The 521,118-nt window shown below is 34.0% G+C and overlaps 24 protein-coding genes, 5 long non-coding RNA genes and 1 pseudogene across 46 annotated transcripts; 15 read left to right on the forward strand and 15 right to left on the reverse strand.

The window, feature by feature from the left end:
• Window positions 1–2,591: 2,591 nt before the first annotated feature.
• LOC149485910 (uncharacterized) lies at window positions 2,592–3,685 on the reverse strand. The gene is made up of 2 exons (XR_016316078.1): window positions 2,874–3,685; window positions 2,592–2,636 (listed from the first exon to the last, which is right to left on the reverse strand). It is a non-coding gene; the product is annotated as an uncharacterized LOC149485910 (long non-coding RNA).
• A 990-nt stretch (window positions 3,686–4,675) lies between these two features.
• On the forward strand, window positions 4,676–9,611 carry LOC149485911 (F-box only protein 21-like). The gene is made up of 10 exons (XM_089699249.1): window positions 4,676–5,029; window positions 5,127–5,258; window positions 5,732–5,878; window positions 6,132–6,318; window positions 6,671–6,856; window positions 6,978–7,285; window positions 7,365–7,503; window positions 7,588–7,662; window positions 7,753–7,960; window positions 8,675–9,611. Exons 1-10 carry the CDS (start codon window positions 4,851–4,853, stop codon window positions 8,851–8,853), a joined length of 1,740 nt encoding a protein of 579 aa, XP_089555375.1. The 5' UTR covers window positions 4,676–4,850; the 3' UTR covers window positions 8,854–9,611.
• A 1,178-nt stretch (window positions 9,612–10,789) lies between these two features.
• LOC149485912 (mpv17-like protein) lies at window positions 10,790–22,649 on the reverse strand. 2 transcript variants are annotated; one of them, XM_089699251.1, is made up of 5 exons: window positions 22,595–22,649; window positions 12,437–12,929; window positions 12,224–12,363; window positions 11,877–12,008; window positions 10,790–11,600 (listed from the first exon to the last, which is right to left on the reverse strand). In XM_089699251.1, the coding sequence occupies exons 2-5, from the start codon at window positions 12,555–12,557 to the stop codon at window positions 11,421–11,423; spliced, it is 573 nt and encodes a 190-aa protein (XP_089555377.1). In that variant the 5' UTR covers window positions 12,558–12,929; window positions 22,595–22,649; the 3' UTR covers window positions 10,790–11,420. The 2 variants fall into 2 exon arrangements, with proteins under 2 accessions (XP_089555377.1, XP_089555378.1); XM_089699252.1 differs by lacking the exon at window positions 22,595–22,649 and having other exon boundaries at window positions 12,437–12,948.
• On the forward strand, window positions 13,336–15,733 carry LOC149485913 (uncharacterized). The gene is made up of 4 exons (XM_089698547.1): window positions 13,336–13,517; window positions 13,887–14,093; window positions 14,738–14,836; window positions 15,624–15,733. The coding sequence occupies exons 1-4, from the start codon at window positions 13,484–13,486 to the stop codon at window positions 15,731–15,733; spliced, it is 450 nt and encodes a 149-aa protein (XP_089554673.1). The 5' UTR covers window positions 13,336–13,483.
• On the forward strand, window positions 21,166–22,283 carry LOC149485914 (uncharacterized; the record flags this gene model as incomplete). The annotated part of the gene is made up of 1 exon (XM_089699250.1): window positions 21,166–22,283. A coding segment is annotated over one exon (1,071 nt), but the record flags the coding sequence as incomplete, so codon positions are not given.
• A 1,337-nt stretch (window positions 22,650–23,986) lies between the features above and the next one.
• LOC149485915 (uncharacterized) lies at window positions 23,987–25,058 on the reverse strand. Its single transcript, XR_016316079.1, has 2 exons — window positions 24,685–25,058; window positions 23,987–24,284 (listed from the first exon to the last, which is right to left on the reverse strand). It is a non-coding gene; the product is annotated as an uncharacterized LOC149485915 (long non-coding RNA).
• Window positions 25,059–31,640: 6,582 nt separating this feature from the next.
• Pex23 (tectonin beta-propeller repeat-containing peroxin 23) lies at window positions 31,641–38,905 on the forward strand. 2 transcript variants are annotated; one of them, XM_089699254.1, is made up of 6 exons: window positions 31,641–34,862; window positions 35,549–35,745; window positions 35,918–36,127; window positions 36,235–36,321; window positions 36,423–36,747; window positions 36,959–38,905. In XM_089699254.1, the coding sequence occupies exons 1-6, from the start codon at window positions 32,057–32,059 to the stop codon at window positions 37,126–37,128; spliced, it is 3,795 nt and encodes a 1,264-aa protein (XP_089555380.1). In that variant the 5' UTR covers window positions 31,641–32,056; the 3' UTR covers window positions 37,129–38,905. The 2 variants fall into 2 exon arrangements, with proteins under 2 accessions (XP_089555380.1, XP_089555381.1); XM_089699255.1 differs by lacking the exon at window positions 36,959–38,905 and having other exon boundaries at window positions 36,511–36,669.
• A 5,917-nt stretch (window positions 38,906–44,822) lies between these two features.
• On the forward strand, window positions 44,823–45,831 carry LOC149485917 (uncharacterized). The gene has a single exon (XM_089698730.1). The coding sequence runs from the start codon at window positions 44,842–44,844 to the stop codon at window positions 45,592–45,594; it is 753 nt and encodes a 250-aa protein (XP_089554856.1). The 5' UTR covers window positions 44,823–44,841; the 3' UTR covers window positions 45,595–45,831.
• An 890-nt stretch (window positions 45,832–46,721) lies between these two features.
• Sf3b1 (splicing factor 3b subunit 1) lies at window positions 46,722–59,692 on the reverse strand. The gene is made up of 21 exons (XM_089698580.1): window positions 59,507–59,692; window positions 58,870–59,138; window positions 58,569–58,695; window positions 58,416–58,495; window positions 57,976–58,170; window positions 57,285–57,477; window positions 56,688–56,938; window positions 56,367–56,556; window positions 55,726–56,009; window positions 55,205–55,408; window positions 54,900–55,098; window positions 54,620–54,778; window positions 53,862–54,154; window positions 53,628–53,786; window positions 53,197–53,385; window positions 52,924–53,106; window positions 52,660–52,838; window positions 50,839–51,084; window positions 50,405–50,617; window positions 47,788–48,004; window positions 46,722–46,967 (listed from the first exon to the last, which is right to left on the reverse strand). Exons 1-21 carry the CDS (start codon window positions 59,532–59,534, stop codon window positions 46,809–46,811), a joined length of 4,017 nt encoding a protein of 1,338 aa, XP_089554706.1. The 5' UTR covers window positions 59,535–59,692; the 3' UTR covers window positions 46,722–46,808.
• Window positions 59,693–63,683: 3,991 nt separating this feature from the next.
• Dp1 (satellite-binding protein 1 Dp1) lies at window positions 63,684–76,805 on the forward strand. Its single transcript, XM_089699256.1, has 17 exons — window positions 63,684–63,763; window positions 63,842–63,908; window positions 68,566–68,833; window positions 68,913–69,128; window positions 69,201–69,407; window positions 69,649–69,864; window positions 70,442–70,625; window positions 70,821–70,951; window positions 71,038–71,221; window positions 71,306–72,262; window positions 72,642–72,928; window positions 73,108–73,353; window positions 73,465–73,602; window positions 73,892–73,986; window positions 74,069–74,282; window positions 74,448–74,660; window positions 74,899–76,805. The coding sequence occupies exons 3-17, from the start codon at window positions 68,612–68,614 to the stop codon at window positions 75,136–75,138; spliced, it is 3,750 nt and encodes a 1,249-aa protein (XP_089555382.1). The 5' UTR covers window positions 63,684–63,763; window positions 63,842–63,908; window positions 68,566–68,611; the 3' UTR covers window positions 75,139–76,805.
• A 4,129-nt stretch (window positions 76,806–80,934) lies between these two features.
• PIG-P (phosphatidylinositol glycan anchor biosynthesis class P) lies at window positions 80,935–352,221 on the forward strand. Of its 2 annotated transcripts, XM_089698679.1 has the most exons (4): window positions 80,935–81,239; window positions 81,464–81,586; window positions 81,708–82,311; window positions 352,202–352,221. In XM_089698679.1, the coding sequence occupies exon 3, from the start codon at window positions 81,826–81,828 to the stop codon at window positions 82,303–82,305; it is 480 nt and encodes a 159-aa protein (XP_089554805.1). In that variant the 5' UTR covers window positions 80,935–81,239; window positions 81,464–81,586; window positions 81,708–81,825; the 3' UTR covers window positions 82,306–82,311; window positions 352,202–352,221. The 2 variants fall into 2 exon arrangements, with proteins under 2 accessions (XP_089554805.1, XP_089554804.1); XM_089698678.1 differs by lacking the exon at window positions 352,202–352,221 and having other exon boundaries at window positions 81,708–82,322.
• On the reverse strand, window positions 84,759–87,782 carry LOC149485921 (serine/threonine-protein phosphatase 2B catalytic subunit 3-like). Its single transcript, XM_089699257.1, has one exon. It carries the CDS (start codon window positions 87,532–87,534, stop codon window positions 86,047–86,049), a length of 1,488 nt encoding a protein of 495 aa, XP_089555383.1. The 5' UTR covers window positions 87,535–87,782; the 3' UTR covers window positions 84,759–86,046.
• LOC149485922 (protein RER1) lies at window positions 96,033–101,065 on the reverse strand. Its single transcript, XM_089698674.1, has 5 exons — window positions 100,814–101,065; window positions 100,376–100,480; window positions 99,805–99,901; window positions 99,019–99,242; window positions 96,033–96,218 (listed from the first exon to the last, which is right to left on the reverse strand). The coding sequence occupies exons 1-5, from the start codon at window positions 100,886–100,888 to the stop codon at window positions 96,135–96,137; spliced, it is 585 nt and encodes a 194-aa protein (XP_089554800.1). The 5' UTR covers window positions 100,889–101,065; the 3' UTR covers window positions 96,033–96,134.
• On the reverse strand, window positions 102,065–114,875 carry LOC149485923 (uncharacterized). Of its 3 annotated transcripts, XM_089699258.1 has the most exons (14): window positions 114,569–114,874; window positions 109,175–109,249; window positions 108,842–108,970; window positions 108,372–108,481; window positions 108,062–108,278; window positions 107,656–107,733; window positions 107,344–107,474; window positions 107,108–107,243; window positions 106,956–107,036; window positions 105,208–105,480; window positions 104,647–104,877; window positions 104,156–104,428; window positions 103,603–103,721; window positions 102,065–103,426 (listed from the first exon to the last, which is right to left on the reverse strand). In XM_089699258.1, the coding sequence occupies exons 1-14, from the start codon at window positions 114,575–114,577 to the stop codon at window positions 103,357–103,359; spliced, it is 1,932 nt and encodes a 643-aa protein (XP_089555384.1). In that variant the 5' UTR covers window positions 114,578–114,874; the 3' UTR covers window positions 102,065–103,356. The 3 variants fall into 3 exon arrangements, with proteins under 3 accessions (XP_089555384.1, XP_089555386.1, XP_089555385.1); XM_089699260.1 differs by lacking the exon at window positions 103,603–103,721 and having other exon boundaries at window positions 114,569–114,875; XM_089699259.1 differs by lacking the exon at window positions 107,656–107,733 and having other exon boundaries at window positions 114,569–114,873.
• On the reverse strand, window positions 150,974–178,944 carry tnc (tenectin). Its single transcript, XM_089699261.1, has 7 exons — window positions 178,660–178,944; window positions 163,604–163,681; window positions 160,910–160,951; window positions 160,072–160,278; window positions 159,553–159,825; window positions 152,542–159,430; window positions 150,974–152,426 (listed from the first exon to the last, which is right to left on the reverse strand). The coding sequence occupies exons 2-7, from the start codon at window positions 163,668–163,670 to the stop codon at window positions 152,321–152,323; spliced, it is 7,584 nt and encodes a 2,527-aa protein (XP_089555387.1). The 5' UTR covers window positions 163,671–163,681; window positions 178,660–178,944; the 3' UTR covers window positions 150,974–152,320.
• On the reverse strand, window positions 223,058–248,711 carry Smg6 (Smg6 nonsense mediated mRNA decay factor). 5 transcript variants are annotated; one of them, XM_089698579.1, is made up of 25 exons: window positions 248,515–248,711; window positions 247,367–248,335; window positions 247,159–247,280; window positions 246,720–246,868; window positions 246,305–246,574; window positions 245,906–246,032; window positions 245,526–245,815; window positions 244,707–244,844; window positions 244,513–244,622; window positions 243,817–244,000; window positions 242,991–243,480; window positions 242,784–242,894; window positions 241,223–241,405; window positions 240,747–240,808; window positions 239,805–239,956; window positions 235,204–235,361; window positions 234,591–234,664; window positions 234,411–234,508; window positions 233,059–233,221; window positions 232,374–232,491; window positions 231,863–232,036; window positions 230,164–230,314; window positions 228,057–228,311; window positions 226,522–226,688; window positions 223,058–224,192 (listed from the first exon to the last, which is right to left on the reverse strand). In XM_089698579.1, the coding sequence occupies exons 1-25, from the start codon at window positions 248,555–248,557 to the stop codon at window positions 224,145–224,147; spliced, it is 4,806 nt and encodes a 1,601-aa protein (XP_089554705.1). In that variant the 5' UTR covers window positions 248,558–248,711; the 3' UTR covers window positions 223,058–224,144. The 5 variants fall into 5 exon arrangements, with proteins under 5 accessions (XP_089554705.1, XP_089554703.1, XP_089554702.1 ...); XM_089698577.1 differs by having other exon boundaries at window positions 245,526–245,812; window positions 247,367–248,424; window positions 248,522–248,695; XM_089698576.1 differs by having other exon boundaries at window positions 226,522–226,685; window positions 247,367–248,424; window positions 248,522–248,695.
• On the forward strand, window positions 249,284–254,571 carry LOC149485926 (TAR DNA-binding protein 43 pseudogene; annotated as a pseudogene).
• LOC149485927 (periodic tryptophan protein 2 homolog) lies at window positions 255,890–267,253 on the forward strand. Of its 2 annotated transcripts, XM_089698640.1 has the most exons (7): window positions 255,890–255,965; window positions 256,053–256,285; window positions 257,575–257,798; window positions 257,884–258,073; window positions 262,775–262,976; window positions 263,458–263,655; window positions 267,063–267,253. In XM_089698640.1, the coding sequence occupies exons 2-7, from the start codon at window positions 256,068–256,070 to the stop codon at window positions 267,234–267,236; spliced, it is 1,206 nt and encodes a 401-aa protein (XP_089554766.1). In that variant the 5' UTR covers window positions 255,890–255,965; window positions 256,053–256,067; the 3' UTR covers window positions 267,237–267,253. The 2 variants fall into 2 exon arrangements, with proteins under 2 accessions (XP_089554766.1, XP_089554767.1); XM_089698641.1 differs by lacking the exon at window positions 263,458–263,655.
• On the reverse strand, window positions 260,329–260,871 carry LOC149485928 (uncharacterized). Its single transcript, XM_089698548.1, has 2 exons — window positions 260,518–260,871; window positions 260,329–260,435 (listed from the first exon to the last, which is right to left on the reverse strand). The coding sequence occupies exons 1-2, from the start codon at window positions 260,858–260,860 to the stop codon at window positions 260,329–260,331; spliced, it is 450 nt and encodes a 149-aa protein (XP_089554674.1). The 5' UTR covers window positions 260,861–260,871.
• Window positions 267,298–280,793, reverse strand: ssh (Protein phosphatase Slingshot). Of its 2 annotated transcripts, XM_089698594.1 has the most exons (9): window positions 280,387–280,793; window positions 277,633–277,747; window positions 277,427–277,488; window positions 274,557–274,728; window positions 274,167–274,330; window positions 273,331–273,396; window positions 271,262–271,456; window positions 269,661–269,930; window positions 267,298–269,561 (listed from the first exon to the last, which is right to left on the reverse strand). In XM_089698594.1, the coding sequence occupies exons 2-9, from the start codon at window positions 277,741–277,743 to the stop codon at window positions 267,494–267,496; spliced, it is 3,108 nt and encodes a 1,035-aa protein (XP_089554720.1). In that variant the 5' UTR covers window positions 277,744–277,747; window positions 280,387–280,793; the 3' UTR covers window positions 267,298–267,493. The 2 variants fall into 2 exon arrangements, with proteins under 2 accessions (XP_089554720.1, XP_089554721.1); XM_089698595.1 differs by lacking the exon at window positions 277,633–277,747.
• SAK (polo like kinase SAK) lies at window positions 282,458–285,298 on the forward strand. Its single transcript, XM_089699262.1, has 3 exons — window positions 282,458–282,816; window positions 282,912–283,004; window positions 283,083–285,298. The coding sequence occupies exon 3, from the start codon at window positions 283,183–283,185 to the stop codon at window positions 285,181–285,183; it is 2,001 nt and encodes a 666-aa protein (XP_089555388.1). The 5' UTR covers window positions 282,458–282,816; window positions 282,912–283,004; window positions 283,083–283,182; the 3' UTR covers window positions 285,184–285,298.
• Window positions 286,219–287,472, reverse strand: LOC149485931 (uncharacterized). Its single transcript, XR_016316080.1, has 2 exons — window positions 287,113–287,472; window positions 286,219–286,479 (listed from the first exon to the last, which is right to left on the reverse strand). It is a non-coding gene; the product is annotated as an uncharacterized LOC149485931 (long non-coding RNA).
• On the forward strand, window positions 293,429–295,960 carry RpL23A (ribosomal protein L23A). Its single transcript, XM_089699264.1, has 5 exons — window positions 293,429–293,586; window positions 294,050–294,495; window positions 294,737–294,864; window positions 295,469–295,645; window positions 295,840–295,960. The coding sequence occupies exons 1-5, from the start codon at window positions 293,556–293,558 to the stop codon at window positions 295,922–295,924; spliced, it is 867 nt and encodes a 288-aa protein (XP_089555390.1). The 5' UTR covers window positions 293,429–293,555; the 3' UTR covers window positions 295,925–295,960.
• On the forward strand, window positions 311,989–345,736 carry Cpr (Cytochrome P450 reductase). Its single transcript, XM_089698605.1, has 12 exons — window positions 311,989–312,341; window positions 327,865–328,051; window positions 328,282–328,431; window positions 337,954–338,078; window positions 338,155–338,349; window positions 338,559–338,686; window positions 338,843–339,084; window positions 339,996–340,193; window positions 342,263–342,426; window positions 344,233–344,407; window positions 344,642–344,799; window positions 345,204–345,736. The coding sequence occupies exons 1-12, from the start codon at window positions 312,157–312,159 to the stop codon at window positions 345,346–345,348; spliced, it is 2,052 nt and encodes a 683-aa protein (XP_089554731.1). The 5' UTR covers window positions 311,989–312,156; the 3' UTR covers window positions 345,349–345,736.
• Window positions 348,120–357,384, reverse strand: LOC149485934 (A-kinase anchor protein 1, mitochondrial-like). 3 transcript variants are annotated; one of them, XM_089698612.1, is made up of 8 exons: window positions 357,208–357,384; window positions 355,441–356,306; window positions 355,111–355,351; window positions 354,868–355,007; window positions 354,581–354,752; window positions 352,492–352,710; window positions 350,920–351,053; window positions 348,120–350,301 (listed from the first exon to the last, which is right to left on the reverse strand). In XM_089698612.1, exons 2-8 carry the CDS (start codon window positions 356,278–356,280, stop codon window positions 350,230–350,232), a joined length of 1,818 nt encoding a protein of 605 aa, XP_089554738.1. In that variant the 5' UTR covers window positions 356,281–356,306; window positions 357,208–357,384; the 3' UTR covers window positions 348,120–350,229. The 3 variants fall into 3 exon arrangements, with proteins under 3 accessions (XP_089554738.1, XP_089554736.1, XP_089554737.1); XM_089698610.1 differs by having other exon boundaries at window positions 354,581–354,758; XM_089698611.1 differs by lacking the exon at window positions 357,208–357,384 and adding an exon at window positions 356,703–357,129 and having other exon boundaries at window positions 354,581–354,758.
• Window positions 357,385–362,945: 5,561 nt separating this feature from the next.
• eIF1A (eukaryotic translation initiation factor 1A) lies at window positions 362,946–363,858 on the reverse strand. The gene has a single exon (XM_089699265.1). The coding sequence runs from the start codon at window positions 363,738–363,740 to the stop codon at window positions 363,294–363,296; it is 447 nt and encodes a 148-aa protein (XP_089555391.1). The 5' UTR covers window positions 363,741–363,858; the 3' UTR covers window positions 362,946–363,293.
• Window positions 363,859–381,186: 17,328 nt separating this feature from the next.
• Window positions 381,187–471,908, forward strand: Eip75B (Ecdysone-induced protein 75B). 5 transcript variants are annotated; one of them, XM_089698597.1, is made up of 5 exons: window positions 381,187–381,469; window positions 460,661–460,749; window positions 466,421–466,565; window positions 469,697–469,932; window positions 470,043–471,908. In XM_089698597.1, exons 1-5 carry the CDS (start codon window positions 381,202–381,204, stop codon window positions 471,570–471,572), a joined length of 2,268 nt encoding a protein of 755 aa, XP_089554723.1. In that variant the 5' UTR covers window positions 381,187–381,201; the 3' UTR covers window positions 471,573–471,908. The 5 variants fall into 5 exon arrangements, with proteins under 5 accessions (XP_089554723.1, XP_089554724.1, XP_089554726.1 ...); XM_089698598.1 differs by lacking the exon at window positions 381,187–381,469 and adding an exon at window positions 431,633–431,873; XM_089698600.1 differs by lacking the exon at window positions 381,187–381,469 and adding an exon at window positions 436,081–436,141.
• LOC149485937 (uncharacterized) lies at window positions 407,534–409,062 on the forward strand. The gene is made up of 2 exons (XR_016316081.1): window positions 407,534–407,867; window positions 408,331–409,062. It is a non-coding gene; the product is annotated as an uncharacterized LOC149485937 (long non-coding RNA).
• LOC149485938 (uncharacterized) lies at window positions 414,533–417,319 on the forward strand. The gene is made up of 3 exons (XR_016316012.1): window positions 414,533–414,731; window positions 414,828–415,031; window positions 415,298–417,319. It is a non-coding gene; the product is annotated as an uncharacterized LOC149485938 (long non-coding RNA).
• Window positions 419,867–420,739, reverse strand: LOC149485939 (uncharacterized). Its single transcript, XM_089698549.1, has 2 exons — window positions 420,415–420,739; window positions 419,867–420,012 (listed from the first exon to the last, which is right to left on the reverse strand). Exons 1-2 carry the CDS (start codon window positions 420,737–420,739, stop codon window positions 419,867–419,869), a joined length of 471 nt encoding a protein of 156 aa, XP_089554675.1.
• Window positions 471,909–521,118: the final 49,210 nt, after the last annotated feature.

Raw genomic sequence — 521,118 nt, forward strand, 5'->3', positions numbered from 1 at the left:
GGGATTTCCGGGATAAAACCTATCCTTTCTCTCAAGTTGGATCGAACTGCACATGGTGTGCGAATTTTATTTTAATCGGTTAAGTGGTTTAGGAGTCCATTGAGGACAAACATTGTGACACGAGATTTATATGTATTAAGATAGGTAAGGTATAAAATTACGTGTATAACATAAGAAAGAAAGAAAACGTGCAGAAGAGGTTCTATTAAATTTCAAGTACCTAGAGAAATAGGTAAAACAGAACCGATACAGAATGACTATGAGGACATATAATATTTTTTAATTGCAGCTTTAAAACTATTCAAAGTTTGCGCTTGCTTTATTGCGGTTGGTAGGGAGTTCCACAATCTTATTTACAGGATTGAAAAGGAAAAACTCAATTACGCGGGTGAAACCGCGGGACGCAGCTAGTATACAATAATACCTCCTAATTAGCTGTGGCTTGAACATATTTGAAATTTTTATTATAATTCTTGTCTCAATTATTTATTGATTATATTATGTAATAGTTATAGGAATGGTGCAGAACCCTTAATGCATATTATACCTAAATATATGGTGGTGTTTAATTAGGGTTGCGTGACGTAAGTATTGATTTTAACATTATTTTGTTAACACAAAACACGCAAACAAAACTTTATATTATCCATTACATCGAAAAATCAAATGAATAATCTAAACATTAGCATGAACGCGAGTAGGTACCGCCTGTGTACCGCCTAAAAACTGCGTAAAGTGTGCGTACGTAGGTACATAAATTAATGCGGCAAGTTTTAAATGCCTGTTCATCAATATGCATATAAAAAATTGTTTAGTAAAAGCAAAACGGATAGATATAAGCATCAAAAATTATTGTAATGTTTACCAATCAAATTTTTCACGACCGCGACCGGTTTAACCATGGTTCAACAATGTGCCCTGAGGGCCTAGACAAGAGGCATACGCTGCTTAAATAACTCAGGCCCCGGAATCACAGACACAATAGAAAATCTATTGTGTCGTGGCCCGATCGGGTCGTTCGGGGCTCAATGGGTTAACCAAAATAACCATCGGATTTCGGAGGTAGATAGGTAACTAAGTGGATAACAACTTTGCGAACATAAAGCATTAAACCAACTAACAATTAAAACAAATACCCGTCGAATTCTAAAAATCATCTTCTTATCTTTTTATATATAAAATTCTCGTGTCACAATGTTAGTCTGCATACTCCTCCGAAACGGGTGGACCGATTCTCATGAAATTTTCTGTGCATATCGGGTAAGTCTGAGAATCGGCCAACATCTATTTCTCATATGTACCACGGGCGAAGCCGGGGCGGGCCGCTAGTATATATATAAAATTCTCGTGTCACAATGTTAGTCTGCATACTCCTCCGAAACGGGTGGACCGATTCTCATGAAATTTTCTGTGCATATCGGGTAAGTCTGAGAATCGGCCAACATCTATTTTTCATATGTACCACGGGCGAAGCCGGGGCGGACCGCTAGTCTTATATATAAAATTCTCGTGTCACAATGTTAGTCTGCATACTCCTCCGAAACGGGTGGACCGATTCTCATGAAATTTTCTGTGCATATCGGGTAAGTCTGAGAATCGGCCAACATCTATTTTTCATATGTACCTACCACGGGCGAAGCCGGGGCGGACCGCTAGTAAAAATATAAATACATATAGAGTTACTTAAAGAACTAAGTTTATTTCAGTGACACGATTCACGAATACACGATACGTATACCTAATTAAATAAATAAATATGTATATAAATAAATATTTCAGGACAATTTTCACATACGGCACAATCTGATCCCATACTGTCCCATACTAAGCTTTCACTTGTGTTACAAAGAGAATTTAAATCACTACGTTTTATTGTGTTATGGAAACCAGATGGCTGATAAACATACATAGATAATTTTTGAATAAATAAGGTAACGGCACCAGTGGTGGACAAGCATCCAGTAATGGACAAAATAAATATTAAATTTAAATATTAAGGCCAAAATTAACGTTATATAATTTGGCAATACTTAAAATAAAAGTTTGGTTCATAAGCTATCAGAATACGACATTTCATCTTATTCGGCCAAAATGTTTGAAGATGGCAGAACGTTATGTTTAGTTGCTGCGACTCGTTTCGAAGAAATCCATTTTTACTAAGGAAATCCTTAAGGAAGTGAGGACACAATTTTAGTTATAAGAATTTTTGTATAAATGTCAGCAAAATTTGATATTACTTTTATTTATAGTAGTTAAGTGTACGAAATATTACACGATTTAGTATCATGATAGGTTATGTTGTTTAAATAAAATTCTTCAGTGTCCATAACTGGATTTAATTCTATGGATATATCCATTTATGGACATATGTCGAAAATAAACTTTTTTTAAAGTTATTATTTACATGCGCTTCTCTGTATTGTCTTTTCTTTCTGATTAATAATATACCTATCACGACCATTTCAAACAAAGGGTTCCAATATTGTACAACAATTGTCCATAACTGGATTTGCTTTGGTTCCTATAATGGACATTGATATTTTTTGTTAAAATTACACTAATGGGTCCAACAACATAATATCTATCTAAACATGAAGAATATATTTTAGAACAATGGGTCATTATGTGCTGTGCGACTCGTTCTCGGCTTCATTCTCTATCATTGCGTAGAGAAGACGCATACTTATGCGTATTGTAACGCATCTATCATAGAGAGTTCTCTGATGAACTGTTTGGATCGCTGTCTGCTGCTAAATTCCACCACCATATAGCATACATGCTTATATTTCATCCACACAATCTTGACAACAGTTTAAAAAAAGCTTTTTGCCTCGTGCTACAATTTGGAATCCATTGTAGCACGAGGGTGCTACAATTTGGAATCCATATCGATGGACCGATCAGATTAAGGCTGCTGGCGGATTCAGATTGGCGATTCACTTCACGAGTGTAGCGGAATGCCAGGAAACAGAGAGATATGGTGGAACATCGTGAAGCGGGTAACATCTACCCCCCCCCCCCCCCAAACCTCATGTTGACCACGTTCGCTCTGACTAGAGTGATATAACGAAGAAGAATAAGTCCCAAAATGGATGGAATGGCAGTACTTTTTTAGTTATATTTTTCATCCCTGACTTATTGAGAAAAAAAAACAATATTGGTGTTTCTTAACGGACATGACTCGTATTTAACGATGCATTTGTCCAATTTTTGCCTAGAAAATGGAAATTAAAATTGTTTTAAATATTATAAGTATGCAAAATAATTATTAAGTACTATTTTTCATAAATGCATCCCCGATTTATTGTATTCCAATCATCATTTTCAAGATTCTATTGCTAACTATAAGTCTTCTCCAAGTGTAAATAACTGGAGAAACAACATTAGGTACAGTCCATAAATGGGTGTTCATAACTGGATGTTGTCCAAAACTGGGTGTCCATCATTAGATTTTTCACTGTCCAACACTGGTGCAAAAAAGTGGTTTTTTAATTTATAAATAACTTCTTTATTTATGCATTGTTATCTTTTTTCTAACATTGGTTACGTTAAACTAACATTGAACTAAAGGTATAACTAAACAATATCCAATAAAGTTAAAAAACCTACGAGAAATTTGCAAAAAACTTCAATTTTTTCCTTAATCTGTACAAGACTGGTGCCGTTACGTTATGTACTTATATAGATAATTAATTAACACTCTCTATAGTGCAGTCATGGGCAGGCTGCGGCTGGTGTCCCACAGGCCACAACACATTAAATTCTCTAAAGGGCCTCTGCGTGTTAGACCTGTCCCCAGGCCACGTAAGCCTTCCAAAGGACCGGGTTTCTTCCTTCTGGTGGTACCCGTGTATTATGGAGAGATACATACTGAAGCCAAAACCAGACTAAGTGCGTAGGTATACAATGTCAATGTGTAACAAAATATTTAAACGTTTTTCTGTAACTTGGAACCCGAAAATTCTGAAAATACACAGACGAAGCTGCGGACAGCGGGCGAAAAGCTAGTAGCTATTATATGTATATATAAACATATAATAAAATCATATGAAAGTTAAAACTGTACATTGAATATTTTTTTTAAAGAATGCATGAGAATTTGGTACAAAACACGTACAAAGATAGCTTGAGACCTGAGGCAGGACAAGATAGGTTTTATCCCGGAAATCCCACAGGAACGGGAACTATGCGGGTATTCCACGACTACGCGGGCGAAGCATGGGCGAGGCCGCGGGCGGAAAGCTAGTATACAATGTAATATCAATTATCATATACATATTATGTAGTGGGACTCAAGTGGGTAGATTGAAGATTCCTCTAAAATGTTAATAAGATCACATAGAGTCTACCTACACAGTACAATAATTCATCGGGCTTTTTAAGTTAACACAAAAACTATGAATAGAAAAATGTTTTATTATGTAAAAATCGTATACTAATAATATATTGGTACATATTTGCATTCAACATATTTTAATACATCGTCTGTTGAGTACCCTACGGTATCAATAGTCCAAAGCACAGGTCCAAAGTAAGGTCCAAAGAGTCGAAGCCAGTCGAAGCAGTAGTCTTATTTTGAATAATCTAGGCGTGAGTGGTCGCATGTCGCAGGTCGTATGTCTCTATGCCTCTCAACTCTATGATTGTCACTTTTCAGATTTCAATGTCATGTCATTTGCGCTTTTCCATTTTCATCTCACTTGGCGTTTGGCAAATGGCAAATCTTTGCAATACGCAATTTTATATTTACAAAATAAACAAGAATTTGATGAGTGTTTTATAAAATATTTAAAAGAATATTAAGAAATATCTGAATGTAACGCCTAAAAAGAAGTTGACTCTTACAAATCATGGATGAAGGAAAAGAAAATATGAATTGTTATATTACAGAACTACCGGATGAAATAATTGCTGTTATATTAAATTACAGTTCATGCAATGATATTATCTCATTTGGATTGACGTGTAAACGTTTTTATAACATAACTTTTCATGACCAATATCTTTGGAAAAGCAAATGTATCGAGGCGTAAGTAACAAGTATCTTCAAGATAACAAAATGGTGTTACAATTCAAAATATATGATCTTGTACGCTTATTATACACATGAACAATCTAATTTACAGGCTTCCACCGCCTATTTTCAAAACGGTCGAAAAACAATCTGATGGTAATTGGTTAAATGAACTCAAAAAATTTAACAAAATAAATAAAGATGTCATATCAGAACTACTGTCGATGTCACCGAAATTTTACTGGTAAGTAGAAACATATTTTATTTGTATTTCATATTTATATTTATAATCGTTATCTAAGGTATATCATGAAACTGTTTTGAAATTATTAAAAGTAATTGAAATTCAAATTCCATATTGCAATTTTTTGCAGGGATAAGCTTTATGATAATCTAGAGAACAATAATTTATAAGAAAACAAGTTTGCACAACAATGCGATTGGTTTTACCAGATAATTGCTATTTAATGTTATTTAACCCATTGAGCCCCGAACGGCCAGATCCGGCCGACGGCCGACGGCGACAATAGATTTTCTATTGTGTCTGTGATTCCGGGGCCTGATGGATTAATTAGTCATAAAATATAAATCCCTGAAAAGGTTTTATAAAATATACAGAAATGTAAAAATGTTGTCTCACCTTTTGTGACTTTAATACAATTTACTTTTACCCTACAACAATTTTCATCACCTATGATTATTTATTAAAAATTTTAGGAGGATGAATCAATTGTCAATAGAAGACGTTAAAGAATTCTTCAAAATTGCCACGAATGACCAACTGAGTTATTTTTACACCATACATATTCTGCAAGATATAGTTCGGAAAGCGATAAAGTATCTGGAACAATATGTTTGTGAGAGGTAAATAGCTATCAATTATATTAGGTTTTTTACTCCCATGAATATTTTAAAGATCAAGTAGGATAACCAGACCTTTGGTTAGAAAGATAGAGAAGATTGTAGACTGTTTCTTTTTTCTATGCAGGATAAAATATATTGCAAAATAAATTAGAATCAATTAGTTACAATAAAGCAATTGATATTTGAGCATTAAAAAAATACAGTTATATTATTTCTTTTTGCTGCTTAATATACAATATCAAATTTATTACAGGCCATACACTTTAACCGATATGCATTATGCAAAGGGTGCTCTTCGTTTTCTATTCCACACATACCTCACCATCAAATGGGTGAAGTTACAAATGGCACAAGAGCTCATGCCGGAGATTGTAATAAATTTCTTTGTCCAGTGGATTGATCCAGCCAACCTTTACTTGGACGAAAATGTCAATGATGCCGTCAGTATTTATTATACTACTATTAAACTTTTAAATATTGCTTATTATTTTTTAACTTTTATAAGAATTGCAATATGATTTTTACAGTAAAATTCAATCATACAGGCGAAAGTCATAAACTTATTTTTTTGGGGAGCCAACAACAGGGTATCTTTCATTCTAAACCTCATGTGCCTTCAAGAAATTTTGAAATGAAAAATCCAATGTTTTATATCATTCAGACAACATGTACCTAATTATGTATATATCTAACAATTTTCCTTTCATTTCCTTCATTAATTCTGATAATCTTAAAGATATTGATATTTTTATCTCTTTATAAAGTTTTAATATGAATAATATGTTTTTACAGCTGAATGATATTGTTGAAAATGTAAAAGATTCGATTCGTGAGGCGCGTGCCCGCAAGCCGCCACCTCCAGGGTGGAAGAAAGTTACAGATAGAGAAGTACTTACAGCCATGTCTCGGGTGCTGTTTGGTCAAAAGCGCATTGCAATCACTTCAACTGCTGACCTTGATACCTTAAATATTGTCAAGGTGATTAAACTCTGTATAAAATAATAAAAAAATTCCTGAATAAAAATTTATGAGAAGAAAATATTATATTAACAAACAACTTCTTGTAGATTGTTACTTTATTTTAATTTTTTAATTACAGGTCCTCAAAACCAAATGTGGCAATGCTATTGTAATGGCGGCTATATATCAGGCAGTGGCAAGGAAATGTGGGGTAAAATTAGAGCTGATTGCATTTCCCAATCACCTCTTCTTAGAGTGGCTGGATGATACAGATCCTCACAATGTTCTTCTGTTCACTATTTCGCTTGAAACTGGAGAGCTGCAACCAAAACGCCGATGCCCATTTTCAAGCAGTACCCAGAGATCAAATTATTCATATTGCCCTGATTCTTTGCTGCAATATGTATATTCATCATATTTAATCACCATGGGAGCCATTCGGAATTGGTATAAAGCTCATAATTGTTCTCATTTGTTTCAAAGTCAAAATCTAATGAGTACTTAATCAATAAAATTATTATTACAGGAACACACAGAATGCATTGCATTTATTAAACTTCTTGGGAACAAACCAAAACCATCAAAATCCTTATAAGAATTTCTTTGCTTATTTGATTGAACATCAAGGCCTAAGTTCTAATAATACAACTTTGGACTTAAAATATGTAAGTAGAATAGGAATAGATAAATTATTTAAAATAGTTGACTTGAAAATATTAACATTGTTAAGATGTTTTTTTTTCTTGTAGCTGGATCCCATCTATCGTCAAGTCATCATTGCTTTATCTACATTAAATAAACCCGTAGAATCAGCAAACCACAATGTAAGTCAATAAAATTATCTTACTTTATCAATTATCTAAAGGCCACTAAAATATTTTTAATTTAATTGTGATCATAACTTTTTCTTTCAGTTTGTTTTCAAGAAACACGATAACAATGTGCTGTTTGCAGTAGGAATGATATGTTATCATAAGAAGTATGATTATATATGCATTATCCGCGGATGGGATTTGACCGGAGATCACGTACATATACCCGTCGATGACTTGTACTTCGGTCGTAAACAACCCTTTTACCGCGTCACCGCCGCAGACCAATCTGAGAGATATGTCGCACAAGGTAAGAAAATAAATTAGTATCGTTTAAAATTTAGTATGCATTAGTACCTACTTACAGAATTTTTTTTTTCGGGAGTACAAGATACTCAATCTTTATAAGATGGAAAGATCAATTAGATAGATTTATAATAATTATAGATTCAATAGTTAGGGGAACAGACAAGAATTAAGACCAGTTTTTTTCGAACTTGTTGGGTATTTTTATAAGTGGATGATTCTTTTGCATCCCTCACGTCTTTGGAACGATGACTAAAAAAATTCTTTCGTATCTGTTTTTAAACATTAAATTGGCGCGAACAAGAAAGAAATCGGGCAAATGACGCTTTAGATGACTGTTTTATAAGGGTGAAAACTATGAGAAAAATTCATCATCGGCTGTCAGACATGAAATTTGTTAGAAGTCCGTAACGTCCGTACGTATGTCAGAGGTACCCATCTTCCAGGAAGCTCAAATTGGCCTTAGTCGAATTTCGACAAAACTGTTAACTTTTTCCTTGAATTAAAGCAATTTCAATTTGAAATGGTGCTTTTTAAGAAACTCATATCCAGTTTTAATCAAAAGAAAACAAACAAAAGCAAAATATAAAAATTCAACTTTTTGCCTGTTCCCCTGATTTTGCCGACGTGTGTCGTATACACTATTGACTATACTAAAAAAATCGTTTTGGGGTTATGATTTTTACTTTTTATTAAAATTTTGACTTACGTATTTCAGAGAACCTTATAGAATTGACACATCCTAGTCGTCTATACCATTTGGAAGACCAAATATCGAAGGAATTCAGCCATTTTGATGGATTTGCATACGTATTAAATAACGAAAAGAAAATTGAGTATCCTACCGAAGCACCCATCATTGAAATGTATAGAAGTCGTTCACTCATAAGGCATTAAAAAACTAACAAACTAATAGAAAATAATCTACAAACGATACAGAATTCATGAAATGATTTTTATTCTTCAGAGAAGCCATTATTTTAAAAGGTTCTCTCCTTTTTTTCTAGTACGTCATATTACCTAAGTATATAAGAATTAGTTGCAAAATGCAAATGTAATGGTAGTAATATAATACTTATGTACAAGTATTTTAATCAATATTTAATCATTTACAAATGATTTTTTGGTGTATCCGATTCAATTAGATTGATTAAGAAGTAGTTGTGAGATAAATGTTTTTACTTTTTACTACATATTTCTGTGGGATCTTATAATATGATGACATTAAAAAATACTAGATGTTTTGATCTCGTCGACTCTGCAAACTGGCTTTGATAGTTGTTTTTTAATTAAATAACTTATAATATAAATTACAGTATACTTATACATTTTTTTGTACATACTATGGAGACATTCGTATTTAATATTTATCTAAAGGGTTTCTTTTTTTCTTATTTTTATTTTGAGAATCATGTTGAATATTTTATTTTGCATTTTATTTTATATAATTAACTATGATAATACGATTAAGATATAAGATTAATACATAAAATGAATGTATTTTTTGTGTAATTAAATGATGTCTGAATGTTTACTTTAAAGAAAAAAAAAATCATATTAATTTTAAATTTATTTATGTAGGTGCCTAGTGTCCCTGTAAATTAATGTACCTTCCTATGTGATATTATTAAGTTATGTTAAAAAATAAATGTTGACATATTATATAAAAAAAAATCAATGTTTTATATGTTTAAAGTTCCAATTATTACTTCATTATGACTATTACAACAACTATTATCGTCTACCGTGACCATACCGTGACAATACCGTGACAATATTATATGCGTATAAATTGTATGACGTAACTGGACGAAACCTTGAGCAATCGTTATTTTAATATTTTCAATAATATTACAATCGTAATAATTATATCTAATCAACTATCTGTATGTTTGTTCTTGCTAATATCTGGAACGGCTGGACTACTTTTGACGGGACTTCTATTGATGGGCGGGGCTGCCTGATAGCTGATAAAATTAGGATAATTTAGGCTGCGTTTATAACCTTACAAAAGTCGAGGTCGCGGGAACACCTAATACTTATCTACAGCCACTCGCACTTGGCCAGTTTCTTTATTTGTAAAACAACCTGTTTGCGTAATACGGTGTTATGTTACAAAAGTAGAAAGAAACATAAATACTATTCCTAACGAATCTAAAAATTCGAATAATGGTGTAGTTACAATATAATTTTATACTATACTAGCTGCGCCCCGCGGTTTCACCCGCATTGCTCAGATCCTGTTGGTCTTAGCGTGATGATATATTTTAGCCTATAGCCTTCCTCGATAAATGGGCTATCAAACACCGAAAGAATTTTTCAAATCGGACAAGTAGTTCCTGAGATTAGCGCGTTCAAACAAACTCTTCAGCTTTATAATATTAGTACTAGCGGTCTGCCCCGGCTTCGCCCGTGGTACCTACATGTTTAAACTATCCTATCTCTCAAGTTGCATCGAACTGCACATGGTGTGCGAATTTTATTATAATCGGTTAAGTGGTTTAGGAGTCCATTGAGGACAAACATTGTGACACAAGATTTATATATATGTACTAGCGGTTCGCCCCGGCTTCGCCCGTGGTACCTACATGTTTAAACTATCCTATCTCTCAAGTTGGATCGAACTGCACATGGTGTGCGAATTTTATTATAATCGGTTAAGTGGTTTAGGAGTCCATTGAGGACAAACATTGTGACACGAGATTTATATAATATATTAAGATTAAGATAGATGTGGTTACACTATGGATCGATTTTGGTTATTTAATTATTACGCTGTTTTTACCAATATAAAGGATAGAAGTAAAAGTTGAAGAAAATGAAAATCAAGTCATTTGTGGAATGGTTTATTCAAATCAATGAATACTGATAAAGAAAATTTATAAACGCATCTACTAATTATTTAAAGCATTTCATTTATATTTCTGTGTGTTTAATGTAACTAATACATTCTTCCAACAACGAGACTACATGTTAACACAGCATTTCAACATGCAATGTCATATAATAAAAAAAACTTAAGATATCTAAATTGAGGAAATTATGAAATAGGCAGGTATGAATATATGAATTATTTTTGTAAAACAAATGGTAAATATTTATTTTAGGTATTGTAACATTTTTTTTGGATAGGTATGTTTTTTTAACATTATAATATAGCTGATTATCACACATCATTTAACATTTATATATAAGAGGTAGATTATCATAAATTGTTTTGATATAAAATACTGTGATTTTTGTGCTTTACATTTTACAATATAAAAGCTTTTAATTGTGATACAAAAATAATACTCTAATAAATAACTTAATATAACACTTTAAAGTAATGGTATGTATCATATACATAATATATTAATACAGAATAACAATGATATACCCAAGATATACCTAATAAAATATGTTTGACATTATATGTCATTATAAATTTGCCTAAATATTTGACTAAATATATATAAAAATTCTTATAGTTTAACAGATCGTTGAACAAATGTTTGAGGAACTTCCTCTTTATCTAAATGTTTCATATAGGCTAAGAAACATGTCCATATAAGGCTGCATACACTTATAAATGGTACTCTATTAGCAGGAGGAATAAGCCAAAAATTCATTACAGCTACTGCAGGCCACACAGAAGCACCAACCTGAAACAACAAAATATGAGTTATATTATGATGCCAACCAAATATTTTACATACCCAAAAAAATGTACTTTAGTGAAAATCCTTAACATTTTAAATTGCAGTGAAACAAAAATTAACTTCAGCACTCATTAAAAAATCAGTGTCATAGCTTTAGAAATTCAATAATAATAATGTACCTTTATCAGGGATATATCTTATTATATTAACATGAATGAACTATTATAATATTATGTAGGTAGTACCATGTACATAGAAAGATGTTTTTTATCAAATTACCTTGTATGTTGGCCAAAACTTTGCTCTAACCTCATCCACTGCTTCATCAAATGTTTTAGATTCCAATAAGCTCATTCCAAAATAGAAACTACACATTGCAAATGGTGTGTAAGTTACAGTTTCACATAATGTCTGAAAAGTGAACGATTTATTAAGAGTAGTATAAAATTTACTTTAGATTACTGTTTTTTGCATGTATGGAACTTCAATAATGCTATCAATTTAAGTAAATCTGGATTGAACAATTCTGTTATAGCTCTGGTTCCCAACAATATAAAATAAAAGGGAAAAATTTTGCCTGCAATAAATAATGTGACAACAATAAGGTTTAAAGAAGTTGTACCCACCTTAATCAATGCAGCTTTTAATGTATTTGCTGGCCACATAATACTTGCTATTGTCAGCCAACTATAAAGTGTTGGAGCTACATAACAAGATCCATAGAGTCCAAATCGTGCACATCGCCACCAATCATATGAATTATCATCTAAAAAAGAAACCATTTAATTTAAATGAACACAAATGAAGTGTGTTCTTTAAAATTATTTCTACTAACTTACTGAAACTTTTGCCTTCGAACGTTTGCTGTATGAAACTTGATATTGGCCAAATAACTCCATATGAAGCCATCCCTCTGGTCAAAGGATGTCTAAGGATACTTGAAAATTTACTGTAACTCATTTTGTCAATTGACTACTACTGGTTATAAATCTATTTTTGTCAAGGATAAGAATGGCGCATTTCATTATTCTCTTGAAGTTCTGCCAAATTCACGAGTTATTTTCATAAATTCTAATTCCTATATCGACGTCTTGGATAATTCAGTGGAGAGTGGAGAGAACGTATATAGTTTATACGTTATTATGTCACGTACCTACCAGATACGTAAATGGAAATCAGTGGACATACAATACCTATGTATTGTTTTGAAGAGAAAGAAATAAATATAATATAATTGAGAAGAATCTTTCGATGTGTTAGTAGGAAAACAGACTTTATATGTAAAAGTCTAAGAATTAAATCACAAAATGCAAATTTAAATAAGACGGTCTACTCATCAAGTATATTTGTTCTGTGCTACTCATGGTTAGAACCAGTTCCATACAATGACAGATTTGGGGTTTTTATTTTCAAAATGCGCCATCTCTTAACTGCATCCAAAACAATTAGTTGCTTTATACGATCACAGATGGCAGAACAATCGATAAGAAATAATTTATTACAAAAAAAAAAGACAAAGAACATTTATTTAAATATCTAATTATTTAATTGAACTTGTATTATAAATATTATAAAATTTTGTATAACTTACAAGTTGAGTAATAATTACGATAGCAACACAGTGAATTGATTTCAATATTGATTGTGAAATTTTTTACACAAATATGGCGACTGCTCCTTGCGTTTGCGCTTGTTTGTAGTTTTGTTCCATATTTGTACTGTTCTTCAAGAAATTAATCCGCCGATCCGCGTTGAGTTGAGTCCTCTCCTCCGTAGTGAAGTGTACGAATTTCCCGAAGTTATTGTGAGAGTTGAGCTTTTAGTTCCTCCACCGTTACGTTTGTGCTGTATCTTTGCGATATAGACGCTCGTGATTTGTTTTCATCATGCCTAAACGTTGTGCATTAGGATGTTATAACAGTAAGTACTAAGTATAGTCATCATATATATATATATATATATATATCTGCCATTCTGTTTTCTTCATAGATTTCCAATCCTCCATAGAGTAACCTCAACTTAGATGCGTGTTCTTAGTGGTTGCAATCCGGCGTCATTTTCAGTCCGCCGGTTCCGATGGGATTCCCCATGTTATACAATAACATGGGGAATCCCATCGGTCCCCATGTTATACAATAACATGGGGAATCCCATCGGTCCCATCATATATCACATGGTGATAGAAAAAAATTTGAGTGCAAGTTTAACTTGACTGTATATTATAAGTAAGATGTCAGTATTGTTAACTTTAAGCTTTAATTTAAAAGTGAGTTTTGCTTTTTTTTTCAGAGAACACCTACCATAGATTTCCTCATCCAGAAAAGAATCCTGACCGTTTCAAGGCTTGGGTTCATATAGTGGGTGGGAAGTTAGATAGTCCTACTGATTATGAACTGTATACAAAGAAGGTCATCTGTGATATCCATTTTACAGACAGGGACAGGAACCGTAATAACCGGTTAAATTTTCTAGCTGTGCCATCACTTCATCTTCCTGGTAAGATTTACATATAATTTTCAAATTAAGGCATTATAACTTAACTATTACTGGGCTATTTATTAGAACTTATTGAATTGAAGTTAGTATTTTGCTAAAATTGCGCACATTAGACAAAACCATGATGTTTTACCCACCAACATTTGAGACTGTAGTTTACATGGCTACTATTATTTTTGATTTTTATATTTATTATTCTCATCTCCACCACATGCAATCTTTTTTCATCCAGGTACAGGTTACATAATTAAAGGTTCTAATTATCAAAAAAGGCTATTAAAGAAAAGCAAAATAATTTTTTTACTACTTGTTTCTGTCAGCATTTTCGCCTATGAAAGAAAATAAGTAATAGAAAAAATATAGCTTTTAATGGTGAAAGAATTTTTGGAGTGGTTCAAGTAGTTTTGAGATAAATTTTAACACATAAAACAAACAAAAATCAAAAATATTATTTTTTATTTATAACTCAGGTTGTTTTTTTTTTGTATTTATAAAAAAAACATATTTAAGAGGGTTTATGGGTTACAAATATAAAACATAAGTACATATTTTTGTCCCACTTCAAATTTAAAATTCTCTGACATAACTTATAAGTTTTTATTTATTTTATAAATAAATAATATTATTAATATCTTATTTTTCAGGCCAGTCTGATGAAGCTGGTACTTCAGAAAAAGTTTTCCTTGCATCTGAACCTGTAATTGAGGGAAGCAGCCTAACTACACTAAAATCGACACTGGCAGGTATGTACAGGTTACATAATTATATGGATTCTAATTATCAAAGAAGGCTATTAAAGAAATACAAATTTAAAACAAAATTAATTAATTTTATAAATAAACTAGCGGTCCGCCCCGGCTTCGCCCGTGGTACATATGAAAAATAGATGTTGGCCGATTCTCAGACTTACCCGATATGCACAGAAAATTTCATGAGAATCGGTCCACCCGTTTCGGAGGAGTATGCAGACTAACATTGTGACACGAGAATTTTATATATAAGATTTAGTTTCATTTTAAAGCAAATTTATTTTATTTATTTTATTTATTTTATTTTAAGGGGTTTAGTATTCTAGGTGCCATCAACATTTCCAAAAGGTCATCGTCATTCAATAGTTATTTGTTATAACAAGTGAAATATCATAATTCATAATTAATTTTGGGCCTACTCTGATAGAATGTAATTATTGTAGTAGAATCTAAATGGTCAATAACTGTATTGAACCCAATCAATACAGTTATTGACCTCTAGCTTTTGCCTGCGTCTTCGCCCGCGTGGCATTAGATACTTAAGGAATCGGGATAAAAGACCTATGTTCTTTTCCATGTCAAAGGCTATATGCATGCCAAATTTAAACCAAATCCGTTCAGCCGGTTTTGCGTGATTAAGTAACAAACATCCACACTTTCGCATTTATAATATTAGATAGGATTTAGGTTGTAGTAAAACATACTTTCAATGATAAATAAAATCTTTCTATGTGTATCCGTGCTCAGCATTATACTTATAACATGTACTCTTATTTTTCAGGCAAGTCTGATGATGTTGGTCCTTCAGAGAAAGTTACACTTGTACCTGAATCCAAACATGAAGGAAGTAGCCTCGCCGTAGAATCAATATTGACAGGTACTTCATATTAATTATAATTATTTTATTGCATTCATGGTGTTGGTAAATGTTATAAAATATGGATGTAAAAGACAAGGAAGGAGGTAATGTAATTTTAGCGCATCCCAACATGGACAGGTTAGGGTTATTTTTTTTAACTTTATACATTGCAGTATTGTATAGAATACCGGATTATATACATTGTCTAGGTATTGTATAGAATATCGAATTATACGCAATGCCTTTAATATATATATATAATATATATTATATACTATTAATATTTCTAATGTATTTTTATTTTTTCACATTACAGATAATTCTGCCAGAATCATAATTTCAGAACACAATTATTGCCAACTGCAGAAGAAGGCAATAAATAAAAACAGAAGTAAGTTATAGAGGGGGAGTGGGACAGGATAGGCTTAAAAAAAAAATGTTTTTAGAAGTTAACCCATTGAGCCCCGAGTGGCCCGATCGGTCCACGACACAATAGATTTTCTATTGTGTCTGTGATTCCGGGGGCTGAGTTATTAGAACAAACAAATGTATTAATACATACAGCATAGCATACAAATGCTATTTAGCTTAGTTTGACACTAATAATTTGTGTTTCTTTTAACAGGTAAACATCAGCAGCAGGAGGTGCCGTCATTTTGGTTGAATCAGCTGAAAACAACAAGAAGAAAAATTAAAATTTTGCAATCTAACTTGTTGAGATCACAGAGCAGAAACCAAAATCTTCAATCCCGATTAGCCAGTGCGGAAAAAATGTCTGCTGACCTTTTATTTAAAAAACTGTCATGCAAAATGACAACAGCAGCAAAAATTTTCACAAAAATGCAGTACAGCCAGACAACAAAGAAGCCTTCTGGCCGCAGATTCACGCATCAAGAAAAAGTGCTCTCACTTTCTTTATATAAGAAAAGTCCGAGGAGTTACCCTCTTTTGGCAAAATTTTTCACATTGCCATCAATAAAATCTTTAAAGAGACTTTTATCAAAAGTAGAAGTGGAGCCCGGGCTTAATAAATGTATATTTTTAAAAATAAAAAATACAGTCGAGGAGTTGTGCCCAGAAGACAGATTGTGTAGTCTTATATTCGACGAAATGTCGATTTCCCCGCAAATACACTACAACGCTGCAAAAGATCAACTTAGGGGGTTCACATTTAATGGTGAAAAAATTGCAGACCATGTATTAGTCTTCATGGTGAAGGGACTCAGACGGAAGTTCAAACAACCCATTGCGTACTATTTCACCAACGCCTTAAATAAGGCACAATTAAAAAAAACATAAAAAAAAATTGTTTTGTATGTACGAAGTACAGGACTAAAGGTTGTGTGCACTGTGTGTGATCAAAGCACAGTCAATGTCAGTGTCATCAATGAGTTAATAGAAGACACAAGACGAAAATATATAAAAGAAAAAAAACAATGGAAAAATGAATTAATTGAAATAGGGAAGACCACACTAATCCCTATATTTGATGTTCCGCATTTGATAAAAGGAGTCAGAAACAATTTGCTCACAAAAGACTTAAAGTATTATGATTTTGAAGAGGAGTGCGAAAAAATTGTTAAATGGGAGTATTTCAAGCTAACTTATGAAGCTGATAAGTCTTATGGAGAGTTAAAATGCCTGCTGAAAATTACAGATGAGCACATTTATGTGGAAAAAATGAGGAAAATGAAGGTGAAACCAGCAGCCCAAATTTTTAGCCACACAATGGCTGCAACTGCAGGACATCTTGTGGCAAGAGGAGAAATTCCAAGAGAATGCCAAAATTTGGTAAAATTTACTAAATTAATAGATAATCTTTTTGATTCGCTAAATTGTAATACATTCAATGTACCAGATGGTATTTTTTTTTTTTTTTTTTTTATTGTGTGATAGGGAAGCGCTTGACCACGATCTCGCCTGATGGTAAGCTGAGATGTGGCCTATGATGGAGCGCGCTTCCCTAGAAGGTACCCGTTCACTCTTCGCTTGAAGACCCCCATATTGTACTCGTCGGGGAACACATACTCAGGAAGCATGTTCCAGTCCCTCGCGGTTCGGATGAAGAATGTCGATCCGAACCGCTTTGTCCGGGTACATGGAACATCCACCATATGGCGATGCCTAGAGTCTGTGCGCCTCGACGATCGAAGGAAAAACGGGGATGGCGGAATTAAATCGTGCAATTCCGCAGCGCACTCACCAAAGTGTATCCGATAAAATACCGATAAACTTGCCACTCTGCGACGGTGGGCGAGGCTCTGGAGTTTTTTGCCTACTAGCTCATCGTCGTTTATTAGCCTCTTGGCACGCCTCTCTATCGCCTCAAGCGCCTCCAGCTGGTACTTGGCGGAACCGTCCCAGAGGTGAGAGCAGTACTCCATGCACGATCGGACTTGTGCTTGATAAAGGTTGAGCAGCTGTCCCGGGCTGAAATACTGTCTCACCTTCGCCAGAATTCCAAGCTTTTTTGAGGCTACTTGGGCTTTGGATTCTATATACGAACCAAAGTTCAGAGTAGGCGTCAGGGTAATGCCAAGAAGCTCGAGGTGGTTGGTTATCGGCACGGATACACCCTGGAAAGTCGGAGTCAGGTGGAATGGACTCCGTTTAGCGGAGAATAGACACGCCTGGGTCTTAGTCGCATTGAACTTGACCAGATTGGCATCGCCCCAATCGGAGACCGCCTGTAAGGACAAGTTCATGCGATCGACCATCGACTCTCGTAGAGACTGGATTTGTGCCGTACTGGTTCGCGCGCTGGATACATATCTCTCCACAACAGTGCTATCGTCTGCGTACCCATAGATACCGGGTTTCAGCAGATCGTTGATGTGTAGCAAGAAGAGTGTTGCGGAGAGAACTGATCCCTGAGGGACCCCGGCATTAATAGCCATTTGGTCGGACGAGCAGCCGTCGACGACTACCCGAAGCGACCGGTCTCTCAGAAAATCTGAGATCCAGGCGCAGAGACCAGCAGGCAGACCGTAGGATGGAAGCTTGCCAATAAGACTATCATGCCAGACCCTATCAAAGGCCTTCGAGATATCAAGGGAGACAGCAAGTGCTTCACCATGATTCTCGATGGCCTCGCTCCAGATGTAGGTGGCGTACGCTAGAAGATCCCCAGTGGACCGGTTTCGGCGGAACCCGTACTGACGGTCACTGAGGAGGTCATTCGCTTCTAGGTGTGCCAGGAGCCGGCTGTTCAGTACACGTTCCATAGTCTTACAGAGTATGGACGTGACTGAAATTGGCCTATAGTTGGAGGGGTCGGCACGACTGCCTTTTTTGGGCACGGGCTGCACGTTGGCAAGTTTCCAAGATTTCGGTACTATTCCAGTCGTCATCGAGAGACGAAAGAGGCGTGTCAGAACAGGAGCAAGTTCAGGCGCACAGGTTTTAAGTACTATGGCTGGAATTCCATCAGGGCCGCTGGCTTTATTCACGTCAAGATTCCGCAGCGTTTTAAGAACCTCAGTCTGACGGATGCGAATTTCGGGCATGTTCACCTCGCATCCAGGTAGACTGGGAGGTTTCGCATTTGCAGGATCAAGACGAGAATTTTCCGCGAAAAGAGAAGCAAAGAGGTTCGCTTTCTCTACGGCGGTGTGAGCCAGCGATCCATCCGGTTTCAGCAGTGGAGGAAGTGAGGGGCGGCAGAAATTCGATTCAACCGTCTTAGCCAGGGACCAAAACGCTTTGCTACCAGAGGGGTAAGAAGCCAGTTTGTTCCCTATTCGGCTGACATGGTCAAATCGAGCTTTCCGTAGAGCCTTTTTGCAGGACTTGGCGGCTCGGTTGAAGGCTTTCTTCTTTTCCGACACGTCCTTGGCCTTGCGGTGTCGAGCATCAACCCAAGCCAGGTATGCTTCATGCTTTAGCGCTTCTGCGCGTCTGCAGTCGGCTCTGAACCAGGGTTGAGCTTTGCCGGACATAGCTACGTCTGAGAATGGGATGAAATACTCCATTCCCTGTCGCAGCACATCTGTCACAGCATCCGCGCAGGTCGAAGGATCATCAGAAGCAAAGCAGACCGGTCGCCAGGGATAAGACGCAAAGAAGGAGCGCATCTCATCCCAATCTGCTGACTTGTATCGCCACACGCGCCGAGAGCCCCTAGGACTGGGATCGGGCGGCGAGTAGACAGATACAGATTTCACCAGACAGTGATCGGAGCTGCCAAGCGGCGAAGAAATCGCCACCGAGTAACGGTCTGGATCTGTTGTCAGCAGAAGGTCCAAGCAATTGGCTGTATGGCTCTCAACATCAGGAACCCGCGTCGCTCCTTGAACCAGCTGGGTGAGATTTAATGCTATGGAGAGTTTACGCATCTCTCTCCCAGCCAGGTCAGTGCACTGGTATGGGTATAGCCACTCCTGGTGGTGGGCATTAAAATCCCCCAGTAACACAAGCTGAGCGGAAGGGTATTTGTGTTGAGCAGCATCCGCCACCTCACTAAGGTACTCTGTGAGCCTGATCGTCTCCTGGTCTCCGCTGTGCGCCCGGTAGACACAGGCATAGAGAAGTTTCTCTGGGCCTGTGTCCACCAGCATCCATAGCACGGAAAAATGGGGGTCTTCAAGATGTCGGAGACGCCGACAACAGATGTCATCTCGGACGTACGCGCACACACCTGACCGAGCCTTAAAATTATGCTCCAGGGTGTAGCCGGGATAGGATAGGTACGCCAAGTCAGACGGACATCTAATCTGCGTCTCCGTGAGGAACAAGATACACGGTTTGCTAGTCTCAAGGTGGAAGTGGACTGCAGCGAGATTAGAGTGGAGACCTCTGATGTTGGTTAGGTCCACTTTTAGCGAGAGGGAGTGCTGCCGCTGTGCAACCTTATACTTGTATCTTGCCTTTTTCATGATCGATTGATAAGAGAGTGAAGTAGGTATGAAGACGGCAGTGAGTCGAGGCGCTTAACATCAGGACCGGGACACACACTTAGTAGCCGCATTATTGGGGACTAGTCTGGAGACTGCGGGGACGCCCGAGCCCCCCCAAGTTGTCCATAGGGCCCTCTCATCCGGTCGCCAACCGGCACTATGACGCAACTTGGGATTTTTCGCTGGTTGGCGGGGCAGCCTTTCGCGTGTGGCTAGCACGCTACTTGGGCCCCCTACTGACCAGCGGTCGGCCAGCGGTGCACCGTGCCTCGGATCCCGCTAACCTCCATGACTAGGCACCAGATGCAGCAACATCAGTGTGTGTCAGATCGTCCCGATTGTCAAAGCGCAACTGACTCGACCCGTCTTCACTAAGGCTACATCAGCTTCATCGAGTCGGAACACGGACGCTTGGCGACTCGTCTTCAGCTGATGGGTGGTCATTATAGCCGCGACAACTGTCTCCCACCATGTCACCTGTTTAGCACCACCCAGGGGCCACGTGTAGGGTTTCTGAGTTCTGGGTATACTCCTACGGACGGAGGTGACTCGGCCCCCACAATAAAATTTATAAAGGGTGTGTGCGAAGAAATAGTTTGCACCATGATTTGTGGAAGAATGCTATAAAAGTTTTAAAAACAGTAAAATTTATGAAAAAAATTAGAGATAATAACAAAATCCGTTTAATTGAAACACAAGCAATACCATCTGTTAAAAACTTAATACGCACAATTGAAGGAATGCAACAAATATGGATATTGTTGTCTCAAACGTATTCATTTGATGCTATGCTAACTCGTAATTTTAACCAGGACCCACTAGAAAATTTCTTTGGGAATATCAGAAGTTATGGGGCTAGAAATACGGCACCAGACACGGTGGCTTTCGAAGGGGCCTTTAAGTCCCTGTTAATAAATAATTTTAACTCGCCCCATTCTCTTCACGCAAACTGCGAAAAAGATGAGGACAATTGTTTGCAAAATATGGATTTTTTTTTTAAAGAAAAGTCGGTTTTGGTGCCCTCAACTTCTGATATTCCCAGTCCAATTGATGACGAGGCACCACAATTTTCCGAAAGCTCACAAAAGAACAGAGCACAAGAAATTGTGATACCTTTCATTAATTTAAATACTTCAGTAAATGATGTTGGACAGGGCAATTATGTGTGTGGGTGGGTCCTGCACAGATGTATTAAAAATGTTAGTAAAAGCTGCAAAGTTTGCAAAAAAAATATGTATGGCGACACTGAGAGCACATCAAATGAATACATAAGGGCCAAAGAATATAAAAAAAATAAAAAGTCACTAATATATCCGTCAAAAGCTATGGAAAAATGTTTCATACAGTTACAAAATTTAGTGACGGATATATTGAAGAAAGATGTACCTAAAAAAGGATTGAAAGAAAAAATTAAAATGTTTACTGACATATTTGTTGATTATCCTTTTAATTGTGATAAACATAAAACGACATTAAAAAAATATTTTGAAAATATAGTAATTCATGTACTTGTATACAGTTGGTGCCGATCAATAAATCGGATTTTGTCTGGCAAAATCACTTATCACGGTGAGGACGAAATAAAAATAGCAGCACAAAAATATAAAAACAGACATAAACATTTAACAAATAAAAATTAATGTAAGTTTTAATTAGCTGTAAATAAATAAATTGTAAAATAAAATTGGTTTTTATTTGTATGCACTCACTTTCTGAAACTTATGTTTAGACTTCAGCTTCTTACTATTTTACTGTATTCAAGTTGATAAGATTTTACTTAATTTGATTTACTATCAACTTGAATACAAGTAAAATAGTAAGAAGCTGAAGTCAAAGTACCATTGCATGTAATATAGTAGATGTCTATAGCTATAGCTATACATTTCACAAGTTTGTGGATGCCGATAATAGATGGCGCTGTTTATCAGATCAATTGACATTAGCGGTCTTCAAAAAATTCTGCGAGCGGGCTCTCTATACCCGTATATATTATATTACTCTATGGTTAGAACTTAGAATACCTACGGACTTTGACATAATACTGTGTTATCACCGTAGAGGGAGAATGTACTAGAGACGACATCGGCGTATACCCGAACGAGATGGCGAATCCTTACGTCAATGTTGCCAACTATTACAAAAACTTTTTATCCGAAAAACTGGCAAAATATCTATAAATGTTTGGGTATTTTTTTGTAAGATAGGTTTATGAAGAAAAAGACAGATTTGAAAAGATTTTGTTATTTATTAACTTAACTAGCGACCCGCCCCGGCTTCGCACGGGTGCAATGCTGATACTAAATAGTAAATACACTACAGAAAAACTGTGAACGTTGTATATAAAAACATAGCGGCCCGCTCCGGCTTCGCACGGGTATAAAATATATAGCCGGGCGGCCGGCCGGTACAAGCGCGGATCCAGGGGGGGGGGTCATGGGGGTCATGGGCCATGCCCCCCCCTGGGCCATGTGCACGACCTAAGTGGACCACTAATTTAATATTAACTTTTGAAATTAACAAAGTAATATTGTTCAACATGATTTTTTATTAACTTTTGAAACATAAAAGTAATATTATAGAACAATGAAATCAATTTCAAACGGAAGAGAATATAGGTAACAAAAATTAGAGGAAAAGTTATTTACGATCGATCTGAGATCGGGATTAAAAAAACTATAACTGCGGAATAAAGTTTAATGGTAAAGTTGTAGGTATTTAAAATATTTATTACAACTTTTGCTTTTACACTTCTCGCAATTAACCACAAATATCGAAATATCCCAGTTCATATATTTTTTATAAAAAAACAAGGCTAAAGTTTAGATATCATTTCAATCAATGGTAAATAATAATAGAAAATACAGTAAAATTAGGACAAAAAAGGTCAAGTGCGAGTCGGACTCGCGCACCGAGGGCTTCGAACAAACCTAATTGTTTTATTATGTTGTATCTTTAAATGTTGCTTGTAGCAATTTTTTCTTTGTCTGTGCTATAGGACGTGGGGAGTACCTTGTAGGTTGTGATTCCCTTGCAAGTAGTTGCTAGTTTCAGAATATGCGGTTTTAATTGCTATTTCTTCTGATTCAGATTCAAATTGAATTTGAATCAGAAGACAGAATAATATCTTATAAAACAGATACGGGAATAATTACGAAAAACATGAATTTTTTATTACATTATATAAAAAAAAAAATTAATCTTATAACCCCTTTACTCATGAACGCAAATGTAATGTAGGTATTCAATAATTGATATTCACATCAAAAACTTAGGTCTATTATACCTTTAAGCAGTAATAAAATCAAATTTCTATGTCAACGCAATTAGAAGATACAGCCGTAAATGTAGTCTAATAAAAACGTACTGGAAATAGTTCAAATTAAAAGCAAATTAAACGAAATACATTTATTTGAAAATGAACAGCAAAATGACGGTAGAAATAAATGGGCAGAGGGTCCGCGATAATGTGCGCGCGAGTAGCAGACGAAAATGGACGACTCCGCCGCTCGTTCGTTCTTATAAAGGCGCGCCGCACCTCGGTGAGGAAGGCGCGGGGGGTGGCCTTCCGGATTTTACTCCAACACCGCCTCTCCTGACGGGGCAGGGTCCTCGCTGCCTTCAGTGGCAGCTGCAGCTCGTGTGGAAGGGCCAGCTTCGCAGTCTTCAGCGTTATGATGTGCATCGTAACCTGGAATATACAAAAAAACCGACATTGAAAAAAAAAATACTTAAACCAATGCAAATGAGGAAAGCTGAACCGGAAAACCGAACCGTGTAACAAACTTTACACAAACATTAACATTTAATATTAAAAAAACATTTCACGATTTTGGGGAAAATTTTACCCTGTACTGGTATCCCTAATGTTAATCACATGATTATACCATAAATTTGAAACTACGTAAAAACAAATGGCGTCCTGAACAACAAGAACACTTCGTAATTTAGTCGGATAACACAAAAAAATGTTTACGTCTATTTCGATGAAAATATTATATATTTGTAGATAATTTCACATTAGAGTTAATGAAAATGTATCAACTATATCCAGTTCTATAAAACAATATACTTCAAATAAGTTTACTTACGTGTGAAAGGTAATATTTGGTAATCTTCGTTCCGGCCGATTTTTACAACCAATCACACTACAACGCACCATATTTTCACTTAAAGTCGGATTAAAACAGATCACTGTCAACGTTTATTAAACTTTGAAGTCACTTAACAGCGAGAAAAAACAGAAAACTAGCAAAACAATGGACTGTAGCCGCTTGTTTGGGACAAACTGCCTTTGTCCCCAACAAAAGAAATCGCATAACATGAGAGAAACAAAAAACAATGTTTCTGTCTCTCTTGCTCTTAGCTTTATAGTCATAAGTGTATTTCTCTCACGCATTCCTTGTCATTTTAGTGCCTCCTCTATGGTTCATTCTCACTCTACGGTTATCACTTATCAATTTTCATTTGACAATATTGACATCTGCGATTGACATTTGACAAATTGATAACGTCATCTTGACAGAATCCACAGATTTCAATTTTCAACGTACAAGTGATTCAAAACTGTAACTACCTATCTAAAGTCTCCTCTACACGTCGGCGGATGTCATCTCCGGATACATCCGCACTCTGCAGCTGCGAAGTCATGTAGAGTGGGTGATTTCAGCATCTGTGGTAGTGGTGGTAGGCTCGGTGGTAGGTAATTGCTACCGGTGCGTTTGTTGTCAGTTTTTCCAGACGTTTTATTAATGGCTAATTTACACAGAGTCAGTAGACAAGTCAGTCGCAGCGCCAATGTCGTCGCCGCGACTAACTTTAAGTAACTGTTTACATGAAGTAAGTAGTAGTGGTGCGTTTCTGATGGTGAGCACACATGTGTGAAGTCAGTGGGAAAAATGAATTAATGAATGAATTCGCGAAACGAAAACGCGCGGTTGATTGTTCGTTATAAATGGAGGTTAACCAAAAGATGTCCGATCGAGAGGTCAAATGCTGCGTCTATAGCGCGTATGTCTACGGCACAAAGCAAGTAATATAAGTAGGTGTAGGGCGGCTGCGCTGCACTGATGTCTAGTAGAAATGATAGTCAGGGTGACCATGAATTTTGATTCATTTTGCATCTCACAAATTCTTTATCGGTATAAAATATTTAAAATTCTTATTTTTCTTTAGATACATTTCATTATATATTTATATTATGTAAATCTCAACAGTGCATCTATTTTTAAACAAAATGTGGATCTCGCAGGATAGATTATAATATAGCCGCGGGGCTTATAATTTTAAGATAATATAGATATGTATATACCTATTACCTACCTACAATATGTTTTAGTTTATTTATTATTTTTACATACATACCTTAAATTAGGGAACGTATCTTCAATCAATATATTAATATGTATCATGACATTTAAACACGCTCGTATTAATGGCGACTTCACATGATTAGTGCCGTGAATTCTCGCACAAATTCATGCTACGAAACTACGGCATTAGTCGTGTCCTGCCTTGGTCCTCCTCATTCATAGAATGCTCGCAGTCGTTTGTAAAACCCGCCATGAAATAGAAAGGATTACTGTGGCACTAACATTCGTGCCACAGTAATCTCAGAAACGGTAGGATATAGGAAAAAATGATTTTGTAGATAATTTTATGGCCTTTCAACTTTTCCTTGAAAGTTTTTCTCTAATATGTACCGTTTTTTGAGATTTAAGCGAAATTTTTTTTTTATGTCATAGCAAGCAAAGGAGCAGGTGGGCCACCTGATTTTAAGTGGTCACCACCGCACATAAACACTTGTAACACTAGACATAAAAAAAAAATAAAAAAAATGGACACATTCCCCCCCTCCCCCCACTCCGGAGCTCCTCCTAGGCTGTTTTTCAATTACAGAGCATAATGCGACTCAGTGCCGCACAATGCCGAATTATGCTGATGCTTAATTGAAACGTGAAACGCACCAGCAGGTTGCGCTAAGTTCAGTGTTGAAAAAAAAATATTCATAGAGTTAGCGAATAACGAATGAATGAATGAATGAATGAATGAAAAATACTTTATTGCACACATAATACAGGATTATAAACTAAGAACCATACAAGTAACAACATGTACAGAGGGCGGTCTTATCGCTGTAAGCGATTTCTGCCAGACAACCCGAAAATTTAGAAGGATTACATTTATGGTGGTGGTGCATTACAAACTTAAAATTTTGATTTGAACTAAAAGAAAATGAATAATAAATAAATATAAAATATAATTATAACCTAAAGAATAAATATACATAAATAATAAATCTATAAATAAATACATCATAATATATATATTATATTATATATAAATATATACATACAAATATATACATACATACATACATGTGAAACTATAAAAATTATGGGCAAGGAATAAATTGAATTAATTAAAATCGGTAGTTATAATACATATATTAAGATTACAATTGCGATAAATATTGCTTTAATGCATTTTTGAACACAGTTATTGACTGAGCACGTCTTATCGATTCTGGAATAGAGTTCCAAAGGTTGATTGCAGTCACAGTGAAGGAAGAATGGAAGAAATTGGATATGTGGGTAGGGATGCTTAAGGTAAGTAGATTAGAGGAACGTAGGGTAAGGCTATTTTCACCGAGGAATTTAAAATTTTCTTTTAGGTAACATGGGGTTTTAGGATCAAATAAAACTTTGTACAACAAATGCAGAATATGAGCATTCCGGCGGACGCGGATAGGAGGCCACTTGAGCTTGGCTCGGAATTCGGACACATGAATAACCTCATTAATGTGTAAATAAAGTGGTATACATAATAATTGGTTGAAAAATATTTACGGTTATTTTAAGTAATTTGGATTTTGATTATTTCATTAACATTTTTTTCAATGTTTGTACCTTCATCCATACAACTATTTATTTTTTTTACACAATTTGAATTAACTTTGATTATTTCGAAAAAACTACAATGAAACAAAAGCTTTAAAATGTTTTCCAACAATTAATAATTACTAACGATAAATCGATTGGACGCATCAATTCACGCGCATTACTTTTTATAGTGCTCGATTGTGCGAAGCGTTGCTGTAGTTGGAACATTCAACGTTAAGCATTATGCCGCATAATGCGCTCTAGTGCTGTAATTGGAAAACGGGGCTAGTGTCCCGGTTTTAGCATGTTTATTACCTAGGGATTCTTGACATGTTTCCGAAGAAACATCTTACGTTACTAACTCACGCACTCTAGACCCCCCTTGGAGGTACTCATTCAATGGACTAAACGCCCCAACGACAACTTGAAAACCATGAACCATCCAATTCACATTCACACCTGTTCACGGAGTTTCACGGCATGCATGTAGAGCCGCCCTAACTATTACATGCTCTGTGGCCATAACCATTTTTCCGTAAAGCGTCTTATTCACGGTCAATCCCCGACGTACGTCGGCTCAAGGCCGCGGTGCTGGATGTATCCTACTGACGATCGTGCGCGCATCAAGCATGGCTAGGGTTGCCAACTTTTTTTTGAAGAAATAGAGTATATCTGATTTTAAAGGAGGTAAATAAAGAGTAAATAAATATTTTTAAAAATGTATTTTTTTGTACTTTTTGCAGTAACAGAATTTTTCATTATTTTTAAATGAATTATATGAATCCAAACATTCCAAATCTAAATTTATATATTTCAAGAGCTCATTTTTAATTAATTTTTAATGAAGCTCGGTTTCTCTCTTCCCGCCACTTCACATTCATGACCGAAAAGACTCTTTCAGTAAATGCTAAAGTGGCGGGAACAGAGAGTATATAGCTAATCATTTTTTTTAAACAAACAAATGCGTCAAGATATTTTTTTTTTAAATAAATTGCCATTTTTCTGTAGTGGACTTTTGCATAAAATCTGTGTTATTCAACAATTCGCCTTGGAGTTCTTTTAAAATAATAACTTCTGAATATAAACTGTCCATGTGTACAAGGTTGATCCAAAAGTAATGATAATTGGGATTTCCTGTGTACATGAAAATCAAAAATAACCGTTTCTTGCTTGCTCATGTACTCACTAAGTTATCACAAAAAAATCATATCAATAGGCCACGTTTCCAAGTATTTACATTAATTTCTGTTGGCAACACTAATCTGCTGTACGTCCGCGCTATTCACTGTCCATCTGCACGACGTTCGCGGTGGTGGGGGTGCTTGCTGGATGAAAAGTTGGTCGTGCACATCCAGCAAGATAATAATAATAATTATTGACGTACGTCAACGCTATTCACTGTCGTTTTGCGTCGTGCATCGTGTATGACCTTGGCGGGACGTACGTCAAGATGGACCGTAAAGCGTCTTATTCACGGTCAATCCCCGACGTACGTCGGCTCAAGGCCGCGGTGCTGGATGTATCCTACTGACGATCGTGCGCGCATCAAGCATGGCTAGGGTTGCCAACTTTTATTTGAAGAAATAGAGTATATCTGATTTTAAAGGAGGTAAATAAAGAGTAAATAAATATTTTTAAAAATGTATTTTTTTGTACTTTTTGCAGTAACTAAGAATTTTTCATTATTTTTAAATGAATTATATGAATCCAAACATTCCAAATCTAAATTTATATATTTCAAGAGCTCATTTTTAATTAATTTTTAATGAAGCTCGGTTTCTCTCTTCCCGCCACTCCACATTCATGACCGAAAAGACTCTTTCAGTAAATGCTAAAGTGGCGGGAACAGAGAGTATATAGCTAATCATTTTTTTTTAAACAAACAAATTCGTCAAGATATTTTTTTTAAATAAATTGCCATTTTTCTGCAGTGGACTTTTGCATAAAATCTGTGTTATTCAACAATTCGCCTTGGAGTTCTTTTAAAATAATAACTTCTGAATATAAACTGTCCATGTGTACAAGGTAGATCCAAAAGTAATGATAATTGGGATTTCCTGTGTACATAAAAATCAAAAATAACCGTTTCTTGCTTGCTCATGTACTCACTAAGTTATCACAAAAAAATCATATCAATAGGCCACGTTTCCAAGTATTTACATTAATTTCTGTTGGCAACACTAATCTGCTGTACGTCCGCGCTATTCACTGTCCATCTGCACGACGTTCGCGGTGGTGGGGGTGCTTGCTGGATGAAAAGTTGGTCGTGCACATCCAGCAAGTTAATAATAATAATTATTGACGTACGTCAACGCTATTCACTGTCGTTTTGCGTCGTGCATCGTGTATGACCTTGGCGGGACGTACGTCAAGATGGACCGTAAATAAGACGCTTAAATAAGACGCTTAAGCGTCTTAGCGTCTTATTCACGGTCAATCCCCGACGTACGTCGGCTCAAGGCCGCGGTGCTGGATGTATCCTACTGACGATCGTGCGCGCATCAAGCATGGCTAGGGTTGCCAACTTTTATTTGAAGAAATAGAGTATATCTGATTTTAAAGGAGGTAAATAAAGAGTAATAAATATTTTTAAAAATGTATTTTTTTGTACTTTTTGCAGTAACTAAGAATTTTTCATTATTTTTAAATGAATTATATGAATCCAAACATTCCAAATCTAAATTTATATATTTCAAGAGCTCATTTTTAATTAATTTTTAATGAAGCTCGGTTTCTCTCTTCCCGCCACTTCACATTCATGACCGAAAAGACTCTTTCAGTAAATGCTAAAGTGGCGGGAACAGAGAGTATATAGCTAATCATTTTTTTTAAACAAACAAATTCGTCAAGATATTTTTTTTAAATAAATTGCCATTTTTCTGCAGTGGACTTTTGCATAAAATCTGTGTTATTCAACAATTCGCCTTGGAGTTCTTATAAAATAATAACTTCTGAATATAAACTGTCCATGTGAACAAGGTTGATCCAAAAGTAATGATAATTGGGATTTCCTGTGTACATAAAAATCAAAAATAACCGTTTCTTGCTTGCTCATGTACTCACTAAGCGTCTTATTCACGGTCAATCCCCGACGTACGTCGGCTCAAGGCCGCGGTGCTGGATGTATCCTACTGACGATCGTGCACGCATCAAGCATGGCTAGGGTTGCCAACTTTTATTTGAAGAAATAGAGTATATCTGATTTTAAAGGAGGTAAATAAAGAGTAAATAAATATTTTTAAAAATGTATTTTTTTGTACTTTTTGCAGTAACTAAGAATTTTTCATTATTTTTAAATGAATTATATGAATCCAAACATTCCAAATCTAAATTTATATATTTCAAGAGCTCATTTTTAATTAATTTTTAATGAAGCTCGGTTTCTCTCTTCCCGCCACTTCACATTCATGACCGAAAAGACTCTTTCAGTAAATGCTAAAGTGGCAGGAACAGAGAGTATATAGCTAATCATTTTTTTTAAACAAACAAATTCGTCAAGATATTTTTTTTAAATAAATTGCCATTTTTCTGCAGTGGACTTTTGCATAAAATCTGTGTTATTCAACAATTAGCCTTGGAGTTCTTTTAAAATAATAACTTCTGAATATAAACTGTCCATGTGTACAAGGTTGATCCAAAAGTAATGATAATTGGGATTTCCTGTGTACATGAAAATAAAAAATAACCGTTTCTTGCTTGCTCATGTACTCACTAAGGGCGTATTCAGAAAGAAAGCTTGAAACTTATAAGCGCTTATCAGTTTCAAGCTTTCTTTCTGAATACGCCCTAAGTTATCACAAAAAAATCATATCAATAGGCCACGTTTCCAAGTATTTACATTAATTTCTGTTGGCAACACTAATCTGCTGTACGTCCGCGCTATTCACTGTCCATCTGCACGACGTTCGCGGTGGTGGGGGTGCTTGCTGGATGAAAAGTTGGTCGTGCACATCCAGCAAGATAATAATAATAATTATTGACGTACGTCAACGCTATTCACCTCCCTAGAGTATATTTGTTCTGTGCTATTCACTGTCGTTTTGCGTCGTGCATCGTGTATGACCTTGGCGGGACGTACGTCAAGATGGACCGTAAATAAGACGCTCAAAATGCCAAATGGGTCCGGTGACCAAACATTCGCAATTGTCATTTGTCATATCAGCTAACTGTCAAATGGTCAAACTAGCCTACCAATTACTTTTTTTTCGATTTTAAAGAAATATTTAAAATAAATTATAATATAATTTACAAATATAAAAACATTAAACATTTAAGAAATTCGGTTAAGCAGTACCATAGGGTTACGGTGATACAGTTTATAGAATAATATTCACCAAAGATATTTCAAGTAATAACAACGAGCTCAGAATGCTTACCTATTTATAATAAAAATCTAAAAGCTGTATGTTAGATCTATACATATTTACCTATTTTTTTCTAAACAGTACATAAATACTTATTATGTGTGTATTAAATTGATATAAGTTTAAGGTTCTCGTATTTGAATTAGAATGTAGTGAGTTCATGTGAAAAGTGAAATAAAAATTAAGGTTGATAAATTATTTTCATATACCTCATTGAAATGTCGAGCAATTCTCTATTATTTTCTATAAATAATGAAGGTAAAGTGTACGCTCTGTCAACCAATGGCTCTTGTTGGAGGGAATTTATGTATCTTGGTCTGGAGTTCAAAACATTATCAGCTGTACCTCACTTCCTATGGGCAGTCGGAGGTGATCGCCAAATTTACTTACATGTTCATGGATTGGAAATACCAATAAGAGTGAAAGAAGAATCTTATGAGAATGAACGTTGGCTACCTCTGGAAGGATTTAGTGGTAGGATGTTACCTACAGACCGTTATCACTTTTCATCTCAGGATGGTACCAAAGATAGATCTATTGACTGTATTAGATTGCCATCTATGGCTTGGCAATGGGAAGGTGATTGGCAACTTGAGCTAACCTTAGATGGTCAACCATTAGACCATGATGGATGGAGTTATGCAGTTGATTTCCCAGCTCAGTTTGGACCAGTCAAACAGTGGAAATCTTGTGTAAGGAGAAGGAAATGGATAAGGTATAGAAAGTTCAGTGCTATGAATTCTTGGTGTGCCATTGCACCTCTTCATAAAGATCCAACCCAAGAACCTTTTATTGATGTGAGTATTGGAGGTAATCATATACCATATTCTTCTCCAGGGTCTTTATCTGTCTGGGCTATCACTGCTCAGGGAAGGGTTATGTACAGATCTGGAGTAAGTACTACCTCACCAGAAGGATTAAAGTGGATAAATGTAAGCATTCCTCCAAACTGTGATATAAAGCAAATTTCAGTTGGTCCAACAGGTTTAGTTTGGGCATTGCTTTGGTCTGGAAGAGCCATTATACGAAAAGGTATTACTAAAGATTCACCAAGTGGAGAAGCATGGTTGGAAGTCAAGTCTCCCAATGAAGCAAAATTATCTGTTATATCAGTTGGTCATAATGTTGTGTGGGCTGTGAGTTCAGATACAAGGGTTTGGTTCAGAAAAGGTATAGACGGCAATGCTGCAGGGACTTCTGAATCAGCTGCTATGGGAAGTGGATGGCTAGAGGTGAATGGTAATATGGTTCATATTTCAGTTGGTATAAATGATCAAGTATTTGCTATAGGAGGTTCAAACAAAAGTATATATTGGAGAAGTGGTATTACACCAGCTGAACTTACAGGCAAGAGATGGAGAATGGTTCAAGCTAATATGCAAGTCAGTCGAACATCCAGCTCAGCAAGCATTATCTCATCTGCATCAAATCAAAAACATCAAAGTTTAAATTTACTTAATGAAAATACAACTGAGCTAAAATCGAATATTAACCTAAAAAATTCTTGGGAAGAATCACACTCTGCTCCCATAGAGAACACTCTGCCCCTTAAACCTTCAAAAGAATTAAAGCAAAAAGCAAGCATGAATGTAGAGAATATAGATTTGACTGGTAAAAGCTATGAAACAACATTGAAAAATCCTAGAGCTTGGAGCCCTGTTCGTAGTGTGGGTTCTGTGGTTGGAATGGAGGCTCAACCTGATAGTGATAGCAGTGTATTTGATCTGGATTCTGGCATGTATTTTGATGAAGAAGTAAGTCAAACAGCATGGGGTACATGTGACACAGCATGGAGCTTTGTTGATGCAGGAGCTTGTCTAGTGGATGCCATACAACCACCCCACTGGTTTACTGATTCCCAAAATGTGCATAATACAGACATAGTAGCCAGATGGAGATTTCAAATATTAGATGATTTAAAAGTAAGAAATACTTTAAACATTGATCTCACCAAGTTTGGTGTAGCTATTGAAGAAAAGGGTTGGACTCGTAGTTGTGAGGCAAGATTAGTTAATATAAATAACTCTAGTGAAGACTGCATAATTTCACTTTACTGGCATTCTTTAGAAAATACAGGAACACTATCAGTATTTCAACCCGATGGTACAATCAAATTTATCTTCAATTTGGGAGAAGTAACTAGTATTACTACATCATCTGAACCAGGCAACCCTAGAATATCAATTACCATCCCTACACAAAACACACAAATTTTAAAAATACAGTTTATCTCAGAAATGGAGCAAGAAGAATGGCTGAATGTGTTGGTTGATATAACATCACAAATACATGGGGTGTCTGGAAGACCTTCAGTCAGTTCAATCTGGGTTGTTACTAATTCAGGAGATGTTCTCAACTGGGATCCTGCACCAGCACAATTGATGGCTGAAAAGAGTGGCAGTTACACTAAAGAGTTTCAGGTGTTTGGGAAAGACATACAAAAGGGATTTATGACGACTCTGCACAACAATTTTCCATCGGGCAGTACTCTTAAAATATCTGGATGTTTGTTTGATGATATAAACCGGTTTCATATAAATTTACAAGGACCAGAAATTCAAAAACAAAGGCATAAAATTGAAAGTGAAGTTACGGAAATACCATTTCACTTTAATATGCGTTTTGATGAGGGTGTAGTTGTGTGCAATACAAAGAAATCTGGACAGTGGGGGGTGGAAGAACGTTATCAATTGCCATTAAAACCAGGCCAAGAATTTACCATCAAAATGATTTGTGATGATGCTGGATTTACTGTCATTGTAAACGAGGCAAATTTCTGTTCTTTCAAACATAGACTGAGTTCGGAAACTATAACATCAGTATTAGTAATGGGAGGTTTGAAATTGTACACTATGGAGTATTGTTCTACAAGTGTTATAATTGGACCTGATGAGATGTTTTGGCAATTAATGGGCGGCTTTTTACGAAAGGTTGAATGTTGTTCAAATACTGTGGTATGGGGCATATCCCATGATCATAGAGCTTGGGTTTATACCGGTGGTTGGGGTGGAGGAACATTAAAAGGTAAGCAGTTAAAAAAAAAAACAAAATTATTTATTTATTTTACATTAGTTACTTAATTTGGTATGGGAACTTCACAAATACAACTTCAGAGGCCATCCTCCTAAGGGAATGTATGTTACGATCCCCCCCTCCCTCCTTCAAGTTTTTACGTACTAGTGACAAAATGATTTTCAATCATTTTAATTAACAAAAGAAAATCATTTGTAAAAAGTTATAAAAAGAACAATTATTTTATGTTTAATATTATTAGTATCCATGTCACACGTCTTCAATGACCATATTCTCAGCGTCAATCCACTCGGATACATCATTGATCACGGGAGCAGTAGTATCAAGAGTTTCGTCAGGCTTGGTCATTTCCTCTTCATCGACGGTTTCGACATCTAACCACTTCACGCTTTCTCCCATATCACACAAAACTTCGAGTGGTCTCATATAGAGAACGCTTTATACAGCGAAATAGACTACATAATAAAAATCTAAGTCAACCCCCCACCCCCCTATCTCTCGTGACTGATCGTTGTATTTTGAAGACCTCCCCTAAACTGGTTATGTTGTATGGGTAGTTTCCCTAAGTTGTATTTATTAATTTACGGAAATAAGCTGTTTTATAGCATGTACTGTGTAGTACTGCCTACCTATTTCTATGTTGAATCGAATGAATTATTATGATTGATTTTTTATAGGTCTTGGCAGTAATGAGGGTATACACTCTATGACAGACACTCAAACATATTGTGTTTATGAAAATCAAAGATGGAATCCCTTAACTGGATACACTTCAACTGGTTTACCAACTGATAGATACATGTGGAGCGACATAACAGGAAAGCATAAGCGGACCCGCGAGCACACTAAATTACTCAGCAGACATTGGAACTGGGTACTTATTTCATTACATAGAATTCCACTTATCTGATCGCTTAGCTCCTTTTATCTGACTCAGCAGTTAATTTTATCATTTACCTTATTTTGAATGTTTTATCAACAGTAAATAAACATTTTATCATCATAAATAATTATTTATGTTTGAATTATTATTATTCAATTTCCAGATATCGGAATGGATGATAGACTATAGCACTCCCGGCGGTGTTGATAGTGACGGATGGCAATACGCGACAGACTTCCCAGCGCCTTACCATGGCAAGAAAATATTCACAGATTGTGTACGACGGCGACGTTGGTACAGAAAAGCTCAAATTCACACAGAGGGACCCTGGGTTCGCGCGGGTTCTACAGCTCTACTTGATATATCATTATGGGTAAAAAAAATCAAATATCACGGTTCCTTTATGCATAGAAATCTTACATCAATATATGTATTAAATATCCAATTAATGGCTCAAACTCAATTATATTTCATTTTCAGGCCAATGACAAAGAAATATCTGTATGGGCTGTCACATTGGGTGGAGACGCCATTTATAGAACCGGTGTTACCGCAGCGACTCCTGCTGTAAGTTATCCAACTCAAAGATACTAACTTTATGTTGATAGTGATTAAGTTAGATTTTACCTGCTATATCATATACTTGTTATATCTTGAAATAATTGCAGGGACTCCATTGGGAACACGTAAATAGTCCTCAATCCCTCATTGCGATAAGTACATGCAACAATATAATATGGGCTGTCGGGAGAAAAGGAGAGCTTTATTACAGAGAAGGTGTGACCAAAGAAAACCCAGGAGGTGCAAATTGGAGGCTCATCGAGGCGCCTAAGTGTAATTATCCTTATGGCCAACATAAGAACGGCATTGGCGCTAAGCTGGTTTCTTTAACCATGTCTTCAGCCTGGGTCCTCCTCGCTAATGGGATCCTGGCTGTAAGAACTGATATTTCACCAATGCAACAAGGTGGCACGCATTGGAAATATCTAACAGGTGATTTTAAACGACTTTTTGTCCAACGAATTTTTTTTTGACAAGACAAGCTACTCGGCATACTCGAAAAGGCATAAGTATATGAAAGTGCCAATGTCCGCCTGCATTTTTAAAAATAAAAACAAGATCCCTATGATGTAAACAAACCTATTATCTCAATTTACATTGGCATTCATTTAAAATGTGTTGTTAAAACGTTTTCTGATTACAGATTGTGATATAACATACAAGCACGTGTCGTGTATGGGGCAGGAGGTGTGGGCGGTGCGAGCGGACGGCACGCTGCACCGGCGGCTCGGCGTCACCGCGGAGAACGTGGCCGGTATCGCTTGGCAGCAAATATTAAACATTCCTTTAGTTTATGTATCTGTGAGAGGCTGATTTTAATTTCCTTATTTGCTCATATAGATATTATTATAATAATTTATTAATATGTTAAGTGTATTCTATATTTAGCTTTCGCGTTTTTTCGCACAAGCAATAACAATAGTAGGTAATATTTATTAAGAGGAAGCTATTTACTTTTTTCCGTAGTTTTATTTTCAGATCTGTGTTTGTCTTATTCGTATTGTAATAATTGTGAAATAGTGATATATTTATTTATTTATTAAATAATATATTCTTGATATTTTTAAACTGTTTGTTTCTCCTACGCTAATACATTCTTATAATCTTCTTTTTGCCTTATGTTAAATTTTCCTTTAGAAAAATCAAATTCGTAAAGTTTTAAAAATAAGTATTTAGGTATTTCCCTTATTTGTCACGTTAAAAGTTGCATCTTATTACAATTCGATGACATGTCACTAAACTATGCACTAAAGCTAAACACACTAGTCGCAAACTATTTGATCTATCTAAATCTGAATTTATAAAATTGTATTTCTTGTCGAGGCTTGCAATCATTTTTTATTGTTTTTATATTAAATACACACACCGGTACAATTAGCGGAACAGAAACCGATGCGCGAGAACATCGTCTGGGATTTGAACGATTGGCAGCAGGTTCTCTTTACTGATGAGTGCAGTTCTTTTAAAACAGATCGATAGGAGACAAAGAATATCGAGACTCAAAGGAGAACGCCACATACAGTCTAATTTTGAACACACAGTGGCTTATGGTGGCGGCTCGATTATGGTTTGGGAGCTCGCACGGAGTTAGTGATAGTCACAGGAGGGACCATGACAGCAGATCGATACATCAGAGACATTTTAGAAGAACATGTTGTACCATTTGCCCCATTTATTGGTAACGACTTCTATTCTAATGCAAGATAATGCTCGTGCTCATAGTGCACAATCGGTACAGGCATATCTGAACCACGTAGGTATACCGGTGGTACAGTGGCCAGCAAATTCCCCCGATTTGAATCCGATAGAGCATGTCTGGGACTTGCAAAAAGAAGGGTTAAATACAGAATGCCACCCCCCAACAATCTGAATGAACTTGGAAACTCATTACTTGAGGAGTGGGAGCGGTTGCCTCAAGAAATCATCGATAACATAATCTTTAGCATGCCCAGACGAATGGAAACCGTAATCAGAGCAAGAGGGGGAAACACTCGTTATTAATTTTGCTTTAATTTTATTGTTAAATCATTTAATGCTTACTTTTATTATTTTTTGTGATGGTTCATAATCATCTAAAAATTTCACCTATTTAAAATTTATTTATTTTTCAATAAAAAATAACGAAAGACTTCTCAAAGTCGTTATTAAAAGATTAAAAAATACAAAGTAAATTAATTTGTTATTTTGTGTCTAATTACATTTTCGTCAAATATATGCGTTATTATCTCATAGTCTCACTTTTTTTTCTGTTCCGCTATTAATTGTGCCGGTGTGTATATTATATTATTTTATTGATGTCTGTATTATAATTTAAAAAAGACTGTACAAGGTATTTAGTTATGTCTTCTGATGATGGAATTTGTTTCTATGATTTTGTATTCCTAAGATTTTTACGAATGATTTGTTAAAAAGACAAAGATCTCTAGTCACGTATTAATTAGTTCTTGTATTCCATGTCATATTTTTATAGATTTATTAGACGAATTGTATACTAAACTTGCAAGTCGCTAGTGCGCTTAAATGTTTTATGGGTGCATTGTAAGAAAAAATGAGTATCGAATATATTATGTATATCCAAAAATTGTCTTTTATTTAATGTTATTACTTTAAGGCTGTGTACGCGGTCCGTGCGCTGTTTGGCTCAAATATGTGATTTTTCAAACCAGATTGTCCATCAACCACTTATCTTACAAACATATGAATTACTAATAATTTTAGGAAATTTTATTGTCTTTGTAGTTAGTTAAGAGTTTTTTTCAATTAATACAGTATTTCTGAATACCATCAAGATAACTGAGCCGATGATTACTTGATTTCACTTTTAGTGTCAATTTCGAAGCTAAAAACATCTGAAATTGCTGACAGATCTAACACACAATTATTTTTAACTAACTGCAAAAATCCTTATTAAAATAGTTAGTTAAAAGATTTTTTTATTTTGGACTCCTAACTTACGAAATTAAAATCCGAACAATGTGAATTTTTTTAGAAATTATGGTCGACAAAATGATTATTTTCACCAAGATATTTGACTTTATTGAATATAATTTATACATATTGCAATAAAAGAATGTCTTACTTATAAGATAAAATTTAAAAAATCAACTAAGGTACCTCTATTATTTTTCTACAATTTTTTTTAAAGTACTATAAAACACTGCGCGCGACCCGATTAAAATCAGTCGGCAGCGAGCCTTTCCAGAGAGAGGACATGTTGCTCGGCGCTCTCCTGTGGACCTATGCTGTTCATAGTAAAAGGATAGCGCAAGCCGCGATCTATCGTAATAGATCGCGGAGTTTTTGACTTGCGTTAAATAGAATATGCGCTCTTAATGCGACAAAGAGGGTTTCGGATTTTTGTGCTTTTGATTTTTGTTATAAGTAAAAAAAAATGTCCTTTTATAAAACGATGTTTGTGCTCAATTATTTTCAGTATTTATTTCATAAGTATATACCTTCATACACATGAATTTATTACGACCTCACCTTGTCTTGAAGTCGGTTAAAAATTAGAAGCTTTTATCGCCGGACGACCCATTTTTTCCGACACTTATTACAAATGTCGTTTGTATACAACCATTTAAAATATGAGTTACCATGTACTACGTACTAGAGAGGAAGTAGAGAGGGCATCGCTACTAAACTATTTGTAACACGAGTTAGAGTCAATCGTCTCAATTTTTTTTTGTTACATTGCAATGATTGGTATTAATTGATAATTTTATTCTTATTTTTTTATAAGATACAATGTTTATTTGTTACATTGATTGGTTTTAATTTATAAGTAATAAGAGGCAGAATATCTACAAAATGTATGACTCACTAGCCAGCACGCGCCGCCGCGCTTGTTACACAGATTTTATTCGTATCTCTATATGTCTACGCCTGTTAATTTATAATAGCAATCGCGCGCGCACCGACATGGATTGTCATTTTTATTTATTAGAGCCGGGTAGAATGTATTTTTTTACTCACAAAGAAACCTTTGTACAAATGGGGCGTTGGTGTTGAAAATAAAATCTTTATACAAGTAATATTGAGTTTCCCTAAAGAAATTCCAGTTCCCATGCCTAAAGCGGGAACAATTTGGCGACCGTGACAGGACGAAAACGGATTTCACCGCAAAATACGAGTTAATTACAAAATATCTACACATCTACGCAACATTGTTTCTGGAATTGAAGACTTCAATTTGGGACTGATTCCTGTCGAAAAGGATAACCTGCTCGTCTGAACAACGATACAGCTAAAGTGTCGTGCCGGAGTGCAGCTCATAGTACCAAGTTAAGTGCAAATCCTTAATTCCAATAACACATTCCTATACCTAACCTTATAACATAAAATTCACGTTCATAATTATCCAAAAATTACCTATAATTTCGCTTCCATTTGTGTTAAACAATTCAAATTATAGTAATATTGGTTTATCAATACCTATTATCATTTCTTCACGCCAGATTCCCTTGCGGGATTGGCATGTAAATCGTAATTCATTTGTTCCAAATTAAATTCATTTTTTGTTAACAACAATCTCGAATATCATAGCCCTTCTCGCTTATAAACTCGACTTCGCCGAATAATTTCAGGAGCCGTCTTCTCAGGCGACTAAATATCGCTTGCACGATCTTCTGCGAAGCAGCTGCGTGTGAGCAGCAGCCCGGCTACCAGCGGCAGGTTCCACCAGGCGAGGAGCGTGAGATAAGCATTTTATTTCTTCCATAATTTTATCAAGCTTGTTGACGTGCATTTAAATAATTAATTAATCGAAAAATAATTACATAATTTCAAAATAATTACATACAATTAAATTTTAATTTAATAACAATATTCAATTAAACTATTTTACAAAATGTCTACGGAACCTAATCCAAAGTTATTAAGAGATTTATATTCAAAAAGGTCTGCTATTAAGGGCCAAATTACAAAATTTAAAAATTATTTGGACAGAATTAGCGAGTCCACTTCAATGGATGAACTATTAATGGCTGAATTTAAATTGAAACTTAGCAAATTTGAAGCATTGTCAACAAAGTTTGATGTGTTGCAGACTGAGATTGAGGTTCTTAATTCTGAAAATATAGATTCTGAGATTGATGAAAGAGACGACATTGAGAACGATTTCGTCCAAAGTATTGCTTCTGCTCAAATAATGATTAAACATTATGATAATTTATTTAATGACAACGAAAATCGTAGGAAATCGATGGGCAATGAAGACTCTTTCCATCAAGACTCAAATGTTAAATTACCACGAATCGAAATCTCAAAGTTTGATGGTTCATACTTCCGTTGGCTAGAGTTTCGCGATACATTTTCAAATTTAGTTCATAAAAACAAAAATATTACTGATATACATAAATTTCATTATTTAATTTCTTACCTTGAGGGTGATGCGGCACGGATTGTCTCTAATCTCGAAGTGTCAACAGCAAACTACCAGGCAGCCTGGACGCTACTTTGCGACAGATATAATAACAAAAGGCTTCTTGTTGATCATCACTTAGATTCTTTACTTAATATTCAATCTTTAACTCGTGAGTCAGACAAGTCACTACGTTTTTTAGTCGATCATGTTACAAAAAATCTTCGCGCCTTGTCCAGCCTGGGTCAGCCTACTGACTATTGGGATGTACTTATAATATTTACTTTATCTTCTAAATTGGACAAATGTACTCTTGTTAAATGGGAAGAGTATCGAAATACTATTGATGACATTCCAACTTTGCAACAATTTCAAAGATTTTTAATCAACCGTGCAGATGTGCTAGAATCTTTAAATCGCAATAAGGTTGGCACTTATAATGAATCCCAAAATAATTCTAAATCACAATTCACGTCACGTCCCGCACAACTAAATTCACAAAAAAATAATAAATTTAATACAAATAGAAATACTAATTCATTTTCTACATCTAATCAAAATAAATTAAACGTTTATCTTTGCATAATTTGTAACGAAAATCACAGAATTTATGACTGTCCTACATTTAAGTCTAAAAACATTCAAGATAGGCTGTCGTATGTAAATAAATATAAATTATGCCGAAATTGCCTCAGACAAGGGCATCCTGTCAGTGACTGCCGCATGGGTCCATGTCGACAATGCCAGCAAAAACACAACACTCTTCTCCATGATTCTAATGATGACGTCACTGCCAACTTCAGCACAGATGAGCAAGTTGAACCAAGCGAATCTGTAGCAGCATTTTCTAGACAAATGTCCAAACATGTTCTCCTATCTACAGCATTGATAGAAGTTTTTAACCCTATTAATAAGCAAGTAGAAAAGGTTCGTGCTCTCTTGGATTGTGGCAGCCAGTCTTCATTTATCACTAAATCCCTACAACGAAGAATGTCATTAAGAACTTGCCCATTGCAGGCAATGAATGTCATTGGCATTGGCAATAATTCTTCTAATACAGTGCACGAAAGCTGTCTCACTCAATTAAAATCTCTAAATAGTAACTGCAGCGTTACTCTTTCATGTCTTGTTCTCAACGAATTGACGGGCCGCTTACCTAAGACCCCAGTTGACATTCAAGGTCTCAAAATACCTAATTCTTTAACTTTGGCGGACCCGGAGTTCTACAAGCCAGCTCCGATTGAAGTTTTAATTGGAGCAGATATCTCCTGGGACATTCTAGAAAGCGAACAGCTTTCTTTAGGTCCTAATAATCCTAAATTGCAAAATTCTAAATTCGGCTGGATAATAGCTGGCCCAATCAACAATTCTCGTAGTAACGAAATTCATTGCAATCATGCCATAAATACAAACCCTACTTCTAACGAAATTCACAAAATGCTCACAAAATTCTGGGAGCTTGAAGAGCTACCCCAAAAAACTGTTCAAAGTCAAAATGACATAACATGCGAAAAACACTTTCTAAATACCACCACTCGCTTAGAAAGCGGCAGATTCTGTGTGAAGTTACCCCTAAAGGACTCACCTGACTGCCTCGGCGATTCATACTCTCAAGCTAAAAAACGATTCCTAAATCTTGAGAAAAGATTTAGACGAAATAAAGAACTAAAATCAAAATACATTGAATTCATTCGTGAATACGCTGATATGGGCCATCTATCTGAATCACCTACTCCTATTCCAAATCCATCATATTTTTTGTGTCATCATGCTGTCATAAAAGAAAATAGTGAATCTACCAAACTCCGAGTAGTGTTCGATGGCTCAGCCCCCACAACCTCAGGCTTTTCTGTCAATGACATCCTCATGGTGGGCCCAAATATTCAAGACTCTCTTTTCTCCATTTTAGTGAGAGCTCGGCACCACAAATTCATTTTGACCGGTGACATTGCCAAAATGTACCGTCAGATCCAAGTTGAGAGCTCAGATCAAAATTTGCAGCTCATATTATGGAGAGAAGATGAGTCTCAGCCTCTGAAAACTCTGCGACTGAGTACTGTCACTTGCGGTACAGCAAGTGCCAGTTACTTGAGCACGAGATGTCTTTGGCAGGTTGGAGAGGAATGTGGGGTCGAAATGATCAAAAATATTATTCAGCACGACTTTTATGTCGATGATCTAATCACCGGCTGTGATGATGAAGATCAACTTAAATACATTCAAAATTCAGTTTCAAACGCTCTAAATTCAGCTTGTTTTCCTCTACGAAAGTACAAAACAAATTAAAAAAACTTATTTCAAAATTTACACGAAAGTAATACAGAACATTTAACAATCAGTGAGTCGTCGAGCACTCTCGGACTTTGTTGGGATCCATCGAAGGATGCCTTCAATTTTCCAATCGAAATTCCACTTCATACTGACAAAATCACAAAGAGACATATCCTCTCAAGTTCATTTCGAATCTTCGATCCTTTGGGTCTTTGAGCCCGTGTATTATTCAACCAAAGATGTTGCTCCAAAATTGTGGCTCAAGGGTGTTGAGTGGGATGAACCTGTGTCGCAGGATATCAAAAATGACTGGTTGGATATTGTTGATAATCTAAAATTTCTTTCAAATATCGATATTTCTCGTAGAGCTCTTTGCGATTCACCAAAAATCGTTTACATTCGTTTAGCGATGCATTTCAATGCGCTGATGGCCTCAACTTAACAAAAAACACGAAGAAGACTTACCTGAAGTCAAGGTCCATACAGCCGTCGAATCTGAAATTAATTTTGATTTTAAAAAATATTCTAAATTTACAAAACTTCAAATAACTTTCACTTACATTCTACGATTTTACCCAACTCTAAAAACAAAATAAAAATAATAAACTAACCGGCATTTTATTAATTGACTAATTAAATTATTCTTTTCAAAAACTGCGTTACCTGCACTCGTCTTCGTGGTCAGACCTATAATCTAAAAATGGCTGACTTACCTTCAACGTTGACTTTCCCTTCAAGTCTGTTGGACTGGCTATGCGGGCCCTTTCTTCATTCTTGATCGTAAAGGACGCGGTGCTAGAGTAGTTAAGTGCTACTTATGTTTGTTTGTGTATCTGCGTTTCAAATGCGTTCACTTAGAGGTCGTGTCTGATTTGACAAAAGACGCTTACATCATGACACTTCGCAGATTTGTGGCACGCCGTGGGAAGCCAACCGAAATGTTTTCCGACAACGGTAAAAATTTTGTAGCTGCCGCGAAAGAATTGAATAGTTTTCTAAAGGCTAATCAGGAACCTCTCTCTGAGTTTGCTGCTCAGGAGGGAATAAAATTTTCTTTTATCCCCGCTTACGCTCCTCACTTTGGTGGAATATGGGAGGCCGGGGTTAAGTCCGCTAAATTTCATATAAAGCGAGTCATGGGCAATACTCATCTCACATTTGAGGAACTTTCGACATTGTTTGCTCAAGTGGAGGCCATTCTCAATAGCCGTCCTCTGTGTCCCATGTCATCTTCCCCCAATGACTTCCTTTCCTTGTCCCCAGGGCACTTCTTAATCGGAAGACCATTGAATGCACTGCCGGCTCCTTCGTTGGATAATGCTAAAGAGAGCTCCCTGGATAGATATGGCAGACTTGAACAAATTCGCCAACACTTCTGGAAGAGATGGCAGAAAGAGTATATCTCAGAAATGCAACTACGAACCAAATGGAAGATTGACAAATCAAAAATAAACGTCGGAGACCTCGTACTTCTTCAAGAGGATAATTCTCCACCACTTTGTTGGCGCATGGGGCGTATAGTTCGATTATTCCATGGAACAGACGGCGTTTGTCGAGTTGCGGACGTCGAAACTACAAGAGGCTGCGTTCGAAGACCTTTGGTTCGACTGTGTCCTCTGCCCACTTCTGAAGACCTTCAATCTTGAAAATCTACGCTTTTCACCGGGGGGAGGATTATGTCTACGCCTGTTAATTTATAATAGCAATCGCGCGCGAACCGACATGGATTGTCATTTTTATTTATTAGAGCCGGGTAGAATGTATTTTTTTACTCACAAAGAAACCTTTGTACAAATGGGGCGTTGGTGTTGAAAATAAAATCTTTATACAAGTAATATTGAGTTTCCCTAAAGAAATTCCAGTTCCCATGCCTAAAGCGGGAACACTATAATACCTCAATGCAAAAGCCTTACTTATTTTGTTTGAGACATTTCATCCCTATAATTGTCTCTAACGATCGACGCAATAAAAGTAGGGTGTAATTTTTACACATTTTCGTCGGTTCGATTACCATGTGTCAAGCAAACTTTCGATAACCTTTTAATGCATATTTCTTTCTTTTCATTATTATGGCTACAACATTATTCATGTACAAATTCAGCTTAAAAAATTTCCTCACCAATAAAATATAATGGGGGAGTTGTGTTGCTTTATAGATGCGACTTTAATTCAGCCGAATAAGATTGTATTTATTTTTTTGTATATAAGGCTGGCGCAGATATAGCTAATAAAAGCTCAGCGCAGTGCATTCCCGCGAAATATGACACACTACCCGCTTAATCAGACTACCTGCACTGGCGCTCGGACTAGCTCTCGAGACGGAATAGCTCTCGAGCGCTCTTATTTGCCGAGATGTTTCTGACGTTAAATGTGATATCTATATAGTTGCTATATTGCTAATTGAAGATTGCGATTTGCGAAACATACTCAGATAAAGGAACTGTGGGCTAGGGGTCCTTCTTATACTTATGTATATTATAATACTAGTTGCGCCCCGCGATTTCACCCGCGTGCTTGTATGAGTTTTAGTTACTCCTTATAACAACAGCTATCTGTCAGTGAAATTCCCGTCAAAATCGGTTCAGTCTTTCCTGGGATTAGCCGGAACAAACGGACAGACAGAAAGACAAAAATTATAAAAATTACTATTTTGGTATATGTACAGTGCATACATCCATATGCAATTATGTAGTAAAAATCGGTTATTTCAATAATAAAAACAGACACTTTTTTTAGGTATAGGTGTCTAAAAAAAATATCCGATGGAAAAGATGTCAATTAAAAAACAATTTTTTGGCCATTCTTTAATGTGTGATTCTAAACACAACAATTGTCGAACTTTTTGCATACATTGAAGTTTTTACAACATATAATCTAATTCATAACGAATAAAGTGATTATTTGGATCATTTTGTATTCGCGGATATCCAGCTACAAGGGCATCCTGACCACCAATATACAAGGTGTTGTAAATCTTCCAGTACACATCTCGGACCTTCCTTGCCGGATGGAACAAACCCTGAAAATAATTATTTCAATAAGTCACAAACATAGAAATCTAAATAACAAGACACTAGAAGTCGTAAGCGTGCGTGACCTTGTCGCCACTCAGGTGATGTTCACATCACCAGTGCATTCGTCACTGTTCAGTTGCTCTGGAGACGTATGAGTGTATACATGGTGTGTTTCAGCAATTCCCATTGCGGAAATTCTTCCACAAGTTGTAATTATACTTATAAAGGAATAATATTTCATCGGAAAATATTTTTTTTTAGAAATAATGCCGTTTTTCCTTAAAATTTTAGAATATTTACAAGTATTACGAGTGTCACCATAGTAATCGAAATAACAATGAATGACACAGTCGACCATTCTTATTATCACGTTTGTTCATATTGGAGCAAAAAGTCTCATATACTTAGGGATGTTATTCTAAAATAAACCGTAAATTCGTGCGTTAGGATACATATTTAAAAGCTTAATTTAATAGTTAAGTTAGTTTTCACTAAAATCAAGCTGTCCAATAAAAGGCATAGTTTACTTGTGTGTACTGTTTAGCTTTCGGTTTGAATGTGTTGATTTTGGCGACAGCGGTTTTCATACGAATTATGACATTACAGCACTTCTATGTGTCTTGTTATTTAGATTTCTATGGTCACAAACGTTTTATTACACTGACAATCAATGCAATTCATAACATTTAGATTTAGGAAATTTTTTATCCTTTTGTCAATATTTCTTCTAATTATTGACAGTATTATTCTATTATTATAGGCGGCATAGCTATTTAAAATTGTAATGATGAAGTTACGTCATAAAATATATTTTCACAAACAAACCTGTAGCGCATATTGCAGTATCTTAATAGGGCCCAAAGCGACTCGCATGCCTTCAACCGCGTCCATGAACGCTTGTACAAGATGTGGCGACGTCTCAAAGATATTCGGCCACACGTGGTTCAGCAAATGTATGAGAGCGTCTTCACAACCAAACCCGTACACTCCCAGCGCCATGTGCTTAATCGCAGCACAGGCTGTTTGACGATGAACAAGATCTCTGAAATAATTGCAACATTTTCTTATGAAATTATATTTTTTGGTTTTATGGCATTCAAATGCTTTATAAATATAAATTTATAAAGAATAGAAAAAATTCGATCACGAGGCGGGACTCGAACCCGCATCCTTCGCGCCATTCCGGGGCGGATGCCTAACCAACTCAGCCACTCGTGACCCGCCAGAGCAATCGAATTTATTCTATTCTTTCAGTTTTATGTGTCTGAAGGGACACACCGCGCGCCATCTATTGAGATGATTAACAACCATTTCAACCAATATGAAGCACTTTTCAGTGAATACAATATTGTAACGATGGAACACGACCTTTGTTGTTGAAATTATATTTTTTGGTTTTATGGCATTCAAATGCTTTATAAATATAAATTTATAAAGAATAGAAAAAATTCGATCACGAGGCGGGACTCGAACCCGCATCCTTCGCGCCATTCCGGGGCGGATGCCTAACCAACTCAGCCACTCGTGACCCGCCAGAGCAATCGAATTTATTCTATTCTTTCAGTTTTATGTGTCTGAAGGGACACACCGCGCGCCATCTATTGAGATGATTAACAACCATTTCAACCAATATGAAGCACTTTTCAGTGAATACAATATTGTAACGATGGAACACGACCTTTGTTGTTGAAATTATATTTTTTGGTTTTATGGCATTCAAATGCTTTATAAATATAAATTTATAAAGAATAGAAAAAATTCGATCACGAGGCGGGACTCGAACCCGCATCCTTCGCGCCATTCCGGGGCGGATGCCTAACCAACTCAGCCACTCGTGACCCGCCAGAGCAATCGAATTTATTCTATTCTTTCAGTTTTATGTGTCTGAAGGGACACACCGCGCGCCATCTATTGAGATGATTAACAACCATTTCAACCAATATGAAGCACTTTTCAGTGAATACAATATTGTAACGATGGAACACGACCTTTGTTGTTGAAATTATATTTTTTGGTTTTATGGCGTTCAAATGCTTTATAAATATAAATTTATAAAGAATAGAAAAAATTCGATCACGAGGCGGGACTCGAACCCGCATCCTTCGCGCCATTCCGGGGCGGATGCCTAACCAACTCAGCCACTCGTGACCCGCCAGAGCAATCGAATTTATTCTATTCTTTCAGTTTTATGTGTCTGAAGGGACACACCGCGCGCCATCTATTGAGATGATTAACAACCATTTCAACCAATATGAAGCACTTTTCAGTGAATACAATATTGTAACGATGGAACACGACCTTTGTTGTTGAAATTATATTTTTTGGTTTTATGGCATTCAAATGCTTTATAAATATAAATTTATAAAGAATAGAAAAAATTCGATCACGAGGCGGGACTCGAACCCGCATCCTTCGCGCCATTCCGGGGCGGATGCCTAACCAACTCAGCCACTCGTGACCCGCCAGAGCAATCGAATTTATTCTATTCTTTCAGTTTTATGTGTCTGAAGGGACACACCGCGCGCCATCTATTGAGATGATTAACAACCATTTCAACCAATATGAAGCACTTTTCAGTGAATACAATATTGTAACGATGGAACACGACCTTTGTTGTTGAAATTATATTTTTTGGTTTTATGGCATTCAAATGCTTTATAAATATAAATTTATAAAGAATAGAAAAAATTCGATCACGAGGCGGGACTCGAACCCGCATCCTTCGCGCCATTCCGGGGCGGATGCCTAACCAACTCAGCCACTCGTGACCCGCCAGAGCAATCGAATTTATTCTATTCTTTCAGTTTTATGTGTCTGAAGGGACACACCGCGCGCCATCTATTGAGATGATTAACAATATTTGATGATTTATTTGATATTTGATGATGATTAACAATATTAACAATTAACAATAAAAAATTTACATTTTCTTATTTTTCTCGTCATTTTATTATCGCTTACGTATTTTTGAAGTGAAACTTCTTTATCGGGGTTGGAAAAAAATTTGGTATAACATTTTTTCGTTACGCGCCATCTTGTTTTTAGCCCTACCACGCATGATTGACGTCTTTCTGTAAAGTTGCATATAGTAAATTATTTTTTTTGAAAAATAAGGTCATAAAGAAGTTTCACTTCTTATGTGTGTACAATAGTACACGCACACATTTTTTTTATATAAATAACTAGCCGTGCCCCGCGGTTTCACCCGCGTGGCTCCGCTTCTGTTGGTCATAGCGGGATGATGTATAGCCTATAGCCTTCCTCGGTAAATGGGCTATGTAACATTGAGATAATTTTTCAAATCGGACCAGTAGTTCCTGAGATTAGCGCGTTCAACAACAAATTCAACAACTAATATTAGTATAGATTAAAATTAACGCATTTTTCGCATGATAGAAATAACTTATTGCATATGAGTTTTTTATAGGTAGTATTTTTTTACCTGTCCATTAAAGCATCCTCCAAGAGTGGGCATACAGCATAAATGTAATCTTTTCCCATCTCCCCAATATATTCAAACAAGAAGGACAACGACTTGAGCACACCATTTTGTACATTCAACTCTGGTACTCTGTACTCATTCATTAAAGCTGGCAATACTGTGAATGGCGAACATGTTTCCGCTACAATAGCGATGGCGACTGTTGTACACACCCTGAAATTATTATATCATTATACATTGTGTGACAAAGCTATGTAATGTATAAAGAAATAAAGTTGACAATAGAATATAATTTTCACACTAAAAAAAGACTTTTTTTTATTATAAATTTCAAATCAATTTCTGAAATGTGACTAAAAACTGTCCTACTTATTTTTATGCTACGCCTGACAGTAAAGCAAATTTCACTCTATGAATTGTAATTATTGCCTTACCTATTCTGTCTCTCCTGAACTTTCAAATTGTTGAGTAAAGTTGCCAAAACGTCATGCGGACCGATAGCCTTAGCGATATAACCGAATGTGTTGACCGTCGCTCGTCTGATCGCTTTCTTGTGCGCTTTCAACAATTCTAGAAGCTCAAAACATATTCTCATCCATTCTCTAGCGGAAACGAATTCCGGTCCTCTATCGGCGATACGACCGACTAGATCTATACAGTTCTCTTGTACCTTTTCATGCCTGTAAAAATAAAGGTTATTGAATACGATATATGTATAATATATTTACTTAAAGGACACTAAAATACCTAACATATTTAGATACATGAAATTTTTTTGAATATATGTACTATAAAAACAGTCCCAGTAAATTAAAAACAATTAGTTCATTGAAATGTTACATTTTTAGGCCTAACCTTGCATTTTTTAGAGGACGCAATTTTGTTTTTTTGATATGTAGGGGGGGTCAGTGTGAAGCTAAAACCAAGTTTGTGGGGTCGCCACCCTTGTCCCACGGCCGCCATCTTGAAAATAGCGGTTGGAATGGTTTTTACGATATATGTATCTCATATACTATTTATTTGTTAAAAAAATATTGTTAACATTATTTATTGCAAATTAAATTCTCTACAACTTTGGTCCAGTAACTTTTTGTCGTAGAACTATAAATAAAAAAGTTATAAGCGAAAATGTTCAGAAATTAGAGATGTTTATATTTTTCAATAAAACTTTTTTTTATAATTTTACGAAGAAATGATATCAGACCATTTTTGTAGATTGTTTTTCGAGGAACAACTTTTACCTACAACATTTTTTCATTACGTCAATAGCTAAGGTTTTACAGCGCTCAGAAGTGAGTACTATTTTTCAGTAGTAACTATACATAATATATTGGCTATTGGCTCTTTTCCCAGACTCCACAACAATGGAAGCACACTGCAAAACATTTCAGCCCTGCTTTTCGACGTAAAATAATAATAGTTTAAAAAAACTAAAAAACACGCTTTTCATAGAAAACCGAATATTGTATTGTCATCGGTCCTCAATAAATCTACAAAGTTTGAACGAAATCTGGCCGTTTAAAGTGGGTCAAAATCGCGCCCAAAGAAGTCGGTTACAAACATACAGGTGAAGCTAATATAAAGCGTGTAAAAACGTGCTTCCAGACTCTATCTCCTGGGTGGTGGGGTAAAGATTCAATAATTAATTATTAATGATATTCCAAAATTAATTATTAAAATTATTATACTTAATAACAAAAAAAAACAATTACTGATGACAAATTATTATTTACACACATAATATAAGTATACTGTATAGATCAGAGTACTGAAATTTAGTACTCACTTCGGAGCGCTGTAAAACCTTAGCTATTTACTTAATGACAAAATGTTGTATATAAAAGTTGTTCCTCGAAAAACAATCTACAAAAATGGTCTGATATCTTTTCTTCGTAAAATTATATAAAAAAAGTTTTATTGAAAAATATAAATATCTCTAATTTCTGAACATTTTCGCTTATAACTTTTTTATTTATAGTTCTACGACAAAAAGTTACTGGACCAAAGTTGTAGAGAATTTAATTTGCAACAAATAATGTTACTCAATGTTTTTCATCAAATAAATAGTTTAAGAGATATATCGTAAAAAACATATCAACCGCTATTTTCAAGATGGCGACCCCACAAACTTGGTGATAGCTTCATACTGACCCCCCCTACACATCAAAAAAATAAAATTGCGTCCTCTAAAAAATGCAACCCCAAATGTAACTTTTCAATGGAGTAAATGTAAGTAAAAATAAACGCAATGTCACCTATTTTTTAATATAGGCGTCAGTCTCGGAAGTAAATCTTTGATGGGTGGTGTCATTTTGGTCATTCCGATAACATTCACGATAGCTTTTAACGCGCCGAGTATAGATCCCAATACTTCGGGATACTCTTCTCCTAAATATTCATACAACACTACACCAAGATGGCCCATCAATTTTTCCTAAAAAAAAAATACAAAAATGTTATTTATTTCAAATTAAAAAAATTTAAATGATAATTTTTCCAAGTTTAGGAAGGAAACTCACCTCTTGGCACGTTTTCATTACGACTGCGATTCTGGATATAAGATCCGCGGCCTGTTGCCGCACCTTCGCCGACTTATTGTTCATTCTCCACAAAATGATACCACAGATCTGCGGTAGATATGGCTTCACACGTTTTCCTAACTGATTTACTATTGTACCAAACCCATTCAGCATTACCACATCCTAAAACATGAAATGAAATTATTAGCAACCTATTAAAAAATAGAAAAGACAATATTTGGTTGATAGGTTATTAATATAATATTATATTACCTCAGTTGTCTGTTCTTGAAATGCGTAAAGTATACCGTCAATAAGAGCTTCTTCGAGTTTTGAGTCAATATCTGCTGCTCCAAGGTTGGCAAGAATCTTTTCAATGGACTCCATCACCATCTTTCTGTATTGTTCATTGTCGTCTTTCAAGTCATCTACAATCCTGTTAATGATTTCTGATGCACCAACCTTAAATAAATTTGCAATCGTTTAATTTTGGCGCACGAAATGTGATATGTATGTATAATATATAACTAAGCTATAGTAAGGTATAGTGTTTATTTCAAAGGAAACCAATAAACGGTAACAAAACGCTACGACTAATAAGAGCAGAGTATCAATGAAAAATAATTTAAAAATGGGACAAAATTCGTGTAGACAATAACAGAGAAAGTTCTTAGGGTCATCTAGTGATTATAAACCATACTCACTTTATTCGCAATTTCTACAGTCGTATCAACCAGTTGGCGATAGTTACGTCGGTCGAGAGCCATTCGATGATTCCAAAAGTGTTTGAAGAAGTGTGGTAAAATTTCATCCATAATATATTGTGGTTCCACACCATCGGTACCGCAACATTGTTTTACGACCTATAATCATAATAGAATCAAGACTCAACCATTGCCATAAGACAACAAAGACAAAATTTGAGAGTTAATACCAACCTTTAATACAATTTTTTTCATTTCCTCATCGGGCGACTGGAACTCACGGATAAGGATAAGCATCACTTCTCGAGTATAATAGTTCGCGTATTCAGCGTCCATGAGCGGGATGAGATAACCGATGGCCTTCAAGAAAGCAGCTAGACCTTTACCGCGATGCGTCCTGATACCCTTCCACAGGGGCTTGAGCACCGAGTCGAAGGACTCGATACCGTACGGCGTCGCAGCTTCCGCCAACGCGGCACTCGCCAGAGCTGTGATTGTTCTCACTTTCTGTTGTTCGTCTACTAAACCTATAATTAAAAAATATATAATACTGGCTGCCCCAGCAGTTTATCGTATTAAAAAAAAAAAAAGACGGGTTGCACTCCGGGAGTGCCGGCAGAAGTGAAAACTTGATTATTAACGTTCAGCATGTTTGATATTTTGGAATGGTATCCGTCTTACGCATGGAATATAAGGGCTTAAAAAAAATCCGAAAAAGCGTAAGCGCATTTTCGATCAAGCGACGCACGTGTCCTGACGCGAGTTTAAGATTTTATACCCTACGCCGCTAAAGAAGTTTTCACTTCAAAAACAAAAAAAATGCTGACTTGGTGGTGCCATTCTCGAGTTTTACGCTTTCCAAGACATATAAATATAAAAATGAATCGCCATTTTTATTATATTGATAGACTTGTTCTTTTCAATGCTTATAAATATAGTGACAAATAATAAATGAGATATGAATTAATTAAAATAATCTTGTCATGACATACCATGTTCAATAATCTCCACCAGTGACTTGAGATGTGGTAAAATAGCACAGCCCATGAGAATAGCAATTTGTTGTACAATCTTTATTCCTGTGTGCCTAGCTTGCCAAGACTTCTTAGATCTACACACAGCCTTCAAGAAGGGCAGGAGTGATGGGATACCTATAGACATGAAACAAATAAATAACAGTTCAAACAATATAATAATTATTAATAAACACAATGTGTACATTTTAATTATTTTTAATCATTTATAGGCGCAAGAATTAATAAGTTTATTTACCCAATGCAGATGCGACAACAGCAAACGCCCTAGCCGTCGTATTTCTCACGTATTCATCAATGTTGTCAATATCAGGTCTCATTGTAGAAATCATAGTAGCAAGCCCAGCTGCTTTTGCTAAGTTCGATATAATCTCACGTCCCTCAACTCGAGCATAGTAGTCTTCATCAATCAAAAGCGGCTCTATGACCACCAAAATCTGTAATGAACCAATATTTTAGTACCCTCAAAAAATTAAAAAAATTGATCTACCAAGTACTAAGTATGCTGCTCTTATATGACAAAAATATGTTTAGAAAACTTACTTTGTGTACATAGGGTCTCACTAAATCATCTAACTTGTAAAGGATACGATCAATGACTTTTACAAGTAAATGTCTCTCTTGATCTTCAAGTGTGGGACTCATAAGAAGTGGTAGAATTTGGTTAAAAAGCGGACCTGCGCCAAAGTCACGAGCTTTGTCTGTAATTTGCCGAAGTGCCGCCTTGCACATCGGAGGAGTTCCGTTCTGTAATTAGAAAAGCAAAAAAACTTATTAGCTAAGACATCACCAAAAAACGCATTAACCCATTGAGCCCCGAACGGCCTGATTGGTCCACGACACAATAAATTTTCTATTGTGTCTGTGATTCTGGGGGCCTGAGTTATTAAAAAAAGATAAGATAAAAGATTACTTTATTAATGTTATAGTTTGTTAAGTTTTTGATGAATACCATTATATTACACGTTTTTATATTATATTGATTAAGTAGTATTTTTGTATTTACTGTTAATTTTATGTTTGGATAGAACAAAATATATTTATATGCAAAAACAATCACTCACTTTTATCTTGAGCAGGAGCTTCATGATCTTGCGTTCCTTGAGCTCCTCGGGCGAGAGCGTGTCCTCGTCGACGTCAACGAGCAGCTTGTCGAAGTACTGCGCGTCTTCGGGCTTCATGAAGGGCAGCTGCTGGGAGCCCTTGGGCTGCGGGTCCAGCAGCCGGGCCGCCGCCGCCGCGGAGCCCCCCACTTCCTCCGTCTGCATGAAAAAGCCGATTGGGGTACCAGCCAATGGGGTAGGCGTGGCGGTCAGCTTACGAGCCGGCGTCCGTATCGGGACGTAACCTGGGCAACAATTCGACAAGTAAGAACGGACGCCGCGGAAACGATACGAATCGATAGATTACGCAGTACAGCGACTGTATTTTTTTTAAAGCGCAACGCGTAGCGTTTCCGACGGCACTACACTTTGACATCATTCATCTGAAAGAAAAATTTCTTATTTAATATCGATTTGCAAATTCGAATTCGAAAGCACATGTATGCAATGAACACCATGTATGTGTATCCATGTGACGATCGAGGCTTTTACATGTACCCTGAAACTAAATTTTGTATTAATTACTCGACTGTTGTACAGAGAGTTTGAAACTTAAAAAACTCAACCTAAGAAAAGCTACACCCGAATAGATATGCACTTACCGGCTGGAGGTGGCAAAACCTTGTACCCAGGTGGGAACATGGCATCGAGTTCTTCATCTGTATAGGGCCGATTTCGTTCATCTATTTCTTTCTCCCATCGATATGCTTGCAATTGTTCTGGAGTCATTGCAGCAATGTGGCCTGGTGTTGGTGTCGCCATGGCCATCGCTTTGACTCCAACTGGGGTAGACTAAAAAGGAAACAAAATATAATTAGAAAATAAATACAATGATATGACACTATCAAATAAATGGCACATATTTTGATCAAACAGGAAGATCTTTAAAAACACAATCAAAGAATATTGTACAAAATACTTACACCGCCCGGAGTAAACACAGGTGTATGCGGTGTGGGCGTGGCATGAGCGGGCGTAGCATGTGACGGCGTAGCGTGAGACGGCGTAGCATGAGACGGGGTGGGCGTAGCGGCGGCCGGCGTAGCGCCTGGTGTTTCATCCCAACGAGAACGACGTTTTGTAGCTGGTGTGGGAGTCTCTTGAATTGTGTCCACGCCAACACCTCGATCTGTTCTCGGCGTTTCAGCCCAACCACTGCTATGACCAGGTGTTTCTGTTAAACAATTAAAACATCAAAATTAATATTGATAAAATTCCTATAAGAACACTTTTAGCAAATTCAATTTGCTACAAATATTAACATATTGTAAAAATGCAAAAAAATATATTTTTTATTTTATTTTATAAAATGATTAGATAAATGGAAACGAAATTATGCTAATTTAAAAGTTGTAAACATAAATTATTTTTATATTTCGTATTTTGGGGACAAGCATATTGTGTTGATTGAATACACTGAATAAATTACATGATTAAAACGAATAATATTGTTAATATTTGCGTGAAATAATTCGTAAGTAAAACTGAAAGCACAATCTCACAAACACGCAAACACCCACCCCTATCAGTCTTGGGCGTCTCGTCCCAGCGGTTCCTGCGCGACGCGTGGTGCGCGGGCGTCTCGCGGCCCGGCGTGGCGTGGCCGGGCGTGGCGTGGCCCGGCGTGGCGTCCCACACGCGGGCGGACGGCGTCGCGCCGGGTGTCTCGCCGCCGCGCCCGCCCGCGCCCGGTGTCTCTTCCCAGGCGCCTCTCTAAATTTGTATCATTTTTTAAAGACAGTAATCGATGGGACCACATAACTAGTTTAGAAGAAAATCTGTGTTAGGAGGACCCGCTCTTCCTTAACTAAAGTAGAACATGACAAATTATTTCAATCAATCATGAGATGAGACACAAAAAATCAGATGAGAAAGAGAAAAAATCAAATGCTGCAGGTGTTGCCACGGCACAGTAATGATAGAATTTTTTCTAAACTATGAAAACTTGTCATTTCCTACATTTTAATCATTGATAGCTACTTATTTTTAGTTTTTACTGAAAATTAAGGAACAACAAACTAAAAATTAAGAACAGGACTGGAAACAGTTGTGTAGATTTTTTTCTAAGCTTATCATTGATTGACTTGCCAATTATGATAGAACTAATTTGATGGATTAAATATGACTTGTTTCTACTATTCCTTTAAGAATCCCAGTACAGTACATGAGTTTAGACTTTAGACTTTTAAAAGCAGATCTACAAAGATGTACCTCATTTTCCCACGATGGAGTAGCTTGAGAACTTGGTGTAGCTGCAACTACAGGCTTCTTGACTGTTGGTGTTTCTTCTGAGCTTTGATCCCAGCGCCCTTTACGCTTAGCAGCTGGTTTAGCAGCTTCTCCATTTGATTGAGCGACTGGCTTTAAGGTGCCCTCACGTGCCCTCTCTAGAAGTTTCTTTCGTAACTAAAAAACCAATGAATTTCTAATTTATTAAACCTTACATGTAATGTTAATCACAAACGGTATATTTTTGAGTTTTTATTTTTCAATAAACGATTAGTCATTGTGGTAATTAATACTTGATGATTTTACAGTTTACAATAATATAAAAAATTCCCTGTGAATCTTTAATTTTCCCACGTATATATTATTAAAAATTTCCTTTAACTCAGAATCTACAGAAATTTATTAATATATTTATAACTCACTTCTGTTTCTTCTGCTCGAAGATATTGCTCTTTCATAATTTCTGTATAAGTTCTGGATCCAACATCTGGTGTTTTGCCACCTAATAAATTAAAAAATATTTTATTAAAATTGAGTAAGAAAAAAATAATAATGATAAATGGTATTCTTCTTACCTTCAGCAAAAGGGTCAACTCTCTCAGGAGATATGATCATCCTACGCCTCTTCTGACGGTATTCATCTTCTCTATCTGCAATAGTAGGCCGTCTCTTATCAGCAAATGGATCATAGTCCTTATCACTCTGAAAACAAGTTATGTTATTATTATTTCATTGACAATAAATGCTTCAAAATAATTTAAGCAATATGAGTAAGAATATACATTTTAATGATCTTGTTTTTCATATTTAATATATTTACTCTTAAACTGTATACAAGGCATAAATAAGTGTTTAAAAAGGAGAAATCATGGCAACCTGTGCAATATCATTTAATAATGATGCGGGAGCAGTATAGCCCGGTCGTTTTTGAGTAACTGGTACATTCTCTACATCTTCATCCTCATTTTCATCATTGGCAGCAATTGAGGTCACATAACCATCATATCTGGATTTGCCACCTGGAGCTGAGTTATCATATATATCACTGTCATAGTATGTCTCAGCTAGTGATACACCTTTGCCAGATCCATTTTCAGGCAATTCATTTTTCTTTGCTTGTATTTCACGAATCTGAGCCTCAATAGCTGCAAGAGATAAGGAAAAAAATGATATTTTATTCTACAAAACAGTAACTTAATAATGTTTGTTATATACCTATCGATTACTATTTTCAGCTAATAATAATAATAAGTATGTAACTAATATATTTTATTGAGGGCGTGATAATTATTGTGACTACAATAACCTTATTATTCTCAATATATATTTATAATATTTATATCTTTCCGCAATTTGAAACATAGTTGTGATACTTTAACTAATATCAGATAAGTTTATAATTAAATTTAAACATTCTTTATTTATTATTTGCAGATACAATAAAAAATTACATTATAGATTTATACGAAAATGGCTGGCGGGTGGGGTTGGAATGGCAATAATAAAAGGTTACCTTCGTGTGTTCTCGGTATTTTGTCCATTTTACCTTCATATATTCATACTCTAAGCTAAATTTATTGATAATTGTGTTTCATATGCCTATAATAATGTTATTCTATCTTTGATATCCCTAAAAATACACAAATTGACAATGCATACGCAATAAACCACCAAAAAACCAAGCGAACTACCATAGATGATAGATCATTCATCATAGATTATAGATGAATGATGTAAGACATGCCATAGACTGTCGACACCACAGACCACAATAGAATTTCTATTATGGTGCGTACTGGGTGCGTACGACGCTTAGGTACGAAGGTGTGGGCCCAACAAACGCAACGATGGATATTTATCGTTCGCTAGCGTTGGCTGCCGCACGCTCGTTGGAGTTCTTACATCCAAATACATTTAGTGCTTGAACGAACGTTCGTTGGCACTTTATTCCGGTTCTTATCTCTTTCAGTTGCAATTTCATGAACCACGATGACAGTTCTATACTTGTTCTCACCTTGTTCTATAATATTCTTTATGTAAAATGTAATAGATACGAGTTCAATATCCAAGCAATGCGTTCCAATATATTACTTTACTCTATGGAGCGTTCGTACGTTTAGGCCAGTAGAAATCGACACTAAAAAACCCTAAATTCGCAAAGCACGATGTAGATTTGAATTTTTGGTATGTTGTTTGGATCAGTTATGGTGATGTAAATCCCAATTTGCAACTTCGAAAAAGTTGTGCTTGCTGCGCACCACGTGATAAACTGCGAAAATTTTGGACTTTTTTCACTTTTTGCTCTAAAAGTCATAAACTATGCGTTTCCGACAAGTATCATTCAGTACATAAATTAAGGTTATTAAATTTGCAACAATTTAAGCCTAATTAAAGCTCTCTAAATCTTATAGCGACTAAACTGTGGCCATTCGAAGATGGTTCATTTTTCCCGAAATATTGAAATTTTTAGTTTTGCTCCCGTTTGAAGCAAAATATTGGCAAAAACCGCTCGTTCTATGAGAAGTTCGTATAATAAAGTTGTAGTGCATTTAATTTTCTTTCATAAGAGCATAGAACAAAGTCTGTGAGACAAATAGTTCACTCACAATATCTGAAAAACAAAAAGAAGGTAGAAATAGATTTTTAAAGAATTGAAACTGAGGGCATATAAAATCATAAAAAGGATAATACTTTTTCATTTGCAGGATAGGTAATTAACAAAATTACAAAGATAATTAAATTTGCAACAATTTAAGCCTAACCGCAGCTCTCTAAACCTTATAACAACTAAGCTGTGGCCTTTCAAAGATAGTCAGTTTTTCCCGAAATTTTCAAATTTTTAGTTTTGCTCCAGTTTGAACCAAAATATTGGCAAAACCGCTCGTTCTATGAGAAGGTCATAAAATAAAGTTGTAGAAAATTTAATTTTGTTAATTACCTATCCTGCAAATGAAAAAGTATTATCCTTTTTATGATTTTACTAGCGACCCGCCCCGGCTTCGCACGGGTGCAATGCTGATACTAAATAAACTACAGGAAAACTGTGAACGTTGTTTAAAAAAACATAGCGGCCCGCTCCGTCTTCGCACACGGGTATAAAATAGGTATATAGCCGGGCGGCCGGCGGCCGGTACCGCCGCAAATGCTACGTCCCGCAATTTTTAAATCTGTAATATCTTCGAAAATATTCACTTAAATCATACGGTGTAAAGGCCCATATAGATCTATATTAAATGAACAATGTATTGAAGGTATTTAATTGGTTAAGGATTAATGCTGTATTGGTTAAAATCGCATCGAAAATTAGCCATTATTTGTCGTAAAAAGTAAATGACAAAAAAAAGTTATTGTGGGTTATCCATAAGAGATAGACATATACCATCGCGGACTTTTCTATAGACCTTTTCAATGTGTATAATACTTAGTACATTATTTTGATAAAACTCGTAGGGTTCAGCCTGCGTTTGCAATGTAAGCGGAAAAAATGTAATTTTTTACGACTTCACATTAGAAACCTCAAAAATAACAGTACTTCTCCACTATTTAATGGATGTTATTATACATATAAACCTTCCTCTTGAAACACTCTATCTATTAAAAAAAACCGCATCAAAATCCGTTGCGTAGTTTCAAAGATTTAAGCGTACAAAGGGACATAGGGACATAGGGACAGGGAAAGCGACTTTGTTTTATACTATGTAGTGATATGCACTCAGTTTCAATTCTTTAAAAATCTATTTCTACCTTCTTTTTGTTTTTCAGATATTGTGAGTGAACTATTTGTCTCACAGACTTTGTTCTATGCTCTAATGAAAGAAAATTAAATGCACTACAACTTTATTATACGACTTTCTCATAGAACGAGCGGTTTTTGCCAATATTTTGGTTCAAACGGGAGCAAAACTAAAAATTTGAAATTTTCGGGAAAAACTGACTATCTTTGAAAGGCCACAGCTTACCTAGTTGTTATAAGGTTTAGAGAGCTGCGGTTTGGCTTAAATTGTTGCAAATTTAATTAGCTTTGTAATTTTGTTAATTACTTATACTGCAAATGAAAAAGTATTATCCTTTTTATGATTTTATATGCCCTCAGTTTCAATTCTTTAAAAATCTATTTCTACCTTCTTTTTGTTTTTCAGATATTGTGAGTGAACTATTTGTCTCACAGACTTTGTTCTATGCTCTAATGAAAGAAAATTAAATGCACTACAACTTTATTATACGACCTTCTCATAGAACGAGCGGTTTTTGCCAATATTTTGCTTCAAACGGGAGCAAAACTAAAAATTTCAATATTTCGGGAAAAATGAACCATCTTCGAATGGCCACAGTTTAGTCGCTATAAGATTTAGAGAGCTTTAATTAGGCTTAAATTGTTGCAAATTTAATAACCTTAATTTATGTACTGAATGATACTTGTCGGAAACGCATAGTTTATGACTTTTAGAGCAAAAAGTGAATAAAGTCCAAAATTTTCGCAGTTTATTATTTGCGTATAATCTTTTTTCCTACTTTCCCAAATTTTGTAATTTTGTTAATTACCTATCCTGCAAATGAAAAAGTATTATTCTTTTTATGATTTTATATGCTCTCAGTTTCAATTCTTTAAAAATCTATTTCTACCTTCTTTTTGTTTTTCAGATATTGTGTGTGAAATATTTGTCTCACAGACTTTGTTCTATGCTCTTATGAAAGAAAATTAAATGCACTACAACTTTATTATACGAACTTCTCATAGAACGAGCGGTTTTTGCCAATATTTTGCTTCAAACGGGAGCAAAACTAAAAATTTCAATATTTCGGGAAAAATGAACCATCTTCGAATAGCCACAGTTTAGTCGTTATAAGGTTTAGAGAGCTGCGGTTAGGCTTAAATTGTTGCAAATTTAATAACCTTAATTTATGTACTGAATCATACTTGTCGGAAACGCATAGTTTATGACTTTTAGAGCAAAAAGTGAAAAAAGTCCAAAATTTTCGCAGTTTATCACGTGGTGCGCAGCGAGCACAACTTTTTCGAAGTTGCAAATTGGGATTTACATCACCCTAACTGATCCAAACAACATACCAAAAATTCAAATCTACATCGTGCTTTGCGAATTTAATGTTAATTTCCACTGGCCTAGTTGGCCTTTGGTGAGCGACGAGCGTCCAAAAAGAGTTCGATCAAATAGCTTGATTCCTTTGATGTTACCGCCACGTTAACCTATTTATTGGCGTTTGTTTGGCCGGTTTGTACGCAGCATTACTATTCATATATTTTTTTGTCATTTATTAATTATTCACCATTCACGAACAAGACTTGTTGCCAACAAGATTTCCCATGCAAATTTATATTTTTAGATTTATTTGTTCCACAGATTTGTTCTGTTTTTTGACGTGACAACGTCTTATAATTGGATAAAGCCGGCTGCATGCACGAAAAAACATGACTCATGCGGCGTTACCTCGCTCTGACTCATCTGAGGCGTTCCATGTTAAGGCTTGAAGTGCGAGCGAGAGCGCGGAACGAGCGACAAAGAATATTTTTTTCACAAGAAAGAAATATTTTTTTCACATATATTAATATCATTTACTAAGTCTTTTAGACTATTGTTAAGAAAAACTTCCTAATATGATTTGATGATAATGTACAGCTCACGTAGAGCTAATCACTAGTGAACTACGATAAAATTTTTATGACTTTGTTTCAGTTGCATATGGTAGACTAGAGTCTATACTCTATTCAAATTTCTATTCTTTATGTTCTCTCTGACCGCGGCGGCGCTAGGTACGTCTGTGTTTAGATTAGCAAATATTTCCGAATTTTTCATTCAATATCAATATTTTATTATAATTTTGTCTTCAGGAAGAAGAATATCTGACCCTGGCGTGTCAAGGATAAACGTTCTGGTTGATTAGCTACAGTACATAAGGTAAATATTGATACATTTCATACACACAAGTTCCACGTCAAATGTGTTGGAGGTGACACGTATTATCACGATTTGGATTGCCGATCCTGTATGAATTTATTTTAACTATAAAAATACTCATGATTTATGTATATAAACATTAAAAAGGTATGATTGATGGTCGTGTGTCTTTTTAAATGTTTTAATCTTTCTTTCTATAATTCACAATAAATTATAATACCTACGTATTAATATACATTTATTAATTCCATAATCCATGTTTGAAGCAAACCTTTCCTTAAAATTAGTATGTATTTTACAATAAAAAGAATGCCAAACTAAATAAAAACTTATGACTCTTTACACCTTCCACATATTATAATGTTAAAAAAATTTAATAACAGGGCTATGTTGGTACATGTGTTACATTTTAACTGGTGTTCCTAATGGCTGGTTCACACTTTGATTAGTGTGAGTGCAGGTGTGTAGTGCGAGTGCAGGTGTGTAGTGCGAGTAGTGTCCAATTCAACTGCGAGTGCAGGTGATTAGTGCGAGTGCAGGACAATGGTGAAATTCGCGACGCTACACACTACGCTAAACACTAAACACTAAACACTCCTGTCCAGACGTGTTTAGGCAGGCACACTGCGAGTGAGGGGGAAGGGAGGGCGCGCGGGACGTGGCTACTCGCAGTCCACTCGCAAAAAAATAGAACACGCTTCTATTCACTTTACTACACAGCCTACTAAACACTCGCACTAAACAGTCGCTGTCCACACGTAGTACTACTCATCACCTGCACTCGCACTAATCAAAGTGTGAACCAGCCATTACATTCTAAAGCCATTAAATATCGTATTAATTTCGTTCTAATTAGATTAATGATTTCTTTTTATGTCACATTAATTTAAACTTTATAAAATGATATTACAAGATTTTTGCATGCAATTTATAAAAAAAATGTGGTGTGTTCATACACACCACATTTTTTTTATAAATTGCATTTTACATAACATTTTTTTAATTTTAACCCCTTAGGGTGCACTCACACACATCAGTCACCGTCACGGCACGTCACCGGACAGGATTAAAAAAAAATATGTATCAATAGTTCTAGTATGATTCTGTTCCCACACGACAGTCGCCGGCACGAAATCTATCAGTGACGTCCCCGGTCAGGCACGTCAAATAATCTTTCCATACATGTATCATACTTTTATCCCCACTCACCCGGTGCCGTCACGTCTCAGTTCAGTCAGCGTCGTGCTACCGTCAATTGCTACATGTTCTCTAGCGTGACACACGTCTAATCACTCACTAACCTGATGTATGTGTTCAATGATTCAGTCAAACCGGCGACGTGACTGACGGACAACATGACGGTGACTGGTGTTTGTGGATACGTACACAAACCGTCACCGATCAGTCATCGGTGACTTGACGGTGACTGATGTGTGTGAGTGCACCCTTATTGCATGAATTATTAAGGAGATGAAATAAAAATTATTTTTTTGCAAAAAAGTGTTTATTAGACCTTACATTATGAGATCAAATTGAGAAAAAAAATTATTTACTTATATTATAGAAAATATGAAACGGCGCCATATATGGACTCGTATGCAGTGTCTGTTGTATTTTTTCTGTCATATATGGCTTCGTATGCAATTAGAAAAAAGTAACTAAATAATTAAATAAAAATATATTCCGGACTAATTTCACACACATGGTTGCTAAGCCCCAAACTAAACTTAGGCTTGTATCCTGAATGCTAAGTCAACTGATATACTACATATATTTTACATAAATCCTATCCTACTAATATTATAAATGCGAAAGTTTGTGAGGGTGGATGTATGTGTATGTGTTTGTTTGTTACTCTTGCACGCAAATACTTCTGAACCGACTTTAATGAAATTTAGCACACATAATATAGAGGGTAACTTGGACTAACACATAGGATAGGTTTTATCCCGGAAATCCCACGGGAACGGGAACTATGCGGGGTTTTCTTTGAAAAAGCGGGCGAGGCCGCGGGCGAAATGTTAGTACTTTATATGGATACCTGAATATCACCCAGAATCACAGCCAACTTATACTTCGTGAAATTGCTTAAAACAATTACGTTTGTCATTAAAACATAAAAACACGTTATATTTTTCACATAACGTGAAAGAACGAAATTTGAACAATATAGGCATAGCTGACGGGTGCTCTTCTTCCAAATTGGGTAATGACTAATGCCATCAGATGGTACAGAATCAAAGTGAAAATCTAGATGTCTTGCAGGAGTTTTTCGTAGCTTTTTTGCGGCAATTGGCGAGTCAGGAATACTGAGGAGACTCGAGAGATACCGATGTTCCTAAGTTTTTGAGAGACGACCACGTCTTTTGGTAATAAGAGCTTTCCCTGACTTTCGCATTTGCTCTGAAACGGCTAATTAAAAATTATACAGTGGCATATAGCATGAGTCTGTATTTATTGATGATGATATGATATTTACATGCTTAGCAGTGAGATAAAAGTGTCCGGGATCGATACTGGAACAATCAGTGAAAGTATCCTTGAATGCATACCAAGCCACATATGACATAATATATTTTGGACGGAATGCATACGAAGCCAAATATGACAGATTTGGAAAAGTTAAAAAAAACACGATTAAAGCAAAAAAACAACCAAACCAAATGTTTTGCCTTATTTTAGAAAGACTAAAGAATGAAGTAATATTTTTTTTCATGGCTTTACTCACCTTTTTGATATTGAAATCTTAATTTGAAAATCACGGTTTTTTCCGCGCACCCAAACCGTCGCATGCGCTAGACTAAATCTCTAATATATCTGATGGATATTATTTACACTGTATAAATTAATTACATTCCAATTCTCGATGAAATGCTGTTTAAGATGTAAGGTAGTTTTTTTAGATATTGTTTATGGTTAGCCTATAAAAAATTCATGAACTTGGTCGTCCATATATGGCTTTGTATGCGGTAAGGGGTTAAAACTATGTATCAAACTTAAATACTTTTCCATAATCTATATATATAAATATGAAACCCATTTTCCTAGGTCATAGCATCACACATGAACGGATGGACTGATTTCGATAATTATTTTTTATTATATTCATTGAAGTACGAGGATGGTTCTTATGTAAAATGGAAATGGAAATATGTATGTAGCATGGGTGAAGCCGGGGCGGACCGCTAGTCACTACATAGTATAAAACAAAGTCGCTTTCTCTGTCCCTATATCCCTAAACTTATTAAAAATAGGATTATATATACAGAGTTTAGAAATTGAAGATGGATGTGAAAAGTATTTAGAATTTGTATTTGCTCATAATTATTATAGTTTTATTAAAGAATAATACTTCAATTTTGGATGTAGTAATTTTTTTACATCAGTGAGTTATCTGCTACCGCCATGGGTATCAGTACACATCGGGATACCGATACCTACAGTGATAGCAGATACCACTCCTTTAATCAGTTTTGAATGTCAAAATACTACTCTTATTGTGAATACATAAATTTCAATTCTCATTTGGGAGTGCACTGTTTACATGCAGGTTTGTAATACATCACACTATCCAAATGAAATTGCACTATAAAAAAATTTGGTGTATAACGCATTTCATTAAAGACACGAATCTTAAATGGCGGCGCTTATCATTCCCTCTCGCTTACACACGGCCGTACGGCATGCAAAAAATAATAGGGAAAAGTAAAATCACTAAAATGTATTTGATTTTCCCGATAATAGTTTTTATCATAAATTTACAATGACAATTATGTAGGTTACTATTTGCGATAGTAAATAATGTTTTATTGTAATTTGACAAAATATGTTCTTTGGGAAAAGATGTTCAGTTTTATGGGCATTACAAATATTATGAGGATTTTGTTGTATTCTGTATACGTAAATATGATAATTCATATAAATACACAAATACCATAACAAAAAAGTTTATCAATAAACAATTTGAAATAATTAATAAAATAATTATCCAGTTACATTATTTTTATTTTCTTTTTTACTGACCCTACCATATGTCAATGTCAGCTTTGGCCGCCATTAAAGATTTGTTTCTTTAATGAAACGCGTTATACTTAAAATTTACATGATTACAAAAATGATTAGCAATTGAAATTGAACACTGTCTAAAAATAATACTTAAAATATACATTTTTGTTTCAATCATACTCCTCCATTGTGTAAAAGTTGTGAATAAGTCACCCTCATATAGAAAACTAACGGTCCGCCCCGGCTCGCCCGTGGTACATATTTCGCAATAAAAGGTAGCCTATGTTCTTTCTCAGGGTCTAAAGATTATCTGTACCAAATTTCATCAAAATCGGTCCAGTAGTTTATGCGTGAGAACCATACAAACCTTTCCTCTTTATAATATATATAGATTATAGAAAATATGTACCTAGTTAGAAGTCCTTAAAGATATTGTTATCTTAATTCTTAATAGAAGGTGAATTTTTTAATTCGCCTACTTGTATTTGTCATGACCTTCAATAGTATTAACAAATAAAGTTTCAATGTAAATTAATGAAACACTGAAAGAAATAATAACTATAAAATCATTTATGCAACACCTGTTTAAACAAGTTACAGGCTTTTTCAATTGTATAATTAAATTTACATTTTAATTGAAATTGCCTTTTAGTACTGTAACGACTTGGCGCGGACAAGGACTGCTGGAGGGGACGAAAATGATGCATCAGCAATCCATGATGGTTGGAGATATGATTCCCGTACACTCTGAAATACCTGTGCATAATAATGATGACATGAACAATGTGGCGTTTGAAAACAACAGTTCATATGCCTATGACGATCTTTTTCCTGCCTTGCCTCACTCACAGCCACCTGTACAACGCAACATTCAACAAGTTTCCAATAAACTGCGTGTTGGCTCTTCTCTGCACACTCAGGTATGAAATATTAATCATTATATGTTATAGTTATATTAGCAAAGAGAACTATATTATTATGATCTTATTTTATTATTAGGTGTTCCATGTACCTTATGAAGAAAGAAAATTGGATAATGCCAATACTTTCGGAGAAGGCGAATCTTTAAGGACCTGTCAAGCCATCACGAAAGATACTGGAGCTCATATTGAGATATCTACTAGCAAGGATGGAAGCCTTACATTCTTAATTACTGGAAAACACAGTGCTGTACTTGATGCAAGACGTCTTATTTTAACTCATTTTCAACAACAGGTAATTTTTTTACATGAAGTCATATTTTGGTACTCAAAAGAAATATCTGAATAACACAATCCAATTTTACAGGCAAGCAAGCAAATCAATATTCCAAAAGAACATTACCGCTGGATTCTAGGAAAACAAGGGCAAAAAATGAAGGATTTAGAGAAATCAACTGCTACTAAAATTAGTGTACCTAGCATTGCGGACAACAGTGAGATTATCACAATCACTGGTACTAAGGAGGGGATTGAAAAGGCAGAACATGAGATTAGAGTTCTCTCTGAAGAACAGGTAAATTTTAATTTAAAAAAATATATATGATGCTATCATGACGTTAATAATATAATAATAGGTATATGTTATTCTTAAATTAATAACCTTAATTTCAAGCCGATTATCATCTACGAATTCTAACGGAAAATTTGTTGTATTGCCTAAATGTCTAAATATATACATCTAAAACGACGGGAACTTATTTGTACACTTAGTAAAAAATGAAATACAAAATCAATGATGATAAATGTATTTTTAGTCGCGGAAAGCATTGGAACGTGTTACCGTACCGAAGATCTATCATCCATTCATCCATGGGCCACATGGGAGTCGTGCGAAGCAAATTAGCGATGAAACGGGAGCGCGTATTCACATCCCGCCCGCGTCCACGCAGAGCGACGAAATCGTTATCGCAGGGGAGAAGAATGGCGTATTGGCCGCTAAAGCACAAGTTGAGCAGATTTATGAGGAGATGGTAATATTTCCTTTTATAGACACATATTATTATATAAAATGTATTTTTAACCGACCTCAAAAAAAGGAGGTTATCAATTCGGCCGGTATATATATTTTTTTATGTATGTACACCGTTTCTTAACCGATTTACGTGATTCTTTTTTTGTTCGATGCAGGATGGTGTCGAATTGGTCCCATTAAAATTTTATTCGGATAAGCCCAGTAGTTTTTATTTTATGAGCATTTTTGTCTGTACTGTATTGTACTGTATTGAAATGTAGCAAGTAACTTTGATTCACTTCCCGGTAACCGATTGAGCTGAAATTTTGTATACGTATTTAAATTGGATAGCGATGAAACATTATCATAACATAGAGCTGATTTGATGATGGAATCGGAAGGTGGCCATAGGAACTTAGTAATATATTGACTCAACTTTATCGGGATTAGGCTCGTTTGATTTGTGTTGAAAAATACACTAAAAAGTATTGAATAAAAATAACAGTTGTTTTTAACGCAGTTATTTTTATTGTTATTACAGAGACTTTTCTGATGATGAATTACTTACTATTTATCTTGATTAATTTCTATTTTAGGCTAAGAAATGCTCCACGGTACGAGTGGAAGTTCCAAAATCGCAACACAAGTATGTGGTTGGTGCCCGGGGATTAACCATTCAGGAAATTTTAAAAGAAACTGGTGTATCTGTAGAAATGCCTCCTCCTGATTCTCCTACAGGAACAATTACCCTCCATGGACCACATAATAAGATTGGATTAGGTAAATTAATTTATTCATTGTTTCTTTTCATTAAATATTGGAATATTTAATTAATAAAAAAAAACAATTTTTTTAATTAAAAGAAAAGTAAAACATTTCTTAAATAAGGAATTGTATAATTTAGACATAGTGTAATTTATTTTAACACTATCCTTTAATATTGTAAGGTGATGTTATTACGATAATTGTTTTTAGCGCTATCTAAGGTGTGTGAAAAGGCCAATTCTGTAAAAACCGCAACCGTAGATGCACCAACTTGGATTCATAAGTACATTATTGGCAAAGATGGCACTAACATTAAGAGGATTACCCAAGGTTTGTCAAAGGTAAAAATAAGCTGATGACCAACTTGTTTCGATTGTATGAAGTGTGATCATACTGAATTTATTTTAATAAATTAATTGTTCATTAGGTACATGTTGATATAACACATTCAGAAGACAAAGTTAAAATTGATGGACCCCCAGAAGAAGTGGAACGTGCTCAAGTGGAATTGGATGAGTTTGTCAAAAATTTACTTGCAACCCTTACTTATGTAGAGTTGTCCGTTGATCCTAAGTTCTTTAAGCATATTATTGGCAAGAGTGGATCAAACAGTAAGTTGAGAATTTTGGTTGGAATTTGTATATTCATTTTCACATTGTTTGGTTTCTATTTTCTAATCACATATTTACTTTTAGTTAACAGACTGAAGGAAGGGACTGGTGTAGTTATTAATATTATTGAAAATGAAGGAACCAATGTGATTCGCATAGAAGGTAGCCACCAAGGAGTAGCTGATGCAGAAAGGGAATTAAGAGATATGGTAATGAAATTGGAAAACGAAAGGACAAAAGAGGTTTATGTTGATCATAGGTACATTAAATCCTTGATTGGGGTGAAAGGTGAAAAGATAAGAGAAATTCGCGAAAAATTTGAACGAGTACTTATATCACTCCCAGACCAGGGACAGAAGAGGAGTCCTATTAAATTAAGAGGACCACAGGAAGATATTGAAAAATGTGAGAAATTCTTACACAAATTAATGAAAGAAATTGCAGAATCTTCATATGTACAAGAAGTGCCTATTTTCAAGCAGTTCCATAAGTTTATCATTGGAAAGGGTGGTGCAAATCTAAGAAAAATTCGGGATGAAACCCAGACTGTTATTGATCTGCCTGCTGAGGGTGATGATAGTGATGTAATTACTGTTCGAGGTAAACGGGAGAATGTCGAAGATGCTGTGAAGAGGATACAACAAATTCACAATGAAAAAGCCAATATTGTAACTGAAGAAGTAACGATTGCCCCTAAATACTATAATTCCTTAATTGGTGCTGGTGGAAAACTTATCCATTCCATTATGGAGGAATGTGGCGGCGTACTTATTAAATTCCCTCCAGCTGATAGCGATAGTGACAAAGTAATAATCAGGGGCCCTATTGAAGATGTTGAAAAAGCTAAACAACAACTATTAGCACATGCTTCACAACGAGAACTAACTTCGCACACGGCCACTGTACGAGCGAAGCCCGAACACCATAAATTCCTTATTGGAAAGAATGGTGCTAACATCAAAAAAATTCGAGAGCAAACTGGCGCCCGAATCGTTTTCCCCACAGAAAAAGATGAAGATAAGGAAGCCATTTTCATAATTGGTAAGTTCTTGTTCATTTATTAAGTTTGGGAACCAAATTGATTACTATAACAATTATTACCCCAATATATTTTGTACTTTGATAAAATTACAATGATAACTTCATACCTATTATGTATATTATTGATAACTTTTAGTCTCATGTTGCTATCTACTCACTATCACAATCCATTGATTTTTAAATATACCTATGTAAAATAAGGTTATCACTATAGTCTGCACTTGTACAAAATGTTGTAATCATATTGTATTTGAATATGTTAAAAATGGGGTATTGTATTTTTAGGTTTGTAAAATATCATTAAAATACAAAATCACTGAGTATTGTTAGTTATTTGTGCTCTATATTATAATTTGAGTACTATAAAATATTTGACTAGGTCGCGAAGATCAAGTGGAAGCAGCGCGCAAACAGCTGGAGACAGCAGTTTTAGACATTAGCAATGTGTCGGAAGGCGAGATGTCCGTGGACCCTCGGCACCACCGGCACTTCGTGGCGCGGCGCGGGGAAGTGCTGCGTCGCATCGCCGACGAGTGCGGCGGCGTGCAGATATCCTTCCCTCGCCAGGGAGTGCCCAGCGACCGGGTTGTACTCAAGGGCCCTAAGGAATGTATTGAAGCGGCCAAGATCCGAATCAACGAAATTATTGAAGATTTGGAAGCAAAGGTTTGTATTCTTATAAAAGTAACTTTTAAACTCTGTTAAATTTACATTATGTTAGAAGCAAATAGAAAAAAATATATATTAAATACTCGTTAAGTTATCTTCTCTATCAATCAATATTATATGACACCAAAGAAAGACTCATTGATCTGATTGAAAAACAAATATTTTCATTTTGACAGGTTACGATTGAGTGCATTATACCACAAAAACATCACAGAACAGTAATGGGCGCGTCTGGTGCTAAAGTAAAGGACATAACTGCGGAATTTGATGTGCAAATTAAGTTCCCAGACCGAGACCCAACTAAGGGTGCTGATATTCCAGTGAGAAGTGATGAGAGCTCTGAACCTGGGCCTAATGATATTATTAAAATAACAGGTCGCCCCAAAAACTGTGAAGATGCTAAAAAAGCTCTGCTTGATCAGGTAATATTCATAAATAAAAATTGGTCTGGATTCAGTGACTTATTTTGAAATTCACTGTTTCCATACATCAAAGGAATAATATACAAATATAAATTGAGGAAAATTTTGTAGGTTCCAATTACCATTGATGTTGAAGTGCCAAATGACTTGCATAGACTGCTGGCTGGTCAAAAGAGGAGAGACTTGATGCAGACCTATGATGTACATATCTTGATGCCGCCTAATGATGAAGTTACTGATATTGTCAAGGTATATATAATTTTTTTAACGTGATAACGTTTTTAAAATCGTTTTAGTCGGGTGACATGTTCAGAAACTTGTGTCACACCAAAACCTCACGAGCGCGGTCGCAGGTATACCGAGAGAGAGACGGACCGATCTCCCGTCTCATCTCGAGCGCTGCCACCAATAAGACGTTATCACGTAAACATCTCGATCGTAAACCTACTTTACAAACAACCATTTTTTTTAATCAAATATTTATAAAATATCAAATTACTCTAATTGTAGAAAATATATCATCACTTGTTATTTACAGGTGACTGGCACCCCAACTAATGTTGAAAGAGCCAAACAAGCTCTTACTGAGAAAATTGTGGAAATGGAACAAGAGAAAGAAGACCGATTACTCAGGTATAACTCTCGAAAATTCTGTGTGTTTGTAGAAAGATAAATATTTGGGACAATGTAAAATTTAATTCCCTTTTTTTTATAGATCATTTGAGTTGAAATTCGAAGTTGACCCTGAATACCATCCTCTTGTAATTGGTAAGGGTGGAGCGGTGATTTCAAGGATTCGTGCTGATTTTGGAGTACAAATTAACTTGCCAAAGCGCGGAGAACCCGACGCGAACATTATTACCATACAGGGATATGAAGATAAGGCTATACAAGCTAAAGAAGCCATTATGGCTATTGTGCATCAATTGGTACGTTTGATTTTATTTCATTTTAAATAAGTGTTTATTATTACTGCTTAAATAAAGTATAAAATTAACAAACAAAATAACTTCAAGTCTCCTTTTTTGTTTATATAACAATTTTAAAACAATGCAATCTAATATTAATACTTACTGTTTTTAATAATTTTATAGGATAACCAATATAGAGAGGAGGTAGAAATTGACCCTCGCGTTCACAGACGACTTATTGGTCTTAAAGGCAAAAATATTCGTCGTATTATGGATGATTTCAAAGTTGACATTCGTTTCCCGAAGCAGGGCGATGACAATATCGTCATTATAGCTGGAGAAGAGAACAATGTTCTCGATGCTAAAGATCATCTATTGATTTTAGCAGAGGAATATGTAAGTAGATTTTTTTTTAATTCATGTGTTGATAAAATACTTAAATTCTCTGAAATGCATGATAGATATGACATTTTACAAGTTTTGTAAAAAAAATCAAGTATGATTTTATCGTTTCGAGTCGAATTCTGCGCGATGTAGGCATTTTTTAAATTGTTTTCCATCCTGATTAATCACAGGCATTCGTTTAAAATCACATGTATCGTGACCGTCGTTAATCGCATACATAAAATTTCAGTTGCAAGACGTAGTGGAGCGCTACCAGCGGCCGGCGGCGCCGTCGCTCGCGGACTTCGGCGAGGCGCTGAGCGGCGAGAGCGCGGGCAACGCGCCGTCCAGCGGCTTCGTGGTCAAGGGCGGGCCGTGGGAGCAGCGCGCGCCCGACACGGCGTCCACGCACGAGTTCCCCACCATGCGCGGCGGCCCGCGCGCCGACCCGCCCGCCAGCGCGCCGCCCGCCTGGGGCCCGCGCCGCTAGCCGACCGACCCCCCGCCGCTACCGTAGCCCCGCCCACAGAACATATAAAAGAGGTTAGAAAGGCATTGTAGGCAAGGCAGACGCGCCAAGGATATGAGCACTGCTCACATCATCATCATGCGTATGATTCGTTCCATTTTAAATCGCGTGATCGCGCGGCGCTATGATTGGCTAGATTTGAAATTGCAAATATGTGCGTAAGCGGACTTGCGTGGACTTGGCCACACCCACAGGCGACACCGGTTCTTATAGGAACGGCGAATTATTGCCATTCTAACCTCTTTTATATGTTCTGTGGCCCCGCCGCACTAGTGCGGTCCACGTGTCTCGGGGGAATTCAGATGAGATACGTCGGTATTGTACCCGTTTCAGTTAAATATACTCCTTCAAGGTCATATCTTCATGTAGAATGGAAGGAAAAACGACTTACTCTTCTAGAAATTAGAATATTATGTACGTTATATGATAATTACTTTCATTTTGTCTTTCTTAGCATGCCTGGATATTATATATTTCAATTGTTTTTTTTTTATTCTATTTCCGCATGAATTCTCTTTTTCATATTTCGTATTTTTTTTGTGTAAAATACTCCTTTTCCTCACTATTTATTATTGGGTCTACTGTTGATAGACAAACATAATATTCGCTTAAAGGTAGGGTTACGGTTGCGAATGCAAACATCGACGTTACATTGTCGAGAACACGATGGGCCTTATGTCTTCCCGCCCACACGAGCTCTGTACACACGTTAACCACTCTGAAGAAACCATCACTTTTTATGGCCTCTGTTTTACAAAAATGACTTCACTTTCATCTAATAATCAAAATAACGTAAGGCTGACGTGTGTAAATAGCTTGAATACGCTGTGGTCCTTTGATCAAGCCTAACATACATATAACATACAATTTTATAAACTCACTTTATTGCGAAACTGTAATTATTAACTTCAAATGATAATAATGATCGTTATTATTTGTTATCTTTATTTACGTTCCATAATAAGTTTTCTCAATATTATTACGCCTTGTTCTGTGTTCAATAAAATGTCACTATTTCAGCACGATTCAAATCTACAACATGATGTATAATAGATTGTTTACTGTGCCGAATTACGCCATACCCCGTTGTATTTTGTTTTATGTTTAGTTAAAATATAGATGTAATTTATGATTTTATAATGTATGCCATTATTTGAGATGTTTATCATGATGGTTTGATTGATGCATATGCATAATAAATATTTTAATATATTATGGAAATATATGATAATGTTATATATTTAGTCCATCAATAAAATAATGTTAATGTGGTTAAATATCAAAATTATAAATCATGATTCGAATGATATTTGCTGGTATTCAAGGAATCCTGGATAATTGTATTCACAACCCATGACTTCAAATTTTATAAATGAATTAGTTTTAATGTGATGTGGAATATTCATAATATATTTAACCACGTTACGTACACGATATTTGTCATGTACTTATTGGACGAAATAAATGTAATGGAATAGATTTACATATATCATGTTTTTTTTTATGTTTTTAGAGCATTGCCTAATACAATGGATTGAATAAATCATAAGACAAGAATTAATATTTTTACAAAGTAATTTGTACATAGATAATTGTGTTTGAAATATTAATAAAAACTTTTACATAAATTTGGTTCGAGTTTATCATTTCTTAACACACCCTTTTGTGCCCATAGAGTAAGTAGTTCTGCAGTCAAAGTAAAAAAAACAATGTTTGGTGATTCATAATGAAAGATTGAGATTTTTGATTGAGCATCATAGAAATCTAAATAACAAGACACTAGAAGTCGTAAGCGCGCGTGACATTGTCGCCACTCAGGTGGTTACCATTCCACAAGTCTGTTCGTCGCTTGGTGGTCGCTTGTTCAGTTGTTTCTGACACGTGCGTGAGTAAACATGGTGTGTTGCAGCATTTCCCAGTGCGGAAATTCTTCCATAAATTGTAATTATACTAATAAAGGAATAACATTTCACCGGCAAGTATTTTTGTTTATAAATATTGCCGTTTTTCCTTAAAATTAAACAATATTTACAAGCAATACGAATGACACAGTCAACCGTTCCTCTCATCACGTCAACATCACGTTTAGCTATACATTGCCTTTTACTATTGTCAACATCTGACAGGTCGGTTGTTATAACGGCCAGATGTTATCAAATGACAATTACAAGAAGCAATGTACTGCATTGTTAACGATAAAGAGTAAATAGTCGCAAGCTAGTGATGTGATGTGTTAAAATTTTTCGATATCGTAATACGATGTTTTTTTGCGTAATATGACGACTGATGGAATAATTGGATTATATTTTAATTTGAATTATATTTTATTTTTATAACTGATATATAACTTTTTAAACTAAGTACATCGATACAATCATTTTCGGACAATTTTACTGTCGATACAGAATCACATTAATTAAATATACAATAAAGGACATTCTTCGCTTAGGTTGACAAAACTATTTTATGTTAAATATATTCTTTGTAGATTTCCACAACGCCGTCCTGACATTAAGGACGAATGGATATCCGCGACTGGGAAAAGAAATTGGTTCCCTACAGGCTATAGTAGGATATGTTAAAAACATTTCAAAGAAGATGATTTCAATGTCACAACAAAAAGACGTACATTAAGTAATTGTTATAACTCTTATAATTTTTGGTGGTCTGGCGCGGTTCTGCATCAGGTGTTCGAGATTTTCAAATTTAAACTCTCAGTTTCTAAACCCCCTCCATTTTTTTTAATATATAATGTACAGACACTGTTTTATTATTTGTATATACTAGTTTGTATATATAGATAAATAAATATTTAAGTACATAACATGTTTTTATTTCTTATACCTATATGTACCTACAGTCTGCCGTGGGCCCACGAGATGAGCCTACCACTGTATTAAAATCAACAACTATATATTTCTTACTTGTTAACTATCACTTAACTATCGATAACAAGGCTGATGAAGTCTTACATCACTAAAGCGTTGAATGAACGTTAATGAAATTTCAACCTTATTTCTATGCGTTGAGGTTAAAAGTTATATCTATCAAAAATTAACGCCCTCTGTTGTCGAGTAGCCGAACTTTTTCGTATTTGAAGTTTCTAAGCAAAAGGAAACAAAACATCTTACGTACCTAGGGATGTTATACTAAAATAAACCGTAAAGTCGTGATTTAGGGTACATATTAAAATGCGAAATTTATTATTTATGTTAGTTTTCATTAAAATGAAGCTGTCCAATAAAAGGCATAGTTTACTTGTGTGAACTGTCTAGATATCGTTTTAAATGTGTGGATTTTGGCGACAGTGGTTTTCATACTAATTATGACATAATAGCACTTCTATGTGTCTTGTTATTTAGATTTCTATGTTGAGCATCTTTTATTCAATGCAACATTTAGCATTTGGTAATAAGAATACCGGAGACACCATCGACTACAGGATGTTTTAGGCCGGCCGCACAATGTAAGTATTTTTCTGTCAGAAAATTTCGGACGCCCGTCGACACCACACCGCACACTTGTCAGAAATTTCCTTCCGGCAAGTATGAGTTTAGTTCGCGGTTGGCCGGCAGCATAGTAGGTATAGTCTTGGGTTTAAAAAAGTAACAAAATGGATGACGATCGGTTACTTATTATTTTTGTATGTATTTACGTTACTGTTCTACTAAGTTAATAAAAATAAAATAAAACGTCTATACTGGGTTTATCCACTCAATTGCAGAAGATTTCATGACAGCCAATTTCACATGAAACATGTAATACCTAAATTCGATGATCAATTATTTTTCGTTTTTCAATTTCCGTTATCAAATCTTCCATTTCTGTCATCTTGTCTTGCCGTGCGAAGTAAACGCGTGCATCCTCCACGGCGTCCGTTCAATACACGTTCAATATCTGATGGAAATTTCTGACAGATGTTCGGGGTCTACACAAATTTAATGTATGGAGAATTCCGAATTTCTGATCCGAATCCCTTCCGAATTTCTGATCAAAAAAATTCTGACGTCCGATCGTTTGCATCCGGCACTCATCAGCACAGCTCATCGAAGCGGACGTCAGACACGTCAGAATTCTGATAGTATGCGGGGTCCTTAACTATAACAAACCGTGTTTTCCAATTACAGCACTAGAGCGCATTGTGCGGCATAATCTTAGATCATTAAGTAATGGATAACACTCGCAGGCGTTTCCCCTTTTGCCGAGGTATAAGATTATTCGAATCGAAAAATCTTATGCTTTCATAAAAACTACTTGCGTAATCGATTACAAACACTCTGTGTATTCGTTAAACATCGAAAGGACGTCTGCGAGTGCTCCGCTAAAAATGCCGTTTTGTACGGTCAAGTCTTGCAGAAGCAATTCAAACATGTCGAATATTAAAAAAGATGGAATAACCTTTCATTTGTGTATATTTTTTTTTTAACATACATTTCTAATTAAATACAATTTCTAATAATCGTCGATGTATCGTTTAGCGATATGATCAAGACAAATAATCGAGTCATGTTTACTCGATCATTGATGCGGCCCCACGAGACTATCATGGAAAGAAAATATACAAATTTAATCTTTATGAACTAAGAGATAAAGTTGAATTTAAAACGCGATAATGAACCGCATTCCTTACGAGACTATCTTGTAAAGAAATACAAATTTAATCTTTATGACCTAAGTGATAAAGTTGAATTTAGAACGCGATATTGAACCGCACCCCACGAGACTATCTTGGAATGAAATACAAATTTAATCTTTATAAACTTGGTGATAGAGTTGAATTTAAAAACTCGTCGCTTAAAAGGTCGTAAATTTTTACGACTTTCGTTTACACAAATTATTTTTGTGAATGTGTGATTGTGTTTCATTGTGTTTCATCAGTGTGAGTTACCCTCCCCGCACCAAAATCAGCAGAAAGTTTAGTTAGAACATTTGCCAGCGTACTCCATCCATTACTTAATGATCTAAGGGCATAATGCTTAACGTTGAATGTTCCAACTACAGCAACGCTTCGCACAATCGAGCACTCTTAAAAGTAACGCGCGTGAATTGATGCGTGCAATCGATTTATCGTTAGTAATTATTAATTGTTGGAAAAAAATTTAAAGCTTTCGTTTCAATGTAGTTTTTTCGAAATAATCAAAGTTAATTCAAATTGTGTTAAAAAAATAAATATAAGTATGGATGAAGGTACAAACATTGAAAAAAATGTTAATGAAATAATCAAAATCCAAATTACTTAAAATAACCGTAAATATTTTTAACCAATTATTATGAATACCACTTTATTTACACATTAATGAGGTTATTGCTTACTCTATGAATATTTTTTTTTCAACACTGAACTTAGCGCAACCTGCTGGTGCGTTTCACGTTCCAATTATAATTATAATAAGCATCAGCATAATTCGGCATTGTGCGCCACTGAGTCGCATTATGCTCTGTAATTGGAAAACAGCCAAAATATATGAAAAGAGCGCGTCCGACGGGCGTCAGAAATTTTCTGACAGAAAAATTCTTACAATGTGCAGCCGCCCTATAAGTATATAGCATCCGAAATTCAGAAGTGATGGTTTGAATCACGAGTCCGGAGTCGATAAAATTTTGTAAGTAAGCGCACTAGTCCACAGAGCAAGTAATTGCATGAATTGCACTACAATACATATTCTTGCAATGAATAGACTATCATAGGTGTCAATTTGACGTCCAATGTCATTGCGATTTCGGATTCGGATTTCGGTTACCTACCAACAATGTCATTTGATTGTAGCAAGATTTGTTCATTGTAGTGTGATTTGTGAACCCAATATTTTAGAAATTAAGTTCATAATTTATTTAGGAGAATTGAATCAGAAAAAAATTATTCATTTTACTTTTGTACTATAAGTCGAATTGTAAGAAGTTTTATGAGAAAGCATCAATTAGTATTAGCACAGGTATTAGACAGAGTACAATAATCATAATATTTATTTTGATATTAAAACAGTCCATAGAAATAGGAAATAAATATACTTATTAAGTTCAATAAAATATGTACTAGTTATGGCAGAAAAAAATAAAAAAGTGTAAGTAACTTTTATAGTTTTAGTTTTGCTCACACACTATAAACTAACCAAAAATACTACATATATTATCTAAAACCTTTCTAAAACATATTCATTTAAAATTTTGACAAATACTTCATACTTTATATCTATTAAGCTCCTTATTGTTTAAATTTATGTAATATATTTTAAGAACAAGTATAGTGTATAATTATGACCTTACACTATATTCCTTTTTATTAAAGGTATTTAACTATACCATTCCCGACTTCTGATGATGCACAATTGGCTTATGAAGTATTGAATGTAGATAAGGAATTAAAAGGTGTAGAACGAAATATTTCTACTGATAAAGCCAATCTCATTGTGTAAGTATAAACTTTATTTTATAAACAAGTAAAAATAATTACCTACTTAAAAGGTATGAATGGGCTTAAAATTTAATATCAATATTGTGATACTTACAGAAATATTTCTTAATATTTACAGAAATTTTGAAAGCAGTGACTTTAAAAGATTACGGGTAACAGTGAATGGATTTCTCCAAAATTTAATTTTAGTGACAAAAACTATGGGCATGTTCAATGGTTACTAATAGACAGACAAGATGCCAGAACATACACCAGCACCAACCCCTGCAAGATCATTATATGGCTTTTTTATGTATTTGTTTAGTAAAACATTTTTAACTGTCTATTGTGTATGGGCTATAATTCCAGATCAATACTTATATCATTTAAATATTTACTACTTCCCCCAAAAATATTGGTCAACAGCAGTTCCAATACAATGTCTGGTAGCATTGACATTATTTGCTTTCATTATTTATCCTAGTGCTAATTTAATATTGACATGCCCAATTGACAATAAAAGCACTATTTGTGATAAATTTAGCAGTACTCATTGTAACAATAATAAAAACCGTGAGTGTAAACCAAACTTTTGTATATGTACAAATGACAAAAAATGTATGAAAAATTATTACTCTGCTTCGCCTCAAGAGTATGAAGAAAATACTGTACGTCAATTGCATGATATTGATATGCGATATGTGTGTAAAAAGTTATATCTATTTGATTCAAAATAAAACTTTGTTATAATTTACGTTTGTTTTTATTAGACGTATGTTTCCCAGAGATAAAAAGCGCACTGCAGTGTATACAGAAAAACAAATTAATTATAACAAGAGACTAACACGACAAAATAAATAAATTACTAGCGGTCCGCCCCGGCTTCGCCCGTGGTACATAATATTTACGTTTTCTCTACATAAGAACCATCCTCATACTACAAGGAATATAATAAAAAAAGAATTATCGAAATCGGTCCACCCGTTCACACGTGATGCCGTGACAACGCGAAACGGGTTTCATTTTTATGTATAGGTATAGATTATTATCCTAATAATATTATAAATGCGAAAGTTTGTATATTTGTTTGTACTTAACTCCTTCACGCAAAAACTGTTGAACCATTTTCATGATTTTGTCACACACATAGAGTTTCAAATTTTAAATTGGATTTATTTACCGTTTTTTACATCAGAGATCAAGTATGATTCTTTTTCTTCTGCTGACCAGGCGAACTAGTGGTCCGCCGCGCCGCGACTAGTCCCAGGGATTGTGCACACCACGTACATACGTATCCAACGCTGAAGATTATTTGAAATTGGTCCAGTTCTGAGATGATCGCATTCAAACAAACACAGCTTTATCTCTTATTTAAATATGTATAAAATTCTCGTGTCACAATGTTAGTTACCTCAGTCCATATTCCTTCGAAGCGACTGGACCGATTCTCATAAAATTTTGTAAGCCTATTGGTAGAACTGAGAATAGACCAAAATCTATTTTTTATACCCCTAAATGATAAGAGTAAGTCAGAAAACGTTTGCCGGGACAGCTAGTGTGATTATCTTATTTTTTTATGCTTGTTACCATACTCCTCCGAAATGGCTGGACCGATTCTCATGAAATTTTGTGTGCATATTGAGGTCTGAGAGTATGGCAAAACAACGTTTGCCGGATCCGTTAATAAAATAAGTAGTTAAGGCTTTTACATGCGCTAATAACCTTGACCATACTTGACGGATCTCAAACCTCTCCCGCTGCACCTTCTTTTTTCCTCGCATTTTGTATTTAAAAAGATACTAATCAGTGAAACAAAATATCCTCGTCAGGCCTACTGTTGTGTAACTGATAATTTATTAAACATAAAATTTTCAGAGCTCTAAGTCAGCAGGTTACGAAGTTTATAGAGTATTTGCGGAAAAATCGATGACCACGGCACATTTTTTTTCTAGAAATCTATTAACTTTGGAAAAAAGTCCTCGCGAGCAATTAAAGATCAAAGACCATGCTATTTTATATATTTTTTTCGGTATTGTGCTTTATGTTGTACCAGACTTTATAGAGGTTGAACATAGTCGAAATTGCCGGGTAACGCCTTAAAGGTTTGATTAGATCAATAGATTAAGAAGGTAGGTAAGTAGGTACCTATGTATGCAAGTTCCGTCGTCACGGTAAGAAAACTTAGATACCTACATTATTATTATTGAATCGAGATAAATAAGATCACGAAGAACGATAATAATCATAACTCTTACCGCAATAACAGCTAGAAGAGTAGGTAATAAAGCGCATTGTCTCGGGTGGAGAGCTAGTTCTGCTTAATATTATAATGTTTGCAACTCAATCATAAAAAATATTAAACCATTTTGACATTTTTAGAAATAAATTAGGCAGATTTTAATTATATATAAGTAAACTTAATCCCATTTATTGATGAGTACCTATGTATTGAATTTTTCAGAATTTATTATCAATCTATCGTTCACTGTGCATATGAATGGAATAGATTATTATTGCTATTGCATAAGTCGAAGATATAACTGAAAATATGCGTAATGCGTATGAAGGCAACGGAATAATATATTCTGTAAGCGAATGTGTCACACTCACTTAATTATTTTATTTACATAAGTGTATCTGCGTTATTTCTGTATTTATAGAACCAAGTCTTTTAGGAATAGAATGGATCATTTAATCTACCGGATCATGTTATTATAATATGGTTGAAGAAACAGTTGGTATTATAGGTACCTACATGACACAAAAATAAATAATTAATAAGTAGGTAGATATTATGTTATTTGTAAAATCCTTCCTTTCTGATAGAAAATAACACAGATTTATATGCGTGTGTTTGTGTTGCATACTGTGTCAAATAACTACTTCAAATTCTTGTATAACTTTAGTAAAATAATTTTTTAGCCTGCAATGCTGATCGCATGTTACAAGACATTTTTTTGTAAGTAAGTAGGGTAAAACATCAAAAACTAAGAATATTTCAAATTGTGTAACAATAATTAGTTTTTACTCACGTTACAATTATAATATTGCGACAAGCGACCATTGCGGCATTGTTCATTCGCTTTGAATTCTATAAAATAAGTACCAAAGGACGGTATAATATTTGTGTGAATGTCGTAACCTTCATGCCTTAATCTTTCAATAAATCAATGGGACATTGAAACTATACTTTAATGGAGCTCAATGTTAATATATTTTATAAGGATAAAACAACACTTCCCATGATTAGTACAAAATAAAATTAAATATATTGTTAGTTTTACATAGGTAGAATTTATTTAAAAGTACAGAAACATATGAAGGACTACACACCAAATTGAGATAAAATACTTAGTAACTGACTTTGAAAGTTATGTAAGCCACTTGTAGTATTCACAATGTTAACTTATTGCATCAAGAATATTTGGCAGACCAAAAGAGATTTTCCAACAGTGCATAGGTCATTAAACCTTTATAATTATTAATAATTAAGTGAAATATTAAATAGAAGCTGTAAGAAAATCTGCAATTAGACTAGCCGCTACATCTTATATACCGAAACATTATGACTAAGAAACTTTAATATGTGATGTTCCAGCATACAAGTTCAGCTGCATGCAGGCAACAAGGAGCCAGCATACATCCAAATATAAATTAATTTAAGTATATTTTAGATAGTAATTTAATATATTTTGTACAATAAAATACAATTAAGTACAACTTGTAGCAAAGATATTAAAGAGAGTAATATTTATCTCAAGTGTTAAAGCTGCAATAACGTGTGTGTACGCACAAGGCATATTTACACAGCACACACGTTCGGCAACAATACACCATGTGCTGAACACTATAGTACATAATTATTTATTACTTAATAGATTATAAAGACACGCCCAAGCTGAGAACTTCACCACTTACTTTACAATTTCAATGCATGATTAGCCAATGAACATGCCTGTACTCCCCTAGCAAATTGCTATTAAATAATACATTGATCTTCGCTTAATATCACAGCTAATTATGCTTTGAAAATTATAGACATGTCTAATTTTCACTAATGTAGATAACAATGTAGAATATAAGAAGATAATCTGAATAAATTTATATTACAATATCATGTCTTTTTTTCATATGAAAAATTTAAAATTACATTACCAAAAATTAAACAGTGCAGCGCATTATAAATAAATGTGCAACCTTATTATTTAATTGACTAAACAAATTTGTTGCCTGCAGATCTGATATATTTTAAATATCGAAAGATAATATCTTAAGAGAAATTTTAATTTTATCTATTGAAAAAAAGTTAAATCCAAATTTTTAAATGTTTAGTATCTATGACAATTCCCTTCAAATCCACCTAGTTATCATGAAAGTGAAATATCATTCCAAAGCTTAAGTCTCCTTCACACATATTTCACCACCACTCCTATTGTGGACAAACAAGTACGGATCGAAGAGAAGCATCAAGGAGCACTTCACGAGTGTGCATTGCTGTTAACATGTGGTTTCTTGTCCTGTACTTCTGGTGTGCGCTGACCGTCACGCCGCGGTGGCATACGCTCATTAATGGCATCCAACCCTTTAGCCTCAGCAAAAGAGGTAATCTTGTGGTTAGGAGAGAAGCCCTGTAGAGCATTCTTTAATGAAGTTTTTCCTCCTGATAGGGCTCCAAGAGGTAATGCACCAGTAGGTGTGAGCCCTTTAAGCTGGAGTACAGATTCACTTTCTTCACGTAGCACAGAGAACACATGAGCCATCTTTCCAATGGCACGAATTTTGTTACGTATGACTTCTTTCCTGAGATTAGCTTCCTCCAATGCATCATCACCTTCTGTCATAAGCTCATCATCAGAACAAATATTTAAGACATTGACCAGCATTTCTGTAACTTTCTCACCAACAAATGGAAGAGACCAGGTAAAAACATCCATAAAGTTGGGTAACCAATATGGATGAGGTGAGCAGTTAAATTGCCTGATGTTCATGACATTATTCTCATACTTGAGAACAGCAGCTTTGTTATTGTAAACATCCAAGTAGTTAGGAGCAGAGAAAATGGTGATAAGACTTGGAAAGCCAGTTGTTTGGCTTTTACGATACATTCGGTAGCCAGCATCTTGGGCTTCATGTGCACGGATGATAGATAATAAATTATTTCTTTGGAGAAAATCACAACAAGCAGCATAGCTATAGAAATATGAACAACCTCTCACAGAGTTGTGCGAAAAATGTTCAGCATTTTTCTCATTTCCAAAATCCTCCAAAGGATCTGACCACAGCAAATCACACATAGCTCCAAATGCAGGTGGTTCTTTGAATCTATCTAGTTTACGAATATCGTCTAAGCTGTTGATTTCTGGAGATAGGCCTCCATGTACACATAGGAACTGCTGGTTCATAAGAGCAGCAAGAGGTAAGCAATCGAAAGCCTCCATACAAGCATCGTACACCTTTTCTGAGTACTTGATTTTACATTCTTGTTTGAAGGTAAAATATTCTGTCAAGTGTCGACACTCGTGATTGCCGCGTAACAGAAATAATGTCTTCGGGTAACATAATTTCAAAGCCCAAAGGTAGAGCACACATTCTATACTAAAATAACCTCGATCGACATAATCACCTAAGAATAAATACTTGGTGCATGAAGGAGAACCTCCCACTTCGAATAATTTCATCAAATCGTAAAACTGGCCATGGACGTCCCCGCACACGGTCACCGGTGAATCAATTTCGATCATAGTTTTTTCTGATCGCAAAAGGGTGGCACCATCTTGAATAATTCGTAAAGCCGCATTTTCCTCAATCCTACCCTCTAAGATAAAATGTTGCTTCAGTACATCTGGTAGAGGTTTCCCAGTTTTCTCATCGAATACTTCAGATACAGTGAGCTTATGGCTGGGAGGGAAAGCAACACTTTGGATCATACGCTGCGTAGTCGAAACTTTTTCATTGCTCCCGGACATATTTGTCACATAAAAAACACTAGGTCTAATCCATACACGCCACTATTTTCAAAATGGCAGAATAGATATAATACTAAATCAGAATCCCGATTTCACGAGAGAGAAACTACTGCGCACTGAAAAACAATGCGCAAACATCTGGCGAGTGGTCAATAAAATAAACAGGGATATCGAGCGCGTTTTATTACTTTTGAACATATCACTGAAATAGGTAGTAACACTGGCAAAATCAGGTAGGTGTTGTTGCCAGTATTTTTGCAATAGAATCAATGTTGCCATTTCATAAAAGCTTATCTAGGTCAAATTAAAATGTTATTTATACGAAAATAATTTAAGTAAATAAATCTAACATACTGCTTTCTTACAAAAAATTATGGCCCTTTTGAGTTAATATCAAAATTTAAATTAGATATTCGGTAACTTGAGAGCTGCACTTAAAATATTTGTATTTTTATTGATTATTAGAACGTAAATAATTGTGTAAAGAATTCAGGTAAAAGGGTAAATTAAGTTATGAAGAACTAAAACTATTTAAAATAAAGAAGTTTTTAGCTAAATTTACATTCACGTTAAATGTGACCTTGAACTGCGAACAGCAATAGTGTTTCTTCTTTTTATAACATTTTATTTTCTACCCCCATAAGTATAATATGTTTGATTGTCACGGCTTTTTGTTAAATTTTATAACATTGAAAAATCATGACTTAATGACAAAATAATCATTTTATTCCTAAGGGCGTATTCAGAAAGAAAGCTTGAAACTATATAAGCGCTTATAAGTTTCAAGCTTTCTTTCTGAATACGCCCTAAAATAGGTAATATTGAATAATATCATTTCAATATAACTAAACTTGGAAGATTGTCTTAATACTGAATGAATGAATGAATGAAATGAAAACGCTTATATAAATGTACACCATTACAAATATAATAGGAAAAAGACATATAGGTAAACTAGAATCTGATGGCAATTAGGGAAATCAAAATTTAGAGTGTGCAACCCCAGGGAAAATGGACTGAACGATCTTGATACTGCGTATTTTTTATTTTGTCCTCAATATCATTAGTCACATTACACAAGTGGATAATACTGTATTTATTAATGAGATATCCACGTATTATTATATAGGTACTTATTACATGTATAATGTACATATTACTTTTCTAAATACCTATATTTGAATATATATAATTATGGCATGTGAAAATATGGATATAATGATAATGCAGATCAAAACTTATTTACTATATTTAACGATTGTTTATAATTTTTAAAGTGAAACTTTTATTACATCGTCTCAAACTTTTTAGTCTGTGTAGCGCATGTCGCGTGTATCGCGGCTGCCGAGTAGGTACAACCTACTCGGCACCCGACCGTCACGCGACATGCGCTACACAAAGCAGTGTTCGGCATAGAGTAAAGTAATACTGTGGTGTTCAGAACCGTTCGAACAGTTTCACTTTTACCGTGGTTTCATAAAACCACACAACATTTTTTATAAAATAAAACAATCTTAATCTTAATCTTAATACTATTATAAAGGCGAAAGTTTGTATGGATGTATGGATGTATGGATGTATGGATGTTTGTTACTCTTTCACGTAAAAACTACTGAACCGATTACAATGAAATTTAGCACACATATAGAGGGTAACTCGGATTAACACATAGGATAGGTTTTATCCCGGAAATCCCACGGGAACGGGAACTATGCGGGTTTTCCTTTGAAAACGCGGGCGAAGCCGCGGGCGGAAATCTAGTAATAAAATAAAATCATGTTTATTTTCGTAAGTATTAACACATTATAAAATTGACTTGTACACCTTGGACTTGACAAATAGCCGAATTGGAAACTCCTGTAATAAGTTTTCATAAAATTATATTTTAATCAACAAAGTACAAACAATATTATAGTTACCTATTAATTATAACATTTTTAAATTAAAGTATCAAAACGGGTAAGTCCAACTTAGCAATAAAATCTTTCACGCGCTTTAAAATTGAAAACTGTGATGTGTTTGACCCTTCTCCATCGAATATTTTTCTATGCACATTGTAAACAACACCTCTTGCTTGTGATCGCAGCGGTTTTATCGACATTTCGAAGATTTTGAAGACAAAATCCTAAAAATTAATCATCAACACAAATAATTTGACAACCAATTTGATAGTTGTCAAATAAAGTTGCCACATGAAAATCCCGTATTTTTTAAATATAAATATGCCATCAGATTCTGGTAGACCTATACATCCACAAATGAGAGAGACAAGCTCAATTGGCGGACTTATGGCTTTAGTAGCCATCTCTTCCAGGCAACCATACACAATACTGTAGAGATACCTAGGTCCTAGGTAATAGGCATGTAATGTAATTAAAAATTGCAATATCTCAGTTTATTAAATAGGTAAATATTTTTTTATTTTTATTATAGTCGTTAAACATCGTAAACAGCTTAATACAACAATGACTCACTTTCATGAAATGTATGTAAAATTTTCTTTGCGTAGGTATTTTGTAATTGTAACCTACCTTACCTCAAATACCTTACTTTCAAACGTTGCTGTAGTAACATTACAATTATTGTAAAGGTGTAGAAGTATTTATAGCAGCATGAAGTAATCATTGTAATTTATAGCACATGAATATGAAATGAGGCGGGAAAAGAACGAATGAGCCGCGGATGAGTTCAACAACTAAATTCAGCGTAGGTACACTTTTGTCTTTTTAAAATAGGTAGGTTGGTTGGTACCGAATAACAGTTATATATATTGAGGTATAATACTATTGTTTTACATGGGCTTAGTTTATAGGTAGTCTCTCTCTACTCTTTCATACGCTGCAGCTGTATGTAGATTGTAGATATTTACCATTTGGACACTATTTTTGAGACCCTAAAGTGGGTCAAGAGAGATTGAATCTTGTTTAATTATTATTATACCTATGTTAATTAAATTTTAAATCATTAACAATGTGTAAAATAAATAATAAAAAAACCTACCTATAATTACTTGGAGAATAAAAACATACATAAGAAGGATGGTTTTATATGGAAATTCCATTACAACTATTAATTTTATTTGGAATATTTCTTAAAAGTATTTACTTAATGAAAATAGAACTCTAGGACGTGAAATATAAAAATAATACTTAACCGATTTTTACTAAATGCATATGGATGTATTCATGTATACACTGTAACTTAGGTACATATTCCAAAATAGTAATTTTTAAAAATTTTGTCTGTTTGTTCTGGCAAATCTCAGGAACGGCTGGACCGATTTTAACGGGACTTTCACTGACAGATAGCTGTTATTATAAGAAGTAACTATTTTTTACCGATATTCCCACAGTAACATACAGAATTAAAGGGAAAAATTTAATCACGCGCGTGGTTAAAGCCGCGGGGCGCAGCTAGTAAAAAATATAGGTAATGATTCTTTAGTTTTTTGAAGTGGAACTTCTTACGGCGCGGTGAGACTAATATTTCAAGGTCACGTCATATGGCAATAACGTCACGTCATGGAGTAAGACGACGATTTTGGTATCTTTTAATCCTGCCAAAGAAGTTTCTCTTCTGACACATGTTCTCGGCACACGCCACACACGCTCTTTTTTTGTCAAATTAAAGCGTAGACCTTAACAAAATCTTAGTAAAGTATCAGATTGCAGAACAATCCTATAATTATGTGAATGTAAGTATATTTAACCGCGGTTTAGCAAAGCAATTATTACCCTAGAGTTATAAATAGCCGCTAAAGATAAAAATACTACACTACATTGGACGACGTATGATAACGCTAACAATCGTGGTTATCATAGGAAAGATGTAACGGAGCGACAAAACATCTCTCTCAAATATTTGAAAATCTTATCTTGTATTGTTAGCTGAGCCAAGTAATGGATTTAGTAGGCTTATTTTCGATCATTAATCGTAATATGAATACAATGTTAGCATGAAACATGTTTAACCGTAGAGTACCTAGTGATTTTTATACTTATATAGAAATAGGTACCAAATGTATGCATTTATGTTGTCTTGTAGGATGAATGAAATTATTTCAGTCTTCAGAACGATGACTGATGACTGCTGCAGTTGTCGATACAATGTCACGCGCTTGGTGTTTTTCATAATAAGTCCATCATAGAGTACATTGAATATACGGAAGTCCATCCTATGAAAGATTATGGATATCTCCCCTGAGTTATATATTATGTTCTGTGGTGGATATTCTCTTCTAATGCACGTGCTATTGCTTCTTTTGTACCTGCTAACGGTTTTAAATATTATCTAGCCTAATGGTGGGTACACACGTACATACTTGCTAGTCGAGCAAGTCTCTTCGAACAAAGCTATAGCACAGACATGCTTGAACTCGCGTCTACACGTAAAAGCTTGCGCGAAGATCATGTTCAGTGTGCGTTGAAACTCTCCGAGCAATAGACGATACGTTGTTGTGTTTGGTGGGAAATTTTTTTCTTCTCTCTCCTCCAAGATGCCCTTAGAGAGTTAATTTTTTTTATCACTCCATTTCTGGCAATGTTTGGTTCCACCGTTTTGCATAATAAAATGAAACGATCATATGCAGCGTTTCTTTTACCCTTGTCGCTGTACTCTTTTAACGTTGTTTTCCATAAACACTCTTCTTCTCGATACATGTTTATAAATTGTTCTACAAAATCACGAGTAAACGCTCGAAAGTCCAACATTTCAGCTGCGCACGCACAACCTTTTCGATTAATCACTCGCTCACGACTGACATGCTCGAAGTAGCAGCTACACGTACAAACAAGATTGCTTCGAACATCGAGCAAAAATTATGGAGGTTTGAATCTTGCTCGAATCGAAGTCGTTGGATTGAATTCGAGCATTTGTCTTGAGACTTGCATGGTACACACATTCGTACTTGCTCGAGATCGAGCAAGTTTATCGAGCATGTGCGTACGTGTGTACCCACTATTAGAGCGTTTTCACATTATCCGATCCGATATCGGATATCGGACGCCGATAGCCGATATCCGATATCGGTTACAATTTGCCCTTTCACATTGTCCGATAAAATCGTTCCGATATCATCATGAGTGCTGCCAGAAATTTTTTGAGAAAACTAAAATAATTGCCAGTTGATAAAAAAAAAGGTATAATTAAAAAAAATCAAATGTTATAAATCATAGTTGTACATGTACATTAAAAATAACTACGATAAAGAAAAACAACTTCAAAAAAGAAAAGTAAAATGTAAAAAAAGATTTGATATCACAAATTACTGCATATTATTTAGATGTGCTATTTATTAAATAGTTTTGATATCGGTCATTTGTATAACATAATATACTTATGTTAACACATTATAAATTAAATAAATTTATATCAATACCTACTACAACCTAGTATTAGTTAATAGTTTTAGTAATAGGTACCATGGACGAATATAATTTATATTTGTCTATGGTAATACATATTAGTAAATACCTTTCAAAATCTATTATTTATGTATTTTTAGCAAGACGTACCTAGTCATTTAGTCATTTTTTCACTACATACATTTATAAAAGTTCATGTAGTACCTATGATAAATTTATTAAGTGATACAATCTTTGTTCACATTTTCTTTTCTTTTTCTTATTACACTGTAATATCCTAAAATAATATTGTCACTCGTTCAAATATATTTGTAATATGATTGTTGTAATTTCCTGTAAGTAAAGATACATAAATTATTTTCTTGTCATAAACAATTATTTTAGAATTAAGAGTTTTCAAACTTTGTATTCTTTGTTGTAAATTCAAAATAAAAATAAAATCGGTGTGAAATCTCCTCCTTTTTTTGAAGTCGGTTAAAACCAAAGCACTCAATGACAACAATACAATAAACAGCACCAACATCCGAGTAGGAGGAGGAGCGAGGCCGAATGAAATAAAATAAAGATGATAGACACTAATGTTTTCGAAGATAGATATTTGAATTTAAGAACGCAATATATTTTTGTTTACTTCAGTTCAGCCAATTGTCGTATATTTTAATACGGCAAATAAAAATACCTGCCGTATAAATCGTATTTTAATGCCTATAAATACTTAAATGTGTGTTTTCTTAATAAAAAAAGGTTTCTTTTAATAGAAAGGGTTTTAGGTTAAAAGAAAAGAATTTTTTTAAAGATTGAGCGCCCCATAAGACTGAAAATACACAAACTAGTGCTTTTTTGCTGTTGGTATACTGCCTTTTCTAAAATTGAGTTGGCAACACTGAACATTATCGTCCGATAGCCACTGGGAATATCGGTGTCGGCTCCGATATCCGATATCGGACCGGACAATGTGAAAGACAGGCACATATTTCATACATTTTACTTCCCTCCGATATCGGATATCGGCTATCGGCTTCCGATATCCGATATCGGATCGGATAATGTGAAAACGCTCTTACGTACATGTTCTCTGCTACAGTTGGCCTTTGCCGTAAGCTTTTAAATATTTTCGAATATCTTTTTTAAAATTAAAAGAAATAACACAGCGTTAAATAGGGTTTATTCGCTTGGCAAGCGACCGCAAGCGGTACATACCTACCTAGATTATCTTTTTTTGTAGTAATATTGTATGAATTATTTATTTTTATTGTTTTCACTACCTGGGTCCCCTGGATGTCGTCGTCGTCAAAGAATATCTTATCCTCATTTCATTTCGGTACATGGTGGCTAATAAAATGTTTTTCTACCTATTTCTATTTTGAACTTCAGCATTATTATCTGGTTCAGAAGAAGAAATAAGTACAAATTGTAACAACTCAATAATTTATTCTTATAACTTACGAATTATTGTTCTCAATGCACAAAATATTATTATAGTTATGTACCTATTTGTTTTTTTTGTAAAAAAATTGACATCCGCAATTATTATAATATAGGTACTACCTACATAGTAACTAATAAGTATACCTAACCGACTTACGCTTGGACTTACGATGTAGATATACAATAAGGATTATTTTGTTAGTCGAGCATATAGTGCATAATATAGGGGTGCATACTGCACACACATATTTATACGGCTATGGCGTATGATTTAAAACAGAAGTTGTATATTGTAGTAGGTAGTATTGGTATTTAAAAAGTTACCTCTAGAATAGAACTTTCTAGTATTCTCTGTGAAGTATTAATTTAACCAAACCCTCTGCTATAAACAGAGAAAGAGGTAGAATTCGATTCGTGAATTGAATTCTACCTCTTTCTCTGTTTCGAGAGAAAATTCGAATTGTGGTCACAAGCCATTTTGCCAGAGAGCTCGTTTGAGGAGTGCCACATTTATAGGGAATTTGATGACGATTTTGAACTTTTAAACTACATTAGCGTTTCAATCCATCAATAAAATACGTAAAGAATTTATACAATGTAAATTGTAGTATTTAACGCCTTTTTAGAGAAGTCATAGAATCACAACTACACGTGATTGGTACCTACTACAAAATATGTACCTACCTTATGCTTACCTCTGCTTGAAATCATTGGACTGGTATAATTTATAAAAATGAACTTGATGGATAAAAAATGTTGTGTGGTTTTATGAAACCACGGTAAAAGTGAAACTGTTCGAACGGTTCCGAACACTGCTTTGTGTAGCGCATGTCGCGTGACGGTCGGCTGCCGAGTAGGTATACCTACTCGGCAGCCGCGATACACGCGACATGCTCTACGCAGACCAAAAAGTTTGAGACGATGTAATAAAAGTTTCACTTTAAAAATAGCACAAAATACGACATTAAAATTAGGAAACTCTTAAAATCGATCGATAACGAAAGCTTATATGTATTATTTTTATTTTTAACAGGCGATCATTCCTCCTTGTTTCGGTTTTACACATGAAAAAATCAGGAAAGATGTAGGTACAGGAAAGATATATAGGGCAGGGTGAGCATGTAAAGGTCAAACTGTTGCTCCGCATCTAATTTACGCATGATTTGAAACCCCGCCCATATATATTTTTATATTAAGTATGCTATTATAAAAAAATAATATCGTTTCTAATGTATCCAAACAAACTCTTATTTATTTAATAATAAATGATGATATTATTTCATCTATAATTTCCCGAAGTAATGATTCATTCGTGTCGTCGTTAGGCGTTTCGTGTCTAGATGACTTCGTTATTTTTTAATCTAATCATAATACTTCCATTTATTTTATAATAAGCAATAACAACATATTACGTACCTAGTTAATAAAATGCTATAATGAGTCAACATGAAATATTAAAAGTATGTGCAGATCTTTAAAAATAATACTCAATTTAATGGAATGCATATTTTCATTTCTTATTATTTTGCTAAAAATATTCTTCTTTCCATCGTAAAATTATAATAAAATATTACAGTAACATTGATTTACAAACACATAAGATAATCTTAGTTTAATATATTTATCTATATTAAGCTATGATATTCGACTTTTAAAATAAACCATAAATCACTGTATATAAAACTAATAATTAAATTAAAAATGAAAAACATTACAATATAAACTGTATTTCTATAAACATAAGTCGGTATACAACAGTTTCAAGTAACTCAACTCGCGGCACTGTGTGAGGAGTTCGGATTCACGTCGTCAGTTCACAGTCACTGTTGAATCTACCGTTTTGTATTTGGGTTTGCTGTGGGTGAATGGCAAGTAGCGGTACTTGATCATGTGCTGTAAAATAAAACACATTTACTTCTGCCTCTTTTGATAGCTTCAACCTGGATCTAATAAATTGATCATTTACAACCCCATTGAAATGATAAGTGATACAATTTAATAGATGAGGATTATATAAGATGTATTATTCATTAGATATGTTTTAATATGAATTTATTTATGTATGGGAGTCTGCACTGGATGAGAGTGCAACTCTATTAAAAATCGTTTGTAATTTGGAAGTTGATAATTGAAATAATTTTTTTAAATTAAACTAGCTTTCCACACGCGTAATCGCCCGCGTAGTCAAAGGAAAATTCGCATATTTCTCGTTCCCATGGGATTTTCAGGATAAAAATTATCCTATGTCCTTTCTCAGGTCACAAACTCAACTCAAATTCATAAAAAAAACGGTTCAGTGGTTAAGGCGTGAAGTAGAGACAGATAGACATACAGTTCCTTACGTTTTTATAATATTATTTATTATTGAATATTAATGGGGATAGTTATGTTGTTACCTATTTTCTCATTTTTATTTTTCTTGATATTGATAATAACTATACTATTAGATCAAGAGCCCACGACGGCCAGACATTCCTTTCTTTAATAAAGTTGAAAGTTTCTCTGTATATGTCTCCTATACAGATAAGAACGACTAGCGATTATCAAGTCTGGGTTGTGGTTACTTTGGCAGGAAACAGGTAGTAAGGGTGTATAAAATTGTACCTAACTTTCATTATAGTTTAAAAGCTAAATTTTATATATGTTATTTGGGGACCTATAAAAAGATGTTACCTTAAGAGCCAGACAGTTTTCATGGTTCTTACATCTAGCCAGACACATTTAAAAAATAACTAACATATCATCAAATTCACATAACTACCTAAAAGCGTAATAAATATGAAATAACCCACTAAAAACATTATTGTCGAGCCAATTTAATAGGCAACATTTGACGTCTATCAATTTTATCTTCGAAGAGAGGTAACCTGCTTAAAAACATCGATTAAAGTGAATTAATCGATACGGATTTGAAACATTTGTCAATCGAAGTTATTGATTTATGATAATTTTTATTCACAAGTAATCAATGCATTCGATTCTAGATGTCAGATTTCGATTTTTAGAGTAACGTCTCTGGTATTTAAAAAGAAAAAAGGTTTATTGACACAAAATTGTAGTGACGTCAGTTCTTCAATTCAGAAATTGTTTATTATGTTTAAAATGGTTTATCAGTAAAATGAAATCTTAAAATTACTTGTATCGGTCATTGTTATTATAAATATGTAGTCGTAATTGAAAAAAGTCAAGCAAATGTGCAGTTCTAACAAAACGAAATATCATGTTATTCTATGTCGTCGTTACTAGGTTACGTTCTTGAATTTTGTTGAACTGTCAAATGTTGCCTATTAAAATGGCTCTACTATAGTTAACTATAATTATTAAAAAAATAAAAGTATAATATATAAGTAATAAAGTTATTCCTTATCTTTTACGAGGACTTATGATGATGGAATTTCACGTATCCCGGTGACTTTTTTATTGTGTCATCGAGATACGTGAAATTCCATCACCATAAGTCCCCGTAAAAGATAAGTAATAACATTAGTGTATAATAGTAAGATAAGTAATAACATTAGTGTAATAATAAGTAATAGCTTAAGTGGGTTATTTCATATTTGTTACGCTTTTAGGTAGTTATGTGAATTTGATGATATGTTAGTTATTTTTTAAATGTGTCTGGCTAGATGTAAGAACCAGAGATGTAACGGAGCTTCGATTCCGGTTCCGTTAAGTCGGAACTTCCGATTATTATTACACTTTCGGTTCCGACTTCGGTTCCGATACTTTTGTATCGGATGTTAATCGGAGGTCGAACGAAACAAAGCGGGCGGCGCGCGACGGCCTGTGCCGAACAGGTTCATACATGTCGCGCGGGGAATCCCCCGACCCCCACTACGTGCACTCTATCATCAATTATTTTTTCACTTGTTAGTTGTTACAAAGCATCAAAGCTTTTGTTCATAAAGTACAATACATTACTTTTGGAGTCCATTTTGATTTAATTTGCTTTAGCTATTGTTCATTTATTGTAATGTCACCAAATGTAACACGCTACTTTGGGTTTTAATTTTAATTAAACTTAAAATTCATTAATTTTATCTTTTGTTCATTATGAATTATGCCAATTTTTTTTCACAGTTGTTTTTTATTTTATAATAAAAAATAAAAATGAAAAGAATTGACTATTAATCATGTTTTATTTGTCCTTAAACAAACTGACCCTGCCTCCGATTTCGATTCCGATTCCGATAAACCAAATTTGAAAACTCCGATTCCGATTTCGGTTCCGATAAAACTACCTCCGTTACATCCCTGGTAAGAACCATGAAAACTGTCTGGCTCTTAAGGTAACATCTTTTTATAGGTCCCCAAATAACATATATAAAATTTAGCTTTTAAACTATAATGAAAGTTAGGTACAATTTTATACACCCTTACTACCTGTTTCCTGCCAAAGTAACCACAACCCAGACTTGATAATCGCTAGTCGTTCTTATCTGTATCGGAGACATATACAGAGAAACTTTCAACTTTATTAAAGAAAGGAATGTCTGGCCGTCGTGGGCTCTTGATCTATATTATCTATCATACAAAATAATTAATGTATGTATCTCACTTTTTGTCATCGTCAATTTGGCACAAAGATAATAAGTTTATTGTAATTAAAAAAAACTGTTTTCATTAGGTTCATGCATAATTTGATAGAAAAAAATTGAATTATTATAATTTTATCAACAAAATTACAACTCACCTTGATTTGCCTCTTCATTGTAATACAAAATAGAGTTATGAAATACATTACTAAAATAGGCCAGAACACTGGTATATTAAAGGCATCAATGAATGTGCATCCAAAGGCAAATATGGTACTTTTGGTTACAGATAGCCAAAATTTAAACTCAGGCAATCTTCGGATAAATGGCCGAAACTCTTCTGTGGATCTTGTCGGGAGAGCTGGACCATTCTCATCATCTCCTGAAAAAAATAACATTAGACTGTAAACTTTGTTTAACACAATTTCTTTAAATATCTTCATTATCATTAAGCTATTTTAAATAGTTAATGTTCATTAGCGTTCTAAAACAGTGCAGCAGTATAGTACAATCATAACTATACATTATTATCTAAGCATAAAATAATTTTATTGATAAATCATGTATCAACTGCCATCCAAATATGTCTTGCAAGTGTGAATAATTTGAAAAAATTTAAATTTAAATTCAAAATTTTGTTTACAACTTTATTTTTACAGATATCTAAAATACTTCATAAAAAATCCACCAAACTTCAAATGAATTATAGATGAAACAGAGTTATACTCTAATAATGAGGGCTACTCACATACCTGCAGCAGGGACAATATTGCAATTACGGCCTTAATTGGCTCCTTAATTGTGATGTGTATAGGTAAGTAGGTGCAATTTGGAGAACAGCTGAAGTTATTTCTCCAACTGCCATACAACCAATATTGCCCCTGCGGCTGGTAGTTGAGAAGCCCGCTTAATTATGGGGTGCATTTAATAACACAATAACTTACCATCAAAATCCATGGCTGGATCAATCTTTGGTGTCAAAAATGCAATAAATAAATTTAAATGATAGATTCCTAGTGCATAGGTGACTATATACCATCCCTAAAAACAAAAAACATAATATAAACATCAAAGTTATGCAAGGTCCTTATGTGTTCAGTCTGTATACTGACCAGACTGTGTTAAGTATGTTTTGGTGGTTGGATTTAATTTAGGAATTTTTATTCATTGTATTGACTAATTCATTACATTACACATTGAGTAGTGTTATTATGTACATTTCATACATCAAATAACATAATTTATGAAACAAAAAAAAATACATTTCCTCTGTATATATTATATGAATTACTAACTTTCCGCCCAAGACCTCACCCACATAGTAAAAGAAGAACCCACACAGTTCAAGTTCCCGTGGGATTTCTGGAATAAAACCTATCCAATTTATTTTCTCAGGTCGAGCTATCTATATACCAAATTACATCCAAATAAGAGACAGACAGTTACAGACAATAGAATGTGTATAAAATTTTCCACACAAGTTGAATGTTAATGTAGAATTGCAACAATACTCACTTGTTTTAAGAATACTCTGAGAATGAATACTAATATAAGTAGAATAGCTGCTGCCCATCTACTTTTTGTATGAGGTGTCCATTTATCTAACAGCCCTTGATAAATCTGTAATATATAAATTAATTCGTTTTTTAATTAAAATTTTATTACATTTATGTTTGTGTCATGGGTATATAAAAATGTTCTCTTAGCTTAGTCTATGTCAAAGTATCTTTGAAGGTAATGATACGATTGCCTATTTACTCAACAACAATAAGCTATAATTTAAAAATTCTTAATGTCCCAAAACTTGAATAATTATAACTTACTGAAGTAAGTACAGCAAAGCATTTCTACTTGCTATTATGAATCTGTTTGTCACAGCTATTTCTTAATGAAATACCTATCATTTAAAGATATTATTGATTCTTCTTTAAATATGACTTAAATAGTAAAAACCTGTGAAATACGCGTCCATCCTTGCGATACAAAACCTCTTCTTGTATCAGACCCTAAATCATTTCCATCCATCATATTGAACTCTAACTTTTGAACCCTAGCACTGCATACAATCACATTAATTTAAAGGTTTTTTTCTGGAGGATAAGATTTCTATATAATTTCTGTAAAGACATACATTTATGTGCCAATTAATATCAAATTTATCGAGGACTCACGATTTGACAAAATACTACACATCACACTTTTGATATTGAATGACATTTGATGTTTTTAAATTTTATACATCGATGTAGATACAAGCAAATTGGTCTTATAGGTTTTAAAAATATTTTATTATTCTATAACATGAATGTTTATTAAATTCTAAAATATGTTTTGGATGAATTGGTATTGAAATAGGATAAGAAAAATGACATAGCGTAATTAGGGAAACCTCTCGCTCCAAAATATCCTTGTAGCACAATAGGCGTGATGTGGATCCTCATATTTTCACATAAGTAATAAAATCTTCTTTATGCCACGACGGCGATGCCCTTTTTTAATTTATATGCATTGGGTCTCATATTATAAAACAATTTCTATACTTATACGAGTCCTCGTAGCAGCTAAGGTACTATATTACTTGCTCTGTGATCTAAGGAAGAATATGTGCTACAAAGACATGATTCAAAGTATTTCCTGAGATTTAAACCAACGATAATAAAAGGAAATCTTGTTATTCCTATTAATATTTCTTTTTACGAAAGTATCTCTAGTCTAAAGTCTGTCTATCTCTTCAGTGAAAAAAGTTTCACTCCTATTCCTAATAAACTACTAATTAAACCCATTTTAAGAATGAAATTTGCACAAACACAGTTTGAGACCCGAGAAAGAATATAAGAGAAAATGATGTTTTCCATATACCTATCCATATAGATTTTTTTAATACAAGTGATATTTGACACGAAATTGATAAATAAGGTCATTGACCTCTTCTTTCTTAGCTAAATACTAAATAGCATTGTAGTTCAGACAACACATTTTCGGCTATTTACGTGAATTACATATTTCTAAACTACAATCACTTAGTAATATCATGGGTAATATATAGATTTCGATTTCATAAAAATATTATTACATTCCTTTTTTTCCCAAGTTATTTATAGTTCTCTTGAGACTATAGAGACACTATTCATCGAATCACTTGTGTGTTGGGTTATGTATAGAAGGGACAGGGATGTTTAGGGATTCTATGCATTAAAAATAAAACTTGCTTAAGAAATTTTAATGAAGTTCTAGTTATATAATTTATACATTGTAATTTTACATTTTAATAAAGATAATTTCCACTTACTAAGTGAACTAACGGGACTACTTAGGCGAAACACAACACGATGTATCGTGAGCAGTCCTAGAATATTACTATCACTGCAAATATTTATTTACATTATTTGTTTAATTATCAATGTACAGTAATAAAACAATACCTTAAACATATCATTGCTTTGAATATAAATGACATTTTGGTCCAGCTAAAACCTATGCTAAGCACAACTCCTAGAGGAATGAGTAAATATTGCCACCGTGTACATAGGATTATAATTATCATAGTCAATTTACAAGAAATAACTACTAAATGTATAAAGAATGCATTATTTTTAATGTCATGCTATTTTTGATACATCACTTATTTAGTCCAATGTTAAACATCTCTATAATATTCTACTATTCAAATCTAACTTCACATAACATTGCGATAATGCTTTTATTTCACATAGGAGTTCACCTATATTTTAAAATAATCGCGACATGTTTTAGTCGAAATTTTGTATTGTTGGCCTAATAACACTTAAAAACTATACTTTAAAACTAAGTATCTTAATGTTATTTAAGGCAAAAATGTAACTTGTGAATATCAATTAAACATGATTTTTGAATAAGAGATTCTACCTATTAAAATAAAACAATATTATAACTTACATTAACTTAACAAGGTAGTGTACTTAAATGTCAAGATTACATTATTAACAAATGACTGAGAATAAAAAAATATGAATTTATGTTATCACTAGTCACAATTACATTAATAATTAATTTATCTATGATGCAACCAATAGTGGACTACTGACAATATTTGGACTTTCAAAATACCATCTCTTTAGATTTATTGACAAGATAAATTACAAGTTCAAGTTACATTACACTTTTCATTTAACAATTTTATTTTTTGGAAGAATTAATTTTTAATGAATAATATGTAAATTTCAGGTATTTGTTGTGTTCCTGTTCAAAGATCTTATCAACCTTTTTAATAGTTATTCACAGAACTACATATGGCTAAGAGCTAAATTACAACATAAAAAGTATAAAAAAAACATTTGTTTTATCTTACTACTTTATACAAAAAAAAAAAACAATACTGATAACTTCGAGGTATAATTTAAAACATAACAATCTGTTTGACAAAATGATTTTATTTTGTCATTGTATTACATAATGTTGTAATGTTAAAAACATATAAAATATTATCCCTTAATACAATTAATTTTGTGATATGCATTTTATTTCACGGCAGAAAAATTTTGCATTTGGTTGTTCGTGTTTGATGCGACCCAAGAGCTGAAGACATCTCTGAAAATAATAAAAAAATGATTCATTAGAAAAAAGTTAAATTTTAAATAAAATAAAACATATTACGATCAGTTAATTAATAAAAAACTAATCACTAATAAAAAATTTATCAAATTGATTAATCTACAAATACATTATACATATTTAAATTGTAAAGTTGAATTGAGACAAGTTACCTGCAATGGCTGACTACACATTCATTAGAGCAATATTCATTTTCCCATTCACTGTTGGCAATGGCAGGATTGGTGCAGCCTTGTCTTACACAAGATGTTGTTGTATTTGTTTCACTTTGCTGCAAATAATATTTTGAATTTAATTTACTATTTTATATTCTCCAAATTTATATTTTTTTTATTGTTACATAGAGAATAGCAATAGGGAGATTTGATTTTAAGAATAGACACATAGACTGCATTTATTGGGTCCATGTTTTTAAAATATCTGTAGTCATTATTTAAATTGTTACATAAAATTCTATTAAATAAGATAATGTATTTGTAATATATTTCTCTCAAAAATATTAATAATCTTTTAAATATAATGTAAAATGAGTATGTAGTTGTATTATAATTATATATCATAGTTTATCCAATTAATTTTTATGAATTAAAAAGTACACAGTAGTAAAAACGCCATATCTTTCTTGTCTAGTATATTTAACAGCATGCAGTGTTATCATTTGTTTAACAAAAGTCATTTAAAAAGGGATAATCTATTTGAAATTACCTCTGATGATTGTTGTGGAATACCAGAAGCAGCATTATTGTTGTTTGTATGAGGTTCACTTTTTATTGCTTGGTTCTGTGCTTGCTGTTGCTGCGGTGGCTGTTGTTGATGTAATTGTTGTTGTTGCTGCTGTTGCTGGAGGTGTTGTTGCTGCTGTTGCTGATGGAGTTGTTGCTGCTGTTGCTGTGGGTTCTGATTTTGTTGTTGCTGTGTTTGTTGATGGTTCTGTTGGGGCTGTTGCTGGTACTGCTGGACTTGATGCGCTTGCTGCATCTAAATAATCAATTCAATATTCAATAATTTCATAGACAGTAATTTATCAAGCCTATTAAGAATGCTGTTATGACAATACTAATTCAATTAGTAATAATATTAAATTTATACAAATTTCAAAAGAAATCATAATGTTTAATAATGATTGTGACTTTTATTGTATGCAAATTTAGCATGTTCAAATTAAAATTCCATTTTCAATATCCAATAAGTTTTACCTGCTGACTGTGATGATATTGCATAGCTGCATGCACATTAGCCATTGGAGGTGACTGAGATTGCACTTGTCTATAGTTAGGCGGGGACAGTCCCGCATTTGCTGCATAATTAGGGGGAGATTGGGTAGGTTGGTAGTTCCGAGGGGACTGCTGAGTCATGTTCGGTTGACAGTTTTGTGGGGACGCAGCTGGATTCACTTGATAGTTTTGAGGTGGCTGCCCAGGTACCCCCTACAAGGAAATTGAATGAATGAATATAACTTATTATTCACATACAATAACAAAAAAAGGTTATATTACAAGACACAAAAATTGCACACTAGGTAATCTTGATTATTGACCTTATTTTATGGGTTTCGAGAATGTAAAATTGTTGAAATACTGTTAATTGTTCATTTGTAGAAAAACACTCATGTCAACAAAATACAACAGTGTTGATGAAGCAGCTAAACCCAACTTTAATGATGATTGACAAGTACATAAATAAAATAATTTTTTTTAAAAAATATTCGAAAAATTCGAATGGTCGGTAATAATAACATTCATAAAATTTTTACATACTTGGTATGATTGGCCTGGATGTCCTATGTTTCCTTGATAGTTTTGAGGTGATTGTTGAGGATTATTCGGGTAGCCCTGAGGTTGTTGTCCAGCGTATGTAGTTTGGGGTTGCCCACCAGGATAGTTTTGTGGAGAATATCCTTGAGGAGTCGCATTAGGTACAAACCCTTGAGGTGAATGGCCATTACCGTATCCTTGGCCCTGATAATAATTTCCGTAATTGGTATTTGTATTGTTGTGATTAAACATCACTTGATTGTCTTGTTCTGATCCCTATAACAAAAATAAACAAGATTGTGAATCAAGATTGTATTCAAGTATACAAAGCTTAAACAAAGAGCTTTCGACGCATTGTTGCGTTAGTAATTTGCGTGGATAAATGATAATTCTGACATAACTGTTGATAAAACGTACTATATCAAAGTCGGCTGGATTGAAATACATCGTGCAATCAAGTTTATTTCAGAAAGTAAAGCATGAAAAATGAAAATATAATTTAGTCCGCTGTCCGACTCAAATATCGGCATTTCACTAACGTCAAGTGGGCAAGTGACATTGACATTTAGAGAGCTTTAAGTTTCGTACCAGAGAGTATAGAGTATTGTAAAGTTGCCAGGTTTAAAATATTTTTTTATAATTGATTTCATTTTTTTATATAATACTAATAAAATTGCTAATTTACAAACGAATTTCATAGTAAAACAGAAAATTTCAAAGATATATCTTAATTTATATAAATCTCGTGTCACAATGTTTGTCCTCAATGGACTCCTAAACCACTTAACCGATTATAATAAAATTGAAAATTCGTACACCATATTGTGCAGTTCGATCCAACTTGAGAGATAGGAAAGGTTTACCCCGGAAATCACACGGGAAAGGGAACTATGCGGGGCTTTCTCTGAAAACGCGGGCGAAGCCGCGGGCGGAAAGATAGTATAGGTAGATATTTTTTATTTTGCATTGCAATATTTTTTTAAAGTAAGGCGAAAATATATGTATTGATTTCGTTGAAAGGTGCATTTACACATTATTTTTGACTATTAACGTGACGATATTATGTTCGACGAAGAAGCTTATATCTAATACGCGAATCAAGTGCGAACCAAGACGCGAACCAATGTCATTGATACATTCATCTGCCTTTTCGTAACGGTGCATTTACATCAAACGAACATAGAGCTAGAGCATTATTTCGTGATCTTTTGTAATGGAAAACTCGTATTCAGGGATGTTCAGTATTGAATATTCAATAGAATCTTAGAATCTTTTCGAAGAATTTGACATAGTGGGGTTAGAATTAGCATTCGCTTATTTGATGTACACACACTAAAATAAAATCAACCAAAATAAACATTGGTAAAATTAACCAAATGAATCACTTAGCGCTTTGTTCATTGATTCAAATTGAAATTTATATAGATCATCCATTGATTTATGTATTTTGTCATGGTTTTAATTGTTCAAGTATATTTTGTCCTTAGCCTGAATACTCAAAAAGTTAATGTAATTCTTATCTCTTCCCGCTTCATTAAAAAATATTGTAGCCTAATTGGATATATTTTTTAACTCAGTATTATGTTTGTAATTGCCCCCACATCTCCCCGACAAATTGGAGTGTGTTTTTAGTTTTTTACACTTAATCAATTATTGAGTATGATGGGCTGGCCCTTTATGATTGTTTGTGTGATCACTTAATAAATAAATAACACACAAGTTTTATTCACAGACAATTTTATGATATTTACCTTTGACACTAAGCTGGCTCTATATGCTGCTAAAGCTTTCAAATACTCTTTTTTGGCTACTTCTGTTTTTTGCTTGTAAACCTGCAAACAATAATTATTTTTACAATGAATAATACTGAAACTTAGATCAAAAAATTTTTCAAAATACTTACACTTTTATGTTCAGAATCTAATCCATCCCACATAGATGCAACTATCTTAGAAACTTCACCAAAGCTTGCATTTGGATTTTGACCCTTAATAGCAGCTTGTGTGTCACGAAAAAATAAGGCATATGCTGATACTGGCCTACAACAAAAAAGATTATGTTTGACTTGTAAGAGATAATTCTTATTGTATACTTTACAATAAAATTAAACACATAAATGAAAAAAAGAGTAGTACATACTTTTGTGGTTCATTTGGATCCCGTTTCTTCTTTTTCTTTTGTACTTTTGGCTTTTTCTGCATTTGTCCACGATTAATTCCATTATCCATAGGTTCAGGTGAAGATCTTTTTACCCCCATTGTCATATTCATCTATAGAAAATATACATAATGTTAGCAACACTATTAAAGAGTAAGGAATATATATACAATATTTATTACTTATGTGTTTGATTAAGTAAAGACTAAATTTGATAATTCATTGGCAAACACACAAAAGGGATTCAAGTACTGACATAGCTAAAGATACTAAACTAGAAAAATTTGCCTATACCTGATGAAGCGCAGTTTGTTGCTGCCGGCTCGCTGAGCAATAATGTATAGGCAGAAGGCTTTCCGCATCACCAGGCAACTACCAACAAACAACCAATTCATTAGATTTAACTACACTTACATACCATAATCTCTAATTACTCGTGTATATGCCAATGAACTATATTATCAATTAATACTAACTAGTAACTAAGTACAATTTTTAAAAGTCTGTTATGTGTTGTAAGAACTTAAATTTTGAAATAAAATTGATGATGGTTCTTTCATTATTTGGACAGGATAAAATTATAAATTCATTAAGTAGTTTGAAACTTAACTGCTAACAAATAAACTATTTCATATCATTAAAATCATTTATTAGTAAAACTTAAAGCTAATATAATTATATCATTAAATGTTGAAAGTACCTGGGAATGTTGTGATGGTACGCTGTCATCAGAGTCATCACTAGTGGTGCCAGGTGGAGAGGCTCTTTGAGGGGAACCATATACTGGAGCCTGCTGCGTGGGTGTGCTAGGGGTTGGTGGGCCACTCATTACTTGGGTTGGTTGCAACATTAATAGCTGTTGTTGACCTCCTGGCTGCTGCTGAATCATATAATTCCCGGAAGGCGCTACAGCACCACTGCGAGAAAAGATATTACTGTTAAATATTATGTAAAATCTTAATTATTAATCCTGATCAAATTATATCACGCTTTCGGAAGATTCCATTTACCTGTGAGTTGTTACAGGTGTGTGCGGTTCTTGCAAATATAATGGTTGTTGATAAGACGGTGCACCGCCCGGCGGAGCTAGACCATCTTGAGCAGGATTCATCATACCAACCTTCAATGATAAGATATAGTTATCATGGTAATTTCGTATTTGAAAAGTTCTTACAGATATTTAACAAAAAATAAAATAAAGGAAAATTTAAATTCAATGATTATGTACAAAAACAACTACATTTTTATCATTAGGGACATTGACATCTGACAAGTGACAACTGACAATTAACATTTGTTTTTTTTTAAACCATCAGTGACGTCTGTCAAAAAGGGATGGGCCGAGATTCAGTCAAATTGGGACTTAGCGAAGTGGCTTTTATTACTTGTATATACTTGTACCCATTGCACCTAATATATTTTATGAGTATATTGAAGGTACGTACTTATGTTTTTTTCGTATTTTTCTCTTATCACATACCTGAGGTGCAGCATGGTGCATTTGTGTATACTGTATGTGGGAATTCTGCGCACCTCCATTATTTGCGTGTTGTCCATGTATCAGTGGTATATCAAACTCTTCATCGCCGAAGGATGGTGTGTGAAATGTCTGTGAGAAATAAAGATAAGTAAATAAAACTTCATTATTTTCCCTTTCCTTCGTTAGGTTAGCACGTGCATATGTATATCACGTTAAAGTGATTTTTTACAATTAATGTATATTTTATTTTGATGCATTACTTAAATCTATATAGATTACCAAAATGGGTAAAAACAAATAATTTTTATTAGAGAAAAAAAAATCATAACGTACTTGGTCACTCATGGCGTACAGACCAGCTTTGGCGCTGCGGGTATTTGATAATGAGGCGTCGATAGTTTCAGTCCGCTGTAAAAAATAAAACACAATTCAACAATGTTTTAGGATCAATCAATAAATTGCTTTACAATAATTAAAAGTCAAATCGCACCGTAAGTGATAATTTTTTATGTTTAAATTTTATTAAGGTTTAAATTAAGTCAACACAGTCAACAGTTTAAATATTTTTTTTATTTGACGTATTATTGGAATTGTTTTATAAGTTTTGTTTTCAATTTTCCATCAACACATTTTTAATAAAAGGAAAAATCTTGGGCTACAACTTAGGAAGATGTACTGGCTACTGTCGCGCAAGTCCGGTCTGTCGCTGGATAACAAGCTACTCCTATACAAATGCATACTGAAGCCTATGTGGACGTATGGAATTGAGCTATGGGGCACGGCATCAAACTCCAATTTGGAAATCCTGCAACGGTTCCAATCAAAAATGCTGCGGATGATAACAGATGCCCCGTGGTATGTCACAAAATATAACCAACTACATCGTGACCTGAATATACCCCTAGTGAAACAGGAGATCTCCACAAGGCTGAAAAGCTACGCAAAACGTTTAAAAAACCATCCAAACGCACTTGCCTGTAATCTGATGGATACGGAAATCCGACATTTTAAAAGAATTTAAAGAAAGGCCCCACAGGACCTCATAATATGAGGTCTTAGCATAATATAATGAATTGGTCATTGGACTAATACCATTCAAGTCATTTAATTTACCTTCATAATCTCTAGCTAAATGCCTAATTTTCAGGCAGATTGCAAGAAAAATCAGATATTAAAAAAAAAAATCCATCACACTATGAAAAATTACCTTATATACAAATTGTTTTAAGTTTTTTATATCAATGTCTTGAATATTATGCTATTTTCTCATCATGTTTAACTAGCTTTCCACGCTCGGCTTCGCTTGCTTTGTAGAAAACTTAACCAATTATAATATAATATGTACATTCATCAAGAAAAAAGCCTGATCATAATCTATTGCCAAGTTTTAAAGATCTCAGCAACATAACAACATAAGTATTACATTCATACAGACATTAGGACAGACGCGGAACGCGACATTGTTTTAAAGGCTTATAAAAAATTGGTACTTAGGTCTTAGATATGTTTAGTCGTCCGTTTTATAACATGGGGCTAGCTTTTCCCCGTGGGTTTTTCAAAAACCACAGTAGCAGTAGTACCACAGATAATTTAGCGCTATACTGTAGTAGGTTTTATCGAAAACGGACAAACAAAAAGCGGTGGTGGACTTTGTTTTATAACAAAGTTTTATAATATGTAAGTAGTGATTACTGACCCTGTATAACTGAATTATTTTTCCTAGTAACTTACAGTTTGATCTTGTAAATTCAATACATACCTATCGAAAAATGCCAGATGTTTTTTATGATATAATTCAGTCAATATATTATTTAATTAAATATTGCGATGTTGTCACAAGTGATGTTTTGTATATCTTTATCCACAGATACGTACTATCCGTGGATACGTACTGAAAGAAACTATTAATTTTTAAGTACTACAAGATGTATTTTTCAATTTATTTGTTGAATTAGTACCAGTAGTAGAATATAATATTATACGCTTGCATTATACCTATATGCCTTGAAATTTTCGGTTTTACGCCCTGTAGTCCAACCGGAATTGTCCAAGCAAAGTTAAACCGGTTCTTTAAATGGGCCCTAAATAGAAAAAAAAATGCATAACTAATTGAATTCTAAAATTGTATTCCCTACAAAACAGGTGGTTTCTGAAATATATATACGTATATATATCAGCCAAAAATATTTCTTGATCATTGCAAGGGAAGCTCTACGCGCCTAAGCTACTCCATAGAACATCAGCTATCTGTCAGTGAAAGTCCGGTCATAATCGGTCCAGCCTTTCCAGAGATTAACCGGAACAAAGAGACAGACAGACAAACATTGTAAAAATACTATTTTGGTATTTGTACATTGAAATAAAGATCTGTATCCGTGTCTATCTTGTGTCTTTAATGTCCGTGGATATATCCATACTAATATTATAAATGCGAAAGTAACTCTGTCTGTCTGTTACTCAATCACGCCTAAACTATTGAACCAATTTGCATGAAATTTGGTATGGAGATATTTTGATACCCGAGAAAGGACATAGGCTACCTTTTATTGCGAAATATGTACCACGGGCGAAGCCGGGGCGGACCTCTAGTGTTACTATATTTTTAACGATCCGGCCGCGGCAGCGGCACATCACTAGGTGAACTATTTCCTATATTAAAATTTGAACTCTACTTAAAATCTAAATATTAGGATTAACAAGAAAATAGCTTTTCTTCGTTCCTGACCTTCGTTCTTAGTAAGTTGGTAGTTTACAAACCGACATCAAACTAACTGTGATTACTGCGCAACAACATCGTTAACTTTCGACGTGATACTTAAGATCAATTTTATAAAATTATTCAGCAATTATGTGTTATAGCAAAAACGATTTATCTATTTAAATTGAAGGCCTAAAATAATAGTCGATCTACAACCAAGGCACTTAAAATAATTAAGTGTACATAACATAATGCATTATATTATAAAGGTTTACTTAATAATAGATTACAAAGTAAAGTAACGTCGCTTTACATCATCGTAGGTACTAGTATTATCTTTCTAGAGCTTTCGCCTTTCATAAAATGAATCAATAATCTTTTAACTTTTATAGTACATATTGGTGAAAAAGGCTACATACAGTACATACTAAAGGCGGATCAGACTGTACCTAGTGACCTACTTCAGATAAATATTTTTCACTAATTAGTAATTAGTTATACCTATTTATTAACAAACTATATACTTATTAACATTATTTAATATTTTGGGAGTTATATGCATGTCTAGTATTTCCGCAAAACACTATAATACAAGTAGCTAATTTTTTATTTGAATAATGATATTCAATGAGTTTTTATATCATTGATTTAAATATTGTATCGTTATTACGTGCTTATGATAAATAAATACAAAAAATAAATAATATATGTTTTTTAAACAACATTAGTTATACATAATTAAATCGCAATAAGTTATATGATACCTGTGTATGATACGTATGGCAATAATGTTTATTTCACTTCACGTGGCAACAATTAAAATTATCGAAGTTTCAAAAATCAATTGATCAGTATTGTGTAGCGTGTACTGGTTTGACGGCAAGTTGGTCTCATTCTCCTCAGACCGGTTTGTGGCACACCGGCTGCTGCGGACCCAATGGATCTGAACATTACATACCACTATCGAGTAAGTGAAAGGACACGTTAATTGCTTTATATGATATACGATTTTGCAATAAACTATTTCGATCGAGCCGAAACATTCATGCTAGGTGCCTACTCGAAATTTAGGATTTGCGTTTGATAAATTTTTATCTACGTTTTCATTCATAATTTTTAATTTGTATATGTAAATATTTAGATGAAACCATTAATGTAACTAATATCAGTGTATTTTTAATAATTATAATTGTTTTACATCCATCGTTTACCGATGTAGGTATCATAATTGAAAATTATTATTATAACGAAGCATCCATAATGATTGTGTTTCTAATATGTTTTTAGAGCGTGGAAAGTAGAAAGTTTTAAAAAGTAGGTAGCTTTAATAAACATCGAAAAGTTACTTTAAGTTATTTATATTAAAAAGAAAAGTAAACATATTGGAAATTTTGTATTTTTTTGAATTAAGTAGGTACATACTCGATGTATAAGTACTTACTATAAATGCATAAATATGAGTAGTTATAGTTACACATACTTACAGATATTAGGTACAAGATTTAAAACAATTTATTAAAGTGGTAAGTATTCGTTTCTTTTATAGTAGGTACCTATATTAAATTCCTCAACGCTTACTTGTTGTTAAAAAAAATCCACGCATGACTTTCAATTCGGAAAACATGTAGGTAGGTAATTGAACTATAATAAATATAATAATTAGGAAAAATAATATTTGTTTAATTAAATATACATAATGATACATACCAAGAATGGATATTAAACATTCGGATTATACAAGCTTATAAAAGTAAGTACCTACTCTCACATAATATCTACTATCAATGTAGAGCTGTGTCAGCTATTTAGAACATAATTGTAACGGTCAATGACCCCATTTAATTCGTCCCACTAAAATAGCGTTAAATCAATTGATGTTATTACAATTGGAATGCATTTCTCAACATAGCTTGTCTACAAATTTGAGGGTGAATTCAAATAGAACATAAAAAATACGAGCAGGTGAATGTTTTAGATCACGTATAAAAAATGTAGAGTCAAAGTCGACCCAGCGCTTTGTTTACTTTTTTTCTTTATATTTTTGTAGCTTTTGGTTATGATTGTTTATTTAGGTATTTCTTTGAATTTACTTTGTTGTAGAAATCGAATATATTATATACATACCAAAATTGTAGACCATAAATGTGTAAGTATGTAATTTTTACAAAATAGAAAATAGAGTTTTGAAAAAAAATCCTATATAATAATATTATGAATAAGTATGTGAATGAGATTTTCTTTGTATAATTATTGAAATAAGCAACAACTCAAAATTTAATATATATTTTTATGTTTTTCAAAATTTACTTAATCTTTTTTCATTATCTAGGTACCTACCTATATATACCTATATATTTAGAAGAAGCTTCTAGTTATTTACTAAACATTAACGTACTACATTCTTTAAAGATATGTAATACCTAGCTGTTTTATTCATATTTACCAACAGATAGGAAGGTATAGTGGATCATATTTAAAGATAGAGAAATTTAGTCCCCGTAGAGCCCCGCTTAATAGGGGTAAAGCGGGGCAAAAATAAAAATAAAATCTTTTATGAACGCATAGTAAGTTAAAAGACTTATTCATAATGAAACTCATAAATATATCATAGTATTATATAAATTCTTATCTTTATATCACAGGGTATCTCTGTCCCAGTTTGTACCTACTCTGATAGTATTTTATCATATTTTGTATTTAATTAGCAGTAGTTTCTAATATTTATATATTTGAAGACATGAGAAATATAATAATAAAGCGTTATAATAAAGTATAAGCATATATATTGTATATGTATTTAAGCATACAAAGATTCTATTAACGTATTAAGTATTACACATCTGCATATTTTATTTTATTAAAATAGATATTACATATATTATATGTTCATAAATTATATATAAATGTTAATGAAAGTGACGTAAAATTACATGAAATGGTTAATACATATTATTAAATTATTGAGATAACACAATACTAGAACGTATTAAGTATAATAGAATGCATAAACAACCGCCACGTATACTTACTTCATTCATAAAGAACGCTTAAATCCAATTATTTACGTAGGTAGTCCGGCTTCATTAAGATTTGATAAAAAAATTGAGGAAGTAAAATTGAAATTATTCCAATATTAATTGATAGAGCACTTTAATTCCACAGTACACAGTTCATTGTATAGTTAGAGTTCACATCAAATGTAGGTTCACAAAATGACATTGGGCAATATTTACTTTTCTTGAATTATTATCGAAATCAGCGGAAAACATTTACGGAGTTATGTGTGATGCGCTAGACACACGTGCGAACCGCGCGGGAAGACTGCGTGGCGTTTAGACCGCGAGCTGCGGTGGGGCGCTGGCCGCGTCGCTCCGCGCGTAATCTTGAGCCACCCGCTGTAGTACCCATGCCCGCCGTCATATGCCGATGGCGCTAATATAGTCTTCATAACGTTTTCGAAGCACTTTAAACTTGGCTCTATAAATTGTACGGTTAAAAAAATAACCTGACAAACAATTTTACTTCTTTTGAATATATCTAATGGACTATACAGCTATAACTCTCATATAAGAACAAAACGTTTTGCTCTTATAAGAACAAATAAAATGTCTAACATTTTTAAGTCATTTGGAGGCAAGTTTTTCTATTATACAAGGACAATACATCTATTATTAGTTCGAGACTGCATCATTATGTACTTGCGAATGTATATTACTTTTTATAATTTATAATACATACCTATCTGTTGAAATAAATATGACTTGGTATAGACTCTACATTAGCGGCTCTTTACAAAAAGTTATTTCAATCATAATGATCTAAGTTAAATTTAGTTGTCTGAATTATATTCAGTAATCACAATACCATAATACAACATTTCCGATGATTATTAAAAAAAAAAAAAATTTTGTACCAAAAATTATACAGAACAAGATTGAGTACAGCTTACCACTTACTAGTTTCTACTGAAATACATTTATTGATTTTGATTCTATTAGTCATCTTACAGTTTTTAAGTTAAGATAAAAAATAAAAATTATCTACCAATTTTTGACTCTACATTGAAATATGTATGAACAGATAATATTATTAAATAATTTTACTTTATAAAATACCAAATTTTTTTGTTGTTGACTTGCTTAAAAATCGAAGCTATCAAAAATCCTGTATTTAAACGCTGGTGATTTTAAGAGACATAATTTTTATGTGAAAACATAGAGCTCTTAACCAGAGATTGCGTAAGTTATAAAACTTTTAAAAATAAATATCAAATAATTTCCTGACACCTAGTAGTATTTACTAAAATAAATAGACTAATTAAAAATTAGTAGATTTCAAGTATGCTTGAAAATTAAAAAAAAAAACCAGCTCCATATTAAAGGTTTTTTTTTTAATTTTCTCAGCATCATAATGATGATCCCTCATATCCTTTGCTTTGTCATTTAAAAAAGACAAAAAATAATTTTCAAAAAATGAATCTTATAATCTCGGCTTATAATGGTAATGATGATGATGTCATATTCAACACTATTCTCGATCAGGGTATTGGAATTGAACGTGTTTCCTCTCTGTTGTCCTCTGTTTTTTGGAGTGCTCTTTTGTGGTAGTGGTGATTATTTCTTTTCTCGTAGGAAATATGATGTAAATATTATTCTTATTCCTTTAAAAACGGTGTGCACGCATATTTCTAAGTAACTTCCGTTTCTTTGTCGGATATTGTTTAAATAATATAAACATTAATATTTTACATTTAATAAAAATATATATACTCTAAGGAGAACTCCAGGATCTTCTTGCAAACATTGAATACTAGATATGCCCACGACTTTGTTGGCACTAGCGTAGATTAAAATACAAATGACTTTCTTCCGATAACATTATATTACAAAACTTCATCAAAATCTGTAGTTTTCGCATGATAACCAAACAGAGAGCAAACAGGCAGACATTGATTCCAAAATTAAATAGGTTTTTTGGATTGTGGTACATTTTTTATATAGAACTAGCGGTCCGCCCCGGCTTCGCCCGTGGTACATGTTTACGTTTTCTCTACATAAGAACCATCCTCGTACTTCAAGGAATATAATAAAAAAAGAATTATCGAAATCGGTTCAGCCGTTCTCGAGTTATGCGCTTACCAACACATTTTGCGATTCATTTTTATATATAAGACTAGCGGTCCGCCCCGGCTTCGCCCGTGGTACATAATATTTACGTTTTCTCTACATAAGAACCATCCTCGTACTTCAAGGAATACAATAAAAAAAGAATTATCGAAATCGGTTCAGCCGTTCTCGAGTTATGCGCTTACCAACACATTTTGCGATTCATTTTTATATATAAAGATATAATATGTAGAAGGTGTTGTGTAATAATATTAAATATTGTAATGATAATAGTTATCAAATGATAATAGTTAACTACAGGTAGAGCACGTGTGACGGTTTTGAAAAATTTATTTTGTGTTAAGAAAAGTTCGTCGATTTTAAGATATCCAACATTTCCAAAATACAGAAAAATAAACTCTTTGCTTCTCTTTCCGGCGGTAAGATTCCAAATATTAACTACTTTTTCTTCCTGTTTGCTATTATAATATTAAATTTAAACCATAATAATTCATCAAGAGGTACGTACAATGTACATTATGTAGTTCCTTATAAACAAAGATGAAACTTAAATTCCCATTAAATTACTTATGCAATGAAAGCCAGGGTCTTAATTAAAGAAAATTACTTATTTAATAACTGCACAAAGAGAAGATTACAATTTTAAAAATATCAATATTTAATTTTACAAAAGGTGTTCAAACTGGCCCTTCAGCTCTAGCTGCTGCTTATTTTACTTAATTATTATACTTAAACTTATCTAATTATTTTTTTTCAGACAACCTAGTGTTATGTCTAACGGTAACTTATGAAAAAAAAGAGACGTACTTACGCACCGAGGGTTTCGTTAAAATTTGTTTTGTTTATATTTAGATTTTTGTAACTGTAAATTTAACTGTTTGTTCAAGGGTAGTAGATTTGATCCCCTTGCGAATGTCGAAAATTTGCAGTATAGGCGGATGTATCTTTCGATTGCCTTGGCGTATAATTTTGATTTTTTTTTCACATCTTCAAGGGACGGTAGACCTAAGTATTCAATAATATATACATTTCAGCTTGATAGCTCCACGCGCTCCTATGAAAAAGGACCTTGACGGACAGGCAGATCATTTTTCCATTTGGTGTTTCAGATCCTAATTAATGAGAAGTACCAATAGATTGATAAAAATATAAATAATTGAATAAAATAAATAGTAGCAATGTGTGTAATGCGACTTTAGACACAAACAATTACGAGTTATTATCGGTTGTGTTGTCTATTTATATTTCAACCGCCCACGTAAATAAGTGGAGTTATAGGGTGGATGTACCACTAGTTGACCATTTAAGCGGTTTTATCTTTAGCTATATATAAAAAACGGGTTATTTGTTTTACGTTCAATGTTATTTTTGGGACACAGATAATTGAATACTCACTGTAACTATTGTTCTTAATATCAATTTGATAACCTTCAAAGGTTTTATGAAAACTACTCTGAAAGTTATTTCTGCTAAAAACACCATTACTTGACCACTGATCACCAATATCTGACCATCATTACTCTAAAAGTTGACCATTTTCAAAATGGACAAAATGTCCTTCTTCGAACATTAGTTTTGTTTAATAAATAAATATATTATTTAATAAATACAGATAGATTGATGAAATCAAACCACTTGGTCACGGAAATCAAGTGGACAACTCAAGGTTAATAATATTCTCGGCCCCGAAACCTGACCAACTAAGTTCGGTATAAAAATCTTACGGTGGTCAGCTTTTGGAAATATGCAACATAAAGCTATGACTTAACTACGGCTTATATGGTTTGTTAAATTAGGTAGGTATAAGCACAAACCAAAGCAAGTCTTTCTTAGCAAAATATAAAGAACCAAGAGCTGACCATACTGGTCAACAATAGGCGAAAAATTGTTTTCGTTGCTCCAAAAGATAACCAGGCCGCTAAAAATCATGAAAAACTGTTCACCTAAAAAATGAAGCCGAAAGTCTATAACAGAATGGTTCAACATTATGCCTATAACAAGACATATAAAGAGTAATCGATTGCATTCAAGATAAATTAAGATTTCCCAATCAACTCCCGATAAAAAACTCTTAGTAAAAAATGTGATTACTTACGGGGCACCTACTTAATAACATCTTCGTGTTGAAAAAATGTCAATATTTCTGACCAATGGCAGCAAGGTTTGTTTTTATTTTATAGATGATGTTGCTTTATAGAAAAAACAATAAACTATCATCTGGGGCTGCCGTATTTTCTTAATTGGCGCGTATATTTGAATTTCGGTCATGTATTGGCGCTTGGTCAGCTAGTGGTACATTGACCCTATTTAGTTTAACATGAATAATTATATATTATGTTTTCCAAAACAGTAAAACTAATTTATAGTTTACAGAAAGATTGGTATAGTAAAGTAAAGGTTAGTGGATTAAATTTTATTTAGGGTTTAAAATGTAAGTTTAATGCCAGTAGAATTTCCTATTTCTATATTGTCTAGGAGCTTCCATTGAATTATATTTCTTATATTTCCATCTACTATAAATTTATTTTATTTATTTATTACACTTTATTGTAATACAATCACTTAATAATAGGAAACAATAAGAAGAAAATATGGTCAAGAAAGATGTAGTACAATCGGCGGCCTTATCACTAAGCAGTGATCTCTGCCAGGCAACCAAGCGGTAAAAAAGCGAAATATTTAGTAAATAAAATTTTGGAAATAAAATTAGAATTTAAATTTAAACATGAAAATAAAAAAGTATGATACTTACACAAAAAGTACATTATATTATGCACATAAATAACTATACATATATGTATAATAACTATACTATAAATAACCTTACATAATATATATATACAATATATTATTATACATAATAGAAAATAAAGGTATTTTTTCTTTAAATATTTTACTTAGGTAACTTTATAATCTAACAAAAATATTGCCAATTTGTAGATCGCTCTTGTATTTTACAGGCTACAAGCAACCGTGTGATAAACCTTCAAATTCTAATTTTTCTACAATTATAATTTTTAGATGCATTCATTTCTTTTTAATTAAGAACATTGGTAAAGTAATTAAGAATTTTAGTCATATCAATAAATCCTTTATTTCTTAACTTTATCATTAATAATCCTTTCATTATCCTTCATTATAATTCCTTCTGGAAATTAATTGATTTTTGCTCGCGATAAAAACATTTTAGAAATTATTTTGTTCGTGAACAACTTACCACCATGTACATAGTAATTAGTATGTCGTAGCTCCATGCAGAAAATACCGTGGGGTATTCTTGCTCCGCGTTGCCCAATTTATATTTTTACATATTATATGAAATAAATATCCTAAAAGTATATGTGTTTCCTAACGTTTATAAACAAGGACTCCTCACTAGCTTCGATATACCTACATATTATGTAATTTACTGGTCGGTAGTGAAATGTTTAAAATAATTTAACATTATACATAATAATGTGTAAGAATGGATCAATTAATAACCATTTATTATATAAAAATGTTGTAATTCTCTGTCTTAATTTAATATAATAAAAACTAGACATTTCTTGGTTATTTGTTTATACTCAAACGGCTTAACAAAAATCTTATATTATTTCACATTCTTCATATTTTCGAAGTAATTTAAGCTATTTTTTTATGTTCTAGAGTTCTAGACTCAGACGGGTGAACTCGGGACAAGCGGCTAGTAACAGATAAAAATCTTCTATAGAAAAGCGATATCTGAATATGTTAACATACAGAAATGTTTTTAGTGCGATACATCGTACTAAAAACATCATAGATGGCTCTATGATGTTTAATTTGTCGCTCAGAAAAGCAGCATGAAGCAGTAATTTTAAGTCTAAAATACAGCTGAAAAATAGATAGAAAATTTTTATAACTTAAATTATTCGAATGATATAATTTTGTTTTTTTTTTCTCATATTTAATATTACACCGTAAGAAGCGCATAAAAGGCTATGGAGACTTACCTTATACATATTGTATATTTTGTACGTGTGTTCACGATCATCCCCAGACGTTTGAATAGGTTCCATACTGTGCTATTAACAGTATGGGACACTGAAATTATTGTGCTACGGTCCATTTACTTTATATTAACTAATTTACAAACTTTAAAGTTTAAATTGAAGTAAAGTGTACTTAAAGTAATAACATAAGTATAGAACTAATTGTAGCTATGAAATTAGTGGTAATACTTTTTAAAATAATGAATGAGATAAAATGAAGTAGCAGATCACTGTAACAACTTTTATGGCGGTAGTCAAGGAAGCCGGCATCGAAGTGTAATCCGTCGTAATTATGTATTATCAATGGAGAAGGTGCGTAAGGCAAGGTGTAACCGTCAACAGGCAAGCGGCGAGCACGTGGCCGATACGGGTTGCACGGAACCCGATGCGGCGGGACACTTGCGAATTCGCGAGGGAGCAACCGCCGGAAACCGAGGTGTACCAGGGCTCCTCGAGTACAGAGAAGTGGCGGCCCGCGGCACGCCCGCTCCGCACCCCGCACCCCCCACGCCCCGAGCCCCGCATGCACTCCGAAGCCTCCACGCCACCGCTCACCCCGCATTCTATACTCGCCTTAATCGCAAATTAAACTTCCAGTAATGTTTTCTGTTAAGCTTAGAGCTTAATTTGATGTCATTCATTACGTTGGATTAGGAAATTGCGTAACTGATTACTTACATTATATTTATATTCAGTTAATATAGTGAACGTATATCGTTTACTCGATTAGGTATAGCATGTCATGAAATATTAAACATACTTTTAACTTGAATTGCTTTATGTATTTTTCGATTACAGAATAACACAGAAGTGTCAATATGTAAGTATAAATTGCATTAATATTGCGATCATTGACTATATACCGCATATAATGCACTTATAATAATGTTATTACAGGAAATCCCTACGCCAGACAACAAGGGTGGCATACCCAGACATGCCATAATTGTTTGTGTTCAAAGCATACGCATTGCAATCAATTGACCCGTCCATCCCCTTATCGGTGCCCTCGCTTTATTGTCTGCAAAATTTTAAACGAGTATATTTTTTTAGAAGAGGTTTATCTAATAAAATACTTTACTTCTAGTTTAGGTATCATGTATCATATCATTTAGATATGATGTAATGATACATAAAAATCAAAAGTCAACTATCTGGCTCACTCATTAAGGTAATATAGACTTTCTAAAACACTGGTTGTTTCTAAGAAACCATAATATATAAATTATAATACATTTCAATACATTCAGGTTTAAGTAGCTCAAGGTTTGAGTCTGTTTCATTGCAATGCATTTTTAAATTTTTGGCATTATTGTTTGAATTTATAAGCAATAAACATTTTATAATGGTTAATAGTTATTTGGATTGACAATAACTCCAATTTGCAAAGGTAGAATTCTATGTTGTTTTTATGTTTTAGGAACAAGTCTTGTGTATGTTAACTGAATGTGAATCTTCATATTAAGTAGGTACTTTATATCATATACATTCACAATTTTGATAAACTGAACTCAGTGGCAGGAATGAGAATAAGTGGGTCATCAAAAGCTTCTTCATATTTGAAATTTATGAGAGACGTGCAAGTCGGTGCATATGGTCGACAATATAATAGATTCTGAACATATGAAAAGAAGGCCAGATAAGGTGTTCCCATGTTTCTTATTTCGTCCAAGCACATCAAGCAAGAGGCCGTTGGTCTTCTGACCTCTTTAAGCGATGTATTGGTTGTTTTGAGTGGGTCGGTCTATTTGTGGTGACAGGAGAAGCGTGGGTGCCGCGTGTACTGAGCTGGAGTGGCAATGACCTTGACACTAAGCGAGTGGCCTTGGGTAGCACGTGGCGGCTGACACCCGCTGTCTGTTGTCGGAACGCCGCCGCCGCCTTTCCCAAGGGAGCCTGATGTGGATACGCCTTGCAAACTTTTTCTAATAGATATCGAATCCGATGAAGGATTTATTTCTCAAGGCATTGTTCTTTGGTTATATCGTTCGTCGACTGATGATAGTAGACATTTTATATAATTTGAATCTTATGATATTTAAATCTTCAATCTACAAATATTGTAATGTGTGCTGTGAGCAAATTGATAACTCTATCTGAGCTCTACTACCTAGATTGAAGAGCTCTACCTAGACTATAGGAGTAGGTAGTACAGTTGTTGATGGTATAGAAAGAGTAATAGTTCTTTGATCTTTATTCACCATATACAAAATAAAATACAAAACATATAAATTATATAATATACAAGGCATACCTGTATTAATCGCATTTAAATTAAAATGTAATCTTCCTTTGGTCTTAATCCTTCCGTTGGTTGTTTGTTACTTACTTATTATTTTAAATAAAAATTCGATTTTTGCGTTTTTTTATAATCATTGAAAAATTGCAAGGAATATCCATTCTATGATATTGTGTGAATGGGTGCGGTTCAGAGCCGGCGACGTGCGGCAGCGTGTCGAGTGCGGTCGCCGCGGGGCGAGCAGTAGCCGCCCGATACGTTTACGAGCCGGCACTAACTTTAAGTGACCCCGCCCGCACTCGTGCGCTACACTGCTTGTATTCCCTCTCAATGAAAATAAGGAAACGACCTTTTATCTCCGTATGACTGATCATTGTTGAGCTTTAACGGGGAATCCCCTAAATGGGGTCTCCTTTACCTGAAAGTTGTCAGCTATTGTGTTACCCCGAGCGAGGCTCGCAAGAGGTTATCAGTAATACAAGACACTTTACCTTGGGGTCAAGGTCTTTGGCAGGCATTCGTACAATTTGGGTATTAATGTTTCAATGTTTACTCTATAAGAAGATTTGTTTATCTGTAAAATAAAGATCTGCGGAGAAATGTGCTAAACAAACGTACTAAGAAATAAGTAAAGTAAACTGCGAAGTATCTATCATCAACAATCCCGATACAGCCGTGCATGCTTTAAAAGGGTATGGTGATTAAGCAGTTATTTCATTGAGCAAGTGTAAACCCACTGTAAAGGCAGTTTGTCTGCTTATCAGCTGTCAAAGAATGCGTATGTCGTAGCACGTAGCGGGCGGTGCGTCGCGTGGCGTGGGCTTGCGCCGTCGGCTCTGAATGAATGAACGTGCCAACGTTGCTTTTTATCGTCGCTTTGTTAAATGTGACTCCAAACACCTGTGAACTTTATTTGTTTGTTTACGTCAATCAAATTGCATCTAGTGAAACATACGTAAATGATAATAATTAATTATACTTAGTTTAAAACAATTAAAAAACACGCTTAAACTCATGAAAATATTGTATTCTAACCGATACTCTATAAGTGTGCAAAGTTTAATTAAATCTGGTGAATTAAAGTGGGTCAAAATTGAGTCTAAAGTAGTCGGTTACATTCAAATATACAAGTAAAACTAAGTACATAATATAATAAAAGCGTGTAAAAAATATCGCAACATTAGAACAGGCAATTATACAGGTTTCAGGTTTGTTAATTTTCTTCAAAGTAAAATAATGTGTAAAAGTTTATAGGTGTCTTGTTTTCTAGCTTTATGAAGTTGGAGTTACAGTGTGTGATTTTTTTTCAAAAATTATTTTTTGTCTTGAATATAATTAATCGGTTGATTTCAACATTAATTGATGAAGCTATGAACGATGAACAACCACAATGGACTGATAAGTGATAACTGAATGACAACACTTGAGAATATTAGTACATATATTACATACTGGAAAAAAAATTCATAAACTTCCAATCGTATAAAAACAATGTCCTTGTATATGTTTTGTTCATTTGTATGTATATATTTGTGTATATGTATATGTGGTGTAGTGAATGAAATTATACAGCTCTGAGTATATTTACATGTTCAGAGCCATTTAGATAATCAATGAATATTTTTTGCGTCCTTCTTTTATTTGCTTTTTCTCGACAATTAGATATACGCGTAGCCTAGATATATCAATCAAGCTGATTTAGGAAACTTATATTGAGAAATAGTATGGCATTAAATAAGGATAAATCTTCATCATCATCATCATTTAGGTATAGTCTCTAAAGTAAAATTGAAAACATACCTAATACCTACATATGTAAAACATTGTACTGCCACCTAAGGGGAAAGTACTTACTATAAATATTGTAGTCAAAAATCTCATATTAAAAATTGAATCATTTTTTAAAAGAAAAAAGAAAACTCAGTTCAAAGATTTCGCGTAGTTCGCTTACTACACCCAGGAATCAAAACCGTATAATTTCTGTTAAAATTAAACCCTCTTTTGTTGATTCGATCGTTAGGGTCAATTATAAGGATGTAATCTATCTAACAAACTCGTTCAGTCAAATGTAAGGAAATGGGGGTAAGGTTATTACAATATTCTACCCTGTCTAAATATTGTGACGGTTGGAATAAAGTAGTGAATGAGAAACATAAGGCGCGGGTCAAACACAAGCGGCGCGGGCGCGGGCGTGCCATAAGCGCACCTCTTGAATCTGTTTTGCACCACGTCCTTCTTATACATTTTGTATGAAAGAATTTTGGAAAGGCGACGAGGCGGCACGCCACGGTTGCGCCGCGGGCGTACCGCAGGCGTACCGCAGGCGCGCTTCCCCCATCGCATCCAAATAGAGGTCAATTCACGGTCATACACAATCAAAAACAAATCGGGTGGTATAGACCGGGAGATACTGACACAAAATTTCGAGTCATTTGTAACAGGATGGCGGTTCTACGGGGGTCTTAGTACGCAATGACAAAAACGAAAATGATGGTGTGAACGCTGGTACCGGTGGCTTAGTCGCGTGGGCGTTAGTCGAACTCGTCGGAAAAATAGCGAAAGTCAAACGATTTGTAACACAAAAATTTTAGAATTTACCGATAGCCCATAAAAAAGAAGTAGGCGGTAGTGTCATGCCATACTTTTCCGGTGTGACTTACAGCCCGCCATACCGACGCGAATGTGTTGATTTAAATAAAACAATTATTCAACCATTTGTACCAGGCTAACTTTTGCACAGGTAACCATCGTCGTGCAGCCATTTACGAAAATCGCCATGCCATACTTTTCGGACGATTCCAAATGGTCGCCATACCGCCGAAAATCTGCAAAAAAATTTATTTCGCCAATTTTTTTGTACCAGTATTGCATTTGGATTTTTGGAGAGTATTTGATAAAATGTGACCATTGTTATATTTGCCATACTTCTAGTAGGGGGAAAAAGTGCTGTCATACTTAAAAAAATAATTTATTATTAATTTATATAAGTGAAAATTTCCAACACCTAGATCTTTGAAATTTTGTATTTATATTCGTTGATCCTCAAACTTACAGGAAAAATAAGTGCCATACTGTTACAAATCGTTTGACTTTCGCTATTTTCCGACGAGTTCGACTAACTCCCACGCGACTAAGCCACCGGTACCAGCGTTCACACCATCATTTTCCTTTTTGTCATTGCGTACTAAGACCCCTGTAGAACCACCATCCTGTTACAAATGACTCGAAATTTTGTGTCAGTATCTCCCGGTCTATAGTAGGAGACGGTAGCCTGTCAGTCAAAAATGTGTTCTCTCTGTGTGGAATTATATAGAGCTGCTATTACATACCCTTCTTCGTTTTGTTTTTAAAGGTGAATTGAATTAATCTATGAAATTATTTACACAGGTGATGGCAGTAGGGAAAGTGAAAATGAAGAAGAGCATAATGAAAGTTCCCATGTATTTACAATGTCAGAAATAAAGATAATCCTGATTTTGATTGTGTTTTTTATTTATTTGTAATTGTAATAATATTGTGGAATGATCAGTACTGTAAATACTTTTGAACTGAGATTTTAATGATAAGATTTATATGGTTTAAATGTAAACCTGTGTTTGAAAACCATATTTTATCTATACTAATATTATAAAGAGGAAAGGTTTGTATGTATGTATGTATGTATGGTTTTCACGCATAAACTAGGTACTGGACCGATTTTGATGAAATTTGGCACAGATAATCTTTAGACCCTGAGAAAGAACATAGGCTACCTTTTATTGCGAAATATGTACCACGGGCGAAGCCGGGGCGGACCGCTAGTACAATATAAATTTTGTGTTTTTTTAACCTTCTTTTCTTCCATCATTACACCAGTACTACTTTAAAATTACTTTAAAAGTACTATAAAATTTTCCAAGTAAATTCCAACATTTCCAACAAAGATATATTTGCAATCGTGGGGTTATCCTCGCTATTTACTTACAAGGAATTATCAAAACAAAATCGTTACTTTCAAATTAACGTTACTTTCAAATCTCTTTTAGCACAAAAAACATAATTTTACTAAATTATGCATGAAGAAAATGCATTTAACCACTCTATATAAATATCATTTTCGGACGCCAACAGCGCGCCCGATGCGCGCCGGCAGCGCGCCCGAGGCGCGCCGGCTGGCGCGCCCGCGGCGCACCGGCTGGCGCGCCCGCGGCGCGCCCGATGCGCGCCGCGCCGCTTGTATATGTCCCGCGCCTAATGTGTAAAATAAATCAGAGAGAGCTGGAGCCTGGAGCTGGAGATCTTACACAATATCGATCATAAAATATATAATATAAATTTCGATTATATCATAGTAATGAGAGGTACATTAAGTCTTCAGATCTGATCAACACTGAAACGGCCAGTTTTCCAGTAACGCTTGGATGCCATGATCTTTTCTAACTCGGTGTTGAGTCTTGCTGAAAAGGCCATAGGTACTTATTTATGGGATCGCTTAAACGTAAACGCTTAACCACCTCCTCAATAATCATATTTTCACAATATGGCTCAGATATTCCTGTACAGCTCCTCCATTCCACCAGTCCCTCATTGAAGTCGGATAATGTTCATGTTGTACTTTGGGAAGCTTCTATAGAGCTTTGAGTTTAAGCTCGGTTCTTCTGCTTGTTAAAATATCTCTAAATAAAAACAATTTCCTTGTCAGTAAATATAAACTTTGACTTATCTTTTTGTGCCGCTTATGAAGTTCTTTTGACATTTCCACCCTATTCATTTTTAAATTATCGGTATAGTGTCCAAGATAATAGAAGTCGTGAGGACCTCAGACTTTAAAGCGATAAGTCGGGAGCGTGTAAGGAATTAATAGATTTTTCAATAAATTGCGTATATTTGTCAAACCACCACTGCTCGAAACGGTAAAGAGACGTCGCAAGGACACCGACATGTTGAAGAATCGATCTTAATACGATCGAATCATCATCATCGTGGCCGATTATGACCTGAATCTTCGTATTAAGCTCGTGTTCCTGCAGTGGGAACATAATGGGCTGATGATGATGATGGAACTCTTGCAGGCTTCAATAAAAAACGAGACATGTCACATAGTGCTATGTTATCAATTCCCCGACATGAAATCGTTTGATTTTGGACATTAGATATTACTTACTTTCACTGCTTCGTTTGCCCTTTTCGTACGGACGTTTGTTTAGCCGGTTAGATTTTTTTTAAGCTATTGCATAGCTTCTATCGCGGGCCTTGAGCTCGGGACCGAATCCAGAAATTCCGTAACGAAAAAACCTTACGCTCCCCACTCCGACGGGCGCAGCATGCAATAGCTTTACCGCGGCAGTCCCCGAGTGCCACACGTCTTTTTTTATTATACATTCCTATATTATTATCAATTACTATGAAATCCAATTAAAATCTAATTCATCTTAAAAACAGTTTTTAATGTGTAGGTAGAGGGCTTTCTAGTCACAAATTATATCTACTTATATGTTTCTTTAAAGTCTTCAGATTCTTTTATGGGGATTTGTGTGCTTAATGGGATACTGATTAGTGATTATTAACCGAAATCTATCGATAATTTTTTCTATATTTACTTATGCTTTTTAGTTTTACGAATTCAGCATTAGTACAATTTGTGTAACATATTCTACACAATTAAATTGTCTATGACTGTTTTTATTAAATAAATTATTGAAATATAAGTAAACCAGGGGAGTGCATCTTGTAGCTTTAGCTTTTTGTAGTCAATATAATATGTCAAGGCGTAGTTTGACCTAAGGCTCTCAATAGAAAATTATCGTTCTCTCAGAAAAGATAGCAGAATTTATCTTGGTGGGTGGTTATAATTTCGTATCTTTTCGTCAATAAATTGGACAAATTTCGTTTTTTGGGTAATATGTTCGAGTTTTAGCATTTTTAATATAGTTATGTCACATTTTTCTCTATGACTCTACCTAAAAAAAACGTGAATTGATCCGTGATATATTTCTAATCGGGAATTCGGGACATCCATAACACATTATAGGTGTTATAAAAACAAAAGAAAATTAAAATAGTTTAACTGTTAGGTACTACCTAATTATTTATTAGTAGGTAGTTTAATAATACATATTGGGTTTACACTCTCAGTTTAGAACGTTGGTTTGCCGAAGTTTTTTTTTTTAATTTATATATTTGGCATTATTATACTCTCCATTCTCATCAATAAAATAATTGTCGCAAAATTTTAGACCTTTGAAGTAAAAATTAAAATAATATTACTTACCTATCATAAAAACTGACAAACGTGGAGTTACCTTCACTATTTATATTTCTATCGTTTTATAAGATTTAAGTCTAATTTAATGTATCAATTATTACCTGCTCAAGGATTTCAACTATTACCGTAGATACTTTCATTCTAAACTCATATAAATCCTTTTAGTATTTTCAGAATTGGTCGCGTACATAGGGAAAAATAATACTAACTTTATTTTCAAGTTTGTTTAATTAAGCATCAAAATCACTAAACACGTAGTATATTATTATTAGTCTGTGTCTAAACATTGGGAAACCTTGTATAAAAATAAACTTTAAAACGATTTTATTATTTGTAAAGGATAGAAACAGATATAATTAGGTACTTTTGTGAAAATAGTACCTATATAGTTTTAATTCACTTAAATGTTCTTCGAAGTTCGTATTATATGATGTCAGGAAATTGTGATCTTTGCAATGTGATTGAGTTTAATATTATTCTCTACAACGTCGAGCGCTTTCAATTTAATTATTTGGGGACATAATAGCGATGAGGCGAACTCACTCTACAGATAGATGAAATTCATTATATTAAAACGCGTTCTCTTAAGATTATTTTCAAGTATTCGTAAGGAATAATGTATTGAATGAGACGATAAATACACATGTCACGTGTTCACATATAAACTAAATAATAATTCAATGTGTGAATCGAATTCTGTACCATAGAGTTCTTTGCATGTTTTCATGATGAAATTCTGAGCAATCTAAATGCGATATAGATAATATAATAAAATAAAATTGCGATGCGAATTCGTGAGAAAATTTAAATAAATGACTTTTCTGTTTGCACATAAAAAGAAATATATTGCGGCACAATGAATGTTAGGGGTGGTGTGGGGTGTGGGGACAGTCGTGAGGCGGTCGAGAGACGGCACCGGAGAGGGGAGCGGGGGCGCGAGGGGCCCGGGGGGTGACCCACTTTAACAGGACAAGTAATATTACTTTTTACTTTTAGGTAACTATTTCACATTTTATTACTATAATAACATATAACGTTCATCGACAAATTTAAAAATTAAGATAAATTTCTTAAAAAATAATTTGAAATGCGTTATCAATCCTGCCCAACTATGTGTATTATATGCTATTAGTTATTGGATCTATACAAACAGTGTTTATTATATATTTTGTGAAATATCCAGTATATCTTGGTTTTATTATCAAAAATGATGAAAATTGTATGTAGAGAACCCAGAACCATTTTATGTTCAATTTCTTCCATAAAAAAACAGCTTAATGAAATTCTGAAATACAGGTTCAATGTACCTTTAACATACATGAAATCCGCAAACTGATCTAAGTATACCTAGGCATGCATACTTTTATTATCGCCGTAGTTCACTCGTAGGACGTCTACATACAAGAATTTAATTTTGTAACTGTTTAAAAATCTTGCTTACTTATATTTTAGTCAAAATTTATCAAAATATTATTTGGTACTAAAACCGCTTTCCCAGTATATCTTATTTGAAGCACAGATTATAAATACGAAAGTAATTTCATTAAATTTAAAAATGTCATATCTTTGTTATAACCGACCTACCCAATTTCAATTTAGATGGAGCTTTGAAAGTCAATGAGGAAATATTTGAATATAACTTTGAGAATTTGAAGCTTTAGTGAGGGTATGGAATGATTTATAAAATATTTGTTCAATTATATTTCTTTAGTGGGTATATTTGTGTTATGTATGTAGAGTTTGTTATTAAATATTGTATGTTAAGATAGAACATACATTAGCAGTTGGTCGTTAGTTTTTCTTTTAGTTTTATGATCTTATTTGTATGTTTTTCGGTGATTGAGGTAAGATTAGTTTTAATTTATGAATTATTAAATATGAATTATTATCTATATTATATATCAGTTACAATAACGAATTTTTATTTAAGTATTAATATGCTTTCCCACTTTATTTGACGTTATGGTGTGGATTAGAAATAATGTCAATTGATTTGGTTTCAGGATACCAATGGTAATAGTGGTTGTGCGTTGTAACTACATCCGATGCTACACGAACCTTAAAGTTTACAAACAGTGCCAATATACATAGGCAATTTTAGAAATGAAACGAAGACGAGTGCTCGTTTATAAGCGTGATTTAACAACTCCAGCATATTGATTTTTACGTCGCCGTGGGCCACCCCCTCCCCGCGGGAAGAGTTGTGCACGGGGGTAATGCTAAAATGCTTGTTCCCCTATTTGAGAGTACATGCTGGAGGGATGTTCAATGTTGGCCGATACTAAACACAGTTTTTATTTATAATTTTTAGACTATCTTTTTACCTATCGTATTCTGTTTACGTAAGATTTACGACCGGATATGGACTCATTCAAACGCGAATGTGACACACTTTCTATTTAAGTCATAGTCTTATCTACAAGGTATTGTGTTTTATCATAAATTTTCCAGCTTAACACACGTAGGACCTAAAGAATTGTTGAAATTCCAAGAAATAGTTTACAATCGATAGTGCAATACGAAAAAAAGGGCCATGAATTCTTGGAAAACTGTATTTTTTTAACATACGATTTGGCTTATTAACTTTCTTATCAGAAAGTACAGTATACTGTACAATACAAGACCGTATTTTTTTTTAGTTTTTAAGATATAAAAATAATATAATATTAGAGGGCGAAGTTGCATGTCCCCGCGAGTTTGTTCAGCCCCACCCGCGCACTTTTCAGTGGGCCGCCTCGCGCCGCACCCTTCGCTGCACCCCATGTGTTATTCTCCGCTCCGTCCCGCGCTGGGACGCTCCTTCATTTTACTCCAATTTACAACTGAAAAAATTTAAACAAACATTTCGGAAATTAAATTTTAATTTATAATAAATACAAATATTTTTTTAACATAATTTATTTGTAATATGAAGCCTATATGAGGTATGATTTTAGGAATGTATTAGTACTACAAAGCCTTCATATATGTATCTATAATAAATTAATAATCTACACGGCATTGTTAATAGAATTTGTAATTCATATAATGACAATTTTTAAAATGTCTTATTATTCTTATTTTGCTCTGCTGCTTCAAGCTTCTCAGAAATATGATTATGTAACTGTTAACGTTACTCTATATTAAGTTTACAAGAAATCTTTATTAAAATTTAAATAAGTACACTGGAGTAAAAAAGCTCCTTACTCGGGACATAAAAACAAATTGGTTTATTTCTAGGATGTGTGTTTACATGAAAGTACAATTCTTAATAATACATCTACCATCAATTTTGGTAACAATGAAATTTAAGAACCTAATAAAATATAGAAGGGCGCGACCCCAACTTGACTGCGATTGAATCAAAAGCTTTAAAAGCTTTTTGTTATGTAATTAGTGTGTTGTATACATAAGATAAACTCCAACATTTCTTTATATTCGAGTAAAGTTCTCATTGATATTATCATTTAATTTCATCATAGTTAGTAAATTGTTATATGTATTTGTATATTTTACCTATAACGTATTCTAAGGCATGATTGAAAGTTTCATAAAACATATTATTAGCGATAATGTAGTGTGGTATTTTTGAAAAGATAAATATGTACGTAATAGATTTGATTTCAAATTCATACCTCACTTAACTTAAATCTTATTTGGCAGTTTCTTTCGATTTGCATTGCATTTAGAATTATATTTTTTTATTATAATAGTATTCGGAATAAAAAAAAGTGTTAATTAGTGAGTTCATTACAAAATTACACATTTGATGTTATCGTATTGTTTTTATTAGAGATTTATAATATCACAAGTAAACATTTAAGAATATAGAATAATTAATTACCTACATTGATTAGGTAGGTATACCTATGAAATAGTATATGAAATAGTAAATAAAAGTCTGACAAAACAATGCACGACTCTATATCAACAATAGGTACTCAGGAACCAAATAAAACCTGTATTGAAAAATTGTCTTATGAATACAATCAATAAATTATAATAGCATACATTTTCTTTCATCATGAATATCTCATGGGCCATTTAAAGAAAAAGGTTTTTAAATTGTTTCTCGATGTTAATAAATTTTAAACAGATAAACCTGTACATCTCGAGCTTGGGGCTTAAAAAACGACTATCGTGAGTATAGAATCCAGACGAAAAAAGTAGTCGCGCAACATTTCACAAGGCACAACGGCCCGCTGCACGCGCTTTGTGCGCCCCAACAATATCCACAGACCCACAGAACGATGCTATACATATTATAATAACAAGACCGCGACGTCACTTAACGTAAATCGAATAATCTATGTGTACTTAATTGACAAGTTCACTCAACTTATTATTGCCTAATGGAAATAATTGGTTGGTACTTGGTCTAGTATTCCGTATCTCTATAATATTTATTTGCTTTACGAAGAACAATCGAAAGTCCAAACGAATTTATTATACAGGAAATACGTATCAGTATATAAATTATGTTTTGTAAATATACTTAACAGGAAAATAATTAAAACTTAGATATAACGGAATTTGAATTTATAAATAGCAGTTTAACCTTTTACAAAGCAACCTAAATTATAAATAGAATTGAACATTTTACAAACAAATATAATTCTTTCGATAGGTCAAAGCTTCAATGGCTGTAAGGCTACGTCCCGCAGGGAGGGGTCGCAAACAGGTTATGACCCCGACAAGTGACTCGCTTAGAGAATGTAGCCAAATTAAAAGACCTCTACCTTTAAGACTCATCTAACAAGTTAAACTTTTTACGATATTTACTTAAGTCAGGATTGTAACAGAGGGACCAACTTACACTGGTGTAATGTTTGACTTTTTCTTTTATTTGAACCAGGATAAGATTAAAAATTTTGTCATGTATAGATGCAGGTGGCATTCATAAGCTCTAAACCTGTTTTGGTCACTTTTCATTCATTTCAATACTAATTATTATGGGATTTATATGTACATATGATTACGTCTTAAGATATGTATATCTATTTTATATCTAGGCGTAAGTCTAATCATAGTTTTTTTACTACTTTGATTCTGAAAGTATTACGTAAATATAACATTATAGACGTGGCTGGAGCACTAGAGCTCCAAACAACAGTACCTACTTAAAATAATATAAATTGTCTATGTCTTCAATATATTGTGGTCGATGCATGGCCATAATAATATTTAAATGAAGCAGTCGTTTTACTCATGTATGGGCTATAACAATACCGCGATTTGTTTAGATACTTTTTTCCACGCATACGTAAACGTATATATTTCCACTATTACCACATAATACTCCATTGTTCTTCACTTGGTTGATATTTCTCCTTTTTATCTTTAAATACAATTTTGTATCGAAATGATGATAATTTGAATCAAAGACTTTTATTTAATAATGTATTGTTTCCCTGATAAGGCTCTGAAAAGAGAGATTTATGAAAATAATATCTAGTGTTTATGATTAGGAAAAATAAAATTTACTAGATACCATATTTGTGTAATGATTGCAAATCTAAGGCAATCAATTTCAATTAAAAAATAAAATCACTGATAACATGATGATAAGTTACCTACTTATAATGTTAACATTAGTAGGGTGACCATATGATTTATGTGATAAAAATTTCACAAATACCTTGTGATTGATTTACCTACTTCAATTAAGAAAAACAAGTGCAAACACCTGACCGCTACTCGAATCAAAGTTTTTACCCCGTGTCAGGTGCTGGGAAACCCCTCAAGTATCTCAATAGCCATTTAAGCATTTTAAGTCGAGGTGCGTGTAAAAATTCCGAAGCTGACGATGAGGGTTGCATGTTTACTGTACGGAGTACACGGGAACGTGAACATAACACACGCCATCTGTTGGCAATCAAAGTAAATAAACTAGTACTTAAAATAAACAAATGTCTATATTCGAGATAGTTATTTCTGTTTAATGTATCTCATTTAACTTGACATGCGTACCTGTACATAAAAGCTTAGCAATAGAAAATTACACATTTTATGATAATATATTTTTTTAAGTTATTTGATTCTAGTTAAGTACTTTGACTAGTGAAGTTTCTTTTGTTTCAATAATTAGTTGAGATAATATAATATTTTTACAATACGATATTGGTATTTCATATATTATGTTTTTATATAATAATTCGCTAAGCCTGCGATTTCAAATTGCATCAAAATCCGTCCGCAAGAGTAGCTTTTGCGTGAAAGCTGCGGGACAGACCGAAAAAAATAATTTTATTTGATTTGTATTATTTGTATAACCACTAGGGTTATATACCTACTATGAATTGAACTAAACACTTGTTTTGCATATATGTACCTCTATATTAATTCATTGTACTTTGTAGGTAGGCAGAACTAACAAAGGCACACAGAACGTTTTTTAACTTCAAAGGATTAACCAAGAAGAAAATTACAGGAAGTGATCGACGAAATTTTTCAAAACGATAAAACACTTAAAATATATAGTTTATTTTCGGAAATAAGTATAAGTATAGTAATAAGTAGTTTTAGCTCCATAAACAATGAGAAAGCGGAATCTTTTTTTATTACTAATTGAGGAGAAAAGTCGCAAAATATAGGCATTTTTTCATAAACCAAGTGCTGCTTTCTTATAGGTGCTTTGATATTATTGATGCATTGAAATCGTAAAGTATATATTTGTAGAGGTGGGCCTCTGCTAATGCGTTTTAAGTTATAGTTTTTCATATTATAAAAACAACATCTGCCCTGATGGAGACGAGATATTGTTGCATGTCTCACGAAAGATGAAGTCTTAGTCAACATTTAATTCTTCACTGAAAATAAATCGTAATTTTCGGGAAAGTTTTAGGTATTATTTTATTAAGAATTTCTTGAATACCTACAATTTGTTTTGTATTCAAGAAATTCTTAATAAAATAATAAACGATGTATGTAGTTGTTTTCCTTAAACTCTCCTTTTTGTGTGGTCGTCAATAATTTATATCTATTGATGCCTTTAATTTGTATTTTGTAAGTAAATAATCCATACTAATATTATTAATGCGAAAGTAACTCTGTCTGTCTGTCTGTTACTCAATCACGCCTAAACTACTGAACCAATTTGCATGAAATTTGGTAGGGAGATATTTTAATACCCGAGAAAGGACATAGGCTACCTTTTATTGCGAAATATGTACCACGGGCGAAGCCGGGGCGGACCTGTTAAATTATTATAGTTAACGTTATGTTGTAATGCCTGAACCAGCAATAGTCAAGCTATGGTCAGATTTATCTTCCATTATTATAAAACCCTTGATTACTGTATACTTACTCGGTAGAATTTTTTTTCCTAAATACATATTCTCAAAAATATAAATAGGTAAGATTTACAGGATACATTATTAAAAGTATCACCTGTTTACTGTGGTTTACTCGAGTCATCCGCATAAAGTGTACCTACTACCTAATCTGTGAGGAGAGGAGGAAAGTGCATCGTGTCATCTAGGGATTTGCAGACAACGCCTTCAAGAGCGGCGGAAAGAGTAAGACTGAATTTTTAACGGTTCTTTTTAAAATATTTTTATGTATATTTGATTCTATTATTTCAAGAAAATAATAAGATATGTATGTACTTACAATGTTTTTAAAGGTATGAATAATGATAAATTTTCAGATGGCGGCACGTTGCATCAATCTATAATAATTATACTGTTAGTATATTAAATATAGAAGAGTTTTTGCGATAAATATCTACAATGTAAAGTTGTGTCTAATGTAATATGTGAATTATGTAGTAAGTTTTTTATTTGTTATTATAGTGAGATTTGTGTTTTTATTTTTTAGTCCCAGGCATGTTAAGTGGATTTTCCAAAATCTTTAAATGCAGTTCTATTTCTTTTTAACAATAAAGGAATGTTTCAGAAAAATCTCCATCTCTACTATCTCCAGGATTTCGGGTACCATACCATAGAAAATATATCCACTCAGTATAAAAGTGAAATCAATATTTCTGTGTTTTGGTTATATTGTGGTTGTTAAATTATTAGGTACGCTAATTTCTGTACCGAAGGGAACACAATAATGAAGGAAACAGATAATGTTCGCATCAATGATATCATTATCGTATAATCTACTAAATGTGTTTTGTGTTGAACACAAAGAAGTTCAACAGAAAAACGTTAAAGTAATACCTACCATGCCTGTACTTTCAGAGCTTAGCTTTCCGAAATCGTTGTTCATTGCAAAGCCTTAAAAGATTCGACAAAAATATTCCACCCTAGCTATCTATCTAAACAAAGAAAGTCAAGAGTTGTTATTTCATATTAAACAAAAGTTAATCTCGCAGAGGCTGGCATTATAAACATTGTTTAGTCTCAGCGTCGTGTATACAAAAATGAAAATAAAAAGAGACTAAAAATTGTAAAACCGGTCGCGGGCACCGTGGCTTGGAGATCGTCGGAGGAGTGACCTCAGTTGGCCTTGACAGCTGCGCTCACTCCGCCAGCGCGCGCCTCGCTGCTGAATCAACCACTAATAACTTTACTTCATTATAATGAAAGTATGCGTTACTATTACGAAACTATTGTTTAGTGTGTTTACTTACACGTAATTTCATATGGTAGAGATTACGAAAGATAACTATTTATGACTAGCCTGTCAAGACTAACATATTATGGCCTATATTATTATTTTCCTCGATCAATGACAAAAAATATAGAAGTATTTGATTTCATTTAGATAACATTTAGTGATATTGTAATGCCTTTGACTATCTGCGTGATTTTGAGGTTTGCGGGCTACCCGTAGAATGTACGTGTCAAGGAAATCATTAAATAAACCAGATACCTATTAATTTGATTATTTTCAGCATCAGTAAACGTCATATAGCGTGCTACCGTGAGGTTCCAGGAGTTATCTATAAAAACACAAGAAGTGGTTAATTTTAATTTTATCAGATAAGGTGTTTACGGTTTCGCCTGGATTGACCCGCGCAAATAATAGTATAAGACTCTCCTAAAATATAGTATTGCTTTTAGTGAAAGAATTTTCATGCTTGGATCAGTAGGTTTTTTTGGAGATTGCCCCCTACAAACATACATAGTAAGAAACTTTACTTCTTAATAATATTAGTATAGAATATATCATGTGTATTATCGTGGACGTTAAAACAATTTTAATGTACATACTAATTAGAATTACTAATACATATTATAAAGCTGAAGAGTTTGTTTGTTTGTTTGTTTGAACGCGCTAATCTCGGGAACCACTGGTCCTATTTGAAAAATTCTTTCGGTGTTCGATAGCTCATTTATCTATAGGCTATATATTATCACGCTACGATCAACAGGAGAGGAGCCACGGAGGTGAAACCGCGCGGAGCAGCTAGTAAAATATATAAAACAAATTTAAGTTTTGCACAGTGTAGTTTTTTATGTGTAATTTCGTCTAGATCTAGGTCAAGACATTGTATACTTACTAGTACTTATGTTATAGCATTTAAGTATGCCTATAATCCGGTCTTGTTATTTTAAAATACCGCATGAATATAAATAGCTATAGTATTTATTGAAATCTATAATATTATAAAGCTGAAGAGTTTATTTGATTGTTTGTTTGATCGCGCTAATCTCAGGAACTACTGGTCCGATTTGAAAAATTCTTTCGATGTTAGATTTAATATGTAAGCGCTAATATATCGCGTAATTTATTATTTTAATTTGTATTGTGCTGTTTAGTATTTTACAATCACAATGTTGATTATTTCTTTTATACAAAACGTCTCTACATATATCTTATTATGAGAGAAATAATTTTATTTTATATCTAAATACTAAAGTACGTACACATCAAAATACATATAAATTATCGTAATCGGTATAGCCCTCACGCGTGATGCCGTGGCTAAGGGAAATAGGGATTCATTTTTATTATATATAGAGATAGAGATAAGAGATACTTCTTCTCGAAAACAGTAAAAAGGACAAATCCCTCGATACTTGCTTCGATAAAAATATGTAGTTATGGAATGAACATTAGTCTAAACGAATAGTATGTAAAGCTAATTCTCATAAGCTCCACTTGTCTCTTTATAAACGCACCTCTTGCCTATAAACTTATACTTACACTGTTTTTCCTAAACCACCAGGTTTTCTGGAAGAGATCGCTGTCTTAGCGATAAGACCGTCTGTTGTGCTCAACTGTGTCTTTTTTATATTTCCTTACGTTTAAGTATAGGTATAATTTTAGTGCACAATAAGTATTTTTGTTTGTTGTTTGTTTGTCTCTTATTGCATGTCATACTTTCGTCCAAAAATAATGTTTTTGTACAAGTCCACACATTCAGCTTTTTATTTCTTCTGTACTTAGAATAATGATGGAATACGTATTTTGTAGATAGCAAATTTACGGCCAAACTTTAACCTATTTTTCCTCTATAACTAAAAAAGAATTAATAGTCATTTTCTGCCAAATTACAATTTTTCTGATCCCAGGAATTATTGTGTAAATTAATTATTATGTAAAACAATAATTTTGTAATAACATTATTCTAATTTCTAATCCACAGGTAAACAAGCAAGCAAAAACTAAGCTTTTAAGCTTTAGAGACAAAGTTTTAGATGGAAAAGTGTGAGAATTTTCTTTTTAAAAACTTAATTATAATCTGTCGTTACTATAAGAACGAACATAGCTATTATCTTATGAAATAACCAGTTCCAACTCATAAAGCTTACAAAGTTAGTTTGTTCAAACTAAGGAACCGGTTAGCGAGAGAAATTGTTAACTGTACTTAATGAGTAAGTAAAAATGATTTATAATTATTAATTATTATTTTACAAACATTTATCTATTTGAGTAGTTATGTCGTTATTAAATTGAATGTGAAAATCTGGATTGATTTTAAAATTAAGTTTATATGCATATTATATGTACTATACATCTACTTCTGTTATGATATAAAAGGAAAATAAGTAGGTATCTTTCTTTTTATTTTCTTATTTTTGAAGTGGTTTTAATACCTACCACCATTTAGCTTCACCTGTAATCTGTATGTTTGTATAAAACCGACATTTTTGATTATCAAATCGATTGGTAATACAATAATATGTTCTTCTCTTAGTTCTTTAACTATGTTAATTTTTTTCTGTAAAATCAGAACGGAGAAAATTACATTAAATTGTATGTTTCAGATTTTATAAGGGAGTATTTTTTTTTGTTTAATAAAAGAAAAACAGGCAAAAGCAAAAAACATTGATAATGAAAACATCGGAATCATTAAAAGCTGTAACTAAACGATAAGCTATTCAACTACAATCTAATAAACTTTCAACTGGGTAGTGCAACCATATAATTCAAATGGATGAAGTAAATAATTACCTATTTATTTAATTATCGACGTAGAAATTGACACGAAAACTTAAAAATGTTAATGATTTTACAGATTCAAGAGATTAATAAAGAAACTCTCATAAGAAACTTTATTTTGACAGAACCACTTAACAGATGGTAAGTATTGTGTTTTATCAGGCTTTATCGGATATTACCACAGTTAACAGATATTACTTTATCGTTAGCAACTAAATCAAACGATAAAATGTCAGCTCACCCCCACCCTTGAGGACTCTCGATGCGATCATCTGGACATGTCAAATAACAACTGTAGCTATTTTCAAAACTACACGAATTATTTCCGCTGATGACCCATTTTCGGCTAAATTTTCTCAAGCTATAAAATGTTTCGATAATTGACTTATAATTCTTACCTTCAAAATCCCTTAATATATTTTTCAAATATCTTTTTCGATTACATAAGTATTAATTTTTTTTTTATAAATAAGCACTTGTGGGATTTGACGACATTAAATCTACCATTAGGCATCGAAAACAGCTGCAGCTCTAAAAAAATAGCTTCAAATTCATGTATTTTTTACATTATTTACTAAATTGTCTCTCACTAAAAATAGAACTAGATAATTTAGTGTACGTTTGTCTGCCTATATCAGATATAAACCTACCGGCAACCTTTATATATTATAAAGGTTTGGTTTGGTTGGTATATATATGAATCTCAAGAAAAATTATTGCATTGCAGGTGTTCTAATATGGGGCTTAGGTGTGAGCTGTAATCTGTGATTCACACATTAGTCAAATTGCGTATCAACTATTTTTAAAAAAATTTCTTTATTGTTTTAATACACAAACAGTGCAGAAGGACATCTTATATCCGTTTCATATTCTCATCATAGTATTGAATAGCGTTAGTCTCTACCCGTGTCAACTTTTCATGATAGTTGTATACGTAGTATATTATTATTAGTCTGTGATGATAGCAATAAAGTAAATATGCATCGAGTTATTTCCAGCCTATGACTTCTATCACAATTATGTATATTATTATAAATACCTAAGAATATAAAATTCTCTGTTTCATTCTACGCGTTTCTCATAGATTTAATAAAATAATATTTGAGCACAGATTCAATTTTATACGTGAACGAAAACTAATCCTTTTTTTTCCTACATTACTACCGCACTTACTACATATGATTTTATAATTCACTAGCTTTCTGCCCACGGCTTCGACCACCACGGCCTGCGTTTTCAAAGAAAAACTGCATATCTCCCGTTCCCGTGGGATTTCCGGGATTTATCCTTATGTTTTAACCTAGCCCATGTGTTAATCCAAGTTACCCTCTATATGTGTGCTAAATTTCATTGAAATCGGTCTAGTAGTTTATGCGTGAAAACCATACATACATAATTACAAACCTTTCCTCTTTATAATATTAGATATTTATAATATAGATTACATTTTTTGTGATAGAGTAGCTAACTATGTACTTACTAAAAATAAAAGTTTTGACATCCAATCAATATTATTTAAATCTTCATATTAGAAACTTAAATGAGAAAAAATGTATATTATTTTAATATGCATGGTGTTTGAATCTACATCCCGATCGCGTAGCGAAAATAATATATAATTTCTACGCAGCTTAAAAATCTAGAAATAGGTTATAGGTACTTTAACTATTATTTTTTTTAAGTGCTTTTAATTTCAAGTATCAGAAATGTTAAATAACTTTTAAATTCAACAAATAAAACGTAATATAATCGTCTCTACATAATATATGTATAAGCTTATATTTACTTTCACATAAATTACCTATAAACAAATTGATTTTTCCTTATACGTATATAATAAAAATAATCCATACTAATATTATAAATGCGAAAGTAACTCTGTCTGTCTGTCTGTTACTCTGCAATCACGCCTAAACTACTGAACCAATTTGCATGAAATTTGGTATGGAGATATTTTGATATCCGAGAAAGGACATAGGCTATCTTTTATTGCGAAATATGTACCACGGGCGAAGCCGGGGCGGACCACTAGTAATACATATATTATCGATTTCTCAACTCATAGTAGATAATTATCATCTAACAAGATTAATAATACTTACTACATATTTTTAAATGTGAAAGTTTTTTAGAATATAATACTTATTTGAATGTTTGTTTGTATTTCTCGTAAAAACATCTGATCGGATCTGTAGTTATAAAATTTGGTATAAAGAGAGACAATTAATTAATGTATATATAGTCTGGATAAGCAAAGACTAATCCACCACGTCGGTAAAACCGCAGGATCCAGCTAGCAACGAAAATATTTAATTCCTGGCACGGAAAAAAAATGCTCCTAGAACAAACCAAAATCTTTGAAAATGCATTTTAATAAATTGAGTGTTATAACCACGTTATAACATAATCTCCTCGCAATCGAACGTGTCGAATATGAATACTTTTTGTGTGATTTATTTAATATGATTATAAAAAGAAATAGATTTCAATTGAAAAAAGTATTTATATTTACGAATTATTTATTATGTAATAAAAATAATGCAGACCAGTGATTTAGTACAGGTTTTGCTCGCGCAGATCTATATTTCTTGCTTCGCATTGAGGGAGGACGTTATGACTGAAAATTAAATGTTTAGAGTCTCTGTTACGCAGAAAATATTTTTATGTTGTTTTCGAGTCTAGTCCGCAAGTACAGCAACATTTAATCAAAAATTAATTCATAACAAAAATGCAAATTTCAAAGAAAAAAATTAATAGAGCCACAGGGAAACTAAACAAAATATTATTTGTAAGCCTTTGTGTAGAGTAAAATTTTCAACCAAATTAAGATTAATGAAAACCTAAACTTATACGTTTTCATTAATGTTAATTTGAGGGAAAATTTATAAAACACGATTGACATGTATTATTGAATAATAAATTAAGACAGGCAAAATTAAGACCAAATAAAACAACAACATAAGTAGGTACGTATTTGTGTTGCATGTTCTTAAAATAATTTTCATATTCGCATAAATATTTAATGCCTCTAAGGCTCCCCTGTTCCGTCGACAAAAGTAGGTTTACTCACACAAGGGTAAATCCAATTCGCCGTGTCGTGCACATGAACGCACACAGAGACCTGTGACTTGAGGGAAAAATAAAATTTCTCGCTAAGTTTATAATGGGAAAACTTTGAGAACCACTTAATTATGTTAATGTTTGAAACAAAATTTCGAAGAGACGTTAAAACATAGCAATGAGTCAATTTAAAAATGTAACTATAAAATATAGGTACTTATAGAGTAATAGTTTTGCTAATTGCTAGCCATAGGCTAGTTGCATTAGAAGTCGTCTATCTTAGATTTCTCATATATTATGTATTATTTAAACAATATAAACGTAACTACATATATTTAAATCCACGTTTCCTATAAATTCCTGTTTCATTCAAAGTTAGTATACCTAACAAAAATAATCATAAAAGTTTTAACATATTATAAATATGTAAATTACAATTAATGATGCTCTGATGAATATGGTAAAATTTCGTTGTTCAAAAATCCTTTATCAAAATGTAATCTAAAATGCTTGAAGATTTTTTTCACATGACTGTAAGTAAGTATAATATTGATTAGGAATTATTTTCATGAAAGTTTTTTAAAACTTAAACTCAAACTCAAACATTTATTTATTCAATAAGACTTCTTACAGAAGCACTTTTTAAACGTCAATAAATATTTTTAACATTTACCACCGATTCGGAAAGCGCTATGGAGAAGAACCGGCAATCATGTCAGTATTACAATTTAATTTTACAAAATATGTTATTGTATATTATCATAATATGCCCAAGAACTGTTGAACTTTTTTTTATTTTCTACAGACTGTACTGAAAATTTGAAATTCTTACATCCATTTAAAATACAAATTGAATTACAGAGTACCTAATTTACAGTTACCTAAGTATTTTTATATTGGTATTTTTCAATTTTGTATGTGTCTATTTTTATAAGAACAAAGCTTTAAATAGCTTCATGATATTTCTTTTTCATAAACTTCAGTACGTACTGAGGGCTAAAGAATAATGAATAAAGAATAATATACAACATTAAGAATTGAAAATAGTCTATACGTCATACTCATTTCAAAGCTCTAATTGCATTACTAAATTAGCTTCAGTAAATTAATACCTCGAACTAATCAAAGTTTCGTCGGTGTTTCTGAAGCCGCATACTATTTAGCTCTAATAGAGTTTTCCTGATGATAAGCGTCAGACTTAAAACAATCCTAGAAATGCTGTTTGTGTGTGTACCTATTATGGATTCAAGTCAAATTCTACTTTGACTTTCTAAATTTGTTTTTAATTTCCTATGTTAATTCCTGCAATATTGATATGTTATGAAATATTCAAAACCTTAGGCAGCAAGACTATTCTGCGACGGTAACTTGGACGCTAAAGTAAAAAAAATATTGAGAGATATACTTTATTATAAAAGGATCGTATTCACCACGACTTAATAAAATTAACATCTAAACTTTTAATGGTATTACCTTGAAACAAAAGTGATTGCAATAATTTAAACTTGTTTTGCTCTACATGTGACAACTTTAAAGATTTATAAAATAAAACACATTCAACTTACGTTCTAATCATTACGCAATACCAAAAACATATTATAGGTACATATTATGTTGTATTTATGCAAGCATAAAGAAAATGAAACAGAATTGCCCTTTTGATTTTCCATTTTGATATTAAATTATGTTCTTATTCCGTACCAAAATAATATTACAAGTCACAATAAATACGATTTACGACCCAATAAAAGGAAAATAGATCGCCAGGAATTCCATTCCCTTAAATTGTTGCTAATTTGATATTTGTGTTCGAACATTTCTCTCAATCTTTGATTAGAGTTGAATATGTCGAGGGAAGATGAATCATAAAACATAACCTCATTTTCATTTTAATGAAAATATCATTTCCTTCCAAGGAGGTATATCCAAACTTTACATCCGTCATTTTGCATGGGCCAACGGTCGAGAGCAGTGGCAGGGGTGCAAGGGGGTCGGCGCGGCGGGTGGAGCGGTGCCACCCCGCGAGCAGCGAGCACCCCTCCGCCCCGTCGCGGGATCGATACGTCATTTGAGCTGGTCGCCATGGAGACCGCGAACGGAGCGGGGCGGCGGCGCCGCGGCTTCGGGATGGTGGGTGCACGGGACTCCGAGGAGCCCGCGGCTCCGCTAACCCGCATTTCCTAGCCTAATCAAAAAAAATTTATTGCCTCGTTTCCATAATTATTGGTTATCACTATATTGTATTTCAATATATTGTCGTTGATATGACAAGTTTGAACATTGTATTTATATGCGAATGACTAGCTGTTAACGTTTCGAGCTAACTCCCAAAATGATTATTTAATTCTATGAGGATGATTAATTACTATCTATAGAATTTTCGACAGATGAGTTTAAAAATCTCTACATTAAAAGCTTTCACCATAGTTTTTTTAAAATAGAGTACCTACCAATAAAATTATAATTTAAAATAGTTAAACAATTCATTTGTAGGTACACTAATTTCCAGAATTTGTTATTATTTTAATCTTCCATAAAAACAAAAACCCCCTTGTGTCTTTCCTGTTCTCAAAGCTCAAAGCAAACCTACCTTTTTATCTCTCCATCTATCCTGTTTGTTGCATTATTGCAAATGACTGGACAACTTTGGGATAACTGGGAAAATCTTTAATTCTGATAGAAGCCTAATAAGAAAACCTTGAACTATTGAGTATGCTTACTCAACACCTCACAACATGTAAGTATACTAGATTTGTATTATTGTATAGGTACATTAAATTATTCGTTAATTAATATTATCAGCAAATATTACGCGTGTGTAAGCCAGCTATCAAAATAGAATTTATGTTTATAATGTGTTACCTACCTACTTATTATTCGTATTTAAGTTTAAGTTTTTGTATTTTAATCGGCAGTATCTTAAATTATTTTGTAGGTAATATGTTATATAAAAATAAAAAAATCATTAAAGTTAATGCTTTTTGTATTTATATTAATTGATGAAATTATAGCACAACATTCATTGTATCGTAAGTTTTTAACAATGGATTCATTCAGGTCAATGATTGTCAATTAAAATTCTAACAATCTATCTCAAATGGTCACACTATTATTGCTCGTAGGTACTTTATGGTGAAATGCAAGAAGATAAAAATATTGTGTTTTTGATAAGATACTTTCAATGCGGATTTCTACGTTTTAAACACTAGGATGGCGATGTTAGCGGTTTCAGGAACGAAATCAAAGGTTTTTTATTGGAATAGATTTCGTTATCAACCAACAAGAATGTTGCCATTTAATTCGTTTATTAGGAAAGCCTAGACAACGACTATTAGAGCCCAAAGTGAGAAATATATTTAGAGACTATTTTCATGAAGCACTGTTTAAGTTCATTAAAGGATCTTAATATTCGATTAAAAATGAACTGTATTATAATATGATTTAATTATGAGATCAAATAATTTATGCAGGTTCTCTCGCTTATAAAACGATTGAAGATACTTTTAAACACTGTCAAGGGTGCACTAAAATTTTCAATATTTAACTTCTTGCTTCGTAATTGTGAAATGATTTAATAAGTCAATATAATGAAACTCAAAAAAACTCAAACATTTATTTATTTAATTAGACTTCTTCTAGAAGCACTTTTGAATCGTCATAACAGTTTTAACATTTACCACCGATTCGGAAAGCAACTATTGAACAAGAACCGGCAAGAAACTCCATAGTTGCTCTTCTATTATTATTTACTGTTCGTCAACAGCATAATTAGTACTGTAATAAATACTAATAGTATGTAGGTACTTATTTTTTGTAAGCAAAAATATTGGTAAACTATAAACTTTATAATAACGTAAACGACATTATCTAGATGTAATAGGATCATCTAATGTAATGCTTGTGAAAATGGAGGGTGGTTTGTTGTTCGCTGATGTTTTATTAAATTTGTATTCACACTACAATGTTATTTCAACTAGGTACTTACCTATAAGGAGCGTGATATCAACCTATACCTATTAAAGTAAAAGTATTACGTAGGTATGTATAAAAAAAGTACATAACTTATTTGTACTTTTATATAATTTGGTAATAAAACGAACAATCCAATTATAGATTGAATCAAATACAATAAGCACCATACAAAAGTATCTAGATATTATTATACCGGGTTATTATCGTAGTAACAATACAACCAACAAATATACAAACTTTCAAATACGTGTATTTGCTTATAAAACAAGAAAGTTAGCGAACAATATAAAAGTAATGGGATAGAACGGGACAGATAAAGTATACATTTTCGTAAGAGTGAGCAAGAAGGGCTTATTCAAATTGAGGGTACATATTTCTACATAGGTAACAAATAGCCGGTTGAGAAAAGATGGATATGCCAGTCATTGCACGAATAAACATCTAAGATATTAAACATAGAATCTTTTAAATAAGCCAGTATGTTGTTTAATGGCATTGTTATTTAAAAATATGTACTTACATAACATGTATCTATTTTTCATAAAATAGAACTTATTAAAATTAATTGATATCGACCTTATAGGAACCTACTTAGTCTAATAAGATATCACCGTATTGTTGGTCCAAATTAGAGTGTAATAAATATAAATTATACAAAAATAATCATTTTTTTTAATTCAAAGTTTGTTAAATTGTATATAGCCCATTTTTATAACCCTTTTTATACTATAATCAGATGGAAATAGAATAAAAATGGTATTTCCATGTTATGATTATTGAACAAAAAGTAGAAAAGTTGAAGAGAGTTGCAGGAGCAACTTCATGAACAGGTATTTACTCTGTTAGAATCTGTAGATTGTTGGGTAAAAAAATATTTATAAGTTTCAACACAAATTATTGAGATCGTTGGATTTACTTACGTTTATTTGTTATCTTTAATTATTATAGGACAACTATGTTGTTAGGTATCAATCCATTCCATTTATATAAAAATATTGTTCTTGTCTCGTGACAGTCGCGAGATATACCTACTTCAAATCTTGCTTCAAATCAATAATTATATTTAGAAAAAAATTGGATTGTTTAACTTTGAATTAGGTATTTTAGTAATAAGATTAAACATATCACTTAAATTGTACTATAATTAGTTATATCAATAGATTTAAAAACATTAGGGTATTTTTTACTTAATTTTATTTATTTATTTACTCATAATTGTACAATTTGATTAGTTTCATAAAATAATAAAATAAATAAATTATATATGTATATCAAGTAGCTTGAATTATTTTAACCTTGAAATAAAATTTGTATTGCAAATATAATCCAATGTAAGTATGGAAAAAGTGCATGCCTATATAATTAAAAACGTCGCTCGGTGCTAAAATGTCTAGTAAGTATCTTATTATTTTCTTATAAAGCTTTAATATAAAAGTACCTAGGTAAAAGAAGTGAATTGAAGCTTCAATTACAAAAAAAAAACATAATACTTAGAAAAGTTTTATTATATTATAACAAAAAAAATGGAAACGCAGGAACCTATCTGTGTTTATAAAAATAAAAAACAATAAAGCGACGATAGACAATTTTACGTATGCGCCATCTGTAGGAAATCAGTAGAAGTTATTTTGTTTCAAACCATTCTACGACTGAGTCGAGAGCTTTTAACATTATACAGTATCTGTAAAACTTTCGTTATGGTCCGCTAGGTTCGAAAGAAAGCCCACCGGGGTTTATACGAGCGCCTGTGTAATTTTAGTAGCAATTATTGCTTGAGCAATAAATTTAGAAAAGAATATTCACTGTTCATACAATGTTTAAAAAAAAACGATAAACGAAACTTACGATTTGCTCTATCAATTACAAAAATAATAATAAAAAAAAACAATGAAACATTGAGATATACATACGTAGTAATATTATCTCAATGCAATGAAATGAATATTTTTCATCCTATAAAGAAATCAAGTTTTCAGACATTGGATTTTTTTTAATTAATTATAAATTAACTAATAATTATTGAAGTGGAGCAATTACTGATTCTGATGCAACTTTTAAGGAGCAATTTATTGAGATTAATAATAATAATAAAAAATATCATTCCGCGCTAACATCGTTCCCATTTTTGGTGGGTTATTTTTTTAATTCTGCTTAATGCAGATTGTTATTGGATTGTCAATTAGATAAATGCAAATAATTTCTCATTTATTTTTGAATTTTTTTTAGCTACCTTAAATATAAAGCTAGTATAAATTATGAATTACTTATTATCCTAATCTAAGCCATTGAACCAACAGATCTAAAATCATTAAAATCCGTGCAGTAAATTAATGTAAATACTGACAATCATGATTTTTTTTTTAATTTAACGAGATTCTTTCGTTTACAATATCACAAAATTCTTCATAGATTTTAGATATTTGTACAATACAAAATATGTGGGCGACACTTTGTTGATTTTTTTTTTTATAGTAACCCTAGCAATAGGGCAGGCGACTCACTTGGTGGTAGGTGATAGACGCCGCCCATGACGATCACAGCGTTGGGAACACTGCCATCGTATTGCCGGCTTTAATGTGGAAGTTGGTTTTTCAGGAAGGTGTAGACTCTTTGCTTGAAGGTTCCCATGTCGTATTGGTTGGGGAACACGGAAGGTGGTAAATTGTTCCACAAGAGTGTAGCACGGGGTAGGAAATGACGTGCGAAACGCACGGTTGTCGAGCGTCATGCATCCAGGTGGTGTGGATGATGAATTGAATGTGTGTAAATTAATGCGAGTTTAACCGTGGGTGAAACGCGACATAGCTAGTGAATATTTAGGCTGGGCTTTGGGGTGATTATTATTAGGTACCTTTTAGATGAATTTCATAAAAGAAAACGTGTGGCACTCGAGGACTGCCGCTGTAAAACTATTGCATAGCATCGCATCGCTGTGCCGGTTGGAGTGCGGGGTGTTAGGTTTTTTCGTTACGGAATTTTTACATTCGGTCGCCGCACTCAAGGCCCGCGATAGAAGCTATGCAATAACTTATAAATAGGTACTTTGTTGTACCCTAGGTTGTACTTTCTACCCCCAAAATGTTTAAAATCCAGGCAATATTATGTAGGTCAGGTAAAAAAGTTCAAACGTCTTTGTTAGGTCAATTTATCCAACAATACTTCAGAAGAAAGGTTGGAGTTGGAGTCAATCCAGGCGACGATAGTTAACAGTCGGTGCAGCTGAATTGTATAAAAATTGACTGAATAAATCATAAGACTCCTTGGATCGCTCTGAACTCTGTTGATTGTTGATGATTTGAATTTAACCATTTTGTGATAAGAAAATTACTTTTAGAAAATGAGAAAAAAAATGAATTTCGACTGAAATAGTCGATTCAAATGTTGAGAACATATTTTAAATTAGTTAACGAAAAAAGTATATTTTAGAAGCTTTGTAGACGATGATGTAAATAAAAAAGAAAGCATGATTTTGAATGTTTTATTTAAAACTCATTTGCACAGATGTAAAGGTAGCTAAGTCCTAGCTTAAACGCTCGGTAAATCGTGATTAAACAGAACAAAGTACATAATTGACATGATTTTTCAGGTTGCTGCTTTATTTTTATCATTTTTTTTTACTTTTTGTAAGATAACCACGTATTATTTTAAACAAATATGTACGACTATTGCGATAACTTTAAATAAATAAGATATAACTACAACCTACGTTGACAGAAAAAGGTTGATACGAATTAATGAAACCACTTTTCTATTCTAATTCGAATTAAGTGATTTCAACAGCCTTTCAACTTTCGTATCCACCTAAATCTGCGAAATTATTTCAAAGTCTACCAGCACTTTTGTATCAAAATCTAAGGACATTACAAAACGATGTATATTCAAAAGTTTACTCAAAAACTTGTTGGCCACTTTTACTTAACAAGTGCTAGTAAATACTGGAGCCTTTACGAATTAAAGAAAGCAAGGTATTAAATCAAGTCACTTTCTGTAAGACGTGAAACGAGGAAAAGTTTCGGCCGAGGCTGTTAACAAAAAGCATCGATCAATACTTTTCTAAACAATTGAAATATGCTCCTGTATTTCTAAATTAAAATAATCACTGGTCTTAAACATGGCTTAAGTACTATACACCTAACATATATAAATTATTACAAATTAAGGCATTTACAACATCAGAATTTCTTAAATATAATAAAGATACTTCATATTTACACGATACTAGATCACTACTGCATCATCGTGTAAAAATAAAGAATTGACTAATGTGATATCGGTAAATCAATTTAGATTACAATCAAAATGGTCAAGATTTCGGCGATCTTAAATGACCTTAGAAGCAGAAACCCTGCGCGATTACGCATTTATTGGAGATAACTCTGCAGTTCTTAAGAGGGCAAGTTTCCGTTTGGTCAATTTAACTTACAGCTGACATATACAAAATTTTGAGTAAGCATAATAATTGGCATAGTCTCATAAAAACTAGCTTTATCGTTTGGCACTAAGTTTTGTTGATTGAACATAACTTATAAGTTATATATAACTTTTAAACGCTCATTAAACATGAGTCTGGTATTTAGTACATTAATCACAGTCACCATTTTTTACATGTGTGCCACTTTAACATGAAAGAAAGTATCAATTAAAATAATAATATAAATATATATGTATATATATGACACAAAATCTTAAACTAATCCATCGCGAAATTTGAGCATTATTCTTGTGCATCAAAGAATATATGAAAATGTTATTATCACAAAGATGGTTTAATCTCTGTGACCATTAACGCAATTTATTTCAGGTTAAGTTTTTCATCTTCTTCGTCGAGCAGACACGGCGGCCGCTATCATTTGTCTCAGCATTGGTTCCGGTGTACATGCTTTTGGATCACATTTCATTTGACCGTCACCTCCGCATCTGAAAAGGTAAATAATTTTTGTAATGAACATATACGTAGTCAATTTAGTCATTGTATTTTTGTATCGACAAGTGAGCATGGAATTTGAAGATTATTTAATAAAATACAACTTACGTGCAATGTAAGCAAGGCCCTGAAGACGCTCGGACTACTTCTCCCACTTTGTACGTACGTCCTTGAATATGGCAGCCTTTTCTTTGTGCTGTACCCTTATATGCATGAGGCAGAAAATGTGGAGGGAGAGTGGTAGTGGTTGTTGTAGTCGTAGTGGTTACATTAACAGTCGTCGCCATGGATACGGGACATTCATAGCGAGGACAGCAGAAGCCTTGAATCGGTTCCTCATGACATCCATGGATAGGAGGAGGACAACTTTGTTGTAAGCAAATGATGTCACTTCTAAAGCAGAAACAAAAGTCGCATGGGTCGTCTCTAGGTATTTGCTGAGCAGATACGTAAACTTTTCCACCATAACGGCATGTGCCAGGTCCGAATGCTTGATCTTCTTCTCCATAATCTGGTTCTTGATCGTAACCCGTCTGAGGGAATTCGGGTGTTGGTACCTCTTCAGTAGGTTGCAAATCACTAGGCAACATAGGTTTTGCGGTTATTGGTTTAGTTGTGACGGAAGAAGTGGATTTGTAAGCATCATCCGGAGTAGAAGTTATCACTGGAGTAACTGTCGTGCGTTCATAAGCAATTTCAGATGTTGGGTGTTTGGTTGTTCTACTATCTTCATCAGGTATCTTTGTTTCAACGGGAATATCAGACAAGTCTTGATATTTTGAGGTTGTTACCGGTATATTTAAATCAAAATAGGATGTTGGCTTCTCTGTCTCTTCTGGAATCACTGTGACACGTTCTTCATTCTGCATTATATTCGGGACGGGTGAAATTGTTGTTTTTTCATCTAAATCGAGAGGTTTTTCATCACTAGTTGTCTCCTTTTGTGAAAGTAATGCCGAAATTGTAGTGATTTCTAATTGACTTCCAGGGGCAGTAGTCTGGTATTTTTGTTCAGTGGTTTCATCAATAATCGGTGATGTAGTACTATGTGTTTCTGATAATTCACTCGTTTCTTCGCTCGATTTCTCCGTTTCATATGGTATTTCAGTAAACATTTGATCACCACGTTCCGTAGACTTTATATCTGTTGTTTCAACTGTAGAAACTTCACCTACAGGAATAACAGTGGTTTCTTCAACAATTTGATGCGTGTGCTCTTCTAATTCCACAAAGTATGGAGTAGTTTCTGAGAACTTGTTTTTAGTTTCTGTTGTTGTTTCCAAACCAGTTACTTTAGTGTCTGGTATATTTACTGCACTAGTTGTCATGGTACCCACCAATGTAGGTTTAGATTCTGTATTATCTAGAATAGTGCTTTCATCAGATATATATTTAGTCACAAATTCTTCGCCTGGGATCGTTTGTTTTTCAAGCAAGTCTGATTCTGTAGTAGATGTCTTATCTGATTTATCAACATGCATCTCTTCTTCAGGAATTGTGGCTTTGTCATCTTCGAAGGTAGAAGGTTCTTTTGTTTGTGTTTCCTGGAAAATTTCTGTTTTGGAGTCATCAGGCAACACATTGTCATTTACTAAATTATTCATTACTGTTGTTTGCTTATCAGAAATACTGTCCACGGTACCAGTTGAATCGGAAACACTTTCCGGTGCTTTTGTCGAAATTTCAAATACACCTGGTGATTCATTGTCTGAAGATATTGTCGAATAAATAACATCAGGCTTTATTGTTGTTGCAGCTTCAACTGTAATTGTTGCTTGCTCCTTATCTACTTGAGGTTGTGTTGTAAGTTCTAGAGATGATTCTGTTGTGTGATGTAATTCTTCTTCAGTTTCTTTTGAAACCTCTTCCGCAGTAAGAGTTGTGAAATATTGAGGATATTTAGTCGTTTCCTCTATAGCGGAAGTAACGTCCTTGATTTCGTGACTCTCAGTAGCACTTTCATATGCGGGAGTATCATGTGTTTCTTGTTCAGATTTATTGGGAATAGATTGTTCAGTTGAAGGTGCCCCTTCCCTTTCTACATTTACATTATCAAATTCCGTGCTTGATTCGATTTCTTTTGTGGTTTCATGCACTTTTTGTGTAGTTTCATATTCTTGTATCAGTTTTTCAGTGGTTGTAGATATGAAGATATCTTTTATTTCATGTGTCATTTCCACAGTTTCTTTTTCTAATTCTTGTTCAGTATTCATCAATAATGGAGTTTCTGTGGGAATTTGAGGAGTAGTTGTAATTAATTTAGCAGTGCTGAGTTCAACCTCCGTTGTAATAATGCCTGAAGACTCAGTCGATGGCGCAGGATATTTATATTCAGTTGTAGATTGATGTGATATTTCTTTATCTACAATGTCACTCTGTTGTGTAGTTATCGATTCTTCTAATAAGGTAGTATCCAGGAAAGTCTTCTTATGATCAATTTGTGGTTCTGTCTGCTCATCTACATTTGATTCTATATTTGTTACTTTTTGAACACTTTCAGTTACAGTTTCATGCAATGTGGATATACTTTGTGAGTCGGTAACAAGTGACATTGGTGCTTCTGTTTCTTTGTCCTTTTCATGGGTAATGTCAGAAATCACTTCTATTTTTTGATCTGTTACAGCTTCATCTTTACTGGATGTTGTCGATGATATTGTTTCTGGTGTATAACGTAAATCATGACTTTCAGTTGTTATTGAATATTCGATTTCGTTAGATACCGTTTTTTCGTTTTCACTATCCTTGTACGCTGAGGTCGTCGGATTTGATTCACCAGATATAACAGTTACCTTTTCAGAATCATCTAGCTTAGGTGTATCTGGCATTTTTTCAGAAACGATTTCTTCGGTGATGGAATGATCGACTTGCTCTGTCGATTCAGAAATTTCATTATTTTTCGTAGTGGTGCTAGAATACATTTCTTGAGATAAATCTGAATCAGTGCTAACAGGCTTATGACTTCCAATAGTGGTATAAGGAAGATCTGTTACAGGCATGTTCGTCATAGATTCTGTTACTTCCTCGGCTAATGTATATTCTAACTTAGGTTTTTCTGATGACGCAGCTGTCTCGATTTTAATTCCACCTTCTGTAGACATGCCTAAGTTATCAGTCATAATAAATTCTGTTTTCAGTTCATCTTCCGGTATAACAGTCGAGGTTACTATGGTATCTTCGACATTGGCTGTGTTATCTACTGAAGGAGTACTTTGTTCTAAAACTACTGGTATTTCGGAAATCACCACTTCTTTGGTAGGCTCATAATCATTATATGCTACAGTAGATTCTGTGTCACTTTCATCGTGATCAGTTCCACTACTCGGTTTGAATTCGGTGTCTACAGAGTGAGTACTTTCAGGTGCTTTCGTTGTTTCTTCTGCATTTACAGGAACTTCTGTTTGTTCATGTTTACTGTCTGTAATTAGTCCTACAGTTGTAGCTTCATTAGAAATATCAATCTCATTCGTTACAATATCTTCTGGTAACTCAGTAAATGTATCGATTTTTTCTACTTTCATCGAAGATTGGATGGTACTCAATGTCGTGTGTTGTTCTAAGTCATCCTCATTTGTTTTTTCTGATGAATCCTGATCTAATAAAGTTGGTTTAGTTACTGTGTCCATATTCTCTGATGTTCCAGTTTCTTTTGGAGAAATATCCAAGGTGGAGTCAGTGTTCACATAAGTAGGTTCGACTGAGTGTGCTTCTGGTGCTTGAGTAATCATATCCGTGTCCTTTGTTAAATCATATGAATTTGATTCCTGTTTCTTATCATATTGATTTGATGGAGTTGTATATATTTCTTCTTCTTTGGTTGTTTTTGTATCTGAATATTGATTTGTATTATCTTGAATAGATGGAGTGGTCTTTATATCTTCTTGAGTGAATTGTTCTGGAAGTTCAGTACTTATAGTAGATACTGTTTCGTGTTCTTTTTGGTTTTCAAAGTCCTTTCCATCCGGTGTAACGAAAGGTTCGTTAACAGTAGTAATTTTGTCGTATACATCTACATTTTCCATATCTTTATCTTCATGAGCTGGTGTAGAGTACTCAATCGTTTTATCTGTTATTGATGTTGAGTCTTCATGACCACTTGAATATTCATGTTTTTCATCTTCTTTGGGCATATCTATCGGAAGAGTGGACGTTTCAAGTACTTGTGGAGATTCTTTGTCATCTATATTTTGAGCTTGAGTATCGTAACTTGTCGTATCAGAGAAGGTAACTCTTGATCCTGATTCACTATCTGTATATTTCATAGATGTGGTTTCTACGCGTTCCGTCACTTCACGGAAAGCTTCATCATGTGATTTGTCTGTTTGAGTCTCATAAACAGTTTCCTTCTCAGTGGCAATATTTACATTCTGGGTAATAATTTCATCTCGATTTGTAGTGACTAACTTAGGTACAGATGTAGATGTTTTTTCTTCGAGCATAACTTCAATTGTGGTTTTATCATCCAAGATGGAAGGAGTTACATAATCGAAAATTTGTGTTACTTGAGAATGGTCCAACATTTCAGACTCTTCCGATGGTTTTAACGTTGTATCGTCCTTAGTTGTCTCTGGGGCGATTAATGATTCTGTTGTTATTTCTTTTGTAAATTCTGGTGTTTCTGTTTCCTCCTTACTAGACGTTACTTTTACCGCTTCGCTAATCGTAGATAATTCATCGGATATCGTAGTATACTTTACGGACTCCTTTTCGGTTACCTGTGCAGTAGTTTGTTTTTCAATCTCATAACTTTCTGTTACTACTGCATTATGCTCATCAATAAGATCATTTTCAAGGCTTGGTATATTTATTTTATGATCGTCTATCACTGTAGTTTTAGTAGTCTGATCCTCCTGCTTAGATACGGTTGGCTCAAAATGTTCAGTGGAAATATCAGATGTTGGAACAGATGGGGTAATGGTCTCTCCCTGATGAGAACTTTCATAGTTTTGTTCTGGAACGTCAGAGGGTGTAGTTTGTTTTTCCGAATAAAGTCCAGCAGTGGATGTTGATTCTGGATAAATTTCTCCAGTTTGTGAGGTCTCTAATTTCATAGTACTGCCACTTTCTGGTATAGTTATTTCTTCGGGATGTTGAGTTACATATTCATCTGCCTTTGTTATTGATTTATCTGCTTCTATTTTCTGAGTAGTAATGTCATTTCCAATGTTTGGAATAGTCATGTCATCTGGTAAACAATTTTCACCTTTGCAAGGTATATCTTGACCAATGTCACTATGTTCCTTTCGGCGGCAATTTTCCTCTTTGCATAAAATTTCTTGATCCCCGTCATTAGGTTGAATGGTATCTATCGGTTTATCTTCTTTTCCATCATGAATAGGCAATTCTAATTTTGTCTCACAATTATCGGTATCGCATGGTTTGATTACTGGAGCTCGACAGCCACTATCAGAATCACATGGTTTAGTTTCCGTTATGGGATATTGAGGACTATCACACTTATCATTTATACATCCTTCTAAATCTTTTTGTGTTACTGCCGTTTCTGGGCAACCGGTTTCACCACAGTCAATCTTATCTATGTGACCTTCTGTTGGTTTACTTTCTTGAACAATCTTACATTCATCACCAGCACATTCAATTGTTGGCTTTGGTGACTCTGTTCCTGACATTTGACTATGAGATTCAGGCGCTATAGTTTCTTTTGTGTTACAAACATAAGTTGGGCAACATGATTCTGGAGAATCGTAAACAGGATGGCAATCATTCATATTTTCCATATATTCCAGTGGTGGAGTACAAATTATTGGTTCGCATTTAACTATGCTACTAACACATTTACAACTTGAGTGGCATTTACTTGTGCTTGGAACAATAGAGTTATTTTTGTAGGTAATACTATTAAGTAGACAATCACCTTCACCCGGTATTCTTCCAGGCGTAAGATCCTCATATATTTCATTTTCCTGAATATCAATCGAGGTAGTTCCAGTTTCACTCATTTTCTCTGTTGTGACTGTACTATCATCATGAGATAGGATATTTTTAACTGTCGTTTGTTCATTGGTATTATCTAATGAAGATTCTTCAATGTCTGATGGTTTAATAGTTGTATATTCCTCTTCGAAATTGGAATCCGTACCATCAGATTTTTCGGGTAATTTTGTAGCCATAATAAATCCTTCATCAAATGGTGTCATATTATCAGAAGTACTTACAGCCACATTCGATTTAGTTGTTACCTCTGCAAAAGTAGATTTAGCTAATTCATCAGAAGTTGATGTTTCACCTGAATAAGTGGTTTCATCTTGTCTGTTAGTTGTTGATTCCTTAACAGTAGTATATTCGGGCGTTGAAGTCGACTTATGATCAATCAGTGTAGATCTTTCAGGCTCTACAGTAGCCAGTGGGACAATGGTACTCTCTTTGGTACCTTGCTCTACATCTGGAACTGTATTCAATCCTTTGTCTGGTTCTGTACTATATTGGTATACGTATTCAGTTGTTGATTCTGGTGTATATTTAGGAGAAGTCAATAATTCGGAGCTTTCTACAGTTGTCATTGGTTGATCTTCGCCACTACCTTCGATTTCACTATCAATTGATGGTACTTCAGTATAAGGCTCATCTGGTTCATTTCTGTATCCACTTCCTTCGACTCCAACCCTTCTAGGTGGTGACAAAGTAGTAATTTCTTCATAAGGTGAAGTAGTTTGTGTTTCATCGCCTTCACAAATGTAAGTGTCTGGACAACATTGACCCTGCCTGGGTGGAAGAGATGTGCAGTTCTTGCCTTCATTTTCCATAGGCGTTCCACATTCTTGTACTACACACACTATATCACCTTTCATACAGTAACAGTGTTCGCATGCTTTTTCAGTCTTAATTAAAGCACCATCAGGGAAAATTTGATCATCATGAACACAATCTTGTGTGGGTTGAGTAACAGGCATCATTGTTGTAGTTGTTAGTAAAAATCCAGGCGTCGGCCTTACAGTCGTTGTCATGTCATCTAAAAGTGGAATTTCATCCTCAGAGTGATCTGCAAAAATGAAAGTTTAAAAGTTAGTTTCATTTTTAAACTCAGTTTCAAGTCGAAGAATCTAAATCGTGGGAAATAGAAATGAACGTTCTTCTATTTCGAAACATAAAAAGCGTACTTACCACATGAGTACCGAATAGGGCAACAGACATCTTTGTGATATATTGGAGTGCAGCCATCAACGTGTAGCGTACATTCTTGCATAACACACGTTGTCATGTTACGAATACAATAACAGTGTTCGCAAGGTTTGTTGGGTGCCGGGGGAACCTTGGAACCTTCGGGGAAATATTTGCCGTTGATGCTACAACCAAATCTGTCCAATTTTCCTAATCCAGTCGCACCGTATTCAGCAGGTGATGATGTTGACGTTGAAGTTAGGAGATCAACTGGAACTGAATGATAATGTTATTAATTTAAGGATATTTAAATTGATTTATTTGTTTAACAACTTTAAAACTTTATTTTGAATCATTTTAAAAACTTTCAATAACAATACTGAGTTACGTTTAGTGTATGAAATAATGCAGTATTCTCTTCAACTAACATTTGATTAAGAAATTAACACTATTATTAAAAATAATATTAGAAATCTGCATGTAATTTCAAAATTGAGAATCATAAAATAAAAGGAAACTTACCATCAGGACATGTGACAATAGGACAACATTGATCTGCTCTTTTCTCCACCGTACAATCTTGTCCAATTGGTTTGGTAAATGGACAAACTCTTAAGTAACACATCAACATTCTATTGTGGCACGTGCAGTTCAAACATGGTTCGTTAGTCATTATGCGATCGCCTTCACTATAGTGCTGGAAGTTGTAGTAGCAACCTTCAACTGGAGCTGAAAATATAAAGTAACAATTTCTCAAAAAATTTGTTTACAGAGCAATTCCTACATAATAAATGTTCTTTAATGATTCTTGCTACCAACTACGCCTTATAGCTTTTTGATTATAGATCTGGGATAAGCATAACAAAATAAGTTCATGTTAATTTTTTTAATCTTTGCGAGTACGTATTTAAGTATATTATAATATTGACTCGTCCTTATGACTCAATTTTAATGTGGTATTTATTATAGCCATACTCGTAATTTATAGCTAGGTTACATTATATTTTATTGCTGCATTTAGATTTTTTCTGCAATCAAGTTTAATAGGTACCATTTATGGTGATGTTAAATGGCATTTAATTAACTGTTTAACATATGTATGTTTTTTTTTCATTTTTAATTAATGTTGAATAGGTTAATGCTCATGAGTTGACACATCCAAGAATGTATTTTACTCATCCAGTGAATATTGCATGTATAATATAGCAATAATGGATTAATCTAAGTTTCGTTATGAAACTTAGATTATATATTTACATGCAGAAATTATTCATAAATTCAATCCGTTCAATAGACATGTTTATTTAATAATTAAATGTAATAAAGCGATTATATCGTACTAAAAATGTGTAAAACTTACCATCATAAAGATCTAGGGCAGTCTGGTTATTGGACGTTGGTGCTGAAACATTAAAATATAAATTTAAATAATATTTAATAATTTAAGGTCGCGACTTGCGCAGATATGATAGAAATTTACGAAATTGTTCAAGTTTAATTGTTCTTCTATACTTAGTTTTAATGATATGTATGTAATTTAAAATATCTATAGATTATGCCTACATGCATGTTTGCTTATAGGTTTTTATCAATAAGACAATCTTAATAAGACACGACAAGACATTTATTAGTTAATATAAGGAATAAAACAACAAAGTTGTAATTAATATAACGGAGACTGTCGTTAATGTGGAAACTGCCGCTTCATTGTTGATTAGATACAGAGGGCAAAAGTCATAACGCCTAAGGAAATGCCTACTATGTAATCAATTGTTGGATGTAAAACCGTGAGATAGTAAGGTACCGGTACCTTTCTTTATGTAGTAGTAACGGTCACGTAGATGTTCGATAAAAATTATTTCTTTTTAATCATACTTAATGGAAAATTCTTAGCAAATTTTATAGCGATAGTTTAGAGAAGATTGGTATATATTGAATTTATGAATAAATAAATTTACATACTTAAATTACAAAGTTAAGTAAATTGATGAAATGAGAAGTAATCGAAGGTATTAGTTACGTTCGAAAATAAAATTGCATATTTGTCTATTTAACAATCGTGCGGCATATCTTTAAACTCAGAGATTTTCTGTACCGTGTCATCACGGTATAGAAAATCTCTGAGTAATAATATTATTATTATATAAATTGAAAATTTTAACGATAATACGAACATTTATGTGTTTAATTGCCATAAAAATAAGATATCTTTGAATCTCAAAAGCTTTGTACCATTCAAGTGGATTTAAATTTAAATGACTTTTGAAAGAAGAAAGAAGTTTTGCAATATGTATAAGTCGCGCGCTTAGAGACATGCGTCCGAAGTAATCGAAACACAGAGGCAGCATGAATTTAAAATTTGCACTACATTAATATGGATTGTCGTTTCAATGAATGAATGTCGTCGTGGTCGCCATGCGTGATGAAGTTCACACGGGTAGACCTAAACATTGTAGGCCGCATTTAAATATACTTCCTATGTATAACATAAATTCTGTACGAATTCTATGAACTAACCGTGCTGAGGATACTGAATCTTACTGACGAAAATAGCTTTATCTGATAATATGCATGAGTCTGATTATAGAGCAATACTTAGTAGAGGACTGTTACTTACATAAAAATTTAAAAAAAACATGTGGAAAAATTTACCAGTAAAGAAAAATAAAAAATAAACTTGTACGTATGTAAATTTTATTGGCTCTTATTTAAGATGGTATTTTTATGTTTATAATATGAGATGATATGGTGTTTGTATAATTCACCGGCATAAGGTCAATAAACTCATTACCTGAGCAATTTATTATCACATTATCTACAATCGAAAGTATGTTTTGCTGCTCACTGAATATTATTGATTTATAGTTTTTTATTCAAGTGATCTAATGTAGTAATAATATTAGTCACCAGTTATCATATCGCGGTCGTATACTAACCAATATATTAATCTATAATTTGATACCTACATATTCAGTAAATCAAATGAATATAGGGGAGAAGTATCGTTATAATGAGGAGTAGAATGTACATGAAGTTAGTATTGCTGGGTGGTAATGTGCGGAAAGATCGCAGTCGCGGCGCGGGCGGGCGCATGTATCGCGCACGGCCATCTCACGAATATACCTACCCTTTCTGGGTCACGAGACAACACAACGGTTGTACCTGTTCTTCAGTTTAACTGAATATTGTGAATTATGAATAGATAAGCGAATAAATATAATTTACAATACGTAATCCTATTATTGTATTTATGATTTCTGAGAGCTAAGTATCATAAATTGAGTTATTTACGAGCTCAGGTTTATTCGATATCCGACAATAATATTATATAATGCAATATAATATATCTTTCCAATTATAACAAATGTATAGACCCGTTATATTTTATTCCACTTATCGGAAGCGTGGTTTGCTCAATGGAGAATGGAGATGGACATTAAAATTTCATATCAAGTTACGGTATTGATGATATTGTATAAATAAAAATAACGTTACATTATTATTTATTATGTAGGTATCTATTATGATCATTAACATAGGTAATTTACAAATTCTATTTGTACAAGTTGAACAAGAACTTCCTTGGACAGTCTATCACTATAATGTTTAAAACTATTTTTAGTTAATAATTTGCTATGAAGTAATTTTTCACTTTCCTTGACTTCTTGCTTCTTGTGTGGAAAAGGCGTAGGTAGGCGTATAATTTGAATCGTCAACTAACATTTTTTTATTCTATTTTGCATAAAGGCTAGTGGGAAATCCTCTAATAATGTATTTTAGTATCCACCAGCATCTTTGAATTTTGCCAAAAAAGTTTCACTTCTGACACGTGTGCTTGGCAAGTTGGCAAACATGTTTCTGTGCTTTTTTTTTGAATAACTGAATTTATTCATACACCCATAATTTTCCTATAAACAACTACCCCGATACGTAACGTGCCCTCTTCTTACCGAAGCTCAACTACATAAAAGTGGGCTATACATATGATGGCTGGGCTATGAAAATAAGACATATACTTGAAATCAAATAATCTCTTCATATAATGGTATCATACCTGCTGTTGAGCACGCAAAGCACGCGGCCAGCGCTAGAAGCGCCGCCGCCGCGCGCCTCTGATCCATTTGCCGTCCCTCTGAAACAATAAACACAAACTTATAATGACCAACATTTACAAGACCAACAATACATCGTTATATGTATAAAAATAAAAATAACATTCTTTACTTCGAATCTCTTAATTTTTAACCGACTAAAAAAGAGGAGGTTCTCAACTTCGACCGTACTTATATATTTTTATACATACAAATACCTATCTTCCTAATACTTTCTAAATTACAAATCAGCGCTTTGTTACAATGAATTTTAATATAATATGGAAATTTCAGAGTTCTCAAAGAAGTAGGTTAATCTTAGGAAGCCACTCAATCATCATATCAATCATTATGTGCTGAAATTAATACAAGTTTTAATTAAGTATTCAAGTTTGAAATGTTAAACAGATCCAAGAAATTTCATTTTATGCGAACTTTGCAGAAAAAAAATATTGAAAATATTAAATTTCTGTTCTACGAAGTGGGTAGATTTTCATTCCATAGTTTAAAGTACAAAAGCAAAATAGTGCATAAGTAGGTACAAGGAACGTATGAATTAGCAACTACCTAAAAAGCCTGGAAATATTTTAACCTAAATACGGGTCGGAAAGAACAAAAACCACTTGGTTTCTAACCGCAAGAATGAGTACGAATAATATTAAAAAAGTTTTCTCTGAACGGCAAGGTAAAATAGCGTTGCGAGCTTATTAAGGCTCTTTCAACTTTCTTGATTAAAATGTGTTGATTCAAGCGGAATAGTAGCCGAGATTTTTTAATTAATAACTTTATGCGTAATACAAGCAGCAAGGAATACTTTAAAGGAGTTCTGAAGTGTTCTTGGCTCTTTCCTGCTTGGACGTAATAAATAGAGGTAAACGCGAGGGCGGCGGCGGGAATATGTGTCGTTGAAGTAAGCATTGAGGACGCGTGCTTGAGAGGAGGGAGCCCGAGGGTCGCCGCGTGTGTGCACCCCGACGATGCGCACACATCCATGTATCAATGAGATGTTTTTATGAATACCGGATATATACATTGCCGTTTATTATAAGCCTGTCGTATTATTTTATTGGCCGTATTCTCAGCATCGGAAAACGATATATCCTCTATCTAATGATAATAACGCACGGATAAGAATCATTTATGATAATAATATGTAGGTACATAATATAATAAACGAAATCCTTTCAAAGTAAATGTAATAAATACTTTACGTCTTATACGCCAAATTTATTGTAATTTGACTTTTTATTAATCGAAGACGAAATCCAAAATTTATTTCAGTATTTAAATATTTTTACTAGAATTTTCTTCTTTTATCCGACTACACAAAAAATATCCATGTGTTCAGTAGTTTTATATTTTTCATACTAAAAGACATTCAAATATGTACTTATGTGAATTATAAAAGTCATCATTCATTACGTATTGCATTCATTAATTATTGTACTTAATTGTGATATAAAAAGTCTGCTTTGTTGATTTTAATATTTAAAATTTTCAATATCACTTGACAGATTATTTTTAAATAACCAATATGGTTATTTAAAAGACGGATTTTATTTTATAGTTTTATTTTTTATTTAATATAGTTATATTATATAGTTTTGTATTTTATTATCAATAAAATGGGAATATTCTATCCCAACTTGCGAAATAATTGATATACAACCTATAAGGGTTCCAAAGACCCTGAACATAACTATTTATAAAACCCATACGATTATGGCTACTCAAATAAATAGTGAATGATTTTATCTATAAGCAAGTTGCATAATATATTTGCATGTTGGTTCCAGGAGTCAATAACTACAGGGCAGATTATTGTTACTCCAGCTCATAGCCGCTAGCGTGGGAACGCATCCGAGCGCGCCTGTTGTTCTCCTCACACCTACACTTACATCTTGTATTTGTTGTTCCTGGAGCCTACCTACCTCCTATGCTTATTCATTGCTTACAATTTCCTTTTTTACAATTCCAAGCAACTTTGTAATACTTGATGGGGGAATGTTTACCTTTACTTTTTCTTTCTCTAGTCACTAACCCGTCATTAGAATTGCGCCTAGACATCTCGCATGGTGGATGAGAATTTTTGCAATTTTTTGAACATATACTTTGGAATGTAATGACCGTGATCAATATCTTTGGTAACTCAATTGAAGCTCATCTTAGATAAACGTTATTATATTTCCAGATAGGCAGGGGTCCCCCGTCTAGACGCTTCGCAAGTCACCTCCGCCGTGAGTGAGGGTGAGGGCGCAGATAATTCAACAACTATCTGTTTATTTGCTAAAAATATCTCGGCTTTTTATCACCCATCTCTTGAACTTATAGATAGTTATTTCAAAAGCTCTATATATCTGTCTATCTCTAACAATTACCAAACTAACTATAGAAAGAATCAGTAAATTTTAAAGTATATTTTTTTGTAATTTGACATTGTTCATTCGTTGAAACGTCGTTTATATTCGACTATAAAACAGTTAAATTATTGAGATATTTTTTTGAAATATAAATGCCTCTGCTCTAATGTATACAATGGAGTCCTACTTCCCAAACATAATTTAGTATACCGTTTGTTGTACTGATGTAGCGTCAAAAGTAACAGTAATCTGATTAAAATAACTTAAGATAAATAAATGTCAGACAGGGTTACACTATAACGTAAATTACAACTTTATGGCACCTTAAGGGGTCAGCGTCTTTCCTAAGTAGTTTTTATGGAGATTTACAGAGAGCTACGCGCCGCTACGCTAACGTTAGCCTTCCGCTTTAAATAAAAATAGAATCGTATTACAACCACTCCTATATTGTAATAAAATCTGCTTTCTTTCATATTGAGATATCTTAATGCCTTCTCAATCATACTATTGCACAATAAGTGTATGGTTATTTTGATTTTGATTAAAACACTCCGTTATATACAATACAATTATTTTAATAGCAGCACACAAGTGGTTAGTAACGGAATCTGCTATAATTCGATTATATGGCTACATTTACGACCGAATATAGATGCAATCTAAGAGCTACTGCAATCGCTTTAGAAATCAATAAAAGATGATTGAATGGTATCGGAAGGGCGTCGCGATCAGCACCGCTGGGTCGGTGGCCGGCGGAGAGCTTCTCGTGCCGGGCCCGCTCTTGCCCAACACATAATTTCGGAACACTGCAACCGCAGCGAACATTGACACCAATTTCTCAGACAACTTACTTCAATGTCAAGTCCTATTATGCTTGCTTTTATTGATATTGTTGTTGTCACGAAAAGGTTCCGTATTGCAATATAATTGTTCCGACATTTTATGAGTCAAAGACTCCTACAGACAGTAATATATCGGATCGCCTTATTGCGTATAAATTGGAAGAGCTATGTATTTACTTCAATATAAACAATACCCTATGCTTGAAAGGTACCACTACAAAACCTAAATTGATAAATAGAGTGAAGGGTAGAAGTGATGGCTGACGGTGGAAGCGCGGGCGAGGCGTGTTCGCACGCTCAACTATCCCATGCACGCGCTCGCTGTTCGCACAATGCGCTCACGTACGCGACTCGCGATTATCAAGCGTCGTAAATTACCAATGATTAGCATAGGAGTCGTGGACACGGCGACAGCTAGTTGTTATTAGATTCGGCCAAAAGTATCACTGCATTGTTATTAGGCAATAATTGTTTCCAAAGTGTAGCGGTCGATTAACGGCAGACGTGGAGACACGTGCATACAAAGTATCTAGAACATGCAACTACACATCACGCATTCCGGATAACGAACGTTAATGTTTATTAAATACCATTGTTAGCACATAATTATTCACCGTCTCCATCTTTCTACTTTCGATACCTTTCAGCTTATTCCAAAGGGCCTAAACCTACGCATGTTTATGTTTATACACTGAATAATATATAAAGTTAAGAGGGTTCGATATAGGGCACTCATGTGGAAGGAAATTCACGTGACAGAGTTTGCGTCTCTTAGGAAAATGGGTAGGAAGAGAGCAAATATTAGTTTCCCTCGCAAGTCGTTTGGAGTTCGTTGACCCGTGCAAATTTTGTGTCAGATCGTACCAGTAAAAACTATCTAGACTGCTACACTACATAACAGTTCTTGGGTTTTTTTTATTAGCACTTTCTTCACATCTTATCTAAACGAAACAATCCATTTTTATTGTTCCAGAGCAACATAGTTTGTTGTATAAAACACATTTGATATGCAAATTTATAACCAACGTTTAAATCACAATAGTTTAAATGGTCAATTTATATGTAAATATAGTAAAAGAATCCACGCGATTAAAAAATGACGTAAATAATTGACGTTATGAATAATATGATAGTACTAGCAGTCCGCCCCGGCTTCGCCCGTGGTACATATTTAAGTTTTCTCTACATAAGAACCATCCTCGTACTTCAAGGAATATAATAAAAAAAGAATTATCGAAATCGGTTCAGCCGTTCTCGAGTTATGCGCTTACCAACACATTTTGCGATTCATTTTTATATATAAGACTAGCGGTCCGCCCCGGCTTCGCCCGTGGTACATATTTACGTTTTCTCTACATAAAAACCATCCTCGTACTTCAAGGAATATAATAAAAAAAGAATTATCGAAATCGGTTCAGCCGTTCTCGAGTTATGCGCTTACCAACACATTTTGCGATTCATTTTTATATATAAGACTAGCGGTCCGCCCCGGCTTCGCCCGTGGTACATATTTACGTTTTCTCTACATAAAAACCATCCTCGTACTTCAAGGAATATAATAAAAAAAGAATTATCGAAATCGGTTCAGCCGTTCTCGAGTTATGCGCTTACCAACACATTTTGCGATTCATTTTTATATATAAGACTAGCGGTCCGCCCCGGCTTCGCCCGTGGTACATGTTTACGTTTTCTCTACATAAGAACCATCCTCGTACTTCAAGGAATATAATAAAAAAAGAATTATCGAAATCGGTTCAGCCGTTCTCGAGTTATGCGCTTACCAACACATTTTGCGATTCATTTTTATATATAAGAAGATAGGTATAGACTATAGACTGTAAATCTTATATATAAAATTCTCGTGTCACAACTCGCAATGTTAGTCTGCATACTCCTCCGAAAAGGGTGGACCGATTCTGATGAAATTTTCTGTGCATATCGGGTAGGTCTGAGAATCGGCCAACATCTATTTTTCATATGTACCACGGGCCAAGCCGGGGCGGGCCGCTAGTAATATATAAAGTTAACTTTACTTTTCCTGAATTTTCTTTACCTATTACAGGATTACATGTAGAGAACCTACATGTAATCCTGTAATAGGTGTCATTGATTCCGAATTAATTTTAACACTATAAGGGGTCCGTTTTAGTTTGTGCAATTAAAATTTAGTCAAGATTGTTTAAAATAATATTGAAACGTGTTATGCATATAAGTAAGGCAAAGCTACGATATCTCACGCTCCATATTAACTTGACCCCAGGTATTGGGTACTTACTACTTATTTATGTAGAGGTGGCTGTTCGAGCCAGACTGCGATATCAGGCACTGCGCAAGCGCACGTACGCTTGACCAACGTAGTCCGAATAATTTAGGTAAATCCGAGCTAGACATCTCATCACCGTTACACAGTGTTAACATTCTGAACAGATATTTTACGAATTATCTTAGTTCCATTCTATTTCGTGATTCCGATATATATCTTAAAAAACATATAATAGTAAGTATCTATATGGGTGGAGGTATTAGATTTTTTTTGTGATTTCTGTAAATTCTCTATCAAATTAACTAAAATTTCAAATTTTTATATTGGTCATTGACCTACGAAAAACCTTTTTCGAAAATATAACAGTTTGTTAAAGTTTATGGGTTAACATTATTCAAATGTAAATTTGTGTTATTTGCGAACCTAATTGCAGTAATGTTTTATATGCCTTTTGGACGCGATCGTTATCCTTTTTGGTCCATGAGTTCGCAGAAAGGAGTGAGGAATGGAGAGGTGTGAGTACTGTTGCTAGGCATACTATAAATTCGCGATAGCTCGCGGCCGCGCCGCTCACACGACGAACGTTGCCCCTGCGTGCCTTTGCCGCGCCACCACTCACATTCAAGGTGTGCTGACATTTTTACCAATTCTTAACTCAAATGATGTGACATAACTCGTAATGACTTTATTAATGGACTACACTTGCGAAAAGAAAAGCATTAGATTATTTAAATATCTTCGAGTAGGTAATCTATTTGTGACACTCGATTCGACACTCTTATTAAGGAGAAGCAGTATTGTAAATACCCAAAAGGAGGAGGATAAACAAACTTGTACGTTAAATTTCCTATTAATATTAAGCATTGTCAATGAGACCAAACATTCAATATTAGATGGAGACTAATACCATTTTGTGTTGCCCTTCTGTAATTAACGACACCATTTCGCCATACCACCCTTCCACGTTCTCTGCCCTGTGGGGATACGATGTTTCTGATATTAAGTAGTTATTTGGGCGACCACTGACCCGAAACACTTATACACACCCTACTAAATAAGAGACGATGCACATACAAGTGACCTTTAAATCTGATATGGTTGAGTTTCAAATACAATCAAAGGGGCAATGTTTTTGGCAAAAGTGTTGTTAGGGCGTGAAGCTCACTTATGAGTACAGTTACACTGCATACTAGGAAGTAAGTACAACCAACGTGATGTTTATTGACTTGTATTCAAAGTCATGTACGAATAGTTCGTGTCGAACAGCCTTTACGAGGGTCTGGCCGATAGCCGGTCGGTCATTACCGGTCATATCTCCGTGTAAGCAATGAATGGCCAGGTCTTACAAATGACCGTCAAAACCTAATTTTAAACGACCGACCATAGGCACGTAGTGGAACTTTATAGGCATTCTCCGTTAACCATTTTTCTGTTTAAAACGTGGTTTACAAGACTTGCAAGTAGAATATTTGTACTAGAGCCGTGAGCATTGGATTGCATTTGTACATCTATTTGCCACGTTTGCAACAACTCTTTGAATATAAAAATATGTTTTGGTGCAATAGCTAGTAAATATGAAACATTTCTTTATATTTATAGCAATTCGTAGCAAAAAACAAATTAAAAATTGAGGCTTTGTTCTCTACTTTTCTCATAGAAACTGCAACACAAGAACGGGTTCTGGTACAAAAACGATAAAAAGGGCTTAAACATGAAATATTTATGTGATGCATTATCATATTACACGGGAATCGTGTTCATCGCTTAGAAAAATATGCTTTTCCTTTTCACTTGGCAACCACAGCTAAAATTGATTTAGACTTTTTATAGTTATGTAAAAAAAACTGTTATGGAATATCTATAATTATTATAAATAATCGCATAATATGCGAAGTTCCCTCGTGCGAACCTTTAGATTTAACTTGCCGACATTATTATCTAGCTGTGAGGTTGGATTTTATTGCAAAGGCTATTAAATGAAAGCTATTAAAAGTCGTGTTTTAATCAACTCACTATGCTAGAGGTAAACTGTTATTGAACTTGTAGAAATCATTAAATTTTAACGCACTGTGAGGATAGTGCTCGTAAACGGAATATTTATTCGCCTTTGCATTTTATTTAGGAAGGCTATGCTGTTGTAAACAATCATTAAGGAGTTATTGTGCAAACCATTCATAATTTATTTAAAATGTTATGCGTAAAACCATAATTATTATAACCTTCTACATATTATTTGCACCTGTACATACACTGATAAGTTAGATAAGTAAGAACGTTTCATATTTCTTTATTATATTTTCTGTGAAACCCACCCACTGACGATTATTAGTGTCTTACACTATCGAATGCGACCAGATATTAATGAACCTCTTGAGTCCACCACGGTCGGGGTCAAGTTATGCGTACAGCATCGACCCACATTTGAAGGAATACAAGTAGCTGTGGAGAAAATTTACCGCTAACGTTGCCATATAAGCTGTATGAATTTTAGGTCGCTACGAGCATAGTATGCTCTTACGCCGACATCTGTGCAAATATTGATTTAGTAAGTCGGAGTCACAATAGCGGCGTTCGGGCCGAGCCTGCACAACCGCGTAGTGCGATCGTGAGGACCATCCACGGCACATCAACATCGACATCCATTCGAGTATTCGATGTATATGCACATATTACGTTCAATTTATTTTTAAATTATGTTTTAGTATTTCAAATAATTTTCCAACAAAACAATAACGGTCAATTTATTCTAGAGCAAACGAAAATTATAGACAACATTTTCATGACTGATTATAACGAGATTATTTTAAACACGTTCTATATTGCATTTGGTATCTATCAAATAATAATCATACAAAGGGGCCTGAGACCGGAAATTATCTCATTTCACTTATAGTCGCTATATGCAACATCTCATATTACAGGTGGTTTTGTACCGTTATAAAGATGCCGCAGATTTTCGTGCCACTTACCGCATCGAAACGTATAAGAAATGCCCACGCACATTCAGGAATAATAAGATAATAGATTCTATAAAATCTAAAAAAAACTTCTTCTATTTGTTTTACACGTTGAAATAAAAAATAACACTGAATATTTATAAATGTATATTATTATCGTTAAATGGTGTACGATTGAGTATTGCATCACGGATGTTAAGTAAAGAAATGGACGTTAAAATCGATTTTGATGCATGAAGAAGATAAGCCGTCACTCTTATCGTAATAGAGCTGTCCGTCTCAATACGAAATGAAATTTTTATTTCGTAGTTACAAAGAGTTATTTGTAACTCTCAAATATGTACCCTTTATGTTTATTTCCAGTTTCTGCCTTTATGTACATTAAAGTGATCCCGTTACTCTGATTTGTTCGTTGATTACGTAAACGCAATGGCCATTAATTTCCTTAAACTAGTATTGAAACAACATTTACTCTTGAAATCATTTCCACAGATTAGAAATTCTCAATTTTAATAGTTAACAATTTATTTTTATGATTGCCATATAAGAAATATGCATAGGTACTTTATAAAAATATAAACCTAAGTATATCTCAAAGAATTATTTATAAGCTTCGTTTTTGCACATTGAAGGAACAAACAGTTATGGTTAGCTCGAGAAAATATAAGAGTTAAATAATATAATAATTATTAGTCCCGAAAATAAATTCAACAAAAAGCGTTGGTACTGTCAAGGTGATGAAGTATTTATTACTTATCCAAGTGTTAAATGTTATCATGAATCTATACACTGAATTCTACAACACGAAAGAATCAATGATCAGAAAAATATAAAATATTGTAGATTAATATTCTGCCAACAGTTTTAAGTACGTCGTGTCAAATATTTTTAATTACAGAGGAAATGCCCACGTTTTTAACAATATAGAGTTCATTCCGTAGCTAAGATTGCAAATGGACCCTGAGTGCAAGCACCATACCCACTCTTAGGACAATGACATCGCGCGTTCCGCTCGATAAAACAACATGAACTTTATAAACACTCTTAGCATTTTTTATAATCGTCATAATTATGATTCGCAAACCATTATCGACGATTCCAATCGGTATTATGTTCTTTCTAAGAACGTTGTTTTTTTAGCCTACCAAAATTCGTGAACATTGAGCGATTTACGATTTTGCGGTATTTATATCAATGACACATAATAAAATTCAACGATGCCTGTTTTATTATTTGATCACGAAAAAGGTTACGTATACAGACAATGAAATGAAGTGCATTTGTTTCAAAATTCTTGGCGAGTGTTCGTTTACAATGACGGGTCAATGTTATTTAGTTTTTTTTTCCTATTTTCCCGGATCGAAAGTTTCAAAGACGTTCACAAAAATCCAAACCACTTTTATTTGAACGCAAACAAAGGTTCTTCAGTGTTAAGTAGACTCCTTATTCTCTCACGCCTCGCCCTCTGCTCGACGAGTCGGGCTCTAGACAAAGTTTGTAGTGTATGCAACAGACACACTTCACTAACACAAAGTCATATATATCGGTACAAATACTAATTGGTAAAAGACCTACGCAAACAAAACTTGAGAATTTTTACTCGGTAAATGGTAAAGTGGACATGTCTATTTGACTTGTTATTTAGAGCGTGGGTGCCATAAGTTTGGGCTCTGAACAGTCGAGAGCTCTTTAATGAAGTAGCAAATGAAACACATTTCTAGTCTTTTTGTTTAAAACATGTAGTTTCTCCCATGATTACAATTCATATAATATATATATACTAGCGGTCCGCCCCGGCTTCGCCCGTGGTACATATGAAAAATAGATGTTGGCCGATTCTCAGACTTACCCGATATGCACAGAAAATTTCATGAGAATCGGTCCACCCGTTTCGGAGGAGTATGCAGACTAACATTGTGACACGAGAATTTTATATATAAGAAGATATATATATATATATAATCAGCTCAAAGTAAATAATTTTGTTAATTCACGACTCTACTGAAGTTATGAAATGTATAGGAATACAGCAAATAGGAATTTATTTTTATTTAACGATTCTTAGATTTCCAAATTATCGATGTCAAAGTTCGTAGTTTGTATGGACTTCACGACACAATTCAGCCACTGAGTCGAGAATTATTTTGAAAAGGAATAGCAGAACTATTGAGGCCGTGCATTATCCAGAGACAAACTGGCCGAATCTAGCATTTACGTAGATGTATAATAGTATGAAAGAAGTTCTTTTCCATTTTGTGTACATTTGAGTATCTAATGACCACCGCTAGCTGATTCAACGGAACCATATACAAGTAGGTGCTAAATAATAAAAAGTAAGGCGTTAAGTGTTTGTTTTTTAGAGATTAGCTGTACAAGCTGTACAATACAAAGTAGTTTAAATGAAAGTTAATAAATATGTCAATCCAATAGCCAGAGGGCATAGACTTGAGATAATAATTTGGCACAGTGACGTCAGAACTTTCACGCCTTATACGACGCTGATTGATGCTAGGTAACTATTGTAATAAAAACTTAGAGCAGTAAAAAACTGAGGCTAAATAACATCATAACCTACATTCCTTTTGGTGGCACCGAACACGGAATGAGGTATTGTTATTGAATGTGAATCTTAAACGAACTTCATGTAGGGTCATATTCGTGCGTTTCTCTTTTATCGGTCATTGTGACCGGCATCGAGAGGCGGCTATACATATATTGATATTCAAGTGATGAACTGCCACGAGGTTTCTTGCATACAACCTGTGTCAGCCTTCTCTTCCTCGGAATCTATGAATATGCTATCGTTCCTCATTGACTTTTAAGTTTCGCTAATAGTAAGATATCAAAAGGAAATATTCACTGATTCGTAAATTCAATCTCTATTCATATTAATTAATATCTAACAATATAATAATTTCCATTCAGTTCAGTATACTAATAACATAAGTTATAAAAAGGTACAAAATAAATATTAACTAATTCCACTAAGTAACGAAATGCAATGGGAGTAAAAGTTTTGAGTAATAGCCGTAATACAATGAAGTCCAAAAAATAAAATAGCGTGTAAAAAATAATGACGAGTTTTTATGTCCATCTTGATACAGAATAACGGTGTTGATTCCGTGCGAAAGTGTGTTATGATACCATTTTCTCAAAACGAAAATTGCCCCATCATTTACTTACAACGCTTGGAATACTTAACGTGAAAACTTTTAAGAAACTTTGGTATTTGCTGTAATCTTATTTTAATTTATAGCGTTCTATATATTATAAACGTAACTTTAGAGCTTTCACAAAGAGAAAACTCTTTATTTTTTATTTATTTATTTGTATGTATTGAACATGCACTGATTGCATCGGATAACCCAGGTCAATGGCACCCATGAAGCCCAGATTCAGTTACCCATAAGTTGTCATTTTCTCAGGAAGCCTCGCCGGCCGCGGCGCGTGGCTCGCCGTCCACAAGCAGTGCGACGCGCCGCGAGCGCATTCTGTCACGGCTTTGTACGTCAACAATTTAATGTCTAGGTATGCACATATTGACGCCCGCTTTCATTGATGCAGAGGCAGTAGTACCTTTACTCGTTTACCATTTATTTATTTATTTATTTAAATAAATATTCGGATTGTCGGCACTAGAATCTCTACCTCTCTATGTCGGTGTAATCTTTTGGTACTCGTCAGAAATCAGAATCATAAATATTCCGCAGTGAATAAAACAAATTAACTCATCACGTACTTAGCAAGTCATTATGTTTAAACGATAAAATGATCGACGATGAATAGGACATGAATTTGATATCCTCAAACAATAAGAAGTGATGCTATTGGCCTTGTGTTTTTGCATTTGTCAAAAAAAGCAACTAAACATCAGGGTCGTGAAGAAGAAGTCATGTAGCTATTTAAATCCCATCAAATAAGCGTAATTCCGTGCGCTAAATGCAGGCTCAACGAGAAACAAAAGAATCGGAAGTTTCTCAACCTTGCCATATGAACGTTGGAAATAAAATTGTTTAGTTTTCATGCCTTGGGAGTACGCGGCTGAAAAATATTGGGATGAATAAGGGCGAGATGCGATATTATTTAAAGGGGTTAATTCTATTTAAATATAAACGTTCGCAAAAAACTTATTTTACTATTATTTAATTAGCTTACAGAATATATATTATATAGACTGCAACTAAACGAAAACTATATCGCCGTAACTTTATCTAAGCACATGATAAAATATATCATTATAGAACCGATTTACCGGTGCCATTGTCGAATTAATTTTTAAGCTTCACAACAATAATAAACATAGACCGTAACATTCGCGTGACAAAATACGATTTTTATGTGGTTATAATAACCGTAGAATTAGAGACTTATTTCCGAGAAAGCACCATTTACTACGGTTTGAAACCTCTTTTCTTTGCGATGCCTCGTGTTAAGATCGAATCAAATTACGCATATCTAAAGTATGAATAAACATTACAGAATTTTTGTAAACTTCAAACAAAACTTATTAACTTGTCAATTCTTTGTTGAAAACTACTTGACTGATTATTTAATAACTTAAACATATTCTGAATAAAAATGCACTTAATACATGATCCAATAAAATCTTACAATAATAAATATTCCATGTGAAATATTTTTAATAATTAGATAAAAAAATACTAGGCTTTCAGGTATCATTATTTAGAAAGAAACAAAAGGTTCCTATTAATACTTCCCATTCGCAGTAAAGATAGTTCCTAGTAAGCTACATGTCAAGCGACATTAAATATTTATTAAACTTGGCCATAGCGGTCGGTCGGTGAAGCTTTAAATAGCGAAGCGTACACAGCGAGTGATTCAACGTATTACATGCGAATATTGTAATTGCGCGATAATGTAATGCGACAAGGGTTTGCGTAAGTTGCGAGATGAAGGGCGTATCGGCGTCGGAACCTTCACCCTGCTCTTGAACTGTGCGTCCGCTGCCCGCCGAGCTTTGCGCAATCAACCACGTCGAAAGCGATGATTCGCACTCGCTCTTGTCTCTCGATTTATACTAATGCACTAGATTTTGTTGTTGACCAAGTATCGCTATATTGTATGTAAGTCAAGTCTTCTTTCCAACTTTCCAATATGATCTATGCGATCATGCGACATATAAACATACATTATAGTTAAGCTACATATGTGCATATTGAATATCTATACGTATATTTTCCGTGCAAAAAAATATTTTTTTTTTATTTTAACTAGGGTCCTTGCATAAATTCAGATTATATATTTTATAATATTAGGTTAAGATTAATAAAAAATAAGTAAAAATTAAAGTTATTTTTAATTAAGATAAGTTTCAAGACGTCAAATCGCGGAACTGTTTGAATAATTTGTAAATGATAGACATTACCGTGACCTATGTAGTATGAGTTCTACAAAAACTATTCAATTTACTTGAAAATTCTTGTTTATATTTTTAGAATATAATATAATGTATTGTAAATTAACTCAGGTATTTGATTAATAGTGGCGTGTTTTAAGCAAAATGCAATAGGCAAAAATATTTTGTAGTTTTCAATAGGGTAGTTAACTAGGTGTAGAAAATTTGTTCATGCAATAATGCATAGTACATCAGTTATATTTTATATCTTAATTGTAATAATATATATTTTATATTTAATAAAGGTTACCAAGTAACTATTTAGTAATCTGTGATATATAAGATGATATAATTTAATTTTAATTTAATTCCTACTTTACAATAATTACCATATTTTTTTACCCGCATAAATGATGAAAATTTGTCTCAATGTTAAAAATATATGACTCGATTGAAAAAGGTTTTTCCTTCATACTTCCATTTAATACGTCACCGAAATAAATGTGTAAAGATTATTGTTATAAAGTGGCTGATTTGATTTCAGCCTACTTTGTAAGTACAATTGCAAATGATTAGCGGTGGCGAGTGTAAAATATTGGATTGGCCACGCTCGTTCTCGTGCCACACGGTTTGATCGAATCTGCTCGTAGACGACAGAAAATGGCAACTCTACTTTATTTACTATATAGGGATATTTAATTTTTTAACACTATCCTGAATACAGGCAAAAATCACACATAAGTACAATTTTATATCAGTATTTAATGTTTAAATAAATATTATTTAAAATAAATACAGAATAATTAAAATTAGTGAAAGAATTAACGTATAATTTTTTTAATTCAATTATAAACAATTACCTATTTGTTTAATATTACTATCTTAGTTATCAATAAAAGTTTATTATATTAGCTTGGAAGCACAATAACATTTAAATTTGAATACTTGTAAAAAAATGATCTAAATAATTAACTGAAACAAGGTTAATAATAAAAACAATAGAATAAGCTCTTTGAGCAATTCACTGAACGCGACGACGGCGGCGACGCTCAGATGGAAAAACTCAGGAACCGGCTCTTTCAGTTTCGAAGCGTTGGCGGATCTACAAACTAATTCTAAATTACAAATTCCAAACTGTATATCATGCCGTCTTTTGAATCTATTATTTTATTTTTATAATTAAATAATTCCGTAAAAATTATCTAAATTAAAATAAAATATATTAAAATTAAAACACTCACCTCACTTTTCAGCAATAAGGTCGCGTCCACTTCCGTGGTAGTATATCGTTTAAATAATTCGTAGTCGTTGTGTAAGTGTGTGTCACTGTCCAGCAGCAAACAGTTAGTGATATTAGCGAAACGTGATGCCTATGGCACGGCCGGGCCGGCACTGACGCGAAGCGGGCGCTCGCGCGATGCCGCCGTACTCGGAGGCTTCGCAGCGCGAGCTTTCAGCGATACACGATCCGCACGCACTGCACACTGCACTCGCCCTAGCCTACCCACGCGTTGCGATTCTCCTATCGTCTACTGTTTCGAGCGCCCGTCGCACGTTTGAACTCTGCGCAGTGCCTGCTTTAACGTATAAATATGAGGACCAGTGGCGGGGGCCGGCGCCGGACCACGACGCATCGCGAATCCACATCGGCATAAATTGGAGATGCAGTCGGTGTCCTCCCAATTGATTTTATTGCTTATCTATCAGTTAGAGCCAATTAGCAAAAGCTCGTATCCCGAACTTGTCACGACTTCCGTATACACGACGTGAATGTTACGCCATGCAAAATAATCACTTCACACCGACTCGTTTGAAAACAAATCATAGTATGATTGTTAACTGTACAAAAAACAGTCAGTATTATTCCTATCCTATCTGCGTATAATTAACAATTAGATTTCTTTGAATTAATTTAATCATCAACTATTTAGTCTCAAAGTTCAAACTGAAAGCGCTCGCAATTATTGATGTATAACTTAATTGGACCTTGCGGAAGTTGTAGACATAGACTAACATGGAGCGGCGAGGATGTAACATTATTTATCTCAATATAGTTACTGCCTTAAAGCTCCAGTCTCGAGAACTGGATACCCGCTTGACCAGTGCTAAGCACATTGAAACCGTAGACTACCTACGCAATGGACTAGGAATAACACTGTTAGTATGTGGGAAGAGTAAAGACAAATCCTTAGAGAAATATAAACACCGATACATTTTTGTCAAAACCCAATTTATACTTTTCGTGGCGTAACTAAACGAATGCTTATTTATATAAGAATAGTATTCTAATTTATACGTATTTAAATAACACAAAATTATGTACCTTATTTGTTATTTTATCAACAATTGCTAACTTGTATAATACGAATACACAATTTGCATTTTATAATGAACTTATTCTAAATTATTGAATGAAAACATACAAATTTATTAAATTAAATGTGTTTAATAAATACTTAATATTTCCATAGCTCTATAAAATTACATTCATAAAACCCAATCTCATTAAATCAAAAATTCAATTAAATTAAGGTATTTTATAGGTCTCGTATCTTAATGATAGATGTGAAATGTAAGTATGTAAGAGGTATAAATCAATTAGCTTTGGTAATAAATTGGAACCTGTCATCAATTAAATAACAGCAATCAAAGTAGAAAAGAGGTATTTTATAACTAAAGCATATTTTAATATCAATATTTTTCTTCATTTCATTTAAAAACCAGAGATGTATGTAAATGTTGTAACTCGAGCTTCAACAATTTAGTATAAACGTACTTATAACACAGAATATACACGCTAAATAACAAAACAATAATAAGAAAAATACCATTGTCTTACATTCACCCAAGTAGTAAACAACTTCCACTTATCCAAAGCAACGCCCATATTATTTTGATTTGATTATCCTATATAAACTCATTTTTCTCAATATGATATTTATTTTCACGCAATAACCAACCCTATAAAATCTTTGATTTCGGTTTGTTTAGATTAATTAAAGCTACTCAATCGTAAATAACGGCTCTATATATTAGTATGCTAATTTATTATTGGGATAGTTTCTTGGCATCCGCAATGTGACACACATTTTTTAAAACTTAACTGTAGCGCAAATATGATTGATAGATCAACAATTGAGGTGCCTTTATTTGCAATTTATTCTCAGTCATAACTGAACTGTAATGAATAAAATTTATTTATCGTGATACTTGATATTATCAAGACGAAAATTATAATTTGCTATATGCATATTGAATACCACTGTAAGTACATACTGTAAATACCTTCAAAATACAATATCTAATAATTAGTTATGAATAATCTTAACCATAACAATAAATTTAAACGATATTATTAAGCAAATACACAAGAACACTGAATAATAGATTCTTCTCATTAAAAAGATTATTTTTATCTAAATTATTGCCACCAATAAAACCCGCTGAAAACATATCCCTTATCCCTTTTTATCCACCTTTGAACACCGTCATAGACAAGAAAGACGAGAGTTACAATACTTTAACAAGTGACTGCTCGCTAAACAAAGTAAAAAGGGCGTACTCATAAGGTATTATTTTCATTCCCCGTAGTTTCAGAGTATGAAACGCGCTATAAGCGCCACCTGCTCGGAAGAATCGAAAGACAATAAGTTCAGGCGTACGTGAGCGGATATAAGCCAAATAAAGAATCGCAATGTGTGCAGATTTCGCGAATGTAGTGGTAGCTATTCGTAGGTACCGACTATTGATTTTGTCCACCCCAAAACGCACTCCCCGCCACAATATCTATAACCCGCCGAACTCTATTATTATCAATTTATTGACTGCTCCCAAAATAAGAAATCGATTAGGATATAATATAAGAGCTTTGCGTATTATAAATGGCGAAGCTTATCTCTACGTCTTCTCCTTAAAATATATTGTTATCGTTATAAAATGTGGTTGATATGTTAGTTAGGTGTTTAATTTAATCTGTATTGAATAGATATAAATCTTATCTTATATATAAAAATGAATCGCAAAATGTGTTGGTAACCGCATAACTCGAGAACGGCTGAACCGATTTCGATAATTCTTTTTTTATTATATTCCTTGAAGTACGAGGATGGTTCTTATGTAGAGAAAACGTAAACATGTACCACGGGCGAAGCCGGGGCGGACCGCTAGTAAGTAATAAAATTTAATAATTGTTTTTTAAGTTTATAGCTACCGTTCAAGTTTTAAAAATAAATTTGTCTAAAATTAGCTACCAATGATTTTATAACGAATCAACGATGTAGATTGGAAAGCGCACACGTACCGATATTTTTGTCTTATTAAGCAAATTACGACAATAACATATTGCTGACACCCAAACCGGAGATCGAACAATTGCCCGTTACACAAATTGTTTACGGCGACTGGGATTTGAGTGTTACTCAAGTACATACAACAGAGAGGGAGTAGGAATTCCTACGATCGTTATTTTTTATTTAAAGAAAGATGCATGTTGCTAATGCGTTATGAATGAAGGTCAACAACATTCGTTATTTGGTGGCTTTACGTGACATTTAATTATTTTTAGGCACATGCCAAAAGTCTCTTATGCAATATTAAAAATTTTGTATTTAATGTGTGGCTTTATTTTATTGGTGAGCGAATCTTTGATTAATCTGTTTAGAACTTTACAAATCAATGTCATTATTAAAAGACTGTTCTGTGATTAAAAGTCTACTGCTTTGGATCATAATTTAAAAGTAAGTAACCATCCAATTGCCAAGTGCAAAGCATTATTGTTATACAAAATTTGAAGGGATATTTGAAAATTCAAAAGTTTTTAATATTTATAATTGATCATATTTCCACATTACATATTAGTTTCAAAATTCATACATATAGTAGGTATAGACGTTTCGCTGCATTTATAGCGAACTTTATGAACTTTACTCAAACAGCTTTAACACATGATCTAAATACTAGCGAGTAGCGACCCATATAAGATATGGAAAATATTTCATTGCAGTTTATAATATTCATACTGTCCGTGCATTCAGAACGGGTGACTCGGACGAATCCTTTCGAACCTTCCGCGAATTTGGAGATTATACATATACCGACTAACCCGAGAAATTCTTGATATCGCGCACGAAACGTGATATGGATTAAAATTTTGTCCTACAAAGTACATCCTTTGACCTTGAACTATCCTTCGTTACGCGAAATAATAGCAGGGCGGAACGAACCTTTGATAAAACTTAAATCCTTAAATCTTTAATCCAAAAATAAATAATCCAATTACAAATCATTTTTTTTCTTCTTTATACATATTTAATAATCTTAATATATATAAATCTCGTGTCACAATGTTTGTCCTCAATGGACTCCTAAACCACTTAACCGATTATAATAAAATTTGCACACCATGTGCACAGTGCAGTTCGATCCAACTTGAGAGATAGGATAGTTTAAACATGTAGGTACCACGGGTGAAGCCGGGGCGGACCGCTAGTTATATAAAAAAGAAATATTATCTAAATGATAGATTCATTCGTAAGAATGATAATCTTTTTATCATTCTTGACGGTTAAATTCTGAAATTATTTTAATCTTTATTCATTTCATTTTATATCATTTTAATAGACAATTCCTTTTTATACGAAACACGAAGAAAAAGGCCTCTTGCTTTAATTACGTGCTCATAACGGGTTCTTATATTTCCGGGCATAAGTTGCTTAATTTATTCGCAAAATTTGAAACTTCACATAGTTAATGTAGTGGTGTCGAAGAGATAGAACGCGATTAACTGTTATTATGGATTCTCTTTAGTTTTTCCCCTCGCCTCGCCATGAATAACTTTAATTCAACCAATTTTAATTAAATGATATATGTAGTTAGATCTATTATTTCTTTGCGCGAATACCTGCCCCGATTTTTTAATATTGAAAATAAAACTAGCTACTTACCAGTTATTATAGAAAAATATTTTTCTACAAACTAGAATGTGATCGCATTTCCACACAAAGTCATTCACATGTAAAGCTTTTTAAATCAAGACTATAACTGATAATATAAAACAAGTACAAAAATATATCTTCAACATTTACAACGTCGTATAAAGTACATATTCAAAACTGTTTGGGTAAACAATACGTATTGTTTATTGATACAGGTACATATATAAGTGATAAATTGTCTTTATCGCGACTAATAATACACATAATATAAAACACCTGATACAATTTTTGGTACTTATTACTCGGTACTTAGTAGGACAGGACATTTCAGATTTCTTTCATTGTTTGTTGAGCCTCCTAAATAAAAATATAGTACATACAATTTATAACGGCCTTTTCTCTATTTATGTATTACTGATTTATATTACTACGACCGGTTAGTTGAATAGAAGTATTAGCACGTAATAAGTTAAGTACAAACCCATAAAAAAAACAATTTATTTAAAAAAGCAATTTCATACCTAACCAAATGACAGTTTCAAAGATTTATACGCGCCGGTCGCGGTGCCACAAGAAATGCAAGTGCATTGCCATGACGTTATATGTGACACGTTACAAGTTTACTAAAGTGTTTTCAAATATAAGTATTAAATATAGTTGATTTTTAGATGGCTTTGAAATATTTTTATTTTATTTGCTATAGAATGTAAAATGAGAAAAGATTGTAAAGATTTTCTTAATGCAGGGTTAATCGAAACGTGACTAAAATCATGACCTGAATCATTTTGTATATTTGCTTGCTCCGAGTTCACTCGGGTTGACCCGGGATAAAAAATAGCCTATATAACTGCTGAAGTATTCTTGTAGTGAAATAATTTTCACGAATGGATTCGTCCTTCCGAAGATTCTTTCGATATTTTCTTCAAATATATATAAAGTTTGAAACGTTACTTATTTCCATTAAAGTATACATCATGTAATGAATAAAATTAATATTTATTGATAAGATTTTTATTTAGTAGCCATACCTTTAATATAATCGTAAATTAAGCTTTCTATTGAGTGTTTTTGATAGTGAAAGATTTTTTCAAATCGGTTGAGTATTGAGTTAAATTGTAAAAAAATATAAAAAAACTAGCTTTCCGCCCGCGGCTTCGCCCGCGTTCTCAACGAAAATCCCGCATAGTTCCCGTTCCCGTGGGATTTCCGGGATAAAACCTATGCTATGTGTTTATCCAAGTTACCCTCTATATGTGTGCTAAATTTCATGCAAATACATCCAAGGAATAAAAAGTTTCATACAAACTTCTATCCCCTATTTTACCCCTTTAGGGGATGAATTTTCTAAAATCCTTTCTTAGGGGACGCCTACGTTATGACATCTACCTGCATGCTATAGATATCTCGTCTATAAACTAATAGTTTAGACAAACTCCAGTAACTTTTTCTTCCAATTTATTTCACGGTGTAATGTTGAAATTTTGCAGCACCTACCTAAAAACATTGCGGGCCGTGGGGTGATGCGGGAAATTTCATTTTGATAGGCCAGGCACGAGAGTACAAAAAGTAGGTATGTGAAATGCGGGGAAGTCAATTTTTTGGCTATAATTTAGATATAATATGGTGCGTGACTATCACTACAAAAAAATATTAAGACCAGTAAACTGTTTTTGTTGTTAGAACCGTGTAAGGATAGCGGTCGAGCGGGGGGAGGCACGGCGCCAGCGACCATTCTCGTTTGCACGATGGCTATCAGAAACGCAATCCTCTATTCCTCGCAGTGCTAATCAATGAATAATTACTCTGTTTAAGGGGCACCTCTATAAATAGCCGGGCTGGAGCGCTGACCTGAAGCGACGAGTTAGTCCGGCCGACAGCGCCGGACAGCCAGAGCTGCCAGATCAAAAAACCTATTCAGCGCTAACGGCAGCGATAACTACGCTAGATTCGATTCCATAATAATTTATGGCACAATATGCAATGTAATGTTACAATTCAAAACACTTGAAACCGATGTAGCGAGAAAATCTAAAGGGTCGAAGGGATCTGAAAGTAAGATTGAAAACGTATCATAATCCGTATGAAAATCCAAATACCGAAGATGATAATCGAGCACGAATCATGGGTAAAATAAATGGACTCTATTGCTAAAAGCGCTGAAATGGCGGCACTAGTTATCCAGCTGCCTCACCCCGAAGCTCCCCCGCTCCGCTCCGAACTCCCACAGCCGCCCGATACACGACACGCCTCCATCCATGTATCCTGTCCTTTTTAATATTACGTAAATGAATTTCACAAAAATATCATGCATAATCTAATAATTCATTCATCAATGACTATATAATAATTCAATCATAGAAAAACTGAAAACATACGCAGCATACTTCAGTAGTAATGCTCTGTTCTCATCGCATTTACGTTTATTAGAATTATTTTTCGAAGATGAATTTATTAAATTGGTAGTGGTGTTCAATTAAATATATAAGTTCAGGAAAAGGGCATTGTAGAAATGCGCGAAGATATTTTGTGCAGAATTTTGCAAATAACGGTAATTCTAAACGAAGCTATCGAACCAAGTGCATATGGTCACGTTGAGGTTATCAGTTATCGAGCCGACATTAGCCACTTACTATGCGACATACATGTACCTACTATTTTTTTTCATTTGACAAAATCGTGATCCTGATCTTGATCGTGCGCTAAGTAAATGAAACTCTTAGGTGAATGCAAATTCAAACTAGGCAATCTCTGACTCACTTGTCAGTATAAACATGTAGATAACGTTGACTCTAACTGTACCTTTATTGTGACGCTTTATAATTATAGTCTACTTTTAAAACAGTGGCGAGATCGTTTTATTTCTCAAAGTTTTAAGACTGCTGGTAGTAGAACATAACTCGAGTCAATTAAGATCAGTTTGCTTTTCCCATCGAATTACGACGAACGGCATTGACATAGACACTAGTTAGTAAGTAAGCTGCCACAAGGTCCATTGTGGCGCGACCAGCGACCGGTGACCGATCGGCGGCGTGGAACAAATGCGGAGACGACGCCAATTTGCCACTCAACATGACAGACGTTCGCCACTTATTTGTATAACGTTAACGTGCTCCACTAAACAAGATATTTTTTCGCCGCATTCAATTTTAGACATTACGTGGAATACATATTTACAGGTCCTCAATCTACCCAATAGCATCGGAATAATTCTATCTAGACAAAACGTAATTAAGGGCGCCACAACGGCCTTGAGTTCGAGCAATATAAAAAGAACCTGTAGACTGTAGTAGAAAAAAGATGAAGACGATAGTGCGGCGATTAAACTTGTTGTAACGAATTACGGCATTGCAAGGACGAGGTAAAGTTGAATATTGCATCAGAGCGGTTGCGAATATAGCCAGGCAACGCTCGCGAGGAATGTTAGTGCGCAGTTGTAAGCTGCGCAGGCACAGACTGGCGCTCACCCCGCACCCGTGACTCACCAATCGGACATCTCACCTCATGCGATTGGGAAAATACGTGTCTAATAATCATTTTCATCGGGCCTCAAAAAACCACTGGTCATTCATTAATGACGTTATTGAATTATTGAAAGTACAGCTACCTTACTACTTTTGCGTTTGAGTCGCAAAAGCTTTTCCACTTGCTTTCCTTATTATTGGATATTTAATTAAGTGGAAAAGGACATTTTTAACAAATAAATCTATCCCAAGCAATCTATGCAAATCTATCCATCTATGTAATCTTGTGTCATCGGTAGGTATGATTATTAAGGATAATGGAGATATTACGATGATTAAAAGGAATTTACCAACGCATTAGGGAAATAATTTATTTTTTTTTACTAGGAAATAAACGCCACCGCGTGCGTAACATCATAAGAATAACATAAATTATATCAGTGTTATGTGTTGATTAAGTTAAGACTCCTTGAATTCTAAGCTTAAAAGTTATCGAAGTCGATATAATTAATTATAACTAAATATCCTTAAAGATGTTTATACACATACTTTACAAGATTTTATATCTATAAATTATATCTTACAAAATCTCTTTGTTTACCATACCATGACCATGTTATAAGTTCGCAAATATTTCAGACACGGTCGCATTAATCTTGGGATTTTACGAGGCTCAGGCCTCAGGTAAGCCACGCTAAATTGATTGCTATTGATTAGATTAGGTAGGAGGGTAAATAGATAGAATACAAAGGAAAATAACTGGAACTAAAGTTGCATGTTTGTTGAATTTCTCTGTCGACCTTTTGCTTAGCTGCGCGTCTGCTATCGTTTTCTGCATACTTTTTCTGATCATGACTGTTCCCGCATCAAATAAGTATATCGTTCCAAAACAAATATGTATCTAAATAGTTCTAAATAGTTCAGAGAATGATTTACAGCGCAAATATTTACCAATATATTAACAAGTTCTTACCCACTAACAACAATTTTTCTAAACAAATGTGGCAATGTAATTTTTTGTACAGTTTACTTTTTCCTGTCGTTGAAATCTGAAATTTTTTATATACATATATGATTTTTTAAATTCATAAGTTACCTTACCAATAAAGATCCCAGTGGATGTAACTACATACATTAACTATGGTAACATTCAATGAGAATGTTTTTTTTTGTTGTTACTTTTTTATGTATCTTATAAAATTAAACAAACTGGTTATAAATTACAGCAAGTGATACTGGTTCTACTTTGGCACTTTGGTATCTTCTGTGAAAGACGCTCTCCCGTTCAACGTATCATCCCTGATGCAGTGACTCTATTTGTTTCGATGCATTGCCGATTGATTGATCAATCCACCCTAATTTTAGGGTACACAGAAACGTTGACTTAAAGTTTGTTCTGTATTCTGAGGACTGAGACTTAACATCGACTTTCTTATGACTATTGTATGCTATTATTATTTATATATTTGATGATATTATTTCCATAGCTTCCTAATCTATATAGATGTTTCTGAGTTTAATTGAAGCAAGATTATTAGAAAATTAGTTAATTTTAGAAGCATCCCAAATATTATTGATTGCCCGGCGCAGCAGATGGCCGGCTTGGACCCCAGACCGCCGTCTGCGACCCTCCCGCGCTGCACCGCCTCACCTCACCCCCGATTGAGATTTATCCTCCCAAAACGTCCCCTGTACTGAACTGGATTATGCGATTTATATTAAGTTTCCGCAATTTCCATTTAGAGGGAATAAACAGTGGTAGGCCGGTGAACATTTGCGCGACAGATTAAGCAGTTCCTTTGTAAATATTTTCGAAGGGCACGTCAGCGAGTCACAAGTCATTAATAATGACAAAGACTGATATTAACGACTAATACGAAGCGACAAATCGCCATCTGTTGCAACAGTTACACTTTTAATGTTTAATATATAATCAACATTATTCCTACTTATATTGTTCGATTACTTTAATTATTAATAAGCTTTTCAGTCATCTTTTACATGATCCAAATATGATTTGACTTCCTTAGATACTCGCAAAAACAAAGCGTTAAAAAATGTAATATGTAGGAATTATATGTATTTATATATTACATATATCGTATGTAATATGTAGGTATGTTTAATGCCAAAATGTCGCTAATTCTGGGATGAGCGTAATTACTTATTTATGTACGTAAACACTTATTCCATTGACTGATATTTACTAAATAAGCTTATACAATAAGTAAATAAGTATTATAAGCCCAGTTCCTTGCGACTGAGCAAAAACCGTATAAATATATTTCTTCGAGACTATAAAAAGATCCACTGTATAATAACTCGCTTACATTATTATGCTATTTTTGTCGTAAGATCAGGTTAGTAGATACATTTATAGATTACAAATGAAAAACAATAATTAATAACTCTCTTTGAATAATTCAGGCGAAACACTAATAAATAAAAAAGAGAAGAGGATAACGAGCATAACAGTTCGAAAATCACGTAAGTTAAAAAAAACGAGACACCTCATATCAAAGCGTGCAGCGTAGACTTACTTCTTTCAAATAAAACCTATGGAAATACCTTATATTGAGAATTTTCAAAGGCTCGAAAAAAGGAACAATCTGTTATTTTACGTAATCTGTGTCTAGACAGAAGCTGCCAATCGCTGAAATTTTTCTTATTGAACATTTTATCTGCTTCGAAAGGCAGTGTGGAAATTATCAATAGATAAATATTTTTAACATAAAAAATGAAAAAAAGGTTAAGGCTAGAATTTATTTGTTGTATCATTATATCGTATCTTTAGGCAAAATATGTTACCTTATTTTTGTAGATTAGGCAAAATATGTAATCCCTTTCAACGCGAATTTAACGCATGCAACACGGAAACAACAGACAAAACTCTGAATAGGTCGTTATGGCAGTGTAAAAAAACATACATAAAACAAAAAATATACATAAACTAAGTATATAATATTATGCACCAGTAGCGAACAGTAGGTAGGTCATATTACTTATCGCAAATATTACTATTACTATCCTGCCCTAATAATTTTATAAACGAGAAAGTTTGAATGAATATATGGATCAATAAGTGCATGAATCTATGTTTTTTTCCCATTTAAAAAGAGCAGAATGGATCTGAATAAAATTTGGTAGGAACAGAGATAAATATTAGGTATAGTATGTAGTTTTCTGCACTCTAGTACTTGCTACTTCATACCTGGATACGTACGTACACGCATGTGACGCGCCGCGAGATCAAGCCAGTAGTTATGCTACGAGTATAACTATGTATTATCGTAGTAAAACTTCAACGTCAAAGGGATGAGAGAGGTTTGGTCAAAAATAATTTAAGTCATAATTTGGCATTTATTAGAGTAAAGTTTAAAGTTAAGAATAATTCAATACAATATTATTCACATGAATTTTTCATAAATTATAAACACGTTTAGTATTACACCGTTATTCGCAATATGTCTAGATCATTGATGTGTATATATATGTATTTGTATGTGTAATAGAAAGGCAAGATAATTTATGTTTTTGACATTGTTCAGATTTTAGGCGATAAAGTTCAAAAGCTCAAAGGATGTTATACAAATGTTTTTCTCCCAAATTCGTTGATGAAGGACATTATTTTACGGCGAAACATTTCTTAGAATCAACAAAGCATATTATTATATAGCTTAGCTGACAGCGCGGGCGGTAGCGGTTTCAAGTTTCATCTCGTCAAAGGGTTCTTTCAGTTTGTTTCTCATTAATCCTAATTACCGCTAAATATTTTCGTTTCACTAACAGGCGGCTGTCCTTTGATCAAACGTATATTCTAACCTCTAACTTCCGTATTAACTTTTAATTAAATACACTAAAGCGTATCAACATCGACATTCTGTTTCTTAATTGGCTATTAATATAATTTATTTTACCTTCTGAACCTCATGAAGTAGTCTCGTGAAGTTCCTGATAACCTATTTCGATGTAAATTATTCTAGTGTAAAACGCACTATATGAATTCATATCTATGTATATTGTATAATTTTAAAAGAATTGTTTTTTTTTTGTATAAGTGAGTTAGAAAAGTGAACACATTATCCAGTTCGAAGTCAACTTAATAATGGGTCGGTAGTAAAATCAAAACTACATAGTGAATAAATATAACGACGTTTTTAGAACTCCACATACATTAACATCACATGGCAAGGATTGAAACAGAAACTTCTGCTTTAATGTGCTTTAGTTAATAAGATCTTTCATTTCGGCAAACGTACATTTCATGGAATTAATTTATGACTTACAAAAGAAAGTTCTGCAAACTTAATTAAGCTCATGAACGATGTTGTACCAACTTTGTATTTATAAAGAGGCTAACTTAAAAATTATGCCACGCTCAATATCGTTTTATGTTCGTCCATGTTTAAAAGTTACAGTTAATATTTTATACAACCATTAACAGTTACATGTCAAAGATGGATACAAATTGAAAATGTTAAATTTTGATTGAAATTAAAATATGAATAAGAATTGCTTATTGTAATAAAGTAACCTTTATCAAATCTATGATATCGATTTTGAATATAATTATGTACTTAATGTAATAAAGTTAGGACTAGTAAAGATGGGGTAAAAAGTGTCTAGAAAGAAAAAGAAAGAAAAGTAAAAATAGTTTATTCCACCATACAGTAAAAACATTTAAAACTACAAGAAAAATAGACACAATTGCAAACTTAAAAATAATTCAACGAGAAAAACTAAAAAGAAAAAAGTATAAAAAACGCGTAAATACGCATGCACTGATCTTTACATGAATAATTGTTTTGGCGCCCTCCTAGTGAGAGTGTAGTAACTAGCCGGTTACTTATCCATTATGAACTCACTTCTTGACCACTCAGACGTAGATAATAATTAAAATAAGGAAATTATCATCTGCTCTTCAATATTTTCATCGTGTTTTTATCTATAACGTCGTCAATCGTTCTTAGATGAGGAAGGAATTGAAAAAATATATTTATAATATCCACGATAAAACTAGAGAAAGAAACAATGTAAAATGTATTTATTTATCAAGGGTGAAAGGTCGTCCATTCAATTTTAATATAGCAAGAAAATTAGATAGAAAATGAAAAGCAAAGGCCAAATAACGCAACGGCGAAACAGCCGAGATGCAGGTCGTCCGTAATCCGTTCATCATTCAATACACGGAGCAAGTGATTTATCGCTACGAATAGGTCTGCCCATTACCGTGTCACAATCAATAACAGCCGCACCGTTCCTACACTGATGAATTTTACCTATTTCTTCCTTAAAGCCATTAGTGAACACCACGAGTTAGAACACCATTAAAGGATTAGACATGAAAATATTATTCCTCTCTTGTTTAATGCGTTTTCTTGAAATGCAACAAAAGAAAACTATTTAACTTACGTCACATGAATATGAAAATTTATTAGGCTTTAAAAACGTAACATGTTGTCGGAGCAGCGCCTTTCGCTTCGATTATGTCGTGGGAGAGCCATTGCCATTCCAGACTGTCAAACATTTTAACCCGAGTAAGTTGTAGAACATTCAACGTATTTATTAAGAACTAGCGGTCCACCCCGGCTTCGCCCGTGGTACATATTTCGCAATAAAAAGCCTATGTCCTTTCTCAGGTATCAAAATATCTCCACACCAAATTTCATGCAAATTGGTTCAGTAGTTTAGTCGTGATTGAGTAACAGACAGACAGACAGAGTTACTTTCGCATTTATAATATTAGTATGGATTCACATTATAAATTGGAAGGTAGTAAATGTTCAGACATATATATAACAAAATCATCCAAAAACTTATAGTGTACCTATTTATAAATGATAACCTAAATTATATCCTGGTCTAAATTGGTCTAAAATATAAAAAAATTCTCAGGAATTTTTAAAGTAGTTTATTTATATAAATTCTGAATATTCATATATCCATAAACAGCATTCCCATAGACAGACACATAAAAGAAAGCAGACGTGTAAGTAACTCACAGTACACATAGTTGATATGTTCTTTGAAAACGTTGGTTTTGTCTGAATTCAACGTATCATGTGTCCGCCCGCGAAGTCTATTACACTGTGAAAAAGATCTGAACGAGTAAAATCGCGTGGAAAACTCTGGAAATATATTTTGATTGACATAACGTATTGTACTTGTATAATGGGAATAAATAAGAGCTGTGATCGGGGGAATAATCTTAATCTTAATATCTTATCTTAATCTTAATACTATTATAAAGGCGAAAGTTTGTAAGGATGTATGGATGTATGGATGTTTGTTACTCTTTCACGTAAAAACTACTGAACCGATTACAATGAAATTTAGCACACATATAGAGGGTAACTTGGATTAACACATAGGATAGGTTTTATCCCGGAAATCCCACGGGAACGGGAACTATGCGGGTTTTCCTTTGAAAACGCGGGCGAAGCCGCGGGCGGAAATCAAGTTATTACATATTGTGAAAGTTTGTCCACCACCAATATGCTCATGTAGATGCTACGAGCGACAAAAAACATCTATAAGTTTAATAAGATAAGATTATGTATTTTTTTATAACAGGGTTTTTTAACTTGAAGAAGGAGCTTGCACACCTTATTTTATTTATCAGCATGGCGGTATGGCAAAAAATAAATACATTAATTAATGAGTATTGAGTATGAATTACATTCTGTTTTATTAATGAACTAGCGGTCCGCCCCGGCTTCGCCCGTGGTACATATTTACGTTTTCTCTACATAAAAACCATCCTAGTACTTCAAGGAATATAATAGAAAAGAATTATCGAAATCGGTTCAGCCGTTCACACGTGATGCCATGACAACGCGAAACGGGTGCAGACCCGCCGCCTTTTTATAGCTCCCGCCGCGAAGCGCGTCGAACGCGGCAACTGATACACAAAAATAATCCTTATGGCTGCATGATTCTGTATTCACGCGCGATGACTTATAGCGTATTTCATGTATAACTTTGGTGTTTCTACACCGATTTACATGATTCTTTTACTATAACCTGCCCAGGAGTATGAAGAATAATTGTGCCAAATTTGGTTAAAATCCGTCGTGTAGTTTTTGTTTCTATAACGAATATACAGACAGACAGACAGAAAGACAAAAATTTTACTGATTGCATTTTTGGCATCAGTAGCGATCCCTTATCACCCCTTCATAGTTTTTTTTTAAATATATTTCATGTACAGAATTGGCCTCTCTACAGATTTATTATAAGTATAGATTAAAATAGATTATATACTTATCGCCTGTCGGGGCAACAGGATTTAAAATAGATTCTTATTCTATTACACTTACTTTGCAAACTTAATTTATAAAAAGACTGGGTTTTCGGATTAAACAATGGTATGGGTAGGTACTTCCCATAAATGTTTATGGCAAAAAATGTAAACAAAATTTCGTTTATTATCGTTATTACTAAAATCAAAATATGTATACAGAAAAATTGTCGTAAACACTTACCATACACATTAAGGAATTAATTATCTCATATTTAATAAATTTTATTCTATTGTGCACAGAATTAAGCGCCAATGGCCAACATATCTATTAACTGTATTTAATTTTGCAGCACTAATATAATAAAGTTTTATACTACCTGTTTTCTTCTTAATGAGAATTCTAAATGGAATACAGATATGCTTTTTATAAAGCTCTCGAGAACACTTTCAAAAACATTAGTCACTAACAAATATTTTTTTATAGTATATATCTGTTTACATAGAATAAATTAACATGATGAGTAGCACTTCAATACCAACGGTATTTGGCAATTATGTTTTTGTATATATTTGTCTAAGATCTCTTATAAAAATAAAAAATGTATAACTTAAGATTTTTGGTAGATTGAAAAAAATTCTTCAAAATCAAAGTAATGAATGCAAATTATCTACTATTAGTGCCGTTGATGTTGAATCTGTAAAAGCACTTAAATAAATAATTTGTAATAGTCGTTCAAAGTAGCTCCCGTTACTCACTAATAATTAAAAAATACTACATTATAAGTACATATGTATTTTGAGTGATATTTGTTAGTATGTTTTTCATTCTATTTTTCTCTAAGGTATTCATGTTGTTCTTTTCACAAAAAATTGGCTGTAGGTACTAGGTACATATGTACCTAGTATGGCTTATAGAAAATGCATTCAACTTTAAAATGTTGACGCACTTAATAAGTAAGAGATCAATAAACGGAGATACAACTCCGTAATATTTTCTTTTATTACGAAAATTTCTAAAAAAATTAATAGCATATCATATCTTACAAATTACAATACCTACATCCCCTGGTGTTCATAAGCAAAACTGAACATTAACCCACAGGCGATCGTAAAGAAAACTTCTACGATATATCCGGATTGAACATCAGTGAAGTTGAGGATTATACTTACGAGAATTCTTTTATTTACCCTTAGCGGCTATTTACTTAGAAGTTCTCAGGAGGCTTGTGGTCGTACGAAATACCAACACATGTACGTGGTAGGCAGGTCAAGTGAACGGACGTCTGTCTCAGCCGCCGGAACGTCTATTTGTCTTAACGCAATACCTGTCAATAGCCGTCTTAAGTTCATTGGCATGCCCACTTTGGCGCATTCATTGCGTACAATTTATGCACTGTGCTTGCACACCACCATTTTGTTCAATACTCACCAAACTGGTATCGAGCTCCGTAACATGATCTTTAACTTGCCATTAGCTTGTTGACACATTAAATACTCAATCATTGCACCTCATAAGTAAGGTCTTAGCTAAAGTTAAAATTGAACTTGAAATAATTGACCGAAGGAATAGAGACGTTTGTAGAGTCTACTGGTGCTGGTAAAGTATTTACTATGTACTTACTCGAAACCTAAAATTACTATTTTTATTGGCTACCACCCAACAAATAGAAAGTGCTACCAAAGAAAGAATATGTTACATCGAAATAAGTTCAAAGATAATTCAAGCATTGTGAGGGATTGGGGATGTTTCGACTCTTATATTTACAAGCTCGCTCCGGCGAAATTTGAGGCAGCCCTTCACAGGGAAGGTATCACATACTCACAGAAGATCGGCTTGATATAACTTAGCATGCAGATGCCTTTGAACTCCCGTTACAACAATCTACGACAGTTACGACAATCCTTTCTTGTGTCTTACCCCTTAAAAGCGAGCAATGCATTTGCATGCGCCCTCTAACCATTTTATGCGGCGGTGATCGGTTACCATCCGGCGAACCATCGTCTGTGATATACAATAAATATTTTATTCAGTTACTTTTGTGCAATTGAAATGGAAATTGAAGCTCTTTCACTGTTTTATACGGTTTTTGGGTGAAAGATAGATATAATTTCATAAAACACGATGTTTGAAATTAATCAAACTAATTAACCAAGTGAACTGGTTTGCAAGTGTACTCGTACTTGTTACTAATAATACTCCAGTCAGTCAAGACAATCAATTCACAATAATTCCAAAAGTTTTCAAACTTCGGTCAAGTGAATGGTACATTGGGACGACAATAAATCTCATTTTGCAACCTTGTCCGCAGTCCGGAACATTGTTAAAATTGCAATTAAATTATTTTTTGCTGTATGGTCGTGAAAAAATTTCCAAAAGTTCTGCAAACTTGGGGAAGTTTTCGATATAATATTTCATATCACGTATTAAATTTGCAACCAATCTCAGTGTACGGAACATCTTTTAATATTTGTTATTAAACTGAATGAGGTTGCAAATTTGTAAATGCATCAGAATAGATGTTTTCGAAGTTTGCAACCAAGTTCCAAAACTTTTGTAATTATTCCGAGACCACCTTACTCGAAAAAATAACCACGAATTAAAAATAATTATAAATAAACATGTTCCGGTCAACGAAAAAGGTTGCAAATTTATACAACCGTTCGGTATATATTTCCGATATCTGTGTCAAGTTTGCAGAACTTTTGGAATTTTTTTCACGACCATACAACAAAAAATAATTTAATTGCAATTTTAACAATGTTCCGTACACTTAGATTGGTTGCAAATAATTAATACGTGATATGAAATATTATATCGAAAACTTTCCCAAGTTTGCAGAACTTTTGGAATTTTTTTTCACGACCATACAGCAAAAAAATAATTTAATTGCAATTTTAACAATGTTCCGGATTGCGGACAAGGTTGCAAAATGAGATTTATTGTCGTCCCAATGAACCATTCACTTGACCGAAGTTTGAAAACTTTTGGAATTATGTCGATTCTGACTGATGTATAAGGAGAATTGGAAAACAATTACTTTCGACATTGACCTATACAAATGAGTTATATTTTATTTGTTGTACCTTAATGCCAGTTCTGATCGCCGTGATGACATCAATACGCAAGTGATATTTTACGAACATGCGGTATAAAAATAAACCTCGACTTAATTGCCAAATGTACAAACGTGAAAGTACTTTTTAGGTTTATTGATTACAGGATTATTAATGTAGACAACTTGCTGTTATCAAGTTAAAAAAAGGTCCAAATTAGATTATAGTTAGGTTAAGTATTCTGCTCTACATTTTTCTATACATATTTATTATTTATACACTTATATTTCATGGATATATTTTGTACTATGAGACATTTCAATTGTAATATTATGATTTATGGTCATAATATGGCGAAAGTATGTTTTTCTCATTTCTTCAATAATTTATTACTAATATTTACGGTATTTCTCATTTTTTTCTTATGCTCAACTACCTCAGGTGCCTGTTACTTAACTTTCACATCTCCTCAATAATATTCAGACACACAGTAAACAGTTTTTCTTTGGAATAAGTTTTATCCCCAAATTATGTTTACAACCCGATAGTTATAAAAAAGTTTAAATAAAATGTTATTTAACGCGCTTAATTGCTTCACTTGGCATTTCTTCCTACTTAAAAGATCCAGTTCGTTCGATATGACGTCAATAGTAAAGGGCATCAGATTATTGCAAGCTAAAGATATTTTAGTACTACAGTAAAAACGATTAAATTTCGGCGTTAAATAGGAATAATAAGCCCATACTTGTTGTCGAATTCGAGTAAACAAGTAAAGGTTAAACACAAATTAAAACATGATGAAAATCAAAGTTTACTCTAAAAATAACGAGTAGGCAGTTAACGTTTTGTTGAAAAATAAATTAATATCGCTCTATCATATTATTTTACACAGGTACTCTTACCTTCCTCTATAGTCTATAATGTAATAGCTTCTAAATAAGATTTTCTTTGAGAAGGTGAAAATTTGAATAAGTGTACATTTAAATTTTAATTATAAAATTAGGTATAAGTATTAAATAATGTTAAATAAATATCATTGCAATACTAATAATAGATTACTCATTATCAATGTTTTAAATATACTTGACTATGACCTATTCAAAATTGTGTGAAAATTTTTAACGCGTCCTGACTAAAAAACCTTGTATAGAAAATACTCTTATTGGGTCTTCCATTTCATACTATTATAAATAATCTCCGTTCAGTACTATGTAGAGCTTTATGATAATTAACATTAGCAGTCTATAGAGCGCAATGAAGGTGTTCCATTTGTGACGTGGCTTTGTCAGATGGAAATTATTTAAGATGACTTCATTCCAAAGAGTACTACAGCGGGTATTTCATACCGCACGTGATGAGCTGTAATGTATTCCTCGGTAGCTATGTCAGCTCAATGAATCTCAAGAGTTTTTTTCAATTCAAAGATTTTGGTCGTGATTTTTACCTTTTTCATCATATATTTAGAAAAATTATGAGCTGTAAAGGCCAATACTAGTGTCCATTTGAAATCTCTATAAAATCACACACGGCAAAAAATTTAAGAGCAAATTATATTCTGACCATAATTGTACTTTTTATTGCTTGTATAATTGGTTGTTTACCAGTGCAATAAATCTAGATATTATGATCACATTTAATCATTTTATTTTTTTTAATACAACGTATTTACACGGATTGTGTAGAGTATAATACAATACGATACTGTTTATCGCTATGATAAGTATTATATTTGACATTGTTCCCTGCTCATAACATGAAAATTGAAAACCAATTGATTTTTTTAAACGAATTTTAAGAAAAATAGATTTAGGTAATATGTGGGTAATATCTTGAAAAAGAAAATTTTAATTTGACATAACTTACAACAACACAATTTTTTATATTTAATAACATTAGGTTTAATGCAATTTAAAAAAATCGAAAACTGTGAAATAATAAAGTATAATATAGAATTTATAGCATATTCCTATTTGTTGGAAGACGTTAAACAATTCATGAAATGTTATATGTTACATTATTTACAGTAGGTAAATTTAACTCATGAGAAAACTATCAGACTTAAAATACACATATCGATATATAATAACTGCATTGATCGAAATCAACACCGTGTAGATTAAAATATCGATGAAATAACTATAGAAAATAGTAATATTTTTATGAGTGTAAAAAGTTACTACCACATACTGTCACAACACCAAAAAAATATATTTTCTAGGTTTCAATTGTATGTAGGTACATATTACGTAAATTAAATGAGTATAACATGTATAACATAAATTCATATTTTTTGTGTAAAAATACACACTTACTACAAAAATGACCATCAAATATCCATTTAGCATAAGCATCATAAACGTATCGCTAACGGAGTGCATCTCATTTGCATCGATTTTCTTTAGTTTCGTAATACGACACAATTATAACTATCTGCAAGAACTCTCGTTGTCATAACAAGTCAATACACAGCTGGTAATTTGAATGCTAGTGTTAAATGAAACTGTGTTCAATATTTTGTAACAAAACAAGGAATACAAAGGGCATTACACTCTATGTACAAACACAGACTCCAATATACCTACGTCGCCTTGACGACACGTGTCCTCTCGAGATGCCGATCATCAAATTATCACTTAAGGCCACACACATGGGCGTAGCTAGCCATGGGCTCAGGGTGGGGCAATCATATAAAATAATATGTAACTAGAAACAGTACCCGAGGTCTTATCCCGGTAAAATTTTAGGGTTCCAAACCTCAAAAGGAAAAAACGGAACCCTTATAGGATCACTTTGTTGTCCGTCTGTCTGTCTGTTTATCTTAAAAGACCTTTTTTCTCAGGAACGCGTAGAGATATGAAGCTCAAATTAATATTAAATACTTATGTCTGCCGTCCCTTGAAGCTGTGAAAAAATCAAACTTATAAACCAACGCAATCAAAAGATACAGCCGTTTATGCTGTAAATTTAGTTTCATTTCATTTCAAATTTTCGCAAATTGCGACTTTCGCAAGGGAATCATAACCTACAGGGTAGTTTCCGTGAACACAGAATCTTGAAATTTGGTAAGAAGCAACATTTTATTCAAATTCAAAATTCAAATTCAAATTATATTTATTTGCAAGAATGTAGTTAAAAATTATAGATGTTTTAATTACAATATTATGTGGATAATACATTCTACCCATTGATTGGGTGTGCAAATACTGAAAAAGAAAGTTGATTAGTCTAATTGTTTAAATGTACCTACACACAATTCAATTTTCACAATTACGCGAACGCACTACGATTAACACGATGATATCACACACTTATCACACACAATTCAGTTTACACTACTCCATAGTCATAAATTACATTTATATGACAGATACAAGAATTATTATTGTGAAAAGTACAAATTTTCTGTAACAACATATAAACAGGCTCATACGCAACCATCGATGCGCAAGTTCAACTCGAGGTTTTAATTTCATAAAAAATGGTCAGAAGGGTCTGGCTGGGTGTTGTAGGGACAACACCCGGCCTTGTATCAAGAAATAAGTTAACAGTTGTGTCTTCTAGATACTACATGGATGTAGTTAATAGTAGACACAACCAAAAAACCGGCCAAGTGCGAATCGAACTCATGCACCGAGGGTTCTATTCTATATCTACAAACATGTTTTTTTTTTGTTGTTACTTTAAATTTATGCTTTTCGCAAACTTTTTCTTTATCTGGTCTATAAGAAGTTACTTAATACAGATTCTGGTTTCACGGGAAGTACCCTGTAGGTTTTGTTCCTTGGGACCCTATCGATTCTTGAAATTTTATAGCAAGAGCGGCTGTATCTTTTTGATTGCTTTGCCTAGTAGTTGGATTTTGCATTTTTTTTTGCTTCAAGGGACCTTAGATTTGAGTATTCGATAATGTTTTAACTTTAAGCAAAACATCCACGCATTCCTGATAAAAAAGGTGTTGACAGGCAGACGGACAACAAAGTGATCCTATGGGTTCCGCTTTTTTCCTTTTAGTGGTTCAGAACCCTAAACATATTATACAGTTTAACTTTCTATAAATACAATAATTTGATTTATTAATTTCTTTTTTACCATGAAATATAGTTTAAAAAGTTTTTGGCCAATATCTCAAAAACTATCCACTTTGGGGCAAAAGTTATTATTGTGACCTTTTTTGTACAGAATAAAATTTCGCATCTTTTTTACCTTGTAAAGTTTTTCGTAAAACTGAATGTTTTCCATTGCCCATATTTTTTGGGTAGGTATAGAACGTTTTATGTAGAAATGCTGTGGGCGGCCGAAATAAACTACTTACTATAAATAAATACTACTACTACTACTACTACTTAATACTATAAATTTTTAAGCACATATTTTTTTTAGTTTGTTGAATTTGTACCATTATAATATACTGTGCATACCTTATGGATGGGCAGACAGATGAAATAGACAGGAGAATACAGCTAGGTTGGGCGGCTTTCAGTAAACTTGCCGATATCCTTAAAAACCAGAAGATCCCACTATTTCTCAGGCGGCGAATGTTCGATCAATGCGTCACACCTTCGATCACATACGGTGCAGAAACGTGGACATTAACTAAAAAAGTTACTCACAAACTGCAAGTAGCTCAACGTTCAATGGAACGTGCCATGCTCGGTATCTCCCTTCTAGACCACATACCAAATAGAACTATCAGAAAACGTACAAAGGTTACTGATATTGTTCTCAAAGTATGCCAACTCAAGTGGAGATGGGCAGGCCACATGTGCCGAAGAAGTGACGGACGATGGGCGTTAAAAGTAGCGGAATGGAGACCATGGAGTGGTCGACGTAAGCCAGGCAAACCGAAAGCACGGTGGTCCGACGATATTTCTAGAACAGCGGGTAAATCTTGGATGCGTCTGGCCAAAGACCGCAAAGAGTGGAAAAAACATGAGGAGGCCTATACCCGACTATGGGTGAATTAAGGTTTAAAGAAGAAGAAGAAGAAGAAGTGCATACCTTGAAATTTTTAATTAAACGCCCAGTAGTCCAACATTAAAGTTCTATAACTCGAAAAGTACGGGCATTAGAAAAAAAAATCAAACAAATGCTGTAGAGTGTAGAAAGTAAAGTGCTCTTAAATAATGAATAGATGCATTTTATTGATTAATCAAATATTTTAAGAGTTGTTAGCCAAAAACGATAAACCGGTTCATTAAATAAGCCATAAATCGTAAACGGTAACTTTTACAAAAAAGTTTACAAGGTGAAAAAGATGCGAAATTTAATTCTCTACAAAAAAGTTCTAATAATTTTTGCCCTAAAGTAGATAGTTTCCGAGAAATCGGAGAAAAAGATTGCGTTTGTGTACGCATAAGATAAATCGTACCAGCTTTTTGTTTTGATCGCATTTTTGTATGTCGACTGACGACTTTCCTAGTCCTGTTAGTACCTAGATAATTTAGTTTTTTAAATTTGGTTAGGTACCTTCCAGGTCAGAGCCAGGGTGGGGCAAGCGCCCCACCCTGCCCCACCGTGGCTACGCCCATGGCCACACATACACTCACCTTACTCTCTAAATAGATCTAAACAGGTGAACAAAACTCTATATTGATGAAAATTCGAACACAATACCGGTTGAAGACGTAAACGAATGTGATGAATCATACGAATATTTAACAATTTGATTCGCTAATTCTTTCACGTAAATTTGATTGCAAAAAGAGTGATTAATGGATGAAGTATAAAAGAAAATGATAATTACGTCAAAACTGGAATCATTATTTATGTACGATTTAACTTTGAAAAACTATAAGTATCATTTTTTAACAAATTCCCAATGTCATAAATGGATAATAAAGTATGTTGAACTATTTCATAATTGATTAAATTATGAAAAACTATTGTATTTGTAAGATTTACGGGATAATAAATCAAATTATTAGAAGTATTTTAATTTTAAAAAATCTCATGATTTTTATTTTATCATATGTATTTTAAAATTTAATACTTTTTAATAATGATTTTTTTAATAATAAACTAGCGGTCCGCCCCGGCTTCGCCCGTGGTACCTACATATTTACGTTTTCTCTACATAAAAACCATCCTCGTACTTCAAGGAATATAATAAAAAAAGAATTATCGAAATCGGTTCAGCCGTTCTCGAGTTATGCGCTTACCAACACATTTTGCGATTCATTTTTATATATAAGATAAGAAGAAGATGTACCAACTTACTTTTTGCGATTTCATAACATGATCAGGTAAATCAGGTATGATTTCATATTATATTCTGTACCTAAAACTTATATACAAGGTGTCACTATCGGTATACTAAGCGCGAAGGGACTTGTAGTTTTGTACGTAACTTTGAAACGTGAAAAATACACGCCAAAATTTTTTTGTTAAATTATTCCTTAAAATTCATGTTTTCTTCTCTAGCATCGCGCAGCCGGCATATAACGCTTCGCTAATGTGAGCATTTTGTCTATGAAAACGATAGCTCACGTGCGGGTGGCAAAGTTGGGCGGGTTGCTTGTTAGGGGTGTACACAAAGAGTTTTAAGAATTCATCTATTTGAAAAAAAATGCATCTGGAATGTTATAAGTATTTTTTACGTACTCAGCGTATGCAAAACTATAACCTCCATTGAGCTTAGAATACCGACGGTGGAACACCCTGTATATATAAAAATTCAATTATATCATATGTCTGAAAAGACGAATGAAGGTTTTTAAGAAATTATGAAAGATATACGTCAAGAACCTTAAAACCCAAAATAAACATTAACATACAAATCTCCAAACAATCGAATCTTAATTGATATTTGATGCACGATCTCGTCGTAAGAAAGAATCGGTTACATGGAAAGTAAATCTAAATGTTCAGAAAAGAAATAAGATTACTCAGATAATATCAAAGTTCAAACACCTCGTGAGACAGGAAACGTAATATCCTTCAATAATTTAGGTTTAATGAACAAGTGCGATTAGTGTTTTTGCGTTTTTACTAATAAAACAAACCCGTCCAAATATTACTAGTATAGTCACCTCGAAAATATGTCATTTTAATATGTAATAATGATTGCCACCAGTAAATTGGTTTCCGTTGGGGTATCCGTATGCCTGCTTCATATTCAATATCATCATTAGTCAGAGAGAAGGGAGTCTGGGACACGGGGCTATACAGCTACAGTTCCAGTAGGTATTTATTGTTTTTATCGATGATATCATTTATAGTTATTTACTTCCAAGAATTTGATTGAAAAATTTCCGACAAAAAGTATACATATGTATATTTTTTAAATTGTTCACTGTGTGATGTAGAGGCTTTTTATTACATTAGGTAATAAAAAGTCTAATATAATGTAACAAATTAACATTACCAATGAGTCATTTCAGGTATAATTATTGCGACGCAATTATCAAATGTATTTATAAAAATAGAAGTTATACAAATAAGTACAAAAAAGAATTTAAACCAATTATTTTGAGGAAGGGAAACGCGATAATATGTACCTGTAACCCAATAAAAAAATAATAAATGTCCAAAAGGGATTGCGAGTGCGTGGCAAAACGAGGCGACGCTTCATCAGCGGTCAATGTTCGCCATCAACAATTTGGAAGGTCGTCGCGCGGCCTTCTTTCGCCGGACGGAGAATCAAAATATAATGATTTTGTACCGGACACCCTGCGTTTAGTTGAATACGCCAACAGTTATGCGGGCATTCGTGTTTAGATGTAGGTTATGTTTCTGTGTCGACGTCCATTTTAGTTAAAGCTTAAATTGAACGGATAATTGAATACACTATATTTATCGAGAACGCTTCCAGTTGCATGAATAATTATAGAACGCGAGCTTGACGTAATTACGTCTAATTCATTCTCCCTCCAGTTGAATGATTTAATGTATACTTTTATTGCTTTCTGATCTCACAGAGACATTATCACAATGGTTTAATAAGTCTTTCCTGCGAATACCTTTGTGGGAACGTCAGGGAATGAGTCATGTTGCAAACAAAATACGCGATCCCTTTGTGTTGAATAAATTTAAAAGGACACAGACACCAGCGTTATATTATGTATGTAAAATGACAAAAAAATATCACTCGATTAACTCAATTGATCTTTGGATTCGAATTTGATTATATTCGATAGGTATTGGTGAGGTGGATTAAATGTGATAAATTCAGTGATGATAATAATTTTTATTTTAAGTTTAACTTGTAATTTTTATCAATTATATAAATTAAAATAAAAACCAATGGTTGCTGCACGCTTTCTATGTTCTTAATCAACTTTTTAAAAAATCCGGCAAAAAATTAATGCGTAATTCTTGCTGAACTGGTACTGCTTTAGCAATGTAACATGTTTCAAAGAGATACATGATGACCTCGAAAAGAAAATCATGCAGTACTCCCGACCGTTATAATAACGAGGTCATTTATCAACTTTGTATTTGTTTCTGTTTATGTATGCACATTTAGATAGCGATTAGATTATAGGTACATTCATAAGTCAATACAACGTTAGGGTTCAAAGAACATTCATCAAATCAACACGCATATTTATTTTTAATTACACTTTTGAAAGATCACACAGACCACAGTCCTATAGAGTATAGAGCATAAAGAAAATCTTTTCAAGAACCATATACATAAATATATTATGTAGATACCGTTAGCAAATTTACCGCAAATAAACCGCATAGATATATCAAAATAAAATGTACGTTACAACATAAAACATAAAAATTTATCATATATATTCAAAACATAATCTCGTATGCGCTCAATATTCCAAATATTTTATTAATACAAACCTCTACCTTGACCTGGTCTTTTTTGTGATGTCTACCACCTAATTAAGATGATGATAATGATAAGGTCTATTTTAAATATATTTGAGTACGTATTCTAGTTCAGGTCGGAAAATCATCTTAAATAACAAAATATGTTTATGGAAATTTTAAATAGTAAAATATTACATATTATATTATTATTTTAAAGGACCATCACTTCTTTCCTGATCACAATTGATGAATTTTATATTATTCATTCCCTTTTTCTTTAAAGCTCTGTTATTTTACTATGTTTATCTAGATGATTTGAATAAAAAAGCAATGTTGCAAAAACCCTTTAAAAGAAATGTTGCAAAACGTACCTAGTGTGACATTAAATCGTGACTGGGTCTTTAAACGACCCCATAATCCCTAATGAGGAATCCAGACGCTTTTAAAGTTGTCTTACTGATCTTTTTAGATTGAATAAGCCTACCTAGTACTCACACTACATGATCCCATGAATTTTAAACGCTTTTATAAATAACACGAGCTATTTTAAAAGTTTTATGTTTTAAATGAATATTTATGAAACAAAATTATTATACCACTTATAGATATTATAACGGGTCACGCTTTCAAGTTTTATTTACTCGAAAATTGCTAACGACCTTTTATAGCGGTGTCCTTGTAAAGGCCGATCTATTAGCTATTATTTATAGTAGATATTATGTGTGATGATCACCGTATAAATTGTAAAGCAGAAAGACGTGACGAGACGAGTTATTACGCAAACTTCTTGCACGATGTATAAGGAAGTAACCTTTAGCTTCTGCCACAGTATGTACAAATATTAGTATAAGATTATTACTTATGCACGATTTATTAAATTAAAGAACTAATTAATTAATAGCATATACATCTAGTCAATCAAATTAATTTATCTCCATTGCGCTACTGCCTATTTTCTTTACTGCTAGGTACCTACGTACTTCAATTTACTGGGGATCAAACAATTCTTTGTTATATAATTCAATTAATTAGCAATCTACTAAAATATATCTACTCTGAAACTTAAAGAAGACTACGAATATAAATAATGTTAACTGTAGATAGTTATATGCTATCTCTATATGTAATAAAAAAATCTATAAAGTGCACAATGCTTCGACTTCGAAAAAGCTTTATCAATTACACTATAAATCAATAAGCCATAGATAGTAGACGAGATAGATTTTAATAAAAGGTTATTTAAGTTGAGCTTTAGATAAATGTGAAAGGCTGAACCAAACTGTCGGAGAAACGGAGAGCCCACGAGATGATTGATGTTGGGCAGAGGTGCAGTGAAAGCATTTAACATAGGTACACGCATTATGAAATATAGCGGTATTAAGCTTTGCCACAGAAAACTCATACCGAAAACATGCGTTACAATTTTTCTTCTACATTGCACAATACGAATTTGTTAACGGGAATCTCTCAAATCATCTACATTCGACTTTTTTGTTTATACATGGGCGTAAATAAATTGATAATGTTGGTAATTTGGCGCCCAGCGAGTTCCGTTATTTGCTTCGCTAATGAGTTTATAATGGTCTTTATAATTGAGAATGATGATATATTTTCGAAATCAATGTCTATGTCAAATTAGTGCAAAGCAATCCAGTAAGTAGACCACGCGCTTAAATGCGTGTGATATTCTCATCGCCTGCCTGTTCAATAATTATAAAAGTTCACTACCATAAGAATTTGGAACATGTTATTTTTTGGGTTACTTCGAGCTTCGGTTTCAACATAAAAAAATATAACTAACTGTAATTACCAAAAATATTTTCATATTTCCAATAACTGAATTCAACAAATTATTCAGTATTTAGTAATTTATTTTAATAATCACAAAGCTTTCACCTATAAACATATATCTTTACTATCTGAAATCATGTTATACAATTAAAATGTTCCTAGAGGAAACAAAGCATTTTAAAGTTGAATGACTCTATAATGTTCGTAAATAATTTCAAAATAATTTTTTTGACGCTGTTTACATTAAAATCCGAGCACGAGTGCGCACCGCGAACAAGTGTAAATTATTGAAACCGCAGTAAAGTAGAGTTCATAACGGAAAGGATTGTTGAAACAACGAGCTTACACATCCAACTCATTCTAACAACCGGTCTATCTGTTGCTTGGATTATCACTCGAAAATTCTTTGTGAAGTTGTTAGTGTGAAATCTACGCTATAATAACAAAATAAAAGAAATGACTAATGCGGTTTCTCGGCCACAAAAATAACCCTGTACAGTGTACATTCTCATAATCATCATCCATAGGTCTACGAATAATGACGTATGCAACAAAAATATTATAATTGCAACTGCTATACTTCCGAGAATTTTCATGGGTTGTTACACCGTTTACAAAATGGTTATAATTAGAGAATTATTGGAATAGTTTGATCTAGTTATCCTTAAAACGTCATGTACCTTTTATAATATGCTTAATTCGTTTGAATAACAATTGGTATAAATATTTTTATTACATGTTAATCTTATTTTTTTTTCTTTTGAGAATAAAGATAGTCCTTATTCCTTATCCCCATTGTTTATAAAATACTTACTGAACTATGTTTATGTTTCTGTTTGCACAATGATTAGGTAAATTTCGGGAAACTTCATTGTTTATTGCAGGATTCTAACGATTCCGCATCTAATGATTCGTCAAAATTTTTGATGATTCTTTCACAATTGAAAAGTAAAAGTGAAAATACAACTCAATAAGTGAAAGATGTTAAATTGAAAGTGAAAAAGTGGACAAACAAGCCAAGGTCGTAGAGTTCCTAATTCATTGATAATGAAGTTAATTAATGTTATCTCTTGTACACGAGGCGTATCTTCGTGCGGCCGTCGCTGGTGACGCCATGCTCCTAGATCTTCCTTGTACAGTGACTCATGTTCATCGAGTTCGTGACCTGAAGTGCGGATTTAAACTTCTGGCTGCTGTCCTCGTCTAACCTCTGGGATGACTAACGAATGGGCTTCCTACCTACCAGGTAATGTTTTTAGTTCTTGCTTAAATGGCAGTGAACCCCAATATAGCATGATTTTAAGGTAAGGTAAGGCAAAAACATCATGCATTTAAAGAAAACAGTTAAAACGATTTTAATGAGGCGAGTACAGCCAACTATAAAAACCATTTTTCTTCATATATTTGAGAAACTAAAGATAAACTATCAATACCTTTTATTTTTAAAATTTATCTATCTATATATCGAAACATATACACTATACCTATGTGTCTTAGTTAAATACCACGAGCTAAAAACAGTTAAAGTATTGTAACCGTTTCTAGCTCGTTGGATTTGACTCCGATTCGATAGGATCCAAATGCAGTAAAATAACAACTTATCATAAGTGAGTTAAGGGTTTAGGGTATAGATAAGTCCCTATACCCTTAAGCCCTTAACTTTATATTTACTTATTATAACGATAATGTTAAACTTAAATAGTAAAGTTACTTCAGCAATAGTCAACAGTGACTACTGAGTAATACTCAAATAATGTAACGCAAAATGAACATCCGGCTGAGAACGTCCTGAGATAACATCGACGTTTATAAACACCACATTGCAATTACGAATACGTGGGTCATTAATTCGACTTACCATATCCTAATACCTACATTCATGTAAATGCAATTTGCGTGTGTACCCTTCTACCAGAAAACATATTTTTTCAGAATAATAATATTATTAATACCAATTCATATAACGTAGCTTCTCAATAACTAAATAAACTGCAAATGCTAACATATTTTATACAAACAAGAATAGCTTAAGTAATATATTTAAATACGACGCGATCCTCGGTGAAAATTGTCAGTTGTGAATGAAGTTACATGCCGTTTAATAAGTAATGAGGTGGTCACTCGACTCACATACCAATACATAGACGCAATAACCTAATCGTGTGAACGAGGCCTTCGAAGTACGCAGAAATTTAACAACACTGCGATGGAAATTATTTTTCTAGGCAAATATTTATTCATACAGGATCACTGAATTTACATAATCGGTATTTAAAATTTAAAATATACACTCCATTAGTTGAAGTTGTTAGTATTGGGACGATTTAGATTTATATTCAGAAAATCACTTTAGAGGGCCACTATTTCACTTTTCAGACACCTATATATTTTAAATTAATAGATCTAATTCAATTTCCATCTCTAGAACTAAGCGATTTTTGTCTATATTACATGTAAGTTATTTAACGTCGACTATAGCAAAACATATAAAATATTTATTGATATGGTTAGAGAGTTTTCAATAAATATCAAGTAAAACCGTACTTGATTTGACCCATTTGTATAATGTAAATTCAAATGTAGGTATGTGTTGTATTTATGTTCTCCCATGGTAGAGTGCAAGTTCGTGTAAAGAGCAATCTGTGGATGTGGGCCATCAATGGCGATCGATCTTCGATCGCCGGATAAATAACGGCATCTTACTAATTATCTATTAGTGGCAACAATGGTCTCACGTCTTCGCGCCGATGAAACTGGCGATGCGGTCACGTCTTACCAATTCACTCTCCACACTTTATTATTGTCTGATTTTATACATCACTGCAGAACACCTGCAATGTATATTAACAGTGACTATCCGAAAACCACGAGATCCCCGTCGAACCGTTCTAAATTACACATGTCTCGTTTATTTCGCAGACCACGTACCGAGAACGTCATTCGTATTGATCCAGTTACTAGGTATACCCGGCACCAAAAAGAAATATTTCTAGAGTAATTTTATTCGTATCTATGTAAATTTCGGTTCATGCTTAAAATTCAGGGGTTTATTTGTATTTGCAAAGCGTTCGTTAAAACGCTGAGGTTTTACCTAGTTATACTAGAGGTCTATCCGAACAAAGTATTCCCAGGCAACATAAACAAATTCTGATCACAAGTTTCAAGGCGTCGGCGAGAACTGCCTTTCTCACTATCAAGTCCGTAAGACAGTAAAATATCATGCAATGTAAATATGTAGTACCTAATCGCGATACATGATGTTAATAATTTAAAAACGATTAAGTTATAAAAAATGGTCACAATAAGACAAAGTGCTTTTATACTTTACGATAGCACATCTTATAATTTCATAAAAATAAGTCGTTATATTAAGAAATTCAATAGTTTTTACCTTACTTTATTTTACGACACTACAATTCACACAATCATGTTATGTTTATAAACGATAAACGCATTGTAATGAATATGAAAATGTTTAATATCAAAGTTAGATCCATCTCAAAATACTAATATAGCGTCTTAACCGTTATGTCATAAAAATAGTTATTGAACTTCTCTATAAAAGCAATAACTTATAAAGTCGAGTTTAGCTCATTAAACATAATATGACCATGTATTTCTGGAGTAGAAGAGACTGGTACCTAGTAGAGCCTACATGTTTCACAAATTCACATCCATACTATAATATTATAAATGCGAAAGTAACTCTGTCTGTCTGTTACTATCACGCCTAAACTACTGAACCAATTTTCATGAAATTTGGTAAGGAGATATTTTGATACCCGAGAAAGGACATAGGCTACTTTTTATCCCGGGAAAATGTTGTAATCCCGGAAATCCCACAGGAACGAGAACTATGCGGGTTCCTTTGACTGCGCGGGCGAAGCCGCGGGCGGAAACCTAGTAATACATATATTTCTATTAATTCCATTACGCTCATACTTGTCTATCTATGGTAATTGTCCGTATCAACATATTTAAGCAGCTTAATGATGAAATCACATAGAATGGCTTCTGAGGGACTCGTCAAATGGGCACGAATCACAACATCCCGGCGCTCTCTATAACGGGATCGCGCTGCTCGACTCTGCACACAAATTAATGGTTACCGCTCAAGGCCGCCTACAAGTAATCGATATAGATTCATCAGTTTGTCGACTGTGAGAATATGGCGCCTTCCAAGTTCCAACTCATAACCAAAATTGAGGGCAAGAAAGCGGTCTTCACATAGCACTCAACGTCAAAGCTCTCATCGAAGCTTATCTGTCAAAGCTGCCAAGGAAATTACAAGCAATTATTTGAGTAATTGAATTCGAAATTCAAGTACAATAAAACGTATACAAGGTGGAGAAAGGACTTTTTGCGTTTTCGATTTTAACATCTACAACTCTCACCTCCATTGTAACGTAGAGAAATTAAGATACGTTCATATGTTAATGTAATAGAGTGAATGGGTCAATTGATACTCGGTTAATGTAAAGCAAAACATATTTAATTAAGAACCCCGCCAAACTGAAGGAACTGAGATGGTCCAATCTCATATCAGTTGCAATTTTAATTCGAATTGGTAGAGCACAAAAGTATTGGCGGTTTTGGTGTCGAGCGGTTGCTAGGTTTTTGCTTTGTGGGTGAATTGTTACTGTTAGCCGAGTTTCGTTTGTTCGCCAATGGCTAACCTTGATATATACTTTCAGTTACGGCGTCCATTTCGCACTTCTCTCGTTATTGCCGTCGTCTTATTGTAATCGAGTTACCTAGTCACAAAAAATATCAATCAAAATTCTAGCACAAACGCCCGAAGCGTTCTTACTTAGAATGTACATAGTTTCAAGCGTATTCTATTTTTTAAACAAATTTGTTATGGTATTAGTATTTATTAGTATCACTTCCAAACACATTTCAGAATTTAATACAATGCTAGGAAGCAGACGTATTCTTATAGAAGCAGACAAAGATGAGATACGTTACTGCCATATTAGGAAGTACATATAACAAACAGTAATATATTTTCTATCAAATTATTTTTATATGTTTTATCATAAAACATCATTATTTTCAACATGGCTGTGTTCTTTCTTACATTTTCTCATACTGATTAGAGCTTGATGCTTCATGCGTGGTAAAAATATTAAGTCATATAATGTTGTAAGTTTCAGGATCGATGTATAACATATGAATACAATAAAAAAATATAGCCTGACATTTTTTGTTTAAGATGACATTTAATAAAATTGCCTTTCCTTTTGCTAAAGACTAGTTAGAAAAAGCCTAATACAAATTATGAGCCGTGCTTTAAAGTTTAAACCATTTTATAAACTTTTTAATACATATTTACTTAATATATAATAACAGGTACAATAGGTTATGGTAGTGTATGGTATTAATACAAGAACGCAATTGAAGTGACATAATGAAATGCCAATATAGACTAGAGTAGATAATTTTTGAAACAAAAAAAAATCGCAGTCGGATGAAACCCATTAGAAAAGGAGGGGAATATGATAAAAATGTAAGGAAAAATAAATTACGGTCAATCCGAGTTCGGGAAGCGGGAGGGGGGAGCTTTTAAGAGAAAAAAATGGTTTCTCTCGATTTCCGACAAAACTACAAGTCTTATAGAAAAAAGTTCAATGGCAAAGTTGTAGGTAATTAAAAGTTCTACAACTTTAGTATTCACAATTTTTTCACATAACCTAAAAATTTAGGTGAAAAATTCAAAAAACCAAGTTTTTGGTCTTTTATTTCTATCTACTTCAAAATTTATTTTTTTTCTACGAAATTTGGTGGAAACTTACTTTATTATGTCCCAAATACACTGTAATTTATTTGATTGAAAATATTTATTTTTTCGCCTTATTTTGAATTAATACCAAAAAAACAACCTATTTTTCAATCGAAAAGTCACCCGTCAAAATATCAGCTTTTTTCAAAAACTTGGGGTGCCTTTTATTCATTGAAATCTCTACTTTCATATGGTGTAAAAAAAATAAACACCACCATAGTAAATGTTCTCAGGAAATGCATACAAACAGTCTGAAAATTAGCTTTTACTAAATCAGACACACTTCTCGAACTACCTGAAATGTTTTTATCGACATCATTTTGCTTTTGAATATGCTGTAAAATATTAAACTTAGAACAGATAATTATTTTTCTTTTGAAATATTACCGAAAAGCCGATACAAGAGAAGATATAGAGTTCAAGAAGTGTGCCTGATTTAGTAAAAGCTAATTTTCAGACTGTTTGTATGCATTTCCTGAGAACATTTACTATGGTGGTGTTTATTTTTTTTACACCATATGAAAGTAGAGATTTCAATGAATAATAGGCACCCCAAGTTTTTGAAAAAAGCTGATATTTTGACGGGTGACTTTTCGATTGAAAATTAGGTTAATTTTTTGGTATTAATTCAAAATAAGGCGAATAAATAAATATTTTCAATCAAATAAATTACAGTGTATTTGGGACATAATAAAGTAAGTTTCCACCAAATTTCGTAGAAAAAAAATAAATTTTGAAGTAGATAGAAATAAAAGACCAAAAACTTGGTTTTTTGAATTTTTCACCTAAATTTTTAGGTTATGTGAAAAAATTGTGAATACAAAAGTTGTAGAACTTTTAATTACCTACAACTTTGCCATTGAACTTTTTTCTATAGGACTTGTAGTTTTGTCGGAAATCGAGAGAAACCATTTTTTTCTCTTTAAAGCTCCCCCCTCCCGCTTCCCGAACTCGGATTGACCGTAATTTATTTTTCCTTACATTTTTATCATATTCCCCTCCTTTTCTAATGGGTTTCATCCGACTGCGATTTTTTTTATCTTTTCATTATTTTCAAAGGCTTCTACCCCAGTCTAATAGTAATTCTACAAACTTCGTGTAGAATACGTTTTATAGGTACATAAAGACATATTGTTTTACAATCATAAGACTACGAAGAACCTCCCGACGTGCAAGTTCAGTGACTCTGCCTTCCTCCCTGACTCGGCAGGAAGCTGTATTCGCGTTTACAGAACCTGTTTGCGTTACCTAACATTATCTGTATTTTGTTAAATTTTGGTCACAACAACCACTGATATACCGTACTCTACTTATACTCTTATCCCGAGAGTTTAATGACATCAGGAAACCATTTACCAGCTTTAATTATTTTCTTAAAAGCCTTTTCTTGTGAAGTTACAATGTAAACAATAGAAAATTGTTAATTATGCATTTAAATGAATCAAATAAGAAAACTTTTGCAAGACAATTACATGTCCTGAGTTTAGATGACAGTTGTAATTCATCAAACTATTATTGTCGCAATTTTATAGTAAAATAGGAAAATGTAGATGTTGCAGATTTGATCTCAGTTACATAACAATTAGCGAAGGGGCTAGCCGACGGCGCGGCGGGCGCCGCACGCGGGGTCAATGGCAAGCCGAGCGCAAGCTGCCACTTAGGTTCAAGGGTATCTTGGCCAGGCCTACATGCTATCGACATACCGTCAGAATACTCATAGTTGCTAAACTCTTTTTTAAAGCAGGTGGATTTACCTAATGCACAAATCGCAATAAAGTCCATCGTAAATTAAGCGTACGTGTAATAAATAGCTCCAAATATTACGAGCAACCTATATCAAAATTATTTATAACTTTGGTCATAAATAAATCCAAGTTAGCAAATAACCAATTATAATAAATATTGTCAAACTAAAAGTATAAGTGTAACTAAGAGGCTAAAGGCACAAAGGCACCCCCTCGTGAATTAAATAATAATAACTTTTTACAAAAATATACGTCTGGGTATATCTCAAAGTACCAAATTCTACGTACCAACGGCAACGTTTATACGTAGAGTTTGCTGTTTTTATAATAATTAATATGTATTATGATCACGAAATTGGGAAAAAAATAACATTAGACAAGACTATTCAAGACATCTCAAGGGTACGGCTCGAATAGGTATACCTAATAGTTTATCCATTGTGTCAACATATAGCAGTTATTTAACTACTGAAAAATATAAAGTCATTTAATTTTTATCATGGTCAGCATTTTAGTCAAAAAGGTAAGGTCTGTAATCGTGTAATAACTAGGGTAAAAGTGGGATAGATGCCGCACCGGGATAGATGCCTCATTTTCAAAAAACCTCACTTCCCAGAGTCGTGACTACGAATTAATGATTTAAATAGGAGCTCCTATCACCCCGCACCTCGGGTACGCATGAGTTGTTGTTTGTTGAAGACGTGTTTCGCTAGTGCGTGTTGTAATATCCGCGGCGAACTTCACGAACACGTTAAAATTTAAAAAGGTTGATATTTGCCTTTGCATAACTTTATAAGCATTAATAAATTTCACTATATTTCTTATTATGTCTATACACTGGTTCATTAATTACAAATCTATGTGAAAATAGTGGCTCTTTTGTTTTTATTTAATAAAAAAAATACTGGGGCAGCTATCCTTATCAAAAAGTATAGTTGCCCCTTTTTTTTCGAGGGATAGATGCCCTTAGGGGCCTCTTAGGGCATCTATCCCTCGAAATACATATTATGTATATGTTATTATCGATAATCACAGGTACCGTTTATATTTTTACCTGATTGCGCCAGAGGTTTTCTCTATGTTAACCGATTTTACTCGTTTAATTTGCTTTTTTTTGTTATGTATACTTACTTATTAATGATCTGCCCTTATACTGATTGTAGGAGAACCACGCCACGAAAATACAAAAGAAAAGAAGGAGTGCGAGCGCAAGTATATTCTTGGACAACAGAACAACTATGTTAACATGACATTTGCTGGTTTATCATATAAATTTTATTAGATTTCGCGTTTATAGAGTATGTAAGGCATCTATCCCACTCTGCAGGCATCTATCCTCAAAAAAGGCGTTCTACAAAAATGTTTATTACACATTATCTATAAATTATAGGATAAAAATATATATAGTAATTCAAAACAGATAATTAACCTAGCTATATTCATACAAAGTTTTCGTATAAGATTCATGTTTTTAAAATTATGAGGCTATTTCAAAAAGTGGGGCATCTATCCCACTTTTACCCTAATAGTAATTGTTGTTTTTGAGAAAAAATAAGATAGTGTAATAAATATCTACGATATTCTTTTTTTGTTGTTGTGATGTTTTTAGATATAGGTACTGATTTATTATAAAATGAATTCTTATATTTTATATGTTTTTTAAATTCTTAATATACCACTAAGACTGTAATCCTATGATTATATCATTCCACGTTCCACAATTTAAAAATTGGCTCCAAAATTAAAATAAAGGAAGTAAGTAAGCCCGCTGTTAAGAAAAAATTGTTGGTTTTAAAAGTTTTACCTATAAATAAATATTAATAGACACCGACCACGAAAACCAATCTCGGAGGGTGGCAGTTAAGTGCCCTCAGCTTATTTTATAACGAAGTTCATTAATGAGTTGCAACGAGGAACTCGCAAGAATGTATCCAGCCCCTTCGCCCTAGAGTCACTAATCTGTTAGCCACGCCTTAAATGTGCCACAACATTGTAGACGTATTACTTAATTGTATACAAAACATGTAAAAATATACGAGCCTCGATTGTCTTTCATTTGTCTTCTTTGTAATTCTTTTAAATATTAAAGGAAACATAATTACTGGAGTGATATGGTAATAGTATGGAAAGTAATTCGTTGTAGTTAATGAAAATTCGCGACGCGATGTCTGCTCTTCCTGCTAATTATTAATTAGCAAACGTGCAGAAGCGTTGATGTCTAATATAAAGCATGTAATGCGCATGCGCGTGACCGTCGTTCACTCTTATGAATGAATAGTGTGACGAAAACATTGTGAATGGAGGTCGTACGGCTGACATTTGAGTACTAGCATAAAGGTTCGATGGCCATTTTACTATCAATCGTTAATTAATCGTATTTACGTGAAATTGTACAGCTATATTTTATATTATTCAACGTTTTCATAAATTTCACAAGAGATATTTAAATGTCAATTCTTTAAATGGCTTTATATCCAAGAACCTTGGTGCTAATCAACATAATCCTATCGAGCCGTATTGTCCACTCCTTTATAATACTTCTGTAAAGAGCTCAATGCTCATCATTGGGGATTATCTCATCGTTCGTTAAAAATCGTGTTCACGAAGGCCTTCTTGACGCAGCATCTATCACAAAAACCACCAAAATGCCTGCCGGATGAGCTAAGCCGCCCCGATCTGGCGCACGATTCATTGATTATACGTGTAAAAAATTTAATCATCGACTAAAATTAATAATTCTATCGAAATCATAAAATTTTTAACGAAATAAGATACACGGTATACAGAAAAATGACTGGTCGAATAATAATGGAGTACTTTGTGGTTGTACAATGGTTATAAGTTATGACCAAGTAAAAAAATATATATTTACCAACGTCATAAAACTTACGAATGAATATATTTGATAATAATATATCACTCATTAAAATAGATTCTGAGAGCAAGAAAAAATGTTTATGGATCTGACAAAACTACACAACTCTATAAAGGACTCCATATATAAAAGAATTTACAACCCTTTTTTGGATACTGTACCTATTTAGAAACGTAAGAAGGTATTGTTAATTGTTTAATATTGTTTATATAACAAATAAGAAAAAAATATTATTGCGTTTAATGATGTGCATACATTGTACCTACATATCGTAAAAATTTTTGCAATTCTTATAATTACTTAAGAATTCCCAAGGGTGAATAAGTAATTTACATTACTCATATTGTTTTTCAAATATTTGAATTTTGTAAGTTGTAGCCGGATATCAAGTAAATAAATAGTTGATGATGACTTCAACACCATGACGTCGACGGACGTCTTAAATCTTAATACAATAAGTAGGTACATTGCGCGAATGCTATTAGTTATTACTCATTTACAATCTAATCTAATCCATAATAAAGGGAAACAAAGATGGAAATAATTTAATTATTTGGCTATTTCGTCAGCAATAAATGCAGTGAAATAAAATATGACGTAGGTAGTTTTTAACTTCCCTACTTCATTTAAATTTAATTAGAACGACGCATAAAACCACTTAGATTAATTAATTATAAAGGATACCTAGCGAATCATAGCAACCTCTATATGAAAATAAAATATGTTAGAAACATTTAAAAACGTGAACAAAGAATAACATTCGTTTTAATAATAAAACAGCTACAATTATAATTAGAAAAACAAACCTCACGATTTTAATTTACCTCCTAGTAATTTTTGTATAAAATTTGTAATGATATATGTATATTGAAGTACCTACATCTTTGTAAAAACATTTAACCTTTTGATTAAAACATGAACTTATTTTATAAGTAACATCGCAGAAGTGTATAAAGTAATACGGATAGATTCATCTCACTAATTTTACATAAAAGCATTTATAAAATTCGCACCATATGCTGTACGCATCATGTTTAAGCAATTAACACCTACCTATATCACAACAACGCCTTTAAAAAGTAATTACGAAAAACGACGGTTTAAATACTTAAAATTGGTTTTGGCCGGCTGCCACGCGTCATGCTTTGTTTTTATTGTACACATATTATTTAAGCTTAAAATTATCGTAACCCTTTGGAAGAGGTTAATTATTTTAATGGGAACACCAATTTTACCACTAGTTTTTCCACAAACTCGAATGAATCATTTAGGAGCAATTAGCTCGTCATCGAGAACTATAAGCCTCGAACCGGAACTTTGAATTTAAAATAGGTATATAAAGCGATCGTTGGCATAATATCTTAAATTTGCTTCGCATTGCTATAAAATTGTAACATTGATTGTAATATTATTTTAAGCATGTTATAACTTATACGGGTACATATTTTAATCATAATTGAGTTAAGGATATATTTTTATAATTAGGTCTCAAATGCAGGAGGCATTTTGAACTTAATTCTGACCGCGTTAAATCGGGTAAAGAATGTGTACTGCAGAAGTGCAAATTTTGAACATTTTTCAAAACCAGTAGCTCCGAAACCACTAATTACATGAATCATTCTTGATTCTTTACAAACCTATCTAAAGTAGATATACAGGGTGTCCCGCTTTCGGTATACTAAGCGCGAAGGGACTTGTAGTTTTGCATACACTGATCACATAAAAAATACTTAAATAACAAAATTACGCGAAAAATTTTTTGCTAAATTTTTCCTTAAAATCCATATATTCGTCTCTAGCTTCGCGCAGCCGGCATATACCGCTTCGCTAATGTGAGTATTTTGTCTATGAAAACATAATCTTAAACGATAGCTCACATGCGGGTGGCAAAGTTGGGCGGTTTGCTTGTTGGGGGTGTACACATGGAATTTTAAGAATTCCTCTACATATTTAAAAAAAAAATGCGTTTGGAATTTTATAATTATTTTTTACCTACTCAGCGTATGCAAAACTACAAGTCCCTTTGCGCTTAGTATACCGAAAGTGGGACACCCTGTATATAATTTTATTTACCTATTTATAAAGGATTGAAATAATTAAACATCAATTAGGTACCTACTAAGAATACTGTGAATGTAGAGATCTTCAAATAATCCCAAATTTGTTTGTCATCATTTCAAATTCGTATTATTGGTTTGTATTTCGTATTTTTGAAATCCTACAAGTAGCATCATTTTGAGATGTTGATCTCAAATATAGTTCTTATAGTTTTCACACGAATCAATGCAGTCAGATTAACATTTCAAAGTTTCCGTTAAGCTATTAAGACAAATATGTTAATAGACAACACTTAAAGTCTTACTATGCACATTTAATCAACAGTTACAAGAACTATAATAGCTATGTTTATACATTGAATTGTTGATACTTTCCCTGTAAGTTCATCACATACATATTACAGAGAAAGTATGCTACATTAAGCTACAAATTAAATGCTCTATAAGTATTCAAAATTTGCATATTTAATCTTACCGATTTTTTTTAAACTAGCTGACACGGTGACCTTCGTATCATCCGGTGTTTTTATATGAATAATTTCATGAATTTTGCCGATGTTTCAATAGTAGGTAATTGTACTATGCTGGAGATCATCGAATCGACGGTTGACACTGTAACACTAGTGACTATAAAAATAATCGTTATTCTAGCTCCTGTCCCATTAGCGTTAAAGATATCACTATGATTTAAAAAATACCTATAAACATACATTTTTCGCTTTCCACACAGATCAATAAGAGATGAAGAACTAACTTGTTATCAACCGACTTCAAATAAGGGTGTAAGAGGTTAGAGAATTATTTTAGAACTGATCCTAAGTTAATATAGCTTTTATAATTAGTCTATATATTTATGGCGATGATACAGCTATCAGCCAGAGTCACGAATGCAAAAAATTTCGCCATGTTTTATTTTTATACTAATACAGCATCTTTATAAACATGCCACATTCCTTTTTTAACACGCTTTTATTTCAAGCAACTTAATGTAATTTTATGCAAACTGAAACATAAATGATTTGATACGAGGAGCCAAAGTCAGTAATGTATTCTAACGTGATAATTACTTAGAAATACTTGGTTCGTGCTTAGGTTGAGTAGCCTGTGTTTATGTGGCGTTTTGCGATGCCCAAGCGCATGTAAGTGGCTAGCCAGCACGATTCATCAGAAACTTCATTATTTAACTTGTTAGTTTGCGGAAATGTGAATAGTATTTAATAACTTAGGCATGAATATTGAATTTATATTTTATTAATTACTAATCTATATTTCCTGCAACATGAAGAATGTTCTAAGGTAGCTATCGAATTATTTTTCTTCTTAAATTTAAAATTTAAACAATAATACTAAATTTAAACATAATGAATATATTATTCATTCTGGTTTCGAATTTTAACTTCAGGAAGGTATGGGTAGGTACTTATTGTTTACCTATTTCATGTGCTGACACTGTTCATAAGCTCTCTTAAACAATGACAGGACTAGATTGGTTACCTATCACATAAATCATTTATAGCTTTAACAAAATACCCTAACCAGTATATTAAATACTAAATTTCATTATTCAGTAACATTATATTCACATAGCGAATCCCGTTAGCATTGTAATAGGTAACGCGTTTATTATCTAATATCTGCGTAATTAGTAATTTGTCTCAGTGATTTACGTCGTCTAGTTACTAAAATTAAGTGATAGCAACCCTTAACACGGAAATAGAACGCTCACTATAAGCGCCAAATGCCTCGTCAAGGCTGAAGCCGTTATTTTGTCATTATTCCTGATGCATCACCTCAAGCTATCGGATCAGAATTTTCAATAAGTGAAGTATTCTGTGAGAAACGGATTTTTTTTTTGTATTTTTTGAAAAATAGTAACATTATGTTATTTAAATTTCTTACTTTTACAAATTCTTACTGATGAAATTTCAGAAAGTTAAAGCGATGATCTTGATATGATAATTATATAATAATGATATAGACAAAGTCCTGTCACACAATAAAGACCACACTATTTTTTTCAAAAGCTCGTATTATTGAGGCCGTTAACTCGGGCTTTTATATAAACAACTATAGGTAGGTAAACATAAATCATAGTATGGAAAAATTAATATCAATTAAAATAAATTCAATAAGGTTATAACTTATAACCATATCATATAAATATTTTATGTCAAGTAAATCGAAAGTAACTGTATAATAAATAAAATCAATAAATAACAATATAAGCATTGTGTCGTCTCTTTTGTGCATCCATCCTGTGTATATTGTAAATAATCTAACGCAGCGCCCAAAGCGAGATGCGCACGGTAAATAAGAATAACGGGGCTTTTACAACCTCGGCACCGGTGCGCGATGCGCGCTTGTCTCGCCTCGCCTTGGAACATTGCCAATTCTCAATACTCGATCTTAAACATTGGAATTTTACACGTCTATGATCGTAAATACGGACCTCCATTCCTTGACATGAACAGATAAATCGTCCTAACAGTGATATAATTGTGGATCAAGTAGGCCATATATTACTGATAATTTATATGGAACGCATACGCAATAAATTTATTCTGAATCGATGTCGAACTTTATCAAGCGAGCAACATTTACGAAAATTTAAAGATAAGCTAAAAATTGACGGTATAATATTGTCTGTTATCTATGGAGTACGAGTTGTGGGTAGAAATGGGCATCACCGCGAATGCGAGACAACGTGCCTGCATTACCTTAGATAGATCGTGAATTCCACCCAATCGAAGGCAAAAAAACCTTATTTGTCCTGTTCGATCCTATTATGGTACGGCTGGGTGATTATTCGCATGCAGAAAGACCTTTTAACGGAAGAATGACCCCTCATTTTGCCACGAATTCAGAAACCATTGGAAAGGAAAAGAGAACAAAAATAAATTGGGTCACTTTAAATAAAATACCTTTCTGATGTGATCATTGTTTATTAAAACATGATTAAGACAAAGAAAATAGCTTCAAAGTTTTCTAAAAGAAAAAGAATGTGTATATTAAACTCTATAGTTACAAATCATCATTTTTATTATAATCCTTTTTTATTACAATATAATACTTTTTTCTAACTATAAAGTAAAAATATATGAATAACTTGTTTAAGTGTACAATTAAAATTACTTCAATGTCTAGCAAAAATAATAGAAGAATATAGACTTTTATGGAATAAAAATGGAAAATAATGAACGTTTCCTTAGAATCATTGACAGTGAGATTTTAAACACTTAACAAAAGTATATAAAGATTATAGAATTCATCATATAGCTCATGATTTAATATATATTTACTTATACAACTCTTCTACTTTGCAGTCAGTTTGAACATTTATAGATTAAAAAACTCATTGTACCTACTCCAATTAGTTATCGGTAGTTTTATAAAACGTTTAAAGCCACAATAAAAATGAGACAAATCACGCCCTAAATTATTGTTAAAATTAGAAGCAACAATTAAATTCATAGGTATTGTTACTATTACTTACTACAAAACAAGGCAATTATCCTTTTTGTCAAAAATACACTACGAATTATGTACTTCACGGTAATAATAAAACTATCTAATCAATAATCACTGTAACACGTCTACTTTATAACATGATGCAAAACGCCAAAATATTTATTGAAAATGATAACGTGGAAACACTCAATTTCATTTCATCATAATAAAAAAATAAAAATTATATCTAACAATGAAAAATCAAGCCTAGGAACACCAAAGTGAAGTCCTAAAGCGGTTAACAAAATTTCATTATTATTAATTAATAAGTATGTATGTATATAATATGTATCTATTAGTGTATTTATTTTGCTTATACTATTCAATTCCTATAAAACTAAAGTGAAACACATTCAGGGCGTCGCATAAGCTCTGGCGACTAAAATTTATCATTATAATATTTCATTTATGTTCTAAAAACTACAATGTCATACAACATTCGTGTCGCATTACGATTTCATATCAACAATTTTTTAACTAGAACTAAAAAAGAACGTTTTACGCGCACATTACTTCGCGTCGCCGGCAGTGTTCGCAACGGACGAAGATTCCGCTTTCTGAAACAAATAAATTTTTTTTGGCAATTTTTCTATAAATGTGTATTTTTTATAGTAGATTATACTATTTCTATATTCAATAAATATGCTAAAACGGCAAATTACACGCTTTATTAATGACATACAAGAATGATACATCGCATAATCATTCAAAATCAATGTTCTTTGTGGTATTATAGCAGACATTTTTTAACTATAGTAGAGCCAATTTAATAGGCAACATTTGACGTCTATCAATTTAATCTTCATAGGGTGGTAACCTGCTTAAAAACATCGATTAAAGTGAATTAATCGATACGGACTTGAAACATTTGTCAATCGAACTTGAAACACATGTCAATAATTTATGATAATTTTTATTCCCAAGTAATCAATGCATTCGATTCTAGATGTCAGATTTCGATTTTTAGAGTAACGTCTCTGGTATTTAAAAAGAAAAAAGGTTTATTGACACAAAATTGTAGCGACGTCAGTTCTTTAAATCAGAAATTGTTCATTATGTTTAGAATGGTTTATCAGTAAAATCAAGTCCTAAAATTACTTCTATCGGTCATTATTATTATAAATATATAATCGTAATTGAAAAAAGTTAAACAAATGTGCAGTTCTAACAAAACGAAATATCATGTTATTCTATGTCGTGGTTACTAGGTTACGTTGTTGAATTTTGTTGAACTGTCAAATGTTGCCTATTAAAATGGCTCTACAATAAGACTCGACTGTATCTTTCCCGGTTAATGATATGCACAAATAATGTTAACAGTAAAAACTAAAAATATAACACTGAATGGATGTTAAAATATATCTTCCCGCATTCATACTTTTTGGTAAGAAAATATACAAAACTTCAGTTTTGTTGGAAAATATATGAATACAGTGTAAAGAAAACGGAATTATCTGATTAGGATGGAAGGATAATTATTGTAGGATCATAAACTCACATTTACACACATCCTCATTTCATTAAATGCATTAATAGTGGCGGAAAACTAGAAAAATCTCTTTATATTTAGATATTCCGCAGATAGATGGGTACAATTTTGTGAAATTGTGAGCGAATTGTAAAATTTATAATTTAATAATTTACATAGATGTTTAAATGATAAGATGTATAAAAAAACTTCATTTTGTACACTGTCAAATAGCTTATTTTTTAAGAGCTCCGACTGAGTAATCAAACAACAATTCAGTGATGAACCTGCGAAGCTTTGTCCAGTTCTTTCTACTTTTTATTTATTTGTAAAACATCCCATTCTTACAAGTTCTACCGCACCGTATATTATAATCGTAATACCAAATAATTATTACCGTCTGGTTATCACAGGTAACGCCGACTCTTATCCTAAATCTTACTCTTATCGCCTTTCCTATATAATGAAATATCAATAAAAACTAAATACCCAATAACGAATTGCCAAGGAGTAGAATTTCTCTTCCATCGTCGGTGTTCCCGGACCATTACAATCTGCTGCTATTCAAGTCTAGAGCGAAAAGGCTTCTTCTAGCCAGGCGTGCTCCTACATAGATCACATCACCGCTTTACATCAGGCAGGACAGTGGTCAAACGCCTGCCTATCTATACTAATATTATAAAGCTGATTTGTTTGTTTGTTTGAATACGCTAATCTCGGGAACTGCTGGTCCGATGAAAAATTTTTTTGGTGTTAGATAGCCCAAGACCAACAGGATCGGAGCACTGCGGGTAAAACCGCGGAGCACAGCTAGTTAGGTATAAAAAAAAACGGGTTGCACTCCGGGAGTGCCGGCAGAAGTGAAAACTTGATTATTAAAGTTCAGCATGTTTGATATTTTGGAATGGTATCCGTCTTACGCATGGAATATAAGGGCTAAAAAAAATCCGTCTTACGCTTTTTCGATCAGGCCACGTGTCCTGACGCGAGTTTAGATTTTATATCCAACGCCGCTAAAGAAGTTTTCACTTCAAAAAAAATTGGTTGTTTGTAAAGTAGGTTTACGATCGAGATGTTTACGTGATAACGTCTTATTGGTGGCAGCGCTCGAGATGAGACGGGAGATCGGTCCGTCTCTCTCTCGTTATACCTGCGATCGCGCTCGTGAGGTTTTGGTGTGACACAAGTTTCTGAACATGTCACCCGACTAAAACGATTTTAAAAACGTTATCACGTTAAAAAATTGTTTTGTGTAGAAGATTTTTAATGTGATAGTTTATTTTCTTAGCATAAGGAATATATTGTACTACTGGAAGATACCCCACGACACAGGAAATTCTAGTGTGGGAGCAAGGGTTTTCAATTTCTATGCATCTTATATTTTGGAAATAAAGTTTATTGTTTATTGTTATGATTACCGTGTGGTTGTCAGTTGTGACTCCGGCCCACAGCGCGAAGGAGGGCAGGTCGCGCGCGGGCAGGTCGGCGGCGAGCGCCTTCACGCGCAGGTTGCGGTCGTCCGTCAGCAGCACCACCGAGCACACGCGCCGCGCACCCGCTGTGTCCTTCTCTTCTTTTGTATCTGCTGGATTACACAATTCATTTGAATCCCGTCCGATTAGGGCCCTTCCGGCCTCCTCCACTCAAGCGACAGCCCAAGCCGAGGTTCGAGATCCCTGTGGCGGGGGGACGCCCTTGCGCATGTCGCTACCACGCGTCCGCGTTAAAATGTAGAAGCCCTTCTGGCTAACATTGAGAAACACCACACAAAAAAAAAAAATGCGCGGCGGCGCGGGCGGGTGAGTCATACACTTTGTAGATATTCTGCCTCTTATTACTTATAAATTAAAACCAATCAATGTAACAAATAAATATTGTTTATCTTATTAAAAAAATATGAATAAACTTATCGATTAAAACCAATCAATGTAACAAATAAAAATTGAGTTTGAGACGATTGACTCTAACTCGTGTTAAAAAAAAGTGTAGTAGCGATGTCCTCTCTAGTACGTAGTACATGTAACTCAATGTTTGAAATGCTTGCTGCTTGCTTCCTAAATCCCCGACGAGTACAATATGGGGGTCTTCAAGCGTAGAGTGCACAGGCACCTTCTAGGGAAGCGCGTACCATCTTAGACTATATATCTCAACTTAACATCAGCCGAGATTGTGGTCAAGCGCTTCCCTATTCGCAATTAAAATAAAATTGATGAAGTTATTAGGATAATATGTAATATGCATATCGTTCTAAATGCGAAAGTGCATTTGTTTTTCTTACACATCGCAATGGAGCAATTTTAGGGATATGATTTGTGTCTGGAGATAGTTAGGCAGCTAGAGTGATATAGTACTATAAATGGGAAAATTCTTTGATCACGCGGGTGAAGTGAATAACAGGTTGTTATTTTTTAAAATAAAAAATAATAAATATGTTTCTGATTGAAATATAAGACACAAATATGTCGTATAGTATACACCAGAGCTTAAGCGATGCCATAAATGACACTTTAATTTTATACACGATTGATATGTAATAAAATAGTCGCTAATTCAATTAGCAACTATTTTACAAGCAAAAAACACACTCAGTGAGATTTAACACCTGATAAAAAATCGATTCACTTCATCTAGTTTTACTTATTACTAATACTGGTTAGATTTACATATATTAAGATGCATTAAATGTAATGGAAATTTATCTATCCCCGCCTTAACAACAGAACACTCACAATTACGTACAGACTTTTACACACATACAATTCACGTTAAATACCTCATAACAGAATTAATTTAATGTACTTAATAAAAAGTTTTCGCAATTATCAATGCTTGGCCAAAATTTAACACTTACCAAGATAAAACTAGGCGGTTGATAAATATTTTCTATAAAGAGCAACAAATCACTAAGTACGCTTTATCTTTCAAATTTCATAAAATAGGTATAATCACAAACCTTGTTCGCTCGAGACATTGGCCTGTAGATTGATAGCGGTATCGAGCACGCGGTCGTCGTTGGAGTGTCCGGGGCGGTGGTCCTCCGCGGTGAAGGTGCGCGAGGGCAGCACGGAGCCGCGCGCGGTCACGAGCCGCACGGGGCGGGCCCGCTCCGTGCTCGCCCCGCTAGCGGTGCCGCTCACCCACGCGAGCGCGGCGCGCGCCGCCGAGCCCAGCCGCGAACATTTACAGAGTCCCTCCAGTTCCGTCATCACTAAACACAAACATATACATTTTATTTTTGAAGTGAAACTTCTTTATCGGGGTTGCAAAAAAATTTAGTGCAATATTTTTTCGTTACGCGCCATTTTTTTTTTTATCCCTACCACGCGTGGTTGACGTATTTCTGTAAAGTTACATATAGTACCTAAATTATTTTTTTGAAAAATAAGGTCATAAAGAAGTTTCACTTCTTACGTGTGTACACTAGCACACGCACACATTTTTTTATATAGGTACTACGTAGTTATAGTATATGTATATTGCACTTTTATTTATTATGCACCACCATGATTAATTAATTCATTTTCCTCATCATTTCTGGATTGCCTGGTAGAGATCGCTACCAGCAACAAGGCCGCCTTCTGTACATTGATTAATTTATTGTTAAGTTTATAAAATTTATCATATATAGTGTACAATAAAGAATTTTTCAATCATTCATACTCTACTTACATAATCCGTTACTTTCTCAGTTCAAGAAAATTGCCTATGGGACCACATATTGTAAGGTCCCATTAACATTAGGTTTCAAATTAACAAAGAATTATCAAAATCTGTTGACGCAGTCGAGACGAAAGGTTCAGAGGTAATTAGCCCAAAAAGAAAAACAGTCGAATTTAGAACCTCCTCCCTTTTTTCAAGTCGGTTGAAAATGGATAGTAGGTAGTGTGATATAAAAATTATATAGTCTAGCTTTTCCGAAAATTACAAAGTGTTATGTAATGAAAAAAAGTTCACCTTAATGATATTATTATGGTTACTCACCAGGAAGTTCAAGCTACGTGGTTTGAGGTAATAAAGATTTATCGTGTTGTGAACAGTTTTTTTACTTAATGCAATTTGATTAATTGCTCACGCGTGTAAACATAATTATATAGGTGCAATATTGTAGGAGTTGTAAATAAACTTAAGCATAAATAATAGCTGATGTTCACTGGCTTCTTCAATTAACATTCTAGAAGGAATTGTTTTGATAGTGCTTGTCGAGTATCGTTCTAAATAGAGATTAACTCACTGGTTAGGATTTATAGTATTTATAAGTTGAAATAAGATTGTTTTAAACTTAAAATTCGTGGCTTGTGGTATAAATCATTCCATTCGTTACTTCTTATTTATCAAGCACGCACTGATAGGACTAATGGCGGAAACGATACATTTCGATAGCAAAATACAAAGTATTTCACTGCGTTGGAGATGAAAAAGCGATATGACATGACTTTCACATCAGGCTACGTTCAGAAAACACGTAATATGACTTAATGTTATCATCCTAGTTTTAACTTGTTGGGCCTACTTATATGACCGAGGGCTAAATATTATATTTTTTGTCACAGTTTGAGTTCAGTAAGCAGTTATCAACCACTAAACTTTTTATGTTGTATGAGTGTTTCTTTCATTTAAACACGCTTATTTGTAACTGACTGGCATTATTCCAATATTATTGCAAGTTTCAAACCAAACGGAATAATTTTTTAACATTCATGAATTGCATGAAACAACAAGCCCTAATATGCATAATTTATAATTTTGAAATAAAGTGACTATTAATTTCATAGTAATTCATTCAATATTACAAGAATTACAGCGACAAAAGTAGTGATAAGTGCAAAAAAAAAATTGGTTGTCTGTAAAGACGGTTTACTGACGATAGTTGAACGTGACAACGTCCGATTATGCTTCTTTGTCGCTCGTTCCGCGCTCTCGCTTGCACTTCAAGCCACACATGGAACGCCTCAAAGCGAGGTAACGCCGCATGAGTCATGTTTTTTCGTGCGTGCAGCCGGCTCTATCGAATTATAAGACGTTGTCACGTCAAAAGAAACAAACTTATATAAGCCACGTACCGACTAACGGCACGGCAATCTGGTACGTCTGTGCGGGGGCTACCAGCGCGCGCAGCAGCGGCAGGTGGTCGATGAAGCAGTTGGTGTCGGGCACCAGCCAGCGGGGCCGCACCTCCAGCTCCACGCACACCGACCCGCTGCCCAGCATCTCCTGGGTAGGAGAAACAGTATGACAAAATGTTGACGTTTTATTAATCACTAGCTTTCCGCCCGCGGCTTCACCCGCGTTTTCAGAGAAAAACCCGTTCCCGTAGGATTTCCGGGATAAAACCTATCCTATGTCCTTTATCAAAATATATCTATACCAAATTTCATGCAAATTGGTTCAGTAGTTCAGGCGTGATTGAGTAACAGACAGACAGAGTTACTTTCGTATTTATAATATTATAGTATGGATGGCTAAGACGTAAGTTTTATGAGCTTTGATGAGGATAAAGGCCTGGGTTAAGTTAAGCTTAATAGCCATCAACTCGCGTAGTTGCCCCTCCATCTCCACACTCACGGAACCGCTGCCCATCTCCTGGGTATTTGTATCAGAGTCAAATACGAAAAAATAGAATGGTTGAATAGCTTTTTGGAATTAAATGAGGATAAAATGCCTGATGGTATATGGATATTCGAGCGAAAAGCTAGCGAGCTGCATCTCCAGCTCAACACATTTAGCTAGAAGCATTAGGAAATAGGCAAAATGGACCATGTTAAACAGCTTGATTTTTTTATTACAGATTCCTCGCAGATATTTTAATGAACTTTATAAAAACAAATACGACAAACTATAGAAATTCCGATAACAAAATTCTAAAAGCTTCACATAATATGTGTTTTTTTTTAAATAATTATTTTATATGACAATTGGTGCTAATAGGACAAAACAGAAAAAATATGTTATTAAACAGAATTGTATCGAAATTCAAGAGAATAAACGCAGAATGACCTTTGTCACAATTAAGCCCAAATTTTCCTGTAAGATTTGATTTCTTAGTATTGTTGCCGATCCCTTTAAGTGCTGAGTAATAAAAGCTATTTTTTAACTAGAGCAATTTTTTAACTTCAATGAATCAGAAACAATGTTATCACGAGCGGCACATTTTATGACACATCATTATTATATCTAGAAATATATTTTTCGTGATCAGTTAAAAAAGTGGAAAAAAACACCTCCGTTGGGGAAAAGAAGGTGAGAGTGACGCATCCAATTACCTACAACTGTGCCTATACACATAATTAAATAAAAATACTAATTCAGCTTTTATTATGCATACTTATCCCATTGGAAAGTAAATCTTACTACTATTAACATACATTACATTTATTAACATACATTTCGTAAGAATGCAGAAGTAATACTGATGATATCATATATAGATACTCTACATTTCCACAAAGCTTGTATCAAGTTAATTACTTGGGTAAACCTGAGATCTAAACCGAGTGTAAAAAGAGTATATAGTTCACTAGATTTCCGCCCGCGGCTTCGCCCGCGTTTTCAAAGGAAAACCCGCATAGTTCCCGTTCCCGTGGGATTTCCGGGATAAAACCTATCCTATGTGTTAATCCAAGTTACCCTCTATATGTGTGCTAAATTTCATTGTAATCGGTTCAGTAGTTTTTACGTGAAAGAGTAACAAACATCCATACAAACTTTCGCCTTTATAATAGTATTAAGATTACCATACATTATACAGATCGAACAATTTACCTGCATCCTCTGTCGTCGTTTCTCCAGAGTCGCCTTCCGAGATTCCAACTGTTCTTTCCTTCGCAACAATCGCCTTGTAACTTCGTCCGTTCCCTCAACGTCGACGCCTTCGCTATGGCTGGTCGGGCCGCTTGTTGCACCGCTTGTACTGTCTTCGTCTTCTGAGTCTTCCGTCTAAATATTATCAACAAAAAGCAATTTAATAACTCAGGCCCCGGAACCACAGACACTAATCTATTAAACAGAAAATCTATTGTGTCGTGCGCCGATGGGGCCGCTCGGTGGTCAAGGGGTTAAGGAAAGTCTGGTGAATGTTATTTTGTGAGTGTAATGTTAAATTGTATCTGAGTGATATGCAAGTTGGATTTCATTTCAGTTAATTTATCTGTAATATGAGTCTATTAACTGACTAAAAAAGTTTATCTTTATTTACTTTTCAATATATGTAATTAGAAAGTAGAAACAAAGAAAATGTCAATTTCATTGAAAGTTTCAAAAATTATTATCTTACCAAATGTTGTAGTTGTGTATAGTTGGGCTGTATTTGTTGAACCGCGCTAACATAGCGTGGCTGTGCGTCTGTTGGGTATTCTAACTTCAAGACCGGCGGCTCTACGCCTACAAGATATCTGTAAACAATTAAATTATGAAAGAATGTCATTACTATTCATTAATAATTGTTTGTGATTGTTTAAATGCATAAAATAATAACAGTGAATGTTATCTATTTTTCCTTAAACATACTTTTTTATTATTTTACTTTCTTTAGTACTAATTTTCAACTATATTTCGTTATAGTCCTCAGAATGTATGCAGAGGTTTAATACCTCTCCTATCTTTTATAGGGAGCCGGAACAGGGAGCAGTAATTATTTTTTTCAATAAAATGGGTAACATTTTTAGGTACAAAGAACAGCAGCTTTCTCGTCCTTGGCTCTCGCTTTGAATACTTTTTGCCTGCTTTTTACCTATATTCCTCTCAAAAAATTGGTTGTCTGTAAAGTCGGTTTACTAACGATAGTTGAACGTGACAACGTCCGATTGTGCTTCTTTGTCGCTCGTTCCGCGCTCTCGCTTGCACTTCAAGCCACACATGGAACGCCTCAGAGCGAGGTAACGCCGCATGAGTCATGTTCTTTCGTGCATGCAGCCGGCTCTATCGAATTATAAGACGTTGTCACGTCAATAAGCACTTACTCGGTGCCAAAGAACAGCAGTTTCCTGGTCCTTAGCGCGTGCTCAGCGGCGTGGTGCGGCAGCGGCGGCTGGGCGCGAACCCACGCGACCCCCGGCTCCATGTACATGAGCGGCGTGAACCCGGCCAGCGACGCGTCCTCCGCGAGACGCACGCATATGTAACCTAGTAGAGGGGTTATGGTTTTAATATCTTGAAGGATTGCAACTGCTTTAACGATTATGTAAGAGAACTTGAAATCCTGATATTGAGTATCGATAGAGTGAGATATTATTTAGTTTTGTAGCATTCAAATGCTTTATAAATGCCAAATTTTTAAACAAGGCGAATGACTCGATTTACAAAACCGATTCTACGGTATTTTCTATCCTTTAAATGTTTTAAAGGATTTCAACTTCTTTAACGGAAAAGTTATAAAAATGCTAATCGCATTAAAATTTCCAAATCTTACATTTAGTAATCAATCTTTAAGGCACAATGTTCATGTTATGAAAACGCTTGTTTATATTTATATTAACAAACTTTGTAAACATATCATCGCAATAAACAACATTCAATTTAAATTTTCGTAAAACTAAGTTGTACTTCGTACTACTTCGTAATCTCCGATGCTGCATATGACATGACGACGCGAGGGTTTAAATAAATAAATTGCAAAAATTTGGTGTTGTCCTTTTTTTCCTCTACGACGTTAATCTCATTGTTAACCTGTCATGCTAAAATTAATCTCAAGTCATTTTCGCTAGTGCACCAAAAAAATTACATACATGCACACGTACACTCGAAAAACATTACCCTCCGTCATAATTTATCGAAAAGAACATTAAAACTTATAATTACAAACTTAAACATATTTTCTCACAAAGTTACATGCAATCGCTCAAACACGATCAATGCGAGCACTTTATATGCCGTCGCTCGTCACGGAAAGGACGGACGCAATTACATAACAACATTATAAAATGATAAATATTTTTTATTGTATGGAAAAATAATATTCCTTTAAAACGCTTGTTATTCGGCGTGACTCATGAATTTATCATATAACACACGATTTCCATTAAAAATGTGATCGTATGATTAAGACAAACAACAAGTTTTTTCCGTGTCATATTATGTCCTTCCCGGGAGTGACATTTTCCCCGACGAAATAAAAAAATAAAATAAATGTATTGCGTATAGTTACGACAGTCGACAGTAAGATAATATGTTTACGTTGAATTAATGCATGGTCAATGATTTTCTAGTTCCACTACGTATTTTAATAATTCCAAGTTAAAACATTTCTTTCACTCATAATTCAAAACAGTGTTTTAATTAATTCATGTAAACATTGAAAAAAATACACGCTCACCATCTTTAGCTTCACTTTCCAGTTCTATAGATTTGTCGTCCATCGATTCGAGTATATTCATTAACTTCGCTAGCCACGACCATGGATCGTTCTCGTTTCTGTATGAAAATATAAAATTATTAAGTATAAAGCTTATTTAAAGTATTTTAATTATATAGGAAACCTTTATAACATACTCACTCTGTTCCAAAATTGTCTAAGGACGGTGGTGGATTCCATACGCTACTATGACATAACATCCAGTCGGACCACACCTGGAATACAAACAATTTAAGATTCTCAGAGGGCTTATGGTCGAATAAATTGCATCTCGAATGCAAAGCCGAACCGAATTTAAAACACCAATGTTGACCTTGTCGAAGTAATCACGACCTGACTTGATAAGTAACATAATGGTCGGGAAGCTTGCAATTTAATACATTTAAATCACACATTTTAAAGGTTCTTTGACCTTGCATACAATTATCTAATAAAATTATATGAACAATAAAGCAACACCACTTTACGAATAAATTCTTTGTAAATGATTTGAGTGTTATGTAAAAAAATTCCCATCGTTTCCTGATTCAAAATTTAGATGAGAGCTAAACAAATGATAATGTAAATAGCAGTTCGTAATACTTATCTCTAATTTAAAAGTAAATGCACCATTTCACTATATAATGTGCATTATATACAATTACATCATTTATTATATTTTCTAGTATCCTATTCGGTAAAACCTTGTTATCTTCCTTCCCCATACATTTATCCATCGACAACGAACCAATATATTATTACTATTACAAGTGACCTTAATAGCGGGCAGCAGGGACAGCGCGTCGGTGTGGTGTTGCGAGTGCGGCGGCTCGGGCAGCAGCGCGCAGCACCGCTCGAGCAGCGCGCCGAACATCAGCAGCGACACGGCCAGCGCGCACTCCAGCCACGCTGTGCGCTCGCCGGTCTCACTACCTGATAGCATTATTTTAATAATGCATACATACTATATATAGCCTTAAATTGGACATTAAATTGATAAAACAAACTATTCGGAAGGATCATCGATTTTCTAAACAAATAGATGAACTCCTCGTTTTAAATTCAATCAAACCCAGAAATATTCGTATAAGCGCTTCATGTTTAAAGATACTGCATTATAAAGTTGATTATAATATAATACTTTAAAACAATATAATGTATTACTAGCTTTATATTACAGTGAGGTAAAAACATTTTTATTTTATAAAATATTGTATTTTTTAATACCAAGTGCATTACAATCCCAATATTCCCATACGTAATCACTTAGCAACAATGTTCTCATAATATGTAACAGGGCAACCGTAACGATCTAAAAATAACTACGACGAAGAAAGAAAGATTCGAAGACGCCGTTTGTTGATCTTTCGAATCCAGAACACGTTCTGCATAGAAATGTATTACCCTTATTAAATCTCCGTGGCATTTTGAATTGGTCTGAATGATAATGGATGTCCGCTTACTAAGTATTATGGTAATACCTATAAAGTACATAATAAGTCAATAATATAAAGAGCCGAAGGGTTATATTTGCATTCATTGACTAAGATTTATTACAGCTTACGAAGTATTAAAAAAAGATTACTCTATCTTAATTTATATTCGTTCCCGCATAAATATTCACTATAAACACCTGCATTAAGTTATGAAAAGTGTAATATCTGAAATAGATACAGTAGATTATAGTTTACATACACAACCAATAATTTTCTTAAGAAAACGTGTTCACTTCATGAGATAAGAATAGATATATTATGATAGACGATGACCGACTATTAGTCGAAGGTTTCTGAGGACCGGTAAGTTAAAAATAGATAACTAAAAATACACTGCACGGATTGCACCTGCGAACGGAACGTTACCTATATAATAAAGTTAATGTTATCGTAAATAAACTATATGTGCTGTTTTTAAACCTACACTAAAGATTTGTTTTCCATATAAATTTTCAATAAGAGCGACAGAGTTGCAAGTCATCTACAATAAAGTTATCGTATAGCCAATGTATATTTAAATTTTCAATTATAAAATAGGAGATATTACGTCATTTTAAACTTGATGCGAAATAATAAAAAACGGTTAATTAGTTGAAGAATGTTAATTCCGATAGTCAAACAATCTAAGACAAATTGTGAAACATATAAAAATGTTAAAATGTGATTCCACATAATAGAGTTAGCGTCATGGCGGGTTTCTCAGTTAGTTTGTTGAACCTGAACCATCAAAAGCATGCATAACGCAGCTTGCGAACACTCGGGGCGCCATTCGTACAGTGCATCAACCTTCAATAACATATAATTAGAAAACGTTATAACCATCGAACAGCCACGGGAACGCCGCTTATAATAATTATTATTTTAAAGCCTTTTTACAGTAGTCTCCTACATAGCGCTAATTACTTGCATTAAAGTTTTTATGCACAGCAACTTATTTTAAACTTATTATCATCTGTATTATGACCTACATATGTATTACATTTATGGTTTTAATCTTAGATCATTAGTTTTAATAAATGTAAATAAAATTGAATCGTATCAAGAAGGTAATTGCAAGTATTTGCACAGTAAACCTTTTAAGAGGCTTGAATTAGATAATATTGAACACGATATTATTAGTCTGGTATCATCAAATTAGCATGCAACACGCAACATGATAAAGTAGAGAGCAATTTAGCTGGGATAAAAAACATTTAATTTTATCGTATTTTATCATCCAAATAACTTGATATTAAAACAACTTAATCGCGTCAATTTTGCCAACCTGTGCCGTTTTGAATTTTTTGTGTATTTTTAAATTTGAAATGTTTTGAATTATAATATAAAAATCCTAGTGATTTTTTCAATTCTCCTTCTAAAGTTTATACTATTACAATCCATGGTGCAATCAAAGAATATAATAATTATAATGTGCGCGCTTCCGTGACCTTTTCTTTACGAGTTTTATAAGAATGTTCTAAGAAATTTCTTGCTAGGATTGTTTTGTTGCGGTTCGCTTGGTAGGAAAGTGGAAAAAAGCGTTTTACCACGCACCGTACAAAAATGATAGGACCATTGTTTACTCGTATATGATACACATTGTAAATAAAAATGTACATACATTGTTTTTACAGTATGTACATACATTATTTTAACCAGTAGTCTCGTAATATACACTTGGCTTGCATATCTATTGTAAGATAAAAGTTAAGAGCTACATAAAGGAAAGTTATGGCTTAAATAAAGGTAGCTAAAGCATCTCTTACGGGTCCAATCGTATTATTGCATATTTATATAAATGATAATCTACATGAATAATGAATCAATTATAATTCCTTTCTTATCACTCATAATTCGCAATGATTCTTTCATTGTATCTGGGGATTAAAGAGAAGTCTCAAAAAAAAACAAAGTATTTGAATTCATTATTCATTCATACAATTTCCTTGTTTAAAAATCCAAGGTTTTATTTAATTACCCCACTTTTGTATCGCAAATGATAGGACTATTAAATTATCATTCTTTGTTACAATATATCGAAGTCTTATAAAGCGTAGGGGTTACAGTAATAAAGCAAAGGATAACTTTCCATAGGCTCTAATAACACTCAAGAATTTTTAGCCTGCATTTTAATGATTCATCCATAATGTAGACGGCGTGAGGCTCCACGGGTATTTCCATAAACACAAATTATAAGGATATCAGCGACGCGGACGTCACGATCACAATATTTATATCAAAATTATTTTATTGTTTTTTAGGGAATTCGATTTTTAGTGGGAGATTTAGTGACAATAGCTATGAATTTATTATAAGCTACGATTGTAATATGTGAAACACGACTAGAAATTAAAGGACAGGTATACACCTGTCCTTTAATTTACCTACGAACATTTTTTATAAAATATTAATTAATTAATTTTGAATTTAAAAGTTAGTATATAATATAAAAGACAATGAAAGGATTTTAAATAAATATACACTAACGCACAATAACGTTGTGGATAAACTTCAATTAAATTTGGTTCATCCATTTCAGGCTGGGGTTCAGTGTCTTTATTACGCTGCAATTGGTAACAAGTTATTATCAAAACAAAACAAACAATTTTTAATGTATGTAGAGGTCCTGGATTCAAAACATTGCAGATTGAAACTGTTTGATCCAATATCTTTATATATTTTGCTGTAAGTTTGTAAATCTGTTAGACTGCAAACTTTCGAAAACTTTTGATTCGTTATTGTTGCATGCAATTTAGCGCATTATTTTTCGGTAGATCTATCAAGGTGTTAACAATTTTTATAATAAATGTTTATTTTTTGTTTAATAAAACAATAAGGTAATTTTCAAACAAAAGCTCAACTTCCTGTGTTTTGTTTTATTTTAAAAAATTTTAGTTTCAGCATTGAAGCTAGACCATTACAAAATGCTTTAGTTGGGTGCTGTGGTTGATTTGCTTTATGTCGTACATTGTTAAAGTTATACATAAATCGGATAAATCAATGCGTTGCCACACTCCTTGTGAGATTTACCTATAATCCATACTAGTTTACCACCCGCGGCTTCGCCCGCTTTGTCTAAAATCTAATAAATTATATAAAAAAAACCTTCCTCTTGAATCACTTTATCTATTAAAAAAAGACGGGTTGCACTCCGGGAGTGCCGGCAGAAGAAAATAATTTGGAAAATCCAAAAGTGCACGCCTCTTAATTTTTTTTTAATAAATATTTATTAATTATTATTTTTGTTTATTTAATAACAATTAAACCACATCGAATCAGACCCTGAAAAATGAAAGGGTTCTATTCCTGAGCATACTCAAGCGTAAGAGAAAAAAAAAGACTCGATTAGTAAAGTATTTCGGTCGCTATCGTGTTAACAAGAAAAAGGATCCGCACATACAGACACACGGACGTCCAAGACAGAACTTTTTTAAACTGTTTTTTAACTAGTTTAAATAACAAAAATGACATCAAAAATATCATGAACGTTAAGAATAGTGTTTTTTCTTAATATGTGTGTGTATGTATTATCTTACAAGTGCAATGTATGATACATAAAGACATTTTAAGTTTGAAAAATCAGATGTTTTGCGCGAAGTGATAGTAGTACCCACCTCAACGCTTCGCTTATGAGGCGTGCAATTATAGTTAAATTGATTATTAACGTTGAGCATGTTTGATATCCATCCGTCTTACGCTTTTTCGATCAGGTCACGTGTCCTGACACGAGTTTAAGATTTTATACCCATTACAGAAAAAGTGCTCAACGCCGCTAAAGAAGTTTTCACTTCAAAAATACCGCATCAAAATCCGTTGCGTAGTTTTAAAGATTTAAGCATACAAAGGGACATAGGGACAGAGAAAGCGACTTTGTTTTATACTATGTAGTGAAGTTACGTACCTTTAAGATAGGCGGCGTTAGTCTCCACAGCGAACATGTTGAGCGCCGTGAGCTGCAGCAGGCGCGCGGCCGGCGTGGGCAGCGGCTGGCGGTGCAGCAGCGCGCGGAACTGGCCCAGCATCTGCGTCGCGCTTTCTTCGAACGTCTCCATGCTGTTTGTGCACACACGTACAATGGGATCCGTACAAGTATACAGGGTGTCCCACTATAATTGGTATACTAAGCGCGAAGGAACTTGTAGTTTTGCATACACTGATCACGTAAAAAATACTTAACCCATTGACCACCGAGCGGCCCGATCGGGCCGAGACACAATAGATTTTCTATTGTGTCTGTGATCCGAGGACTGACGGATTAAACAACAAAATTACGTCAAAAATTTTTTGCTAAATTTTTCCTGAAAATCCATGTTTTCTTTTCTAGCTTCGCGCAGCCGGCATATACCGCTTCTCTAATGTGAGTAGTTTGTCTATGAAAACATAATCTTAACCGATAGCTCACGTGCTGGTGGCAAAGTTGGGCGGCTCGCTTGTTATGGGTGTTCATATAGAGTTTTAAGCATTCATCTATTTCAAAAAAAATGCGTCTGGAATTTTATAAGTATTTTTTACGTACTCAGCGTATGCAAAACTATAGCCTCCTTTGAGCTTAGTATACCAACAGTGGGACACCCTGTATAGGCAGACACTAGATAAGTGCCCGTACACGCACGCAATGGGATTCGTGTACGTTCACACGCACGCAATTTAATATTAGTAGATTATATCAATGTATTAAGATAAAAATTAATCAAATGGCGAAAGAATCTTACCAATTCAGCAATAAAAATGCAATTAAAATTATAGTTTTACATCATTGGAACTAACAGACCCATTGGAAACCATAACACTTATAATAAAGGTATCATATTATATGAAAATCAGTAAAAAACGAAATACTTACCCAATTTTTGTTATTAACTTTCCGTGAACATGCAAATACGCGGTTATAAAGGTTTTATTCAACTGAAACAAACAATATTTTTAAACAATGTGTTAACTGTTAATAATATCCCCCTCATAATATACCCCAAATATATGCCTGCTGCTATATATTTATTTTAAAATGAATTTAAAATCTTTGATAAATATATTCAATTTTCTATAACGATAACAATAATCGTCAAAGCATTTCTTGTGTATTTCTTTGTGTAAGTAACCGAATTTCAACCAGTAGTAATTTACTTTCATAATCATCTTCCACTTTTTTTTATTGAGAATAGGTTAAAAATAAAACAGTTTAACGTTTCCATAATAGTATATAGTTTTTTTTTTATTGTTTGATAGGAAAGCGCTTGACCACTATCTCGCCTGATGGAAAGCTGAGATGTGGCCTAAGATAGAGCGTGCTCGAAGTTAAGTTAAGTTAAGCTATGTTACCTCGACGGGCGTCATAGCATCGAAGTCGTGCTGGTCCATGCGGTGCGTGTGCGGTCGCGCGGCGCCGGGCCGCACCCACAGCTCGCGCCGCGCCGCGCCGCCCTCGCCCGCGCACTCCGCCCCCGCGCTCTCCGCCCCCTTGCTCTCGGCCACCGCGCGCCGCTTGCGCTCCGCCGCCTCGTACTGCGTAACCATTTTAGTCATTTATTCTTTAACTAGCTTTCGCCCGCGACTCCGTCCGCGCGGAAAAATTAAGATTTATTTTTTTCTACGTATTTTTCCGAGATAAAAGTATCCTATTTTATGCCCAGGATAAAAAGGTATATTTATACCAAGTTTCATCGAAATCGAACCGTTAGTTTTCACGTGATGCCTTCACATACAGACAGACAAAAATTTTTTTAATTACATATGTATTTGGGTTTGGTATCGATCCAGTAACACCCCCTGCTATTTATTTTTTCAATATTTTCAATGTACAGAATTGACCCTTCTACAGATTTATTATATGTATAGAATAGATATAGATGTACAATCGGTCTTAACAATAACTTATCAAAGTGAGTTGTACATATGGCAGCATTATGGTTCTAAGCCATCCCTGCCAGACCTTCATGCATAGAACAAAACACCTTACAATAGTAGGGGAGGCCAAGAGGGGATTTTGGGATTTACTCGAGCGCGTCAGATTACTATAAGGGACGGTACCTTAGCTATTCATTAGTACCTCTAGTCAATATGAGCAGTTATGGTTGGTGGGTGCGCTCAGGGGCCCCGCTGGAAAATTTGAATAATCCATAATTCCCTAAGGTTGAGCTCGAATCGTCAGATTAGCGAAATGGGGACTTCTTATATTGTAATTAACCCCCCCATATATTAATCTGACGCGCTCGAATAATATTACTTTAATTTTTTACCCTTTCTTCATAGCGATTAAATCGCCACTTAAATCGTCAGATTAACGTATACTTTTTTTCAGTGACGTCCTGGAGCATGCAAAATATCAATATCTAACGCGCTTGAGTATTTCCAAGCCAATTTTTTTTTTTTTAAATTAAAAAAAAACAAAAAACCCTTCCCCACCGCTAAAAGTGAAAACATTATAGGACCTTTTTTTCTCGCTATGGTCTAATCTACCAATTCTAATAGGTTCCCGTGACGCTCGAGTAAATCCACATTTAGCATCCTGGGCTCCCCTACTACAACAATTTAGTTGTATTTTACCTTTCAATTCAATTTAAATTTTATTTGAAAAAGCATTTTGCTTTGTAGAAATCTGCAGTTGTTGTATTTAATTATGTTATAGTCATTTAAATAAATAAATTACACACCATACAAGTGGTAACTTGTAAGTACATGATAGAACCCCATGAATTGGTTATTTGAGAGTTTTAACATTATTGGAAAATCACAATTTTCTTATTGGAAGCAAAGCAAAATTTGTTACTCTGTCGAGACCTTTTGATAGTTTAAATTGATAGATATTCAAACATATTATAAAGTTTTGTACTTGACAAAATATATAAAAATAACTGTAAAATAAATTCCACAAAACACATACCTTTTTCCTATTTTCTTCAAAAAGTGATAGTAAACTTTCTCTTGCAGATTGAAATGGATTCGATGACATTAAACTTCTCATATAATAATAAACTGCATCCAGTTTTCGCCTCTGGAAATATAAAAGTTAAGATTTAAAACTTGTGTGTAAATACTAAAATAATTTTCGTAGTCATGAATATTATACTTTATGGTAAAATGTACTTACAGCATAAATAGCTAAAATGGCCAGCTGATTATATGGTCGACCATTTTTAGGATTAACTTGCTGTGCCTTTGTGTACCAGAATTTACTTTTAGCATAATTATTTGTTTCATTCACTTGTTCCTTATATCTAGCTAAGTCCCCGAGGAATACATACAGTTTTTGTACTGAAACCATAGCTAGGCCAACATAGCCCAGCCCTTTCGGTGGTAATGCGTGATTTTCATTTAAATAATCTTCAGTGTTGAATTTATATGTTTTCTCTAACATTTGTATGAGATTCTCGAAAAAGATAACACCCTCATCTATAATTGTGTTTATTAACTTCACTATTTCCACTTTTTGTTCTGGTGTCACTTGTGTTATGCTTTTCCTTAGCGTTTCAATGAAATGGTAATAAAGAATTTTCCAAAATTGTTGTTCTATATTATCAGCTTGGCAAAATTTGAGATCAGACATGAGCAGTCTTTGTAGAGCACTTTGTAAGAACTTCCTACAAAAATAAATACATACAAATGAAAAATAATACTAAAATATAATTATTTTATATCGTAACATGGCAAAGCTAATAAAACCTAAACCATATTAAAAGCTATACTGGCAATGCATTATTAAAAACAAGAGAGATCGAAATTAATAAAAAAAAATTGGTTGTGACAACGTCCGATTGTGCTTCTTTGTCGCTTGCACTTCAAACCTTACATGGAACGCCTCAGAGCGAGGTAACGCCGCATGAGTCATGTTTTTTCGTGAGTGCAGCCGGCTTTATCGAATTATAAGACGTTGTCACGTCAAAAACAATCATTACATCACTGGCCGGCTACACTACCTAGTCTCAGTAACATCCTGCCAGTTGGCCGCGAGCGCGAGCGGGCCGCGCACGGTGTGCGTCTTCAGTATCGCGTCGGCGCGCTCCACCTGCTGCAGCAGCGCCACGTGCCGCGCCGCGCGCGCCGCCTCGCCCGCCGAGCACACCTCGTACCCGAGCCCGTTGCGGGACGTCTCTTTCACACCTGCAATGTTGCCATACATACATGATTATCATGAATCACTTTTTTATTAAATATCCTACTTCCTACTCAATATTATAAACGCGAAATTTAGCAACTGGTTTCATTGACTTGAATTAAAAAGTAATGAATTTGTTATTGATGTTACTTTTTCACGCGAAAACTAAAATGATTTTGATACTACTCGGCATTAATGTAGCTTATGTAATATTATAATACATAAGCTTTAGAAATTCATGTTTCTGCTCGCTGGTTCACCCGCGTGTTACTGTATTGGCGTACAGTACAAAAGGCAAAAACGCTATGAATTGCGAACCTCCGTCATTTTCAGGATTTTCGATTAATGAGTAGCCTAGGCCCTTTGTAAAACATGGCCATTTTATTAAATTGTATTGTTGTTTGTTGTGTTGTATTGTTGTGTTAATTTGTATACGATACGCTGTTCCATCAAGCTGATTTAACTAGGTACCAGAAACATAATATTTACAATAAATTGAATTGATAAAATGAATTACCTCTGTCCATCCTCATGTCTGGTTTTGTGGAATTAGTTTGCACAATGATAGGTTTAGATGGGTTGTGATGGTCATATAGTGTTTTTTGATGTCCATTAATACAACCACGCCTGGAAAAATTAGTTGTCTTTATACAAACAGATCATTTTTAATGACACAATAATAATATTATAGCAACAAAAATAAGAACTTACATTTGATCTTTATGAGAGCTTGTGGAAGAGCCATGCGGCAACACCAATAGTCCTGGTTGTGATGAGGAAACATCACTGACTGATTTGTCTGATAGAACACTATTTAGTCTATTACGTTGATGAGAATTCTCTTGTGCCCTACAAAGAAAATAATATTGTAAAAAATATAATATGCAAGTAAGAAATCTATACATATAATAAATCTGTAGAAGGGTCAATTCTGTACATTAAAAATATTGAAAAAATAAATAGCAGGGGGTGTTACTGGATCGATATCAAACCCAAATATGTGATTAAAAAAATCTTTGTCTGTCTGTCTGTCTGTCTGTATGTGAAGACATCACGTGAAAACTAACGGTTCGATTTCGATGAAACTTGGTATAATTATACCTTATTATCCTGGGCGTAAAATAGGATACTTTTTATCCTGGAAAAATACGTAGAAAAAAATTATCTTAATTTTTCAGTTTTATCCATAGACATTGTTCTGTAGAACCGCGAACACACGTTGCGTATTATTATAGGCCTAGCCGTATTTGGGTCCAATAGATATTAATAAGATGTCATTGTCAGAGTTAATGGAGAAATAAACCATCCACGCGAAGACCGACATCCGCGCGGACGGAGTCGCGGGCGGAAGCTAGTACAAAATATAAATTTAACTTGAAACAAATACAAATCCTTAATATTCCACTATCTTTTGTAATTAAACATAAAAAGAGCAACCTCTTACACATTAATTACTCATAGTGCAACATAAACTACATTTTCGTAAGTAAAATAATCCACTTCACAAGTCAAAAAAAGTAAATAACTAACCTATCGTGAGGTTGGTGTTTCTTCGCTTCAAGTATTTCTTCGCGCCAGTTGATATTGGTTGGAGCGGGTGTAGAGCCTGGTGGATGCGGTGACGGCTGTACATTGTCGGCGTTCCTCCCGCGCCTGCGGCCGGCGCGCTTGCGAGACCTGCGCCCGCTGCCCGTGGCTGTTGAGCCTGCGTCTACACTCTCGCTAGCCGGGTCTATGCTTGCTACACTCGGGGCGGGCGAGTGACGCCTCCTCTCCGCACTCGATTGACGACCGCTCGCCCAAGAACTCTCGTTCCTCTTCTGGAGCACAAAAATTGCATTATTGTGGTAAATTATACAGTACTTTTTATATTATAGGAAAAAAGAAATGTGAGGAAAAATAGGTCATACCTGATTTGTTGCAGACCAATTCCCACTCTTAGGTGCCATTGATGGAACTCTAAATCCTTCGCTGTCCCGAGGACTTAAAGCTCTGTTAACTGATGTATCTCTGCTGTTACATTGTGACACTATTCTCCTAAAATAAGTAATAAGATTATTTGATACCTATTGATGCTCACACTAGTTAATTTTAGGTACTTAATAAGAAGTAGAGAACACATAAAACATACAACAAATCTAATATAATATCTCATAAAATTCCATTTCAATAATTAAATAATGTACTCATATCCAATCTGATAAAAACTATTTGCTAACACTTATGTTTGAATAAATATGTTGTGTGTTAATAATATCTTTGGGAGTTTATCCTTTGAATAAATTTTTTTCGTAAATTGTAATATATACCGTTCAGTGCTTTGTTCTCGACTGTATGAACGTAAAGACCTCCATCTGTCTAAGTCATCCCTGCTATTCCCAATTGTTGATGAGCGATTACTCCGATGGCTGTCTCTTCTCTCTCTTTCCCGCTGTTTTAGTCCAGAAAGATTCATATCATACTGAATACTAGCATTACTGTCTTTGCGGTTTCGTTCTGGTTCATTTTGGATGCTTACATTACTGTCCTTTCTATTAAGATCCTTCTTTTCTGAATTCTTTTGTCCCCGACTGCTGCTTCTAAACATACAAATAAAAAAACACTTTAATGTCATTGACATAATAACGCATATAGTAATGTTATAATTTAATTCTTGTTTTGTAAATAAAAAAACATTTAAATCAAAATAAAATTTATAAATTGAAAATATTATAAAAATTACACCTTCTATCTCGTCTGCGAGATCGCCTTTTAGGGTCTTTAGATTCCGTTTTTTTAACTTCCTGTAAAGGCTTCACACTTTGAGAAAAACTTGTTGATGTTTCTGAGATTTCATCTAATTTAATATTCTTTTCAACTTCTTCAGTCCAATCCTATAAATATAACCAATGTGTATTACAAAACATAAATAATTGCCTTCAAAACAGTTTTTTCTCATTTAATAAATTGTACTAAGCACAAAGACAATGCAAAGTTCTCACACTTTTTTAACCTTCATTACATTTCTATCATTTGCCACACCTAGATGGTAAAATAGTAAAGGTATTTATATTATACATTAATTAAATTAATAAATGATGACTTCCGAAAAGGAGTTATTAAAATAAAAATTGTTCAAAATCAAGAAAAAATGATATTTTGATAGAAAACAACCAACTCCTACCAAGTTTGTCATATCAGAAAGACTGGTCGGAAATGTTTCAGTGTCCTTTGAATTTTCACTTTCATTTATGCTCACATCTTTGTCCGTATCATTCACATAGTTATTCATCCCATTTTTGGACACTGAAAGATAAATATTTCCAATAAATTATTATTTCATAAGAAGTGGGCAAATCATAGGAGTCACCTATAAATATTATAAAACATACCATTTTCATAAACCTCATTATTTGATTGGTGATTTTCATTTTTCTTGTGTATATTTCTATTTTCCATTTCATGTGGTTCATACAAGTTTGTATAAGAACTGCTTGGTGTTGATTGATGTGAATTATGAACATCATAGTTCTTTAAATAAGAGTTGATAAACTTCTCTCTGTCAAAGTGCTCATGCTCCCTTAACCGACCCCTGCCTCGAGATGGTAAAGTTTGAGACCAACAAGAACTTTGTGTCTGACCAGAACCATATGAAGATTGAGATAGATCATTATGCGGACCTCTATTGAATTGATCTATGCTTTCAATGCTGTGATGACCAGATTGTTCTAAATATTTTTTCCTAAATCTTGGAGGTATATTATCCAAGTTTACTACATGTTTATGACGTGGCTCACCAGAAAACCCTGCAGAATTTCTCCGACCCGAAGGAGGTTTTCCACCAGAATTAGATTTATATCTCCCTGCCCATGTTTCCATACTTCTACTATCTCTGTTGCGTTCCAGAGAATTCATACCATGGACACTCTTCGCAGGCGATGATGATCTTGATATTGATTCCTGGTTAAATTGTCTATTAAAGTTTATATCATTTGACATGCCACCTTTAATTTGTGGGTCCTTTCTGGAATTTGTATGATATGACCCTGCATTACCACCGTGATTATCCTGCTTACCCGACATTGGTCTTTTGTAATGACTAGAATGATCACTGCGTGTTTGTGTCTTAGATGGTCTATCGTTTTCATAATATGAATCTCCTGACCTGGCTTGGTAGAGTTGTTGTTCTGGTTTACGATATCGATTGCTAACCATTTGCTCTTTATATACTTCAGTATCACCATTCACTGAATTCACAGAGCCATAATGACTCCTATTTCTGCCCTTGAGGCCTTCATCTATATCATAAGACTCCATCCTAGCATCCGAACCATATTTCGATCTTCTTAAAGGTCCACTACCTGGTTTATAAAGTTTTTGTTGTGGTTTATTCTTTTTATAATCTTTATAGTCATCGTCCATAGCAATGTCACATATGAAAATAGTAACTCTAAAATTATAATGTTATGAAAATTTTTATTAACGAAAACTTAAAATATAACGATGTAAAATTGTAAATGCGCTACAAATTTTAACTTACTACTGACATCATAAAGGTTATGTTGTAATGATTTTATTAACATAAACAGTTATTACTTTTATTTTTAACAATTTCTCTAACATATAGAAAAAAATATTTTTGATTATACGTGTATGCTTTATTCAAAAATTAATTAAAGCGAAAACAATGTATCAAATAATAAACGTTTGTTTTGTGTTCACAGATTATTACAACAAAAAAAGATCAATTTTTTTACTAAATATAGATTTTATAGAATTGTTACTATGTCAGTCACAGATTATGCAGCGAATAAAAAATGAAATAAATTATATTTCTATAACCATATTATTAAATCTTATATATAAAAATGAATCGCAAAATGTGTTGGTAAGCGCATAACTCGAGAACGGGTGGACCGATTTCGATAATTCTTTTTTTATTATATTCCTTGAAGTACGAGGATGGTTTTTATGTAGAGAAAACGTAAATATGTACCACGGGCGAAGCCGGGGCGGACCGCTAGTAAAATTATAAAATTTTTGTGTACATACTGTTTTTCATAATAAAATTTTAAATTATTAAAATTATAAAATTTATTATTTCTAATTAAAATTATCATCATGTCACCATCGATTCAGTTTATTTTGGTTATGTAATTCCTACCATTGTAAGGGCAACTTTATTTGTCGACGTCAAATTTAGAAAGTTGTCTATTAACGTACTGCAACTAACATGATTTAGTACTTTAAAACAATAGGGATTTAAAATTCAACCTATAAAATTTGATCAAGACGGGTTCGTCTTGCTATGTTTTCAACTAGCAAATTGCAATGGGTTTCTAACCCGTAGCTGACGTATTTTATATTTGTATGGATTAGAAATTGTACAGATTTTTTAGTGATAAGTGTACCATCCGTGTTTATTTTTATCTTATATTATTTATTTCTGTTCATGATTAAGAAATAATGTCCTTCGAGTACTTGCCTGTAGCTGAAGACGAAAATGAAGAACCCATAGAACTTCCAGTTGAAGAAGATGGGACTTTGATGTTAACAACTGTGTCTGCGCAATTTCCCGGTTGCTGTGGTTTGAAATATCGACATCCTGATACGAAAACATTCAGGGGTATTAGATTAAGAGACGGAAGGCTTTATCCACCTCCGGAAGGATGGGGTAACCACTTATACATCTGCAGTTTTCCTAAGGAGAATAAGAGAAAATCAGGGGAAACCTCTGAGAATTCTTTAATAAAAAATAAGCGAAATGACAATTTATGCTCCGACTTAATTGTCTTAGGATTACCATGGAAGGCCACGGAGCAAACTGTGCGAGAGTATTTTGAGAAATTCGGAGAAGTGTTAATGGCACAATTAAAGCGAGATCCAAAAACTGGCATGTCGAAGGGATTCGCGTTTATTCGGTTTTCCTCATATACATCACAAATGAGAGTGTTGGCACAGAGACACATGATTGATGGTCGTTGGTGTGATGTGCGGATACCTAACTCTAAAGAAGGTTCAGTGACATCAATGCCTTGTAAGGTATTTGTAGGCAGGTGCACAGAAGATTTATCAGCAAATGACCTAAGAGATTACTTTACACAATTTGGGGAAGTAACAGATGTTTTTATCCCAAAACCGTTTAGAGCATTCAGTTTTATAACATTTTTGGATCCGGAAGTTGCACAAAGTTTATGTGGTCAAGATCATATTATAAAAGGTGTGTCTGTGAATGTTTCTAATGCGTCACCTAAACAAAATAAGAGTAGTTCAAATCAACGAAACTTACCAAGTAGAAACTATGAAGAAACCCATCCACACAATGCTTCAAACAATAATTCTTGGAGTAGTCGTAACATGGATATGGTGAATATGCAGGCATTAGGTATATCAGGTCAGCATGGACAAACTGCAGTGGCTGGAGGCGGAGGACAAGGACAAGGTGGAAGCATGCCTCTGGGTATGGGGGGATTGCCAGTTAATCAGGCATTGGTGGCAGCAGCATTGAATCAAGCAGCAGGTTGGGGTCTCATTAATAATATCCCCTCAGGGGGTTCTGACCAAGGTGCCTTTGCAGGACCAGCATCGTCTGCCCCTCCAGCTCCGCCCAACTTTCTGTCGTGGATGCAGCAAGGTAATTCTGCACAGGGACCTTCTAGTCAGTGGGGACAAAGGCACCAATCCCAAGGCCACTCTGTTTGATCCAGTGATTTAATAAGCTCACAATAATCTCTGTGATTGTAGCAAAAAATTAGATAATATAATTTGAAATTATCTATGACACATATGGGTTGTTTTTGGTGTAGAGTGGTTTGCTACTGGTGTTATATATTTTAATTTATTATGAATTGCTTGTTTTGTTGTTTTTCTTGAATCATTTTTAGAATAATAGTTTTTGATCACATTTAAATAGTAATTTATATGTAACACATCCTTCAAATATTATTGGTGTGCTAACTTATAGCAACATTACACTTTTTATGTCACTATCTTATGCAATTTCAGATTCAATATTAAAAATGATTCAATGTGTCTTTACCATATTAAACAAAAATGCACAAGCTTGTAAAGTTTATCAACTAGATAAATTTAATGGAAACAGTATGTGCTGAAAGAATTTCTTCAAAATATATCTTCAAGAAAGGTATTATATCAAGAGACATTATTTGATTGTTGCTGTTATCAATTTTTATCAATTATTATTAATTTATTACTCTTATACTCAATTTATCAAGAAACTAAATACATTTTAATTTCTCTAACATTGTACTACTATAATTTTAAGACAAGTCCTTCAATGTTTGCTTCATCTTTTTGTTTAAGAATATAATATATTTTAATGTTTTGATTTATTTACAAGATGTGTATGAGGATTGAAGCTTGTTTTGTTTTGTGTTGTCATATTTATTAACGATGAGATAAATTAACATCATAGAGAAATGTAACTGTACCTATGATAGATTAAGAGTACTATGCTTTTGTACATTACTAGGTATATGTTTTCCAACAGAATGTTGAACGTTCATACTTGTGTATAGTAAAAGATAGAGAATCTATTGATTGTTATCATTGTTTAACAAAATAAATAATGTTGATTATTATATATTTATTCTATGTTTCCTCAGGACATGTGGCTTAAATTTGAGGATAAGTATATATTTTTTGGACGAAATAAATGGCTAGAATATTTTTGTGACTATGCTATATTATGGAATTGTTTATTGAATGGGTACCTAGCTGTAGTTGTAAGAAATCTGGCATAAGTGAGACAGTGAATTCTAGTGTGTCTAAGAGACGAAAGCTGTTTGTACAAAATTCAAGACTGTAAATAAAATAAAGGTCAGATACAATGTATAGATATGATTAAAATAAATAATTATAATAGAACATTTATAATGGCAATAGATATTTAGTGGCATAGGAGGTTTAGCAGAAAGAGATACAAATGTCTTGGAAATATGTTTGAAATATTTTATATAAATAAGCAGTATGGATGACATTTACAAGTTATGAACACCATGAGTGGAAAAAGTTTGTTTACAACAAAAATTAGTCTAGAATTTTCAATCTATGGAAATTAATTCTTAAAAAGTTATAATAGTTCTTGTATTACCCTGATAAAAATGCTAGATTTTATTTGAGCAATTTTATAATTTACTTTTAATGTATAATGGATATACATGGCTAGTGCAGGAATTATAAATATTTAAAAGAAGATTAAAATATAAATAAGAATTGCTGAGACTATAATAGTACAGTTTTAGAACAATAACTTGTATTTTGTGCATTGTAGTTTAAATAAATCTGATGAACTTGATACAACTAATGTACAACTACATATTAAAATTTAGCAGCTCAATAGCGTAATATTACCTACTTGCAAGACAATCAATAACTGCTTTTATGTCTCATATAAAGAAATGAGTCTCCTGATAAACATATTCATCAATAATTATGTACAATAAGAAGAGAATTAGTGTCATCAGTACCGTTCATTTATACCTAAACAATAAACAGTTATGTTATTGTCGTTTTAAGCTTATGAATGCAGTGTTTTCGTCATGGGGTTAATTATTGTTAATTATTATTACCACTTCCAATAATGTAAAGGTATAGGGGTACCTGTTCATTACATAAAAAAAGAATTATGTGCTATATAATATTATATTTTGTTACTATAATAATTAATAAAGAATGATTTGAATAATTGTTTTCATTGTATAGTTTTCGCTTGGTTTTGTTTGTTTTATTAACTTATATAATAAGATGGGCCATCATTTGGTAAATGTTAAATATTATGCATGTCAATAAAATTGTTATTTTGTGCGTGTCTGTTAAATATTACACACCATTGTATACTTTTAATTTTGTAATATTCACTGAGTCAATTCACTTGAAAGTAGAATAATTGTTGGTACAAGAAGTGGTAAAGTGGAATAATGTACAAAATTGCAATATTTTCATTATGTAATTTTGGATCCTCATGTGCAATATGCAAATAATTTCTTCAAAGGTTTAGGTTAAGGTTATACCTTAATACCATGCAATGGATGAAAGATTTTGCAAATTTTAAAACAATAATACATTAGGTATTATGTAAAAATACCCATGTTCATGTGTGCGCTTAGTCATTACATATTTACTTGTATAACTATTTCTCACATACTCTTCAATAGGATCAAAGAAACAAGGTGCTAATTCAGATGATTAAGTAGCTGATCATGATTGTTTAAATGTTTGTACATAATGGATCATATATGAATGAAAACATTTGTGTAAGTAATTGAGTTTGTTCAGGGTTGATCCACATTTGAAGGTACATATATTATGACAAATACTGCGTGATAGAAAAAAAGTAAAAGTGATGGTATTAAAATATTAACCATCTAGAATAGAAGGTGTTTTATATGCGATATGAGCACGCGATTTGTAAGATTCCACAATGTGAACCACTACCAACTGAGCATCAACCCTAAAAGATCAGTTGACAGTTTGATATTTATCCGAAATATTACATAATCTAACGTAACTATATTTAAAAGAAATGTTATTTTTATTAAGTAGGTGAAATGTGAATTGTAAATCTATTTATATCCTATATATTTATATTTGGTCCATGATTTAAGAATGACTATTTTCGCCTCCTAGGGGAATTCTACTATTATAGAAATACAAAATTTATTAAATAGCGGGTATTTACGCCCGACGCGACGGTCGTAGTAGGTCTTGGTTAAAGTTTTTCATAGAAAAATAGTTAAAAACTATACACAATGACTATTGTAACATCTCTACGGAAGAACATTCTCCTCGGTGAAGTATTATCAAAAACTTTAATAATTGTGGTACATAATACCTATAAGTAAATCAGAGCAAGACAATTACCACGGAAAACTGTACAAGTAATTAAATAACATTAAAATTCAACCAACTATAGTAGATACATTCGGATTCATCCCAGGTATAGGTCAATTATTTCAAATGTTATCCAACTAACTTGGTTACAAAGTTTGGGAATCCCCATGATAGGTAGTCGAAATGTAATAGAGTTTCAATACATTGTACATTATTTTAGTACCTAGGTATTATTTTATTTGTCAATTGTTTACTTCTGTGTAACGTTCGCCATTTCCACGGGATTCCCACCAAACCCAATCACCGTAATGCACTTTTCTAATTCATTATTCGCTTGTGACAAATAAACCTACAATTTGGGTTATACAATATACATATATATAAAACTAGCTGCTCCGCGCGGTTTCAACCCCGTAGCTCCACTCCTGTTGGCCGTAGCGTGATGTTAAATAGCCTATAACCTTCCTCGATAAATGGGCTATCTAACACCGAAAGAATTTTTCAAATCGGACCAGTAGTTCCCGAGATTAGCGCGTTCAAACAAACAAACAAACTCTTCAGCTTTATAATATTAGTATAGATTAACATACCCATGGGATCCCGATATTTACTTTTTTTTTTCATTTTCTCCATTCTTTTGTTTTTTGACGACTAGTTAATACTGTTTATAAGCCTGTTTTATTGATTCTATTGAATTTTATTTTTGTGTCTGCATTGATTGAATAAAGTACTTAAAAATAATAAATTGCCATGCCTTTAATTTTCCTAAATTCAAAAGCCCACAAGGCTTTTGAATGTTCCAATGTTCCTTTTTTATATGAAGGGAAATTTTATATCTGAGTATACCTACCATTTGTTCAGTACGAGGTAATTTTTGGAAAGGCTGAACAGATCTAAAGACTAATTAATGGAAAATGAAAGAGTTTAACCTGTTGTTATAGAAATAAGGTCAAAATACTTACCTACCAAGTACCACAGAACACTTACCTACCTATGTTAAATGAATAAAATTTATTAAGCGTCAAATGATTTATTTTAATCCTGACAAAATGGGGGAGCTTCAGAGTCAGTTACATATTATGTTAAAGTAAATACAGTGGCTAATTTATTTTGAAAATATTTTAATATTTATTTCTGAACTTATATGGAACTTATAATCAATAATGTAATAACATAACTTCATTCTCGTTAAATTTAAGCTAAATTGGTCAATGGATCTTAGGGTGTTTATCCACCAGAGATATGCTATGCAGTATGCAGTATGCTAAGTTGCGGTGAATGCTTTAAATATCAAGCAATCATATTTGATATTGATGCATTCAACTAAGATACATAATATAGTTTTTTACATGGAATGAAGTGTGCTCTTGATGCATGCTACCACGAGTGGAGAAGCTATGTGCAGTGCAGCTTACTACCGAAATATCTAACTCGAGCTGCTTATCTTTGGACAGCTACTTTGCAGCGGCGCATCTTCATAGCACATTTTCTACCGCTACATAGCTCTCAGCAAGCTCTCAGCTATACAATAATCCTCTATGTACATAGCTTAGAATCATTAGAAACGGTCACATCGTTTCACGTGGTTTCACAGCATAGCTGCTTATCAAATATTATATTGTACCTATGTTTCTTAAGAATAAATATTATGATTAATTAAAATTAGTGATTATCAATACTGTGGCAATAGTTACATACCTAAATATAATTCGCAATTAGTATCGAATTACGAAATGAATGTAACTATGGGCAATGCATACTAACATAACTCCTTGTAAGTTGTAAGTTAGTAGTTACTTAACTAAAAACAAATTTTAAAATACTACATAATTATTAGAATCCATTAGTTACCTATCTTTTTTAATAAAAAATTTCTATATGATGCAAATATATAAAATAAATAGTTACTTACGATGTTACTAATTTAATAATTAACAGTGGAATTACCTAGATCTTCCTAGATAGATAGGTACTAGTTACTTACGTGGAATCATTTCTTTCATATACTATGATATACCTACCACCTAAGCCTACCTCATTAAATACCTACCACCTACCACAGAGCAAATATCTACGTGACGTGGGAGAACAATTATTATGAACGCAGATAGCCGATTATGATATTAAGAAAACGACAGTGTCAGATAAATTTTCTAGCATTTTGGTATTTTATTTTAATCCTGAATAACATGAGAATAAATCGTTTTCATTGAAATTTTCTTATAGAATGGAATTGAAAATATGGACCCTCAGCGCAAACAGGAAGCAGGACCAATAGCACCCAGTAGTGTTAAGGCAGCGAGAAAAAGTTTTGCTGTTACTAATACTTACGTGAAAAATGTTAGTCCCCAAAAGGAAATCGTTACTGTGCATACTAGCTCGCCCAATATTGAACATCGTTCATTCCACACTGAACAAAATCAAATATATCAAGGAGAAGTGAACGTGCTTTCTATCATGTAAGTAGTTACTAAGTGTAAGTACTTAAAGGTTTTTTTTTTAGTTAAAATTCTATAAACTGTTAGACAAGTGTTTATTGTGGTAGGTACTTGCTTTCGTTACTTCCTGACCACACGGGCATGATGAGGCCGTGAAGCGTTCAAAGGGGAAGGGGGTCGAGTGGCAAGAAGTATGTGATGTACTTATCTTATTTTTTTAAGAATTTAGATTTTTAATACTTTTTCAAATTTATTTTCGATTGTGAGGAGCGAGGCATGCGAGGCAGCGGCCGTCACGTCGGTGGTGGTGGCTTATCACACTACCTAATCTTTTCACCGCCTCTGCTCGTGAATTAGTCTTATCTTAGCTTGTCGTTAATAAAATTAATAAGCACGTTATTTATTTTTAAAATAATTCCAAAACATACACTTAACAACTATAATGTATAAACTTAGATACATTAAAAAAATTCGATTATAAGTTAAGAGGCCCAGTATCAATTCTCACCAAGGGGGTCGATAAATTTCAAAAAACTCCTCACGTGATCACGTCATGAATGGGGTGTCCATTCTTAAAGGGAATCGATGACATTGTGAGTAAATATCTAGGCACCTATATACTGCAGAGTACCTAGACTATACCTATTATACTTATAACTAGCACCTGGTAAATGTTCTGCCACTCTATCATATATTTGACCGATTCGCAGGATAGGTAACCAAATTTCATGAGAATGGGTCGAGCCAATTCGGGGGTGTTTACCTAATTTTATAAACCGAGACACGGTAATTTTAACAGTACGGTTAGTGTTAAAGTTACCGGTCCATTTCTGGACATTTAATGAGTAATATACCAACATATATACATTGGGGCCTATAAAAATTACTATACATGCATATATGTAATTTTTATAGGCCCCAACACAATGGTTAGTAATTTTTATCTATTTGTATGTGCGTATCCCTTATAATCTCGAAATTTAAACTACTGAACAGAATTAAACAAGGCAACAAGCAAGTACAAAGTTCTGTAGTCTACGCGAGTATAGCCACAGGGTGAAAGCTAGTAAATTATAAAAATTTAAAAGTACAAAACCAGAAATGCTTCCTTTTTTGCTTCGTTTTGATAAAATTTATAACAGTGAACGATTTATTCATAAAAAAGGGCTAGCCTTTACCATTTATTATTATTTGCCGAATGTTTACATATTTTTTAAATATTTATTTGTAGAGCTTTGATAAAATTTTATCATGTAGGTACTGTTAAACAGTGATTAAGGAGACCCATCTCATTTTATTTGTTTTTGTAGCGATACAAATAAGGATATCATGTGCTGCAAATATACCGAAGACACAAAAGATATCGCGACAGGTTTTATAGATGGAATTATCAGGTTGTTTGACTGCAATACTGGAAATTGCACGCACACACTAGTAGATGACGAATGTCGTTCGTATCCTGGCCCCGTCACAGCAATCAAACATAGACCCGTTAGCAAGGCGCATCCCATCACGAACATGCTATTGTCATCTTGTTAGTATTTTGCTACATTCGTTTAACTTAACTAGCTACTGAATGACATAATATTATTGCAATTTAAAAAATCATGTATTTTCAGATGTAAATGGATGCATAAAATGTTGGAAATATAAATATGATCAATGTATTTATACCATACGAGAAAAACGTCAAACTTTGGGTATTTGCTATCATCCACGGTTTACTAAGTTCGTCACATACGGTGATGATGCTAAATTAAACATGTATGACGAAGAGGCTCAAACGCAAGAACGAACTTTTTACTCCAGGCAATTCAATACATTTTATTTTATTTTTTAACACTAAGTAGGTTTAATATATTCTTAATCTGGATTCATAACGACCAAATTCTAGTTAAATTTAGATTTCTCCATGAGGTAAGTAGTTCTCTATTCCACTGTATTTGTTTTGGGTTTGTTACCTCAGAATTTTTTATTTGAAAGCTGGTGCCTGACATGTGGATGTGGTCCCATTACGAAGTATCAAGTATACACATATAGGTATATATATATTTTCATGGGTCCCATTTAAATTTAGTTTATTTCGGACAATTTGAAGCCGTTTTTATTTTATTAGAAAAGAAAAGAATTATTCTGTACATAATCCAAGGTGTACTAGTCTCACTAGATGGCACTGTTTGTGTAAGTACTAATTTTTGTCGTAATCTATTCTACTGTGTAACGTGTAATGTGTAATAACTTATTTACCAGATTAACACATACCTAGCTAGATATAGTGTAACATATTTACTACTAGATTTTCGCCCGCGGCTTCGCCCGCGCAGTCAAAGAAAAACCCGCATAGTTCCCGTTCCCGTGGGATTTCCGGGATTGCGTCATTTTCCCGGGATAAAAAGTAGCCTATGTCCTTTCTCGGGTATCAAAATATCTCCATACCAAATTTCATGAAAATTGGTTCAGTGGTTTAGGCGTGATTGAGTAACAGACAGACAGAGTTACTTTCGCATTTATAATATTAGTATGGATTTAGGAATTACATAATACAAGTAAAAGCTCAATTTCCAAAATCCATGTATCGTAACGTTCCAGCGAATGCTCAAGAACCGCGCGCTCAATCGTTCATAGCGAAGTGTGCCTTTTAACCTGTAGGCTGTAACCACAGCTGTAACATTTCGTGGTACCTAGTTTGCGTTAAATTTTGGTTAAAAATTGAAATGTTTTACCAACAGGCTGTGTGTGTTACGTTCTTAATCAATTAAATAGAAATAGTTATAAGATGGAGACAAAGACAAACAGACATTGTGAATAGAAAACAAACATCGTATTCCCGACGTTCGTGATTTAACTCGCTACTATGCTAGGTAGACCGGGAGATACTGACAGAAAATTTCGAGTCATTTGTATCAGGATGGCGGTTCTACAGGGGTCTTAGTACGCAATGACAAAAAGAAAAACGATGGTGTGAACACTGGTACCGGGGGCTTAGTCGCGTGGGCGTTAGTCGAACTCGTCGGAAAAATAGCGAAAGTCAAACGATTTGTAACACAAAAATTTTAGAATTTACCGATAGCCCATAAAAAAGAAGTAGGCGGTAGTGTCATGCCATACTTTTCCAGTGTGACTTACAGCCCGCCATACCGACGCGAATGTGTTGATTAAAAAAAAAAATTCAACCATTTGTACCAGGCTAACTTTTGCACAGGTAGCCATCGTTGTGCAGCCATTTACGAAAATCGCTATGCCATACTTTTCGGACGATTCCAAATGGACGCCATACCGCCGAAAATCTGCAAAAATTTTTTTTTTCGCCAAACTTTTTGTGCCAGTATTGCATTTGGATTTTTGGAGAGTATTTGATAAAATGTGACCATTATTATATTTGCCATACTTCTAGTAGGGGGAAAAAGTGCTGCCATACTTGAGAAATTAATTTATTCGTCACGTTTCAAAAATACGACTGTACAATACGTAAAATATTTTTTTTACAGTATGGGATCATTATATTCTGTTTGTTTGTATACAATTCTACCTAAAAAAAAATATCGCAGATTGCAAACATGGGGCGGACGATTGTAAGACTTAAGCCAAGACGTAAAAAAAAAATGAAAAGAATTGGCGATTTGTACCAGTATGGCATTTGGATTTTTGGAAAGTATATGATGCAATGTGACCATTATTATATTTGCCATACTTTTAATAGAGGGAAAAAGGGGCAACATACTTCAAAAAACTTGATTTTTCAAGGGGCTTTCAAGGTGCAAGACATAAAATCATTTGTTACAGTATGGCAGCATTGTATTCGGTTCGTTTGGATGGAATTCTACCTAAAAATTATTATCCCATAATGTTACCATGGGGCGGAAGATTGTCGCGCTCAAGAAAAATTAATGAAATAATTGGACCAAATTGTTTCAGTATAGCATTTCAAATTTTCGAAACTTGAAGAAAGTATGCTCTGGGAAAATTACACCGTACTTATAGTAAAGTGCCAAAACCACCTGTAATATCGTGAACGCTATAGATGTGAATAAAAAAAATATATGCAATATCAATTGTAACGCAGTTTATTCCGAAAGATTTACACTTAGACTTTCAACGTCATTAAAACTGGAGTCCCCGGCGTGTTCGAACTCGTTTTCTTCGTCCTCGTCGCTGCTTACTGCATCAGTATCTACAAATGATTTAATTTATTCACTCAAGCGCAATAGACAATTGCAAATCGTTGGCAAAAAAATAATTTAGTAAATATTTACCTTCGCCTTCATCTTTCTCTTCTTCATCTTTTTCCTCTTCATCTTTCTCTTCTTCATCGTTTGCTGCAGTCATAACGATCTCGCTTATGGTGCCTGGCATGGCGTCGCCGTCGAACCAATGGAAATCATAGTGGTCTGGGTCCACTAGTTTCCACCCGCAATCCTCTGGGCTTAGAGAAGAAGGGTATTTGAGGTGAGCATTACACCAGATAGTGCTTATGTACAAGACTCTCATTAATTGTTGACGCAACTCGGCTTTGCACGGTGGAAGTAAAGAAGCGTCAAAGTTCTTCACATTTTTCATAAAATCCTGCCCGGCGTGGGACATGCTGTACGATTTCATGAAGAGATGAAATCTCACTTCATTTACCTCATCAATTTTTCGTTGGTTGTACAGCCTGAAAATATATCCACAATGTGTAATTCGTTAATTATAATATAATAATATTACAGTTCCGTCCAACGCAGCGCGATGGAACAGAGTGGGGTTTTAGTCGGTAGAAATTCGACATAACCACGGCTCCATCCCCGGGAGCCGGGGGTATCTAAGAAGATTTCCCCACTATAAAAAAAAGGCTAGGTAATAGGCAAAATCGAGATTTCGTATTCCCCGGTTTTCTCCTCCAATCCTAAACCGATTAAAAAAAATTGGTTGTCTGTAAAGTCAGTTTACTGACGATAGTTGAACGTGACAACGTCCGATTGTGCTTCTTTGTCGCTCGTTCCGCGCTCTCGCTTGCACTTCAAGCCTTACATGGAACGCCTCAGAGCGAGGTAACGCCGCATGAGTCATGTTTTTTCGTGCGTGCAGCTGGCTCTATCGAATTATAAGACGTTGTCACGTCAAAAAAAAAACAGTATGGATGTGAGTAGAACTTGTTCTATGTTTGTACGTTTTTCTTTTTTTCGTAATGATTCAGAAAATTGTATACTAGTCGTCTGGTAACGGCGGTCTAAATAGACAATTTTGCTAATTTTTGAAGGCTTGTAATTCTAATTATAAATATAAAAAAAAAACATACATACATTTCAGTAAATTGTATCTTTTATATGTTTAAACATTATTTAGCTAGTTCTAATATTCAGAGAGAAAATAGGAGAATACGTGTGTATGGATAAAATCGCACTACCATTTCCTTTTAAAGGCGTTGAAATTTGTTAAAAATAGGTAGATATTAGGCCTGAGTTGATAGACAGGCAGATTGAGGGCAAAGTAGGTAGATCTACCTAAAAGGTGGTAGATATGGCAACACTGTCTCCACCCTTAGGCACACTACAATGGCAGACTTATTGTAATACATAGAACTCCAATTATTGCTATGTTTGTGTTGGTCGTTTCATTTGACAAGCATCTGTCATATATCTGCGTTGCCAGACATTGCGTCTTACAATAGTATTAGTAGTAGTAATAGTAGCCGTACAATATTATACAAAATAAACATCTGGTTATAAGTGAAGATTTCCACCGCCTAGATCTTTGAAATTTTGTATTTATATTCGTTGAACCTCAAACTTACAGGAAAAATTAGTTCCATACTGTTACTAATCGTTCAAAATACGAATAAAATCTTACAAAAAAAAAAAATCCTATACACATTCGCCACCTCCCACAGGTATGGCATTATCACACTTCTATTTATAATCATTCAGGAGTTGTTGAAAAAAAAATTTAGGGTGTTACAAATGGTTCGGCGAAAAAAAAAATTTGCAGATTTTCGGCGGTATGGCGACCATTTGGAATCGTCCGAAAAGTATGGCATGGCGATTTTCGTAAATGGCTGCACGACGATGGTTACCTGTGCAAAAGTTAGCCTGGTACAAATGGTTGAATTGTTTTTTTTTAAATCAACACATTCGCGTCGGTATGGCGCGCTGTAAGTCACACCGGAAAAGTATGGCATGACACTACCGCCTACTTCTTTTTTATGGGCTATCGGTAAATTCTAAAATTTTTGTGTTACAAATCGTTTGACTTTGCTATTTTTCCGACGAGTTCGACTAACGCCCACGCGACTAAGCCCCCGGTACCAGTGTTCACACCATCGTTTTTCTTTTTGTCATTGCGTACTAAGACCCCTGTAGAACCGCCATCCTGATACAAATGACTCGAAATTTTCTGTCAGTATCTCCCGGTCTAAGGTGTTGGGCATTGGGTTTATAATCAGTTTGTAATCAAACCCTGTAAACTCAACGTCGTCGTCGAAGAATACTTACGCATAAAATATCGTTATTTGAAAAGCAGTAAAAATTTTCACAGCGGGAGAAAAAATATAATCGACGGACATGCATCGAGAATATTTGCATGCGTTTTTAATCCAAAATCTCACCATGAACTTATATCTGGCGGATGGGACGATACCGTGATGTGCTGGGATGACAGGCAACCTTACGCAACAAAACATTTTATGGGCATACACATGTGTGGCGAAGGATTGGACTTCGATAAACCAGGGAAGCAAGTACGTACAGTAATTACAAAGTTCATTGCAATTGATAGGTACGTATATTTTGTACGTCGATGAAAAGATCTGTCTGAAAAATTAAAATACCTTGCTTATTGCATTGAGTGTGTATCGTTTTCACATAAAGTATCAAGGTCGCTAAATATAAAAAAACCCAATCAGCTTTGTGGTTATTGGTTTGTCGCTGGTATTATTGCGAGTATTAATTTTTATTCCCAATTTCTCAAAACATTTTTTTAAATGTTTACGTTATATTTATGGTGGATAATGTAGTGCTGCGTGTGCGGGAGGGATGTGTGGTCAGCTTCCATCGCCTAGATTCTAGAAAATTCTATCTCAAACGGCTAAGGCTCTTAAAATGTCATTAAACATACGTCATTTTATCATTTTTTATATGCACGTAACTACTGAATTATCCACTGTTACTGAAAAACCCTGGATATATTAGGTAATTAATTACTTAATTAATAAATTTAAGATACTTACGTGCTCGTGGCAAGATAAAGATACTATTCAAATTTGGGACTACGGTTCGTGTAAGCTTATAGAAACAATAGTGCCAGATAACCATCAGTGCAAACTGTACTGTGGGAAGTTAGTTCCGCAAACTAATTTAGCTGTATGTGGTGGTTCTGATTCCAATGTGCTGCGTGTCGTTGATGTAAACATGAAAATGGTAAGGATATAAATTAAGTATGCCTATTATATATATATATATATATATATATATATATATATATATATATATATATATATATATATATATATATATATATATATATATATATATATATATATATATATATATATATATATATATATATATATATATATATAATATATATATATATATATGGGTCATTATACAAAAATGGGGTAACTTTTGAGGATATTTTGTTTACTATATTTTTTATATCAGATTGTTACAAATTAGGGTGTATATGATAGCTAATCTAATGAATATATTGTTCCAAATCGGGCCAGCCACTTTTTTAAATAGGTTGTGAGATATTTTAAATTTTCTGGATTTGGCCTCCAGGGGACTGACGAGGCTAACATGGTACTGATAAAAAACTATAACTTGTAATATTCTTAAAGAAATTCAATGAAAATTACTACAAATCTCTCAGTTTTAATAATGGCACATGTCTTTTACGTACTTAACATGTTTAAAAATGATAATTAATAATATGTGATACTGGGAAAAACAATGTCTCAATTTTCAAAACAGCCTTCTGACATTTAACGCAACGTGAATATTCTTACTCTCTTACTTAACTTTTACTACTTTGAATTAGTTTTACTTGATATTTTAAGTAATTCACAAACAATAGAAACAAAAAAACGGCCAAGTGCGAGTTGGACTCCTAACAAACCTATTTTTTATTATGTTTGTAACTTAAAATTTACACTTTTAGCAATTTTTCCTTTATCTGTGTTATAAGACGTTGCTATTTACCGAGTAGAAGTAAACTATAGTAGACTGTATACACGGCAAGCATCCTGTGTGTTTTTTTATTCCCTTGCGAATATTGAATTTTGTGGAAATTTGCAGTATTAACGGATGTAGGTATCTTTTGATTGCGTTGCGTTATAAGTTTGATTTTTTTACAGCCCCAAGGGTTCTTAATCTTGAGTATCCAATATAAATTTCAGATTGATACCTCCACGCGTTCCAAAAAAACGTCTTAACAGACAAACGGACAACAAAGTGATCCTATAAGGGTTCTGTTTTTTCCTTTTGAGGTTCGGAGCCCTAAAAATCTACCAATATTTATGTTAAAAGTACTAATTATTATAAAATTAAAAACCAAAGGCTCGAATGAAAGTCTCATCTGAGTTTTCATAAGAGCCCCTTGACATTTTTATAATGTTATTAAGTATATTAATTAACTTTTATGTTATTTTGAGGTAATTTTACTTCACAGTATTATACGTATACGTATTTATCTGATAAATATAAAAAGCTATGCCCTGAAAGCATCAAAATCAATAATTAAAAGAAAATAAGATCTTTTTAATAAAATTATTAGTAGTTTGTTTCAATAGCTCTTTTCTTTGCTACTCTTTTTTAAATGTTTCTTCCCTAGTCAAATTCAGTTTCTTTTAGCGTGGCGCATGATGTTTTTAACTGAAATATAATATAGAAATGCTTATACCAATAGCAATCAAGATAAAAGTTCTCAAAAATGATAGAATCATCAGTACTATGGGGCCGCGTCAGTCCTCTGACGCCATATCTGACAAAGGACTGATGCCAGCGGATTGATGAAAAGGGACTTAATATGAGGTTATAATCACAAATTAGGTTTTTTTGCCTAATTTCTAATATCAACAAACTATATTTTTACAAATCATAGTTAACCATTTATAAATGAAAATAAAAATCGGATTAACAATAAAATAACGACTCACCATAGGACTGAAATGTTGACTGGCGCAGCAAGATTTTAGAGGACAAACACAACCCTAGCGCTGGTACAGTTATGACGGCCGTCAAAATATGCGGTGCATAAGTAACTTCATTACCAACATTAATACTTAGACAGGGATTTGACCTCGACTTGGTGATATTTAGCGAGAATTTCGAATTTAAAAAACACACAACGGACTGACTAGTGAAAACGATGACAAAGTTTAATTTTATTTTTTAAATAAAATGGAAAACATTGCGTTATGAAAGTTGTAGTATATAATACTATGTACATCAAAGATTGTAGTGAATTAGTAAGTTTTCTTAAATCGATGATAATGTTTAAACGATAGTCACTTGATTGTTGGTTTTCGGAGTTGTGACATGCCAAAGTACTGACGTTTGAGGTATTAATTTATTTTTTTTATTCATTTGTATTTTAAATAAAGAAGTGAAATTGAGTGACCAAATAAAGGACGCTTCATTGTTTTAAAATAGATTGTTATTTGAATAAAATATAATAAGACTTTGTTTAAATTGGCTGATGACATCGAGTTACCCCATTTTTGTATAATCACCCATATATATATATATATAATATATATATATATATATATATATATAATATAGGTTTTAGGTATAAGTATATGTAATTATGATTCAAGAATATAAACGACTAGCGATCCGCCGCGGCTTTGCCCGTGGTACCTACATGTTTACGTTTTTTTGAAATGTAAACTTCTTTAGCGGCGTTGAGCACTTTTTCTGTAATGGGTATAAAATCTAAAACTCGCGTCAGGACACGTGACCTGATCGAAAAAGCGAAAGACGGATACCATTCCAAAATATCGAACATGCTCAACGTTGGTGGTTCTTATGAAAAAAAGACGGGTTGCACTCCGTCTTTTTTTCATAAGAACCATCCTCGTACTTCAAGGAATAGATTCCGCAGCGCACGCGATGACAGAATTTTTAGGAATTTTTTACACCTTGGGTTACATTATTGCATTTTTGGTAAGGATCTCTAATTTTTTTGAAAATGCAATATAGCCTATGTTGCTCACTGAAGATGTAGCTTTCTAATGGTGGAAGAATTTTTAAAATCGGTCCAGTAGTTTATGCGTGAAAACCATACATAATTACAAACCTTTCCTCTTTATAATATTAGTATACATAATTATGTGACTACGCGATTCAACTAAGAATAGGATCGATTTTGTGCCATTTTGTGATGTTATTTTAATTGAAATTGAATTATAATGTATATAGTCTATACTCTATAGGTACTATTCATATTATAAAGCTGAAGAGTTTGTTTGTTTGTTTGTTTGAACGTCCTAATCTCAGGAACTACTGGTCCGATTTGAAAAATTATTTCGATGTTAGATAGTCCATCATCACGCTAAGACCAACACAAGCGGAGCCACGCGGGTGAAACGCCGGGCGCAGCTAGTATCTTATCAAATTAATCTAAGTAATAACATTTCTATAGTATACAAATGGTGTAATAGTTAGCCAAACAAAACGGTTATTGAAATGCAAAAAGAATTTCCAATTAAATCGAAGTTTCAAAAGACATGTGACACGAAATTGGCATTATTGTCTTAGTTGAATTGTGATCTCGGATTTTTAAGGTTTACTAATAAAAAATATTTTTTTCATTACTTCAGACGGAATGCATGATACGAAACAATCCAGGAGCTATATATGGCTTTGACTTCGGAACTGTAAGACGAAAAATGAGTAAAATCCCAGACACATATAAAAAAATCAGTGAAATTCAAAACATTCCAAGAGTTGCATTTGTTACTGAGAAGCGATTGCAAATAGTAGACTTTGGATAAATCCAACTGCTGAAACCACATGCAGCGTTGTTTACAGAAGGAAGTATATAAAAAAAAGATGTTATAAAAGTTGCACATCAGTTATATCAATTTTATTCTTTTTTTACATTTTCTCTACGCACAAACAGCTGTTTAATACAATTTTATGTGATAGACACAATACACTGTGATTTCATTTTGTAAATAGTATATAAAACTCTAGAAAGATAAAATATCGAGTTTGGCAAGAATTCATAATAAATAAAACAATAATATTTCTACATAGTATTATACACAGGATTCGAACACCTATTATTTGACCGATTCAAGTTGAGCCTCGTCAACGGATGAGTTTTCCCGTGTTGCAATTGTTTTTTAGTTTGAGCTTTCGACATCACAGTTGAAACTACTAGATCGGTATAGTCCAATGGCGCGAGAGAAACCACCGTGGGCGCCACCGGAGGCCGCTCGGCCGCGCCCCCCGCCCCTGCCGCCCCCCCCGCGCCCCCGCAGTACGAGTTGCGCAGCGGCGTCCGCGAGCGCGCCTCGCCCTCCGACGTCAGCTTGCACTTCTTGGACACGGACTCGGGCGGCGCCTTGGGCCGCGCCGGCTCGCTGCTCGACTCGGAGCGCGCCCGCCCCGGCTGGTCGTAGCGGCCCACCAGCACGCGCACGGACACGTCCTCGCTCGGCGCGCTGGGCGGCGACGCGGGCGGCCGGCTGCGCGAGACCGACCTTCTGGGCTGCTCGCTTTCGGAGCGCGCTTCGAACTCCTTCTTCAGATTGCTGACCAGGCCGGCGGCGGAGGGCGGCGGCGCGGGCGCGGCGCGCGGCAGGTCGCCGTGCGAGGACGCGGCCAGGCGGCGGCGGCGCGGGCCGGCGCGCAGCCACGTGTCGGCCGGCGCGGACGCGGACAGGCGCCCGCCCCACGTGGACGCGCCGCGGTCCCGCGCCCGCTCCATGCGCGCCGCGGCGCTCGCGAGCTCCTTCAGTATGGCACACGTTTCGTTAAATTTGCGTTCGTTATCGGAAATGTCGACGGGCGGGCGGGAAGGCGCGCGTCCGCGCGGCTCCGACTGCTCGCTTATGATGCCGAGATCGGAGGGCGGCTTCTGCGGGGCGGGCGACTCGGGGCCGCGGTCCTCGGCGCGCTCCTTAGGTCGCTTGCTTTCCTCGCGGGAAGTGAGCTGCGGCCGGGCGGTTCTCGTATCGTACGACCCCCACGACGAATGACGCGACAGGTCGGGCACTACGGCGCTATCGAACGAGCTCCAAGAACTTTGCCTACTCGATGGCGGAGCATCATCGTCCACTCTCCTTTCGTCACAGTCTAACGTGCGTTCTACGGAACCGTAAATAACGTCACTCGGTTTCAGTTTCACATCTATTATACCACTATCACTCTTCACTATATTGTCACTATCACTAGTATTCCTGAGTTCCTCACTAGCCCACGGTACTTCCCCCGGATCCCAAGTATGTATTTTGTCAACTTCATTGTCAGATTGGGTACATTTGTGACCTATATTTCGTAATGGCGAAGGTTGCGGTTTATTTGTAATTTCTCCTGGGTTACTTATAGATAAATTATCTACAAGATTATTAAAATTTAAACGCTGATGTCGCCTTGGAATATCTTTTTTATCGCCTGACGCGGCATTTTCAATTTCATTTACAATATGCTTTACTGAAGGTGCTCCTTCTTCCTTCAATCTCATGATCTGGTTAGGAGATACACTATAACTGCCACTAGCGCACGGCATAAGCATATGGCGCGTCTCTGAAGCTAAGTTCTCCAGTGATACAGAGGTAGGTGGAAGCAATTCGGAGGCCAGCTTCGTGTCGGGAGACCAAGACCTCGGCCGCCCCGAATAAGAACCCGTCAGCGCCAACGCTAAAGGTGTAGGATCTATTATTTTATTTTCTATTTTAGACGTATTTTTAGGAGACTTAAGATTAGTTTCTGACTTAGACCTTTGCAACTTTTCTTTATTTTTCATTGCATCGAGTATACCCTGGTATGTCTCGAGTTGATTTAAAAAATTTGTGTTCGGTTTGATACAGCTTCTTTTCGCCTTTACATGCTTAAGAGCTTTGTCAAAATTCCAATTAAAAGCTTTCATTGCATATGCAATGACCACAGACGCGGATCGACTGATCCCCATTTTACAATGTACAAGTACTTTTGAGCCTTCATTCCTGGCTTTATTAATATATTTATATGTGTTATCCCAGTGTTTTAAAAGGTCAGTCTTTTCGTCATCATATACTCTTATATTCAGGTAATCAAACATACCAGGAAAAAAATTATCTATTTCTCTTGTAACATTTAATATGTGTCGAACCCTGAAATGAAACCATACAAAAAATGAATAAATATTTACTTACATATTATGAAGTTTAATTTTGAACCAACACAAAAAAATGCACAAACTTAAATCTTACCCATTTCTTTGTAATTCTTCTAGATTGCTCGCATTCCATTCGGAACCCAAATAAACGTGATCAAATATTTCAGTAGGAGCATCCATTTGGCCTAGTATTGTGAGCATTTCTTGGTCAATGAACGACTTGTACTCAGCTAGGTCCATATCGAGCTCGTCTTCGAGACGGCCCCGGATCGCTTTACTGGTGACTTCGTCGAGATCCACGCTCATCATTATTTCCTTTAACGTACATCTAATTACACGCTCCGTTTCGTCTCTTTCACGCGGTCTGCAAAAAAAATACGTTTTTTTTTTAAATAAGTATGTCAAATTATTTCTATTTCAATATTAAAATCAGACACGCCAATGTTAATAGGTATTGGTTTAGAAAAAATTAACATAAATATAATCTAAATCTATCCATTTCAAAATGAATTGATTAACCCTTTTGTAGTTATTAGTTAACTAACAATGTGTGTTGAGTATGGAATTTGTTTAAATATTATCTATCAAATAATAACTTCCTGTAACAACTCATAAACTGAGAATATTGTGACAGTATTTATCGAAATATGGTGTGTAGGTATGTATTCATTACTAATTAAATCAAAAAATTACGCACAGTAGTATTTCAGATCACAAAATTGTTCCACTCAACGTTTGCACGCAACAAATGTGTTTAATTAGCGTATTTACCAACGTCCGATCCTTTCCGAGGTCGAGAAATGAGGTCTAGGTACCGTAACCGTTTTATATCGTAACGAGATTTATAACCAAACAAAATTGCAGATTTTACATAATTGAATCACTAAAAAACTACTATTTTTACTTACTTCCTATGTACTATTATTATTCTTTCTTCTTTCTTTCTATGTACTATTACACAAAACTAAGTACTAAATTCCAAGTCAAAATAGGCGACCAATATTTGAGCCACTCATTCAGAACAATAAGATGAATAGTATAGTAGGCACCTAATAATGCAGCCTGCCGAAAGCTGACGAATAAACAGACTACTAATTTCGGAGCCGAAGTCTCGTTGCTATAGTTACGCAGGAATTGACACCTTTATAAATTGAAAGAGCTTTGCCTTGGCATCCTCTAGAACTTGTTCTAGAAGTTACTGATCAAAGATCAAGATTAAAATATATTCATGTAGTTGTCATAAAACCTGCGCATTTTCAGGAAGTTACAGCAACCGTCGCTTTAGGCCTAACAATATGAAAAAAAATTGCTTTTCCATTAAGTATACTTGATGAATGAAATACCTATAATTTCGCTCTAATGTTATCATTTCTTGAACATTAGTATGCTACCTAGTTTTTTAGTTTCTTTTCCCCCCTATAGGTACTAATTTGGAAAATATTAATTATTAATTATTTGTTTGATCGAACTTCATAAAGAAGCACACTTCGAATTGAGAAGTTGGATAGTACATATTTTATATAGCCAGTCATCGCATTAATCCGGTGACGCGCCAGCTCGTTTGCCCGCTAATACATAAAAAAAAATAGGAAGGCTATACATCTCGCTACAAAGAATAAGAGCAATTAATTAAAGATGTTGTAAAAGGGGGGGAAAATGCTCCATGTGAGCAAGCGCAGCATCCGTGATACTCACTTAAGTCGTAACGAGTCCGGCGAGGGCGGTCTCCGGGACTCGATGCAGTCCATCGCATGCCACTCGTTGAGGCAGGAGCGGTCCGAGTCGATGTGCCGCTCGTAGTACGCGCACCACGCGTGCGACGTGCCGCCGGCGAAGTGGTTCAGCTCGCGCGCCCTGCCGCTCGCCCGGTGCAGGGTTTGCAGCGCCGACCTTACGACCAACGCAACTTCCCATGAGAACCACGTGCTTACAATATTTTAAACCCAATGTTCTCCACTCTTATTGCCCGGGCTGAAGCAGTGTACGATTCGAACGTAAATAAGAACTACCATCATGAGCAAGATAAAAGTAAGGCCAACTTCAGCCCGGCCGATAAGTTTGAGGATTACTGTATGTACTGTACTATGGGACTCGGAATTCCACCAGTGTGTTTTACGTTATGTTAGAGAGCGGAAAATTTTCAGATGTAGGGCTCCTAATAATGCTTTTATAGTTAAGTTAGTTAAGGGATATGTAAGGATTGATGACATTAATAAAGAACGAAATAACCCAAAAGGAATTGGAATTCAAAGCGCAAAGGTCTTGCCTCCTAGATTGTATTAACCTTTGGTATATGAAAAGTAGCTTAAACATTTCAGTTCAACGATTACACATATTATGATTTTGCATGTTGTGTAATTGATATTAAATAGTTACTTTGACCGCAAAACCATACATCGATGTTAACATTAACAATTTAACATGAACAAACTACTTCTGCAATTTAAGGTTTTGCCGGGTAACTTTTTCGCAACAAATATGTGAATTAAAATTGGACTTTTCTTTTCTCATATTCACGTACTATAAATAACTAGACTCACAATCGCCTATGTAACTCGACTCGAATGGATCGTTAAATAATTTCCGAGCGGCGTTGTATAAAACACTCAGTGAAATTAACACCTTTTTAGTGGCAGTAATGATCAAAGTATATCGTATTGTTCATTAGAAAAAGTCTGCCTAACTAACACGCGTAGGCAGTGTTTTGATTCGGGCAAATTTTTGAGTGTGATCGTGTGTCTAGTTGTTTATTGTACGTCAGTGAATACTGAATTGAATTCTAATGATAGATCTCCTCTAGAAATCAGGAAATTAAAATAGTGAGCAAAGTGCAAACACAAGTACAAAGACTGAAAATCTGAAAAAACGAATTTTTATTATCAATCCTGAGACAAAAAAAGTATCTTTAAACGTATTGTAGATAATATTAAATGACCAGAAAAACATAATTTACTACATATTGCATTTTAAACTGTGTTGAACTATTGTCGAGCCAATTTAATAGGCAACATTTGACGTCTATCAATTTTATCTTCATAGGGTGGTAACCTGCTTAAAAACATCGATTAAAGTGAATTAATCGATACGGACTTGAAACATTTGTCAATCGAACTTGAAACACATGTCAATAATTTATGATGATTTTTATTCCCAAGTAATCAATGCATTCGATTCTAGATGTCAGATTTCGATTTTTAGAGTAACGTCTCTGGTATTTAAAAAGAAAAAAGGTTTATTGACACAAAATTGTAGCAACGTCAGTTCTTTAAATCAGAAATTGTTTATTATGTTTAGAATGGTTTATCAGTAAAATCAAATCCTAAAATTACTTGTATCGGTCATTATTATTATAAATATGTTATCGTAATTGAAAAAAGTTAAGCAAATGTGCAGTTCTAACAAAACGAAATATCATATTATTCTATGTCGTCGTTACTAGGTTACGTTGTTGAATTTTGTTGAACTGTCAAATGTTGCCTATTAAAATGGCTCTACTATAACTTGACATAGTTCTCAGTCCAAATTTCTACCAATTCTGTTGTCATTTTAAATTAGCTACAATTTTCCATGTACATTTAACATTAACTGTGAAAATAAGGACGCATAATTCTAAAATTATATTAATAATTCACAATACCAAAAAGCGTTTAATTTTAAGGAAAACAAAACAAAGTTCGCATAAAACACAATAATTGTTTTCAATGTCAATTGCAATACAACAACACGCTATGACAAAAAATCATACATAATGAGTAGGTACATACCACATGGCTTGAACAGACACTGGTTTGAATATGTGTTGTCGATTGCACACACATACGCTAAACCCTCTGTGGACAATGAATCCTCAATTAGTTATTGTTCCTTGCACACACGTGCATTCGCTCGGGACGATAGCTTCTTGTAATTATGCGTTATGTGCGATTGTATCGATATCGAACATGATCGCATGTTCAAATACTTTGGCAAATAATACATTTCGGAATGCAGAACGAGCCTCGCAAATTGCTTCTGCTAAATAACACTTTACCTAGGTCATCTTATCTGGAACAAATTACATCGAATTTGCTTTACCTATTGGCTTACATGGACAATGGACATAGTCATAACTATAAGCGCTAAATAATAATTAAAGCGCTATGTTTGTATAAATTATTATTAATGCAACGCCTCATTAATTACAGTTAATAATAGTTCAAATCTTGAAAGTTGTATCATTCCTTAAAGCAGGTGTATCCAATCGGTAAGGCTCAGGCGATTCACGGTATAATGGATATTGTTAAAGGTCAAACTAAGTTAATGTCTCAACCAAGGGCGTTCCTATCACTTACGAACGCTGCCACAACACATCACTGGAGTTAGTATGTACTTGCAATATTTAACAACAGATTTAGTTCTGCCATGCCTCACAATTATCACAGTCAGTTCGTTACTTAATTGTGTCAATGGCTTAAAAAAAATATTAAGCATCTTACAGCGAAATTACAAATGTTAAAACTAAATACACAAAAATGGGAATTCCCTTTTTTCTATATATGTTTATCAATAAGGTCAATAAGGATTTTAATCAAACCCGGTGAAGCGTTAAAATTATACTTGCCCGTCTCCATCTAATTTAATAGACGTGTCAGCCAGCACTCGCAGCACGAGGCCTACGGTGGTGCGCTCATTGCAGTCGATGCCCAGCAGGGCGGCCTCGTCGTACCGGCAGACCACTACCAGGTACCGCGTGCGACCGGCATGAGCGCTCTCCAGTTTCACCGCCTAACATCATAAGTACTAAATACTAATGCAATAGTTCTTAATGAATACAAAAACGTCACAAAACTTATTTTACAAACAATTTTAAAACAATGTCGCTTCGAAAGTTAAAATTTTGCACGGTGTTATACTTGGCCCCAATGACAAATCAATTGATCGTTTAAAAAAGCGATTCGATTAATAATGAGTAACATTGCGACGAGATAAAAGCCCACATACAAAAATTTACCATTTTGAGCGTCTCCTCCGGGCGCACCAAGTAAAACATGGACTGTAAGTGATGGTGAATGTCTGGCTGGGGATGCACGCGTGCTGGAGATCGCCGCCGTTCAGCACACCCGTGCTCCGTACTGCCCAGCACCAACGCCGCGCCCTTGTTCGCGAAGTAGCACTCATTGAGGCTAAAACAATATACACCTTAAGCCTCATAAAACACGTCAAAACATTGTAGTTTTCTGCGTGCGGTTAAATAATGTTAAGGCCTTTAAATGAAAGATTCGGTTGCAACGTTTAGAAGTACATATTTTTTTTATTCGATCGCAAAATATATGAATGACGCCATTTTTAGTAGTTGCGGCAATCGCTAAAGCCGTGGCGTTTACCTTCCTTTCACCGGAGCTCAACACGAGATAGCACGGTCGACTCAACCTAACTCCGATCGCGGAGACGTCAGACGACGCGCTGGCTGGCCCTTGAGCCGTGGGTTTGCCGCAATACGTATTTAGTCATGATTACTCACACAGTTCACTCGCTTTATATTTTTTGTTACATACAATAATAATAATTAACCCAAGATATTGTAGATTTCACAACTTGCTATGTTCCTATAATTAATTGTAATGCATTTATTGAATCCTACTGTATATAATATTATAAATTCAAAAGTTTGTGAGTAGGTACGGATTAATGTGTGTTACTCTTTCACGAAGAAACTACTGGAAATATTTGGATGAAACTTTACAGTAACATAGGTGTGCATCAGAATAAGACATAAGATGTGGAAGTACTTGTACTTAATTTTGCCCGCTGTTCGTCCGCGGGTGAAACTGCATGGCACAGCTATTTGAGAATTTTTTCCTCTTATTGGAGAAGTAGTTTAAAGTTACTACTCAGTACGATTAAATTACTAACGCAGATTATAGAAAATTTGAATTCCTAATTTGGTACACATATTTTTATTAAAAATATACAGACATGTTGGGAGAGTTAAAATGTGTAGAATATGAAACACAGCAGGCGAATGGGTAGAATGGTTGAATAATAACCTCCTATTTTTAGTATTCCTGTACCGTACGTAACCTCAATTTAATCTTAACCTCATATAGGTAGTGATGTTTTGATATCTTCAAATTTTCGAATATTTTAGGTGTCATTTCCATTATAGTAGCAAGGGCGGGTGCTCTCAAGGTTTGATAAAAATAGAGTAGCGGCGCGTTGCCAAAGTAGCGTTGCGCGACCATACATGCGCGTATGTTGTATCGCAGCATGTGTGTCGATTCTACGTGTTGCTTTGCCTGATATGGCGTACGACGCTACCACTCTATAAGCACACATTATCAGTCATATTTAAAAACAATGCATTACCTTCACTCATTTTCAAATCTACTATTAAGGGTTGGAATTGTATATGTATTTATAGGTACCTACTTATGACATTTATCTAACCGGTTAACGGTTTTAGATAATAGTATATTTGGTCATTAAGTGGTCATTAGAGATAGGTTGATAAATTGGAAAAATATGTAAACAATTTGCTGTAAGTGGCCCCCTAAGTACATCTATTTTCAAAAAATGGTAATGGCGTAAAAATATTTGTTATCAGTGTTGTTAAAGTTAAAATTTAACAAGAATGACTAAAAATACCTTTTTAAGATTGTAATGCGATAAAAATATTTTATATTTATGAGAAGAGGAACGAATTATTCCTCGAGCTGGTTTAAATAGGTTCTATTACAATTAAATAATTATGAACGTATCTAAGAAACAGACATTCCCTTCCGTTTAGGTCCTGAATACCTGCTCAATATATTGAAATCGTAAATAACACGAACAAAGTTAAATAAATAATTTACCGGGATTATCGTAAGTATTTATTTATTTAAATTGTATAAATTTTTGTGAATATGGAAGTACATATAGAAGTATGGAAGCAGGACTGCGACCAGCTAAAGTAAATAAAGGGGCGTTATTCGAATTAAAAGAGAACTTACACTTAATATAGAATTTTGTATGAATATTTCACTGTGCTCTATATCTTAGTATTGTGATAGTATCTAACGTTATTATTTTAATTGACCAGGTTAAAAATGAAAAACAAAACCATGGTATTTAAAAAAAAGTATTTGTATATGAAAGAAAAGGAAAATACAAAATGCAACAATTATGTTATGTATATGATGTATTGATCTAAATTTCGACAATAAGAGTGATTTAAAGTTTCAAACACAACATTTATAAATACATTATGTAAACAAACACGAATACGATTATCAAAAACAAAACAACACTTTACCTAAATGCAACCATATTGTAGACAAAGACATGAATGGCGCACAATTCAAAATCACAGTATAATATATCACAAAATATAATAAAAACACAATTGTACGTTCGCGAATTTCTCAACGGATGTGGTTAGTGTTACGGCGCATGGGCCGGCCGCGGGTGTCGCAGCGCACTGCACCATGCGGCGCTTTCCGAACTAGAATACAGCGCTGACAATCGACATTACAGTTTACACCGGCCGCGTCGCACGTCCGTCGGCCGCGGCGGCTTCAGCGTCAGCGCGTACTGCAGCGTAAATATAGAAACCCGACGAAGAACAGGAACATTAAGAGCACGGGAAGCGTAACACGCTTCGCTCAATGCAAATCTGAATGCTTTTTTGACATGATGAACTACGCATCTCTCACCAATGAATAAAAACATAATTTTTCATAGCCAAAATCGTCAAATAATAAAAAAGAAACCATCATCTTAACAAAATTTACAAATTAATAAGGTAGCCTAAAGAAATCGATTTAAACCTTTTGTTGCCATAATTCCTTACATCAAAATAATGTCAATTAAATATTAAAATGTTAATAATAAATATCTCACCTCTTACTGGCACGACTTCCAACATCGTCTTCAACAATATCACTAGATTTTTCTTCTTCATCCTATGAACAAGTATAATCGAATATTAAAAAAGTTACAGCATAATTTTGTAAAAAATATATCAAAAAATGAGGGAAAATTAGGTTTTTTTTTACTTTAAATGGAAAACTCATTATTTGATCATATTATTAATGATATAATAGTACCTTTATAAATATTGTTGGATATGTTGTAGTTGTTGCGGTTGAAGAATTATTTTGGTCCTGCTTTATCTCAACCATTCTTATGCTTGTGCTTGCAAAACATATTCCAAGCATTGCCCTATTATTTACATATTTTTCAATTATATTTTCAAATTCATCACATTTTCAAAAATGCTAAATTAATTGTACGATAATACTTTTTTATTTTAATAAAATAAAGTGCAAGTGGCACTGTTAGCTAAAACAAATAAATCAAATGTTAAAGTCTATATTATACATTAGCAAAACAACAATTATTTTATACAATATGGATTAAATAAGGTATTTAAAAAATTGACTTTGTGAAGTACTGTTATAATTTCATTCATAAATTGTAGTTGTTACTTCGGCTACATCATGATACAAAAAAATGTTGTGTGGTTTTATGAAAGCACGGTAACAGTGAAACTGTTCGAACGGTTCCGAACACTGCTTTGTGTAGCGCATCGACGATCGGCTGCCGAGTAGGTATACCTACTCGGCAGCCGCGATACACGCGACATGCGCTACACAGACCAAAAAGTTTGAGACGATGTAATAAAAGTTTCACTTTAAAATTATAAGACACTGCTTACCAAAAAAGGCAACACTGAGAAAATTACAGTTGTGTACCATATGATTATAGAAACCTTTATTCAAAAAGTGTTAATTTATCTTAGTACATGTAGGAAATATATTATACTAATAATATAATACTGAAGAGTTTGCTTGTGGGAACCCAGTCCAATCCAGAACTGTCAGTAACAACAGGATCAATTCAATTTATATATATGTATATTCGATACACATCAAGTTGGATTTGACAATATAAAAAAAATAGATTGTTTTTCAACACAGAAATGGAATAAAAATTTTTAAAGTGAAACTTTTATTACATCGTCTCAAACTTTTTGGTCTGTGTAGCGCATGTCGCGTGTATCGCGTCACGCGACATGCGCTACACAAAGCAGTGTTCGGAACCGTTCGAACAGTTTCACTTTTACCGTGGTTTCATAAAACCACACAACATTTTTTTATTATATACTAGCGGTCCGCCCCGGCTTCGCCCGTGGTACATATTTACGTTTTCTCTACATAAAAACCATCCTCTTACTTCAAGGAATATAATAAAAAAAGAATTATCGAAATCGGTTCAGCCGTTCTCGAGTTATGCGCTTACCAACACATTTTGCGATTCATTTTTATATATAAGATTGTAATTTTTCTAAAATCTTAATCTTAAGTAAGTACCTACGATAGTAAGTTGTTGATATTAATTTGTAGTTAGTTACATGTTACATGTTTATGTAAAACATATGCAAATTGTTATTTTTTATTCATAATACAATAAAATAATAATATGGCAATCATACGTATGTGATATATTTTGTAAAACTTGATACATATATGTATTGGATAAATATATTGTCATAAATATTGCATATTGTCAAACCAATAGTTTCAAGTTTTGTCATTTATATAAATAAACATACCTACCCTTAAGTTTCAACATTTGAGTATACCTGTCCAGACACATTATGTAATGGTAATTCAAATACAGTAGAATTCTTTTATTATGACTCCGGTTATATTGACTAACCGCTTATTATGACGTATTACATAGCAAAGTTTGGTCTTCATATAAAATCTTCTTATATATAAAAACTAGCAGTCCGCCCCGGCTTCGCCCGTGGTACATATGAAAAATAGATGTTGGCCGATTCTCAGCCTTACCCGATATGCACAGAAAATTTCATGAGAATCGGTCCACCCATTTCGGAGGAGTATGCAGACTAACATTGTGACACGAGAATTTTATATATAAGATGAATCGCAAAATGTGTTGGTAAGCGCATAACTCGAGAATGGCTGAACCAATTTCGATAATTCTTTTTTTATTATATTCCTTGAAGTACGAGGATGGTTTTTATGCAGAGAAAACGTAAATATGTACCACGGGCGAAGCCAGGGCGGACCGCTAGTTCTTAATAAAAGTCGGATAAAATGACTTTGTTTATAGTGACATATCGTTTATTGTGACCAATTTTTAATGAATTGTCCGGTTATACTGACCGAAAGAATTCTAAAACTTTCAACACTAATTTTGATTGGAAAATTGTGATATCCGACAACACTCTTTTTTTTTGTTTGTTTTGAGTCTCAATGTGTAAAATATAAATTACATTAATAGTTAATTAAAAACAACACATATTAAACAATTTTATATAATATTATGCTTTTCATTATATTTTCAGTATTATAATACCTAGTTACCAATTAATGGTCATGTAACTGGACATAGAGATTGTTACTACATAGATTAATTATAAGTTTGATAGCTTTCAATATAAATATTCTAGGTTATAAAGATAAGTACTAAAACAAATAATAAAATTGAAAATGAAAGAAACATAAGTTTCAAATTATTTATCTAGTTAATTTCCTATCTATTGATAAACCAATAATGTTAACAATTTATGTTTTTAACATATTTTCATGTTTGGATATAATGATTATTTAATTTTATTGGGTTTTTAATAGTCACCATTGTTGGCTATCAAAAATAGTTTTACTGATCTTGAAAGCAGCTGCAGCTCTCTTTTGTGCATAGAGGAATATGTCATAGCACTAAATTCAATCAAAATAAATTAAAATATATTTTTATCGTATGCAATGTTATATTATTTTATTCCTGTGTCTTTTATTGACCAAATTATAACATCCGTTTTTATTACTCACCGTTTTCCTAGGCGTTTGGACACTCGGAGTACGACGAATTGTTACAAGTGCCATACCACATTAATCCTAACCAATCATCATTAAAGTAATACACAATCACAAACATAAAGCAGATTAATATTAACTTAACATTTTATTAATCTTTACATGAATCACTGCGTATAGGATAACAAGAAAACTATAACCGTAATTTAAAGATTTTTATAAATACACCCATATCACCAAAATAACAACAATAGCACCGATAACTTATTTAAATTCTTGCTTTTAAACTGGATTCACAATAATCCATCGCGAAATAAAATCTAGTGCACTTGTAATGCAATGTATTTATTGTACCAAAGCAACTACCAACCAAGCAAAAAGCAAGGGCCAAGGATGAAGGAACAGTCAAGTCAAATGAAGCACAAATAATTTAAGTTTTACAACCACAGATGATAACTCGAAGTTTAAACCAGTGACAACAGATAAAAAAGTCGATTTACCATCTTTATGTGATCTATAATCTAAAAATGAAACTCTAGATATGCGCAAAAATCGAGAACAGCTGAACCGATTTCGTTAATTCTTTTTTTATATTTCTTGAAACACGAGGATGGAACATATGGCAAAAAAAAGTAAACATGTACTACGGGCAAAGCCGTGGCGGACCGCTAGTTACAATGGCAATGTATTTTGCATAGATTTTAAGTAAACTCTCATTAATTTACGTCTTACGAAATACAATCTTATATATAAAAATGAATCGCAAAATGTGTTGGTAAGCGCATAACTCGAGAACGGCTGAAGCGATTTCGATATTTTTTTTTTATTATATTCCTTGAAGTACGAGGATGGTTCTTATGTAGAGAAAACGTAAATATGTACCTACCACGGGCGAAGCCGGGGCGGACCGCTAGTTAAAAATAAAAATAATTTTATTTCGCAAAAGCATATTATATTCATGAAATTCACTTACATTCCAGTATGACTGATCATCGCAATGTGAATAGCTATAGGGGCTTGAACTGGCTTTAAAAACTGAACTCACAAGTGTGAGTTTGAACTAGCTAATAGCTTGTTCAAAATATACACTAGCTTGTCGGTCAAAATATACACTAGCGCGCCATGTTATCGTAGATAAACTACGATAACATGGCGCGCCCCTCCAAAATTCAAAACGTTTGAAAGTATTTGTGAAATTATTTACAATGCACCACAAAGATTCACAACGCATGTGTGCGTAATGAGACGGCCGTCAAACAAAAACAAATCCACGGATTTGTTGCTCGACTAGTCACGCTCTAATCGCTCATTATTATTAGCATAGATTATTAGTATTTTAGTAATGGCGCTGCACTGACGTATTCTATGAAAACGACACGTGCGTTGTCTTGGGCGCTCGGCAACTTAATATGATTAGTTGACCAACAAATCTGGACGTAAAGTACTAAAGACGAATACGTACAACTACATACAAACTCCTTCGTAAGGATGTCACTACACACATTGAAACAGTAATTTAGAGGGGCGCGCCATGTTATCGTAGTTTATCTCTACATATTTATGTGGTACTAGCTGCGCTCCGCGGTTTCACGTCCGCATGGCTCCGCGTTGTCCTGTTGGTCTTAGATGATTTATGTTTATAGCCTATAGACTTCCTCGATGAATAGGCTATCTACTGCTATCTAACACCGAAATAATTTTTCAAATTGGACCAGTAGTTCCTGAGATTAGCGCGTTCCACCAAACAAACAAAAAACAAACAAACTCTTCAGCTTTATAATATACCTATATAATATATACCTATATAATACCTAATAGATTTAGGCAGATTATACCTAGAACTCCATTTCAATAAATCAAACTACATAGATATATAAATTAATTTTTACACAATCAGAACTTCATCATCATTATGTAAAGCTTCAAATTAGATCAGGATAAACTAATTTTTGTAAATTCCTTGAAACTTAGGAAGATTTTTGCGTCAGCAAACTTTTCTCACATCCTCGTCCCCCTCGTGACCTCGTCCCTCTGGGCGCTGACACTAATCACTATGACAGTGACTGGTGACATGACATTCAGAACATAGAGTAATTGATTCAGAAGCATTTTATATTAATACATGTACTATATATAATAAATATTAGGTACGGGTGCTCTGTGCTGGGAATATTCATTATTCAGTCATATTTTATTGACTTTGTTGCGTAACACCTGTGGTAACACGTAAACATCAAAGAATAGTATGTAACTTACAATTTGAAACCTGTAAAAGTTTCTTCGTAAAGAAAATTGAATGAAATGCTGAATTTTTTAACAAGACACTTCACTAATGATGCTAAAGCTAGTGTTATGACATCATTGCAATTGTACAAACATCTATTACGCCAATGTGAAAAGTTGCCTCCCGACGCTTGTAAACATTATAAATTTGCTGTGAAACAGGTACAGGCTAAGTTCCAAATTATTTATAATAGAGGTTTCCCTGATAATTAATCAATTTTCTAGAAAAAAAATAGTAATGTTAAATCTTGTTTTAGAGTTATAAACAACATAAGTCTGAATCTGATCCAGAAAGAATAAAAGAGATAGTTAATAAAAGTATAGAAGATGCCAAATGGATAATAAATAAAGTAAGAATTTAAACATTACCTATTTGTTATATACATTCTTTCTTTTGTATGTATTTAATTTTAATTATATTTTTACAGTATAATAAACAATAATGGATGTTAACTGGAAACTTCATGTTATTGAAGATATTCCAAAAATTTATTTATTTATGAAGATCCAGATTTACATTTTGTGAAGATGTTTGGGGAGAAAATAGAAGACTATGAAATTTTAGAACATCTTGGTAAAGGAGGATTCGCTCATGTTTATAGAGCAAGATGCAGAAAAACGGGCTTATTTGTTGCTATCAAAATGATAGACAAAGCTTTAATGGCAAGTGCTGGAATGATTGGAAGAGTAAGACAAGAGGTCACTATACACTCTCGCTTAAAGCATCCCGCCATTTTAGAACTGTACACTTTTTTTGAAGATGCACATTATGTTTATTTAGTATTAGAACTAGCACATAATGGAGAATTAGCAAAGCACTTTAAATTAGGTACTCGAGGCCTTTCTGAAAAAGCTGCTGCAGATATATTTAGACAAGTTGTGAGTGGAGTTTTGTATCTTCATACTCATAACATTATTCATAGGGATTTATCTTTAAACAACTTATTATTGACTAAAGATTTGAATGTAAAAATTGCTGATTTTGGTCTTGCTACCCAACTAAATGGGCCTGATGAAAAACATGTGACCATGTGTGGAACACCAAACTATATATCCCCTGAAGTAGCTTCTAGAGAACTTCATGGATTACCTGCCGATGTGTGGGGTTTGGGTTGTATGCTTTATACACTATTAGTTGGCAGTCCTCCCTTTCATACACAACATGTAAAAACCACTCTTACTAAAGTTATAAATGCCGATTACAGTATTCCTTCTGAGCTATCCTTTCAAGCTCAAGATCTATTACAGAGGCTTCTATGTAAGGATCCTTCTCAAAGAATTACATTAAAGGGGATAATGGAACATCCCTTTCTAAATAATGGGTTTAATGTCATTGGGAATTTAAAGCAAGATTTATCAAAAGATTCAGGATTTTTAACTACTTTACACAGTACACAACACAGCAACAAACTGAATTCTTCAAAAAGAAGTACCTCAGAATTACATAACATATTTAATAATGATAATTTACCATCTGAGAATTTGCTATTTAATGAAAAATTTGAACGTAAACCAATGCATAATAAAATATTTATGCAAAATCAAGATAACTGTCATTCTGCAAATAGTGCTTCAATTAAACTATTTAATTCTCACACACAAAATACCTCTCCATTACCATGTACTGAAAATTATTCTCTTCAGGGTGATACAAATAACATTGTGAGTCTCAGTGAAAATATGAAAAAAATATCTATGAAAGATAAACCAGAGTTGCTTTTTTCAAATGATGAAAATAAAGAAAATTTTTCAAAACAATGCAAAACAAATTCCAATACAATTGGTGTTCCTCCCCTATGTGCTGATAGATTGCCGACAATATCCCACAGAACAAGAAATGCCATCCTGAAGATAGAACCTTCTGGAGTTACTGTACAATTTATAAAAAAGAAAGGAAAAGACAGAGAAGAACGTGTTGTGGAAATATGTACTATTTCTAAAGATGGAATGAAAATTGAAATTTATTCTCCTGAAAAGACTAGAGAAAAACTAAACACAGTAGAGCAAACTCCAAATCCTGATGAAATTTTTTCTTACCACAACTTACCCCAAAAACATTGGAAAAAATATTTGTATGCTGCTCGTTTTGTTGACCTTGTTAAGGCCAAAACACCTAAAATTACTCTTTACACTTTGCTAGCTAAATGTCAACTAATGGAAAATGGTATAGATATAGAAATGTTTTTCTATAGTGGTGAAAAAATTACATACACATCTAATGAAGGTATAAAAATAATTGATAAAAATTTGAAAACACACCATCAGAGTTTGATTCCTGAGTTAAAATATTTATGTGATCATTTTGAAGAATGTTCAAATAGAATGAAAAGAATACAAGGTGCTTTATCTTGTATATCTGATGAATGTTATCCTTTAATCATTGGTAAGAGACCAGTACAACCTACTAGTAATCTGGAAAATGCATTGGCACAAAATCATGCTAACCGAAACATAAACACTCCTCTTTTTAATTATGGTTCATTTCACCGTGCCACCCCATGTTCTAGTCATGCCCTCAGTGAAAAATAATTAATTCATTTCGGATTACAACCTTAACTGTATAAAACCGTGGTAGATAATAATTAGTCTATAGTTAATTAGCAAATATTAATAAATATATTAATAATTAAATATTATTCAACAATTTAATGTGGTTTTATTATGAAATATTTACATAGTAAGTATAAAAAGAGAAGTAAGTTCTCTTCGAACAAAGGTACATGTACATCGCGCTCATTGTATGTACGCAGCACAGATTAGGTATTAGTACGAGGGTACGAGTAAAGCGTCTTATTTACGGTCCATCTTGACGTACGTCCCGCCAAGGTCATACACGATGCACGACGCAAAACGACAGTGAATAGCGTTGACGTACGTCAATAATTATTATTATTATCTTGCTGGATGTGCACGACCAACTTTTCATCCAGCAACTTAGATTATACACCTATAGATGTAACCATGGCGTGGCCGCACTTGAAACAGAAATAGAATTTTGTGGTGTTGCCTAATAAGTTGGCAGTTCCCACATATTAGGTAAAAAATATTATGAATCTTACTTGATCGCGAACAGACTTTATAATTAATACCTGTAAGTACTTCGCAAACTAAAAATTCTGAATTTGCATATTTTAAATGCTAGCTTCAATAATGTAAGTCGTACGAAATACTTAAATAAAACCTCCGTAAGGTAGGTAAGGAGAATTGTATGGACATCATTGACCACGTACTACGTACTAGAGAGGGCATCGCTTTTAAACTACATATTTGTAACACGAGTTAGAGTCAATCGTCTCGGACCATTTTTTTTTTGTTACATTGATTGGTTTTAATTGATAATTTTATTCATATTTTTTTAATAAGTTAATACTTCCCTCTACCTCTTAATAGAGGCAGAATATCTACAAAGTGTATGACTCACTAGCCGGCCCGCTTCGCCGCGCTTGTTGCACAGATTTTGTTCGTGGTGTCCTCTCTTTAATAATACTTCAATGATAGACATCTATCGACCGACACGACATAAAACACACACGACACGTTCAATGATGAAATAAAACCAGTCTATAACATAAACATGTTTATTATTTATTACTATATACATAATGAAATAAGTACAGCTTGACAAAAAAGAGTAGAAAACCGGAAGTCACTACTGTCCTCTCGTTACCAACACTTTGAATGATTTATTTTTAATTTATTTTATTTTTATACAGTAATGAATCATCATCAAAATGAATGGAACAAATTTTTGAATATTTTGTTGGCAGCCAATTTTCTCGTCCAGTGGCATCCAGCCATTTCTTTTTATCAATATTGGATGGAAACCTGAAAAAAGAAGATTTTATTCGCATGTTACGAAAGTTTATCTTTATTGAGTAATAAGTTAAATAAACTACAATAAAGCCCTTAAATAAATGTAACTAAAATTAAAGTTTACGTACAGAAGAATTAATTTCCTCTCAATAAAAATATTATACTATTATACTACTAGCTTTTACCCGCGACTTCATCCGCGTGTTAATCCAGGTAATAAACTACTCATGTGCAAAATATCATTGAAATCCATCCAGACGTTATTGCGTGATTGAGTAACAAACAAACATCCAAACCCTCGAATTTATAATATAAGTAGGATGAGTACCTACCATGATAAGCAAACCCAACAATCATAATCTTTAATTATAATCATAATCTTTATTTTCTCTTCACAAAACAAGACCTCGAATCGTATGTATGTACTGACAATAAAGAAATATGATTTATTTGGGTAAATTAAAGTAGCCATTATGGCAACCCTGAACCGTTCATCGTTAATCGTTATTTTATTTTAAGATAGTGAAAACACGTATCACAACTCAATATTCTTGGCATCACATCACTGAATTCATCACAAAACATCATAATTGGTGATCATCTGGCGTTGTAATAACGAAAGAAATGATAATTTCGCCTACTTACGTGTGAAATGTTATTCCTTCAATTTTTCGCTCACTCCGGCTTTTACAACCCAAAACACTGCAACCCACCATCGCACGTACACTAAATATTCTGTATTATCCAATTTTTATACGCAATAAACACTGTAAATTCACACAATCACAGAAAAATCCAAAAGACGCCAAGTTTGTTTGTCACAATCTGTTCTTGCCAAACAATAAAACCGGCCATGTCGACAAAGACAAAAACTATATATTCTGTCCTGTTTCTTTGCATGGGTTTGACAATTAACGATCTCGCTCTTTCAAGGAAGGTCATTTTAGTGGTTACATCTATAGGTGTATAATCTAAAGCGTCTTATTCACGGTCAATCCCCGACGTACGTCGGCTCAAGGCCGCGGTGCTGGATATGTATCCTACTGACGATCGTGCGCGCATCAAGCATGGCTAGGGTTGCCAACTTTTATTTGAAGAAATAGAGTATATCTGATTTTAAAGGAGGTAAATAAAGAGTAAATAAATATTTTTAAAAATGTATTTTTTTGTACTTTTTGCAGTAACTAAGAATTTTTCATTATTTTTAAATGAATTATATGAATCCAAACATTCCAAATCTAAATTTATATATTTCAAGAGCTCATTTTTAATTAATTTTTAATGAAGCTCGGTTTCTCTCTTCCCGCCACTTCACATTCATGACCGAAAAGACTCTTTCAGTAAATGCTAAAGTGGCGGGAACAGAGAGTATATAGCTAATCATTTTTTTTAAACAAACAAATTCGTCAAGATATTTTTTTTAAATAAATTGCTATTTTTCTGCAGTGGACTTTTGCATAAAATCTGTGTTATTCAACAATTCGCCTTGGAGTTCTTTTAAAATAATAACTTCTGAATATAAACTGTCCATGTGTACAAGGTTGATCCAAAAGTAATGATAATTGGGATTTCCTGTGTACATAAAAATAAAAAATAACCGTTTCTTGCTTGCTCATGTACTCACTAAGTTATCACAAAAAAATCATATCAATAGGAGTCAATAGGCCACGTTTCCAAGTATTTACATTAATTTCTGTTGGCAACACTAATCTGCTGTACGTCCGCGCTATTCACTGTCCATCTGCACGACGTTCGCGGTGGTGGGGGTGCTTGCTGGATGAAAAGTTGGTCGTGCACATCCAGCAAGATAATAATAATAATTATTGACGTACGTCAACGCTATTCACTGTCGTTTTGCGTCGTGCATCGTGTATGACCTTGGCGGGACGTACGTCAAGATGGACCGTAAATAAGACGCTTTAGTCCAGCAAGCACCCCCACCACCGCGAACGTCGTGCAGATGGACAGTGAAATGGATCTACGATATCCGAATTTTTGATGCTAAATAAATAAAAAATAAATAAATAGCGCGGACGTACAGCAGATTAGTGTTGCCAACAGAAATTAATGTAAATACTTGGAAACGTGGCCTATTGATATGATTTTTTTGTGATAACTTAGTGAGTGCATGAGCAAGCAAGAAACGGTTATTTTATATTTTTATGTACACAGGAAATCCCAATTATCATTACTTTTGGATCAACCTTGTACACATGGACAGTTTATATTCAGAAGTTATTATTTTAAAAGAACTCCAAGGCGTATTGTTGAATAACACAGATTTTATGCAAAAGTCCACTGCAGAAAAATGGCAATTTATTTAAAAAAAAATATCTTGACGAATTTGTTTGTTTAAAAAAAATGATTAGCTATATACTCTCTGTTCCTGCCATTTCAGCATTTACTGAAAGAGTCTTTTCGGTCATGAATGTGAAGTGGCGGGAAGAGAGAAACCGAGCTTCATTAAAAATTAATTAAAAATGAGCTGTTGAAATATATAAATTTAGATTTGGAATGTTTGGATTCATATAATTCATTTAAAAATAATGAAAAATTCTTAGGTACTGCAAAAAGTACAAAAAAATACATTTTTAAAAATATTTATTTACTCTATATTTACCTCCTTTAAAATCAGATATACTCTATATCTTCAAATAAAAGTTGGCAACCCTAGCCATGCTTGATGCGCGCACGATCGTCAGTAGGATACATCCAGCACCGCGGCCTTGAGCCGACGTACGTCGGGGATTGACCGTGAATAAAGCGTCTTAAGCGTCTTATTTACGGTCCATCTTGACGTACGTCCCGCCAAGGTCATACACGATGCACGACGCAAAACGACAGTGAATAGCGTTGACGTACGTCAATAATTATTATTATTATCTTGCTGGATGTGCACGACCAACTTTTCATCCAGCAAGCACCCCCACCACCGCGAACGTCGTGCAGATGGACAGTGAATAGCGCGGACGTACAGCAGATTAGTATTGCCAACAGAAATTAATGTAAATACTTGGAAACGTGGCCTATTGATATGATTTTTTTGTGATAACTTAGTGAGTACATGAGCTAGCAAGAAACGGTTATTTTTGATTTTTATGTACACAGGAAATCCCAATTATCATTACTTTTGGATCAACCTTGTACACATGGACAGTTTATATTCAGAAGTTATTATTTTAAAAGAACTCCAAGGCGAATTGTTGAATAACACAGATTTTATGCAGAAGTCCACTGCAGAAAAATGGCAATTTATTTAAAAAAAATATCTTGACGAATTTGTTTGTTTAAAAAAAATGATTAGCTATATACTCTCTGTTCCCGCCACTTTAGCATTTACTGAAAGAGTCTTTTCGGTCATGAATGTGAAGTGGCGGGAAGAGAGAAACCGAGCTTCATTAAAAATTAATTAAAAATGAGCTCTTGAAATATATAAATTTAGATTTGGAATGTTTGGATTCATATAATTCATTTAAAAATAATGAAAAATTCTTAGTTACTGCAAAAAGTACAAAAAAATACATTTTTAAAAATATTTATTTACTCTTTATTTACCTCCTTTAAAATCAGATATACTCTATTTCTTCAAATAAAAGTTGGCAACCCTAGCCATGCTTGATGCGCGCACGATCGTCAGTAGGATACATCCAGCACCGCGGCCTTGAGCCGACGTACGTCGGGGATTGACCGTGAATAAGACGCTTTATTTACGGTCCATCTTGACGTACGTCCCGCCAAGGTCATACACGATGCACGACGCAAAACGACAGTGAATAGCGTTGACGTACGTCAATAATTATTATTATTATCTTGCTGGATGTGCACGACCAACTTTTCATCCAGCAAGCACCCCCACCACCGCGAACGTCGTGCAGATGGATAGTGAATAGCGCGGACGTACAGCAGATTAGTGTTGCCAACAGAAATTAATGTAAATACTTGGAAACGTGGCCTATTGATATGATTTTTTTGTGATAACTTAGTGAGTACATGAGCAAGCAAGAAACGGTTATTTTTGATTTTTATGTACACAGGAAATCCCAATTATCATTACTTTTGGATCAACCTTGTACACATGGACAGTTTATATTCAGAAGTTATTATTTTAAAAGAACTCCAAGGCGAATTGTTGAATAACACAGATTTTATGCAAAAGTCCACTGCAGAAAAATGGCAATTTATTAAAAAAAATATCTTGACGAATATAGTTTAAAAAAAATGATTAGCTATATACTCTCTGTTCCCGCCACTTTAGCATTTACTGAAAGAGTCTTTTCGGTCATGAATGTGAAGTGGCGGGAAGAGAGAAACCGAGCTTCATTAAAAATTAATTAAAAATGAGCTCTTGAAATATATAAATTTAGATTTGGAATGTTTGGATTCATATAATTCATTTAAAAATAATGAAAAATACTTAGTTACTGCAAAAAGTACAAAAAAATACATTTTTAAAAATATTTATTTACTCTTTATTTACCTCCTTTAAAATCAGATATACTCTATTTCTTCAAATAAAAGTTGGCAACCCTAGCCATGCTTGATGCGCGCACGATCGTCAGTAGGATACATCCAGCACCGCGGCCTTGAGCCGACGTACGTCGGGGATTGACCGTGAATAAGACGCTTAACGCAGTGGGCTTGGCCACGCCCCCCATTCATGTACGTACGCACGCACACAACCACAACACACAACGCGCGCCGCACACGCACAGTGGTCCCAAATTAAAGTTTCATTGTCATAGGCCGAGGTCATAGGCGTCAATGCTGTGCGTCAATGTCAGTCTATAGCGCTGATTTTTTTATGACAGATTAATGACCACCTTTTTCTAATGGTAAAAACACAGGTAAAAATCCTCTTTATAGGCAAGGTGTTGACGTGTTTAGTTTTTGACAAAAAAAAATTGTTGAGTTTTTTTTTGTATGGAGAAAAATATTTATTATTTTATTTCTAGTGTTGCTTTAAATTGGGGCGGCTCTGGTACATACATAAAGGTAAGTCCGGGTGATATAGTATCCTGAAAAAAATAAAATTGCTGCATAGACTTGCAGCCCCGCGCAGGAATGATCGATTAAAACTTCAATTTTCCGATACTCTTTTCTCTTGTATAGCCTGCGTTTTGTTACTCAATTCTTGCTTATTCGTACTCCTTACATAAAATGAATTAATATTTACAAGATTTCAGCCTTAGATCATTAAGTAATGGATGGAGTACGCTAGCAAATGTTCTAACTAAACTTTCTGCTGATTTTGGTGCGGGGAGGGTAACTCACACTGATGAAACACAATGAAACATAATCACACATTCACAAAAATAATTTGTGTCAACGAAAGTCGTAAAAATTTACGACCTTTTAAGCGACGAGTTTTTAAATTCAATTCTATCACTAAGATAATAAAGATTAAATTTGTATTTCATTCCAAGATAGTCTTGGAATGAAATACAAATTAAGTGTGGAGTGGGGTTCAATATCGCGTTCTAAATTCAACTTTATCACTTAGGTCATAAAGATTAAATTTGTATTTCTTTACAAGATAGTCTCGTAAGGAATGCGGTTCATTAAGGCGTTCTAAATTCAACTTTATCTCCTAGTTCATAAAGATTAAATTTGTATATTTTCTTTCCATGATAGTCTCGTGGGGCCGCATCAATGATCGAGTAAACATGACTCGATTATTTTTCTTGATCATATCGCTAAACGATACATCGACGATTATTAGAAATTGCATTTTATTAGAAACTAGCGGCCCGCCCCGGCTTCGCCCGTGGTACATATGAAAAATAGATGTTGGCCGATTCTCAGACTTACCCGATATGCACAGAAAATTTCATGAGAATCGGTCCACCCGTTTCGGAGGAGTATGCAGACTAACATTGTGACACGAGAATTTTATATATAAGATGTATGTTAAAAAAATAAAAAAATATACACAAATGAAAGGTTATTCCATCTTTTTTAATATTCGACATGTTTGAATTGCTTCTGCAAGACTTGACAGTACAAAACGGCATTTTTAGCGGAGCACTCGCAGACGTCCGTTCGACGTTTTACGAATACGCAGAGTGCTTGTAATCGATTACGCAAGTAGTTTTTATGAAAGGATAAGATTTTTCGATGAAAATAATCTTATACCTCGGCAAAAGGGGAAACGCCTGCGAGTGTTATCCATTACTTAATGATCTAAGATTTCAGCCCACTAAATACGCCAAGTAATTTTTTTATTTATTAAAATAAAAACACGAGTAAATATTTGCAAAAATCAATTATAAGTTAGGTAACAAGTACGTAATTTAACCCGTGCTTAGAAAGCAATCCGGAAACGACAACAACCAATTTATTATTTTCTGACGAAAAAGATATTTTTAACCTAAGTTTTTAACAGATTGAACGAGACATACATTTTATATTTGTGTATTAGCCAATGATATTAATAAATTATTAAAAAAATGCGTGAGGCACTCGAGGACTGCCGCGGTAAAGCTATTGCATAGCATCGCATCGCTGTGCCGGTTGGAGTGGGGGGGTGTTAGGTTTTTTCGTTACGGAATTATTACATTCGGTCGCCGCGCTCAAAGTCTGAGATAAAAGCTATGCAATAGCTTAAAACCACGAACTAAACGTATACTACACAAGTATACATTTTCTTTGCAACCCTCAGTATTTCCTCGAACCTCAGATTACTAGAAATTTAAAAAGGTACATTTAACAGTAAGATATTTACATAAATGTATTGAATTAACAGCAACATTTTTTCCTAGCACATAATAATTTTATTTATATCAAAAATCCAAATGAATATAAAATATTTTTGTTTTATTAATATTTTATTGAACGATGAATGGATGGAATGTGGATGTAAGTTATAGTAAAGTTACTTAATTTTTAAATAATTATGTATATTAATTATTATGTAAGGTTTTAACAGCATTACAAGTTACAACCACATTACAACAGTTTTTTATGTCGCGAATTCGCGATCGCATAAATTAAAAAAAAGTGTAAACGGTGTAGACGCAGTATTAATACAGATACAAATATTTTGTATTTTGATTATAGGCAACATTGGCAAACTCCATCTTTTTGTCACGATGCCTCCTAAGAAGCAACCCGAGAAATCAGGTACGTTTATTAGTTTTCTATCTAAAATTATATGATATTAATAAATTAATGCACTATTTTATGTAATTAATTATCAAAGATTAATTTATATTCAATGCAGCGCCTAAAAAGTGAAATTTAAGTTTAGTATACAAAAATATATTTGACATTTCGTGAGCCACGCGGTTCTTGTGGTTGTTTCATGAGATTAGTTTTAAAACATTTCCTTTTCACTTTATATATAAACTCGTAACTTATTAAGAATACCATTAATATCGTTTATAGTGTTTTATTTCATTGTATATAAACTTTCGAACCAGCACTTGAATTGAGGTTAGAACATAATTCATATTATTGGAATAACTTCTATTTACTTATTCATATATATACTTATTGTGAATTAATATACCTAAATTGATGTTATTGTAACATGGTTTCGTCAAATTATAAAGGATTGATTTTCATACTGGTGTTTATTTAACAGCCTCTTCGGCATCCAAGCCAGCCGAAAAGAAGCCGGCTTCAGCTAAAACTCCCGCTGCCGCACCAAAAGCAGCAGCGCCATCTGCCAGTGCTCCTAAACCAGCGTCGGCCAAAACGCCTGCTCCAGCTCCTAAAGCTGCAGCTCCCAAATCTGCACCAGCTGCTGCCAAACCTGCACCTGCCAAGGCTGCTTCAGCTGCGAAGCCTGCTGAAAAGAAATCGGCATCAGTCCCATCTGCTAAGCCTGGTTCAGCTAAGGCTGCGGCTTTAAAAGCCAAGTCTAGTGCTAAGCCCTCAGTTAAGAAAGCAGCAGCTGCCTCTAAACCAAGGAAGCCTAAACCAGCTGCTGCTAAACTTAAGATTGCACCTAAACCCAAGAAGACTGGTATCAAGGGACAGAAGAAAGTTGTTAAGCCTGTAACTAAGGCACTTAAAGCTCAAAGAAAGGTACAGTGTTAATGATTTACGTTACTTGAGCATTTAAAGATGCAAGTTTTAATCATTAATTTAATTTCAAATCAATTTAATATTCATTCAAGTTTATCTATAAAAAGCAGTGGGCAAAAGCTTTTAAATTATATTTTTAAATGTAATTGTGTCAACACATTGTGTAGTAACAACAATTAGTATGTAACACAAATATATTTTAAAAGTTACCAAACATTTATCTTTACATAATTTATTTCAGGTAGTTAAAGGCGAACATGGAAAGAGGATTCGTAAAATCCGCACTTCTGTGCATTTCCGTAGGCCCAAGACCTTTGAACCACCAAGACATCCTAAATACCCAAGGAAGTCATTACCAAAAAGAAATCGGTAAGTTAATAATCATTTATAGCTTCAAATGAACAATCAACCTTTTAATTATGGTTTCATAGAATAATAAACATTAATACAAGTTATAAATATTATAATACTAGCGGTCCGCCCCGGCTTCGCCCGTGGTACATGTTTACGTTTTCTCTACATAAGAACCATCCTCGTACTTCAAGGAATATAATAAAAAAATAATTATCGAAATCGGTTCAGCCGTTCTCGAGTTATGCGCTTACCAACACATTTTGCGATTCATTTTTATATATAAGAAGAAGATAAGAAGAAGATAACTTACATAGGTTGTAACCTAAAATAGGATATTTGATATCCTCCAATGGTTTATGTGAAATTGATATATGAAAAACATAATTCCATCAATTATGTATAAATTTTTTGCTCAAAGAAATTCTTTTTAAGCTTTAAAATCATTAACTAGCTATTAGTAATTTTTCTTTGTACATTAAAATGTAGGTTATCATCAATTTTCAACCACTAATTTTTATGAGTAATTTTATTTAGAAAATAATAGAGTGATATGTATTCTTTATAGTACTACAATCATTATGGTTCCAACAATTTCTAAATTTACAATATGAAATTCCAGTATGGATGCCTTCAACATCATAAAATATCCATTGACATCTGAGGCTGCCATGAAGAAGATTGAAGACAATAATACCTTGGTATTCATTGTACACACCAGCTCTAATAAACATCATATTAAAGCTGCAGTCAAGAAGCTCTATGACATCAATGTGGCGAAAGTAAACACACTCATCAGGTCAGTTTTGTGCATTATTTTGTATAATAATTAGTAAATAATAAATAATTTTTAATATGATGAGATATTTAGTGGGAATCTCTTTGATAAACGATGAAATAAAAATAACACAACTCTGATTACAATTAGCAACTGATATGTTATATTATTTCCTTTTCATATTATTTACATAGAATTTGTTATTTATATTTCAGACCTGATGGTAAGAAGAAGGCGTATGTACGGCTCGCGCGAGACTACGACGCTCTTGATGTTGCCAACAAGATTGGTATCATATAAATGTATATTTTGTAAGAATACATAAAAAAAACTACATTTTTGTGTTTTATTTGTCTCACTAGCTTTCCGCCCGCGGCTTCGCCCGCATTTTCAAAGATAAACCCGCATAGTTCCCGTTCCCGTGGGATTTCCGGGATAAAACCTATCCTATGTGTTAATCCAAGTTACCCTCTATATGTGTGCTAAAATTCATTGTAATCGGTTCAGTAGTTTTTGCGTGAAAGAGTAACAAACATCCATACAAACTTTCACATTTATAATATTAATAGGATTAGCACTCAAAATCATTTTTTATCCGAATCAGGATAAACTTTCACATTATACCTATAAGATTTTAGGTATAATGGGACCGAATCGAGAAATTCCGTAACGAAAAAACCTCACGCTCCCCACTCCGACGGGTTCGGAGGTGTGGCTTGAAGGCATGCTATGCAATAGCTTATAGCTTTTCCGCGGCAGTCCCCGAGTGCCACATTCGTCTTTTGTACCGACGCGACGGTTATATTCAGAGCGGCCCTAACAGTATATTTAATACATATTATAGACTGTGGGCCCTAAAGATTAGTATTAAATTTTACAATGTTGAAAATAGCTTCCATATAAAAAATAATATAAATACCTACTTTAGGACAGTTTTTCCCTTACTATCAGTCATAGGTTTCCGCAAAAGTTTATAATCGAGTAAATCCACATTAGGCATCATCTCTCCCTTATTCCCTTCTAATGGTCTTTAATTTTGTATTATAGAGCAGGCTCCAAGGAGATTTTCGTTTGCAAAAATAGCGGACCTAAATCTGACTTCTGATATATATTGTATAGATCCCAGACATCCTATAGACAGATGTTGCCAACCAGTTTTGTGGTCCCCCTCCCCCCACCCCGGTAATTAAATATGGCATACAAAGAAAAAAATAAAAATTTCCAAAACATGCCGTGTGGGGTATCAAATGAAAGAGCTTATTGAGTAGATCACGAATATATAGCATACATTTACATTTCTTACACTTTCTCTAAGATTTTTTAGAAAATTTACGAAAATGCTCCATTTTTGAGTTAACTTTAAACCACTATAGATTGAAAACTCATGAATATAATTTTTAAATTATTATTTTAAATAATTAACAATAGTCCATTGTTTACGAATCAATAGTTCGTACAGTGAAATAGTTGCATGGGGGAGTGGGGGGAGCATTCAAAGATGGCGAGTATATTTTCAAGTTTATGCCAGATATAAAGGCCTAATACAAAAATATCGGTGTCAGGGCTTCGAATAATTATCTCTGCACTGTCTTTGTGTTTGACAGAATGAAAAATATGGCAGAAAATTCTTGAATCAGCCTCTGTGTGTTTAGATTTGGCATAAACTTGAAAATATACTCGCCATCTTTGGATGCTCCCCCCACTCCCCCATGCAACTATTTCACTGTACGAACTATTGAATCGTAAACAATGGACTATTGTTAATTATTTAAAATAATAATTTAAAAAATATATTCATGAGTTTTCAATCTATAAGTAGTGGTTTAAAGTTAACTCAAAAATGGAGCATTTTCGTAAATTTTCTAAAAAATCTTAGAGAGAGTGTAAGAAATGTTATAGTTTGCTATATATTCGTGATCTACTCAATAAGCTCTTTCATTTGATACCCCACACGGCATGTTTTGGAAATTTTTATTTTTTTCTTTGTATGCCATATTTAATTACCGGGGTGGGGGGAGAGGGACCACCAAACTGGTTGGCAACATCTGTCTATAGGATGTCTGGGATCTATACAATATATATCAGAAGTCAGATTTAGGTCCGCTATTTTTGCAAACGAACGAGATGTTCGTTTGCAAAAATAGTGGAGCCTGCTCTATTATGTTATGAAATGTCAATTCGAAAATCAAATTAAGTACGTTATCAGTTATCACACAAAACAGCAATTTATATGACCAGCTTGTAAACATTTCAATAATAAATTGTGTTGTGCATTGGTTCGGCACCATAAGACAAACTATATGGAACGTGTCTATTGCAGCAAACCTAATTTGTCGATGTTTCGTAAATTTAATTTGATGATCAATAAATAATAAATATGTAAGAACCGATTGCAAACTGCCTGAACTCAGGGTCGTAATATGTACCTACTAATGATATTTATATGTAGTTTATGGAGTGTTTAAGTACCTAATAGGTTTGTCATGGCCAAATTGATGAGTATGACTTAATATGTCGTATGTGCATGATCAAAGACTTGAGAAATGAACATTTATAAGTTATAACATTTAACTGGTTCTGTCCTAGTATGTATATTGTATACCTACGTCCTAAGATTCATATTATATAAATTTTACCTTAAAATAAAATTTGTATTATGTTTCCTAAGACGTCCGTAGTCCATTATGAGAGAGTACATCGCCTTTTTCCCCGTGAAGTCGCTAGATGGTGCTAGTTTTAAGCTCGTCACGTGGTACCGCCGCCAGCGCCGCGAGTGGTGGGAGACAAAACTCACCACAGTTCCGGCAAGCCACCAGAAATATTCTCATTGTTCGTCTCATAAATGATACGGAATGAATGGTGCAAAAATAACACCAGGAAGACCTTATCTGGACTACGGACGTCTTAGGAAACATAATACAAATTTTATTTTAAGGTAAAATTTATATATTATGTGTTCCGTTTGACGTCCGTAGTCCATTATGAGAGAGTTGTTTGATATCTCCTGGTGGCTTGATGAATAAGATGCAACAATGTGATAGAGTAATGCCCCAAAAAGCTTACATACATCCTATAAACAAAGTATATAATGTATAAAATCATGACTGATAATTATTGAAAATTTGTCTCAATACCGTGCATAAAATACATCCATAAATATACTACAAGTATATCTTGACAACATTTTAATCAGTATAATATGCACTTAAACCTGAGTAGGCTGAAATATCTCGATTGTGATTACTAATGACGAATTAGTATTAGATACACTACGACAATAATATAATAATAATTCCACCCTGTGGCGGAAAGACGGGGGTTCGAATCCCACCTTGTGATCGAATTTATTATATTCTTTAAAAATTTCTAAGTAAATAATAATGTTTATAAACATATCTAGATATAACTAGATATTTCTCCAAATAGATTGATGATGCTACTATAACTGTGTAACATTACCCAGATTTCAAACTCCACTCTAAAAGAGCTCACTTTACCCTGCCACCTATGATAGCCGCTGTAGCTGGTCTCACCGGATGCTGTGTAGTAATAAACAGATTAGTCAGAGAACCTCTTATGGATTGGAAAATGCGCTTGAAACTGGATTCATATTTACATAATATGTGACAATAATTTAGCTAACTTGCGGAATGCGAGGTAAACGCGTCTTCACTCTCGACCCATTGTTTTGAATTGCAATGTAAACAGGAATAAATAGAGAACACGTCCAAAAGCTAATAACAGTATAGTAGCTGCGCGTTAATAAATGCAAACAATTTTTTATTAATTTTATAAATCACATAGTTAAATAATTATTTTTATTATGCTGATTTATTTTAAAAATATCTCGATAAGAGTTTTTGAATAACCTTCCTTACTTTCCGGATTTGTAATTTTGAAAGATTTGTTCTAGCTAAGGAAATACCCTAAGGTAATGTTTGCTTAAATGATCAGATGAAATTTTAATAAAATATTATTTTAATACAAACCGACTGATTTTATGTATAAGAATAGTGTACTAAACCGTCAGTTATACATAATTTAGCTAAGTATTTAGCATCCTTTTATAGCCTGGTCAGTGGCCACCAGCAGTCTATGTATGTTTATTTTTTTAAGCTGTCCATCAAGGTGTACAACAGGTTGACCTATTCAAAATGAGCCATACTTTCAGCTGTAGGTTCTGTATTTGCTTTGGAGTTGAACCTGTGCGTGTTTGTCAGTGAACGATTGTGAGGACTTATCCTGATAGTAGCACGCCTCTTGAGGTCTGGGTGCAAAGAGGGTTTCTTCCACTTGGGTACTATTATAATGAACTCGAGGCAATAGAGCCGGTTGTTTATGACTGTCTTACTTGAAATAACGTAAGCTGTTTGAGCTGTGATTAAAATTTATTTGTAGAATTCGGCTTCCTAGCTGTACAGCCCTAGAAGGTTGTGAAGTGTTCAAACGTTCAAACTAATAACTCTTGTCAAAGAGATTTCGTTCTGCCTTTGAATAAAATTTTTTTCTTACTACCTCGACAGTCAAGATTAGGAAAGCTATTACTGCAAACATTTCAATGGCACTGGGTCCAAGGTCCTTTCATTCACTGCCAAGACTATCCTGTGAATTGGGTACGGCTGGTAGATATTATACTTGTTTTTTCACTTACTTGCTTTTAAAAGATGTTTTTGAACTAGATCTTTAACAAGAGCGGCAGTTCATTCTTCCCCGGAGGGAGACAACGGTTTCAAAGTTGATTAGCCCAAAGAGGCGTTCCTGTAGCGCTGTGGCGTGTGTCAGTTCATCCTTCCCCGGAGGGTAATAAAATTTGCAACGATGACAAACCTTGATAGGCGTTCCTGTGGCGCTGCAGCGTGCGTAAGTGCTTCCATCCCCGGAGGGTGATGAAGGTTTCAAAATAAAAGGCCTGAGAGGCGTTCCTGTACCCCTGCAGCGTGCTGCGCCACTGCATCCATCCCCGGAGGGTGATGGAGGTTGCAAAAATAATAATAAGCCCGTGGGGCGTTCGTGTAGCGCTGCAGCGTGCTCCAGTGCATCCTTACCCGGAGGGTGATAGAGGTTGCAAAAGTGATAAGCCTGTGAGGCGTTTCTGTAGCGCTGCAGCGTGCGCCAGTGCATCCTTCCCCGGAGGGTGATGAAGGTTGCAAAGGTAATAAGCCCCGAGAGGCGTTCCCTTGGCGCTATAGCATGCGGCAGTGCATCCTTCCCCGGAGGGTGATGAAGGTTGCAAAGTTGAGAAACCCTAAGAGGTGGTATGCCTGCTTGAGGGACCAACTGCCTGCTATTAAGCCTGTTTTTAGGCACTGACACTTTCAATTTAATTTCCATCGCCAATTTCAAATTTGCTTCCGTGCTCCAAACCATTCGTAGAAAATCTTAGCAACGCTCGGGTGTCAGAATAGATTCTATCGGATTGATACTCCAAAGTAGGTTAGAGACGAACTTTATTTCGAATTGAATTGAGTTGAATTGCAATTCCAAAGTCTCTGCAAGCCAATCAATTGACGATTTGTGCGGAATAATGAAACAATATAACATATGTAAATTTTTCACATTTCTTGCAAAATAAATCATTTCATTTCGTTTCAATGTGGTGTACATGCTGTTCTGGTGAGCGCAAATCATTGCCCATGTAAATCACCAAGTAAAGGCCACAGTCCCTTGGTTCTTCAAACATTCTTTGAGCTGACGCTAGCCCGAAGGGCTGATACGTTATCTTAAGTAATTGACCTTCGTTTATGATGTATTTATAATTATAATATCGATATGGTATACAATAGTGATACAAGGATATAGGAGGCGTCGATACGTACGGGTAGTCGATAGCCTCGCAAATACAAAAATTTACGATTTTATGTTGAGTATGTCATGTCACAGTTAACAGTGGGTGTGAAATTGAAAATTACTCTGTATTTGCAGAACTTGCTTTTCTTAATTATGAAAAGGGGTGATTAACAATAGTCATGGTGTTCGTTTGACGAACCCCTGATTTTCAATAGAGACTTGAATCTTCAAAGACAAAGTATGATGTCAGAGTTAAAGAATAAATAAGTATTATTACCTCTTATGTGAAAACTATGGCTGGTTTTCGAATTACATGGTATTCGAGGGTGACGAGATTAATTTGAGCTTTTATTTGTTGAAAATCTCCCCCCCCCCCCTTTTTTATTCTTTTGGTGTTTCCTTTTGTATTCATGAAATGATTTGAAACGACTTAAAAGGTCGATCTTAATGGTTATTGAATGTACTGGTAAAAACTGATTGTGACGAGTTTTAAACCAACTTATCAAATCCGCCTATCTGCATATGCTACTAATCATGTTAGTAAGTTAAAAATTCTTTCCACAGCGGGAGGAATTTTATATGACTTTAAACTTATCAATAATCCCCTTCAAAGCATCTCTATTAATTCTTAAGTTTATTTGTATAGAGAATAGAAGTCGCTTTTAAATTTAGCAGTAATTAGGCACAGAGTCGCGGACCAATTTAATGCGTCAGGCAAAAATTATTGATAAATTTGTAAGAATTCGTAATAATTTACCTATTTCTATTGTGCTTACAAGATATAGGCAACTACATTCTACTTGATTCGACTCGTATCGGATGAATTTTCTAATCTAACGAGATTGAGAATTCGTTTTTGATATCTACCCTCAATTCGGAAAAGGAAGGCACAATTCACATACATTTAGAATGTCCGCGTAGCGAATACGATTCAAGGAGGAATAAAATCAAAAGATTGAAACACGTTTCGAATCTGCTTTCGGCAATTAATATACTATCTTAAAACCGATATTTGTGAAAATAGGTTATCTAACGCGTAAAAACCAGTAATAACCATTAACGTTGAACGATTTGTATTGAAATCATCGTAAATCACGTATAATGTATTAATAACATGACTCACCGTGTTGAGACAAAATCTCAAACCTGCACACGAGCGGCTGAACGCGCGCTGGCGGCGTTATACGCGCTGCGGCGGCTCCTCGTCGTCGCTGGACCCCGAACAAGAAGAACTCAGCTCGGAACACGTAGAAAACGCGCTGTTAAGACGCTCGACACGATTCGGTAGGCCCTTGGCCTGCGCTATAGACTTATGGTCGCGATGCCACGCTCGTGGTTGCAGATTTATACTTCAAATAAATCCGATTTTCGTTATTCGTTTGAAATAACGATAACGCAGGTAACACTTGAATATTCATTTCACTATGAAACGTAACGGACTTAAATAAAAACTATTTAAAAAGAAAAAACTGAACTTTCTACTTCAATCTCGAAAGTTCGTATAAAATTATTATTTTAAATTTAAATTATGTATATACGTAATTTAAAATACAGTATTTTAAAATTACATATAATCTAACGACTTGCGTACGGTTTGAAAAACGACGCAACAATGAGAATATTTCTGGTGGCTTGCCGGAACTGTGGTGAGTTTTGTCTCCCACCACTCGCGGCGCTGGCGGCGGTACCACGTGACGGGCTTAAAACTAGCACCATCTAGCGACTTCACGGGGAAAAAGGCGATGTACTCTCTCATAATGGACTACGGACGTCAAACGGAACACATAATAAAATGTTTCTTGCATCTAGAATGTTTCTACAAATCTTGTAATTTTTTATCATGAGAGATGACACAATAATAAGATTTTATTTGGACTGTGTGTGTGTGACTGTGGTTATGCAGCCGGGTAGGAGGATAGGACGCATACCAAATGAACACACTTCTGATGTGCTTCTGCATAAACGCACAGGACAAAATCTATACTAATATTATAAAGCTGAAGACTTTGTTTGTTTGTTTGATTGTCTGAACGCGCTAATCTCGGGAACTACTGGTCCGATTTGAAAAATTCTTTCGGTGTTAGCCCATTTATCGAGGAAGGTTATAGGCTATTTATATCATCATGCTACGACCAACAGGGGTGGAGCCACGGGGTTGAAACCGCGCGGAGCAGCTAGTAATAAATAAATAGTTACTACGTACGTTAGGGCGCTTTTCCACCAGAGATGTGCGAGGGAAATGTGTCGTGCGAGGATGTCTAGCTGTGCTATAATCACAGCGATAATATAATATAACTTTAATCGTCAGAGAATAAACTTGATTGCTTTATAGGTAGCCTTAGAGTATGTATTAGCATTTAGCAGCTTGCTAATACATACTCTTAAGTTTATAGACTGTCCAAGAACTCCCAGAAATGAAACCAAAATGTATAAAGGAGATGATCATGGTTTTTTAAAATCTAAACATAGTACTTAGCTTCTTTTCTAAAAAAAAACTTATGCATCTTATACTTAACTAGCCGCTCCGCGCGGTTTCACCCCCGTGGCTCCTCTCCTGTTGGTCGTAGCGTGATGATTTATAGCCTATAGCCTTCCTCGATAAATGAGCTATCTAACACCGAAAGAATTTTTCAAATCGGACCAGTAGTTCTCGAGATTAGCGCGTTCAAACAAACAAACTCTTCAGCTTTATAATATTAAGTAAGGTAACGGCACCAGTCGTGGACAAGCATCCAGTAATGGACAAAATAAATATTAAATTTAAATATTAAGACCAAAATTAACGTTATATAATTTGGCAATACTTAAAATAAAAGTTTGGTTCATAAGCTATCAAAATACGACACTTCATCTTATTCGGCCAAAATGTTTGAAGAAGGCAGAACGTTATGTTTAGTTGCTGCGACTCGTTTCGAAGAAATCCGTTTTTACTAAGGAAATCCAAGGAAGTGAGGACACAATTTTGGTTATAAGTAGTTTAGTGTACGAAATATTACACGATTTAGGTAGTATCATGATAGGTTAAGTTGTTTAAATAAAATTCTTCAGTGTCCACAACTGGATTTAATTCTATTCTAGGTATTAATTACATGCGCTTTTCTGTATTGTTTTTCTTTCTGATTAATAATATACCTATCACGACCATTTCAAACAAAGGGTTCCAATATTGTACAACAATTGTCCATGACTGGATTTGCTTTGGTTCCTATAATGGACATTCAAAATAAATCTAAATTGTTTATTTGGAACAATAAAAACACACATTACAAAAACTTATGAACGATGGCACCCATAAAAGCTTAAATAAGCTGTGGCACAGGTGCCAACGCCTGACTCCATGCATTAAAAGTTCCACTACATTGATATTTTTTGTTAAAATTACACTAATGGGTCCAACAACATGGTATATATATATCTAAACTCGAAGAATATATTTTAGAACAATGGGTCATTATGTGCTGTGCGACTCGTTCTCGGCTTCATTCTCTATCACTGCGTAGAGAAGTCGCATACTTATGCGTATTGTAACGCATCTATCATAGAGAGTTCTCTGATGAACTGTTTGGATCGTTGTCTGCTGCTAAATTCCACCACTATATAGCACACACGCTTAAATTTCATCCACACCATCTTGACAGCAGTTTAAAAAAAGCTTTTTGCCTCGTGCTACAATTTGGAATCCATATCGATGGCCCGATTAGATTAAGGCACTTCACGAGTGTAGCGGAATGCCAGGAAACAGAGAGATATGGCGGAACATCGTGACGCGGGTAACATCTACCCCCTAGAGTGATATGACGAAGAAGAAGAAGTCCCAAAATGGATGGAATGGCAGTACTTTTTTTAGTTATATTTTTCATCCCTGACTTAAAAAAAACCATATTGGTGTTTCTTAACGGACATAACTCGTATTTAACGATGCATTTGTCCAATTTTTGCCTAGAAAATGGAAATTAAGACTGTTTTAAATATTATAAATATGCAAAATAATTAATAAGTACTATTTTTTATAAATACATCCTCGATTTATTGTATTCCATGAATCATCATTTTCAAGATTCTATTGATAACTATAAGTCTTCTCCAAGTGTAAATAACTGGAGAAACAACATTAGGTACAGTCCATAAATGGGTGTTCATAACTGGATGTTGTCCAAAACTGGGTGTCCATCATTAGATTTTTCACTGTCCAACACTGGTGCAAAAAAGTGTTTTTTTTTTTTAATTTCTAAATAACTTCATTATTTATGCATTGTAATCTTTTTTCTAAAATTGGTTACGTTAAAATAACATTAAATTGTTCATAAGTAGTAGAAGAATCCTGAGTATAGCATTAAACTATAACCTTAAATAAGCCTTGAATACCTGTAATCAAACGATGAACATTGTGAGGCTCGTCGACATGTGACATCTGCCAACTCGCACTTGGCCAGCGTGTTGGATTGCTACACAGAACTACTATACATATGGCTTGAACTCTCATAGGAGGTTTAAACAAGAACATATGGAATGATGATGATGATTATTGATTACATAACATTTGTTCGATACGGCTAAAATGAAGATAGCCCACTGACTTCCCACAGTATTTATTACTTTACTCTTACCACTGACTACTAGTATACTGCTCAAAGATGATATAATCACTGATACTGCTACGGGACACGTCACACGGAAACCTATCATACCTACCTATGGTTTAATTTAACATGTAGAGAATCGTAATAGAACATGTAGGCAATAAATAGACTGCAATAGATTTAGAGGAAACCTGCTTGAAGTATGGATATACTGAAGCCAGGAGGTAGAGGACCTAGAGGGCTATAGGAATCACCCCCATGTGCGATTTTTCGTATGTTCGGAGTTATGAGTTATGACGTTTTTTTTTTAAATTTTCACCTATTGCCGGGTACGATGAGATTTTTATTTATAGTTACGTGACTTATTGCGGTAGATGCTTAATTTTTTTTTGTGCTAAGCTGAAAGATTTGAAGGCCAATTCAGCGTGGTAACATTTACTATCGTTAGATATCTTTGAATGGAATAAAAAAAAAAGAATTGAATGCCAAGAAAGATAAAATTACCCAGTATGTTCACAACTTCAAGGGCCCGTAAAAAAATTAATTTACATAAAAAAAGATTTTCATTTAGCTTTTAAAAACTTGCTCTATCTATCAGGTAGTCTACCCTCAAAATTTAATTTTATTATTCATAAGGCTTCAATCGAAAAATTTAAATCTAAATGTGGTAAGTGCAAAATTTTAATTTACACTATAATGATTAATAAAAACAAATTAAATCTAATTACAAGGTGTAAAATTACAAGAAATATTTAAAATGGCCCCCCTGTTGCTTAATGCAAGTGTTAAATCACCAGAAAAATTTGTTTTTTAAAGATCTGAATTTTATTGTTTTTAATGGTTTCTTCTGCTACTCTCAATTTCCGGGTTAATTCGTCTAAATTGTGGCATTATCTCGAGTAGACGAGGACTTTGTAGTATTTCCATACAAAAATATCAATGGTTTTATGTCGGGGGACCATGGAGGAAAGGCTATAAGGCAGGCGTCACCGGCGCACGCGCAGGCCGCAACGACCAATCTTTCTTTCAGGGTACCTTTTTTTTCCCTATAGCTTAGCCTCCACTATACCCCGACCGAAACCCCATTGATGTTTTTTCTGTGGGGATACTTCATACAACAAAGACGAGAGAATGCCACAATTTGGACTAAATAACCCGGAAATTGTGTGTAGGTAATGTCAGCAAGAGACTGACATTACTCAAAACTTCTATGATTTATGAGAAATATGTCTACGAGTAAGGAAAAAATAAATATGATAACAATATTTGTAACGTTGTAAATGACTGTTTTTCGAAAACTCAAAATGTATAATTCAATGATGATAATATCATCGATAACTAAATCTTTTTGAATTTGAAGCTTGGACTATAAATCAACATTTTTGTTTACTGAAATATATTATACCTAAGTATATAATATCTTGTTATAGATACTACATGTACATAAGTATAATAATCTTAGGAAAGTCAAAACTGTACATTGAATATTTTTTCAAAAGAATAGTATAGTTACTTGGAGCTTGGGGCGTGATCTACAATAAAGATACCGAAGCCAAAATTATAGTTTTTAAATTTTTTGTCTGTCTGAATTTACGTCCGGGCTAAACTAAAAAAATACTGGCGGAAAGCTAGTAGATTATACATATTACATATCTGCATTTATAAACGGCGCGGATAAACTTGATTTTATGTTGAATTAATTATGATCCGGATTGTGACGTACAAATATTTTTTTCTGCGGTTTTTATAAAAAATTCGAGAAAAGACGGTTAATACACAGAATGGAAATTTATGAAGATTGGTATTTATTGATGAAGATTGGAATATATAAGATGTATTGGATGCAATGTTCTCACTTCTAATCTAATCCATAAGTACTATTGTTTTGATGAACTAACTTTTTCTATAAAGAGATTTCTAATTCGGTAGCGGGTAGGTACGAACTACGAAGGTATTACCTACTTAAAAAAAATCATACAATGATTTTTTGATACAAAAGATCATACAAGGATAATTTTGTAAATTTTTTATCGGTTGAGTTTGTTGGTATGAGACGATTTTTTCCCTTATTTTTCCAGCACTACAACTTACAAGGTCAATGTCCAAAAGCGATGTCGAAAACAAATCTCTTTTAACAGACGTTATAGTAATATATTTACCTGAAATAGCATTATTATATTGACATAAACAAAGATCACAAGTTTTTAAAATCCATCCCTAATGCATGCTACATTTTAGAAGCAACAAACAGCTGTCCCTCACCTTGAGTTGCTGACCCCTATTGCGTCACCCATCATAATATGTACATATTAAAGCGGAGGGCGACGTGTTTTTTCCTCGCTTTATTTTTCTGTCTTAGATATTTTAAACAAACGTCTCAAAATTATATACATGGTATATTTATATTTATATTTATGGGTCAGTTCATATATCAAAGCTTGGATGAGACGTGAGACTATTATCACAGACTAATAATAATATACTACGTATACAACTATGATAATGTATAAGCATGTGTATAAGATACTTATACATTATAATATTGAGTAAGTAGACAAAAAGGCGACAAAAAACTACCTATGCAGACTCAAACTTGAAACAGTCAAATAACAACCAGACAAAATATGAATAGATTGTTGTTGGTGTTATAACTATAATTATATTATTAACTAGCCGCTCCCCGCGGTTTCACCCCCGTGGCTCCTCTCCTGTTGGTCGTAGCGTGATGGTATGTAGCCACATGTAGCCTATAGCCTTCCTCGATAAATGAGCTATCTAACACCGAAAGAATTTTTCAAATCGGACAGTTCCCGAGATTAGCGCGTTCAAACAAACAAACAAACAAACTCTTCAGCTTTATAATATTAGCACAGTATTACAATATTATTGTGATATTAGTATAGATTAATAATTTAATAGTAGAGGACGTAGTAACTAGGTATGTAGTAGGTACCTAATCTGTGATGCGTTTTGATGTGGGCTCGCTTCGTTCACCCTATTTTTTTTCATAACATTCTAAGGTAACGGCACCAGTCGTGGACAAGCATCCAGTAATGGACAAAATAAATATTAAATTTAAATATTAAGACCAAAATTAACGTTATACAATTTGGCAATACTTAAAATAAAAGTTTGGTTCATAAGCTATCAAAATACGACATTTCATCTTATTCGGCCAAAATGTTTGAAGATGGCAGAACGTTATGTTTAGTTGCTGCGACTCGTTTCGAAGAAATCCGTTTTTACTAAGAAAATCCTTAAGGAAGTGAGGACACAATTTTGGTTATAAGAATTTTTGTATAAATGTCAGCAAAATTTGATATTACTTTTATTTATAGTAGTTAAGTGTACAAAATATTACACGATTTAGTATCATGATAGGTTATGTTGTTTAAATAAAATTCATCAGTGTCCATAACTGGATTTAATTCTATGGATATATCCATTTATGGACATAATATGTCGAAAATAAACTTTTTTTAAAGGAATTAATTACATGCGCTTTTCTGTATTGTCTTTTCTTTCTGATTAATAATATACCTATCACGACCATTTCAAACAAAGGGTTCCAATATTGTACAACAATTGTCCATGACTGGATTTGCTTTGGTTCCTATAATGGACATTGATATTTTTTGTTAAAATTACACTAATGGGTCCAACAACATAATATCTATCTAAACATGAAGAATATATTTTAGAACAATGGGTCATTATGTGCTGTGCGACTCGTTCTCGGCTTCATTCTCTATCACTGCGTAGAGAAGTCGCATACTTATGCGTATTGTAACGCATCTATCATAGAGAGTTCTCTGATGAACTGATTGGATCGTTGTCTGCTGCTAAATTCCACCACCATATAGCACACACGCTTAAATATCATCCACACCATCTTGACAACAGTTTAAAAAAAGCTTTTTGCCTCGTGCTACGATTTGGAATCCATATATCGCTGGACCGATCAGATCCGTCAGCAGCCGGATCAGACCGATCAGATCCGGCTGCTGACGGATTCAGATTGGCGATTCACTTCATGAGTGTAGCGGAATGCCAGAAAACAGAGAGATATGGCGGAACATCGTGAAGCGGATAACATCTACCCCCTAGAGTGATATGACGAAGAAGAAGAAGTCCCAAAATGGATGGAATGGCAGTACTTTTTTTAGTTATATTTTTCATCCCTGACTTATTGAGAAAAAAAACCATATTGGTGTTTCTTAACGGGCATAACTCGTATTTAACGATGCATTTGTCCAATTTTTGCCTAGAAAATGAAAATTAAGACTGTTTTAAATATTATAAGTATGCAAAATAATTAATAAGTACTATTTTTTATAAATACATCCCCGATTTATTGTATTCCAATCATCATTTTCAAGATTCTATTGATAACTATAAGTCTTCTCCAAGTGTAAATAACTGGAGTTAAACGACATTAGGTACAGTCCATAAATGGGTGTTCATAACTGGATGTTGTCCAAAACTGGGTGTCCATCATTAGATTTTTCACTGTCCAACACTGGTACAAAAAAGTGGTTTTTTAATTTATAAATAACTTCATTATTTATGCATTGTAATCTTTTTTCTAACATTGGTTACGTTAAACTAACATAGAACTAAAGGTATAACTAAACAATATCCAATAAAGTTAAAAAACCTACGAGAAATTTGCAAAAAACTTCAATTTTTTCCTTAATCTGTACAAGACTGGTGCCGTTACGTTATGCATTTTTTGTTGAAAAGGCAAATTATACGGATTTTAGATTTAAACAGCTTAAGTATTCCCCATCCAATAAGATGATCTAATATGTAGGTATAAAAAAAAATGTGTGCGTGTACTAGTGTACACACGTAAGAAGTGAAACTTCTTTATGACCTTATTTTTCAAAAAATAAAAGATGGCGCGTAACGGAAAAATGTCACGCGTAACGAAAAAATGTTACACTAAATTTTTTTCCAACCCCGATAAAGAAGTTTCACTTCAAAATTTATACTAATATATAATTATGGTAATTAACTAATTAGTAATTTGTAATTACGTATTAGTCGAAAATAAAAAAAGATATAAAAGGATATAACTTATAAGTATACAGTACTTATAAGCACAGATAATATAAAACTAGGTATACCTAGTTATAGTACTTAGTAAGTATAAGTACCTATAGTTCTGATCATCGTTATACATTGTATATCTTTTGTGTCTCTCTGAAGTCTCATTACCTAATCAGAGATTACGTTATCATAATAAAATGCTGAGTATCTGATGATTACATACACAATTATCTACAAAATAACTTTTATCATATACCTACCTATCCATATACCTAGGTACCTATTTTGAATGTTACACATGGAAACTGAAGTGCGCCTCGCAGCTGTTTATCGAATCGTAGACGCAAGTAATTTGCCTGAAAGAAAAGATACAAAATAAAATAAAAATAAGAATTTATATTGGTCATATAGAAAATTACAAAAAGAACTTGCCAGAAAGCCAAAAAAGTCATGTAGGTAAGTACTAATTACATATTATTTATACCTATTGTAAATTGTAATTAAATGAGCATACCTACAGTATGAAGACAGGCACCTAGTACGAATGACCTAAGTTCCTTAGACCTAAAGTCTAAAAAAATCTTACATAATATACCTACATATATACATGATATATAGGTACCTATATACTTAATAGTATGTACTTAATAATAATATTAATTCTATTTAAAAACGACTTTAGACGATTATCGCTTATCAACTCTTTTACAAAGAAGAGCTCACGTACGCAGTCGCAGCGTATGGATAAGTTACGTTGGATTGCATGTCATTAACTTATTTCCATTTCAAGTTCCAACAGAACACAAACCAGCACAGTCATTTCAGCACTCTTGACCTCTCGCTCACTCCTATTCGTTTCGTTCATTCGCCGATTTTCCATCACCATCGCCAAAAGAGTCGGGCAGCGAGCGAATACGAGTTCTGCGTTGAGCTCGTATTCGTAAACTTGTTCCAGTCACGCATTCAGTCAGTGTAGTTTAGGTAACGATACCGATTATACGTCGTTAATCGAATGTGTTAAGTTTAATCGTTTTCGTATAAAGTAACCCCTAAAGGTGACCTTGTGTTGACAAGTGATTAAAAAAAGAACTGAGAAGAGAACAATTTTATACAATGTCTGATAACACACAAGATTTAATAAAGGAGGCAGCGGCCGCGGCCGCTGTGACTGGATCGCTATTTAGCACATTCGACATAATAATGCTTATCATCTTATTTGGAGCAGCAGCCTGGTGGCTATACAGTTCCAGAAAAGAAAACAAAACAGATGATTTACTTCTGAGTAAATATTCAATACAGTAAGTAACTTTAATTACGTTTATCCAAGTAAGATCCAAGTCATACTTTTCATTGACCAACTATAAAGTTTTTGTACAATCGTTTTAAAATATGAATACGAAAACCAGGTTGAATATTAATTTGATGAATTGTTCTACCTTTTGCATTGATTTAAATTTATCGCCGACAGCTCATTACGCTTCTTAACTAGGTACCTACCTACATAATATTACGAGTGATAAGTTTCAGTGAAAAAATGCAATAGGTAGGTATGGTACGTACAGACAATAACCAGTATAAGTAGGTAGGTAAGGAACTTGTTTCGCAATCCTTCGTTAATTTAAGGTATTTATTGTTACTTTTATATTCCATTTATGTATTACTATCATTAATTAATCTTCATAATAGAGCAATAGTAGAGCAAATTAATTAAATTCTTTTCCTAATTCCTATTGACAATGCATATGCCCGGCAACTCGCGACAGGTGGTCGTACCTACTTTAAAAATTAAAAGGCCAAAATAATATAATAATTCTAATAAGATTATTATAGGATTGTGTTTTTGTATAGCTGTGGTAAATGCATAAGTACCTACTGAAATTTTAATAATTTCGTCTACGTCCACTAATATCACTGTAGAATTTCTTCTAGGTATAATATTATGTAGACCTACATATTATACATATGTAGGTCTACATATTACATACATATGTTTGACAAAACAGACAGGTCCAATGACCTCCATGAAAAGGTTTTCTTAGTGGAAAGTGGAAACCTTTTCTTAGTGGAATCGCATAGTACCTACTTGATGAACCTAATTTGACACTAAGATAAAGTATAATCGCCAATCGGGAATCGGGATTTATTTTATTTTACGCACGCTTGACGCTTCACGCTAGTAAATCCGCGGCTACAAATCCTAATTTTAGAATGGCTTATAGGTAGGTACTAAAAGTGGATAAAAAATAATGATTCATATGAATCTATATATAATACAGGTGTTAATTAATATTCATTCCTTTTCACGAATTAACATAAATAAATAACTGCAGTTTTATTTCATGTTTGTGGAGTAGGTAGGTATATCAATGTTAGGGATTAGGAAACAATATACATAATATAATAATTAATAAATGACGCTTTCATTATGTTACCACGTCTTACTGATAACAGATTTGATATGTAATGAATAATTCATTTGAGATTGGCTCTATTAATATATTATGTGAAAAAAATTATTGAGTATTGACTATCGTGGTAGTTACAAAGTGAATATTAATCGCGGTAAATTATAAATATTGTATAATAATAAATTATTATAAATCTACACTAACATTAAAGTTAAACACTGTAAACTGTGACTATAATAGAATATGTAAGTACCTATGTAAATTATTACACAAAAAATACGACTGTGTCGTCCTTTCAAACTCAGCGTGATTGCATTAAGCGGCCCGCGTCGCCCGACCCCCCGCCAGTTCCCCTCCGTTTCTCTGCACAAGTACATTCGTCGCCATACTGTAGGAAATATGGAATACTGTGCTAGTAGTATTAACTTTGGAGATACATAGATTTAAATATATTTGTAAATACCTACATCTAATTTATGTATATGTATATACATAATATTTAATACGTGAGGATAACAAAAAATTGGTACTCTTTCACGAACCAACTGCTATTCCCTGCTTGTTCTGCTAGTTCATCCATAAGGACTGTAATTCCAAAATCTGTTTTGATTTAGCCACTGAACAAAGGAGAATGGGCAAATTGGGCCTGAAACTTGGGCTAAGACCAATACACACGAAATATTGTTTTTGTGATAGATCATTACACATACCTAACGAAAAAAATAAAATAAAAAATAAATCGACCGGGTTCTTGTACAGTCAAGGCAAAAAGTTTAATTTATTTTGCGCACAATAACGGTGTTTTTAATTCGAGTGAAGTAAATATAAACCTAAATGTCACTGGAGTGACTGAGTTTAACCATAAAAAAACGTCTAACTACGTTGACTTATAATAAACACGGTATAGGTACCTGTGACAAAACATAATATTAGTGTATTTTGGTTATTAGAAGGCTTCAGATTAGTTCGTATTTGTAAGTGAAAGTGAATAGGAGTAACATAAAGATATTGTCATTGTCTTGCAACAGTTATTAATTGCAAAAAATATTATACACAAAGTAATAAAACTTGATGTGACTGTACAAAAACCCGGTTGATTATTTTTTTATATATATTTTTCCCGTTATGTATGTGTTATGATCTATTATAAAATCAATATCTCATGTGTATTGGTCCAACTCAAGTGTTCAGGCCCAACTTCCATAGTAAAATGCCCATTCTCCTTTGGAGAAAATTTGGTACATTACCCACGTACAAGTTACGCGGGCGAATTTATTACGTGTACACTATAACGTACGAACTTGACAAGATATTTGTGCAAAAATAGTTTTTTCTTTTTTTTACAGTTATGGGCAATGAACATAAATATAAAATAACTATCAATGAAACATAGATTTTAAAATTTTCTTGTCTTTTTGTTTAATAAGACATAAGTAGGTATTATTTTACAAGTAATTTTTTTACTTATTATTTTTTTTTTAATAATTTTAACTTCGTTTTTTTACTTAGAATTAGGTTTCTGAGGGCATTCATTTATCTTTTTTCCTCGTAGATAGGATATGGTTATTTTAATGTGGTAGGTATTACCATTTACCACACCCCGGACACTCCATACAAAATTATCGTTTTGACAGTCACACTGTAGAGACTGCAAATGTGTGGTTGGCACATTTGTGACTAGCGTAAAAAAAAATTCGCGTTTTTCTGATGAAATACATCCGTAAACAGCACAATATCTAACCATTATGTATTCTGTGGTATTATATAAATTACATACCTATCTCTGGCGTATTATAAATGAAAAGGATTAATAGAATTTATCATTGAAAACTCTATTTGAGACCTAGTTATTATTAAATAAACTCTTGTGTATGTATTTCATAATTTATTACAATAAAATAAAAATACATAGTAGAAATTACACTATTTAAATATCAAAACATTGCTACAGTTAGACTTTATGAAAACACTAAGTTTTCATTGCTGCATTTAAATACGAAAACAATCAATAGATATTACTATAACATTATTGTAATATCTTTGCTGTGGTACTTTAAAATACTCATATAACATATTACTACACGAGTTACAAGGACACAATCGATAATTCGATATATTAAGCATGTCTATTTTTACGATGACAATCGTTCCGTCACATATTCACCCGAGGGTTATCAAGAAATGATCACTTTCAAGGGTCTCGTGCACGTTATCACTAAATTGTGTAATGTCGTTCCACTTTTAAACATTCTTCTACATATGATAATTTAGCTGTAGTCTTGTCTAAATTTTATTTAGTAATTAATTAATTATTAATAATTGTAGTCCCGCTACCTGGTGCGTATTGTAATTATCACGTAAGGCTATTCGTCAGCTGACTCTCGAGGATAATAAATGAACGCAAGAAAATCCTATTCATTATCATTATCATCATCATTAGCCCATATACGTTCCCACTGCTGGGACACGGGCCTTCTATGAGGGTACAGGTCATAATCCACCACGCTGGCCACTTGGCCACACACTTGGCACTTGCGGGTTGGCGGATCACACATGTCGTCGAACTTTTAATGTCTTAGTAACATGTCGGTTTCCACCTAAAATCCTATTGCATAAGGATAATTAAATAAGAACAAGGTCTGATTGGTATTTCCATAATATATTAACTTGGCTTAATTTATTTTACTTTTTGGATATCTTCATATACATTTTAAGTGTTTCTATAGCTCAGGTATTCTGATGTATAATCGTAAAGTTTCATCTAAATTCGCCCAGTTATTTTTTCGAGAGAGTAACAAACATAAGTATGCATCCATCCTCAGAAACTTTGTATTTATAATATTATGTGTGTATGAAAATGATCAATGATGACGATACATCGATGGTGATTTTTTTAAAGGCTGTACCTATACATATAAATATACTTACAGCATATATTACATGAACGTTTGAACGCGGAAGCTACTTTCAGTAACTAAATGCACGTCAGAGATTTCAAATAGGAACGTAATGCGTAATTGCAAACTTGCAAACATTTATATTGTTTACGTATATCATAGAGCTAGCGCGCACGAGCAACTTTGTCTCCGCAACTATTTTGTCTCTCCCATCAATTGTATGGGGAGTTGCGTCGCTACGTGCGCGCACTTTCATACTAGCCCATGGGTGGAGAGACAAAATAGTTGCGGAGACAAAGTTGCTCGTGCGCGCACTGTCTTATATTATGTACATGCATATTGCTTTAACTATACGTCTAATATACATACTAGCATCGCGATCGTCACTAATTGTCGAAATATGTACTATTAAGCTACAAGGTATAAAAAATAATTAATGCAAAAAAAATGAGAAGTAGTATTAAAAAAAGAATAATTTGGAAAATCCAAAAGTGCACGCCTCATAATTTTTTTTTAATAAATATTTATTAATTATTATTTTTGTTTATTTAATAACAATTAAACCACATCGAATCAGACCCTGAAAAATGAAAGGGTTCTATTCCTGAGCATACTCAAGCGTAAGAGAAAAAAAAAGACTCGATTAGTAAAGTATTTCGGTCGCTATCGTGTTAACAAGAAAAAGGATCCGCACATACAGACACACGGACGTCCAAGACAGAACTTTTTTAAACTGTTTTTTAACTAGTTTAAATAACAAAAATGACATCAAAAATATCATGAACGTTAAAAATAGTGTTTTTTCTTAATATGTGTGTGTATGTATTATCTTACAAGTGCAATGTATGATACATAAAGACATTTTAAGTTTGAAAAATCAGATGTTTTGCGCGAAGTGACAGTAGTACCCACCTCAACGCTTCGCTTATGAGGCGTGCAATAAGCTAAGTATATACGTATATAGGTAGGTCAAATTGTTGTTAATTTTTGCTCATAAGTCGTTAATTACGAAAGCCTGTTAGCCTATCAGTTATCACAGAATACCTTATAGCTAGTCCCAATGAGACTGTCTCATACTTTCATACACATAACACAATATAAGTTGTCACGCGACTTGTATTTAACTTACCAACACTACGCTAAATTCTCTATTAGGTACACCCAATAATAGGGCTCAATGGATTCGATTTAATTTTGTTACATTTGACCATTTTTGGCCAACTCATATCCTGAATTATTTTTCCCGTTGTTTAAGGCGCTACCCGGCAATTTCGACTATGTTCAACCTCTATAAAGTCTGGTACAACATAAAGCACAATACCGAAAAAAATATATAAAATAGGATAGTCTTTGATCTTTAATTGCTCGCGAGGAATTTTTTCCAAAGTTAATAGATTTCTAGAAAAAAAATGTGCCGTGGTCATCGATTTTTCCGCAAATACTCTATAAACTTCGTAACCTGCTGACTTAGAGCTCTGAAAATTTTATGTTTAATAAATTATCAGTTACACAACAGTCCCTGACGAGGATTTTTTGTTTCACTGATTGGTATCTTTTTAAATACAAAATGCGAGGAAAAAAGAAGGTGCAGCGGGAGAGATTTGAGATCCGTCAAGTATGGTCAAGGTTATTAGCGCATGTATAAGCCTTAACAATTATTAAATTTTCAACTTCCGGTTTTCACCACCGTTTTCACGAGATAAAATATGGTAAACTTATGATGTATAAATCAAAACAGATAGGAAGCAGATTAGACCAGCACCAGGGCCATTAATTTTTGAAACAAAAAAAAATAGTAGTAGGATGAATCATGAAACCCATTAGAAAAGGAGGGGAATGTGATAAAAATTAAAGGAAAAATAAATTACAGATAATCCGAGTTCGGGGAGTGGGAGGGGGGGGTCTTCTAATGCTAAAAAATGGTTTCTCTTGATTTCCGACAAAACTACAAGTCCTATGGAAAAAAGTTCAATGGCAAAGTTGTAGACGTAATAAAAAGTTCTACAACTTTTTAATTCGCAATTTTTTTCATAAAAGGAGGGGCCTTTTCTAATGGGTTTCATCCTACTACTTACTATTTTTTTTAGGTTTTTATCATTTTATAAGGGATTGGCCCTGGTGTTGATAGTCGGTAGATATTATGGTAATGGGTGCGGTTTTATTAACGAATGTATGATTTTCTTAAGTTTTAAATTTGAAAACGCGACTTACAATTTTTTTTTAATTCTTCAATAAAACTTAACAATCGACAAGGAAGCATTTTTTAAACCACAAATACGGTACGTTCTTAGTAAATAAAAACTGTTTTTTTTTCTTATTAATAATAAGTACTTACTTGTAACATATTCGAATGAAAACTTGGGATACGAATAATATTACATGTCCGTAATATAATATTTTAAAATAAAAGATTTTAAATTCTTTTAGATGTGATTTTTATTGTTGTTGCAGTATATAAAAAAATACAAAAAAAGGTCTGACGACCCTAATTCAACGAACAAATTGTTTTACATTGAATACAATACTAAAAGCGAGTTAATCCGTTCAAAATTTATTGTGTGGTTCTCGAAAAAAATTGACAAAAAAATAGTTCTAGTAAGTTCAACGTGTTTTTTAATTTTTATACATAACAACGGCAATTTTAGATTACTTATAAAAACGAAATAAGTATGTTATTTTTTTTATCTTAAACTAGCTGTCTCGGCGAACTTTGTACCGCCCGGGCCCTGTCAATTGTAGTAAACACGGAATAAGATTGAAGAAGATTATGCCAATTGTAATATCGTATTATTTTTATACTTAGATCATTATAGACTGGGGTAGAAGCCTTTAAAAATAATGAAAAGATAAAAAAAATCGCAGTCGGATGAAACCCATTACAAAAGGAGGGGAATATGATGAAAATAAAAGGAAAAATAAATTACGGTCAATCCGAGTTCGGGAAGTGGGAGGGGGCAGCTTTTAAGAGAAAAAAATGGTTTCTCTCGATTTTCGACAAAACTACAAGTCCTACAGAAAAAAGTTCAATGGCAAAAGTGTAGGTAATTAAAAGTTCTACAACTTTTGTATTCACAATTTTTTCACATAACCTCAAAATTTAGGTGAAAAATTCATAAAACCAAGTTTTTGGTCTTTTATTTTTATCTACTTCAGAATTTATTGTTTTTCTACGAAATTTGGTGGAAACTTACTTTATTATGTCCCAAATACACTGTAATTTATTTGATTGAAAATATTTATTTTTTCGCCATATTTTGAATTAATACCAAAAAAAACAACCTAATTTTCAATCGAAAAGTCACCCGTCAAAATATCAGCTATTTTCAAAAACTGGGTGTGCCTTTTATTCATTAAAATCTTTACTTTCATATGGTGTAAAAAAAATAAACACCACTATAGTAAATGTTCTCAGGAAATGCATACAAACAGTGTGATAATGAGCTTTTACTAAATCAGGCATACTTCTCGAACTCTATATCTTCTCTTGTATCGGCTTTTCGGTAATATTTCAAAAGAAAAATAATTATCTGTTCTAAGTTTAATATTTTACAGCATATTCAAAAGCAAAATGATGCCGATAAAAACATTTCAGGTAGTTCGAGAAGTGTGCCTGATTTAGTAAAAGCTAATTTTCACAATGTTTGTATGCATTTCCTGAGAACATTTACTATGGTGGTGTTTATTTTTTTTTACACCATATGAAAATAGAGATTTCTATGAATAAAAGGCACCCCAAGTTTTTGAAAAAAGCTGATATTTTGACGGGTGACTTTTCGATTGAAAATTAGGTTGTTTTTTTGGTATTAATTCAAAATAAGGCGAAAAAATAAATATTTTCAATCAAATAAATTACAGTGTATTTGGGACATAATAAAGTAAAAGTTTTCACCAAATTTCGTAGAAAAACAATAAATTTTGAAGTAGATAAATATAAAAAACCAAAAAGTTGGTTTTTTGAATTTTTCACCTAAATTTTGAGGTTATGTGAAAAAATTGTGAATACAAAAGTTGTAGATCCTTTTATTACCTACAACTTTGCCATTGAACTTTTTTCCGTAGGGCTTGTAGTTTTGTCGGAAATCGAGAGAGACTATTTTTTTCTCTTAAAAGCTCCCCCCTCCCACTTCCCGAACTCGGATTGACCGTAATTTATTTTTCCTTACATTTTTATCATATTCCCCTCCTTTTCTAATGGGTTTCATCCGACTGCGATTTTTTTTTGTTTCAAAAATTATCTACTCTAGTCTATTAAGTTACTTAATGATCTAAGCTTTTATACATACCTCCCTACATAGTTCTGCATTTAAAAAATTTAAAAAAGTGTTATCAATACTTACAATACAAGCTTACATACAAGCATATTATTTTATGTAAGAATTGTAGTAACTAAACATGGAATAAGATTGAAGAAGATTATGCCAATTGTAATACAATGCCAATTTAAATTTACTTACAGTTCTGATACAGAAAAGATTTTTTTTATTCAAAACTAAGGCGAATGGCGGCTTTATTAAAATTACAGAAGACCTTCAGACACTGTATTTGTTTTCCCGCCTTCGGCCTTGCTTACCGTAGACATGGTCAACTTCTGATGAATATAAATTATATTATAAACTGCCATTATAATTGAAAATAGATTTTTTATTAAGTTTTATATAAAGAAATAATAAATATCTAATATAATAATTTAGATTATGAAGGAGGTAGTTACAACATAACTTACACATATATTATGTTGTAATACTAATTTGCTATTAAATATATTTTAATGAAGTTTAATGTACATATTACTGTTGATAGTAGAGTGAAATGACATAAAATTGTAATTTTAATTCATATAGGTAAAATATTATGTACTTACTTACCTTAAAATAATTTTTATTGCTCGATCTCGACGCGACGTCGATATCGGATCGATAAAAGAAAGCGAGAAGATTTTGTTATATAATTAATACAAAAAAAAACATACGAACAATATTTACAAAAAATAATTCTATTGATTTCTTAATAGGTAGGTACCATACCTGGCAAAATTATTGCACAATATCAATGTTCAAAGAGTGCATTGACCGAGGGATCGAGCATTAATTTGAATATTAAAAAGTAGGTACATATAATAAGAATTTATTGGGTATAATATTATTAAGGGCTTGGTCTAGTAGTGCAAACAAATGCATCCTGTCATCCTATATGTAAATAATACAAATGTACTAAGGGAAAGTTGCTCCACTTAATTTTTAAAAATTAAATCATTCGTATAATTTAATATTCGTAATAAGTACCAAAAATGACAATTTGAAACAATTTTCGTGAAAATTACACCGGGTGATTTTTTTTTATCAGTACACAAAATTTGCGAATACTTTCTATTGATATCTTCAACTTCATGTTTATATAACTGATCAACTTTTACAAAGAAATTTGGACGAAATATAAAAAAAATAAGCTTTCCATACAAAATGCATAACTCTATACATTTTTTTCGACCTAAGTTTCTTAGTGAAAGTTGTTCAGTTTAACTAATAAAACGGATAAACAAATTTTGTATTTAATAAAAAAAATGTAATGTTTGTGTTAAAAAATTATAAAATAGAAAAATACGCAAATGAAAACAAAAGATATTTATTTCTGACTAGCTTCCGCCCGCGACTCCGTCCGCGCGGATGTCAGTCTTCGCGTCTTCTACAGATTTATTATATTATGTATTATGTATAATACATATATAGATTTATATTGATAAACCTAATAAATCTTTTGCTAGCATTCTGATGCTTTATCGGTTGCACTGGATTTATCTCTTTTATGTCAATCGCTTGAATGATATAGGATGGGTCCTTGATGGGCATCGAATGCTGAAGTCTCGAATCAATCAATTCTGACAGTAAGCAATTTATGTAAAATCCAATAATGGTCCATCATTTTATTTTGCATACTTTTACGTTACATACTTTTTTATATATTCTATTTTATATATTCTATTTTTAACGAATGATTCACTCCAGTCCAAACAGCAAATAAGCAGACTTCTGCTTCTGCAACGTTTAGTTGTCCCTGAATTTGGAAAAAATAGTCATGATTCTTATCTATGACAAAAGTGTTATTTTTTGCATTGTATTTCAAATATTAAATTTTTTTAACCGCATCTTCCGCATTCATGTCTTTTGCCGGAATTAGACATTTAACTTCTACTAGTCCCATTTTCCCTTTTTGATATGGGAGTGTATAAAGTAAATTTTTTAGATATTTCTCGTTATACTTTTAAAAAGTTATTATTGTCATTTTGCTCATTAGGTAAAGTAATTTCGATATCAGTTTTAAGTTTTTTGATACCTGCAATAATAACGTCATAATCGCCTGCACATACTTATCGATTACATTTACACCCTGTATACAATCCACCATCCACATTCATAATGTTTTCCTGTCCTCCTCTCCTTTACGCTGTTCACCGATACATTTTAAATGAGTAAATCTGCTACCACTGAAGGATGTTTCATTGTGATCAGCAAATTTTCACCACTGTTGTCGATTATTTGTTTTTCATTTTTAATCAGCAATTGGGAATCATCAGTTTTGTTTTTTGCAGATTGGTGATGTACCCTAACAATACGTCGAAAAGGGAAAGCATCAACGAATTATCGTTTTCGTCCTCTTTTTTTATTCTTCGCGTCTCTGTTACTTCTGTTTGTTTAGTTCTCAACCCCACTGAATTTTGATGATGTGATGATAATCCATTCGTTTTAATATTGGTACTTAGAGTTTTTTGGTAGTTTTGTAGTTAGACTAAACTAGAAATGGTGGACTAAATTTGTCAGCGCGTCTGTAAGATCAGAATATAAAACCAACATCCTGTATTTAAGTTACAAAATTAATAATCAAACAACATGCCGCTACGTTGAAAATGACTAGAAGAAAAAATTAAAACACCTCGGATCAATTTTGGAGTAAACAAATCATTTTCCCCGTATGGGGATTTCCCCGGATGAACTTGGGAAGTTCAAGTTCTCAATACAAGTTTATATTATATTTCGTATTTCTCAAACGAAAAATAAACATTTTTGGAACTTCAAAAAAATTATATTATAAGAAAATTTATGAGCTTACTTTAGTTTTAAAGAAATATATATACATCCCTTTACTGACACCCCGTAAAATAAAGAAATTGTTGCCAATCACCTTTGCAATATATTTGGTTTCATTAACTTTATGTTCGAAGATAATTTTTTTTCTAGTAGTTACACGCGTATTTTTTTCGTTTATTTTCCATATCGAAATCAAATGTTTAAAAATACGAATATTTGCACAAAACTAAGATAAAAATAATCAATTAACAAAAATATTAAATTTAATGAAGTAGAGCAACTTTCACTTCGGTATGAAGGAAAATCGAGCGTAGAGCACACGTCAGAACGCTCCGGCCCAAGGAGCGCGACTAAAGAAATTCGCTAGGATTTTTCCTTATTATTTTAAATATTTTTTTAATATTTAAAGAATTATCAAAATTAAAAAAAAAATTTTTTTAAAGGATTAATACTCATTGGTCTTCAACCAACTCGAATAAATTAATGGAAAAAATAACTTTTAGCAGTATTTATCAATCGATTTTGTAAGGCAAAAAATGGGAAAATTAATGAATTTATAACGCTCTAATTAAGAAAATCATAAGTTTTTCGGCAATTGTATTCAGCAGTTTTTAATAACGACTATATAAGGATAATAATGCGCTGATCAGATTATGTAAATTGTAATCGGTTGCAACGTAGTGAGTGCACAAACTTAGCTCGAAATGATTTTGGGGGAAAGAGACTTATCTTGAAGGCCTGATTAAGGTAACATAAAGTAACTTTATAAATGTGAAAAAATTCACGCGCATTGCGTATATAACACTAATTGATAAACAAGAAAAAAAAATTCAGTTTATCATTTCATTAGCCGGGAAAAAATTGTCAAATAACTTGTTGAAAACGCAATTTTGCTAGACTGCAGCCTTAAGGGCCGATTTTTCAATGCTCGGATAAAACTTATCCGTCCAATAAAGTACACAATAATATTAAAATGTCATGTAAACTGTCAAATACGGGCAATTAGAATACGTTTTTAAAATGGTAGTTTTATACATTATTAGGCGAATAAGTTCAAATTTCAAATTTCAAATTTATTTATTATTAAACATACATACATACAATTACAATTACAATTTATTACAATATACAATTAATATTCATGTAAAATTATATAATTATATAAATAAAAGGCTACCAAAACAATTTATACAAGCCAATGTTTCCCTAGCTAGGTTACTGGGCAACCTGTGTTTAGGAGAAACAGCTTGCCTCTAAAATAAATTCACAAAAAGCCTCTTAGCAAATACTTAATTATAATTAAAATTGGTTAGAATAGAGAGTAGAGAAAAAAAAAATATGTATAAATTTAAGATGTGAGAATGCTGGTGTGTCGTATGAAACTGTATCGTATGAAAGTATATATATTTGTGCGTGCAAGTGTGTGTGTGTGTGTGCGTGTGTGTGCAAGCAGTTTTATCCAAGCATTGAAAAATCGGCCCTAATTATTAATACAGATTTTTTATTTTTATTTTTTACGCATTATGTAGTTACAGGGCTTTCGATATCAGTTTAATGTTTTTTTTTTATATCTACAAATTGTAGATATTGTAGACTACAATAGTTACGGAATAATCGCCTGTGCACACTTAACGATTACACCCTGTATATCGACTAGGTAGCCAGTCAAAATTTTTTTTAATCGATTTTTTGGAAACACGATACCAATTAAATAGCTGTTTATACGTTACTCAAAACATTAATTTTATGTGCATATTTGTTATTTGTAGATAACGGAACTTTAGACGAAAAACGAAAAACAGCTTAAGTAAAAAGTGTATTTTTTAAATCTTGTGATATCCATATTATATACCTTACCAAGTTACCAGTCATAATTATTAATAACATTATACCTAGATGATGTAATGATAAAATATGCATAACTAACCTAAAAACATAACATTGATAGCGATATTTTCAGTTGACATAACCCCACGTATAATACTCCGCTGTTACGTTAACACTACAAACACTCGATTATTGTCTTTTAATAAACTAGTCCTTGTCCCGGCTTCCCCAGGGTTGTGCCGGGACAAAAAAAAATGTATAGCCGATGTAAATCTATTTACAATAACAATTTAATCGACAGATCGAGCGGTTTTAAGTCAAATCCAAGTAGACCTCGACGATAAATCCTTCCTCATTATTTACTTATAATATTAGTATAGTTTGAGCCAATTTATCTACATTCTACACTAACATCACATTACTAAATAGTACATAGTTACTTCGAATATCTTATACAGGTAACAGGAATGATAGGAGAGAAGTTTGTTAATTTGAAATGAAAAGCCTCCGAAACTATTAAGTACTGTATAGATTGAAAAAAGTTTTTCACCAGTATGATGATTTAGGCCATTATGTATTTTGATTGTATCCCGGCCCATCTCGAGGAGACGAAGTTGGAAAGCTGGGCTTGTATATAATAAGTTCATCGTTTTAGTTTTCACAACAAGCTTTCGGGTTTTCACTTTTCACTTTTAAAACAAGCTTTCGGGTTTTTCTAGTACATATACATACCTATTAACTCAATGGGGTTTTCCGTGTATTCATAATATTATCATTTCTCAAATGATTCACAAAATAATTAAAGTTTTAGACTTAATTTTATTTTTCAATGCGCCAAACTCAATATTTTATAATAATACTAGCGGCCCGCCCCGGCTTCGCCCGTGGTACATATGAAAAATAGATGTTGGCCGATTCTCAGACTTACCCGATATGCACAGAAAATTTCATGAGAATCGGTCCACCCGTTTCGGAGGAGTATGCAGACTAACATTGTGACACGAGAATTTTATATATAAGATGTCCTATGTAATAGGTTAATAGATATCCATATAGGTATGTATTATAATATAATATAGATAATAGATATCTTTGAAGGTATTATATACATATATTGTGTTGTGTAGTGTCAGCTCATAATTGTACTAACTTTATAGACCGGGAGATACTGACACAAAATTTCGAGTCATTTGTAACAGGATGGCGGTTCTACAGGGGTCTTAGTACGCAATGACAAAAAGAAAAACGATGGTGTGAACGCTGGTACCGGCGGCTTAGTCGCGTGGGCGTTAGTCGAACTCGTTGGAAAAATAGCGAAGTCAAACGATTTGTCACACAAAAATTTTAGAATTTACCGATAGCCCATAAAAAAGAAGTAGGCGGTAGTGTCATGCCATACTTTTCCGGTGTGACTTACAGCCCGCCATACCGACGCGAATGTGTTGATTTAAAAAAAACAATTCAACCATTTGTACCAGGCTAACATTTGCACAGGTAACCATCGTCGTGCAGCCATTTACGAAAATCGCCATGCCATACTTTTCGGACGATTCCAAATGGTCGCCATACCGCCGAAAATCTGCAAATTTTTTTTTCGCCGAACCATTTGTAACACCCTAAATTTTTTTTTCAACAACTCCTGAATGATTATAAATAGAAGTGTGATAATGCCATACCTGTGGGAGGTGGCGAATGTGTATAAGATTTTTTTTTATTGTATGATTTTATTCGTATTTTGAACGATTTGTAACAGTATGGCATTAATCTTTCCTATAAGTTTGAGGTTCAACAAATATAAATACAAAATTTCAAAGATCTAGGTGGTAGAAATCTTCACTTCTATAAATTAATAATAAATTTATTTATGAAGTATGGCAGCACTTTTTCCCCCTACTAGAAGTATGGCAAATATAATAATGGTCACATTTTATCAAATACTCTCCAAAAATCCAAATGCAATACTGGTACAAAAAGTTTGGCGAAAAAAAAAAATTTTGCAGATTTTCGGCGGTATGGCGACCATTTGGAATCGTCCGAAAAGTATGGTATGGTGATTTTCGTAAATGGCTACACGACGATGGTTACCTGTGCAAATGTTAGCCTGGTACAAATGGTTGAATTGTTTTTTTTTAAATCAACACATTTGCGTCGGTATGGCGGGCTGTAAGTCACACCGGAAAAGTATGGCATGACACTACCGCCTACTTCTTTTTTATGGGCTATCGGTAAATTCTAAAATTTTTGTGTTACAAATCGTTTGACTTTCGCTATTTTTACGACGAGTTCGACTAACGCCCACGCGACTAAGCCACCGGTACCAGCGTTCACACCATCGTTTTTCTTTTTGTCATTGCGTACTAAGACCCCTGTAGAACCGCCATCCTGTTACAAATGACTCGAAATTTTGTGTCAGTATCTCCCGGTCTATTAGTGTTCCTGGAACATACTTTTCTTAATCTATCTCTAATCTCTATGTTGATATCAAAAGGAGTTGTCCATGTTCAATGTCATAAACTAATTCAAATTAGTTTATAACCATGAATAAATAAGTTTATACAAAATATCTAGATGTTTTGTAATAATTTAACGGTGTTAATCTTGTTCTAGGCCTGCTGGATCCATACAGGTTACAGAGAACTCTTTTATAAAGAAACTTCAATCATCTGGTAGAAGTCTTGTAGTATTTTATGGGTCACAGACGGGTACCGGTGAAGAGTTCGCAGGCCGACTTGCCAAGGAAGGCATACGATACAAGATGAAGGGAATGGTCGCAGATCCAGAGGAATGTGATATGGTTTGTACAGTACTTTTTATGTATTATCTTATTTTAAATAGAAAACGTCAAATATATACCTACCTACTATGTATAAATAAATTAATACTTTAGTCAGTGTTGATTTGCTTGTTTGTATTTATAAATTAATTATAATGATGACAATACATATCACAATTTAAACAAGCGTCACATTTATAATAGCGCGAGCGTGAATAATAATGTAGAATAATGTATAATTTTCCTTTTAGGAAGAGTTAACGAAATTAAGGGATATACCAAATTCTCTCGCCGTTTTTTGTGTAGCAACATACGGTGAAGGAGACCCCACAGATAATGCTATGGACTTTTATGAATGGTTGAAGAACGGAGAGCCAGAGTTGACAGGATTAAACTATGCTGTAAGTAGAATTTATATTTATGAATTGTTTGGACAATTTTAATGTTTCGACAATTTTAACGAACAGAACATTATTGCTTTGAATGCAAAAAACAAGCAAAAAACAGTATATCTATTTTTAGCTCTAATAATGAGCACGTTAGATAATAGCTGTGTTTTACCTGAAAATAAAACACATATTAAATACTTACCTATATTTGAAGCTTACTTATTGAGAAGGTACCTAGCTTTTTCCGCCTATTTTCCCTCTCTTTCTCGTTGTATATATGCTATCTCTCTCGCACACGGCACACCTCCCACCAGGTGGCGCGGCCGGCGCACGATAATGTGCAGGCGCTTGATCTTCTTCATTGAGTCGAAATCCTCAACAGGTGGACGTTAAGTGTAAGCTTCAAATATAGGTAAGTATTTAATATGTGTTTTATTTTCAGGTAAAACACAGCTATTAAACACTTGACCGTAATTTGAAGCTTACTTATTGAGACCTGTTTGTTACCCACCTGGTGTACAATATATGGACGCCAATGTGAATTTGAATAGGTACATAAGTAATTACTTATTTCTTTATTTGAAAGAGTAAGGTGTGCAGATAGTATACCAATAAATCACACAAATTTTTATATTATTTATATTAACAATCCCAGATGAAAAGTTAATCAAATAAGAACCAAAAAGTTAATCATAATGATTAAAAGTATTAGAACTTATGAGATTGGTTCAAGCGTACCTTAGTTAACCTTTTGGGCTTGAAAAGTTAAAGTTACTACAATTTTCACTATCTTTAGCGTAAATCTGCGAAAGCGCCAGTAACGACTTTCAATTACGCATTTAGATGTTACTTACAAAATGAAGCAACAGCTGATCCCGACGAGGCAAAAATACCTCAAACTCAAACCTTTATTTATTCAATTAGAACTCTGTAGAAGCACAATTGAATCATCTTAACATAGAATTACCACCTGTCTCAACTCACACAGTTTTAACCCAACCTGCTACAAGCGGACAAGAAGAGAACTTGGTCCTTACTTTTGGGGTCAGAAATAAATTTAAAAGGTCACCCCTTGAATAAGGCAATAAAATATCAAAACAGGTAAACGGTTTTAATTATAATACAGATTTTTAACATCCAACCAAACCGTGCGGTATCTATTAATGTTTAGAGCCAACGCCACCAATCATAATCTAAACATGGCTAGTACTTTCAGTACAATGCATGAATTATTTATTTAAAACTGATAGGTCATAAACTCTGTACTGGAAACAAATATACTGAACTTAAGAGACTAAAATGATAAGGAGCTTATCTGTGTCCCAAAACTGCAATTACTACAGCCAAGTACGTTACTTTTAATCAATTCGGTTTTAAGATATAATTATGATTTACATCAGAACTTATATACCGAAAGCCTCGGGACTACATAACGTGACTTATCTTCTTATTCTTATACTTATATAAAAATGAATCGCAAAATGTGTTGGTAAGCGCATAACTCGAGAACGGCTGAACCGATTTCGATAATTCTTTTTATATTCCTTGAAGTACGAGGATGGTTTTTATGTAGAGAAAACGTAAGTACCACGAGCGAAGCCGGGGCGGACCGCTAGTTTATAATAATAGTGTTTGTGCACAACACTAGGCAGTCAACAGCTATATGAACGTCAGATAGGAAAAGAGCCAAATTTATCCAGTCAGTAACAAAGGATTTTAACTATAGTTACTTTATTCTAATTCAACCAACTGCTACTAGCTACTCCGTATGTCTTTTGGATAGACGGAGGCAAATAGGATTTTTATTCCAACTATATCATTTGATATTTTGAAAATGTACTCCACATTTTCATACCGTCAGAGTCATTTTGCAGATTATAGTGGTGCAGCACTGAACACTGTCTATTAGGTGGCTGATGCTGCTGACCGGGCCTTCAGTTCCGCTTTCCAGAATACCTTCACCCTTCTAGGTGTTACTACTACTGAAATAGCGGTACTCTATCGCGTCGTTCAGGTCTCTATCTGACATAATGGCAAGAGAGATTATAAGCTTAACTATGCATTATTATGTTAAGGAATATGGTGGGTTTTGAATACTATCGTCGTCTGAAAGTATCTCCTTTCGATTAACTGCATTAAGGATGCAGATCTGATCCCATCTTTGTTCCGTAGGAATGCTACGACAGTCTAAACGTTACACTGAACAAAGAAAATTGCCCTGAATATAGTCGGTTGTTCCAACATCCGTAATATGGCTAGCCTAAGGTTAGTTATCCCTTGATTGTGACTGCTACCAATGGAGGCATTGCTCTTGTGTTGTCCACAGTTGTGCGAGTGCAAAAATGAAGAACTGAGCTCGTGGGGAGCTATGTCGAATGAATCTGTGTTAAGATTATGACAGTATAGGACAGTTAGCTGTGGATGCGAAGACAGGACATTACTTTATTCATCCGTAAACACGCGAGGCAGCCACGGACAGCGATATAGCAAGAACTAAACTAGCAAAGTTTAGTTCGCTTACCAGACTTTGTCATGTTTTAAATGCAGTATATCCTCTGAATAGCATTGCATTTATGACTATTGATAAACTTAATTCACCCGTAAACACGAGAAGCAGGCACGGATAGCGATATAGCAAGAACTAAACCAGCAAAGTTTAGTTCGATTACCAGACTTATATTTTAAAAGCCGTATAGCCTGTACATTTCATTTATTGCCCCCCCCCCCCCTCAAAGCAAAGAAATGAGAAGTCATTTGGCAGAGCTTTCTCGTTAAGGGTAGGGGTTCCAAGTAATATCTAATAATAAGAGGCTTTTGTTTGGAAAGATTGACTTTCCGTTATTTATCCTCTATCCTATGTAACTCAACAGTCAGTATTCTCAGCATTCGTTGAGTACTTAAACGTTTTACGTTAATAGTTGTATATAACTTTATTATACAATATAATAATCCTGGTGGGATGACAAAAAACTTGTCTAACAAACGATTATCCTAATCCCTCAGCGATTTATTGTTTGAGCCCCGAAGAAAAATCTCATGGGTGCAATAATGAGGTCAAATGGGTTGAAAAACGAGTCAAATAAATTGCCTACAAGACCGGGCAACTAAAATAGGCCTATGAGAGGTCAACTATACGTAATCAATCGTCATTTGTTACATTCAATCGCTTTGCGATTAAAAAATCTCTTCCGATGTTTGTATATGAAAATTGGTCGGCTAGTGCCATTTAATTACGATACCAAACATACCGTTGACACAAGGCTTGGTGACAATCCTCGAAACCACCGCCACAAATCATCTGCGAGATGATATTTGATCCGACTCGCCTTCCTTTGTTGTGATTAGGCTTTGCATTGGTAAATACAATTTGTTCAATTCCAATTTCCATAATTGGTAAACCAATGGTGGTTTCCTGATTCCTGAAGCGTAAACTTTTAGGATACGAAGTATCAATTTCATGCGCCCATTATTTGACGTATCTAACCTTTATTGTATTTATTAGGTCATTTACTATACTGCCCACTGTGAAGTAGATTTCAAAACCTTTTTCTACCTACCTTAGAAGAGTGAAGATCCGATACGGTCATATCCAAAACTTCTTTCGTGGGTCCTCGTTGACAAAAGCAAATATCTATGATCATTTTAATGATCAATCCTTTGTATATTTGCACCAATCGCCATTAAAGCCCCGCGAGGGCTGATATATATTTGCACCATTTCCCCGTGGGGACGGTTGTTATCAAAGCCCCGCGAAGGCTGATATATATTTGCACCATGTCTCCGTGAGGTACTGTTGTAATCAAAGCCCCGCGAGGGCTGATATATATTTGCACCATTTCTCCATGAGGGACGGTTGTAATCAAAGCCCCGCGAGGGCTGATATATATTCGCACCATCTTTTCCGTGAGGGACGATTGTAATCAAAGCCCCGCGAGGGCCGATATATATTTGCACCATTTCCCTGCGAGCGACAGCTGCGCGAGGGATGTTTGTAACTAGAAATAAGTAGGGCCTGCCAAAAAATGCTTAAGAGACACCCTGCGAGGGTGAATTTGACCTGGCTAACCCCTGCGAGGAGTAGTGGCCACATTTATGTATTCTGCTTCGAGCAAGAATACACCTTAGTGCTAATATAAAAATAGCAGTAAATAATCATTTAAATAATATAGCAATTAACAAGGTCCTTTAACTTATTTTCCAATGTTAGCGACATTTAATAAATTCATAATTCAAATCAATTCACTAAATTTTAAAATGAACTTCGATTCATATTTATTTTTGTTCATGCAATCGATGTAACATTTAGTTGCTTTATATCCGTTAACATTCCTTACGAACGCAACCATACCGTCGTAGGACGTTATAATATTTAATTGCACAAAATAATCTCCACTCACCCGCAATTTTTTACTTTTTGTCAAGGTGTACAAGTTTATAATATTATTCTAAAACGTTAGAAGTGAATTGTAAATCCTTTGAAATAAGTGTATCTAAATCTAATTAATTATATTAAGATATCTCGATAATTATTATACGATAACCCTTTCAGCACAAGTTCAGTAAACCAAAGAATTTAATTGTAAAATTTTTGGTACTTACTCGTTTTAACAAAAAAGTTGCATCATTTGAACATAGGAAACGTAATTTTCAATCAAATTAGCCGTGTGTAATATGTCTATTTTCACATAAAAACGGATCAGAATAATACTCATAAAAGGACACGTATAGACTACGGATAGTTTTGAATGTGTGGAACATTCATGGTACGTATCTACTATACATGAGCGAATTCCATCATTATTCAGTTGAGCGGTAACTCCCGTACGATTTATAAAATAATATCACAACGTGTTCTGACATGTCGTGACTTCTTGGAGCTGACTCATCTCGTTCGATAATTTTTAGTAATAAACTATGATAGGAATTCCGAACCGTTCCTAGCGATAACGACAATGTAATAAAGTCGTAGCAATGGATTGTATGCCTGTAAAGCTTTGAGTTGGCTCATATCCATACTAAGTATTAATTGTAATTTTTCCACGAAAAATTCACTTGTACCCTTGTAATAAAAACACATTATTAAAAATGAAATAAAATATTAAAAATATCTATATACAAGAGAGGGTATTTGATATATCTAGTAATATCAAATAATCACAAAAGTAATATTAACGATTCGAGTAAAGCCGAACGGTAACACCGTTAAAATAGCTTTACTCACAGTATTAAAAATTCAAATATTAATTAGTACATATTGCATAATGAAATATTTCAAAAGAAAAGTTACTATTTCAAGTAAAATGTAACGGTTGTATCGTTAATTTTAAATATCTTTATTCATGCTATTAAGTATTTAAGCATATTGAAAAATAAACTATTGCTGAAGGATTCATTAAAAACCTCAGCATTTTAAATAAAGTCCAACGATTATACCGTTGACTTTAAAGATTTTTACTCATTTTTAAGTAAAATATTATTAGAATAGATGTAAAAATAACTCACTGTACCGATCCGACGGGATACACTTTTTAACACTTTTAGCACTTGCTTTAAGCAATACTTAATACTTAATAGCACCAAGGTTGTAGTCTTGTAGACAACCTTCTCGCGGCGGAAGCTAGACGCCAATGAAGAAGATCAAGCGCCTGCACATTATCGTGCGCCGGCCGCGCCACCTGGTGGGAGGTGTGCCGTGTGCGAGAGAGATAGCATATATACAACGAGAAAGAGAGGGAAAATAGGCGGAAAAAGCTAGGTACCTTCTCAATAAGTAAGCTTCAAATTACGGTCAAGTGTTTAATTTAAATTTTAATTACTACCTAGTAATTATTGTATCTTGTACTTTTCTCAGACGAAACACACAAGGTAATCTATTGTATTTGTAACTGTATACTTATAATATTCTGTGGATATTTCATAATATTACTTATAGCAATCGTTGGATTGCGCAAGGGTTATTATATTATTATTCAATTGACGTAGCAACGTTGAGGGGCTAAGACTGGAAAAGGGGACTGCTGCAGTGCCGACTAGAATAGCGCTATTTTTATTGTATAACTAGCGGTCCGCCCCGGCTTCGCTCGTGGTATATATTTACGCCTTCTCTCCATAAGAGCCATCCTCGTACTTGAAGGAATATAATAAATAAAGAATTATCGAAATCGGTCCACCCGTTCACGCGTGATGCCGTGACCAAGGAAAACGGGTTACATTTTTATATGTATACATATATAGATATTACTAAGCCTTACCCGCTTACATACATAGTACTAGAACTTACATAGTATTAGTATACATAGTACACTACTAGCTTTTCGCCTGGGGCTCCCGGCGTGTTCTAAGTAGATATTAAATTCTCATGGGAATGAGGTGTTTGACCGCAGTTTGTCACATAATTTGAAAAGTAGCCAATACCACTTTCTACCTCTAGCCTCCAGATATAAATTCATACAATTAAATGACTTCATTGCAATGTGAAAGAAAGATAAACAAATAAACTCAGGCTTTTAAATTTTAATATAAGTAAGGCCAAGCGCGCACCACGATTTTAATTTTTGCGACACGATTTCAAAATCGCGTTGTAGAAAATCGCAGAGAGTACGGTGCGCGCACAGCGATAATTTAATAGTGATCATTACTCACTTCATCATTGATTTCGTACAAGTTGCTTGTCTTTATTTACTACTTCGGAGGATAAGAAAAAAAAAAGAAAATTCGTCAATATTGGACTCATCCTTTTACAGCAGATAGAATTATCAATGGTTTCTTTTATCAGAAATACAATGAACTTCGGATGTATCCCAAAAAATTCTTTGGCTATTATAGAATGAAAATTCCGCCAAAAGGCCGCCCATTGTGCTTTTTTATTATTTTTTATTATTGTAACCTTTATGTACTTAGTTATATTTTGTTTCTTGCACAATAAAGTGTTAAATAAATAAATTCAAACTTTTGACAGATTACTGAGTTTATGTTTACCAAACAGTACCTACCTATACAACTACGATGTTTACTGTTGGACAGACGAAACACAAGTGAAGTGCGGGCCGGGCCCGAGTGTGCGATTTTATTATCGCAGTGCGCGCGGTACCATACAATTTCATATTCTGCATTTGATTTTCGCGACAATCGCGTCGCGAGCAGTCGCAGCAAAATGTGACAAATCACAATTTTAAAATCGCTGTGATTATTTAATCGCATGTGCGCGCATTGTCATAGTAACTCATACGTTGTATTTCTGCGATAAAATAATCACGCTGCAAAAAGTCGTGGTGAGCGCTAGCTCTAAGGATAAAAATTATTTAAGGTACATTTTTTTTAAATATAGTTATTAGTTACCTACTCACTTATTAATTACTAGCTTTCCACCCGCAGCTTCGCCCGCGCAGTCGAAAAGAAAAACCCGCATAGTTCTCGTGGGATTTCCGGGATAAAACCTATTCCATTTCCCGGGGTAAAAAGTAGCCTATGTCCTTTATCGGGTATCAAAATATCTCTATACCAAATTTCATGCAAATTGGTTCAGTAGATAAGGCGTGATTGAGTAACAGACAGACAGACAGAGTTACTTTCGCATTAACAATATTATAGTATGGATTAATCATTAAAATACCTGTTAAAATTATATTACGTATTTATCCTATCGTATTAAGTAAAATATACATATGTACATATAATATATTACTTATAAATGGGGAAATACGCAAGCAAAATGTACTTGTACTATAATTTATTACTTATGTACTATTACTTAGCATATTTACTTATTTAGTAGATGTATTTAAGGTCAACTTGGTCGTCCTGTCTATTTTTTTTCTGTACATAGGTACTTATTTTTATTGCCATGCCCACTTAAATAATAATAAGTAGCTAATTATGTACCTACCTTTGAAATATGAGTATTTATTTACGTATTTGGTAGAAAAAAAAACAATAAACAACTTCAACCAAATTAAAAAAAATCCCTTTAAAAAGTTTTAGGTAGGTATATCATTATTAAAATTTCTGGTCGGGTATATCATACATAGTATTATTTTATTATAATACATACATAAGTAAAATTTAAATATGATCGCAGGTCCAAAGTCTAGATTATGTAACCTGTAAAAATAATATCTATCTTTTGCGATTAAGGGTGCACTCACACACATCAGTCACCGTCAAGTCACCGATGACTGATCGGTGACGGTTCGTGTACGTATCCACAAACACCAGTCACCGTCATGTTGTCCGTCAGTCACGTCGCCGGTTTGACTGAATCATTGAACACATACATCAGGTTAGTCAGTGATTAGACGTGTGTCACGCTAGAGAACATGTAGCAATTGACGGTAGCACGACGCTGACTGAACTGAGACGTGACGGCACCGGGTGAGTGGGGATAAAAGTATGATACATGTATGGAAAGATTATTTGACGTGCCTGACCGGTGACGTCACTGATAGATTTCGTGCCGGCGACTGTCGTGTGGGAACAGAGTCATACTAGAACTATTGATACATATTTTTTTTTAATCCTGTCCGGTGACGTGCCGTGACGGTGACTGATGTGTGTGAGTGCACCCTAAGTGTACAGTTTATCAGCTCAATTTTTATTCGTAACATCGAATACTGTATACATTTTTACTTGCAAGTCAAACTTGCAAATAAAATTAACTGCCTTAGTTTTCAATTACAACAATATGTATATTATTAGTTGTCGATTAAGTGAATAATACTGAACTCGTACGAGTTTATCATATTACGATACACCAAGGATACACCAAACTACATAATATGGATATATGGATATATGTAGGTACATATAGGAACAAAAATCACAAGCATGTTACGTAAACTAAAAATATTTTATGCTCCTAATACCATAGTACATACCAGTTGCAGTATTACCTATAGTAAATTACACAATTAGTTTTCCTCGTGCAAGCGTGTTTTAAGATTCATGCTTACGTTTTTACGTCCACGTCATCCAGTGGAATTCAACAGGATTTCAAAGATCAATGTTATCCAAAGTGTGACGCATTTTATATTAATTAGTAAACCAGTTTCTCAATCATTCTGTTTCATATCGTTCACTAATGACAGAACCTCTATGGAAATATAGCTCTGCTGTCAGTTTGACAGCTGTCAATTGTCATAATATAATAGAAGTGTCAAATAAAGCGAATAGGTTACAGCGCGATTTAGTTTATATTTTGTTATATAAATTAAAGATAATTATATAACGATATATTGTTTATAAGTGTAATTTTTGCTACAAAATACTAATAGTTAGCCATGTAAGGAGCGACATTTTAGTTACACATAAAAAATGTTCGCATCTATTGCAAACATTTCTATGCAGGTTATTAAAAACAAACCTAGCTATTTAGCGAAATTAATCAACAGAAAATATATATTTCCACCTAAACTGAAGCACATGGTATGATGCCCATATTGGTAACTGAGTGGTAATTGAGTGTTTAAGTAATTTACAATTCAAATTAGGTATGTGCCTCAAATAAGTTATTCTACTTAACGAATTATACAATTTTAGGTGTTTGGACTTGGCAATAAAACATACGAGCATTACAATGCTGTTGCAATTTACATAGACAAACGTCTTGAAGAATTGGGTGCTACAAGAGTATATGAGCTGGGGCTAGGTGATGACGATGCAAAGTAAGTGGTGTTTAAATGTTGATTCTACTGATCAAATAATTAGTATTCGTTTCAATTAATTATGTGTAAATTTTAGTATTGAAGATGACTTTATTACCTGGAAAGATAAGTTCTGGCCTGCTGTTTGTGAAAAGTTTAACATTGAAAGTACTGGCGAAGAAGAATTATTAAGACAATTCCGTCTGGTAACTCATGGCCCTGGTGAAATAGCAACCAATGAAATATTTACTGGTGAAATTTCTAGACTACATTCATTACAAGTTCAAAGGCCGTAAGTAATTATAATTTATCTACAAAATAAAAATGTTAATAAATAAATAATTTATGAATGTATAATGTAATAAAACAAAACAATGCTTTCTTTTGTAATTTATTAATTCAATAAAAACACCTGAAGCTATTATTTATGTTTTGAAAACATAAATTCTTACATTACACACTTATGTAAGTATTGAAATAATTATGGTTCTTATTTTTTAGGCCCTATGATGCTAAGAATCCATTCCTTGCTCAAATTAAGGTTAATAGAGAATTGCACAAAGGTGGAGACCGATCATGTCTTCATGTCGAACTGGATATTTCAGATTCTAAAATGCGATATGAAGCAGGTTTGTAAATGTTTAAATTCCTTCCAATGTACATGACCTAATGTTCGCTTTATATAAGTATGACTAGCTGTTGTTATCATATCTCAAATATATTTAGACTATAATATGTAGCTAAATTGTTTAGTACAAAATTTTCATCTTTTTTTATATTCACAGGTGATCATGTGGCTGTGTATCCAATTAATGATGAAAACTTAGTGAATAAATTAGGAGAATTGACTGGTGCAGATCTAGATGAGGTCTTCTCACTTATAAATACTGACCAAGAGAGCACCAAAAAGAATCCATTCCCGTGCCCAACGTCATACCGTACAGCACTCTCTCACTATTTAGAAATAACTGCATTACCGCGCACGCACATCCTACGTGAACTTGTAGAATACTGCACAAGTGAAGAGGTAAGTCTTTTACTTTGTAATTTACATGTGAACATTCGGTTTTATATTTATTGAAGTGAAACTTCTTTATCGGGGTTGGAAAAAAATTTAGTGTAACATTTTTTCGTTACGCGTGACATTTTTCCGTTACGCGCCTCTCTTCTCTTCATCTTTTTCTTATCCCTACCACGCGTGATTCGACGTATTTCTGTAAAGTTGCATATAGTAAATTATTTTTTGAAAAATAAGGTCATAAAGAAGTTTCACTTCTTACGTACTATGTACACTAGTACACGCACATATTTTTTATTTATTTGCTTGTATGTGAATATATCGTGAAGAATTATGGCACATTTATGTATAATAACATTATTTTGTTATTATAAGGATCCCTAGGCAAATTTTATAATTGAATTACTTTCAATATAATTTCTGTGGGTAGCTTTCTGGATTAGACGCAAAAAGTTATTGTCTCAAAAATTCTCATTTGATGTACCAGGTTATTTGATGATTACCAATTATAATTTATTACTGTTTCTTGTATTGTTAAATGCATCAAATTAATATTATTAAAAACAATAAGTAATAAAAACCAATATTGAAAATATTTCATAAGATTAGTGTATTCTGTTTTTTCTGTACAAATTATATAATGACCAATAAGAAAGCTACAGCTGTTGTTAGTTGTAGCTAACACTACTATAGACTAATAAAAATAATAAGTTTAGCGCCACGATAATTCACGGAAATTACCTTCATTGTAAACAATTATAAAAATAGCTCAGGGATTAAGTCTATAATTATATGTAAATTCAAGCGGAAAATTAAATGAACATTTATTTGAGCACTTTCCTTAACACTATATTATTTTAAATGCAATCGATACTTGGCTTTCCCTATAACTTGATATAATGACATCATTATTTGTTTAGGATAAGAAGAAACTACTTCTCATGGCAACAAACTCCCAAGAAGGCAAAGCATTGTACCAATCATTTGTAGTAGACAGCTGTAGGAACATCGTACACATTTTGGAGGATATTAAGTCGTGTAAACCACCACTGGACCATATTTGTGAACTGTTACCTCGTCTCCAGCCAAGATACTATTCTATTTCATCAAGTCCTAAAGTAAGTATCATGGTATATTTAACGAACGACCTTTAAGTGGAATAGTGATTTGCTAAATGGTTTTTAGATATATATTTAATTTCCTTGTTTTCGTTGATAAGAAATACGATCAATCAGCGCTTACGCAAAACATTCAATGTGTTACTGTGAGTGACAGACGAAAATGTTTTTTGTTAAGTCATGCTTTATTGGCATGATTGTTGTAAACAAAGCCTTAGATCTTCTGCAGGCATATAATCACGCTTAAATTATATTATCTTTGTTGTTCGTATAATTTTTGGTTGTTAAATAGTACACTGTTTTATTTTTTGTACACATAAATAATTATTGTTTGCTTCTTTTCAAATGTGATGAATTGTTGAAATATTGTGTACATCCCCTTTTTAAGTCTATAACTGTGTCATGCAAAACAGATGAACAGATTTTGTTCGTCAATGTTTGACATAGTGAATATACATCTCAACTTTTAACCGTGGTGGAAAATTTTGTTGTCCTACTCATTGGCTAAGTTAAAATATCCGCAATATGCTCGTTGGTTTATAAAACCATTATAATAGAGTATCATTTTTGAAAAGCGGTGTTTAACTGCTAGATGCTCTTATACATATGTATTTATTTGTAAATTATTTAATTAAGGATGTATGCTAGTCGATATGACGTCGGTCGTATCTAAACTCGGTATGTAAGTTCGTAGAACATTGTCTCTAAACTGAGAGGATGTATGTACAGTGCGACACAAAAGAGATGAAAATAAATGAGGGCGCCACCGTCGCTCATATAGCAACACTGATACTGCGACGCAAGCGATCTTGATACTATAGAATAAAAATCCAAAAATCTATATAATTTAATCTAAAATAAATACCGCGATTTAAACCGTTATAATTGTTTCATTGTAGCAATAGTGTAATTTAAGACAAAAATACATTAGTATTTTAATTGACCTACCTAGGTCAAATTTTACTTAAATGTATTTGGAATTAGTTATTTTATAAAAATCGGTCAAGTGTTTAGACTGCAGAGGCGCACATAGAATCAAACATACAAACAAACAAGCATACATGCAGCTCAAACACATTACCCTCTTTCTGGGTCCGTCGGGTAGAAAAAAACAAGGCGATTTGAAAACCACATATTTTTATTTTTTTTGTAGATAAATTTTGTACATTAATATAATTCATCAAAATCTAAATATTCTACTCCTTCAAAGGACTGATCATCACTCTGTTTCGAAGTACTGGCAAGAGGGTACGGAGCATCTTCAGTATCTGTAAATATGATACAGTAAATATGTTTTTTTTTCTTATGGTTTGATTGATTAATAGATAGATAGCTGTATGAAAACAGTTATCACTATACTATGTAGTAAAATCTAAACTAGGTACTTTATTTGAGGCTGGTTGGATTGGATATAACTTCTTGACTCAAATTGTGCTGGTCGCACTATAAAAACTAGTTTTTGTTTACATACAAATAACCTCAAATTAAATTGCGAAAACGTAATAATCGCCATACATACATACATTAAACACTCGTTACTAATGGAATATTCTATTTTACGTAGTACTGAGCAAAAATAAATGGAATCTCACCGGTATATTCAGCTGTACGTTTGTAAACGTTTTCCAAATCAGTCAATAAATTTCCAGCTTGAAATTCGGACAAACACCGAATAAAAACTTTATACACCACATCACGGACACCGCTACGTTTAACCTTTTTCATGATGTCTCCTTTTTTATTTAAATTTCTTGTTCTAAATAACAATTTTATCTCAATAATTCTCCACTTCACGAAAAACACAACAAATTTTTATTCAACTTGACAGCTACATTGCCAATTCAGGGTTGCCAGGTAATGAAAAACGAATTAGTTCCAAAATAATTAATTTCATCTCTTTTATGTCGTACTATAAGTCGGTATAACGTAGTTTCGATACATGAGGATGTATGTAACTCGATATAATATTGTACCTAAACTAAGAGTCTGGTTGTTAACGAGTTGTAAGTCGTTATGTCGTATGCTACCTAAACTAAGAGGCTGGTTGTAAGTCGTTATGTGGTATGCAGCTGTACCCGGAGACGGTGCACGTGACTGCGGTGGTGGTGCAGTACAAGACGTCGACGGGGCGCGTGAACAAGGGCGTAGCGACCACGTGGCTGGCGGAGCACAAGCCCGAGCCCGGCAAGCCCCTGCCACGAGTGCCCGTGTACATCAGGAAGTCGCAGTTCAGGTAATTATACATATAACTAGCTTTCCGCCCGCGGCTTCGCCCGCTTTGTCTAAACCCTAATAAATTATATACTAAAAACTTCCTCTTGAATCACTCTATCTATTACAAAAACCGCATCAAAATCCGTTGCGTAGTTTTAAAGATTTAAGCATACATAGGGACATAGGGACAGAAAAAGCGACTTTGTTTTATACTATGTAGTGATATCAGTCCAATTCAGGGCGTAAACTATCTGGAAATAAGGGTCATAAATCATAATGCGGCCCCAAGTGTCCGTAAGTGTACTTAGTGCAATGGATTATAGTTTTGCGTACACTGATTACGTAGTTATTTAAACATCAAAGCGACGTCAAACATTTTGTATTAATATTTTCCTTAAACTCGATGTTCATGTCTAGCTTCGTGCAGTTCTCTCTGTGAAAACATAAACGCAAGCGCGCGTGCGGGTGGCAAAAAGGGGGGTTTTAAGGCACACAGAGAGATTTAAGAATTCATCTACTTAATACAAAAAAAAATGCGTCATTTTTACTTAATCAAGATATGTACATATATGCAAAACTTTATAGTTTTAAGTACACCGAGGGTGCGATACCCTGTATATAACGTTTTAGTGGCTGATCTGCATTAACGTGTTGTTCCTATTATAGATACAATAATTAAATAAAAACTGTTTGTATTCTAATGTCGTTATTTGTCGTCATCACGATGTTTACGATCACTTATTGGAGCTGTGGTGATGTTAAAAAATAATTGTCAAACTTAATTTATAGATTTGCCTATACCTAACCTAAATAACAAATTTATACATTTGATTCAACTTATACAGTATAACTATTTATTATCTATACTAATATTATAAAGCTGAAGAGTTTGTTTGTTTGTTTGTTTGTTTGAACGCACTAATCTCGGGAACAACTGGTCCGATTTGAAAAATTCTTTCGGTGTTAGATAGCCCATTTATCGAGGAAGGTTATATATTTCATCACGCTACGGGCAACAGGAGTGGAGCCACGGGGGTGAAACCGCGCGGAGCAGCTATATGTATAATATATAAAACAATGACCACCTAAAATTAAATGTTATCTTTAACCTTCCATATTACATTACGGGCGCCCTTGAGTTGTACATTATTTAAATACCAATATAAAGATATATGTGATAAAAAGCTTATATAACCGATTACTTTGATTAGTTATACACAATGTGTTCCTACAATAAGCGTGAAAAGTCATATATGTAACTTTGTTTTGTCGACGGATGAATAATATGTACTTATAAATGGGAAATGATAAAGTATACAAGTTGCACAATTAATGACTAGAGTAGGTACCTACTCTTATATCAAAGATAGTATGATAAAAATCTCTTGCTATAGGTACATAAATATAAATTCTATAAGTCATTTTCACGTGATAAAATATACTTATAATATTTGGTTTTCCTTGAATAATTAATATCGAATACAGATTTGTTCTGTGATAATGATAACATTCATTAATTGTTCTGTTATCAAAACATGAGTAATTATTGAATAATTTCTAACGCTCAACAATTTGATATTCTATCAACCTGTACATACAAAGATAAAATAGAACTTTGGCCTTTAAGTTCATTTATTCTGAAGATTGCACAGGATTACGCAATTTAACCTTCGCGTAAATTTCCGTGTTTGACCGCTGGTTGTTCGACACAATGTAAAACAGAGTTTATTTTGTAATGTGTACATTTGTATGCGAGCAATATTTAGACTTATAAATGTAAAGAATAAAGTGAATAATGAGAGTTATATTTATTGTTTGTGTGCAGGTTACCATTGCAAACTCAAACCCCAATATTGATGGTCGGTCCCGGCACGGGGCTGGCTCCATTCCGAGGTTTCCTCCAAGAGCGCGCTTTCGCTCGTCAAAACGGCAAAGAGGTTGGAGACACCATACTTTACTTTGGCTGCAGGCATCGGGATCACGACTACATATACCAAGAGGTACATAATTGACATATAAAATGTTGGATTACAGTTTACACTACCATATAAGACATTAATAAAATAAAATACACAATTCATACTTAAATAATTAATATCTTACATTATTTTAATCGAACGATGCGATAAATATTGAAGGTTCGTAAGTTTCATGTTTTAATTTACATATAATTGACACCAAAAAGTATTGTTTAATTAAACGTAATCAGATTTAAATAACACTTAAAATTACAGGAATTGGAGGAGTACCAAAAGAACGGTGACGTCACACTCAATGTAGCGTTCTCGAGAGACCAGGCCGAGAAGATATACGTCACTCACCTCCTGGAGAAGGACCTGGACCAGATCTGGGATGTGCTTGGAAAGAGAAACGGACATTTCTATATTTGCGGGTATTTATAATTATTTTTAAACAATACAAATGGTTTTTGAGGAGTGTATAAAAATAAACTGATTTATGTTAATGTATTTTTTGTACTGTAATATTTAAGTTTTCAAATTTATACTTAAAATTACGAAGCAAGGGCCACAAGTCAATATTATCAATGCAAAAAAAAAAAACGATTGACCTAGGATCCACAATACGGTAGCATTTTATCATTGACGATAACAAAATAATGTATTCACTAGACCATTTATTAAACGCGTTATTTACATTCAAATACGTGACGTAAAATTTTTGTCAAATCATGATTACGTTGGCATTTTTTACAGTGATAAGTGCACGACAACAACGGACGCATACGAGTATGTCATATTTAAAAGGTGTAATATTCAAAAATGTTTTTATTTTCAGTGACGCCAAAAATATGGCTGTAGACGTCCGTAACATTGTGTTAAGGGCTGTGAGAGAGAAGGGAGGTCGCACGGAGGACGAAGCGGCGCAATTCCTCAAGAAACTCGAGTCTATGAAGAAATATTCTGCTGACGTATGGAGTTAAAACTTCATATTCTGATTAATAATAATCTAGCCTAATTTTTAGCTTTGAAATGTTTATGTTCAACGAGTGTAGTTACATGAAATATCTGTGACAGTATGGTACCTACGTGAGCGCGTTATGGCGTAGTTACATTCGATAAATTTAGTTATTATTTAAAATATTTATGTTATAACACTGATTCAAAATCGACTAAAAGTTTATTCATTCGTTGGTATATATATAATTTTCTGGGAATAACCAGGGTTAAAGTATATGAAGTAATATTAAATTTCTTTGTACAATTATTTATATTTGAAAACTAACTCGGTATTCAGTATACATAAGATTTTTGTATTGAACTTTAAAGTTATGTGCAAGAGGTGTTGTTGAATGTCATTATTCAAAAACTCATTAAGCTGGGTATCGACTTCGCGCTCCTGGCGCGCGCGCCATGATTGACCGCGCCGAGAGTGCGTTCCGCGGAGCGCGTTCCAAATAATTGAAGTATATCAACTAAGCGCACCTGGCGCGCGTGGCAACTGTTCCAGTGTTTGACCGTTCATCATGGAAGCTAATCGTGTACGAGCAGCAGCAGCATTTTTTTCTTTAACTCCGGCACAGGGACTACCATTTCACTACTGATTTCTCTCCAAGCATCTTCTCTAAGCGATTTATTATGATACGAAGAAATTTTACTGTTCTACAAAACTTCTTTCGTACCATATAGCTGAATAAACGGCAAAAAATTAAATAAATAAAAAAATCTAAATTACGGCAACTTTGGTTATCCATAATTATTACTCGGAGCGCAACAAACACAAAAAATACCACAAACTCGTCTCCATTGGCGCGCGCGCCACGTTTGATGCGCGGTAAAAAACCGACACCCGACGGAACGGACCGCTCCGTGTTCGACCGCTCCAACGAACATTTTGGCACGCGTTCCAAACTGGTATCCATTTCACGCGGCTGGAGCGCGCGCCAATGTTCGTTCTCTTGGAGCGCGAAGTCGATACTCACCTTTAATGTTTACGACGAACCCAAATAACGTTACAAAAGACGGCGCAGTTCAAAGAACTTTGTGATGCAAATCATAATACATAGTCGACTGATTTATTATTTCTATTTTTATACATACTGCTAAGGACCACATTTTTTTTATTTAAAACAAGATTAGAATATTGCGTTTATTGTGTTGAAATTGTATTGTTATTGAGTGTAAAGTTTGAGTCGTTAGCACGTTTTATATAAGTGGACTGGGCAATAGTATGTAAGATAATAAGGTTATAATATTTTTATAATAATGTTATTTGAATAAATCTTTCATATTAATAGTATCTTTTATTTTTTCTATCTAATCAAATTCCTTTTTCCTTTTTAAAGCCTTGAGTATATGAAAAACAAAGAAACAAAGCATTTATTTTATTATTATCAGACCTTGTGATAAATCACGGAGAATAACGATTGTTTTTACGCTAATTCCTTATCATACTTTTTCAATTAAAATAAAATAATAGGAGTTTGAATTTCAAGTGCTTCTAATTTATAAACAAATTAAAAACAGTAGCAACTTGCCTATACCTACTTTGATATACAATTACGCTGTTGGGCGTGGGTGAAGTCATCTTGTCCCGCACTGAGAGATACCAGAAGACCAGATCGAACCGGCTACTTCTACGCCAAATATTCACAAACTTTGCGCGTGATCGGTGATCTTCTTTGTTGAATTGCTTGAAGTTACGGTTTGCTAATTAATAATATGAATGACAAATTTTCGATCTTGAAAGGATAGGGATATTCATACTGTGTATAATCATCAATCATTATTTTGTTTCTTAGACATTCTGTTTTATCTTGCCAAATATAGCAGAGTTGAAGATAATGTGCAGATAAATAGAAAAACTTTCAAATTTCTATGTGCCTTAGTTTCGAACTACATATATTGAAAGGTCCTATCCACAGCCACTTTACATTGAATTTTCATACATTTTTACAGGAAGAATGAAACAATGAATGAATTATGACTTTGGATATTGATAGAAACCTTGGATAAATGAGCAGAGCGGCAAGGTTACTTGTTTATTTTTTTTCATGAACATATTTCTATTTTTAATTCTTAAATATAGAGGAACTGTTTTTTTTTGTCTACAAACATCAGTGATAATTCGTGATATTATTAATTTGCTACTTTGCATTAACTATCCTAAGTTGTTAAATTAAACCCAACGGTTTAGAATAGTAATTTGACAGAACTAATAAGAATGTCCATCATTAATTATATCTAAAAAAACTATATGTAAAGATTGAGTGTTAAAATAATGGGTGGGTTGTTGCATGAGGTCAATTGATGATACTAACCAAAGATAAAAATATGTAAAAAAATTACTGTTCTATATTTTGTACCATGTATGGACCAATTTTTAACTTAAAAAACTACTAACAATATTTCAAAATTTCACAATCACCACATGTATGTAATGGCAAAATAATTTTTAAAATTCACAATGATCGATATTATAATTGCCATTTACTTCCTACTATTCTAAACGTTCTTGAGGATGAATATTTAATATTATTACATTAAAAAATAGCTGAAGCCCAGCGCGGAGGCTACAAATTATTAGTCAGTATGTAGTCATTTATAATATATTGCATACACTGTAAGAGAACCAACATTGAAATCATCACTTTTTGTAAATGATAATAAATTTATCCAAAATCATATTAGTTTTTAACAGTGCCTTCAGATAGGATAGGAAAGGTATATATGTAGTAAATAAATAGACAAAAGGTAATTTTTAAAACGATAATTTATTGATTTAACCGCAAATATATTAGTTTATATACACAAAGGACGTCAACAAAATGCAAACAGATAGCCAGCTACGCGCATCAACCGATTCACACTCCAACGTCTGCTAATAATTAGTGTTCTCTGGAAGTGGAATAAAGTCGATCTTTTATTAAGACGCATTATCATAGTTTGTCGATACATAATATCTAATAAGTATTATCCGACATTATAACTACTAATGTGTCACCTAAGTTAACAATAGGTATTTTAAACTACTCAAGACGCATACGAAAATCAAATCACTAAAACAAACACCTATTTATCAACACAAATACTGAATTAATATTAAGAACACAAATATCAAATTGCTTTAAATCGTAACTACATACTTAAATTTTCTATTATGTACATTTTTAAATCTAGTCAGGACATCATGCTCATTATAAATTCCAAGATTTATCATCAAATCTTCTAAAAAAACGCACACATCGTTACGGACGTATTCTATGAACATATACTTGTAATATTTATTTGAAATATAAGTTTCTTTTGAAATGAAATCGAAAAATAAATGAAACAATGTTACAGTAATATAGAAATATGTGAGATGACAATTTTAAATCACTATGAGTAAACTAAATGACACTGAAGAAGAGATTATATTGTAAACATAAAAGAATATGATCATAATCACACAAAGCAACCACACAACGTTATATTGTACTCTCTTAATTTACACGTGTATGTATTCTACAACAATTTATACAATTTACATAGTTATTTAAGCATACACAACTGTAAAAAATATTTCTATCTTACGCCCAATTAACTCACAGCAAAATATTACAAATATCTTCTAAAATGAACAATGATAACACCATTTATGTTCTACGTAATATAACTTGCATGGTTAACTTTAACTTGGTAATACATTAATGTTTTTGTTCTAGAAACATCGGAAGATAAATTATTACACTGTAAGGCACGACTTACAAGGCAAAAAGCGCCTACTGTATTTATACATAACTAGGGATTTTATTGGAAAATATGCAATTCCTATGCATTGGAAGATTTACGATTTTTGGATCATATACTAAAATTAATGACATACCAACAGCTAAAATCATTGCATGAACTTGTAGATCAATTTATTTTATTTACATATTATTACCAAATTCAATCTACAGATGATCCACATTTAGAAAAATTGCATGTTTTCTAATAAAAACACATGGTCACTATACTGTGACGTAATTTATGTATCTTTAACACTTACTAGTAACTAGTTATTGCATTGGTATTAGAGCTTCGAGTAAACTATTGCGTTTTAGTACAGAATAGAAGAATTAAAAAGTAAAATGCAGAAGGCAGTGCTATTATACGCATTATAATGAGCATCCTGACCAACTCTAAGTATAGGTACTCTACTAAATATTTTAAATATAGGTTGTATTAAAATGAATCTTATGCAAGCGCCAAATAATTAAAATTCTTAACAACTACGCAGCAATTTGTATCTTGTTAAAAATTGTAGGTTATCCGTAAGCGTAACGTATATCGTAATGTGTTAAAGTTGTGGGAGCTTCAGTAAAGAAATGTCAAAGTAACATTCATATTTATGGTAAGGTATTGGATAACACTATCCATGGTGATACTTTAACATGTTGTACCAAACAAGTCAACGCATAAAACGTAAAGGGAGATGTAATATAATATAATGTTTATTTCAAACATGAGTGAAAACCACTGAATGTAACGTTAAATTTCTTTAATAACTATGAGTCAGTACAGCGAGGAACGTCAGGAGACTTAAGTACGTCACCGGTAATACAAGACAGCTTTTGTGTAGTCGTCAACGGACAGGGCGACAAGGCTCATTTGGCGCATGACTTCATTATTCATCATAAAAACATTTAACCACAGACTGACAACCAAGACCAGGGAACGAGTCAACTCTGCAATTTGTCAGTCACAACCGAGTTAGTTTGTCAACCAGTAGAAAGTGCACACAATGGAGTATCCATACGTCAAAGTCGTCTTGTCTCACAGTGTGGTGTGGAGAGTGAGCAAGAAATGCAATCTCGTATTACGAGTGACCGTGTGACCGCTCACGAGTCGGCCGGCACCTCCCACTCCGCCAGCCCGCGCTCCACCAGCTCGCGGTTCAGGAATATCACTTGCTGGAATTGTACAAAACACCTTCATATTTGCATTAAGGTTATTGACACATTGAAGCGCGTCACACACGGTGAATATACTATAATATTTTATGTTAAGATTCTCTACCCGGGTACTACAAAATTGCGGGTAATTTGTAACAGGATGGCGGTTCTACAGGGGTCTCAGTACGCAATGACAAAAAGAAAAATGATGGTCAGAACGCTGATACTGGATAGTGGATACCTTAAGATATTGTAATATTTTATATTAGAGAATCTTAACATAAAATATTATAGTATCTTCACCGTGTGTGACGCGCTTAATTCATTATTTTCAATGTATGTTGGAGTTTGAGCTATTATATTTTATCTGTAAAATTGTTTTTTTTTTTTTATTAAGTTCAATATTCGAATTATGGAGTTTGAACTACTTATATTTATTATAATAATTGGAATACAATTACAATTGTTACATTAAGAAACACATTAAATATTGTAACACAAGTATACTGAACATAATATGATTAACAATATTACAGTTGCGTACATTCAAAGCAAAATACAACTATTGTTATTATATTTAAAAAATAATTTCTCACCAATAAATCCAACATAATAAATGAAATATAGCATGATTACCTGTGGGTTAAGGGTTAGATATAAATGTACTAAGGGTAGTCCAGTCTCATCGTAGCCAGCGACCTGCGCGTGCAATAGTTGTCCCGCTGTCAAGCCAGCCATTATACGTAGAGCCTCGCTACTCCAGTCTGGCTCTAAATTTGAAAGAAATGACAACAAAAAAGTTTTTATTCAAGATGAAAAGAACTTATTGTTTTACAGATATTAGATTAACTATAAATTCTAAGTGGATATTTTATGTTGCGATTATTTACTAAATTTTGTAGAGGACAATTTCATTTTCGTAATATATGTACTACTAAATATATAGGACTAGCGGACCCGCCTGTCGTATTCCAGTCTTCACGGGAATAGACTGACATCAATGACGCGAAGATGCAAATTTTCGCAGAGTTAGAAAACTTAAACCACTTCAAAATAGTACATTCGGTGGAATTGGTGTTTTTGTTTTATAAAGCTTGTAAATGTTTATAAAGCATTCGAATGCTCTTAGAGCGGCCGTACACGGTCGGTCGTTGACTGCTACAAACCGCGCAGTTGACGGCTTGAAGCGGTCGCGACGGCTCGAGCAGTCCGTGTACGGCAGTGAATGAATGTCCATAGTTCGCAGCTTCAAGCCGTCGTCAGTCTCAACTGCTTGAAGCGGACCGTGTACGGCCGCCCTTATTTTTAAAGAATTGAAAAACATCGAATTCTGCCTCATGATCGTTTTTTTTTTCTTTTTTTTATAAGTATAATCGTTTTAAAACTTTGACGTAATCAACGGTTATTCAAATAGATAGCAGATAAATAATTAATTATAAAAATAATTAAAAATTCAAAACTTGTTTATTTGACCGACTTTTTCATGAACAACCAGTTAAAATGCCTGAAGGTTAATGAAATTTGCACAGTTGGTTTTCAGAAGCAAATTATAATAATATGAAAACACAAGCAAAATGGCAAAAGTTGCTTTTGTATTGCTGTTGTTTCATCATCATCATCATCATCAGCCTTTCGATGTCCACTGCTGGACGTAGGCCTCTCCTAATGCATGCCACTGAGCCCGGTCGTTGCTGTTGTTTATATTATGTTAAATATACAGGATGCCCCAAAAAGTATGGATATACTGAAGCCGGAAGGTAGAGAACGTAAAGTGATATCCGAATCACCCCCATGTATCTAACATATTATGTTACCATACTGAATTGGCCTATCTTTCAGCTTAGCACACAAAAAATCAAGCATTTTCAGCAATAATGCACGTCACTATAAATTAAAATCTCATCTTACTCGGCGATAGGTGAAAATTTAAAAAAAAAAACGTTCTAACTCCGAAATTACGAAAAATCGCATAACATGGATAGCCCTCTAGGTCTTCTACCTCCCAGCTTATAACTGTATATTTTAGCATTGTGGATGAAAAAATCTTTATATGCATAAATTGCTTTTGTAATAAATATAGATTACGTAATTACATCTGTTTATTTAGTACGATAAGAGCATTGTGGATTGTAAAAATGTCAGTGGCAATATTTTTGTAGTCAAATTCAACAAAATATATATAGACCTGTATCATACACGGATACTCACCATTATTGGCTGGTTTGACGAAAGCGAGTAGAGCTTCCGTGGCCTGGAAGGGCAGTGTCATGAAGTCGGAGCGGATCTGCTTCAGTTGGTCGTTGTCGACGGTGAGGTAGCCGCCGAAGTCCACGAGCTTCACGACTGATGTGTCGTTGTCTTCCGATGTGGAGATCACTTGGGCGCGATACCAGTTGTTCTCAGTGGGCGCCGCGCAAATTGAACCCTCTGGTACGCGAAATGGAACAATGTCAAAAAATAAAAATAAATCCTTGTAGGTTTCTATGTCTTGAATATTTGACATAAACAAGGTTAAAATACGGAAATTTTAAATCGACGGAAGAAAATTAAGTTTCGATTTTGGGTAGTTTTAAGTTATTAAAACAATTTAAAAACATTATAAATACATTTATTCTAATGCTTTGATAGTTGTAAGAAAAGGATTATTTTGATACACGTTAAAATACAAAAATAGTGAACATTAACTTAAAACAAATACATAGACAACAACAAGATTTACATGAATTAATGAAAAAAATATAATATGACGTAAATTCTGATATAATATGATATGACACTCAGAGGAAAAGAAAAAACTCTGTAAAAACCAGTAACATATCGTAAGCAATGAAATCCTGGTTATGAAGTTCACTTGTGCACATATTAATGTCACAAAGTGAAATTCATTTATTGTAATTGTTAAAAATAAGTACTCTTTGTAATATAACTGATCAAATTATTTTTGTCAATCGATATTTGATAACATTATCACAATACTATAAACTGATACTTACAATTTAGTTTAGCTAAAATGCTTAAATATTTTAGTTATCTGTAACTAGATATACCTATATTACCCGAAGAAAGGTGGGAATATTTATCCCATCTACCACAACAAATATTATTAATGTATTTATGTTATGATTGTATGTATTATTTAAATATTTTCATTCATAAAAGTTCAATTTGGCGACATTGGGCGACCGAATATGCCACGGCCACTGCTTGTCAATGTTTTAATTTGTATATTTTGATGGTCTCACAATTTTTAACGTAAACTTTATTTTTAACATGAAAAATTTATGAGACATATTTCAATAATAACGACCATACATGATACAATATTTAATATTATGGTCTATATAAAACTTATCATTAGTCATGCTTAAATATTAAAAACAGAAATAAAATCAAATTATTAGTCAGATCAAATGAAATGAAGAAATATTTTATAATCAGGGTTAAAAAAAGACTTAAAAATTGCTAAGTGGCTAGTTTTGGTACTTTAAATTTATTTTAAAATTCGACATTGGTCCCAGATTTCAAGTTCATAATGCAATGTATAATAATGAAGTGTTACCAAAGAATACATAACAATGGCGTGTTTATATTACGTAGTTACAACTTACGTATAATTATTGTTGCATACCTATTTAAAGGTTATCAAATGTTTTATGTTATTCATTAAATTAACTTTTTCCCATATTGACTAATGAAACATTGCGACTTCTGAATATGAACAATTATGTACATTTACAGAGTCATAACATCAATAGTTAGTTGCTTTTTTAAACCTACTAAAATATAAAAAAAACCTTTTTTTCATGAAAAAATAAATAAATAAATAATTGAAACTATGTACAAAATAAATGCGATTATTTCAAAAATAATATTTTTATGGGTCATTATATCTGTTTATAGTATTTGTGTTTGGTTTAATCTCGAAAAAGATTCGTGAATGACCTTGACCGGAATTCTAAAATTCGTACACAAACTATTGACACAAATAACAATATGTTTATCTTGCTAAACGTCTGCACAGCAACAAGACATTAGTCTCATTTAAATAAAAAATGTTGCCAATATTTTCAATTATAAATGAAAGAAAGCATCAAAACAAGTTTGTTTATACCAAGTACCTAAATACCTATTTTGTTTTTTTAGGTTTAAAGAAAGACGCAAAAAGTAACAAGTTTAATAATTCAATATACCGGAAATAACGTTATTAATGTTACATTTATCTTCATAAATGAGATCGAAAAACCGAGCGCGTTAATCAACGACGAAATGTCACAAAAGGCCATTTGATTGCGCGTACCTTTCACCGGGCGCGGCAGTGACGGCACATCCGGATTTTGGTATGTGGCGGCCATGAGGCGGTGTAGCGCGTGCAGCGAGGGGAAAGTCGGGTGGAGCGGCTGCTGCAGGAAGAAGTGGCCCGCGCTCACGAGGCACGTCATTATCGTGTCGTTGTTCACCGACTCCACTAGCTGCAACTGAACACATAAGCATACAACATTCATTAAACGTTCTGCACTTGCTTTGAGATACAAGTGAAATTGAAGGAAAATGCGTAAACTCTAGTTTAAACGGTGTGACACTCACTTGAAGGTATTCAGGCACTAAAGGCGCCAATCGTTGATATAACTCTGCACTAATTTCCTTTGTTGTAAAGTTGGGGAACCTTTTCTCAGGGAATTTCTCTTTTATCATTTCTAAAGCTGCCTCAATTTCACTTTGAGTTCCTAAAATATTTACATTATTTTATATTGTATTTAAACTTACCATTTAAGAATAGCAAAATCTCTTATGGGAATTAACATCATTTTTAATAAAGTTAATGTTTACCTTCAATTGCACAAATCTTTTGTTTTGACACCTCTGGATGTCTTCTAACATAAACAGTTGCACCAGTCTTAGCTTTGATGCATGATACAAATGAACCAGATTTGCCTATTAACAGACCAACCAGGGTCTGTGGTATTAAAAATTGATGTATTCTAAGGCCTGCCTCAGAGGCAACAATGTTCATATTTGTAGGTGGTGGACTTGCAGCCTCTGAACATCCTTTACCACTATCACTAGAACCCTAAAAGACACATATTTGATAAATCTTTTGTTTTGTATATAATATGTAATACAAAAAAATTAAAAGTATAGAATGTACATTTGACATACCTCACTATGGTCATCTGAGAAGTGACACATGGATGGACTAGCCATCATGGGATCAACAGGACTGTGGTTAGCTGAATCCCGTTCTGAAATTCTCCTAGCTTGTGAAGTTGAGTATCTATTTTGACCTTCCACAGGTTCTTCAATATTTCTAGATTCAACAGTCTCATTATTACTATCATTTATGTCCTCTGAAACATTTTCAGAGGAAGTATTTTCAGTCAGTTTACTTTGAGATGCAATAGCATCAACTTTTGTACTATCTGACTGTGTTTCTGCCTGTGATAAACTGTCATCAGGCGAATTGTCAACAGCAACAGCAATTCCACTTTCCTCATTTACTTTTGCAGAACGCATGTTGGCATTTGCATTCATGTTGCAAATCATTTCTGCTCTGAAAGATGAGTTTAAATCATACTCAGTTTTCTGTGAAACACAAGCATTTTCTTTGATTTTCACAGACTCCATATAATTATCTATACCTAAGGACATTTTCTTTTCCTTCTCTATAGATTTCTTTCTAATAATCTTTTCAATTTCCAAGTCCACCTCTTCGTCTGTCAATTCTATAGGAGATGATCTCTGTGAGCCACTACCGTTAGGAATGATGTCAATGGGTGCTGATTTAATAAGAGAACGATCAGCCTTTCCTAAGGGTGATGACTTTCTTAACTCTGCCTCAGCATTTAAAGCTTCAGCTAGTTCTTCTTGCAAACTTTTTATTCTTTCTCTTCCACCTGGGTCAGATTTTGCATATTCTCTCTTTTTCTTGAACCAAAAAATTCCTAACAAGACTGCTATTGAAGGTACTGACCACATGAGCAATTGACGAGAAGGTGCCATTGTAATAAGCCACTTTTACTAATGAACTACAACAAAGAAAATAATTTTTTAAATATATTTTGTATTTGTAGAGTACAACAAACAAAGAAAAATAAAAAATATATTTTGTCAAGCTAAAATAGAACAGCTTGATTTGATAACACCAAGATAAGAGAAGACAAGCTTGTATTACAAATTCAAAGAACAAAATTAATTGTATAAGCTTCTTTAGGAAATCTGTACAATAATCGGAATTATTTTATTTTTTCCTCATAGTACAGGAATAATTATGTTATACCCTAACATATATAGGTTAAATAGTTAAACATCATTTTTTCTTCAGAGATAACAACTGTAGTTTAAATTTAGGGTAGAGATAATATTAGATAAGGCAATGGAAACGGCGTGAATTATTTACAAATGAAAAAAAAAAACATACATACCTGAGCCATTTCAAAAATCATTATTTTATTATTATTAATTAAAAAAATAAATAAATACCGAATAGCACATGAGACGTTGTACCGGCGATACCATACGGTATTATCTAATTTGTACACAATTTTGGTTAAACTTTATTTAATTATCTAGTTTACACAAGAAACTATCATAAATAGCTTTATTTATTTATTGAAATCGCCGTTGACCATGTGCTTATGTTATTAGCTACGTTGACTACGTATACGTTGTCCGGTTTGGGTCACGAGCAATGTGGAAACCTTCACGGACAACACGTAAGCATTTGTACGAAATAAAAAATGAAAGGTTACGCAATTAATGGTATGTCAATATATAACAATACACTAACTCTTGATATACTGGGCTAAAAGCTAGTAGGATATATATTTGTTTTCAACTCATAGGGGGTATCGTCATCACGACCTACTAATAGATCAAACCCGTGATCCAAATCTGGAATGATGCCGGCAAATAAGAATGGTTACTTACTTTGGTATATAAGAACTGATGTTTCAAATTTCAAGAAAAGAAAAATAAAATCACTTCTAAAATTAGCCAATATATAAAGTTTACTTATGAATTTCGCTCAATAATAAAAATCCAACAATCCACGTGCTCACAATGTTTTCTACCGAAGCACAACAAAATTCAATATGGCGATTGCAAGATGGCAACATTTTTAATCTAAAGACTTCAACAGATAAAAAAATCATATGGGTTTATAGAAGAAAATATGAGAATCACAGATAAAATTAATTTTGACCTCCAGGTTAGCTTTTAATAGGGCCTCTAACGTATTCTAAAAATATAAAGTGTAATTATTTAGTGTAGTACTTTGTAATGCCACCCTAAAAGTATAAACAGACGTTCGAACTGGTGCGACCGGACCACCGTACTCGTGCGGTGCGATCGACTCGCCGCACGACCGCACCGCACCTAGGGTTGCCAGTATTTGATTTAAGGGTTAACAGCATCAAAACGAGTTTTAGTTATTTTTTACGGGAGATAATTAAAACAGCAATGTAAAATAGAGAAAATTTATTTTTGGCATTATATTTGCTGTTGGAAGAAACAGCTTTTAATAGCTCTTCATTTTCTAAAGCGAATGTATAAAAATCTTTGCACGATAATTTAAAATTACATTTAATTAATTTGCAGCTTCGCCTTTACAGTTTCAATATTCAATCGGTTTCGGCTATCCGTCCAGGCATTGCCGCACAAAGAAAATATTCTTTGTTTAAAAATTACGATTAAATTTACGATTTTTAAAAAAATATTTAAAATATTGGAATTTTCGCGGCCGACTGAGCTAAATAAATTCGTATAAAAAAATAGATACACTAGTGACTAGATAATTTATTGTGTTGCTAATATATGAAGTGATTAAAGGCGCAAATTATCCCTTTTTGAAATTTTAGATATTGTCGATAGAGGCGAAAGTATTGTAATTTTTATTGATTTTCGTTTTTATTTTTTTATATTATATGCAGGCGTTAGAAGAAGCTCTGTTTAGTACCAAAAGAAACCTTGAACTGAGTTCTACATATGTGACAAAAATACCACATTCTAGCCACGAAGTTATTACGAGATATAGATTTTCAAAGAATGTCAGGGTTGTCCCTAGTAAACAAAATTATATATATCATCTATCTATTACCAAGTTTTTGTTTATGTTTTAGTCGTTAGTTATAGTCGATATTTCAATATATTATTATAGGTAGGTACTTAATCCTTATATGTAATAAATTAACGGAACAAAAAAAATATCTTAGATTTATAAGACAATTCAATAATATCAAATTAATACAAATTATCTCCTTTTTTTGTGAATATTTCGAGCATCGATCATAGTAATCTCATTAAAAGTCAAACCGAATTCTTTGAAAATCTATTTCTCGTAATAAATTCGTGGTTAGAATGTTGTATTTTTTTCACATGTAGACCTCAGTTCAAGGCTTCTTTTGGTACAAGTACAAGTACAAGTTACAACCATTGAAAAGAAGAAAACGAAGAGAAAAGAATGGGCAAAATTATATTTAAAAGATAGGGATTCATTCAGACATATGCAGTCATATCATAAATCTTTGTAGAGTTCTAAAATTTATATTATTAATCTTTTTTCAGTAATAGCCACGTCATCCGACGCCATCGCCATTGATAACGATCGACCGACGTCCGTTTTGTTTGGCGGTAGAACTGTGACTAAAGCTGTATTAAGTATATAGTCTATGACTAATGCGCTGTCCGGTGCGATCGCCCGTCCACACGCGCGAATTTGGTACGGTCCGCACCAAGTTCGGAAGAAAAAACCATCGAACCAACCGTACCGTCAATAATAATTATGTCCGGCGGACCACTGTACACATGATCGAATATGGTCCGGAGCGCACCAAGGTCACGGTGCGGTCCGTACCAAATTCGAACGTCTGTTTATACTTTAAGATGCCACCTGAAGAGAAAACACTCATTATTTTTGAAAAAGTTAAAACTTCTCCTTCAGATAGCATAACAAATTTTTTTAAATTAGTTATATGTATTCATTACTGATTACTCCATCATTCAAAAATCTTGACGACGCGACGCGATAAATAAAGCTATTTTATGATACCGACGATTACTTTGACGACGCGGTTGGCGCAGTGGTAAAGTAACTGCCTACTGAGCCGACGGTCCCGGGTTCGATCCCCGGTCAGGGCAAATATTTGTGTGATGAACTCAATTATTTGTTCTTAGGTCTGGGTGTTAATATCTATATATGTATTTATTAAAATATTATATTTATCGTCGCCTAGTACCCACAACACAAGACTTAAGGCTTATTCTTTAGGCTTACTGTGGGACTAGGTCGATTTGTGTAATAATGTCCTATAATATTATTTATTTATTATTATTTATATTTATCTATACAACTATACTAATATAGGTACTATATAATCTATACTTATAATAAATCTGTAGAGAGGCCAATTCTGTACATGAAATATATTTAAAAAAAAACTATGAAGGGGTGATAAGGGATCGCTACTGATGCCAAAAATGCAATCAGTAAATTTTTTGTCTGTCTGTCTGTCTGTCTGTATATTCGTTATAGAAACAAAAAGTACACGACGGATTTTAACCAAATTTGGCACAATTATTCTTCATACTCCTGGGCAGGTTATAGTAAAAGAATCATGTAAATCGGTGTAGAAACACCAAAGTTATACATGAAATACGCTATAAGTCATCGCGCGTGAATACATAATGCCATAAGGATTATTTTTGTGTATCAGTTGCCGCGTTCGACGCGCTTCGCGGCGGGAGCTATAAAAAGGCGGCGGGTCTGCACCCGTTTCGCGTTGTCACGGCATCACGTGTGAACGGCTGAACCGATTTCGATAATTCTTTTCTATTATATTCATTGAAGTACGAGGATGGTTCTTATGTAGAGAAAACGTAAATATGTACCACGGGCGAAGCCGGGGCGGACCGCTAGTATATAATAAAGCTGAATAGTTTGTTTATTTGAACGCACTAATCTCAGGAACTACTGGTCAAAGTTGAAAAATTATTTCGGTGTTAGATAGCCCATTTATCGAGGAAGACCAACAGGAGCGGAGCCACGCGAGTGAGACTGCGAAGAATGGATCTTCAAGTTCGTTATAACGTGGTTTTAAAACCTAGGACCTAGGTCATAAAGTTAACTTTATGACCTAGGTCCTAGACAAATCCTTTGTTCAGGACGGGAGAATTAAAACTTTTTTCTCGCACTACCTTGTTGTAGAACAGTCTTCCATCATCGCTGTTTCCAGCAAGGTATAATTTGAACCTTTTCAAAAAAAGAACCTACCTCTTCCTTAAATGCTGACAACACATAGAAATCTAAATAACAAGACACTGAAGTCGTAAGCACGCGTGACCTTGTCGCCACTCAGGTGACTTCCAAGCCACCAGGGCGTCGTCGCTATTCAGTTGCTCTCGAGACGTGCTTGTGTAAACATAGTGTGTTTCATCCTGTAGTTTCATCATTTCCCATTGCGGAAATCCATCCTGCTATACTAATAAAGGAATAACATTTCACCGGCAATTATTTTTTTTTAGAAATAATGCCGTTTTTCCTTAAAATTAAAGAATATTTACAAGTAATACGAATGTCACCATAGTAATCTAAATAAAAATGACTGACACAGTCATCCGTTTCTTATTATCACGTTTAACACAAATTTCACCCTTATGTCTATGTGTTTAGGTTCAAGGTTATATCTATTGAAAATTAACGCCCTCTGTTGTAGAAAAGCCGAACTTTTTCGAATTTGTATTTTTCTGAGCAAAAAGAAACAAAACATCTCATGTACCTGGGGATGTTATAAACCGAAAGTTCGAAAATTAACCGTAAAACCGTGCGTTAGGGTACTTAATAAAATGCTGTATTTAATTTTTTAAAGTCGGTCGCTGCTGGGTTCGGGTTTTGGGGAACGCCGATGATGGAATGGGGAAAAATCCATCGTTGGCGAGCGGGTGGCGTGAGCTCGTGTACAGCTTGCACCGCCTCGGGGTGGGCAATTGGTGGAAGGCCTGGAATTTCCTGGAAACGGGAAACTGCTGGGCGGGACATGCGGAAGATTGCGAATGTGTTCCCGCACAGCGGCTCGTTGGTACACGGTGGGGTTTTAGTCGGTGGGAATCCCACATAACCCTCGGCTCCTTCCCCGGGAGCCATGGGTATCTTAGGCAAGATTTCCCCACTTGAAAAAAAAAATTATCAGTACCTAATTTGAATTTTATTAATTTTCAACTGTATTTCTTTGTACTTTGGGGGGAAATGTTACTTGTGTCTGTAGGCTTTTACTCATAGATCTAGATGTCTCTAAACATGCTCTCCAGATGTTGCTAAATATAAATAAATAAATAAAACGTTATTGACATAATAAATAGGTTTGTTTATGAATCCATAGGCTCCTGAATTAGTAAAACACTGTGTCTCTGGAGCCAGAAAAATGAGCAATAAAATTATTAGAAATTTCAACTCCGGGCCTCCACTAGCGAATCCAACCTAATGTGCATGCAAAGAGTGCAAAACAACATCTTAAGAGTGCTCACAGCAGCTCCATGGTACACTCGCAACTCTGAAATTCATGAGTACATAGAAATGCCTACAATTAAGGAGGAAGCTACAAAATACCTCAAGAAGCACAAGAAAAGACTTGGAATGCATCCAAATCATCTCTCCCAGCAATTGCTTAAACTAAAGCCCAGGAAACTTCTGAAAAGAGCTAATGTTGATGTTGAGCTACATTAGAAAGAGGAATTAGGGCACTGGCTCTGGTTCTCAAATCGCCAAATTATTCTGTCCAAATATCTGCTCATAGTCTGTTGGCTGATCGCAGATGTTAATTATAATAATAATAAAAAAATTATTAGAAAACAATATAGGAGGCCCGTGTCCCAACAGTGGGAACGTATATATGGGCTGATGATGATGATGATGATGATGATTTTGTCCCACTTAATCAGCCAAAGCCATGCCACCAAATACTTGTGGTGTTCGGGTAAGATGCCTAGTAAAATCTGTTGCCTAGGTGTTGTCGTCCTGAATTAAAATTCTCAATATATTTCTGGCTGTTGGCATAACACTAAACTAAGTTTAGTATTAAAACAACCGGTGTTAACGGATAGAATGCGCCTACAATATAACAGGACAAAGGTAATTTGATTTTTGCCCTGTCCCATTTCATAAATATTCGATAAATAGTTACAAATAAGTAAGTCAAATATGTATAATACATAATAATAAGAAGAGAGAGATAATAAGAAGTCTCAGCAAAATAAATGAAATAACTGAATTTATGATTTTTGTTTAATAGTTATCATAGTATGGATAGATATCATAATTCATCATATCTATTTACAGCCAAAATTTTTAATAGTTAAAATCAAAATAAACATGATAATTACAATCTATATATTTTATTTTCATACTTAATTTATGAATTGAAATTGAAGACGTTAATGTTTTTATAGTGCATTTTAAACTGTTGGTTTTAACCCATTGAGCCCCGAACGGCCTGATCGGTCCACGACACAATAGATTTTCTATTATGTCTGTGATTCCAGGGCCTGAGTTATTAAATAATATGTTATAACATTGCATTTTATTAGAACAAATTTAAATATTCCAAAGAACAAATATACTCTAACATGATTAAAAATACATAGGTGACTAATAGGATAAGAAAGCAAACACAAAGGATGTTTTAAAGTATTTAATTATGTACATTCCTTAAATTTTAACATTTTTCTATAGGAGTTTTAAATGGTACTTCAAGGAATGTTGTGCAATATTTCCTAGTAGTTGTCTCATAGTTTGTGGGATGACTTTTTTAATTAATAATAAATAATACTAAATAATAGAAATTTCTGCAATTTGCAAGAAGTATTGGAAGATGATTACAGTGGTTTTTGCCTAAAATGTTTAGACAATCTTCTAATCTCAATGATGAATCAATAAAAAACAGTTTTACAAATCATTCTATTTAACAGAAATAAATTTACATAAACTTACATAGATACTGTGGATTTAAGATATAAAAAACGATTCAAACTGCATCAACAGGATCTGCTTCATCATCTGAGCTGACCTCATCTCCAAATTCAATGTCTTCATCCAAACCATCGACTGAATACACAACTGTCTCATTGATACGTACAGTTTCTGGGAATTCACCATACGTTTTAAGATTCCTTGCCTCATCAGGTGTATATTTTAAGATTACGTCAGCCTTGGCATCTTGGTAATCTCGTAATCCAATTAATATGATATCGCCTTGATTTATCCATACCTTTTTTCTAAGTTTTCCTCTGATGTGGCAAAGACGTTTTATGCCATCAAAGCACATGGCCTCCAAGCGGCCATTACCGAGCATCTTTGTGACTTGGGCGTACTCCTGACCGTCTTCTTTGAATACTAACTCACGTTTTTCTGTTTCGTTTTCATTTTTACCCCTCCTCCTGTTTTTACCTCCTTTTCCTTTATTTTTCGGCATATTTATATAATCTTGAGTACAAACATATACAATTAGAAACTAGTGAAAATCTTTAAAAATTTGCTATGTTGACGGCCATAAGACTTATGTCAGTTTGTAGTCTGTGGACCGTCGTCCGTCACCCGTGTTGCAGCCATTGCAACAGAACCACAGACTGATAATTATAGACGACAGACTAAAAATAACATAGAACAGAATGATTATGGAAATGTCACAGGGAAATGTAGTTCAATTATTGTTTCCCAAGAAGCTTATATCTAATACACTGGAGATTTCCGTATGAACATTAACTTGTAACAAGAAAATATGACCTTGAATGACGCATGTATGTTTTTTATCCCTTTCACACCCACTTGCCAAGTTAGGTGTGAAAGGGATAAAAAACATACAGCCGTCATTGAAGGTCATATTTTCTTGTTACAAATTAATGTTCATACTGAAATCTCCAGTGTATTAGTTATAAGCTTCTTGTTTTTTCCCCACACTACATTTTATTTTAAATAGGTACTGACATACTGAAATGTGCTTTACATCATCAAAAATTGAGCCACTAAATTAAAAGGTCATTTAATTTAGGAAAATGTAATCACCATTTATTTGTTTTAATAATTACCGATACGAGTAATTTAACGTTTTGCATTCTAGAATGGTTTATTAAAAACAATTTCTGATTTAAAGAACTTAACGTCGCGTCCAGTCGCGTCGTAACAATATTGCACAGCAACATTGCGTCAGATAGCCCTTTTTCTCTAAAAACACTAACGAGGGATGTTACTCTAAAAATCGAAAGCTGATAAATTTATAAATTGGTGGTCATACCATGTTGTCATTGTAATAAAACATAAATGTAAGTACTTATTTATTATTTTACAACTTTATAGTTAAATACAAAAAAAGATTTTTTTTGTTATTTTTTCTACGATTATTGTCAAATTTAACAGTTTACGCGAACAGTGACTTTTTCAGTGACTACCTGTGGTGACTACGAAATGTGTAGCACCCAAGTAGCACCTGCTTATTTTTTAGCATTGTAAGGGTCGGCCGCCGGCGCAGATATGGCGGAGCGCAGCGCACTTTTCGTCTGTCTACATTGAGATATACATATGGAGTTGACACCGCCTACATCACTTATGTTCCGCTCAACATACTTACAGGTTTTTTTTAATGGTTTTAAAGTGAAACGCATCAAATATGCCTTCGTGTAATAATACAAATAATACGGAAAAGTGCAAAGGAATAACTTTCATCGGTAAGTACCTAACTAGATAATAATTTTTAAAACTTAGAGCAAAAAAATGCCGCACAGACATTGTTCGTGGTGTCTCCTCCATACGTAGTTATATTATCTCAATGTCTCTCTACGGCATTTTCCATTCAAACTTGTCATAATTGAAATAAAATTCAAAATCATACAACAACAGTTTATTCCCGAGGAGAATTAAAGCGTCACATGCGAAAGAGAGCGCGGTACGTTGAATATTATTTAATGACGATAATGTCGATACTTGTTCAACAAAGAAAAATGTTTTGCGCTGCGCTCCGCTATATCTGCGCCAGCCCTTATAGCTATGGGAGTCGGAACCAAAGAGGATATAATCACTACGTTTGTCGGAACTCGCAAGTCATACGCTTGTTCATACGTTCTTACGTAGTATTTGTATTCTCTTTGCATACGTTGGTCATACGCACGCAAGTCATACGGCATCTTATTTTGTATTTGACGCTTCTGACAAATATTTAAAACGTTAACATACTGTACATAACCGGTGAAATGCGAGCGGTTACGGTTAATGTAAATATATTATGACGTCGTCTATAGTCAAGTAACTCATTAACCGTTACTTTAACATGTTTTTATTACTAAGTACTGTGATAATATGGTGTAACCAAGCCTTAATTTTCTCCTTAAATTTACCCAAGAATTTACCAAAGAAAAAGATAATGGCATTCATTCACTTTAGTCGATATTTTAAGCAGGTCACTATGAAGTAGCCGCTGATGGGGTCACGGATGAATTCTACATATACCCATGGCCCAGTCGTTGATGCGGCTTGACGGAACACAGTGGGGTTTTGGTCGGTAGGAATCCGACATAGCCCACGGCCTTCTTCCCCGGAGGCCGTGGGTATCTATGCAAGATTTCCCCACAAAAAAAAAAAGGTCACTATGAAGTATGAAGATAAAACAGATAGAGGTCAAATGTTACGTATTAAAATTACTCCACAGTCCACTTTATTTAGAAGTTTAATTATTAATAAGGTTTTGAGTAATTCTGGAAAAAAAATGAAAACAAAACAGAAATTTATATGATTTACCTAAGTACCTAGTTTCTAACTAATAAGTAATCGGTTCAGTAGTATTTGCGTGAAAGAGTAACAAACACGCTCGCACACATCCTCACAAACTTTCGCATTTATAATATTAGTAGATGAATATTAGATACCTAAGTTATGAAGTAAGATGTTGTTTGTTCACGTCTCAATCACTTAGTCGATATACATCTTAGTATTTTTTAATGAAGATCGATAATGATATTAGTGGAGAAAGATCATGTTTAACTTTTTCACGTGGGTAAACGAAACTTCATGAAGGTGAAATTAAAATATGGGGTGGAAAATTGTATAAGGAATAGCAGTTGATCGCCAAACTATAAGCACTAATACGACGGCTTACAATATCCATATCTACGAATAACACGTGAATCGTAGTTACAGAATATTTAATAATTAAAAAATTTAATATTGTTCCGAGTAATATTGTAATCTTCAATAAATGTGCTTCGATGTTCACTGATTCCCCGGCCACTAGTTTTTTTACTTGTTTACTTGTTTATACTTAAAAAATATATATTTGCAGCCATCTTAGCCCACTTTTGTAACTAACGCACTCACATATCCGTATCGTTAAACAGCAGAACGTAATGAAGCATATAATAAGGTGTTAAAGGCTTTCAGGTAGATGTATAGTTTGGCTGCAGCGTGGTAAATGTGCAGCCGGATCGGCGTCAAGGGGCGAGCGTGGGTGGATTGCAGGGGTGAGGCCAGACGGCGAATGAACTGCAGAAAGGGTTAATGCTCGTTTCCCCTGCAACGTGGTCTGCGCTCGCCCACCTAAGCATCATGCTGGTGAATATGTGCGTCACCTTATAATTGTTATTAGACATTTAATTACCCCAATAATATCAATTGCTTTAATAAATTACTTATGAAGCGGAGAGGTTTCAATGTTGTTTATCGATGTTTAAACCATTATTATAATAACTATACTAATATTATAAAGCTGAAGAGTTTGTTTGTTTGTTTGAACTCGCTAATCTCGGGAACTACTGGTCCGATTTGAAAAATTCTTTCGGTGTTAGATAGCCCATTTATCGAGAAAGGTTATAGGCTATAATTTATCATCACGCTACGACCAACAGGAGTGGAGTCACGGGGGTGAAACCGCGCGGAGCAGCCAGTAATTCATATTTATGCTCTAAGCGTTCGTATAAATTTTTGAAAAGTTAATATACACATTATATAAAATAAATATCGACCACTTTCGTATCAGGTTATTTTAAATAAATTAATAAAAAAATTAAGTATATAAAAAATGCTTAGATATATATGTATTATGTAGATAGTGATATTTAAGAGGTATAGTAGTATTTTACATAATTTATTTTAAGTATCATATAATGAGATAATACTGACTTATTAAAATGTCTTTAATATGATTCCTTAAATGTAAAGGAAATCTTGTATATAAAACAAATAATTTATAATATTAATTAAAGTTAAAAAGTAATTTATTGTTAGTAAAATTCAGACATGTTTTAAGTGGTTAAAATTGGCAAGTGTGTACTAGAGAATAAATGTGCCAAAAAATTAAGAAATGCGTAGGTATACTTTTGTAGCATAAATTCTTATTTCTTATAAATGGCTTCATATCATCATGTAAATAGATTCGCTTATAGTGAGCATCTTTATTCTAATTAATTGCGGAAAGTTGGAAATAGATGAAAATGAGGTTTTTAATCAATCTAGAAAATGGGCATTAGATGCAAGCAAAGATAGAGGACAATTTCTAAATAAGTATTACGTTTCCAAATGTTTCCATCTCAAATAAATTTATTGTAATTAGGTCAAGATTAGCTACTTATATTAGAAATATAATAAAATGAACAAACACTACGTTATTACTAATTGCTAATAAAAACTACAAGGGACAACAATTGATGAACATTTTGAAATCACTCCTTGCTTTTTTCTAGTTAATAAATTACCATAAATATTACAAAAGAATTAATTCTACTTAATTCGTAAAGAATATTTTATATAAGATATACGTAATAATGAAAACATTTCTTTCTTTGAACATTATAATCTATATATTATGTCGTGTGCAGCTTGCAAGAGCTTGTATTAAATAAGTAGGTACAAACTTGTGAACTATGTGTAATAACTAGTATTATGTTATTTTCCACGATACAATATTCTCATTTATAATAATGGAAAGAATAGGATTTCCAATGTTCAACCAAGAAAGACTGCAAGAAAGTTTTCATAATGGCTACTAGATGGCGGTATCGGTCATGAAGAATACGGATTCGATAACCATCCTATCCCAGTACGCGCGGCCGCGGCTTTTCAAGAATAGACAAAAAAAAAGACGTGTGGCACTCGGGGACTGCCGCGGTAAAGCTATTGCATGCTATGCCTTCAAGCCACACCACACCTCCGCGCCCGTCGGAGTGGGGAGCGTGAGGTTTTTCGTTACTAAATTTCTGGATTCGGTCCCCGCGCTCAATGCCCGCGATAGAAGCTATGCAATAGCTTAAAAATTGATTAGGTACATACTTAATTTGCATCTCGTTTTTAGTAAGTATATTTTTTGTAATTATTGTGTATTTTTATAAGGAACTAGCGGTCCGCCCCGGCTTCGCCCGTGGTACATGTTTACGTTTTCTCTACATAAGAACCATCCTCGTACTTCAAGAAATATAATAAAAAAAGAATTATCGAAATCGGTTCAGCCGTTCTCGAGTTATGCGCTTACCAACACATTTTGCGATTCATTTTTATATATAAGAAGATAAGATTTGTTTGTAACTTGTAACTTCTAAAATGTTAATACAATTTAATTATAATTACTTAATATGTGTGCATAGTATAGAACGAAGCTGCTTTCCGCTGTCTGTTTGTCCCAATATAATATTATATTGTATTTGTATATGTAGTACATATACTTAGGTCTTTCCAGCTATTAAAAGGATTTTGGTGCGGTTGTTTTTAAAGTGTATGTGTATTGGTTCAAAGTTTTAGCATATGACGTATAATTGACAAAGCGGGCGTAGCCGAGGGCGGAAAGCTCTTGAAGCTCGACTTGTGTGCTCTTGAAGCAATATAGCGTAAAAATCAGCATACAACCTATATTTGTATTTGACGGTAATCATATGTTAGATACAGAATATTTATGTTAAAGAGCAAGAGTTAATTTTGAAGTGTAGGTATTACATAATATAATTATCTAATCTTAGCTAATTGTGAGGAATTGTAGCCTTGGAATTAGGAAAGGTAGCCTTTAAAAATATAAGTAGCTAACTTTTTGTGTACCTAATCTATACTAATATTATAAAGCTGAAGAGTTTGTTTGTTTGAACGCGCTAATCTCGGGAACTACTGTCCGATTTGAAAAAATCTTTCCGTGTTAGATAGCCCATTTATCGAGGAGGCTATATATCATCACGCTACGACCAACAGGAGTGGAGCCACGGGGGTGAAACCGCGCGGAGCAGCTAGTTATTGTATAAAAAGAACATAGGAAATGAAGTTTGGACCGTGCGTTTTAAGTAGAAATAACTAATAACAAATGTAGAGTTTTACGTAGTGGATACTGGATACATAGTTGTTCGGCGGTGTAAAGAAATTATTTATTGCAGCTTTTTTTTATTAATAACTTTCACAGCATAATTTATAATATTATTTTTGGACAAAGTATACTTATTTTATTATTTTTGATGAGCATTATCTTCTTTATGTACATAATGCTTTACGCAGTATAACTTATGGTTTAGTAATAATCTGTTGTATAACACAACGGTACAATTCCTTTTAAATTAAGTTATATGTAAAAGATAAATTAATCTCACGTCAATTCACTTAAGTAATTAATTAATTAAAACGAAGAGACCCCAGGATAGGTCATAGATTATAGGCTGTACAGCAAGATGAAATTTTTCATTGACAGGGGCCGAACGATGTAACTTGCTAATGTTTCAGCAAAGTATCTTTCTTCAGTAATACAATATAAGTATATTAGAAGAATGGAAAGAATGGGCCTAAGTAGGCCCATTCTTTAGTAACGAGATCAGGGTACTAGGTAACAGAGAATGCGCGTGCGCGGGTAAAGTTCAAGGTCGAGGGCTCTGAAAGATTTTCAAGGAGATCAACGGCCTAGGCTCCCATTTGTGGGAGTTGCTTTAGGACAATTTGGGACGCGTGACCTTCACCGTGTTGATTGAACAGCGGGCACGTGTATGGGCCGCGTAGGCGTTCGCGTTATTGAACTGAATCCTGCGATATACAACCAGATATTATATGTCCTCGAAGTGCTTTCTTTTCATGTTTATTAAGGTATAAACTTACCTTTTGTCTTTTATCTACTATATGTTATACTTATTCCTATTAAACAATGTTTCAGATGATTCTTGTTAATAAATTATTATAGGTACTCTCCTATTGTTTGCTTTCCTAGAACTTTGGTCGATAAGCACTAGGATATATATTTGTATGTTTTAGTTAAATATTAGTATGTTAGATACATATTTCTGTATGTTTTTTTTTCAGGGATATTACGCAAAGTACTAATTACTGTAAGTACCTATATATAATTTAATGACGAAAAAAGGTAATTAATGGTACAAATTACCTTCCACGTTAGTTGGTACAAATTAGTGAAATTACCTTAGTTGCGCGTATCTTATTATTGAGCCTTGAATACGATTGGAAAAGCTTTGTGGAAACCTACTTACACGTGGTTATGTCTTCAAAATACTTAGGAGTTTCAAGAGGTTCAAAAACTATATATACATATATACTTTACCTCGCATCTATACAAATTTTTATATACTGTACATTATAATGTTAAATGGTGTGGTACAATAAATGGTTAAATAAATAAATAATAAATAAATAAACTATTGTTTCTTAAACTTCTCAATCCATAAATGGGTAATTAATTAGAAACACAAAGGTCATAAAATAAAAATATTCTACTAGGAACATTCGACTAGAATGTAGACCAAAGGGTGACCGAATGAAGTATAATACTGCAGTCTGCAAACAAAAAACAAAGTGAGCGCTCGTAGTATCGGTGTCCTCAAAATATGGAGATGTATTTTTTTATTGAATGTTTTATATGTATAGCTGGTTTAGTTTTATTAAAATAACGTCGATATTAGTAGAGCGGGGGGCAGTGCGGAGTGCGCGAGCGGTGACGGTCACGGTCGAGGACATGGCCTTGACACAGACGCTCAGCTCAGCTTGTGTGCCCACCGCTGCCTCGCTGCTCTCTACGCCGTGGAAAAATAATAATGCCATTCAATTGCGTATTTGCACGCGTTTGTACGCACGCTATTTCAACTATAGAAGAGCAATTCTTAATAGTTTCCACGAGGCTTTTCTTAACATCGCATTATTTTCTATTTCGTAGCTGATATTAACGATACGTAGTACGTAGGTATAACATGAGTTGTTAGGTAATGTAGATACACGAAAACACACAATTATATACAGTTGTTCGTGTACTTGTTACCTATGTTACTTATTTTGTTTCGTTTAAGTACACATATATTCAATATCTTAATCATTTATTTTAGCCATTAGTTGTTTATCTCATAGGTATATAGCTCGTAAAGGATATAAGATTTAAGAATACCAATCAGAATATTTCTTTATATTATTTCTTGGCTATGTAAATTTATTTACAACCTACATTTATTTTGGTGTTTTAGAAATTGATAATAAAACATGAAAAATTTCAGTATAATTTTTGCTTGCTTCTGAAACATTTAGCTATACTTATATCTTCGTGTCTTCTATTCTCTTAGTAAAAAGCTCATAAAAAAGCTCTATTGGCATGAACAAGATTTTCTGAAACTTTTGAATTCCCTACGTATGGTACAGTATTATATTATCTGTAGTATGATACACACAATAAGACCTCTGAGAATCAATGCTATTTTCTTAAGTACATGTTTACTAAATTTTCACAAGAAATAAGAATACCTAAAATTATCATGCAAAGACTCAAGTGTGATAGTAAATTAATACCGATACCCTTGGACGTACCCTTCGAGTATAGGTGTGGTATTGGCATATTTTAATTTATAATAACTATAAAATGATATTGCAAAAAATATCGCTGATATAATTCTGATGACCTTATACAAGATCTGCTTTCAGGCCGCGGTTTCGTTAGCGTAGACAAAGGAAAGGCGACATATAGTTCCTGTTGGATTTTTGAGATAAAACATATTCTATCGGTTAAATCGGTTTCGTGGTTTAGACGTGAAAAAGAGACAGAAAAAAATAAACAAAAATTTATTGTATTGTAACTAATCAGGGATTTTTGGATTTTTTTTATCTTTTTTTTAATTTTGTCCGAAATAAGGTTCTGCAGCACTTTGTTAAGTATAATTTTGGTAAGAAAATGAAAATGTGTTATTTTTATAAACAGACCCAACCCAGACCAAGTGGAAAAAGCCAGAGCTCTACGTACTAGCTATATATTTATCGACAAAATATGATTTAATCAAAATTGGGATAATATTATTTTAGTAAATTACTTTAATCCCAATTTGTTTCATCTTTTTATACACAAGTGTTTTTGCATTTATCAAAATATGGCCTCTCAGATCCATGGTTTGTCTTGAATAAGAAATCTTTTTTACTTTGGCTCATGAATACAATCATAATATAAATGTAAATTATCTTTGTAGCACTCATCATTTTACCATGCTTTTTTAACTCAACAAATTAGAAATTTCTCCACAAAAACAGTATCGACAAACTCCAAACATTTAGAGATAGGCCGGGAGATATTGACACAAAAAATATATTATACGGCATATTTATTGGCCTTTTATTAAACCTGGACTTCTTACCACAGATGATTAAAGTTAAAGTGACAAGTAACTATTTAATTAATAATATTGTGAATTTCTTTTCTCGTAGTCTTCACTTTATTAATTGTTTACAGATTAATTCTTTCAGGATAAATGGTTAACAATAACTAGGTATTATGTAGCTTATGCGTTGCGTTTTAATCGACTTATTTATGAATTTTACCGGCCAGGCTCTAGGCTATTAGGTACTTACTTGATAAAATATACAGTATAACCTATAAAATTTCATGCGTATAGCTTTCCAAAAGCGGAATTCGCTAACTGGCTCATTGTGTCGAGTGCGCTACTGGGTAATTCTTTTCATTAGTTAAACGAGTCATCAAGGATCGAGATTGCGAATGTAAAAAGTTCGCGTCGGACGGATACGGGTTCCCGAAGGACTGCGAGGGGACGCGAGGGTCGCGGGGCGAGGGGGGGCCGGGAGTGCATCGGGACGTTGACTGTCTGGCTTCTGCTTGCGTTATCTGCAGTTGCCCTTTCGTGCGATGCACCGTAACCCTCCATACACCCCCACTGCTAAGGGGTATCAGACTACTGCAACCCCGACCGTTCTAGAAATTGCTATTGACCTGAAATTAGGACGTGAATTCCGAAACAGTTTGCCAATTTTGTCTGGTTTTAGTTGCTTTTGATTGTCGGTTCATGGAAACTGAACTGCTTTATTTTTACTGTTGATTTGTTAAATTGAATTAGTTACTAACTATATATGGATATACATATAGTAATAACTAATAAACTATAGTTATAAATAAACCGCTTAAACTAAGTTTATTTTAAAGTAGATATACTGACTATACACATACTATAATGTTTTCAGAAAGTTTTGTAATTAATATTATCGTATTATTGAACTATAGAAAAGCTCATCAAACGAGAGGATGTTAGAAATTTAAATACATAATTATACTTACTTTAACTTACGTCCTTTACTCTTTCAGGGTATATAGAATTTAAGTGTAAAGAAAAAAATTTAGGCGAGTCATTGTAAAAATTATTATCAACCAATCTTCTCAAGCTTCATTTGAACGATATTATATATCGTTCAATACTTATTTATTACAAAGCTTCATTTGAACGATATTATATATCGTTTAAATGAAGCTTAAAATCCGATATTACAGTAAGAGGTAAGAGGTAAGAGTCTTACCTCTTTATCAAATAAGTAACAATAAGCCAAATTATTGATGAATCAATTATTTTTGATTGTAATGACGGGGCTAATAATCTCTTAATCAACATCAAAGAGAAATTAGCTTTGAATTATTGTTAAAAAGTGAAGAACATTGCTGAATGTCGTTAAAAGATAACATCCTTGAAATAACGAAAAGAAAATGAGTTATGTATACATATTTACTTTAAAGAATATAGAGATAAAAACGAAAAAGGAAATAGCTATTTGTACCACAACTTTGTATTCAAATACTCTATATTTTCCCCTGATTTTCTGTACCTTCGGTATGTTAATTAATATAAGCTACAGTAGGTAGAGCTCTAACTGTTTAATTTATTTTTTCCTTTAATCTTAATATTATATAGTTTGAGCATTTTTATATTAGAATTAGTGGTCAGTGTTCATTTTGTATTATTATATTTTGTAAAGTAAACCATTCCTTACGCTGAAATTTATGTCGATTGCTTGATGTAATTACGTAGGTATGCCGTTACTTATACATAATAGGTTTCTCTATAATTATAATATTGATAAATAACGTTGTTTTCAAAGTGAAAGCGTTGATAGCGATAAAATAAATTATAAATTAAGCCTTGAACTCCAAGTGTAAGGACCTTCGCAATGTCAGGCTATTGTTTCATTAAAGTTTACGAGCTTTAACTACGGCATAATAGTTATCGTATAATATTAATGGAAATAGCATTAATATATTACTATAACTAGATAAAAAAAAGATTAATTTCAACTATGTTTGAAAGTTATTATATCGTGAAGAATTTATGCTTATATTCTGTTTTATATCGTTAATTAATCTCTGCATTCACTCTCATTACTTATTTATGAATATTGAACGCTTTGTCGAATGAATTCATGAATTATGTTTATCGAATTATATTAAGATGTTTAATTTAAGAAATGTTGAAATGTAAGATAGATACATTTTCTGTGTAATCATTATAATGATTTTTTAACTTATTGGAGTAATTTTTAAGACGAGGAAAAGTTTCTTGTACTTTTCACCAAATTAATGGTTAAAGGCTGTGAGCTCTTTTGGGCAAATCGACCTTGAGCGGGTGTCCTCGGGCCGTGTCAACGACAGGCAAGCTCGGCGCGTGCTGAATACCGCACCCCCCTCATTCGTTTCCCTCATACCCCTGGATGTTTCTGTAAAAATTTAACTGCCTGCTTTAATTAAAACTTTTGTTTGGCTTCTTCAAGACGTTAAAACCTGAAATTGTTTTATTTGAAGCATAATAAAATGCTCTACATTCATACTTTGCATAAATGCGGGGTAATTTTCATTTGCTTCTTAGGGAATATGAGCGACTTTTTCGAGCTTAAACATAATTATTGCTCATTGTTTGTAAATATTATCTTCTTATACATGGGACAGTTGTAAGAGTAAGTATTATTTCTATGTTGCTCATCTTGCTGATGCTGTTTCATATATTTATTGAGATTTTCTTTTTAGATGTAGGTACCCCTGGATGTTTCTGTAAAAATTTAACTGCCTGCTTTAATTAAAACTTTTGTTTGGCTTCTTCAAGACGTTAAAACCTGAAATTGTTTTATTTGAAGCATAATAAAATGCTCTACATTCATACTTTGCATAAATGCGGGGTAATTTTCATTTGCTTCTTAGGGAATATGAGCGACTTTTTCGAGCTTAAACATAATTATTGCTCATTGTTTGTAAATATTATCTTCTTATACATGGGACAGTTGTAAGAGTAAGTATTATTTCTATGTTGCTCATCTTGCTGATGCTGTTTCATATATTTATTGAGATTTTCTTTTTAGATGTAGGTACTTAAAAAAATATATTATTAATTGCAAATAGTAATGTATTTTTAGGCACTCGGCATACATTGAGATGGCATCGTATAAAAATATTTATACGAAAATTTATTTGAATCATAGTTCAGGGCCATGTATATTGTACATGATGTGGTACATGATGAAAAACAGATGGACAAAAAATACAGTTTAGGAACTGGGATGAAATAATGCCACTTGCAAGACTTGAAATAACAACATTTCTTAATCTCGTAAAATGTGATATCTGTATATAAATATCTTTAAATTAAATATCCAAGTATGTATGTGACTTGTTCAAAAACCAAGCACATTTAAACACATTTTGTCATGACCGTTTTGGATTTTAGAACACACCTGACTGAAAATATAAATTGAGATTATTAAGATTCATTTAATTAGATTTATATAACAATTATATCTTATAATATGTCACATTAATTATTAACTTCTGACTATTTATTGTCTTACAGCTTATCGGCTCTACCATGGAGCTTTGGTTATATTCTTCATGGCTTTCTACTGCCATTGACTATAGTTTCTAATTTTGTTCAAGCAGTTATCTTGTAGTCCTACCTCCATCTCAAAAATAAACTCCTAATTTACCCGCTCCTCTCTGTAAAGAATCGATTCGAATCGATGATATTTTTTTCTATATTTTGATGATTCAAAATTGCTTCCAAACGAAGTCTAGCTGAATAAATAAATGTTTGAGTTTAATCTTCAGTATATACCGTAGGTCTGATAATATAATAATTAGGGAATTGGTAGAGCAGCGTTCCGCTCAGCGTTTGGTCAGCTAGTAGTTTAACATTAAGGTATTAAGCAGTGTAGGTTAGATTTCGTAATGGGATTAATTAAGGTATTTGTAGCTTGAGTTGAAGTACGAAGATTACATCTGCATCGTGCAACAATTTAAGGTCAACCTGAATGGTTTATTTACTCAGTTGCATCCAGTTAAAAGAGTTTAGTTACAGGGCGCGGTGCGCGGGGGCGGCGGGGGTATAGAGGGCGACGACTGGCACCTAAAGTCCGACATTGAGATACCCTTGCAAGGGCATTCCACTACTGCAGTCTTCAAGGCTTGCAGGGTCGAGACACTCTCGATCTATATTCTCGGTTCAAATGAATCCATACAATGAACTAGGTTTATTGTTAGCAGCTATGAGCAAATGCTTTTGGTACATTAACATATAATATATTGTAAAAATGTGAAATTAATTGGATGCGGTCTGAAATGCAACGTTTACTGCTTTATGAGCATAACGTGAAGAATTTTTAAAAATTGCTTTAAGTGAAAACAATTATGAACTGATTAAATGTAATATTAACACAAATAAACTTTGAATAATTAAGTCTTAATTTGCATACTGCAAATATAATATCTTAAAAATAACCTAGTATAAATTACGATTATATAATCCTCTGACTTATAAACAAAGCTACATCTGGAAGATCGACATTTACACCTCCTAGAAGATTCCATAACTATCCGGACTATTTATAAAAATAAAGTGCTTTAAAACTCATATTAATTAATGATGAGTGCATATAGCGCTTTTTCTGACAGATAAAGAAAAGAATCGTGTAGATCGCATTTATTTTGTTTTTTTGATTAATATAAAAAAAAACATTCTATTGAATTCAATGGAACAATCTCTATAGAATCCTCTAACTTATAAACAAAGCTTTACCTAGAATAATGTTTACACCTCCTATAATACGTAAAGGTACGTAAGGTACCTAACCTTAACTATTTATTTGATATCATTTATTAGAAATATTCAAGATGCTCATATTTACCATATATGTACCTACACCACAGAATATATAATAGTACTACGTACCTACACCATTTTTATGACAGATCAATCAAAGAATCGTGCGGCCCACGTGTTATATTAAATTGAATTATATTAAATAAACATTCAATTACCTTGAATAGAACATTCTTTTTATAGCCTACACGTAAAAGCTATAACGTGTACTGTTTTAGTGGCGAGGCAGTTAAATTTTTAATAATAATATATATTTGTATCCAGGGGAAGAAATGCACGTCTAGCCAGTGAATATCGATCGCCGGAGGTCGCGACGGCGGCGACTGATGCAGGATGCGTTTACACCGTTTCCGTTATAAATATAATAATGTTTTATTATCCTTTAGATTAGTTAAAGGTTCTTAATATTATATTTATGTTCATGTTTACATTCTATTTTCTATACTAAGACCTGTAATATCGTAAAATTTTACTGAAACAATCTAGTTTACTTTCGTTATAATTTCACAAAGTAATTTTTCTTAAGCTCATGAATATTCAGGAGTCACAAGTTCAAGTTCACACGCAAATGTTTTGTAGAATTGGTATAGAGGTTCATGGTTAAGAATTTAAATTTATGTATATGGGTCAAATGTTACGAATTAAGCAATAAAAAAGCTCTTGCGTGCTAGTGTTTTCATTATTTAGCATTAAAATACTAAATTTTTAAAACAGATTGCGTTCGTTTTTAGCATTAGTTATAATATGGGCCAATTGATATTTATTGCCGTATATATGCCATTATACATGCTATTATACTCATAAATAGGTTAAGAATAAGAAAAATCAAGAAATAAAAAGAAGCCCAAAACAACTTATACCCTCTATATTCGGTGTTATTAAAAAATAAATCGTACTTTTTTACGTTTCTATTTTAATGATCTTAAAAAAGTGTTAATATAACTGATCGCGTCGGTGCAAGTGCGTCCAGATGCATAAGATGGTATCTGTTGCGCATGCGGCCCAACGTAGACACCCTCGCTTACCGCTTGCACACCGTGTGCCCTGCTGCCCTTCCCGTATCAACCGACTTTCACTCCCGAATTCTAATAGATATACACAAAAACTACCTATCGACACGTTATGGTGAGATTCCTATCGAAGTTTAGCGTTAGCTCTACATTTTTCGTTCTATGGTATATCGCATGATATTACACAAATATTATTGCACGAGATGGTTATTATATAACAATCAATAAACACTGAGCACTTTTTCTTAACAATCATGGAATTGTGTATAATATACAACAAATAAATCAATATTTACAAAATTTTAAATCGATATTTGTGTTTTGCATGGCTTTATTATTTACTAGCGGTCCGCCCCGGCTTCGCCAGTGGTACATATTTCGCAATAAAAGGTAGCCTATGTTCTTTCTCAGGGTTTAAAAATTATCTGTGCCAAATTTCATCAAAATCGGTCCAGTAGTTTAGGCGTGAAAACCATACATACATACAAACCTTTCCTCTTTATAATATTAGTAGTATCAGTATACTAATATTATAAAGATATACTTCGTCATCATGTTTCTGTAAATTTACATTTAGCATTGATTAATAAATATAATTTATAAGTAATTCGTAAAAATAAAAAAATACCCAACATAACTAGATACACAGATATTAACAGTAACGGAGAATACATTTCATCATTTTACCTGACAGAAGATGAAATTACAAACAATAGAATATAGATAAAGTTCATTGAGACCTGTCGCCGAAATAGATGTGAGCATTGGTCTCGACCGTGAGCCTTCAGTGGCAGTGACCTGATCACGCCCCGCGACTGCACGCCGTTCCAACCACCCTCCACCCATCCCCTGAACACTGAAAATATAGTTTAATACTTAAGCACTAGTATTTTCAACGAGCATACCTAATTAAGGCACTCGTATTTTCGGATGTCTGGAATTATTTTATTAGAAAATGTTAATCCAAATTTTATGGAAATGATATTTTTTTAATAACTAGAGAACATGTTTTAATATCATTAAACAAGAAAATTGGAAAGTCTAGTAGTAGTAGTAGAGATAGTCTCATTAAGAATTGTTAAATCTCATTTTATTTATTTTAATTTTAATAGAAGAACAAGGAACAAAATATTAAGTTCAGTCCATCCTTCACTGCTCCTTTCTCTGAATATTTAAAAACTAAAGCAATACTTACACTACTGCCTTAAATAATATTGGCAATAATTGAAAAACTGATTATAAACGATCTCGTCTTATAAGATAACCTACAAACCTGACGTGATCAATTAAAAAGAAATTCAGGGAATTGAAAGGTATCTGATTAAAAGATTTTGATAAATAAAATATCGTGTACTATCTTATTTAAATGTAAGTATTGTTTTAAATCCCATATCTTGTGTCACGTCCCGATGCTGAGCTATCTTTTTGATGCTTATCAGTTCTTATCAATGAGCGTGCTTTAGCCCTCTCTAGGGATACCAAATTTAGAGAAAATATACGTATTTTACTTGTGATTACTTATTATTACTTTGACCCACTCAACAAAATCTTATCTTTTAAATACCACTTTTTAATTTACATCAATGTGCAAATATGTAGATTAAAAAACTCTTATTTCTAAGCTTTGAGTTTTTCTAGTTAAATGTTATTACTAAAACATATGTTAACATAATTATGTTATAAATAGAAAGATTGAATCAAAACAAGTATAAGGCTTTAAAATATAATATTAGAATGGTTCTAATGTATATATATAATATATAATCTAATGTATATATGTATATATTATAATCTGTAACAAAACCTACCTTAATACGTGCGTTTAATGTGACGCTACTAGTTCAAGATCCGTCGTTAACTCTTATAAGAATTACGGAAGGAATAAAAATGATGTGAAGGTTATTTATTACTGTGTACGCAAAATATTGTAAGAAATGTATTATGCTGACATTGTTGTACATGATCAATGATATGTAAAGTTTTACAAGGTTATACAATACAAGGTTTGCATTATGTTGTGAAAATCTAAAAAATACCTAGGTCACGTGAAAATAAAATAAAAAAAAGTTTAATGTCGTTAAAATATTGACTATACGTATGTGGAGATTAAAATACGTATGAAATTTTAATAAGATACCTGGAGCATTGCTCTCAAGAGGTCAGACAGTAAGGTTAAAGTTGAGGTGGAACAGCGTTGCAGAAAACGTCGTCGAGGGCGCTGGGCGGGCGGTGCAGGGCCACCTCAGGGCGATGTGAGGGCGCGGGGGCACGCTGCAGATTCACTTTCGTCCAGCCACGAGCACCGCCACGCCAGTGAGAGAAAGTTGGCCGCGGCGAGCGAACGAGTCTCGCGAGTGGAGCGGCGCCGCGCCGCACCGACCCACTGCACGCGTGCCGATCGCGATCTTATAAACATACTGCTGTACTTCGATATTGGAGATTTGCTTCTTGCGTGCTAGAACTGTTTCGTTGAACGTTAAATTGTTTAATAATTTTTATAAACATTGAACTTGAAAAAACTATGCAGTGTTATCCTAAGTTGTCGCCGAAACGCGAGCCTATGGATCCTTATGATTTGGAGATGATGGGCGGCGGTAGACGGTTGGAGCTTCCGGCACCGCCGGGCAAAGAGTTCCGGGCTCCTTGCTTGCTGCCGGCGCCGGCTCCTCCGCCGCAACCGACGCAGTCGGTGATACAGTGCATGCGACCACCACCGCCGCCACCTCCGCCACCGCGAATCCTGAAACCTTCGCCCTTCGAAGAGCCTTCCAGCTCCATTCCTGATCTAGGTAAGTTTTTTTTTTATTCAAAACCATGTACTTATTTTATGGAATTAATATTTTTTTATGCAAATTTATCATCATAACAATGTTACGTCAAATTTTCCGTCGCCACTACTAGATATGGTTCTCATGTACAAATATGTATCACGATAAAACCCAATTAATAAAGTAATGAATTTGATTTTAATATCTTTAAAGTATTTTTTCCAAATTATAAATATTATTGCTGCAATTAGCACCAATACTTTCGATTACATCTTGCTGCAGGTGCTATTGACTGATCAATTCGTAAGCGTTGCAATCAGTTCAGGGTTCGATTCAATCGGAGACAAAAAGTTTGTGCTGTGTGCGCACACAATGCATTTCATGACCGTGATAAAAAATAGACCAGTGAAACCTCTATTCATCATAAATATTGAGTAATTATAGTAATTATATTGCAAGGATCGTTTATTGACTATCTTGGCTCTTGAGCATCGTGTATGTACTTCCTGCTTCGGAAAACTATACAGAACGTTTACTGTTATGCCTATAGTGATTTCCGGGTAATGACGACAAGTAATGAAGGTCGCTTTTATAAATACATATTTTATTAGTCTATAATATTACCGTAAACAAATCAGTTTAATGGGTATATTGATAAGAGTATTTCCACTTATGGCAACGTATGCTTTATCCGTGAGGTTATGCTTTTGCATTAAGGAAGAGAGAAAAATTTTCCTTTTTATAAATCGATCGATGGTACCTATTGTTGAAGGTCGTATTTTAACACTTATATTTATCAAGTGTGTGTGTGCTCATGAAAATATTAAAAAAAGGCAAAGATGCAAAATATTTTTGCGGCATGCTAGTTACTAGGAAAATAAAAAGCTAATTAAGTCATCGCAATTTAATTTTTTTTTCACTCAAAAATTCTTTAAAAAATATATAGTACAATTATATTGTACGGGATCGAAGGTCATGGAAAATTCTAGTGAGGATTAGACGTTGAAACAAAAGGTAAAATAAAATTAAAAAGATCCGTTGATTATGATGATTTAGGAGTATCAGTATCAATTTTACCATTCCTATATTTTTAATTTTATTTAACCAAGTTTTTTATTTTAATTTTGTTAACTATCGATAATATTAAAAAGCATAATACTCAGAATAATTTATAAAAAAGCTTAGCCCGATGTAAAATCTCATTCTTTAAAAAAACAGTGATGAAGATTAGACTCTATATTATACCATCAACTAGAAAACGTAATAATCTGACTTAAGCCCGGTTTTGATATTAAATCTATTTGAATTAAAAAACCGGTATGTGTTAAATGCAGCAATTGTTTAGTGTTTTTTTTTTTATTGAAAGGACTTATTTTACACTTATTATTTATTTATTAACGTAGCTAAGTAAAATCGACAACAAAGGTAAGGTAATATTATATTCTACAGCTGACGTTATATTGTTATAATCACATGTAATTCTTTTGTGAAATAATTGATAGATGTTCTATTACATAGAACACACAGAACATAAATCATGGGTACATTATATAACAATACAAAATAAATTATTATGATTTTCCCAAATCTCACGCTTCCATGAGTGTTATGCCCAAACGTGTACAATAAACGTAATCATGCTAACAAATTTTTCGCGAACGGAAGATTAGATAAATATCGCAAGGTCACAGCGACGATCGCATTGTGATGGCGCGTCATTCGGTGTCATTAAGGTCACTGTGACATTGGACCGATAGCAGTGACAAAATACATAATAGTCGTATCTTATCTGGCAATGTCAGTGGCGCGGGCGCAGGTGAGCACGACCCCTACATCCAATTCTTATAAACAAAGCTTTTGTCATCAGCGCATTCGACATCGACAGCTATTTATAATGACTCACTTGATTATCGCAGCACTAAGGATTCGCATTAAGCTTAAGTCAGTTTATGTAATTAATCTCGTGGAACGTCATATTTTGTGCCAACGTCGATTCAGTAATGAACCATATTGTTAATTCTAATTCGTTATCACTGTAACCTTCTGCTAGAGCAAATTACTTCCTGCTGATACTCTAACGTTAGATATCTCTTTATCACACTTTGTTTTCTTGATACGAGGAAAATAATCGAGTTCGCCCATTCGGTGACTCTTTAATTGCGTCTGATATAAAACAAGGACGTTTGGATACACCTTTAATGTCCTCGTGGGAGATCACTTTAGTTCATACGTCAGATAAGATTAAAGAAGTAAACAATAAATTAAAGATAGACGTGCATACTTAATTTTAGCACAGATATAGGTAAATGCACACAATTTCTTTGTTTTGTCACACGTTTCATGCTTATTGATTACATATTGATTATCAAATATTAATTACTAGGTTTTCCGCCCGCGGCTTCGCCCGCGCAGTCAAAGAAAAACCCGCATAGTTCCCGTTCCCGTGGGATTTCCGGGATTGCGTCATTTTCCCGGGATAAAAAGAAGCCTATGTCCTTTCTCGGGTGTCAAAATATCTCCATACCAAATTTCATGAAAATTGGTTCAGTAGTTTAGGCGTGATTGAGTAACAGACAGACAGACAGAGTTACTTTCGCATTTATAATATTAGTATGGATTACATGACATATTATTAAAAAAAATCCGAATGTAAAGGAATATTACAGAATGTGAAATTAAAACAGTACCTTACACTATAATGTATTAAATATTGAACTATACAAAATAAGAGCGTTAATCACAGTATATGGTATTTGTATCACATGAACATTTATATAATCTAAACAATCATATAATACATGGCAGTAAACGATTGAGTACACAGGGAAGTGTCAGCTCGCAACCTTGCCGGAGGTCACGTCGCGTCATTCGCAACACTACAATACATAAATTGTTTCATAACATAAACAACCAGTTGAACGCTAATAAATTGCCAACGTCAACTTTTTCTTAAATACCTAAGCTTTCACAATATAGACTCTTTAGTGTGTATTCAAAACGTTGACCCGGCCTCCACAACCATCCCCTTTTAGCAACCCTCCTACTGATTTGACCGAGCTGAGGTCATGGCCGCAAGTATTTTCGTGTTTTTCGACGTAATGTAATTTTTCTGATTATATCGCTAACAGTATTTCAATGTTAATAAGCTATAATAAAAATACCTCATATAACTAAAATATTGTATATTAAGTGTGTATGTGTTAGTGCAAATATTTCAAGGTTGCAAAATGATCATTAGCGGTCAATTCCACCTATATTATATTTATGCTACTGGAAAAAACTGACCTATAACTATTTATGCCATATAGGAAAATGCATATTATATACGTACCTACATAATAAATTGATGTTACCATATATGAAGCAACATTAATGACTTAAAACGAGGAAATGTCTTCTATTAAGTACCGGATTGCGTTATTATATTTACTATTACATAGTGTACTGCATAATATACCATAATAGAGTCTGAAGTATCAACAATGTAATCATGGATTAGTGTACCCATCCGGCACTGTACAGTGTACACATAGTAGCACAGTTACTTTCATGGCCATGGCATCTCTAAGTGACGAGTGTATAATCTAGGAAATAAAATTGACATGAAGCTACATCCAAGAGCTCAGTCAAGGCTGAGGTTAAACGATCAGTTATAACAATTGTTGTCTTATTGAAGTGGCGAGCGTGTGAGTTTTTTGCGTTGCGTTGTGCCCAGGCTTCGAGACTTCTCGAAATCTAAAAAAGTTCAGTATAGCATCAGTGTAGTATGTTTACCTTTATGATAAACTGAAAAACTAAATAGTATGATATTCAATATTTTAGTAACTATTCTAAAATTAACAAGATTTATCTCACATAATCCGCGAAACAATGCATTTCCCGCTAAATAAATAAAAAATGCACACATTATGCATTTGTGTTATTACTGGCAATGTTGAGCTGAAGGTCGCTGATAAGAAATTGGTTCTATTAAAAACGTTATACGTCACCTATCAGCACTATACCTATGCAATTTTATCGTTATATATTGTTTCAGTTTTATATTATGTATTTGGTTACTTTTATAGAAATGTAGACAGAACTTTGATTTTTTTTAAATTATTCTATTATTATTTACCTTTTGTTTATGTAATTGTTAGATGTAAAACAATATAAATATACTTATCACAAAATGATCGTTTAGTTATCGGACATCTATAATGCATTTTAATGCAACAATCATTGATATTTTTATCATATTATATCTACTGTGCACAAAGTACTAAGTTATACAAACGTAAAATTTACCTTTTTATTGCCATCATTTGAAAATGCCAATTTGAATGTCACACAAACGAGTATATGCAGTTTTTATAATTTTATTGTTAAATTTGTTTATTTACTAGCGTTGGATTGAATATATTACAGTGTCGCCCCTGACCCACGCATTGAACGCGCGTTGCTATGGTCACGGTCGATCGATCCAAAGCGGGGATGCACTCGGAAATAAGATGTTCTATTCTCATTCTTAACATTCAAATGCTCTCTCGTCTTTATTTTATCACTAAACCAATGAAATTGTAAGAATAACGCAATCAATATGATTAATCACTCAAGATTATAATCCTTATTTCTCTGTTTAATATCAGCATAATAAGTTTTAGAAAACATTCAAAGAATATTCAATTTAAAAAGGAATAAGCTGATCGTATGTAAACGTGACTATTAACATGTTTTAAATAAATAGTTTTTGTTTAATTTGTGATAGCATGTCATATTTTTAAGACAATACCTCTAAATAAAACCAGATAATTATGAAATTGTGATACATATTATAAACAATAATTATTGGGACCTAGAGCCCTCTCTCTAGTTATCTATTAGCTGCACAAACAAGAAACGTTGTTATTGAGTAAGTAGGTATATTAAGATTTTTTTTTATAAACCCGTATTATCACAACTTATTTCTTCTTCACACTTTACAAAAACATCTCTAGGTATCATTTTGTTGTTGAGATCCGAATAATATATAATTTGTAAATGACAAATAAAAAGGTAACGCGTAGGACACGTTTAGGACGAGTAAAGGGTTGTATAATAAGCGAACCTTCATTACCAGGCTAGCATAACTTTAATGAAGTTCGATGCGCTCACTGTGCGTCTGAGTTGCATTTAGGTCCGCGATCCATTGAAAACTTTATAAATGGAAAATATTTATTATTTATATCGCGGTCGAGGCAGTTGGTTACTTATTTTAGACTTTAGAGGGATGGAATCGAATTGTTTCATAAAGGTTAATATGTATAATATAAACATTTAATATCAATTAGCTTAAGCTACCATATTATATATAAAAATCATATAAAATTACGGAGATATTGAAAAAAAGGCTCGTACGTGTGCGTGTTCGAATATTTTATATTATGTATTTGATTATTAACGACTTCTAGACGATGTTTTCTCTGGGTTAATTAGTTGAGTAGTCTATTTTGGTTTGGATTTAGCCTCAAGATTTATTAATACATAGAAGATACTGAAAATGTTAAATTCTCAATGATATGTGTTCATATAATATGAGAAAAAAATTCACAGTTTGATTAATATTAATATTGAAAGCGATCTTTGTGCTGGTCATGCGTCCTAAGAGAGGCTGACGTCATTCACATTGCACGGTTTTTGCACCAGGTCATTGCAGTCACATATAAGTCAAATGTACCTATACGAGTACATTTTATTTGTTATACGGATTGAGTGAGAAATTTCTTGACAACTTGTTTATGTGAACTGTTATTTCAATCAAAGATTTGTAGTAGAGTCTGATGTAACCTGATGTAACATAAAACCTTTTACATATATTTAAAAAATAATTGAAATCTTTTACAATACAGTAAAATAAAACACAAAAAGTTGCTCTGTTTCCAATGTAATCATTAATTTATCACAAACACGAACTCACATTATTTTCTGTCTCTTTTGCACTCATGCTATTGTCATAACTCTATCGAAATGCATATTACGTGCACCTCGGCACAGCTTCAAACTGTACCACCACCATATTTTATCTTCTCGCAATTTCAGATGTCCTGGTACTTAGTGTGAACAAACACTGACATATTTCCTTGATTAACTTTTAAATAAAAAAGTAAATCCCCCGTTTATATGATGGCAAATAATAAAAATAATATGAACGCAAGTTGTAAAAAATTTAAAATTTTATTTTGTTCATGTAAATTATGTTTAATTATTATTATGGATGACTCTTCTTCATCATTAAACCATCCTTTAGTAGTGTAATCTAGTGCATCGGAGTACTAGGTTAGCATAATAAGGTAGAGATATATTTGCAACTGTTTGCTATATTCGATAAAACGTGCTTAAAGCATTATCATAATAATTTTTCATGATGAATGTAAATTGTAGTTTGTAGTTATCTCAGCAATATAAATAATTTCCTTAATTATATACCACAGGAGATAAACTGATGAGTTTAATTAAGAATAAAACAAAACGTTTTTCTTTATTAATTGTATTTAGTTAAATTGTACCCTTTCATTTACTCTTAACCTACACTTATTTAGTTCCCTATTTTGTAAATGAGATTAAAAGAGAGAAATGTTTTTAAAATAAGCCATTGAACTCGTATATGTATTACAAACAAACAAATTTCATTACGATATCATAACAAGAATATTTGTATAATGTTCTGTATTCATTCAATCATGTCTTTAGATAATTCAATATATAAAGCGTGAGAAAGATACTTAATTAATTCAGTAGTGTATTATTTAATTACAGGCTTTTTATAATTGTATTATTCATAAGTATTTTTTTAAAGTGCATCCATTTTCATCATTAAAATCTCACTGAAAGTCAATATTGCTCTCACTTTTACTCGAATACACAGTGTACGGCGATTACCAGCTATGCGTCCGTAATAGAGTGTGTTAGATGCATTTAATGTTGCTTTCTAAGCAGTGAAGGTGAGCACAGGCTCGTTACGTGCAGTTCAAGTTTAGTGCAGGCCGGGCGAGGCGCAGCAATAATTGCAGAGATCGTTGTACATCTAATGCTTTCCGAAGGGGCAACGAACGCAAGCAGCTGCGCAGCGATAGATGCCGTCTTGACTATTTCAGAACGCATTTTCATATACACTACACTGCCCTCAACTAATACGAGAAAAACACATGTCGCGGCTACTAGCCATTTAGATTTGCAGAATGAGTTGCATTATTAAATAATATATTTCGTTTGATCTCTTTAATAATTATTAACCAAGTGTGTGAGTTTCGTAATATATTTTTCACACGTAGATAAACGACATACAAATTCATGATTTTCCATCAATTTAATTTTCATTAGCACAATTTCGAATTTGCAACGAATACCTGCAAGTATTTTATTTTATATACGATATCCAAATACTTTTATAGCATATTATATAGACAGTATGCTGTATGGGCTATGGCCCATTTAGTAGCGCGAAGTTCAGCAGGGCGTTGCACTTTAGATGAGAATCAACTGCGTGTGCGCACACGCTGCGAAAGTGATTCACATTACCACTCTCACCGCACAACGGGATCGAAATTTGAATTAATTTTAGAAACCCTATACAAAATCGGGAAGAAAATCAAAGATCGCTATTTTTATTATCAGTTCTAAAAATATTTAAAAGCTCTAAAATAGAGAAAACTGAACTTACAAACTATCAATTACCATAATGACAAATTGAGGAATATTATGTATTTGTAATAGCTGTACTATTTCCATATAAATTAAACCATTAATCGGTTATAGAAAGTCAAATAGTTATACGAATAATAATGTATAGCTCTTCAGGTAGGTACAGGTTGTAAATAATCTATATAATTTTATATAACAATAATAATCGCTCATCCTCGCTCCGCTCGGGGTGAGGGATGAGGCAAATACGAAAATTTAGCCTATACACTCGTATACTGTACTTTTTGAGTGTATTCATTATAAATGTGCTAAAAATACAAAAAATCACAAAATGTCATCTTAATAACGTCAGTGTAGAGCTAGCTTATTAGGTTTATATTTGCCTATAACTTAACAGAAATGCGAAATGAAATCTATATTAACATTTAAAATTCCAACAAAGTACGTGCAAATAGTTCTTATAATGTATTAAATTACAAAAAACGGGTTCAACTTTCCATGTAAAATAGCATGTTCTATTTCAATTCAACGCAAACACATAGAAAATAACGAATGTGGTTGTTAACTTGCTATAACTTGGCACAAAGTGGTTTGAACTCCGTTGACTGGGCTGAGAATGTTGGCAATAGAAAAAAAACTGCAGTATTAGAAGTATCTAAGCTAGTTGGGTGCAGTGGCCGGGCAGTGCCAGTGACCTGCGTCGTGGTGCGCCGCGCTTGCGTCTGCGCACCTAGCTAGCACACGTAGCTTAGCTACGACATTGCTACGGCGTTGTATTACACGGAGAAATACTTCAAATTTACTTATTATTTTTTATCTTTTAGTTATTTCTATTTTGTAATATCATGCAATAAAGTATTAGTTAGTCGATACAGAAAAATATATTTTTAGTCTTAGTAAGATTTGTATAGACATGATAATTATACGCATGCTTGCTTCGAAGTCTGTTGTAATGTTCACATGGAAAGCTCACGTTTTCCGTACTATGTATGTGAAGATTAAATTATTAATGAATATAAGAAATTAATAATTATCTCAGATTAAGTATATTATAACATTATAAAAGAGCTTCTCTTAAAGCTTTTGAAAGTCGTTCATAAAATGATCCTTAAGTCTGAAGTAACTCGATCGCATTATGTTAAGATGCTCAGGAAAAATAAAAGATATTTTGTGAATTTTACATCTAGGTACCTACTAGACGAACATAATATCTTATTCTAAACGTAATTTTGCACCGATTTAAACCTAAAGTTTCTTTTTATCCCTCTTAGCTAAGTGAGTCATCGTTCTATATCAGGGTTACCAAAGCTATTGTATATAATGTTATGGGATGGGAAGAGCCCATGACGAATACAAGAGATCAATAGTGGAATTTCCTCTTGAAACAGTGATTCAGCTGAAATACTGAGCCAACAAAATGTCCACATTTTATATCGAGTTATGTTTCAGTGATTCCAAATTCTATAAGAGAACGGAAGTTTTTTTAGTCGCTTGGAAAAACTATTTACAAGAAATACGAATTTTTAACATCTATTGTTCTTTTAAACTTTGCAACGTAATTAATATGGATGAGTATCATATAAAATGTTACATTGAAATAGTTAAATCGCGCATTCGCTCTATATGCAAATTTTGAAAACTAATACCATAATTTCATTCCACTTTTCTCTAATATTTTTTGTTAACTTCAAAGCGATCATGATAATAACATGCTATTTACGAACAATACGCGGTCTTTAAAATGAAGATTAATTCAAATTCTTATAATTTGCAATGCAGTGACCGGAGGGCACTTGGGGTCAATATACAATACTCGATATTTTTTTTCTTTACATTTTTCAATGCTAACGTTCATGGTTAGGTTTTTTATGAGATCATCATGATGGTAACAACAACTTGTAATTCATGGTTCGCCAACAAGCTTAAAACGCTCCCATCTCTTTAAATTGATTTTGGGTAGTGTTATTTTATTATTTAACTACTCTAGTTTATATTATTGGCGGCATATATAGTCCGGGATACATCGCCCATTTTTGCAAGTGATTACTATCAAGCTAATTTTTCGTGAGTAGCTTTATTTTGATGAGATGCCCAATAATTTCATGTACGAAACTCTCGATTGTGGTAGCTTACAGAGGTAACAAGGATAAAAAATTTTGATTTGACGGTTCTCAAATATTTATTACGCAATTTGTAGGACAATATGTCTGTTGAATTATATAAGTATTAAATAAGTGAAAATAAAAAAATCTGCTGGTTAGTAATCATTTATGATGACTTCGTTATCGATACACATTGGAAAGAGGGACTCTTTGATCAAACCATAGATTTTGTAGGACAAATATTTTTTCGAATAATTTAGATAATTATCTTGAGATTGAACAAAAAAAAAATATTCAGTTAGTAATTAATATTTGAGAACCATCAAATCAAAATATTTTATCCTTGTTTCCTCTGGTAGCTACCACAATCGAGAGTTTCGTACATGAAATTATTGGGCATCTAATCAAAATAAAGCTACTCACGAAAAATTAGCTTGATAGTAATCACTTGCAAAAATGGGCGATGTATCCCGGACTAATAATTTCGAACACATGACAGACTTACCATATCTATATTGAAACATAGTTGAGTGTCTTACATATTTTATACTTAATAAAAAAACCTAAGTCAAAGTAATCAATAAACTTAATAAAAATTGATACCTATACATCATTAAATCAAAGCCATCGAGAGTGATGGTTGTTTTTGCTGCAACTAACTAGTGCAGAATTACATGCGATGCGGTGTGAGCGGCGCAACCCGGGCGACGACCCGCACGGCGCTTGACCTCGCTGCTTCTACTGCACCATCTTGGAAGTATTCTAATATTTACAATATTTATAAAAATAAGGGAATTTAGGGTACGCGTATTCTTTAAAACGTGCAACAGTTAAAGGCACGTTTGAACCGGAATTTATAAATATAGATTAAGATAATTTTCGGCCATCTTATCAGTGTTTAAAATTTTGTTATCTAACAACTGAAGATGCTTCGCCAGGGGTAAATAGTGAAAAAAAGAAGGATCATATGTGTCAATGAAAGCTATAAAATACCTTCTAACTGAATCCACAATCGCCATTCTGAATAACTAGTGGTGAAATAAACTTAAAGACCTTATTCTCATGCCTACAAAACGCAGTGTTTCACCTTAAAAATTATATCATATAAGAATTAAGCCTTGTTCTATTATATTCAATAGTATCGATTAAATAGTATGGAGAAGGGTCCACAGAAATGACTTAGTTTCTCATTATACCTCTCTATAAGCAGAGTAAAAAATAATAATCTATCTAGAGTTGCATTCAGTTCGATAAGTTAATGACACAGAACTTGTTAGGTTGTCGATACATTATACGATATTATAGCGTGAGAAGAATCCTTAAGAGCTGTTTAGATGCAGAATGCGATGCTCGTTTGTCTTTATTATCTTATTGGCGTTAGAAAAGGAGAGACATAAATCTGAAGCTATAATATTGCAAAGTATCGTATCAGGAGTGCAGCGCGAGCATGAAAGTCGACGGCCGCGGCCAAGGCCCGCACGGTCAGGGACGCGCTATCTAACTCGATTACAATTACCATAGAAGCAATGCGCCTTACTTATACTTTGTAATGTAAACTCTCTGAGAACTAATGGACAGAAATGCATTGTTTCATTAAAACTTCACATCAACGATAATGTGATGACTAAGAACTATTAATGTGTTTAATAATTTTATTTGTGAAATATACCAAAAGGTAAGAGAAAATGTCCAAGCTGTTATAGCTAACGAAAAATAAAATTCGCTTGAATATTTTGTTACAAAAATTTGCCTGCAAAACAAACAACCCCTGTAATTTAAGGAGTGTAAGAAGCCGCATGGCTGTCAAGTCGCTTTGTACTACACCCGTGGACATTGTAAAGTGTAATCACGCGGCGTGAGTAAATGCATGTCTGTATGTATGTCGGGTTACGTCGGTGCGGAAACGAGGTGCGTCGAGCGCCTCCCGTCTGGCCTCACACCCCGACCCACCCTGTCTGCAGCACTCCCTGCCACCCCAGTAATTCACTCTCACTAACCCACTGCAGCACAGTCAATCATGCATATCACGCAGTCTAATTCAAGGCGATGCGTAAATCGTAATGCCTGAATCATTTTTCTAAAGTAAACGGTAAGGTAAATGATTGTGGTAGATGCGTACATGCTTCCTCTTATTTGTAACGATCTCATGTATATGCCTTATATCTTAGGAAGGAAGAACAGACTATTGCAAAAAGTGTTTGATTGGTTTTTTCCCAGTACAATAAAAAACAACATTCCTTTATATTGTATGCACATGAAGGTTACAGTATGATCGGTTTTATGAGATTGTTAAGATTGATGAAATAAATTTTGATTGATTAATTAATTAAAGTTGATACGACCTGTTTTTACAATTAAACATCAAATTAATTAGGTATTACATTAACACGAAGAAATCAAAAATGTATAGGTACCGTACCTATGTAAACACATATTTCCCTACTTAGAACGACTAATGTAGAGTTTCAATCATAGCTATAGGTATCAAATAAGTTTTAATTATAACCGGGTAGTAATAAAAAAATGTGCATAAAATAATATAATGTGTTATAATTTATAGAACTCATATTTCATATGTTCATAAATATATATAATGGTATATCGTAGACGCAGTGAAACAGGCATAAATGTGTATAACGCAGCGCAGTCCCATTTTTCATGTAACTTTTTGTTCCTGTTACACACTACATCAGCCAAAAGCGTCGATGCATTCCGTTTTTATAATGTCTGCAAGTCGTTGGTGAAAGCGGCAGGGTGGCAGATCGGGGCGCGGGGACCGAGGTGGGGAAGTGCCCCCATGTCTAGACTGGGTCGGTAGTTTTCCGGGATTCAGCCGGCTTTGACTGCAGTCTGCTCACCCACTCACTGCACAGACATACTTATAGATATACACACAACCGTCTGAGGACCCTCGTCGCATCAGACGCAGTTTTTGTATTACTTTTTCTTTATGTAGACGGATAGTACATTCAGGGTGAAATGAATGCTCTTGTCTGGAAGGGATCTTTAGAGTGACGAACAAAAAGGAAGTCTCTGAGAGGTATTTGCTGAGTATTACTGTACGTGTAAACAGCGTACAGCTGGACTTCATTCAGGGCTATACCGTTTAATTGCAGTCATTATACAATGTAGAATCGTTATGTCAATTGTGTTTAATGAGCCAAAGATTTAATAATGAATAGCATTAAAAAAAACTTCATCCGAACTTTGAACGAAAATTCTTGTTAAATAAAAGATCTTATCTTTGTTCAAATATACGCTGAAATTTTATAAATCTATGTAGGGTCTATCGGATGTGAATGTCGTAGTGCAGGTTCAGTTACAAGGAAACAATATACTGAAAGTACGTTAAATAGACTAGTCCCATGAACTACTAACAATAGGCCATTTCCATCTAATAAGCCTTTGTGATTGATGTGAGGCGTCTATTCATTTGTAACCGAGACAAGCATAATAACAAACAACAAACCTTCACATAAGCTTACTGTCAATTAAATATTTAAGAACAATTGCTTGTTAGCAACGTCGACGAATTCCAGTATTGGTTTTTTGTCTTATTGGAATCAGTTAAGCGATTCAATAGCAAGGACAAATAGACAGTAGGATATCTTTATTATATTAACATTTTATTTTTGAATTGATACGAAAATAAACGAAAGGATATCAGCACAAACATGCCCTAGTGACTTCTAATAATTCCTGTGGGCTCCGGTTTTCTGTCAATATCTATGAATACATCTATGTCAATAGTGATGACACTCCTATTATAAACGTGGCAATTTGTTAAATAGGATTTATTGATGAATATAACTGTTACACGTAAAACTCGCTCAACTGAATTCCAGGAAATTTGGAACACATTTAATCTGAATTACGAACCAAATTTTTTATCCTTTAAACACGTGTAAAGTCCCATTTCACAATTAATATGGCAGGCCACCATGTTATAAAATTTTTCTTTCCCGCGTAGGTACGCAATCATCATCACGTCACACGAATTTGTACGTTATTATTAGTTTCGTTAATAAAAATAGTAATATATGACATCTCTTGCATGACGTCGTCAGTGAGCAGACGAATTACTCGGTCTCGAAATAGTTAAAAGCTAATTGTGTTTCACAACAGTTTGAAGGGTCGCGTCGGTGGTATATTTAGCGCGGTGCGAGGCGAGGCGCGGCGGGGGCGAGGCTGACGCGGAAGTGTAGGGCGGGCGGAGGGCGTTGACCGTGAACGTGGGGCGGCATCGATCCGACGGCCATACCCTCGCGCAACGAGAAACTGTGCTCCATAATCACGCTTTCCAATTAAATTAATACTTATCTGATTGAAAACAGTGGTCAGTTAATGATCATGCACCCATGCTTAACTCAGTCAAAGAGCGAGAGGTTAGGAATTAGAATAGATTTCTTAATAAAAATTTATTGGAAATTTTTATTGCTACTATTACTAAATTTTGGATTTATAATGTTCTTCAAATAGTGCCTAATGCATAGAAAGTTAAGAATCAGCAGCTATTAAGAAATTGTATTTTTTTAACATGGCTCTACATATGCATATTTTTATCTATACCTCTGCATTTTTCCGGATGCCCTCCGCATTTTCTCCCGCTGATACAATTCCGAATTAAAGTTAGTAGGGTTCTTTGGTTGAAAAGGTGAATGCCTCCCCTATGTAGAATATCTTATAAGAACCCTTAAGAAAAAGGGATCATTATCATGTATTTACAAAAAAAATGTACCGACTCTACCTCTTATTATACGAGTTTTTAACAAAACAATTGATTCTTAATTATGTTGTGATTAATAAGCGTTATAAAATTTTAATAAAAATATATTTGGAATTAGTTTAATATTACGTATTGTTATGACAACACAGTTATGTAACACTACATCGTATATGCTCAATTACAATTACTGAGCGATACGTCTCGACCTCGCTTCGCTTCAATTATTTTTCCGCGTGTTTGCGATCGCTTATAATCATGTGATCCTGTAAAACAATGAAGAATGAATGAATCAAGTATTCACTTAAACAAAAAATTCTAGTACATATGTTTTATTCAGTTATTCACCGTAAAAAAGAAAATCCATCTTAACTTCATCGTTCTATTTTCAACGCTCAGTTTTGCTCACGACCTTGCTTGCGTAACACGGAAACAAGAGGCAATGTAAACCCAATGTCGAACGTATATCTTATTGAAGGGACCGTCAAATTTCATAGAAATCTAATATTATTAGAATCCAGGTCACTTTATGCTCGGAGAGATATAAATAAAGCGCGTTTAGCCGTTTAACTACGGAACGTAATTGCTTCCTAAACATATTACATCCGATTCCTTGTACAACGGGATGGGTGATAAGGTGCAGCAGGGTGGCATGTGGGAAGGGGACTTGAACATTGAATGTCGGGCAAGGGCGGCGTGAGTCACGGCCGCGATCAATACGTTGCACTACTAGGAAATGCGTGGCCGCGCCTGGCGTTTCAATTGCACTTTGAACTACTAAAATTCGTTTGTAACTATTACACAACAACAAATTTTTTTAAAGGTTTACATTTGTAAATTGCTTCCGAAAATATTAGCACCGTTGTTTACAATATTTTTGAATTACTGCAAGGCCGAGGGTTTGTTTAATATTTCAACCTGAATGTATCTTCCCTAAGCTTTGGGGTGACGCATTTTATTTTCCCTAAAGCCGTTGGAAGAGCCAGGAGATTAATTTTCGACGTACCTATTATTTTAAAAAAGCTGTGATAGTTATTATTAAAACAAAACAAATTTCGAAATAGGACATATAAGGATATGTATTTTAGTTTAAAGAATTAATGATTAACGCTCATTTATCCATAAACCTTAATAATAATTAATACTTATAAATAATAACTAGCTGTTTGACCGCTTCCGTCCAAGACAAATCCAACTTACCAAAATTAATTGAAATCCGTTAAGCTTTTCTCAAGTTATGTCTATGGGTAGTAGCTAAAACGACCTTCTTTTATAAAAAATAGGGACTATTGTTATAAAAAAAAAGATATACAATGCAATAAGTATGGAATCAAGTTCATACTGCGTGACCCTGGGATTATAACGAAGGCGGAAGGTGACCTTTAGAACTTCTAACTACGCAAAAAGTTCATCTGTTTGTAAGTTTGTTGTTTCCGTTGATTTATTCTCTTAATAAAGAATATATAGAGCGATAATATTTAAATTTATATAAATAGAACACTCTCTAGAACATTAAAAATGTAATAATCATAATATATTAAATATTTCATCGAATATTATCCTGTACACATACAGGGACAATTGAAGTAAGTGAAAAATAGTCGGTCAAGTGCGAGTCGAAGTATGAAAAGAGTGTATTGAGGGACAAACTTAGCTGTGCTCTTGGAAAACTATTGTTGTCGCCTTACATATTCATATGAAGGTCAACATTTTTTTATTATTTTGACATACAAAGTATTGCTCACTTAGTTTTATTAATTTCCACTCGACAGCAATTCTGAGAAATATTGGCAAATACATTCAAGCAAATAGATGAATAATAAGTGATGCAATGTTGTCCTTTTGAGGAACAAAATCACAAAAAGTTTGTTTTACAATGTATTTTGTAACGATTCTGTCGCCTATTCTGTTTCTGAATTGGCCATTCAAAAACAAGTAATCACGTAATTAACGCTTGAACTATTGATAACTATTGATAGAAATCAATAATAAAAAAATAAAGCTCAAAAAAAGCAAAAAAAGCTTATTTTTTGCCCCTTTTTTTTTAAGCTTATTTTTTTATATTGAAATTTGTATGGCTAATAATACTTATCGATTAGCTCAATTTAGGCAATTAGAAGTTTTTATATATTCGTAGACAAAATTAAGAGCCTCTTTTGTAATTCAACATTGGATAAACATGTTTATTCACAAAAAAACAAAATGACTGATGTACTTAATATAAATTAATTTATTTTCAATCGCGAATCCAAGAAAGTACTCTAAAAGATAAACAAGATAGAGGCTCTTATTTTCGTTTGTTTAGTATATTGTGGTACTCGGTGTTCACATAAGTACGTGTGTGAACATTTAGGTAAATAATGTAATAGAATACCTCCATAAATACCCCAAAATAAATTGAATTTATTACACTTAGGTGCTAATGGTAGTGTACGTAATTTAAAAGATCATTTCTATAAAGGCACGTCTATCATTAGAAATTAAGAAACTATTTTTGTGCAGTCTGTAGAGGTTCTCTATAAAACGAGAAAATGGTAGGCTTAATTCGTAGAAGAGCGTTATTGATTTGAATATACTCGTCACGTTTCAGAGCATTTAAAATGTAGAGACAGATTAATAATGATAATATCGTTATATAATTTGTTTGAAATATAAAAAAATGGATTCCGAGGTTGGCATTCATTTCAAATTTGTCTTTTCATTTCCTGACATTCGTTTCCCAATAAATTCTATCCATATACCACATGGTATATGCAAGTATCATTTTAATATTTGGTTTTAATAACTATGTACGGCATCGACATTGCACTTGGAAACTGGCAAATTGATGATGAGTGCAAATTGTGATAAGTGGGAACATAAATAATTATATACAGTAACCTCCAGTCGACTTTCCGACTATCGTCCGGAACAAATACACGACTGACCTACAAACGGCCGCATATACAGAAAGATTCTTTTTCCGTCCTTTTCCTACCTCAACGTAATTGCCACGTGCGGTTGAGATAGCATGTCTTGTTACGATGACGAGCCTCTGTTCTCAATGTCAAGTTCACCTATTATTATTAGTTCTCAATGCCACAAAACATACGTAATAAGTACGTAACTATATTATGGGCAAACAAACATATTTTATTGTGGTTATAATAACGATTATCATAGCAAATGATCGGTTAGGTACCTATGTACCCCTATTTTATTTCTTTAACACGTAAAATTTAAGATACATAATCATACAATGTTATAAAATTTACTTTGATCCCTGCAGCTTCTTTGTTTTTCTGCCATAAGCATTATTATAAGTTATTTGTGGTAAATATGCACGTAATGAAGCTACATCTTAGAACTGAAATATAGTGAGGTTTTCATCACATAACACGAATCACGATTAATGTAGAGAGAGAGAGTGATGATATAGGTACTTTACTGAGAAACTATGTACATTTTAAGTTTTGAGCAGCAATATAGCATTTTTTATTCATGACTCTAGGATAGAATTCTTTTGTAAATATTAAATACCAATTAATGACTTTATTTTTAACCTTAATTTATAAATTGGTGAGATAATTAATCTAGATATTTGGTATTAATTGGTTAAAAATCATAAAAAATTGTCTTATTCAAATATTCACATTAAAAAAGTAGTAACATTTGAGCCGCAGAACCTGCGCGTACTCGAGCGGGCATCCAGCATAGAAATGTTAATGATACCTGTGTTTTATATGGATATTATTATGCGGTAATATGTTAAAATTACAGTGTTAAAATTACAGTGGACATTAATATGTGGATTGAAATAGTTTAATGCAGTTTAGGTTTAGTGTTTAAATAATAGCAGACAAAGGCACACAAATTATACATCATTTTGTGTTTGTGAGTTCTCGGGTGGCGCTCGCACGGTTTATTCAGCTCCGTTAAAGTTAAATCTTAAAAATATTTATCGTGTAATTCCATCGTCTTAAGTTATTTTAACGTAAAGTGCTTTAAGTAAATTAACCCTCGAACTGTGTTCATGGATCAAAATAAGTGCATAATTATATAAAGTCATCAAAATAAGTTAATTACTAAAAGTGTTATTTGTTAAAGAATATATACAAAAATACTTAGTGTATTAAGTGAAACAACTTTTTAAGGGGCCCTGCTCCGAAATGTATGTTTCTAAATCATGGTTTTTGGATAGAAATCATCATATTTAAAATCCTAAAAAAATATATAGCACAGATAAACGTTTGATCTAGTGACTTTTTTGGATAAAAACACAATATTAAACATTTGACTCGATCAAAAAAAAATCAGAAGTAACATCGATTTTAAAAGCATAATCAGTTTTATGAGAATTAGGGGAACGCTATGTTTATGAAAATTTGACATTTCATTTACTAATCAGGTTTTACAGGGAAGTTTTTGGATAGATTTTTAATTTAGCCCTTATTTTTTTCTATATAAAATATAATACGTAAAATGCGACTCGCGCGCACCACGTCAGTGCAGCCAGAGTCCAGCCGGACGTTATCGAGGGAGGACCTGTGCTAGTTTTGCTCCCGACCACGTTGCAGTCGCCGTTCGCGTATTAGAACCGAGCGGCGAGTAAAACGGCGAGCATGTCACGGTATAAATAAATCAGTAGTTTGATTTTGTTAGTTATCCTAGGATTATTGTTGTAAATATAAATTAACTTCTTATTCTATACTATTAAACGAACAATATTTGCATATTAATATATTTGTTTGTAAATACAGTGTGGAAATTTTCGATGGGCCCTGGGTGAAAGTACTAGAAATACTGGAGATAGCAAATTTCCTTTATTTTTAAAAAGAAATAGAACTGCATTCAAAGATTTTCAAAAATTTAGAATACACTAACTTACTTATTACATACTTATATTCAATTATTATTTTGCCTTTTTTATTTGTTTTACTTTAAATTATTATTACCAATATTTTCAGAAGAAAATAAATTAATGTATCCAGAACGAGAGTTTCATTTTAAACTTTAAATGTATGTATAAAATAGACCAAAAAATTTTTACGAGAAATTAACAATAAATTATCTTTTATATTGTTTCTATCGATTTGAATAATAAAATAAAATTTGAAAAAGGAATGTTTCTTTTCAGAAAAATTTGCTATCCCTAGTATTTCAAGTACTTTCCATTCAGGGCACATCGAAAATTTCCACACTGTATATATACAAACAAATATACAGGGTGTCCCAAAAAGTAGTGATGAACGGAAGCTGGGAGGTAGAGGACCAAGAGGGCTATCCGAATCACCCCCATGTGTGTTATGCGATTTTTCGTATTTTCGGAGTTATTACATTTTTTTCAATTTTTCATCTATCGCCGAGTACGATGAGATTTTTATTTATGGTGACGTGAATTATTGCGCTAGATGCTTGTTTTTTTTTGTGTGCTAAGCTGAAAGATAGGCCAATTCAGTATGGTAACATTTACTATCGTTAGATCTTCGAATGGAATAAAAAAAAGAATTAAATGCCAAGAAAGATAAAATTACCCAGTATGTTCATAACTTCAAGGGCCCATAAAAAAATAAAATCACATAAAAAAGGTTTTCCATTTGGCTTTTAAAAACTTGCTCTATCGATCAGGTAGCCACCATAAAAATTTCATTTTATTATTCTGAAGGCTTCAATCGAAAAATTGAAATCTAAATGTGGTAAGTGCAAAATTTTTATTAACATGATGATCATTAAAACCAATAAATAGGTGTTTAATTACCAGAATTTTTTTAAATAGCCCCGCTGTTGCTCAGTGCAAGTGCGACATCACCGTAAAAAGTTGTCTTTTAATTGTCTGAATGCTTTTTTATCATTTTTAATGGTTTCTTCTGCTACTATGAATTTCCGGGTTATTTTGTCCAAATTGGGGCATTCTCTCAAGTAGCCGAGGTCTTTTTAGTATCCCCATTGAAAAAAAATCAATGGGGTTTATTCGAGGGACCGTGGAGGCCAGGCTTTAAAGCAGGCGTCACCGGCGCATGCGCAGGCTGCAACGACCAATCCATCTTTCAGGGTATTTTTGCCCTTTAGCCTGGCCTCCACGGTCTCCGGACATAAACCCTATTGAATTTTTTCCGTGGGGATACTACAAAGACGAGAGACTGCCACAATTTGGACGAAATAACCCGGAAATTCATAGTAGCAGAAGAAACCATTAAAAATGATAAAAGAGCATTCAGACATTAAAAAGACAACTTTTTACGGTGATGTCGCACTTGCATTGAGCAACAGCGGGGCTATTTAAAAAAAATTCATTTTTAAACACCTATTTATTGGTTTTAATAATCATCATGTTAATAAAAATTTTGCACTTACCACATTTAGATTTCAATTTTTCGATTGAAGCCTTCAGAATAATAAAATGAAATTTTTAGGGTAGCTACCTGATCGATAGAGCAAGTTTTTAAAAGCCAAATGGAAAACCTTTTTTATGTGATTTTATTTTTTTATGGGCCCTTGAAGTTATGAACATACTGGGTAATTTTATCTTTCATAGCATTTAATTCTTTTTTTTATTCCATTCGAAGATCTAACGATAGTAAATGTTACCATACTGAATTGGCCTATCTTTCAGCTTAGCACACAAAAAAAAACAAGCATCTAGCGCAATAATTCACGTCACCATAAATAAAAATCTCATCGTACTCGGCGATAGATGAAAAATTGAAAAAAAATGTAATAACTCCGAAAATACGAAAAATCGCATAACACACATGGGGGTGATTCGGATAGCCCTCTAAGTCCTCTACCTCCCAGCTTCAGTATATCACTACTTTTTGGGACACCCTGTATAAATATGCAAATATTGCTCGTTTAATGGTATAGGATAAGTAGTAAATTTATATATCAACAACATTCCTACGATAGCAAATAAAATCGAACTACTGATTTATTTATACTGTGGCATAATCACCCGCCTTCATAGGTCACCGGAGTTCATGCCGCGCCGGCTCCTGCGCAACGCGGGCGCGAGCCATCTCAGTGCCTAAAATGCCTAAACTTTCAGTACAAAGGGCTCTTAAAACATCGTATAAAAGTGATTATCAAACATAATAAGTTCTAAAATAGTTAATACACAAGTGCAAATTATCAATAAACTTTTTCTTTGTTCGTTATAATTGTGCAATGACACTTCGACCTTGAACTTTATAACGGTTTTACTCAAGCTAAAGCAGATACATTTTTTCAAGTTCACTCTTAAATGTCGTGCTAGCTTTACGGTATCGCCTTCGGACAGCGTTTCAAGACCTCAGAAGCCCCGAGATCAAATCTCAGACATCCTTCCATAATTGTTATTATTAGTTTTTTTTTTTTTTGGGTTGTGGTAATTTTCCAACTGAACTAAGGGAAATAGAATAGGGAAAGAAGAGAGAGAAAAGAAAATAATAATAATAATAAATAAATAAATAAAATGCAGCGCACCCCGCCTGATAATAAAATTCACAGCCTATGTAATTCTGATTCAGAAACCTTTAAGCATCAGAACGCCTGCATTGACAAGAAAAAGGGTGCATTTTCCAAACGACAAAAACGTCGGCGTGCGTCACAGGAAGAGGACAGTTGCAAATCTAATGAAGAACGTTCACAGTCTAAAGATGAAATCTTATCAATAATCGATGCTTGGAAAAAGGAGCAAGAGTGTGTTCTAAAAAAACTTAGTGATGATATTAATGAGGTAAAAAAACAAAATGCTAACATACAAAAAACAAATATAGAAATTCGAAATACAAACAGTGAAATTGAAAAATCTTTTAACTTTTTATCTCAAAAATACGAAGATTTAAAAATATTGGTAGGTGAAATGCAAAAAGACAGGAAGAAAACTCTAGAATATGTCAAAACATTAGAAGACCAAATTGAAACTATTCAAAGAGCACAGAAATCAAATATGATTGAACTACGAAACATCCCTTCTAAAGCCATCGAAACGAGCCCGGACCTCGCATCAATAGTCACTAAAACGTGCAAATCTTTGGACGTGCCCATACAACGAGCAGACATAAAGGAAACCGTGAGAATCTACAATAAACATAACCCCCAATCAGCTATGCAAACTGTACTTGTTGATTTTTCCTCGTCTTCAATAAAAAACAATCTCCTAGCTAAGGTCAAGGATTATAATAAAAAGAACCCAAATAATAAATTCAGTTCTCATAATCTTGATTTCCCTGGTCCGAACGTGCCCATCTACATAACAGAAAGTCTCACACCGAAATCAAGAAAATTATTTTATTTAACTCGGATTTTTGCAAAAAATCGCAACTACAAATTTTGTTGGACTTCGAATGGTAGGATCTTCCTCAGAAAGACTGATGGCGCTCAACACATTCTTATCAAGGATGAAGCCCAGCTAAGAGGGATGAACGACGCCCCCCTATGACTAGCAAATCTCATAAATTTTGTTTCTGATTTGTACAATATTAGAACTTTTACTTTATATACTTTTAACCATGTTTTTAAATGTACTTGTAATATTATATTATATTCAACACAATTATTGTTACTATCCACTCTAATACACATACATGCTACAAAATCAAATAAATTTAAGCACATTACTCACTCATTTACCCTTCATTCATATCCGTTCAGAGATGAGAGCCAACTGTTCCAATATGTGGACATTATGTTTTTCCATTTCATCATAGTTCATTGGCCAAGTTTGTTGTGTCGTACCTCCACAAATGAATATGCAAGTCTTTTAAAATGTGACAACCTACTACCCGTTTTTCAAATTCGATTCTTTAAATAATAATATAATTTTATCTGAATTGGAAGAAATTTGTGAAATAGAATGTCATCAACTATCCAGTCCATCTGAATATACGGACAAATTTAATGCTAGTTTTACTAAAAATTCCCTGACTGTACTGACGGTTAACATACGAAGTATCTCTAAAAATTTTGATATTCTTGTATTCTTCATGTCATGTCTAAACGCCCATATTGATATTGTGGTACTGACTGAGTGTTGGATAGATAAAAACAGTATCATACCATCTATTGATTCGTATTCCTCTATCCAAACACAAAGAAGCCATAACCAAAATGACGGTGTAATTGTATATATCAAGGATAACCTTGATTACTCTTTCTCTGAACCAATAGTGGATGGTGGCTCGTGCTTAAGCGTATCTCTTGCAAAAAACAGTACTACACTTATTTGTTCTTACCGATCCCCTAGCTCAAATCCAGCTAAATATATTGAAGACCTAAATCAAATATTAGGCACTACGCGAACTAATAATATTATTTTGACTGGAGATATCAATCTTGACTTATTGCCTGGTAGTATCACCGGTCATACATGTGATTATCTGAACTTGATGCATTACTATGGATTAAGGCAAGGTATTAACAGGCCTACACGAGTGAACTCCTGTATTGACCATTTCATGGTTCGCAGCAAGAATGAATGTAAAACAGTTGTATTTGATCCTCTTACTGACCATGCCCCTATACTCTTGTTAATGAATATGAATAAAATTACAAAAAATAACGTACCTCGTTACACCACGGTTTATAATAATGATCTCCTTTTAGAACGCTTCAAACATATAAACTGGTCTGAGATATACACAATTGAAGACCCAAACCAGATATTAGAATTCATCTTAAATAAGATACGGGAAGTACTTGATAGTTGTAAAGTCCTGAAGAAAATTCCCAATCGAAAGAAACCTATTAAGCCGTGGATAACCCAAGGTTTAATAAAATGCATTAGAAAAAGAGATAAATTACACAAAAAACTAAAAATATCCATGAATAGCGACTCCCTTAACGAATACAAAAAATATAGGAATGTGTGTAACAAAATAATAAAAAATGTTAAAATAGCGTATTATAAAGCTAAGTTGGAGAAAAACAATGGTAACGCAAAGAAGGTCTGGAACATAATCAAAGAGTCTTGTAACATAAAGCCTTGTAAAGTACCCAATGCTGACCTCTTGAATATTAAACCCAATAAGCATGATGCCTTGGCTGAAATAAACAATTACTTTGTATCTGTAGGAGGTGAACTTGCAAAGACTACTCTAGCTTCCCTTAATGAAACAGAAGAGACATTGGCTTCTAAATCTAAAAATAAGGAGCCACCTCTTGACTCTTTCGTGCTTACTCCAACTAATCACCTCGAAATACAAACCATCCTTGCAAATATAAATATTACGAGTGCTTCCGGTCATGACTTAATACCAACATTTATTTTCAAGAATTTCAGAAATTATTTATCCGCGCCCATATCTCACCTATGCAATACAAGCTTTTCAACTGGAATCTTTCCGCATAGCTTTAAAAAGGCGATAGTCACTCCAATTTATAAATCAGGTAATAAACTCTCACCGACAAATTATAGGCCAATTTCCTTATTATGTACCCTTTCTAAGGTGTTAGAGAAATGCGTTAACAGAAGACTTATGAGCTTTTTGGAAAAGAAAAATCTACTGCATAACCATCAGTTTGGCTTTAGGTGTGGAAAATCCACTGAAGATGCCACTCTGAGACTCACTACTTTAATTTCTTCGTATCTAGATGATGGCTATAAGTGCTTGGGTGTCTTACTAGACCTAAAGAAAGCGTTTGACACCGTCTCAATTCCGATACTCTTGGCCAGGTTGGAAAATTCGGGAGTAAGAGGTGTTACTCTAGACTGGTTCCGAGACTATCTATCTAATAGATCTCAAGTTGTTCGTCTGGAAGGCTCTTTAAGTACGGAAGAACATTGCTTGTATGGAGTCCCCCAGGGAAGTACATTAGGACCTACACTCTTTCTTGTCTATGTAAACGAATTATGTAAGCTCAAACTAAACGGCGGCGAAATCACCATGTTTGCCGATGACACAGTCATAATATTTAAGGCCAAAACGTGGAAACAACTATTTGAAGGTACAGAATGTGGTCTCGCTGAAGTAACGGCATGGCTTGAAGATAGCCTCTTAAGTCTTAACTGCGCTAAAACTAATTACCTCTGCTTCAGCAAAACTTCCGCTTTAGAACCAGTAAATAAGTCGCTCAAATTACATGTGTTTCCCTGCAATCGTAGTTCTCATAGTTTCCAATCGCAATGCATGTGTCCATCCATAAGCAGGGCTACACAGATTAAGTATTTAGGAATAATTCTCGATGACAAGCTCAATTGGAAGCTCCAAATAGCGCACGTGTCAATGAGAATCCGGCGGTTGCTGTTTATTTTTAAGACATTGAGGACTTTTGCTAACTTCAACCTAATTTTGCAGATTTATAAGGCCTTAGGTGAATCTCTATTATTCTACTGTTTAACTGCTTGGGGTGGAGCTGCAAAAAGCCATTTCATAGAAATTGAACGAGCTCAGAGGGCCTTGCTGAAAGTAGCCATCAAAGAATCGTTTCGCTACCCAACCGCCCTCTTGTATGAGAGGACTATGGTACTTAGTGCTAGGAAATTGTTTATTTATAAATGTATTACACGTTTCCATCGACAATGCTCATTTAACAGCATCAAGAAATTCAACAGGAGAATAGTCGTCCCTGTACCGATGGCTAAGAGTAAATTTGCTAACAGACAGTATAAACATTTGGCTCCTAAAATGTACAATGCCCTTAATAATTACCAGAATGTATAGTACGACATAAAAGAGATGAAATTAATTATTTTGGAACTAATTCGTTTTTCATTACCTGGCAACCCTGAATTGCCAATGTAGCTGTCAAGTTGAATAAAAATTTGTTGTTTTTTTCGTGAAGTGGAGAATTATTGAGATAAAATTGTTATTTAGAACAAGAAATTTAAATAAAAAAGGAGACATCATGAAAAAGGTTAAACGTAGCGGTGTCCGTGATGTCGTGTATAAAGTTTTTATTCGGTGTTTGTCCGAATTTCAAGCTGGAAAGTTATTGACTGATTTGGAAAACGTTTACAAACGTACAGCAGAATATACCGGTGAGATTCCATTTATTTTTGTTCATTACTACGTAAAATAGAATATTCCATTAGTGACGAGTGTTAAATGTATGTATGTATGGCGATTATTACGTTTTCGCAATTTAATTTGAGGTTATTTGTATGTAAACAAAAACTTGTTTTTATAGTGCGACCAGCACAATTTGAGTCAAGAAGTTATATCCAATCCAACCAGCCTCAAATAAAGTACCTAGTTTAGATTTTACTACATAGTATAGTGATAATTGTTTTCATACAGCTATCTATTAATCAATCAAACCATAAGAAAAAAAAATCATATTTTAGATTTAGCTTACTAACTACTTACTAGTGTAGCGCAGGGACGCTGGCCTCCTACATTAAAAAAAAATTAATAAAATAAAGGAAGTTTTAGTTTTAAGCTACTATAAAAATATGTTAAATGTACTATTTGATTTTATTCATCTTAATTCGTTTGTTATAGGGGTTTCTGAAAGCACAGTACGCAGGATAGTAGAGGAAGGGAGTAGAAATGAAGGCAAATTTTCAACGCCAGCCAAACATAGGAGAGGTACTTCGAAACAGAGTGATGATCAGTCAAAGGACTGACTGAAAGAGTAGAATATTTAGATTTTGATGAATTATATTAAAGTACAAAATTTATCTACAAAAAAAAATAAAAATATGTAGTTTTCAAATCGCCTTGTTTTTTTTCTACCCGACGGACCCAGAAAGAGGGTAATGTGTTTGAGCTGCATGTATGCTTGTTTGTTTGTATGTTTGATTCTATGTGCGCCTCTGCAGTCTAAACACTTGACCGATTTTTATAAAATAACTAATTCCAAATACATTTAAGTAAAATTTGACCTAGGTAGGTCAAATAAAATACTAATGTATTTTTGTCTTAAATTTACACTATTGCTACAATGAAACAATTATAACGGTTTAAATCGCGGTATTTATTTTAGATTATATTATATAGATTTTTAGATTTTTATTCTATAGTATCAAGATCGCTTGCGTCGCAGTATCAGTGTTGCTATATGAGCGACGGTGGCGCCCTCATTTATTTTCATCTCTTTTGTGTCGCACTGTAACTAGGTGTACAAATTACCAAATAAAATCTAAAGTTAAAAACTGGCTCTCTACTTTTGATTATTTAAATACTGAACGTTTACTCTATTAACTAGGACAGTTCTTTTCTCTAATAAAGTCATTCACACACTACACTCCAACACTACACTCTCATACAACACTCTCACACCTACACACCATAATTATCATGTTTTACGTCCACACACTAGGGTTAACCGAGTGGATTATAAACTATTTTTATTTTTTATTTTTTTATTTTTTTAATGCATGCATAATTATTAAATAGGTAATTAATAATAATGTATAATGAACAAATGTTGAAATGTAACAAATAATATTATAATAAATTATGTCTAAAGCTGAATAAATTCGTGTACATACGCCATTGTAACAGTGTAATATAAATTAGTGTGAACACAGGCTCCTGAAAAACAGTTTACAACTATATTAGGAGCCTGGGTCATTAAATTTTTGTAAGATATATCTAATGGTGCAAATAAATGATTTATTTATTTATTTATTTATTTAAAAATAAAGTTGGAAATTTAAGTTGTCAATTTCGTGAAACATCATAAATCACCACTTTTTGCCAGTTTATGTTATACTAGAGGTCCGCCCCGGCTTCGCCCGTGGTACATATTTCGCAATAAAAGGTAGCCTATGTCCTTTCGCGGGTATCAAAATATCTCCATACCAAATTTCATGCAAATTGGTTCAGTAGTTTAGGCGTGATTGAGTAACAGACAGACAGACAGAGTTACTTTCGCATTTATAATATTAGTATGGATTAATTATCGCATGGGAAACATACATTTATTGTTTTATCAAGACTTGTTACGAAGAACAGTGTTTCTGTATTCAAAATTCACTTTCAAGTAAAGCGTTCTCTGTTGGCATTTTCTCGAATTTCTAGTGACTAAAGGAGAAAGAAGCCTCCTTATTTTCGGAAAACCCCAACAGATGGCGCTCTTTGCAAAGTTTGTTACTTAACAGTTTTATACAACGTCTACTAGATGGAGCCACTATATATAACATTTATTTTTTCTATTCGTTTCTCAAATGATTTAATTTTATAATTAAATTGAATTGAATAAATACAATTTATTAGTTATTTTAAACAAGTGCATATATACAATCTATTAAAGTTTTATACAAAGTAGATTTGACCATTTACAAACGGATTTTTTTATTAATCAGTATCGATAATAATAATTAGTAATAATGCAGTGGATATGATTCTGAATGTTTATTAACTGTATAGTTTTATTATTTTATTACTTCTTTAACGAATAAATATAAAACAAATCACAATAATTTATAAGGATAGAGATAATCTGATGGATAATATGCAACAGTCAACTAGCTAATTAAAATAACATCTTATCGATGCTATTTAGTAGTTAATAATTAAATGATTTATTAGTAGAGTAGGTCCCTATACCTTACGTGTGCTACTGGGCCGATGGCGAATGACGCACGCAATACGCGGTCGACGGCCCCACTCAGAAAAAATGACGTTCTTGACTCAGTTTGTTTATTGCATGCTTACTCGCTTTTACGTCAGTTGTTATTTACATTTTATGATACTTTTAGCACTTAGCTTACAGGTTAATTGTTACAAAATTAATGACATAGGCCCACATTAATTATTGTGAATTTAAATAGTCAATACAGACGTGTAAAATATAGCCTCTATACACTGTAGTTTTACCTACGTATCTATCAGGTTACGAATGAATAAAAATAAGTTTATTCTATTCAGATTATAATAGTTTCGCAAAAATTAAATTTCTTTCTGACAAACATAATTGAAACTAAATAAAATGCGATGAAATCTCACCTATCTAATATAGAACTGATAGAAGATAACACGGAAAATAAATGTGCAGATAAAAATGAAATAAATTGTGTTATTTTTAATAATGATCTGCAAAAAACTACAATATACATACATAATTCCAAATTATATAAAACGCTTTGCTGTGTGTTTATTTTATGTACAGCGATTTTCTTCTAGTTATGCTACTCGCCAACAGATGGCGCACCAACCAACGTCTCGGTGAATTGTTTCATAATACATAGGTACATATTACTTGTACTGAAAGCCTTTTATCGTATTCGTAGAAATTATAATTATAAAGTATTTTCAAGTCAAGTTTATGTATTTATTGTAAATATTTTAGAAAAAATTGAGGACATCCTTTCTTCATAAATATATGTAATTAATACCACTAAGAAATTACAATATATATATTGTAATTTCTTAGTGGTATTAATTGATTTGAAAAATATCATGTCATATTCTATTTTCATATAAATAGGAATATAAGATTCATAAGAAATAGTTTTAATCATGTTTTAATTAGCACTTTGTTTTGACAGGTACAAAAACTTATCTTATTTGATATAATCTTTTTAATATGTAACTTTATAAAGCATGAAACTTAATCTACACGTCTTTAAGTCAACAAACTTTGTAAGAAATATTTTAAAACAAAATAAAACAAAAAATGTATTTTATCTAAAAGACCTTCTCGATACGATAGCAATGTAATAAAATAAAGCAGTTTGTTAGAGAAGGGCGGGCGATATCGTAACTATAGTTAGCGATAGCGGAGTCACGGTGCAACCTTGCAGAGTTTGTTGAACCGCGCGAACCGCGCGAACCGAGGGGGGACCTTCGGCTAAGGACCTGCATCGCGCTCGCGCTGACATGCCAACATCTATTAGCAAATATGCACTATCTATACATACAGAATAGACGTATTTTACAACAAACTCTATCGGTATGAAATATTACGTTGACATTACAGTACATACATTACTGACTAACGTTTTCTAGAACGTTTCAAATAAATGATGAAATTTAGAGTTTGTAGTTTCTGATTTATTGACTGATTGAATAATTTATTAATTAATTGTACACAGCTCGTTGGCAGTCAGATGGATTTATCACTAATCACTATTGTAACTAGGTAGCTGCTTGCATTCGGCTAAAATTAGAGTGGCACAAACTCGGTACGCAAAGCACGTATATATGTATGTTATTTATCATGTCCAACCATAACCTAACCTAATGTGAATCTGAAATCTTTTGTTATAGTCTAATTAGGTTAGGTGAAGGTTGTTATTGTATCAATAATTTTATAAATTGTTTTACATGAATGTTGTAAAAAAATAGAATAGTTTTTTTTTGAAATTAGAAATTGGCACGGTAACAACTGTGCAATATTAGATTGCGTGGTTACTACGCGTGCTCTTCCATGCAAATTTTAAGATAAGGGCCTACGTTGGTTCGACAGCACAATGAGATAACTATTAACAATCGAACATCGCTCGTTCTTGATGAAGTTTATTGTTCCGATTATAGGTTGTTTACTTTTGATGCAACTCGTACATAATATGCGTTTGTGTTTCACTAACCTAACTAACGATAATTATACGCTTCTGCATAATACTTTGCTTGATAATGAGTTATTTCGGTATGTAGAAAGATTTATTACACTTCAATTAAATGAATGCGTAATCTTTTAAAACAGAATAATTATGTACATAATTGTTATTACCATACACGTATGACAACATAATTCTTAATAAATAAAAAGAAACTCATTCTTATTCGGTCACAGAGACCGTCTTCATATGTACAAAATAAAATATTATTAATAATGACTCCCATATCGAGTAGTTTTTGTACCTATCAATGAGATGTGAGAAAGACTTCATTGTGCGTATTATAAAGAAGCGCACAACATGAGGACATCTCTACGCATCTTATTATGATGTCGTCCTATATAAGGCACAATGACTTTTTTGTGAAGCTTTATTAAATATCCTTTAAACATATAAATACACTAAACAATACTAGCTCATTATCCTGTTGAAGTAATGGTCTGTCATAACATTTAACATTCATTTTAGTATAACATGTAATGAGATGATTTCACATGCTATCTATTACAACACTGGTCGCCTGCAATAGATTGATGTGTGTCAAAGTGGTTGGATCTCACGGGGGCGATAATTGCGAAGGTCGCGTCGCAGCTGGAGCTATCGTCACACAGCCCAACTGCTCCTTGATACCAATGCTTAGCTCATGTCGATATACTGGGAGCGCAATTACAGAAATTTGTTATCTAAATCTCTAGAAATAAAGCACGATTCAGCGTGAGGGCCGCCTCGGTCGGTGGCCTTACCTCGTTAGAGTTCATGCACCCGCGCGAAACTAGGGCACGTACCTCGTGCTCCCCCCACCACTTGTGCTGCCCCTTCGTTGTCCCGTTACCTACCACTAGCCTTCATAAAATTATTTTTATCACATATTGCATTTAATTTAAAAAGAACCTGCATTGTTTATAAAAACAACGTAGGATTTGATAATAATCTTCTATGTGAATGTCACATAATTGGTTTTATTTATGTTGTATCCGTTAAAGCAATTATTTCTACATCATATTAAAATCATTAGTGTTTTCTCACGCCTTTCACATATTTTTGTGTACATGGCTTATGTAGATACAAATTATAATTGAAGGGAAATGCAATGAGCGCTCCGAGTCCAGTGAACCAGTATTGCGCTGGTCGGCGGTTGCGCAAGCGCACGGCGAGAAAGTGCGAGTAAAAGTTGACGCAACCCGCGTCACACACCACTCGCTGCCACGTCACACTCACACATGTAAAAGTCGAATGTACAATAACATTATTAACGTGTTAGACGTGTCTTGTATTGACGACACCCGATTACAATCAAGTTACGAATGCGTTATACAATACCCAGACAATCATTACCTCTATACATAAGGATACCGCTTCATATATTGTAAACGTTCTCTTTGTTTGTAGAAGTAATGTATTTCGCAAACTACATATGAGCGTATACCTTTTTTCTAATTAAAACGCCATACAATATGTCGCAGTGACTGGAACTTTTGAAAGGGCATGTTAAAATGTAGAATGGAACTCGAAGGCTATAATTGCCACCGTTTACTCGTAACACAAATGAATAATATTCGATAAAATTAATGGATACAAATACAAAAGTATTGTAATCGAACGGATTATTATCATGGTCGCTTATACCAACAGTTACGTTAACGCCTTGAAGCTGTTGACTCGATGTTGTTTGTTGACCTTCCACCAGCTCCGCATACAACAGATAGTGTCCATTCTATGTACTTCATGACCTCATCTTTACTTCACCTCAACGATGAAACCATCGTCTCATTGTTTATGGCTTATTGTATCTAATGTTAAGATAACAAAGGGCTCGCTTATTTCAATACTTCCTTGTTAAATAAGTTATGTTAATAATAATAACATAATCATAAGAGCGACAGTATTGAATTTCATAACAACTATTTAGCGCGTAAACTGAATTTTTATTTTTACAGTAGGCTCTCTTTATGAAAAACTGATAATGGGGATAAAATAATAATTTCGAAAAGTAATTTTCAGTGGTGTATTTAAGAGGGAGCTCGCGGTGAGTCGAGGTGGGGGAGGGAAAGCGCTCTGTGGCGACAGAAATAGGGCGCGGAGGACAGAGCAAGGCTGCCCCGGTTTTCGTTCGTCGACCCGCGCCCGTACCTACGACTACGTACGTACCTACGCGTGTGTGCGTAGCCGCTCGCTACGATGCTTTGCCTCGAACCATATGCTTCGCTTATACGTTAATAAACTCGCAAAAGGATATTTGCGTTACGGTGATTTAGTTATTTATATAAACTGTTAAATATTATCCTTATGTTACTGTTATAATTTTCCTGTGTCATATTTGGCAGTTGAAACATTAAGGTAACCTTAAATTTTAGTTTATATATTTTTTTATAGTTTATATAAAAAATACCTTAAAAAATGCATTTTATTTTTATTTTTATGAAACAATTCCAGAATGGTATTGCATAAGCGCCATCTATTGAACAATAGGCAAAACGTAGAGCGCGCCGTCCTCTCCACCTCTCCCCGCGATAAGGGCACGAGTTCGTTGCCCCGATAGAGACTGACCTCAAAAACGAGGACACTGCAAAATTAGGACGATGACAACGTAATGACTTGAGCGCCAATTGACTTCAAACAAGTTTCAACGTTGATGTGGTAATATTACGAATGATTTTGTTTTGCACGGTGCCTATGAACTACATATATTTGATCAATTAGGCAAATACGCTGACTAGGTACGACAGCAACGCGTTAGGTCGAAGTGTTCTAATCTAGGATAATAGCTTAGGATTTGACTAAAATATCCTTACCATAATTCAACATTTGATCAAATTAATTGACTTGTTTTTTATGGAAGGTTTGATCGATTTTAAATTACATTACATTTTACAATATGTACTTATATTATTTTCTTTTTTCAGGTAAGATACACATCATAACAACATCGCTTTGGTTTGATATAAGTGTAAGTACCTAAGCCTTGTAATAAAAACTGCATTTGTATAGAGCTAATCTTGACTAAGAAATTTCGATATTTTATTATTCAAGTATGGAAAAACGTGATAAGACAGAAAAATGCACAAAGACTATTTCGAGAACAAAATAGTATTTCTCAGTATCACTCCATTTTAGTACCACCCATTTTGAATGTAAGCAACTAAAATGCTGCAACTTGTATGTAAAATATAGATTTACCTTTCGGGTGTTTTCTTTATAAAAATTTAATTATTATCCTTTTCTTCAGCAAATAGATCATTAAACTACAATGTTATGAAAATACTTCAGTGAAAAATTCTCCTTGTTACTTGAATAATTATTTTTTCTGTCGACAAAATAAAAAAATATCAATATTATCAACTTCGCAGTTTATGATTACAACGACTAATAAAAGCATGAACAATTAAAATAATACACAAAAGCCAATTCTCACGATTTAATGTTTGTGCATTGTAATGAAACAAGATGAATAATTTTAAATGCAAAGTACTAAAGGCTTTCTAAAATCTCTGAAAATAACCTTTTGTTGTACTTTCTCTTAACATAAGTGTTTTAATTAAGATAAAATGTTAAAACGTTATTATTATGAATGTAATTAGTCCATTGAAAAGTTACATTTGGGGTTGCGTTTTTTAAAGGACGCAATTTTATTTTTTTGATGTGTAGGGGGGGTCAGTGTGAAAGCACTGACCCCCCCAAGTTTGTGGGTTCAACCTCACCAAGTTTGTGGGTTCGCCTCCCTTGTCCAACGGCTGCCATCTTGAAAATAGCGGTTGAAATGGTTTTTACGATATATCTCTTAAACTATTTATCTGATAATAAAATAATGTTAACATTATTTGTTGCAAATTAAATTTTCTACAACTTAGGTTCAGTAACTTTTTGTCGTAGAACTATAAACAAAAAAGTTATAAGCGAAAATGTTCAGAAATTAGAGATGTTTATATTTTTCAATAAAACTTTTTTTTACAAGTTTACGAAGAAATTATATCAGACCATTTTTGTAGATTGTTTTTCGGAGAACAACTTTTATTTACAACATTTTTTCATTATGTAAATAGCTAAGGTTTTACAGCCCTCCGAAGTGAGTACTATTTTAAGTACTCTATACTATACAGAATACGATATATTATGTGTGTAGGTACTAATAATAATTTGTCACCAGTAATTTTTTTTGTTATTATAATATTTTTAATAATTAATTTTACAATATTATTAATAATTAATTATTGAATCTTTTCCCCACCACCCTGGAGGCAGAGTCTGGAAGTGCGTTTTTTTTTACGTCGAAAAGCAGGGCTGAAATGTTCTGCAGTGTGCTTCCATTGTTGTGGAGTCTGGGAAAAGAGCCAATAGCCATTATATTATGTATAGTTACTACTGAAAAATAGTACTCACTTCTGAGCGCTGTAAAACCTTAGTTATTGACGTAATGAAAAAATGTTGTATATAAAAGTTGTTACTCGAAAAACAATCTACAAAAATAGTCTTATATCATTTCTTCGTAAAATGATAAAGAAAAGTTTTATTGAAAATTATAAATAGCTCTAATTTCTGAACATTTTCGCTTATAACTTTTTTATTTATAGTTCTACGACAAAAAGTTACTGAATCAAAGTTGTAGAGAATTTAATTTGCAACAAATAATGTTAACATTGTTTTATTATCAGATAAATAGTTTAAGAGATATATCGTTAAAACCATTTCAACCGCTATTTTCAAGATGGCGGCCATGGGACAAGGGTGGCGACCCCACAAACTTAGTTTTAGCTTCACACTGACCCCCCCTAGACATAAAAAAAATAAAATTGCGTCCTCTAAAAAACGTAAGGTCAGGCCTAAAAAATGTAAAATTTCAATGGACTAAATATAATTCTGCAATAATGCATAATTCTGTCACAAATATTACCATAGAATAAACTCGTAGTATATAGACAAAGAGACATCTTAAAAATACAATTAATAAAATATTACAAATAATTATATTGCACGCCTCATAAGCGAAGCGTTGAGGTGGGTACTACTGTCACTTCGCGCAAAACATCTGATTTTTCAAACTTAAAATGTCTTTATGTATCATACATTGCACTTGTAAGATAATACATACACACACATATTAAGAAAAAACACTATTTTTAACATTCATGATATTTTTGATGTCATTTTTGTTATTTAAACTAGTTAAAAAACAGTTTAAAAAAGTTCTGTCTTGGACGTCCGTGTGTCTGTATGTGCGGAGGATTTTCTTGTTAACACGATAGCGACCTTAGCGACCGAAATACTTTACTAATCGAGTCTTTTTTTTTTTCTCTTACGCTTGAGTATGCTCAGGAATAGAACCCTTTCATTTTTCAGGGTCTGATTCGATGCGGTTTAATTGTTATTAAATAAACAAAAATAATAATTATTAAAAAAAAATTATGAGGCGTGCACTTTTGGATTTTCCAAATTATTTTCTTTTATTATATATTCAATTACATTACTTCAACTGCAGTTTATGTTAAAGTATTCAATAATTCTACAAAACTATTGAATAGTGCGAGAAACATTTGAATTGGATTACTCTATGTCCAGCTTATGTATGAGAATGCAATGGCGACTGCACTGGTAAGTAAGTGTAGGATGCAACGATATGCAGTGTGAGGACTGAGGAGAGGCTAAATATAATACGGTCGTCGAACTACAATTAGGTCACTCCCTGAAAACCACGCCACCGCGCCGGGCCACTCCGCCACCCCGTCAACGTATTTTCCATCAATCTTATAACCATATCTTGATTATAATTGGCCATTAAATGTGCCATGGTTTTAATGCAGCCGCTGATACGTTCTAAGATAATAGATTTTGCTTTTAAAATAGATTTCTCAAACGAGTTTAAATTAATTTCATTTTTAGAAACAAAGGCTTAGATTTGCATTATTTTTTGTATATTGGTTTGTATCAGTATATTGCTAACAATTTATTCATATGATTAAGTTTATGTATCGTTCTTTTCTTTTTTTGCATTTTGTGTTTGATTCAAGTGCATGGCATTCATTGCTGTTCCATTGCATTTTATTATATTATTTTATAAATAATTAAATAGGGATAAAATGTTTGCAGCCGCTTGTACAATATTTTAAACCTTTTGAGTCTGTTCATATAAAAAGGGTAAACTAATAACGATATCTATGTGTCTCATTTATATTTTATATTAAGTCGACTTAGGAGTATATGTTGGAATGGCCCATAAATAAGCCATAAACATGACGTCGAAATTTTACGAAACGTTAAATCTTAAAGCAAGGTTTAATTATAAGCGGTTGCAATGCGTAGGTGTTATTGTCCCTCTGGTTGGTATGTTTAACTGGTTGGCAGTACATAAGAGCGGGGCGGGGAGCGCGGGCGCGGGTGTCGCAAGGCGGGTGCATGGCCGGCCGTCGGCACCGCACCGACCCTGACTGACTTATCTTGCAAACGTGAGCCGCGCGCAAATTCGCATTCTAATGCTGGCGAATTTAACAACCCGTGGATTATTTGTTCTTGCGTTGCTACTTCCAAGTTTCATTATTGAAAATCGGCGCATTCAAAATGCACATTCCTTTTGTTGTTTAGCTGACTATTCTAAATCTTGTTTGTTACTCGCGCAGATAAATGGAACAGGAAAATGAAGTAATAAAAAATGTTCTCAAAATTCTCGTATTAAGGTTAGATATAACAAGCAGGATATAACATACGTAATCATGTACAGTCAGATTTCAATTGTTTTCATGTAAATTTTTATTTTAATACATATTTCAGTGCAAAAAAACACCACAAAGGCGCAGATCAGGCACAGTTTATTGTTTGCTGTTGTCCTTATCAGAAAATACTAGGAATATAATATATTTGTCCTCAGTATAGTCAACTATACTTGAATTCAGTAGGTTTGTAATTTGTAATTACGTTTTGATTTGTTTAATGGTAATAAACATAATATACTTAGAAGAGAAATGAGTCAAGGGAGGTTATTTTAAAAGAACCATGACAAAATAAAATGGTTTTAAAAATAAATAAATTTGTACAAAATTATTACAAGTGGGAAAATTTATAATGGGTGGAAAAAAGCCTTAGCCTTAGGTATTTTAGCATTTTATTTAAATAAACAAACTTTAAAAAAAGTCCTCTTTATATTTTTTGTGAATTTCCTTATTGCTAGAAGTTATAATTAAAATAAATGTCATTTAAAAATTATTTTCAATTTTTGGAGAATAAAGAAACATTCAAATCATGCGATGATTGGACAAATACACAGCTTCTGTTCAAATATGCAATAAACGACAAATATTAACATTTCATTAACAATAAACATTAATAAATACAAAAGTGGAGGCGCGGGCAGATGCTTGTATCGATCGAGTCGCAATCAATGGCAGAGAGCGGTGAACTAGCAAGGCAGTTCTAATTTACCTTGATGTAATGAGTTACAAGCAGCCTTTAGGTATTGGCGTGAGGTAAGAGGCGAACCTAGGATCTCAAAGCAGAGTGGCAGGGAGCGGCCGCGGCCGACTCGGACTTTGTAATACATTCGGCCTAGTCAGCGGTTGTTGCCCTGGGATCTCGAGGCCGACCGCGGCTATGAGCGGCGAATGCTGAGCGCCGAACGCCAACCTGATTGCGCCTGAATGCCATTGGAAATCAAAATCATTCGGTTTTAACGCCTAAATGTTATGCTAAGCTAGAAGTTTCAAAATGTTTTCCAAGTCACGTATTTTGTAGATACTTATTAAAGTGACGATATTATTCATGTACTTAATGTAAAGTTTTTATTAAAATAAACTAATGATTAAATCTTTAAGCATTTGTTATTTTATATAATACAAATCAGTAGGTAAGAATGCAGCAGTCATAAATATATCAAATATGCGATTCTGTATAAATAATATCACATTAAAATACAATTAAGTGGTGATTATATAACTCTCATAAGAAAGTAGTCTGATGACACTTTAACCCAGTGTCGTGAATTCCGAAACTGAGTGGCGCTCTTTTTGCGCTCATTAGTATGGAGAGCGCGACTCACCACTTTCACTCTCACCAACATGTCTTACGCAAGCCGTCGCACAACTCTCTACTTGCCCCCGGCCGCTGCCTCCGCGAACTGGGCCCGCCATAACCGACGAGATGGCGAACAATCTCGCAGTGTTGTAACGAGATAAATCCTCTAATGATGAGCTGTACAAAAACGAAAGTGTAGTGTTTCGGTTAGTTTGTAGTAGGTCAGCGGAGTAGGCCACCGGGGGTCGACGCCCGCGCAACCTCGTCAGGTGAAAGTGGCCCCCGCTCCCCTCCCTCAATGGTAAAGCGCCGCAACTTGCGCACGCGTCTGCTTTTTGCAACTTGGCCATGGGGCCTGTTACGATACCTGCGAAACGACGCCCAGCAACGAATATGCAAACGTCTGGCCTCTATTGTCACTCATGTCACGTTATGCAGGTTTAAAGTTACACAATCAGCTTTACTTCCTAAAATTTTAATTGTGTTATACTTGTAATTAGAACCGGATCTAATAGTATAATTTGGAAAATATTAATAGTTTAGGAATAATTCTAGACTACAACTATCAGCATGCACATAAGCGTCGTAAAATAGAACTGCTAAGCCGTATTAACTGTAAATTTATAGATTAAAATGTTAACTTTTATTGCTAATTATATGTATTATTTATTTATATATTATTTTTTTATTCAATGAGTCTTGTTTTTTGACAATTAATATTTAATTAAGAATTAATTATAATGATACTTTGTAATCACTACTGCTAATGTTTTCTATACATAAATATATTGACGACTAGCATCAATTGCACCAGAAACAGTGACATATTTATGAAGAACAAAAAGAATTGTTAATACGTAAGACCGTTTACGTAACTAGCAGACGTTAGATATAAGGTAGGCTAGTGATTGAATAGACTCATCTTACGTAAAAGTAACGTATTAAACGTAATAACGATACTTACGTAAAGCAAACATGTTTGATATTTTCTTTAGTTTCACTTTATTTAGGTTGTATGAGAACAATTTTTGCCAACTTACAGATACCTACTGACAATATTTGGGTATAGGTTTCATGTATTTATTGATAAAAAAACGGTATTCGTGAAAAAATATCAAGTTATTTTTATTGCGCTCTGCGTCTTGCGTTCCAATAATTTTTTGACTTATTTGGAACGATTGCGATTGAACAAAGAGTTTTACCTCCATAAAACCTACTTTATTAAAATAATTACTTCCTCTTCAGCGTGTTCTATTTACACAATGTAAGAACCACATTTTCGTTTATGAATTACTTAAGATATTATTTTGTAGGAATGAAAAATACGATTTAATCCATAAAATTGGTGCTCGTGTGCTAGCTGATAGTATTATTTTACGCGACAGTTAACCCACACGTTTCTGAAGCACGTGCTGATGTTTCGGCAATTTCCCACGTACACGACCATTGTCATTGAACCTCATCGTAATTTACTTATTGCACGCCTCATAAGCGAAGCGTTGAGGTGGGTACTACTGTCACTTCGCGCAAAACATCTGATTTTTCAAACTTAAAATGTCTTTATGTATCATACATTGCACTTGTAAGATAATACATACACACACATATTAAGAAAAAACACTATTTTTAACGTTCATGATATTTTTTATGTCATTTTTGTTATTTAAACTAGTTAAAAAACAGTTTAAAAAAGTTCTGTCTTGGACGTCCGTGTGTCTGTATGTGCGGATCCTTTTTCTTGTTAACACGATAGCGACCGAAATACTTTACTAATCGAGTCTTTTTTTTTCTCTTACGCTTGAGTATGCTTAGGAATAGAACCCTTTCATTTTTCAGGGTCTGATTCGATGTGGTTTAATTGTTATTAAATAAACAAAAATAATAATTAATAAATATTTATGAAAAAAAAATTATGAGGCGTGCACTTTTGGATTTTCCAAATTATTTTTATTTATCGTAAAATAAAAACAGCGTAGTTTCTATTTTGAATCCATAAAACTATTAACAGAGTGTTAAATTTACAATCCTACAGATGTTACTGATAAAAGAATAATAACAGCAAATGATTTAGGAATTATCGCGGGTTTTTCATGTTTACATTACTGTAACATGTGTCATTTGTAACACATAAAGGTAATAAAGTTGTTAAAGTTGTTTTAGTTTGCTCTAGTGTAAGTTTTTAAAGCATATTATGAAATCGAGAATTTCGAGCACATAAAAAAAATACATTTTTTTATATTATACGCATGCATTTTGGCCTTCACCGTTTCTGTGTAGTAATTAAAAAGTCGGTCGATAAGCTGCGAGATTATAATATTTACCAGCGGTTGTGAGTTGATAGGTGAACGCTTGATAAAACGAGCCGAGGTTGAATTGTGAGCCCGAACGTTGCGACAGCCTGAACAAAGAAAGCGGGGGTCCGGCCTTGAAGAGTTCGTCGACCGACTTTTGCGCGTCACAAGGTTTCACCAATCGAGCTTCTGGCGCTCCAGGATATTGCCAATTTTATTTAGCGATCTCAAGGCTAAGCGCTCCGGGTAAACCTCTTACTTTTCGCTGTAGTATGGAAATCATTTTCGAGACAACATTTGAAATTTAACACGCTATGGGAAAGGTATCAATGTGGTTACGCTTAACTTGCAGTACTCGAAACTTTGATAAGTAAACTTTTATAATCACAATAATAAAATGGTCTAAAATATTAAATACCTATAATTAATTTTCCTTAAATAAAATGTTAGGATTGCATGAAGATACGATTTTTGAAAACCAGATTACAATAGGTTGTCACAATCGTAGACAAAAAAATAAATTTTGTTTCATAAAAGACACGAATCTTTTAAACTTATTTGCAGACCATAATCGGATAATAAAGCATTTTATTTAAAATGAAATTAAAGTAAAATCTATCCCAGATTTATTATTAAAAAATCCCTGTGGGTGAAACTCAGTGAGTAAAGCGAATTGCGCGCAACATAATTGACCCCGATATATTTCAACACATATATTTATACATATATCTACGAAATAACGTACTCAAAACCTAGATCCCGGCAACACGGTTAGGTTATCTGACACAATCAAATTCGTGGTGAATTCACCTAGCCGTTTCGGGATAAAATATTTGGGGCGCCCTACTTATTTCAATCATCCATTTGCTTATTTCAACTTTTAGTTTATCTGAAAATTAGGAAAGTGAATATTAAAAAACTTTCTTGATTATTTTTATTTCTGTGATAGCGATAATATTACGTTCTAAATTCTAATAAATTTACATTCTTAAATCGTTCAATGAATATCCCTATAAAATATTTAGAATGGAACAAAATTTCATGAATGAAAACTAATTTCAGTCGAAAAGTAATTTTGATTGTTCTTATTCTAGCGTATCTAGTTCATTAATTGTTTAAAACGGGCCAAGTTGAATACGATTAAGGCCATATCTACTATTTTATCTGAATATTCTAGTCTACAAAAATATAAGAAAATGTATGGCATACTCAAATAGAAAATGTTATTTACAAAAATACTTTATGCTACAAGCCACGTAGACTTCTCAAAACTAAATAATTTTACAAGTTTATTCACACGTAGTGACGAATTGTTACTATTTTAGAAAATTGATCTATCTACATATTTGTTACTGTATTGAATTGATTCTATATATCTACAAGATACAACACACAAGTGAAATAGAACGTTCAATAATCCTTGAATAAAGTATTTGAAACGAAGCTTTATCCATGTGATGTAAATCCTTGGCCCCAAAACAAAAACTTTGCTGTACTACATTGCTAGCAAGGTTGATATAAAAATGTTATTACCCATACTTGGGATTGGGTATCGTTAAATATGTGGTTAAATAGAACTTTGTGAGACACAAATTACTAACATTTTGGGGTTAAAGTTACTATGTATTACTTTAAGACACGCTATAGTTCAACCGCCTCTAGCATAAAACAATTTTACGTAACGTTTAGTGTAGATATTTTATTTATGAGATTTTACAATTAAATCTCTTTAATGTAAGCCATTGATTTTAAAAAAGAAAAATCAAAGAATTTTATTAAACAATTTTAATCAGACTCTACATTATTATTTATTAGTTCAATCTGCACTTTGTCACACTTTATAAATTACTAGCAATGCCCTGCGGTTTCACCCGCATAGATAGCGATATCTTTACAGTGAAAAGTCTACTATAGGTCGGACATGAAAATCACCTTTACCCCGTCCCGCACTACGGCCTTTTTTTTTTGTTTTAGTGGGGAAATCTTTCATAGATACCCACGGCCTCCAGGGGAGGGGCCGTGGGTTATGTCGGATTCCTACCGACCAAAACCCCACTGTGTTCCGTCAAGACGCATATTGGTAGAATTCCTCCGTGACCCCCGCACTACGGCTTTGTATTGGATTGGATTGGACTACGGATTGACACTTTTAAATTCGTTTATATCTTTTGAATGGAATATCCAATTCTTTTCATTTAAAAAGTATTTTGCTGGTATTGAAACAGTCTATAATAAAACATCATTTAATGGGATAAGGATTAATATATGTGTATGGATAACATGGTTTGATTACTGTCGGCAATTCTATTTACTTTGAAAACGTAAAAAAGTTGTTGTAGTAACATAACTACTGAAGATGGACATATGGTATCGCGGACTTTCTTGTAGATATTGATCCATTCTATAATACTGTAGAACATTTTTTTGTTCTATCTTCAATAGATTCCGCAGCGCACGCGATGACAAAAGTTTTATTGAGGATTTTTTTACACCTTGGGTTACATTATTGCATTTTTGGTAAGGATCTCTAATTTTTTTGAAAATGCAATATAGCCTATGTTGCTCAGTAAAGATGCAGCTTTCTAATGGTGAAAGAATTTTTGAAATCGGTCCAGTAGTTTTTGCGTGAAAACCATACATACATACATACATACTTACATACATACTTACAAACTTTTCCTCTTTATAATATTAGTATAGATTAGTATAGATTATTAGTTGAGAGAAAGATTTTTCAACTCAATTAATGAACACTTATAGGCAGTACCTTTAATTTATTAATTCTTATATAATTAACTATATGTGCACCTATGCTAATAAAATTTATTTTTTATTTTATTTTTATTTTTTATATCAAGTTAATTGTAAAATTTAACTAAATTCTACATGGAGCTTGTCGTTGACCTAAAATTGGGCTTATTCATGCCATCTGGGACAATAGGTATTAGCCCCGAAACTATTTACATAGAAAGCATCATTCAAGGGTTAGTAGCAAGGGGACGGAGCCTATATACATAGTTCAATATTACAATTTACATAATATTATGTTATCATTTTATTTCATTTATTTTCTTTGATATGATCACCAACGCGAGAGAGTTTTAAAACGTTGAAAAGTAAATGTATGACCTAATTTAAAAACTTACGTTTTTAAACATAATATTGAGGTAATATTTATAAATTTATATTTATAAATTTATAATATTACATTCAATTCAGTTCAGTTAATTCTGAATTGAAATAACTGTGAATAATTAACGAGTATGTTAATTTCCTTGTTGGTTTAATTGGATTATATTGTGTACTCAAATCGAATGCAAAACCACATTACTTTATTGCTCATTTTCAATAGTTCATATTACACACTAATCGGTTTATAACTGTTAAAACTGAGATCAACAGCAATAGCCAATTAATTAGGCCGTTTTGAAATATATTAAAAAATTAACGACTTATGCTATTAAGCATGATTATCATATAATTTTAGGGGAAATACTTTAGTTTATTACGCTGAGGATATAAAGACGAATGTTTTGTAACAAGCGGCAGATTAATATTATTTGCATTGGTAAAGAAGTTTTAGGAACATATACAACCAACCTGGGTTTGAACCCAATTTTTTTATCTCTTCATTAAAACAAGAATTGTCATTTGCATTAAACGCATTTAAGCATCACCCTGTATTATTACTTTCTAGTTTCTGCTCTAACGCGAACTTGCACAGGTACTTCGAATAAGTTTGACTTAGTATGTATAGTTTATTATACAGAGGGCGTTCTACGAGTAAAGTGTGAATCTGTACAATTACAATATAGGAATAAAGAAGAACCCATAATCTACAATAATTTGATCGTCTCAATTTACACCATATTAGAATTTTAAAACATCTGATTGTCGATTTAATTTCATAAAAGAAGATGAAATATCCTATGATTCATGAGACTTAGAAAATAAGTAATATCTTAAACATAGTATTCATTTATGAGTTGTTACAACATTATTGAACAATGACGAATATGCCAAAGATTTAGATTATCAGTATGATAATCGTATGAGCCAATTTAAAAAAACACGGTTATAAGAATCGTCTACCTCTACGACACTGAAAATAAGAAAGTATGTGTGTCATGTGATTTTTCTTTAATCTTAATTATGTATCTAATCAGGATGAGTAATCTTTCATATTATTGTATTGATACCACGATGACGCTGTTTACTAACAATTTGATTATTTCTCATGAAATTCCTTATCAAACTTCTTTTGTATTGTGAAAGCAATGGCACTAAATCCCATGCCCCAGAGAAGAATAATGCTTAACTAGATAGTGATTAAGTCAAAAAGCTCGTTATGATGTTCGCATAATAATATTTTATAACGTTTGTCACGCTGCGATTACAATGCAATTAGAAAGCGAATTGCACAAGTGGCACTCGAAGCGATTCTATCAGAAGAAAGCGTACATTGACGTAAGAAAGTTGGGGCGAAGTGGTGGGGCTGCGCGCACGCAGTATCCAAAGTAGTACACTTTCGATCTCGACTCGCGTCGGTGAGAGTTACGCGAAAATGAAAGTGCTATGCCATTATGGTCCACTTTCCTCGCCGGGGTCGAAAACCTCACGGTAACTAGTAGAACCTAGTCGCTGCAAGTTAATTGACAGTCACCCGACAACTACGCGTTGCAATAACAACCTTGTTTACGTTTTCAAAGTAAAAGTAACGATCGACTTGTATTGACTATTGCCTTACCAATGACATCATATTTATTTAGAATTCAAATGGTTTATTTCAGTATTTTCTTCAATAGAAAGGAACACAATTAAATTATTATACCTTGGTCCTTTTATATTATGTTTCGTTAAACAATTTCTTACTACAACCCCAAAAAAACAACAGTTATTTTTAAGTCGACAAAGTTACGAAAAAACAACACCTAATTTTTTTTCTAATTCCTAATCAAGATAAAGCAAATTTTGTTATAAACTGTATATTTGATTGTAGGTTTATAAAATGATATTACAGATATATTGATGGTTCCGTTCGTTGTGGAACGGAACCCTAAAAGCGAATAAATCCTTTCTTGTGACGAGATTGCCTTGCTATGGCATTGTTATAACATTCTCCGTCTGGAGCGTCGTTGACCCATTAAACTCGTCTGCTTTGTTTCAATAAAAAATCTTGAAAGAAAAAGAAACGAAATACAACGTTGAGGAATATAAAAATATTAATCTATCACAGGTATCTTTAAATTTATTTTCACTGCAAAATGACGAAGATTTGCTTTAGTTTACTTCATACACCTTATGGGCTATACAGCCCGCAGTATTGTGTTGCAAATTCTTAGAGAATATTACAATATTCTCTAAGAATTTGCAACACAATATGGACAAAATTAATATTTATGTGAAACTAGCGGTCCGCCCCGGCTTCGCCCGTGGTACATATTTACGTTTTCTCTACATAAGAACCATTCTCGTACTTCAAGGAATATAATAAAAAAAGAATTATCTAAATCGGTTCAGCCGTTCTCGAGTTATGCGCTTACCAACACATTTTGCGATTCATTTTTATATATAAGAAGATATCAGTTTCACATCTACTGAATTGTAAAAACGTTATTTATGATTATGTCTGTTCCATCGCGAGCTTTCTAACCATTTTACTTCATTATTAAATGTTACGTGGAACGTCGTTGGTTGAACGTAATGTCCCTGCCAGAGTATAGTTATTAATTCCAATACGGAGTGTTACTGCTCGAATATAGGGCGATTGGGGGTGGAGGGTGAAAGGTGAACGACCCCGAATGACGTCAGCGCGACCTGATGCTGGCTTCAGCGTAACCCGAACTCTGACCTGAGGCTTTGCATATCACTACTTCTATATAACGTTTCGGATGTAGAGAGCTTTTAACTTTTGTTCTATTGTTATAGTCTGTCCACTATAAGAATTGCTTTTTGACAGCTCGACGGGTGATACCAGAAGTGATGTTCAAAAGATTATCGATTGTGATACCATTTCAATTATAAATTAAAAATATTATCATAAATCGAATCAGGTACGTAAATAATAATTACAACGTAAACGTACTAATAAGATATATGTAATAATAAGACCACATATCTATGCATTGTATGTTAAAACTAAACTAAACTAATATTTTATTATTTATTGGTTTCTATCTTACAATTTGGTTGTCTTTACGTTTAAATTATATAACATAATATAATAGTTTTTCTGCATCGGATATATTTTACAGAGTATTTCTATCGATTATTATAATCTATCGACCCATCATTGAATAATTCTGTGTAGACATCACTAAGTGGGCGGGACCTGTCCATGAAGAACGATAATTATTTGTATGACATTTTAACATAGACAATACAATCCTTCATAGGCGTGAAGCTGTCAAAAAGCAAATAATATAATGGACAGAGTATAGAGCGAGTATTAGATTGACGTAACATACGTGCCTTTTAAGTCAACGTTGAGTACAGAATAAAGAGAACATAAACATAATATCAGAGAAATATCAAATACATACTTAATATAGTTACCAAATATAGTTAAGTACTTTAATAAAAGTTAATATTTTATTACTCGTCAAAAGGATACAATGATTTTATAGAGTAAATAAAAAAACACTTTTTATTTAAGTTTGATTTTAAAAAGTCTATATCTAGACCAACTGTGAAATATACACTACACACATACCCTATATCAGAGCGTGAAAGATTTTCAAGGAAAAGTTCGCTCACTATATTTTACACTTTAAGAGTGATGATGATCGTTTATTATAATTGTAATACATATTTTAATGAGATTTGAAATAAATAATTATTTCATATCATTCATGAACTGAATTTATACTATAGACGAAATAATAAATTCACTGTTTAAAAGGTTTAGACGAACATATGTATAAAGTAAGATGTACATTGTACAATGTACATATCTATAGATAAACATAATAAATTATGTAATTAAATAAATATGTGATAAAATTTACACTTTATTAATGAAAATACGAAAGATTATTAATTTAATCTTGACTTTATTACCCATGACTAAATAGATCCGGATGAAATTTTGTGTTCAGTCTGTGCCTGAAATCAAAAGTTTAGTTTAGTAATTAAACGCATACGATACGTACCAATTTATATAAATTCCTTAATATTTTACATTTAAAACATTATCAATATTGGTTCTATAACAAAATTTCAAAACTTAACAAAATTTAACATTTTTTTTTCATTATCAAGAGATACAAGAACATTTAAACGACACGTAACGAGTTTAAACCATAATTTTAAATTAATGTCACGGTTATTACTACGACATTACTACAACCGTAACATCACACATTCCAAGTATGGTGATATTCATTATTACTTACATAAAAAACGTAATGTAATATAGTAAATTAAAAACCTAATTAATGTATTACTGTATGGGGAACGGAATTATATTCTCAGAGCTTAAATTGCATAACGTCCGTGAGTTCAGCCCAGCTTCAGCGAACATTAAGCAACACGTGCGTCACTACTGAAAACACACTAGTCTTAATGGTTCGTTGCATAGAATTATCGGCGGTAATAAAAATGTCATATTTACGGCTGAACGAGCTCTTAGCGGTAAATTAGTCGCCTTGGCCTATAAACGCGACTTCGTTCGAACGATTCGCCAATTCTAGATTTAGGTTTTCAGTTCAGTGGGTTGTACTGGACGCTTCCGATCTCGAGCAGCGGCTACTGATTGACTTTTTGGGCGCGATATCAGCTTGATAATAATGCCGTGTGACGTCACTCGTCAGTCCAATTTTGTTTGCGGCTTAAAGCACACTTGATGGGGATTAATGTTTTAATAGCTGTAAGAACACGAATGAATGAATTAAAACACAGACAGTAATTAATATGTATGCATATAATTCTCGATTATACATTTTAAGATATTATAGTGCACAATGAAAAACAAGTGTGAAATTTTCTTTAAATATTCGCTCATTTCTGTCATATTGCTATAAAAATTATGATGATTTTGGATAAACTTTCTTATTTTATTATAATTAAATATTTATTAAGTATTAGAATAGCTAATCGTAAAAAGAACAGAACACCTAAAGTTTTTTGCTGCAAGCTTACATTGTTAATTCCATAATGCCATACTGCATTGTTAATTCCATACTTGCCCATTATTTATGGGATTTGGGAGATCTTATAGTATTATAGGACGCTCACAGGAATCTGTATACACCGGATACAAAAATATAGTGAACAATAAACTCGTTAGTACCTCTATAACGCTGGAGTGATTTGAGGGTATGTTACTTACGCCGGAGTGAGCGTGACCCAATTCATACTCAAGTACGTTTGATTCTATGTCCCAAAAAATATATAGGCGATAATAACATATTTGTCTTGTGACCGAAATAAGTAGTAAGTTGTTTTAGTACTCTCGATGTATGTTGAAAATGTTTAAAACAATATTTTCATAGAGTACATTTTACGTTATTTCTTTTGCAGGTAGGCCAAAAAAAGAGCTTTTGAGCATTTTCGTAATTTTCTGATATTAATATTTTAAGCCCTCCCTTCAGATTCTAGTTATTAAAAATCCAAGTGAATGAATGCATCGAATTGATACATGTTTAACTTTATTTTATTATTAGTGACCGATACTATTTGTAACGCTTTATAAAGACATAGGGGTAAAATTTAATTTATTATTAGGGTTGTTAAATGGAAAGGCAAAACCAAACCACCTATAACATATTATTTATTAATTACATATTTGTCATATATGTATAAATACCTAGTATGTATTTAGCAAGTTAGCAACCCCAAAAAAAAAATAATCACGATTTGAATATATATCGATATGAGGACAAAATTAAATATTCAAGTTCTGTAAAAAGAAGTACAAACAAACAAACGATATAGCCAGAATAGTAAGGGGAGTTCGTAGGGGCGGGCGGTTCGTAGAGGTGCTACGGGCGCCCCTGTATCGGCCGGCGAGCGCCGTAGCGAGACTCGCGCCATTCGCGCTAACGCCGCCGCCGGCCGCACGCGCCCATACCGCGCCGGCCCATGCGCCTCCCAGACATGACTGTGACTGAGTGCCGTCGGCAGCACCTGGAGCCGACCCCGGCTGACCCGACCCCCAATGACAACGACGTCCTGCTCGGCAGAGTGCTTGCAGGTGAGCGACGCCACCGATCAGCTGTTCATACATCTTATCTATTGTTTTGTCGTTCACGATCACTATCCTTCTTATCAATCAGTCATCTAAAACTTGTTTTTTTTAATTTCGCTCCGTGCATAATTAAATTTCCTCGACGCTTCTATCTTTTGTATGCGAAGTACTAGAAATACTTAAGGATGCATTAAGTTCTTTTCACTTTCATGTGACGCGAGACGTACGTAAGGTACGACGTTTCGGTAAGCGGGGGGAGGGGATGGAGCGAGGGCCGCAAATCTGGGTCAAGCAGAGTTCGTTGCCCTCGGCCTTCTAGCTATATTGGACTTTGCTAATCACAGCCTGCCTTTTAATTTCGCTCTCCATATGATAATATTAATTATTTTTAAATATGGTAATAACTAATAAATATATAAAAATTTTCAACTGCATATTTACTAATGCAACTTAAACTATTTTTATCTACTCTTAACACAACTCAATATTATTTAACTTAGTAATTAAATTGATTAGTTATGATAATAAATAATATACAACATTGATTACAATTGTAATACATATAAAAATATGCAACTGAAGATAATTGTTGACCCGCTGCGAATATTAATTTGTCAATCATTGTTGCATTATTTGCAAATTGACCAGCCCGTGCTGTCATTCGGCAGCAGGCAGCAGCATTGAGCTGCAACTCACATTTCGCAAGTAGAGCCCATCGCCGAATGCCATTTTATTTTGGAGGCCGCGCGCACCGCGAGGGCCCGCGGTCAACGGCCCCGTGCGATATCTAGGTCGCCTCAGAATATAACCTAGCGCCGATACTCTAATAATAATCTTCACTGTGACTTAGGCATATATTCATCCCATTCTCGCACGCCAAAACCCCATATACAAATAGCGACAACGCATATTTCGCAACGACTACTCTATATTCTTACCGGCAGCCGCTAACTAGGTTTCACTGTCTCTTTCTCTCTTAAAAGCGAACGTCACTTGGCAAAATTTGTGAATACAAATTCTAGACTTTACATTCTGCCTCTGTCTTACAACCTGACTGCTTCATTTCGCTGTCCACTTGAAATTTTGACTTTTTGCCAGTATACAGAAAACTAATTTGGAATGTTTGTATACAAAGTAATTTAAGTAGAATTTCAATTACATATTTTTGAAATATTTCTGAAAATAATCTGATAAGTCTTGAAATAACTGAAGAAGTATCTATAACTTTCAATAAATCGGCCATGATTTGTAAAGAAACAATGTGGTAGTGTCGGTATGACGTAGCCTCGCGAAGCTAGCAGCGCGGGCAGGCGCGCTCGGTATTGCGATCAAGGCCTCGAGTTCGTTCACCCGCTCGCAATTAGGTCACGCTCGCCTCTTACCCCGCGCAAATAACTGTTTAAAGTCATTCTAAATCCGTCCCTATTTTGTGAGATTGTCACTTCAATATCTCGACATTATGAAATTATATTTAGTTTCTTCAATTTCATTATAATTAATACACGGTTATAATATTAATGGTACAGATAATTTCATAAAAGCTTTATTTATTTTATCTATGGATATTCATTTTGAAATATAAATAGATTATAGAACTTGCAAGTATATAAAGATAATGTGATTACATATCAATAATTTATTTACGTTCCATCGTGCAGGTTGTTGTCTCGAGCGAAAGCTGTCTAGGAAAAGTTAAAGACGATAATAAGTGTGGCATAATATGCGTAATCCGGTACGCTGGGGAGGAAATGGGGTAAATGGGTATCATGGATAGAGCGGGGACCTGCGGGGTGGGCGGGGGACAGCGAGGCTGAGTGATAGGGTTGCCTTACCTAGCAGTACAGGGAACATCATTTATTTTGGTGTCATTAAATAGGTTCTTCAAAATGCTCTTAAGATACAAATTTACGTAATTGATTGTTGGAATTATTCAACAAAAGTTTTATTCTCTTTTCTAAAAATGTTTGTAATTAAATTCTTCATAATTTTTTTACCTCTTGATATTTATCCGAATTATATAACTAAATAGTAATATTATTTAATATTTATACCAATTAATTATTATCCTACAAAATAAATTCACAAATATTATTTAAAAATAAAACACAATGATAAGTGCCGAAGTGCGGCTCTCGCAGCCCTAGTGCGGGTCGACGGCCGCGCCGCCCTGACCCCAATTTGATCTGCGCTCGCGTCATGCCGTGCGGACCTCGCGTCCAGGCACACTGAGCGGAAAAAACCATTGAATTTCAACATTCAACACTTTACAAAAGTATCACAATATTTGCGAAAGGTTTAAGAGTCTTATTTTCATTTGTTTTTTTTCACTGGGTACTTGAACGTTAAGATAATGTCGATGATTCAATGACTTTAATTCGTTATATATAAATTATAAACCTGACATATATTGTTCAAAAATATATTATATAATAACTTTGTAAACTTATGTATCTTGAAAGTATTGTACAATAATGTTGTTTAAAAAAAATATTACTCTATATTTTATAAATACTCAGTGTCCCACTAACCTTATTGTTGCTAGTTAGTTTTATAAGCATTTTGGTGCGATGCTTACTTCTTAACCGGGTAACCTGAGATCTTTAAACCTACACGAAATTTCGATTGTCGATTTTAGGACGAATATGCTTTATAGTCTTGTTTTTATTGTTTTTAACACGAATATATAAAACAATATACATTAAAAGTTCATTGCACCTATACTAGTTTTCCTTTTAAGTGTAAAAATAGGACGTTGACTAGAGGGATGTATGACGACTGCGCAATAGTTACGCTTATGTTATGTAGAAGTTGATGATTAAGTCTTCTTGAGTCAGCGTTGACCCAGATGTGGTGAGCCGTGTTGATTGTAAGCGGGAATCTACGTGCTCTAAATACGTCGAGAGTAGGTTAGGGAGAGAGGTCATCGACCCCAGCTCAATACCATGCCTTTTCACTTCGCTGAATATATTTTTCATTATGTAAAGGAAATTGGTTTATGGAAGAGATTTCGTTTTCTTATCAACCAGATTTGAAATAACAATCCCGAAAGCTGCTATGTTTTAATTTATTGTATAATAATTAATTTTATTTTAATTGATCTATTGCTTTAATAACAGTTTTTAATTTTATGTATTAACAGAAATTCTTTGAAGTTGCAAATTTACTTGTTGTAATTCTATATTTTATTACCAATGAGACGAGGGACTAATATCAGCGCCACCTACCGTCGAGTAGATTGCGATGGATGTTCCACTAGATGGCGCTGCTAGCTGAAATCGACATCGCCAGGGCCCAGGAGACGTTCTATAATATTGTTATCTTGTACGTCGTAGACACTAGACATATAATTATGGTTTTCACAATAATATTTTACCATAAACACCTATTTTCGTGATTATAATAAACCAATAATATTCTCTAAAATTTTGTACTTACAATATTATAACAAATTATATTTTAATTTATAATTAATATGTACAACTTTTTATATTTTATACTTTTACAAATAGCAGCAACCTAATTACTACAATTAATAAAGTTTTAGGTGAAAATTCCGATAAATCATTAAATTAATAATTTGAATTACGAGCTGAACACTAAAAATAGCAAGTTGGCTCGTGCAGCTGTGGGTTGGAGGGTGGTGCGACCGTGAACTCAGCTGACCCCTGCCCCTTACTATGCCTCCGCTTCCCTCACACCACGTTCTCTCCCACCTCACCTCGTGAACTTTGATTTTTAACATTATATCTTTGATCTACAATTTGTACTCATTTGACTGGCTGCTATGACCTTTTTACATTGTCATTCGATTTTCTAAACGTTTAATTAAAAAGTAAAAACTTAATACGTGTTACAATCGTGATATTTAATTTATACAAAAATGGCATTTGTGATTTGATCTGTCATCTAATAAAATATACTCAAAATTTACACATAAAAATATCTACCTACCTCTCCCATTTTTTTAATATTTAGAAGAAGGTATGAACATGTAAGTTATGAAAAACAGATCTTGTAAAAGGTACGATTACGGTTCGTCATTCCAGAATTCTATGGAAAAGAGTTAATCATAAATGAAGCTAGGCAAGTGGGTGTTAGGGGGTTAGTTTGGCGGTCTGGAGCGCATGCGCCCTGCTCGCCCACGCTTTTACCGCGCTTGTCACAGCTTTCGCGCCAAACTGTCGTGAGCCGCGCGCCGGTTATAACCTAAATTTAACATTTTATCAACATGGAAGTGAAAAGTGATGATATGTTACCACCGGATAGGATAGCAGGTAAGCAACATACGCATGCTATTAATACCTGATCGTAACAAACACGTGTATGATAAAATTCTGGAAATTGCGGTCATTGAACTCTGGCCTTCTGGCTCATAATACGTGATAACAAATGTATCACGTTTTTTATCAAATAAAATATTCGCGGTGCGATGTTGCTTCTTTGCACATAAATGCAATACATATATTTTTTTACAGTCTATGTCTATATACATATAATGTGAAACATTAATGTTCAATATTCATATGTTTTATGATTTTTTGATATTATTTCTGAGAAATACTTAAACATACTTGACTGATAAGTGATAAGACTGAAACAAAGGAAATTCGTGATACCTACATAAAATTTTATCTATAATGACGTTAAATCTTGTTGTTGTTTATTTTATATATAAGTAATGACGTTAAATCCTGTTGTTGTTTATTTTATATATAATGACGTTAAATCCTGTTGTTGTTTATTTACATTTTAATTTGAAAGTATTTACATCAACGGTTATAATTAGTAGTGTATTAGTTATTACACAATATTAAGGATTTGAATTTAGTTAAGTTTAAATTTAATTATTAGCTTCAAACTTTGCACTTTTGTTACCATGGTTACGACGCCAAGACATGAATTAAATGAATATCACATATTATAGAATAGAATAGAATAGAATTCATTTATTCGTGGTAAAACAAGAAATACATACAAAATAAAAATACTTACAGATAAAAAATAAAAGATCACCACGAAAAGGGTATGGACTCAGCATATGGAGAAAACAATGACCAAAAGGCCAGTGCTTTCACCGCTGTTTTTCAGCCATAGCCTGTTGTAAAGATATTACCATTATCATAACATTTCATAGATATTACCATAGATACAATATTATAGAATTGTATATGCTATATTGGTATTGATAAATTTATTTAAAAACACGTTTAATGTTCCATTTTCACTACGTACAAAAATAACAAGCCATTATACGTGCAGAATCGATTGAATACAAATTGGAGTATTTACATACTTCAATCACTTTTACCCACATTTGTACGGTTCTCGATGAATAGTGTCGTTTCTCATGATGCAGTTTACTGATCTATTATTTTAGTTTTCCCTCCTCTGTATATGAATACGTTATCCCTTTTCTTTCGTCACCTTAGAAGATACCTGTCGCTTGTCCTTCTAGTCTGCATAAAAATAGCACCATTAACCGTTTAAGACCGGAACCTGTTACCTCAGCCCTCCGCGGTCACCGCACCCCATTGCACTATGCATATTGCATTGTATATTGCACCGGTCACCGGTATCCGTTCCACTTTCGTGCATATCCTTTGTGATATATAGCCGAGTGGCTTCCTGGCTGACCCAAATTTAGACCATATATTCTTAGAAATGCATTAACTTATAAACTATGATACGTCTATTTTATTCTTAAGTATATTTTTAAGAAGGTGCGCTCTATGATTTCTAACTCTAACGTAGATGTGTTTATAACTAAAAATAATAGTTCTAAAAATCGCGACAATCTTAAAGGACGTAGACATCGTGCGATACAAAGATGACAGCTTATCACAATTCGACGCGCGTTTGATGTATTGTTTCTTTCATATCACCCACATGTACATATAGAGCGCAATCTTTTAAGTGCAATCTAAAATGTAAGGAACGTCGGTTTCAATCTTCCTCAGCTCGAGGGCTCCTTTCAAGAAATTGTAAAGCGAGACTTGACGTCGCCCTACAACTGCAGAAGAAAAAATAGGTGTGTGACTGAGTGTGAGTCTAGTACGCGACTATGTACTTAGAGTGCATCGCTCCCGGGCGCCGTGTCGTCGCACTGCATATAGGCCACTGCACGCCAGTGCCCGGGCCCCCCACACCCGCGCCCCGCTCCGCTGCATCGCGATTTTCCATTTCCATCGTCCCCTCGCTAATTTCAGCGCGCGTTGACGCGGGATATCATAACGCAAGGAAATTCCACACTCGCTTCCCCGAATGCTCTATAGTCTATTAATTAATGCCTGGTCTCTCTGATCTCCCTTTCGGCAATTTATCGAATAAATAATTTAAAAAACAGAAACATTATTGGAATTATGTTGACCTAATCGAGAATGAAAAGATGAAGTAGGTTAAATGTTTGCTTTGGAATCTTATGTCTATTTATAGTTTTTACCCTAATAATTAATATCTTCGTAGAATTTCTATAAATATGAACTTAATCAGTAAAGAAGTTTAGTATGATCATTGATACTATAATTTAGTGATAACTGATAATTGAAAAATATGACTATTGGTAATAGGTATTGCAAATTTTTATGCGGAAGACATATTAGCACAGTAAAGAATGCGTGTCATGTAGGTTCAAAGCGCTCGGTGACAGCGACTGTTATTCTATAAGGCTATAAAAGTACGGTTTAAATAAGGCACTTATGCTGTTGTAGTTCGGAGGGCGCAGATGTAGTTACAAGTTCCCGCGGTCGTTGGCCGCCTGATGCGTGCACGACTCCCCTGTATCGGCTGACTGTGGCGCGGAAACTAATTCTTGCGTCCGCCAGTCATCACATCGCCCGCACGCCCTTACACCCAATAAACTTGATTACTTGACTATCGCTGCCGAAACTGTACGCTTCCGACCACAATATACATTATATTGTTGTCTCTAGGTCAATTGGACTTGCATCTACGGAGGTAGAACGAAAGCCAAAAATTTCTTAAAATTAATAACAATTGTGACCGAATGCGTGAACCCGGAAACGGTTAGGTTCCGTTAAGTAACTGTATAGGTCTAGTCTAGAACAATCCTGTGCGGGCTGGCGATAGGATCGGGCGACATGTCCTGAATTGATGAGCATTCTTCTAACACTGCATTATAAAGAATATCTATTACTAAGAATCGTTACTGATTTCATATCATAAACCAATCCTTAAGAAACGCCTTTACTTAATTAGAATACATATAAATTCATATTCAATAACAATGTCCCCTTCTTGAATTTATTCGTATAACATTTAAAACAGTGACACCAACTCGATTTAAAAATAGAAATAGAATGTTGCTTAAACATTAATTTTTTTTTCTCGTAATTGATAATGTAATCCAATATTGAGGAAATAAAAGTACTGGCCTCGAGATATTATTCTTACATGCCTTGTCTAGAACTTTAGAGACTTGACTGACCATTTTGCATGCAATTTGAATAAAATTGCATAGAAATCTTAATGTCAAAAGACCCGGTAATAAATGAATTTTTCCTTATTCGTCATTTCACGTATTTTAAGCATGTTATGACTAATAAATATATTTTTGTTTTTTTAAAAAAAATGTGTGGGAGTTGTGACCCTACAAAACACAGTTGTAGGTTGTAAATACATAATTGTATTCTGTTACGTGATGCATAATATTGTGATTTATAATGCATGCACGTTCCATTCATAATTACGTCTTCGGACGGCATTATATTGTGAGTATCAATTAATAATAAGCAGTTAACCTAGCTAGGGCGTTGCCCTTCCTTAACTATAATAATCATTTATTCCATTTATGCCTGCCAAGTTAACAGGTAAATTCGATTTAAAGTACAAAAACAAAAAAAATCGAAAATAATTTCATAAACCCAGTTATTTACAACATTTAAATATTATAATTTGAAAGGCTGGCCTTTTTCTTCCTTCCGTATTTGTATTTTATCATGAAGTGGTAGATTTAATTAAGAATTTACGGATATTGTGACCAATGACTCATTTACTGCCATTTCACACTACAGTGCATTGACCCAAGATTTTGTAAGGATTACTCACACATGTGCTACTCAAAGTATCTCATTTAATGTTCTATTATTAAACATCTGTTGTATAACGTCATCGGTTCCAATCATTACGTTTGCGGATTCACGTAATAACCCATCATAGGGTACGCTGATACATAAAATCTATAACTAGGTATTTCTTTGTTTAAAACTATAACCGGCGATGTGAATATTATCAGTGACATACATAATACACTTGATAGCAACTAGTGATAAGCCGAACAAAACATCGCTTCGGTACATTGACCCAGAATTATATAAAAAAGGTCTTAGTTTTGATAACGCTCTGGCAATGACATTTCTTTTCGCTGTGTTTTAAATAATAAATATTGTTGAGGTTGACTATTAGTAGAATGCTCGTTATGATATTATGTCAGCATTGGGGACGAAGATAACAATAAGAATGTACATAGTCAGTAACACGATACGATGACCTGAATTAAAAGAATATTTTAGAACGTCAAACAAATGAAACTAAAATGTAGAAAGCACTTCGCGGTTCAAGCTCATGGTTGACTGAAATCTCTGTGGTCGGTGCACAACATGTCGACTTTCACGTTGTTACGTAACGTCGCCGCGGAGAGATGTACTAGAACGTTCGAAGTCATCGACCACACTGGCGCTTACGAAACGCACTTGTGTACGAAGATTTTTCGAGAATTTTAATAGTCAACAATTTCTAATGTTTATCCAAACTAGGAAACTTAACTGTCATGTAGACTGTAGAGTATAACACTCCAACACTCCTGTATTAATGGATGTCTTCTATTTCTGCATCGACTTTCTATATTTGTCACTAGGCTGAAACTTTAGGTTCTTATTGCATTTTATTTCTCTAAATTATATGTATAAATTGTCTTCAAATAGTATTTGTTCTTAACTTTCTAAATGTTTTTTACAAATCCATTTCTTCAATTGTTCGCCAATCTTATACGTTCATGTCTTGTATTTAACGAAACTTATCCTTATGACTGCCATCTGCGAATGGTTTGTTCGCTCGCTGTTAGGTCGTCGTTCGAGACATGAGGTCAACGTCGCGGTAGGCACCAACGGACTTACAGTACAATTTTCCTGTATACGATACGATATAGAGGCAGTATGCTGAAAATTCTAAAGATAATACATTTTTACAAGTAATTTGTATAGATGGCATCTGTAAAATATTTACTCATTCAGCTCCATTATAAATTTTAAACAAGCATAAACGCAGTACAGTCGAATATTTGATGTGCCATTTCAAAAATATTTAGACAGACTGGTATTTGGTAGTCACAAACATTTATTCAGATATCTGCAGTCATAAAATTTTTATTAATATTTAGCAATTCAATTCCACAAGGAAATCTATCCAAATATAATGTTATTACTTATTGTTGTAAGGAGGTCAATATCAAAACAAAATTTATATTTATTTTGTACATGAATAATTTATTGATTCTGTCAGTTTACTTTCTTTGATATCTGTTTTGTAGGTCAGTAGAAAAGTAAATATTCGTAGTATGCCCTTACAGAGTTATCGTCCTAGGATATTGGGCGAGCGGCATCAATTTGGAACAATTAAACATTATTATTTATTATTGATTTTATTATAAATCGAGTGTTCAGATGTATATATGAAATATAAACACAGCCACTTGATCACGCATTTTTGTAGAGAATAGTTTTTCATTCTATATTTTTTATTCTGTTTTTACTATGTACCTAGGTAAAACGTGGTCTGAATGATCAAAATCATAGAAGTGAAGGGGCCGTAGATACATCGGCGTGACACACAGGTAATAATTATAAATGCGGAGGCGTCATTGAACCCGTGTTGTTGCGAAACAACGGAAACCAGTCCAGTGTCCCCCCTCTTCTTTGCCCCGTCTCTGTTTGCTAAACCGCGCCCCGCGCCCTCAGTACCTGCTGCGAATTTTTAAAATCCTAGATTAAGTTGACATGCGGTCAGCTCGTCGTACACGTGACGCGCATGTCGATACCTTAGGTTACATCACTAGCGCCTAGAGTCGGCATATTCATTCAAGGTGCATTTGAGAAAATATTTTTATTGATATACGAAACATCTATGAGCTACACAAGAAAAATGTGTGCACAATTTACAATCTTACAACGTACCGTATAAGCCTTCGTTATCATGATACTCGTTTATGTATTGCGATATTTACAGTACCTAAGAAATGTGTAAAATAAATCTGTCTTCAAACCTAAAAAGAGAAATATCGATAATGGCTTATCGCTGTAGACGATATTGTATGTCCAGTTTATCCAGTACTAGCCGCTCCGCGCGGTTTCACCCCCGTGGCTCCTCTCCTGTTGGTCGTAGCGTGATGATATATAGCCTTATAGCCTTCCTCGATAAATGAGCTATCTAACACCGAAAGAATTTTTCAAATCGGACCAGTAGTTCTCGAGATTAGCGCGTTCAAACAAACAAACAAACAAACTCTTCAGCTTTATAATATTAGTATAGATTCACAAACTGGACTACAATATACTGGACTACAAATAAGAAGGGCTTAACGCGGTCGTGAACATAATCGGTAAACACATTCAATTACATTGTATGTGTTGATCACTCGTGTAAGTAAATAAAGTCGATAATGATACATAATAATGTTATGTATTATTATGCTATCCTTACATCAACGGCGACCTAAAAAGTGACGTGGCCGATAGTGGTATAGTCAGGGACAACGTCCGCACTGCCTCATTCGCGGGAATTGCAGGTAGGCTAAGGGGTTAAAGAACTTCGGTGCACTATATCAAATACCATTGAACTTTTCTGTCTCGCTCTAACGCTGCACCCCGGTGCATCGGACGCACGCTTCATCGTGCGAATCCTGTGCGATTACGCGTTACGCATGCGTATGACCTAAACCATGATAATATATTTACGAGTATCTAGAACCTGAATTAAACTGGCATCAAATTTCGAAATGTGGCTATTGAATTAGTGGTGGTTCTTAAATTTTTAATTTTGTATCCAATGAATTACGTTTTAATTGAACTAATGATTGGTTTTCAAGATCATCAAATAATAAAAATTACAAAATCGAATACCTTTAATTACACATAAATAACTTTTTAGAAAACTGGTCCCTCTTATGTAATATTGACAACGTGAGCTAGGCAGCAGCGGCCATGTGTCAATAATCAAGTTTAACTGGTGGAAAGTTCAAAGAGGGCATCGACATCAAGCAGCCTGGTCGCCGTTGGCGGCGACTCTTTGGCGTTCATTCGCTAGAAAATCGCTTTAATTCGCACAACACTCGATAGCAAGTTGTTGTGATGACATCCCTACGTTAGCGAATTACCTGTAGCTACCAGGAAGACTGCAAGATTAAATTTCATAGATGCGGTGCTTCTTTTACGCTCATATTTCAGATTCACATGTTTTATGGGCTTTTATAAACCTATTGTGCCTACATATATTATATTTAGTTATACATACATAAATCATATGTCTGATATAGTTGTATCGCTAATCCACTTAGAAAGTTGTTGATTTCGACTATATACCTAGCACATTTTCACGTCAGTGCGATCAGAGAGCGTAATATGATAACACCAAGGTAATGAGATAAAATGTTATTGAACTTGATAAAAAAGAAATTTGCCTGCACGTAGGCATTATTACTTTTTTGTAAAAAATATTCCATTGTTGTGATGATGCATGATGCACGTTTTTGATCATTTGATAAAAGTCAAATAACTTAAACGAAAGATTATTTACTATTCCATTCAAAATTGAAGCAAATATACAAATAAATAACTCTAGGAAGCAAATTAACCTAACACTATTGAAACAAGTAGGTAATAAACGAAAAAAAAACAACCGCGAGAGGTAATCGAACAGAAGGGGGTATCGTGAATCGTGTATCTAGTGCAATGGGCGGCCCGCTGACCGTTGTTGGACCATTTCTCCAAATCGCACGCTCGCTTTTCCCACAGACCTCAAACGTAGCCTGCTCTCAAGCAGGCCAGTGTACTACGCATCCAACGAGACCGGTTACATAATGTTATTATTTACAACAATATTTAAAGCTTTATAAGAAGGTAAATGCTGTAATGATGGCTTCATATTTTTATCACACTGACAACTTACGTAATGAAATGCACGTAAGGAATATACATAAAATGAATATTTTATACATATACATATATTATATTTAAAAAGTTTAAACGTATTCAAGAATTCTTTTGTTATACGTAATGAAAAAATTATCGATAAGACATTGACCGGCGGCGGCGGTAAGAATATAATATCATTTATAATATTAAATTGTATTTCACGAAATATATGGTTGGTATTATCTTTAAACTTATAGAAGCGATATAAGAAAATCTTCATGGAATGTGTGAATAGATAACACGTACGTCTAAAACATTTTCACAATAGTGTATAAAATATGGCAATGGATTTACATGCGGCATTGAACTTAGGTAGTCAGCCAGAATCTGTTTTCAATTCAAGGATACCTCTGCTTCTGCGTCATACACATTTTTTATACAAGCCAAAATTGACAACTTGCTCACTTGCTCACATTTGAAATCGTCAGATCATCATCATAATAAAATTTTATTTTAGAGAGGAAATATATAAAAATTGGTGAGCTTATATTGACAATAGTTTCAAGAAACATAAAAATAAAATCTGTAAACTTGCCAACGAAGAAAGGAAAAAGAAATCTTTAGGTATTGACTAACGTGCTAGCTCATCGCTCTTTGCTTATTACGTAACCAATTTTCTCAATCTAAATTTACCCTGAAACTATCAATGATTTTTTTTATATCGGATATACTGCTTTTCAATTTATATGCTCCTGTATACAATCGCCTGTATGTGTAGAGCTTAGAATATGATATAGCACATAATACTTGTACGCGTACACAGCTATCATCGTCGTCACTTGTTTACCGCGTTGTTCGCAGACCTTGAAATTCGGCAACGGTCACTGGCCCCGCTTCGCGCTAAAACGAATATAATTTTTATTATAATCGCCCCTGTATGCCTTTACATAATACCTACCAGTCTATTTAGAAATGGGATCGAATTTCAATAATATGTTGTCCTAACTGCGTAAATTATATATGTATTTACCTATTAACTGCGACCTGCAAATTAGCTATTTCTTGCCCTTTCTAAAAATGTGAAGTGACAGTGCTAGATTTTAATTTGAAGTGATATATTTACTATACTTATTTAAATTAATACAAAATTTGGGAATTTCCGTTCAAAAGTAGTGGAAAATTTCTATCCCATATTAAAACCACCGTCGGATTTCTTTTCATGCCCGAGTGATTGCTCTGGCGATTGCTTTGACACCCGGACAACTTTGAGAAACAGTGGATGTGTGTGTTATTTAATATACTTACTACATCTGTGTTGGTGATTGGCGATTTTGGTGGCAATTTCAAGGACAGCCGGCTCATTTCTGTCGACAGTCAGTCACCTTCGACAGTGAATGACACCATTACGAACATTGACCCTGTACATTTCCTGTGAGGGAAAATAAAACTGTTTGACGATCATTAAGATACACATGAACATAGCGGGGCAAATATTAATCAATTGATACGAGCACAAAAATTATTTTAAAACACGGTATTCTAGTTATACTTTCTTAATATTATGAGCACTTTTAAATTACATAACATAGGTATCACAATATGAGAAATGGTTTCATTTATTTTTTTCTTGTTTCAGGTGAGTGTGTGTAGAATAGAAAATCCTATGGTGCGTGGTGGTAAGATATTGGTAAGTTTTTCAGCAGAAGTTATGATTGCAGTAATGCGTTCTCGTTAGAGCACAATGCACCAGGCAGCAGTGGTGAAGTCAGTCACCCCGTCCTAACGGGGCTCGCCCTATACTTGCTTGCAACTCGCGAACTCCACTGCCGTCATCGCGTCGCAATTGTCGTGCAATCGCTTACTAATGCCATTCCAACTGTACTCCTAATGCATACGACCGACGGACATAGAGAAACCCTCGTCGAACGTCAGCTTTATTACTTAAACATCTGAGCGATGCTAAATTATTCGCTGGAAAAAAATGCAACAAGGAACATTGAAAACGTGGTAATGAGGTCCGAGACTCCCCGTCGAGTGTGTAAATGGACCACAAAATTGTCACACCTATTAGTCATTGTTAATTTCGTAATTGTTCCCAGAATATCGTTATACATAATAAGTAGTCGAAATGAATCAAGCGGTTAGCTATACATTTTTTTAAACTTATGAAAATACTTTACACCTTAGGGTGTCAAACTATTTTTCAAATGTGTATTAATTTTCTTAATGCTTTATAATTTTAATGTTTGTCCTCAGTCCTTTCATCAACGACAATCTTAGATTTAAAAATACAATGTTGTGAAAATATCGAGAGACATCCCGCTGATATTTTATCATTAAAACGAATATTAAGAATCTTCCCCAAAATCGAGATATCGTTTAACTCAAAATATAATACATCATCTATCTGGGAATGTCGGTTGCGAATTCGCACGACAAAAGGAAGTTAAAAAACTAATCTTTCAAATTTTCAATCCCTTTTTTGTGTCCAAAAGATTTCGATTAAACAATAATTCGCGTTTTTTACAACTTTAGAGAAGAGTTGAATATCGCGAAACTTGCACAAAGATACACATATTTGTACAAAAAAATTGGGAGTTACCTGTTCTTGAAATCCGAGATCAAAGAAAGGGTAGGTCGATTCGCGCTGTGATTTTTTATCATTGCACAAATTTACTTTACCTGCATTTTTTTTTTTTTGGGAAAAGGTTAAAATATAAATCCCTAAAAATCGAAACTGAATAGAATCCGGTCTAAGGGTTACGTTGTTGATTTCTATTACTTTTTTTAACGGAGCAGATGCTATTAATGGGCTCCTTATGCTTGTCCATGGAACAATATGTAGGTCACGATTTTGATGTGTAAAGAATCTGTATTCTATCTTAAATTGTGACTTTATATAAATAAAATATTAAGTATGTAATAAATCTATTAAAGCTTACACTGAAAAAAACGGCGATTATATTCTTAAAAAAAGATACCATTCTCAATAATATCTCAGTTGCCTAGTGTCTACATTAGTCTGCGTTTTGTGGACCATACTGATTTTGCTCGAGCTCGCGCTCTCCTTTCGTTAGTGTTTAAAATCTATGATGACCTGTTTTTATCATTAGCAGTTAACCTATTTTTATTAAATGCTCCATGACCCTGTGAACTTCTTTCGACCCTTGCTCTGATTGTATTTTTCTTAAACCACCCCATTATTGAGTACCCGATATCTAACAAAAAAAAATCAATTGAATATTTGAGTATTGTGGGACTACAAACGGCAGTTAAGATACAAACGTGTTTGAGACATTTTGAGAGTCCTAATAAGTATGAAGTATAAACTAAACATATTATCAATAAAAGCTTTACTGGAATTATTTTGATCTGTTCCAATTTTCAAGTTTGCTTTTCTTACGTGAAGTCGAGGATTATAAATTAATGGCTTTTTTTCATCGATGTATTTGAGTGTCTTACATAAATATTCATGTAATATGTTATATAATTTTATAAATAGTTGGCACAGTGGTACACCATAGTGGCACCGTTATACGCACTCGCGGAGTTGATTGCACGCGCTTACGGTCGCCGACACCAGCACTTACTGTAGATGTCTCCTAACAATTCTTTGAACACATTTCTACTTTTGATATTAAAATGGCTTATACTTAGCAACTGTGAGATAATAGTTAGGCTATATACGACTTCGTAACTAGAGTTAGGGAGTTGTCTATTGTGATCATGCACCAATGAGATACTTCAAACTAACACTTTAAAGAATCGTAGAATGATGTTAAAATATAATATAGTAGGTGGCTGTTAACTACAATGTAACATCTTTGTCAATAGCGTAAGGGTTAAAACTTTCGAATATATTTTTTATATCAAATGGGACATGTGCGAATGGCACACGTTCCTATAATGGCACGCGAACATATGTTTTCACTATTCCAAGTACAAGAACACCTAAAAAATACACCACAAAGGACTTAATAATTTGAATGACGATCTTCTACCTTTCCACTTTTTACTAATAACAAGGTGCCTTCTGGTGCGGCGTTTCACCACCAGCTGTACAACAAGGAAGTACACATAATAGTAAGCAAGGCAATAATTACTCGTTGCTAAAAATATGGATGCAAAAAATTAAACTGCACGTTGGCCACGTGCGGTTAAAATGTTTACTTTCTTGGTTAGGGCCAGTAAGAAAAGTGGAAGAAGGAAAATATGTATCGATAAAATAGACACGGATATATTTTTCATATGTTTGGAATTTGGCCATTTTCGTCTACCTTAGCGGGATAAAGTCAAAAAATAATACACATTTACATTATTTTTTCTTTAAATTATTTATCAATGATGAAGTAATGGGGAAAAAATATAAAGTACAACCCTACATTTTTTTAAATAAATCTCTTCAAAACCTACACTCCACAGTCTACTCTACTAGAGCGCTTTAACAAAATAAGGGAAACAATCGCTATCGACTTGATAAAATAAAATAACATTTATTTTCTTATCATATTATTTTGTTTTTTACTTTCTATAAGTCGAGTTTTAATTGGGGTTCACGGTCACATCTATCAACTTTTACATACTTACCTAAATGAAAGAATAAGTAAATAAATTTTATCATCATTCCCAAAAACGACGGATTATAGTAAATTTTATTGGATAATCCTTATAAATAACTTACTTACTTACTTACTAGAGTGGCGCAGGGACCCAAAGTGAGTCTTGGCCTCCGACAATAAGAGCCTCCATTTGACTCTATCCTGCGCCATCTCTTGCCAGTTTTCGATCTGGAGGCTGCGCAGGTCCTTGGCAATTTCGTCTTTCCAGCGGTACCTGGGACGTCCAACCGGACGGCGTCCAGATGGCTGTCCCAGGTACGCTCGTTTCGCTGCTCGATCTTCCCCCATTCTTTCCACATGGCCGAGCCATCGGAGTCTTTGGGCTTTAATCTCGCCTATGACGTTTGGCTCGGACATTAGATCTTGAAGTTCTAGGTTTTTCCTCCTCCTCCAAACCCCTTCTTCTGTCAACACTGGCCCAAACATCTTTCTTAGGATCCTTATAAATAAACAATATCAATTTTTCAATGGTAATATTTTTATAATTAAACGTAATATAATGGTACACGAGTATGGATCATTGAAGAAAAAAGTGATTTGAACCGGTCTGTATTAAAATGAAAGTTGCCTATAGGTAATACGCGCTACTTTCTCCTCACTCGCAATTCGCAAACACACTTCTGACTTTAAGCGGGTGCATCTTTAATCTTTATGCAATAAATAATTTTTTTTGTTTAAAAAATTAATTAACTATATTATTCATTTAATTTCAAAACTATAAAAAAAGATTTTTAAAATATGAGCACAAGTTTCAATCGAATTCGGTGGTTTGGACCAAGGTTTGGACCAGAGATAATAATTATATGGCTTAGAATTTTTTTTAAATTAGTCAAAATATTTTCCAAGATTTTCCACATAATGATTTCAGTGATATAGCCCGTCTTATTCCCTATTGTACAAAGGTTTTTGGAATAGATGATTTAAATAAAGTCAAGGATCATTTGCGTCGCAAACAACTGCGGGGTCAGTAGACTCGAGCGCGCAACCGCCGAAATTATCGCAGCACTACACGCGCCGTGCGGCCAACGAACGAACCAAGGCCATGGTGTGCCTCCCCTCCTTGCCCCCTGCTCACCAAGCTCCTCTTCAACCTCCAATAACCTTACAGGCAGATATCTCAATGTCATCTCGATACATGGAAAAATTGCTCATGTTTTTCTTTTCACTTGTTTTTTTCTCTAATGTTATCTCCAGTATTTTTCTTAAAGCGAGACGAGAGATAAGCTATAAGAGATAGAGATAGCTTAACATATTGATATAATGTATTAAATATACATTGAAAATATTACAGACATTATAAATAATTTCACGAGGGCGGGAGGTGGAAATATAGGATACAATAGAATGTCAGATTCAACAACAACAAATTTCCCCAATTAAGCTAAAGGTCATAGGGAGGATGATGCGTATTATGTGTACAATATAGATCGATACTGGCAATAGAGGCTGGATAACGTGGGCGCGAGGTGAGAGCGCGGAAGGTGGCGGGTGCGGAAGCGTTGGCGGGGAAGCGGCAAGGGGCGCGGGCTGCGGGGCGGCAGGTGGTGGCGTCAACGCGCGGCCGTGAACTTTCTTCGGACACGTTTTCAGGAGCAAATGCTGCGCAATAATCCGCGCTTCAATCTCACGGAGGCTCTTTTTATGCGAGGAGAGACCGTGCCACGAAACGTAGCTGAAGCACAGCGAACAAGTTTAATTGGGAGAAACACGGTTAGGAGCAACATTATCGGTACATTTGGCTACCGCCGGATGATCTATAAATATAACTTCCCCACTTTTGTCCAAGAAATTTTGTAATAACTTCCAAACATTACACCATCTCAAAATATTATTTTTTATCCCTACACGCGTATGTATAGCTTTTGCGTATTATCTTTTATCTGGCACACAATTCATTAAAAATGTATTCAGTTCGAGTTCAAGTGTATTGATGTTTTTCGCGAACAAAAGTGACGCAGCGTCTATCAAAAAATCAGAGCAAATCTGTATAATGTTGTCAAATTTTAATCCGAGAGGAAATTCAGATTTAGACCTAAATTCACGGAAGTTTGTGGAAAGAATACGGCGCCGTAAACACAGTCTACCTATTGAGAATTGAAACGACAAATCATTAGAATTATCTTATAAGCTGAATATTAAGTGCCGGTGTTTACTGTCGATACATAAAAACAGAACAGAAAAGTTGTTGTTGAACAATCACTTGTTATCTAAAGTAAAGAGGGCGAGTAAATGTAACAGTAGGAAACGAATACACTTCCTCATTCTTGTCCCTGTTGTGTAGTAGTGAGTAATGCAACGTAACGCGCACACGACTCCGTTGCATTATACAACCTAGTGCATCAGCAGTGCGCTGTGCGCTCGCTTCGCTCTAATTACACAAATAACTACACAACTCTACTTATTAGCAATAAAGCATGCTGTATTTATAATCTCATTAAAATCTAATAAAGTCGAACATTTATTTTAAAATAGATGCCCTTTGACATTACATATTATGTATGAGCATTAGTTATGACATGGTTATTTTAATCTCCTTCAAGATTTATCATTTGAAAGCTTTCAATATGACATAGTGAATAGTCTTTACGTAGTCGTCCTCTGTCAGGAGCAGGAAGTTTGGGTTCTGAATAAAATATCAAGGTAAAATGACGCATAAATGGAGAGAGAAAGGAGTTACTCTACCCCCTTGTTAATTACATATTTTTGGTATACAAACTACAGCTACATATAGAGCAGTATGTGGCATAATGTATATGTGATATAAAAAGAATTAAACTCGCTTTTTTTATTCTAAATTGCCTCATGTGTTTTTGTTATTGGTCGCGCATTAATATGTGTCACAAGCTCTAAAACAAAAATAGTCCAAGATTTAAAAATAGAAAAAGTGTAGTTGAGATTGCCGTTTCCTCATGTCGGGTTTACCTTGGAGTTGCCAGTTGCGGTTAGTTTGGATTCGGCATTGAAGTTTGGACAAGGAAATAATCATTGTAATATATCAAATGAAGCAAATATGGACAATTGAAAATGTAATCCTTCCAATAATGTCATATTCAATTATAAGTTATTGCGTGGTCATTTTTTACAAAAACTACAAAGACAATTAATCAATTCTTGACAAATTAATCAAAAACAAAGTTCATCAATCTAATGAAATATAGGATACATACTTTATTCGTTGCCTAATCTACATTCATAAAGGACAGGTATTTTTAACGCTTAGAGCAAAGCTTGGGTGTAAGGAATAAGGATAAATGTATAATTCTTTGCCCCAAAATGAATGAATCAATCAAAATTTGCTTTCTTAAGTTTGTATGTAGAGATCGTCTAAATATTATTATATCTCTCAATGGAACTAGTGCCAAATGCCAATAACTCGTCCATTATTGTTGCTAAAAACTAAAAATGTTCTTATCTCTACATAGCATTTTCTATGCTACTTACACACTGATCATTTTATTTTGAATTAATAAGCTTTGTACAATATTCAATCTAGATCGCTGGCATTCATGTATGTGTTATGTAAATGCAGCACGAACGTCGTAATTTAACACTAAATCTGGCTCTCATCTAGCCGCCCGGGGGCCCCGTCTATCTGCTATTAAGCACCCGACCTTGGCCTTGGTACGGGTTGCCGAATCATGAGGTCACAGCGATTGAGCGCGTCCGGATCACACGGCTTGTATGTCATGCTTATTCATTTTGCCTAACACGTTACCCGGCATACAAAGGCCGCCCGCAATTTTTAAATTGTGTAGTTTTGTCGGCTCTACATTGTACATCTTCTTATATATAAAAATGAATCGCAAAATGTGTTGGTAAGCGCATAACTCGAGAACGGCTGAACCGATTTTGATAATTCTTTTTTTATTATATTCCTTGAAGTACGAGGATGGTTTTTATGTAGAGAAAACGTAAACATGTACCACGGGCGAAGCCGGGGCGGACCGCTAGTATATTATAATATTTTTGGTGATCCTTGGTTTTTCGTAGAGTCGAAAAAAAAATAAATTTGTTTGATTACGAACTACTGAATTACCATGGCGTTACTGACACTGTAAAATCTTAAATCGCGAAAAAGCATTTTTTTATTTTTTACGTGTTCTATATTTTTGTGCTCTATAATATATTAGTATTTTTTTTTAATTCGTATCTTTCCTCTATAATTGAAATTTTAGTAGATGCTAACGGCATTAACACCATCAAGTTTCTTTTTTTTTCATACCTTATTCGCATAATGGTTTTTTATTTAACAGTTCTTACAATGTTTCCATCATCTTAACTCTATATGATCAAACAGAAAGTTAACGTTTTGTTTCGATACCCATAACTAGTATCAGTTAATAAAATGAGCAGATAAAATATATAAATAAGACATGCGCTGCGATTATTGCGAGCTGAGTATCGTCAACGTCGCAGCAACCAACGGGGTAATTGACTTGCGCTGACCTCGCAATGCTTCGAAAAAACTCGTCAAAGCGCGGAGCACGCATCCACGCTGCTCAACTTTACAAAGTAAATTGTTTATGATTTATTCATTTTCATTTAGTTGTCACCACTGTTGAAATACAACCAAAAATATGAGCTCTATATTTTTGTTCGTTAAAATACATCATGCATGGCAGTTACGAATAAACAGCACATAAATGTTCGATGGGGATTCAGGTTTCGAGTGCGCTCATACACCGGTCCCGGCGAGGCCTTGACCTGAGCTCACGTCGCAAATGTTTAGTCCCAAACAAAATGTCGACGAGGCTCCTCGTGACTTCTTAGAACATCGGATTCACAACCGCTTCGTCCAATTACAATGTTGTTGCAATTCAAGTTTCATAAAATAAATAATACACACTGAATCTTTTCCAGGAAACCACTATGTTTATTTAAATGTGCATTGAACCATAACTCGGATACAGTAACGCTGTCTGTCAATAATGTTTCTATTAAGAGCTCATTTACAACTAATGTAATTGGGTAAATGCTTTTGTTAGGAGAGAATATGCTCCCTTGACCGCATTTGTAAATAATGCTGTCCACTAATTTATGAGTGGTTAAATGGATGTGCAATAAATTATGCGCAAAGACCCGTTTTCCAATGGGCTCGGCACGCTTGGCCCATTGTCCCAATGTCCTTGGTCCGCAGTCGCGAGAAGGTCGTCTGGCCCTGCAATTGTTACATTTGACTTTTTAAAGGGCGACTGTTAACGACCGTTCACAATTTCGAACAACATAATAATCTCTGTCATGCGCATTGTATATTGTCGGTTATTGGGGCACAATAACAGTCCAGACTTTTTACATTTTCAATAATTGTTTGCAACAGTATTATTTATTCTTACATTTTTCTAATTATTTGTAAGGTGGAAGAGATTTCATCCGTCATTATTAATAATAATACCATAAGGTAAGTGAAAGTTATTACGGGCGGTAAAAAACAAAGAGCCCTTTGTTTAAACAACTGAAAGGGATAATTCTTTGGCAAAAGCAAACTCGCAATACTCTCACTATCATATAAAAAAATCCGGAAGTAGAAAAACCGATCATAAATTGCAAACAATATAAAACCCGGTTATTATAAAAAGTAAGGCAAATTCTCTAAGATCAATCTAAATTGGGCTCTATGGTCACAACACAACTGGCTAAAAGCGAGGCATACAATATACATGTGGCTACCGAGGGACGACACCAATTTTTGCAACACTCAATGTATTATGACCTGGCAAAACAGAATAAACCACCTTTCTCAGTCGATATAGAATGTATTTTGCCTTTTTAAACTACCCATTTGAAATACCATATAATTTGATACTGACGACCCCATACTAAAAAGTTAGAAGGATGTCGGAAGGAAATAAAAAAAATGGGATTTCACTGTACGCAATTTTTTAATACAAACACGCATATGGTATTGCTACAATTTCATATTGTTTTTATTTATGGCGAGTGGGCATAATAAAATTATAATTATATCAATTTAACTTTTAATATATTATGGTAACTCTACATTTCAGTTCAATTCATCTAACAAACACGAAGTAGAGATTCTAGAAAATTTAATTCTAAATATATGTAAAATAAATTCCACATGTATATTTAAAATTGTAAAAAGTATAGAAAAAACTAAACAAACTAGTAATAACCCAGAAATATTCCTTTAAATGTCAAACGATTACCCAATAGGTACATTTTTTGCGATATGGTTTTTATTTTGCGTTTTTTGATACATATTGCATTTACTTTGAGGATATTGGCGAAACCTTATAAGAATGTGTTTCCTTTAAAATTTAAGGGAAATTCATCTCAATAAGAGCAAAAAAATTAATAAAATGAATGTTTCATTCCTTGACAAGTTGTTGCAACTTTAATTATTGAATAGCACATTGCCATAAGTACCTTACTATTTCTACGCTACGTTACGTTCAGAGTTATATAATAATTAAGAACTATATACTATGTACATAGTATATATATCACTCAAAATATCAGAATAGAAGTTTAATTTTTTGAATTAAATTGTAGCTCTACAAAAAGATTAAACGAAGAAATTAGTAAATATAATTATCATTCAAAATGTGAGAAGTTTTTATGAAAGCAGCAAGCAAACTCTGTAACTTCAGGGTTTTGCAAAGCGCCTGCGCGGGCGGTGGCCTTGACCGGCCTGCGCCAAAATTTACAGGTCATTCACCTCCCCGCCGCCCACCGCCGCTCGTCTTTATCTCATATAAATAACTTTCCTCTATGAACTGATAAGAGCTTTATTTGTTCTGAAATACGATTTAAATTCGGTTGATGCGTAACTATACAAAGTGTTATATAAAACTGAATCATATACATATCGGTTATAGAAACTTGTTTATCAATAAGCCTATACCTACGATGCGTTCTTCAGACCTTTATGTGCGAAATAAAATATGTTATCAATGCGCCATTTTTCTTTTCTTGTTTTGTTTAAATTTCGAATGATTATTATTTAATTAAGTAAAACATTTTTGTTTATTTAATTTAAAAGACTAGATGATCATTGTAATTGATATTGTATTAATAGCATTTTTCAAATTAAACTAAAAGAAGCTTATCATTGTTTTTATTTATAAACAGGTTCACATTATTTTGTAGCTGTACTCTGGAGGGATGTTATTTGTAAGACACAGTTTAGTAATGAGTTATTAAGGGAAGTGGGTGCCTACGAAAGAATTGGGCAAACCGGCCGATGCGGCAGCGGGTCAGTCCGTCACGCGGCGACCTACAGCGCTTGCCATCCATTAGCTCGTTTTCGTGTTCAAGTTCACTCGCGTTCCATCACCAAAAATATTTTAGTAGTGTGACGCAACCGGCCGCGGCTTCGTCCCACTCGAACGTTCCGGCGAGCTCTCAGTCCGCACCGCTCTCACGCGACCTTGGCCGCGGTGCGCCCGCAAGGTTCGGGTCTTCGAACTCGCCGCGCGGCGAGGACGCGGGACGCGGGGCTGCCGATCCTCCAATGGCTCGACGCGCACGTCTGCGCGAGCTCCCCATTGGTCCGTTCGCGACGCGGCAATGACCTCGAAGACCGGAGTTTGAAGCGCACCGAGTCTCACTTCGAAACGCAGACCGACAGGCTTCGCCGTCCGATAGAGCCTATATTCGTTTGGCCGCGCTCTATCCAGCGCCGAACCGATTGTATCGCACGGAGCCGCGATCATTTTGCAGACTTTCACTCTTAAGGGGAGACTTGTATGGTTACGATCAAAAGTACGCACGGCCCGAGCTCAGTTCGTCGATCGAGCTCGAGTGAAACGCACGCGGCGCGTGCAGCGGCAGTTTTGCGGGACGAGCGACCTTCATCCTTCGCGACGTGCCGGCCGCGCGCCTCGGCCCATGCACTCCTGTCCTATATCCAGTCTCAGAGTGCACAGGACGTTTGTGTCGAAGAGCTGCACAGCTCAGATGTGACTTCGGTGTAGTGTTGTGTGTAGGAGGACAATTATTATTGTTTAGTTATTATCTTTAATGACTCTGTGATGTCTCCGGATAGCAGTTACGGGCGTTACGATACGCCAACGCCAGTTGACAATAACATTATGATGAGTCCGGTGCATAAGGAACGAGAACCAGAACTTCATATAGGTATGGACTCCGGACTGTTTACATTTCACAAAAAAAATTATACACTGTATTGATGAATTATAAATAAAAATAAAAATAAATATAATTTCATCATTCCAATAAAAATATATGTTTAATGGGATCTTATACTTATATTTGAAAACATTTTTCATTTGATAAAATGTGATATATATTTTTTTTAGTTTTTAAATTAATAATCCAGCTGATTTTTTCCAACACTTCTTCTCTACATTAAAAATTTTACGGATTATTTCATAAATTTTGTGCATATAGGTAGCAATGCAAACAGTAATTTCTAAATTTATTAAATTAATTATTTGTCCCCAAACATTATTTTGTCACTAAAATATAATTGTTATTAGGCATATTTTCCTATGCATAATTCGCAAATTTTAGCAGTTATAAATTCAATTTTACTTCTTATAGGTAGTTGCTATTTTGATTAAGAAATGATTTAAGTTAAATATAATATACAGCTGTCTCACAAAATAAGACAGATTATGATGTAAAATAATTGATTAATGATTTCTTTACCTTTCCCATAAAGGGGTAAAAAATGTATTTGTAATGTGCGTTTAGCATTATGATCCGATTGCAGAACGAAATGTTGATGGATTATATTTTAAAATTGCATGAAAGGGCTGAACATAAACAATTAACACGAACATTGTGCAAAATCTACACTTCAGAGAATAATATTCTTTAACCCTCTTCCAATCGATAGGGTTCAATATAAATTGTAACTGCGGGGAATCATTCCTATACATTCGCCTTACAACTCCTAATGATCTTATCGCAGTTAATCCATTAAGTACAAATGTAATTGCTTGAATGTAACAACAAAAGAACAGACCGATACATCTGGGAACTACATATTTCCATCTGAAACCGTGACATATTTTATTAATGGCTATTATTGCGATTTACGTAATAGGTATATTTGTATAAAATTATTAATGAGTGTGTGATAAGTATAATATAAAAAGAAATAGTCACGCCACTAGGTTCAATGTTCTAACAGCTTCCGTCTCGCTGTACCACTTTTACTTTCAAGAGAAGCTTGTTCAAGCTCGTTTAGAATGCACTTGGTTAGCTTTGAGATAACATGCTACATGTCTCATCATCTTGGTATATACACCGTGCCATTGCATATGTCACGGCTAAAGGTAGGTGAGAACATAAACTTAAGATTAGCCGGCTAAACTTAGGTTTATTTTCGACGAGGTGTTAATGTTAGTTTGTTCTATCTTTAGCCGGCTAAACTTAAGTGTAACCGCAGGCCCGTGGCTAAAAATGTCGGGGTGGGTAGATTTGGTTAGCGCCGGGCCGGTGGAGGGCTTGAGGGGCCCGCACAGTGCCAGAAAACACTCGCCCTGTTCCTTACATGTATTATAGTAACCAAATCTACCCACCCCGACTCAGGGCAGAAAGCTGGTGGCTAGGTTAGGTTAGGTTAGAACTCTTAAGACCCGCACGAGCCGAGCGAGCGCAGCGAGCGTGCTGCGGCAGCAGCCGGCGAAGTGCCAGAAAACACTCGCCCTGTTCCTTACATGTATTATAGTAACCAAATCTACCCACCCTGACATTTTTAGCCACGGGCCTGCGGTTACACTTAAGTTTAGCCGGCTAAAGATAGAACAAACTAACATTAACACCTCGTCGAAAATAAACCTAAGTTTAGCCGGCTAATCTTAAGTTTATGTTCTCACCTACCTTTAGCCGTAACACATACATAACATAATTGTAAGCGCTGTAACCTGTGCGCGTAATGTTAATATTATTTACAAATAAACAATACCCTGACACAGATCTTTAGCTTCTTAGGGCGTTTGTCCACTACAAGGAATTTTACGGTCCGGCATTCCGATTTTTTACGGTCCGGTATGGCACGCCATTAATCTATATACTAGCTTGTGCACTATACGTAATTTTACTGTCCGACATTTTACTTTTCCCTATTCCGGATGGTTTTTTGTGTCTACGAGTCGCTGTAGGTATAATTGTTTTCGAATGCCCACTTGCTTGGATTTTACTGTTTTTACTGCATATGCCAATTGAAAGCAAGCTCTTGTTTTACTTTCTTTTAGTTGGCAATGAGATTTGAGAAGTCGGTATTGTTATTTTATATACATTGACCAAGCATTGACCTATAATTATTATCTAAGTAAGTGTTGGTAAGTTAAAGTTCAAGTGGGAATAGCTTTAGCTCCTCGTCACCGATTAAAATAAATAAGTGAAACACGCATTTTAAATCTCTTACGGAACTTTACTTTTTATTATAACGAAATAATATAATATTTCACCTTCTATATTTTTTACTCGTTTCTTGTAAAATGCAAAAACAATCATTTATGATAGCATTATACCGCCAAACTTCCTTGAACTGTACCGCACTGATCCGAGTAAAGACGGACAGGTGCACAAGCAATTCATCGGTTTTTTCATGCCACACCGGACCGTAAAAAATCGGAATGCCGGACAGTAAAATTCCTTGTAGTGCACAAGCGCCCTTACGCGCCTCTTACGCGGGCTTAGTACGCTCGACTGCAGCTGTTCGAGTTACGTGGTCGCGAGACTTTCTCGTGCACTTTCCTCGCCTCTTTAATTGACGTAACGAGCGAGTGACTCTCACACGAGCCAATCAGAAAAACGCTAGCGTTGCATCATACGAGGTGAAATGACTGCACGGCGCACGCTAGAAGTTACTCTTACAATAATTATTCTCTTGCAACTGCACCGATTACGCCTCGTATCGCTTTCGCGGTTAGCTCTATTGTAATACTTTATACTCACTTTCATAATGTTACCGCGCATACGCGAGATGAGATAAACTATTCGTATAGATTACGAGCGAAGCGTCAACACAAAAAAGAAAGTATCACCATAGAAAGCGAGCGCTCGGAGCGTCGACCCGAGGCAAATGTTGAACAGAAATAGAAAGTTTCTTCCAAAAGCCTAAGCCGGCTCCCTTAACAAATAAACAAACATCACGAAGGGAAAAGTGAGAGCGGTTGGGGGCGCTCGACGCACGAACCTGTTTCCTGATCGAGGCTGCGCGCCCTCTACCTCTAATTCAACATCTGACGTCACACCTGTTGTCACCGGTTTCTTATCTATCACTGACCTACTAACGAAATCGATTTTGTCATTTATTATTTCATTGAGTCTCCACTAATTGTTATTACACATAGTTATTCCTAATATATGTTTATTCGTTACCGAGATTAAATAAATAGATCTATTGATCGAGCTATTGCTCGGAGTATTACGAGTTAGTCGTGAATGTAACTCGCACTTAAAGGGTCAACGACTTCGCTCAAATGCAGTAGAGAGATTTTACGCTTTCTAAAATAACTATTCAGTGTCACCAACGCATGCAACATAATGTGGTTACGTCACGCGCTTACAAGTTACACCAGTTAGAATTGCATTTACGCAACAGGTACGAGTTAAAATTAGAAAAGCAATCACACTCATATTTTTTTCAGTTTCATCTAAATAGGACAGACACAAAGCAATATTTTTATTTTAATAGACTCGAGAGTCTTGAAGTCACGCGACTTTTACTTTATGTTTCTGTTTAAGTACGTCTACTTACATCGGGAGCCAAACATAAATCATATTATGTATTTATGTTGTACATTTTTTATTATGATTGTCATTTTCTCTTTTTAGTTGTTGTTACACTATTTTGGTATCAATAAAGGTCGTGAGTGCCAAATAACGTGTTTGGCAAACTATCTGCAAATTAGTAAAATAAATATCAGATGAATGTTATACAAGGTCACCTTATTAAAAGCAACCTTTTGTTTAAGGGCAAATGTTTATAATGTAATTTATCTAAAAATTTTAAGGTACTTATTTTATGAAATATTTTCCTCGTCGAAACTAGTTGTTGGATGTTTTCTAAGTCTTGTTTATTTTGTTTCAGAATTTGACGGTACAACAGTGTTGTGCCGTGTGTGTGGTGATAAAGCTAGCGGTTTCCATTATGGAGTGCATTCCTGTGAAGGCTGCAAGGTAAATATAAACAATATTTTATTTGTATGTAAGATAACTTGGGACAATCGTCACATGCTCATTAACACCGATATTACGAATTTTTGTAAATGAGAGATGGATGTGAGAATGAAATGTTAATTATGTGAAATGTATACCTAGATTATAATATTTAATAATATCGTACAAGCACAATCGACTTTCACTCTACTGGCGCTACTGTATTTCTTATAATAGGTACATATTGATTTAGTTAATAACATGAAATGTAAAGTTCGCGTCGCTCTATAATGTTAATTGTTAGTTGTAGTTATTTACTTTTATAAATGACGAAAGGAAGCCGTCTCAATGTCCTAGAATGTAAACAAGGCCGCAACACGCGGAAGACAATCACTGTAGTCGACTGAACAAAGCCTGGCCATGGTATTTTTGATGTAAATCGTATTTAAATTTCGTATATTCAATACATGTTGTATGTAACTTAACCTTCGGCAAATAACATTTTAAAGTCTCCAACATCCAATGGAATACAACACAATAAGGGCAACGAGTGTAAAAGCTAGAGAAACATTTTTTAGGACGATCGGCACCTGTTGGCCTCGAATATAAGCGATCAGGTCCCTGCGCCCCAAATTCTATTCTCATATTTTTATTTCAATTGCCCCAGAACAATCACACGGGAACATCTTATTTATTTCTTACTTTATAAAAGCAAAGGTTGAGGTCAAATGCGATACAAAGGTTACACAAAAAACAAATGACAACTCACTGAATACGTAGGGATTTTGATAGCCTTGTTTTGATAAATAAAATTCATATTTTTAACAAAACTTTGTTAGATTTTTTATTAGTATAATTGGTGCTTAAAATGAACTTTACACTTTTTGATGAAACACATCTAACACATAAACAAAATGACCAGACCAAATATGTCTGGTCCTGGTTTAATAAAAAGGGTAAAACTAAAAACAAGTCGTCGTGGTTCCAATAAAATAAAATAATGACAAAGGAAGGTCGCACGCACGCTCGGTCGGTAACCGCAGACATAAACGTAAGTCAATATAGGTAGGTGCTTAGGTAAATTGTCAACACGTTTATTTCATCAGTTATTTAATCATGCTAATTTAGGTAAAAGGAAACAAAAGAAATTGATTACGTTGTTTTCATATAACGGTTAACGGAGATGCAAAGATAGATGTTTAGAAACATTACATCATGTTACATAGGTTTGGTATGTTATATTTTACCCCCTGCTAATTATATAGTTTATTATGCTATTTTCACTTTCTATTTACTCCAACTCCAATATCAAAGAGCAAAGTTCACTGTTTATAGAAACAATATTTTTATAGAAAAAATAACAAAAACATATTTTTATAAATCTTCAAATGTATAAATTATCATAGTTATACAATTTCTAAACAAAACGAATCCGTTTGACGGTGATCAATGTCGTAACATTTTTTAGAGGCGCGACATGCGCGCCACCTGTACGTACGATATAGAAACTATAGTTTGTCTACTCACTGCTAGGTGGCGCTGTATACAACAGTATATTCAAACATCTTTTAATGAATGACTGCTGCTGAACGCCACGCGCGGGTCGTATGTTGTACGCACTTATGTCAACGAACCCGAGTTTATTGCCTTTACATTATTCACAATATTATAATTTTATTAATTAATATATCCATTCACTTTTTAATTTTATTTCATTACTAATGTTTTATAAATAAGCTGCTCACAAAGAAAATATAAAAGTAATTTCAATAAATTTAAAAATTTGTTTTGCTTTCAATGATCGAATGAAATAATTTAAATAATTATAAATTAACAAGAACAAATAAAAAAGTGTACGCGCGTCATAGTATTATAGATGCTCCTCTTTTTAACCTATTACCTTTTAATATTTGGCATCGTATGATCTCTCTGACTCACTACTATAAATAGCATTCTGCCGAGTACCAACTTATTTATAAAATGCAATTGTTTTATACGCTAATGAATGCCACTGAAAACATTAGTGTACAGTATACACGTGTTAGGATATTACTGCATCAATACGCAGGCTCATTGTTTCTTTGTTCGTTCGTTGGCCGACATATTTCAGCGCGTTGTGGGTCGCTTATTTTTTCGGCACCGATCCGTGGTGCAGGGCATACGGTCGATGACCTGATCGTTAGCGCCGCACGCCTCCGACTTACAGCCTCCTTGCCGTAACAACTTTTACGGTCAACGAATGTATGTACGCAACATGATCATAACCTACATTATTTTTGAACTGTCAGCTTTAAAGTTCGTTGATCCCGCTGTTTATTTATTGAGAGCAGCTCGAACTGCGGCGTTGCACAATTTATCTATTAGAAAGGTATTTTTGTAAACCATATAGTGTTGTTTACATTTACTGCTTTAATTTTTAGAGTTTAACTTTTGACTGAACTATAGTTTAAAAAATTACTTTTAGTTCTCAATATATTATTTCCCATGGTTTGTTCATTTTATCCATCAAGTTTATAAATTTTTAGCGTTCCCAAATTTATAATTATTAATTATTTAGTTATTCGGTCCGCAATTACTGAACATGTTATTATTACGATTCACTTATCATCCCCTATTTTGGCATTTATTTTTGATACCTAAAGTAGTCTTCTACATATAATATTTATTATCCCACATTTTTATAGAAATCAAATAATATAAATTTTACTTTTATCAGTAGTTTATGCTTAAAAAAACAAAGCACTAGTAGAAGGTACATAATTTACAATTGCAACTTAAGTCTTAATATTAAAAATTTGACTTTATACTTTATTACGATGTGCAACACATAATCGCAATATCATAAAATACAATATCAATTCATAGTTCGATACGGGATATGATTCACAAGTGCTACTTGAGTCAGCTGCCAAAGTAAGCGTTATCAAGTAAACATCAGACCGGCAAGCACGTAGATGACTATTGATACCGTGGGGTCGCTTCCACAGAACCGATGCGTCAGCATTTTGACTGAGCCAGTGTTAGCAGTCATTGTCCTCGGCACCGTTAGCCGACGCATTAGCGCTACCTTTCTGTGACAACGCTAATAAACTTAGCTAATATCATATGGAGATTGTAGATACTTGGTTTTTACGTACACTGAGAACCGTGGACCTGGGTTGCGTTCTAAGATTTGAGTCGTAGGTTTTGCAATTATCTTTCTGTATCTTTTTAAAATCTCTTATTATTAAACACCTGCAATGTACAAGAAACTTGTAATTGTTATAAATTAAAAACGTATTATAGACTTATTATATAAATATAATTTAGGACGTTATTAGTGTTATTCGGTGCCATAAAAAAATTGAACTTAAATGGCGAAATTAATTATTAACTTCGATAATAGTTACTTACGTGTAACAATAACAAACACACTTAATAATAATCAGTTTAAGTATGTCAATGTAACGTTAATGACAAAAATTAAAAAAGTCGGTTCACTTAATAACGTTTACGGCTAAGCAACGGAGTTATGTCGAAAATTCTAGAAGGTGAATTGGTAACCTACATTGCACTGTCGAAACCACAGGTCGAAACCCTGCGGTACACTTTATTTGCCGTTCTTGTAAATTATTTTAATGACTCATGGGGATTGTACAATATCGTACGGGAAATTTATTTTAAACCTTCATGGATAAATACTTTTTGTTTTTATTTACTTTGGACACTTTGAACTGTTTTTGTCAATGCGTATGAATAATAATTTAGTAGTTAGCACCGAAGTAAAATAAATCAATTAGTTTACAATGGTGAAAGGATTTAAATATTTTAATCCTACATATTTTAAATAAAAAATAATATTAATAAAAATAGGTGTTAAATAATCCCATATTTGGAAAATACAAACAATTTATATTACGCTTAAGTATTTCTTATTCTTAGAATTAAATTGAAGTCAGCGTGCTTATCAATTAACTACGGTCATTGACATAATAACACTATTTTCCCGTGAACCAATTTTCAATGTGGGGAGTTACAATTATGCATAACAATTATATTATTAATTTATTAATATTAATTTGTTTCCATATTCCTTTGTTCGACACTTTTTTATTTTAGTTTTCAAAATAATTTTTACTATTTCTACAATCTTCGTTTATTCATATATATATATATACTAGCGGTCCGCCCCGGCTTCGCCCGTGGTACATATGAAAAATAGATGTTGGCCGATTCTCAGACTTACCCGATATGCACAGAAAATTTCATGAGAATCGGTCCACCCGTTTCGGAGGAGTATGCAGACTAACATTGTGACACGAGAATTTTATATATAAGATATGTATAAAACAAAATAAGTCATTCATAGCAGAATTTATAACAAAGACATTTCCAAAACAGTATTCCTTGCTTTAATTCTATCATAAATCATAATACAATAATGTACATTAATGGGTAACATTTAAGTATTAAATGTAAATACATACAGTATACAGTCTATTAGTAACTGAGAAGGTACTTGTCATGAATAGCTACCTGCATTTTTGATATGACATAAACCTAGTAGGCTAGGCTATGATATACGCTTATATGAGGTGCGGGGTTCGGGGTGCGGGGTGAGCGGGTATGGTTTTGTTTTCGCGGCAGAGGTTCGTCGACCTCGCTGGGTCGGTCACTGCCCGCGCTGCGACCAATTATGGGCCACTCGCACAGCGCACAATGGATCGATGGCAACGCGAAATTGGGCCACAGAGTTTGTCTCCTCTCGCCCCGCACCGATTTTATGCCCTCCCTTGCAAATTTTATTAGGAGTATTGTACGTAATAGACAAAAGGTGACTCAATAAGATTTATTGAATAACGTAAACATAAAATAGGTTGTTTATGAAACTAAAACTGTGTTATAGTATAACTCCTTTAATCATACCGATGACTATGCGATTATAATAAAATCCATTAGGGGCTCAGTAGATCTTACGTCTTACATAATAAGCACAATGAACCGCGGTTATGTAGTGTACCCATTATACTAAGTATAGCTATAGAGCATCAGCGCGTCGGACTTATACATTTGATATAGAATTTAAAATTCAGTTAATGCACCCCTAGTAGTAGCGCGCGCGCATTGAGGTAGGCCGTGACGCATACTCGACGTCACCGGGTAGAGCCGGTCGTCGGCCGGGAGCTAGGGCGCGGACAGGTCGGGAGCGGCGCGGGGAGCGCGGGCAGGGCTGTTGTGCAATCGAGCGGTCGACGACCCGGGGTGAACGGCCGTACGACGCCCGCCGGGATGCGCCCGGCCTATATCCGGCGCACCGGTGCAGCGGCAGCGGCGCATTCTAGAGCGACGAGGACCGTTAGGAGCGCACGCGGTGAGGCGCGCGGGGACCGAGCACTCTCACTTTCTCGGTTGGGTCGGCGGCCGGCAAGTAGGTCGCGGGTAACTGTGCGCCGCCTGCCGCAGCGCCCGCACAGTCCGTCGTCAGCCACCAGTCGCGTCGGTGCTCTGCGCGCTAAGCTCGATAGTCAGTAGTGTCAGTGGCGAGTGATTGCTATTGTGAATGGTGTCTGGGATGGCTTGCACTGAGCTGCGCGAGCGGCATTCGGTGTTAGTGAGCATGTTGGAGGCGCGCCGCGAGTCCAGCGACTCGGGCTGCTCCAGTGACGAGAGTTCTGATCCTGAACGTGATTCTAATTGCCGCTGTGATCCTCAGGGCTTTTTCCGACGGTCCATACAACAGAAGATCCAGTACAGACCGTGCACCAAAAACCAACAGTGTTCCATCCTGAGGATAAACAGGAATCGGTGTCAGTACTGTCGATTGAAAAAATGCATCGCCGTGGGAATGAGCAGAGATGGTGAGTTTTATAATTTTTTTATATTTTACAAAAAATTTGTAACAATTGTTAAACTGTGTGAAATAAATAGTGAAGTTCTCAAAAATAGTAAATTTCGTGTAATAAATTAGTTAAAATTTGTTAATTTTAATGTATTTCACACAGTGTAAAATTGTTATAAATATAAAAAAATATGTTTTAAAAATAATTAAATAAATAAAAAGTAAAAGTAACTTCAAAAATAAAAATATAAAATCCTATATGCTGTAAAAAAATAAAGAATGCATTGCAGTTGACATAACATAATAATATTTTCCCAATTGATATTACGTTGAGTCGTGCGCGCGTATACCGCATCTAAATTAGTACGCAATCAGCATTGGAAGGTCGCTCGCGCAATCTCGTGCATTTAATAGATATTCTGTCATCCGAACGCGCCAAGTAGGACACGCGATTTGTGCCTAGTGGTGATCGCGCGGCGCGTGTTGCTTCACGATCAGATCCTATTTCGGAGCGCGCGGGGCGGGAGGGCTGGAGGACGCGTGGTGTGGGAGGTCGGTTATGCAAGCGCGGGTGAGCGCACGCTAAGCGGGTCGTCGGCCGTAGTTGCTCAGCGCTTTGCTCCGCTCAGCTTGTTGCGACATTCGCTCTACTCGTACGTAGGCTCCCCTCTTCGTGTCGTGCGCGGTGAAAGCAGAGAAAGGTGTTTCGTAAGCGAGAGTGAAATTTGTGTTTTCACTTTCGTAACGAGGTTCATCGCCCCCGATTAATTGTTTAATCATAAACTAAATTATCTCATGCAATTAATGTATGATATATATACGTTCATGGTCATGTAACTTTCATTTATCGTATGTTGGGCACATATACCAAAATAGATGGTTTAATCAGGTATACAAATTTAAAAGGCATGCATGTCATGTTCCATTTTACATGTATCCGTTTATAATAAACTAAGAAAAAAAAATCAATTCAATTCATTCATTCAAGCAACACTTCCATTCACCACAAATAAGCTTTGAGTTAGTTCAACTACTCGTCACTAGATGGCGCTGTAAGTTGTCAGCTGATTTACGTTGTAGAGTCTACAATCTACACACTCGTAGCTCTCGTGCCAAAGTAGAGTTTAGTTTTACGATAAATGTTAATTATTATTTAATTTTTTACCAATTTGTGTAGACATTTAAGTGTAAATTCCTATACAAACAAAATAAAAACAAAATTTACATTCTATTATGTTATATTAGATTTCTTTTTTTATTACTTAAAATTAAACAATTTTATCTTCAGAAAATTCATGAATTATGTCCATTTAAATTTCAAAGTAAATCTACAACTCATTAAAAATTCTTGAAATATTGCATACAAATACGATATAAAAAGATTTCATAGTGATATATGTATATGATTATCACATAAATTATAAATTCTCGTGGTATACTCGAAAGTAAAAATCAAGGATAACAGAGCCCGTTTAAATTTCTAAAAAAATGAGGAATTAATGAGACAATTAGTTAATCGCGCGAATTAGAGCGGGGTTGCGGGGAGAGATCGCGGCAGAGAGCAGGGGCCTGCGCGGAGTTTATTGACGGCGCCCCCCCGGCCCTCCTCCCCCCACCGAGCGCCCTCCCTCCTCAAGTTCAAGGTTGGCGAGGCGCGCGCCGCGGCGCAGTGCGAGGGAGTCCGGCCCGCGCATCGGTCGTCAGCCCTCATTGCTATCGCTATGTCAGTGCGTCGCTACGCAGTTCGCCACGAGAACTCGAGGCTCGCTCACAGTGCTTCGATCGTCGCAACCCGCTAACTACATCGCGGTGTGCGAATAAATTACCACACTTTGGATTACCACAAGGATTATTTTTCGTGCATAACATTAGTTGACGTGTGATATGTGACACTTGTTTTTAATAAACAATAACGTAGTTACCAATTTTAGTTATCAGTGCCTGTTGGCTGTGAATTTATTAGTGTTAGTGTATATTGTAATGGTATCGGACATGGGTGAAGATTTGCCAATACTTAAAGGCATCCTGAATGGAGTCGTCAAATATCACAATGCTCGTATGTATTATGATGAATTAATTTTTAATTTATCAATAATAATCATGTTTCATTAATTCAATTTTATATTGAAATAATTTAATAACAGGTACCATATAGGTATTATATATTATTAGTATTTGCCAAGGAACTGAATAATAACCTAAACAAAAATAATAATATACTAAAAACTAAAAAGTTAATAATTTTATCGGTTTTCTTATATTAATTACATAGGAGCAGACATGTTTTCATGAATTAATAAAACAATATTTATATTTAGGTATGTTTAGTTTTCAATTTAGTTATATAACATTATTTTTCTTTTAATTAATTCTTATAATTAATAACATTATTTTTTCTTTATAAATTCTGATTGTTATTTTATTACATTTCTACATTGAAACTCATCATGCTCTCCACTATCTTTTATACAACTAAAGACGCGACGGTTTTTATTATAAAATTTTCTTCTCTTAGTTATTAACTTTTTTTTAATTTCTGAAACAAATATTGTATGAATTTGTAAACAAAAAACCAAACGACCACGCATTATCGGCGACCCACTCTAGACATCGCATCTGTCGCGGCCTACATGTGCAGGGAAAGTCGGGAGAAATGGCGAGAGGGCGCTCTCCGCTTTCGTTTTCAATCGTGTGCTGAACGCGCAAACACTTTCACCAGCGCTGGCGCATGAACGCCATAAGCGGCACGGTCGTCTCCGTCGCATACTACCTTTCGATCCGCGACACGTCCGCCGCGAGAAAGTTGTAACACTTTTTAACGTGACCTCGCAGATCGCGCTTTGTCATTACGAACTAGTTCACTGAATCGAAATGCGCTCAACCGAGCCTGCATTTTTAAAACGCCAGACGCAAGGGTCGGTCGACCTTTCCGCCGGCCGATGAACTTCTACCCTCTTTCGTCAGCTGCTCGCACACATGGCTCTCGATATGGTCGTTTGTGTATTTGCACGTATTTAACGACAGCTGCACTGCGTTCTATGTAAAGACCACGACCTTGCTCAATATTTTTTGTGTTAAATTCGTCGCTCGATTTATTTAATGTAGGTATGTAATTAGTTTTATATTTATATTTTTTCTCTTTTGTTACAGCTGTGCGATTCGGACGCGTTCCGAAGAGAGAGAAGGCGCGTATTTTAGCTGCAATGCAACAATCTTCCTCATCACGGGCTCAAGAACAAGCAGCCGCTGCTGAACTAGATGATGCACCCAGATTACTAGCGCGAGTGGTGCGAGCTCATCTCGACACTTGTGAATTCACTCGCGACCGCGTGGCCGCCATGCGTGCGAGAGCCCGTGATTGTCCCACCTATTCCCAACCAACTTTGGTAAGCATTCTTTGAAAATACCATAAACAATATTTATTGAAAATCTTTATTTATTTTTATTTTATATGATTATGAATACTTTTACTTATCATTGTTCTCTTTTGTTACAGGCTTGCCCTCTAAACCCTGCGCCAGAGTTGCAGTCTGAGAAGGAATTCTCTCAGCGATTTGCGCACGTGATCCGTGGCGTGATTGACTTTGCCGGTCTCATTCCCGGCTTCCAGTTACTCACTCAAGATGACAAGTTCACGTTGCTTAAAAGTGGTCTTTTTGACGCCCTGTTTGTGCGACTCATTTGTATGTTTGATGCTCCGCTCAATAGTATAATATGCCTCAATGGACAATTAATGAAACGGGACTCTATTCAGAGCGGTGCTAATGCGCGTTTCCTAGTGGACTCTACTTTTAAATTCGCGGAACGTATGAACTCTATGAACTTAACGGATGCCGAAATCGGCCTGTTCTGCGCTATAGTTTTAATCACACCTGATCGGCCGGGACTTCGCAATATTGAATTGGTGGAGCGTATGCACGCCAGACTCAAAGCTTGTCTTCAGACCGTCATTACACAAAACAGACCAGACAGGCCTGGATTTTTAAGAGAACTAATGGATACATTACCAGATTTGCGTACTCTGAGCACTTTGCACACAGAAAAGCTCGTTGTATTTAGAACTGAGCATAAAGAATTACTCAGGCAGCAAATGTGGGGTGAGGAGGAAGGTTGCTCTTGGGCTGACTCTGTCGTCGATGAATCCGCACGAAGCCCAATCGGATCAGTGTCGAGCAGTGAATCTGGTGAAGCCGTCGGTGACTGTGGTACACCTCTGCTCGCTGCCACACTAGCGGGACGCAGACGGCTAGATTCTCGGGGCTCTGTCGATGAAGAAGCTCTTGGCGTCGCTCATCTAGCACACAATGGGCTCACCGTTACGCCAGTGCGACCACAACCTCGTTATAGAAAACTAGACTCCCCGACCGACTCGGGTATTGAGTCAGGTAATGAAAAACACGAGAGAATCGTCGGACCAGGCTCCGGCTGCTCGAGCCCACGCTCTTCGCTCGAGGAACACTCAGAGGACAGACGGCCGCCCGTGCCCAACGATACGCGTCTCGATGACATGCCAGTACTGAAGCGCGTGTTGGAAGCTCCTCCGCTGTACGACACCTCCTCTTTGATGAACGAGGCATACAAGCCACACAAGAAATTCCGCGCCATGCGCCGCGACACCGGCGAAGCGGAGGCCCGCAGCGTGCCTCTGACGCCGTCGCCGCAGCCGCCGCAGCACCCGCACCCCGCGAGCCCGGCTCACCCGGCGCACTCGCCGAGGCCCGTGCGCGTCTCGCTTTCCTCGACGCACTCCGTGCTGGCCAAGAGCCTGATGGAAGGGCCGCGCATGACGCCCGAGCAGCTGAAGCGCACGGACATCATCCAGCAGTACATGCGGCGCGGCGAGGCGGCGGCGGCGGGCGAGTGCCCGCTGCGCTCGGGCGCGCTGCTGGCGTGCTACCGCGGCGCGTCGCCGGCGCCGGAGCCCGTGCTGGAGCTGCAGGTGGACGTGGCGGACGCGCCGCTCAACCTCTCCAAGAAGTCGCCGTCGCCGCCGCGCTCGTACATGCCGCGCATGTTGGAGGCGTGAGGCCGGCCCGCGGAGCCGCGAGTCTCCGCTACCCCACCCCGACCTACTTTGAATTAAAACAAACTATGTAGTTAATGATCGTTCGCAAATCGGTTAATATATTATATGTGATAATTCGTTTAAGACGCGTGGTTGCGTGGCCGGTGCAGGACGAGGAGAGCGCAATAGACTGAATAATAATTTAAGACTATATAAGTTTAATTTATAATGCATTGCAGCGCCGGTCGCAGTGTGTTTGTGTGTGTATCGTATGTATGTGAGCGTGCTCAGTCATTTGTTTGTTAATATAAATAATGACAGGTTGTCGAATTAAAATAAAAGAAATTGTAAAATTTATTCATTTTTTTATTTACCCCTCAACAAAATACAACATTCATTTATTTATTTGTTGCTCTGCACTATCAAGCAGAATGGTGTCTGATAACCATACCTACAAAGAAAATGTAACTAAGAAAATGTAAAAGTGAAATGTAACAGATATAATATACAATTAATTAGCAATTACCTTAAATTAAATAACAAAGATTAAAAGAGTCACACATAATTTTCTATAGAAACAGATGAAATCTTAGTTACATATAACATAATACCTATACAAATTTATATCATTTGAATAATAGAATCATATAGAATAGAGAAAAATATTAGATTTCATAAAATATTTACAAATACCTAGAAAAACTAAAAATATTTCACAACAATACATCTTTTTTCAAACCAGGAAAAGACTAACTAAACGTCACTGATACTAATAGATAAAGCAAGGCAATGCTGAAGGTTTCCCAGACTACTAAGTAAACTGATGCGATTGTAACGATTGCGGTCGATGGCCGACCTAGCCTGCTTCCGCCGTGCCTACGCGACGGTGACCCTTCCTCACGACTCCATCGCTCGATTGTTCCTACTTCCGCACAAAATAGTTTCCTCATAGGACATCAATGAAATGAGATTAAAATTTATAATTATAGCAGCGACACAAACATTACTGAACCGATTTTTACAACATTGATTCAAGGTAGAAAAGAACCAGAACATAGTTAGTGACAATATGTATTGAACAAAGTGAACAAAGAATTGATCTTGATACATAATCATTATTCACGTCAATATTGTCTGTTGTAGTCTGTATTGTATGAGATTCAAATATAAGCAAAGCGCTAGCCTAATAACCTAATTAGAATATTCTAAATGAAATATACAAACATGTCTGGATATGAAATCCAGCGTCTCAAGATTGACCTCATCTCAAGGCCTCTACAGCTATTGTTCTGTTTAAACATCTGCCAGTTTGTCTGGCCTTCGGAGATTTAAAGGAAAAATTATTATTAGGAGAAATATGGTATTACCGATTTCATCACTTTTACAAACATAACATTATTCTACATCTAAACCGTTACAGACGGTATTTTTTTAAGGGTAGTATTTAAACGAGTTACTGTAAATTAAAGTTTTAGTTAACAAAAATAATTAGTTAATTGGGGTAACAGAATTACTAAGTGAGCGACTGACTGCAATCGATGAAAAATTAATAGATCAGCAACTTATGAGTTACATAAAATACAAAATGAGCAGCTTCATAATATTTGAACTACCTAATATTTGACAACATTACGTCCTGTATTTTTTTCATTATTTGGCATATGATTTATTTTATTATATATATATATACTTACTGAGCAGCATTTTATCTTAATCGAGGTATTTCGAATAGAAAAATAACTTTGAAAAATACTATAATGGATAGAGTAGGTACTATCAGTTCAATTTGTTTTTGATTTTTTTATCAAATAACTACATATATCAAATTCTATCAAATAAATAACTATAATATTATATAGTATTTTTAGCCGGTCATCTAGTAATTTAGGCGCTCACTTAGTAATCTATTCGCTCAACTAGTAATTTTGTCGCTCAAATAGTACAATGTTACTACACAGTTAGAATTCTTATAATAAAGTCACAACCCATCTTTAGTACGCTCAATCTGTATTTTATTATCAACCAATATTCGTCGCTTGTTTAGTTTATTTGTCGCTTACTCAAATTCATACTGCTCAAGTTTTAAATCAGTATCTCATCATCAGTCGCTTAGTTTATTTTCAGTCGCTCGTTTTATTATACCCCTTTTTTTAAACGCAGAATAACTAGAGAAGCCGGAACACAATGCTAATAGAGTATATTTTATCACTTGAGTAACTTAATTCTTGTTTGTTACTACTTTAGATACAATAATTCTACTACAACTTCTACAGTAAGTTAAATTAGGCAAACTAAAATTATTCTAGTATCGGTTAGGCTGGAACTAGGAGAATTAAACAAATTAGCTTAATTTAGTTTAATCAAGATACGACGTTTTTTATTAATCATAAGCGCCAGAGTAAATGTGACAGACCTAAACCACTTATGATTCAGAGCGCTGAGACAAACGTCAAAACGTAAAGGAATAGAATCCGCTATCGATACTAATTGTCATAAGCGTGTCATGAGCATGTTTTGCTAAGGATTTGTTCATCCTACCAACGACGACGGCGACCACGAACAAAATTTTCATCCAGTCGCAATTTAACAAAATTGTTCAAAATACAATTAAAAATAATATTAAAATGATAAAAAAAGTGAAGTCCCGTGTCCCCGGTGGGGTAGGGGGCAGATGCATTATTCATACATCTGTTTCACTGATCGATTTTTCTTTAGGGACAAGTAGGTGATCAGCCTTCTGTGTCCTGCCAGACCGAGAAATTTTTTTTTTTCGTCTCCACCGGGAATCGAACCCAGGACCCCTCGGCTCTACGCTCACGCATCAACCACTGTACCGAGGAGGCGGTCAAAATTAAAATGATAGAGATCAATAAATTAAAAATAGATTTTTCGTAGAAATGGTGGTTCCTAAGAATTATTTGAAGTTTTTTATAGATAATTTAATGATCTACAATTTTCCTCGTCCTCGAATTTTTTTTCTTTCCGAGTACCAGTATGACGGGAAATTTAAATATTTTATTTTGAACCAATTTTGACTGGATGACAATTTTGGTCATGGTCGCCGTCGTCTTTAATAGTGTGACCGAACCATTACTAAAATATCATGAACTTATGTCAAAAATTAGCGATAGCAGTTTCTATTCCTTAGCGTTATTCTATTCTCTGACATTAGTCTCGGCCTGCAGTGCCTAAACTGGCAATGACTTTATATTAGGTTAGCGTCATATGGCTTCAAATCGACACGCTTCTCAGATAGCTTAGTTCAGTAAAATTTGATTGAAATAATGATTGTGAAATATCAGAAGCTGTATCGTAATTTGTAACGGGTATTGACCGGGGTTCGGGCCGTTCGGGAGCTGGCGCATGACAGGAGCGACGCATCGGCGCAGTGCACCCCGGCCATGCACTTGACTCCTCAGTGAGGGTGCATCGTCCGCCCTTACCCCTGCCACCCTCCTCTCGCCACATCGCCACCCACATAATCCTGCGGAAAGGTCATCCCGCTCCGCTGAAATGCCAATAAGGATGCTCGAGTTTTATAACGTTATTATAATGTTAATAATCACTGCGGCATAAAGTGCTTGCAAGAAATAATTTGAAAGCATTTTATTAAGGAAATCCACTTGTTTGTAATGAAATAAAAAATTACGTCATATTTTCAATCTAATATTTTTTGTACGTAAAATATTCTGTGATCATCATGTTATGAAAACTCTATCAAATTTAAATTTAGCCATTCTGCAATAAGGCGTTTGTCAAATATTCTAAATAGGTAGTTATTATTAAATGATAGGTAATCGTTAAGGCTTTTACATGCGCTAATAACCTTGACCATACTTGACGGATCTCAAACCTCTCCCGCTGCACCTTCTTTTTTCCTCGCATTTTGTATTTAAAAAGATACTAATCAGTGAAATAAAATATCCTCGTCAGGGAATGTTGTGTAACTGATAATTTATTAAACATAAAATTTTCAGAGCTCTAAGTCAGCAGGTTACGAAGTTTATAGAGTATTTGCGGAAAAATCGATGACCACGGCACATTTTTTTTCTAGAAATCTATTAACTTTGGAAAAAAGTCCTCGCGAGCAATTAAAGATCAAAGACCATCCTATTTTATATATTTTTTTCGGTATTGTGCTTTATGTTGTACCAGACTTTATAGAGGTTGAACATAGTCGAAATTGCCGGGTAGCGCCTTAATAAGGTATCCTGTTTCCGTGTGAACCATCGCCCGGGGCCGACCTCGACTCACAAGGTCGCGAGCGAACATTTAGTGTTTTCCGTGTGTCGCCTGAAGGTCTCAGACGATGACTATATATAGCATACCTATTTACCTAGTACATACTACATATCATTAAATTATATATGAAATAATTATTACTTTTACTGGATTGTCGTACAGACTGTAGACAAGGAAGGAATGGTGTGTCGAGTGCTCTACGTCTACGCCTATGTACATGAAATATTTTTTCCTTTTTCCTCATTTTTTACTAATGAAACAAAGAGACACAATGTGGAATGAATAAAAACCGTTTTTTATACATAATCATTTATTAATAAAGAACATAATACATATTATATTCATTATACTTATGTGTAAATTAATTTTAAAAGGTTTAGATTTAAATGGCATTATTTGTTGGTACAAGTAACCTGTAACAAATTCATTCATACAAACATACAAAACAAACATCATATTTTATTGTCTTAATGTTTTATAAACTATTAAAATTACACTGTTGGATTTATCTTTTTATTAAATAAAATAAAGATTACATTTTGTATGTTTCACAATGATCCTTTTCTCTGATTATTGTACTTAGCAGAATATTTTGCATAAAGAGGTAGGCGGAAAAATGAGGCTGAGGGGTTGAGCGTGGGCGAGCGGGCGAGGGTGGCGCTCCGGGCGTGTGGGACGAGGGGCAAGAGGGGGGGGGCGCAGGGGCGCGGGGCGCACGGTCGGTTTCAAGGTTGCAGAGTCACAGCCGGGCAAGGTCGCTGTGCCCGCGCGTGCCCGCTGCCCCCGCCCGGCACCCCTCACCCCCGATCACACCCTAGATTTGCGTGGGACGCGACCTTTATCCACGCTCCAGAGAAGTAATTGTATACATACATAAATATCTAATGTTTTTTTTTCTAGCTTACGTAACGCAACGAACAAGGTTATCGGTTTCTGGAAAATGTGTGAATAATCTCATTGTCGAGTATCAAGTCGTTCAATATCATATAGTACCTACAAGTCATACCTATGATTTGTTTAATATACAAAGTCAGACAAAACTGCGTAGTTATTTCCCGACTTCCCTTGCCATGAGTTGCAAGTACATACGGGATTGTTATGTATATTTTATCTGTAAAATCGTATATATGTATGCAGCTTTATATCCGAGCTACTCCTACCCTACACACTACCCTGCTGTTGTCGAACCACCCCCGGGGGGTAAACGTCCAAGTGACATTTACAATACATAATGTAGAGTTCAAAAGTAATAGGTATTTTCGACACTAGGCCAACATATTTTTGACCTTTTGGCATCTCGATAATAATAGTGGGCAAATCACTTTTCCAGTTATCTTCATTATCTAAGCAAGTAGGTACCTATGTGAACACACGTACACGGTTTAAAGATTAACAATGTTTCAATAATTCAATATTTTTTAAAAACATATACTGAAACGAAAATGTAAATGATCATAAAGTATTTACGTAAAAAAATTAACAATCAAATTATTTATGGGAACGCAAAATACCCACGTGTAATCAGGAACCTTGTTTGACGTCATAACCTTTTGACCTTCAGAGTTTCCAACACAGGCATATCTATAATATTAGGAAAGGATATAAGGGGTACCATTTTATTAATATTATTTTTAACATCGTAATCTTTAAGCAGTTCGTATCACCTAGTGTTACATAATATAATCTCTCACTAATTAATAATAATTCAAGAAAGCCTTCGTCAGTCAGTTATTAAGAACACATTTTCTTACAAGTTTTAGCAATGTAAAAAATGGACGCATAATGAAATCTACCAATATTTTTTTTTTATTTTTATCACGCAAATGTTTATTTTAAAAAATTATTACTTATCTTATCTAATTGAACATATTTTTTACTCGCGTGATTACATAATACAAAAATATAATAATATCTCATTGTTGACACACAAAATTGTCTTGTTCTGTGTAAAGCTTAAATTACGTTAGTAGTACGTAATTACGTGTTATAATTTAGGTTTTATTAATTTTATATAGGTACATCAACAGTTTTTCACAATTGAAGATAATACAAAAATCCTACCACAATATCTTTATACAGTCTGTTTACAGTAAATTCTGATACCTTAATTATCAGTTTAGGCGTATATTTGTCTGCGTTACTCATTAGTAAATCTTTAGGAATTAAGTCTCTTAATGATGTGACGCAATAAGTTTTCCTTGTTCCTTGTAACGTGCAATCACAATAGGTTTATATACGCTTATCTGTTATGTAAAGTGTAGTTATCAGGGCAAACCGTTTGCGGACGATTTGTCCTCGACCTCCACTCCGCCTCAGTTATGTTACGCGTGTCGGTAATTGCGTAAGGGATATTAACAATAACAATTTGTTTTAAATAAAATATATGTTCTTACATTTAGTTATCTTTGAGGAATGTAAACTATAGTCTTAACAATATCACTTTTTTCACTTTTGGAAGCTGGGCTATCTACATTACTACGCTCAACGAGAAGAAATTATGTGTCTAATTTTATCACAGAAGTACCTATGTACATATTAATTTTTTTATGAGCCATAAATGAATCAAATTAAGGAATGCCAAATTTTTACAACATTTTTTTTTTCAGTCTGATCATCTGTACAGATGGTTTATTTTTATTTGTATGTAGAATATAATCAAAAAATACGCTACAGATTCTCAGACGAAAGCAAGTTTAACATTACTGTGGATCCGAATTTTATGTTATAAATTATCTTATTACGTACAATACTTAATGATCTAAGTGTACAATGCGTAGAAAATATAAACCTCTTATATGAAAGCCGCGGCCGGGAAGTAATAGCTGAGGCCTCATGGCTCATTTATACTGATATTATTTTTATACATGTATGAACATAGGTACTTTAATGTATTAAAACTGTAAAATGTAAATAAAGTATTTTCAGATGAAAAATTACAAAAATTTATGTTCCTTAGGATCACCTTACTTCACTTTACTTCAGTAACAAATATCAATTTGTTACTGAAGTAAAGTACCTAAGTGAGTTTCGCAAACGATATCCTCAAGGTATATAATATTTTAATTGGAAATGTATTATATCTAGAAAAAAATACTTAAAAAAAACTGATAGATATGCAAAATTAAAATTACTAAACACTATAATCATTGCGAAACTTCTAATACGGGGAAAACAATAAGAGTCATCCCGTGAATCACACATTTTCCGAAATCTGATACGATAATTGTAACTTAATTTTATATCAATAATATCTAGTATAAAATATATGGATTTATGAAATGACTTATTTATGATGAGTTAGCTGTACCTATGTTATATTTCTTAACACACTTTTATTTAGGGCTGTAGACAGCTCGAACTAGTTAGGTAACCTTAAATAAAATTAAGAAAGCTTAATGTCACCCATACTTGAATTATTTTATCATGAAAACAATTGTGATTCGTAGATGAAGTGACAAAACATTCATATTATAGTATTCTTAAAGACTCGGATCATAAAGACCGATAAAAATCTGAATATAGGATATTTTAGTAAGATAGTCATCATGACTGTTTGTCCAAGTGTGTTTACAAATTAATTTCAATAGTACAAGCAATTGTGTATAATCTTTTTTTAAGCTATTGCATACTTAGATCATATGATCTAAGATTGCATAGCTTCTCTCCGGGCCTTGAGCGCGGGGACCGAATGCAGAAATTCCGTAACGAAAAAACCTCACGCTAACGGGTACGGACACGGAGGTGTGGCTTGCAGGCATAGCATGCAATAGCTTTACCGCGGCAGTCCCCGAGTGCCACACGTCTTTTTTTTCTAAATTGTGTAGGAAAAAATCTGAAATAGAAAAATGTAAGTAGCATATTGTGATCACTTCTAAATTTTTTCTCATCGGGATCTCAAAACAAACATCTCGTTCCTATTGTTGTTTTAATTACAATGTTTCAAAAAGTTGAGTTTTAAGTTTGTCTTAGTCACTGTATTTTACCTATAAGATATTACATATAATATGACTTAGCGCATGCACATGGATAGTGAAGATTGCTGAGCATTAACCAATGGTAATATTTTTCTCGCATCATCATCACTACATAGGATAAAACAAAGTTGCTTTCTCTGTCCCTATGTCCCTATTTCCCTATGTCCCTTTGTACGCTTAAATCTTTGAAACTACGCAACGGATTTTGATGCAGTTTTTTTTAATAGATAGAGTGATTCAAGAGGAAGGTTTATATGTATAATAACATCCATTAAATAGTGGAAAAGTACTGTTATTTTTGAGGTTTCTAATGTGATGTCATAAAACTTTTATAGTCGTAAAAAATTACATTTTTTCCGCTTACATTGCAAACGCAGGCTGAACCCTACGAGTTTTATCAAAATAATGTACTACTGTGTATAATAACACATTGGTCTACAGAAAAGTCCGTGATGGTATATGTCTATCTCTTATGTATAACCCACAATAACTTTTTTTTGTCATTTATTTTTTACGACAAATAATGGCTTAATTTTTAAGCGATTTTAACCAATACAGCATTAATCCTTAACCAATTAAATACCTTAAATAGATATAGATCTATATGGCTCTTTACACCGTTTGATTTAAGTGAATATTTTCGAAGATATTACAGATTAAAAAATTGCGTAGCGTAGCGTTTGCGGCGGTACCGGCCGGCCGCCCGGCTATATAATATTTTATACCCGTGCGAAGCCGGAGCAGGCCGCTATGTTTTTATACCTATACAACGTTCACAGTTTTTCTATAGTGTATTTAGTATCAGCATTGCACCCGTGCGAAGCCGGGGCGGGTCGCTAGTATAATATATTTTTGGAGTTACTCCCATTCCCAACAAATAATGCCACAAAATATACTGATTAAACCATCAAGTCAGATTTTTTGTTCATATTCGACAACAAAAAAATATGGTAAATGAGGTTAAATTTTATCAAATATTCTTCGGTGATCCTGCGCGATGTTCAAAGTTTCTTATGTCCTCGGCCTTGATATAATAGTCATTTCGGCAGTCGGCTGGGAATCTAGGTTACGACAAGGGAAGGGATCGAGGTCATTCCATTAATTATTCCATTTACAAATTGGTTTGGTATGAAATTTCATTGCGTTAAAGACAAAGTTTAATAATCATTAATATTTGTATAACTTTTTAGTTTTTATGTCTTCACTCAATGAAATAAATTAATTTATTTACACATTTTTAGAAAAGATTAAAGTCAGAAATAAAAAAAGAAGTAATAAATGTGACCGCACATACGAGGAAGTCAGTTATTAACATCTTAATGTTTAATTTCCTAATAAGATAAAATACGCAAACAATTACGGAAAACAACAGAACATGTAGGACGTAGACCGTACAGAATTACAGATACAATTTAAAATTAACCCGAATTTTGACCGAGTCGTATCTTAAACATTTTTTTTAATAAATGTTGATATATTTTATTAGTAGTTGTAATTTAGTTCATCTTTTTATCGTTCTTTAAGAAAAAATTAGAAATATTTTATTAATATTTATTATTTACGTATTCCCACGCAGTATCAAATTAGTATGTGATATAATATAGAGTCTTGATAGAGTCGTGAAGTCGTAAACATAATATTATTTGCTCGTGAACTTAATCTAAATCCTTGTAACGTCATACATAATTGTAACATCACAAATAGACAAGGAAATTAATAGATGTGATAGACAGATGTTTGATCGCACGATGGTTGCATAAGTTATACAGTGTCCTGAGGTAGAGGAGCCGGGGTGAACGTGGGAGGAAGGTTACAGCAAGGTCGCGGGGTCGCGCTAACAACCCAATATCTGCGCATGTATAAATATATAACGATATCTACCTACCAAAATTTGTACGGCTTAAAAAATGAGAGCATGCGGTTTGACACGTGATATACCTACGAGCTATTTATTATTTCATTTTATCGAGCTTCGTTGTATCAGCTATGGTTTATGAACTAGGGTTGTAAAAATCCAAAAAGTAAGTATTATTTTCTTGTTTCTTTGTAGTTCATGTTTGATTTTTTTTTGGCAGGAATTTCATCAGTCCTGAACTCCTGGATGTTCGAAGTGCCGAAAACGAATTTAAACATAATTTATATTTAAATAAGGAAAGTCCTTCTACATACGTGTAATGTGTATATAATGTAGGGTAATATTATTCAGTGAACAATTACTTAAAAATATGTACAGCTGTGTAACTATTGTATGTGAGTATGCTCTACCACATTCACATTACTCCGGTAGAGTCTACCTAAATAATCAAATACCTGTATAAAATGTGACCCTATAACCTTAAAACAACGTAAACGGTCGACTTATTTTATCGGGTGAACATAGCACTGATGAGCAGGGCAGGGCGTCCTTCGAACGTCAGCCATGATGTAGGTCACTAATATCACTCGTCCTTGACCTACGGTATATGTGTGCCCTTCACAACACCCAATGTACTCATTCCGGCAGCTGCCAACACAGTGACAATTGGCAAGGGCGCCTACAATTTAGAACACCGTTTTCTGTGATGCTTTTATTTTCATATAAAAGTTGTATACATTTAAAACAAACAATTGCGAATCAATTATACCTACGAATACAAAATAATGAGACGTAAATCGACAAATGCGAACGGTCTGAAAATAGTTACATGACATTACCATGACCTTGTGGATAATTACGACGATCGAAATCACTGGTTTGTGATACAAAGGAAAATCGTGTGTTCGCGAATTATTCCGGGAAGCGCTGATAGAGGCGAATAACGGGTTGGCTATGATTATTCAGAATAAAGATATCGCGATACACACAGGCACATGGCGTGTCTACGTACTAGGACGTGAGACCGCGGACGGTAGTGTGCGTGTGTGTGACATTGAACTTCACTCTTCACGCGGTGGCGGCGCACGAGTTGCGTAACAAATTCACATTACTCCGGCTGGTACTCACCGAGAGTGGCGTGAGACATGCTAATACATCAGTATTACTGCCAAGCGAATTACTTTAGGTAAATAAAATATCGCTTTGGAGATGCAGTTTCCAATTTCATATATTTTCAAGATCGTTAGGCGCATAACCATATGAACCATACGAAAATATAAAAATATAACTCAACATGCTCTTTCATTCAGAATAAATATAGCATAGTATTATATATTTTGCAGTACCTACCTATTCCTAATACTGAAAAAAATAGGTCCCCTTTTGGGTGATAAAAATAAAGTAGACATTGCTTCAATAAATCATTTAGGTACAGTTTTCTCCATCATCTAGACCTAGAGTCTAGACTTTAGAGGTAGATCGGGAAATCGATATAGAGTTATAGACTAAACACATATTTTTATGGAAGGAAACATTATATTTTAAACTTAAAAGACATTTACTAATTAATTATAACAATTGTATATGATATTTATTTTAACTGTAAATAATTTGGGAAACTTGTTACTTCCGCATAATATGTAGATAACTTCTAAAATATGGTACATGGAGCTTATAAATGTTCTTATGTCAGTATTTGACCAGTTAGCTCAGTCCTTGAATGTCAACTAATTCGCAACAGTTGCTTCCGCGACGCTGCGAGGTCACCCTGTATAATAACAATTTATTGACGTCTTGCCGAGTGGTGACCGCGAACTTGCCCACTTATATATCACTTGTTTCCGTGAACAACTATGAACCAATCGCTTCCTCGTGCTTTTGAGTAAATGGTATCTTTACAAGGATATTATGTGATAAAATATAGGAATAGATAGTCCCAACTACCCTTGCACATAAACTGATGCACAATTTCTCTATCATATTAGGTATCATAATCATTTTTTAAGGGCAAGTAAGTCATCTACATTCTTGCCTTGCCAGACCAAGAACAATTTCAGCTCTAATGCGCATTCTCCAACAATTATCTAGGATGTGTGACTTGCGATTTTAAAGGACTCTTATGGCAGAAGTAATAAAAAGAATTATGTAACTCAAGCATGTAGGTATGTGTATAACTCATAAACCAGGTGGCCTCCGCAAATAATACCTAATAAAGCGACAAGTGACGCAGCTTGGAGCGGCGCGGGCGCGGGCGGAGCGGTCGCCTATCAGACTGTACAAATAGTTGCAACCTTGAGATTCGGCGCGAACGACAAGGTCACCGCGCAAATCGTTATCAGCGTGACGTCAGCGCATGACCTCCGAGAGACCTTCGTTGAGGTGCCCGCGCGATAACGCTACCAACCGATGACGACCGATAGGAGCGCGGGATCCGCTGCAACTTCGCGACTGTGCGAGCTTCCGCGTTGCCACTTTCCACGTGGCCTTTACGCATCTGAATACTTGTTTTGTAACACAAATACATAAACACAATTTGAATAAGATAACATCATTTCTATTTAAAACTCTTTTAGACATTCTTATTGGTTACACAAATCGCTTACTGGATTCCATTATATCCGATTTTCTTAAATCTGATGGTTAATCTATGTCGATTCTAAACTATTTCGGTTGTTGGCAATTTGGCATTCTTCCAAACGCAGCGTCACATAGTTTGAATTGAAATCACTTTCTTCAAGCTTATCCGCCGTAATATTTGCGCGACCTTGTATTTTCAGGGTCGCGTCGAGCTAAAATATCAACATGACATTTACACGATTTTCCAATATTAAGCCTTATGATACCAGGAAGTGTTTCTAAACTTCAGATAACAATAAGTTATAACCACGCTTAAATTAACATAATTTTTAAAGTTATTGATCAATATTTACAATGTGAAATGGACTGGTTAATATTATTTTATAAAAATTCAATTTTAAACGCGGTTTGTAATACCACCTCACCGACTAACTTAATTATATTTATAGTTTAGCTTTAGCCTATTCCAATTTCCAATGTATAAAACGTATTTATTAGAAAATATACAAAAAACGATTTCCCAAATCCTAATATCATGGATTGTCATCAAAATGTAAACGACATTTTTTTCCCATTGTGAAAACGTTCGGCAGTCGACTGCTGTTCCGACAGAAGGTATTATGGAACACAAACCTTTTATAGAAATAGAAATTAAAAATCTCTTCTCTTTATACTCAACCTTTCTTAATTTAGAAAATTTCGAATTATACGGAAAAACGAAAACTTTTATCATATTACTAAATATAGAGATACATATTTTTTGTAGATTGCTCTTTATGATACACGAAACTAAATTAAAATGTTAATAAGGACAAATTGTGTTAGTATTATAGTACTGTATACTTTCTTTTAAGGCATTGGAAAAGTGGACCACAGTGTTTGGGCGAGGCGAGCTTGACCTGAATCTAAATACGAAGGTATAAGAGAAATCTTCACCGGTTCGGAGGCTGCCAGAAAGAGCCGATGGCCGAGTCTCGAGAGAAAGGACTTCGTCCTTCGTTGTAGCACCTTGTTTACACTCGCAGTAAAGATTATATCAAACCATTTTACATTAAATCTTTAGTTTCTAAATGTTACTATCGTGCACCTACTTTTACTTAACTTTCACTTATGTAGAGAAACTAAATGGGGTAAGTGTATCATAAAGATATTTCTCGTGACCAAGATTAGTGATTACAGATTAAATTGTGTTGTTGTGCAATATTAAATTAGTATTGTGGTATTTTATTATGCGAAGAGCATTTCTGCTAAAAGTAAAAAAATACTGAAATTATATACCCATGCACATATTATATCAAACTCTACATTATTTTATTAACTAATACAAAACAAAAAGTAATGAATAATAGCTTATCTTTTTTTTTTAATAATACGTTTATTTGATCCCAGAATGAACGTTTCTTTTGTTCTATTTACTTAAATTTACAAAAAAATATAATTCTTGCTTACAATTAATATAACAAATGAAAATTTGTGATTATATTTACCAAAAACTAGCAGCAAACTTTGTGAAGAATTTGAATTGGTATTGGGCAGATACGAATGTAGAAAATGAGTATACTGTGATCTCACTTGGCTCAGTTACTTATGTCTGACAAAATCTACACACAATCATCACTAATGTAGGTCAGGGCAGTGGGCCGCATTGTCACGCGTCGTTGCTTGTCTTCTTATACAACCATACTTTTCAATGTAACTCATATTTAAATTTGAACATGTTATCCCACTTGGTACTTCTTCTCTTTCTGGCAATTATGGTACTTGGTACTCTCTTTATTGCAATTAAAATAACTCTTTATTCAATTTGGAGAATATTCGTCGAAAATGTATTTTGTAAGTAAAAAGAATAGTGTTTCTCTTAGCGCTAGCTAAATTATTAATGTTAAATGTTCCATATTTAAAGAAAAATCCAAATCTCGAATTGAATAACATATCTAGATAGAGAACCTTATTAATAAATACTTATGCCTGTGCATAGCTTAATTACTTTTTTTATTCTGGTAATATTTTGCTAGTATCTTCATGTGAATATGATAGAGTTTTACTAGTACATATTACCATTCATGTTATTAATATTTTTATGAAATTATAAAATACACTAGCTGCGCTCCGCGGTTTCACCCGCGTGGCTCCGCTCCTGTTGGTCATAGCGTGATGATTATAGCTTATACCAATAGCCTTCCTCGATGAATGGGCTATCTAACACCGAAATAATTTTTCAAATCAGACCAGTAGTTCCTGAGATTAGCGCGTTCCAACAAACAAACAAACTCTTCAGTTTTATAATATTAGTAGATATAGTCTATAGATAAATTTCCGCATAGTGTTCAATAATTCAATATTAAAGGCGTAGTACATATTTCATTTTGCGTTTCAACGAGGTGTTTATTTGCATTATCATATTATAATTTATAATGATCATGCGTTTTGCTTTCTCGTATTTCAACACATAACCTCTTGGTCACTGACCTGCATTTTTAGCTTATCCGGCAAGTGACAACACCCACTTTTTCCGATTTGCCACGGTTTGTATTGGATTATTTTTATTTTTTATTTTACTGAATCAAGTGACAAATGGAGCGCAAACGGGCGCAATGACCGACATCTTTCAGAATTAAAACGAAACGATTAAGCTTCTAAAAGAATAATTTCAACAGACAATTTATGTTCTGTCTTCGCTACATCTTTCTGGAAAATTTACAAGTATGTACTAAAAAAATAGGAATTACTTTTACAGTATTTTCATGGATTAATTTTGCAATGTGTTTTATTTATACATTTCCCTTAGGTATTGAACTGAGACAATGAAGTGAAAGTGTAAGTGATTTCTCTTTTAAACTTTATATTGGCGTTGACTATGAGAACTTATAGTAGTACAATTCTGTAGAAATGTAAATAGATATAATTTATGTTTTCTTTGTTTTTACGTCATTCAATATCTTATTGAATTTGTAATTATGAAATAACACAGTCGTCAATACGGTACAATAACAATAAGTATCAATTGTTTATTTTGCCAGAACATTCTGAGGTTATTAACTCGGGTGCAATTTTAGCTGACATTGGATGATCCAAAGAGCAAATTCGCTTAGTTGACAAAATCGGCGAATTGCGACGCATTTTCTTGTTTATCGACACTCGACAAGTTCACGTGGCGCGCAGTGTGCTCCCATTCACCTTACTTACACCGCAATAACATTGTTTTAGGAGTAGGTATGTTAACAACAATATTTTGCAATACATATTTGAGACATGACACAAAATTGACACCGTAAAAGTACGCCATCGTACTTTTATGGTGTACGGTACCTTTTCGTGTATATTAAAAATGATGAATGGTCCATAGAACATGCAGCGTTTCTATTTAATTTTATTTAATTTACTTAGAAACATGTTCGTTTTGAAATAAACGAAAATCCTGATTTCTTTAAAATGAATAATGGTGAAGGATTTAAAAGTGCGTATATCATATAATTTGTGGTAACTGCAGGTACACATTGCAATTCATTGTTTTTATACGAGTATGCAAACATATTATGTGGGTTTGACTTGATACCGAAACATACAAATGTGGATTGCATAGGTACAAAATATATATTTTGTTTTATCTTTAAGAAACAAATGAAACAACAGAATATTGGTATTTAAGTTCCAAGCAAGTTTAGAGCTGTGTGATTAATTAATACATAATCTTAGGCGTTAGTATTATCACAAATCAAATAAAGGCTACGTAAGCTATTACAATCCTAATGCGGAAATATTTCAGTGTTTATTAAGTCATACTGATATTTCATGATGTTACGTACGAAATGCTAACTCATTGCCATCAATAGAAGCGTCTGAATATTGATGCCAAAATACCTTTTACAAATTAAATGGATGGTCGTCATAACGAGAAAATGTTGCATTCTTACTTAAAATAGCGTCTATTCTAATCGCAAATTCCTGTGAGTTTGTTTTTTACTTTATACAATTTCGGAAAAAAACCCAGTGTAATTATTTTTCTTTCAAATATTTTCTCAGCTTTACAGTTTACAATAGAATCAGGTTAAGTTTTAAATGGTGGTGTACAAAGAGTCACCAGTCACCACCACTAAATACAAAAATATCAACATTTATTTTACATGTATGTATGATATAATATTCTAAATATGAAAGTTTGTTTATCTGCACGTCTATTACGCTTTCATGAGTAAACCATAACTGTCAGGTACTAATGAAATCTGTCATAGATTTACAATCAACTCTGAAGTACGCTTCGGGGCGGCTTCAGATGGAAAGCCATGGAAAGCTATCGTATACAACATATCAAATATATTTATCTATTATTTTATTTCTTAGTATATATCTATGATAAATAGTAAAAAAATATCGCGAATGAATGTTGATATAAATTACCCATAAATCATAATTGTCCTTTACATGTAATTACCTAGTTTATTACATGATTATTATATTAGGAGATTTTCATCATCGACTATCAGCATAGCGCACACTCCGTTGTAAAACTGATTTCTTTAATTCACAGTAACATAATAATGTAGTCACATTACCTACAAGTTAGACAGACCTTGCAATCAGGACAAGGAAGTCTAGATAAACTGCAATCATATTATCGTTAAATACCATTACATATAGTAATCTTAAAATTGTTCACAAAAGGATCCTTAAAATAGATATTACATTAATTGTATCAACTTACAAAACTTATAAAACTTATTAGCGTTGAAAAAATAAGAGAACTAGGATAACATATGGCGAAAATTAAAATCCATGTGAAGTCTTATTTAGAGCTTCCTATTATATTTTACTAAAATGATTTTGAGACCTAAATACAAGTTGGTTGGTTTAATTGACAATTGAGTGGAATGTTAGGAAGTTTCATAAAGGTCTTTTCTCTAACTGAAAAACCAACTGTTATACCATTAACTCTTTTCCTGGTCATTTAGGTAAAAAATAAGATTTATAAAAACAAATGGCATTATTTTAATCAGCGATTAGTCCTTGTAAGTGAACACGCTGTACGGGGGAGTAGTGCTGTAAAGCGGCCTTGCGGCAGCATCATGCGATATTTTCGCTCTGGGCGTTAATGCGGAAGACTATTTCAAGAGTCAGGGTCGGCTCGGCGCCCGTCACCCACCGACGCTATGCGCTCACGTGCTCTTCTCAGATTTCCAATAGGAGACGTACTTTTACAGCCATTCATTGGTTTCTGGAGAAGGGCCTGAGGAACAAATATCCCCAATTCATAGATTGTAACTAAATGCCCATCACAAACCCACCTATTTTATTATCCTATTGTGATAAATACTATCTACATATTATTTTCCTATATTCTATCTGGCTTTGAAATCAGAATAGACAATGATCCTAATAACTGTAATCTACAAACTATGAAAAAGAATGATCTGTCGACCTTAACCCGCTTGTGTGAAGGTAGCATACAGTAATGTACTAATGTAAATAGACAGGAAGCCAATCCAATGTCAGGAAGCCAAGAAACAAATCAGTTACATATTTGTATTAACGAATCTTTTCAGTGTCTTAAAAATCCTGAATAACCGAATTTTATTAGTAGTAATAGTGACAAAAAACATTTTAATAAAAAATAAACGCTACACTGTGTTGACTTAATTGGATGTATTATTTGGTTGATCTTGAATGAAAATGCCAATAACAATACAGTTTATTTTTATTAAATTATCGTAAGGACAGCTCGTGTTTACCGCGTGTCCGCGTGTCCTCGAATAGCCTCCACATGGAAAGTACATTGTTCCACAGTTGTCATTAGCTGAAGCCTTGAACTTTGTGAGCGTGGCGGTAAACATGTTTGCGCAGTAAGCACTGCGCATTCGATATTGCTATGACGTCCCTGTGTCGCCCTATAAGTACCTACTGTAAATTATTTCTATAATAAGGTTTATTCCACTGCTTATTGCTCATCGTCCTCGTGACATTCATTATATTGCGCGGAAAAATGATCTAGATTTTACAACGTTCAGTCTCACTGCGTATGGGTTTTATATTTTCTACTTGAATTAATTCCTATAAATTCTAACAAAACTCTGATCTTAAAACCTTTTCGTAAATTTATTTTAGGTACACAAACTGAGTGCTCAAAAATTACCTGTGCTGGGTGATAGCCTTATAAATCAAATCATTATTGAACCGCTCTTACGTCATAAAAGGTCACTTGTTACAAATCACCAATAACATAAAAATAATAAACAATGATCGAGGAAACATTCTTCTAACATACATAGAGTCCATTGTGACGTGGTCCGCTATGGTGACCGAGGTGGCCAAGATAATGAGCGCGCCAAGGCCGACGCGTGCTAATTACAATTACCGTGAGTGGACATTCTTTGTTCCAGTAGTGATTAATGCCGGTCGCGAGTGTCGAGGAGTATCGCAGTGAGATAACAGGAAGCGTCCATGTTCGCTACGTCAGCTCGCAAGGTCAACCTGCGCATCGAGAACCCTTTTAATGCGGTACTGCATTATATGTCGCAATAATCTGTATACTGTATAGCTTATTATTTTATTCCATATACAAAGACTATTTCTAAGGAGCCCATTTTTACAAAATATCGTGAATATATTACTTAGGTAGGATATTTTACCTATGTACATCAATGCGCCATTAAATATATAGTACCTAAAACTTAAAATTTTATTTGTTATTTTAATCTTGATGTTTATAAATTTAATAAAACACGGAAGCTATAGACTATGTCGATTGCTTTTTGTTTTTCTTCTTTATTCTTTATATGTGTATTTTATTATCGAATAATCCTTGGTTTTACGAGATTTTATACACATGGAATAACTGAAAACCAATAAATCCGACGACGTACAGTTATAGTTTTTTCATACCCGGTATTAATAATTTCCTTTACAGTGAATTGTACTTTATGCTGCTAGTAAAAGATTCTAAATTAGTCTGTTTCTCCATTCTTATCGTTTCAGCTCTAATCAGAAAAGACCTTGGGACTGACCCTGAATATTTTTATCCGGTTATTTCGCAAATGTACTTTATACTCGTACGTATATCTAAAGTGGACCGAAAAATAATATCATTTAGAAATATTTGATTATTACAATTAAAATTCTATGGAGTTGAATATAACTTTTCAGTTTTCAAGCTATAATTTTCAACATTTAAGCATATGTTCTAATTTTGTTTGGTCCCTTCTTTATCATTTGGTCAATTGTATGAAAACAATCGTTCTGCTCTATCTAAACTACATAGTTTACACACTACCTACTGACATACCTACATTAACAATCCAGTAATATAAAATAATTTAAATATTTATCAATAAAAAACAATAAAAAATTCCAGCATTGAAGTTTGTACATGTTTTTTTCCTATATGTTTTTTCAGCACACTCAAATTAAAAGTACATACGCACTTAATTTTTCTGGTATAAGAAGCAAGGCCACGATGATCTAGGAAGTTAAGCGATATGACCTCGACCTTGCGTGTGCGAAAAATATTCGGCAGCAATTTGCGTTATGACCATTTCACGGCTCTCCACCCACATTCATCTGCTTCACTACTTTATATATTGGCTTATACATTCCGTAATGTGATATGTCTCAAACTTTAGCGTTTATTCTCGTGACTTATAAAAAAGTGCTTCTGTAGATCTTTACTTCATCTAAAATCAGCTATTTCTTAGTGGTAATCTCATCAAAATCGATCCAACAATTTTGAAGGCTAACTATAAAAATACCATTATTTATTACATTGTTATCAACACGATATTAAACTGCAACTGAAATTGCACATTATCTCTACCAAATAATTTGTTCAGACGATATTGAAATAAAATATTTTGCCTCATTTAAAAAAAAATAACTTAAATGACAATAATTTTGTGTTAATATTATGTTGATGAAATAATACAATTCAAATATGGACCAGAGATGACATAATCCGAACATGCTTTAAAAACATCAGATAAAATAATCATGAAATGTCGCTTGGTTGCGTGGTAACTAAAACCGAAAAAGAACGAAGGTCATTTTTATTAGCCGAAACATTTTCTGTGATAGTATACTTGCCTAAAACTTTAGCGAAAATTATAAATAAATAAAATATGTATGTATAATACTAGCAGCTCTAGAATAATATTCATGAAAGTTCAAAGAAGATAGAGTTTTTAGGTTTATCCTACTTATAAACAAAATTGTTTTTTTTTTCAAATGCATTTTGCATTTTTTTCATTTGCATTTACATATTATATCTGTTGAAACTGATTTTTCAATTGATATATTTTGCGATCATCTCAAAATTTAATTTTAAAGATTTTAAATGAGGAAACTATTATTCTGCCATTTGATAATTGACACGATTTTTTAAAATAACAACGTACCTAATACACCATATTAGTGCGACTAAATATTACAAATACATACTGATAAACTTTATAGATTCCTCGTAGCAAGACTGTGACATATTCTTCAATTTTCCAGAGAACATAGCATAGCATGTTATTGAAATATAGTGCTACACCGACATTGTTCCTATAGAATTGCGCAATGTTGTTTGGCAAACATTCGCGTACCTCATGATTGTTTTTGTTAGCTGTGTAAACATAATTGTGAAGGTCCCTTGTGAATGTCGGGCAGTTATTGACTAGGAGGAAGTATTCGTAAACGAAGGTTGTGAGATCCGAGAACCACGTATTGTTTTAATTTTAATCAATCAGTAAATGTTGTAAATAAGTATCTGTTATCATGCGGAATTATTATACTATAGCAAATTTATCATAATACAAAAACTTTTGCTCATGTTACAACTGATAACGTGTTCTCAATGTCACAATGATGGTTTTAGTAATTTCCGAGAGGCACGTACATAGTATAACGATAAGATAACGTATTTTATATTTATTACATATTAGAGGTTTCAAGGAAATACAACAAAAGCCGTTTTATAAATGTGGAAATATGTTCCACAATTTAAGTATTTCTGTGTATACGTACTTGTAAGTTATTGATAACGAAATATGTATAAGTAATCATATTAATAGTTTTAAAGGAATTAACGAATAAGAACAAGCAGTTTTTTGGAAAAATCTATTTTTTATTACGGAGATGTTAATAGTTTCACAAATAGAATTAGTGGATCGACAAGAATCTCGTTTGATATTTCAGATCGGAAATTTTTTTAATGTGGGTTACTATCTCAATCTCTAAAATTAGTCACTTTATGAAATCAATTTCTACTTTTGTTGTGCTAGCCGTTTTTCTATAAGAATCAAATAAATAATAAATATAGAGTTAATTTCTCTATTCATGCTTTGATTTATCTTCTTATATATAAAAATGAATCGCAGAATGTGTTGGTAAGCGCATAACTCGAGAACGGCTGAACCGATTTCGATAATTCTTTTTTTATTATATTCCTTGAAGTACGAGGATGGTTTTTATGTAGAGAAAACGTAAATATGTACCACGGGCGAAGCCGGGGCGGACCGCTAGTGCCCTATACAAATCTTAGTGCGGTTGTCCTAATATTTGTGATGACCCAAGATAGTGTAGCAAATCAAACATAATTTATTATCGTAATGATTTTGCCTATTTATATTGATATCTATTTGTTTTAATACTTTTAGGATGTCATTTACATTATTTTGTTTTCAGTATTGTTCTTCAATATAATACTGTTTTATATACCTACAACAACAACATGTATCAAACATAGCTCGTTATTTATTGTTATAGACCATACGACCTTAATCTTGAACGATAGAGCTGCGGCGCCGGAGCAGCGCCCTTGTCTTATCAAACGCTCGCAGTTGCTCATAACAACCAAATATTAGCTTAATTATTTAATATTGTTAGCTACTTTTATTTTTAAACTTTCTGGTATTATTCATTGGGTAAAGAGACGGAAATTAGTCTATATATTATACGTACGCACCTACATAAGTACGCCCGATGAAGATAATATCAACGTTATAATTCACATAAAAAGCTATAGAAAATAATATTATATTTTCTAACATAAACTTATATTTGTAATGATACAAAGGTACCGTTATAAATCAAACAAATAAAATGCATTCTAGGAATCATTCATTGACTTCCTTGTTGTGCTATACAATAGTTCACTTATTTACTTATCATGAATTATTACTTACTAGGTTTCCGCCCGCGGCTTCGCCCGCGCAGTCAAAGAAAAACTCGCATAGTTCCCGTTCCCGTGGGATTTCCGGGATTGCGTCATTTTCCCGGGATAAAAAGTAGCCTATGTCCTTTCTCGGGTATCAAAATATCTCCATACCAAATTTCATGCAAATTGGTTCAGTAGTTTAGGCGTGATTGAGTAACAGACAGACAGACAGAGTTACTTTCGCATTTATAATACATAATAATATTAGTATGGATTAGCCAACTGTCACGTGTTTTATTTATAAATGCGGGACTAGTTGATTTTTTCCAATGCATAATATAGTTTAAATCAAGGCAACTTTTTACTAAATTAAGGTCAGGGTAACTCATACTAACCTATCACTTGAAGTCTTAATTGAAATTCGCCCAACTTAAAATAATTCAAAATATGCTGAACATATTTTCTAGTAATAAAATGGTAGATTATATTCATGTTTATATTAATAAATATAAATATAAAACTTAAGAGGGACAACACTAAACTAGTTTACTATGTGTAATGTGACTACTTTGACTGCAAAAAGCTAACTAAAACACACAAATCACTCCATAAAGTGTTGAATTTAAATAATTAATAAATAATATGATATAGTATGATAAGAGTGATATAGTATTATATGTACATTTAGATATTGAGCCTCAGCAATCCAAAATGACACAACAATAAAAAAAACTACTAAAGAAAATTTGGCACACGATTGATACAATTCATCAATTTAGTTAACCAATATCTCAGAAAAGGTTAAATATTATAAATTTAAACAGAAACTAAGTAATTACATATACACACATTATATAGTAACTGCCTACTGAGCCGACGGTCCCGGGTTCGATCCCCGGTCAGGGCAAATATTTGTGTGATGAACTCAATTATTTGTTCTTGGGTCTGGGTTCTGGGTGTTATCTATACTAATATTATAAAGAGGAAAGGTTTGTATGTATGTATGTATGTATGTATGGTTTTCACGCATAAACTACTGGACCGATTTTGATGAAATTTGGCACAGATAATCTTTAGACCCTGAGAAAGAACATAGGCTACCTTTTATTGCGAAATATGTACCACGGGCGAAGCCGGGGAGGACCGCTAGTTATCTATATATGTATGTATTTAATATTAATTATCAAATATTATATTTATCGTCGCCTAGTACCCACAACACAAGCTTTAAATGAGCTTACTGTGGGACTAGGTCGATTTGTGTAATAATGTCCTATAATATTTATTTATTTATTTATAGTAGATTATATTCTAAATTCTTATTTTCCTCTGACTTCTTTATACTTTACCACGTCTAATAAACGTTTCTTATATTTTGCTTTTGTTACAAAACAAGAGATTACTATCAAGTGTAAAGACTGCATTAGTGACCTATTTTTATTTATGCTTAGTATTTATGTATAAAAATGTAAACGAGTAGGTACTAAACTTGCGTGCGCGTTCATGCGTCATGTATATAAGTCCTCCAAGGAGCCATATTTCTGGCTCCGTGGACGAGTAACTTTTTATTCACGCTATAAGTTTGGATTAGTTCACCGAATATTATGATTCATAGTTCATACTTCAGTAACACCGATGCAATAGACACAGGAAAGTCAAATGAATGCTACGATCCGTTGATTCTTTTATTTCTCTACCAAGAATATTTTTGGTATTTTGGTGTATCAAATAAAAATTGATTCGGACAAGTAATTTAAAAAATATATCAGAAAATAAAGATTTTTTTTTCAAATTCCTTTTGATAGCAAGTGTGAAGTGTCCTCATAAATCCTCAATAAGTCGCCTATATAAAGTAAAATTAATATTTATTTAAATTCGAACTAAGTAAGTAGTACCTGAGGTTAAACTCTTTCAAACGAAACCTTCATCGTTAGAATACGTCAAAAACAATTTGTGAACGATTTCCAAGAATTTTTCCTTAGATCTATAACGTTAGCATCTGCAATGGTTCCTGTAATATATACGAACATATTATTAACTCCTAACTATACTGAATCATAGTAAATTAAAACGTCATTGGCTCAGGCTAAGCTTGAACAGTTCCTGCCTGATTCACATACACACATTACGATTGCTTTGGCCCTGAACAATAAACGCCAGTAAACACATCTACATAACAAAGTTCAATTAAACGCTTCGCAAAATAACCGATGACTTCCTTGTTTGTCAGAGTGATCTTTTTTCATGTAAAAATAATATTAAAAATACAATTCTTCAACAAGGTCACCCCGACCTTGTTTACTAGGAACCGACGTGTCAGAGTATATTTTAATACCGATCCATTGCTTCAACTTATTTGCAGATTTTGTCACTACCGCGAACAAAGACATACCTGCCTAGTGCCCACAGCGACGGCAGGTAGTCAAGTTTTTATATTCCTTATATTCGGATTTTGAGCCTTGAGTTGTCTTGTTAAATTAAATTTCGTCTTAAATTCGTATACCTCAGAAATGCTTGATTCGTAACGTAGAGATGTCTGATTAAATTAAAAATAATCAAACAAAATGTACTTTTTATATTGTTCAAAGTTTTAATTTTACTGGCATTGACGATTTTAAAATGTTTAATCATACTTAAGGCGCGGGTCAAACACAAGCGGCGCGGGCGCGGGCGTGCCATAAGCGCACCTCTTGAATCTGTTTTGCACCACGTCCTTCTTATACATTTTGTATGAAAGAATTTTGGAAAGGCGACGAGGCGGCACGCCACGGTTGCGCCGCGGGCGTACCGCAGGCGTACCGCAGGCGCGCTTCCCCCATCGCATCCAAATAGAGGTCAATTCACGGTCATACACAATCAAAAACAAATCGGGTGGTAGGAGACGGTAGCCTGTCAGTCAAAAATGTGTTCTCTCTGTGTGGAATTATATAGAGCTGCTATTACATACCCTTCTTCGTTTTATTTTTAAAGGTGAATTGAATTAATCGATGAAATGATTTACACAGGTGATGGCAGTACCTAGGGAAAGTGAAAATGAAGAAGAGCATAATGAAAGTTCCCATGTATTTACAATGTCAGAAATAAAGATAATCCTGATTTTGATTGTGTTTTTTATTTATTTGTAATTGTAATAATATTGTGGAATGATCAGTACTGTAAATACTTTTGAACTGAGATTTTAATGATAAGATTTATATGGTTTAAATTAGGGATGTAACGATACATGATTTTGCCGATACGATACCGATACCGATATTTGTAGTAATGTATCGGCGATACCGATACCGATACCGATATCGATGGCTTGGTAGAAAAATAAATAGTGAATTATGCATAAAAAGTTACCAACATTTAACAGAGACAACTGTTAATCGTATTCTTTTAAATAAAAATGCCAAATCAAAAAACAACAAAACCATTTATTTTAGTATTATTATTTTACGAAGTCAGTTAAACTTTAAGTAATACACATACAATCAGTACCTAATAAAAGTTTACTATTGGTAGAGTTTTTTCAGAAAACAAAGTGCGCACGCGCGGGCGGCCTCCCGCATCGTTCATTGGGCGCGGGTTTTTGAATTATTTGATATCAAAAAAATTGGTTGTTTGTAAAGTAGGTTTACGATCGAGATGTTTACGTGATAACATAATGCAGTGGCAGCGCTCGAGATGAAACGGGAGATCGGTCCGTCTCTCTCTCGTTATACCTGCGATCGCGCTTGTGAGGTTTTGGTGTGACACAAGTTTATGAACATGTCACCCGATTAATCCGTCAGTCCTCGGATCACAGACACAATAGAAAATCTATTGTGTCTCGGCCCGATCGGGCCGCTCGGTGGTCAATGGGTTATAACGATTTTAAAAACGTTATCACGTTAAAAATTAAAAAAATTCAAAATTATTTATTTCTTTCCTTTACATAAACAAATCTGTGATTGGAACACTCCTAGTAAGCAAATAAAATGCTTGTGTCAGGAGGTTCCGCTCTTCCTCAACACTATTACAGAAACAGAAATAAAACAATATGAATGAATACAATGCAAAAACATAAAAGAAAAGAAAGAATTTAATAAAAAAATATCGGTATCGGTTGATTTATTATCGGCGATACCGATATATCGGCTTGCCGATATATCGGCCGATATATCGGTATCGGTATCGGTATCGTTACATCCCTAGTTTAAATGTAAACCTGTGTTTGAAAACCATATTTTATCTATACTAATATTATAAAGAGGAAAGGTTTGTATGTATGTATGGTTTTCACGCATAAACTACTGGACCGATTTTGATGACATTTGGCACAGATAATCTTTAGACCCTGAGAAAGAACATAGGCTACCTTTTATTGCGAAATATGTACCACGGGCGAAGCCGGGGCGGACCGCTAGTACAATATAAATTTTGTGTTATTTTAACCTTCTTTTCTTCCATCATTACACCAGTACTACTTTAAAATTACTTTCAAAGTACTATAAAATTTTCCAAGTAAATTCCAACATTTCCAACAAAGATATATTTGCAATCGTGGGGTTATCCTCGCTATTTACTTACAAGGAATTATCAAAACAAAATCGTTACTTTCAAATTAATGTTAAACTCTTTTAGCACAAAAAACATAATTTTACTAAATTATGCATGAAGAAAATGCATTTAACCACTCTATATAAATATCATTTTCGGACGCCAACAGCGCGCCCGATGCGCGCCGGCAGGCGCGCCGGCAGCGCGCCCGAGGCGCGACGGCAGCGCGCCCGAGGCGCGCCGGCAGCGCGCCCGAGGCGCGCCGGCAGCGCGCCCGAGGCGCGCCGGCAGGCGCGCCCGCGGTGCGCCCGATGCGCGCCGCGCCGCTTGTATATGTCCCGCGCCATAGATATTTAATCTACTGAAAAAATCAACAGGCATTGAATGGTTACCACGAATGTGTGTCAAGAGTGTACGGTCGGCGCTCGGCGGCCGCGGCCGGTCCGAGCATGAGAGCGTGCATCTGCTGGCCGAACGGGGGCGTCATTGTTACTGCGACCGTTCGACGATACTTAATTGGCCCGACCTAGCTCGTAAAAACGTTGTAAAAAGTGTGAAGGTCTGGCGGAGGTAAGGACTCGTAAAGAGGTCAAGTGTAATGCTTCGCGTTCCACTGACCTCATTTAGAAACAAATGCCGCGTGTGCCACGTCTGCTCGCCTTTCGTTTCATTGTGCTAGTTTCCGCATATCATATAAATATCTTTTTAATTATAATTCGGCACAAAAACGATACATAGATGCAATATAATATGCAAATTAAATATTTCAGATTTTGCTAAAATATTATTAATTTTTAGCTTTTTTTTAAATATTTGATATGACCAAAAATACAGCTTATATATCAATGTATATTGATAAAAAAAATTACTTAAAGAACCCCATTTCATAAATATAAATCCACAATCGAATAACGCCAAAAATTACAAGAAACAAGTTATAATAATATACGTCAACTAAAATTGTATAACGACCTAATAAATCTAAACTCCGGAACTCAATATTGTGTATACATACGTGACCTCCTAGTGTTAATCGAAACCTTCGGAAGTTATTAATAAAGTTTCGACCGCGAAAATAAAACACTGACATACATTGCGCCTGAATAATGCCATATACTCCATAATTCATAGAAACCTTGGCCCCGATGTTACGCGAGCGACCAAAGAGGAGGAGGCACATCATGGGAGATGTGTAGCGTTACATAAATCCTGTTATGTGATGGACGGATGTTACATAGCGTTCCTACCTCCCCAACTCATAGTAGAAAACATCTAATATGGAAAAAGACCGAACGGTTAATGATGAGCTGGCTCAAATGCTGAAATAAAAGTAGACTACATGTTAAACAAAATAATACAATCGATTATCTCACTTTTAAGGCAGATTTCATGTATCTGTATGTATTAAGTAGGTACATAAATAAAGGTGAAGTTCATCAGTAGTTGAATGTTTTAACTAATTTGTCCATTTTTTCAAAATTCATATTGTATGAATCACATTTTGGAGACAATTATTAAGTATACATATACATATTATAGTCTTCTCGTAAACTTCCTGACCTTAACATTCATTTAGAATCCTGAAAATAATATTGTGTCGGATTTATTTTACTGCATTTATAATTTAAAAAAAGGTGAAAAAAAGCTATATACCTATCAAGCCTTTTAAAAATATATATTAATATTAATATTGACATCTAGACATTACTACTGTTGGATAAATTGGTATAAATTCAGAATATATCGACATAATTACTTTTAGAGATGGCTTTTAGTTTTTGCCATAAGGTCGCCATTTGTGCCAATATGAAGTTACTTTATAATGATTATTTTTGTATCGTGTATAATAAATTGATAAAGAAATGAATACACCTCATTTTGCTCATTTATTTTGAATTTTCTCACAGTATAATGTTGTACACGTTACAACTGAAATATTTCCTAGAACTCTAAAGACAGACTCTACATCGTTGAAAAGAGATATACCTACTAAGATATCAGTTAAAGCGTCATCATCGAGCTAACATTGCAATAACAATATAAAAAAGTAATCTAAAATCAATTTTTGGAAACTAGTCCAAATCTTTTATTTAAAGGTAGAGCTGATAATTTTCTTTGATATTGAAAAAATAACTCAAAGATATTTTTTTAATACCCTCGATCAATTTGCCTTTAAACAATAAGAATAGGATCTAGGAATATCGATACATTTCTTCAATTTCGTAAATATGTACTGTCTGTGATAGACATATTTAAAATTGAAATGATGACTCTTCTAAGATTAAAATAGCCATGGCAGTAAGAAGAGTCTCAATACAATTAAAAAAAATTCATATCCTATTCTAAAGCAGTATATGTATATTAGAAAGAACTTAGAAATCACAATGGACAATTGAAATTTTTGTTTTTGCCTTCAAGAAGTAAATATTATTTAAAAATTACTCATTTAAATTTATTGTTTGGACATTTGACGTGAGTAATGAGAACTCGGATCAAGGCAACATAACGCAAATACATTCACTTGAACGACCTTAAGTTTTAGGCAGCAATTGTTTTATATTCGATATCCTTGTGAATAATGAAAACGTCCTCAACTAGCAAGCAATTGTAAAAACAGAAAATAGAATTTTAAAGTTGCGTCTGGAGCTTTGCTGTATTATGTACATAGCTGTAGCCGTACCTTGAAGAGTTGAAATAGACATAACTATCTAAAATTCTAAACGTATATTATATTTAACAAAGAAGTAAAATAAAATATTTAAAGACATATTCCCTATTTAAATCTTTATTAGGGAAGAGCTTACAGTAGTAGTAAATAAACGATTTCGACACCTTTTTTTATTTCAGTCATAATTTAAAGGCCACCCGTTCTCATAATCATAATTTAAAGGCAGGAGCCTTTATTGCAATCAAAAAGGTAAGCTACTTAATATTTTTTATTATTTATTATATGCATTGCATGCAGCATTTGATATTGGGGGTCTATAAAGTATAAAATAATACGTACAATGATCATATTAAAAATCCAGCTATTCCTGTAATGCCTAAATTCATTATTCAGCGTATTGAGCCTCATACAAGTACCATACATTGAATGTAGTCAGCGTTTGGACACAGATTCGAGATTTTTTTTAATTTTAAATTACCCATGAAGTCCCATATCAAGTGTATATCGTCTTTCCCTGTGGGGAGGTCGGATAATATTACTTCAAGGTCTGCTTGACGGTCTGACCTCGGCATATCGGTCGCGGAGGACAGACGGTCGCAAATATTTGCGCGCTATAAAGGCGCTCGCGGGACGGGCGAGGAGCGCGGGAGGCGGGGGTGCCGCGGGGCTTGAGGCGGCGCGCGGGAGCACGGGTGACCTTGCCTCGCGTCTGCCGAGAGACCTTGATCTTGAGACGACCGCGCGGACGCCCTCGCGACTTCATGAACAGAACAAACTACACCTATCACTCACCTCAATGACCAGCCGCTATTGTCGTGGACGACGCGGACACTAAAGTGTCAATAATAACTTATGTCTAGTTTACTTCCATGTCGACCGTCGTCAATAGGAATATGCCAGAGAAGCACTTTAAGTGCCCCTCAATATTGAATGATGATGCTCGATGGCATATCAAAGGTCGTTTATATAACTGACATTGTGATTGTTTGAAGGGTAACTTTATTTTGTCATTCCTTTAACATTCAAATTGTTTGTGATGTAAATTCTACGCACATGGCATGATTGGCATGGCAGTGTAAACAAGTCTAAGTATATCCTAATAATGTATAAATATAGTGTAATAAATAATAATGATGTAGCTTTCTAATGAGGAAATGTCTAGAACAATAATTATTTTATTGCTAATATATTATAACGACAAAAATTATTTAATAATCTTAGTAAAAAAATTAAATAAAAACTGTTTTCATTCACAACAAATTAAAAAAAACATGAAAAGGTTAAAACGTGTATTATAATGAACAATGGTCAGCAACACGTGGACGCGGTCGGCGGTAACCTTGTGATAAGCGGCATCCGCCGATAACGTGCTCTGACGCATCATCAACACATTTCTCCGCGCACTCGCTATAATTAATTTCCAATTCAATCAAGTGAGAGTACATTCCAAGAGCCAATCAATGCTGTTGCTAGTAACGTTGCTAGTATAAACATCAAACCATATTCATATACATATATGACTGCACCCGAATAAGGATAAAATTAATTGATCGAATAATTATTATTAAAGTAAGAAAAAAAAGATTTATTAGACAGAAAAGAGAAGTTTGTTTCAGGTTTGTGAATTTGTCAAGTCCGATTGCACTCACTGAGTCAACCAATTGTCAAACTTCTTGTCAAGTTTGAAACAGATTAATATTTAAACTACCGCTCTCCACCTTTCATTTTAGTTGTGAATATTGTGCATGTGGATTATTGCACGCCTCATAAGCGAAGCGTTGAGGTGGGTACTACTGTCACTTCGCGCAAAACATCTGATTTTTCAAACTTAAAATGTCTTTATGTATCATACATTGCACTTGTAAGATAATACATACACACACATATTAAGAAAAAACACTATTTTTAACGTTCATGATATTTTTGATGTCATTTTTGTTATTTAAACTAGTTAAAAAACAGTTTAAAAGTTCTGTCTTGGACGTCCGTGTGTCTGTATGTGCGGATCCTTTTTCTTGTTAACACGATAGCGACCGAAATACTTTACTAATCGAGTCTTTTTTTTTGCACGCCTCCATAAGCGAAGCGTTGAGGTGGGTACTACTGTCACTTCGCGCAAAACATCTGATTTTTCAAACTTAAAATGTCTTTATGTATCATACATTGCACTTGTAAGATAATACATACACACACATATTAAGAAAAAACACTATTTTTAACGTTCATGATATTTTTGATGTCATTTTTGTTATTTAAACTAGTTAAAAAACAGTTTAAAAAAGTTCTGTCTTGGACGTCCGTGTGTCTGTATGTGCGGATCCTTTTTCTTGTTAACACGATAGCGACCGAAATACTTTACTAATCGAGTCTTTTTTTTTCTCTTACGCTTGAGTATGCTCAGGAATAGAACCCTTTCATTTTTCAGGGTCTGATTCGATGTGGTTTAATTGTTATTAAATAAACAAAAATAATAATTAATAAATATTTATTAAAAACAAATTATGAGGCGTGCACTTTTGGATTTTCCAAATTATTTTTTTCTCTTACGCTTGAGTATGCTCAGGAATAGAACCCTTTCATTTTTCAGGGTCTGATTCGATGTGGTTTAATTGTTATTAAATAAACAAAAATAATAATTAATAAATATTTATTAAAAAAAAATTATGAGGCGTGCACTTTTGGATTTTCCAAATTATTTATTTTTACGGCTAGTTCATCAAACACATATGAATATTAAAATATGACGAATGCGTAATTCCCGTTTTAGCAATGCATCGCGCCTGCGCTGAGCTGTACAATAATGTTACATTTTCCTTCCACGTTTTCCATAAAGCTATAAACTTACACGTGGCTTGCAGTTGCATAATACTTTGTATGAAATACATAATATTCATTATTTTACGACCCGACTCGAATTCTAGTACGGGAGCCAGGAACAGATTTTATGACCAAGTTCCTCTCAAGCGGTAATTAGTAAAATGCATCAAAGTATAGTATTATGAAGCCTCGTGAACGTCAGCTGGAGCTCGGTTGGGGGGAAGAGCGGTTGTAGCCTCCCGTATCAGCTGACGGTTTTTCCACCAAGATACAGCCAGCTGACCTATATATTTATCCACAGTTACATATAAGCTATCATCAGGTAAATTTTTGTTTGAGAGGAAATCACGGAAAATAAATTTTTCTTTAAATTTAACTTTCATGTTCGAGACACCAGCTGACGTATAATACACCATGTTGTAACCAGCTGATTATTTTTTTCCGTTGAGATATTGGGTTAGCTACAATTTGACAAATTTTTAGCTGAGAGGAAATGAATGAATGAATGTATTTTTTTTCCTACGTGCGTGGGAGGCTACAACCGCTCACCCCCCCAACCGAGCGCCAGCTGACGTTCACGAGGCTTTATAATACTATACTCTGATGCTTCTGACGAATTATCTCTTGAGAGGAAATAATGAACCCAATTTGTACCTGGCTCCCTAACCATTCTATTCAAATGGCTTTACAATTGGAACCGTTTTATGATTATGAATTTACGCTTACGCAATAACTCTTTCAGTTTTCAGTTTACGAATTTTCAATATTTTATTATTGATATATAGTGTAGTGAGTCAATTAGGAATGCATTGAGAAGGTGGGGTAGGTCAAAGTGACAGCCGCCGAGTCCCCTCTGGAAGGGTGTGACATTGCACGACCGCTACTTTTTTCCACTAATGTTTTATTATGCACTGACGTCAACCGTCCGACACGCAACAACTATAAGGTCGTTTGTGAAATAAAATTGTTGAAGATACGTGTGTCTGATGCGATTTATAGCGAGACTTTTTGTAAACATTAATTATCATTTATTTTTCTGGCATTGTGTTGAAAAGGGTCGACATTTTATGATTATTATTAAGTAATTATAATTTAAATATGAACATTAAATTAATCAAAATCGATTCCGTTTAAACAATAGTATAGTTCAATAGTACAGTCGACAAGAGACAACTGAATTATTATTTAGTTGCTATCATTGTTACAAGAACAATCCTCAAGGGCTACTAGGTCCATCCATCGTATGTTATATAATTTTGCACAAAAAATACATTTTAGAATAGTTTATATCAATTACAATAAATGATAAGACTGGGCGAACCATGAGCGACCAGTATGACACATAAAACTATGAAACATGTCAATAATTTATTTTGCGGGTTCGTCGCCGGTTGAAAGCACGCTGCACAGTCAGTATTGTATAAAAGTGCCTATTTCTCCAAGGTATCTTAAATAACCCGATAACACCATCTATTTTCCAGATAAAATATCATCGAAATCGATCTCCTGTTGCGAAGAATAGACGAAACAAACAGAAAGTCGTATATTATTAAGCTTCTCAATATATTTGATCCAGATTTACATAAACACTTTTATTATGAAGAATCGTATAGTCACTATTTTATTATACTACTAGCGGTCCGCCCCGGCTTCGCCCGTGGTACATGTTTACGTTTTCTCTACATAAGAACCATCCTCGTACTTCAAGGAATATAATAAAAAAAGAATTATCGAAATCGGTTCAGCCGTTCTCGAGTTATGCGCTTACCAACACATTTTGCGATTCATTTTTATATATAAGACTAGCTTTCCACCCGCGGCTTCGCCCGCGCAGTCAAAGAAAAACCCGCATAGTTCCCGTTCCCGTGGGATTTCCGGGATAAAACCTATCCTATGTCCCGGGGTAAAAAGTAGCCTATGTCCTTTCTCGGGTATCAAAATATCTGTATACCAAATTTCATGCAAATTGGTTCAGTAGTTTAGGCGTGATTGAGTAACAGACAGACAGACAGAGTTACTTTCCCATTTATAATATTAGTATGGATTGGCGTGATGGCTATGATTAGTTGTACCTTGCACTTGAAAATTAATGTTACATATAATTGCATATATATTTCTTATATATATTGTTTGTATGTATTTCTATTGTCCCCTGGACACCTTAGTAATTGACATAACTGTAATGATAAATCAATTATGTAAAACAAAAATTGTGCTAAAGTAAATTGTAAAAATGGCGGCCTTAAGCCTCAAAGCCTATACCAGCCACCAGGCAACCTTCAGGCAAAGCATAATTATATCTAATTGCTTTTTTAGTAGGTGACTTGTGAGATAGGTCTTATAATATGTAGTAATTTCGATTACCATATAACATATTATATAAGTCTTATAGAGCTGTACCAGGAGCCACAATACATAATGCACTTATTATTTTCATAGAGAGTCGTAACAATGAACAATTTTAGTCTTTAAATCCTACTGAACACACTTCACAGGGAAGTGTTTTGGTTTCACTTCGTATACCTTGAAATATGCCTAAAGCGAAGCTAAAATTTGCAGTTGAGTTGTCAAGTATATATTAATAAGGAAACACTTTCTTATTACAAGAATAATAAACATGTTTCATTGATGCTGAGTATGTTTCAATGCGAGGTTATACTGCGGCTGTATTCATCGCCTTAAGTTCTATACAATGGATTTATCAATGACTTCTTGCGTCAATGACGCTGTTTAAGGACTGAAGTAAATAACAATAATGCTTCTGTATATAATGTATTCCAATAGACGTGTGAAAGATCACTCATCGTGCATTGCATTTGCATTCAATCATAAAATGCTGAACGATGTTTGAAAATGCAGACTGCAGCAATTTAAATCAGTAAATGTTTGCTTTTGTCAGGACTGTGACTTTATATAGCTTTTTAAGATAACGCAAATTTAGTAAATTAATATCATTTTTTATATAAACAGAAATAAAATTATTGAAGAATAGGTCCAATCATCTGGGTTTTACGTACTATACCTACAATCGGAATGACATTTCGTGCACAGGTAAGCTACCAAGTTAGAAATGAGTTCGTGCGGTGCAGCGATGTTTTATAATTAGCGACGCAGAAATGAAGTGGCTTCGAAGGAATTAGGTCGGTGCGAAGTGAGGCAGTGCAGCGGGGGCGGTCGGAATTCGCGTAACGTTACGTCAGCGTTCGTCGACCTCACGCCGGTCGCTGACCCGCGGCTATCTCTAGTAGCTAAGCGTAGCCGCACGCGCACTATTAGCTAGTTAACGGCTACGAAAAGCTGACACGTCATTCATTATGCAACCTTACATTTACTTTATTGATGAACCTTTGTGGACAAAGGAATGTACATACTATAAAATTATAAATGTTATCATTAATTTACTTACTAGCATGAGCAGCAGTACAGGAACTACAATAAACATGCAACCTTTACTGAATCAAGGATACTAATAAAGGAATAAAATTAATATAAATTTTATAAAAAGGTCATATCACTATTTACACAATATACAGATACATACAGTAAGGAAACTTCATACAAAATGTTCGAAATGGCTCCCCCCCCATCAAGCGTGTTTACAAGGGTATTGAGGGGGATCGATAGTAGCGGGTGACACATCCACAGATTTTGAATATAGTATGGAAAAAAGTTTAAAGTGATGTCAATTCACATTAAATAAATATCGATTGTTTCAGTTTGTAGCCCTTTCAATAAATATATTTGTAAATACCATATCTGACTACAAGTTAATAAGAGACTATTTTTTAATTTCTATAGATATGGCAGTATGAGTTTTATATTATGTTGACATATTTTCTATCAAAATGATAGCTACAAATAGTACCTATTAGGAGTCCAGTCTGTTTAAAGATCGCATCTATTTTTACGCAATCTAGAAGAGCACGAAAATATAAAAAAAGGAAACCTTAAAAAAATCTTGTTTAAATTTATGTGCATAATTACGTAAATATTAGGGAAGAAAAAGATAGATATTATAATAATTATTGTATTTTTATCGATACGTGGCGTCTCCACTTTGTCAAGCACATAAGCCTGTCAAACTATTTTCTTTTTCTTCCTAAAACAAAAAGGTAGAGGTTCTATGCTCGTATAATAATAATTTTAATTTATTTTTGCATATTTTGTGTTTTTTAATTTAATTTAATTTATCGTTTTAAAAATAATTTAGTAGGTATACCTACATACAAGTATTGTAAATTCTGGTTTAAAATAATTATTGAATATATGTATAATACAAATATCAAGCATTATAAATAATTTAGGTACATTAAATAGCCTTCGGCGTCCATAACAAAACTAGATTTCGAAATATAGCACTGATAAAAACGTATTTACTTTTACAAGCTGTATTAATTCGGATTGTTTCTTCTTGTAAATTCATATTTAGGCTACACCATTTTTGTATTTTAACGGGTTTTAATCTCCATATTACCACAAAATCAACTGTGAAAAAAAGCAAACAGAAATATACAGGCCGAATTGATAACCTTCTCCTTTATTTTTCAAGTCGGTTAAATATCAAAAAGTAACAGCCCTATAGCTATACGTCATAATTTCATGGGGGGGCTTAGTTTCCTAACTGTATGTACGTAGTATATATCTGTCAACTGTGCTATTTATCATTATCCTCTGCCGAGTCTTTATGTCAGTTCGCGATAAACTCAAAAACTAATGCTATTTTTATTCTATTTTCACCATAGAATGGTTCCCTAGAGAGGTCTTAGTATATAATTTGTTCAGTTTAAGATGAGGCGGGCAAAGCCGCGGGAGGAAAGTTACACATAAACTATTGCATTATTTAAAAGTCAATCATCGCGTCTATGGATAGTGCCAGGTACAGTGTTAAATACAAAACACACATGATTATGAAGTTATTAGGAATAGTTAGGTATCAAATAAACTCTCTTCCTCTAAAGTTATTGATTAAGCTATTAATATCAATAACTAAATAAGGCAATTTGGGTTGCCTTGTTAACTCATATGCGGAAAACCTCCATATACCTATTTTATGATTCACATTCCAATATAATATGTGTGTAATTTTATAATAATTAATTCATTCTATAGCTGCAGCAATGGCCGGGGTTCTCAACATAACTAGGTGAAAAATTCCTAATGTCTCAAAAAACTCAAAAAAATGTGTGCGTGTACTAGTGTACACACGTAAGAAGTGAAACTTCTTTATGACTTTATTTTTCAAAAAAATAATTTACTTTAAGTAACTTTACAGAAATACGTCGAATCACGCGTGGTAGGGATAAGAAAAAATAGCGCGTAACGGAAAAATGTCACGCGTAACGAAAGAATGTTACACTAAATTTTTTTCCAACCCCGATAAAGAAGTTTCCCTTCAATAATTTACTATATTATGCAACTTTACAGAAATACGTCGAATCACGCGTGGTAGGTATAAGAAAAAGATGGCGCGTAACGGAATAATGTCACGCGTAACGAAAAAATGTTACACAAAATTTTTGCCAACCCCGATAAAGAAGTTTCACTTCAAAAAAACTCAAAAGTCTCATTTTCAAAACCCCAAAAAGTACTTGTACAAGGTATAAAGATCAAATCTCATAATATTTTCGGTCCTGCTTGCCGCGCTTACTACAGGAAAAAAGTCTATTACTAAGCATATAATTAAATAAATATAAACTTATTAGCAAGTTGTCATATTCGAATCATGTCAGCGGAGTTTATCGACCTCGTTGTGCACTTCCCCGCGCCGCGGCCGTCAGTGAAGTCAGCACATTGTTCAAAACGGGAAATAATACGGTTCATTCCATTTGAGGGCATACATAGCCACAACAGCTCATAGTCGTTGGCTTATCATTTGACCTCAAAACGTCAAAAATAAGGTAGAATACGTTTCCGTTAGGCGGTAGGCAACAGCTTTGTCTCGATCATTGTTTAATTGCTTCATGGTGATTTTGCGTTGCCTCTGTTTGTAAACTTTTATGTAAATTAATAAAAATACTCTTCATGAACAAATGTTAGCGTTTTATTGTAAGTAAATACGATGTATAATTGTCTCTCTTTGCTTGACAAAAGAACCTAATAGAGTAGTTTCAAGATATGCGATTAAAAATCGATTTCAAAACAGATTTCATAATACATATATATATTTTTGGCATTGGCAAGAATATCTTATATATAAAATTCTCGTGTCACAATGTTATTCTGCATACTCCTCCGAAACGGGTGGACCGATTCTGTGCATATCGGGTAAGTCTGAGAATCGGCCAACATCTATTTTTCATATGTACCACGGGCGAAGCTGGGGCGGACCGCTAGTATAACTATATTAATTTTATTTGCTGAGTTTATAGACAGCAAACGAATCTCTTGACATACCTTTGTCTCGGCTTTACTTGAGCCAATATGTGGAAATAGAAACAAAAATGATTATAAAAAATACGTATGTACATTAGTCACTTCACTCATATCAAAATATATATATAATCCTCATGTGACTTTAAAATATGTATTCAGTTTCATAAAAATAATAATATAAACTTTCACATTCATATACCTAGTTTTTAGTACGATTTGAATGATGTGATTGTCTCAGAAACTTGAATTATTTTGAAGTGCAATACGTTTATGTAATACATATCTAATTATAACCAAAAATAATAAATTATTTGTTTATGAGCTAAAATAAGATAATACTAGATAATAATTAATTATCAAACGGAATAACTCAATCCTATTAATATTATAAATGTGAAAGTTTGTATGGATGTATGGATGTATGGATGTAATATTATAAATGTGAAAGTTTGTATGGATGTATGGATGTTTGTTACTCTTTCACGTAAAAACTACTGAACCGATTACAATGAAATTTAGCACACATATAGAGGGTAACTTGGATTAACACATAGGATAGGTTTTATCCCGGAAATTCCACGGGAACGGGAACTATGCGGGTTTATCTTTGAAAATGCGGGCGAAGCCGCGGGCGGAAAGCTAGTATAACAATAAACATTTAAAATAATATCAAAGAAGGGTGGAATTAAATTGCATGTAGTCATTAACGTAGTACATATAATATATTATGTAAATGATAATATGTTCCTAATTCATAACATACATAATATAATCTTATATATAAAATTCTCGTGTCACAATGTTAGTCTGCATACTCCTCCGAAACGGGTGGACCGATTCTCATGAAATTTTCTGTGCATATCGGGTAAGTCTGAGAATCGGCCAACATCTATTTTTCATATGTACCACGGGCGAAGCCGGGGCGGACCGCTAGTATAATATACGATTTTATGAATATATTCGGCGTTATAAAATTGCAACAATAATCATTTACATGTTAATAAAAATTCAATGTAAATAATAAATACATAGAAGTTATTATGCAGAAAGACGTCAGTATTTGGTTTGGAAATTTGAATATACGTAAATTACTGACCTCTATTATATTTATTAAAGTCATGCGGTCGGCACTCAGCAGTTCTTATAGTGTCAATTATAAAAAAAAGACGTGTGGCACTCGAGGACTGCCGCGGTAAAGCTATTGCATGCTATGCCTTCAAGCCACACCTCCGTGCCCGTCGGAGTGGGGAGCGTGACGTTTTTTCGTTACGGAATTTCTGGATTCGGTCCCCGCGCTCAAGGCCCGCGATAGAAGCTATGCAATAGCTTAAAAAAAGACAAAGTGTAGATACTAAATAAGATTACATATGTTGTTTACTATATTCTATTTGCAGGCCATGTGTGTCAATAAATTATGTAATAACTTTATGAAATACATAGTTCAACTCTTAATATATGTCTGTGGTTCAACTATTAAGTAGTTAAAATTACAATTTCCTTTCGAGTTTATATTTAGTGAAATCAGAATATAGACATCCGAACCGTTTCATAAGTACATATATTTTTGATAAATTTGATACCTATTACCTAAATGATGAAATATCAGTTTATTTTTATTGAATTTAACTTTAGGGCCCGAATATAAATATTAAGGCCAATACAATTTTATTCACGATATAGATATCTTATAAAGTAACAGATTATTTATAATTTGGAAAGTAGCAACAAAATACAAGAGAAAATAGGTAGATTAATCCGAAAAAATCAAGAGAAAGCAACGAGGGCGCAAGCCGAGATCTGGGTCACTTTCATTTTCATTCGTTTCTTTTCAGATGCATCTTGATCAACACTTAGAGAGTTGCGTGTCACATTCATTTACATGTCAACACTAAATAATAAATATCAATATCCGAGTATGTAATAATGTAAAATTATATAAAAATAATATTCTATTAAGTAGGTAAAAATGGCAATAATGATTAAATTGATAGATATACCAATTTTTAACATTTATATACTACACGCTTATATGTTAGCTTCTCCTGTGTGTTTTTATGTAATAGTAAAACTCCTTTAGAGTACCTATATTTGACACAATTAAAAAGGACAGATTTAATTAAAACTTTGTTCACTTATTAAGGATCGGTGACAATACAATAATTTTATGAGATTGAGAGATCTTATAAAAGGGTGTTTTTATATTTTTTTGAAGTGAAACTTCTTTATCGGGGTTGGACAAAAATTTAGTGTAACATTTTTGCGTTACGCCGTACGCGTGACATTTTTGCGTTACGCCGTACGCGTGACATTTTTGCGTTACGCCATACTCGTGACATTTTTAAGGTCATAAAGAAGTTTCACTTCTTACGTGTGTACTCTAGTACACGCATACATTTTTTTTACTATAAATAGATTTATTTTTAATTCACCGTACTTATTCAAATTTAATAGGTATATAATGCATTTTTAAAGTGAAATATAATACATATAACTATAATTACTGACAAAATATTCAAAAGTTTTATAGATAAGAATCACAAGCAGATATCTACATAGTCATACGGGTACAGTCATTATGTTTAGTGACACGAATTCATATAAGTGAACCGGATTTTATTCATATTGGGTGCCAAACTAACGAGCTTCAAAAGTAACAAAGCGTACGCACTCTCGATTCTCGAACGACGAAAGTTAGAACTTTCTAGGCCACTCTTCTCTGACACCATAATCACGCACTTTTAAAACGCATACGTTTCTAATGGTTCAGAGAAATTATGTTCATTAATATTTATATTTATTTTGCATTTAGTATATAATCATATTATGTGTATACTTTATCTAATCTTATGGCAATTACATTTACATGTAAATATTCCTAGAAGATGAGAATGAAACAAAAGAAAGTTTGTGTTGATCCAATTAGTAATGTTTTATAACGTTTATCAAATTTTATTTGTAAGTACTGCATTTATTTTGTTATTTTAAAGAGTTTGCAAAATTTAATAAACAGTCTCTTTAATTATAAATAAATCATATCAGTAACCCATTATAAACAATACAGTTCACACATGATCAAAACAAGGGCAACAGCGAAAACGAATACAATAGCGCAGTAAATCACTTTCTCCTAATAGAAAGAAGGCATGCCATCCATCTCCGCATAATAGAGTGGAAAAGGTGAAATTTCACAGTGCGAGAAATTGGCGGGATGCAATGTTTATTGTAACGAGTCCGCGGCGTGCGCGCAAGAGAAACTGAAAGTAATGTGGCGCCGCATTCAACCCACTTTCACTGCTCTGCTGCGCACACGCCGCTCTATCCGCCCCCACGGCACACACGCCACCACGCATAACTTCATTTCTCAACACCAATATTTATCACATTGTCAACAACACTCATCTAAACCTCCACTATTATAGAAACCGTATTCTATTAGTACTTGATAATGTACGATTTTATATACGAATTACGATGCTCAATGCTACTGGTATTTTTCATGGTTTCCATAGGTAGCCGTTTCAATATGTGATTACGATAAACATAATAAATTATGTATACTTACATCGCTAAAGAACAACATTCCCATTCAATCTGCACTTTCTTCAGTTCTTCCATTGAAGTGTCATCAATTAATTATTCGATCCGCAAGATACAAGATCTTAAACAACCTGAAAAATACTTGCTTAAAAATCTGACCGTAATTAGTTTATTTTAAGCAGCGATGTTAGAAGAGAAATTCGAAATGCCAATGAAAATATAAATTTTATCAGTAAATACCGCTATATTAAACGGTATAGATACGTGGTATAAGTGCATTAAAATTTATTTATTTGTAGCAGTGACCTCAAAGTCATCTAATAAGTAGGAATATTTAAAAGAAAACTACTGAATTACAAATGCCTTCTTCCATATTATGTAAATAACTAAAACAAAAACAAATTCCACAATTTATGTAAGGATGTATGTATCATAGACGTTTTACGCTTTCAAGAATAAATTCTTTTGACAATTGACCTTAATTAGTTTGATACGGAGAAAGTCTCTTTGTACGAAATCTCACGTACAGTAATAATAATAAAGGCGTAGGGATGTGACGACCCCATCGCCCCCGGTTGGCATATCTCCAATAGATATCCCAGCCGTGCAGTCAGTCACCCCGCAGGGCACCTTGTGGCGAGGTGTCGGGGAGTAGCGACCCCGCGGGAACCGAGCGCTCCCGGGGGAGGCCCCTGTCCTCACCTCTGGACTGCCCCAGTGGCAGTTCGGAGTGAACAATGACGAGGTTCAGGATCCCCCACCTCTGGCTTGCCTTTGTTGGCCGTCCAGAGTGGAGCCGCCAGAGCTATATGCTCGGGGGTGGAAGTGTCTAATGGCGTAATAGCGGGGAAACCCGCTCCGGGCCTGCGGGCCCGCGATGGTGAAACCGGTGCCGCACCTCTCTACACCCCTAGCCGTTCAGCTGATGTTGCCCCCTTGTTGCCATTCTCGGTAACCTTTTTGGGAGCCCATCGACCGAACTGGCGAGTCACCGTCTGCCATAATTTTCAATTTTTAATATTGAAAAGGCAGACGTCCATAGTCCCCATAGAACCAATATACCAGTCCATCTAACACCCCCTTCCATAACCCAGTTTTGTTCATTTCCATTTTTCTGCAATAGTCCTACATTGGCCGCGGACTGCCCAGGGCTGTATCTCTATAGTGCAGTCATGGGCAGGCTGCGGCTGGTGTCCCACAACACATTAAATTCTCTAAAGGGCCTCTGCGTGTTGGACCTGTGTCCCCACGTAAGCCTTCCAAAGGACCGGGTATCTTCCTTCTGGTGGTACCCGTGTATTATGGAGAGAGACATAATAATAATAAACACTTTATTGCACACACAAACAAAACAAAATCAAACAAAAAAATACAAACAAAGTAATTTAGAGCGGTACAAAATAGGCGGCCTTATCGCTAAGAAGCGATGTCTTCCAGGCAACCTTAGGATATAGGAAAAGTTTGCATAAAAATAAACAATTGGAAAGTAGAAGGAGCATAGCGAAACATAATAAAAGGTGCAAATAAAAGTAGTAAATAGATACATAAATACAAATATTAAAATATACATAGCGAATAAAGAAAAAGAACAGGATAAGAGTAACTAAGTAAGATAGATAAGAAAGAATGAAACATTTAAACGTTGTGAAGATAATGCTGTTTGACTTGATATTTAAAAGAGCTTATAGATTGAGCTTTCCTGATGTTTAATGGGAGCGAGTTCCACAACCTTACAGTAGTTATCGATAAAGTAACAACAATATGGGTCCCATCAATTTGAAATAGAGAGTAATTTTAAATTAATTCCTGATGTATGATAAAATTCTCATTTAAATTTTGGATAGCTTTTATTTTAATTTAAACTATGTTTTCGTATGTGTCAAACTCGCATCACATATTATATTTTTCAAAATAAATGGACATGCAATTAAAGACATAAAAAAATATAATATATTTTATATCAATCAAATGAGCAATCCATTGATTACTGAAATTGTATTATTTATCAAACAAAAGTAGAGTATTTACAATTTTGTTATTTATTTTCGAACCTCGTACCTCGTTTCATTTTGGTATTTTTGATTCTTTTAACAAATGTAAAGTTAGTTACGTGTTTTATGGACAACCACTTTTTCGAATTCAGTTAAAAAAAGCGTGTGTGCCGAGCACACGTGTCAGAGGTGAAACTTCTTGGGCAAGATTTAAAGATATCAAAATCGTCGCCTTACTCCATGACGCGACGGTATTGCCATGACGCTACATTGAAATTTTACTCACAACGCGACTAAAGAAGATTGATTTTAAAAGGAATGAGTAGTTTTGCTATAGGTACCTGAAAGGAAAATATTTCCGAATTCCAATTCAAAATAATTGAAAAGAACGAAACGTGTGTTATAGTATGAAATATTATTTTTCATAGGTCACATTTTACTTTCTATACAAAATGTCACCAACACGGATTTAGTTTTACAGAAACCACTAAATTGTGTGTATCTGTAATCTGTATAAATCTTTTCAAGCGCGGTAATCCACGAGCAAAATCAAGTATTTATTTCTATAATTCATTTGATATTGCTATGTATAACCTATAATATATTCCTGTAAAGCTACATACAAATTCGTTCAGATGTTTTTGAAAGAGTAACAAACGTTATTCATGATTCATCCATACTCTAAAACTGTCGCGTTTATAATATGGATTGTATTTAATCGAATGACTGTAAATAAAAGTTTTAGGTGACAAAAATAATTAATTGAGGTGATAGAATTACTAAGTGAGCGACTGACTGCGAGCGAATAAAAATCAAAAGAACTGAGTTACATACTTAAAATGCATAAAATAAGCAGCTACATAATTTTTGAGCGACCTAATATTTGTTTGAGTGTCAAATACATCCTACATCCTTCATTTTTCTCATAATTTGGCATATGATTTATTTAAACTGAGCGGCAATCAATCGATCTATAAGCCATAAAATTGATTTATTAAAGGTAAATGATCAATGTATTCTAATTCTAACAAGCTGTTTCCACGCTCACCTAGAAATTTGGTCGCACAGTTTAGAATTGTAATATCACAAATTAATTAATCGTAACCCACTTTCAGTACGCTCAATCTTATTTTATTATCAACCAATATTGGTAGCTTGTTTAGTTTATTTTTGTCGCTTACTCAAATTCATACCGCTCAAGTTTTTAAAACAATATCTCATCATCAGTCACTTAGTTTCAGTTTCAGACTGGCACTTAACCGATTTTTTTGTTTTTATCTCACCTTTCAAAAAGCTACAATTTTTTATTTTAAGTTTGAAACTGTGGAATCTTATTGTTGAATAATAATAATAATTGTTCTTAACTGTTTGAAGTTCGTTAAAAATTTAAACATACATCACTTATAATTTAATCAAATTTATGATTAAATTATAAATGTATAATTTTATTTTAAACAATGTTTTTTAAACCATTTTCATTTAATTTTTGAAGTGAAACTTCTTTATCGGAGTTGGAAAAAAATTTAGTGTAACATTTTTCCGTTACGCGCCATCTTGTTTTTATCCCTACCACGCGTGATTGACGTATTTCTGTAAAGTTGCATACAGTAAATTATTTTTTGAAAAATAAGGTCATAAAGAAGTTTCACTTCTTACGTGTGTACACTAGTACACGCACACATTTTTTTCTGCTTGTTTTATTTTACGATGATCAGTACAAAATTAAACTGATATAATAATTATTAATATGCACTCTTTAAAGTTTAAAGTATCTGCTAATTTAAATATTTACTTAAATTGCGATTCCATTAATAACTTTGTAGTTAACTATTTTAAAATACGAAGTCTTTCCGAAATAAAAACATTATATAATTATGGTTTACATCCTTCTGGAACACCAAAGAGAATTGCGGACGACAAATCCAATAAACTATGATGTCATCGCGATGTAAGAGAAAAGTCGATAATAATAGGGTAAAAAATGTTGATCCATAAGGTGGACATGAAGCCGGTGCGGAGCGCGGCGCGCGGCTTGTGGCCGAGGCAGATGGTGTCAGGCGGTGTCGCTGAACCGCGCGCGAGTCAAGGGCCTAGGTCGTCGACCGCACGCGGCCTGCGTTTTGCCCACATACAAACGGACGGCTGGGACGTTATTTATTTATTGAGACACATTTTAACGTATGCGTTGTTTACAAATACCTCTATTTACATATTTGTTTGCTATGAACTCTAAGTGTTGTCGTTATTTCTATATATGTGTGCTATTATTTGTTTATTACGTTATCGCTCATCTGGCTTGCACGGTTTTTGTTATTATTGCTCTTTATTTTTCTGGAAAAATAAAAGAATTATATATTCACGCATAAGGAAACTGAGAAAACTGTGTGTGTGCCCAGCAGTCGGAAAGGAATAGTATAAAATACTTAACACCAACTTAAATAATAATTAAACACAAAACTTTTATTATGCATGTCAATAATGATAGTTTACACTTTGTGATATCAGACTTATTTTAAAACTAATTAATTCAAGGGTTACACGTAGTTGCAGAAATAAATATTCAATTACTATTGCAACCAGTTCAATAAGGTGAAGTAAGCCTGTCATGGCCGGTCATGACACCCGAGGCATGTGTATTGTGTACACAATGCTGGTACATACATAGGTAAGTAAACACATTATACACATCATTTTAATAACTTAAAAGTTATGCATGACGCATGTGTAGATATTATCTATGCACATATGCACAAGGCATCCTATTTATTGTTTTGAATTGTAGATTATTAATTATTATCATAATATTGTTATTTATAACCATGGTTAATTTACATTTGAAAATTCAAAATACATAATAAGCGTAAAGCAACATTTAGAATGTATTTGTTTACTTGCAACTGAAAATTTATCGAAATAAGAAACAATGGACTATTAATTGATTAAATATTGCCTCCTTCATGTAGGTATTGGAAAGAATAATGATACTGAGGAGAGGAAAATGCAGCCACACGTCGACAGTTCGTCACAGATTTTATTGTTGAACCGTGACCGTAAAATGTCTGAAAGGTATTCGTAACAAGAACATCGTCACATCTACAGGCCTATTTTATGAATCCGTTTCGGGTATAACGACCGCTGAGTGAGAGGTTAATTGCTGTTCACCTGTGGCTAACTGTCGTCGCGCCACATCTGCGGCTTTATTTGCCGCCGTTTCCGTGATGCTGGCCGTGAACGTGGACGATCACCCGCTTCTTAACCATTTAAATACGAATTTTATTGCGCGTGGGCGGCCAGCATCAACATCTTGTGTATAAAATTGCACCTATCAATCTGCAAGTCGATGAAATGCTCGATAAACAGTGTGACGTGTGCTAACAAAAACAGTAATCCGTAAGCTGAAAGCTTTGTGAAATAGAATTGTTCATTCGCCAGCAACCTTATTGATGCATGGTTTATAGATATGGCTTTCAATATGTTAAATTGTAATATTTTCAATATGCAAAATGTATAATCTACAAAATTATATATTATGTTCTCCTATTCTGTAATGCAGGTAGCAGGATGCAGATGTTTAACTATTATCATAATGATAAAAAAATAAATTAAAAAATGGTTTTAATGATAAAAAATAATAATTCGTAATGAGAGAATAAACCTTACCGTTATTTCAGATATGTCCAAGGTGGTCTTTTTCGAAAGATACTAGAATACTATGCGGAACTCTGGAACTTCCTCCTTTTTTATATTGGTTGAATATCGCGAGCGCTCAAGTCTTTTTTTGAATGCGATGTGGTTATTAAAATCCGCGAAGCAAGTGAAAATTTTCTACATTAAAAAAAAGAAAAGGGAAATACATATATATAATTTAATAACACGATGAAATGTTCTTATATACATATAAAGTTAAAATGGGTACCTTATTTTTTCTAAAAGCATAAAGTGTAGTCCTGGAAAACAAGCGCTTTATACTCCATCTACCGCTGAAAACCTGCACAAAAATACTGTTAAGTGTTACACAATTTTTATAGTTTTCGTCCATAGATTCGTTTCTTGAAAAAAAGCATGAAATGCACAATGTTTATTATTTTTAGTAAACTGAAATCATGCGAAAAAAACTAATTTATTAAAATTACTATTGATATGTTAATAAAAAGCCTTCATACTTATGGAATGTTTCATTTTCTTCTTGGTCGTCAACCGATAAGTATCTCTACCTAAATGAAAATTCTGTTCCTGCCGTCGTTTTTGGAAGGTCAGTAGATAAAATTTATACAATTACAATACTTTACATTGTTTATGTGTTTTATCGATATTATATACATATATCATACCATATAAATTATACATGATTTATGATACATAAACATCATGTATAGGTACTAAATAATATATACAGCATACAACAACCTCGTCGTCGTCGATAGACTATCGCTCGTAGTGCAAAACCTATTACTATTTGTTAATTTAGATAAAAAACCATAAATAATACCGATGTATGTATGTAGTGTATCTCTTAAGTAGCGTACAAAGTCTTGGCAAAGTATTACACTGTCTTGTCTTCCTGTTTTAGAAATATACGTAGATAGAGGTAGATTAGAAATAATAGATTAAAATAAAGTCGATCCACAGCATTGGTTCTATAGTAGGGACTGGGGTCGAGCTAGCAGTGCGACTATATAGCGTAGATATAAAGAGGAAAACACAATTTACTGAGGGTAACGGGGAGGCACCTGCCATCCTCCCTTGACCTTTAACCTTGTCATTCAATAGATATACTCGTGGATCTTGTATGAGAGCAGAGAGATACAAATGAACGACCGCTAATCTATTTCAGTACAAATATATTCAGCATAGGTATAATGTTCAGATTAACACTAACATAAG

Source organism: Colias philodice, chromosome 9, assembly GCF_061535455.1.
Source record: "Colias philodice isolate Cphi_HAF_F1 chromosome 9, ilColPhil1 Martin Lab GWU primary, whole genome shotgun sequence".
Classification (NCBI taxonomy): Eukaryota; Metazoa; Arthropoda; class Insecta; order Lepidoptera; family Pieridae; genus Colias; species Colias philodice.

Coding starts and splice junctions, on each gene's coding strand:
- Eip75B (XM_089698597.1), top strand. CDS start 381,202: ATGCAGTGTTATCCTAAGTTGTCGCCGAAACGCGAGCCTATGGATCCT. Junction 466,566..469,696: donor CGTGGGAATGAGCAGAGATG/GTGAGTTTTATA, acceptor CTTTTGTTACAG/CTGTGCGATTCGGACGCGTT. Junction 469,933..470,042: donor CCTATTCCCAACCAACTTTG/GTAAGCATTCTT, acceptor CTTTTGTTACAG/GCTTGCCCTCTAAACCCTGC.
- LOC149485912 (XM_089699251.1), bottom strand. CDS start 12,557: ATGAGTTACAGTAAATTTTCAAGTATCCTTAGACATCCTTTGACCAGA. Junction 12,364..12,436: donor GTTCGAAGGCAAAAGTTTCA/GTAAGTTAGTAG, acceptor TTTCTTTTTTAG/ATGATAATTCATATGATTGG. Junction 11,601..11,876: donor AGTTTTGGCCAACATACAAG/GTAATTTGATAA, acceptor TTGTTGTTTCAG/GTTGGTGCTTCTGTGTGGCC.
- LOC149485928 (XM_089698548.1), bottom strand. CDS start 260,860: ATGAAATCGTACAGCATGTCCCACGCCGGGCAGGATTTTATGAAAAAT. Junction 260,436..260,517: donor AGAGAAAGATGAAGGCGAAG/GTAAATATTTAC, acceptor AATCATTTGTAG/ATACTGATGCAGTAAGCAGC.
- LOC149485922 (XM_089698674.1), bottom strand. CDS start 100,888: ATGATGGATGGAAATGATTTAGGGTCTGATACAAGAAGAGGTTTTGTA. Junction 99,902..100,375: donor TCAGAGTATTCTTAAAACAA/GTGAGTATTGTT, acceptor TTTTGTTTTTAG/GGATGGTATATAGTCACCTA. Junction 99,243..99,804: donor TCCAGCCATGGATTTTGATG/GTAAGTTATTGT, acceptor TATTTTTTTCAG/GAGATGATGAGAATGGTCCA.
- LOC149485917 (XM_089698730.1), top strand. CDS start 44,842: ATGACACTTCGCAGATTTGTGGCACGCCGTGGGAAGCCAACCGAAATG.
- RpL23A (XM_089699264.1), top strand. CDS start 293,556: ATGCCTCCTAAGAAGCAACCCGAGAAATCAG. Junction 293,587..294,049: donor GAAGCAACCCGAGAAATCAG/GTACGTTTATTA, acceptor TTTATTTAACAG/CCTCTTCGGCATCCAAGCCA. Junction 294,865..295,468: donor TCATTACCAAAAAGAAATCG/GTAAGTTAATAA, acceptor ATGAAATTCCAG/TATGGATGCCTTCAACATCA.
- Cpr (XM_089698605.1), top strand. CDS start 312,157: ATGTCTGATAACACACAAGATTTAATAAAGGAGGCAGCGGCCGCGGCC. Junction 328,052..328,281: donor ATCCAGAGGAATGTGATATG/GTTTGTACAGTA, acceptor TTTTCCTTTTAG/GAAGAGTTAACGAAATTAAG. Junction 344,408..344,641: donor ACGACTACATATACCAAGAG/GTACATAATTGA, acceptor TTAAAATTACAG/GAATTGGAGGAGTACCAAAA.
- LOC149485939 (XM_089698549.1), bottom strand. CDS start 420,739: ATGGCCAAGTTGCAAAAAGCAGACGCGTGCGCAAGTTGCGGCGCTTTA. Junction 420,013..420,414: donor TGTTGGTGAGAGTGAAAGTG/GTGAGTCGCGCT, acceptor AATGGCATTCAG/GCGCAATCAGGTTGGCGTTC.
- LOC149485927 (XM_089698640.1), top strand. CDS start 256,068: ATGGACCCTCAGCGCAAACAGGAAGCAGGACCAATAGCACCCAGTAGT. Junction 258,074..262,774: donor GAACGAACTTTTTACTCCAG/GCAATTCAATAC, acceptor AAATTTTCACAG/CGGGAGAAAAAATATAATCG. Junction 263,656..267,062: donor TTGATGTAAACATGAAAATG/GTAAGGATATAA, acceptor TCATTACTTCAG/ACGGAATGCATGATACGAAA.
- LOC149485911 (XM_089699249.1), top strand. CDS start 4,851: ATGGATGAAGGAAAAGAAAATATGAATTGTTATATTACAGAACTACCG. Junction 5,030..5,126: donor AAAAGCAAATGTATCGAGGC/GTAAGTAACAAG, acceptor TCTAATTTACAG/GCTTCCACCGCCTATTTTCA. Junction 6,857..6,977: donor ATACCTTAAATATTGTCAAG/GTGATTAAACTC, acceptor TTTTAATTACAG/GTCCTCAAAACCAAATGTGG.
- PIG-P (XM_089698679.1), top strand. CDS start 81,826: ATGCCAGAACATACACCAGCACCAACCCCTGCAAGATCATTATATGGC.
- tnc (XM_089699261.1), bottom strand. CDS start 163,670: ATGGATCAGAGGCGCGCGGCGGCGGCGCTTCTAGCGCTGGCCGCGTGC. Junction 159,826..160,071: donor TATTGTCACATGTCCTGATG/GTAAGTTTCCTT, acceptor ATTATCATTCAG/TTCCAGTTGATCTCCTAACT. Junction 159,431..159,552: donor CCCTATTCGGTACTCATGTG/GTAAGTACGCTT, acceptor TCATTTTTGCAG/ATCACTCTGAGGATGAAATT.
- LOC149485923 (XM_089699258.1), bottom strand. Junction 107,037..107,107: donor TAGATTCTGAACATAAAAGT/GTAAGTATTTTG, acceptor TATTGTTTGCAG/GTTTACAAGCAAAAAACAGA. Junction 105,481..106,955: donor GAGCCAGCTTAGTGTCAAAG/GTAAATATCATA, acceptor TTTTTGTTATAG/GGATCAGAACAAGACAATCA.
- LOC149485934 (XM_089698610.1), bottom strand. CDS start 356,280: ATGGCACCTTCTCGTCAATTGCTCATGTGGTCAGTACCTTCAATAGCA. Junction 355,352..355,440: donor TCTCAGATGACCATAGTGAG/GTATGTCAAATG, acceptor TGTGTCTTTTAG/GGTTCTAGTGATAGTGGTAA. Junction 351,054..352,491: donor CGTCAAACCAGCCAATAATG/GTGAGTATCCGT, acceptor TTTCAAATTTAG/AGCCAGACTGGAGTAGCGAG.
- Pex23 (XM_089699254.1), top strand. CDS start 32,057: ATGTCGAGCAATTCTCTATTATTTTCTATAAATAATGAAGGTAAAGTG. Junction 36,128..36,234: donor TACTTGATATATCATTATGG/GTAAAAAAAATC, acceptor TTTCATTTTCAG/GCCAATGACAAAGAAATATC. Junction 36,748..36,958: donor GCATTGGAAATATCTAACAG/GTGATTTTAAAC, acceptor TTCTGATTACAG/ATTGTGATATAACATACAAG.
- Dp1 (XM_089699256.1), top strand. CDS start 68,612: ATGATGCATCAGCAATCCATGATGGTTGGAGATATGATTCCCGTACAC. Junction 73,354..73,464: donor AAAAAGCTCTGCTTGATCAG/GTAATATTCATA, acceptor AAAATTTTGTAG/GTTCCAATTACCATTGATGT. Junction 73,987..74,068: donor AAAGAAGACCGATTACTCAG/GTATAACTCTCG, acceptor TTTTTTTTATAG/ATCATTTGAGTTGAAATTCG.
- SAK (XM_089699262.1), top strand. CDS start 283,183: ATGTTTGGGGAGAAAATAGAAGACTATGAAATTTTAGAACATCTTGGT.
- LOC149485921 (XM_089699257.1), bottom strand. CDS start 87,534: ATGTCCGGGAGCAATGAAAAAGTTTCGACTACGCAGCGTATGATCCAA.
- Sf3b1 (XM_089698580.1), bottom strand. CDS start 59,534: ATGGACAAAATACCGAGAACACACGAAG. Junction 55,409..55,725: donor AGCTCCTGCTCAAGATAAAA/GTGAGTGATTGT, acceptor TTCTAATTACAG/AACGGAACTCCTCCGATGTG. Junction 54,155..54,619: donor GGTGGAGATTATTGAACATG/GTATGTCATGAC, acceptor TTTTAATTATAG/GTTTAGTAGACGAACAACAG.
- Smg6 (XM_089698575.1), bottom strand. Junction 244,845..245,525: donor AAACACCAACCTCACGATAG/GTTAGTTATTTA, acceptor TTTTCTTTGTAG/GGCACAAGAGAATTCTCATC. Junction 235,362..239,804: donor TAACGCCGCCTATCTTAAAG/GTACGTAACTTC, acceptor TAATGCTATCAG/GTAGTGAGACCGGCGAGCGC.
- LOC149485913 (XM_089698547.1), top strand. CDS start 13,484: ATGCCTAAACGTTGTGCATTAGGATGTTATAACA. Junction 13,518..13,886: donor TGCATTAGGATGTTATAACA/GTAAGTACTAAG, acceptor TTTTTTTTTCAG/AGAACACCTACCATAGATTT. Junction 14,094..14,737: donor GCCATCACTTCATCTTCCTG/GTAAGATTTACA, acceptor CTTATTTTTCAG/GCCAGTCTGATGAAGCTGGT.
- ssh (XM_089698594.1), bottom strand. CDS start 277,743: ATGCTTGGAATATGTTTTGCAAGCACAAGCATAAGAATGGTTGAGATA. Junction 273,397..274,166: donor ATTAAATTAGATGGAGACGG/GCAAGTATAATT, acceptor CATTGTCCACAG/AGGGTTTAGCGTATGTGTGT. Junction 269,931..271,261: donor CCGGACTCGTTACGACTTAA/GTGAGTATCACG, acceptor TTTTTTTTGCAG/ACCGCGTGAAAGAGACGAAA.
- eIF1A (XM_089699265.1), bottom strand. CDS start 363,740: ATGCCGAAAAATAAAGGAAAAGGAGGTAAAAACAGGAGGAGGGGTAAA.